The sequence below is a fragment of the Erythrolamprus reginae genome, chromosome 11, assembly GCF_031021105.1.
Source record: "Erythrolamprus reginae isolate rEryReg1 chromosome 11, rEryReg1.hap1, whole genome shotgun sequence".
Taxonomy (NCBI): Eukaryota; Metazoa; Chordata; class Lepidosauria; order Squamata; family Dipsadidae; genus Erythrolamprus; species Erythrolamprus reginae.
The window spans coordinates 32999410-33561453 of record NC_091960.1 but is presented as its reverse complement, the minus strand read 5'-3'; the positions used below and the strand labels follow the sequence as shown (position 1 = coordinate 33561453).

At 43.1% G+C, this 562044-nt stretch overlaps 10 protein-coding genes across 24 annotated transcripts in view; 5 read left to right on the top strand and 5 right to left on the bottom strand.

Moving 5' to 3' along the window:
- KDF1 (keratinocyte differentiation factor 1) overlaps positions 1–19030 on the top strand; it is a 46303-nt gene extending 27273 nt beyond the window's left edge. For all 5 annotated transcript variants that reach the window (XM_070764974.1, XM_070764972.1, XM_070764973.1 and 2 more), the window contains 3 exons: positions 1–871; positions 7988–8068; positions 17195–19030. The exon at positions 1–871 is cut by the window's left edge and continues 222 nt beyond it. In XM_070764974.1, the coding sequence (XP_070621075.1) occupies positions 1–871; positions 7988–8068; positions 17195–17277 (1035 nt within the window). In that variant the 3' untranslated portion in view covers positions 17278–19030. The remainder of the gene's footprint in view (positions 872–7987; positions 8069–17194) is intronic.
- A 9472-nt stretch (positions 19031–28502) lies between these two features.
- Positions 28503–54151, top strand: NUDC (nuclear distribution C, dynein complex regulator). Its single transcript, XM_070764184.1, has 9 exons — positions 28503–28754; positions 32411–32488; positions 37500–37703; positions 38305–38391; positions 39168–39281; positions 41505–41699; positions 44335–44418; positions 48062–48180; positions 52871–54151. The coding sequence occupies exons 1-9, from the start codon at positions 28659–28661 to the stop codon at positions 52920–52922; spliced, it is 1029 nt and encodes a 342-aa protein (XP_070620285.1). The 5' UTR covers positions 28503–28658; the 3' UTR covers positions 52923–54151.
- An 8855-nt stretch (positions 54152–63006) lies between these two features.
- Positions 63007–70083, top strand: NR0B2 (nuclear receptor subfamily 0 group B member 2). Its single transcript, XM_070764183.1, has 2 exons — positions 63007–64012; positions 68791–70083. Exons 1-2 carry the CDS (start codon positions 63487–63489, stop codon positions 69030–69032), a joined length of 768 nt encoding a protein of 255 aa, XP_070620284.1. The 5' UTR covers positions 63007–63486; the 3' UTR covers positions 69033–70083.
- Positions 70084–72353: 2270 nt separating this feature from the next.
- On the top strand, positions 72354–87540 carry GPATCH3 (G-patch domain containing 3). Its single transcript, XM_070764275.1, is given in 8 exon segments — positions 72354–72742; positions 74091–74509; positions 76298–76475; positions 80256–80315; positions 81992–82113; positions 83510–83637; positions 87152–87164; positions 87166–87540. Coding segments are annotated over 8 exon segments (1467 nt in total). The 5' UTR covers positions 72354–72396; the 3' UTR covers positions 87367–87540.
- Positions 87541–99714: 12174 nt separating this feature from the next.
- On the bottom strand, positions 99715–200814 carry ZDHHC18 (zinc finger DHHC-type palmitoyltransferase 18). Of its 4 annotated transcripts, none has more exons than XM_070764279.1 (9): positions 200154–200768; positions 194996–195156; positions 194050–194199; positions 188997–189134; positions 185170–185218; positions 184218–184320; positions 183544–183653; positions 180118–180217; positions 99715–100979 (listed from the first exon to the last, which is right to left on the bottom strand). In XM_070764279.1, the coding sequence occupies exons 1-9, from the start codon at positions 200405–200407 to the stop codon at positions 100959–100961; spliced, it is 1086 nt and encodes a 361-aa protein (XP_070620380.1). In that variant the 5' UTR covers positions 200408–200768; the 3' UTR covers positions 99715–100958. The 4 variants fall into 4 exon arrangements, with proteins under 4 accessions (XP_070620380.1, XP_070620377.1, XP_070620378.1 ...); XM_070764277.1 differs by lacking the exon at positions 99715–100979 and adding an exon at positions 172568–174221 and having other exon boundaries at positions 200154–200814; XM_070764278.1 differs by lacking the exon at positions 99715–100979 and adding an exon at positions 177238–179097 and having other exon boundaries at positions 200154–200709.
- On the top strand, positions 100612–112829 carry GPN2 (GPN-loop GTPase 2). Of its 2 annotated transcripts, none has more exons than XM_070764280.1 (6): positions 100612–100753; positions 105007–105442; positions 106705–106861; positions 108777–108937; positions 110277–110407; positions 112118–112829. In XM_070764280.1, the coding sequence occupies exons 2-6, from the start codon at positions 105026–105028 to the stop codon at positions 112200–112202; spliced, it is 951 nt and encodes a 316-aa protein (XP_070620381.1). In that variant the 5' UTR covers positions 100612–100753; positions 105007–105025; the 3' UTR covers positions 112203–112829. The 2 variants fall into 2 exon arrangements, with proteins under 2 accessions (XP_070620381.1, XP_070620382.1); XM_070764281.1 differs by having other exon boundaries at positions 100715–101004.
- Positions 153329–155295, bottom strand: SFN (stratifin). Its single transcript, XM_070764739.1, has one exon. The coding sequence runs from the start codon at positions 155128–155130 to the stop codon at positions 154390–154392; it is 741 nt and encodes a 246-aa protein (XP_070620840.1). The 5' UTR covers positions 155131–155295; the 3' UTR covers positions 153329–154389.
- A 2328-nt stretch (positions 200815–203142) lies between the features above and the next one.
- On the bottom strand, positions 203143–218816 carry PIGV (phosphatidylinositol glycan anchor biosynthesis class V). 4 transcript variants are annotated; one of them, XR_011560309.1, is made up of 6 exons: positions 218769–218816; positions 215589–215655; positions 212552–212712; positions 208609–209763; positions 206845–206954; positions 205462–205544 (listed from the first exon to the last, which is right to left on the bottom strand). XR_011560309.1 is itself a non-coding variant. In XM_070764271.1 (5 exons), the coding sequence occupies exons 2-5, from the start codon at positions 215605–215607 to the stop codon at positions 205242–205244; spliced, it is 1638 nt and encodes a 545-aa protein (XP_070620372.1). In that variant the 5' UTR covers positions 215608–215655; positions 218769–218816; the 3' UTR covers positions 203143–205241. The 4 variants fall into 4 exon arrangements, 3 of the variants coding, with proteins under 3 accessions (XP_070620372.1, XP_070620373.1, XP_070620375.1); XM_070764271.1 differs by lacking the exon at positions 206845–206954 and having other exon boundaries at positions 203143–205544; XM_070764272.1 differs by lacking the exons at positions 206845–206954; positions 218769–218816 and adding an exon at positions 218479–218502 and having other exon boundaries at positions 203143–205544.
- A 4627-nt stretch (positions 218817–223443) lies between these two features.
- Positions 223444–377949, bottom strand: ARID1A (AT-rich interaction domain 1A). The gene is made up of 20 exons (XM_070764264.1): positions 376770–377949; positions 325868–326080; positions 321749–322216; positions 317779–317892; positions 266821–267061; positions 263662–263751; positions 262496–262663; positions 258308–258620; positions 256074–256219; positions 255354–255463; positions 247012–247221; positions 244748–244952; positions 238988–239120; positions 237876–238048; positions 236771–236912; positions 234743–234868; positions 234401–234497; positions 231813–232689; positions 229951–230081; positions 223444–226546 (listed from the first exon to the last, which is right to left on the bottom strand). The coding sequence occupies exons 1-20, from the start codon at positions 377940–377942 to the stop codon at positions 224813–224815; spliced, it is 6864 nt and encodes a 2287-aa protein (XP_070620365.1). The 5' UTR covers positions 377943–377949; the 3' UTR covers positions 223444–224812.
- Positions 377950–445805: 67856 nt separating this feature from the next.
- RPS6KA1 (ribosomal protein S6 kinase A1) lies at positions 445806–556513 on the bottom strand. Of its 4 annotated transcripts, none has more exons than XM_070764258.1 (22): positions 555838–556513; positions 516723–516773; positions 499611–499727; positions 498680–498761; positions 495786–495866; positions 494080–494159; positions 488660–488766; positions 486300–486337; positions 486002–486144; positions 483563–483633; positions 479983–480071; positions 479075–479139; positions 477381–477483; positions 475085–475212; positions 472052–472177; positions 469899–469988; positions 465583–465741; positions 464440–464601; positions 460778–460854; positions 455052–455169; positions 451805–451942; positions 445806–447584 (listed from the first exon to the last, which is right to left on the bottom strand). In XM_070764258.1, exons 1-22 carry the CDS (start codon positions 555910–555912, stop codon positions 447462–447464), a joined length of 2223 nt encoding a protein of 740 aa, XP_070620359.1. In that variant the 5' UTR covers positions 555913–556513; the 3' UTR covers positions 445806–447461. The 4 variants fall into 4 exon arrangements, with proteins under 4 accessions (XP_070620359.1, XP_070620358.1, XP_070620361.1 ...); XM_070764257.1 differs by having other exon boundaries at positions 556173–556513; XM_070764260.1 differs by lacking the exon at positions 555838–556513 and adding an exon at positions 555404–555443.
- Positions 556514–562044: the final 5531 nt, after the last annotated feature.

Here is a 562044-nt window from a genome sequence, read left to right as displayed (position 1 = left end):
TCCAACGGAGGGGAAGGCGAGACAAATACTTTCATCCCTAGACCCGCAGAAAGCCCACCTCCGCCAGGCTGTCCCAGTCTTTCCCAGATCTGGAACACCTCCAAAGCCATCTTCTGCTGTCTGATCACCTGTGGGAGGTGTTTCAAGGACTGCCGAGCCAGTATCTCCTACAACAGTACTTTAACAGAGGATGGGAAGAGCCAGGAGTGCAATGGACGTTCAACTAACAGTCCGGCCAGCAGTTCCCCCAATGAAAAGAACGGGAGCCGAACTGGGAAGGGTACGATGGGGAGCAGTTTTAGCTACCCTGACGTCAAATTGAAAGGGGTTCCGGTCCCGCTTTACCCAAACCGGAACCCTAGCCCTGCCACAGACTCCGATTCGTGTTACAAGGAACCTTTGGCGGAGAGGTTCCCTCAACCCAGCATCGAGAAGCAGCCCGCCCCTACTAGCCACCGGAGCTCCGAGGAACATTATTCCTTCCACGAGTCCGACCTTGAGTTTGGTGAGCTGAACAGCTCCATGTCCAGCAGGGAGATTGACGGCCTCATCTTCAGGAAACTGACCGAGCTTTTCAGCGTCCACCAGATCGATGAGTTGGCCAAGTGCACCTCCGACACGGCATTCCTGGAGAAGACCAACAAGATCTCGGACCTCATCAACAGCATCACTCAGGACTACAACTTGGATGAGCAGGACGCTGAATGTAGGCTCGTCCGGGGCATCATACGCATCAGCACGCGGAAAAGCAGAGTACGGCCCCGTGTTGCCGTGCCAAATCTCCCAAGTTCAGGGGAGATCACCAGCCGAGGCAACCCACTTCACAGTGGCAATGAGACCATGCTGGCATCCGTCCTCACTAGTGAAGAAGGTATGCATGAATTTCAGTTTTATTGTTGTTGTTGTTATTATTATTATGATGATTATTATTATTTATTAATTAATAATATTATTATGATTATGATTATTATTATTTATTGGCTGCATAGCTAGAGGTATAACAAGCAGGAAGAGGGAGATTATGATCCCGCTATATAGAGCGCTGGTGAGACCACATTTGGAATACTGTATCCAGTTCTGGAGACCTCAGCTACAAAAAGATATTGACAAAATTGAACGGGTCCAAAGATGGGCTACAAGAAGGGTGGAAGGTCTTAAGCATAAAACTTATCAGGAAAGACTTCATGAACTCAATCTGTATAGTCTGGAGGACAGAAGGAAAAGGGGGGACATGATCGAAACATTTAAATATATTAAAGGGTTAAATAAGGTCCAGGAGGGAAGTGTTTTTAATAGGAAAGTGAACACAAGGACAAGGGGACACAATATGAAGTTAGTTGGGGGAAAGATCAAAAGCAACATGAGAAAATATTATTTTACTGAAAGAGTAGTAGATCCTTGGAACAAACTTCCAGCAGACGTGGTAGATAAATCCACAGTAACTGAATGTAAACACGCCTGGGATAAACATATATCCATCCTAAGATAAAATACAGGAAATAGTATAAGGGCAGACTAGATGGACCAGGAGGTCTTTTTCTGCCGTCAGACTTCTATGTTTCTATGTTTCTATTAGATTTGTATGCCGCCCTTCTCCGAGGGTAAAACTTGGCACCTTTAAGCAGTGAATGGCTGCAAAAAAATTTACTACCACACGATGCGTGGATGAGATCTTTCAAGCCTTGTAGTTGCTCTTGTGAAATCTCATCAATGAAGCTTTGAGAAAAAAGCTTCTTCTTCCATTTGGCTGGCATTACAATGAGCACGGTAGCTTTTATTAGTACTGAACCATCCTCTGCTGACCATGTCAAATTAGAATCATCAATCACAGCCCGTGTGAGCTGAAATGAATCTAATCCAGAGGGCGATGAATGAGATGGGAGAAAAGCTTCAAAACGAAGTTACTTTTATTAGTATAAAACAATGAAATCAATTTTGCCTGATCACAGGCTATCAAACACGTCTACATGGTTAGAAAGTTTTTAGCAAGATGGAGATTTCTCCTTAGAAACATAGAAGACTGACAGCAGAAAAAGACCTCATGGTCCATCTAGTCTGCCCTTATACTACTTCCTGTATTTTATCTTACAATGGATCTATGTTTATCCCAGGCATGTTTAAATTCAGTTACTGTGGATTTACCAACCACGTCTGCTGGAAGTTTGTTCCAAGGATCTACTACTCTTTCAGTAAAATAATATTTTCTCATGTTGCCTTTGATCTTTCCCCCAACTAACTTCAGATTGTGTCCCCTTCTTCCCCAGACAGAGAAGAAGTGACTAGACAGGATTTACATCATAAATGGGGGGAGCTAAATTAACATATATGAGTTAACTATTTAATTACTGAATGTCTCTGAATGTCTCTGGGGCTGTCAATACACAGCGTGACAATTTTGTGGGTGTGGCTTGCCAGCCATGTGACCAGGTAGGAGTGGTTTGATGATCATGTGACCAAGGGGTGGCTTAAAGGTCATGCGACTGTCTTAAAGGTGGCCAACTTAACGTCACTCATGTCAAGGGTTTGGTTTAGGGTGCCTAGCCTCTCCTTGTCTGAAAGAGATACAATTTCTTTTATCTATTTACTATTACAGTACTGAACATCCAAAATATATTATTTAATTCTATGTATATATGCCCTACGTGTACATACGTATTACACACAGACACACAAAAATATACATTATCTACTATATAAACTGTATATGTATGTACACACACACACGCACAGTTCTTCTAAAATTATACACATTCAATCTCATTTACTGCAATAGGAAAAACATACCCAGAGCCCAGAAGGGAGAAAAAGAAAAAAAAATCAAACTTTTTCTACCAGTTCTGCGTATTTGACCGTACCCGTAGGAGCCCATCACTGCCTTTAACTTCAATTCCCAGAATTCTCCAGCCAGATATGGGACCAAATGGAGGGAAACCAAATGCACCACAATTTGGAGAGTATCAAAGTTTATTTCAGAAATCAAAACCAGAAGCAGGCACAGATGAACTGATTCAGCTGGATTCATAAACTTCTTTATAAACATATTAATATATACATTTTCTTCCTCAATCAGGTACAGGCAGCAGAATTAGTTTCATTTCAGCAAAGAGTACAGAGAGGAGATAGCAGAGTGGACTGAGCCACGCCCAGCCTTAAGCTTAAGCTTTCAGTTTTGATTCTCTGCACAGACTCAGAAATGGTTAACTCCAATTGGCTGATTTAGTTGCTATGCCTATTCATTGGCTAACCTGGTTAACATGGCTCTCCCAGTTCATGAATATCTTAACAGAGAGCCACATATAAGGCAATACAGTGGTACCTCTACTTACAAACTTAATTCATTCCGTGACCAGGTTCTTAAGTAGAAACGTTTGTAAGAAGAAGCAATTTTTCCCATAGGAATCAATGTAAAAGCAAATAATGCGTGCGATTGGGAAAACCACAAGGAGAGTGGAGGCCCTGGTTCCTCCCAGGAGATTTGTTTATTTATTTTGTGCAATACACAATGAGGGCTATAGTGGGCATATATCTATATACACATAGTAAAATACATGTTGAAGGTTATAGAGGATATAGTCATAGTAAAATATATCTATGAAAGAATAGAAGATAAGTTATAGGAATAAAACATGAATGAAAGAATAGAAGAAGAGATATAGGAATAGAAGAGTATAGGAGATATAGGAGAGCAATAGGACAGGGGACAGAAGGCACTCTAGTGCACTTGTACTCGCCCCTTACTGACCTTTTAGGAATCTGGATAGGTCAACTGTGGATAATCTAAGGGTAAAGTGTTGGGGGTTTGGTTTAAGTGTTCCCTCTATTTTTTTGAGCAGTATATAATAATAATAATAATAATAATAATAATAATAATAATAATAATAATAATAATAATTAATGATAATAATAATAATAATTTATTAGATTTGTATGCCGCCCCTCTCCGAAGATAATAATATAAGGTTATTCATCTCAGTAGAAAACAGTTGTATTCTGCAAGAAGGATTTTGCATACATCCAAATGAATTACCATTTCCTTCCCTGGAATGCAAAACAACAGCCTAGGAGAACAGCAACACTTCCAAATGGCGGCAGCAGCAGCAGCTGTCTGGGCATGCTGCTTTTTTTAAATTTCCCAGGCTGTCTTGGGTGCAAGTATAATCCTGCTCCTTCCTCACCCCTGGGGCACAACCCACAGGCTATGGTGCCCAGGCAGAAGCGGGCACAAGATGCCTGGGACCAGGCCCTGCCTGCATGGATCGAAATGGTGGTTGAGAGAAGCAGTGGTGATGGCAGCATTGGGGAGGTGATGTTGGGGTCCAAAGATAGGGCAAATATTGGCAGGGTTTGTTTGGGTGTGCGCACAGATGGGAATAGGAATCTAGAATAGAGTAGAATAGAATAGAATAGAATTTTTTATTGGCCAAGTGTGATTGGACACACAAGGAATTTGTCTTGGTGCAGATGCTCTCAGTGGACATAAAAGAAAAAGATACCCAACAGGACCGACACAGACTTCAGAGGAGAATCAGAACTGCAGAACAAAACAATGGCTGCCAACCTGCCTTCCATTGAGGACCTGTAGACTGCACGAGTCAAAAAGAGGGTGGGGAAAATATTTACTGACCCCTCACATCCTGGACACAAATTGTTTCAACTCCTACCCTCAAAACGTCACTACAGAGCACTGCACACCAAGACAACTAGACACAAGAACAGTTTTTTTCCGAACGCCATCCCTCTACTAAACAAATAATTCCCTCAACACTGTCAGACTTTCTACTAAATCTGCACTTCTATTCTACTAGTTTTTCTCATCATTCCTATCACCCATTTCCTCCCATGTTGACTGTATGACTGTAACTTGTTGCTTATATCCTAAGATTTTTATTAATATTGCTTCTTCATTGCTTATTTGACCCCTATGACAATCATTAAGTGTCGTACCACATGATTCTTGACAAATGTATATTTTATTTTATGTACACTGAGAGCATCTGCACCAAGACAAATTCCTTGTGTGCCAATCTCACTTGGCCAATAAAATTCTATTTTATTCTATATGCTCTCGGTGTCCATAAAAGAAAAAGATACATTTGTCAAGAATCAACACTTAATGATTGTCATAGAGGTCAAATAAGCAATGAGGAAGCAATAAATATTAATAAAAATCTTAAGGATACAAGCAACAAGTTACAGTCCTAAGTGGGAGGAAATGGGTGATAGGAATGATGGGGAAAAAACTAGTAATAACAGTAGTGCAGACTTAGTAAATAGTTTGACAGTGTTGAGGGAGTTATTTGTTTAGCAGAGTGATGGCGTTCAGGAAAAAATTGTCCTTGTGTCTAGTTGTCTTGTTGTGCGGTGCTCTTTAGCGACGTTTTGAGGGTAGGAGTTGAAATAATTTGTGTCCAGGATGTGAGGAGTTTGTAAATATTTTCACAGCCCTCTTTTTGACTCGTGCAGTATACCGGTCCTCAGTGGAAGGCTGATTGGCAGCCATTGTTTTTTCTGCAGGAAAGGCTCCTCAAAGAAAAACAGGGTTCTGTTCTTTCTGGTACCTGAAGCAGAAATTGCTATGGAAATTAGACACCATATCATAATGTGTGGAGAATTAGGACATTGTAGACAGTGTAGTGCCACATGTCTTACCTCCTATAGTGCGCCCTCCAAGGTCGTTATGGACGCATGCACGCCCAACGGGTGCGTCGGCGTGAGATTTTGCTTCTGCACATGCACAGCCAGCGAGACCTCATGTGAGGATGTGCGCGCGAGTGAGGTTACATCAATTCTTGCTGATATTTTTGCTTCTGTGCATGCGCAGAAGTTAAAAATTGGTGAAAATCGCTGAAATCACACGTATGAGCCGGACATCTCGTACGAGTGAGAAATCTCGTATGAGCGTCCTCATATGAAATTTCACTTGCCGTGCATGCGCATAAAGCCCTATCTCATGTGGCAGTGCATCAGAGGTGCGCAGCTGCACATGCATCCTGGAATTTCCTACCGGGACAGAGCACCAAGCGCACCGGTTGTGGCCCACCACTGACTGTAGGTCACCCCATTTCTCTCAGGATCCTCCTACACCGGACACAGGAGGTTCAGAGCAGAATAAACAACCCATCTTCCTCCCAGAGCATCAAGAGCAGAGGTCTTCAAACTTGGCAACTTTAAGACTTGTGAACTTCAACTCCCAGAATTCTCTACACGCAGGCACACAAAAATATACATTAACTACTACAATGCTACCTCTACTTAAGAACTTTTCTAGATAAGAACCGGGTGTTCAAGATTTTTTTTGCCTCTTCTCAAGAACCATTTTCTACTTAAGAACCCAAGCCCGGAAAAAATTCCCAGGAAATTTGAGAGCGGCACGAAGGCCCGGCCAGTTTCCTGCCATTCCCTCTTTAATCCTGGCCATCTCGGGCTTTTCTGGGCTGCCAGCATAGTTCCCTCTAAGCTGAGCAGTGAGCAATCGCTCACTTAAAAATCATCATCAACTCAGAGTTTTCCAAACCTGCCCAGAAGCCGAGAGGGAAAGAGTGAGAGGGAAGGAGAGAGAGAGGAAGAGAGAGAAACAGATAGAAAAAAGAGAGGAAGGAAAAGAGAAAGAAAAAGAATGGGAGTAAGGAAGAGAGAAAGAAAATCAAAATCTAGTTTGAAACTAGCTCAACTATTTAAGTGGCATTTTGATATTGATAGAGTTGCCCTATTATGAGCTCACTGTTATAGACACACAGTACAGTATTTTATTTTGAAATTCTCTCAGGCAAAACAGGGTGGGTTTTTTATTTATTTAATTAATTTTTATGCCGCCCTTCTCCTTAGACTCAGGGCGGCTTACAACATGTTAGCAATAGCACTTTTTAACAGAGCCAGCATATTGCCCCCACAATCCGGGTCCTCATTTTACCTACCTCGGAGGGATGGAAGGATGAGTCAACCCTGAGCCGGTGATGAGATATGAACCGCTGACCTTTTTATTTGTTTGTTTGTTTGTTTGTTTGTTATATCTGTGCCGCCCAGTCCCAAAGGGACTGCCGCTCAGACACTATACTTTTCCGCCCACCCCAAAAAAAAATTAGAGGGAACACTGTCTGCCAGAGGAGTTTTGGGGTGGCTTTGGCAGCCCAGAGCGAATGAAGCATTTTCCTTTCTCTGGCCGCTTGGAGAGGAAATAAACCACTTTGCTGTGGTGATTCCCTCACACTGCCTCACATACACCTGGCATGAGGTTGCCTCCCAGAGTGTCTGGGCGCGGAAAGGTAAAAGGGAGCGCTTTGCCACAGCTGGATCAACTTGGCTTCAGCCAAACCGAAGAGCCACCACAATGAAGGACAGGAGTCGGCTACAAAGCGAGTGAGCAAGAGGAAAGGGGAGCCCTTCAGCATGGGAAGGAAGAGGAAGCAGGTAGCAGCAGCCACCGCCTTTCAGTCAAATGAGCAGGAGGTCCCCCCTCTCGCCCACCTGGGTTTCTCTCTCTGGCGCAGTGTATGGGAGGCAGCTACACGCCGGATGTATGGGAGGCGCGTGCTCCTCCTCGCCGCCTCAGAGTCCCTCTTTTTTTTTAAGCCTTAAAATTTTGGATTTTTTTCATTTCCCTCACCTCACCTTCTTCCTTCGGCAGCGACTGTCCTCCTCCTCTTCTTCCTCCTCCTCCTCCCACCCAAATTCCGAGCTTTTATCTCTTTCCTAATGGGTTTGCACGCATTATTTGCTTTTACATTGATTCCTATGGGAAAAATTGCTTCTACTTAAGAACATTTCTACTGAAGAACCTGGTCACGGAAAGAATTAAGTTCTTAAGTAGAGGTACCACTGTACGTATTTATTTTATCCATTTTTATTTTCAATCCATTCCTAAAAATTCCCCCCAGATATTTTTGCCCTTTTCGTTGACCCTCAGGTGAATCCAAAGATATATAACATGACCCATCTGAGTTGGGGCCTCTGTTCAAATTGTCAACCTCTCTGCTTAACTGCCTTTCAGATTTACCTGTTCAGATATCGGTAGAAACAACAGCAGATATGCAAGCCAGAAACATGAGACAAGGTATCCACCACACAGCAGGTGAGTTTTCTTGACCTCTTTTAGGACGTTTGGGGGTTTGGGGGCTTATGACTGTCAGGCCACGTTTTCTTTCACGAGAAAAATGGGGCGATGGGAAAGTTTACAGACATCTGCAATTTAACCTTCTGCAAGGAAGAACTACAGTGGTACCTCGCCATACGAGTTTAATTCGTGCCAGACCCGAGCTCGTAAGTCGATCAACTCGCATCTCGAACGAATGCCTTTAGACTTTGTTTTTCGCGCCAAGATAACTAGAAGCAAGGAGATTCTTGCGCCACCTAGTGGAAGCTCGGCTCGTATCCCGAATTTGAGCTCGGGTGTCGAACAGAAATTTCGCTCGCGTCGCGGCTCGTAACTTGGAATACTCGCATGTGGAGCAGCTCGTATCTAGAGGTACTACTGTAATGGGTTTCTACCAAGTTATTGGACTGATTTATACTGGATTGGTTGATTGTGCCTTCAAGTAATTGTTGACTCCTGGTGGCTTCCTAGACCAGTAATGGTGAACCTTTTTTTCCTCAGTTGCTGAAAGAGTGTGGGCGTTCAAGTGCCCACACCCATGTCTGGTGAGGGCGAAAACAGCTTCCCCCATCCCCGAGAGGCCCTCTGGAGGCCAGAAATGCCCTGTTTCCCAACTTCTAGTGGGCCCAGTAGACTTGTGTTTTGCCCTCCCAAGGCTCCAAAAGCTTCCCTGGAGCAACGGGAAGGGTAAAAACGCCCTCCCACATTCCCTACGAGGCTTTCTGGAAGCCAAAAACGCCCTCTCAGAACCTCTGTGCGAGCCAAAAATAAGCTGGCCGGCACCCAGATTCACGCTGGAGCTGAGCTAGGGCAACGGCTTGTGTGCCAGCAGCTATGGCTCCGTGTGCCACTTGTGGCACCCGTGCCATAGGTCCGCCATCACTGTCCTAGATATATGTCCTTGACAAGGGACTTTTCCTGGCAAGATTTCAGAAGGGATTTGTCACTGCCTGTTTCTTCCTAGGGCTGAGAAACATTGAGTGGCCCAACATCACTCAGTTAGCTTCATGCCTAAGACAGAACTAGAATTCTTGGTTCCCCAGTTTCTAGCCCAGTGCCTTAACTGCTATACCCTATTGGTTCTCTTAAAAAAAAAGAAAAATACAGTGCAATGATAGTTATGTGTATTGGGGGACTGAGACTGTCTGCATTTAAAAGGAAGCCTCATCTGGTTTTAAGTCGTACAGAATTCGCTATCGCATTTTCGCAATGCGCATCTAGGCCCTGGTGGGCTGCTTCCTGTTCTCCATCTCACGCCATTATTTCTCCGACCAGTACAAGGTGACTTTTGTCCATCTAGTCTTAGATACGGAGGTTAACCCCCTACCCAAATTCCTACTGCAGCTTTTCTTGCTTTCTGGCCAGGGGTGTGCTTCAAACATTTTAGCAATGGGTTCTCTGCCCGGTTGCTGGATGGGCGTGGCCTAGTCGGCCTCTTGCACCAAGGGGGGGGGTTGCCCTCCTCGGGCTCCAGAGTCTTTCTTCGAGCCTCCAGGAGGGCGGAAATGGCCTCTCCAGGCTCCAGTGGCCCCCTGAAGGCCGAAAACAGGCCCATTTCCAACCTTCCTGAACTTCTGGTAGGCCCGTTTTTTGTCCTTCCTGAACCGAGGCCCTTCAGAGAAGGGCGGCATACAAATATAATTAATAATAATAATAATAATAATAATAATAATAATAATAATAATAGCCTCTGCATGCTCTCTGCGCTTACCTGCATCCGAAACGGACCTCCTGGAAGTGTTGGAGTCCAGAAACAGGCCTCTGGAGGGCCTCCGGAGAGCGGGGGAGGCAGTTTTCACCCTCCCAGAGGCTCAAGGAAAGCCTCCGGAGCCAGTGGAGGGTGAAAAAGCCCCCCACCCCCGCTGTGGTGCAGAAGGTCGAGTAGGCCATGCCCCCATGGTGTCACGCTGTATATTGACAGCCCCTCAGAGACATTTAGTAATGAAACAGTTAACTAGTGTGTCTTATTTGATCCTCCTCTCGCGTCACCTCCTTTTCCTCCTTCTTCCTTCACTCTTCCTCCATGAATCTCCATGATGTAAGAATCATATGTTCTCCTGTCCCTCGAGACAGTTTTTTTATTTGTTTATCTCTGTTTTTAAATAAATTTCTTGTTTGAAGAGAAATGATTAAGGCTTCTATCCATCGCCCTCCGGAGTTAAGGTCCTAACAGACTCTAAGTTCTGTGACACATGGTGACGCCCACCCAGCAACTGGGCAGAGAACCAGTTGCTAAAAGTTTTCAATCCCACCCCTGTTTTACCATTTTTCTTCGAGGAGCAATTCCCACTACCCTGTATCCCTTTTAAAAGCCTTTAGGTCTTGAATACCTCTCTTTCTTTCAGTGGCATCTGCCTGTCTAATAAGATTTGGGAAAGTGGATGAATCTACACAGGGTCTACAGCCTCAGCCACATTGGGCCCTCATCTTTCGGCTGTGGCAAGGGGGGCGTTTGCCCAGGTTCGCCCGATGTGCCAGTTGCGTCCCTATTTGGACAGGGAGTCTCTGCTCACAGTCATTCATGCCCTCGTCATTATTGGGGCTACCTTTAAAGAGTGTTCGGAAACTGCAGATCGTGCAAAATGCAGTCGCGCGAGCGGTCATGGGCCTTCCTAGACGTGCCCATGTTTTCCCAACACTCCGTGGAGTGCATTGGCGGCCGATTGGTTTCCGGACACAATTCAAAGTGTTGGTGATGACCTGTAAAGCCCTACATGGCATCGGGCCAGATTACCTGTGGGACCGCTTTCTGCTGCATGAATCCCAGTGACCGGTTAGGTCCCACAGAGTCGGCCTTTTCCAGGTCCCGTCAACTAGACCAGTGTTTTTCAACCAGTGTGCCACGGCACACTAGTGTGCCGTGGGACATGGTCAGGTGTGCCGCGAAGCTCAGAGAGAGAGAGAAAGCAAGAGAGAGAAAGAGAAAGAGAGAGAGAGAGAGACAGAGAGAAAGAGAACAAGAGAGAGAGAAAGAAAGAAAGAGAGAAAGAAAGAGAACAAGAGAAAGAAAGCAAGAGAGAAAGAAAAAGAGAGGAAGAGAAGGAGAGAGAGAGAAAGACATAGAGGGAGGTAGGGAGGGAGAGAGAAAGAGAGCAAAAAAGAGAGGAAGGAAGGAAGAGAAAGAAAGAGGGATGTAGAGAGAGAGAAAGAAAGAGGAAGGAAGGGAGAGAAAGAGGGAGAGAAAAATAGAGCGAAAGGGAGAAAGAGAGAGAATTTTTTTCTCCAAACTTTTTTTAGGCCCCCCCCCCCCCGCCCCACTCAATGTGCCCCAGGGTTTCGTAAATGTAAAAAATGTGCCACGGCTCAAAAAAGGTTGAAAATCACTGAACTAGACAATGTCACTTGGCGGGGCCTAGGGGAAGAGCCTTTTCTGTGGGGGCCCCAACCCTCTGGAATCAGTTCCCCACAGAAATTCACACTGCTCTCACTGTCCTTAATCTTAAGACTCATTTATGCCGCCAGGCTTCGAGCGATTAGATCCTAGCCCCCTGGCCGACGAATATTATGTATTCAATTGAATTGAATTCAATTTATTAGATTTGCATGCCGCCCCTCTCCGAAGACTCGGGGCGGCTCACAACAATAATAAAAACAATATTCCAGCGAAAACAAATCTAATATTTAAAAAGCACATAAAACCTTATCATATTTATAAAAGCAAACAACATATACATACCCAAACATAAATATAAAAAAGCCTGGGGGAAAGGTGTCTCAACTGCCCCATGCCTGGCGGTATAGATGGGTCTTGAGTAATTTACGAAAGACAAGGAGTGTGGAGGCCGTTCTAATCTCCGGGGGGAGTTGATTCCAGAGGGCCGGGGCTGCCACAGAGAAGGCTCTTCCCCTGGGGCCTGCCAAACGACATTGTTTAGTCGACGGGACCCGGAGAAGGTCAACTCTGTTGTATGTTTGTTGCTAAATGGGTATGATTGATTTTTAACATAATTTTAGAGTACAGTGGTACCTCTACCTACAAACGCCTCTACTTACGAACTTTTCTAGATACAAACCGGGTGTTCAAGATTTTTTTGCCTCTTCTCACGAACCATTTTCCACTTACGAACCCTCGCTTCTCTCTTGGCCGCTGCTGCTGCTACTGGAAGCAGCGGCCAAAACAAGTGCTTTTAAGTTTGCAGGCTCTGATGACCGCAAGGGGACTAGAGCCAGGCTTGGGGGGGGAGTGGGGGGGGACCCCGCCAATGCTTTGTCCGCCCGCCACCGCTGCGCCTCTCGCCGCCCCTCTCCCCATTTGCCGCCGCTTCGTCCGCCCCCCACCGCTTCGTCTGTATAGGGCTCCCTGCCCGGTTACTGGGTGGGCGTGGCAATGGTGGGCGTGGCCTAGTCAGCCTTCTGCCCCCCATGGTAAGTGCAGAAATAGTATTAGTTTTGAAGTGATGTTTGACTGGGATTTGCCTGTTTACTCGAAGCAAAATAAACAATTCAAGAATGAATTAAATCCATTTGAACAATTCTAATTACTGGGTCTTAACCACGAGCAAGCGCCCATGTACACAAATAAATGAACATAACATAGTTTGTAATATAAATAAATAAACATACGTAAAATGTAATATTATTCTTTTCCTGATAGCCATGGTGAGAGCCAAATGGTATTCAAGGTATGAACATTTTCTCCTTGGCTTGCTGTAATGAGCTGCTTCAGGTTCTGCTGGCTTCTGAGGTTTCATAAGGCATCACAGCCTTAAGGGCTAGGAACTTGTCGTGGCTTTTTAATGCCACCTGAAATTCTCCAATTTCTGAATTCCGTTTTCCAGTGCCTGATAACCAAAATTTTCAATGGCAGGGGGAGGATGGTTGCAAGAATAAATGAATATAATTGTGCAATGTATACTCTGGCCTTTAATGGAGACTCTTATCGTGTCAACTGGGAAGTAACCAATCCTTCAGATTTTACTAAAAGGAAGACTCTAGCCCTCATGGCTGCTTATTACTAAGAGGGCTCATTGCTTGCCTGGGACTCTGAAGGGTTTCCATGTTGCTGTGTTCCTTTTCATAAATATATTTCCCCTTTTAAAATAATTGAGGGAATGCCTCAATAGTCCAGGGTCTTATTTAGCTTTTATTTATTTATTTATTTATTTATTATTTATTTATTGGATTTGTATGCCGCCCCTCTCCGGAGACTCGGGGCGGCTAACAGCAACAATAAAACAGTGTACAATAGTAATCTAATACTAAAAACGATTAAAAACCCATTAATATAAAAACCAAACATACATACATACATACCATGCATGGAATTGTAAAGGCCTAGGGGGAAAGAGCATCTCAATTCCCCCATGCCTGACGGCAGAGGTGGGTTTTAAGTAGTTTACGAAAGGCAAGGAGGGTGGGGGCAATTCTAATCTCCGGGGGGAGTTGGTTCCAGAGGGCCGGGGCCGCCACAGAGAAGGCTCTTCCCCCTGGGTCCCGCCAAACGACATTGTTTAGTTGACGGGACCCGGAGAAGATCCAGTCCTGATGCCACCCTAATGAAGTCAGGTGAGAAACAGAGCAGAGTGACCCCAAAGAGCAAGGTTCGAACCTAGGTAAAACATTAGCTAATTCCAAACTTCCGAATTCACTTTGGGCACTCAGAGTAAAGTCAGTCCACCTTCAAAGCCTACTTTTATGACACCCCAACTTTCTTCATTCCAAGAAAATGGGGGGGGGGTGATCTTGTCATTCACTTTCAACTACTATCTAATACAGCCAGAAGATAAGCAATGGATTTTGCTTTTAAAAAAAAACAGAGATTAAAAATTAATAAGGAAAAAAAAGAATAAAAACTTATGAGTCTATTTTTTACTAGTGCCGCTTGATAAAGGCCAAAATATAACAAGAGGAAAGGACACTAGTTCAGTGGTCCTCAACCTGGGGGTTGCGACCCCTTTGGGGGTTGAATGACCATTTCACAGGGGTCATCTAGGAACTGAAGCTTCTCCTCTGGCGCCTTGTAACATATTACATTTACAATCTGACCAATCAGGCGCTTACAGTGGGGGCGTCCCTCTGACCTTCCTGCCAATCCACTTAAAGCTATGTTGGAAGACTTGGCGCTAGACTTATGGTTGGGGGTCACCACAACCTGAGGAACTGTATTAAGGGGTTGTAGCATTAGAAAGGTTGAGAACCACTGCATCTAGTTACTATTAAGGCTTTTTAACTGCGTTATTATCTAACACTAAACATTTTACCCCGTCCTGTTTTGAAAAGAAGCCACCATCCCAGGTGGCTATTTTACTCTTTACCTTATGCCAGTGTTTCCCAACCTTCGCCACTTGAAGATATCTGGACTTCAACTCCCAGAATTCCCCAGCCAGCGTTCGCTGGCTGGGGAATTCTGGAAGTTGAAGTCCAAATATCTTCAAGTGGCCAAGGGTGGGAAACACTGCCTTATGCTACAAAATCAGTGCTCCTTAGCTAGGTTTGAAGCAGGGGTGGGATTCTACTAGTTCGGGCGAATCGCATGCTCCGACCATCAGCTGGGAGCGAACCGGTTCGCTCCAACGATCGGGTGGGCCTGCCCACCTCTGCAGTTTACCGACCTATATCTTCTTAGCTGATTCACGTGGCAGTAACATGGAAGGTAAGTTTTTCATAAAACTGCACACGTGGTCACTGAATCAGTTGTTAAATCGGAAGAACTCCAACACAATTTTGAAGGACACGTAATCATGCTAAAGGGGACAAGACATTTCCTTCTTTTTCCCAAGAAAATCACAAAAATGTCTTTGTGTACGTCCGAGGAATTGAGACCAACTCAATGGCATCTCCACCAGGGAAGGGCTGCAAAAATGTTTACAACCACACTGTGGGCGGTGGCTTATTTTGTGGGTGTGGTTTACCAGCCATGTAACCAGGTGGGAGTGGCTTGACAATCATGTGACTAGGGGTGGCTTAAAGGTCATGTGACTGGCTTAAATGTGGCCAATTTGTCATCACTCACGTCAAGGGTTAGGGTTAGGGTGCCTGGCCTCTCCTCGCCTCAAAGAGACACAATTTCCCTCTCTATTTATTATTACTGAACATCCAAAATATGCTATTTAATTCTATGTATATATGCCATATGTGTGCATACATATTACACACAGGCACACAAAAACATACATGATCTACGCTATAATCTGTATGTGTATGTACACACACATACACGAACGCACAGCTCTTCTAAAATTATACACATTCAACCTCATTTAATGTGATAGGAAAAACATACCCAGAGCCCAGAAGGGGATAAAAGAAAAAAATTCAAAATTTTTCTATCGGTTCTGCATACCTGACCATACCTCTAGGAGCCCATTGCTGATCTCTGCTATTTCTATAATGGCTTGGTTGAGCTACATCCTCTCAGCTGGACGTGGGAATGGCTGGGTGAATTTCTTTGGTTTAACATGGGCTCTTGGAGCAGGTATAAACGGGGCTGGGGAACCATAACCGCAGTGTGGTTAAAAGTTGGCTGAGAATGTGAGCTTTTCGCCTTTCTGGTTTTAAAGCATAGATCCCGCTGCCTTAGCTGCAGAGTCCCTTACAAATGTGCAATTGGAGGTTGATGGAATGTGTTTCAAAGTCTCGGAGTTTCTGAGGCTTTCGTGTTCTTTCCCTCGACAAGCAGAAATGGGCTTTTGAAAATGCTGAGAAGCATTTTTATTTTTATTTTTGCTTTTAAACAAAAGCAAGCAGAACCGTTCTCTCAGCATCCCAGTTCTTGAACGCAGCGCCTGGATTACGCCGCTAAAAGAACAGAAACCAAAGAAGGCGCCATGTATTTGTCTTGTCCATTATTTCAACGGTTAACATTTGTTGGAATGTTTGAGTTTCTTTTTTAACCTCGCATGAGTGGCTTCCTGGGGTGTGCGTGCATGCGTGGATTATTTAAAAATAATTTTTACGCAAGATTAAAAAATTGCAAAAACTGAAAAAATAAAGAATGGGGAAAAGCGAAGGTCAGCAAAAAGCAAAGGGAAAAAGAACCACAGAAAATATATTTAAGGAAGCCATTTCTGACTTCCTTTTTAGCACTGATAAATCTGATAGTTACCATCTGCACCCTCACAAATTCTATAGCTTGGTTCCCTCCTTCCCATAAACAACCCATTTTAATCAGTGAATCCCAAAACCAATGGTTCATATTTATCCATTTCCAGTGGTTCCTGTCTTGAAAGAGGGCAGCAGAGGTCTCCAACCTTGGCAACTTTAAAACTTGTGGACTTCAACTCCCAGAATTCCTCAGCCAGCAAATCTTTGCCAAGGTTGGAGACCCCTGATCCAAAGGTTGTTGCCAAGGTTAGAGACCCCTGATCTAGAAGTTGTTGCCAAGGTTGGAGACCCCCGATCCAGATTGCAAAAGAGGTTTCACGCAAATCAATGCATTTTTCAAATCATTCCCAAAACTGAGACAAATTTTTTATTAGGGGGAAATTAGCAATAGCATTATTGGAAATTATATATGCAGCCACAGAAATTACATATGCAGCCAGGAAATTGTATATGCAGGCACGGTTACAAAATATTGTTCCATTCTATCAATAATGGAAAGAATTAATACGATAAAAGTCCAACATACTGCCTAGATGGCTATATCTCTTTCAGACGCCGCCAGTTAAATTAGAAAAGCGATTTTTCACAAATTTAAATCATATAATATCTAAATTCGTATAGAATAAGAAAAAACCTAGAATAAGACTTAAACAGAACAGATGATAATCAGAAAAATACTAGAATGTGCAAAAATGAATAAAACGATGATGGAATTGCAGAATAAACAGGGAAATGATTATTATACCATATGGGGAAAATTATACAATTGGATAGAGGGGGGAAAAACAGAAATAAAAAAAACCAGACAGAATAAAAGAGGACAATGTAGAAAAGGCAATGTAAAAACAACTTTATTTCAAAATGCACAAGTTTCCGTAAATTGCTTGTATGTATTATATGATCTGTCTACTTCTTGTATGTGTTTGTTTATGCTTTATGTTTCAAGAAATTCAATTAAAAATATATATTGTTCCATTTTATCCTATCAGTATGCTTTCTCCTAGCTTTTTATTTCTTGCATGTATAACTTTTCTTTTCTTGTTTCCTCCCGTTCTCCTGTAGGATCTCCGCTAAGTAGAGGTGGCTCTTTCCAAGAAACAGAGACAGACTCCTCTGGAGCCCCTCTGCTTAGAGTGTATTGCTGAGAAGCGTGGGACTGGCGTGTCCCCACAGAAGGGTTTGAGGCCTTTAAGTCAGCCTCACCAGAAACCAGTTCAGAAGCGACGGACAATAGCGTCTCTTGCAAGCCAAACCCCAACTAGCGCCTTCCAAGGAATACTTGATTTTCTCTTGCCATTTTCCAAGGTTGATCCTACTCTAGACTTGCTTTTATGGTGACCTTTGGTGCTTTTTGACCTTTTTTTCCCCTCCGGTGCCGAAAGAGCATGGGCATGCGCTATCGCGTATGCACGAGTGCCCATGCACATAATTCAATGCCTGGGGAGGGCAAAAACAGCTTCCCCTGCCCTCCGGAGGCCCTCTGGTGGCCAGAAATGGCCTGTTTTCCAACTTCTGGTGGGCCCAGTAGGCTCCTGTTTCGTACTCCCAAGGCTCCCAAGGCTTCCCTGGAGGTGCGGGGAAGGCAAAAATGCCCCCCCCAGAGGCTCTCTGGAAGCCAAAAACGCCCTCCCAGAGCCTCTGTGCAAGCCAAAAACCAGCTGGCTGGCACACACCTGCATGTTGGAGCTGAGCTAGGGCAGCAGCTCGCGTGCCAACAGATATGGCTCTGTGTGCCACCTGTGGCACCCGTGCCATAGGTTCGCCACCACTGTCCTAGGCAATTGTTGATCTCTGCTTCAGAAGTGAACAGAAGTGATGTAGCAGTTACAGCTTTTTGCACACACCCTTTCCTTTCTCAGTTCTGCTCTTCCCTTACCCTCGTCTAATAAGAACTGACCTCTGTGTTTATCTTTCCAGAATAAAAGAGAACTTCTGCCTGTCAGGCTTATTCCCATCCAACAGACCTCTCTGTTACTGACTTGCCATTCGTGTTCTCGTTTGGAATTCAGACTTGATTGTTCCCTTAGAGCAGGTGTCAGCCATCCTGGGCTCTGGAGCCGCATGCGGCTCTTTCATCCCTCTGCTGCGGCTCCCTGTTTCCAGTAGGCTCCACAATTGATTGGGCTTTCAATTAGGTCAGGTAGAGGAAAAAGGATGCGCTAGGAGGAGACTCTATGGTGGGGGAACCGGACTTCCGGATGGCAAAGGAAAAATGACGCCACACTAGGAGGAGACTCTATGGCGGGGGAAATAGACTTCCTGTTGGTTCCAAGAATTGAGCAGGTTGCCGATTTGTTTAAGGTTGCCGATCCCTTGTCCAGAGCCTTAAAATGTGCACTCTTCGTTGTAAATAACTCATCAGAACTCTGTGGATGAGACGTTGTTGATTTAGGAATGTGACAATTCCTCCATTGAAATCTTGCTGTCTTTCCTGTAGTTTAATTTTATTCTCTTTTCTTTTCCCCTGCCACATTTGAGCCATAGGAGTGCCTAAATTGGAAATCCAATTTCCAGATGCAAATGGCTGGGGGTGGGAGGGAGGAGAGAGATGTTACTGCATTTTATTTTGATTCCTACTGTGCTTTGGTGGTGTGGTGGTTTTTTTTTTAAGCAAATAAAATTATATTTGAACAATGAATGTTGAAAAGTCACCACCACCCCCTTTGTCTCATGCAAAGGGACTAATTGAATGGCTAGACATTGTGGGAATTGTAATTCCAACAAAACTGGAGAACACCACCAGGTCGGAAAAAGGCAATTTAAAGGAAGGCATCTGAGGAAGGAATGGAATACTACTCTCCTTTTTAAAAAAATAATAAATAAAGATTTTGCACATTGCTGTAGTGGTTGCTTCTGGCCTCTATCGGGAAATAAAATGAGACTCGTGTATATAAAAAAGGCAGGTATCATTAATGTGTTCGTCCTTGAAAGTTCTTTAAGAAATGTTGCCTGGTTCTTTTTCTACCAAAATGATGCAGCCCATAAAATTTGTCTCACCGGAGGAAACAACCTCTAAATAGTCTAATACAGTATGTAGTTTCTTCAACATACGAAGCCTACAACTAGCTGACTTCCTTCTTGCTTCCTACTTATTTTCATTTAGAGGTAAATCATCTCAAATTCTTGAAAAGCAGACATAATAATTGTTCATTATAATGAAAAGCTACTAAATTATAACGAAAAGCTGCTAAAACTGACAGTTAGAACAATTAATCATGGGACAGTTTGCCTCCAGAAGTTGTGAATGCTCCAACACTGGAAATTTTTAAGAAGATGTTGGATAACGATTTGTCTGAAGTAGTGTAGGGTTTCCTGCCTAAGCAAGGGATTGGACTACAACAGTGCTTCCCAACCTTGGCCACTTGAATATATCTGGACTTCAACTCCCAGAATTCCCCAGCCAGTGTTTGCTGGCTGGGAAATTCTGGGAGTTGAAGTCCAAATATCTTCAAGTGGCCAAGGTTGGGAAACACTGGACTTGAAGACCTCCAAGGTCCCTTCCAACTCTGTTATTCTATTCTATGCTATGCTAGGGTCTTAATACCACTCTACTATGCCCTGGTCCGACCACACCTGGAGTACTGTATTCAGTTCTGGTCACCACACTTCAAAAGAGACATTGAAACTCTGGAGAAGGTGCAAAAAAGAGCAACCAAGATGATTAAGGGACTGGAAACCAAGACTTACGAAGAGAGACTGAGGGAACTGGGCATGGATAGCCTAGAGAAAAGGAGGGCCAGAGCGGACATGATAGCAGTCTACAAGTATAGGAGGGGATGTCACAGACAGGAGGGGATCACTTTATTCTCCAAGGCACCAGAGGGTCAGACGAGGAACAACAGCTGGAAGCTGACCAAGGAGAGATTCAACATGGAGATAAGGAGGAACTTCCTGACGGTCAGAGCAATCAACCAATGGAACAACCTACCAGCGGACGTTGTGAACTCCAACACTCTGGACATTTTTAAGAGAAGATTGAACTGCCACTTGACTGGTGTGCTATAGGGTTCCTGCTTGGGCAGGGGGTTGGACTTGATGGCCTTCATGGTCCCTTTCAACTCTAACAATAAATAAATAAATGCTATGCTATTCTAAGAGCCTTGGTGGCGCAGTACTGCAAGCTACTTCTGCTGATCACTAGCTGCCAGCCGTTTGGCAGATCAAATCTCAGGAGGCTCAAGGTTAATTCATCCTTCCAACAAGGATGGGCGTGCAGAGGATAAAAGAACCCAAACGGCGGCATCTGAGTGAGTGGGCGGAGCCTCACACTCCCTTCACGACTGGCTCTCCGACGACTGACAGGCACAAGCAAAATGGGAGTTTTTCACCCCTGCTGCTGAGTCTTAGTAATAGCCCTATTTTTTTCCCCCTTTTCAAGGTCGCAGGGTAATGTTGCATCCAGGGAGCAAAATGTTCAGGCAGCAAGGCCTTGGCTGGATTCCATGTAAATAACCTTCTCTCTCTGCCCTACTATCGTAAAAACAAACACATCCTATGAAAACGGACTTCAACCTTAAGCCCAGCATAATATGTTTGTCGTGGAGCTGAGCTGCCAAAATGGATGGAGTGACAGCACTGATTTTTTTTTCCCAAGTTCAGGCTCAAGAACGGAAAGGAGGCGATTTCGATGTGACCATCTCCTTCGGGTAGACAATATCCTCCCTGGAGAACGTCCAAATTTGGTGGGGTGTGTGTGTGAGTGATAGGCTGCTTTTTCTGTGTCTTAATCACATCAAGAAGACACTGTCCCCGTAGGACTTTTAGAGAGGGTCAATAACAGGTCCAAAATACACAAGCTGGACTTTGCTTCCCACGGACTCTTTATAAAGTTCACCAGAAGAGAGGCCTCTTCTGCCTTCTTGATGGCATCATGGGAACAAAATGTTTTTTTATTTTGTGAAATCCATTCTACCTCTGCCCTAGTCCTAGGACAGGAGTCCCCAACGCTGGCAACTTTACGGTTTGTGGATTTCAACTCCCAGAATTGTTGCTCTTCTCTGCACTTGTGGACTTCAACTCCCAGAATTCCTCAGTGTATGCTGGCTGAGGAATTCTGGGAGTTGAAGTTCACAAGTCGTGAAGTTGTCAAGTTTGGGGAACCCCTGGACTAGGAGAAAGGTTTTTTAAGTTCCAGGGAGGACCAACACCACAGGAGGACCATGAATGACCCGGTAGATCTGAGACACAAGAGCCAGTTTAACACGTGAAGTGGCGGGGCCCAGGGGAAGAGCCTTCTCTGTGGCGTCCCCAGCCCTCTGGAACCAACTCCCCCCAGAGATTAGAATTGCCCCCACCCTCCTCGCCTTTCGTAAGCTCCTTAAAACCCACCTCTGCCGTCAGGCATGGGGGAACTGAGATACTCTTTCCCCCTAGGCCTTTACAATTTATGCATGGTATGTTTGTTTATATGTATGATTGGTTTTAAAATAAGGGTTTTTTAGTTGTTTTAGTATTGGATTTACATGCTGTTTTTTATTATTGTTGTTAGCCGCCCTGAGTCTACGGAGAGGGGCGGCATACAAATCCAATAAATAAATAAATAAATAAATAAATAAATAAATAAATAAATAAATAAATAATTTTTTTTAAAAACCACTTTATAAGGCTGGTTTTCATGCTATAAAGATCAGTGCCTTTTTGTCCCATAGTTTTGTTCATGAGAACTTTCTCCTATGTATACAGGTAGTCAAAGGAAAGTATTTATGAAGGACTCTTATTATCCCACCTCTTCCAGATCTGTTGAGACCTATAACTTCCAGAATTCCCAGGTAGCGTAGCTCAAAATAGTTATTGCTCTTGCTTTTATGCATTAAAGGCCTATTTATTGTTGGATGTCATGTAGTTTTAAAATTGCATTCAAATTATTGTTCCCTTGCCAGGAAATTCCTCCTTTTTTTAAAAAAAAAAAAGTTTATCTTTCTCCGAATAAACTGGAGAGATGGATTCAGCATGATGAAGTATTCTTTTGGTTTGTGAATGTTTTCCCAATTATCAGAAAGAGACAATGTTTCTGATCATCCTTCGATTTAATTGATTATTTGTTGTGGTTAGCTCTGGCCCAGCTCTTGCCCCAAGGACTGTGGATGTGGGGGAGACATCCACATGCTGCAGGCCTGTTTTGCCCCCCCCCCAGTGGAATCTGCTGATGAAGGCTCCTCTGACCAAGAAGACATGAGTGACAGGGAGGAGGAGAGTGTGGCAGACAGCCCAGAAGGAGGTCAATTATCTAGCTCCTCCTTGGATTCGGAACAAGAGTTAATGATACAGCCACGCATGCGGAGAGCGATGCATAGGCAGCAACAACTGAGAGATTATTATCAAAGAAAATGAGGCCACCCGTGGTTGGGTGGGGCTGTGGTAATTAGTGAGGCTGCTATAAATAGCAGCCTGTGGGTTTGGCCATTGTGGAGGATTATCTGATCTTGGTGTTTCATGACTGCTTTACTGACTTTGACCTTTTGTGTGCTGTTCCAAAAAGTATTAGTTTGATCTCACAGTCATGCTTTACACACAGTAACAGTAACAGAGTTGGAAGGGACCTTGGAGGTCATCTAGTCCAACCCCCTACTCACTCAGGAGACCTATACTAGGGATTTGAACAGCTGAATTGCCACCCTTTCTGATCGACAAGCTCAGTGTATTAGCCATTGACCCACCTAGTCAATTATACCATTGTGGCTAAATCAAAACAAAGCACTTCATGTTTCGTGTATTATGTGAACCAGGCAATCATGTTAAAAGATAAGGTAACATATTGTTTGTATGTAAGCAATGATGTCTTAAAGCCACAAGGTGGCAGGCTAGAGGTATTTCTCCTGTTTAATACTACAGTACTGTATTGGGTTTGCAATAGGTCCAATTAATTAAATTTAATTTAATTTAAAACTTTGTGGACTATGGCATCTACACATCTGAAATCTGGATTTCTCTTTAAAAGTCTGAAGGGACCTTGGAGCTTTCTTAAGTGTTTTGTCTAATTGATGATACAGTTATGGATAGTCTGCTTTAAAAAGGTTAGAAATTCTTATTATTTTGACTGCTAATTATTATTTTAACTGTCAGTCAAAACCTATGAACACTTTTAAAAGTGCAAAACTGATTTGTGATTGTTTTCTTCCAATTTTATGTTATTCATAGAAAGATTTTCTGCTAGAGTAAGTAATGTTTTTCTCTTTTCCTTATATGAAGTAAATTACTGTATTATAATTTTATAGTTTGTAGATATTCTTCCCCCTTTCTTTGTTTACATTCTTAAATAGGTTTTAAAACTGCCCAGATTTACTGAGAGTCAGGGAGCCTATAAATTTAATAAATAATTATTATCAATATTTTTAAAAAAACAAAGCATTGCCACGAATAACTTGACTACATTACATTACCATCGAAAAGGTGGGAATTACAGCTTAGAAACATAGAAACATAGAAGACTGACGCCTACAAAAAGATATTGACAAAATTGAACGGGTCCAAAGACAGGCTACAAGAATGGTGGAAGGTCTTAAGCATAAAACCTATCAGGAAAGACTTCATGAACTCAATCTGTATAGTCTGGAGGACAGAAGGAAAAGGGGGGACATGATCGAAACATTTAAATATGTTAAAGGGTTAAATAAGGTTCAGGAGGGAAGTGTTTTTAATAGGAAAGTGAACACAAGAACAAGGGGACACAATCTGAAGTTAGTTGGGGGAAAGATCAAAAGCAACATGAGAAAATATTATTTGACTGAAAGAGTAGTAGATCCTTGGAACAAACTTCCAGCAGACGTGGTTGGTAAATCCACAGTAACTGAATTTAAACATGCCTGGGATAAACATATATCTATCCTAAGATAAAATACAGGAAATAGTATAAGGGCAGACTAGATGGACCATGAGGTCTTTTTCTGCCGTCAGTCTTCTATGTTTCTATGTTTCCTATTTTAAAAGTAATTAAGGATCATACTAAGGTACTACAGAAGGAAGGACAATAAAGAAAACAACTATTAAATATTCCCTATTTGGTTTCCTGGGTGGTGATTAGGGTCAAGGCTAGGATGCAAATTCTGTGCGGCTTTGTGTCTCCTGACTTAATCCTGTTAATTCAGCCTGTCTCAGTCTTCCATCGAGTGTGGGGGCGGGGTGTTAATTGAGGCCAGTCTGGCTGGAAGGCAGGGATTGCATTGGCTTCTGGGGATGGTTATTTTTTTGCCTTCTATGGGAGCATGGAAATAAATGGGGGGGGGGGCGTGTTTTATGAGTCTTCCTACACAGGCAATGCAAAAACAGGTTTTGATTTTTGCATTGCCTGTGTGTAAAATGTGTATAGATTAGATCTTAGCCCCCTAACCAACAAGTGTTTCGTATGTTTTGTTGAGCGAATGGTGATGAATGCTTTTTTTAAATTATATTAGAGCTTTTAAACTCTTTTTTTAGCTATATGAATTGGATTCTTAGATGTATTGTTATGTTGTTTTGATATGATATGTTGCGAGCTGTCCTGAGCCTTCGGAGAAGGGCGGCATACAAATCAAATCAAATAAATAAAGCAAAGCAAAGCAAAGCAAAACAAAACAAAATCAAATCAAATCAAATCAATCAAATCAATAAATGGATGAATGGATGAATAAATGAATGGACGAATGAATAAATAAATAAAATGTGTATAAAATGTGTATTTTGCATAAGTGCACCAGCATGCCTTCCGTCCCCTGTCCTAATGTTTCTCTTTTACTAGTACTGTATCATGTATATAAATAGAGTGGTGCCTCTACTTAAGAACTTAATTCGTTCCGTGACCAGGTTCTTCAGTAGAAAAGTTTGTAAGAAGAAGCAATTTTTCCCATAGGAATCAATGTAAAAGCAAATAATGTGTGGAAACCCATTAGGAAAGAAATAAAAGCTCGGAATTTGGGTGGGAGGAGGAGGAGGAGGAAGAAGAGGAGGAGGACAGTTGCTGCCGAAGGAAGAAGGTGAGGGGAGGGGAATCAAAAAAATCCAAAACTTTAAGGCTTAACAACAACAAAAAGAAAGACTTTGAGGCAGCAAGGAGGAGCACGCATCTCCCATATACCCGGCGCGAGGTTGCGTCCCATACACTGCGCCAGAGAGAGAAACCCAGGTGGGCGACAGGGGGAAAGGCTCCACTGGCAGACCAGAAAAGCCAGAGATGGCTGGGATTAAAAGGGGAATGGCAGGAAACTGGCCGGTCCTTCATGCTCGTCTCAAATTTCCTGGGAAATTTTTCTGGGTTCAGGTTCTTAAGTAAAAAATGGTTCTTAAGTAGAGGCAAAAAAAATCTTGAACACCCGGTTCTTATCGAGAAAAGTTCTTAAGTAGAGGCGTTTAGGTAGAGGTACCACTGTATTGTTATATATTTGTATACCACCAATACGTGCTTGACAAAACAAATTAAAAATAAAATAAAATAAAATATTGCCATGAAAACTGCAGGAACTAGTCCAGGCAATCACCAGGAGTCAAGGGGAGGATTCAGCAGGTGCTAACCAATTCTGGAGAACCGGTAGCAGAAATGTTGAGTAGTTTGGAGAAACGGTAAGTACCAGCAGAGGAAGGGGGGGCTCTTCTAGTAAAGTATCTCTGGATATTTTCTAGAGTGTTTATGTCCGAAATGTAGTGTGGGTTCCAGACAGATGAGCTGTATTCAAGGATTGGTCTAGCTAAAGTTGTCTATGCTGTGGTTAGTAGTGTGAGATTACCGGCGCAGAAGCTATATAGTGTTCGGAAACTTCAGATCGTGCAGAACGCAGCCGCGAGAGCTATCGTGGGGCTTCCTAGATTCGCCCACGTTTCTACAACACTCCGTGGCTTGCATTGGCTGCCGATCAGTTTCCGGTCACAATTCAAAGTGTTGGTCATGACCTTTAAAGCCCTACATGGCATTGGACAAGAATACCTCCGGAACCGCCTACTACCGCACGAATCCCAGCGGCCGATAAGGTCCCACAGAGTTGGCCTTCTCCGGGTCCCGTCGACTAAACAATGTCGTCTGGCGGGCCCCAGGGGAAGAGCCTTCTCTGTGGCGGCCCCGGCCCTCTGGAATCAACTCCCCCCGGAGATTAGAACTGCTCCCACCCTCCTCGTCTTCCGTAAACTACTTAAGACCCATCTATACCGCCAGGCATGGGGGATTTGAGACACCTTTCCCCCAAGCTTATTATAATTTATGTTTGGTATGTATGTGCTGTTTGGTTTTTAATTGATAGGGTTTTTTAGTTTTTTTCTTAATATTAGATTTGTGCCTGTACAATATTGTTTTATCGCTTGTTGTGAGCCACCCCGAGTCTTCGGAGAGGGGCGGCATACAAATCTAATAAATTATTATTATTATTATTATTATTATTATTATTATTATTATTATTATTAGGTTGACACTTTTGAAGCCTTTTTGGCGATGTTGTTGGAGTGGGGTTTGACACTTAGGTCATTTGAAATGAATATTCCAAGGTCTTTTATGGAGTGAGGGTTGTCTGTAAGGTCCTGTTTGTTCAGTTTGTATTTGGTGTTCTGATTCTTTTTGCCAATGTGTAGGACAGAGCATTTTTGGGTTGAGATTTGGAGTTGCCAGATAGTTGACCATTCACACACAAAATCAAGGTCTTTTTGGGTAAATGTAACACACTCTACACAGGCGTGCCCTTGAAAAGTATCCGGAAACCTCCGCCAGTGGAAAGCACAGTGGTATAGGCAGTCACACACATGCTTCTAAAACATTACTTGTTGCACCTCCAATCTGCAAGATCCATTTGTTTGGCTAGTTTATTTCTGTGGGTGGATGAACATGCAATTAAAAACAATGAAATAACATAAAATGTATCATAAAAAAGATGACTAGGCATATGGAAATAAGTAGGGTTTGTAGAAGCAGTTTGCAGTGGATGTTAGCTGGGAATGGGCTGGGAAAAGGTTTCCAACCCATATGAAGTTGAGCAGCTGGTGAGACCACATTTGGAGTACTGTGTTCAGCTCTGGAGACCTCACCTACAAAAAGATATTGACAAAATTGAACGGCTCCAAAGACGGGCTACAAGAATGGTGGAAGGTCTTAAGCATAAAACGTATCAGGAAAGACTTCATGAACTCAATCTGTATAGTGTGGAGGACAGAAGGAAAAGGGGGGACATGATCGACACATTTAAATATGTTAAAGGGTTAAATAAGTTTCAGGAGGGAAGTGTTTTTAATAGGAAAGTGAACACAAGAACAAGGGGGCACAATCTGAAGTTAGTTGGGGGAAAGATCAAAAGCAACGTGAGAAAATATTATTTCACTGAAAGAGTAGTAGATCTTTGGAACAAACTTCCAGCAGACGTGTTTGGTAAATCCACAGTAACTGAATTTAAACATGCCTGGGATAAACATATATCCATTGTAAGATAAAATACAGGAAATAGTATAAGGGCAGACTAGATGGACCATGAGGTCTTTTTCTGCCATCAGTCTTCTATGTTTCTATGTAACATTTGAAACTGTGTTAATGAAAAGCCAATTCAAATTATATCTGATTTTTTAAAAACAAACATTTTTAACCAACTTTTTGGTGGTTCTAAAAACTGTCTATAATTCCTCTTCTCTTGTTTTTCCGCCCTTTCAAACGTGGTTGTCTGCCAATGCATTCTTTTTACACCATTTTCAATATGTAAAATCAGTAGTCTTGTAAATAACGTACAGTATAAAGAAAAAAAGTTTGGAAATACCAAATTTGTGGCTGTTAATGTTCATTTTTTTTGTTTTCAAAATTGTTTTGCTTTGTTCATTTAGTGTGAACAAGGAGTATTAAAAGAGAAATTCTGCTTGTATGTTTAAACAAAATTGAAATAATTTTTGCCTTGCAAAAAAATGAAAAGAATATTTTTTAAAAAATGAAATAATAGTGAAGGGCACTCTACAGTAAAAACCACTGAATGAGAAAAAAGAACTACTGTAGATGAGAACATTAGAGGTTACAAACCATGGACTCCCAATCAGGGTCCTCAAACTTCACCATTTTAAGGCTTGTGGACTTCAACTCCCAGAATTCTCCAGCCAGCAAAGCTGGCTGGAGAATTCTGGGAGTTGAAGTCTACGAGGCTTAAAGTGGCCAAGTTTGAAGCCTGTACAGATGGTGGCGGGGAGCCTAACATGTGGAAAAGAAGTAGTGATTCAAAGCTTCAGTCAGGTCTTTTCAGCCATTTCCTGCAAACCAACCAAAGCATCCGCGCAGCTACCGGCCGCTATAACTTATTGTGGAATTTCCCATCATTCTCTCTCTCCCCCCCCCCCCCCCATATCAGTGTTGTAACCGTAGCAACCGACGCCAAACGCGGAGGAGGCGGGGCGGGCTAACACTTCCTCTGGTCGCCGATTGAAAAAGCCGGCTGCCAATCAAGACGGCGAGTTCGACGGTTGGCCCAAAGTGCTTGCCGGAAAGGGCTGGGCAAACGCGCCTCTCTTCCGTTTCCGGCCGCCGTGGTAAGGGTGCGTGCTGAGGCAAGGCGAGCGGCCCTGAAGGGAAAAAGGGAGGCGTCTCAAGTCAAACGATCCCGGCGTCATGGGAGCCAACGGGGAAGAGGCTGCCGACAACGAAGAGCGGTTCGACGGCATGCTGCTCGCCATGGCCCAGCAGCACCAGGGCGGCGTGCGTGAGGTAAAAATGGAGGGCAGGAGGCGGGCGGGCGGCCCTTTTCTTCTTAACGGCCTTACGTTCTTGGAGCCCCTTCGCCTCAAAACCGTTTCCTTCCCTCAGGGAATCACAGCTGGGGGAGAGAGAGGGGTGATGGTCCCCCTTGCGAACTCCCCCCGAAGCGTCTCACGTGAAGAGAGGGACATGGTCGAAGAGGGAGAACATCTGCGGAGAGGGGAGGCATATAAATCTAATATAATAATAATAATAATAATAATAATAATAATAATAATAATAATAATAATAATAATAATAATAAGCATGAACAGGGAGATTGTGATCCTGCTGTATAGAGCGCTGGCGAGACCCCAATTGGAATAATACTGTGTTCAGTTCTGCAGGCCTACAAAAAGATATGGATAAAATTGAACCGGTCCAAAGACGGCTACAAAAATGGTGTAAGATCTGAAGGACAGAAGGGAAAGGGGGGACATGATTGAAACATTGAAATACTTGAAAGGGTTAAATAAAGTTCAGGAGGGAAGTGTTTTTAATAGGAAAGTGAACACAAGAACAAGGGGGCACAATCTGAGGTAAGTTGAGGGAAAGATCAGAAGCAACGTGAGAAAATATTTCACTGAAAGAGTAATAGATGCTTGGAACAAACTTCCAGCAGACGTGGTTGGTCAATCCACAGTAACTGAATTTAAACATGCCTGGGATAAACATATCCATCCTAACATAAAATATGGGAAATAGTATAAGGGTCGACTAGGTGGACACTGAGGTCTTTTTCTGCGGTCAATCTTCTGTTTCTATGTTTCTGAGGTGGTCTCTATTGATTGATTGATTTGTATGCCGCCCTTCTCAGAGGACTGGGGGAGGCTCACAGCATACAATATAACAATACAGAGACCTAATTGCCCCAAGCTTGGTGACATAGGTGCATCTTTAGACTCTTTGAAACCCTTCCATCCTTCCACCTCTCACATTACTAGACAACACAGTATCAACAGTAGAGACCTTCAAATTTCTGGGTTCTATCATATCTCAAGACCTAAAATGGTCACCTAACATCAAAAACATCAACAAAGCACAACAAAGAATGTTCTTTCTGTGTCAACTCGGGAAGCTCAAACTGCTGATGCAGTTCTACAGAGGAATTATTGATTTCTGCACCTCTATAACTGTGTGGTTTGGTTCTGCAACCCAACAAGACCAACACAGATAATCAGAACTACAGAAAAAACTATTGCCGCCAACCTGCCTTCCATTAAAGACTTGTGGACTTCAACTCCCAGAATTATCCAGCCAACATAGCTTGCAAAGTTTGGGGACCTCTGCCTTAATGTATCTCTATCACAGGAGAGTAAAGATGGTCTGTCTATCTATCAGATTTCTATGGCGCCCTTCTCCTGGGACTCGGGTAAACAATTTAATATTAAAATACTCTAAAAAACTCAATACTAAAATCACATAGAAATGTAACTTGAGTTATATTCTAAAACCCCTAGACCAATCATCCACATTCATCCTATTATTCTTCACTCATAGGCTGGGATAAATGTTAAAATGCAGAAATGCATTTTCAAGGCTTGACGAAAGACTGGGAGTGTGCAGGTAGTACGAATCTCTGGGGGGAGTTGATTCCAGAGAGCTGAGGCCACCATAGAGAAGGCTCTTTCCCTGGGCCCCGCCAGATAGCATTGCCTGGCTGACGGGACCTGGAGAAGTCCAACTCTGTGGGACCTAACTGGTTATGAATAGTTACCTATTCTCTGAATTGTGGGTGCAGAGCCACTAACCCATACCAAGTGCCAAGTTTGGGGACCTCTGCCTTTGAGGTTCTGTATCCTGGTTACCAGTAATCTGCAGCTCTTTTTGATTCTGGACCAGCTGTAGCCCAAATGGGCATATTGTACAGTGGTTCATAGCTGTACAATACAGTACAGTATTGTTATTCCACAGAGAGAGAAACTATGATGGTTTCATACATTTAGCAAAATAAATTAATGAAACCTTTAGAGTGGGGAAACATTACATAATTTTGTCAATATGTTTTATATTTCAACAGTAACATAATAGGTTCCAGATAAAGTCTTCTGGAACCTTTTGCAAATTGTGGAATATGCATGAATTCTATAAAATTTATCAAGAAAATTTCACTTTCTCTTCCTGCCTAGCAAGTGGGGAACTTCCCTCTACAATACTAGGATTTACATTTAACCTTCACTAAAGTCTTGATAGTGATGAAAGGAAATACCTCTTCATGCAGCAGTAATGTTATAGAATCCAACTGCTACTCCATAATTTCTAAAAGACCTGAGGTTAATATAACAATAAAAAGTTGGCCAGAGGTAGACATAGAATTTCTTTCAGATTTATTATTAGAATACTAGAAAATTCAGTTCGGAAAGGCCTGACAAAGTTCTTTCCTATTGATTTGACTTTGGAAGCAGGTTAATTAACCAGGAGATGAAAACCTAGAAAAGGTTATACTTAACAGTGAAGTCATGTACCAGATAGGATAGTCAACCTAGCAGGTGGAAACACTTACTCATGTTGGTTCTGACAGACCAGTTGATCCTTTAAACTGTTGGCTTTAATTGAAAAGGTGTAAGTAGCATTTTGCACAACTGCATTAAAAACTCAACTGGGGATCCATTATTGAGATGGCTTTTTCAGAACATTAATAAGCATCTCAATAATGATATACATTATTGTTTATAGTAAGGTAGACTACTGTAATAATAAAAAAAAATGCAAGGGGGTGGTATACATTTTGGTTGGTCATTGCTCTAACATCCTTGAATGGATATTTGTTCTAAAATAATTGAGTCTGGAGTAGTTTATTAGAGGTTGTATCCTGAAGGAACAGAAGAATCACCAGTGCCAAAATAACACTGCTTATATTATCTAGTCTATAATATTTGTATTCGGTTTCAACTTTGTACAACTCATGGCAGGATATATAATGCTCCTACCTCCTTTTTCCCCCCAGAACAACCCTGTTAGGTGGGCTGAGCTGAAAAAGAATGGCTGGCTAGTCTGAAGTCACCCAGTCAGTTTTCCTGCCTAAGGGACTAAAACTCACTGTCTCCCCAATTTTGATATCAACACCTTATTATTATTATTATTATTATTATTATTAGTATTAGTATTATTATGTCAGTACAACACAGCAAACGAGATCACTATGCTGGATTTCGTATTTCATCACCAGTTGGGCGCTTCCCAAGCACCTAGGACTGCGTGATGTAGCGGCGAATTATGTTTGCCGATCCCAGTAAAGTGGCCTTTTGCAATTGACAGATGGAGATTTTTGTCAATTCTGATGGTTTTCAAATGTCCGCTGAGATCCTTTGGTACTAGCGTGCCAAGTACCACTGGGACCTTTATTATTATTATTATTATTATTATTATTATTATTATTATTATTATTTATTAGATTTGTATGCCGCCCCTCTCCGTAGACTCGGGGCGGCTTACAGCAATGATAAAAACAATATATAACAAATCTAATACAGTATTTTAAAACTCTAAAACTCTAAATAAGCTCTGCACAAATAACCTGATTAGGTGAGTCACTTCTATATGTTTCTTATGTAAAAAATATGTTCATCATGCAGGTTGAGATGTGAACTACTTATCCTTGATTGTGGCACTTTTGTTCCTTGCAGCTTGTCAATACCTTTTTCAGTTTCCTGAGACGCAAAACTGATTTCTTTGTGGGGGGAGAAGAAGGCGCTGCTGAGAAGGTATATGATTTGGTTCATAAAGATATTTTTCGGTTTAAAGAAGTCTGAAATATTTCCCACAGGGTGCTTTTAAATCTCTCACTTTTCCTTAATTTTGTTGTGTTGCAACTCCATCCTATTCAGTTGTTGGCTCTGGAAAGGAAGTGGAGAGGCCACATTATGTTATGTCTGACCTGAATCGAGCAGGTTTATTTCAGACTATGATAATCATAGATGTTTTGGATTATTTTGTTTGGTTAAGCTTTGACCAAAGGCTGGTTGAAAAGCTAGCATGTCAAAAATGTACTGGCCTGACTCAGACATCCAAGGATCAATAATGCCAGTTTATTTGTTCTCTCCTGGAAAGTACTAAGTCCAGTTCTTCAACAGTGGTTTCTTCCCAAAGAACAGAATTTCTCTAAGCTGATTTTGTGAAATGTTCTGCATGATATATATGATGTGTCATATTGCCCCATCAGTCTATCAGAGTAAGATTTGGATAGACTGATGGGGCAATAAGACCTATCATATATATTTTTTTAAATTAACTCTTCTTTAAGTATTCCAAACAGCGGTGGGTTGCTCCTGGTTCTTAGAACTGGTAGCGCTGGCGGCAGAAGGCTCCGCCCACCTACCCAGGATGCTTCTCTGCAGAGGTGTTGGGAGTGTGTGCACGAACCAGTAGTAAAGGCTTTTAGAACCTACTATGGGTTCCAGAAAATATTTTGTAAACCTTTTGGGGGGAGGGAGGGAGAATAATTTGTAATCCATTCAGTATGAGTGAGCAGTTTAAGTAGAATAATTAATTTATGAAACTATTTAGATTCTAAAAATATGTTCAAACCATTTTATATACTTCTTCTAAATATTATAATTACTTACAAAGCCTTTCAAAAGTGGCTGTCATGTTTCCTGAAGGACGTACAGTGTTGACTCACACTTTTTGTTTTCAAAAGTCAATCAAAATCTGTTTCTGTTGGTGATAATATAGGAAATCTTGTGGAGTTAAGTAAACCTATATGTGCGTTAGTATAGCAGAAGTTAGGGAATAGAGCAGAGGTCTTCAAACGTGGCAACTTTAAGACTTGTGGACTTGAGCTCCAAGAATTCTCCAGCCAGCTTTGCTCTGAAAGTCTTAGAGTTGCCAAGTTTGGGGACCCTGGAATACAGGAAACTTCCTCCATTGTGCTGCAATAGATTAGATTTAGATTAGATTTATTGGATTGATATGCCACCCCTCTCCGCAAACTCGGGGCGGCTCACAACAAAGTAAAAACAATACATGTTGTGAGCCGCCCCGAGTCTGCGGAGAGGGGCGGCATACAAATCTAAATAATTAATAAATAAATAAATAAATAATAGCAAATCCAATACCTACCAATCCAATTACAATTTTAAGCTAAAAAATTCATAAAAAACAACCCCAGAGTATTAAAAAAACAAGCACACAATCAATCTAACACCAAAACAACATGGGCAAGGGGGAGATGTTTCAGTTCCCCCATGCCTGACGGCAGAGGTGGGTTTTAAGGAGTTTGCGAAAGGCCAGGAGGGTGGGGGCAATCCTAATCTCAGGGGGCAGCTGGTTCCAGAGGGTCGGAGCCGCCACAGAGAAGGCTCTTCCCCTGGGTCCCGCCAGACGACATTGTTTAGTTGACGGGACCCGGAGAAGATCCACTCTGTGGGACCTAACTGGTCGCTGGGATTCGTGCGACAGAAGGCGGTCCCGGAGATATTCTGGTCCGGTGCCATGAAGGGCTTTATAGGTCATAACCAACACTTTGAATTGTGACTGGAAACTGATCGGCAACCAATGCAGACTGCGGAGTGTTGGTGTAACATGGGCATATTTGGGAAAGCCCACGATTGCTCTCGCAGCTGCATTCTGCACGACCTGAAGTTTCCGAACACTTTTCAGAGGTAGCCCCATGTAGAGAGCATTACAGTAGTCGAGCCTCGAGGTGATGAGGGCATGAGTGACTGTGAGCAATGACTCCCGGTCCAAATACAGTGGAACCTCGACATACGAGCAGCTCTACTTACGAGCTACTCGAGATAAGAGCTGGGAGGGGAGCGACATTTTTGTTCGCCTCCCGAGCTCACATTCGGGATACGAGCGCCAAGGAGCTGTCTCCTGAAGCCGAACACTAACTTCCGCTTTCGGCTTCAGGAGACAGCTCCTTGGCGCTCGTATCCCGCGTGTTTTAAAAGGTTGCAGCCGGCCTGGGGGGCTGGGGGGGGGCTGGCAAGCCCCCCAGGCCGGCTGCAACCTTTTAAAACACGCGCGCCGCTTCGCAGCTCTCTGCTGAATCCGGAACGCTAACTTCCGCGTTCGGTTTCAGAAGACAGCTGCAAAGCGGTGCGCGTGTTTTAAAACGTCAGAACCGGCCTGGGGGGCTCGGGGGGAAGCCCCCGAGCCCCCCAGGCCGGCTCTGACGTTTTAAAACACGCGCGCTGCTTCGCAGCTCTCTGCTGAATCCGGAACGCTAACTTCCGCATTCAGATTCAGCAGAGAGCTGCGAAGCAGCGCGCGTGTTTTAAAACGTCAGAGCCGGCCTGGGGGGCTCGGGGGCTTCCCCCCGACCCCCCAGGCCGGCTCTGACGTTTTAAAACACGCACACCGCTTTGCAGCTGTCTCGGAACGCTAACTTCCGCGTTCGGCGGCAGCGGTTTTTTTTTGTTGTTGCACGGATTAATTGACTTTACATTGTTTCCTATGGGAAACAATGTTTCGTCATACGAGCGTTCTGACTTACGAGCCTCCTTCCGGAACCAATTAGTCTCGTAAGTCGGGGTTCTACTGTAGAAGAAGTATCTAACAGTTGTGTTAGATACAGTGCTGTTTAAAATCGGTTTACTCCTTAAATTAATAAAATGAGTATTCCATGAAAGGAATAAACCCACTAGAATCTAAACTCGGATTTTGTTAAATGAGGAAGCCAACAATGACTAAACTCTTATATAAAGGCTAAGATACCCAGTTATTCACTACTTAAAGAGTATGGTTCTCCTGTCCCTTTTTTCCAATTAGCAGCCGTAGACAAGGTCAGAAGTTGGCATGCGTCTCCAACATGTCACCATCCAAAGGGCAAAATAGATTATGTGTTACCCATTTCAGCACTTCTGTTCACGACCCTTGGCTGCTGCAGTAGCTGTGAAGGTCACCCATCACTGGAAACCCTTGAAATTAAGCCAGTTGTGCAGTCAAATGATTGTGTCACCACTTGGAGCAAACACACCGTAGCCCTGACCCTCAGGACTTCTCTAAACTGTGGACAAAGGTGGCCCCTCTTCTTTCCTACTGCGGACTCTTTGGAAAGGAGCAGATCAATTTTATTATTCAAAAAAACTTTCAACAAGTATTAATTTTCCTGTTGCAGTCCTTTTTGGAGGAAAAACAAAATTTTGATGAGTAGTGAGTGTGAATCTTTGCTTTAAATAAACTCTGCAGGTCTGACATCCGTAGCTCCCTGTAAAAAACAAATGTGGGGGTGTGGGAGAGAATAGTTTTACAACATGGGCTACTGGGTTTTTTTTTTTTAAAAAAGGTTTTAATTGAACAATTTTAAAAACATATAATTACAAAATATACTTATAAACAGAATCAAAATACACAAAAAACAAAACATAGACACAAAAAGCAAGGAAAAGGAAAAATGATACATAACATCAACATTATATGACATAATGTTGCATAACGTATAACATTCATTTTGAATTTTTGTGTATCATTGTATCTTCTCTATTACTATATCTCTTATTGTTTAAACTTATCTATTTAAGCTTATCTATCTATGTACATACATACATACATATATTTACAGCAGAACGAAGCTCATAACTTCAGCCTGATGATGGTGAATGTGATTTCACTGAAACGTCGCATAGACACTCAAAATATTACACGGGGCAAAACCCGAACTCAGAACAATCTACATACATACATACATATATACATACATATTTTTGCTGGATTTGAAAATGAAGGGAGACTAGTATAGATCTATCTATTACTTAAATTTGCTTTTGTGTTCTAACCAATCATACCAGTTCATCCATAATTTGTAAAACTCTGTTTCCTCTTTATCCTGTATTTCCATGGTTAATTTGTTTATTTCAGCACATTCTAATTTTTCTGTTATAATCATTGAAGTTGACGGGATTATTTCCACTTTCCATTGTTGGGCATATGTGATTTTAGCTGCAGTTATTAAGTGTAAAATGAGTCACTGATTATTTTTGCTTATCCCGTCTTTCATAATTCCTAGCAAGAACAGTGCCAGTTTTAATTCTATTTTTTGTTTAATAATTTCGTTTATCCATCTCTGAAGTTTCTTCCAATATTTCTTTGCCTCTGGACACGTCCACCACATGTGGTAGTAGGTCCCCAGCTCTTGCTTACATTTCCAGCATTTTGCAGAAATTTTCGCCAATCTTGTTGGAAGTAAATGCCATCTGTAAAACATATTGTAAATATTTTATTGGTATGATGATGCCATGGCTAGTTCATAATTTTGGTCTCATATTTCCCCCAATGTTCTAATTCAATTGTGCAGCCAAAGTTTTGCATTCACGTCATCCCCACCACCTCTCTTATTATCTCTTCTACCATCCTAATGTTTAATAAACAATTGTATAATTTTTTTAAATCATTTTTTCTTCTGTTCCCAATAAAATTTTATCTAAATCTTGATAGTCTTTTTGGAATCCAAATTGTATTGAATCCTTTTTGTATTTTGTTTGAATTTGAAGATAAGGCCATCATCTATGTTTATTCCCACCAGTATGTGGGCTACAGTTTTAACTTTTTAAGTCTCAATCCTGATTTCCCCCATTGGGGGACGAGGGAGAGCAGTCCAGAACATTCTCTCTTTTGAAATAGATTCCCCATTTGTTTTTGTTTTTATCTCTGCCAAGAAAACCGCATGGATGCAGTCACCAGCTATGGAGCTTGAATTGAGATCATTTTTCGTGCTCGTGTAATTGAGAACGATCGTGCCCATTATATTTCTTTTCTATTCTCTCACCTCAGTTAATCACAGAGACTTTCAGTCGCCACAACAAACTTGCTCTGAAAGCCCAGAAAGAGAAGAAAGCTCGTCAAGAAGCAGAACAGCGGGAAAAAGCGGAACGAGCCGCCAAACTTGCCAAAGAAACGAAACAGGAAGACAGTGAGCCAAGGATTAAGGAACTGACTGATGAGGAGGCAGAGAGATTGCAACTGGAAATAGACCAGGTGTGAATCCGCTTCCCTCTATTGGTGGGACATAATACAACTGCTGCACGAATCCCAGCGACCGATTAGGTCCCACAGAGTGGACCCTCTCTGGGTCCCGTCGACCAAACAATGTCAGTTGGCGGGACCCAGGGGAAGAGCCTTCTTTGTGGCAGCCCCGACCCTCTGGAACCAGCTCCCCCCAGAGATGAGAATTGCCCCCACCCTCCTTGCCTTTCATAAACTCCTTAAAACCCACCTTTGTCGTCAGGCATGGGGGAACTGAGATATTCCTTCCCCCTCTCTGGCCTATGCAATTTATGCATGGTATGTTTGTATGTATGTTTGGTTTTAATAAGGGTTTTTAGTCATTTTTAATATTAGACTTGTTTCATGTTGTTTTATTGTTGTTGTTAGCCACCCCAAGTCTGCGGAGAGGGGCGGCATACAAATCTAATAAATAAATACATAAATAAATAAATAAACTGGGCTATATTTGGAAACTCCCCCTTTTTGATTTTTACGTGGCCCATTCAGTGCTACCATTTGTATTGGATATGAGTGATGATGTGAGTTTACTGCTATTGCTAAGGCTTATAGAGGTGCCACTCTTTTGAAACAGAACAAAGAGAAGAAAGAAAACGATGCAGTGAGCATACCAGTCAAGGCTGCTGAGAAGCAAGTGGAATCTCCCGAATCCAGCAAGCAAGTAATGTATTTTTCAAGATTTTAGCTGCTGGCACAAAAGACAGTTGCTGATCCGTTTGCTATATCATTGCTGTCAGATGGTTGAAATTAAGGAAAATGTTAGCCAGAATACTGTAAATATTGCATGAAATTCTAGCATTTATTCAAGTACATGCCAGAGGACACCCCACCCCAACCTTAGCCCCAAATTGGTTTTGGGCAAAAGGATCTTTCTTTACAGTGTACAGTGTTCCCTTGATTTTCGCCGGTTCGAACTTCGCGAAAAGCCTATACCACGGTTTTTCAAAACTATTAATTAAAAAATACTTTGTGGTTTTTCCCCCTATACCACGGTTTTTCCTGCCCGATGATGTCATATGTCATCGCCAAACATTCGTCCACCTTTAATAATTTTTTTAAAAATAAACTTTAATAAATAAACATGGTGATTAATAATCTAAATGGTTGCTAAGGGATTGGGAAATCGCAATTTAGGGGTTTAAAGTGTTAAGGGAAGGCTTGTGATACTGCTCATAGCCAAAAATAGTGTATTTACTTCCGCATCTCTACTTCGCAGAAATTCAACTTTCGTGGGCGGTCTTGGAACGCATCCCCCGCGAAAAGTGAGGGAACACTGTATTTTTAAAACCTGACTTAAGCAGAGAAAACCTTTAACAAAGTTGAACCCATGCATGTAGAATAGCTGAATTGCCATCTCTAAATAATGCAGCAAACAGAAAATATCCATCATTGAAAAGTTCTGAAACGTATTTTATGTACATTCCTATGTTACATAAGGATACCGATGAAGAAGAGGAAGACGAGAAGGACAAAGGCAAACTTAAGCCAAACTCTGGAAATGGAGTAGACCTCCCAAACTACAGGTGGACGCAAACTCTTTCTGAACTGGATGTAAGTTTCAGATTTTGAAATACTAAGTGCTACATTTTATGGAATAGTCGCTGCTTCTTATGAGGCAAATACGGTAATTCTGTGAAATATTTAATTGCGATTCATAAGGTCTCCTTTGGATAATAATGAAAAAAAAATCTGGGAATCCACACATAAATGAATAGCCGCTTCACTTTCTTTTAGAATTGGCCACAGAAGGTTACTCTATTCCAGGAATAAAACAGTAAACAGAACTGTAATGAAATAGATTGTTATACCATAAGTGTAGAGAAGAAGCAAGTTCAATAACTGAGTATGTTTAGGCTAAAGAAGAGGAGGCTCAGGAGAGACATGTTTTCCTATATCTCCTCTACCTTTCTTCCATTCCTATATCTCTTCTTCTATTCTTTCATTGATATGTTCTATTACTACAGTGATCCCTCGATTTTCGCGAAACGCTATATCGCGATTTTTCCACCCGATGACGTCACTCCTCATCTTTCTTTCTCTCTCTCTTTCTCTATCTTGCTTCTTCCTCTCTCACACTCTCTTCCTCCCTCTCTCATCTCTTTCTTTCCTTCTCTCTCTTTCTCTATCTCTCCCCCTCTTGCTCTCGAGCGGCAAGCGAGCGGCTGGGTAGGCGGGTGACGGGCAAGCGAGCAGCCGGGCGGGCGGGTGAACGGGCAAGCGGCAAGCGAGCGGCCGGGCAGGCAGGTGATGGGCAAGCGGCAAGCGATCTTGGGGTTTCCCCTTTGCCTGGGCGGCGGGAAGACCCAGGGAAGGTTCCTTCGGCCGCCCAGCAGCTGATCTGCTCCGCAGCGCGGCAGCAGCGAGGAGCCGAAGATGGGGTTTCCCCTTTGCCTGGGCAACGGGGAAACCCCATCTTCGGCTCCTCGCTGCTGCCGCGCTGCGGAGCAGATCAGCTGCTGGGCGGCCGAAGGAACCTTCCCTGGGTGCCACCCGCCGCCCACGCAAACTCCACCATCTGCGCATGTGCGGCCATGAAAAAAAGGGCGCGCAGGCACAGATGGTGTTTTTACTTCCGCAACCCTACATCGCGAAAAATTGATTATCGCGAGGGGTCTTGGAACGGAACCCTCGCGATACTCGAGGGATCACTGTATACCTTCTTTCTATTATTTCTTAGATATATTTTACTATGAGTATCTCCTCTATAACCTTCATCGTGTATTTTACTATGTGTATATAGATATATACCCACTAAACCCCTCATTGTGTATTGGACTAAATAAATAAATAAAAAATAAATAAATAAATAAAATAAGAACCAGGGGGTGGTAGCTTTACAAAGAGCAATATTGAAACTTGAAATAAGGAGGAATTTCCTTAACACAAGAACAGTGGAATAGTTTGTCTCATGAATCATGATGCTTCGTAGATAGATAAAGCTATTTATCTATACAGTAATACCTCATGATACGAACTTAATTGGTGCAAGGAGGAGGTTTCGTAAGACGAAAGGTTCGTAAGACGAAACATTGTTTCCCATAGGATACAATGTAAAGTCAATTAATCCGTGCAACCAAAAAAACCCCCGCAAAAAACCGGCTGCGCGGCTGTTTTAAAAGGTGACAGCCGGCCTGGGGGGCTTGCCAGCACACCCCGAACCCGGGTTCGGGGGGGTGCTGGCAAGCCCCCCAGGCCGGCTGCGACCTTTTAAAACACCCACGCCGCTTCGCAGCTGTCTCCTGAAGCCGAACGCTAAAGCCGAACTTCCGCGTTCGGCTTCGGGAGACAGCTGTGAAGCGGCGCGGGTGTTTTAAAAGGTCGCAGCCGGCCTGGGGGGCTTCCCAGCAACCTCCCGAACCGAACCCGGGGTTCAGCAAAATTTTGCCTCTTCTTACGAACTTTGTTCGAGTTACGAACCAGCGTTCGGGAGGCTTCTGGGAAGCCCTGCCGCCCGGCTGTCACCTTTTAAAACAGCCGCGCGGCTTCCCAGCAGTCTCCGAACGCCGGTTCGTAACTCGAAAAAAGTTCGTAAGAAGAGGCAAAATTTTTCTGAACCCCGGGTTCGTATCACGAGTTGTTCGTAAGACGAGGGGTTCGTATCTTGAGGTACCACTGTATTGGTTTGAGGATTCCTGGCCTGGGCAGGAGGGTAGATGGGAGGAGGACTTCCGTGGTCCCTTGTGATCCTAGGATTCTATTAATAGTGATCTATATGTCTTCCCTTCTTAAGGTTTTCATGAAGAATTCACTATTCTCCTTTCCTGTTAACTCTAGCTGGCCATCCCATTCAAAGTGAGCTTCAAACTGAAGGGGAAAGATATGGTGATTGATATACAGCGGCGTCACCTGAAGGTGGGCTTAAAGGGCCACCCCCCCATGATTGACGGAGACTTATACAATGAGGTGAAGGTGGAGGAGAGCTCATGGCTGATTGAGGATGGGAAAATAGTCACAGTGCACTTGGAAAAGGTACAAAGCAAATGTTTCTGGATTTTAGTTAAAGTTAATGACTTTGCAAGAATTCTTATATGCATTCTGACTGCTTTATTATTTATTTATTTATTATTTATTAATTAGATTTATAGGCCGTCTTTCTCATGGACTTGGGGCACCTTACAAGTATAAAATACAATACAGTGTTCCCTCGATTTTTGCGGGGGATGCGTTCTGAGACCACCCGCGAAAGTCGAATTTCCGCGAAGTAGAGATGCGGAAGTAAATACACCATTTTTGGCTATGGACAAGTATCTCAAGCCATCCCTTAACACTTTAAACCCCTAAATTACCATTTCCCATTCCCTTAACAACAATTTACTCACCATTATTACTGGTACTCACCATTGAATAAGACACTTAGTGATCCTGATATTTATAAACATAATTATTTATTAACAATAATTATTTTTTTGTTATTTATTTGCAAGAATTATTAGTTTGGCGATGACGTATGACGTCATCGGGCAGGAAAAACCGTGGTATAGGAAAAAAACCTGCGAAGTATTTTTTAATTAATATTTTTTTGAAAAAACGTGGTATAGGCTATTCGCGAAGTTCAAACCCGCGAAAATCGAGGGAACACTGTATAACAATAAAGATAAGATAATTATGAAGTTAATTATGAACAGTTAAAAAGGTTAAGAAAAATAAAAATCCGGTATAAAACAATCACCCATTCCTCACTCACACTACTGGTCGGAACGAGAACTTTCATTCATGGCCCCAGGCCTGCTGGCATAGGTGTGTTTTCAATGCCTTTCTAAAGGCAAGGAGAGTGGGGTTAGTTGGTTCCAGAGGACTGGAGCCACAACAGAGAAGGCTCTTCCCCGCGGACCCGCCAGCCGACATTGTTTGGCTGACAAGAAAGGCTGACTGTGCGACCTAATCAGACACTGGGATATGTGAGGCAGAAGGCGGTTCCGTAAATAATCTGGTCCAGTGCCATGTAGGGCTTTATAGGAGATAAAACCAACAACCTTAAATTGCGTTCAGAGACCAATCGACAACCAGTGCAAATCACGGAGTGCTGGACTAATATGGGCGTACACCCAACATGGCTCGTGCAGCTGCATGCTGGATTAATTGGTCTCTGAAAGTTCTTCAAGAGTAGCCCCAAGTAGAGCGCATTGCAGTAGTCGAGCCCTGAGGTGATGAGGGCATGAGTGACTGTGAGAAGAGACTCCCTGTCCAAATAGGGTCACAGGCAAACCTGTGCGAAAGTGCCCCTAGCCACAGCCGAGAGATGTTGCTGTAATCTCAGCTGTGGATCTAGGAGGACCCTCTCTGAGGGGGGCAAAAGCTCCCCCCCCCCAGGTGGACGGACAAGTGGGATTGTCCTTGGGAGGCAAAACCCACAGCCACTCAGCCTTGTCAGGGTTGAGCTTGAGCCTGTTGAAGCCCATCCAGGCCCTCACAGCCTCCAGGCATAGGCACATCACTTCAACTACTTCACTGAATTGGCACAGGGTGGAGGCGGACAGCTGAGTATCCCCGTGCCGACAGATTATCTCACCCAGCGGTTTCATGTAGCACCGGACCAGATTATCTCCGGGACCGCCTTGTGCTGCACGAATCCCAGCGACCAGTTAGGTCCCACAGAGTGGGTCTTCTCCGGGTCCCATCAACTAAACAATGCCGCTTGGCGGGACCGAGGGGAAGAGCCTTCTCTGGCGGCCCCGGCCCTCTGGAACCAACTCCCCCCAGAGATTAGAATTGCTCCCACCCTCCTTGCCTTTCGTAAGATTATTATTATTATTATTATTTATTAGATTTGTATGCCGCCCCTCTCCGCAGACTCGGGGTGGCTCACAACAATAACAAGAAAAATGTAAAAAACAAATCTAATAATTTAAAAAAACACTAAAAAACCCATTATTAAAAGCAAACACACACACAAACATTCCATGCTTAAAACCCACCTCTGCCGCCAGGCATGGGGGAATTGAGATGCTCTTTCCCCCTAGACCTTTACAATTTTATGCATGGTATGTCTGTATGTATGTTTGGTTTTTTATATTAATGGGTTTTTAATCATTTTTAGTATTGGATTATTACTGTACACTGTTTTATTATTGCTGTTAGCCGCCCCGAGTCTCCGGAGAGGGGCGGCATACAAATCCAATAAAACTAAACTAAACTAAACTAAATAGTAAGGGGGAGAGAACCGACCCCTGAGGCACCCTACAAAGAAGGGCCTAGGAGACGATCTCTGACACACATACACCACTAACACCAACTGCAACTGACCAGAGAGGTAGGTGGAGACTCACTGCAGAACAGTGCCTCCCACTCTCAACCCCTCCAGTCAGCACAAAAGGATACCATGGTTGATGATATTCAAAGCCACTGAGAGGTCAAGTAACACCAGGATAGAGGAAAATCCCATATCCTGAGCCAGACTAGATAGTCAGCTTTATTTATATTTAATACTTGTTTAATAGAGAATACCTAATACCCCAAGTTAAATACGTGCAGTAATATTGTGATGAGGCAGAAGAATATGATGCATCAGGATCCATAAAACACCAAAAGTTATGTCCTTATTGCATATGCCACATCCAACGAAGCTGTTATATTCTAAATAATATTTTTTTTCTTTTCACTGTAGATCAACAAGATGGAATGGTGGAACAAGTTAGTCCAAACAGACCCAGAGATTAACACCAAGAAGATTAACCCTGAGAATTCAAAAGTGAGTGATTCTTTGGTCAGGTTTTGTTTTAAGTGTTTAAAGTATTGCTTGACTATTTTTGTGGCCCATATTTCATTTCTGGAATGGATTGGTCACCTCGGTGGACGTGGTGTGATCCAGGCAGTCACACTCTTCACATACACACAAGTTATCGGGGATCATTGCATGGCAGAGAATTTTAACTGTCACCTCCTCCAACCTGCCCTGTGCTTGCCAGTGGAAGTAGGAGCTATCCTAGCTGCTAACATGAACAAGGGTACAGCAGATCCCTGCTGCTCACCTGGTACAGGTGAGGGGCCCTGCACCTACAATTCAGAGAGCAGGCAACCGTACACTGTCTCTACCCTCCTATGATAGACAAGGATTAGGGCGGAGGGAGGGAGAGAGGAGAGAAAAGCTGAAATTAATTTACAGAATCTTGGAAAAGGTAAACTGATTTCCTTCATTTGCCCGTGATAGAAGATTAAATTGTGCAAAGTTAACCCATTCAATTTACTGCAAAACTTGGCAACTTTAAGACTTTTGGACTTCAACTCCCAGAATTCTGAGAGTTGAAGTCCACAAGTCTTAAAGTTGCCAGGTTTGAAGGCCTCTGGATTAGGCCTTTAGTCTGCGTTTCACAGACTGTTCAAACATTTGTTAGCAGCACAATGGAATGTGTCACCGTCCAGATGGGGTATTCTGTCGGGCTCTCTGGTAGAATCCTCCCAAAAATTCACAGGTACAAATTTCAGACACACACACATTTGAAAATTCAAAACAATGTTCTTTATAATGAACATTCACTTAAACCAAGCCCTCTTTTGGTATAGCAAAGAGCACTCGTCTCCAAACAAACTGGTCATTTGTACAAGTCCCTTATCAGTTCTGAGATACTTAGCTTGCAGCTGTGAGGCAATTCACAGTCCTTCTTCTTTCACAAAGTGAAACACACTTTGCTCTGGTTTAGTTTCAAAGCGGGGGAAAATCAGCACACAAAGGTCGAAGTCAGCAAGGCAGTCACGAAACACAACGATCAGATAATCCTCCACAATGGCCAAACCCACAGGCTGCTATTTATAGCAGCCTCACTAATGACCACAGCCCCACCCAACCACAGGTGGCCTCATTTTCTTTGATAATAATCTCTCAGTTGTTGTTGCCTATGCATCGCTCTCCGCATGCGTGGCTGTATCATTAACTCTTGTTCCGAATCCAAGGAGGAGCTAGAGAATTGATCTCCTTCTGAGCTGTCTGCCCCACTCTCCTCCTCCCTGTCACTCATGTCTTCTTGGTCAGAGGAGTCTTCATCATCAGATTCCACCAGGGGCAAAACAGGCCTGCAGCATGTGGATGTCTCCCCCACATCCACAGTCCTTGGGGCAGGAGCAGGGCCAGAGCTAACCACAACACGGGGGTGTGCAGGCAGAGGTACTGGGACCAAAGCACTTCTCTGATAGTTCTAGAATTGCCAATTTCTGGTGTGCAACCACAGTCTGTTTCAACAAATGACACTTATCTGACTGACCGCCCCTGGCAGGATTCCTTTCTGTTAGCTCTTTGAAGTAGGTCAGGGCAAGAAAAAAACTCTCTGGAGATTCCAGGCATTTTATGCTTTGGTAAGGTTTATTAACAGTTTGGAAGCCAATATAACACTCGTTCCTTTTTCAAGGTCAGCTCTTAATTCCTTTACAGCTAGTACTTGGATGGGAAAGATTTCCAGGGCGTAGTTTCCAAACACCCAAGAAGAAAGGAGCGACAAACTGGCAGTTGTTGGGGTTTTTTTTTTTTTAAACAAACCACTGTACAATCTAATGTGTGTTTTCTTAAGCAAGACTTAGTTTCTTTTTCATACGCTGCTCCTGGCAAGCAGAGACTTCCTCCTTCAAACGTTTAGATAAGTTTCAACGGCTATCTCTCTCTCCAGTTCTTGTTCAAAGGCCTTGATGAGCTGCTGCTGCTGCTAAACATACAGCAGTGAAAAAAACCAAGGAATGGAACAGAAGACAGTTTAGGTTGTTGTGGAACCAAAGGGGGCAACACAGTCTTTCCTTGCTATATATACATAGTGTTATACAGTGATACCTCATCTTACAAACGCCTCATCATACAAACTTTTCGAGATACAAACCCGGGGTTTAAGATTTTTTTGCCTCTTCTTACAAACTATTTTCATCTTACAAACCCACCGCCGCCAGACTTCCGTTGCCAGCGAAGCACCCGTTTTTGTGCTGCTGGGATTTCCCTGAGGCTCCCCTCGATGGGAAACCCCACCTCCGGACTTCCATTGCCAGCAAAGCACTTGTTTTTGCGATGCTGGGATCCCCCTGCTGGGATTCCCCTGCAGCATCGCAAAAACACAGAAGTCCGGAGGTGGGGTTTCCTATGGAGGGGAACCTCAGGGGAATCCCAGAAGCACAAAAACGGGTGCTTCGGCTGGCAAAGGGGGTGAATTTTGGGCTTGCACGCATTAATTGCTTTTCCATTGATTCCTATGGAAAGCATTGTTTTGTCTTACAAACTTTTCACCTTAAGAACCTTATCCCGGAACCAACCAAGTAAGACAAGGTATCACTGTATTTGTTTTCGTAGATTTTCACGGGTACAGGTATGACGGTCTTGGTATATTTGGGTTTCTTCCCGTGTAGGATTTAGAAATTCCTGGCGACGTTTCGACGAGGTCCCACTCGTCATCTTCAGGCTGGTGCTTCTGTCCTTGTTCTAGGGCGAACAAGGATAGAAGCACCAGCCTGAAGATGACAAGTGGGACCTCGTCGAAACGTCGCCAGGAATTTCTAAATCCTACACGGGAAGAAACCCAAATATACCAAGACCGTCATAGTGTTATATGTGTATACAAAGGTGTGCTCGCCCCCGTGGCTCTGAGTGCTAGCGGAGTGGCAAGTAGCCTGTGGCGCTCCTGCGTGTCCACACGCGATTTCACTACCTGCCCAGGTGCAGTAGCAGAACTGCGCTGGACTCCGCGAGCACACCTCACCGTTCCACCTTAGCAGTCCACCTTTGTATGTATATATGTATATATAAAGCCCTTCATGGCACCGGACCAGAATATCTTCGGGACCGCCTTCTGCCGCACGAATCCCAGCGACCGGTTAGGTCCCACAGAGTGGGTCTTCTCCGGGTCCCATCGACTAAACAATGTCGTCTGGTGGGACCCAGGGGAAGAGCCTTCTCTGTGGTGGCTCCAACCCTCTGGAACCAGCTCCCCCCTGAGATTAGGATTGCACCCACCCTCCTTGCCTTTCGTAAACTCCTTAAAACCCACCTCAGTCGTCAGGCATTGGGGAACTGAAACATCTCCCCCTTGCCCATGTTGTTTTGGTATTTGATTGATTGTGTGCTTGTTTTTTATATATATTCGGGTTGCTTTTATGAATTTCTTAACTTAAAATTGTAATTGGATTGGTGGGTATTGGATGTGTCACTATGTACTGTTTTTACCATTGTTGTGAGCCGCCCCGAGTCTGCGGAGAGGGGCGGCATATAAATCCAATAAATCTAATCTAATCTAATATATAGTTATATATACACTACATCTCTATAGTGTTATTAACGTGGCTTTATTAACCAGCATCTAGAAAGTGAGCGATAGATGTATCAAATTAACATGAGTTTCTCCAATACATTTCTCTCGATTGCCAAGTTATCAGACTTGGATAGCGAAACCCGCAGCATGGTTGAGAAAATGATGTATGATCAGCGGCAGAAATCAATGGGGCTCCCCACATCGGACGAGCAAAAGAAGCAGGACATACTGAAAAAGTGAGTAAGGCCAGTTTTACACTGTGGAGAAGGGAGCGACAACTTGTTTTCCAGGCTTGCTTCCTAATAACACTCCGCAGTCTGCATTGGTTGCCGATCAGTTTCCGGTCACAATTCAAAGTGTTGGTTATGACCTATAAAGCCCTTCATGGCACCGGACCAGATTATCTCAGGGACCGCCTTCTGCCGCACGAATCCCAGCGACCAGTTAGGTCCCACAGAGTGGGCCTTCTCCGGGTCCCGTCAACTAAACAATGTCGCTTGGCGGGGCCCAGGGGAAGAGCCTTCTCTGTGGTGGCCCCGGCCCTCTGGAACCAACTCCCCCCAGAAATTAGAATTGCCCCCACCCTCCTTGCCTTTCGTAAGTTGCTTAAAACCCATCTCTGCCGTCAGGCATGGGGGAATTGAGACCCTCTTCCCCCTAGGCCTTTACAATTCTATGCATGGTATGTCTGTATGTATGTATGTTTGGTTTTTTATATTAATGGGTTTTTAATTGTTTCTAATATCAGACTACTATTGTACACTGCTTTATTGTTGCTGTTAGCCGCCCCGAGTCTCCGGAGAGGGGCGGCATACAAATCCAATAAATAAATAAGTAAGAAAGTAAGTAAGTAAAGTAAGTAAGTAAGTAAGTAAGTAAGTAAGTAAGTAAGTGGGAAGGCACTACGGCATTTATAAGGACAACCCAGCAACTGAGTGCTATGTAGAGACAAAGCCAGGCAGTACCATCTCGGCCTGAACTATGACGTGGTGTCTCTGCCTCTAATCTCCATATGCCTCCAAGTCAGATAACGCACCGCTCACTAGACAATCATGCGTTTTATTGTTTTATTGCCCTGCTTGTCAGAGATCTCGGTAGAAGCTTCTGTGAGTAATTCCCCTTTTAGGGCCAGATAGGGTGATGGGCATCAAGTTGCAAGCAGGGTAACTAAAGGTCAAACGCTTTTCATCAATCATTCTAAATAGCTCAAGCAGAGAAAAGGGATAAAGCCAGAACTGGGGGCAATTTCTGTCTCTTTCCCTGGCTAATCTCCATAAGCAGAGGGTCAAGGCCTGGACATGAGGCCTTTCCCTAATACAGTGTTCCCTCGATTTTCGCGGGTTCAAACTTCGCGAATAGCCTATACCACGGTTTTTCAAAAAATATTAATTAAAAAATACTTTGTGGGGGGGGGGTTTATACCACGGTTTTTCCCGCCCGATGACATCATACTAATAATTTTTGCAAATAAATAAGAAAAAAATAATTATTGTTAATAAATAAATTTGTTTATAAATATCAGGATCACTAAGTGTCTTATTCAATGGTGAGTACCAGTAATCATGGTGAGTAAATGGTTGTTAAGGGAATGGGAAATGGTAATTTAGGGGTTTAAAGTGTTAAGGGATGGCTTATGATACTGTCCATAGCCAAAAATGGTGTATTTACTTCCGCATCTCTACTTCGCGGAAATTCGACTTTCGCAGGCGGTCTCGGAATGCATCCTCCGCGAAAATCGAAGGAACACTGTATGAGTAATGGCATATTCAAATAAGCAATGCTTTTCAGAAAATGTATAATTTTTGTTCTGGGTGTTACACTACAGTTTAGCCGTGCCAGTCCACCAAGTTACAAGCTGTTTGCCTTCCTCCTCCTCCTTCTAAGCACTCCGCTGTGTCTCTTCATTGGGTCTTAGTTCTTCCATTATGTCTGATATCATTAAGGGTGTTGTTAGTTAATAATTCAGCTATTTTACAGATTAGCTCATTAAGAAGTCTTGGAAAAGTGCCATTCGGCCCCAACCATATTCTTAATTTGTCTGTTAGCTCTAAAACTTTACCCTTTGCCCTTCTGCTGGGTAACGTTTTCAGATAGTGCGGAAAAAGTGACCCCATGAAGTAGTCCCAGGCATAGTTCCCTCTAAGCTGAGCAGTGAGCAATCGCTCACTTAAAAATCATCATCAACTCAGAGTTTTCCAAACCTGCCCAGAAGCTGAGAGGGAAAGAGTGAGAGGGAAGGAGAGAGAGAGGAAGAGAGAGAAACAGATAGAAAAAAGAGAGGAAGGAAAAGAGGAAGAAAAAGAATGGGAGTAAGGAAGAGAGAAAGAAAATCAAAATCTAGTTTGAAACTAGCTCAACTATTTAAGTGGCATTTTGATATTGATAGAGTTGCCCTATTATGAGCTCACTGTTATAGACACACAGTACAGTATTTTATTTTGACATTCTCTGAGGCAAAACAGGGTGGGTTTTTTATTTGTTTGTTTGTTTGTTTATTATTTCTGTGCCGCCCAGTCCCAAAGGGACTGCCGCCCAGACACTATACTTTTCCGCCCACCCCCCCAAAAAATTAGAGGGAACACTGGTCCCAGGTGTCCTCTCCCAGCAGGTTGTCTAAATAGCCTATCAGTAAATAAAACAATTGGGGGGAGGGGGGAATGGTGCGATTTCAGGTGATTGGTGGGTGCTCTGAGCTTAGTAGGTAAGAGTCGGTTTTGTGAGTAACTCGGCACCCCTGTTTCTATGAATTTCAGTGGAATAATTAGGGGGCAAAAGCCTTCCTTTTCTTTCTATAAAGTGGGAGCTTTATCCTGGTCTTACATAAATGTAATTGTACAAACTCCACCAATTACATGGACTTCAAGAAAGTAAAAGCAGTTAAAGTTTGAAAATAATACCAACTGCTAAACATGACCTAATACTGTTTACTGGCATTTGCTGAGATAATTGTAATAGGAAAAGGATGTCAGAAGTGCTATTTCTGAACGGTATGATTTCCAATCCCTCCAGTAAGAAATGTTCCATTCGAGGGATGCACAAACAAGAATATTTGCTGGCATTGGAAAATCTGACCTGGAGCTAATCGTTCGTAAGGGCAAGATTTGATTGATCTGTCATTGCTGATTTACAACTGTTGAGTTCCATTATAGGACAGTTTTACTGATAGCGTGAAGGGCAGAGCTGATGTGATTGTTCATAAGTCATGGTCAGTAATGCCACAGTGATAGCTTTGGAATTTGCTACCTTACAAAATGACTACGGTATTTCTGTATTTTTTTTATTCTATAATATTATATTATTATAAATAATAATTAAATTATTTATTATTGCTTTTACCTGGAATGGTCGCTTTCCATTTTTTGAAAGATACATTCCTTCCGAGGAAAAGTGTTTGATTTTTTTTTTTAGGGGTGTAATTGAATCTGAATTTCCCTTAATACCTAAATATGTTTTGGGCCTTATCCTTTTAAGTGTTCTGTCGGGCTCTCTGGTACACTCCTCCCAAAAATTCACAGGTACAAATTTTAGACACACACGTTTGAAAATTCAAAACAATGTTCTTTATAATGAAAATTCACTTCAACCAAGCCCTCTTTTGGTATAGCAAAGAGCACTGGTCTCCAAACAAACTGGTAATTTGTACAAGTCCCTTATCAGTTCTGTGATACTTAGCTTGCAGCTGTGAGGCAATTCACAGTCCTTCTTTCACAAAGTGAAACACACTTTGCTCTGGTTTAGTTTCAAAGCGGGGAAAAATCAGCACACAAAAGGTCAAAGTCAGTAAAGCAGTCACGAAACACAAAGATCAGATAATCCTCCACAATGGCCAAACCCACAGGCTGCTATTTATAGCAGCCTCACTAATGACCACAGCCCCACCCAACCACAGGTGGCCTCATTTTCTTTGATAATAATCTCTCAGTTGTTGCTGCCTATGCATTGCTCTCCGCATGCGTGGCTGTATCATTAACTCTTGTTCTGAATCCAAGAAGGAGCTAGATAATTGATCTCCTTCTGAGCTGTCTGCCCCACTCTCCTCCTCCCTGTCACTCATGTCTTCTTGGTCAGAGGAGCCTTCATCATCAGATTCCACCAGGGGCAAAACAGGCCTGCAGCATGTGGATGTCTCCCCCACATCCACAGTCCTTGGGGCAAGAGCTGGGCCAGAGCTAACCACAACATTAAGTGAAACTTCTGGCCCGCGGGACGGATGTGTTGTGCTGGCCACACCCACTTTGCTAAAGGAAGGAAGTCCCAATATGTCACATGACACCACCGTAACTACATACGTTTGGCACCCCTATTTTAGGGTATCTTTTCTGAGACCCTGTTTTATATGCAGCAGCCACACTACTTAATATCAATAATTAGAAACTGTTTCTTTCCAATTTAGTGCTGGGGGAGGTAACTGGGGCTGAGGGACATAGAAGCCTATACAGTGTTCCCTCGATTTCCGCAGGGGAAGCGTTCCCAGACCGCCCGCGAAAGTCGAATTTCCGCGAAGTAAAGATGCGGAAGTAAATACACCATTTTAGGCTATGGACAGTATCACAAGCCATCCCTTAACACTTTAAACCCCTAAATTACCATTTCCCATTCCCTTAACAACCATTTATTCACCATTATTACTGGTACTCATCATTGAATAAGACACTTAGCGATCCTGATATTTATAAACATAATTATTTATTAACAATAATTATTTTTTTTGTTATTTAGTTGCATAAACTATTAGTTTGGCGATGACATATGACGTCATTGGGTGGGAAAAACCGTGGTATAGGAAAAAAACCGCAAAGTTTTTTTTAATTAATATTTTTTGAAAAACCGTGGTTTAGGCTATTCGCGAAGTTTGAACCCGTGAAAATTGAGTATTGAGTATTCTTTATCCCTGTCAATTAATATTCATTTCTCTTCCTTTTGCAGGTTCATGGAACAGCATCCAGAAATGGATTTTTCAAAAGCAAAATTCAACTAATACAATTTCCCCTATATATATTTTTTCTCCTTTCCTGACAAACATTCAAGAGCAAGAAATACCTTCTGGACAATGCGTATACTCACATCACTCCATTTTGGGGTTAAAAAGTAATTGTACTCGTAACTCCATATAGAATAGACTTCTGGATTTTCAACATCAGCAGCAGGTATCAAAATCCGTCCTTCATCTTTGTAAGGCAATATTTTAGGGAGATGAAGGATTGAAATAAATGTAATGGCTTTCCCTTGGGCTTCTCTTAGTTTTGGAAAATATGGGAAGGTATTTAATTTTTTATTATTATTATTTTTGAAAAAATCTGGAGTTGATATTCATTTTGATCATACTCTTGCTCTTAAATAATAAAGGTCTGGAAGTCCTACCTTCAAAAGAACATCGCTCTTTTGTTTAAAAAACCAACTCCGTATGTAACAACTGGGAATGACTTCAGAATCAATCAAAGCATTGACAATCTTTAAATATTTTCAACATGTTCCCTTTAAGCCATCACTGCAAGCGAGGTGTAACAGTGCAAGGATCTGTGTTGTGGGTAGATACAGGTTGATATTTAGAGGTTACAGTGAGTAGCAGCTTCATCACAGATCTGACATATTATTTATTACTTTCAGAATTAACATGGCAATCGTAAGTAGTAAAACCTGGATACATTTGTCCAGGGTTTGGGATGGATTGCAAGGATGCTAAGATCTTTAATGTAATAGGCTGGTCTTATTTTCATTCCGGTCAATGTTATTGTCCAGCACGGTTTCTCTCCCAGCCCCCAGATAAGTTTTGTAACTTATCTCCGAGCTCTGATGGGAAGAGACTCCCAAGGTTTAGGAAGCTACAAAATGCCTCATTGTTTATGTTGCAATGTTGAAGTTGGGGAGTTTCAAGTGCAGTCCGCATCCCAGGAAAATTAGCATATGGTTATGATATCGCTGATTCCACCAAGGAATTTAAGGAGTTGTGTTCATTTTAAGTCAAATCTCACGAGTCGTGTTGACATAATAAAATGAGATGCCAACAATAACTGAGGCTCTTCTGCTTCAAAATGAAGGAGCAGCAGGTGTCTCTAGCTTGCTGAAAATGAGCTGTCTACTTTGTCATCTGGGGGTTTTTTCTTCTTTTTTTAGAATTGGACATGTCAGTCAAGAACATTTTGTTCTGTTTTGTTGCTTACCAATAGCTTGTATTCTGCATGCACGATTAAAAAGGAGATGGTTTCATGCGTTGTCAAACTCATGATTATCGGGGTACCCAAGAGCATAGTTCCCTCTAAGCTGAGCAGTGAGCAATCGCTCACTTAAAAATCATCATCAACTCAGAGTTTTCCAAACCTGCCCAGAAGCCGAGAGGGAAAGACTGAGAGGGAAGGAGAGAGAGGGGAAGAGAGGAAGAGAGAGAAACAGATAGAAAAAAGAGAGGAAGGAAAAGAAAAAGAAAAAGAATGGGAGTAAGGAAGAGAGAAAGAAAATCAAAATCTAGTTTGAAACTAGCTCATCAATTTAAGTGGCATTTTGATATTGATAGAGTTGCCCTATTATGAGCTCACTGTTATAGACACACAATACAGTATTTTATTTTGAAATTCTCTGAGGCAAAACAGGGTGGGTTTTTTATTTGTTTGTTTATTTATTTATTTATTATTTCTGTGCCGCCCAGTCCCAAAGGGACTGCCACTCAGACACTATACTTTTCCGCCCACCCCCCAAAAAAATTAGAGGGAACACTGCCCAGGAGCAAGCTATCCAAGATGATTAGCAGTTCTAAATAAACCCTTTGGTACCTTTCTGTTCTCTTCGGTTAATATGTTTGTCGGTGGTTGTTTGACTCCACTGAAGAAAATGAACAATAAGGGAACCTAAGGCTACTTCCAGAATGCTAGATAACCTCCAGCAATGTCTGTGTAAACTGGAGGAGAGGTGTATACAGTGATCCCCCGATCATTGCGAGGGTTCCGTTCCAGGACCCCCCGCAACGAGCGGGTTTTCGCGAAGTAGCGCTGCGGAAGTAAAAACACCATCTGCGCATGTGCAGATGGTGTTTTTACTTCCGCAGCGCTAGCGAGGAGCCGAAGATTGGGGGCGGCGCGGCTGTTTTAAAACGTCGCCGTCGGCATGGGGGGCTTCCTAGCAGCCCCCCAAACCCGGGTTGGGGGTCCGGGGGGTGCTGGCAAGCCCCCCATGCCGGCGGCGACGTTTTAAAACAGCCGCGCCGCCCCCAATCTTCGGCTCCTCGCTAGCGGGCAGGCAGGCGGCGGACAAGCCGTTCGCTGGCGCTCGCTCTCGCCGCTTTCCAGCTGAGTCCTGAAGCGAATTCGCTTCAGGACTCAGCTGGGAAGCGGCGAGAATGAACAGCGTGGGCGGGCGAAGGGCGGGCGGCAGCGAGGAGTTTGCGTGGGCGGTGGGGAAACTCCTTGCTGATGCCCGCCGCTCGCCCTCCCGCCAGCAAGAGGGGGAAGACCCAGGGAAGCCACCCAGCAGCTGATCTGCCCGGCGCCATCTACGCATGCGTGCCCATAGAAAAAAGGGCACGCATGCGCAGATGGTGTTTTGACTTCCGGGTTGAAAAATCGCAAATTAGCCTGTTCGCAATGGTTGGGGACGCAATAACCGGGGGATCACTGTACTCTGGGTTTCCCATAGTAACGTTTTTTGGAAGTTTTGGGAGTAGAGACTCCAGCATTCCAAGCCTCCACCACTCATGGCTGGGGGGTTCTGGATTTTGCAGTTGTGCCACATCTGCAGGATTGAAAACCTGGGAAAAAATATGTCGATTTCCATCAGCTCGAGACTACCAGATGTTTCAAACACTTGTGTGTTTCTTCACATGTTGTTACCTCCTTCTCAGGCTGTGCAGAACAATGACCCGGGGGGGGGGGATGTGATGTAGAGTACATGCTCCAAATTCCCCATTTCTCTTGAATCTGGATTGCTACACAGCCTTAATTTGAGCCTAGGGGCAATGGTGTTGTGAACACCATTGAACACAAGAACAAGGGGGCACAATCTGAGGTTAGTCGGGGGAAAGATCAGAAGCAACGTGAGAAAATATTATTTGACTGAAAGTAGTAGATGCTTGGAACAAACTCCCAGCAGACGTGGTTGGTAAATCCACAGGAACTGAATTTAAACATGCCTGGGATAAACCTAGATCCATCCTAAGATACAATACAGGAAATAGTACAAGGGCAGACTAGATGGACCAGGAGGTCTTTTTCTGCTGTCAGTCTTCTATGTTTCTATGTGTTAATTCCCTCTGCACACTTGTAGCCTTGGCATCTGCTCAACTTTAGAGCACCCTAGCCAGCTCTCTCCAACATGGTCAACAGCTGCGGGTTCTAATTCACCTTGCGGCCAGGTCGTTTGTGTTGTATCCTGAAATGGCTACCTTGTAACGCTGTAAATAGTTTGTTCCTCTTTTCCAGCGCTGTCTGAGCCCAAGCAGGAAGTCGCTCCTGATTGGCTCAGACGCGGCCGGCTCTCGCTTTGGCGGGAACCGCAAAGGTATAAAAGAAGCGGCTTCTCCCTGCAGAGCCAGTCGGTACTCGCTGAATTGTCACTTTACCTTGCTGAGCTGTCACTTATTCTCTGAGCTGAATTAAAGTACCGATTGCTCAAACCCTGTCTCTGGGTCTACTTCACTGGCGACGAACGAACGGAAGAACTTCGCGTGCAACATGGACAAAATCCAGATCGGCCAGGCTCCAGAACTTTTCGATGCCGAGAAAATGACTTGGGACGAGTACATGGCCACCTTCGAGATATTCCTCGAGGCGGCGGGAATGCAGGACGCCGGAGCCGATCGCAGACGGGCTATTTTTCTAAACTACTGCGGCGCAGAGATCCGTAGACTTGCCCAAACTCTCACCGAACCAGAACAAGCAAGAGCCACAGCGTGGGACGTCCTTCAACAGAAACTAGCGAGCCATTTTAAACCAACCAGACCAGCCGTGGTTTACCGGCATCAATTTCACATGATGGCTCAGAGAGAAACCGAGTCGATAAGCCAATTCACAACGCGGCTTCGAACGGTACTCGCTCAATGCAAGTTTCAAGATCCGGAAGCTCGCCTCACCGACGCCTTGATTTTCGGCATGAAGAACCACACAGTGAGAAGTAAACTCCTCACCGAAGATGAGCCGACTCTACAAACCGTAATCAAATTAGCGCAAACCGCGGAAGCAGCCGACGCAGCGGCAAGAGAATTAAAAGAGCACGGAAGGCGAGAAACCATTGCCAAAATCGACGCCGAGTCTCCCAGCGCCATGGGAACAGACGTCCGCAGCCAGCCAACTAGCAACGGGGACGACTGCCTCCTCCTGCAAGACCAACCGAGACACCCTAGAGCTACTCATCCAGCCCCCTGCGCGGGCTGCCGGGGAAATCACCAGCGCCATCGATGCCCGTTCCGCGACACCACTTGCCGCCGTTGCAACCGGAGAGGCCACATCGCCATCGCATGCAGAGCAACGGCACCAGAAGAAACTTTTGCCACACAACAATACCAGCGACCCCAAAACCACCCCCCCCAATCGCGAGAAAGGAGACCGTTCCGCAACTCGGGTCAAAGGAATTACCCCACCGCTAACCGAGACTACAATAGAGGTAACTCTCAATATTCCGTGAATAACACGGCAACCAAAAAGGGGGCTAAAATTGTTATCTCGTTGTTACTAAATAACCAGCCTTGCTCAATGGAGCTAGATACGGGTTCGAGATATACCATCATGCCCTGGGAAAAATTTAAGCTATATATGCCTAATGTGTCTGAGGCTGACCTAATTCAAACCTCTTTGGTGATCAGAGACTTCCAAGGGGGGGTAATCTCGGTCCTGGGAACTGCAAATGTACCTATTGTATTTAAGAATGTCAAATGTACCCTTCCCATGCTTATTGTGACGGGGGCCAAACACTCCCTGCTAGGGCTAGCATGGATGGAACCGTTGGGTATTGAAATTTCGGGTGTGTGTAATGTAAACTGTGATATTATGCCTAACTTTGTGAAAGAGTTCCCTGAAGTGTTCAGCCCCACCTTAGGATTGTATAAGGGAACCCCCATATCTTTCTCTATTGACCCCAAGGTCCCACCGGTTAGACTGAAACCTCGCAGGGTTCCCCTCCCGCTTCTCCCCAAGCTAGACTTACAGCTGGACAAACTCATTAGTCAAGGTATCTTGGTCCCTGTGGAACAGGGGCCATGGGAAACTCCCATAGTGACACCCCTGAAGCCAGATGGCTCCTTAAGAGTTTGCGCTGATTACAAATCAACCCTGAATAAGGCACTCCAACACCACCCCTACCCCATTCCGGTTGTGCAACAACTCTTACACTCCCTGGGGGAGGGAAAAAGGTTCGCAAAGATCGACCTGGCGCAGGCTTACCAGCAACTTCCGGTCGATGAACAAACAGCAAACGCTCAAACAATTGTAACGCACAGGGGGGCTTTCAAATGCACGAGGTTACAGTTTGGGGTGAGCATAGCCCCAGGGATATTCCAGAGCATCATGGAACGCCTATTGTCAGGGGTAAATGGGGCCATCCCATATTTTGATGACATCTTAATTGCAGGAGAAAACCAGGAACAAGTGAACAAAAGAATAAGGGAAGTACTTAAGAGGCTACAGGACAAAGGGTTACGAATCAAGCCTGATAAATGTGTCTGGGGAACTAACAGTATTGAATTCCTAGGATATAAAATAGATAAGGAAGGTATCCACCCCACAACTGAGAAGCTGAGAGCAATTAGAGAAGCCCCAGAGCCACGAGATAAGAGTGAGTTGCAAGCATTTTTGGGCCTCCTTAATTTTTATTCCGTTTTTTTAAAGCAGAAGGCAACAGTAGCAGAGCCTCTCCATCGTTTACTCCAGAAGGAAGCCCGCTGGACATGGGGGAAAATTGAACGTGAAGCCTTTGCTCAAATAAAAAATTTACTAACTTCTAAAAGTGTAGTAGTCCAATATAGTGCCTCACTACCCATTAGGCTCACGTGCGACGCTTCGCCGTACGGCATAGGAGGAGTCCTAGCTCACGTTCTACCTAATCAGACAGAGGCCCCAATAGCATTTTTTTCAAGAACCATGACCAGCACGGAGAGAAATTATAGCCAGTTAGACAAGGAGGCTCTGGCATTAGTGGCAGGGGTAAAGAAGTTTCACAATTACATTTTTGGAAGAAACTTTGAGCTAGTCACTGACCACAAACCCCTACTAGGCCTGCTAGCCCACAACAAGCCCACTCCACCTTTTATGTCTCCAAGACTAATCAGATGGGCCCTTTTCCTCTCAGGGTATCAGTATGAGCTCACCCACAAGGGGGGGAAGGAAATCAATCATGCAGACGGCCTCAGCAGATGCCCCATAGCAGACTTGGTAGAAGACCCTGTTCCAACCACAGACGTGCTAATGATAGAACTCGAGGAAAACCCACTAACCACAGCAAAAGAGGTAGCTGCACACACGCAGCAAGACCAAATCCTGAAACAAGTAGTGAACTGTGTTCTAAAGGGATGGCAAAATGATATTGTTAAACCTGAAGTGTGTGATTTTAAGAACAAAAGGCTTGAATTGTCATATGTAAAAGGCTGTTTGCTGTGGGGGGATAGAGTGATCATCCCCAAACGCCTAAGGGAAAAGGTACTCAGAATGTTACACGTGGGCCATCCTGGGATTGTCAGGATGAAGAGCCTAGCAAGGGGGCATTTATGGTGGCCAGGGCTTGATGCTGATATTGAAAGTTGGGTTTCAAAGTGTGACCCGTGCCAAGAGTCTAGGCCCAATCCCCCCAAAACAACTCCGGCTGAGTGGGAACAGCCTGCTGGCCCTTGGTCTAGGATCCACATTGATTTTGCTGGCCCAGTGGGGTCTCAGTATTTCCTAATAGTGGTTGATGCTTTCTCCAAATGGTTGGAAATAATAGCAATGAACAACATAACCACAAGTGCCACTATCAAGGTATTGAGCAGACTGTTTGCATCCCATGGTTGCCCTGATCTATTGGTGTCTGACAATGGACCACAACTAACAGCCAGGCAATTCGAATTATTCCTAGATGGCCTGGGGGTCAGACATGCCCTCATCTCGCCTTACTCGCCCTGGGCTAACGGGTTGGCAGAACGTTACGTAAGGGTGGCAAAGGAGGCATTGCACAGGTCAGGCCCTGGAGATGTGCAACAGAACTTGGACCAATTCTTATTAACCCAGCACATTACCCCTAACTCGCACACACATGTAAGCCCTGCAGAGTTATTGATGGGGAGAAAGTTGAGGTCACCACTAGACAGGTTAAACCCAAGGTTCTGTTTGAATAATAACCAAATGTGCATAAAACCAGAAAGAGAAATGTATTTGGGTCAAAATGTATATGTAAAATGCTTTGATGGAAATGTAAACTGGATGAAGGGAATTATTGTTAAGCAAAATGCACCCAAGACTTATATTGTTAAACTGGAGGATGGTCGTTTGTGGAAACGACACATAGACCACATTCGGAAACGAACTGAAGACCAATTACAACAACCCGCTGACTCGGACTCTTCCCCTTCAACAGACTTTTATACATTGCCCGAACTAAGAAACACGCAGAGAGACTTATCGGGCCAGGGGGAACCATCCAGCGACGCCGAGCCATCCTCGTCCTCCGAGGCCTTCGTTGGGCCCGCCAGGCCTAGTCCGCCGCACCGGGAGAGCAGCGGCGAGCCATCCTCCACAGTCAGTGGCGAAGGAGAAAATGGACTGCGCAGGTCAGCGCGAGAGTCTCGAAGGCCTCACCGATTGGACGACTTCGTCACGTGGCTTTCTTGATGGATGGGTCCAACTATGAGGGGAGGGGTGTTGTATCCTGAAATGGCTACCTTGTAACGCTGTAAATAGTTTGTTCCTCTTTTCCAGCGCTGTCTGAGCCCAAGCAGGAAGTCGCTCCTGATTGGCTCAGACGCGGCCGGCTCTCGCTTTGGCGGGAACCGCAAAGGTATAAAAGAAGCGGCTTCTCCCTGCAGAGCCAGTCGGTACTCGCTGAATTGTCACTTTACCTTGCTGAGCTGTCACTTATTCTCTGAGCTGAATTAAAGTACCGATTGCTCAAACCCTGTCTCTGGGTCTACTTCAGTTTCCTTCTGCGCCATGTGGATGCGCAGTTCCAAAAATTTACAAAAAAAAAAAAAAAAGCTGAAAACAAGATGGCGGTGCATGTGCAGGGACTCAGCTTCTGCACATGCGCAGGAGAAAAAAACAGAAAAAAAAGATGGCGTCCACGCACCAATGTAGCGGGTTGCAGGTGGTATGGCCTACAAGGGTGTGCCAGTCGGGAAAATGGAGTTTCATGTGCAACGCTGTGTCCCTGACACAGATGTAAGATTTGGCTCCTGCAAAGTGAAAAAAATTGCTGAAAATCGGCAAAATCTCATGTGCTGTAATCGAGGGAGATTTGGTTTCCTGTGCATGTGCAGAAGCCGAATCTCATGCCGATGCCCACTCCAGTCACCGGGAGTGCACTGGTAGTGCCAGCAACGGGGAACCCTTGCCTGACCGGTTCCATGATGTCACCAGCGGTTTGTTACGGGTTCTCTCGAACCGGTGCAAACCAGGAAGAACCCACCTCTGATGGTCCTGTGTGTGAATGCTACATGTAGAAAAATAGATGGTGGAGCATTAAAATTCTGTGGAAGGAACTGTCCACTTGTTTGGTGTCTTGCAAGGGGGCCAACAAAAAAAGGGGGGGGGAAATCCTACCTGTAACTTTGCCTCCCCTCCACCCAATTAAGTTTAGAAATGCCATCATTGAGAGACTATAAGTAAGGCTTAAACAATTCAGCCACTACTGCTCTGGAATTACCGGAGCCTCCGTTCAACCTGAATATGCCCATGTTTCTCTAGCACTCCGTAGACTGCATTGGTGGCCGATTGGTTTCCGGACTCAATTCATAGTGTTGGTTATGACCTATAAAGCCCTACATGGCTTCGGGCCACATCACCTGCGTAACTCGTCTTCTGCCACATTGAGTCCCAGCAACTGATCAGGTCCCACAGAGTTGGCCTTCTCCAGGTCAACTAGGCAATGTCGCTTGGCGGAGACTAGGGGAAGAGCCTTCTCTGGGGGGGGGGGGGGCGGCCCTCTGGAATCAGGTCCCCCTGGAAATTCATGCTGCTCCCACCCTCCTCGCCTTCTGCAAGAGTCCAAAGACTCATTTATGCCGTCAGGCTTGGGACCACTAGACTCTAGCCCCCCTCCCCCCCTCCTCCCAGCCGATGTGTGCCATGGTATGAATGGGAATGATTGATTTTTAATGCTTTGGGTTTTTTTAGTTGAATTAGTAAAATTAATTGGATTAGGAAGTTTATACAGTGTTCCCTCGCTTTTCGCGGGGGATGTGTTCCGAGACCGCCCGCGAAAGTCGAATTTCCGCAAAGTAGAGATGCGGAAGTAAATACACTATTCTTGGCTATGAACAGTATCACAAGCCTTCCCTTAACACTTTACACCCCTAAATTGCAATTTTCCATTCCCTTAGCAACCATTCAGATTATTACTCAGCATGTTTATTTATTAAAGTTTATTAAAAAAATATTTATTAAAGGCAGACGAAAGTTTGGCGATGACATATGACGTCATCGGGTGGGAAAAACCGTGGTATAGGAGAAAAACCCGCAAAGTATTTTTTAATTAATATTCTTGAAAAACCGTGGTATAGACTTTCCGCGAAGTTCGAACCCGTGAAAATCGAGGGAACACTGTATTGTTTTTTTATATGTTACAAGCCACCCCAAGTCCCCGGAGAGGGGCGGCATATAACTCCAATTAATAAGCAAATAATAAAACAACGGAAGGCTACACGCTTCCAGTATCTCTCTGAACAAGACGGCTACGCCACCCTTGCAGACGGGGTGAGTCCGCTGGCTCTTTTGTTTGTCCCTTGCCTCCCTCCATTATTAGCCAAGAGCAGCTGTCGGAGATTACATGACTTCCAGGTTGCTTATTCCAAGGCTAAAGCTTTTATGAGCTGTTTGCATAGGAGACTCTTTGTTGGACTTGGTGTGTGTGTGTGTGTGTTATGCGAACTCCTTGGCAGTGACCCCTAATCATTTCCTGAAAGCTGATTACAGACCTGGAGCCTTGGTGCCATGGTACAGGCTGGGGTTAATGACTTTGTTTATACTGATACCAGCGATTCCCCCCACCCCTTAAGGTCCAGGTCTTCTGGCACCTTCATTGAGAAAATGGTCCTCTGAGCCACGTGGAGACCTCACCTCATTCTAACCAATCAGCCCAGGGCAGGTTTTTCTTTTTCTTTTTTTCAATGAGCTGCTGCTGCCGCCCGCCACTCGTCAACAGGAGGTCAAGGCTGTTGAAGTGGGTGGATTTATTCTCCCCCGTGCAGGAGCCTTATAAGCAGAGATGATAGCGAGCCAAGGAGAAGGCGAAAGGAGCCACAGAGTAACGAGAGCTGCAGCTTGAAAGGGGGGTTGGACGCTTGCCGGAGCAGCAGGCGGGGAGGGGAAGCCTTGGCCAACGGCAGTTGCGATTGTGCTAAGAAGTGAGTCAGCTCGGGTGCTCGGCCGCCGAAGATGGAGTGGGAGAAGTGCCCTTGCCACGACCAGAAGAACGGTGGAAATGCCATTCTCTACACCCTGCTGAGCGAGAACCTGACCCACCACAAGGGAAGCCGCGGCTCTTCCCAGCAGCGCTGCCTTTGCCACAAGCGCCGGACCGTTAGCCTTCAGACCCCGCAGGCTACTTGCCAGGCAGCATCCGACGTCTTGGTGAAAACCATCAGCTTCGTGAAGAACCTGCCTTCTTTCCAGCTCCTGCCTTGGGGAGACCAGCTCCTGCTGCTGGACAGCTGCTGGGCTCCCCTTTTCCTCCTGGGCCTGGTGCAGGAGATGGTGACCTTCGAGGTGACGGAGACCCCCGTGCCCAGCATGCTGGAGAGGATCCTCCTTGACGGCCAGTGCAAGAGGCAGGAGTTGCAGCGGGTGAAACCCACCTTGGCCAGCGTGCAGCGCCTGCAGTGCTGCTTAAACTCTTTCTGGAGCCTAGACTTGAGTCCGAAAGAATATGCCTACCTGAAAGGCGCAATTCTCTTCAACCCGGGTAAGTGCCGCGTGTCCCCTTCCATGCGTGAGAAGGTCATCGGAGGGTCGCATAACAGACGGGGAAAACAAGCAATGTTCTTCTATAGACTCCCAGCCTCGGCTAGTTTAGACACATAGAAACATAGAAGATTAAATAGATTTATATTATATCGTTTATATTCAATAGAATTTTTTTTTGAAAAATACTTTATTAGTTATTTACATTTAAAAAAGGGTATAAACAATACAACAGTACAACATTTACAAAGTGCATAAAATTACATAATTATTTATGCATATAAATCCATAGAAAAAAAGAAGAAAGAGAAAAAGGGTGAGAAGACAAGAAATTATTTTTTTAAAAATAGAATGCAACCTCATAAATATAAAAACATCGAAGACTGACTGCAGAAAAAGACCTCCTGGTCCATCTAGTCTACCCTTATACTATTTCTTGTATTTTATCTTAGGATGGATTTATGTTTATCCCAGGCATGTTTACATTCAGTGACTGTGGATTTATCAACTACATCTGCTGGAAGTGGGTTCCAAGCATCTACTACTCTTTCAGTCAAATAATATTTTCTCATGTTGCTCCTGATCTTTCCCCCAACTAACCTCAGATAGTGCCCCCTTGTTCTTGTGCTCACTTTCCTATTAAAAACACTTCCCTCCTGGACCTTATTTAACCCATTCACATATTTAAATGTTTCGATCATGTCCCCGCTTTCCCTTCTGTCCTCCAGACTATACAGATTGAGTTCATTGAGTCTTTTCTGATAAGTTTGATGCTTAAGACCTTCCACCATTTTTGTAGCCCTTCTTTAGACCCGTTCAGTTTTACCCATATCTTTTTGTAGGTGAGGTCTCCAGAACTCCTTTCATTCCTTTTAGTGAGCCAAACAAAAAATTAAAGGAAGAGCATCATAAATTACACTGCTGGAGATTTTTTTTTTTTAAATCCAAAGATTAAACTTTATATAACCAAAGCAGCATAAGTAAGTAAGGGGCGTACATAAGTGCACCAGCGTGCCTTCCGTCCCCTGTCCTAATGTTTCTCTCTTACTATCATATATTGTTATATCTTTCTATATACTACCAATACGTACTTAACAAAACAAAACAATAAATAAAATATTGCCGTTAGAACAGTAAATCCATCCGTTGAGGTTGTTTGGCCATTCGGAGTCACTTTGGATAATGTACATTTAATAAATTGTCTGCCACACAGCAACCGGACAACAATACGTTCACTGGTTTGTAAATTAATGCATTTGTGCTGGTGGGTCTTTGAGGAAGGGGGGCTTTTTGTAGACGAATGTGCTCTGTTTCAGGGGTCTTCCAACCTTGGCAACTTAAAAACTTGTGGATTTCAACTTCCAAAATTCCTCTGCTTTATTAAAATATATGCAAACTTATAGCAAGGCAGGAACTTGGGGATAAAGGAAACTGCTTTTTAATTCTTTGTTCAGCAGTGATAGTGTCAATAAAACACCTGATTACATCAGGGAAAGCTTTTTATAGGATTAGAAGGATTTAAAAAAAAACAAATTAAACAAAGCTGCAGATTTCATGATCTCATTTAAAAGCAGTTTCTACCATAGTATTTTTGAGATGCATCCCAAATAGACCTCCTTTACCATACAGTAGGAATACAGGGGCCTCCTTTCATAAATATGGTGAAAATTCCAAGGCAGCCCTATAGATTTAGTTTTCTCTTTTAAGAAATACTAGATATGAGAATTTTTCAGGGGGATATAGATAGAAATGATACGGAGAGGGGCGGCATACAAATCTAAATAATAATAATAATAATAATAATAATAATAATAATAATAATAATAATAATAATACAGAATGCAACAGTTCACAGCATCTACCACACCCCAAAAAAAAAATGCAGCCTCCCAAACCTTTTAGTTGTCAGCAACTTCAAAAATCTGAAATATTTTTAAATTTATTTTAGGAATAAAATTGTCCTTCTGTTCACCCACTGAATGGCAAACCTCAGTTATCAGCTCTTTCCAACTTGAACCCAGATGTCACCAATCAAGAAATCTCTTTATCTTTTATTTTATGTACACTGAGAATATGTGCACCAAGGCAAATCCCTTGTGTGTCCAGTCACACTTGGCCAATAAAATTCTGTTCTGTTCTATTCAAATTCCTATTCTATTTCTATTCTCATTAGTGGACATTTATTGCTGCGATATTCTGCACCTCCAATAAATAAATAAAAAGACTGAGATGGCAAATAGCTTTTTTCCACAGGTGGGTTCCTACCGGTTCTGGCTGGTTGTACAGAACCAGCATTAAAAACAGGGACTGGGTTCTCCGAACCAGCAGGAATAGCAGCCTGGCATGCTCCTGAGCTGGTTCTTTCGTTGGTGGCATATGTGCCGCCATCTTGTTTTTTGCGCAGCTTTTAGTACTGTACATGTGTGAAGTGCACCCATGCGCCGTACCACTGAGCAAACCAGCAACAACGAAAACCAGAACCTACCCCTGCATTCTTCTCTGTCTTCAAGCTTTATTTTATTTATTTATTGGATTTGTATGCCGCCCCTCTCCGTAGACTCGGGGCGGCTAACAACAGTGATAAAAAACAGCATGTAACAAATATTAAAACAAGTAAAAAAACCCTTATTATAAAACCAAACATACATACAAACATACCATGCATAAACTGTAAAGGCCTAGGGGTAAAGAGTATCTCAGTTCCCCCATGCCTGACGACAGAGGTGGGTTTTAAGGAGCTTACGAAAGGCAAGGAGGGTGGGGGCAATTCTAATCACTGGGGGGAGTTGGTTCCAGAGGGCCGGGGCCGCCACAGAGAAAGCTCTTCCCCTGGGTCCCGCCAAACGACATTGTTTAGTTGACGGGACCCGGAGAAGGCCCACTGGGATTCGTGCAGCAGTTACTTTCTTCACAATATTCCTTGCAGATTGGTTACCCTGAGTCAGAGTATGACGAAGCAATACATCTCATGTATGACTAAGGATGCTATAGTGATGGGGAACCTATGGTACGGGTGTCACAGGTGGCACGTAGAGCCATATCTGAGAGCACGCATGGCTTTGCCCTGTGTTAACTCCAGCTGATTTTTGGCCTTCTGGAAGGCAGGGAAGGCAGTTTTTACCTGTTGGGCTGTTTTTCGCCCTCCCCAAGCTTCAGAATAGTCTCTCCAGCCTGCGGATGGTGAAAAATGGCCCAACAAGCCAACCAAAAATTTGGAAACATGGGGACAGTGCAGGGGGGTTGTGTGCACATACACGAGGGGAAGTCATTGCACTTTGGGTGTGGGCGTGCACCATCATGCAATTGTGCATATGCGCATATACACACCCTTTTGGCTGTCACTCACTGTGATAAAAGAACTCCTCTGATCCTTCTGGAGTCTGGACTGTAGCTTCCCTTCAGCACTGGAAGACCTTTTATTCCTAGAATTACAAGCTCTTCCATTTCATTTGAATTCAGCTTTGGTTTATTTAGTTTATCCTTCGTTGTTTATCCACCTATAGGCATTTTTTTAGGAGGACCCTGAACTGCACCATGGAAATATTAACAGGAGTCACACAATGGCCAGTAACAATGAATCAATGTGTGATGGCTTCCTAAGGAGATTGAAAAGCAAGCGGACCGTGACAGAACTTTGACAGATTTAATATAAAAATGTGTGCTTTGCAGGGCCTCTTCTTTCAAACGTCCCTGTTAAATACCTGTTTGCAGGATACTGTTTATTTCTGAATAGATTTTTCCCCCTAAGAGGAAGGAAGGAAACAACAGAGAAATTGAAAATAATTATAAACTGGAGGATAATATCAGCTGTACCACTCATAGAAGAGGTTCAGGAATAAATAATGCAATTGGAAACACACTTAAATCAGGGGTCCCCAAACTTGGCAACTTTAAGACTTGTGGACTTCAACTCCCAGAGTTCTGGGAGTTGAAGTCCAAAAGTCTTAAAGTCGCCAAGTTTGAACACCCTTGCAGTAAATCGAATGGGTTAACTTTGCATAACTTAATCGTCTATCACAGGCAAATGAAGGAAATCAGAAGAGAAGGATTTAGGAGTAGTGATTTCTGACCGTCTCAAAATGGGTGAGCAGTGTGGTCGGGCAGTAGGAAAAGCAAGTAGGATGCTTGGCTGCATAGCTAGAGGTATAACAAGCAGGAAGAGGGTGATTGTCATCCCCTTATATAGAGCGCTGGTGAGACCACATTTGGAATACTGTGTTCAGTTCTGGAGACCTCACCTACAAAAAGATATTGACAAAATTGAACGGGTCCAAAGACGGGCTACAAGAATGGTGGAAGGTCTTAAGCATAAAACGTATCAGGAAAGACTTCATGAACTCAATCTGTCTAGTCTGGAGGACAGAAGGAAAAGGGGGGACATGATCGAAACATTTAAATATGTCAAAGGGTTAAATAAGGTTCAGGAGGGAAGTGTTTTTAATAGGAAAGTGAACACAAGAACAAGGGGACACAATCTGAGGTTAGTTGGGGGAAAGATCAAAAGCAACGTGAGGAAATATTATTTCACTGAAAGAGTAGTAGATCCTTGGAACAAACTTCCAGCAGACGTGGTTGGTAAATCCACAGTAACTGAATTGAAACCTGCCTGGGATAAACATAGATCCATTGTAAGATAAAACACAGGAAATAGTATAAGGGCAGACTAGATGGACCATGAGGTCTTTTTCTGCCGTCAGTCTTCCATGTTTCTACCTTTTCCAAGAATTCTGTAAATTAATTTCCGATTTTTTTCTCCTCCCTCCCTCCCCCTCCTTCCAGATATCCCAGGTCTTCGGGCTTCCTCGTACATCGAGAGCCTCCAGCGAGAAGCTCAACAAGCACTCCAACAAGTCCTAGTGCTGCTCCACTTAGAAGATCAAGGTCGATTTGCCCGAGTGCTGCTGAGTTCCTCCTCCTTGAGGTCCATTCCCCCAACTCTCATTACAGACCTTTTCTTCGAACCCATCATTGGGAAGACTGACATCCTTGAGCTTTTAATAGAAATGATGCTGATGAAATAGGTTTAAGTTAACCATCAACCATCCTTGCGCTGTTGGGTCAGGCAACCCCGTACTTTGCTTGGTAGTCGATTCCAAGAAAATGCACAATTAATTTTGGAACACCGATGGACAAAGCATAACTTCTTAGCAACCACTCTGCAGACAAAGAAGGTGTTAGTGAGCGGACTCATATTTTCTTCCTGAACGATGCAAGAATGCAACATTGCAGCCAAGCCCTGTGAAGTTTTATACTTGTTACAAGGGTGTTTGGAGTAGGTAACTCCTGCGCTAGCACAGCATTCGTAGCAAATGTATTGGCACCACAAAACCGTGCCAAGTCTTCAGTGCTCAATGCCATCAGTTGCAGTTATGGAATAAAAGCTCTGCCTGAACCAATCTTGTCCAAACATGCCTGCAGTTCCAAAGTGAGGCGTACAGTATTGGTTCTTCTTCTTTTTTTATTACTTCATTTATATTGGCTTTAGTTTCAAAGTTCAATAGGGATGTCTTGCTTACAGAAAGACTCCTGGGAACTGCGGTTGACTGGAAATAACCCACAGCCTCCCTTCCAAAATATCTCCCCAGGATTTCCTAGTAAAGAAAAAGAGCCAGAAGGTCTTTCAGAATGCCTCTCCCAGTTCCTTAAAAAAAAGGATACGCATATAAATGCAACTGGTTTTTCTAAACAATTTGCAAAATAAGAATATTGACCGGCCTAATCATACATTCCAATCTTCAAGTGCAAAGACTTTGCTTTAAAGTATCCTGACTTTTGTATAGATTCGTGCATTGAGGAAAGCTAAGGTCAGAAAATGTCGATTTCCATTATTCATCCTTTTCCTGCTTGACTGGACTTTCTTTTCCCTCCAGCATGCTTCGCGTAGGTTGCCTAAAGCAGCTGCTTTTCTCCTCTCTAGTTTATAGTTGCTGTTCTCTGCTGGTTTCTGCCCGTTTTCCACATTTCTCATTGTTAGTATTTTGTGAGCAGGCGCCGCTTGTGATTTGTATGTAGTAAGAAAGTTAAGTTATTGTTTTTTAAAGAAAAAAAAGAAATAAAAGCATTTGCAGTTTGTTCTGTGACTGTTTATTAATGAATGCTGAAAGATCTATTTCTAATTTCACATGATGTTCCTTCAAAGATGGTCCTCAGCCAAGATCAAGACGTACGCGACTAAGTTCTGGATATCAACAGGCATTATTATCCCAGCGACCGATGAAGTCCCACAGAGTTGGCCTTCTCCGGGTCCCGTCGACGAAACAATGTCGTCTGGCGGGACCCAGGGGAAGGGCCTTCTCTGTGGCGGCCCCAACCCTCTGGAATCAACTCCTCCCGGAGATTAGAACCGCCCCCACCCTCCTTGCCTTTCGCAAACTCCTTAAAACCCATCTCTGCCGTCAGGTATGGGGAAATTGATTCCCCCGGGCTGTTCTGTTTTATGTGTGGTTTGTCTGGGATGTATGACTGTTTTTATATTAAAGGTTTTAAAAGGTTTTTAATGATTGGAATTGTACTGTGTATTGTTGTGAGGCGCTCCGAGTCTTCGGAGAGGGGCGGCATAAAAATCTAATAATTATTATTATTATTGCAGTAGTTTTTGAGAGGGAAGTCGTACAGCAAACAGGTTCTCAGATGAAAGATCAAAAGTAGTGGGTCCTCAAACGTGGCAATTTTAAGACTTCTAAAACTTCAACTCCCAGAATTCTTCAACCAGCTGGGGAGCTGAAGTCCACAAGTCTTAAAATTGCCAAGTTTTAAGACCTCTGGTCAAGAGAGTGAGATTATGCCTATAGAGGGGAGAGGAGAGGAGAAGAGAATTCTTTATTGGCCAAGTGTGATTGGACAAACAAGGAATTTGTCTTAGGTCCACATGCTCTTAGTGTACATAAAAGAAAATATACATTTGTCAATCAACATATGTACATGAAAACAAACACCAATCTCTATCCTTTCTGAAAGCAAGTCTTGGAGAAGTAGTTTCCATTGGTGGTCCTTTCTCATTAGCTCCCTCTGTGATTTGTACTTGGCACCTGCCCATCCAACAAATCCACTTGGGAATTGGTGAGGTGGGAGAAACATAAATGTACTATGGTACTATCAGGTGAAGTAGGTAAAACTCTTGTCAGTTTCACCTGGCTTAAATAAATAGTCCATTGTGGAAAGAAAAAAAATCCAATCCTTCATGACAGGTAGCCCTCAAATTATAACAGTTCATTTAATGACCATTTAATGTTCATTTAATGAAGTCACTATGGCACTGCAAAAAGTGACTTATGACCATTGCAGCATCCTCACAGTCCTATGATGTTTGGCAACATTATGATGGTTGCAATATCCTCGGGGTCATGAGATCACCATTTGCAACCTTTTGATAAGCAAAGTTAATTGGGAAGTCAGATTCATTTAACAATCGTGTTACTATCATATTGCTACTGAATCTTTTTAACAACTGCAGTGCTTCAGTTAAGAGTTGTGGCAAGAAAGGTCATAAAACGGGGCAAAATTCACTTACCCACATAAATGTTGGGCTCCATTTGGTTGCAAGTCAAAGGGCTACTTTTATTCTTCTCTATTGCTTGCCCAAATAATTTAACACCCATCTCACCAGTAGCTGCTTTGCAGAAATACTGTACATATCCAAGATAGCAGAAGGAACCCTTGTAATGCAAAATATTTGCACAATAACCACTAGGAATGCAGACCTTGACCAGAAGACATAAGAGCCTGAGCGTCTTAATGGCCACGTAATACACCTCACAGTCCAAGAAACTGCAGCCAATGTATTCAAAGAAACTTTGTATAGCCCATGCCAATCATACTAGCTCAGGAATTCTGGGAGTTGAAGTCCACACATCATAGAAGAGCTAACTTGGCGTAACCTGTTGTCTAAAATCAGTGTTTCTCAATTCAGCAAATAAGGGCAAGTGGAAAGTTGCCTCTTCTATGCCTTGTGGACTGCAACTCCCAGAATTCTTGAGCTAATCATGTTAGCTCAGGAATTCTGGGAGTTGAAGTCCACATGTCCTAAAAGAGCCAACTTTGCCTAGCAAAGTCTAAATTCAGTCACTGTTAATACTTTATCTGTCTGAATTCCACCATCTGACATTTTTGTAAGGAAAGCCTGATTTATTGAGCGTCACAGGCGCAGAGGACGTAAAGCTCGAGTTTTCTGTGTCAGAAGTATTTTACCACCAAAAATACCTCATTTAAAATAACATTGCTGAGTGTCGTCGGCCCCCCCCCCCCCGGGCTTCTCTGTTTGTTGGCCTGTAACTTATCTCTATGGCCCAGATGTAATTCCGTTTCCGTTCAGTGGTGACGCCATCAATGCGCGGCGCGAAAGCGGTCCCGCGCGAGATCACATGACGCACCCCAGACGTTTGCAAGATGGCGGACGGAGCTCCGGCTTCTCCCTCCCCTGAGTACTGCCTGGTCAGCTGCGTTCCGGCCCAGCTTCGTTCCGCCGACCTCCGCTCTTACTTCAGCCAGTTCATCGAAGCCGGCGGCTTCCTTTGCTTCCATTATCGGCATCGCCCTGAGCGGGAGGAGCAGCAGCTGGGCGGCCCTCCGAGGCCAGGAAGAGGGCGGACCTGCTGCTGCCTGGTGGCGGTGAAGCCCGGGTGGTCCCTCCGCTTGGTTCGCATGTATTCGGGGAAGCGATGGATCGACGCGCAGGGAGAGACGCTGCCTGGGCGGTGTGTCATACGAAGAGTCCGGATTTCCCCGGACAGAGGTATTATTAAACGCAGAGCTCTCCACACTGGGCGACTTTTAAGACTTGTGGACTTCAATTCTGGGAGTTGAAGTCCACAAGTCTTAAAAATTGCCAAATTTGGGTATTAAAGAGACCGAAGGGGTTCCCTTCTTGGTTTCTGCCACAGATGTCGCTTCCCGTTTTATTGTTTCTCTGCTTTGTGACTAGAACAGGGATCCCCAAACTCTGAAGTAGGGAGATAGTAATAGCAGTGGTGTTTTGATTTATATACAGTGCTTTTACAGCCCTCTCTGAGCAATTTATAGAGTCAGCCTCTTGCCCCCAACAATCTGGGTCCTCATTTACCCACCTTGGAAGGATGGAAGGCTGAGTCAACCTTGAGCCGGTGGTGAGGTTTGAACTGCTGAACTACAGCTTGCAGTTAGCTGAAGTAGCCTCCAGTGCTGCACTCTACCCCGCGCCATCCCAGCTCTATTTTGTTAATAATCCACTTTTCACAGAGTTTCTCTGTATTGTTTTTGTTATTCGTCTGTGTTAGTTCAGGATTGGATTTTTAATGAGAGGTGTGTCCATTATGACACTAAAGGAAAATGTGATGACAAACAGTGTTTAGGAACCACTGGTCCAGAAGGAAGGAATGGGAAGAGGATATAAGGACTGGAGGAATTGCCTTTTCCTTGGTTACATCTGCTATCCCATCACATCTCACAGGATAGGCATGTTATGGTTTCCATCAATTAAGGAATGTCACCTGATGGGACCCTTTCCTGCTCTGGCCCCTGCCCTTTGGGACATTATTACCTGTAACATAAATTGGCCTGACTCTTCTGGCCATCACCAAAAGCCAGAAAGCTTCATTTTGCTGTCATGGTTGGGGATTCAGCAATGGTGATGTGGAACCTGCTAAATAATTACATTGTTAGCAAATTGGTTGGTAAATCCACAGTCACTGAATTTAAACATGCCTGGGATAAATATATATCCATCCTAAGATAAAATAGAGGCAATAGTATAAGGGCAACTAGATGGACCATGAGGTCTTTTTCTGCCGTCAATCTTCTATGTTTCTATGTTTCTGTAGGTTTGTTTGGGGAGGGAGGGGCTTGTTTTTTCTGTTTTGTGAGCTGTCCAAAGTAATGTATGTGAGATTGGCAGCTATACAAGTTGAACAAATAGAAGTTAAGCTCAGTGAGACCTCCATGCAAACATACCATAGTAAATACTTAGGCTATTAAATATGGGCTGAAAAAGCTGGAAGACAATTATCATTTGGTGTTTTTGCAGCCCATATCCAGTAGCCTTTAAGAATGCAAACTGCTGCTGTACTAACTTTCTTTCTTATCTATACATTTATGTGTATATATAGAGACTGGTTTATTCTGTTATAAAACCAAAAAGGAGCTACACACTATATCAAGAGACACTTTCACTCAGGATCATTTTGAGCGACTCCCTGAACTGAATCCTCCTGCTGTAATGCCTTCTGGAAATGTGGGAACTCCGTTGCGAGTCTTCTTAGAGCTTATCAGAACTTGCCGAATGCCGAGCCGTGTGATTAAAAAACTGCAGTTACAGTTCCCTAAATCTGGCTCATGTCGCAGGTATGGGAATGTGCCATTTTCCTATGAGGGAACTGATATTATTGTAGAAGAGGAGCGAGTTTATACAGCTACGGGAGAAGAAATAACAGAAGGAGACCACTTGCCAAGTGTAGAGTTATCAAATCAAGATGATAATGGAGAAGATCCAGAAAAGAAAGAAACAGATGACTCCAAACTGGATTGCGTAAGTAGCTTCTTCTAATTGTCAAACACGGAGCTGTTATATATGTTGTTACCGATAGTTAAAGTTGCTAGTTTATTTCTTTGGAGGGGTTTATTAACTTAGAAAAGGTTCTTGGAATCTGATGTCAGAGCTGGTTAGCCTAAGCCAGTGTTTCCCAACCTTGGCAACTTGAAGATATCTGGACTTCAACTCCCAGAATTCCCCAGCCAGCATTTGCTGGCTGGGGAATTCTGGGAGTTGAAGTCCAAATATCTTCAAGTTGCCAAGGTTGGGAAACACTGGCCTAAGCAGTGCAATGTTTTTCTAGCTTTGGCCTGAGATTTTTTTACTTTTTGCATTTTCAGGACTGCCTAAGGCAGTGATGTCGGATCTTTTTTCCCCTCAGGTGCCAAAAGAGCGTGTGCGTGCACTATCGCACATGCACGAATGCCCAAACCCATAATTCAATGCCTGGGGAGGGTAAAAATAGCTTTCCTCACCCACCCAGAGGCCCTCTGGAGAACCAGAAACGCCCTGTTTCCCAACTTCCGGTGGGCCCAGTAGGCTCGTGTTTCGCCCTCCCCAGGCTTCAAAGGCTTCCCTTGAGCCGGGGCAGGGTAAAAACGCCATCTCCCATCCCCCTGGAGGCTCTCTGGAAGCCAAAATTATTATTATTATTATTATTATTATTATTATTATTATTATTATTATTATTATTATTCAGACTTGTATGCCGCCCCTCTCCGCGGACTCGGGGCGGCTCAAATACCCTCCCAGAGCTTCTGTGTGAGTCAAAAATCAGCTGGCTGACACACACATGCACCTTGGAGCTGAGCTAGGGCAATGGCTCACGTGCCAACAGATATGGCTCCACGTGCCATCTGTGGCACCCGTGCCATAGGTTCACCAAGGACCTTTAATGGTATGCATTCAAAGTTGTGTGCTTTAATATTATTTATTTATTTATTTATTTTATTTGGTTGGTTGGTTGATTGATTGGATTTGTATGCCGCCTCTCTCCACAGACTCGGGGCGGCTAACAACAGCAACAAAACAGTATAATCCAATACTAAAAACAGTTAAAACCCATTATATAAAAAACCAAACATACATACAGACATACCATGCATAAAATTTTAAAGGCCTAGGGGGAAAGGGAATCTCAGTTCCCCCATGCCTGGCGGCAGAGGTGGGTTTTAAGTAACTTACGAAAGGCAAGGAGGGTGGGGGCAATTCTAATCTCTGGGGGGAGTTGGTTCCAGAGGGCCGGGGCTGCCACAGAGAAGGCTCTTCCCCTGGGTCCCGCCAAGCGACATTGTTTGGTTGATGGGACCCGGAGAAGACCCACTCTGTGGGACCTAACTGGTCGCTGGGATTCGTGCAGCAGAAGGCGGTCCCTGAGATAATCTGGTCCGGTGCCATGAAGGGCTTCATAGGTCATAACCAACACTTTGAATTGTGACCGGAAACTGATCGGCAACCAATGCAGACTGCGGAGTGTTGGTGTAACATGGGCATATTTGGGAAAGCCCATGATTGCTCTCGCAGCTGCATTCTGCACAATCTGAAGTTTCCGAACACTTTTCAAAGGTAGCCCCATGTAGAGAGCGTTACAGTAGTAATATAATATAAAGATCCTTTATTTTCCCAAAATACACTGCTATTTGTTTTTAATCTAAGGAGAATGTTAATGAGTCCCACTGGGATTGGACGTCATAGAAGTCAAATAAATTAAATTAATTCAGATGGGCGGAGCCAAATCTTAGCTGCATTATTCTTCTATTCCTGATCATGTGACTTCTGCTACAGGAGGACGATGATAGATGTGAAGAGTGGGAACGGCATGAGGCTCTACATGAAGATGTCACCAGCCAGGATCGCACAAAGGAACGTCTGTATGAGGAGGAAATTGAGCTAAAGTGGGAGAAAGGAGGCTCCGGATTGGTCTTCTACACAGATGCACAGTACTGGCAAGAAGAGGGTGCAGGTAAACTAGCAGAGGTCTTAATTCTGTGTTGCTACTAAAGTCTGGATGCCTTTTTTTCAATGATCGCTTGTTATCCTATTTGTAAATACTTGGCCCTTTCTCATGAATGAAACGCATAGAAATGCTGATGCCTGAGGTGTGTAGAAATATCAAAAGCAGGGTTACTTGTTGGCAGGCATTCATACAATTATTTCACAGTTTATTTATATTATTTATTTATTTATTTGATTTTTATGCCGCCCTTCTCCTTAGACTCAGGGCGGCTTACAACATGTTAGCAATAGCACTTTTTAACAGAGCCAGCCTATTGCCCCCACAATCCGGGTCCTCATTTTACCCACCTCAGAAGGATGGAAGGCTGAGTCAACCTTGAGCCGGTGATGAGATTTGAACCGCTGACCTACAGATCTACAGTCAGCTTCAGTGGCCTGCAGGACAGCACTCTACCTGCTGCGCCAACCCGGCTCATTGAAAGCATTGAGAGCATTTTAACAAAGTGCATCACTGTTTGGTTTGGTGGCAGCAAACACCTGAGGTGTTGTGAGTGGTCCACAACCAGCTCAGTTAGTCACAGATTCTGAGAAGGATGGACACTGAGACGGCCAGTGTTCTTTACAACTGAGTAGAGAGTGAGAGTGAGGGAGAATTGGAACCTGAGGAACCTCCAGAGACTGTAGAATCCCCAGCTATGGTAATGTCTGAGTCAGAAGAAGAGGAGGACATGGAGGATCCGATCTTAGATGCTAGAATTAGAAGAATGAGAGATAGGCATGAATATCTCTATGGGCGTAAATTCAGGCATTGAATACATCTATGTACAGCGTGTCATCACAGGCTCATGGGAAAAGTAGGCGGAAAAGTTCCACGTTCCAATATAGAGAGCAAAGACTTGCAGCAGAAAAGCCTCCCCTAGATCCTCTGAGATCCTGAAATCCCGGTTTTGAATGCAGCTTGTGAGTAAAAATTGTTAGAGTCGAGAAGTAATGACTTAATTTATCCTATTTTGGCAGGCATAGTGCCTTTGTTGATAATGGCCGAATTGGCAGTTGGACAGACATTCCGATGATTTCATCGCTGTTCTTTGCATGTTGCTTTATAAAGATAAAATGTATAAGGCTGCATTTGCTCCCGAGTCTTAATTATGGATTAATTACTGATTAACCGGGCCAGACAGAACAATAGGAAGTTTTCTTCCTGTTATTTGGAATACCGCTTGTAAAAGCTATGTGCTTAGCGCTCAAAGCATTGTTAGAGACCCCACACACCACTTTACGATCAGTTTCTTTTTCTCCCCTCTTGAGAGGAGGTTTCAAAGTATTTCAAGCAGGTTTATCAGATTCTGTAACAGCTTCGTTCCCTAAGCCAGAGGTCCCCAACCGCCGGTCCGCGGACCGGGCCCGGGCCGTTGGGGTTTTCCAGCCGGTCCGCGGCGCCGCTGCCCTCCCGGCAGAGGACATTACGCAGGACAGGGTGGGGCGTCGGGCAGGGCGGGGAGAATCAGGAGGCTCCTTTGGCGGCTGGGGGCTGCCTGGCTTTGTGATTTTGGCTGGGGGGGAGTTAGGAAGGTCCTACTTCTCCCCCCCCCAGCCAAAAACTCAAAGCCTATCTGCTGGATACGGGTGATGAGCGGGACGAGCGGCGCCGAAGCCGGTGGCTGTGGCAGCTGCTGCAAGAGGCTTCCGCGCCACTCTGTCCCACTCATCGCCCGTATCCAGCAGATAGGCTTTGAGTTTTTGGCTGGGGGGGGGACTTAGGAAGATCCTACTTCTCCCCCCCCAGCCAAAAACTCAAAGCCTATCTGCTGGATACGGGCGATGAGTGGGACAGAGCGGCGCGGAAGCCTCTTGCAGCAGCTGCCACAGCCACCGGCTTCGGCGCCGCTCATCCCGCTCATTCCCCGTGTCTGGCAGAAGCTGCTGCCCGAGTGCTCTTGGCCGGCGGGATTCAAAGGGGAGAATCAGGAGGCTCCTTTGGCGGCTGGGGGCTGCCTGGCTTTGTGATTTTGGCTGGGGGGGGGACTTAAGAAGGTCCTACTTCTCCCCCCCCCAGCCAAAAACTCAAAGCCTATCTGCTGGATACGGGCGATGAGCGGGACGAGCGGTGCCAAAGCCGGTGGCTGTGGCAGCTGCTGCAAGAGGCTTCTGCGCCGCTCTGTCTCACTCATCGCCCATATCCAGCAGATAGGCTTTGAATTTTTGGCTGGGGGGGGAGAAGTAGGACCTTCCTAACTCCCCCCCCCAGCCAAAATCACAAAGCCAGGCAGCCCCCAGCCGCCAAAGGAGCCTCCTGATTCTCCCCACCCTGTGGAGAAGTGTGGAGGGCTGCGTCACTAAGCTCCACCCCTCCATAACCCCACCCCCATTTGACCAAAGCCCCCCCCCACCGGGCCGTGGAAAACTGGTCTAGCTTAAAGCCGGTCCCTGGTGCAAAAAAGGTTGGGGACCTCTGCCCTAAGCCATCCGTCCAGTAAACTTTGTACACATATACGTCCGAACTAGACTGTATTATTTCTCTGTGTCATATAATATATGTGGGTATATGCATAATTTTGTATTTATTTAGTCACATTGTTAGTATATATTGGAGGTGATGATCCTTTGGGAACTCTATGCAGCAAAATTTCATTATAATGTATGCCGATTGGTGTACATTCAAAGTCATAATACAGACTGCCCACGAAAGTCGAATTTCTGCGAAGTAGAGATGCAGAAGTAAATACAGTGTTCCTTTGATTTTCGTGGGTTCGAACTTCGCTAAAAGTCTATACCACGGTTTTCCAAATATATTAATTTAAAAATACTTTGCGGGTTTTTTCCCTATACCACGGGTTTTCCTGCCCGATGACATCATATGTCATCGTCAAACTTTCGTCTGCCTTTAATAAATATTTGTTTTAATAAACTTTAATAAATAAGCATGGTGAGTAATAATCTAAATGGTTGCTAAGGGAACGGGAAATTGCAATTTAGGGGCTTAAAGTCTTAAGGGAAGGCTTGTGATACTGTTCATAGCCAAAAATAGTGTATTTACTTCCGCATCTCTACTTTGCGGAAATTCGACTTTCGCGGGCAGTCTCAGAACGCATCCCCCACGGAAATTGAGGGAACACCGTACACCATTTTTGACTATGGACAGTATCACAAGCTATCCCTTAACACTTTAAACCCCTAAATTACCATTTCCCATTCCCTTAACAACCATTTACTCACCATTATTACTGGTATTCACCATTGAATAAGAGACTTAGTAATCCTGATATTTATAAACATAATTATTTATTAACAATTATTTTTTTTTGTTATTCATTTGCAAAAATTATTAGTTTGGCGATGATGGATGATGTCATCAGGTGGGAAAAACCGTGGTATAGGAAAAAAACCCGCAAAGTATTTTTAAATTAATATTTTTTGAAAAACCGTGGTATAGGCTATTCGCGAAGTTTGAACCCGTGAAAATCGAGGGAACACTGTAAAATTATTCCTAGTTCAGTTCTATCCTCCCCCCCTCCGTTTCCTTGCTCCCTCCCCAAAGATTAGGGTAGAATTACGGCAATTAGAGCAAAGACTCAATAAATATCATTGGTACAGGACAAGTTCATAGAGGAGAGGATATCCTTTTTATGTTCCCATTTTATAAAAAGCGAATGAGACATGATGTAAAATTGGGCTTTGCTTCAATACATGCAGTGTTTATAAAGCACTTGGATATTGTAAAGCAGGTTGGTGGTAACACAGGAAGAGTTGCATATACTTTCTTCACATATAACTTTTCTTTTGGCAGATTTTGATGAAGAGACAGCTGACGATTGGGATGTCGACATGAGTATCTACTATGACAAAGGTATTGATCTATGTTGAAAAGGACTAAATGGAATCTGCATTCCAGTGTAACTGGAAGCTTCAGTTTGGCAAGAATCGGACTTGGTCTCCTGGCAGAGTGAGATAATGCTGTACTTACTCTGGCATTCTGTCAAACACAATTCAAAATTGAAACTATGAAAGTTCCTTTGTTCTTTGATGCTTAAAGTCTGCCCTATTTAGCAACTGCTTGAAATTACAATGGTGCTGGAAAAGTAACTCTATGTCCAGTCCTCACACCTATAATTATTGCAGTATCTTCTGGTCACCTCACCTCAAGAAGGATATAATGGAACTGGAAAAGGTGCAAAGAAGGGCAGCAAGAATGATCAAGGGAATGGAGCCCCTCCCTTATGAAACCAGGTTGCAATGCCATGGTCTCTTCAGCCTTGAAAGACAGCGTTTAAGGGGTGACTTGATCGAAGTGTATAAAATCATGCATGGGATAGAAAAGGTGGATAGAGAAAAATATTTTCTCTATCATACAATACTAGGACGAGGGGGCCCTCCCTAAAGCTCATAGGTCAGAAAGTGAGGACAAATAAAGGGAAATATTTCTTCACCCAGAGGGTTCTTGGTTGATGGAATTCCCTTCCAGAAGAGGTCGTGACAGCTGTCAGCCTTGATAGCTTCAAGGCAGGATTAGACAGATTCAGGGATGCCACGTGTATCCATGGTGGTTATTGAAATGAATGTCCAACTGCCGCCTCTATGTTAGTTGAGGCAGGCAAGGTTCCCTTGAGTACCATTTGTTGGGGGTCAAGGGAAAGGGAGGGTCTTGCCTTCTCTTTTTGCTCAAGATCCCCATGGACAATTGGTGGGCCACTGGGTGACACAGAATGCTGGACTCGATGGGCTTTGGCCCGATTCAGCAGGCCTCTTCTTAGGTTCTTATGTTCTTATCTTATAGTCACATGATCCCCAGAGTCGTGGTGGTGCAGTGGTCAGAATGCAGAATGTTGCGATTAATTCTGCTTCAGCAGCATAATGGTCAAACCGGAAGTTTGTTTTTCCGAACTTCCAGTCTGCCCGTTGGGCAGTTTTTTGCACTTCCCTGAAGCCTCCAGAGCATGAAATGTCTTTCCCCAAGGCTGAAAAATCAGCATGCCAGTGCATGCAGGCGCATTGGAGGTGACATAGGACAACGCCTCGCATGGTCTCTGATATGGCTCTATATTCCACCTGGGGCATGTGTGCCATAGGATCGCCATCACAGACCTAGACTGATATCTCCTTCACTAATTGTCTAAGGTCTTGGTGGACATTTCCTCCTGCTTTTCTGCCCTAGCCTCATTTTACCAGAAGCCCTCAGGCCTTGTATTTATTTATTTGATTTTTTAATGCTGCCCTTCTCCTTAGACTCAGGGCGGCTTACAACATGTTAGCAATAGCACTATTTTAGCAGAGCCAGCCTATTGCCCCCACAATCCGGGTCCTCATTTTACCCACCTCGGAAGGATGGAAGGCTGAGTCAACCTTGAACCGGTGATGAGATTTGAACTGCTGACCTACAGATCTACAAGTCAGCTTCAGTGGCCTGCAGTACAGCACTCTACCTGCTGCGCCACCCCGGCAGACAAAGCCTCCCTCCTCTCTATCCTGTTGATTTTTCTCTTTCCTTGTGGCGGAAAATTTATATGGGATTTCCATTCGTTCTAGATGCTGGTGACAAAGATGCTAGAGATTTGGTACAGATGCGGTTTGAACAGAGACTCCGGGATGGCTTGGAAGATGGGTCTATCCTGGGTCAACGAATTGGGAACTTTGAAAAATATACCAAGGTGAGAACTGAAGTTGAAATATACTACTTGTCAGCAGGAAAGGAGAATATTTGTTGCTCAGGGTTGAAGTGAAGGGTCCTCAATGCACTGGCTGCCGATCAATTTCCGGTCACAATTCAAAGTGTTGGTTATGACCTATAAAGCCCTACGTGGCATCGGACCAGAATACCTCCGAGACACCAGCACGGAAATTTATTTTATTTTTATTTATTTAATTGGATTTATATGCAGAGGGTTTGGGAGTCTGCAGAATGCTCCTGGGGGTTGGGGGAGGGCAAACCCCTTTTTTTTTTCTTACTTATCTCTTCAAAATTGTGGTGTGTCTTATACACTGGTACATCTTATAATCTGAAAAACCCGGTATGTTGAACCAAACTAATGGTTCGACATAGAACCATGTGCTTGGTGACCATTTGAAGTTACAACCAGTGTTCCCTCTAATTTTTTGGGGGGGGGTGGACGGAAAAGTATAGTGTCTGAGCGGCAGTCCCTTTGGGACTGGGCGGCACAGAAATAATAAATAACTAAATAAATAAACCCACCCTGTTTTGCCTGAGAGAATTTCAAAATAAAATACTGTACTGTGTGTCTATAACAGTGAGCTCATAATAGGGCAGCTCTATCAATATCAAAATGCCACTTAAATAGTTGAGCTAGTTTCAAACTAGATTTTGATTTTCTTTCTCTCTTCCTTACTCCCATTCTTTTTCTTTCTCTTTTCCTTCCTCTCTTTTTTCTATCTGTTTCTCTCTCTTCCTCTCTCTCTCCTTCCCTCTCACTCTTTCCCTCTCGGCTTCTGGGCAGGCTTGGAAAACTCTGAGTTGATGATGATTTTTAAGTGAGCGATTGCTCACTGCTCAGCTTAGAGGGAACTATGGTTACAACAGCAATGAAAAAAAGTGATTTATGACTGGTTTTCACATTTATAGCCATTGCATCATCCCTGTGGTCACATCAGAATTTGGGCACCTGGCAACAGGCCTGTATTTGTGCCAGTTCCACTGTCCTGGAGTTATTTGATTACCGTTTGTCACTTTCCCAAGTTGGTTTCTGACAAGCAAACTCAATGGGAAAAGCCATTGTTCAATGGGAAAATCACATTGTTCACTTAGCAACTACAATGATTTGATTATTATTATTATTATTATTATTATTATTATTATTATTATTATTATTATTATTATTATTATTAGATTTGTATGCTGTCCCTCTCCGCAGACTCCATAAAATAGAGCAAAATTTACTAAACTGACTTGCTTTACGACCACAATTGGGCTCAGTTGCGGTCGTAAAGTTGAGAACTGCCTGTATGCTCCTGATGATGGTTATGACACTGTTTCTTTAATTAAAGGCGTCGGTGCTTGGTTGCTTCATAATGATTTTCTTTCTGTGCCAGGGCATTGGCCGAAAAGTGATGGAAAGACAGGGCTGGAGCGAAGGTCTTGGCTTGGGAAGCAGCAGCTCAGGAATGGCTGAAGCCTTGGACAATGACGGACAGAATCCCCGATGCAAGAGAGGTTTGGGGTAAGGGTCTCTTTGAAAGGAAGTGCAGCTGAGGGCTTCCATGTAAAGATCTAGCTCTGCGTGTGTGAATAGGCTGAAGGTCTCGAGTCTCAGGATTGTGTTGAAAATACAAAAAACACATGGAACAACCAGGGGTGGGTTCCACTTACCTTCCCTACCAGTTCTCATCACAACAGAAGAGCGAGTTTTGCGCACATATCCACACACCCCATCGTCGTGCAAATGACCCTCTGCAGAGGGATGTTTTTGGCCGGCTGGTCATTGATGCCAGTTTGGTGAGCGGGTGCAAATTCCCGCCATCGATGCGGGCGAACCAGTCTAAACCAGCAGTAACCCACCACTGGAAACAACCCAGCATCCTATCTATCTATCTATCTATCTATCTCTATCTATCTATCATCTATCTATCTATCTATCTATCTATCTATCTATCTATCTATCTATCTCTATCTATCTATCATCTATCTATCTATCTATCTATCTATCTATCTATCTATCTATCTATCTATCTATCTATCTATCTATCTATCTATCTATCTATCTACTAGATTTGTATGCCGCCCCTCTCCGTAGACTCGGGGTGGCTCACAACATACAATAAAACAATTCACAACAAGTCTAATAAATTTTTTAAAAATTAAAAAAACCCATTATTAAACCAGACATACACACAGACATACCATACATAAATTGTATAGGCCCGGGGGAGGGGGGAATGCCTCAATTCCCCCATGTCTGACGGCAGATGTGAGTTTTAAGGAGTTTACGGAAGGCAAGGAGGGTGGGGGCAGTTCTAATCTCCGGGGGGAGTTGATTCCAGAGAGTCGGGGCTGCCACAGAGAAGGCTCTTCCCCTGGGACCCACCAAACGACATTGTTTAGTCCAGTGTTTCCCAACCTTAGCAACTTGAAGATATCTGGACTTCAACTCCCAGAATTCCCCAGCCAGCATTTGCTGGCTGGGGAATTCTGGGAGTTGAAGTCCAAATGTCTTCAAGTTGCCAAGGTTGGGAAACACTGGTTTAGTCGACGTGACCCAGAGAAGGCCAACTCTGGGACCCAACCGGTCGCTGGGATTCATGCGGCAGAAGGCGGTCCCGGAGATATCTGAGTAAGATGCAAAATTGGAGATCAGAATATCTGAGGGATAATTTTCTTGCACTAAAAGCTGTTTATAAGACTGAACTGACATAAGAGCCGGGGTGGCGCAGTGGTTAGAGTGCAGTGGTGAAGGCTACTTAGCTTAGCTAGCTGTAGTTCAGCAGTTCAAATCTCACCACCAGTTGAAAGTCGACTCAGCCTTCCATCCTTCCGAGGTGGGTCAATTGGTCGTTGGGGGCAAGAGGCTGATTCTGTAAACCGCTTAGAGAGGTCTGTAAAAGTTCTATGAAGTGGTATATAAGTCTAAATGCTATTGCTATAAGCCTTCAGTTCCATGTAAAATAAGGGAAACATACATAACTAGTTTCACTGCGGATTTCTCCCTGTTCTTTGCAATCCATTTTGGAAGCATCCTAAAAACAGGTGTGTGTTGTTGTTTTTTGCAAGGGCTAGAAATGATAACGTTCCCATGTGTTAAGGGAAAACTTTCATTTTTATATATTGTTCTGTCGGGTTCTCTGGTAGAATCCTCCCAAAAATTCACAGGTACAAATTTCAGACACACACGTTTGAAAATTCAAAACAATGTTCTTTATAATGAAAATTCACTTACGCCAAGCCCTCTTTTGGGATAGCAAAGAGCACTTGTCTCCAAACAAACTGGTCATTTGTACAAGTCCCTTATCAGTCCTGTGATACTTAGCTTGCAGCTGTGAGGCAATTCACAGCCCTTCTTCTTTCACAAAGTGAAACACACTTTGCCCTGGTTTAGGTTCCAAGCGGGGGGAAATCAGCACACAAAAGGTCCAAGTCAGTAAAGCAGTCATGAAACACAACGATCAGATAATCCTCCACAATGGCCAAACCCACAGGCTGCTCTTTATAGCAGCCTCACTAATGACCACAGCCCCACCCAACCACCGGTGGCCTCATTTTCTTTGATAATAATCTCTCAGTTGTTGTTGCCTATGCATCGCTCTCCGCATGCGTGGTTATATCATTAACTCTTGTTCTGAATCCAAGGAGGAGCTAGAGAATTGATCTCCTTCTGAGCTGTCTGCCACACTCTCCTCCTCCCTGTCACTCATGTCTTCTTGGTCAGAGGAGCCTTCATCAGCAGATTCCACCGGGGGCAAAACAGGCCTGCAGCATGTGGATGTCTCCCCCACATCCACAGTCCTTGGGGCAGGAGCTGGGCCAGAGCTAACCACAACAAATGCTATTGCTATAAGCCTTCAGTTCCATGCTAACTGTAAAATAAGGGAAACATACGTAACTAGTTTCACTGCGGATTTCTCTGTATTCTTTGCAATTCATTTTGGAAGCATCCTAAAAACAGGTGTGTGGGGTTTTTTTTTTTGCAAGGGCTAGAAATGATAACGCTCCCATATGTTAGGGGAAAACTTTCATTTTTATATATAGAACAATTTCAGTAAATATGAAAACTAATACAAGGGTAAAGATGAATAAAAAGTCAACCTATAAAACCCTGGCTGGCTTGGCATTAAGGCATCTTCTGGCCCTCCTCCTCCAGCTCCGTGAAGGGCTGGCCAATAAGGAAGCCTCCAAGGAGAGAGGCCTCACCACCATAAAGTAAAGGAAGGTGAAGATGCTGATCCTCCATTATCATCCCAACAGTGTGGAATAACTCATGATATTAGATTGGCTGGCACACTGCAGGCTTCCTGGAAGATTATTAATCCCAAACTATTCTACAGGATTTCTGATGAATGATTGGCCCTGTCGTTATTGTCTGTGTGATTCAGATATCCTAGTTTGGTATGTGCTGTTAGGATGAAAGTCTTTGCACTGTGGATATCTTGTTGGCTGTGTGTGTGTGTGTGTGTTTGTTTTAACTGTTGGCACCAAAGATTCTTTAATATTTGGAATGGCTATTTCCATGGATCTTCCTTTTTTTTTTTTTGAATTTTTTTATTAGTTTTCAAATATATTTTAAAACAGACAAATAAATACCAACAAAGGGACAGACAAAAGGAAAAACAACAATAAATTTTTAAAAAAGTGACATCAGCAAATATTCAGTATTTCTGCATTGCTGCATCAGATATGTCATTAAATCCTATAATATACATATTAATTAATTACATTAATATTCGTAATACAGTAATACCTCGTCTTACGAACCTAATTGGTTCCAGGGGGAGGTTCGTAAGACGAAAGGTTCGTAAGACGAAACATTGTTTCCCATAGGAAACAATGTAAAGTCAATCCGTGCAACGAAAAAAAACCCCGCAGAAAAACACCGCCGCCCGGCTGTCACCTTTTAAAACAGCCGGGGGGCTTCCCAGCGGCCTCCCGAACTCGAACACCAAACCTAAACTTCCGGATTCGGCCTTCGTGAGGCCGCCGAGACCTTGTCTGTGAAGGCCAACTCATTCTCTGCTCTTCTTTAGGTATCATGGAGAGAAAACTCCAGACTTTCACCAAGCCCAAGAATCCACGTAAGGACAGCTACGGCCTCATTTCTACCATCTACGATGACCCTCATCCTGTGGACTCAGAAAATCAGCTTCTTCGACGTCAGCCGCCAATCAGTATGAAGTATCGGCAAGAGGTGTCATTTGTCCATGTCAGGAATGGTGTTCAGAAGAATTCCAGTTCTCCATGAAGGAGTAGCCAGGAAGGAAGGACTTTCAGATTGTGTCAGCTTTTTCGATTGTCATTTTTTTTTAATATACAATTTTTATTATTACTGTATATTATCAAACAAAATATGTATTATAGCAAAGCCAGAGCAGGTTTTAATTATTTATATTAAAAGAAAAATTACATTGGTACCTCATGATACGAACCCCTCGTCATACGAACTTTTCGAGATATGAACCCAGGGTTCGGAATTTTTTTGCCTCTTCTTGTGAACTTTTTTCACCTTATGAACCTGCCGCCGGCCGCTGGGATGCCCCACCTCCAGACTTGAGTCCCTCCCGTTTTTTCCCACCCTGTCCTGCACCTTTCTCCCCTCTTGATCTCCCCCCCCCCTCTCTCTCTCTTTCTCTCCCCTCTCTCTCTCTCCCTCTCTCTCCATCTCTTGCTATCTCCTTCTCTCTTTCTCTCCCCCTCTCCCTCTCTCTTTCTCTCCCTCTTGCTATCCCCTCTCTTGCTATCTTTCTCTCTCTTTCTCTCCCCCCTCCCTCTCTCTTTCTCTCCACACTCTCACTTCATCTCTCTCTTTCCCTCTCTTGCTATTTCTTTCTTTCCCCCTCTCTCTCTTTCTATCCCACTTGCTATCCCTCTCCCTCTTGCTATCTCTCTCCTCCGTCTCTCTCTCCCCCCTCTCTTTCTCTCTCTCCCTCTCGCTATCCCACTTCTCTCCCTCTCTTGCTATCTCTCCCCCCTTTCTCCCTCTCTTTCTCTCCCCCCTCTCCCTCTCTTGATATCTCTTTCTCTCCCCCTCTCTCTTTCTCTCCCCCCCTCTCTCTCCCTCTCTTTCTCTCCCCCCTCTCTCGCTCCCTTGCTATCTCTCTCTCTTTCTCTCCCCCCTCTCCCTCTCTTTCTCTCCCCCTTTTCCCTCTCTCTGCCTCTCTTGCTATCTCTCCCTCTCTCTCTCTCTCCCTCTCTTGCTATCTCTTTCTCTTCCCCCTCTCCCTCTCTTTCTCTCTTGCTATCTCTTTCTCTCCCCTCTCTCTCCCTCTCTCTCCCTCTCTCTCTTGCTATCTCTCCCTCTCTTTTTTGCTTTCTCTCTCTCCCCCCTCTCTCCGTCTCTCTCCCTCTCTTTCTCTTGCTATCTCTCTTTCTCTCTTTTGCTTTCTCCCCCCTCTCTCTCTCTCTTTCTCTCTCTCCCTCTCTTGCTATCTCTCTCTTTCTCTCCCCCTCTTTCTCTCTCTTTCTCTGTCTCCCTCTCTTGCTATCTTTTTCTCTCCCCCCTCTCTCTTTCTCTCTCTCCCTCTCTTGCTATCTCTCTCTTTCTCTCCCCCTCTTTCTCTCTCTTTCTCTGTCTCCCTCTCTTGCTCTCTCTTTCTCTCCCCCCTCCCTCTCTCTTTCTCTCCACACTCTCACTTCATCTCTCTTTCCCTCTCTTGCTATTTCTTTCCCCCTCTCTCCCTCTCTCTTTCTATCCCACTTGCTATCCCTCTCTCCCTCTCTTGCTATCTCTCTCCTCCGTCTCTCTCTCTCCCCCTCTCTCCCCCCTCTCTTTCTCCCTATCTCTCTCTCTCCCTCTCGGTATCCCACTTCTCTCCCTCTCTTGCTATCTTTCCCCCCTTTCTCCCTCTCTTTCTCTCCCCCCTCTCCCTCTCTTGATATCTCTTTCCCCCTCTCTCTTTCTCTCCCCCCCTCTCTCTCCCTCTCTTTCTCTCCCCCCTCTCTCGCTCCCTTGCTATCTCTCTCTCTTTCTCTCCCCCCTCTCCCTCTCTTTCTTCCCCCTTTTCCTCTCTCTGCCTCTCTTGCTATCTCTCCCTCTCTCTCTCCCTCCCTCTCTTGCTATCTCTTTCTCTCCCCCCTCTCCCTCTCTTTCTCTCTTGCTATCTCTTTCTCTCTCCCCTCTCTCTCCCTCTCTCTCCCTCTCTCTCTTGCTATCTCTCCCTCTCTTTTTTGCTTTCTCTCTCTCCCCCTCTCTCCGTCTCTCTCCCTCTCTTGCTATCTCTTTCTCTCTCCCCTTCTCTCTCCCTCTCTTTCTCTTGCTATCTCTTTCTCTCTCTTTGCTTTCTCCCCCCTCTCTCTCTCTTTCTCTCTCTCTCTCTCTTGCTATCTCTCTCTTCTCTCCCCCTCTTTCTCTCTCTTTCTCTGTCTCCCTCTCTAGCTATCTTTTTCTCTCCCCCCTCTCTTCTTTCTCTCTCTCCCTCTCTTGCTATCTCTCTCTTTCTCTCCCCTCTTTCTCTCTCTTTCTCTGTCTCCCTCTCTTGCTATCTCTTTCTCTCCCCCTCTCCTCTTCCCCTCTCCCTCTCTTGCTATCTCTTTCTCTCTCTCTCTCTTTCTCTCCTTCTGTTGCTGTCCCCCCTCTCCCTCTCTTGTTATCTCTTTCTCTCCCCCTCTCTCCCTCTCTCTTTCTCTCCCCACTCTCTCTCCCTCTCTCTCCATCTCTTGCTATCTCCTTCTCTCTTTCTCCCCCTCTCTTGCTATCTCTTTCTCTCCCCCTCCCTCTCTCTTTCTCTCCCTCTTGCTATCCCCTCTCTTGCTATCTTTCTCTCTCTTTCTCTCCCCCCTCCCTCTCTCTTTCTCTCCACACTCTCACTCCATCTCTCTCTCTTGCTATCTCTTTCTTTCCCCTTTCTCCCTCTCTCTTTCTATCCCACTTGCTATCCCTCTCTCCCTCTCTTGCTATCTCTTTCTCCCTCCCTCTCTTTCTCTCCCCCCTCTCTCTTTCTCTCTCCCTCTTTCTCTCTCTCCCTCTCTTGCTATCTCTCTCTCCCCCCTCTCTCGCTCCCTTGCTATCTCTCTTTTTCCCCCTCTCCCTCTCTTTCTCTCCCCCCTTTTCCCCTCTCTCTCCCTCTCTTGCTATCTCTCTCCCTCTCTTTCTCTCCCTCCTCTTGCTTTCTCTTTCTCTCCTCCCTCTTTCTCTCTTGCTATCTCTTTCTCTACCCCCTCTTTCTCTCTCCCTCTCTTGCTATCTCTTTCTCTCTCTCCCTCTCTCTCTCTTGCTATCTCTCCCTCTTTTTTGCTTTCTCTCTCTACCCCCTCTCTCCGTCTCTCTCCCTCTCTTGCTATCTCTCTCTCTTTCTCTCCTCCCTCTCCTTTCTCTCTCTCTTGCTATCTCTTTCTCTCCCCCCTCTCTCCCTCTCTTTCTCTCCCCACTCTATCTCTCTCCCTCTCTCTCCATCTCTTGCTATCTCCTTCTCTCTTTCTCTCCCCCTCCCTCTCTCTTTCTCTCCCTCTTGCTATCCCCTCTCTTGCTATCTTTCTCTCTCTTTCTCTCCCCCCCTCCCTCTCTCTTTCTCTCCACACTCTCACTCCATCTCTCTCCCTCTCTTACTATCTTTCTTTCCCCCTCTCTCCCTCTCTCTTTCTATCCCACTTGCCATCCCCCTCTCCCTCTCTCCCTCTCTTGCTATCTCTTTCTCCCTCTCTCTCTTTCTCTCCCCCTCTCTCTTTCTCTCTCCCTCTTTCTCTCTCCCTCTCGCTATCCCATCTCTCTCCCTCTCTTGCTATCTCTCTCTCCCCCCTTTCTCCCTCTTTCTCTCCCCCCTCTCCCTCTCTTGATATGTCTTTCTCTCCCCCTCTCTCTTTCTCTCCCCCTCTCTCCCTCTCCCTCTCTTGCTATCCCCCCTCTCTCGCTCCCTTGCTATCTCTCTCTTTTCCCCCTCTCCCTCTCTTTCTCTCCCCCCTTTTTCCCTCTCTCTCCCTCTCTTGCTATCTCTCTCCCTCTCTCTTTCTCTCTCTCCCTCTTGCTTTCTCTTTCTCTCCTCCCTCTCTTTCTCTCTTGCTATCTCTTTCTCTACCCCCTCTTTCTCTCTCCCTCTCTTGCTATCTCTTTCTCTCTCCCCCTCTCTCTCCCTTGCTATCTCTCCCTCTTTTTTGCTTTCTCTCTCTCCCCCCTCTCTCCGTCTCTCTCCCTCTCTTGCTATCTCTCTCTCTTTCTCTCCTCCCTCTCCTTTCTCTCTCTCTTGCTATCTCTTTCTCTCCCCCCTCTCTCCCTCTCTCTTTCTCTCCCCACTCTATCTCTCTCCCTCTCTCTCCATCTCTTGCTATCTCCTTCTCTCTTTCTCTCCCCCTCCCTCTCTCTTTCTCTCCCTCTTGCTATCCCCTCTCTTGCTATCTTTCTCTCTTTCTCTCCCCCCTCCCTCTCTTTCTCTCCACACTCTCACTCCATCTCTCTCCCTCTCTTGCTATCTTTCTTTCCCCCTCTCTCCCTCTCTCTTTCTATCCCACTTGCTCTCCCTCTCTCCCTCTCTTGCTATCTCTTTCTCCCTCTCTCTCCCCCTCTCTCTTTCTCTCTCCCTTTCTCTCTCTCCCTCTCGCTATCCCATCTCTCTCCCTCTCTTGCTATCTCTCTCTCCCCACTTTCTCCCTCTTTCTCTCCCCCCTCTCCCTCTCTTGATATCTCTTTCTCTCCCCCTCTCTCCCTCTCCCTCTCTTGCTATCCCCCCTCTCTCGCTCCCTTGCTATCTCTCTCTTTTTCTCTCCCCCCTCTCCCTCTCTTTCTCTCCCCCCTTTTTCCCTCTCTCTCCCTCTCTTGCTATCTCTCTCCCTCTCTCTTTCTCTCTCTCCCTCTTGCTTTCTCTTTCTCTCCTCCCTCTCTTTCTCTCTTGCTATCTCTTTCTCTACCCCCTCTTTCTCTCTCCCTCTCTTGCTATCTCTTTCTCTCTCTCTCTCTCTCTTGCTATCTCTCCCTATTTTTTGCTTTCTCTCTCTCTTTCTCTCCTCCCTCTCCTTTCTCTCTCTCTTGCTATCTCTTTCTCTCCCCCCTCTCCCTCTTTCTCTCTCTCCCTCTCTTGCTATCTCTTTCTCTCTCCCCCTCTCTCCTTCTCTTTCTCTTGCTATCTCTCTTTCTCTCTTTTGCTTTCTCTCTCCCCCCTCTCTCCCTCTCTCTTTCTCTCTCTCCCTCTCTTGCTATCTCTCTTTCTCTCCCCCCTCTCTCTTTCTCTGTCTCCCTCTCTTGCTATCTTTCTCTCCCCCCTCTCTCCCTCTCTTGATATCTCTTTCTCTCTCCCTACGTTTCTCTCCCTCTTTTGCTATCTCTTTCCCCCTCTTTCCCTCTCTTTCTCTCTCTCCCTCTCTTGCTCTTTCTCTCCCCCTCTCCCTCTCTTGCTATCTCTTTCTCTCTTTCTCTCCTTCTCTTGCTGTCCCCCCTCTCTCTCTCCCTCTCTTGTTATCTCTTTCTCTCTTTCTCACCCCCTCTCTCTCTTGCAATCTCTTTCTCTCCCTCTCTTTCTCTCCCTCTCTCTTTCTCTCTCCCTCTCTTGCTAACTCTTTCTCTCTCCCCTCCCTTTCTCCCTCCCTCTCTTGCTGTCTCTTTCTCTCCCTCCCTCCCTTTCTCTCTCCCTCTCTTGCTATCTTTCTCTCCCCCTCTCTCCCTCTTTCTCCCTCTTTTGCTATCAAGAGAGCAAGAGAGGGAGACAGAGAAAGAAAGAGAAAGAGGGGGAAGAGAGAGAGATAGCAAGAGAGGGAGAGAGAGAAAGAGAGGGGAAGAGGGGGAGAGAAAGCAAAAGAAAGAGATAGCAAGAGAAAGAGGGAGAGAGAGGGGGAGAGAAAGAGATAACAAGAGAGGGAGAGAGAAAGAGGGAGAGGGGGGAGAGAAAGAGATAGCAAGAGAGAGAGAGAAAGAGGGAGGGAGAGGGAGAGAGAAAGAGGGAGAGAGAGAGAAAGATACCAAGAGAGAGGGAGAGGGGGGAGAGAAAGAGATAGCAAGAGAGGGAGAGAGAGGGAGAAAGGGGGAGAGAAAGAGAGGGAGAGGGGGGAGAGAAAGAGATAGCAAGAGGGAGGGAGAGAAAGAGACAGCAAGAGGGAGAGAGAGAAAGAGGGAGAGAAAGAGCGAGAGGGGGAGAGAAAGAGATAGCAAGAGAGGGAGAAAGAGGGGGGAGAGAAAGAAAGAAAGGGAGGGGGAGAGAAAGAGATAGCAAGAGGGGGAGAGAGGGAGAGGGGGGAGAGAAAGAAAGATAGCAAGAGAGAGAGGGAGAGGGGGAGAGAAAGATAGCAAGAGAGAGGGGGGGGGAGAAAGAAAGATATAGCTAGAGAGAGGGAGGGGGATAGCAAGAGAGGGAGAGAAAGAGGAAGGGGGGAGAGAAAGAGATAGCAAGAGAGGGGGGAGAGAAAGAGAGATAGCAAGAGAGGGAGAGAGAAAGATAGCGAGAGCAAGAGAGAGAGAGGGAGAAAGGGGGGAGAGAAAGAGGGAGAGGGGGATAGAAAGAGGGAGAGAGGGGGGAGAGAAAGAGATAGCAAGAGAGGGAGAGAAAGAGAGGGAGAGAAAGAGATATTAAGAGAGGGAGAGAGGGGAAAGAGATAGCAAGAGAGAGAGAAAGAGGGGGGATAGCAAGAGAGGGAGAGAGAAAGAGATAGCAAGAGAGGGAGAGAGAAAGAGGGAGAGAAAGAGAGAGGGGGAGAGAAAGAGATAGCAAGAGAGGGAGAGAGAGAGGGGGAGAGAAAGAGATAGCAAGATAGGGAGAGATAGCAAGAGAGAGAGGGAGAGGTGGGAGAGAAAGAGATAGCAAGAGAGGGAGAGAGAAAGATAGCAGGAGGGGGGGAGAAAGAGAAAGGGAGAGAGGGAGAAAAAGAGAAGGGGAGAGAAAGAAAGAGAAAGAGGGAGAGAGGGGGGAGAGAAAGAGATAGCGAGAGGGAGAGAGGGGGAGAGAAAGATAGCAAGAGAGAGAGAAAAAGAGAGAAAGAGAGGGAGATGGGGGGGAGAAAGAGATAGCAAGAGAGGGAGAGAAAGAGGGGGAGAGAAAGAGATAGCAAGAGAGAGGGGGGAGAGAAAGAGATAGCAAGAGAGAAAGAGAGGGAGAGAGGGGGGAGAGAAAGATAGCAAGAGTTAGAGAGAGAGAAAGATAGCAAGAAAGAGGGAGAGGGAATAGCAAGAGGGAGAGAGAGAAAGAGGGGGAGAGAAAGAAAGAAAGAGGGAGAGAGAAAGAGAAAGATAGCAAGAGGGAGAGTGGGGAGAGAAAGAGGGAGAGAGTGGGGAGAAAAAAAGATAGCGAGAGAGGGAGAGAGGGAGAAGGGGGAGAGAAAGAGAAAGAGAGAAAGAGAGGGGGAGAGAAAGAGCGAAAGTGATAGCAAGAGAGGGAGAGGGGGGGATAGCAAGAGAGGGAGAGAGAAAGAGAGAGAAATAGATAGCAAGAGATAGAGAGGGGGAGAGAAAGATAGAAAGATAGCAAGAGAGGGAGATAGAGAGAAAGAGATAGCAAGAGGGAGAGGGGGGGAGAGAAAGGGATAGCAAGAGAGGGAGAGATAGCAAGAGAGGGAGAGGGGGGAGAGAAAGAGATAGCAAGAGAGGGAGAGATAGCAAGAGAGAGGGAGAGTGGGGGGAGAGAAAGAGATAGCAAGAGAGGGAGAGAAAGATATTAAGAGAGAAAGGGAGAGGGGGAAGAGAAAGAGGGAGAGAGGGGGAAGAGAAAGAGAAAGCAAGAGAGAGAAAGAGAGGGAGAGGGGGAGAGAAATATAGCAAGAGGAGAGGGAGGGAGAGAGAAAGGTAGCAAGAGCGAAAGAGAGAGGGGGAGAGGGGAGAGAAAGAGATAGCAAGAGAGGGAGAGGGGGAGAGAAATAGATAGCAAGAGGAGAGAGGGGGAGAGAAAGATAGCAAGGGAGGGAGAGGGGGGGAGAAAGATAGCAACAGAAAGAGAGGGAGAGGGGAGAGAAAGAGGGGAGAGAGGGAAAGAGATAGCAAGAGAGGGAGAGAGAGAGGGAGTGAGGGTGAGAAAGATAGCAAGAGAGGGAGAGGGGGAGAGAAAGAGAGGGGGGAGAGAAAGAGATAGCAAGAGAGGGAGAGAGGGGGTAGAGAAATAGATAACAAGAGAGGGAGAGAAAGAGAGGGGGAGAGAAAGAGATATCAAGAGGGAGAGAAAGAGAGAGGGAGAGGGGAGAGAGAAAGATAGCAAGAGAGAGGGAGAGGGGGAAAGAAAGATAGCAAGAGAGGGAGAGGGGATAGCAAGAGAGGGAGAGAGAAAGAGATAGCAAGAGGGAGAGAAAGAGGGGGAGAGAAAGAGATAGCAAGAGGGAGAGAAAGAGAGGGGGGAGAAAGGGAGAGAAAGAGATAGCAAGAGGGGGGAGAGAAAGAGATAGCAAGAGAGAAAGAGAGTGGGAGGGGGAGAGAAAGAGAAAGAGGGGAGAGAAAGAGATAGCAAGAGTTAGAGAGAGGGGGGAAAGAGAAAGAGATAGCAAGAGAGGGAGAGAGGGGGGATGAAGGAGAGAGAAAGAGGGAGAGAGGGGGGAGAGAAAGAGGGAGAGAGTGTGGAGAAAAAGAGAGAGAAAGAGATAACAAGAGAGGGAGAGGGGGGAGAAAGATAGCAAGAGAGTGAGAGGGAGAGAGAAAGAGCGAAAGAGATAGCAAGAGAGGGAGAGAGAGGGGGGATAGCAAGAGGGAGAGAGAGAAAGAGAGCAAGAGGGAGAGGGGGATAGAAAGAAAGACAGCAAGAGTTAGAGAGAGGGGGGAAAGAGAAAGAGATAGCAAGAGAGGGGGAGAGAGGGGATGAGAAAGAGATAGCAAGAGGGAGAGAGAGAAAGAGGGGGAAAGAGAGAAAGATAGAAAGAGAGGGAGAGAAAGAGAGAGAAATAGATAGCAAGAGATAGAGAGGGGGAGAGAAAGAGAGATAGCAAGAGAGGGAGATAGAGAGGGAGAGAAAGAGATAGCAAGAGGGACAGGGGGGAGAGAAAGGGATAGCAAGATAGGGAGAGATAGCAAGAGGGAGAGGGGGGGGGGAGAAAGAGATAGCAAGATAGGTAGAGATAGCAAGAGAGAGGGAGAGTGGGGGGAGAGAAAGAGATAGCAAGAGAGGGAGAGAAAGATATTAAGAGAGAAAGAGGGAGAGGGGGAAGAGAAAGAGAGAGGGGAAAGAGAAAGCAAGAGAGAGAAAGAGAGGGAGAGGGGGAGAGAGAGATAGCGAGAGAGAGAGGGGGAGAGAAAGATAGCAAGAGAGAGAGGGGGAGAGGGGGAGAGAAAGGTAGCAAGAGCGAAAGAGGGGGAGAGAAAGAGATAGGGAGAGAGGGAGAGAAAGAGATAGCAAGAGGAGAGAGGGGGGAGAGAAAGATAGCAAGGGAGGGAGAGGGGGGGAGAAAGATAGCAAGAGAAAGAGAGGGAGAGAGGGGAGAGAAAGAGATAGCAAGAGAGAGGGAGAGAGGGAAAGAGATAGCAAGAGAGGGAGAGGGGGGATAGCAAGAGAGGGAGAGAGAGAGAGGGAGTGAGGGTGAGAAAGATAGCAAGAGGGGGAGAGAGGGGGAGAGAAAGAGAGGGGGGAGAGAAAGAGATAGCAAGAGAGGGAGAGGGAGAGAGGGGGTAGAGAAATAGATAACAAGAGAGGGGGAGAGAAAGAGATATCAAGAGAGGGAGAGAAAGAGAGGGAGAGGGGGGAGAGAAAGATAGCAAGAGAGAGGGAGAGGGGGAAAGAAAGAGATAGCAAGAGAGGGAGAGAGGGGGGATAGCAAGAGAGGGAGAGAGAGAAAGAGATAGCAAGAGAGGGAGAGAAAGAGGGGGAGAGAAGGAGATAGCAAGAGGGAGAGAAAGAGGGGGGAGAAAGGGAGAGAAAGAGATAGCAAGAGGGGGGAGAGAAAGAGATAGCAAGAGAGAAAGAGAGTGGGAGGGGGAGAGAAAGAGAAAGGGGAGAGAAAGAGATAGCAAGAGTTAGAGAGAGGGGGGAAAGAGAGAAAGAGATAGCAAGAGAGGGAGAGAGGGGGGATGAAGGAGAGAGAAAGAGGGAGAGAGGGGGGAGAGAAAGAGGGAGAGAGTGTGGAGAAAAAGAGAAAGAGATAACAAGAGAGGGAGAGGGGGGAGAAAGATAGCAAGAGAGTGAGAGGGAGAGAGGGGGGAGAGAAAGAGCGAAAGAGATAGCAAGAGAGGGAGAGAGAGGGGATAGCAAGAGAGGGAGAGAGAAAGAGGGAGAGAGGGGGATAGAAAGAGAAAGACAGCAAGAGTTAGAGAGAGGGGGGAAAGAGAAAGAGATAGCAAGAGGGAGAGAGAGAAAGAGAGGGGGGAAAGAGAGAAAGATAGAAAGAGAGGGAGAGAAAGAGAGAGAAATAGATAGCAAGAGATAGAGAGGGGGAGAGAAAGAGAGAAAGATAACAAGAGAGGGAGATAGAGAGGGAGAGAAAGAGATAGCAAGAGGGAGAGGGGGGAGAGAAAGGGATAGCAAGATAGGGAGTGATAGCAAGAGGGAGAGGGGGGGAGAGAAAGAGATAGCAAGATAGGGAGAGATAGCAAGAGAGAGGGAGAGTGGGGGAAAGAGATAGCAAGAGAGGGAGAGAAAGATATTAAGAGAGAAAGAGGGAGAGGGGGAAGAGAAAGAGAGGGGGAAGAGAAAGAGAAAGCAAGAGAGGGAGAGGGGGAGAGAGAGATAGCGAGAGAGAGGGGGAGAGAAAGATAGCGAGAGGGGGAGAGAAAGGTAGCAAGAGCGAAAGAGAGGGGGAGAGGGGAGAGAAAGAGATAGCAAGAGAGGGAGAGGGGGAGAGAAAGAGATAGCAAGAGGAGAGAGAGAGGGGGGGAGAGAAAGATAGCAAGGGAGGGAGAGGGGGGGAGAAAGATAGCAAGAGAAAGAGAGAGGGGAGAGAAAGAGATAGCAAGAGAGAGGGAGAGAGGGGAGAGAGGGAAAGAGATAGCAAGAGAGGGAGAGGGGGGATAGCAAGAGAGGGAGAGAGAGAGGGAGTGAGGGTGAGAAAGATAGCAAGAGGGAGAGGGGGAGAGAAAGAGAGGGGAGAGAAAGAGATAGCAAGAGAGGGAGAGGGAGAGAGGGGGTAGAGAAATAGATAACAAGAGAGGGAGAGAGAAAGAGAGGGGGAGAGAAAGAGATATCAAGAGAGGGAGAGAAAGAGAGAGGGAAAGGGGGGAGAGAAAGATAGCAAGAGAGAGGGAGAGGGGGAAAGAAAGAGATAGCAAGAGAGGGGGATAGCAAGAGAGGGAGAGAGAGAAAGAGATAGCAAGAGAGGGAGAGAAAGGGGGAGAGAAAGAGATAGCAAGAGGGAGAGGGGGGAGAAAGGGGGAGAGAAAGAGATAGCAAGAGGGGGGAGAGAAAGAGATAGCAAGAGAGAAAGAGGGGAGGGAAAGAGAAAGAGGGGAGAGAGAGATAGCAAGAGTTAGAGAGAGGGGGGAAGAGAGAAAGAGATAGCAAGAGAGGGAGAGAGGGGGGATGAAGGAGAGAGAAAGAGGGAGAATGGGGGGAGAGAAAGAGGGAGAGAGGGGAGAAAAAGAGAGAGAAAGAGATAGCAAGAGGGAGAGGGAGAGAGGGGGGAGAGAAAGAGCGAAAGAGATAGCAAAAGAGGGAGAGAGAGGGGGGATAGCAAGAGAGGGAGAGAGATAGCAAGAGAGGGAGAGAGAAAGAGGGAGAGGGGGGATAGAAAGAGAAAGACATAGCAAGAGTTAGAGAGAGGGGGGAAAGAGAAAGATAGCAAGAGAGGGGGAGAGAGGGGGGATGAGAAAGAGATAGCAAGAGGGAGAGAGAAAGAGGGGGAAAGAGGAAGAGATAGAAAGAGGGAGAGAAAGGGAGAGGGGGAAAGAGATATCAAGAGAGGAAGAGAGAGAGAGAGGGAGAGTGGGGGGAGAGAAGAGAGAGAAAGAGGGAAGAGAAAGATAGCAAGAGAGGGAGACAGAAAGAGAGGGAGAGAGGGGGGAGAGAAATAGATAGCAAGAGGGGGAGAGAGAAAGATAGAGAAAGAGAGGGGGGAGAGAAAGAGATAGCAAGAGAGGGAGAGAGACAGAGAGAGGGGGAGAGGGAGAAAGCAAAAGAGAGAGAGATAGCAAGAGAAAGAGGGAGAGAGTGGGAGAGAGAAAGATAGCAAGAGTGGGAGAGAGAAAGAGATAGCAAGAGAGAGAGAGGGAGAGAAAGAGAGAGAAAGAGATAGCAAGAGGGAGAGAAAGAGGGAAAAGGAGAGAAAGAGGGAGAGGGGGGAGAGAAAGGGGGGAGAGAAAAAGAGAGAAAGAAATAGCCGCCCCACAGCTAATGCCTGCTGGCGGCGGCGGCGCCATCACCCGCCCGCTGCGCGCCGCCCTCCCGCTACCGCCGCCACCCTCCCACTAGGCCCCAAAGCTCACCTGCTGCCGTCGTCAGGGAAGCTCCAGCCGGGCGGGGCGCTGCAGCTGCCAGAAAACTTGGAAGGCACAAAGGAGGCTCAGCTTCCGGTCTCACAACTTTTTGCTCTTCGCTTCTTTCTTCGCGGCACACCTGACCATGTCTCGCGGCACACCAGTGTGCCGCAGCACACCGGTTGGGAAACACTGGCCTAGTGGATGGTGTAATTAAAGAGCAGTACTCTGACTAAACGAGGAGTAAACTTGACCAATAAGATTGTACTCTAGCAGTCATACATTAACAGCAATGTTTAGTTGGTCAATGACCATCAAAAATTTAAAAGGCACAACACAGAAGTAAAATCAAATGGATACAGGTTGTTTCTATGTTTTTACTTAAAATCTCTGCTCTTACAATCTGTCTCTCAAGCCCAGCAGTGGGCAGGTGATTTTCCCAAGAACGGTTGTCGAGGGCCAAACCAGTAGGTCTCTGAAGGTGCATAGGCAGGCTCCCATACATATACACATAAATTGAAAAAGAATTGCCTTCAATACAATTATCTTGGACACACGACGTACACTTATTTACATTTGATTTCTAATTTTTGGCGGCTGTTCCATCGGCAGGGACAGTCAAAGGATCTCTGACTGCTTCACAGTTAGTTACGTAACATTGAAGCATAGAAAACCAGCAACCTAACCACAAACAAAACTTATAGGAAATAAATTACCAGAATTGCAATATAATAATTGATTCGCCCAGTGTTTTTCAACTTGGGTGACTTTAGAATGGGTGGACAGGACATCAACTCCCAGAATTCTCCAACCAATTGATCTGCCCGTTTTAAAGTCACCGAGTTTAGGAAACACTGTTTTAAACCATTATTGCTGTGGCAAACTACCAGCATCTTTTTTGTCTGGCTTGCAAAGTGAGAGACTCCTGAACTATCAACTTGTCATTCCTTCGTTATTACTGTAGTCCTCCTGGTCTGCTCGTTGCTGTTCCCTTGGGCACCCCTAGAGGGCGCCTAGCGAACAACAAAGATTAGATTTAGATTTATTATATTTATATGCCGCCCCTCTCCGCAAACTCGGGGCGGCTCACAACAATGGTAAAAACAATACATAATAACAAATCCAATACAAAACCCGACAGGTCTCCATTCCTTGGCCAATCTCAGCACGCCCCATCCTGCAGGGGGCGCCGGTCCTTCGCTTATACAATAGCTACGTTACGCTTTCCGTTTCCTGCCTGGTTGGACGCCACTTACCATCGAGATAGCCGGAAATAGAGCGGTTCCTCGGCCAGTGGCATTTTTGGCGCTTCTCCTGTAGAGGAAAGAAAGTAGTCAAGGCTTCCTGTCTCAACGTCATGCGCGGAAGCGGCCGGTAGGAGGAACCAGCGGCGGAATCCCAGGTGAATCCTGACGGGGGTTTGAGGATGCCATAGGGTCCCAGAGGGTCGCCAGCCGGATCTGCTGACGGAGGAGAACCGTCGGAGGGGCCGCGAGGGCTTTGGCCTCCTCTGCCTCCGGTCTGCGTGGCCTGGCGTTTCCCCCGTTGCAGCGACTCCCGCTTTTCTTCTCCCAAGCCCTGCCCGGCGCATTGAGACGAAGGGGGGCCTAGAAGGCGGTTTTCTTCCCCTGCAAAAAAAGAGAAAGGAACCAGGTCGCTTGCCGCTCTCTCTCTCTCGCCAACCCACTCTTTTCTTTGCAAAAGGTTTCGTAACGTGGGGATGTAGCACGAGTTTATTATACACGCGTGTTCGTTGCGTATGGTGTGTGAAATGTTTTATTAAATGTGGATAACGACAGGTATAAATAGCGTGGGCTCATCGCTGCCTACTGGTCTTATTTTTTTCTACTTTATTTTTTCACCAACTTTACATCCATACATATACATATGTATATTTGACCCCCTATGACGATCATTAAGTGTTGGACCTCATGATTCTTGACAATTGTATCTCTTTCTTTTATGTACGCTGAGAACATATGCACCAAGACAAATTCCTTGTGTGTCCAATCACACTTGGCCAATAAAAAATTATATTCTATATGTATGCATGTATGTATGTGTGCATGCCTATGCACCTTCAAGGACCTACTGGTTTGGCCCTCGACATATATATATACCATATACTATCAACATAATATCAACATGCTACATGCTTATACATTTTCCCAATATATCATCAACAAAAAATTTTTTTCCTGTATAAGTTTTGTTATTTTTTTCTCCAACTTAAAAACATACATACACATATATCCTCAATGCCTAACAATACGCTTATAAAATTTCTAATATGAAAAATTAATAAAACACCCTAAATCATATCTCAATACATCACTAATTACTCCATCTGTCAAAAAAAGAGCAAACTAAAAAGAATGAATTATATATATAGGAAAAGCTAGTGTTTCTGCCTTCATTAATTAATAATTAATTTATATATGTGTGTGTGTGTGTGTGTGTGTGTGTATGTATGTATATATATGTGTGTGTGTGTGTGTGTGTGTATATGACATATATATATATATATATATATATATATATATATATATATATATATTTGTTTTCGTAAATTTTCACGGGTATATGTATGTAGATTGTTCTGAGTTCGGGTTTTGCCCTGTGTAATGTTTTGCATGTCTATGCGACGTTTCGGCGAAATCACATTCACCATCATCAGGCTGGAGTTCCAATCTTTGTGTTTTTGCAAATGAATATTAGCAACTGACATTTCTTCTTAGCATGTAGTGTGGGGGTGGAGATTTGCTTTGAATGTAGCAAATAGATTGGGTGACTATGCTTCCGTGATCTGATTGGTTGGTGTAATCATGGTTATAGAAGGAATGGCATGAAGATTATGAAGTGTTTTGTTTAAGTCTGATTTCCAAATATAAAATTCTAAAATCATAATAATTAAAGGATTGACATATTGATTATAATGAAGTGTTTATTTTGTTTAAGGCTGGTTTCCAAATCTCTGGCAGGCGCGAGGTATCATCCCTTTTATTTAAACAAAAGGATCTCTTTTCAATTTCGATAGCTTCTAGAGAGATTCTTTTATATAAATTCTCTGTTTTGTGGAGTAATTTAGTTTTTTCAAAGTCAATTTCGTGCCCTGTTCTTTTAATGTGCTGGACAAGGGAGGAGGTCTTCTCCTGTTTCTTGACTGCATTCATATGTTCTGCCATGCGCTGGCTCACTCTTCGGTTAGTTTGTCCAATGTATGTGGCTGCACATGTTTTGCAAGGGATTTCATAGATTCCTTGGTATTCTAATTGGATTTTATCTTTGGGGCTCCTTAGGATATTAGATATTTTTTGGTTAGTGCAAAATGAGGTTTTGATGTTATGTTTTTGTAGAATTTTACTAATTTTATCCGTGGTGCCTTTGATGTAAGGAAGGATGGTGGTGCCATTGTCCTGTTCTTGATCTTGTTTTTTGGGGGGTGTCTCTTTATTGATTAGGTTTGTTATTGTTTTCTCTTTGAATCCATTAGAAATTAGTACATCTTTGAGTTTGTTCAATTCAGTTGACCATGAGCACTTAAAAACTGAATTGAACAAACTCAAAGATGTACTAATTTCTAATGGATTCAAAGAGAAAACAATAACAAACCTAATCAATAAAGAGACACCCCCCAAAAAACAAGATCAAGAACAGGACAATGGCACCACCATCCTTCCTTACATCAAAGGCACCACGGATAAAATTAGTAAAATTCTACAAAAACATAACATCAAAACCTCATTTTGCACTAACCAAAAAATATCTAATATCCTAAGGAGCCCCAAAGATAAAATCCAATTAGAATACCAAGGAATCTATGAAATCCCTTGCAAAACATGTGCAGCCACATACATTGGACAAACTAACCGAAGAGTGAGCCAGCGCATGGCAGAACATATGAATGCAGTCAAGAAACAGGAGAAGACCTCCTCCCTTGTCCAGCACATTAAAAGAACAGGGCACGAAATTGACTTTGAAAAAACTAAATTACTCCACAAAACAGAGAATTTATATAAAAGAATCTCTCTAGAAGCTATCGAAATTGAAAAGAGATCCTTTTGTTTAAATAAAAGGGATGATACCTCGCGTCTGCCAGAGATTTGGAAACCAGCCTTAAACAAAATAAACACTTCATTATAATCAATATGTCAATCCTTTAATTATTATGATTTTAGAATTTTATATTTGGAAATCAGACTTAAACAAAACACTTCATAATCTTCATGCCATTCCTTCTATAACCATGATTACACCAACCAATCAGATCACGGAAGCATAGTCACCCAATCTATTTGCTACATTCAAAGCAAATCTCCACCCCCACACTACATGCTAAGAAGAAATGTCAGTTGCTAATATTCATTTGCAAAAACACAAAGATTGGAACTCCAGCCTGATGATGGTGAATGTGATTTCGCCGAAACGTCGCATAGACATGCAAAACATTACACAGGGCAAAACCCGAACTCAGAACAATCTACATACATATACCCGTGAAAATTTACGAAAACAAATATATATATATATATATATATATATATATATATATATATATATATATATGTCATATATACACACACACACACACACACACACATATATATATACATACATACATACACACACACACACACACACACACATATATAAATTAATTATTAATTAATGAAGGCAGAAACACTAGCTTTTCCTATATATATAATTCATTCTTTTTAGTTTGCTCTTTTTTTGACAGATGGAGTAATTAGTGATGTATTGAGATATGATTTAGGGTGTTTTATTAATTTTTCATATTAGAAATTTTATAAGCGTATTGTTAGGCATTGAGGATATATGTGTATGTATGTTTTTAAGTTGGAGAAAAAAATAACAAAACTTATACAGGAAAAAAATTTTTTGTTGATGATATATTGGGAAAATGTATAAGCATGTAGCATGTTGATATTATGTTGATAGTATATGGTATATATATATGTCGAGGGCCAAACCAGTAGGTCCTTGAAGGTGCATAGGCATGCACACATACATACATGCATACATATAGAATATAATTTTTTATTGGCCAAGTGTGATCTACATATATATATGTAGATTGTTCTGAGTTCGGGTTTTGCCCTGTGTAATATTTTGCATGTCTATGCGACGTTTCGGTGAAATCACATTCACCATCATCATATATAGCGCTATCCTAATCTCCCTTAATTTTAAAAATTCAGCAAAAACGTCATACATACATACATACATATATACAGTATATATAAACTGAAATATAATTTCAATAACTAATTTCAATCAATCACACTAATTTTTCTTGATTTGGTAATTCTAATAATCATATTCTTAAATCTTAAATTTTCAAACCTTTTCTAGTTTATATTAAACAAATATCCTAAACTTGCACCATTTATACTTTTATCTGCCATCTGTTTTCCTTCTATATTTTGTATTACTCCCCTCCCTCTCTTCCCTCTACCTTCTTTCTCCTCTCCCCCTTACCTACCTTCCTCCTATCTCTCTCCCCTTCCTTCCTCTTCCTCCTTATCCTTCCCTGAGTACTTCCAATCTTAATCTGTTATGTGGTTGACAGACGACCTTTTCAGAACCCTAATTTTATTCCAAAATTGTCTTATTCCTTCTGATGCCTATTTTTAGGAGAAAGAAACCTTGCAGCATGTCGACAAAAGACAAGCAGCCACCAATAGCCTTCGGTCAGGTAGTGATTGGGCCTCCCGGCTCCGGGAAAACCACCTACTGTCATGGCATGCAGGAATTCCTCTCTGCAATTGGGCGCAAAGTAGCTGTGGTGAATCTGGACCCAGCGAACGAAAGGATTCCATTCCAGTGTGCGGTGGATATCTCTGAACTGATCACGTTGGCTGATGTGATGGAGAATTTGAAACTTGGCCCCAACGGTGGCCTACTCTACTGCATGGAGTACCTAGAGGCGAATTTTGACTGGCTACAGGAGAAACTGGACCAACTGAAAGGGCATTACTTCTTATTTGATTGCCCTGGACAAGTGGAGCTCTGCACCCATCACAGCTCATTGAGAAATATCCTTGCTCAACTTGCTAAGTGGAATTTCAGGGTATGTTTGCTAAGTGGAATTTCAGCCGCCCCAAACCTTCGGAGAAGGGCGGCATACAAATATAAATGATGATGATGATGGTGTTTGGTCCAGAGGAAGCGAGTGCATTCCTGAAGGCCAAATCTCAACCTCTGTCTGTCCCAATTCACAGCGACTGTATGTGATAACAGCTGCCTTTTCAAATTAGTTCCATGAAGCTGTTGTAAAATATGGTGCATTTTATATGTTTGTAATGTTCGGTAGAAATTGCCCGAGCTTCAACTAGAACTGATCTGGAGGTTAAAAATCCAGACAGTCACTAGATGGCAGCAAAAAGAAAGAGAAACCTGTAGGCAGATTTGGTAGCCTGTATTTAACTGTCAGTCTCTATTGTACATCAATAATGTTATTGATGTCTAATTTAATGCGTTAATTTGCATCGAGTCCAGGAAACATCTCAGACTTTATTTCCACTTTATATCTAAATACTGTTAAAATACTACTCGAAACTTACATCTCTTTTAGTAGAAGGCATAATGTAGAGTTTGTACCCATGGCTCTGTATAATTATTGCTAAGCCATGGTGTGAACATTATAAAAGGAATGCTTTTAGTTCAGGATCACCTGAAAGACTACAACTTTCTATTCCCATTCCTGACAAATGCTTAGTTCAGTGATGGCATGGTTGTCACAAGTGGCACGCAGAGCCATATTTGTTGGCATGCAAGCCGTTGCCCTGGCTCAGCTCCGTTGTGCATGTATGTGCCGGCCGGCTGATTTTTGGCTCACACGGAGGCTCTGGGAGGGAAATTTTGGCTTCCAGAGAGCCTCCAGGGGGATAGGGGAGGACATTTTTATCCTGCCCCAGCTCCAGGGAAGCCTCTGGAGCCTAGGAGGATATGAACCTACTGGGCCCTCTAGAAGTTGGGAAACAGGCCATTTCCAGCCTCCAGAGGGCCTCTGTGGGGTGGGGGAAGCTGTTTTCGCCCTCCCCAGGCATTGAATTATGGGTATGGGCACATGCATGCTCTTTCAGCACCTGAGGGAAAAAAGGTTCACCATCATTGGTCTAGTTTAATGTCTTCGGAGAGGGTCAGCATACAAATCTAATTAATATTATTATTATTATTATTATTATTATTATTATTATTATTAGTGATTTGTCTGCATATATTAAACCAGAGTTTCTCAACCTTAGCAACTTTTAACATGTGTGGACTTCAACTCCCGCAATTCCCCAGACGACATGCTAATTTCTCTACCCTTTCGTTTGCTTTTCGTAGCTGGCCGCTGTTCATCTGGTAGATTCTCACTACTGCACAGATCCTGGCAAATTCATCTCTGTCCTCTGCACTTCCCTCGCCACAATGCTGCACGTGGAGTTGCCCCACATCAACATCCTCTCCAAAATGGACCTCATTGAGCAGTATGGGAAGTTAGGTGAGAACAGGCAATCCTTAGAGAACTGTGGGACTGAGTAAAGCAGTGTTTCTCAAATAGTGGGGTGCCCTCCCCCTGGGGAGGGGGCATGGAGCAATGCCAGGGGGGGTGCGAGACCCCGGGGAACGTGCTATTTTTTGCCGCAGGGAGTAGGGAATTTTTGCACCAAACAATCGCACAGAGCAGGAGATGTGAAGTGCAGATAACAAACCATTAAGAGACACCATGGAAAAATATTTAGCATGGATGAAAAGAGAGGAGGAGAGAGACGGAGATGATGAGACAAACGTTAAGTCTCCCGAACGTTAAGACGAGGAAATGTGAGGAAGCGTATGTAGCATTTGGCTTCACTGTGATTACGGTGGGAGGCGAGGAAAGACCGATATGTTTACTGTGTCTAAAAATGTTGGCCAGGGTATAACAGAAAGCCAAATAAATCAAGGCAGCACTTAAACACATTACATCCCAATCACGCTGATAAGCCGCTTGAGTTTTTTCAGTGAAAACGAGCGGAATATTGCAAACAATTGTCCTGGAAGAGAGTCGGGTGGGGTGAGTGGCGAAATATCTACTTCTTCCTGGGGGGAGGGCGTAACAGAAAATAATTGAGAAGCACTGGATTAAGGTAACTTCTAAGGGCCCATTACACATCAAATCTAATGTATGTAATCCACTTGGGACAGCTGAGAGTAGCCATAGTTCATTTATAGCTGGGTGGTTGCCAGACAGGTTTATCCAAGATTTTGTCAATCAGGCAGCTGCCTAGATAAATTACTACTCCAGTCTAAGTAATGATTATTGTCATTGTATGTAGTATAGCCATATAACTAAATTCACATAACACCCAAAGACCATGTCCAACACACATAACAATCCCCAAATCACACCCCTACCTGCCACAAATGCCCCACCCTGAACGACCCAAACATCCCCACAATAGACCAAGAGCTCACGGACGGTGACCCTTTAGTTCATTGTTGAGTGAAGTTATAGCTCTGGGGTAAAAACTGTTCAGTTTTTAATTCTTCTCTATCTTCTGCCAGAAGGCAACAGACCAAAAAGATTTTAAGAAGACTGGGAAGAGTCTCTGAGAATGTTGGGCAATTTCCTAAAACAGGGAGATGTGAAGATGTCATCCAGGGCTGGTAGTTGGAGCCCAATGATATTCTGGGCAGTTTTAATTATTCTCTAGAGCTTTTTTTGTCTGCTGTCATATGTCAGGACACCCTCAACGGTGCTGCGAGCAAAAAAGGATCAAGCTTTTATAGCAGAAATATATTTGTTTTGAAAGCAGGGCTAACTATTTTCAGAGACTGCCTGGAAAAGTCTCTGTGATTTTCTGGGCAAGGTTCGCCATTGTCTCCTTCCTAGGACTAAAAGAAAATTGACCGGCTTGATACCCAAGTCAGGAACTGTTCTGCCTGGCTTCTAGCTACCCAAGAACAAGGTAATGAATCAAACACACAACAGGGGAGCAGTAAAACAAGAGGTTTCTTTTATATAGAGATGGCTGAACGCCTCCTTGAATGCAAGACCAATGCTGATTTATGAGTCCAGAAGGTCACGGTTACTCACTCAAAGTCCACACAACATGTTCAGGTCAGCGTTACACACTCAAGTCCACACAGTCCTCTCCTGCTTGAGTTTTAGAGTTTACAGAAATCCAAACCAAAACGAAACCACGCTGCAACAATGTTTCTCTCTTCAAAACGCAAACGATAATCACCCACACAATGCACTCCAACCCTCCCTTTTTTATCAGGGTTTCAGCAGCGTCATTAAATCAATTCAATCATTTGAGCATTTTATATTCCAGAAAAAAGACTTCTACTGAATGAGTAATATTACAGATTAGCTTGTTCCTTATTCTATGAATTTACCGAAGCTTTCTTTCCCCTTTTCACTTGCCTTACAGCATTTAATCTAGATTATTACACAGAAGTTCTTGATCTGTCCTACTTAGTGGACCATTTGGCTTTAGACCCATTCTTCAAGAACTACCAACGCCTGAACAAGAAGCTGGTGGGCGTGATTGAAGACTACAGTTTGGTCTCTTTTGTTCCCCTCAATGTCCAGGTAAGCAACTCAAGGAGAGGAATAGATGAAACTTTGGTAGTGCCCATCAATTTCCTTCCACCATTTTTACCTACATTTGAGCTGTAAATTACTATATTTGCGACAAGGGCGGCATGCACCTGTTAGTGCAGAGGGAATGAAATTAAAAGGTAAAACAATATGCAAATGCAGGCAATTAATTCCGAAACTGTCCAGTTGCCAGGACAGAACCTCACAACCGGTCAAAACAGAGTTGAAAAGGTCTGTGCCCAGTGAGTGTGCAACTGACTAACATAGAAGATTGACGGCATAAAAAAGACCTCCTGGTCCATCTAGTCTGCCCTTATACTATTTACTGTATTTTATCTCAGAATGGATATATGTTTATCCCAGGCATGTTTAACTTCAGTTACTGTGGATTTACCAACCACGTCTCCTGGAAGTTTGTTCCAAGCATCTACTACTCTTTCAGTCAAATAATATTTTCTCACGTTGCTTCTGATCTTTCCCCCAACTAACCTCAGATTGTGCCCCCTTGTTCTTGTGTTCACTTTCCTATTAAAAACACTTCCCTGCTGAACTCCTTTAACATATTTAAATGTTTCGATCATGTGCCCCCTTCTTATAAATGCTTCTTATGGAACAGAATGTTTAAGGAATGGAGAATAGTTTTAAGTTAATAGAATTATATGATATAGATTAGATTAGATTTATTGGATTTATATGCTGCCCCTCTCTGCAGACTCGGGGCGGCTCACAACAATGGTAAAAACAGTACATAGTGACACATCCAATACCTACCAATCCAATTACAATTTTAAGTTAAGAAATTCATAAAACAACCCCAATATATATAAGAACAAGCACACAATCAATCAAACACCAAAACAACATGGGCAAGGGGGAGATGTTTCAGTTCCCCCATGCCTGACGACAGAGGTGGGTTTTAAGGAGTTTACGAAATGCAAGGAGGGTGGGGGCAATCCTAATCTCAGGGGGGAGCTGGTTCCAGAGGGACAGAGCCACCAGAGAAGGCTCTTCCCCTGGGTCCCACCAGACGACATTGATATATATGATATACAGTATATGAAAGTGATATTTTTTTATTCTAGCATTTGATAACTCTAATCTCCTGGCAATGTGATTGCGTGTATGTACTCTCTTTTGCAATCTGTTCTTCCTAAAGAAAACTTTCAGATTTGAAAGTAAGATTGCTCAGAGGATTCATTTTATTTTTTTAAAGAAAGTTAATCCGTTGCTGGGACTTGCCTGCCAGTAATCGAGCCAGTGAGTAACAGGAGGAAATATGGCAGAGAAATCAATGTGGGCGTGACGTGCTTCTCATGGTTCCTTGTTTCAGGACAAGGAGAGTATGCGGTGTGTGATGCAGGCGGTGGACAAAGCCAATGGCTACTGTTTTGGGGATTCGGAACACAGAAACCTCAACGTCTTGATGTCTGCGGCGATGGGAGCTGATTTTCAATTTACATCGTATCCTTTCTGCCCTCTTCCCTTCCTCCTTGGTACTTCTGTGCCTTAGGAAATTCAGAGGTTTGGGCAGGGGTAGGTTCCGGTTTGGTTTGCTCAGGGATGTGCTTCAGGTGCGCACACAAACATACGGTATTTTTAAAAAGCTTTTTAGATTTGTAATATTAGATTTCTACATGTTTTATATTGTATTCATTATGTTGTAAGCAGCCCTGAATTGGTTGAGGAGGGCGGCATAGAAAAAGGATGGATGGAGGGAAGGAGGGAGAGAGAAAGAAAGAAAGAGGGAGGGAGGAAAGGAAAGAAAGGAGGAGGGAGAGAGAGAAAGAAGGAAAGAAAGAAAGAGGGAGGGAAGGAAGGAAGGAAGGAAGGAAGGAAGAGCATTTTAGACCAGTGGTAGCAATGGGAGGATTATCTTGTATGCTGCACACCTAGCCCTGCCAAGTTGCCCAACTACTTTTCCCATTCTTGCTCCATCTAATTCTTTTTATCCCATTCACCATTCTGGATAGCGCAAATAGTCCTCGATTTTACGAGCACAATTGAGTCCAACCTTTATGTTGCTGAGTGAGACATTTCTCAAAGTGGATTTTGTCCCAATTTATGAACTTTCTTGACCTGGCTGTTAAGAGAATCACTGCAGTTTTTATGTTAGTAACCCGGTTGTTAAGCAAACCTGGTTTCCCCTTTGACTCCGCCTGTCAGGTCACAAAATGATGGTCATAGAATCCAAGGACACTGGGCCACCATCAATGAATGTGCCTCAGCTGCCAAGGTCACGTGATAATAATAATAATAATAATAATAATAATAATAATAATTTATTGGATTTGTATGCCGCCCCTCTCCATAGACTCGGGGCAGCTAACAACAATAATAAACACAACATGTACAATCCAATAATAAAAACAACTACAAACCCCTATTATAAAACCAAATATACACACAAACATACCATGCATAACTTGTAATGGCCTAGGGGGAAGAGCTATCTCAACTCCCCCATGCCTGGTGGTATAAATGAGTCTTGAGTAGTTTACGAAAGACAGGGAGGGTGGGGGCAGTTCTAATCTCCGGGGGGAGTTGGTTCCAGAGGGCCTGGGCCGCCACAGAGAAGGCTCTTCCCCTGGGGCCCGCCAAACGACATTGTTTAGTCGACGGGACCCGGAGAGGGCCAACTCTGTGGGACCTTATCGGTCGCTGGGATTCGTGCGGTAGCAGGCGGTTCCGGAGGTAATCTGGTCCATTGCCATGTAGGGCTTTAAAGGTCATAACCAACACTTTGAATTGTGACCGGAAACTGATTGGCAGCCAATACAGGCCACGGAGTGTTGAAGAAACGTGGGTGAATCTTGGAAGCCCCACGATGGCTCTCGCGGCTGCATTCTGCACGATCTGAAATTTCCGAACACTTTTCAGAGGTATCCCCCTGTAGAGAACGTTGCAGTAATCGAACCTCAAGGTGATGAGCATGAGGGACTGTGAGCAATGACTCCCTGTCCAAATAGGGCCTGGAGATGCTGCCATGGTCGTTAAGTGTGACTCTTTTCAGTGCTGTTGTAACTTTGAACGGTCACTAAACGAGTGATTGTAACTTAAGGACCACCTGTATATGCAGATGTTTCTCCTGCCAGTCAGCAGAAGCAGACGGATCAGCTAACTTTTCTTTCATGCCTTTGGGCTTCCTTTCTCCTTAACTCTCTCTCTCACCAGCACCCTGGCCGTCCAGGAGAAGTATGTGCAGCCACAAGAGAAAACGGTGGAGGAGGAAACGTCAGACATGATGGATGCCAGTTAACAGCGGTCACTGAAGGCGGGTGGATCGTCCTGCCCCAAATGACCTCTCAGAAAGAGCAGCCATGCGCCGGCTCCCTCTGGGGTATTCCCAGCCTTGTTACAGGAATAAACAAGCCACCATCACCAAGTTCCTTCTAATCATGGTGTAATGAGGAGCCAGGTGTTTCTTTGAAGAAACATGTACAAGAGCAGTTGGCAAGGTGATGCGATCTGGCGCCTGCCGGCTGTCAGGACCATTCAGTGCTAGCCAAGCTGCGGCCTAACGTGTCTCCTTCAGAGCGCTGCCCAGTTTTATTTCATTGAGAAGCTTTTCAGAATTCTCTCTGTTAGCATTCCACAACGGGGTGCCTTCCAGATGTTGTTTTTTTTCAGGCGTGGGCTCTTGCCAATGATATGCCTTGGCCATCATCTCAAAGGACATTGCTGGGGAAAGCCACTCTGTCCTGTCACAGGTCATGTTCTTCATGATCTCTTTGGTGGTCCAAACTGCTTCTGGCTGCTTTGAATTGTGGGAAAAGATGGAATCTGGATATTGTTGAGAAAGGTATCTTTTGAGGGGAGGGGGGGGGTTGGTGCTGCCAAATATTTTGGAGAGAGGAGTGCTAAATAAAGAAGTTTTTGAACTTTCCTTTTCCAATTTTGTTGCGTATGTGTTCTGCCTGGCCGGCCGGCTGGCCACCCAAACAAAGCAATTATACAAACACACACACACGGGAGCTTGCAAAAGGCAAAAGGTTTCTTTATGTACAAAATGGGCTGGAAGCCTCAGCAACGGCAAGAGAAATGCTGGTTTATGATTCCAAGGGTCAGGGTTAATGATTCAAGCCGGCAACAAAAGTCTCTCTGGCTTACATCAGCCAATTACTCACATAACTTGAGTGTCAGAATGCCAAAATTATCCAAAGGAACAACAAAACCACATCAATGTCTCTCTCAAATCTGAACGATAAATTCTCACACCGCCTTCTGCAAGCCCTTCCCTTTTTAACCCTGCTGTAGCGTCCTTGATTACTGACAGCTGTGACTTATCTGCGTTTGCGCAGCTGCTCCTGATGTCCCAGCATTCTTCGCACCCTGACATTTAGGATGGGATCATCCACTACCCCTTCCTCATCTAACTCAGAAGAGGCTCTGACTGGAGATCCTACAGGCTCTGCTGGCCTCTCTGCCTCTCCAGGACCTTCTACATCCCGTTCTCCTTCCCCTTCACTGTCTGACTCCTCATTAAGCCAGACAAGTCTTCTTTGATCTGATGGACCCGGCTCCTCTGAGTCAAAATCAGTAGCCAGAGGAACTGGCCGTGAGCCAACCACAACAATTTGTATGGTGCTTTATTATATAGACAGACAAGCTTGGAGCAGTGTGACTTTCCTCCTCTGCGATAAATGAAGTGGAAGGGAAAAAAAATATTTGCGGGTGATGTAAGTCTAGGGGTAGTGATTCCTGACAATCTCAAAATGGGTGAGCAGTGTGGTCGGGCAATAGGAAAAGCAAGTAGGATGCTTGGCTGCACAGCTAGAGGTATAACAAGCAGGAAGAGGGAGATTGTGATCCCCTTATATAGAGTGCTGGTGAGACCACATTTGGAATACTGTGTTCAGTTCTGGAGACCTCACCTACAAAAAGATATTGACAAAATTGAACGGGTCCAAAGACGGGCTACAAGAATGGTGGAAGGTCTTAAGCATAAAACATATCAGGAAAGACTTCATGAACTCAATCTGTATAGTCTGGAGGACAGAAGGAAAAGGGGGGACATGATCGAAACATTTAAATATGTTAAAGGGTTAAATAAGGTTCAGGAGGGAAGTGTTTTTAATAGGAAAGTGAACACAAGAACAAGGGGACACAATCTGAAGCTAGTTGGGGGAAAGATCAAAAGCAAAGTGAGAAAATATTATTTCACTGAAAGAGTAGTAGATCCTTGGAACAAACTTCCAGCAGACGTGGTTGGTAAATCCACAGTAACTGAATTTAAACATGCCTGGGATAAACCTAGATCCATCCTAAGATAAAGTACAGGAAATACGGTAGTATAAGGGCAGACGAGATGGACCATGAGGTCTTTTTCTGCCGTCAGTCTTCTATGTTTCTATGTTTCTAATATAAAACAACCAGACTGAATCAGGCCAAAAACATCAAATGCCCATGATTATTGCCATGTTTTCCAAGTGGGTGGAAACTTGGAAGTCAACAGCTACTGGCAAAGTCAAGGCGTTAATTTTTCAAGATAGTGCCGTACCGATAGTGAGTTGAAGTCAACACATCAAAGCGTCCAAGTTTGAAAAACATTCATTTAAAAAGTCCACATTGGTATGTCGCCTCTTCCTGCACGTGTAGTAGAGTTTGAAGCTTTCACTCTGCTGGATTGGTATAATTTGTTTAAAACCTGACTTGGTGCCATCATTAGACCTACTGATTTTATACAGTGTTGTCTTTAATCCATCTCAAATCTTTCACTGCCATGGAACATCCCTTGATTCTCATTTTGCCACTTATTTCTAAATAAAATAGCTCTAAAACATTTGTAACTTTTCTTGGTACAGTATGTCAATCTTTAAAGGTTAATACATTTTATTAAAGCACAAACTGGGCAATTACTCCCCATTTGTACATATACAAAGTGCCATCTTGAGAGAGGGAAATTGTAAATATCAAGCTCAAATAGTTATAGAAGAATGTACCGAAACACGATACTTTTAAATAATGAAGTAAGCATTGAAAATTGACCGGGTCCAAAGTCGGGCTACAGGAATGGTGGAAGGTCTTAAGCATAAAACGTATCAGGAAAGACTCCATGAACTCCACCTGTATAGTCTGGAGCAGTGTTTTTCAACCAGTGTGCCGTGGCACACTAGTGTGCCGTGAGACATGGTCAGGTGTGCCGCGAAGCTCAGAGAGAGAAAGAAAGCAAGAGAGAGAGAGAGAGAAAGAAAGCAAGAGAGAGAGAGAAAGAGAGGGAGGGAAGGAGAGAGAAAGACATAGAGGGAGGGAGGGAGAGAGAAAGAGAGCAAAAACGAGAGGAAGGAAGGAAGAGTAAGAAAGAGGGATGGAGAGAGAAAAAGAAAGAGGAAGGAAGGGAGAGAAAGAGGGAGAGAGAAATAGAGCGAAAGGGAGGAAGAGAAAATTTTTGTCCAAACTTTTTTTAGCCCCCCCACCCCACCCCACTCAATGTGCCCCAGGGTTTCGTAAATGTAAAAAATGTGCCGCGGCTCAAAAAAGGTTGAAAATCACTGGTCTGGAGGACAGAAGGAAAAGGGGGGAGAGGATCGAAACATTTAAATATGTGAAAGGGTTAAATAAGGTCCAGGAGGGAAGTGTTTTTAATAGGAAAGTGAACACAAGAACAAGGGGACACAATCTGAAGTTAGTTGGGGGAAAGATCAAAAGCAACATGAGAAAATATTTTACTGAAAGTAGTAGATGCTTGGAACAAACTTCCAGTTGACGTGATTGGTAAATCCACAGTCACTGAATTTAAACATGCCTGGGATAAACATATCTCCATCTTAAGATAAAATACAGGAAAGAACCGTTGTACTCACCTGAACGGTCTTCTCCAGGTCCTGGAAGGAGAGTCCATCATGGGTTTAGCTCGAGTCTTATTGGTAGGGACTGAGTTATAAATTAATATAATTATCATATTAATTAGGTACCGCCCCCTTGCTGCCCCTGTACCTCAGTTTTAAAAAACGAATTCAAATAATAACAGAAATTTATTAACAACCAACCACAACCAGTAACTGAATGCCACAAAAATCATGGTTCAATGGGCGGGTATGGACTCTCCTTCCAGGACCTGGAGAAGACCGTTCAGGTGAGTACAACGGTTCTTCTCCCATGTCTCTGGAAGGAGAGTCCATCATGGGATATACCCAAGTTCCAGTGTTCCAGGGAGGGATATCATTGAATCATGTCCTAGTAGGATCACACACTTGCTGCAAAACTCTCCTCCCAAAGGACGCCTCGGCCGAAGCAAATGTGTCCAGTTTATAGTGCCGTATAAAGGTGGTAGGAGAGGCCCACGTGGCCGCCTTACAGATGTCCTCTATCGATGCCTGTGTGGCCCATGCCGCTGAGGTAGCGGCACTACGGGTCGAATGAGCCGTGATTCCACTAGGTAACGTCCGGGAATCTGCTTTGTATGCCTCTGTAATACAAAGCTTCAACCACTGGCTAATGGTCTGCGAAGATACCTTGAGGCCCAATCGATGTTGACCAAAAGAGACAAACAAAGCCTCAGATTTGCGAAAAGGAGCAGTGCGCCTAATGTAGAGTTTAACAGCTCTGCGCACGTCTACTTTATGCCACTTAAGCTCCAGTGGATGTGACCCATGCACGCAGAAATCTGGTAGGACAAGTTCCTGTGTCCGATGAAAATGGGTGTTGACCTTTGGTATGAACGTTGGGTCCAAACGGAGAACGACCTTACTAGGATGAAACGTACAAAGGTCCGGCCTTACTGACAAGGCAGACAGTTCGGACACCCGCCGTGCCGATGTGATGGCTACCAAGAACGCCGTCTTAAGGGATAACATCCTTAAAGGAATCGTCCTCAGCGGCTCGAATGGGGGCGCTGTGAGCGCTTGTAAAACTATGGTAAGATCCCAAGTAGGAAAGCGTCGTACTGGTGGAGGGTGCCTATTGGCAGCCCCTTTCAAAAAATCCCTGATCAAGGTATGATGGGCCAACGAACCACCATCTTCAGTTCGCACAATCGTTGCCAAAGCCGCCACCTGCCTTTTCAAGGTGTTGGGAGCCAGCCCTTTTTCTAGGCCGGATTGTAAGAATTCCAACACCACTACCACACTAGCATCCTGCGGTCGCTGATGTCTATCCCTGCAAAAGGTGGCGAATGCGGTCCAAGTGGCCTGGTAAATCCTAGTCGTTGAAGGCCTCCTGGCCGACTGGATCGTAGTGATGACATTCTCAGGAATATGCCAGGCTCTCAATCGGTCCCCCTCAAGCGCCAAGCGGTCAGATGGAACCACTGTGGCTCCGGATGCAGGATTGCTCCCTGAGTAAGGATAATCTGGTCGTCCGGGATCCGCCAGGGTTGAACAACTGAGAGCCCCATTAGGTCGGCGAACCAAGCCCTCCGTGGCCAATGGGGTGCCATCAGGATGATCTCCGCCTGTTCCACTATGATCTTCTCTATCACCTTGGGGATAAGTGGTGTCGGCGGAAAAGCGTAAAGCAGTTCTTTGGGCCACGGGGAGTGTAAAGCATTGGTCCCCTCGGCTCCTGACGTGGGAAACCTGGAATAAAACCGGGGAAGCTGAGTATTGTACGTAGTCGCAAACAGGTCCACCGTCGGGGTGCCAAACCTTTTGGTCACCTGCTGGAACAACAACGGGGTTAGACTCCACTCCCCTGGGTCCACTGTTTGCCGACTTAGCCAATCCGCCTGGGTATTGGTTTCCCCCGCAATGTGCTCCGCCTGGAGAGATGCCAGGTGGACCTCTGCCCAGTCGAAGAGGAGCTGAGTTTCCTCCATCAGTCTGAGAGATCTGGTCCCCCCTTGGTGGTTGAGATGTGCCCTGGTCGCAACATTGTCCGTACGAACCAGCACATGCTTTCCCTGAAGGAACGGAGCGAAGGTTAGCAGAGCGAGACGGACCGCTTTTAGCTCCAGGAAGTTGATATTCGTTGGGGTCAAGTCCTGGGGAAGCCACAACCCCTGAGTTACGTGACGGTCCACATGTGCCCCCCAACCAAGGAGGCTTGCATCCGTGGTCACAATGACCTGATGTAAGTGGCCAAAGGGAGACCCGCGATGTATTGCCCGGGACTGCCACCATCTCAAAGAGGCTTGTAGGCGACTTCCCACCGTGACCAGTCTGTGTGTATGACTGACCCGTCGTTTCTGGTACGGAAGTAAGGTCCATTGCAGCGTGCGAAAATGATACCGTGCCCAGGGAACAATGTCCACGCATGACACTAGTGTCCCGAGCACCTTGGATAAGAGGGCCAGCGTTACCATCCGCTGGTGCTGCAACTTGCTGACTAAGGCCTGGATGTTGCGTTGTCGTTCCAATGACAGGTAAACTTCCATGGTGGAGGTATCTATCACCGCGCCGAGATGAGTAATAGTGGAAGTGGGGAAAAACTGACTCTTTCCCTCGTTTATTGTAAAGCCATGTTCTTGCAACAGTGTTAACGTGGCTCGTAAGTCTCTTTGCGCAGTTGCCAGGTCCCTGGCCAGTAAGAGGATATCGTCCAGGTAAGCGATTATTCTTATCGATCGGGACCGTAAGAAGGCGATCAGCGAGTCCAGTATCTTCGTGAAGGTACGCGGGGCGGAGGATAGGCCAAATGGCATTGCCCGGTACTGGTAGTGCTTCCCCTGGACATAAAACCGGAGATATCTCCGGTGCCCCGGATGGATGGGGATATGTAAATACGCCTCCTTCAGGTCGATGGATGACATGAGATCTCGGTTCCTGATTGATGCGAGTATGGTGCGAAGGGAGGCCATTTTGAACCTGCGGTATAGCACGTACCTGTTTAAGCGCTTCAGGTTCAAAATTAGCCTGCAACCTCCCGATGACTTGGGTACTATGAAGACCCTGGAGTAGAACCCCATGCCCTCCATGTGGGCTGGCACCTTCTCGATGGCGTGGATCTCCAGAAGATGAGCGATCTCCTGCTCCAGCAATGCCCGCTTGGCAGGATCGGCGTGTACTGGACAGGTCACAAATTGGGTAGGTGGAAGACGTAAGAATTCGAGGCGGAGCCCTCGGGTCACTGTGTCCAAAATCCAAGCGTCGGAGGTTGTGGCCGTCCAGGCGGTACAAAACCTTTGGAGTTTTCCCCCCAAAGGGACCTGCCCTGTGGAGTCACTTGGCTCCACGGAAACCTCGCTGGTTGGAACCCCGAAAGGGCCGTTTTGACGGTTGATATCCTCTGCCCCGGCCCTGAAAGTAGTTCCTATCGTTGCGGTACGAATAGGACTGACCATATTGGCCCTGCGAATAAGGCCTGGAAGTCTGGGTAACTCCGGAAGCTGGGTCCCATCGAAATGGCTGCCGGCGTCGGTATGGGGTGCTATTGCGATCCTGGCGCCTAGAGGATCTGGTGAGGACCTTCCTCTTGTCCTTGTCCTCCACCAGAACAGCCTCCAGCACCTCCCCGAACAACTTCGTGCCTTCGAAAGGGGCAGATGACAAGCGCCACTTCGACTTGGCATCCGCCTGCCAGTGTCGAAGCCAAAGTAGGCGTCGAGAAGAAATTGTAGAGGCCATGCCCCTTGCGGCAAATTTCGCTGCGTGCAAGGTAGCGTCCGCCGAAAATTCGGCCGCAGCCAGGAGCTTGTTGAGATCCTGTTTGAGACGAGGATCTTCAGGTCCCATCCGAGCCTGAACCTCCTGGAGCCACATGATGGATGCCCTATTAAAGATGGATGCCGTTGATGCAGCTCGTAGGGCCCATGCTGCCATCTGATGGGCCTTCTTCAGGAGGGTTTCGGCCCGTCGCTCATCCGGCTTAAGACTATCCGCCGTTTCAGAAGGAAAGGCGGCATTGGACACCAGTGTGGCTACCGGTTTGTCCACAGGCGGAAACTGTAAGAGATTCTCCATCTCATTGTCAAACGTGTAGAAACGGCGCTCGACATTGGAGGGGCCCTGGGCAGCTGCTGGGTGTTGCCAGGTGCGCTTGATGTTTTCTAAGAATATCTCCATTGCAGGAACCGTTTCGGATTCCCTGGGCTGCTCCTTACACAGGGAGGCAGAAGTTCTAAGTCCATCTCCCGCTTCCGGAGGTGCCGCCGCACCTGGCACATCCAAGGTTTGTTTCACCTTGTGCAAGAGTAGTCTAAATAAGGCTGGCTTAAAGAGCCCTGCGGGAGCTGGCTGTTCTGGAAAGGCATATTCATCATCAGAAAGTTCATTGCCATGCTCACTGTCTTCCTCCAGCAGCCCAGTGTCCTCTACAAATGAATCCAGCCCAGGGGGGGGCGGCGGTGCTGACCAAAGGTCCCTGGGATGGTATGTCTGTGGTAATGGAGGTGTCACACCTTGGGCCCCAACCGCCATTCCCTGCGCATAAACGTTGGCAATCATGTCCTGCAGGGATGGTGGGAAGGCCTGCCAGACATCAGCTTGGGATCTAAGCCCTGCAGCTGTTGGTGTGAACGTTGCTGTTGGAGCACAAGCCTGTGTCCCTGCAGAGACTCCATAAGCATGATGACTGGCTGAAGTAGGCCTATCCGGCCTAGTGAGAGGTGAAGGTGGAGGAGGGCCTGACAAGGCCTGACGGTCAGGAGACCAATCCCTTTCACTAGCAGTGCCCATGACCCCCAAGGGCAATCCAGGGGATGCTGTTCTTGAAGGGGGGAGAGGCTGGAATGGGGGTAAGGCCAAAATTCCTGAAGCAGGAGAAGCTAAGGCCGCCTCCAGCCTTTGTTCCAAGGCCCTGATCTTCCTCTCAGCCTCTTTAATTGAAGCTGAAGACTGAGAAGACTTCGATTTGGCCTTGCCAGACACTTTGTCCTTATTTTTAGCAGGCACAGCAGTGGCCTGAGGCTGGTCCTCCCCACGATTGCTGGATTGATCCGCCATCCTTATTTTATATGTAATGGGGCAGCTTACTCACAGCTAATATTAACAGATATACAGCACGGTAACGATAAACGCAGCCACTCTCCTCACAACTCCAAAGCTGTAGGCTGAATTACAGCCTCTTGCCTATGACGTGGGCAATGACGTCACGTCACGTGACCAGCCCACCACCAATCCTGGGAGTTACTAGGCAAGAGAGGCCTCAACGATCACTGGCGCTTTGCCAGGTTCCTTACTATTGTTACCGGCTCTTCGCGCTCTTTTTGCCATACAAAATGGCGGGCGCGACCTTCCAAGAGGCTTTTCCAGCCCGCTTTGCAGCCTGTGAAGGGGAAACAGCGAGGGACCTCTCTCTGCGGTGCCGCTGTCTCCGGCCTCCCCTCGGCTCGCCTCCGCTCGATGTTGGCAACCGGCACGCTGGGAATCAGCTGGGAGGCGGCCGGTAATGCTGCTTCCTTAGTTATTTTATTTTTTTACATCCTGTTCCTTCTGTCCGGCGCGTCGCCGCCCTCGTCAATGGGGGGGGGCGGACCCCCCCCACCCGAGGTGTAGGGCTAGGTCTGACCTCGGGGGACAGGGACCTGCAGCCCATCCTCTCCTCTTCAGGGCAGTACTCGCTGGGAGAAGAGGCCCCATAAGGAGACCGAAGGGGGCGCTGCCCGCGGAGGGCAGAAACCCCAGCCGTATGAAACCTGTATAAAAACAAAAACAACAACATTAATAAAGAAATTTACATTTTTATTACTTAAAATGATTACACTCCCTCAGGAGTAAAAAACTCAGAGTCCCTTCCTTGACTGAGTTTTTTAAAACTGAGGTACAGGGGCAGCAAGGGGGCGGTACCTAATTAATATGATAATTATATTAATTTATAACTCAGTCCCTACCAATAAGACTCGAGCTAAACCCATGATGGACTCTCCTTCCAGAGACATGGGAGAATAGTATAAGGGCAGAATAGGTGGACCAGGAGCTTTTTCTGCCGTCAAATCTTCGGTTTCTAAGCATTCTGTCATTGCAGTGAAGTTTAAAGGATAGAACTGCATGGAATTTATATCAAATTGACAGAAGGAAGAAGCACCTTCTGGTGTGATGTCTTAACTATAGCTTATGAAAATTGGTGCTCTTGGCCTTTTATCAGGAAAGGGAATTTAAATTGCTTGCATTCTAGGATAATAAACCTGGAAATATTTTTATGGTGTTTTTTTGCTTTTTAATGATGCAAGCCTCATTGAGCTCCTTAAATAGAATTCTTCCCGCCTTGCTTCATTATCTCTTTTGAAAGAGGTTCAAAGGAGGGTGGGTGGGTGGTGAAAGTGTCTAAAACCCCCAGCCCTTCAGGTAGGGATCAGCAGCACTGACTGAGGGCCCCAATACCAGTCCAAAGGTACGGATCTGTAGTCCACGTCATCGGCCCATCAGGAAGATACATCATTTGGAAGATGAGTGGATAATCACCAGGAAGAAACCTATTTGGCTGGCAGGAATTAGCAAAACATTTCAGTAAAGATAGAAATATATTTACCAGTTCAGCAATGCAAGGTGCATTTTATGACAAAGAGATGACAACTTTTTCTATATGCCCGCAAGCAAAGGAAGATGCTCCATAAGTGATTTCCCCCTCCCTAAAATTTACCTGCACACAGTGCAGTTCTGAAAGATATGGTGAAGAAGGGAAACAAAGATGAAATCCGATAAATCTATGACGAAATGCAATACACATATGGGCAATCATGACTGAGTTACATCTATGTCTTAGATTTACAGAATTGTACTCCTCCTCTGGTGAGAACTTTGCTCCTGCAGGTGTCCATCAAAACAGCAAGAATATTCTAGCACATTCAGCAACGTTTCTGCTTATGCCCAGCTGTTGATGCCTCGAATCTACATTGATTGTACTAGATTGGAAAGACTAGAAAATAAGTGATCTAAAGCAGTGTTTTTCAACCAGTGTGCCGTGGCACACTAGTGTGCCGTGAGACATGGTCAGGTGTGCCACGAAGCTCAGAGAGAAAGAAAGAGAGAGAGAGAAAAAGAAAGCAAGAGAGAAAGAAAGAAAGAGAGAGAGAAAGAAAGAAAGAAAGAAAGAGAGAAAAAGAAAACGAGAGAGAGAAAGAGAGAGAGAGAAAGAAAGAGAGAGAAAGAACAAGAGAGAGAAAGAAAGCAAGAGAGAGAACAAGAGAGAGAGCAAGAAAGAGAGAAAGGGAGGGAAGGTGGGAGAGAGAAAGACAGAGGGAGGTAGGGAGAAAGAGAGCAAAAAAGAGGAAGGAAGAGAGAGAGAAAGAAAGGGATGGAGAGAGAGAGAAAAGAAGGGAGAGAGAAATAGAGCGAAAGGGATTAAGAGAGAGAGAGAAAAATTGTCCAAACTTTTTTTAGCCCCCCCCCCCCCCCCCCAAACTCAATGTGCCCCAGGGTTTTGTAAATGTAAAAAATGCGCCATGGCTCAAAAAAGGTTGAAAATCACTGATCTAAAGTATATGGAAGAAGAAAGTTGTATGTTTCACTGGAAAGAAAGGTGGGATGATTGTTACTGAACAACGAAATAGATGAAATTACAGTGTGTTCTTTAACAGGTCAATCCCAGTATTCTTGCTTTGTGCTGCGAAGGAATGTGGCTGCGATCCACTAAAATATTTCCTTTGCATTCGAGCTCAAACAGCTTCGCTTTCTGAATCTCGGGGCTCTGTGTCCGCTATGCTCCTGGGAGATCTTTCAGATCTGTACAAGGAATCTGGGATTTAAGGTGATGGCTAAAATTGTTCCCCAGGCAAAGTGAAACTAGACCTGATCATTTTTCCAGTTGCCACCATGAGGTGCTTCTGATACATCAGCAGGGCAACTAAAAACAGTTCCTCTGCACTATATTTCCCCCATTAAGAACGATTCCATCAGAGCCACAAGGGGCTGCTCTTAATGCAAGAAAGAAGCAAGATGTTAACTTGGTGTATCTTTGACGGTGGACAAAAATGGCCTTAAACTTGTTCCTACAGTCTCAGTGTTATTGAGTTCTCCTGAATAGGGATGGATGGATGGATGGATGGATGGATAGATGGTAGATAGATAGATAGATAGATAGATAGATAGATAGATAGATAGATAGATAGATAGACAGACAGACAGACAGACGAGACAGACATAGATAGATAGATAGATAGATAGATAGATAGATAGATAGATAGATAGATAGACAGACAGACGAGACAGACATAGATAGATAGATAGATAGATAGATAGATAGATAGATAGATAGACGAGACAGACGAGACAGACATAGATAGATAGATAGATAGATAGATAGATAGATAGATAGACGAGACAGACATAGATAGATAGATAGATAGATAGATAGATAGATAGATAGATGGTAGGTAGGTAGGTAGGTAGGTAGGTAGATAGACAGACAGACAGACAGACAGACAGACAGACAGACGAGACAGACACAGAGAGAGAGAGAGAGAGAGAGAGAGGACAGAAAAAGAAAGAAAGAGAGGAAAGGAGATGGGGAGAGACAGAAAGAGGGTGACAGGAAGGGGAGGGATTGAAAGGGAGGGAGATGGGGGAAGGGAGAAAAAAGGGATACAGACAGAGAGGGAGAGACAAAGAGGGAAGGAGACAGGGAGACTGAGGAGGAGGGAGAAAGAAAAAGAAGGAGAGAGAAAGGGAGGGAGGGAGAATGGGGAGGGGAGAGACAGAAAGGGAGAGACAGAGAGAAAGAGAGAGAGAGACAGGGAGGGAGGGAAAGGGCAGGAGAATCAAGGCAAGAAGAGGAGCCCTACCCAACGCTGATGTTCTGGGCCTACTGGCTGAACTGATCCTCTGGCTGGCCTGCTACAATATCATGCGCAATTTCCAGCACGATCTTAAGCGGTGTGCTTATCCCAAACCCAACGTTCCTTTCAGACGATCCAGGTTCCTGACGCGGACATGATTGTAAACGTCTCCATAATAGGCGGTACTTAGCTGCCGATGCCTACCGAAATGTGGCAGCCCTTAAATACCTGAGGCAACGTTCGCAGGTGGTCCCTAATCCTGGAGGATAAGACGCTGCCTAGAGGGGACAGGGGGGTCAGTCCTTCAGTTGAACTTTCCTATCCCTATGGCTCCTAAAAATGCTGCCATCGATCGCCTCCTCTTGCCTGGGTGAACCTTTGCACCTTTGTCTCCGGTGACCCACCTGTCCCCTCGCCAAGCACCTGGCTGGCCACTCGGGAGGCCCAAGTCTCACAGCTCTGCCAGCCTTGGTGCAACTTCAGCCGTGAGGTGGGGCAGGGCTGAGCCCTACTAAGGCCTGGAGGCTCCGGGCTGCTCTCTCTCTCTCTGTTTTTCACATCCCGTCATGTTCGGTTGTAGCCTGCAGGGCAGGCACTGGGTTCAGCCGCAACCGGGGTGGGCATTAGCAGGCTCCTGGCAAAGTCAAGGCATGTTCCACCGACAGCAAGGTATGACTTAGGTGGGGGGAAAGAGTTTCCGAAGACAGACATTTCCTGGTTCAATTCGAGGGAAGCCGGCTATGACTCCGAGGTTAGGCAGAGTGGGGGAAATCCCACTGCTTCTCCTTGGCCAGCCAACCTAAGTGCTAGACCCACTGTAACAACATTGCCAAAAAGGCACTAAGAGTCGTTCATCTAATTTTACGTAGCTTCTTCTCTGGCGATATTACACTGCTAACCAGAGTTTACAAAACATTTGCTAGACCAATTCTGGAATATAGCCCACCTGCCTGGAACCTGCATTGCATATCGGACATTAATACAATCGAGAGAGTCCAGAAATATTTCACAAGAAGAGTCCTTCACTCCTTCGCTCGCAACAAAATACCTTAATCCACCAGACTTGAAATATTGGGATTAGACAATTTACAGCTACATCGCCTACGATCTGATCTAAATGTAGTTCGTAAAATCATATACCAAAGTTTATTTCTATTTATTTCTATTTAATTGGATTTATATACCTTCCTGTTAATGATTACTTCACCGTCAACTGCAGCAGTACATGAGCACGTAATAGATTCAAACTAAATGTAAAGTGCCCCAAACTCGACTGCAGAAAATACTATTTCATCAATAGAGTGATCGATGCCTGGAATGAACTACCTGATATTGTGTTTTCTTCCTCAAACCCTAAAAACTTTAACCTTAGATTGTCTACAGTCGACCTCTCCCCGTTTCTAAGAAGTCTGTAAGGGGCGTGCATAAGCGCACCACTGTGCCTACCATCCCTGTCCTACTGTCCTGTTTTTATTGTTACTTTTACTTATGTTTATACAAACTACTACTATCATATAAATGTTTTATATGCAGTATACAGTAATCCCTCACTACTTCGCGGTTAATCTTTTGCGGATTCGCTACTTCATGGGTTTTCAAAGGGGGCTTAAATCCATTAAATCCATTCAAAATTTTAAATCCATTCAAAATTCATAAAATTCTTCTACAGTACTACTGTATCCTATTAAAGAAACTGGTAGGATATCACATGTAGTTCCAGCTGAGAAACATTATAGAATGACTGTTTAATGCAAAGGGTGGGTTTTAAAAGTCCAAATACTTGTTAAATTGGTTGCCGATCAATTTCCAGTCACAATTCAAAGTGTTGGTTATGACCTATAAAGCCCTTCATGGCATCGGACCAGAATACCTCCGGGACCACCTTCTGCCGCACAAATCCCAGCGACCGGTTAGGTCCCACAGAGTTGGCCTTCTCCGGGTCCCGTCGACTAAACAATGTTGTTTGGCGGGACCCAGGAGAAGAGCCTTCTCTGTGGCGGCCCCGACCCTCTGGAACCAGCTCCCCCCGGAGATTAGAACTGCCCCCACCCTCCTTGCCTTTGGTAAAGTTCTTAAGACCCATCTCTGCCGTCAGGCATGGGGGAACTGAGACATCTCCCCCGGGCCTATACAGTTTATACATGGTATGTTTGTGTGTATGTTTGCTTTTGATAATGGGTTTTTTTAGTGTTTTTTAAATTATTAGATTTGTTCTTACATTGTTCTTGTTATTGTTGTGAGCCGCCCCGAGTCTACGGAGAGGGGCGGCATACAAATCTAATAAATAATAATAATAATAATAATAATAATAATAATAATAATAATAAATACATAAAAAATCTATCTTTCCTCTACTTCACGGAAATTCGTTTTTCACGGGTGGTCTTGGAATGCATCTCCTGCGAAAAACAAGAGATTACTATACAGTGTTCCCTCGATTTCCGCGGGAGATGCGTTCCGAGACCACCTGCGAAAGTCGAATTTCCGCGAAGTAGAGATGCGGAAGTAAATACACCATTTTAGGCTATGGACAGTATCACAAGCCTTCCCTTAACACTTTAAACCCCTAAATTAACATTTCTCATTCCCTTAACAACCATTTACTCACCATTATTACTGGTACTCACCATTGAATAAGACACTTAGTGATCCTGATATTTATAAACATAATTATTTATTAACAATAATTATTTTTTTTGTTATTTATTTGCAAAAATTATTAGTTTGGCGATGACATATGACATCATCGGGTGGGAAAAACCGTGGTATAGAAAAAAACCGCGAAGTATTTTTTAATTAATATTTTTTGAAAAACCGTGGTATAGGCTATTCGCGAAGTTCGAACCCGCGAAAATCGAGGGAACACTGTATATAAAAATCTGCAGATAATGAAAGGATGCTGAATATGGGAGATTTGGATGTGCCCGGAACAGGTTTCTAAGATCCAACACCCAGAAAGAGATTAATTTCCATGCTTATCTTGGCCCTGGAAGCTTCTTAATCTCCTGCGGTTCCACCCTTCCAGAGGTTCCTCCCTAGCTTCGCTTTTTATGCCGTTCCTTCTTTGCCTTTTTAAGCAAGCGCCAGGACAGCCATTACTAATCGGGAAGCTGCAACCAAGGGCTGGTCCGATGCCTTTTGATGCCTCTCTCATCTCTTCAACATGTCACGATTCGTCATGTGTTTCGCATGATGTGTAATGAGTGGCTCTGGGGCGAGAAAGTGTTGAGTGTTCCACAGCCATTATTACAATGAAAAGTGCCGAGGAACAATTCCAAATAAGGTCACGTCATTCTGCTCTGAGCCGGCGAAGAAAGTGACTACTGCCTTAAAAGAAACCCTCCACAAATATTAGCCTTGACCGGCCTGATGGGATCGGCCAGTTAACCTCCATTGGCCAGTTAACCTCCAAGCTAGAGGTTATAATAAAAATCGAATAAAATAAATGAATGAATGAATGAATAAATGAATAAATAAATAAATAACAAGCAGGAAGAGGGAGATTGTGATCCCCTTATATAGAGCGCTGGTGAGACCACATTTGGAATACTGTGTTCAGTTCTGGAGACCTCACCTACAAAAAGACATTGACAAAATTGACCGGGTCCAAAGACGGGCTACAAGAATGGTGGAAGGTCTTAAGCATAGAACATATCAGGAAAGACTTCATGAACTCAATCTGTATAGTCTGGAGGACAGAAGGAAAAGGGGGGACGTGATCGAAACATTTAAATATGTTAAAGGGTTAAATAAGGTTCAGGAGGGAAGTGTTTTTAATAGGAAAGTGAACACAAGAACAAGGGGACACAATCTGAAGTTAGTTGGGGGAAAGATCAAAAGCAACGTGAGAAAATATTATTTGACTGAAAGAGTAGTAGATCCTTGGAACAAACTTCCAGCAGACATGGTAGATAAATCCACAGTAATTGAATTTAAACATGCCTGGGATAAACAAATATCCACCCTAAGATAAAATACAGAAAATAGTATAAGGGCAGACTACTTCAGCTTCAACCGCAACAACACAAGAGCACACAACAGATTCAAACTTAATATTAACCGCTCCAAACTTGACTGTAAAAAATATGACTTTAACAATCGAGTTGTCGAAGCGTGGAACTCATTACCGGACTCAATAGGGTCAACTCCCAACCCCCAACACTTCTCCCTTAGACTCTCCACGATTGACCTCTCCAGGTTCCTAAGAGGCCAGTAAGGGGTGTATATAAGTGCACTGATGTGCCTATCGTCCCCTGTCCAATTGTCTTCCTTATCTCATATATCATATATATTCTCTCCTTATCTCTTATATCATATATATTCTCTCCCTCCCATCTACTTCTCTTCTTTTTACTTTCTATCATTATATATATATTGCTTAATGTCTAATCTCTTCCATATGTATTGTGTATTGGACAAAGAATAAATAAAATAAATAAGAAAATAGATGGACCATGAGGTCTTTTTCTGCCGTCAGACTTCTATGTTTCTATTGGGTGAATCAGAAACACACCTGGAATGTCTTGGGAATGTGATATGGGTGTTGGTGAGACTTTTCAAAGGCACCCGTGGCTCTTAGCCCTGATGGGAAGTTTCTCAGACAAGGTGGAGCTCCATCATCATCCAGACACACCTGCTCAACGCTTCCCTTCCCCAACCCTCCTTTCTCCACCCAATCCACACAGGCAACTCTTGGCACAAACAGCTGCGTTAGCAAAGCTGCAGCTGCTCGGTGGCTTGTGGGACAAGAACCGATCCACCCCCGTTCCTCCACCCTGCCCAAAGTGCTGAGTAATGGCTTTTGCTGCGAGGCCGAGTCCCCCTTCGGTCCTCTCAAGAACAACCAAGCAGGCTTCGCTTTGAGCTTCTGAACTGGCAAACTTGATGCGCAGCTGTGGGGGTTTCTCCCCCTTTCTTTTTTCGAAATTTGGCAAGTCCATAGCATGCTACTCCTTGGAGTAACTCTTCAAAAGTGTCTTAGCTTTGCAGCTGTGTAAACGTAAACAGGGACTCCTTGACATACGACCTACTGTTGGGCCCAAAATGCTGTTGAGTGAAATATTCCAAGATTCGCCCACGTTTCTGCAACACTCCATGGCCTGCATTGGCTGCCGATCAGTTTCCAGTCACAATTCAAAGTGTTGGTTATGACCTTTAAAGCCCTACATGGCATTGGACCAGAGTATCTCCAGAACCGCCTGCTACCGCATGAATCCCAGCGACCGATAAGGTCCCACAGTGTTGGCCTTCTCTGGGTCCCGTCGACTAAACAATGTCGTCTTGCGGGCCCCAGGGGAAGAGCCTTCTCTGTGGCGGCCCCGGCCCTCTGGAATCAACTCCCCCCAGAGATTAGAACTGCCCCCACCCTCCTTGTCTTCCGTAAACTACTCAAGACTCATTTATACCGCCAGGCACGGGGGAGTTGAGACACCTTTCCCCCAGGCTCTTTTATATTTTGTTTTATGTTTGGTATGAATGTGTTGTTTGGTTTTTTAAATATGATAGGGTTTTATATGTTTTTTAATATTAGATTTGTTCTACTATAATATTGTTTTTATTATTGTTGTGAGCCGGCCTGAGTCTTCGGAGGGGCGGCATACAAATCTAATAAATAATAATAATAATAATAATAATAATAATTATTATTATTATTATTATTATTATTATTATTATTATTATTATTTGAGCTTTGCCCCATTTTGGGCCGTTTCTTGCCTTTCTTGCCTTCTCTGTGGCAGCCCCGGCCCTCTGGAATCAACTCCCCCCGGAGATTAGAACTGCCCCCACCCTCCTTGTCTTCCGTAAACTACTTAAGACCCACCTATACCGCCAGGCATGGGGGATTTGAGACACCTTTCCCCCAGGCTTATTATAATTTATGTTTGGTATGTATGTGCTGTTTGGTTTTTAATTATGATGGGTTTTTTAGTTTTTTAATATTAGATTTGTGCCATTATAATATTGTTTTTATCGTTGTTGTGAGCCGCCCCGAGTCTTCGGAGAGGGGCGGCATATAAATCTAATAAATTATTATTATTATTATTATTATTATTATTATTATTATTATTATTATTATTATTCGCAGTCCCCAGGCTTCAGGAGGCTTTCCTAAAGCCTAAAATGGCTGAAAAGAAGGCTGAAAAATCATCTACCCAGCACATGCATGTGTACTGGAGCTGACAAAGGGCAATGCTTCGTGCGCCCTCAGATATGGCTTCGCGTGCCACCTGTGACAGGCAGGCCATAGGTTTGCCATCACTGACCTAACGGGTTAAGCTGTGACTAAATGTAGAGGTCCCCCTGACAACGCCAGGGTGGAGACTAGGATGGTGCCGGGCCTGGAGTGTTGCAAACAGGGCGAACGGGTTTAGCTTTGAGCAGCCCTGCCTCCCACGACATTAGCTCAGACGACAAGGGGAGACCAGGGTGTGCTCCCCAGAGAGTCAGTTCCAGAAAAATGCCAAGAGTCTCCCTGCACTTGCCTCACTAAAGAGACATCTCAGCAACCTGGAGCAAGTACTGAGGTCATTTTATATTTATTTAAATTATTTCACCTCCTACCCTCAAAACGTCCCTACAGAGCACTGCACACCAAGACAACTAGACACAAGAAGAGTTTTTTCCCGAACGCCATCACTCTGCTAAACAAAACATTCCCTCAACACTGTCAAACTTTTTACTAAGTCTGCACTTCTATTTCTACTAGTTTTTTCTCATCATCCCTATCACCCTTTTCCTCCCACTTAGGACTGTATGACTGTAACTTGTTGCTTGTATCCTTAAGATTTTTATTAATATTGTTTCTTCATTGCTTATTTGACCCCTATGACGATCATTAAGTGTTGTGCCACATGATTCTTGACAAATGTCTCTTTTTCTTTTATGTATACTGAGAGCATCTGCACCAAGACAAATTCCTTGTGTGTCCAAACACACTTGGCCAATAAAGAATTCTATTCTATTCTATGTTTTCCAATGAGGGTGTGATTGTGGCTGGGAGTGCTGGCAAGAAAGAAGGGACAAGTATGAGCATCTTCAGGGATGCCAGAGCGAAGAGAATTGTGGTTTTTTGGGTCCATCAGTTAAGGATGATGGATTTCAAACCCTGGACAGATCCAGAAAGTCTCCTGCACTGTGGTAATGAGACTCTTCATGAGCAAGGTCTTTGACTGCACTGACACCTGATGTGTCTGATTTATAAGAAATCTTCCAGACTTACTCTTAAATCCATGTTTTGTTCCTATTAGTCACATGCTAAATATGGATATTTGCTAGGGAGCTCCAAGCTGTGCCATATATCTCCAGGACTGCCTTCTGCCGCACGAATCCCAGCGACCGGTTAGGTCCCACAGAGTTGGCCTTCTCTGGGTCCCGTCGACTAAACAATGTCATTTGGTGGGACCCAGGAGAAGAGCCTTCTCTGTGGCGGCCCCGACCCTCTGGAACTAGCTCCCCCTAGATATCAGAGTTGCCCCCACCCTCCTTGCCTTTCGCAAGCTCCTTAAAACCCACCTCTGTCGTCAGGCATGGGGGAATTGAAATTTTTTCTCCCTTCCCCCTAGGCTTATAGAATTTATACATGGTATGCTTGTTGGTATGATTGGTCTCTTAAATTGGGGTTTTTTAGATTACTTTTTAATATTAGATTTGTTTACATTGTCTTTTTTATTGTTGTTAGCCGCCCCAAGTCTTCGGAGAGGGGCGGCATACAAATCTAAATAAACTAAACTAAACTAAACTAAACGGCCTTCATTTTCGGGAGCCCTCATAACAGACATTAATACATGCTATGGCAGACCAACTACCACAAATTTATTTTTATCTATTTGTTTTGTCAAGTAGTATTGGTGGTAAACAAAGATGTAACAATGTACATGATACTAATGAGAGATAAACATTAGGACAGGGGACGGTAGGCACTCTGGTGCACATGAACGCCCCTTACTGACCTCTTAGGAATCGGGTGAGGTCAACAGTGGACAGTCTAAGGGGAAAGTTTAGGTAGTCAGGTAGTGAGTTCCATGCATCAACTACTCGGTTACTAAAGTCATATTTCCCGCAGTCGGGTTTAGAGCGTTTTACTTTAAGTTTGTATCTTTTGTGTACTCGTGTGTTGTTGTGGTTGAAGCTGAAGTAGTCATTGACAGGAAGGACGTTGGACCAGATGATTTTATGGGCTATGCTCAGGTTGTGTTTAAGGCAACATAGTTCTAAGCTTTCTAAACCTAAGATTGTAAGTCTAGTTGTGTAGGGGATTCTGTTGCATTGTTCCTCTACAGCAGGAAAGGGCCTTGCTCAGTTACACAGCAGGAAAAAGGCTCTGGTCTCACCAGGTGTTAAAGAATTTATTTATAACTTATAACTTTATAACTTTATTAGATTTGTATGCCGTCCCTCTCCGAAATAAATGAATATTTATTTATTCATTTGTCCAATACACAATACACATGGAAGAGAATAGACATGAAGTAATATATATATAAAGATAATATGTAAAAATAGAGGAGATATATGAAAGGAAGAAAATATATATGATATATGAGATAAAGGAAAGACAATTGGACAGGGGACGAAAGGCACATTAGTGCACTTATGTACGCCCCTTACTGGCCTCTTAGGAACCTGGAGAGGTCAATCGTGGACAGTCTAAGGGAGAAATGTTGGGGGTTGGGGGTTGACACTATTGAGTCCGGTAATGAGTTCCACGCTTCAACAACTCGATTGTTAAAGTCATATTTTTTACAGTCAAGTTTGGAGCGGTTATTACTAAGTTTGAATCTGTTGCGTGCTCTTGTGTTGTTGCGGTTGAAGCTGAAGTAGTCATTGACCGGTAGGATGTCGCAGCATATGATCTTGTGGGCAATACTCAAATCGTGTATTAGGCACCGTAGTTCTAAGCTTTCTACACCCAGGATTGTTAGTCTTTACTAGCCCCAGCTCGACCGCAGACATCTGAAAGAGCAAGACCTGGACCCTTGGTGCCTCTAACAAGACAGGAAACATCCTCCCAGTGAAACAGCTCACCTCAAACCAGCATCAAGGCAGCTCCTGATTTTCCCAAGAGATAGCCAGCCCAAATTGCTGATTACCCACACTGGTTCTACAGCAACAATTTCGCCCAAATGAGAAATTAGGGATTAGACATAAACGCCCATTTTTTTATTTTTTATTTTTAAATACACCTCTGCAGTTGCTCCCGAGACCTGCAGCTTCCCAACAGGTGGAAGCAGTTAAAGATGGCCTGGAAGTCAGTTTTTTCGTTTTGTTGTCACAGCAGAAAATGTGTTCGGGAGAAACCAAGAGGGAAAAGGTGCCATCTTCATCTCGGGCAGGTTCTGTTCCTGTTCAAAACCCCCCAGGGCTGCTGTCTGCTCTCTGTTCCCCTGCCAGGAACCTCTACAAATTAAGCCCCGAGCACAACTTGTTCCCACCTCTGGCTCTTTTCCATGGGGCTTTTAGGGTGAATCTCTTGGCCAGGGCAATTTCAAAGAGCTGTTTTAAGGCTGGGACCAGTACCACTGGTTGCTCAGGCTGCAAAAGGAGAATGGGAATCCTCCAGTTTGTGTGTGTGTGCGTAAGGGGGGGGTGGAAATTGTCAAACGATGACGTTGTGCTGTGCTTTGAAATGTTTGCCAAGGAAAACAGGGAGTGGCACACCTAGCCCATACTGGAGCATGGAGGGTGTGCGGAGCAGCCATTCCAGGGCAGCCAATTGACTGCCTGGGTGGAAATTGAGACCCCATTTGGAAGACTGTGTTCAGTTCTGGAGACCTCACCTACAAAAAGATATTGACAAAATTGAACGGGTCCAAAGACGGGCTACAAGAATGGTGGAAGGTCTTAAGCATAAAACGTATCAGGAAAGACTCCATGAACTCAATCTGCATAGTCTGGAGGACAGAAGGGAAAAGGGGGGACAGGATCGAAACATTTAAATATGTTAAAGGGTTAAATAGGGTTCAGGAGGGAAGTGTTTTTAACAGGAAAGTGAACACAAGAACAAGGGGACACAATCTGAAGTTAGTTGGGGGAAAGATCAAAGGCAACATGAGAAAGTATTATTTTACTGAAAGAGTAGTAGATCCTTGGAACAAACTTCCAGCAGACGTGGTTGGTAAATCCACAGTAACCGAATTTAAACATGCCTGGGATAAACATATATCCATTGTAAGATAAAATACAGGAAATAGTAAAAGGGCAGACTAGATGGACCATGGGGTCTTTTTCTGCCGTCAGTCTTCTATGTTTCTATGTTTCTAAATAAGGATGGTCTCCTGAAGCTTCAGTGAAATGGGGAGAAACTGCAGAGAAAAAACAAAATTGCACGAATCTTTGACCCCCACCCTCCATTCCCATCACTGTTGCCTGCAGCCATGCAACCAGGGGTGGGTTCGAACTGGTAGAAACCTGCTGGTGACATCACAATGACGTTGTGGATCCGGTTCGGTTTTTAAAAAAAATCAGTTTCCCTAAAAGAAAATCAAATTAAAATGTTCTATAGGTGGCACCTCCCACCAAACAGGATAGCAAAAATGTTCCCAAAGACATCTCCACTATGCTGGAAATGTAAGAAGGAAACAGGTTCCTATTATGGTGGATATGTAGCAAAGCTAAGCTTTACTGGAAAATGATAGAAAGAATAATAAAAGAAATAGTAAAACAGGAGATAGAAATAACCCCGGAATTTTACTTACTGGGTATAACCAATCAGAAATATAAGAAATTTTACATTTAGTTATTCATATTTTGACCGCGGCCAGGATAATATATGCGCAAAATTGGAAAGGGGGAAACATCCACAAAGAAGAGGAAGTTATTAAAAAAATATTAGATTGCGCTGAAATGGATATGATGACAAGACGGTTAAAAGATCAAGAAGAAACAGAGTTTTATGAGATATGGAACAAAGTGTATATATGGATAAACAAGAAGAAATATTAACCTTAACAGTAAAAATAAATAAATAAATAATAGTATTGTATTAGTAGAGATATGATTTAAGTGTTATGTTAGACTTATTAGGGATATAATTTAAGAGTTATGAATTACAATGTATGAAGATTTAATATAAAAAGTTAAACAAATTTCTTCTTTTCATTTAAAGTAATAAGTTGATTTTAAACTTTTTTGAATGTATTCTTTTTTTGTATTGAAATTTTACTTCAAGAATAAGTGGGGAAGATACAACCCCACTTTCATGTTAAATGTATGTTTCTCAGTTTTGTCTATTTTAAGAAAATTTAATAAAATATATTGGGGGGGGGAAAAATCCAATTTTTTTCCTGTTTGGAAGTTTTTTCCTCTGCTGCTACATACCCCTGTTCTTGCACAACCCTAGCTCCAGTTGGAATCTCAGATTATTCTTCAGACAGTTTATTTATTTATTTATTTATTTTATTTATTTATTAGATTTGTATGCCGCCCCTCTCCGAAGACTCGGGGCGGCTCACAACAGTAATAAAAACAATATTTATTATTTGGATTTGTATGCCGCCCCTCTCCGAAGACTCGGAGTGGAACAAATCTAATATTAAAAAAACATATAAAACCCTATCATTACTTAAAAAACCAAACAGCACATTCATACCAAACATAAAACAAAGTATAAAAAAGCCTGGGGGGAAAGTGTCTCAACTCCCCCATGCCTGGCGGTATAAGTGAGTCTTGAGTAGTTTATGAAAGACAAAGAGGGTGGGGGCCGTCCTAATCTCCGGGGGGAGTTGGTTCCAGAGGGCCGGGGCCGCCACAGAGAAGGCTCTTCCCATGGGGCCTGCCAAACGACATTGTTTAGTCGACGGGACCCGGAGAAGGCCAACTCTGTGGGACCTTATCGGTTGCTGGGATTTGTGCAGTAGCAGGCAGTTCCGGAGGTACTCTGGTCCAATGCCATGTAGGGCTTTAAAGGTCATGACCAACACTTTGAATTGTGACCGGAAACCGATCGGCAGCCAATGCAGGCCACGGAGTGTTGAAGAAATTAGTTATTTCTTTGTCATGCTCCCCTTTTTCTCAAAGAGTAAAACATATTTTCTTCAAGTCCCACCATGACAGCTCATTTCTTCCTTCTTCATCCTGAAGGTCAACTCTCAATTCCAATTTTTCCCACGGCAGGGTTGGAGTTGGCTGGAGAATTCTGAGGATTGATGTCTACGTGTTTTTAAATTGCCAAGAAACCCTGCTCTTCGAATACATGCTGTATCTTCTTGAATTAACAGTAAATGACAGCAGCATTGGCTGTTCGCATTACCAATCCTTATCTCACTTCTAGCAGTGCTTGGAATGCCTTTATTATTATTATTATTATTATTATTATTATTATTATTATTTATTAGATTTGTATGCCGCCCCTCTCCATAGACTCGGGGTGGCTCACAACAATAACAAAGACAATGTAAGAACAAATTTAATAATTTAAAAAACACTAAAAACCCCATTATTAAAAGCAAGCATACACACAAACATACCATACATAAACTGTATAGGCCCAGGGGAGATGTCTCAGTTCCCCCATGCCTGACGGCAGAGATGGGTCTTAAGAACTTTACGAAAGGCAAGGAGGGTGGGGGCAGTTCTGATCTCCGGGGGAGCTGGTTCCAGAGGGTCGGGGCCGCCACAGAGAGGGCTCTTCTCCTGGGTCCAGCCAGACGACATTGTTTAGTCGACGGGACCCGGAGAAGACCCACTCTGTGGGACCTAACTGGTCGCTGGGATTCGTGCGGCAGAAGGCGGTCCCGGAGATATTCTGGTCCAATGTCATGAAGGACTTTATAGGTCATAACCAACACTTTGAATTGTGACCGGAAACTGACCGGCAACCAATGCAGACTGTGGAGTGTTGGTGTGACATGGGCATATTTAGGGAAGCCCATAATTGCTCTCGCAGCTGCATTCTGCACGATCTGAAGTTTCCGAACACTTTTCAAAGGTAGCCCCATGTAGAGAGCATTACAGTAGTCAAACCTCGAGGTTATGAGGGCATGAGTGACTGTGAGCAGTGAGTCCTTCCTGGGTCATAGGTGCCAAATCGAACCAATTTTACTACCTGTTGAGACTTTGGAATTCAGGATATTCCCTGGTGTAAGAACATTTGGCACATTTTTTTTACAATGTAGAAGTGTTGGACATAGGAACCTGAAGTCTACTGCAGCAGAAACAGTTCTTTCTTGTCCAGTATTCCGTTGCAATTCATTTGTGCCAATGAATATGGTACCAACGCTAATTTGGTGGCTGCCAACGCCAATCTTTGGCTCAGGTTGCATCAGCCTCACTTTCTCCTCATTAAATTACAGACTCTCTTGTGCCTGTACACTAACCCTGAGTAAACTACAGCGATTGTATCAGCGGACATATCTTGATCTATCCGCATCACCTATAAAGCATTTGGTTACCACATCCCTTCCTATCTCGCAGACTGATTCTGAAGCAAGAAATAAGCTTTCCTCATTCTGACGTTTTCCCAGGCCTGGGAATTCAACTCCCATAATTCCTTCGACTACATTACCTTCAATCGCAGCAACACATGAGCCTCTAATAGATTCAGAAGTAAATGTTAACTGCTCTAAACTAGACTGCAAAAAATACGTAAGAACGTATCAGGAAAGACTTCATGAACTCCATCTGTATAGTCTGGAGGACAGAAGGAAAAGGGGGGACGTGATCGAAACATTTAAATATGTTAAAGGGTTAAATAAGGTCCAGGAGGGAAGTGTTTTTAATAGGAAAGTGAACACAAGAACAAAGGGACACAATCTGAAGTTAGTTGGGGGAAAGATCAAAGGCAACATGAGAAAATATTATTTGACTGAAAGAGTAGTAGATCCTTGGAACAAACTTCCAACAGACATGGTTGGTAAATCCACAGTCACTGAATTTAAATATGGCTGGGATAAATATTTGTATTTGTATTTGTATTTATTAGATTTGTATGCCGCCCCTCTCCGAAGACTCAGGGCGGCTAACAACAATATAAAAAGACAATGTAAACAAATCTAATATTAAAACAATCTAAAAAAACCCAATTTAAAGAACCACTCATACATACAAGCATACCATGTATAAATTCTATAAGCCTAGGGCGAAGGGAAATGATATCCATCCTAAGATAAAATACAGAAAATAGTATAAGGGCAGATTAGATGGACCATGAGGTCTTTTTCTGCCGTCAGTCTTCTATGTTTCTATGTTTCTATACGACTTCAGCAATAGAGTGATCAATGCCTGGAATGCACTACCGGACTCTGTGGTTTCTTCCCCAAACCCCAAAAACTTTAACCTTAGATTGTCTACAGTCGACCTCTCCCCGTTTCTAAGGGGTCTGTAAGGGGCGTTCGTAAGTGCACCACTGTGCCAACCGTCCCTTTCCTACTGTCCTCTTTTATCGTTACTTTTTACTTATATTTATACAAATTACCATCCCATGCATGTTTGACAAATAAATAAATTAAATAAATAAATAATTCCTAATCAAGGATGGACCAGGTGATAATGTAACAATAGAAGAGACTATTTGCAGTTCAGGATTGAACTGTGAGGTCCTTGGTGCGGGTGTGTTCCAGGTACCCTAAGCCCCTTTCCATGCGCTAGGAAAGAGCTTAGCTACACAATGCACTAACACAATTTCCGGTCACAATTCAAAGAGTTGATTATGACCTATAAAGCCCTTCATGGCATCGGACCAGAATATCTCCGGGACCGCCTTCTGCCGCACGAATCCCAGCGACTTGGCAACTTGAAGACTTGTGGACCTCAACTCCCAGAATTCTCCAGCCAGCATAGTTGAAGTCCATAAGTCTTAAAAGTTGCCAAGTTTGAAGATCCCTGGTGTTATAGAATCTGCAATGTTTCAAAAGCCTATAAAATATTAATATTCTCAGCAGACTTCAGAATTAATATTTTTACTGGCACATAACTGGGGGTTAATTTAGTAAAGAAATAGGGGTGTGATATTTTGACACCAGGTGCCCCAAATTCATCCTGGACATTGAAAAATTGTGCCATTTGAATGAGAAGGGGAAGAGCCTTCTCTGTGGCGGCCCCGGCCCTCTGGAACCAACTCCCCCCAGAGATTAGAATTGCTCCCACCCTCCTTGCCTTCCGTAAGCTTCTTAAAACCCACCTCTGCCGCCAGCCATGGGGGAACTGAGATACTCTTTCCCCCTAGGCCTTTACAATTTTATGCATGGTATGTCTGTATGTATGTTTGGTTTTACAATAAGGGTTTTTAACTGTTTTAATATTGGATTGTCATATGCTGTTTTACTACTGTTGTTAGCCGCCCCGAGTCTACGGAGAGGGGTGGCATACAAATCCAATCAAATCAAATCAAATCAATCAATTTAGAGAATTGGCAGAGCAGGATGGAAGGTCCGAGGGGGAAGCAATGGACTAATTTCAAAGCCAGAGAAATTTTTCCATAATCCTCCGCCTAATTTTTTTTGCACTGCAAACCTCAATCCTCCCTTTGTAGCCAGCCACACCTCCTCCTCTTGCTGGCTGAGACGAGTTTGTAGCCTCAGGTAGATGACTGGATTTTGCTCCAATTAATCGGTCAAGTTGAAACTCGTGAGAAATCCCAACGCAGTTGAAACTGTTGAGCTCCACCCAGGTTTTAAGAGAAATTAAATGGGACACGGGCCAGTTCAGAAAGTGTTCAGCAATCCCGTTTCCCAGTGAAAGAGCAGAAAGTGGGTGTGGAGCCCTTTTGGTATGTGCTAAAAAATTTTTTTATTTTATTCGAGTCCCCCATCCCCCACCCCCGAGCCGCAAAGCTTTAGCTATTGCTTGGAACTGCATTAACCAACCTGCAGGGGTCCCCAAACATTTACACAGGGGGCCAGTTCACGGTCCCTCGGACTGTTGGAGGGCCGGACTATAAAAAAAACTGAACAAATCCCTATGCACACTGCATATATCTTATTTTAAAGTAAAAAATAAAATGGGAACGTACTATTTAGGGGGGGGGGGAGTCTGATATTCACAAACGTTTATGATTTGTTTTTAATTTCCTTTTGTTAACATCTGATTGGCTATACAAGGTTTTTTTGGTTTATAGCAAAATGTACAAAGAAAGAAGGAAGCACTTTGTCATAATGGTAAATACATTAGAAATATAATTGGTGTACTTTTTGAAGGAACATTAAGGAGGGAATTTAATTAAAAGAAAGTATGTACCTGGATGACAACTTTAGGGGGGGGAAATTGCAATTTTTTTGATGATTGATATTCGTTACTAACAAAATACCACATTTTATTCATGGAAAATTAGATGGTACACTGTATTGTTTGAATGTATGTTGAGAGAAACATTTTAAAAAATTTACACCGCCCCAAAAAAGTCCTTCCTTCCTCCGCCCCTCCATTCATTTCATTCTTCCTTCCTTCCTTCCTTCCTTGTTCCATTTCTTCTTCCTTCTTTCCTTCCTTTCTTTTCCCTCCATTTCTCATTCCTTCCTTCCCTCCCTCCCTCCCTCCTTCCTTCCTCTCCTTTTCTCTCTCTTGCTTTCTTTCTTTCACTCAAAATCTTTCTCTCTCTCTCTTGCTTTCTCTCTCTCTTGCTTTTTCTCTCTCTTTCTCTCTCTCTCTTTCTCACTATCTCTCTTACTATCTCTCTTCCTCCCTCCCTTTCTCTCTCCCTCTCTTTCTCCACCTTCCTTCCTTCCCCCCAGGTGCATGGCAGGCTGGCAGTAGAACGGGACGCGTGCGAACCTTCACTGATGCAAGACTTCCCCACACTTTCTTTGTCGCTCCCCAACTCCGATGCCCAGCTCCCCAGTGCGGCCTTGGAAAAGACTGCATGGGGGGTTGTTTTGGTGTGCGTGGCAGCACGCCTTACAGGGGACATTGCCGTGGTCCCCAGACACAGTCGGAGAAGCCGGGCAGGGCTCAGAGCCCTTTGGGGGTTTCTTCAGGCCAACAGACTCACCCGCGGGCCGGATAAATGGCCTCAGTGGGCCGCATCCGGCCCCCGGGCCGTAGTTTGGGGACCACTGATCAACCTGGGTTTTGTTCCATTCCCCTGTTGGGATTCATCTTTGAGTCAGTTACAGGCCAGCTAGTTTGCATAGATGTCATTTCTGAATTCCTAACTGAAGTGCCTGCGCCTTCAAAGGCTCAGAGGTGCTTTCAATGCCTGAATCGAAGGACAATCTCAGATTGGTCTAACACCTGGCAACTTCAAATATCAACCAACAAATGCTCTACCCTCCACATCGGCAAAAAGAATCCAAACCTCATACATAAACTGAATAAACAAATTCTCACAGCCAACCCACACTCAGTAAAAGACCTTGGAATACTAATATCAAACGACCTAAGTGCCAAAGCCCACTGCAACAATATCGCCAAAAAGGCTTCTAGAGTTGTTAACTTGATCCTACGTAGCTTCTGCTCCGGCAATCTCACACTACTCACAAAAGCCTACAAAACTTTTGCCAGACCCATCCTTGAATACAGCTCATCTGTCTGGAACCCATACCACATCTCGGACATCAACATCCTTGAAAATGTCCAAAGATATTTCACCAGAAGAGCCCTTCACTCCTCCACTTGAAACAGAATATCCTACGAAAATAGACTAACAATCCTGGGTCTAAAAAGCTTAGAACTACGGCGCCTAAAACACGATTTAAGTATTGCCCACAAGATCATATGCTGCAATGTCCTACCTGTCAATGACTGCTTCAGCTTCAACCACAACAACACAAGAGCACTCAACAGATTCAAACTTAATATTAACCGCTCCAAACTTGACTGTAAAAAATATGACTTTAACAATCGAGTTGTCGAAGCGTGGAACTCATTACCGGACTCAATAGGGTCAACCCCTAACCCCCAACATTTCTCCCTTAGACTCTCCACGATTGACCTCTCCAGGTTCCTAAGAGGCCAGTAAGGGGGCGTACATAAGTGCACTAGTGTGCCTTTCGTGCCCTGTCCAATTGCCTTTGCTTTATCTCATATATCATATATATTTTCTTCCTTTCATATATCTTCTCCTCTATTTTTACATATTATCTTTATATATATTACTTCATGTCTATTCTCTTCCATATGTATTGTGTATTGGACAAATGGATTTAAAAAAAACCCCAATATGATGCGTCTCTAGTGCACCTTTGTGCCTACCGTTCTTGTCCTAACATCTTTTTTATCTTTTCTATCTCTACTTTATACTTATATTATGTTAAACATACTACAATACAATATTATATTTGTATGACAAATAAAATAAAATAAAATAAAATAAAATAAAATAAAATAAAATAAATAAATAAATAAATAAATAAATAAATAAATAAATAAATAGTCCACGTACAGGAAGTGATTGGAGCTCAGCGTTGGTTACGGATCTGTATCTACAATTCAACCAGCCAACGGGTTCAGTTATTTTAGGACTGTTCAGTCTTTTGCCACAAAAGAACCACATGCCAGCAGATATAGCTCCGTGTGCCACCTGTGGCACCTGTGTCATAGCTTCGCCATTACTGTGCTAGGCAATTGAACCATTTCCACATGACCTGCCTCCGTAGAATCCTGAGGATCCAGACACTGAGGTCCTCTCCAGAGTAGGCCTGCCATCAATTCCCACCCTGTTGATGAACGTCCAGACACGCTGGGCAGGCCATGTTGCAAGGATGCCACACCATAGCATCCCTATACCGCTCCTCTATGGTGAGCTGTCTCAAGGAAAGTGATCGTACGGGGGACAAAGGAAGCGATACAAAGACACATTGAAAGCTTCCTTCAAGTCCCTCCATACCGAAACCTTGGCACAAGATCGACCAACGTGGCGCATGCTGATCCACCAAGGCTGCCAGACATCTGAAGCCAGAAGGACGACCATAGCAGAAGAAAAGCGAGCACTCCGCAAAGCCAGAGCTACAAATGCTGCGACAATGGTGCCCACATCTCTCTGCGCCACACGTGGCAAAACATTTCATGCCCATATTAGGCCTTACCAGCCACCTGTGGACACATCACGGAGAGCCCACAACCCATTAGATCAGTGTTTCCCAACCTTGGCAACTTGAAGATATCTGGACTTCAACTCCCAGAATTCCCCAGCCAGCATTCGCTGGCTGGGGAATTCTGGGAGTTGAAGTCCAAATATCTTCAAGTTGCCAAGGTTGGGAAACACTGATCTAATGGGTTGTGGGCTCTCCGTGATGTGTCCACAGGTGGCGTTACAGTAGTCGAGCCTCGAGGAAACCGATCGGCAACCAATGCAGACTGCGGAGTGTTGGAGTAACATGAATATTTCTTCACACCCCTGCATTATGTACTTGAGAAAACAAATAATTTTTAAAAAAATAAAAATAAAAAAGCTGATTTAATTTAAAGACATTTTTTCTTTTCATTAGGTATTCACTCCAAAGCAGATATTGTTGTTGTTGTTGTTGTTATTATTAAGATTTTTAAGCTCACCTTTTCACTGAGAGCTCAGGGTAGCAAATAAGGAGGATGTCCATTTTGTGCACCTCACAGAGCAAGACTGGCCCAAAGTCACCAACCAACTTCTGGAGTTGAGAAGAGACTGGGCTGTGGGTTGTTGCCCAGTTCTAGTTTACCATCCTAACCACTCTCCCTCTATGGAAATATAACGCTGCAGGCATCACTCCAAGTAGTTTCTCAAGCCTGACCTCACTGTAAGGAGTCTAACCTGTTTTCTTCCTCTCTCCCCCAATTCCCAGAGACATCCACGGGGTGTGGTTCAAAAATTCAGGATGGTGGCCTCAATTGCTCAGGGTTGACACGAGGGGCGCTTGGTCCTCTCTGAGATTGGTTGGTTTCCTTGCAGATGTTGAGTTACCCAAACTAGATAACATCATCAGGATTAGCCAGTGGTGGGTTTAAAAAAAAATCTTTTCACTGCCAGTTCTGTGGGCATGGCAGGGGAAGGATACTGCAAAATCTCCATTCCCTCTCCACTCCTGGGGAAGGATATTGCAAAATCTCCATTCTCACCCCACTCCAGGGGAAGGATACTGAAAAATCCCCATTTCCTCCCCACTCTTGGGGGGAGGATATTGCAAAATCTCCATTCTCCCCCCACTCCAGGGGAAGGATACTGCAAAATCCCCATTTCCTCCCCACACCTGGGGGGAGGATACTGCAAAATCTCCATTCTCCCCCCACTCCTGAGGGAAGGATATTGCAAAATCTCCATTTCCTCCTGATCAACTAGAACTCAGGAGGCAGAGAACAGATGGGGACAGGCCCAGTCAGAGGTGGTATTTACTAGTTCTCCGGACTACTCATAATTTCCACTACCAGTTCTCTAAAGCAGTGTTTCCCAACCTTGGCAACTTGAAGATATTTGGACCTCAACTCCCAGAATTCCCCAGCCAGTATTTGCTGGTTGGTGAATTCTGGGAGTTGAAGTCCAAATATCTTCAAGTTGCCAAGGTTGGGAAACACTGCTTTAAAGTACCCATAATTTCCGCTACTGGTTCTCCAGAAGCAGCCAGAAACCCACTGCTGAAACCCACCTCTGGGGGTAGCACTATTTATGGAGTTACCTAGCTTGCGTAATGAAAAGTCTGCAGGAAAAATAACCCAGTCCAGAGAGCACTACAGACCTCACAGTTGGAAGTTCTTCTTGCTTTGTGAGTATCTACTACATGTAGAAAAACAGGCCGAGCTTTTAAATTCTCAGCAGCTGCCTCTTGACTTGTATTCCCCCAGCAGCTGCCCTTGGCTTTCTGCACCATCCCATGAAGAATATCCCTGGAATGAAACCTAATTGCTCTCAAAGTCAGGAGCAAGCAATGGAAAAACTCAATTCTGCTCCCTTGCGTTCTGGGTCCTGCCCACTGGGCTTCCCAATTTGCCAACGGCTGCCCTTCCCATGCTTCAAATAGCGTAATTCCTGTCCATCAAGATGTGTGCCCATGTGCTGGCTTAGAACAGTACATAAACCAGCTGACACAGGCAGAGAAATGAAGATGATGGATGATACTGGATGGAGTTTATCTTATCTGAAAACGCCGTGGGAGGGGACATGGCTTTAATCTACATAATTGCACAGGTTAAGAAGGCAGATAAGAACACCATTTTTCACAGTCCAACATGCAGCTGAGAAATCTGAATTTTTGAACTGTATCTCTAGGGGAGCCCTTCGGCAATCCCTGCACCTTTTTATCCACTTCTCACCCGGTTTATAAAATAAAGTAAAGACCCACTACATTCAATTAAATGGAGAACAGGCACCACCCAAAAGGATTATACAGTGTTCCCTCGATTTTCGTGGGGGATGCGTTCCGAGACTGCCCGCGAAAGTCGAATTTCCACGAAGTAGAGATGCAGAAGTAAATACACCATTTTTGGCTATAGACAGTATCACAAGCCATCTCTTAACACTTTAAACCCCTAAATTACCATTTCCCATTCCCTTAACAACCAGTTACTCACCATTATTACTGGTACTCACCATTGAATAAGGCACTTTGTGATTCTGATATTTATAAACATAATTATTTATTAACAATAATTATTATTTTTGTTATTTATTTGCAAAAATTATTAGTTTGGCGATGATGTATGACGTCATCGGGCGGAGAAAAACTTGTTATAGTAAAAACCTGTGAAGTATTTTTTAATTAATATTTTTTGAAAAACCGTGGTATAGGCTATTCGCGAAATTCGAACCCGCGAAAATCGAGGGAACACTGTATTTAAATGGATAAGCGGATGACGCATCCTACACACCAACAGTTTGTAGATTCCTTCAGTTTCCTCTCCTGCATCTGTGACTTATTACAGGTTTAGTTGCAACACCAATGGTCATTCATCTTGTCCATACGTTGCATGCGGCCCAACAAGAGCCTTGCAATAGAATAACAGGCCCGCATAAAGGTCGGTTATTGCACTGAGTCAGCCGTTGTGTCCTTGCGAAACTTTCCCTACTGATTTCCCCCTTTGCAAATAAGAATCTTGAGTGAGCAGTAAAATCTACTTACCTTCCCTACCGGTTCGGAAGCGGGCGTGCACCACCACTGTGCGTGCTTTTTCACCTTCTGCGCATACGCAGAAAGCTTTGCGCAGCCGCAGACGGTTAAGAACAAGAAAATGGCGATGTCTGGGCAGGTGGGCCGAGCCTCGCACTGCAGCTGCTACCGTTCTCCAGACCACCAGCGGTTGACACTACCGGTACACAGGATATAAATTGCAAGGTACAGTGATACCTTGTCTTACAAACTTAATTGGTTCCCGGACGAGGTTCTTAAGGTGAAAAGTTTGTAAGACGAAACAATGTTTCCCATAGGAATCAATGGAAAAGCGATTAATGTCTTCATGACCAGAATAATGACCAGAATATCTCCAGGACCACCTTCTGCCGCACGAATCCCAGCGACCGGTTCGGTCCCACAGAGTTGGCCTTCTCCGGGTCCCGTCGACTAAACAATGTCGTCTGGCGGGACCCAGGAGAAGAGCCTTCTCTGTGGCGGCTCTGACCCTCTGGAACCAGCTCCCCCCTGAGATTAGGATTGTCCCCACCCTCCTTGCCTTTCGCAAACTCCTTAAAACCCACCTCTGCCGTCAGGCCTGAGGGAACTGAAACATCTGCCCCTTGCCCATGTTGTTTTGGTGTTAGATTGATTGTATGCATGTTTTTTAATATTCCGGGGTTGTTTTTTATGAATTTTTTAGTTTAAAATTGTAATTGGATTGGTGGGTATTGGATTTGTTATTATGTATTGTTTTTACCTTGTTGTGAGCCGCCCCGAGTTTGCGGAGAGGGGCGGCATATAAATCCAAGAAATCTAATCTAATCTAATCTAATGTGTGCAAGCCCAAAATTCACCCCTTTTGCCAGCCGAAGCGCCCGTTTTTGCACTGCTGGGATTCCCCTGAGGCTCCCCTCCCACCTCCGGACCTCTGTGTTTTTGTGATGCTGTGATTTCACTGAGGCTCCCCTCGCTGGGAAACCCCACCTCCGGACTTCCGTTGCCAGCGAAGCGCCCGTTTTTTGCACTGCAGGGATTCCCCTACAGCATCACAAAAACACGGAGGTCTGGAGGTGGGGTTTCCCATGGAGGGGAGCCTCAGGGGAATCCCAGTAGCGCAAAAACGGGTGCTTTGCTGGCAACGGAAGTCCGGAGGCGGGGCATCCCAGCGGGGGCGGGGGGTTTGTAAGGTGAAAATAGTTTGTAAGAAGAGGCAAAAAAATCTTAAACCTCGTGTTTGTATCTCGAAAAGTTTGTATGACGAGGCGTTTGTAAGACGAGGTATCACTGTATTGTCAAAATGTGTTTGCCCACTTGTGGTAGTGAATTCTAGAAATTCAGAGGCAGAGAAGAGGGCCAGTGATTGTGTGGTTCTACAGAGGTCAGAAAGATGAGAAAGATGAAATAAGGGAAGGATCTTCTTGAGAAGGTCATCCTGTTTTTTCCAGCCATCATTTCATTTTGGTAAAGTTTATGCAGACCACCTGCCTAGTACATATGCACCATGAAACACCAGGTTCCCCCAGTTCTAGAACAAAAAAATCTCTGCGTCTCCAGCCGATGTTCCCTGCCACGCCCAGCTCGGCTTCCCTGGCTGCTTGGCCGGCGGGGCTCGGAGGAAAGGGGCTGGAGACGCAGAGATTTGCCTCCCACCCCTCACCCGTGCCGCTGGCGCATCATCTTCCCTCCCAGACAAAAAGGCCGGCTTTCGGGGAGCAAGGGGCGTGCTCGGCTCTGCGTCTCCAGCCCCTTTCGGCCGAGCTGCCTCCCGCGCCGATGTTCCACGCCCGGCTCGGCTTCCCTGGCTGCTTGGCCGGGGGGGGGGCTCGGCCGAAAGTGGCTGGAGACGCAGATTTGCCTCCCACCCCTCGCCCGTGCTGCCGGCGTGTCATCTTCCCTCCCAGACAAAAAGGCCAGCTTTCGGGGAGGAAGGGGCGTGCTCGGCTCTGCGTCTCCAGCCCCTCACCGCCACGCCCGGCCCGGATTCCCTGGCTGTTTGGCCAGGGAGGCTTGGCCGAAAGGGGCTGGAGACGCAGAGCCGAGCACGCCCCTTCCTCCCCGAAAGCCAGCCTTTTTTGTCTGGGAGGGAAGATGACGCGCCGGCGGCACGGGCGAGGGGTGGGAGGCAAATCTCTGCGTCTGCAGCCCCTTTCGCCCGAGCCCCCCCCCCCCCCCGGCCAAGCAGCCAGGGAAGCCGAGCCGGACGTGGCGGCGACGGCGGCGGTGTTGCTGCTCCGGTCGCCCAATCATCTCCTGCCTCCCGCGCCGATGTTCCCAGCAACCCCCCCCAGCCCGGCTGTCACCTTTTAAAACAGCCTGGGGGCTTCTCGGCGACCTCCCCAATGCCGAACCCGGCGTTGGGGAGGTCGCTGAGAAGCCCCCAGGCTGTTTTAAAAGGTGACAGCCGGGCGGCAGCGTTTTTTTTGCGGGTTTTTTTTGGGGTTGCACAGATTAATTGACTTTACATTGTTTCCTATGGGAAACAATGTTTCGTCTTACGAACCTTTCGTCTTACGAACCTCCCCCCGGCACCAATTAAGTTCGTATCTTAAGGTTCCACTGTATTTGAATTGTCAGGAGTGCATGTGTAAATTTTGAGAAAGAAAATCAAAATCTAGTTTGAAACTAGCTCAACTATTTAAGTGGCATTTTGATATTGATAGAGTTGCCCTATTATGAGCTCACTGTTATAGACACACAGTACAGTATTTTATTTTGAAATTCTCTGAGGCAAAACAGGGTGGGTTTTTTATTTGTTTGTTTGTTTGTTTGTTTATTTATTATTTCTGTGCCGCCCAGTCCCAAAGGGATTGCCGCTCAGACACTATACTTTTCCGCCCACCCCCCCAAAAAATTAGAGGGAACACTGTTGAGGCCATTAGAAGACAGTTCATTGCAGAAATGGCTTCGCGACCAGAACAAGGAGTGGTACCAACAGGGCATACACGCCCTTGTGTCTTGCTGGAGGAAGGTCATAGAACAGGACGGAGATTATGTGGAAAAATAGGGAGTGTAGAAGAAATATCATTCTTTCTTGTGTGTAAGTTTCACTGTATTCAATAAATAATTGTTGAAGGGGAAAAAAGTGGTGCATTACTTTTTGGGCGACACTCGTATGCGTATGTTGCTCCTAAACAAACTTGTGCAAACATTTTATCTGATCTGGATTCCTTGCTAGAATTCACCCCATCTCCTTTCTTGTATCCACAAGTATCTGAAAAGTGTTCGGAAACTTCAGATTGTGCAGAATGCAGCTGTGAGAGCAATCATGGGCTTTCCCAAATACGCCCATGTCACACCAACACTCCGCAGTCTGCATTGGTTGCCGATCAGTTTCCGGTCACAATTCAAAGTGTTGGTTATGACCTATAAAGCCCTTCATGGCACCGGGCCAGGTTATCTCCAGGACCGTCTTCTGCCGCACAAATCCCAGTGACCAATTAGGTCCCACAGAGTTGGCCTTCTTTGGATCCCGTCGATTAAACAATGTCATTTGGCGGGACCCAGGGGAAGAGCCTTCTCTGTGGCGGCCCCAGCCCTCTGGAACCAACTCCTCCCAGAGATTAGAATAGCTCCCACCCTTCTTGCCTTTCGTAAGCTTCTTAAAACCCACCTCTGTCGTCAGGCATGGGGGAACTGAGATATTCTTTCCCCCTAGGCTTCTACAATTTATGTATGGTATGTTTGTATGTATGTATGATTGGTTTTAAAATAAGGGTTTTTAGTTGTTTTAGTACAGTATTGGATTGTCGCATGTTGTTTTTACCACTGTCGTTAGCCGCCCCGAGTCTACGGAGAGGGGCGGCATACAAATCCAATAAATAAATAAATACATCTGTCTTGCTTTTAACAGATTTTTTTTTAACAGTGTAGCAGGCATACATCTTCTCCGACCTGCCGTAATACCAGAACATTGAGTGCTTTCTTATATCGAGCCAGGCCATCGGCTCATCTAATTGAGGTTGGCTGAGGAATTCTGGGAGTTGGGAGTTCACACGTCATAAAGTTGCCAGGTTTGGAGGCCCCTGATTTCATTCAAAACCATTCATAAGCTTTTAAGGAGAAAGACATCTGCCTGTTAGGGAGTAGACCTGGGAACTTTGTAATCCAGAGACATCAAGATGAAACGTCCCAGTTCTCAACTGCCTGAAGTCAGGCACGCCCTTCCCAGTTTCACACAAGACAAAGCTGCCAACGTTGTCTCTGTCTTGTGGTGGTGCGTTTAACAAAGCAACTGTGCAAAGAAAGGAAATAAAGATGGAGAACGCTAGGATTCTGGAGGTTTCTCTTGCAAATTGAGGGCTGGAAATCACTTGCCCCCAGAGAAAGAAGTGAAGTTTCTTCAAGCTTGTCTTGGGTCACGATAGTTGATCTGTGGCTGGGTTCTTTTCTTCTCATAGATCAGGGGTCTCCAAACCTGGCAACTTTAAGACTTGTGGACTTTAACTCCCAGAATTCTCCAGCCAGCTGGGAGTTGAAGTCCACAAGTCTTAAAGTGGCCAAGTTTGAAGACCTCGGTCATAGATCATGAGCATCTGAAGGCCTTCAGCACCTGAGCTCATTAACTACTAGCATGATTTCTGTTCCCAAATAAATGTGAGGCTACTTTGCCACCCTACCACAGGATAGTTAGGTGGGGTCCTTTTTTTTTTCTTGACCTCAGAAATAAATGCAATATGGAGACATCAAGGATAGGTGAGTCTTGCTTTCTTCACTTGGTCTGCTAGAGCAGTGATTTTCAACCTTTTTTGAGCTGCGGCACATTTTTTACATTTACAAAACCCTGGGGCACATTGAGTGGGGGGAGGGTGGGGGCTAAAAAAAGTTTGGACAAAAAAATTATCTCTCTCTTCCTCCCTTTGCTCTATTTCTCTCTCCCTCCCTCTTTCTCTCCCTTCCTTCTTTCTCTCTCCATCCCTCTTTCTTTCTCTTCCTTCCTTCCTCTTTTTTGCTCTTTCTCTCTCCCTCCCTATCTCCCTCTATGTCTTTCTCTCTCTCTCCTTCCCTCCCTCTCTTTCTCTCTCTCTCTCTCTCTTGCTTTCTTTCTCTCTCTCTCTGAGCTTCGCGGCACACCTGACCATGTCTCGCGGCACACTGGTTGAAAAACACTGTGCTAGAGAACGTCTTAGCCTATGTAGGGGCAGCCGAAGTAAAAATACACTTGCATGATTTCACCATTGTAGTTCTGAGATTGGATGTTCAAAAATGAATGGCGCATGGAAGATTTCTAAGAACAAAGCGAAAGCTCCGTTTTTTTCAAAAAGCAGTGAAATTAAAACTACCTTTGGTAATTCATACAGGTATTGGGGAATAATATTCTCCAAGGATTCTTCCTTAATAAAAGATAAAGTTTCTCCTAAGAGAAGTAAGTCCATAATGATAACCTTAAGATAGGAAACTGTCTTAAATTAAATCAGACAGTTGTTCCATCTAGATCAATTAACTACCGGGGATGGGAACATTTTTATTATGCTGTTTATATATATTTATCTTGCTTATTATATTTTTCATCCTTTCTGACTAAGCTGGCTGATTCACTAGGTACAGATAGAAGAGTTATACTCCCACCTCTACCTGGAGGTTCAAGGACAGATGATGCCAAATATATGTCTTCCCATAGCCCACCAGCTAGGAACAAACAAATCATTCAAAGATAACTGATTCACCTTTCTCTGGCATGAAAGATGGACGCTTTTCAAGATCCCAAATTGATCTTGAGATCCACCTGGAAGTGCTAAGGAAATTAAGCAAGAGACATACAGAATTTTCTGACACTTTCTGTTTCCTGAACGATCAAGAAGAAAACTAATTTATTTATTTATTTATTTGATTTATATGCCACCCCCCTCCAAGAAATTATATGTACAGTATATATGTATGGGATTGACTGGTTTATATCAATTGGGTTTCTTTTAATATGGGGGTTTACACAGTTTAGATTATATTCAATTTCTTTTTTATTGCTTTGTATCTATTTGTATTTCTATTTATATTATTATTGTAAGCCGCCCTGAGTCCTTCGGCATTGGGCAGCATAGAAGTCAAATAGATAGATAGATAGATAGGTAGGTAGATAGATAGATAGGTAGGTAGGTAGGTAGATGATAGGTAGGTAGGTAGATGATAGATAGATAGATAGATAGATAGATAGATAGATAGATAGATAGATAGATAGATAGATAGATAGATGATAGGTAGGTAGATAATTACATTCTTAGTCACAGATTTTGGGGTGGTTTTTTTAAAAGGAAAATCAATAGGCTTTCCTGGTGTTTAAAATAAACCAAATGTGAGCCAAAAGAGAACAGAGTCATATAACACCCCCATATTCTGTAGTGCAAAGGGTTGATCTGCATTTAGTGTTGGATGTAAAAAAAAACCCTCTGATCGCACCCAGTCCAAAAAAAAAAAAGTAAAATAAAGCTTCCATGAGTGGGATCTGATGCCTGGTTATGTGCTTCCTGAATAAGGGAGAAGCGTTTGTGGTCCTGGGAAATAAAAGCATGTGCTCTTTCTCTTGGAGTAGGGGAGGACGCATCGTTTTCCGCCCAGATCAAAAGATTCCTATCTTTAAAGCCATTTCGCAACTCCGGCCTTCCCCTTTCCTCGATGAAACCTACACATTGCTGCTCTTGCTACAGACAGGCTGTTTTCCCACCTCCTCCCCCAAAGCCTGCAGGAAAACCTTGGATTTCCGAGGAGCAGGGAAACGTCCAACATGTATCAACCTGCTCACCATACTTTTTGCTTAGTCTTGTGTTCCTACCTCTGAAACGGCTTTTAAGAGGGTCACATCCTCCCTCTCACCTGGAAGCGACCAGACATGGAACGGAAGACCAGGACTACGAAAGGCAGGCATAAACGTGAATTTTTATTGGGGAAAGAGTACGGTATTTGCAGCAAGCCACCACAGTAAACACCACAGTAAACAAGAGGGTCTCTTGAGATTGCTAGCTTTAACCCCTTAGGAGAAATCCTCCCACGTTCACACGAAGGCCCCGTTTCCAACATCTGGCCTGGTGTGAAAAAACCCCACAGAACAAAAGCACTGGAGAAAGCAAAAATAAGTATTCTGGTTTAACTTGGTTCAGAACTACTGTTTTGGTACCTTTGCCATGCAAAATAATGTTTAAGCTTTTGGGTTTTAGTTTTGGTTCACAGTTAGACATACAATTTATATATATATATATATATATATATATATATATATATACATACATACATATTTATTTTCGTAGATTTTCACGGGTATATGTATGCAGATTGTTCTGAGTTCAGGTTTTGCCCCGTGTAATATTTTGAGTGTGTATGCGACGTTTCAGTGACATCACATTCACCATCATCAGGCTGAAGTTGTAAGCTTCGTGCTGCTGTAGATGTAGTTTACATATTTAAATAAACTATATTTACAGCAGCACAAAGCTTACAACTTCAGCCTGATGATGGTGAATGTGATTTCACCGAAACGTCGCATAGACACTCAAAATATTACACGGGGCAAAACCCGAACTCAGAACAATCTACATACATACATATACATATATATATATATTTCTATCCCATACCAGAACAATTGTATTAACCAGATGCTGTACCAAACACAAGAGTTTATGAAGGGAAAAAAAATAGCACCAAGCAAGGAGTTCCAGGCTGCGGTGAGTCTAGCAGATGTCACATACCAAGAAGAACAGGGCCCGAGGACCAAGGTAATCCCAAAGCTGTCACATGAGGACGAGCGGATAAATGCTTATGTCCTTTATGAATCCATCATCCCCTTCTGCTGTCAAAATCCCGTTGAAACTTTCAGGAACTAGAGATGCGTCTTACAAAAAAAAAAATACCATGTGTTGGAAAAAGAACAAAAAAAGAGGAAGGGAGATGTGGAGTTACCATCATTCTATGGTCTAAAAAGTTCAGTTCTTTGGTTCTTCCCCTGCTTCTCCGCCGTCTTCTCCCGAGCACTCCGCTGTCCATAGTGTCAGATTGTCCCTGAGAAGTTGCATGATGAGGGTGCTGTCTTTGTAGGAGTCTTCGCTGAGCGTGTGGAGGTCACCCATGGCTTCATCGAAGGTGGTCTTGGCCAGCTTGATGGCTTCTTCTGGAGCATTGGAAATTTCATAATAGAAGACGGAGAAGTTAAGAGCAAGGCCCAGGCGGATGGGATTGGTGGGTTGCATCTCTTGCTTGCTGATGTCCATTGCCTCTTGGTAAGCTTTTCGGGCATTGTCAATGATTTGCTTCCGGTCATCCCCACCGGCCACCTCAGCCAGGTAACGGTAGTAGTCGCCTTTCATTTTTAGATAGAAGACTTTGCTTTCTGGGTCGCTGGCTTTCTGAATGAGATGCTTGTCTAAGAGCCCCAAGACCACGTTGCAGACGTCCTTCAGCTCTTTCTCGATCTTCTCCCGGTATTCGCTGACCAGCTGAGCTTTGTCATCTCCTTCCTCCGTCTTCTGCTCGATGCTGGAGACAACCCGCCATGCCGATCGCTGGCAGCCGACCACGTTCTTGTAGGCAACCGAGAGCAGGTTGCGTTCTTCGTTACAGAGCTCGGCTTCATCCTCCACCACGGCCTTCATGAATTCAGCCATGTCCTCATAGCGCTCGGCCTGTTCGGCTAGCTTGGCCTTTTGCACTAGGTGGTTCCTGGCCATTGTGAATAGGCAGTGAGAAGGGAGTGCTGGTCAAGGAGGCCGGTTTGGAGAGGGATCAGGCAGCTGCTAGCGAAGCTGTCGGAATCTCTGCCGCGTTTAGCTGCTGGGATCAGCTTTTGGCTTGGCGTCTCAGCCTGAAGGGAGAACAAGGCGTGGTGAAGAAAGCTTTCCGTGGACCCTTCCCCCACTTCCTTTCATGCCGCCTCTCCTTAAAAGGAGTTGCAGTGATTCACCTTGGAGCCAGAGCCGTGAGCGAGTGAACGCATACCTGCCTAGGATGTGGAAATGCAGGCTTTTGGGAACGTCTTGAGCAAGAGGCTTCTTGTCTAGGTACAAGCTTTGGCAAAAACGATGGACCAGAGTAGGGTAGGACTACTCCTCCCCTCCAGGGGGCAGCACACATATACAGTGGTACCTCATCATACGAACTTAATTGGTTCCAGGAGGAGGTTCGTAAGGTGAAAAGTTCGTAAGACGAAACAATGTTTCCCATAGGAATCAATGTAAAAGCAAATAATGCGTGCAAATCCTTCAGGAAAATCCCAAACTTTAGAAGGGAGGCGAACAGAGGGCAGGGAGGAGCAGCTAAAGGGGGCGAGTGGAAGAAGCAAGGCTAGGCTAAAGGGTGAGTGGGAAGGAAGAAAGGCAAGGGGGGCGCTCCTCCCTTTTCTTTCTTCAAAATACACCATTTCAGTGCCTTTGCAAGCACGTTGTTCTCTGCAAAATCTTTCCTCCCCCAAGCTGCCCCTCCCTCCTCCCTTTTCTTTCTTCAAAAGACACCCTTTCAGTGCCTTTGCAAGCACGTTGTTCTCTGCAAAATCTTTCCTCCCCCAAGCTGCCCCTCCCTCCTCCCTTTTCTTTCTTCAAAAGACACCCTTTCAGTGCCTTTGCAAGCACGTTGTTCTCTGCAAAATCTTTCCTCCCCCAAGCTGCCCCTCCCTCCTCCCTTTTCTTTCTTCAAAAGACACCATTTCAGTGCCTTTGCAAGCACGTTGTTCTCTGCAAAAAATTTCCTCCCCCAAGCTGCCCCTCCCTCCTCCCTTTTCTTTCTTAAAAAGACACCCTTTCAGTGCCTTTGCAAGCACGTTGTTCTCTGCAAAACTTTTCCTCCTCCAAGCTGCCCCTCCCTCCTCCCTTTTCTTTCTTAAAAAGACACCCTTTCAGTGCCTTTGCAAGCACGTTGTTCTCTGCAAAACCTTTCCTCCTCCAAGCTGCCCCTCCCTCCTCCCTTTTCTTTCTTAAAAAGACACCCTTTCAGTGCCTTTGCAAGCACGTTGTTCTCTGCAAAATCTTTCCCACTCCAAGCAGCCCCTCCCTTTTCTTTCTTCAAAAAAGGGGGAAAAAAGAAACCCCTTCATCCCAGCAGCAGCTGCTTGGGTTCGTAAGGTGAAAATAGTTCGGAAGAAGAGGCAAAAAAATCTTAAACACCGGGTTCGTATCTTGAAAAGTTCGTTAGAAGAGGCGTTCGTAAGATGAGGTCCCACTGTACAGTATTTCTTCAACCTGAGCTGCCGCTGGTCGCGATGCTTTCTGTCTTTGCCTAGAAAGCCTAGAACTACGGCACCTAAAACACGATTTGAGCATTGCCCACAAGATTATATGCTGCCATGTCCTACCAGTCAATGACTACTTCAGCTTCAACCGCAACAACACAAGAGCACGCAACAGATTCAAACTTAATACGAACCGCGCCAAACTTGACTGTAAAAAATATGATTTCAGCAATCGAGTTATCGAAGCGTGGAACTCATTACCGGACTCAATATTGTCAACTCCCAACCCCCAACCCTTCTCCCTTAGACTATCCACGGTTGACCTCTCCAGGTTCCTAAGAGGCCAGTAAGGGGTGTACATAAGTGCACTGGTGTGCCTTTCGTCCCCTGTCCAATTATCTTTCCTTTCTCTCACTTATCATATATATTTTCTTTCTTTCATATATCCTCTCCTCTAAGTTCACTTTCACCCTCTTTTATATTATCACATGTCTATTTTTCTTCCTATGTATTTGTGTATTGGACAAATGAATTAATAAAATAAAATAAAATAAAATAAAATAAATAATAAATAAATAAAATCTCCTCTATCCTGTGTGTGCCAGTATTCTAGGGTAGGGGTCTCCAACCTTGGAGCTTTGCTGTCTGAGGAATTCTGGGAGTTGAAGTCCACAAGTCTTAAGGTTGCCAAGGTTGTAGACCTCTGATCTAGGGAACCTCAAACTTAATTAAATTACTCATCTTAAATTATATTGCTTGTGAGACTGCAGTCTTTCTACAACGTAAGGAGCCGTGTATATTAAAGGAGCCGAAGAGTCGATAAAGTTCAGAGAAATACAGTTAATGGGAATAGTAATATGTTAAATTAAAGACGTCGAGTATTTTTTAACCTCGAGGGTGAATTCAAATTACAGTATTGGCTCAAATTTAAAACAAAAACAGTCTGTAAATTAAAAAAAACCCCACCACTGCTGTATCTAACAATTACTTCACCAGAATGAGGGCAATATTCTTTGGAATGGACTTTTTTGAGTATTTCTGTGGTGCATGACCTGCCCACTTTATAGTCTCAAGTGATGACCCATTCTGTACTTATATACATGAAAGACTAGCACCAATCAAATCTGTCACTATAGGCAGTCCTTCACTTACACACCTTCATTTAGTGACCACTTGAAGTTATGATGACACTGAAAAAAGTGACGACTGCTTTTTCGCACTTACGACCATTGCAACATCCCATGGTCATATGATCAAAACTTTGGGTGCTTGGCAACTGGCAACTATTTATGACTGTCCGGGGGTCATGTGACTGCCATCTGTAACTTCCCAGATGGATTTTGACAAAGTCAATGAGGGAACCCAGATTAATTTAACAACTGCTGTTATTAACTTAACAACTGCTTAACAACTGTGGCAGTAGGTCATTAAATGGAGCAAATCTCACTTAATAGAAAATTCTCTTACACAACATTATAAATAGCCGGTCCTTTTCAAGGGGAGACATTAAATCATTATTCCAGTATATTAGAATGTTACAGTAAGATGGTCAAGAATTAATTTCTATTACCACAAATGTTAGGGTCATGAATAATTGCTCAAAGTTGCAGCTACTATATGTTTAAATATACCTCTCAAGAATGGACTGTTTTCCCCATAAAATACAGTGTTAGATGGGATGGTTCTTGTGGCCATTTTCCACTCCACAAATATATCATTCAAGTTGCGGCAATCTCTCCTTTGTTATATGATCCTTTGATTATGAAGATTTGGAGAGATAAGATTAAAAAGTATAATTCAGTATAGCCTCAGTTTAATCTGTTGTTCAAAACTCCATAAGAAGTTGCATATATAAAATCGTATGTTGGCATATATATATATATAAGGGAAGAAATTATTATTATTATTATTATTATTATTATTATTATTATTATTAATTAGATTTGTATGCCGCCCCTCTCCGTAGACTCGGGGCAGCTCACAACACAATAAAACAGTTCATAACAAATCTAATAATTTACAATTTAAAATATTTTAAAAACCCCATTATTAAGCAGACATACATACAAACATACCATACATAAATTGTATAGGCCCAGGGGAGATATTTCAGTTCCCCCATGCCTGACGACAAAGGTGGGTTTTGAGGAGTTTACGAAAGGCAAGGAGGGTAGGGGCAGTTCTAATCTCTGGGAGGAGCTGGTTCCAGAGAGTCGGGGCTGCCACAGAGAAGGCTCTTCCCCTGGGGCCCGCTTATAATATTGCTGTTGTTCTTTGGTTTATGTGTTTTCCCCTTGTTTCTTTCTCTTATCTTCTTTTTTTCCCTAATTTTACACCTTGGAATTCTAGGAGGTTGCTTGTTTAAATGGTTTAGACTGAAATGTGTAAGTGGTGAATTACATTGGTACCGGGGCGGGATCTGACTTTCTTCGCTGCTGGTTTGCTGTTGCGGTGCGCGCGCTTCACATGGGCATGCAGTGCTAAAAAACCAGCTTCTGCACATGTTCAGAAACAAAAAAACAAGATGGAGGGGCCTATAGCATTGCCGAGAGAACCAGTTCAGGGGTGTGGCAGGCCTCGGTTTCTGCTGGTTCCAGCGACCCAGGCTGCCAAGTTACTACCGGTTCCATAAAACCGGTCCGAACCGGGAGGAACCCACCTCTGATTGGTACCACTGATAAAACAATTAGAAGGGATGTGGGAACAGAGTCTTAGATCACTGTGCTAAGCTTGTGCTCTACAACTGAACTGCAGCCCTTCATGACTCAACAGCAGCTTATTTCTCAATTTAAAGGATTTGAATGTTAAAATGTGAGTCACACCAAGCCATGCTACCGGTAGTTGTTCAATAACTCACTATCACACTTTCCCCAACGTGGCACCATACAGATGTGTCCAGATAACAATGGATGTGCTGGCCTGGATTCCTGGGAGAAGCATTCCCAATGCATTTGAAAGATATCTGGTTAGCAAACCATTAGTCTATTTCCCAGACCCCCAAGGGAGGGGGATTTTCCAGCTGTGAGGGTCTTATCTTGTAATATGAGGTCCCACAGAGTCGGCTTTCTCCAGGTCCCGTCCCCCAGACAATATCATTTGACGAGGCCTAGGGGAAGAGCCTTCTTTGTGGGGGCCCGGCCCTCTGGAATCAGCTCCCCCCCGGAGAGTTGTACTGCCCCCACCCTCCTCGCCTTCCGTAAGGGTCTTCAGACTCATTTATGTTGTCAGGCTAGGGCTGATTAGATCTTAGCCCCTGGCCAACGAATTATTGTATGAGTATTGTACGAATGGGTGTGGTTGGTTTTTTAATAGAAATAAATAAATAAATAAACAAACAAACAAATTACGCACTGTTTTATGTTGTGTGATGTTAAATTGTTAAAAATCAATAAAAAATATTTTAAAAAAAACAAAAACAAACAAATAAATATTATTATTTATTATTTATTAGATTTGTATGCCGGCCCTCTCCATAGACTCAGGGCGGCTCACAGCAATAATAAAGACAATGTAAAACAAATCTAATAATTTAAAAAACACTAAAAACCCCATTCTTAAAAGCAAACATACACACAAACATACCATGTATAAACTGTATAGGCCCGGGGGAGATATCTCAGTTCCCCCATGCCTGACGGCAAAGGTGGGTTTTAAGAAGTTTACGAAAGGCAAGGAGGGTGGGGGCAGTTCTAATCTCCGGGGAGAGCTGGTTCCAGAGGGCCGGAGCCACCACAGAGAAGGCTCTTCCCCTGGGTCCCGCCAAACGACATTGTTTAGTCGACGGGGCCCAGAGAAGGCCAACTCTGTGGGACCTAACCGGTCGCTGGTCACTAAATAATATAGTGGTTCTGTTATGCAGTCGTGACTATTCCCCCCTCCCTGTGTGAATATTCAGTTTAGCAGGAAGAAGGATGCATGTATAACTCAAGGAGCGATAGGACAAAGTGAGACATTTGCTATCACTCAGGTGTCATGTATCTTCGGAGAGGGGCGGCATACAAATCTAATAAATAATAATAATAATAATAATAATAATAATAATAATAATAATAATAAAGTTCAGGAAAAAATAACCTCTTGAATTTCTAGAAAGAGTACTAATAAGGTAACGGAACAGAATTTTGAAAGCTTACCAAATTGATTCTCCTATACAATTTATACTTGATGTAATCATGCTAGAGTTACTCTCAGATTCTTTCCAACACCTCTTTTCACCTCTGGATTCAGAAATAAGGAATTGTTTCCTCCCTTAAGTATCCAACTGCCCACCTTCCCCATTGTGTCAGAAAAAACAGTGTGAAGCTAAACAGACCAGTGATCACATGATAAAGTGTGGTTTCTCAAGAAGGCAAAGATTTTAAATTCACAATGAGGTTAATAATTCGTAGAGTAGGTCCTTTATGTAGAGTCTTTGAGATTAGAAGCCTAAAGTTCCGCCCAAGAAGAAATAAAAAGTGAAAAAAACTCCCAAAGGTTCAGTGTGGGCTTAGTACAGTTTATTGCAATTGAAGTGGGACAGAAACCTGAATGAAAGAATGAATTCTGTTTCAAGATAGCTTAAATTTAAGATAGAGTTTAAAATTCCTAACTACTCAGCTACTCAAAGAAACATGTCTTTTCACTTCATGCCTCACTAACAACAAACACTCTCCCCAAAATGTCCAAAGCTAAATTATTGGCAACTATTTGCATTCATTGCTTTAAATCTGTTTTTCATTCAGTGTGCCGCGGCACACTAGTGTGCCACGGAACATGGTCAAGTGTGCCGCAAGAGGGGAGAGAGAAAGAGAAAGAGAGTGAGAGAGAGTGAGAGAGAGAAAGAGAGAGAGAGAAAGAGACACAGAGGAAGAGAGAGCAAGAGAGAGGGGGAGAAAGAGAGAGGGAGAGAGAAAGAGAGAAAGAAAGCAAGAGAGAAAGAGAGAGAAAGAAAGAGAGAGAGAAAGAAAGAAAGTGAGAAAGAAAGAGTGTGTGAGAGAGAAAGAGAGAAAGAGAAAGAAAGCAAGAGAGAGAAAGAGTGAGTGAGAGAGAGAGAAAGCAAGAAAGAGAGAGAGAGAGAGCAGGAGAGGAAGGGAGAGAGAGAGAAATGAGAGAAAAAAGGGGAGAAAAATAAATAAATGAGAAAATGACTGAGGCAGAGAATGAAAGGAAAGAGAGAAACAAAAGAGAGAGAGAAGTGACTCTTGATTTAAAGTATATGATAAAAAGCACCCAAAGAATAAGAGAGCAAGACCCCCCAGCCCTCACCTGCTTTTGGAAATGGTTCAAGAGTGTATACACACACACACACACAAGGGGGAGATAATATGTATAATATGTACTGTCTTAGAGTTTCATTTTGTGTCATTTTGGTTGGTGGTGTGCCCCAGGATTTTGTAAATGTAAAAAATGTGTCGTGGCTCAAAAAAGGTTGAAAATCACTGCTTTAAATACTAATAGACATGCCTGTCTGTCCCTATGCCAGTATGAACATTTCACTGCAAAAAAAATAACCAATGTTTTCTGCACCTTCTCTGTAAGGAAAAAATAAAATAGCTGGGGCTCAGAATCCAAGCTGCTTTCTAAGGAAAAGACCTTCATTTGTTTCTATCAAGATTTCCATAAAGAAAAGGGTAGGGGAAGAATGTAACACTATGACAAATTGTTTCCAAGCACAGCCTTAGGTGAAATCTCATCGCTTACTGTGTGCAAGGGATGGGCGAGGCCAATAACTCAGCTGATCCAGTTTGAGAGGAAAGTGTTCCATCGAGAGTGACTCATGACAGACCTACACCCAGAAGATGAGCAAACCGGCATCGTAATTCTTAGTGTCTTAGAACTAAGACACTAAGAATTGTGCCTTAGTTAACAATTCTGATGAGCTGTACCCTGATAAGTTTTCTCACCAGAATGTTGAGACAGGAGAAAGGCCCTTGGAAAGAAAGACTTCTAATATACCTGTCCACTTCCAATATTTTCTGTAAGGAATGACCACATTCACAGATGGATGGAAATGGGAGGGACGGTGAGACAATGGCTCCCCAGCTGAACTTGAGAAATCTGAACTGTAAGCATCCCACGGAGGGCTATGTGCCTTCTTGTTAAATGGTTTCCAGAAGGACAAAGCCCATAAGATGGACAACTCATAGTTCACGATTTAGCTTTACTAGATAAATGGTCAAAGCAATGGAAACTGCAGTTTAATGTTTCCAAATGTAAAATAATGCACTTGGGGAAAAGGAATCATCAATCTGAGTACTGTATTGGCAGTTCTGTGTTAGCAAAAACTTCAGAAGAGAAGGATTTAGGGGTAGTGATTTCTGACAGTCTCAAAATGGGTGAGCAGTGCAGTCAGGTGGTAGGGAAAACAAGTAGGATGCTTGGCTGCATAGCTAGAGGTATAACAAGCAGGAAGAGGGAGATTGTGATCCTCTTATATAGAGCACTGGTGAGACCACATTTGGAATACTGTGTTCAGTTCTGGAGACCTCACCTACAAAAAGATATTGACAAAATTGAACGGGTCCAAAGACGGGCTACAAGAATTGTGGAAGGTCTTAAGTATAAAACATATCAGGAAAGACTTAATGAACTCAATCTGTATAGTCTGGAGGGCAGAAGGAAAAGGGGGGACATGATCGAAACATTTAAATATGTTAAAGGGTTAAATAAGGTCCAGGAGGGAAGTGTTTTTAATAGGAAAGTGAACACAAGAACAAGGGGACACAATCTGAGGTTAGTTGGGGGAAAGATCAAAAGCAACATGAGAAAATATTATTTTAGTGAAAGAGTAGTAGATCCTTGGAACAAACTTCCAGCAGACGTGGTAGATAAATCCACAGTACAGTAACTGAATTTAAACATCCTAAGATAAAATACAAAAAATAGTATAAGGGCAGACTAGATGGATCATGAGGTCTTTTTCTGCCGTCAGTCTTCTATGTTTCTATGTTTCATATATTGTGATTATGGTCAATTTTTTGTATAGGTATTACATAGGTATTGTGAGGAATTGGATTGAAATAATAATGAAAGTACAAGACTAGTAGCGATAAAGAAATGCAGTAACCCAGATGACAAAATCATAAATATATATGCATAGTAATTAGTAGTTTTAATGTATATACCAATGACTAAAATATAAATGACAATAAACATTGTTAAAGATAGTATATAAGAAGAAAAGGGACACCATGAAAAATATAATTTAATTGGTAATACAAATATCAGTCTGTTTAATACAAAAATTTTATTAAAATGAAGTCACTCAAGGGAAGGTTAAGAGGAGAAGGAAGAAGTAGTTTTTGAGAAGATGGCAGGGGGGTGGAGAGAAGAATGAAGGTAGGGTGGAGAGAGGGGAAGGAAAGCAGACAGGAGGGATGGTGAGAGTAGACGGGGAGTGAGAAAGAGAAAAACGAATACAGACTGATAACTTATTAATAAGATAGGGGTGTTGTTATAAATATAAAAGAGATTAATTAAGAAATATGTAATTATGTATGTCGTTGAGATGTATGTAAGGTACATGCATTGACATGTCTTTGAATATGAAGTGGAAAATAAAATAAAAAGTTTCTGAGAAGAAAAAAACGATAGGTATTGTGTTGATATTAGTAATATTCTAACACAACATGGCCACTAAAAGCCTTTGTGCCCCTGCCTGTCCGCGCGCGATTTCGCTACCTGCCCAGGTGCAGTAGCAGAATTGCGCTGGACTCCGCTAGCACTTAGAGCCACAGGGGCAAGCAAATATCACCATTCCACCTTAGCAGCCCACCTGACTATTCAGGCAGATTGACAGATCAGCCAGTTACTATCAAGTGAATTAAAGTTAGGGCCCTATCACTAGTCCCAAAATAAGAGTCAACTACAAGGGCTGTGTTTTAATACCAAGTCTCTTCTTCTGACAGCAAAAATCTTCTGACAAGTAAAACCCAAGAGTTTATTTATTTATTAATCAGATTTATATGCCGCCCCTCTCCGTAGACTCGGGGCGGCTAACAGCAATAATAATACAATGTAAACAAATCTAATATTTAAGTTAATTTTAAAAACCCCAATTTAAGAAACCAATCATACATACAAGCATACCATGCATACATTTTATAAGCCTAGGGGGAAGGGAAAGTCTCAATTTCCCCCATGCCTGACGACAGAGGTGGGTTTTAAGGAGCTTACGAAAGGCAAGGAGGGTGGGGGCAACTCTGATATCTGGGGGGAGTTGGTTCCAAAGGGTCAGGGCCGCCACAGAGAAGGCTCTTCCCCTGGGTCCCACCAAACGACATTGTTTAGTTGATGAGACCCGGAGAAGGCCAACTCTGTGAGACCTAACTGGTCGCTGGGATTCATGCGGCAGAAGGCGGTCCCGGAGATATTCCAAAGCAGGCCTTACAGCTTTGGTTTCCAACGCAGGCCTTACAGCTTTGCAGTATTAGAACCACTAATTGGTTCTAATTAATCGAACCACCGATGATCCCATCTCTTTTCTCATCTGAATCATGCAGGAAAATGCTTATAAAATTTCAAGATGACACTATTTATCTTTGATGGCAGCCATCCAAAAAGGCAAAGAAAAAACCCCACCCTATCTGCATCAAACCTATCAGGTTCAGCAACATGGTGGAAAAATAGGTTTCGCTGTAAAGTTACGTTTTTAACTCATCAGCATTTTCATTCTGGCTTTGAGGAACACCTGAAAATACTGCAGGCTGAATTGCTGGTGCCCAAATTACAAGTTGGAAAAAATATTTAATATTGTTTATCTGAAAGCGAAGCCTGTGATCCAGGAACATCAGCAACTTGGCAAAAAACCTCCAACAACCCTACACAGTAGGCTCTATAATGTTGCTTCTTATACGGTTGTGAGGATCAAGTGTAGCATTGGGATTCCTGAGGGTCACCAGATATTCTAAATTATAAAATCTAGCAGTCTGTCTTGCATATGGGTAGTCCTCAACTTACAGAAGGCAAGGTTGGATTCACTTAATGACATTTTATGTAACAACTGCATTGCCAAAAAAGATAAGCGAGTGAGGCTGTCTTGGACAACTGTCTTGCTTAGAAATTCTGGTCCAATTGGAATTGTAAGTCAAGAATTATCTGTATACATTCTGCCTCAAGTCAACTTCTACGTGGGAATTGCTGGCCAGTGTACTATCTAATCTTTGTTCTGGAGATCAAGGCGAGGCTCTCGATGTGCTACTTTAAAAAGGAGGCCTTTAGGCACTGCCTCCTTGGCTAGTTTGGTTTCTGCCTTCCGCAGCTAAATAAAGGGGCAGAAGAGATTGGAAGTTGGACAGCACCTGTTTCTTACCCATCCTAAGAAAAGTCGGGCTACAAGAATGGTGGAAGGTCTTAAGCATAAAACGTATCAGGAAAGACTTAATGAACTCAATCTGTATAGTCTGGGGGACAGAAGGAAAAGGGGGGACATGATCGAAACATTTAAATATGTTAAAGGGTTAAATAAGGTCCAGGAGGGAAGTGTTTTTAATGGGGAAGTGAACCAAAGAACAAGGGGGCACAATCTGAAGTTAGTTGGGGGAAAGATCAAAAGCAACATGAGAAAATATTATTTGACTGAAAGAGTAGTAGATCCTTGGAACAAACTTCCAGCAGACGTGGTTGGTAAATCCACAGTAACTGAATTTAAACATGCCTGGGATAAACATATATCCATCCTAAGATAAAATACAGGAAATAGTATAAGGGCAGACTAGATGGACCATGAGGTCTTTTTCTGCTGTCAGTCTTCTATGTTTCTAAGTCCCTACACTTCTCAATTGGAACACCTCAGAGGTTTTTTTCCCCTTACATTTTTTTCTCTAGCTTGGAGAAGAAAAAAAGAAGTGAGTCAGGAAGTAACAGCCTCCCTTTAGGGCTGGGCCAGACAGACTGCAAAGGCAGTACTAAAGGTGAACCCAACTATTCCCAATTTTATGCTGCTAGCCGGTAGACAGAGGTGACTAAGATGATAGCCGGGTCACTGGCGTGATATGTAGAGCCTTTTGGAAATTCTGTTTGTGAGATCAACCTTCCAGCCTACTTACTACGGTGTGAAGGTATTCCACTTACCATTTGCTGAGGACAGGACCTCCCAATGGGTCTCCTACCTTGGAGTCAGGCATCTGCTGAGGCAGGGTGGAGCCAAGTCAAGATCCTCTAGCAAAAAAATAAGTGTTTTCCTGAGAAAAATGGGAAGATAATCTCCCATCTCAACAACCTGTAGCACATAATGGCCATGGCTTGGAAGTGATGATCTGCTTGGCTATAATTGGCCCAGCAGCTGTGCTGTGAGACTGTTTAATGCCATTTGGCCTCCAAGCCAGCAGCTGTTTGCAGTTTCGGTTGTCAGAGGGACCAGGACAATGGCTTCAATAGTGGTTCCTTTTTGTTTTCGGTGGGTTGACCAACCATAGGTTATGCAGCCTTGAAATTGATTACAGTTATGGCTCAATATATACAAATGGACTCATATACGTTTTGTAGTGTGCAGCAATAGCCACTATTTTGGAGTACAGTGTTCCCTCGATTTCTACGGGTTCGAACTTCACGAATAGCCTATATCACGGTTTTTCAAAAAATATTAATTAAAAAGTACTTCACAGGGTTTTTTTGTATACCACGGCTTTTCCCGCACGATGATGTCATACATCATCGCCAAACTAATAATTTTTGCAAATAAATAAAAATAATAATAATTATTGTTAATAAATAATTATGTTTATTAATATCAGAATCACCAAGTGTCTTATTCAATGGTAAGTACCAGTAATAATGGTGAGTAAATGGTTAAGGGAATGGGAAATGGTAATTTAGGGGTTTAAAGTGTTAAGGGAAGGCTTGTGACACTGTTCATAGCCAAAAATGGCGTATTTACTTCCGCATCTCTACTTCGCGGAAATTCGACTTTCGCAGGCGGTCTCGGAACGCATCCCCCGCGAAAATCGAGGGAACACTGTAATCACTATGGGCTCTTCACATAATTTTTAAAAGTGTATTTTATTGTACAGTAGAATATGATTGGGTATAAATAAGGCTTTAAGACTCAGCCACCATTTTTCCTTCTTTTATCCTTTGAATAATCAAATCAGTACCTATGCTGTGATTTGATACAAAATTCAGCCAAGGGTTTTTTCAAAAGCTACTTCTTCAACATTTATCTAGTACTTGCAAGCCCTAATGATGCTATCTAAGTAGGTTATGAAATGCCTGAAAGAAACAACCAAGCTCACGGTTCAATCTTGAGTTTCAAATTTTCTATTAGTTGCAAAGTAGTTGTACAAATTAGCTTGTATGCCAAGAAAGAAAAGAAAAACCTGGTTGCCACCTAAAGATGAATTGCTTTAAGTTGATTGGTCAACGGATCAACAATAATTCTAGAAAACTTATATGGTTGTACTGACTAATAGCTGACTATTTCCGTCAGACACTCAACCATAGTTCCCTCTAAGCTGAGCAGTGAGCAATCGCTCACTTAAAAATCATCAACTCAGAGTTTTCCAAACCTGCCCAGAAGCCGAGAGGGAAAGAGTGAGAGGGAAGGAGAGAGAGAGGAAGAGAAACAGAAAAAAGAGAGGAAGGAAAAGAGAAAGAAAAAGAATGGGAGTAAGGAAGAGAGAAAGAAAATCAAAATCTAGTTTGAAACTAGCTCAACTATTTAAGTGGCATTTTGATATTGATAGAGTTGCCCTATTATGAGCTCACTGTTATAGACACACAGTACAGTATTTTATTTTGAAATTCTCTGAGGCCAAACAGGGTGGGTTTTTTATTTATTTATTTGTTTGTTTGTTTGTTTGTTTATTTATTTATTATTTTTGTGCCGCCCAGTCCCGAAGGGAATGCCGCTCAGACACTATACTTTTCCGCCCACCCCCCCAAAAAAATTAGAGGGAACACTGCACTCAACCCCTTTTCTTGTTCCAGTTTCAAGAACACTTGTGTAACAACTTGGCTATACAGTACATGACAAACTATTTGCTGCCACCTAGTGGTTAATATATTGATAGAAAATATTTGGAACGTTGATATGTAGGTAGTCCTCAATTTACAATTGTTAACATTAAACCAGAACCGATGCACGAATGTTGCTTTATGAGTCATCCCTCTCCAGATGGCCACTATACAACCTTTGCATGACCTAGTGCAGTGATGGCGAACCTATGGCACGGGTGGCCATAGGTGGCACGTAGAGCCATATCTGCTGGCACGCAAGCCATTGTCCAAGTTTAGCTACAATGTGGATATGTGTGCCAGCCACCTGATTTGGGGCTTGCACAGAGCCTCTGGGAGGGCATTTTTGGCTTCCAAGAGCCTCCAGAAGTATGGGGGAGGCTGTTTTTACACTCCTCTGGCTTCAGGGAAGTCTTTGGGGTCTGGGATGGGCAAAACACAAGCCTACTGGGCCCACCAGAAGTTGGGAAATAGGGGGTCAGAGGTCGACCTCGAGGTCTCTCCCTTGTGGGGTGCCTCAGGGGTCGGTCCTCTCCCCCCTGCTATTTAATATCTACATGAAACCGCTGGGTGAGATCATCTAAGGGCATGGGGTGAGGTATCATCAGTACGCTTATGATACCCAGCTCTACATCTCCACCCCATGTCCAGTCAACGAAGCAGTGGAAGTGATGTGCCGGTGCCTGGAGGCTGTTGGGGCCTGGATGGGTGTCAACAGACTCAAACTCAACCCGGATAAGACTTGTGCGCCCTCCTCGATCCACAGCTCACATTAGAGAAACATCTTTCAGCTGTGGCGAGGGGGGCGTTTGCCCAGGTTCGCCTGGTGCACCAGTTGCGGCCCTATCTGGACCGGGACTCACTGCTCACAGTCACTCATGCCCTCATCACCTCGAGGCTTGACTACTGTAACGCTCTCTACATGGGGCTACCTTTGAAGAATGTTCGGAAACTTCAAATCGTGTAGAATGCAGCTGCGAGAGCAATCATGGGCTTTTCTAAATATGCCCATGTTACTTCAACACTCCGCAGTCTGCATTGGTTGCCGATCAGTTTCCGGTCACAATTCAAAAGTGTTGGTTATGACCTATAAAGCCCTTCATGGCACTGGGCCAGTTTATCTCTGGGACCGCCTTCTGCCGCATGAATCCCAGCGACCGGTTAGGTCCCACAGAGTTGGCCTTCTCCGGGTCCCGTCAACTAAACAATGTCGTCTGGCGGGACCCAGGGGAAGAGCCTTCTCTGTGGTGGCTCCGACCCTCTGGAACCAACTCCCCCCAGAGATTAGGGATTGCCCCCACCCTCCTTGCCTTTCGGAAATTCCTTAAAACCCACCTCTGCCGTCAGGCATGGGGGAATTGAAACATCTCCCCCTTGCCCATGTAGTTTCTGTGTATGATTCGACTGTGTGCTTGTTTGTTTTTATTGGGGTTTCTTTTGGATTTTTTAACTTAAAACTGTAATTTAGATTGCTAAATATTAGATTTGTTACTATGTATTGTTTACCATTGTTGTGAGCCGCCCCGAGTCTACGGAAAGGGGCGGCATATAAATCCAATAAATCTAATCTAATCTAATCCATTTCCAGCCTCCAAAGGGCATCTGAGGGGCGGAGGAAGCTGTTTTCGCTCTCCCCAGGCATTGAATTATGGGTGTGGGCACTCACGCATGTACGATAGTGCACAGCCATGCTTTTTCAGCACCCGAGGGAAAAAAGGTTCGCCATCACTGCCCTAGCTCAACTCCAACGTGCATGTGGGAGCCGGCCAGCTGATTTTTGACTGACACAGAGGCTCCGGGAGGACCATTGACTTTGCTTGTCAGGTTACAAAAAGTGATTAGATGGCCTAGGGATATTGTAACCATCATAAAGACATGCCAGTTGCCAAGCGTCTGAATTCTGATGTGATCATGGTGGAGACTGCAATGGTTGTGTGAAAAATGGTTATGCTGCTTTTTAAGTGCTGTTGTAACTTCAAATGGTCATTAAATGAATGGTTATAAGTCAAGGATTACTTGTACTGGCCGGTTTTATCATTTTTCTTTTCAAATACACAAAAAAAGCCCACAAAAATCCATATTTAGACAGAATGCACATGGGATGAATAAACTTAATCCTACCCCAGGGCCTTTGCTTTCAAATGTACAAGGGTCACCCAGAAAGTAATGCACCACATTGTTTTTCTCAGCCTACAGTAAAGGTACGAATGCGAAACTTTAGATATACATTATTTGAATTGTCAGCAGTGTGTGTGTAAATTTTGCGTTTCTTCAGACAGCATAGCTGCGGCAGTGTTTCGAAATGGCATCTGTAAGTGATGTACGTTACAAGCAGTGTGTTGTCATTGAATTTCTCAGTGGAGAAAGAAACTGTTGGGAACATTCACAAATGTTTGTGTACAGTTTATGAAGAATCTGCAGTCGACAGAAGTACGGTTAGTCTCTGGGCACAGAGGGTGAGGCCATTAGAAGAACAGAAGAACAGAGGCTGAGGCCATTAGAACAAGGAGTGGTACCAACAGGGCATCTACGCCCTTGTGTCTCGCTGGAGGAAGGCCATAGAACAGGACGGAGATTACATGGAAAAATAGGGAATGTAGAAGAAACATCATTCTTTCTTGTGTGTGAGTTTCGTTTTGTTCGATAAATAATTGTTGAAGAAAAAAAATGTGGTGCATTACATTCTGGGCAACCCTGGTAGCCACAAGGGATAGAAACATAGAAGACTGACGGCAGAAAAAGACCTCATGGTCCAGCTAGTCTGCCCTTAAACTATTTCCTGTGTTTTATCTTACAATGGTTATATCTTTATCCCAGGCATGTTTAAATTCAGTTACTGTGGATTTACCAACCACGTCTGCTGGAAGTTTGTTCCAAGGATCTACTACTCTTTCAGTGAAATAATATTTCCTCACGTTGCTTTTGATCTTTCCCCCAACTAACTTCAGATTGTGTCCCCTTGTTCTTGTGTTCACTTTCCTATTAAAAACACTTCCCTCCTGAACCTTATTTAACCCTTTAACATATTTAAATGTTTCGATCATGTCCCCCCTTTTCCTTCTGTCCTCCAGACTATACAGATTGAGTTCATGAAGTCTTTCCTGATACGTTTTATGATGGAAAAAGAAAAGTAGAATGGCACTACAGGAGTGGTTCCAGTTTGCCTCACATTTTAGGCCTAGGCTGCTCAATCATAAAAAAAATCTAAATTAAATCTATAGCTATTCACAAAGTTTTGAGATTTGGGCAAATAAAATTGCAGAGCTGAAACGTGTCCTGCAAATGTCAGAACAAACTTTCTAAAGTACAAATTCAATTCTAAATTGCATAGGACAGTTACAGATGGAGGAGGTTTCCCACTTTAAATGGTTAAGACTTTATTTATTAAAACAATGAGATTATAGGGGTAGAGGAATAAGTAGAATGTGCATCTATCTCCACACTTTCTCCTTGTGCATAGTAATCTCTGGGTCCCGTCAACTAAACAATGTCGGTTGGTGGGCCCCAGGGGAAGAGCCTTCTCTGTGGCGGCCCCGACCCTCTGGAACCAGCTCCCCCCAGAGATTGGAACTGCCCCTACCCTCCTTGCCTTTCGTAAACTCCTCAAAACCAACCTTTGTCGTCAGGCATGGGGGAATTGAGATGTCTCCCCTGGGCCTATATAATTTACGTATGGTATGCTTGTAGGTATGTCTGTTTAAAAATGGGGTTTTCTTAACTAATTAAATTTTAAACTGTAAATTATTAGATTTGTCATGAATTGTTTTATTGTGTTGTGAGCCGCCCCAAGTCTACGGAAAGGGGCGGCATACAAATCTAATAAATAAATAAATAAATAAAATAAATTTTATTTTTTAGGATGATGACAGGAATCTGGCCCCTTCAAAACCACATAGACACAGACATACAATCATCTATTCCATTATTACATTTCAACTAATAAACGACATGCGTAGATGGATATGGAGAATATGTCTCAATGGATTTAATACAGAAACCAGAGAGCCAGGGAGTAAGATAGGAGAAAGTTTTATTGTTACAAAAGTGAAAGGCATAAACGGATTTCAAATCCCAGAAAAATACGGTCAAAGAGGTCAAACAAGTTTGGTTCTGTTGTCTAGAGGGAATTAATCTGGGGAAGTTTGTGTCCTACAAAGGTGTTAGATTTTCAACTCTATTTCCCAAGCAGCAGAGGGAACGGAATGATGAGAGCTGAGGTCCAGCACCTTTGCAGAGGACTTCAAGTTAGGAAAGGCTGGAATAAGCCTTCCTTATAAACCCCTGTGATTGACGTCTTGTCCGTCCTAGAAATTATGTGCAATAGGTGAAGCAAGAAAAGAATTCTGATCAGAAACTGTTACCTAATACTGTACTACAAAACACTAGTATCAATAGGTTGGGGGGGAGGAGAAGCGGAAGAGAAGAAAAAGGTAGAGAAAAAATCTAAACCACTTCTAAAACTCAAGTTCAGTTACCAGTATAAACACTAAATTAACTATACTCAGAGGAGTACACATACTCCTTTCTCATCTCTATAGTTTTTTTAAAAAGTTTTCAATTCAGACTCTGCACAATCTTTGCCCTGCTGACTATAGCAGCTTGAATTTCAGCAGGAGAGGTCTACATAACTGATGGTGATCCAGCCCAAACTATCCCCTCGTGATAGTTCAGGGCACCACAGACCCAAACACTTACGCAGCAGAGCTGTGAATCGTACTGTGCTTAATACAGAAGGAAACACGTGTCACACAAACACACACATACAATTTTGCATCTAGATTTTGCAGAATAGAAAGGAGGCAAGTTGTACGTAACTTTATAAAGTTGCATAATTCTCATTTTGTGAAGATGGCGAGTGCTAGATCTCCACTGGAAATCTAGGTTCATCTTACTTCTGAGATTTTAGCAGGAACTGCATAGACATTTGCAAGCTTACCTTCCAAATAATGTTTAGAATTCGCTTGGGGGGGTTAGGAAAAAAAGCAAAATAAAAAGCATACAGTCCCAGAAAGTTCTAGATCCCTTATCCCGCATTTTGCCTACGTTTCTATAGAATCATGCAAGCCACACACGTACGGACACACAAACGCACGCGCACACAGTCCTGAATACTGGCTCACAGTGCATTGCGTTGCTTTTGAAACGTTGCTAATGTTGACCGACTGCATCACATTGGGCGCAAGCGTAGTGTGCTTTGGAAACACTGATTCTAGACAACAGAACTGGACTGGGATCGGTGTCATTGATTAGGACAAGGTAGATAATCTAGGTAATCGCCCGAGAATTCTGAAGGCTTGGGACATCCCTAATCCCAGGGACATCTGAATCGCAGGGGCCGAAAGAACCTCCTCCAAATTGCACCCGCAGCAAATGAATTGATTTGTATGGCTTTAAGCTTCAAACCCAGGGGGAAGCAGGAGCACCTCCACTCCAGCCTTGAGGGCTTGGCATAGCTTTTTCCTTGTGCATGGTGGCATCTCTCTATTTTTGCTGGGACAAAGAAAGTGATGCAGCAATAGAAAAATCAGATAGCCCTGGAGGGTTGAGAGGCACAGGTGGTGGCAACGGCTGTATTTTCAGATATTTGAGAGGGGTCTCTTGGGTTCGCCTTGAGTTTTGCCACGAGGCGCAGAGGGTCCTCAAAAGATCTTTTGTGCCCTGGACATACTGGATGTCCCCAAGAAGTGGGGAGGGGGGGGAATTGGGAGAGGGGAAAAGGGAGAAAAGAGAGGATTAGTAAACGAAAGCAGCAGTGAAAGAAGAATCATCACAGGCCTAGCGTTGGCAGGCGAGCTAGAGAAAAAGGAAGGCACAGGAAAAGGGAAGTTAGTACAATACAGGTAAATTTGGATAAGTCTTTTTTAAAAAGGGAGCTTTTGCTCCAAAACACTTGGATGAAGAAAACGGTCAGTAAGGGAAATATTAGATGCATCCAACAAAGGGGAAGATGAAGAAAACAAAATAAAAGGCGCCTGAAGAATGTTACATGGACACATAAGAGAATGGAAGACAAAAAAAATACCTTTTTCTGTGATGAAACAGTAAAATTCAGATATATGTCAAATACGACATATACTCCCAAACCTTTTCAGGACCACCCATAACATCCAATTGTAACAATAAATTCCATTACTACATTAGAAATAAGAAATCGTGTCCAGACGTTGATGGGGTTTCTTATATCACATAGGATGTGGATGATCTAATAGGTTTGGATATGCATATGGTCAACTTCCGTAAGATATGCGAGAACTTATGAATGACAGTACCCTTTAGACTTACTCCAATTGCACAATGACATATGTAAACATGCTGGACTGGCTGTACATTGAGGTCACATGAAAACATGTAGCACCAAGTTCTGTATGCTTGGAATGAAACCTCTACTGTGCTTCGGGGTTGTTGTTTTTTCCAGGTGGGAATATAGGCAGGTGGTTAAAGGTCAAGAATTCTTCCTTTGCTTTGCCCTTGTTTATGACACCAAAGAGAAATAGTTAACTTTACTGCCCAGCAGATTGCTTGTTGTCTCAATTTCTTCTCCTTTAGATGCTCTCGCTTAAAACCAGTAAGCGACAATTGCTTTTTCTATGCAAGAGTATAAGAGATGTAAGGCAAGGAAAGAAGATTTAATGAGTAAAGTAACTAAAAAGGTCCTCCAGCTTTGTTCTTTCTTAAGAGGAGAAAGGAAAGGAGGCAGATTTGATGGCATGTGCTTCCTCACCTACAGGAATTGATCTCTTGGAGAGAGTTACAGCATAGCGATAGCCAAATATATATCATGGCTCGCCAATGACAAAACCAACAAATGTCTCTTGTGCTAAAATTGAGTGCGGCCTTTCACAATGTCCACCTCTTCATCCTGATGCATAGTGATTTATATCGTGTTTTATTGGCCTTGCTCCACAGCTTCCTTGTCTATCCCTCAAATTCTCCTTGGCACTTTATAAACCTTAGAACCCGCCTTGAGGTTTAAGCTATGGGTGGCTGATTGGCCCATAACAATTGAGAACAATTCAGACTGAGGGCTACATGGACACCAGAGACTTGGAACACTCGTGTGGTGAGAATGAGATGAATCACTGGATGGGTGGTGAGGAAGAAAAAAGTCTTACCAGCTAACCTTCAGAGAGCAGTACTAACCCATCCTGTGGGGAAGGACTATCCCATCAGGCAGTGCAAGATATCGCAAAGTCCTGGCAAGCATCCTCCTGAAGAAGACACCAGAGATTATGTATTGTGACAGGCTTGGGTTTGGGGAACAGGTTGAGGGGTGACAGGGAAGTGAGAGAAGACAAGACATAGCACACAGCTGCTGTGTGAGAGCAGTTAAATGCATTCTTTCCGACTAGCTTTAGTTACAGCAACTCTGAAGCAATACAACAAAACTTCAATTAACAGGACAGATTCCTCTTTTTCTAATCTCTGCCTTTCATTATAAGCAGAGCTGGGCTGCTAAGGTCGGAAGGTGACGTGTGGTCGCTCCCGTGGCTCTGAGTGCTAGCGGAGTCCAGCGCAATTAGAGATTACAATTGCCCCCACCCTCCTTGCCTTTCAAAAGCTGCTTAAAACCACCTCTGCCGCCAGGCATGGGGGAACTGAGATACACTTCCCCCTAGGCCTTTACAATTTTATGCATGGTATGTCTGTATGTATGATTGGTTTTTATATAATGGGTTTTTAACTGTTTTTAGTATTGGATTTTGTTATACAGTGATCCCTCGATTAGCGCGGGGGTTACGTTCCAAGACCTCCCGCGCTAATCGATTTTCCGCGTTATAGTGGTGCGGAAGTAAAAACACCATCTGCACATGCGCGCCCTTTTTTCCATGGCCGCACATGCGCAGATGGTGGAGCGACGCAAGTTCGGAGGCTGGCAATGGTGATTTTTCCGGGCTCCTCGCCGCTACCCCCCGCCCGCCCGATTCGCCACTCTCACCGGCTTTCTTGGGCAGCGCTGGCGGCAATGGCAATGGCTTCCTTCCCTCCTTCCTTCCTCTCACCGGCTTTCTTGGGGCAGCGCTGGCGGCAATGGCAATGGCTTCCTTCCCTCCTTCCCTCCCTCCTTCCCTCCAGCAATGGCCAGTCAGTTTGGTGATGACGTATGACGTCATCGGGCGGGAAAAACCGTGGTGTAGAAAAAAAACCGCGGACTTATTTTTTAATTAATATTTTTTGAAAAACCGTGTTGTAGCGTTTCGCACTAATCGAGACCGTGCTAATCGAGGGATCACTGTATACTGTTTTATTGCTGTTGTTAGTCGCCCCGAGTCTGTGGAGAGGGGCGGCATACAAATCCAATAAATAGATAGATAGATAGATAGATAGATAGATAGATAGATAGATAGATAGATAGATAGATAGATAGATAGATAGATAGAATTCTGCTACTGCTCCTGGGCAGCCACGGGTGCACCTGCGTGTCCACGCGCTATTTCTCTACCTGTCCAGATGCAGTAGCATTATTGCGCTGGACTCCGCTAGCACTCAGAGCCACGGGAGTGAGCACACGTCACCGTTCCACCTTAGCAGCCCACCTCTGATTATAAGGAATATGTTCAGCATGTATTTCTATGCTTGCTGGGTTCCAGAATCAGCAGCCCTGAAATTGCCCAAATTCAGAAAATATTCAAACACTAATTTAGCAAATAAGGAAAACGGAAACATAAAAGTGAAAACAATTAGCTCTTTAAAAAAAACATTTTTATTACAAAAGAGTTGGTCATCGTAAGAGTGTTTCCCACACAAATGGAACACTGCTTACGATTTCTTTCCCCGCCAAGTTATACAGTAATGCCTTCGAGAGCAACACAAACTTTTCTTCAATAAGAACAACTCTTCTTTCCTAACAATAAAAACTCTTCCAGAATTATCTTCTCATTCCCCCCACCCCTCTGATTAAATTCCTGAAAGAAATAAGTTATGAACCAGCCTTCTCAGATCAAAAGCACATTATTTTGAGCACATACTGTAGCTCCTAGATCCATTTGGGTTCTGTTAGCCAACTTCTCACATATAAGTGATTACAGAGAAGGCTGCCTCCAAAAAAGCACCAACCAGTTGAGAGCCATGGAAGTGGCTGCTCTGGGAATAAGGGCAATTCAGCTGTTCAGAGACGTGTAAGGTGACAGAAATCAAGACCACCGAGGCAGATATTTTCTCCACCGAGTCCAGGGATCTTACGGGGCAGAACTGATGCTGTAGCAGACTCAACCTTTAAGTTTAAGACTACTATTATTAAAATACTCCCACCTTGGCACAGAATTAAAAAACTCTCCCATACATCAGCCAGCATACCATTGAAAAAAACCTTTGTAATGGTCCTAGAATGAGAACTATGCTCTACCGTGATCAGAAAGTGGAGTCCTCAGATCAGCATTACTTCTGGAGATTGCGAGCTTTTCGAGGTGTGGCACGCATCAGAATATAAATACAATTATGTCACATATCACAGCAGCCACAGGTAGCTGTCTGAAGCTGTTATGGAAACTTCTGCACCTCATCAGAACATCTAAATGCCTCTTGTCTAATGGCTCGGCTGATTTTAAAATCAAACTTCAGAAAGGGTGATTATGTACCACCCATTCTTGCAACTTTGTCAGAAAAACTAACCAAAATATAAAACAAAGAAATGTCATAGGCGTTATCGACTTTGTTCCTCTTCATGAAGTACTCCAACTTTGGGGCACAGCATTATCCCTTCTAGTAATGTCAAACATTTTAGGAAGGGTGAAAAAAATATACCAACAGATGAACAGCCTCGCTTCAGATCAGTGGTCATGATTCAGTTTAAAGGATTTGGACAACTCGCTTCTCAACTCAATCTTCCTATCAAAATCAGCCAGATGCCCAGAGCAATGGTTTAATATGACTGAATTTGATGAGCTACTCAAAACACAACAGTGCCCACAACAGTGAATATTGGCAGAAAGGTGAGAATGGTGGGAAACTCCTGAACACAATGACTGCATTTTTCCCCCTTTTTTACACAAAGAGGGTGCTTCTCAGTTCCTCTGCCGAAGCAGGATGGATAATACATGTGCGTGCTTATTCTTTTTTTCTTGAAAATATAAAATCCTATTCAATTTCTTGTAAACCCCAGTTTTCAAAGGTCAATGGGAAGAATATTATTGCTGCATAGTTGATTAACCCATCCAGGCAGTTTCTAGATATTTTCGAATACAGTTTAAAAAATGAAATCTAACACCTTGGATGAGCAAGTTCTACAGGTTCCCCATTTCCTCCTACTGGCTGGTAAAATCCAAGAAATACAGATGTAACACTTAAAAAAACACCTTCTGGGCACAGGTTTACAAGTAGCAAAAACGATCCTTTTAGAGGACAAAATAACATCGCTGGGAAAAAACCCTATACAAGTTGTGCAAAAATTCCCAGCAGCTTTAATAAACACATTTCAAGTATCTCGTTTCCCTCTACAGAAGAGGTCTTCAAACATGGCAGCTTTAAGACTTGTGGACTTCAACTCTCAGAATTCTCCAGCCAGATGCTCTATAGGCAAGGCCTCTCTCATGCCATGGGGTGGGAACTGTGGGACAGTAAGGAAATTCAGCATGAGGAAGCAAGATCCCTCCTTCTTTAAAGAAATGATCAGAGATCCAAGTGAATGGACTTCTTATGACAACTTTGGATAATGCTTGTAACCATGAAGGTTCTGTTTGGCTGAAATGGCCTTTAGTCCACATGCCTTTCTGATACAAATCTCCAACCCAATTCAAAAGTGGCTCAGCTATCCAGAGGCACCAGGTAAAATACAACTCATCTGGAATGACATAATTTAAGACTTTCCAACTCATCTCTTTAATTTTGTTCTAACTATTAAATAAATAACCTCTAGAAGCTTAGTGTTCTGATCCTGATTCAATCTTGAGTCAATTCCCAGACTGAGAAACAATTTTCTGCTTCTGAAGACTTTCCTTATGATCATTTCTAGGGAACTTCTACCCTCTACCCAAAACAGCCACTCGGGCAACTTCCTCAGCAAGCAATATTTGCTGGTAAGGCAAGATAGCGCTGGCTCTTCAAATGATTCATGTCCTTCTCTTACAATTTAAGGAGCATCGGTTATTCTTTGCAATAGTCAGGCAGAATGGCAGGACAAAGAGTGTAACATTAATATTTTTGGAAGAAATAAATTATGCAGAATACTTTAGGAGGTGATTCTGTTATATCAGCTCCATATGCAAAAGGACGATGCCTTTTTCTACCAATCTTTTCAACAAAACCTCCAATAAAAGATACTTCTCATAAAGATGAATCTCCCAACCAGCTGCATCCTGTGCTCTAAGTATTTTAACCCTCAAGTTGACGGCAGATTCTACCTAGAGGCTTAATTGCAGCAATGAACAATAGCCGGTTAAATCCCAAAACGTTTTTTAAAAATCAAACCAATTAAAAATCAATGTGAGAGAAGATGGCGTCCTCTGGTTTGAATAAGAATTTTCAGATTCTACTCCATGAACCCAAAAATGGTAAAAGGTAGGAGAGGCACCAGCTGGAGGTAGACCTAAGATATGTATATCAGCATTGCTAAAGTGTTGGCTCATACCATGCTGGCGTCAGATTTTGTTCCAAAGGAAGGGATTTCACCCTTAGGAGTAGAGGGAGTCCCAGCATCTGCCTGGACAAATCCTCTTCTATCTATTAAACTAGACAATTCAGACAAACAGGGGGGGAGAGGGGGGGGAGAAAAGGTTAGATTACCGACTAATTATGCAAATAAGAAATAATGCTAAAACAATTTAGCAACAACAATTCTCTCAATTACCCCATCAGTTCATTATTAGGGATCGGATGAGAATTCCAATACAAATCCAATAAATAATAATAATAATAATAATAATAATAATAATAATAATAATAATAATAATAATTCCAACTGGCTTTTCAATCTTAAACAAGACACTTGACATAATGCAATCATGTAGAAGTACAGAGGCAAGTGGTCCATATAAGGATTGATCTGGTTGTTGGTCTGAACTTTTTAAAGTAAAAACTATAGTTGTCAAAACCAACAAATAAAATCAAGTACCCATGGCACTTTTCATGAAAACATGATAAATTATGAGCTGGGTAACGATACAAATAAATAACTAATATTTGAAAAAAAATCAATAAAATATCTTCAATCCCTCATTTAAGAGACAAAAAAAATGAATATCATTCAACTCTGACCCACTTGTTGTATACAGTACAGAATTCTACTGACATTACTATAAAACTAAACTTTAATACTAAACTAATTTTGCAAGATTAGGATTCCAATATTATATTGGAATATTTAGAATATTATAACTTATTCCCCATTATAATTCTGGAAATAAATTATATGAAGGTCAACCAGGAAACAAAGCCAGACTGAAACGTAAGACTTCATTTAAACTATGCTTCCAAAATATAGCATGACTAATCTCTTACTCAACAAATTTTTGTACATATTCTCCATATAATTTTTAGTATTATCTCAAAATAAGTGTTGAAATAATAATCCTTTGTTTTGCCTAATATTGCTCCTTGCCACTAAACAAGGATTTATGATGGCCATTTACATTTAATGCTGCATCTGATCTAAAGGAAATTGTATGCTAAGTGAAAATTCCTCACTGCAATTCCCTCCCGCTAGGCTTATAAAATTTATGCATGGTATGTCAGTATGTATGATTGGTTTCTAAATTGGGGTTTTTTAAATTAATTTAAATATTAGATTTGTTTATATTGTATTATTATTGCTGTTAGCCTCCCCGAGTCTGCGGAGAGGGGCGGCATACAAATCTGATTAATAAATAAATAATAAATAAGTTGTGAAGTATCATCAATTTTGCTTAAAAAGCTATAGCGGAACAAGATGGAAATAGGATATTCCATTAGCTCTATTCACAGATTAGTTCCAAATAGCTGATCTTTCTGAACTGCCTCCATTTCAGCAGGTCACTATAAGTACAGGCAGCCCTTGCTTTACAATCATTTGTTTAGTTATTGTTTGAAGTTATGACACTGAAAGTAAGTTATTTATTATCACTTTTCACTGTTTTGATCATTGAAGCATCTCTGTGCTGACGTGATCAAAATTTGAACGCTCGGCAACTAACATGTATTTATGAAGGTTGTAGTGCCCTGGGGTCATGTAAACACGCCTTTTGTGACTTCTGACAAGCAAGGTCAATGGGGAAGCTAGACTCATGTAACAACTGTGCTGCTAACTTGCCAAGTGCTGTGATTCACTTAGCTGTCTTGCTTAGCAACAGAATTTTTGGGCTCATTTGCGGTTGTAAGTAGAGGACTACCTGTGCTATTTTATAAGGGTGTTGAAAATATTTTGTTTCAGAGGTAGATTATACTGGAATATTCTGGATCAGTTTGTCATTCTGGGGATTATAAACTTTGGGAAATGGCCAAACAACTCCAGGAACAGCCAGAGCAAAGGGATCTGGAGAAAAACAAACTACTCTATCTCCCAAACAGAACATTTTCCACACCTGCTGTTATTATGATGCTTCTGTTGTGTCTCTTCATTCCTTTTCTTTCTTACTGTCTAAACTGTAACGTCACAGGCAGAATTGGCTTGTTTTTATATAGTCTATGTAAGCCATTTGCCAGAATGGGGTTTTCCAATGAAGACTGACATCATTACATTGTAGCCTAACCAATTTCAATGATTAGGACAACCATTAAGCTGACAAAGATAGTTGCCTCAAGAGCAGGCATTAAACTGTAGAAAATTATATATTTTAGTTAAGGAAAAAGAGAGTGAACTTAGAACTTGTTTCTGGCAGAAAACATTTTCACCCGGCAACGTGTATGTTTTAAAACTCTATTTCTTGCTCTGTCGTTTCCACTTCCTTAGCTCTCTTTTTCCCCCTTTTTCATTTATTTCTGTTTTGATTTTCTAACTCCATAATTTACATAAAGGTATACATTGCATTAATGTTTTACACAAAGGGAACTACCATGGTATCAATTAAGACACCAAATTCCGCCTCATAACTTTCATTTTTACAATACAGTGGTACCTCTAGATACGAGCTGCTCCACATGCGAGTATTCCAAGTTACGAGCCGCGACGCAAGCGGAATTTCTGTTCAACACCCGAGCTCAAATTCGGGATACGAGCCGAGCTTCAGGATGCTACCGCTAGTTGGCGCATCGCCTCTCTGACCCAGAATCCCCTTGCTTCCGGTTATCTCGGCCATTCGCACGTGTTAGTGCACAAAACAAAGTCTCGTCTCGGTCGTGTCAGTGTTTAGAGCGAGTGTATGTTTAAATCTGAACTTTTTGTGTGCATCACGGGTCCCAAAAAAGTATCCGCAAGTGGAAAGGCCGCTGAGAAGAAGAAGAGGATGATATCCATAGAAACGAAGCAGGAGATAATTAATTTACACGATAAAGGAACTCGTGTTATTGAACTTGCGAGGATGTTCGACCGCAGTGCGTCCACCATTTGTACGTTTATGATCGTTTAAGAAAGTGTTGTTTACGCAGCCTACAGTACACAGCCGCACTCGTCTGTCGCCAAGGTAAGGTTGCTGTACCGTGTTTTATACATTTTCTTATTGTATTTTGTACATTTCTCTTTTCATTATTTACTTAATTGTTTATTTATACGTGTTGCATGTACATTTATTAATTAAAAACATGTCTTTTTTCATAATTGAGGCTAACTTTGGGACTTTTTTGAGGGCTGGAACCAATTAGAATTATTTACATTAATTCATATGGGGAAAATTCGCTCGAGATACGAGTTGATCTACTTACGAGCTCGGGTCTGGAACGAATTAAACTCGTATGTCGAGGTACCACTGTATGTATATATTTCTCACTGAGTGAATGATGGATCATTCTCATGATCATAAAGTACTGGCTGCTGTTCTTTCTTCTACCTGCATGAATAGCTGCACAGAACAGGAATAAGAGGCAGCTGCAGGGTCACCCATCATACATTTGAACACACAGTCCGTCCAAGAACATGTCTCCTTACCTGGGGTAAAATGGCCCACAGAGCACTGCACAGCAGTTGGTTAGGACACTTTTATGGCTATAGGGGTTGGCAAATTCAGAGCCTCTCTTATTTGACCATGCCCCCTTGAGCTGCAATACAAAAGAGATTAATTGGTTAGGGAAAGTCCAGAAAATCGAGTATACAACAGATAAAACTAGTCCACATGATATATTTGCCTATGCATGTGTAGGAATTCCGGTTACAGAACTAATGACATAGGTGTCTGTTCTGCCCACCAAACTTAAGACAAAACGTGCACACTCACATTTGTATCCTGATATCAGATACAGGTGCATAAATGACTGGATTGTGGTATCATTTGCCCCTTCCCACCACAGATATCTTGAAACATTTATTAACGTAAAGGCTTTCTGTTCCCAATCATTGGCTGTACCATCTATTCTAGACATTATGGGAGGCTATGAGTTGGCTCACCTGATCTAAAAATTACAACGTTTTAAAAATCTATTCACTAGAAATAAAGGCTCTTTTTCCTTATTTTGGAATGCAGAAATGTCTATCTTTCAACCAACGATAAATGTTATAATCATTGTGCTTTAGAACAAAACAAAGCAAGAAACAGATTTAAGGCTGTCATGGTAGCTATTTGGAATGTTAAACGTCTATTCATTGAAAATAATATTCTTACTCACATCCTCATTGGTTGTCAAATTGGAGGCAATTAAGTAAGTGTGAAACCCTGAGAGGCCAAAAATAGACCAGACTGAAAAAAAACAAATCACCAATTCCAACAGAGTAAATTAGGAATTAAGGAATAATACTTGTGACTGAGGAGCATTCGTTTTGTTGAAGTTCTGCCAAAGTTTTACTCCTAGTCACCACCCACAAAATGCATCTGAGCCACTTCAGCATATATTTTTTAAGGAAAGATGATATACAAGCAAACACAAAAATGTAATTAATGATATAATAAATTCATTCAGGGGAAAATGTGTTCTGCACTTCAGGATGAAGAGTCCCCAGCTGTTTTAATACTTTGCTATTTAATCCTATTTAAAAGATTTTCAAAACGGATTTACAGACAAAGCTAAACCATGAGCAATAAAGCAAATGACAGTCACAGAGTGAAACAGTGCAACGACAGCACAGCTACAGTCATGTCAAAAAACAGATTGAAAAAACCTTGGGGAAATCAAAAAGTCCCCATCTGGCTTTGAGATATTAAATTTGAGACTGGCCAGCCTCGGCTAATCATCACCAAAGACTGACCTCTACAGAGGGCACAGGATTTTTATTTTTACGGCTTTAGAGTCACCACGTTGCATGGACCAAATGAATACCAGGTTTTAGGCTAGTTCGAAACACCTGCCAAAAAGGAAGGGGAACAAAAGGTCTGACAGAAAGTCATCTTCATTCCCTAGGTCAGCCTTCTTACATTCTCTACATGTATTAGGACTGTCACTTTATTTATTTAATTTTATTAATTTATTTATTTATTTATTAGATTTGTGTGCCACCCCTCTCCGTAGACTCCTATGAACTGCTCAGATTCCCATTTATGATCCATTCTTGTTGGACACATTCAAAAAACACCATCAAGAGTGTTTAAGTGGGAGAAAGAAGACACACATATTGAAAGGATATCTTGCTGGTGTTGTTTTCAAAACAGTGATGAAATCATTTCCCTGGGAGCCTGCAAAGCAAACATTGAGATAAAGGAATATTTTTTAGATTTTTTTTTTCATCTTGCCCTTATTATTGTTATAATTAACTCAAGGCGGTGAACCATATCTGATACTCCTTCGTTTTCCTATTTTACTCCTATAGCTACAAAAACATACAGAAGATTAAACCCCAATATCTCAGATAGAAAAGAGGTTTTGAGCCATACAAGTAACTCCCTCTTGGAACTGATTTTGTGAATTAAAGATATTGTAATCCATCATGCTTAGATTGGGAAAGGGTTAGTATATAGGACTGGTCAAATTTAGTACATTAACCAATCTATGCAATTTTTTTTAACAAATGTTTATATCAACACCTTTGTTTGGCTACTGTATAACCCACATTCATTTTTCAATTTATTTACTGTGGATATTATTAGTACTTTCCACCTGTATACTGCACGAGTCAAAAAGAGGGCGGGGAAAATATTTACTGACCCCTCACATCCTGGACACAAATTGTTTCAACTCCTACCCTCAAAATGTCGCTACAGAGCACTGCACACCAAGACAACTAGACACAAGAAGTTTTTTTCCGAACGCCATCACTCTACTAAACAAATAATTCCCTCAACACTGTCAGACTTTCTACTAAATCTGCACTTCTATTCTACTAGTTTTTCTCATCATTCCTATCACCCATTTCCTCCCATGTTGACTGTATGACTGTAACTTGTTGTTTATATCCTAAGATTTTTATTAATATTGCTTCTTCATTGCTTATTTGACCCCTAGGACAATCATTAAGTGTTGTACCATATGATTCTTGACAAATGTATATTTTATTTTATGCACGCTGAGAGCATATGCACCAAGACAAATTCCTTGTGTGTCCAATCACACTTGGCCAATAAAAATTCTATTCTATTCTATTCTACTCTATATATGCCGCCATTAAAAATACTATTTGACAGTTTTTCAGAAGTCTCCTAGGTTTGTATCTGAGGGCTAGAAGGGGCCAATGTAGATTTGAAACATGGGTAGGGTTCTACTTACCTTCCCTACCGGTTTGCATCTCGACGGAAGTGCATGTTAACCCTCTGAGCATGCTTAGAAGCCATTGCGCATCCACAGAGGGGGTTTTTGCAATCTGGGGCAACCGGAGAACCGGTTGGGAGCGCAGACTGCCCATCATTGCTGCCAGTTTGGTGAGCAGCGCCAAATTTCCACTACTGGTTCTAAATCAGTGTTTCCCAACCTTTTTTGAGCCGCGGCACATTATTCATGTTTTCAAAATTCTGGGGAACACTGAGGGGGGAGCGGGGGAGGGCTAAAGAAAAGTTTGGACAAAAAAAATATCTCTTCCTCCATTTCACTCTATTTCTCCCTCCCTCTTTCTCTCTCTTCCTTCCTTCCCTTCTTTCTCTCCATCCCTCTTTCTTTCTTTCTTCCTCTTTTTTGCTCTCTTTCTCTCTCCCTCCTTCCCTCCCTCTATGTCTTTCCCTCTCCCTCCTTCCCCCCTTTCTTTCTCTCTCTCTCTTGCTTTCTTTCCCTCTCTTTCTCTTGCTTTCTTTCTCTCATTCTCTCTCCCCTCCTTTTTCTTTCTCTCTCTTTCTCTCTCGTTCACCACGCCAGCAACAGAGAGAAAAAGAAAGAGCGAGAGAGAGCCGGAGAGAGAGTGGAGTGCGCAGCAGCCATCAGCCTCCTCGCCCTCCCAGACGTCCCCAGCGCCCGGCCTCACGCCGCCTCCCGTTAGCCCGGCCGAAAGCCACACAGTCCCGGACTCCCGGATCGCTTGCTTCTCCGGCCAGCGCGGCGCTTTCCTGGGCAGATGGCTTTGCTGACCGGAGAAGCGAGCGATCCGGGAGTCCGGGACTGTGTGGCTTTGCGCCATGAAGAGAAAACGGCCGACTTTTCCCTGCTGCCGTTTTCTCTTCATGGCGCAAAGCCACACAGTCCCGGACTCCCGGATCGCTCGCTTCTCCGGCCAGCGCGGCGCTTTCCTGGGCAGATGGCTTTGCTGACCGGAGAAGCGAGCAATCCGGGAGTCCGGGACTGTGTGGCTTTGCGCCATGAAGAGAAAACGGCAGCAGGGAAAAGTCGGCCGTTTTCTCTTCATGGCGCAAAGCCACACAGTCCCGGACTCCCGGATTGCTCGCCCCAAGGCAGGAGGCGGCGGAGGAGGAGAGTGGGCGGATCGGGCGGGCAATGGGGCAGGGCGGAGAAGCCAGGGGCGCGTTTGGCCGGAGGCACCGTGGGGAGGCAGGGGCAGGGAGGTGCGGCAGTAGGTGCCTCTGGCCAAACGCGCCCCTGGCTTCTCCGCCCTGCCCCATTGCCCGCCCGATCCGCCCACTCTCCTCCGCTGCCTCTCGCCGCAGCACACCTGACGATGTCTCGCGGCACACTAGTGTGCCGCGGCACACCGGTTGGGAAACACTGTTCTAAATAACCGGTCTGAACCGGCAGCAATTCGCCACTGGTTTGGCATGAGAGTTCATGCACATCTATTCTATATAATTCTTTCTTCAATTGTGACTTAAAGGGGAAAGAAGATAGGGGAAAGAGAAGGGGGCAGAGGAAAGGGAGGGATAAGAAATATTGGAAAAACAGATAGGTAAAAAGATCATAAAGGGTGTGCAAGAATAGAATGTCTGTTAAATGTTTATTGGATAGCAATGTGTAATTATGTAAACTTTGAAATGATTTATGGTGTATATGTTGAAATGTATGTGAAGATTGTTTTGAAAAAATAAAAAACATAGAAACATAGAAGATTGACGGCAGAAAAAGACCTCATGGTCCATCTAGTCTGCCCTTATACTATTTCCTGTATTTAGAATAGAATAGAATAGAATTTTTATTGGCCAAGTGTGATTGGACACACAAGGAATTTGTCTTGGTGCATATGCTCTCAGCGTACATAAAATAAAATATACATTTGTCAAGGATCATATGGTACAACACTTAATGATTGTCATAGGGGTCAAATAAGCAATGAAGAAGCAATATTAATAAAAATCTTAGGATATACGCAACAGGTTACAGTCATACAGTCAACATGGGAGGAAATGGGTGATAGGAATGATGAGAAAAATTAGTAGAATAGAAGTGCAGATTTAGTAGAAAGTCTGACAGTTTTGAGGGAATTATTTGTTTAGTAGAGTGATGGCGTTCGGGAAAAAACTGTTCTTGTGTCTAGTTGTCTTGCTGTGCAGTGCTCTGTAGCGACGTTTTGAGGGTAGGAGTTGAAACAATTTGTGTCCAGGATGTGAGGGGTCAGTAAATATTTTACCCGCCCTCTTTTTGACTCGTGCAGTATACAGGTCTTACAATGGATCTATGTTTATCCCAGGCATGTTTAAATTCAGTTACTGTGGATTTACCAACCACGTCTGCTGGAAGTTTGTTCCAAGGATCTACTACTCTTTCAGTGAAATAATATTTCCTCACGTTGCTTTTGATCTTTCCCCCAACTAACTTCAGATTGTGTCCCCTTGTTCTTGTGTTCACTTTCCTATTAAAAACACTTCCCTCCTGAACCTTATTTAACCCTTTAACATATTTAAATGTTTCAATCATGTCCCCCCTTTCCCTTCTGTCCTCCAGACTATACAGATTGAGTTCATGAAGTCTTTCCTGATACGTTTTATACTTAAGACCTTCCACCATTCTTGTAGCCCGTCTTTGGACCCGTTCAATTTTGTCAATATCTTATTAAAACTTTTATAAAAAAAAAAAGTTGTGACTTAAAATACAGTGAACTTCCTCACACTTCCCTAAAACTCTGTGACATTCAACTATACTTACGCAGAGCAAGGTGGGTGATGACACAAGCAAAGATGAAGGCTGTTAGGAAGGAGAGAGAGAGGATGAAGGCATAGAAGAATCGATAGTTCCGCTTCCCCACACAGTTGCCTACCCAAGGACAATGATGATCAAATCGTTCTGAGGGGGAAAGGAACAAAAACACAGTATTAAAGGGAATGACATTTCACATGCTCAAGGAGGAGATATACTTGGGATTGCACGTAATGTGCCAATCTGGGAGCAAATTGTTCTAGGAACTCAAAACTCTTTGACTGTTTTATTTCCACTTTCATTCACTCCAGAACATGGCACTGCCAGTTTGTCTGTCTGTCTGTCTGTCTGTCTGTCTATTTATTTATTTATTTATTGGATTTGTATGCCGCCCCTCTCCATAGACTCGGGGCGGCTAACAACAGTAATAAAAAACATCATATAAATCCAATACTAAAACAACTAAAAACCCTTATTGTAAAAACCAAACATCCCTACAAACAAACATACAATGCATAAATTGTAAAGGCCTAGGGGGAAAGAATATCTCAGTTCCCCCATGCCTGACAGCAGAGGTAGGTTTTAAGGAGCTTACGAAAGGCAAGGAGGGTGGGGGCAATTCTAATCTCCGGGGGGGAGTTGGTTCCAGAGGGCCGGTACCGCCACAGAGAAGGCTTTTTCCCTGGGCCCCGCCAAACGACATTATAGTTTGTTAATCTCCAAAAGCAACTTTTCTTGATCACCAATAGTTTGAGATGTGCCAAGGATGATTTGGCTCTTTTATTTGGTACAATTTTATTTAGAAAATTACATTCAGAACATCTAGAACTACGTCTGCTCCAGAGTATTTATTTTAAGCACTATACAACTATCAATGCAACATTGTGGTCCAAAGGAGGTTCACCGTGATCTGGAAGGAAATGAAAGGTTTGGAACCAAAGGGATATTTTCCCAGATTGATACTCTCTGTACACATCCCTCATGTATCTTACATGTGATGCAGAAAATGATTTAGTTCATAAAGTTATTAAAATAAAATTGGAGGGGGACCACTGTATTTTTTGAATTCTTAGAAAAAGTGGAGTGTAAACACTGCAAACAAAGAATACATTAGAATCAGGCTCTCTTTTGCTAATGTATATGTAGTGAAAGTTCTAAAATATTAAACAGGCCAATTTGGTGTGATTAAGATCTCATGCTAAAAACTGGGAGACTGTACGTTCTAGGCTCATGTTAGGCACGAAATCAGTTGGGTGACCTTGGGCCAATCATTCTCTTTTAGCCCTAAGAAGTAGGCAAAGGTAAACCATTTCCAAAACCTTGCCAAGAAAACTGAAGGGATATGGCCAGGAACCTACCAGAAGTCAACACACTCAAAGACACAAAAAGAAAGAAATATGAAATAGGCTGTGGCTTTTACATTTTCTTTTCTCTGAAAGCAATCAATATAAGCTTTTCTGCTAAAATATCAACAGCAAGTTTACTAAATTGAGATTTGACTACAAGCTTTAGGGAACTGGTTGCTATTGTATTAGAAAGACACAAAAAACTGAATGAAAAGGAAATGAAAAGTTCATTCACACAAGTCGTTCAACCAGTCACCGTGTTTGTTCAGAAATTAGGATGTCAGATTTACTTGTAATGCACATAACACTAGCTCCCCCCCCCCCCCAAAGTACTGAACTGCCAGAAATAGACTGCAGAGGACACTGGGGACAGACAAGATAATAGGCAGGAGGATCAGTTTTAATATGTATTTCTCCAGAAACCCAACCTGCAGATACATTCATCAGATTTGTTGAAATAGCAAACAAGTAGGAAACTAATTATTTGCAGTTTACAAAGCATTTTAGTAAAATGGAAGCATTCAGGATGCTGAAATAATAAAGTGAAAGAATTATTTTCACTAAGTAGTGAAATGACAGTGTCAAGAATGAGTTGGCAACTAAAGGTAAATAAACTAGGAACCAGAAAAGCATTATGGTTTTTTGGGTCACAGTGATTTTTTTCCCAGAGGATCACTTTGGAAATAATGCAGAAAGACAGAACAATTTTGAACACATCCAAATCAATCCAATATTGAGATACAGCAAAGAAAGATCATTCATTCATGAATATCAATAAAATTTATACCTCGGTTATTATTCTACTTCTAAAAATAAATGATCTTAATTCCCTGACAGCTCCCCTTTCTCTTGACACTCCTATCCACATATTTGGAAAAATCAAAATGCTGTGATAGAAATTTAGAAATTTTAATCTACTTGACAAGTGCCCACATTTTGATGGGAATATTAATTCATTTATTATATTAATTTATTTATTGCCACCCACCTCACTAATACTGGGAGGGATGCTTACAATATAATAGATGTAAAAACAACAACCAGACAGCAATTAAATTTAGAAAAAATGGAATAGAAAAACTAAAAGCAAGGTGGCCTGGAGCTGATCATCAACCCCAGTGCAACAGGTTCCCATCAGGGCCCCAGGCCTATTAGCAGAGTCAGGTTTTTAGGCTCTTCCAGAAGGCCAGGACTGTGGTGGTAGATCCCCCCTCTTGAGAGAATATTGCAAAGGGTAGAGGCCACAGCAAAAATGGCTCATCACCTGGACCCTGCCAGCTGAAATTCTTTGGCTGAAGAGATCCAAAGTAGGTCCTTTCTTCTGGAGTGAGTGAGAAGGGTTAGTCCCCTCAGGGTGAAAAGGTTCCTCAGATATTATGGACCCATGAAAGCAATTACCGGTAACTTGCATTTGTATTGCAAGTTAATTGCATTTGGGCATTAGGCATTTTGGAAAAAACCTAAAATGCAGAGCTAGTATGAACTTATAGTTAATTATTCAAAGTCCTATTTCCTTCCTGCACCTTTTAACAGGTAAATTATTGGGAATTTGATCTGAAATCAGTCAACATTTGAGTATTATCAACTTTGTTAAAATATGTATTCCTCATTATATAGCATTATTACAGCCAAGCAAATTAAGTTTCAAAGACAAACTTTAGCTATCTTACTTATTCAAGAAATGTCAATGCCATTCAAATTGTATGCCAATACCATCCAAGCTCTAATTTTATCTGCTCTATTTGCTGCTTATTGTGTGCTCCTTTGGATACTATCTCTTCCTTTTCATGATCTGCTCAAAGTACATTGAAGAAAGATATTATAAATGTGCCTAAACACTTTACCATTTCTCATAGCAAAACCCTTTTGTTGGCTTTGTCAGATGTGCCTGTTCTCTCTTGCTATGCAATTTAATCTAACATAGGTGTAGTCATATAGCTCTTGAGTCAATAACTGTGTTCGCTCCATTGTTTAAAACCATGACTATACATGAAATTGGCTGATAAAGTAGATTTGTATTCAGATTGGATTCATTAAAGATAACTCACTGCCCTCAAAAAGAGGGGAAAATCACAATTTGAGAATGCAATAATCAACTTCAAAAGTAGACTGCCTCCACCCATACTTTCTCCTTGCCCTAAAGAGTGATACATCCTGGCAAAGTTTAGGGTTTTTTTGGGTGTGACCATGCTTTGCTTCATGTCTTGATATGCCTGTAACTATTCTTCCCAACTAACATGTGCTACATGAATATTTCATTATTACAAATGCCTCAAGTATGACTGAAATGAAGAGCCAATATTTCCTTAAAGTGAAAATGGCTTGCTACTTCTTGCCCTTTAAGTTGTCAGTGATTCTCATCACTCTTAATATCTGCCTGTCACTTATCCTGGCTTGCAGCTACCAAATAGACCTTAGCGTATTTTAAAAGTCAGTTATTGGTGCCATCCATTCATCCATTCGCCTTTTCCTCTCAGCGGATTTTCTTTAATCAATATAATGATTAAATCAATATAATGATTTTTTAGATTAGTTTTTAGATTAGTTAAATTAACTTTAATTGGATTCAGGATATTTTTATTGTTTTTTATATGTTTTAAGCCACCCTGAATCTTTGGAGAGGGGCAGCATATAAATCCAATAAATAAATAATAATACATACTCATTTTCAGAGAGATATTTTTGGGTGGCAATTTATTCGACAGACAAGTAGAAAGAATGATGATTGGGAAAGAAAAAAAAAAGAATTAACAAGGTATGAAATTTTGCCGATGTTGAAGCAAAATCATAATCTGCATCCTTTATTATTCATTGTTAAGGCTTTTCTAAATATTCTCTTGCAGCTCAAAGGAGGCAAGATTCAAACTTTACAATTTTAAAGCACTTCATGGCACCGGGCCAGAATATCTCTAAGACCGCCTTCTGCCACACGAATCCCAGCGACCTGTTCGGTCCCACAGAGTTGGCCTTCTCTGGGTCCCGTCGACTAAACAATGTCGTCTGGCGGGACCCAGGGGAAGAGCCTTCTCTGTGGCGGCTCCGACCCTCTGGAACCAGCTCCTCCCTGAGATTAGGATTGCCCCCACCCTCCTTGCCTTTCGCAAACTCCTTAAAACCCACCTCTGCCGTCAGGCATGGGGGAACTGAAACATCTCCCCCTTGCCCATGTTGTTTTGGTGTTAGATTGATTGTATGCGTGTTTTAATATTCTGGGGTTGTTTTTATGAATTTTTAGCTTAAAATTGTAATTGGATTGGTGGGTATTGGATTTGTTATTATGTATTGTTTTTATCTTGTTGTGAGCCGCCCCGAGTTTTCGGAGAGGGGCGGCATATAAATCCAATAAATCTAATCTAATCTAATCTAATTTTACACATATGCATCCAGGCATATTTTTGAACAGCAGGCACCTTGGGATAGTATCACAAATAAATTGATAATCCTTTTTTTTGAATCACCGTAAGTGAGTTTGGGAAGTTTCGACCTGAATAGGAAATCTCTCTACTTAGGAAATACCCCTAAGCACAAGCAGAATGAGAAATTCTCTTTATTATAGTCAGAACTGTCCTCTGAGGAACAATCAAATTTAAACAAAGAACATGCAACACAAAATGCGAACTCAAATATTTCTGCATTCAACAAAAGCAGAAGAATAAACTTTAATGGAAATGATAATCCTGATGGTTCACAGGATGAAAGTCTCACTCTGATCTTACCAACACAGTTGTCACAGACACTGCAATGGGAAGTCCTGGGTGGACGGAACATTTTACACGTGTAGCAATATTTCAATTTCACCATATACTTGTTTATTACCACTTCCATGGTTCGGGCAGGTGGCCGATAAGTGGAAGTGCCGAGGTTGTCTGTGAAATCAAAAATATTCACCTCTTAGACTCATCCAAGATTTGATTAAAACCAGACTAAAGCAAGGACTGAATGCATGTTGATAACCTACCAAGTCTAAACTAAGATCCAAAAAACTCCATCCACATCATTCATTGCATGTTATCTGAACTGTAGCAGGCCACAAATGAATAGAATTCACTCCTGAAGCAATTCTTTCAGTGACAAATATATAAAATATCCTCATATCTAAGTACTGTTATTATGATTTTTGAGATGCACTGTAGTGGGATGTTTCAAACAATCCATATTCAGATTAATTCACTTAAAGTTGATGTAAATCAATTTTTAAAGGGCCCAGAAAAAAGGATGTTTAAAAACTACATCACCTCAAAAATTAAAAAGACAATCCAAACAGATCTTTCTTCATCATTTCTGTTAATATCTCTGAAGGTACCAATTTAAAAGTATAAAAAAGTTGACTGACCATGTCATTTTGTAAATATGACATCTCTAGTTTCTACATACTTTGGTGATATAAGCCTGCTGTACAGTTCAAGCAAAAGAAAGAACCAGGATATAGAAAAGTTTCAGAAGTAAAATGCGTAACTATTAGAATATGAATTCCTATCAACTAGTCAAAGGATAATTATTGGAATTAGTCAAAGACTAAAGGATAAAATGGTCTTGATTTGACTCTACATATGCACTTTCTATAAATTTCTAGAATAAATATGCAAAAGTGACAATTCTGGATAAATACCGTTAATAGCATCCCTTATATATTTTCCCATTAAGAAATGTAATAAGCCTCACCAATCCATTTCTCCAGATCTGCAGCTTCACTGGGGGTAGCTCTGGGCAAAATACCTGGATCTCTGAAGCTGGTTTGTAGCAAACAGCTGATGACAAAAAAGAAGAGGATGCCAGCAATGATAGGAATGGCCATGGTCAAGTTATGAGCCAGGAATGGACAGCTGAAAAGTAAAGAACACATTATTTAAATGGAATTTCCATTCGTCACACTAATTTTACACTCATTGCTTGATTTCTTTTCCTAGCCAAGCTGCTTCTTTCAACTGACAAATATTTTATCATATAACCTGCCTAGCTCTCTAAAACTTTTAGTAAAAAGATACAAAGATACCTATCTCACAGACAGGATTTATAGCATATTCTTGGGATGAAACTTGTTAAATACTTTCAGTATAAACTTGTTCAATGATATAAGTCTTTCTCAAAAATAATACTATAGATAGTGCTTAGAGTATTTCTCCCTTGACATTGTGTCTAAACTAGAATCTCCCACATTCTAGTTTAATTTCAGTTCACATAGTCAATTAGGGTTCTATTCATTTTTCAACTGGGTTCTTACAGATAAAACTAGTTCTGACTGTATTAATAACAGTCTTGAATTGGCTAATTTTGTGCATAAATCTGAGGAACACTACTACTAGCCCATACACCAAGTCAAGGAGTTCAGGCAAGGCAAGCTTACAACAGCCAAGTTTCAACTGAAATGTAGAGCCCAATCTAACAAGTAGGGTTCTCACGCCTAGTATTTTGTGGGGCAGTGCCCCTAAAACCGTCCCAAGTATGTCAAATGATAACTGCCAATTTCCAGCTAAATGTTGCTCTGAAAGGCTAGTCTTGCAGCCATCTAAAATAAACTGCAATTAAAAAATATTGTATGAAAATTCTAGTCTACTTCAATCCTCCAGATTATAAAATTAACCACATCTCCCCCAATTGCCTGCTACCATTCTTTCATTATGAACTTTGAAACGTATTTCTTTAAATCAAGAAAGATTTGCTTCAACCAGTCAAATCAGCTTGGATGCTGTTTTTTAAACTAATTATAAATTATTTAAACCTTTTTGAGTAAAAGAAAATCTAGCATCAATGGTTGTTTTTATTCTTCATTGTCCATTAAATACTTGAACGATAAACATTCTAAATTCTATTTCTGCAAGATTAACCTATGACTAAAATTCTGGATTTTAGAGACCTTAAAATCAAGGGTCTCTAAGATACATCACTACAGTTTTAGAACAATTATCTTTAGCCAATAATTTGCTGTAACTTAATGATCCTCTTGATTAAACATGTCAATTTCCAACTGTTCTACATAAACAACTATATAATAGGATAAGATGCCTTATTTTGTCTGAACAGTCACTTCTCTATTAAATTATCCTTAATTGGAGGAATATTCCTTTCAGGTTTGTTCATTTAAACAATTTGTATAGCTGTCCACTTTACAAGCACACTTCTGGACAACTCGCAATCACCATAAAATTACAAGAAAGGAAACAAAAAGCCAGCACCTCAATCATTCTGATAAGATGCTCAGCAACCACCCACAGACTCCCGTGATTCTACCTGGATGAAGCGCCAGGTTTTTATGGCTAATAACAGTGCTTCTCAATTATTTTCTGTTATGCGCATGCAACTGGGAAAACACCCCCCGTCTGGGGGAATTCATCGAGAGGGACCACGCATGTTCCCCGGGGTCACACGTGTCCTCCCCTGGCATCGCTCTGTGTCCTCCCAGGGGGGCACGCCCCAATATTTGTGAAGCACAGGCTTACAGGAAGACTAAAATGGGGGAGGCCTGTTAGATTACTGGGGAGGGGGCAGTTTTCTGTAAGATAGGAAAGTGAACACAAGAACAAGGGGACACAATCTGAAGTTAGTTGGGGGAAAGATCAAAAGCAACATGAGAAAATATTATTTTACTGAAAGAGTAGTAGATCCTTGGAACAAACTTCCAGCAGACGTGGTAGATAAATCCACAGTAACTGAATTTAAACATGCCTGGGATAAACACATATCCATCCTAAGATAAAATACATAAAATAGTATAAGGGCAGACTAGATGGACCAGGAGATCTTTTTCTGCCGTCAGACTTCTATGTTTCTATGTTTCTATAGGGGCACGGTTCTTAAGTACCAATAGATGCCAATATTTCATGGAAGGAACCTGGAATTTGCCTCTTATCTGATCCAATGGGAAGGGCAATTACAGTTCAGCAAATAACCTGGTCCAAAGCCACTTAAGGCTTTATAGGTAATAATCAGCACCTTGAATTGCACCTGGAAGGAGACTGGAAGCCAGTGCAACTTGCACAACAGGGGAGTAATGCAAGGAAACGTAGGGGCAGACAACACTGTGTATCCTTCTACATTCTGGTTCAGTGTGGCTTCTGGGTGGTTTTCAAAAGTAGCGCCATATAGAGCACACTGAAGCAGGGTGAATTTTATTTAAATCAAGTTGATTTAACATAATTGATGATTTAAAGTAAAAAAGCTTGAATTAAGTCATCTCGATTTAAATCATAATTTTTAAAGAGCAACTGTCATCTCTGACTCACTGTTGACTCACCGACAATCCCAATATTGCAGAATATACAGCCTCATACTACAGAACTAAGCTCTATTTCATGCTGAATAAACTAAATTATTAATGTATCTTAAATACAAAACTATCTTTAGATAAGATTTTTAATCCAAAAGCATTTTATTAACATAAATTTGATTTTTTTTTTAAATCCAATTTAATTTTTTAAAAATCTGATTTTTTAAATTTTTTTTTAAACCCATCGATTTTAATCACCCTGCCTTGAACTAAACAAAACAGAAATTGCGTATCTGGTAGCAAAATACGATGAGCAAAGGCCTCTTGGTCCAGGAAAGAATAGAACTAGCATACAAAAGAACTTTGTCCCTCTTTGAACAGAAGCCATTGTGTACCAGCAAAGTCCGGGGGAGTGAAGGCCACTGAGAATCAAAGATGATATATTACTAGACTCTGGGGGACCAAAAACCTAGTCGCTCTGTCCGTTTGAAGTATTTGACGTTAGCTCCTGCCCATCTAACCATCACAGCATCCAGACACTTGGTCAGCACTATGATATCAACTACCCAGTGGTGGAAATGTATAACTTGGTATTATCAGTGTACTGATGCTGCTGCATCCCTTGCCAGCAAATGATCTTATCCAGCGGTTTCATGTAAATATTAAAGAGAGAAGAAAAACTTGAGCCCTGAGGGTTCCTTTATTGCAATGGCATTGGGTTTCCACCAAAAAAACCCACCACCAAATGAAACCAGCCCCAGACAATGGTTGAATTTACTAAATGTGAAAGCTAAGACCAAGCAATTCATTATTACAGGTAGTCCTCGACTTACAAGTTCATTTAGTGAATGTTCAAAGTTACAATGGTGCTGAAAAAAGTGACCTGTGACCTTTTTTCACATGTATGAGTGTAGCAGCATCCCCCTGGTCAGGTGATTTACATCTGGATGCTTGACAACAGGTTGCAGTGTCCTGGGGTCATGTGATCATTTTTTGCAACCTTCTGACAACAGGGAAGCCAGATTCACTTAACAACCATGTTGCTAACAACTTCAGTGATTCGCTTAAGAAATGTGGCAAGAAAAGTTGTAAAATGAGGCAAAACTCCCTTAACAAATGCCTCATTTAACAACATAAATTTTGTGCCCAATTATGATCGTAAGTTAAGGACCTGTACAGCTTTCCATCTTGCAATGTATATGATTCCGGCTACACAGTAGCAGGTGCCAATTCCTATACTGAAATTTCCTTCCTCTTAAAATTATTGGTTATAATGATTGACAATAGTGTTCCAGTATACGTGAAAGGCTAAAACAAAGAAAAACATCTAACCCCACTGCAATTCAATTCTAATGTAATAGATTTACCACCAATGACTGTTGCTTGCTGCTTGCATCCTTACAATTTATATTAATATTGTTTCCCAATTGCTTATTTGTACCCTGTGACTATCATTGTGTTGTACCTCATGATTTTTGTCTTCTATGTACACTGAGAGCATAATGCACCAAAGACAAATTCCTTGTGTGTCCAATCACACTTGGCTAATAAAAAAACTGAATTGAATTTTATTCCTAAGCCGATTCCTATTCTATTCCACCAAGGACTAGACTTGAGTTTGAAGCAACAGGTTCTAGTCCACAAAAACATATAGTACAGTGTTCCCTCAATTTTCGCGGGTTCGAACTTTGCGAATAGCCTATACCACGGTTTTTAAAAAAATATTAATTAAAAAATACTTTGCGGGGTTTTTTCTATACCACGTTTTTTCCTGCCCAATGACGTCATACGTCATCGCCAAACTAATAATTTTTGCAAATAAATAACAAAAAAATAATTATTGTTAATAAATAATTATGTTTATAAATATCAGGATCACTAAGTGCCTTATTCAATGGTGAGTACTAGTAATAATGGTGAGTAAATGGTTGTTAAGGGAATGGGAAATGGTAATTTAGGGGTTTAAAGTGTTAAGGGAAGGCTTGTGATACTGTCCATAGCCAAAAATGGTGTATTTACTTCCGCATCTCTACTTCGCGGAAATTCGACTTTCGTGCGTGGTCTCGGAACGCATCCCCTGCAAAAATCGAGGGAACACTGTACCACTAATCCTTCCATTCCGTACCATCCAGTCCGAGGTGAAGAAGCTTCTTGGATGAGAAGTGAAACATCTTCAAAGAAAAACCAGAAAGTCCAGTTGCCTTTTGGGGAGAGGGGAGGAAGCACCTTTGGGACAACCATGACCTGGGATGACTGAGAATCTCCATAGACCAGTGTTTCCCAACCTTGGCCACTTGAAGATATTTGGACTTCAACTCCCAGAATTCCCCAGCCAGCATTCGCTGGCTGGGGAATTCTAGGAGTTGGAAGTCCAAATATCTTCAAGTGGCCAAGGGTGGGAAACACTGCCATAGACCACTAACGTAGCACCTACTGAGGAAGGCAGGGGGGGAAAAGTGCTATTGCTAACATGTTGTAAGCCGCCCTGAATTTAAGGAGAAGAGCGGCATATTTTTAAAAAATCGAATAAATAAATAAAAGCGAGCACCGGGGAGGATTCACGCCCCCACCCCCGCCTGAGGGGAAAGTTTGCCCCCGCCCGCCCCCCCGACTCACTCGAAGGCGAAGAAGAGGCCGCTGGTGACCACAATGAGGCCGAGCGTGAGGAGAAAGACGCTGCTGTGCCGCGCCAGCATGAGGCGCCCGCCACAATAGAACCGGTTGCGCCCGGGGAAAACCTCCCACTTGCGGCGGGGCCGCGGGGCCAGAGTGACGGGGGCGTTGCTGGCGGCCGCGGAGCTCGGGGGTCCAGAAGCGGTGGGGGCAGCCGGGGTGCCCGGCGGGATCTGCCGATACTCGCAGTCTTTCATGGCGGTGATGGCGGCTGGACTCCCCGCGTCTCCGGACCCCCCGCGCGCGGCGCTGCCAGAGCGCCGGGATGGCGGAGAACGACCGGGCCGCTTTGTCTCTCCGCCTTCTCGAGAGCGAGACGGGGACCAGCACGCGCGCTCTCCCACCCCGCCTTCCCAACGGCGGGCCTCCCGGCGCAGCGCCCCCTCAAGCCGGCATGGAGCCCGCACTTGCAAAGGGCCGCGACCCTCACACCGGGCCCGCTCCCGCCAAATTCCCCTCAGGACGGGAATGGTGAGGAGGCGCGCCACAGAGAACGCGCGCGCGCGCCGGCCAGACGGACCGGGCGGCCTACTTTCCCCCCCTCTCCCCGCTCTGCGTTTGAGGTACCTCAGCGGCCGCCGCCGAGATACAATCGGAACTCGTTTGCTGGGAGGACCAACGGGGCCCTCGCGTTTTCCTAGCTCTAAACCAGTTTTTAAAAAATATCGACTGGACAATTGGCAGAATTCGTTGCTTTTTTAGGAAGTGGGGAGATTTCTCCCCACCCGCCCCTCCAATAGTTTGTACTGTAGTTGCTTCCAGAATATAGAAAAGTGAGACATCACATCTAATACATATTATTATTTCACTGCTTGTTTCATAGATTCAGAGGTCTCCAATCTTGGTGACTTTAAAACTTGTGGACTTCAACTCCCAGAGTTCCTCAGCCAGCAAAGCTGGCTGAGGAACTCTGGGAGTTGAAGTCCATAACTCTTAAAGTCACCAAGATTGGTAAGCAATCAGGAAACAATATTAATAAAAATCTTAAGGATACAAGCAACAAGTTACAGTCATACAGTCACAAGTGGGAGAAAATAAGTGATAGGAATGATGGGAAAAAGCTAGTAGTAACAGTAGTGCAGACTTAGTAAATAGTTTGACAGTGCTGAGGGAATTATTTGTTTAGCAGAGTGATGGCTTTCGGGGGGAAAACTGTTCTTGTGTCTGTCTTGGTGTGCAGTGCTTTCAGCTATACAAGTAGCTTTCAGCTTTTAATAGTTTCTTTAGGGACTCTTCAAATGTTATGATGGCACTTGAAAAAGTGACCCTGGATTGTTTTTCCCACTTGGCAACCATTGCGGCATCCCAAAGACCTCATGGTCCATCTAGTCTGCCCTTATACTATTTCCTGTATTTTATCTTAGGATGGATCTATGTTTATCCCAGGCATGTTTAAATTCAGTTATTATGGATTTACCAACCACGTCTGCTGGAAGTTTGTTCCAAGCATCTATTACTCTTTCCGTAAAATAATATTTTCTCATGTTGCTTCTGATGTAGGATTTAGGACTGTATGACTGTAACGTTGCTTGTGTCCTAAGATTTTTATTAATATTGTTTCTTCATTGCTTATTTGACCCCTATGACAATAATTAAGTATTGTATCACATGATTCTTGACAAATGTATCTCTTTTATGTACGCTGAGAGCATATGCACCAAGACAAATTCCTTGTGTGTCCAATCACACTTGGCCAATAAAAAAATCTATTCTATTCTATTCTATCTTTCCCCCCCAACTAACTTCAGATTGTGTCCCCTTGTTCTTGTGTTCACTTTCCTATTAAAAACACTTCCCTCCTAAACCTTATTTCATCCTATAACTTATTTAAATGTTAAATAGTGTTTCACAATTTGATTCTCCCAGAGTTCGTAAAACATTTCCTCTAGCGAAGGGTTGTCAAACTTGATTTCATTGGGCACCACATCAGGGTTGTGTTCAGTGATGGGCTACCAAAATTTTTACTACCACACTGGGTGTGCATTTTGTTTCAACATCTTTCAGTGCAAATTGGGTGCTCCGGGGTGGAGCTCCAAATTTTGCTACTGGAACTGCGTTCCTGACCGTTCCCGTAGGAGCCCATCACTGGTTGTGTTTGACCTTGTGTGTGTATATGTGTGTGTCTGTCATCTGCACCTCCATAACTGTCTGGTTTGGTGCTGCAACCCAACAGGACCGACACAGACTTCAGAGGAGAATCAGAACTGCAGAAAAAACAATTGCTGCCAACCTGCCTTCCATTGAGGACCTGTATATTGCACGAGTCAAAAAGAAGGCAGGGAAAATATTTACTGACCCCTCACATCCTGGACACAAATTGTTTCAACTCCTAATCCTCCTGTATGGGTGGTGGGGGTGATGGGGGGGGTGTTGTTGTTAGGTGATGGGCACATGCACTGTGCACTGTTATATGTTTGTTTTATGTAAACCTTTAAAAATCAATAAAAATTTATTTAAAAAAAAAAAACTCCTACCCTCAAAACGTCGCTACAGAGCACTGCACACAAGACAACTAGACACAAGAACAGTTTTTTCCCGAACGCCATCACTCTACTAAACAAATAATTCCCTCAACACTGTCAGACTTTCTACTAAATCTGCACTTCTATTCTACTAGTTTTTCTCATCATTTCTTTCACCCATTTATTTATTTATTTATTTATTTATTTTATTTTATTTTATTTGATTTGTATGCCGCCCCTCTCCAGAGACTCGGGGCGGCTAACAGCGACAATAAAACAGTGTACAATAGTAATTTGGTATTGATGATTAAAAATCTATTAATATAAAAACCAAACATACATACATACATTTCCTCCCATGTTGACTGTATGACTGTAACTTGTTGCTTATATCCTAAGATTTTTATTAATATTGCTTCTCCATTGTTTATTTGACCCCTATGACAATCATTAAGTGTTGTACCACATGATTCTTGACAAATGTATATTTTATTTTATGCACGCTGAGAGCATATGCACCAAGACAAATTCCTTGTGTGTCCAATCACACTTGGCCAATAAAAATTCTATTCTATTCTATTCTACTGGTGGGCATATCCAGCTCAATGTCATTCATGTCTGGGGCAACTGTGGTGGCCTGGACAATCCATCCCAGGCTCCTGTACACTCTCCCAGTGAAAATGGACACCCCTTCCAGCTCCGTTTTCACTGGCAGAGAACTGCAGGAGACCGTTGCTGCAGGAAATGGAGCCCGGGGAGGGGCACATGCAGCCCCCAAGCTCCATTTTCACTGGCAGAGGCACCGCAGGTTGGTTCTTTGCTGCTTCCAGGGCTGGCCGCAGGCCGGAACTAAGCACGCTGTGGGCTGGATCCGGCCCAAGGGCCTCGAGTTTGACACCCGGAGCCTAGTGGAGGTAGGCTATCCCCTACATTCCCGTTAAACATTCTTCAAATATTGGCAGGATGGAGAAGTGAACTTCTGAACTTAAACTTATGAGGAGGCAGCCTCAGATAGGAGATTCTTTAAAATAAAAAGTTGGTGTGCACTACCTCGAGGTGGTTCTGAAGAGGTGTCGTCAGGCGCCTGCAAAAGTTTCATGTGCTCACTTGACAAGATAAACAGTAGCATTTAGCTACGGTTTCAGGCTGGCTCAGAGGTATAAATAGCTTCCAAATGCAAATTGGTATACAGCACACACTGAGCTCGATATTGATTTTAACTGCAGTGTGCATTAACATATCCAGATTATGTCTGCTCCACTTTTTTTTTTAAAAAGGTGGGTTTCCCATCACAGTCTGTTCTGGTCAAAAGCACAGTTGATCCACATCCCCAGGGCAACTCAGAGAATAAAATGATGAAACTGAGAACTGTGACAGAAGACAGGTAGAAGGTTGGGACATACCAAATTGAGGGGGAAAAGAAAGTGCTGGGAACCAGACTGAAGTTGATCTGAAAATTTACACCTGAAAGCTTGTCAGCTGAGGCAAGAATAGTCTACAAATCTGTGCACGTACAGAAGGTATCCGCCGAGTCCTTCGGGATTGGGTGGCATAGAAGTCGAATGAATGGATGGATGGATGGGAGGGAGGGAGGGGGGGAGGAGGGGAGGGGGGGAGGGGGGGAGGGAGGGAGGGAGGGAGGGAGGGAGGGAGGAAGGAAGGAAGGAAGGAAGGAAGGAAGGAAGGAAGGAAGGAAGGAAGGAAGGAAGGAAGGAAGGAAGGAAGGAAGGAAGGAAGGAAGGAAGGAACCAAATCACAGCGTCCGGTCAGGTGGGTGGAGCCTTGCGCACCCTTCATGACCGGCTGTCCAACGACTGACAGGCAAGAGTGAGCTGGGAACATTTCACCTGACAGGGTCTTTTTTATGGGGAAACACTATTACAGTATTTTGAGTATTTATTGATTTGATTTGATTTGATTTGATTTCTATGCCGCCCTTCTCCTGAGACTCAGGCTTACAACAAAGGTATAAACATGTTAGAAATCTAGGTAAAATTACAATCTAAAAGTCCTCATGGTTAAAAATCTTAAACAAAACACATTCATACATCATACATCATAGATTCATTCATTGGCTGCGGCAAGATATTGAAATTTCAGTGGCCCCAAACCTGCTGGCAGAGATGGGTCTTTAAAGCTTTACAGAGGCGGGGAGAGTAGGGGCAGTGCAAATCTCTGGAGGGAGTTCGTTCCATAGGGTCGGGGCCGCCAGAGAGAAGGCCCTTCCCCCTAGGCCCCGCCAGATGACATTGTCTGGCTGACGGGAGCTGGAGAAGGCCAACTCTGTGGCACCTGACCATCCGCTGGGATGTATGAGGCAGAAGACAGTCCCGTACATTAGTAATCTGGTCCTGTGCATGGAGGATGTTTTTGACTGCAACGTCGCATGTCAGTATTCTAACAGGTATTACGTTTTTGCTATTCTCACTGGCTTTACTGCCACTTTCAGATCAATCAATCTTGCATTTTCGATTGTTAGCAGTAAATGTCCCCAAGTTTACAGAAGACAGGATCCTGGAACGATTTCTTCGGCCTGTTCAGCCAGTGTATTTAGATAGGTTCAAAGTGGTTACGTCCAAGGAAAGAAATTACAGTGCAGGACCAGCCCCAGCAACCAGTAGGAAAGTACGTATCCCAAAATACATTTTGTGAGAATCCGGCACTGCTTCCATTTGCTCAGGAGCATCAACACGGGGTTTTCGTGTCTATGGCAGGTAGAAAAGAAATTATCGACTGGGGGTTTGTCAGCAAGGGATTCTCTGTGCTTGGATGGGAAACCTCCACCCTGCAGCAAAGGTTCGTTGTCGTAGAGCAGTTGAGCACAGAACCAGTAAAGGACTGGAGAAGAAGAACCCAGGAATCTGGTAAGTACCTATTAAAGGAAGACAAAGGAAGAGGTTTACATCCATGTCCACGTGCTCGAGACGTTTCCAAGTAATTCTGTGAAACAGCTACTAAATGTTTCATTAAAAAAATATAAAGAAGATGGATGCAAAGGCAAAATTTGCTGGCAGGCTTTCCTGTAATAAGATGTCTATTATATTTAACAATTTCATTGTGTTTATCAATTATTCCAATTGCTTTGTCAATGTCAGCCAGTTTCTAACCCTACTCGTGGTACTGTGCCTAGAACTGTTTCAATTGGATGGATTTGAGTTATTCTCCATGTCAACTCCCCAATTGCCTTTTTCTTTCTTTCTTTCTTTCCTTTCTTTTTCTTTCCTTCCTTCCCTTCTTTCTTTTTCCTTTCTTTCTTTCCGTTCTTTCTTTCTTTCTCTTTCTTTTTCTTTCTTTCTTTCCTTTCTTTTTCTTTCCTTCCTTCCTTCCCTTCCTTCCTTTCCTTCCTTTCTTTCCTTTCTTTTTTCTTTCTTTCTTTCTTCCCTTTCTTTCTTTCTTTCCTTTCTTTCTTTCTTTTTATTTCCTTCCTTCCTTTCCTTCCTTCCTTTCTTTCCTCTTTCTTTCTTTCTTTCCTTCTTCTTTCCTTCCTTCCTTTTTTTCTTTTTCTTTCTTTTTCTTTCTTTCCTTTCTTTCTTTCTTTCTTTTATTTATTTATTGTTAGAGTTGAAAGGGACCATGAAGGCCATCAAGTTCAACCCCCTGCCCAAGCAGGAATCCTATAGCACACCAGTCAAGTGGCAGTTCAATCTTCTCTTAAAAATGTCCAGAGTGTTGGAGTTCACAACGTCCGCTGGTAGGTTGTTCCATTGGTTGATTGCTCTGACCGTCAGGAAGTTCCTCCTTATCTCCATGTTGAATCTCTCCTTGGTCAGCTTCCAGCCGTTGTTTCTCGTCCGGCCCTCTGGTGCCCTGGAGAATAAAGTGATCCCCTCCTCTCTGTGACATCCCCTCGTATACTTGTAGACTGCTATCATATCCGCTCTGGCCCTCCTTTTCTCTAGGCTATCCATGCCCAGTTCCCTCAGTCTCTCTTCGTAAGTCTTGGTTTCCAATCCCTTAATCATCTTGGTTGCTCTTTTTTGCACCTTCTCCATTTCTTTCTTTCTTTCTTTCTTTCTTTCTTTCTTTCTTTGTTTATTTATTTATTTATTGGGTTTATATGCAATTATTAAATATTTAAATGCAAATATTAGCCTAACTTCAGAAATTGAGGATAAGAATTACTGAAACTTGCATATAAAATTATTTGAATGGCTTAAAAAGGTAACACGAACCATTCTTATTAGAGTAGCTGAAAACGATTATGGTCTAATGCAGAGGTCTTCAAACTTGGAAACTTTAAGACTTGTGGACTTCAACTCCCAGAATTCTCCAGCCAGCTTTGCTAAGGCGGACAAGATAGCGCGGAGAAGCATACAGATAACGTGATGGCATTACCAGAAAGATAAACCCCCAAATTAAAGATGAAGATGATTTTATCCCAACCACAAAGGTGTAGAATAATCTGATGATTCAAACCAAAACAAGTCTGATATTATCTATAATTTGCTTTTAAAATTTGTGCATAATTTAGATCATTTTCCTACCCCCAAACTAAGCTGCGTCTTATACTCCTGTTCGTCTTATACTCCAAAATACAGTGATACCTCATCTTACAAACGCCTCGTCATACAAACTTTTCGAGATACAAACCCGGGGTTTAAGATTTTTTTGCCTCTTCTTACAAACTATTTTCACCTTACAAACCCACCGCCGCCGCTGGGATGCCCCGCCTCCGGACTTCCGTTGCCAGTGAAGCACCCGTTTTTTGCGCTGCTAGGATTGATTGATTGATTTATTTATTTATTTATTTAATTTATTTATTGGATTTGTATGCCGCCCCTCTCCGTAGACTCGGGGTGGCATACAAATTACCCTGAGGCTCCCCTCCATGGGAAACCCCACCTCCAGACTTCCGTGTTTTTGTGATGCTGTAGGGGAATCCCAGTACAGTAGTGCAAAAATGGGCACTTCGTTGGCAACGGAAGTCCAGAGGTGGGGTTTCCCAGCGAGAGGAGCCGCAGTGAAATCATAGCATCGCAAAAACACAGAAGTCCAGAGGTGGGGTTTCCCATGGAGGGGAGCCTCAGGGGCATCCCAACAGCGCAAAAACGGGCGCTTCGGCTGGCAAAAGGGGTGAATTTTGGGCTTGCACGCATTAATCACTTTTCCATTGATTCCTATGGGAAACATTGTTTCGTCTTACAAACTTTTCACCTTAAGAACCTCGTCCCGGAACCAATTAAGTTTGTAAGGCAAGGCATCACTGTACAGTGATCCCCCGTTTATTGCGTCCCCAACCATTGCGAACAGGGTACTTCGCTATTTTTCAACCCGGAAGTCAAAAATACCATCTACGCATGCGTGCCGGGCACGCATGCGTAGATGGCAGCGGCTTCCCTGGGTCTTCCCCCTCTTGCTGGCGTCAGCGAGGAGTTTCCCCACCGCCCACGCAAACTCCTCGCTGCCGCCCGCCCTTCGCCCGCCCACGCCGTTCATTCTCGCCGCTTTTGAGCTAAATCCGGGAGCGAATTCGCTTCCGGACTCAGCTCAAAACCGCCGATAGCAAGCGGCAAGGAACGGCTTGTCTCGGCGCTTTCGAGCTGTCAGCTCGAAAGCGCCGAGACAAGCCGTTCCTTGCCGCTTGCTATCGGCGGTTTTGAGCTGAGTCCGGAAGCGAATTCGCTTCCGGACTCAGCTCAAAACCGGCGATACCAAGCGCCCCCCGGACCCCCAACCCGGGTTTGGGGGGCTGCTAGGAAGCCCTCCATGCCGGCGGCAAACAGCCGCCCCGCCCCCAATCTTCGGCTCCTCGCTAGCGCTGTGGGAGTAAAAACACCGTCTGCACATGCGCAGACGGTGTTTTTACTTCCGCATCGCTACTTCGCGAAAACCCGCTCGTTGCGGGGGCTCCTGAAACGGAACCCTCGCAACGAGCGGGGGATCACTGTATATGATATGCCGTTACCCATTAGTTGATTATATCTAACAAGACTCACCTGGACGTGCATGAAAAAGGTCCCAAACACCAACAGAGCTGCTGCGTGGACCAGGTAGACAAATACTCCAGGGGAACCAAAACCTTCTGCCGGCTTCTGTGAATCATGGTCTTCCTTGCCTGCGCTCTTCTTTCTCACCAGGCCAAGTGTTAGGCAGTGCCAGGGGTTGGCAGTGACATACCACCAGATTGCCCAAGAGCCCAACACGATAACGGGAGAAGCCAGTAGAAAGTTTGGGATCTGTTTGAGTTCAAAGTATCGGAGGAAGCCGACGTTCCAGTAGGCGTCTTGTATGTAGGTGTAGAGCACAGGAACGTCCCAGGAGCACCACGGGGGCGCCCCACCCTCTGAAGCTGCGACCCGATAGCCCTTGGATTCAGCCAAACGCAACAGCGGCTTTGGAATAGCGTATCCCGGGCCCATATTGGGGTGGCAGAACTTAAGGTAGGCGTAGTACTGAAACACAGCGAAAGGGAGCGCCACAGAGGCAGACACCACCACCAAAGCAGCAGCCAGTATTAGGCCTTTCTTCCACAACCCGTCTTCGCTTGATTGACACCGGAAAGCAAAGCGTTTCGTCTGGGAATAAAGGAGAAACCCTGCATTGATGAGCCCATTGGAACGTACTCCGGTGGCTAACGCAAAGAGGAGGAGGCTAGGCCAAGGATGCCCTCTCTCCAGGCCCCACAAGGCAGCAAACACTACGCAGGCAAAGAAGCTTTCGGAATAAGCAGCCGCCATAAAGATATTAGCCGGAGTGAGGCAGAAGAGAACGGCCGACAGGAAAGCCCTCCTTCGGCACCGCAGGACCGCGCAGCTGAGCTCAAACAGAATCCAAGAGGCTAACACAGAGGACACAGCATTGAGGAGAGCGGCAGACAGGAGCAGGCAGCTCCGGAAACAGAGAAAACCCTGGAAGGGCCAGAAGAGGATGCTTGCGGCTGCTTTGAGGGCCAGAGGGAAAAGGGGGAAGAAGGCACAGTTGTGCTCGTACACGTAGCCATGCTCGGCTATGAACAAGAAGTGCTCTGCGTCCCAACGGGAAAGGCCTCCCAGGAGCCATTCCAGGAGCTGGTCCAAGAACCCAGGGTCAGAGAGGTGGGGAGGAGAGAAGGCATCGGCGGCATGATCGGGAATCAGGAGGTTGAAAAGGGCCTGGATGGAGGGGGGAAATAATACAACAGCAAAAATTGGCAACTGAGCAATGAAAAGGCATTTATTTTATTTTATTTTATTTTATATTTGATTTGATTTGTATGCCGCCCCTCTCCGAAGACTCGGGGAGGCTAACGTTGCAGTATAGCATGAATGTTAGAATAGGATTATAATTATAATTATAAATCTGGACCTCTAGCATAAGAATCCTCTACTCACCCTGATTCTATAACCCAGGACAAGGAAGGGCACTAACCTGCCTAATCTGCATTCCTGGCAATTACTACAGGGAAACAAAAGGGCTCAAATAAACATCTCACAATAAAGGAAGTTTTCACCACTCCGGACAGGACCAGGACCAAAGGATCAAAGGGGGGGGGGGGATTTACATTGCCTGAAGCATACAACAGGAGGACAGATTAATTAAGGAAGATTAGTGAGATATCTAGATATCTGTGGGAAAAGGAAGAATTCTAAAGATACGTTTGAAGTTGTGTTGTTGGATGTATCATTTGATATGTATATGTAATTATCCCCCATTTCCTTATGTTCCCAAATAAAAAGGAGTACATGGCTCTATACTATGTCACTTCACCCAGAGAGAGACGATGTGTCCAAGCTTTCTTTCTACGATTCGCGTTCGTGAGTGACCCCACACGGCTGGGTTGCACTTAGCCCCTTTCGAGGACATTGCCCTCACTAGGGACTTTGACAGCATCCACAGGCTAACAACAATATAAAAAGACAATGTAAACAAATCTAATATTAAAAATAATCTTTAAAAACCCAATTTAAAGAACCACTCATACATACAAGCATACCATGTATAAATTCTATAAGCCTAGGGGGAAGGGAAACCAACTCCCCCCGGAGATCAGAACTGCCCCTACTCTTCCTGCCTTCCGTAAACTTCTCAAAACCCACCTTTGCCGTCAGGCATGGGGAAACTGAACATCTCCCCCTGGTCCCGCTGAATTTATGCATGGTATGCTTGTGTGTGTGTATGTTAGTATAGGGTTTTTAAAAAACTTTTAATATTTTAATTAATTGGATTATGTATTGGATTGTTTTTTCACTTGTTGTGAGCCGCCCCGAGTCTTCGGAGAGGGGCGGCATACAAATCCAAATAATAAATAAATAAATAAATAAATTTCAATTCCCCCATGCCTGACGACAGAGGTGGGTTTTAAGGAGCTTGCGAAAGGCAAGGAGGGTGGGGGCAACTCTGATATCTGGGGGGAGCTGGTTCCAGAGGGCCGGGGCCGCCACAGAGAAGGCTCTTCTCCTGGGTCCCGCCAAACGACATTGCTTAGTCAACAGGACCCAGAGAAGGCCAACTCTGTGGGACCTAACCGGTCGCTGGGATTCGTGCGGCAGAAGGCGGTCCCTGAGATGAAAAGATCTCTCTTGTTCCACAATATTCTTTTCAAACCATTTAAGTATAGAGGTGTTGGTAGCCATAAAAAAAGAGCAATAAATGGAGATGTACCATATTTTTTGGAGTACAGTATAAGATTTTTTTTCCCCCTTAAAAGAGGCTGAAAATTTGGGTGCATCTTATACTCCGAATGTGGCTTTTACTAGATGCTAACAGTGAAGCCTGATCTTCTGTAGCTAAGCGATCTTCCCTTTGCCTAGAAACATAGAAGACTGATGGCAGAAAAAGACCTCATGGTCCGTCTAGTCTGCCCTTATACTATTTCCTGTATTTCATCTCAGGATAGATATATGTTTATCCCAGGCATGTTTAAATTCAGTTACTGTGGATTTACCAACCACGTCTGCTGGAAGTTTGTTCCAAGGATCTACTACTCTTTCAGTCAAATAATATTTTCTCATGCTGCCTTTGATCTTTCCCCCAACTAACTTCAGATTGTGTCTCCTTGTTCTTGTGTTCACTTTCCTATTAAAAACACTTCCCTCCTGAACCTTATTTAACCCTTTAACATATTTAAATGTTTCGATCATGTCCCCCCTTTTCCTTCTGTCCTCCAGACTATACAGACTGAGTTCATGAAGTCTTTCCTGATACGTTTTATGCTTAAGACCTTCCACCATTTTTGTAGCCCGTCTTTAGACCCGTTCAATTTTGTCAATATCTTTTTGTAGGTGAGGTCTCCAGAACTGAACACAGTATTCCAAATGTGGTCTCACCAGCATTCTATATAGCGGGATCATAATCTCCCTCTTCCTGCTTGTTATACCTCTAGCTATGCAGCCAAGCATCCTACTTGCTTTTCCTACCGCCCGACCACACTGCTCACCCATTTTGAGACTGTCAGAAATCACGACCCCTAAATCCTTCTCTTCTGAAGTTTTTGCTAACACAGAACTGCCAATGCAATACTCAGATTGAGGATTCCTTTTCCCCAAGTGCATTCTTTTACATTTGGAAACATTAAACTGCAGTTTCCATTGCTTTGACCATTTATATAGTAAAGCTAAATCATTTACCATATTACAGACCCCTCCAGGAATATGAACCCTATTGCACACTTTAGAGTCATCGGCAAATAGGCAAGATAGATAGATAGATAGATAGATAGATAGATAGATAGATAGATAGATAGATAGATAGATAGATAGATAGATAGATGGGTGAGGTATGTGTAAGCACTGCTAAACTTGCACGAGTGATCAGTGAGTAGGCAGTTCCATTTGCACGAGTGGTGGGCACTTGCACTCACCAGCCACTTGCACAAGTGGCCTGGTATTACAGTAATATTACTACTTATTATGCAATTATAGTTTTAAAATGGATTTTTTTATTAATTATTTGGGGACTTGCCTGAAGCAGAAGTGTAACAATTCTGCAAAATACTGCAAAGCAAACCACCTCTTGGCCACGTGTGTCTCTACAATTCCTTAGTGGCATCTTGGCCTTGAAGCCCACTCGTTGGATCACCGTAAGCATCCATGTAGGGAATTTCAGTAAGAAACGTTGAAAGCCTAAAACCGGAAAATAAAATCAATGAAATGAAGGTTATAATTTATTGCCACATTTACAAATTAGGCATTTGTGTCTGGTAAGATATTGACAAAATTGAATGGGTCCAGAGATGGGCTACAAGAAGGGTGGAAGGTCTTAAGCATAAAACGTATCAGGAAAGACTTCATGAACTCCATCTGTCTAGTCTGGAGGACAGAAGGAAAAGGGGGGACATGATTGAAGCATTTAAATATATTAAAGGGTTAAATAAGGTCCAGGAGGGAAGTGTTTTTAATAGGAAAGTGAACACAAGAACAAGGGGACACAATCTGAGGTTAGTTGGGGGAAAGATCAAAAGCAACATGAGAAAATATTATTTGACTGAAAGAGTAGTAGATGCTTGGAACAAACGTCCAGCAGACGTGGTACATAAATCCACAGTCACTGAATTTAAACATGCCTGGGATAAACATAGATCCATCCTAAGATAAAATACAGAAAATAGTATAAGGGCAGACTAGATGGACCAGGTCTTTTTCTGCCGTCAGACTTCTATGTTTCTATGTATGTCTGTGGTGGAGAGTTGTCTTTGTGTGAGGCACGACTTCATTGGTGCAGACCTTGGGACTGGTGCGCCTGATGATTTGTGTTTGAGAAGTGTGATCTAAAGCTATGGTTGGTATATTTATTCAGAGCAGTGCATAAAAAACCCATTTACAAAATCTTAAGGAAAGGACTTCTTTTGTACCTCAAGCATTTCTCAAAAACTAATTAGATAATATTTCCTATAAAAGAAAAAGACAACCTTACGCAAAGCTAAGCCATGCTTCTTATTTCTAGCTACTTTATTGATTTTAATAAGAAACTTCCTCAATTATTGGAGGGGGGGGGGTCCTTTAAAATAGAAAGATGATTTGAACTTTTCCCAGACCCATCCTCGAATACAGCTCATCTGTTTGGAACCCATATCGCATCTCAGACATTAACACCCTTGAAAATGTCCAAAGATACTTCACCAGAAGAGCCCTTCACTCCTCCACTCGAAATAGAAGACCCTACGAGACTAGACTTTCAATCCTGGGCCTAGAAAGTTTAGAACTAAGACGCCTTAAACAAGATCTAGGTATTGCCCACAAGATCATATGCTGCAACGTCCTGCCTGTCGGCGACTACTTCAGCTTCAACCACAACAACATAAGAGCACGCAACAGATTTAAACTTAATATTAACCGCTCCAAACCTGACTGTAAAAAATATGACTTCAGTAACCGAGTTGTCGAAGCGTGGAACTCATTACCGGACTCCATAGTGTCATCCCCAAACCCTCAACATTTTACCCTTGGATTATCTACGGTTGACCTATCCAGATTCTTAAGAGGTCAGTAAGGGGCGAGTACAAGTGCACTAGAGTGCCTTCTGTCCCCTGTCCTATTGCTCTCCTATATCTCCTATACCTTTCTTCTATTCCTATATCTCTTCTTCTATTCTTTCATTGATATGTTCTATTACTATACTTTCTTTTCTATTCTTTCTTAGATATATTTTACTATGAGTATCTCCTCTATAACCTTCATCATGTATTTTACTATGTGTATATAGATATACTGCATACCCACTAAAACCCTCATTGTGTATTGGACTAAATAAATAAATAAATAAATAAAATAAATTCCCTGCAGTTTAAACTGGCTACCACCAGAGGGAAGCAATTGCTCGCTATGTTCATAGTTCTCCCATATATGAGTGTTTCTAAATCTTGGTAACCTGAAAGATGTGTGGATTTCAATTCCCGGAATCGCTCACCTAACTGGGTGAGCCTAAAGAATTCTGGAAGTTGGAGTCCACACATCTTCAAGCTGCCAAGTAGTATACTGGTGTGACAATCAAAATGCAAATGCTAAATGCTAGGGCACAAAATTGCTGGCTAAAAGCGAAGCTTCTCCATTTATGCCATTTGTTACTCTTATACATTCTGTGACATTCTATTGATTGGGTTTTATGCGTAGGATAAAAATTGCTCTGTTTCTCTGTGCTTTGTGATTATACTCCTGTCTTCAAATGCTATTAGTTAAGATTGAGTTTTTTCACCGTTTATATTGGGGCTACCTTTGAAAAGTGTTCGGAAACTTCAGATCGTGCAGAATGCAGCTGCGAGAGCAGTCATGGGCTTCCCTAGGTATGCCCATGTTTCACCATCACTCCGCAGTCTGCATTGGCTGCCAATCAATTTCCGGTCACAATTCAAAGTGTTGGTTATGACCTTTAAAGCCCTTCATGGCATCGGAGCAGAATATCTCCGAGACCGCCTCCTGCCGCACGAATCCCAGCGACCGATTAGGTCCCACAGAGTGGGCCTTCTCCGGGTCCCGTCAACTAAACAATGTCGGTTGGCGGGGCCCAGGGAAAGAGCCTTCTCTGTGGCGGCACCGGCTCTCTGGAACCAACTCCCCCCGGAGATTAGAACTGCCCCTACTCTTCCTACCTTCCGTAAACTCCTTAAGACCCACCTTTGCCGTCAGGCATGGGGAAATTAAACATCTCCCCCTGGGCACGTGTAATTTATACATGGTATGCTTGTGTGTGTGTCTGTTAGTATATGGGGTTTTTTAAATCTTTCAATATTTTAATTAATTGGATTATTATGATTGGTTACACTTGTTGTGAGCCGCCCCGAGTCTTCGGAGAGGGTCGGCATACAAATCCAAATAATAAATAAATAAAATAAATATTATCCTGTTATTGGTGAGGATGAAGATATTGAAAAATCAGGATTAAAATATTTAAAATAAGTACAGAATAAAAATGAATAAAACCACTGTGCTAGCTTCCAAGAAGCTCAGAAATCAATCTTAATCAAGTCAATAATTTATGGTAAAAAGGTAAAGGTAACGATTACCAATAAGGATGAAGATCATTCACTTATGAATGGCTGAAAAACAAACAAACCGCATCTGGGATTCAATCTGAAAAACATGGAAATAAATACGGTATTTTCAAAAAGAAACCATGATTGCTTGAAAACACGTTTAAAAAAGATTACATGGGATTAGACTGACTCTGATTCACTTGACACGCTAAGCAACTCAGATCATATTTTTTGCTTGATTTCATATTATCTAAGCTTTTAGTACAGACTATAATGCTGGATTTTCACAAAGTATACAATATTGTACAAGAGATACCACAACATAAATAATGTTATTCATTTGTGATCTAACCCTTTTTATTATCAAACTATTGTTGCATTTTTGTAATTTATATAGGAAAATACTGGCATTAATAAGCATTCAATAATATTAAAGAAACTGACATGGGTCAATCAATGCAAACAAACCTTTTCTATAAAAATGTTTTCTTTTAAAGGAATATTTCATTCTGTATTAATACATCAGCATAAACATTGCTTATTATTTATTCAATTTATAAGGTGCCTACATCATCATAATGATTCTAGGCAACATGTAATAAAATAAGAAAGTATTTAAAAACAAAGGCAAACGAGAAAACCATAATAACTAAGAAACCACCTTGGGAACCTTATAAAGATAAATACAAACCAACAATCAATCGATCCATCACAAAAGCAGGATCACCAAGCGCTCTCCCAGAGGACTGTAATGCTTTACATTTTTAAAAAATTTATTCAGCAATTTTTTAAAAAAAAGTTCAACAAAGTGAAAAAAAGCCACATAGTTATATAGGGAATATTATGTTAAAAGCTTCACAAAAAGCTGAATAATTGTAGAAGCCACCCCAGTCTAATCTGCATCATGGACAACCTTTTATTTATGCCAATGTTTGATTTTAAAATATGAAACCTGAACAGAATTAGAAATGATATCTCCCTCAAACTTGACCTTGGATCAGTTTTAATCTTCCTTTCACACTTTAGTGCAGCAGCTTGCATACATATGGGAAACTGTCGCCACTGCCTACATGGAATCAGCTGTGAAAAGTGGCACAGGTCAATTCCAATTTTTAAAAAGGACAATTCTACAAACACCCACGAGCATGTTAACTGGAGTGTTTCTGATTTCTAGCAAGCTTGTACTGTATTACTGTACTGTTTAATTGGTCATTTTAGCAGGTAAGACCAGAGCACACTTTCTAGTGTAGGAACAAGTGACCGTAAACATGCCACAAGTTTGCATATATACGTTCCTGTTTTATTTCAGCATTCTTGGTTTTAAAAAATGTCAGCAGATCCCAACCTTGGCAACTTTAAGACTTGTAGATTTCAACTCCCAGAATTCCTCAGCCACCTTTGCTCAAAGCTGGCTGAGGAATTCTGGGAGCTGAAGTCCACAAGTCTTAAAAATTACTGAGGTTGGAGACCCTTGATCTATAAGTTCCCACACTGGGAGAGGCTGTATTAAAGGGGTGTTAGGAAACAGGGGTGCAGGCCACTTTTTCTGAGACTTTGCACTATTAAATCAACCAAGGTTTTGATGTAAGAGGAAAGGGTCTAATATTCAAATAATGGGTACCGGTATACCATATTTTTCGGAGTATAAGAGGCACAGGAGTATAAGATGCACCTTAGGGTTTATCACCTCATCAATCATCTTTTCCAACTAGCAATAACGACCTAAGAAAGTGATGTTTTCTATCACCAGGTATTTTCAGACTGCAAATTATATCCTCTTCCATTAAATTCATCCTTCTTTTTCCTCATGTATAAAAATTAGTTAGCTCCACCTTTACTCTACCTCAGAAATACATGTGAATCTATGATGGTTATACTTTCTTGCAAAAAGAAAAACCAAAAAAAGTGGGGGAGTGTTCCAAAAGAGTTTCATTAGGATATAAAACCTAATTGTTTATATTTATGAATTTGTTTTGCAAGCAACAAAAACCAGTGTCAAACTTTACAAAAACACTAAATATCTATCAAACAATGCTATGTTAAATTACTGTAAAGCATGGGTCCTCAAACTTGACAACTGTAATTGCGGACTTGAATTGTCGTTTTTAAAGCAGATTTGGCAGCTTTTGAGACTTGTGTACACTCCCAGAATTCTCCAGCCAGGAGAATTCTGGGAGTTGAAGTACACAAGTCTTAAAAGTTGCCAATTTGAAGATCTCTTCTTTAAAAAGGCAATTCATTTTCTGTAGTTTTTTTCCCACCTGAAATGCGAAAGGCATGGTGGTATTTGTAAAGTTAAATAAGCCAAAATAAAGTGAATTTTTGAAAAATAAATAATCTAAAGGAGTTTTCTGAAGCAAATTTAGAATAAAGGACCTAGGGTCACTGGCACATACTTCCCGTGTATATCTGTTAACCCAGCAAGCCCTGTGTGCTAACTTAAAAACAAAGTAGATCCACTTGTTTTCAAAATACACATAGAACTACACTGCTCAAAAAAATAAAAGGAACACTTAAAAAACAGAATATAACTTCAAGTAAATCAAACTTCTGTGAAATCAAAGTGTCCACTTAGGAAGCAACACTGATTGCCAGTCAATTTCACACGCTGTTGTGCAAATGGAATAGTTGTGCAAATGAAATATTCAATGAGAATATTTCATTCAATCAGATCTAGGATTGAGCGTTCCCTTTATTTTTTTGAGCAGTATATTTCACCGTTTTCAGTCCAGTGTTTAGTGAACCCCAGCCCTTAGCCTGAACCCGGTTGAATTATATTCTCTGAGCAGCTACCTAAGACCAGGGGGGCCATGAAGCTGCCTGGGTGACCTTCCCTGAGCCCAGCTAAATAAATGAGTCCGCCCCCTTCTATCCACCCCAAACCCTTGAGTGGGAAAGCGGGGGCAGCTTCTACTATTACCCCAGGCTGGAGCAGATAGTAGAGGCCCAAAGGGGCGTGAGGGAGAGAAAGGCCTGGAAAGGGAGGGGCCAGGGGCGGATGGCGCTAGAGCTACAGGTAAGACGAAGGGAGCCTATAGGATAGACCGCAGCCAATAGGAGGGCCCCATACGGGGTGGTGCTTCTGCGACCAAAACCGTCCGGGGAAATGTAAAGAGTCGACCCTGTCCCCGACCGCCCGTCCCTGCAGGGCGGCGGCGCCCGCGCCCCACGCTGCACTTCCACCGTACATCAGGCTCTCCCCACACTCACATATCCAATTCCTCCTACTTCCGGAAAAGGACGCGGCTCTCAGCGCCTGCGCAGTAACGGAAGGTAGCCGCCCTTCCGGCAGAATCATCGAGAATAAGAGAGAAACAAGACAAGTTTCACCATAGAGTTTCCATAGTGGGAATGTTGTTCGAGTTTAGTATATACTGTATATATATATATAAATTGTTTAATATACTGTATATTGTTCGCAATATATAGTAATAGTCGACCCCGCACCGCCATATACATACAAATTATATAGACATACATATATATGTGTGTGTGTGTGTGTATTCAGCAAAAATATGTTATATTTTAATATATATTCTATATATATTATGGGCGTGCATAGGCGCACGACTGTGCTTAGCGTCCTTGTCCTACCATCCTATTGTCCTCTTATTGTTACTACTATCCTATACATGTTTGACAAATAAACTTAGTAGGGAGGGAGGGAGGGAGGGAGACAGTCTAACTCAACTCATGGACCCTTTAAATCGCCATAAAACTTTTTGAGTCTTTAGAAGCCAATGGCTTGGAGCTCTCCTATATCTCCTATATACCTTTCTTCTATTCCTATATCTCTTCTTCTATTCTTCCATTGATATGTTTTATTCCTATATCTTCTTTCTTAGATATATTTTACTAGAGTATATCCTCTATAACCTTCATAATGTATTTTACTATGTGTGTGTATATACTGTATACCAACTAAAACCCTCATTGTGTATTGGACAAGATAAATAAATAAAATAAAAACACTACCACCACCATTGCTCAAGCGTTAGGCTTGCATAGGGATGTGAAGCAAGAGACGCCATATTTGTTAAGGGAGTGAGGACCGACCTTGCAAAAGCCTTTCCGCCTTAGGGGACTAGGGACTATCGGCGGGACTAGGTTTCCTCCTGGGTATTTAAATACTGCAGGGGAAATGTGAAGCAGACACACGTGGCTTTCTTCATCTGCAAATACATAAAGCAGTGTTTCCCAACCTTGGCAACCTGAAGATATTTGGACTTCAACTCCCAGAATTCCCCAGCCAGCATCCCCTTGCCAAGGTTGGGAAAGCATAAAGGTTTATATTGTCTAAAAAAAACAACTAAAATCACTTCTGATACCCAGCCCTTGTATGGAGTGATACCGTAGCACTGGGGTCTGATTTTCAGAGGTTTCTATTATAGTTCCCCGAATTCCTGACCATTTGTTGTATTGTCTGAAACAACTAAAGATGAGCAAACATTAAATCCTGCTTTAAACTGCTACAAGACAAGAGCATTGATCCTGTTTTTTTAATTGTGAACTCTCAAAAGTGATACCAAGGGAAGTAGAGACCTCTTCCCATCACTTAACAGAGTCAGGTGGTCTTCCTGCCAACTTGGGCAGGAAACCCTATACCAGTGATGGGGAACCTTTTTTATTTATTTTATTTATTTATTCGATTTTTTTTAAATGCTGCCCTTCTCCTTAGACTCAGGGCGGCTTACAACATGTTAGCAATTAGCACTTTTTTTAACAGAGCCAGCCTATTGCCCCTGCAATCCGGGTCCTCATTTTACCCACCTCGGAAGGATGGAAGGCTGACTCAACCTTGAGCCGGTGATGAGATTTGAACTGCTGACTTACAGATCTACAGTCAGCTTTAGTGGCCTGCAGTACTGCACTCTACGTGCTGCACCACCTCGCTTGGGTGTCAAAAGGGTACGCACGCATGTGCATGCGTACCCACATCCATGTTGCAATGCCCCCCCCCCATCCATGTGCACATGCCTCACTGAAGCCCCTGGACTTCCGATTGGCCCATTGGGCTGTTTTTCGCCATCCCCAGGGTTCAGGAGGCTTTCCTGAGGCTTGGGGAGAGCGAAAATGGCCCAAAATAAGGCTGAAAATCAGCTGGCTAGCGCATGTATGTGTTCTGGATCTGACATAGAGCAACACCTCGGGTGCCCTCAGATGTGGCTCTGTGTGCCACCTGTGATACGCAAGCCATAGGCTTGCCATATACTATTTCAGACAATTGCTTGTCCAATCTTCTTAAAAACGTCCTATGGTGCAGCTGTATTTGATCTGCAATTCTCTATTCTTTGGAGCATTTTAACCACAGTAGGCCTACAGTAGTACCTTCTCAATATTTAAAAGATGCTTTGGATCTACTAATTTCATTCCCAGCTACTGCTTTGGTTGACTGTCTAACCCTGAGTCAAGAATACCAAGAGACCATTATACATATTCATAACTTACTTTTTAAAACGCTGAATTGACTTTCCTCTGAATATTAGAGAACTGGTGCTAATGTATTAAACAGAGGTCTCCAAACTTGGCAACTTTAAGACTTGTGGACTTCAACTCCCAGAATTCTCCAGCCAGCATAGCTGGCTGGAGAATTCTGGGAGTTGAAGTCCACAAGTCTTAAAGTTGCCAAGTTTGAGGACCCCTGGTATAAAACATGGCATTTAGATTTGGGAAACAAATCCATCCTTCTAGCAAAGTTTTACCTGCACAAAAACCTTTTTTCTAAAAAAAACCCAACAACCCACAGCTATGACATAGTTGATTCATACAGTACTAACCAAGAGTTTTTTTAACCATAGTTGAATGGGCATCATATTATTCATCCATAAATAATGATGGAAGTTTCTCCTACCATATGCTAAATATGCAAACTTTTATTTGCGCTGTTTCTCAATCTTAGCAACTTTTAGGATAATTGAACTTCAACTTCCAGAATTCCAAATTGTTCACTTAGAAGTTGCCAAGATTGAGAAACACTACATAGTGTGTGTGAATCCAGCTTTAGGGGAGTCCAAAATTAGCTTTCCCCACCCTGATGCCCTCCAAGGCTTTTGATTTCAATTCTCATAATTTCCTATTAGCGCGACAGCAGCCAAACTGGCTAAGAAATTATAAGAAGTTCAATGTACTGTATCTGGAAATCTTCAGGGTGAGCAAGGACTCTTGAAATACTGCTGACTGTGGCAAACTACTGGGCCCTTCTGATCAGCAACACAGCTATTTCTCCCCCAAATCTAGGTGAATTCAGACAATTGACAAAAGAAACGATTGCAGCACTTAATTTCTAGATTTCTGTAAGGATCTAAAAATAGAATCTAGCTTAGCCCAACGTTTTGTTTCTCACAGCAGTGTCGGAGACGAAATGCGCGTCACATCTGCCATTGTTCCCTTGTAACTGCTACTTGGGAAGCAGGCTGACTTCTGACCTCAAATTGAATTTTTTTCTGCTGTAAAGGCCTACAAATTATCAAAGCCACCCTGAACTGATGCCATCTGTTGATGAAATAAAACCTACCCTATTAGAGCTGTTATAAACATTCAAATGTCAAATCCTCAGGCAGATGATAGCGTGCTTAATTAAAGAATAAGTAGTTGACTGCAGAAGCGTGATATTTTAACTGCCAAGGAGAATAAAAACTTGACTAACCTTAGGTCCTACACAGGGATGGTACCAAGCGGATGGAGGATTTATTCTCTAGTCGTGCTACAGAGTAGCTTTCTTGAATAATCCGGGCTTTTCATATTGCTTAATTGAACTACTAGACTTAATTGAACTTAATTACTAACAATTAAGTAATTAAGACACAAGAATAAGTTTTTTCCCCAATGCCATCACTCTGCTAAACCAGTGTTTCCCAACCTTGGCAACTTGAAGATATCTGGACTTCAACTCCCAGAATTCCCCAGCCAGCAAATGATTTGTGGATGACTAAATCTGTTCTTCAAACGGTAGCTTGTTAAACAGATGATCAAAACAGGGTTGTATGTCAACATAAAATTGATTGGTCTTACTCCTAACGTCAGTTAGCAGGACTTTTAAGTCACAAATTTTCATATTGATTTTATGTGATATAACTAGCATCTCCGTTCTCTAATTCTTATTTGCAGTAACTTACTATTAAATTACTAAGTTTTGCTCTCTTATGCACTACTTCATTCTACAACTGCTAAGAACTTTATGCAAGTAAAGTAAATGCTGTTTGGTACACATATGCACATCAGTTGATTTACCAGTTGGGTGTATACATCTGCCTTCTCAAATTGTTTGTCTCTAGCAGCTTGGTAGTCCTGCCAGGAAAATACTGATCTGGCTCATTTTCAGTTCTCAATTAACAGAGGTCTGCTACTCTTGACTTTGCACAATTAAATTGTTACTTATCTGGCAAAAGGTTTACCATGCTCTTGTTAATTTTGCATTGAAGTACCTTATTATTATTATTATTATTTCCTACTTTGAAATATCAAACTATTTCAAAAATAGCAATAGCAAAAAAAACCCCAAACCAGACCAGTATTCCATGTTGAGTAGGCTAAATAAGTTGTTCTAATATTTCCTACACATCCCCACTTACCCTTTAAAAAAAGTTGAAGACTAAAAGCTTTTAAATTGTAAACAATGGACTAGCAACTACTAAGAATCTGGGTATTATATTCAAAGCAAATCTTCCCTGATTTTACAAACAAATCCTAGCCATTTATGCATTCAAATTTTAATTGTGCATTTATTTATGCTAAATAAATAATACATCTTTATACCTTTGAAAATGACTATTGTTTTAAAAGTATTTTTCCTAGAGAAACATCCGGATTACATCTGGTTGGTATTAGGATGCCAAAAAATGGCTTATATGATAATTGAGAATGAAAACCCTCACAAACATCTTACCAAGATTTAATGTACATTTATTCTTAACACGTGGAACATATAGTATAAAGATTTCATACTGAATAAATGATATTCATTAAGCCAAAAAAGGAAAAAGGGAGGAATTTACATCAAGTTTTTAGCTACATCGTCTGAAATACAAATATGCAGAATTCATCACTGAAAAAATTTAATTGTGTTTCTTCATCAGGAACTTCAACTGAACCTAGAACTTTTTCACACCTCGATTAGAAAGGAAAAGAAACAAAAACGAAACGGGAAAAAAAAAAACCCCAGGAAAATAAAACTATAAGTTGATTGGCTGCTGAGACAGCAATGACTTTATACACAGACCTGTACAGCATCCTCCAGAGGCGAAAAGAAAGGAGGTGGTGGGGAAAAGAGAGAAAGAGAAAGAAAGAAAGAATGAAAGAAAGAAAGAGTGTTCTGGCAAGAGATTAAATAATTGGTGTCTCGCTTTTGCAGGTCATCAACTTGTTTAACTCGTCATACTATAAAGGGGTGGCGGGGCGAAGGGGAACAAAACTGCAGGTCATCCGAGGGCATGTGCAATGTACAACATCATATATATATATACACACCTGGCAGCTGTCAGGCTGCAGCTAAAGGTTAAAACCAGTTCTAAGAGGTGATCTCAGGGTTATTCATACAATCAAGGAGGAAGAGAGAAAGAGGTCAGGGTGTTGTAGGTTCACACATGATACTTTGGGGGAAAAGCCTTTTTTTCTCCTCAACATTAACTAAAAACATTTTTAAAAACTACAAGTTTGCTGCTGATCCAGCTTTTCTTTTTTTTCTCTTCTTCTTCAATGTGAGACATTATTACAGTATGTTTACAGTTTAAGGTGTACAGTACATGAATTCTACAACTCTACTGCACAGGCCTCCCATTGGACAAGGTCTGTTAACAACTGGTAGCTTCTTGGTTCCTGCAAGATTGTGAATGTACAACGATAAACCACACAAAGAGTTCAGCAGTCACTTTTTTTTTTTTGTCCTTCAGAGTTTACCATTAAAAACAGTTATGAAAGTAGTGCCTGTCGGTGCGTGAACAGGACAAAGTTTGTGTTTTTTTCCCCAAACTCACTGTAAACAACAGCAACTTTGGTTAAAATAAAAAAAGTCTTTTTTTTTTAAAATGTAGGCAGAACTTTTGTCTCCTTGAATGGGGAGGGGGGGGCTAGGATAGATCTGAAGGGCTGAGGAGAGGGCAAGGGGGGGGATATCTTTTCCCCAAGGTAGAAGCAAGGACAGCGCAGGGCAGACAGTGGATTCTGAGGTGGTTTTGCATAAATAAAGGGCAACAATCAGTTTCTAAGTCCTCCATTCACACACACACACACAGGGGGGTATAGGCATCCCACGGCTGTCATGATTGGCCAATTAAAAACAGTACATCACAAATAACTTGTGAAACCAACGAGTTCATCAGAGGTGACACGGAGATGTCCAACAGCCGCGATTCGTATAACGTGAACTCCGAGTGGTTCTCGTCCACTTTGGCCAGGGCGAGCAGCGCCCGAGCTGCCCGGCGCATCATGTCCACGCTGGTCGGCTCAAAGGGAGGGTTCTGCATGTGCATCAGGCTGGCCTGGCTCTGCTGGAACTGAGTGGCTGCCAGGCTGTCCTCCAAAAAGCCCAACAAGTTTCCGATGCTGCCCTTCTGCACGGCGATGGCTCGAGCCGCCAAGCTGTCACCCTGCGCCAAATTGGCCAGTAGTACCACAGCCATCTCCCGACATACGGGATTCTTTCGGTCACTAAGAAAACGCACCATGGTGCCGTAGAGTTTCTCCAAGCGACTAAAAGGTGGCGTTGCGAGGATCAAGTCCACGTTGTTGTCCTGGATGCTGAGTTTACTGAGGGTTTCCAGAACCAGTCTTTGAGGGGAGAGGACGGCGTTGGGCCCAAGGGTCGGGAAAGGGTCTTGGGCTTCTGCTGAAGGACACACCGCCCAGTGGAGAAGTCCATCCAGCACAGGCAAACAGATGCTCTCTGGGTACGGGGAAAGGTCCAACTGGCCGGAGATGTTGGCCAGGGTGACCAAAGTGTTTTCGCGCAGCATCTCCAGGCAGTCCCACCACCACTCCACTTTGTTGCAGCTCACTCCTTGGTCCTGCTCCTCTTCCTTCTCGTACGTCAGGGGCGCCTGCTTGCGTTCCGGGTGCTTGTGGTGCAAGAGGATCAGTTTCCCGAGGATCAACAGCAGGCCGGGATGTTTCGACATCTCAAAGTCATTGCCCGGCACGAACGACAAACTCCTGATGATGTTGGACACGCAGACGCAGCGCTTGGACAGGGAGTCCTGCCAGTCCAGGAGCGTGCAGAGGGGCGTCTCGTCTTTACTGTGGGGCTCGTCCTCCAGGATTTTAATATTCCGGTGGGTCTGAGCTGGGCTGATGCCAAAGGGGAATTTGCCGCTTTCCTTCGCTGCCTCCACAGTTTTGACGGCCTCCTCTTCCGCCAAGGAGCCCGGTCGGGCCGAAAGCACGTCGTCCATCGTAGCCGTTATTCTTTTCTCTGGAGGACCCTCGGGTGCAGGGGGCTCTGCCTCTTGGCTAACAGGGTCACCCTCAGCTGCAGGGCGTTTTCTCACAACGGAGTTGCAAGAAGCCCGTTTGTGAGTCAGCATTAATTCCAATTTGCTCTCGAAGTGGGTCTGGATGTGTTCGGTGGTGTCTCCTCCACCAATCCGCCAGTGCAACAGCCCGCTCTCAAATTCCTGTACCCGGCCGAGCTTATCTGAATAATCTACCACAAACGGATCGTTCTTCTGCACTATCTTGACTGGAAGTTTATCAAATTTGCTGACCAGCTTCTCCTCGTTGCTTTCTAGGGGTGCCGTGACTTTATTTGCAAAGGCAGCCTCTTCCTCCCCTTCCTCCTCCTCCTCCTCCTCTTCCTCTACCTCGCAGTTAGAATTCTGTGGCTCTTCCACCTTCTCCGCTCCTCCTTCGGGAGAATTTGAGGATTGGCAACTCCTTTCGGGATCCAACAGAGTTCTCTGCCCTGGATCACCCACTTCGTATTCCTTCAGGATGCCAAAGATTTCAATGAGGCAACGTCGGAAATATTCCACCAATAGTTCCAACAATCCTGGCAGCTGGAAAACAGACACACATCCGAGCAGATTAAGAGCAGCACAATATACACAAGTAAGTACGGAAATTTCAGACTGTTAGATGCAACCCCCCTTTTTTATTCAAATAGCATTACGACTACCATTTGAAAATATAAATTCCATTTTCTAGATGACTTTTCAATGCGTCTCTAATTTTCATGTACAGTGTTCCCTCGATTTTTGCGGGTTTGAACTTCGCGAAAAGTCTATACCACGGTTTTTCAAAAATATTAATTAAAAAATACTTTGCGTTTTTTTCCCTATACCACGGTTTTCCCACCAGATGATGTCATATGTCATCGCCAAACTTTCGTCCGCCTTTAATAAATATTTTTTTTAATAAACTTTACTAAATAAACATGGTGAGTAATAATCTAAATGGTTGCTAAGGGAATGGGAAATTGTAATTTAGGGGTTTAAAGTGTTAATGAAAGGCCTGTTCATAGCCAAAAACAGTGTATTTACTTCCGCATCTCTACTTTGCGGAAATTCGACTTTCGCGGGCAACCTCAGAACGCATCCCCCGCGAAAATTGAGGGAACACTGTACCTTTCTTTCACAAATGCATTAACTTTGTGGTGTTTACAGCTCACTCAAAATATCCCATAGTGGCCCTGAATCCTGCCCCAGGGTCAGAAAATCCTGTCCTTGCATGTTCTGGTGACTTTAAGGACTGGCTGTGTACCCACCCACCCCCAAAGTCTAGAAATTATTACCCCAAAGGAATATCCCATGCTACAAGTCTTGCCCACTGTTGTTCTAAAGAAACTTCCTACTCAGACGAATCCCCTTTACAGGGTTGCTGATAGTGCGAGTTGAGAACCATGAGTTAAATGCATCAAGAAATCGGGGTAAAGTCATTTGAATCATTCAAGTTAAGCATAAAAAAACACAAAAGCCATATCTTCTGAGCAATGGCTCAGAAGATAAACCAGGCAGTGTTCAATCTGCTTCAACTTCTTTGGAGGTAAAATCAATCTTGCATTTATTTATCACATTTTAATCTGCCCATCTCCATCACAGAATAATTGTCAGACACTGAATATGTTGCTGGAATATGTTGCTCCCTGATTATAATCTAAAAACAAGCACATGCTTTGGCTATCGAAACATTTCCCCTTATAGTAGCAGAGCAGATATAAACCTAAGTTAGTAGCACTCTGGAGAATTCAATCTAGTTCTTTATGAATGAACTGAGGTGAACTCCTCTGGTTACTCTACAATAAACTTTGCCTTGTTTTTGTCATTCATTCAGAAGGGAATCAAATATCATAACAAATATTAGAAACTTAGAATCAGGTGGGGATTTTGTGGGTTGGTTTTGTTTTGTTTTTTAAATGGCAGATGAAGAATAATTTCCAAGGAGTTTGTTGAACCAATTGTGCTGAATCTATCGTGGTGCAAACTTGTACCATTCGTTTTGTGAAATGCATTTCAGAAAGTGAAAGCAGTGTAACCAATGGATAGGGGATTCTAAGGGACTTCCAGTTCCTTTGTTCTGCACACAGGGCAGCTGAGTATATATTACCTGATGTCTTTATATTCCCAGAGGGTTCTGAACCAAGTAGTTTGCTTTTCAGAAGGCTTTGGGCTGCATTATAACCAGTACAGTGGTACCTCTACCTAAGAACGCCTCTACTTAAGAACTGTTCAAGATAAGAACCAGGTGTTCAAGATTTTTTTGCTCTTCTCAAGAACCATTTTCCACTTACAAACCCGAGCCTCCGAAACTGTAACCGGAAAAGGCAGGGAGAAGCCTCCGTGGGGCCTCTCTAGGAATCTCCTGGGAGGAAACAGTGCCAGAAAAGGTGGGGAGAAGCCTCCGTGGGGCCTCTCTAGGAATCTCCTGGGAGGAAACAGGGCTAGAAAAGGTGGGGAGAAGCCTCCTTGGGGCCTCTCTAGGAATCTCCTGGGAGGAAACAGGGCCAGAAAAGGCGGGGAGAAGCCTCCGTGGGGCCTCTCTAGGAATCTACTGGGAGGAAACAGGGCTAGAAAAGGCGGGGAGAAGCCTCCGTGGGGCCTCTCTAGGAATCTACTGGGAGGAAACAGGGCTAGAAAAGGCAGGGAGAAGACTCTGTGGGGCCTCTCTAGGAATCTCCTGGGAGGAAACAGGGCCAGAAAAGGCGGGGAGAAGCCTCCGTGGAGCCTCTCTAGGAATCTCCTGGGAGGAAACAGGGCCGGAAAAGGCAGGGAGAAGCCTCTGTGGGGCCTCCCTAGGAATCTACTGGGAGGAAACAGGGCCTCCACCCTCCCCGAATTAAGTTCGTAAGTAGAGGTACCACTGTATTTATAACGCCGCCCAGAAAACTTTGAACTCTCCTGACCCACATATCAAGGCTACTTTGCTTAGGTTACTTTAATTTGCAGAATTTCTTTCTTTCTAGTTATTAAAGAGCAGCCAGAATGAAAAACTGTATCACAGCTTTCTTCCAAGTAGTGTCATTCAGAAGTAATGGATTGCAGTTCCTACATTTCCAAGCCACGTTTAATAACATGAGCTCGGAATTCTGGAATTGTAAAAAAATCAGAATTGATTTTTTTGGGTGTGTGTGTGAATGGATAACTGAAATTTCTAACTTGTTCCAGCCTGCGAAGACTAGAAATTTCATTTTAAACCACTCTCTAAATGCTAAGTTTCATCCTGGCTAGATCTATGCTAGTGCATGATATATACATTTGTAGCAGTCTGCAAATGATGGTTTATTCAACATACATTTAAGCAACCCAGGTGTGCTGGAACATAATCAGAGAGGAGAGCTCCTTCCCATATGGCAAAGGGACAAAGGAGTTTGGAATGTCTGGTATTTAGGAAAAGGGCAAGGTTGAATCCTTCCTAATAATCTATACAGTATATCTATAGCTATTGCAGATAATTGGTTTAGAATGGCAAAATTGAGCCGGGGTGGTGCAGCAGGTAGAGTGCTGTACTGCAGGCCACTGAAGCTGACTGTAGATCTGCAGGTCAGCAGTTCAAATCTCATCACCGGCTCAAGGTTGACTCAGCCTTCCATCCTTCCGAGGTGGGTCAAATGAGGACCCGGATTGTGGGGGCCATAGCCTAGCTCTGTTAAAAAAGTGCTATTGCTAACATGTTGTAAGCCGCCCTAAGTCTAAGGAGAAGGGCGGCATAAAAATCGAATGAATGAATGAATGAATGAATGAATGAATGAATGAATTAAAAAAAAATACTATTGTAGGTGAGCATCAATAAAGGAAGTACATTGTCCTCGGGTTCTTGACACCATGGATTTGTATGAAGCCAATCAATGTTCAGAATGCCCCCTCCCCACCACCACATAAGAGGCAGAGTCCTATACCCACTTCCAGACACCTTCTAATCTATTTTTTGATTTTTTAAAGCCCTTTATCAGAAGTTGTCAACCCACCTGGCTGAGGTTGAAGGTCATAATGCTGTTGTCATCATAGAGGAGGATGTTTATGGTATCTAAGGCCCACGTACTCTCAGCCAGTAACCCAGACTTTAGAGACATCATCACTCTCCATGCTTCAGGAGTTCCTGCAGTATCCAAAACCGAATTTGATACTTATCAGTTACCCGGAATAAAATGAAACTATACCAAACCCTGCTTTCCGACTAGGAGAAGGGCGGCATAGAAATCCAAATAATAAAATAAATAAATAAAAGAATCTCACTTAATCGGCTAGCCCAGTGTTTCCCAAGCGTGGCAACTTGAAGATATCTGGACTTCAACTCCCAGAATCCTCCATGGCTGGGGAATTCTGGGAGTTGAAGTCCAAATATCTTCAAGTTGCTAAGGTTAGGAAACACTGGGCTAGGCCAATCAAACCTGTATGAACATTTGAGCAACCACAATTGGGAACAGCAGCTTGGTAATGAAACAAAGTGGTCACTAAAACAAAGTGAAAACAGCAACGGAGCTCTGACTTTTCAGTTTTCCTCTGCTTTATCGATATGTGGGGATTGTAAATGCAGAGACAGGTGATGGCAAACGTTTTTTCCTTTGGGTGCCAAAAGAGTGTAGTGTGGGCATGTGCTATTGCACATGTGCGAGTGCCCACACCCATAATTCAATGCCTAGGGAGAGTGAAAACAGCTTCCCCCTACCCCCCCGGAGGCCAGAAATGGCCTGTTTCCCAACTTCTGGTTAGGCCAGTAGGCTCATGTTTCACCCTCCACAGGCTCCAAAGGCTTCCTTGAACCCAGGGGAGGTAAAAATGCCCTCCCCATCCCCTTTGGAGGCTCTCTGGAAGCCAAAAACGCACTCCCGGAGCCTATGTGCGAGCCAAAAAATCAATTGGCCGACACACACATGCACGGTTGAGCCAAGCTAGGGCAACAGCTTACGTGCCAGCATAGGGCTCTGCGTGCCACCTGTGCCATAGGTTCCCCATCACTGGCATAGACTGATCATAAAGTTTTTTTCTCATCGCCATAATAACTGCGAATAGTCACCAAATGAGGACTATCTGTACTCACAAGGAATCGTGCAGAATGCAGCTGCGAGAGCAATCATGGGCTTCCCAAATATGCCCATGTTACTCCAACACTCCGCAGTCTGCATTAGTTGCCGATCAATTTCCGGTCACAATTCAAAGTGTTGGTTATGACCTATAAAGCCCTTCATGGCACTGGACCAGATTATCTACGAGACCGCCTTCTGCCACACGAATCCCAGCGACCGATTAGGTCCCACAGAGTGGGTCTTCTCTGGGTCCCGTCGACTAAACAATGTCGTTTGGCAGGACCCAGGGGAAGAGCCTTCTCTGTGGCGGCCCCGACCCTCTGGAATCAGCTCCCCCCTGAGATTAGAACTGCCCCCACCCTCCTTGCCTTCCGCAAACTCCTTAAAACCCACCTCTGCCGTCAGGCATGGGGGAACTGAGATATCTTCCCCAGGCCTATACTGTTTATGTATGATATGTTGTGTGCATGTTTTGTTTTGTTTTAATTATGGATTTTTAGCTTTCTAATTATTGAATTTGTATTATATATTGCTTTCTGTTGCTGTTGTGAGCCACCCCGAGTCTGCGGAGAGGGGCGGCATACAAATTTAATAAATAAATAACTAAATCTTCGTGAACTACCCCCAACCTCCAACTGAGATGTACTGGGCTTCCCATAGCATGTAGCTACTGTGTAGCCATGAACAACAGTTGCTCAACAGCCTGTCGAGGCTTTGCTAATCCTTCCTTTGATTACTGAATAGTCAGGATCACTACTTTTGTAACCAGGAAACACACGCGTAAGTCGGAGCGACTCAATTACCGATATCTTTCATGGTCAGGCGCCGCCTCTGCTTCAGCACCGGTTGTGTAGCCTCCACTGAGCCGGGTGGGAAAGTGATGTCGCGCCGTATCATGGGAGGTTGCACAGTTGCTGGTGTGACGTGTGAGGCTGGAACGGGAGGCCCCGCCTTCTGCATCTTCATCCCCGAGTGCAGGAACGGAGATTTACTTGGGGAGGTGCGGTTCTCCACGGGCCTGGGAAGAGGTGCTGGACTAGATACCTGAGGAATGTGATTCTGCATGCTGGGCTGGGCCTGGTAGTTAGGCTGGGGCGGCCTCGTCATGGGGGGCACGGGGGCGGAAGGGCCGTAAGGAGGCTGGCGGTTGCCGTGAGAAGGCCACGGTCCCTCGTGGTTAACTCTCTGGTCTGGGTGGAGCATTTCTTCGGTTCGGTTCACCCCGTGGTAGGCAGAGCCCTGGGGCACAGAGCCAGCGCTCTGCCGATTCGGGTAGCTGTAGCCCATATCGTTACGCCCTTGCCACAGGGCGCCCTGCTGTGGGCCTTCCGGCGTGGACTGAAGGGGCCCCCCGATCATCTGAGGAGGCATGCTTTGCTGCGTGCTGGAACCAGGGGGAGCAGAGACCCTCTCTCTGCCAAACTGGAATGGGAATTGGTTCTGGGGCCCAGCGGCAGGCCGCCGATCTGCAGCGGGATATGTATTGCCAGCGTACTGGTTATACATTTCCTGCTGGGGGGAAGGTTGAGCGGTTTGGGGCTGGCTCGTCTGTTGGGTTTGTGCTGGAGGGAGCTGGGGCTGGGCTTGTCCTTGGCCTGTGCTATACGGGACGTTGTATATCTCTCCTTCGTGTCTTTTGGCTGGGGGACCATAGTTGCCATCCATGGTTCTCTTGTAGTTCTATGGGGGGGAGAAAGAGGAGACTCAGCTATTCACAAGCAGCTCTCGGTCCTACTGTACCAATCATAACATCCGTAAGACATTCTATGAAGACTTTCATTCCTCCTAGAAGAGAATTCTAGTGAATCGTATTATGTCAAGTGATGATACGGGAAGGCCTCCGCCTAAATCCCTCATGCCCTCATCACCTCGAGGCTCGACTACTGCAACGCTCTCTACATGGGACTTACCTCTGAAGAGTGTCCAGAAACATCAGATCGTGCAGAATGCGGCTGCAAGAGCAATCATGGGCTTTCCTAGATATACCCACGTCTCGGCAACACTCCGCGCGGCCTGCACTGGCTGCCGATCAGTTTCCGGTCACAATTCAAAGTGTTGGTTATGACCTATAAAGCCCTACATGGCATCAGACCATACCTTCGGGACCGTCTTCTGCCGCACGAATCCCAGCGGCCGATTAGGTCCCACAGAGTTGGCCTTTTCCCGGTCCCATCGACTAAACAATGCTGTCTGGCAGGACCCAGGGGAAGAGCCTTCTCTGTGGCGGCCCCGGCCCTCTGGAATGAACTCCCCCCAGAGATTAGAACTGCCCCCACCCTCCTTGCCTTTCGCAAGCTGTTGAAAACCCACCTATGTCACCAGGCATGGGGAAACTGATATATCCCCTAGCTATCACGGTTTATGTATGGCTTGATTGGTTTGTGTCACTATTTTAATTATAAGGGTTTTTAAATGTTTTTAAGTATTGGATTTGTACACTGTTTATTATTGTTGTGAGCCGCTCTGAATCTCCGGAGAGGGGCAGCATACAAATCTAATAAATAATAATAATAATAATAATAATTATTATTATTATTATTATTATTATTATTATTATTATTAATAAATTATTATGGTAGGTTGCTGCCGGGATGGCTAATTGTGCACAGCTCCACAGCTCCGTAGCGCAAGTGTGGGATTGAGCACAATTTTGCTACCCACACGCTCATCCAGTGAAGGGCTACCAAAATTTTTACTACCACTTATGCATTTTCTTTCAACATCTTCCAGTGCAAATTGGGGGCTCTGGGGTGGAGCTCCATTTTCACTACCCCACTGCGTCCCCCCCCATCCGGGCAGTAGCTCATCCCTGCGTGCATCCCCGCGCGAGATTTTGCTACCTGCACAGGTGCGGGAAGCAAAATTGCGCCCGATCCCACCCTCGTGCTCCAGAGCTTAGTCTCCGGTCACAATTCAAGGAGTTTTAGGGCCAGACTATCTATGGGACCACCTCCTACCGTATACCTCCCAGAGACCAATAAGATCTCACAGAGTTGGCCTTCTCCGGGACCCATCGACTATGCAATGCAGGTTGCCAGGGCTGCGGGGCAGGGCCTTCTCTGTGGACACCCCGGCTCTATGGAACCAAATCCCTCCAGATGTCCGTGCCGCTACCACACTGCTGGCCTACTGAAAAGCTGCAAAGACCTGGCTTTGCCAGCTGGCCTGGGGACCATGAATTGTACGTCTTTCATGGCCAAATTGGAACGATATGTATGTTTTCGATTGATTGCTGAGTTGTGGGTTTGACCTGGAGTTATTGTTTTAATTTGTACTTGACTTCTTTGTATTGTTAACTGTACTTTTTTATATTGTTGTAAGCCGCCCCGAGTCCTTCGGGGATTGGGCGGCATAGTAGTCGAATAAACAAACAAACAAATTAGAAGCTCACCTGCTGTTGTGGCTGATATAAGGTAGACTGTTGGCTAGGAAAAGGGCTGCCAGAGGATGTACCTTGAGTTGGAAAGTGATTACTAAAGGAATCATGCCTATAATGGGGCAGAAAAAAACATATTTTTTTTTAAAAATCTCCAGATATAGCAGATATTATGAAATCCACCTATTAAGAGCAGTGTTTCCCAACCTTGGCCACTTGAAGATATCTGGACTTCAACTCCCAAAATTCCCCAGCCAGCATTCGCTGGCTGGGGAATTCTGGGAGTTGAAGTCCAAATATCTTCAAGTGGCCAAAGTTGGGAAACACTGTATTAAGAGAACGGGTATTGTGACTTACCGTTGCTGTGGTTGTTGAGAATAGCGGCTGGGAGAATACATTCCTGAATCCGGAGTGGAAGGCAAGATGTTGGGTTGGGGGGTTCCAGTTCCCAAGCTGGCTTCAGGTCCCAGACCTGCTTCGGTTCTAGAGCAAGACAACATCTACACTTACAAGAAATAATTTTAGCCCTCCTTTATGGAAGTTAGAGCCTCGAAGAGAGCATTGCTACTAGAAATAAAATCTCATGCCACCCAGAGACCAATTAGATCGCAAAGAACCAGCCTTCTCCAGGTCCCATCAACTAAACAGTGTAGGTTGGCGGGATCGCCTTTTTTGTTGCTGCCCCAGCTCTACGGAACCTACTTCCACACACACCCACTGTTCCCACTCTACTGGCCTTTCAAAAAGCTCCTAAGACCTGGCTTTGCCAACAGGCCTAGGGGGGCCGTAAACTTAACATCTGATGCCAAAATTTTGTTTGAATGGTATGTATGTCGTTTTAGACTGGATTCAGTGTTTCTATGGTTTATTTTATAGGGGTTGTTAATTGGAGTTTATAATTACTGTTGTATTTGACTTCTTTTTATTATTGTATTGTATTGTTTTATTGTTGTAAGCCGCCCTGAGTCCTATGGGATGGGGCATCATAGAAATTAAATAAATTAAATTAAATTAAAGTATAGACCACACAACTGTGGTTTACACCTGGGTTTTGCTTTAGGTATAATTTAACAAGTCAGTCACTCGGATGCTGAATGTATTAGGGGTTTTGAAGACCTTTTTTAGACTCTACGTTTAAAAGTCTGGAGGACTTCATATTTGTTCTCTTAGGGAACGGGCAAAATAGTACCTGATCTTTTACAGCTTCGAGTCATATTAAAGTAATAGTACTATCCTTCAAACCTTTATTACACACCATCACAACTTGCACACTTCCAGAGGAAAGGGAAAGGTAATTGTTGGCACGGGTGTCAAAAGAAAGGAATTTTTATGCATATGTTCTGGGAGTGTGCTAAAGTTCGGAAATTCTGGAAGGAAGTGCAGAATGAAATAAATAAGATGTTAAACATTAAGTGGATAATTGCAAAAGAAATAGTGGTATTAGTTAAACGAAGAGAACTGAGAGATTTTAAAGAAATAAAAACTGCAGCACTGGAAAGCGCTCAAGCGGTAGTGGCATTGGGTTGGAAAGGGGCTAAAAAATGGACATTACAGAACTGGTACTGGTACATGGTGGATCACATTCATTTTGAAATTATGGAAATAAGATTAAACAACTCTAATGAAAACAAACTGGGGAAACTGATGGAACGATGGGACAAGGTGAAAGATTATACGTTAAGTAAAATTTGCGACGAAAAGGTGAAAAATAAACTCTTTGAATTGTAAATAAATGCAAATCAGGGCTGAGGAAATAACAGAATATATACTTGTAAATATTTGAAACACCCCCCCCCCCCAATTGGTGGTGGGGAATGTATGTTTAGTCAAGTGATGGGAACACATGCACAGAGCACCGTTGTATGTTGTTTGTATTGTATTATGCATGTGCAAAAACCAATAAAATATATTTTTTAAAAAAATATTTACTTGTAATTCAAACATCTGCAAGGCTAGTCCTCAGCAGAGGTGGGATTCAGCAGATTCTGGCCAGTTCTGGAGAACCAATAGTGGGAATTTTGAGTAGTTCAGAGGTCCGATAAAACCCACCTCTGACTGGCCCCAACCCCCCATTAATTCTCTACCTCCCAAGTCCCAGCTGATCGGGAGGAAATGGGGATTTTGCAGTATCCCTCCCCTGGAATGGGGTGGGAATGGAGATTTTGCAATATTCACCCACCAAGCCATGCCCACAGAGCCGGTAGTAAAAAAATGTGAATCCCACCACTGATTCCCAGGTATACAAACATTGGAATTTGAGGCTTTCTTGCTTGGTGATGGCAGTGGAATTAAAATGAATAAACTTACCCGAAATAAGAACATTTGCTTAACTAAGAGCTATGTGGTACAGCAAGGTAGAAGCAATGCGTTAGAGGAAAAACTAACCTGACTCTTTCAAAATGGCTGTATGGGTAATGTTGCCTCGGTCCCATAGCCATATTACTCATTCCTGGCCCTGTAGCTCGGTTATAAGGATCTCCCATACCACTGTTGGGACCTTGCCCCGAGGACATAAAGGGATCACTTCCTGAAAGGGAGAAAACGCAAAGGATCAGCCTACAACAGTGATTTTCAACCTTTTTTGAGCCACGGCACATTTTTTACATTTACAAAATCCTGGGGCACACCACCAACCAAAATGACACAAAATGACACCCTAAGACACTCTCCTCTCTTTTTCCATCCCTGTCTCCTCCCCCCCTTGTGTGTGTGTATGTGTGTGTGTACACATTCTGGAACCCTTTCCAAAAATAGCTGAGGGCTGGTCCCCCCCCCCCTCTTATTCTTTGGGTGCTTTTTATCATATGCTTTAAATCAAGAGTCACTTCTCTCTCTCTTTTGTTTCTCTCTCTTTCCTCTCATTCTATGCCTCAATCATTTTCTCATTTCTCTTTTTTTCCTCCTTTTTTGCTCATTTCTCTCTCTCTCTCCCTTCCTCTCCTTTTCTCTCTTTCTCTCTCTCTTGCTTTCTTTCTCTCTCTTGCTTTTTTTCTCTCTCACTCTTGCTTTCTCTCTCTTTCTCTCTTTTCTCTCTCTTGCTTTCTTCTCACACTCTCAGTCTCTCTCTTTCTTACTTTCTCTCTCTCTCTCAGCAAAAAGTCAGCAAAAAGTTGCGAGACCGAAACCTGAGCTTCCTTCTTCGCGGCACACCTGACCATGTCTCGCGGCACACTAGTGTGCCACGGCAAACTGGTTGAAAAACACTGGCCTACAAAATCCAAGACCCAAATGGAAGACGAATAAATACGATGTTTTACTGGGCAGGGAATTAGAAGATGGGTAAATCTCAGAGGTGTTTCCATTGCTTTAGGACAGGGGTGTCAAGCTTGCGGCCTGCGAGCCAGATGTGTCACATGCTGGCCACGCCCACCCCCGTTTTAGCAAAAGGGGGGAGGAGTCACAAAATGTCATATGACACCAACATGAGTTTGACACACACATGCACGGAGTTTTAATGGCTACGCGCTGGAGTATAAAAGACCCCAATCACCTTTTCTCATACTGCCATACGGATCCTTATTTGGCTCATAGGACATGCGACCCATCATGTCGGAAGTGTTCATGCTGGGCTGGTACCCTGGGTTTGGAGTCATGGAGTTCCTCTTCTGGAAAGTAGGGTCGCTGCCGTCGGGAAAGGCATCCTGAAGGCCGACCGAGTTACTCCTGACCCAACACAAAAGGAGGAACGTTTTAACACCACTGCAACCCATTCGCAACTCCATACTTTGGTACTCTTAGAAACATAGAAACATAGAAGACTGACGGCAGAAAAAGACCTCATGGTCCATCTAGTCTGCCCTTATACTATTTCCTGTGTTTTATCTTAGGATGGATATATGTTTATCCCAGGCATGTTTACATTCAGTTACTGTGGATTTACCAACCACGTCTGCTGGAAGTTTGTTCCAAACATCTACTACTCTTTCAGTCAAATAATATTTCCTCACGTTGCTTTTGATCTTTCCCCCAACTAACTTCAGATTGTGCCCCCTTGTTCTTGTGTTCACTTTCCTATTAAAAACACTTCCCTCCTGAACCTTATTTAACCCTTTGACATATTTAAATGTTTCGATCATGTCCCCCCTTTTCCTTCTGTCCTCCAGACTATACAGATTGAGTTCATGAAGTCTTTCCTGATACGTTTTACGCTTAAGACCTTCCACCATTCTTGTAGCCCGTCTTTGGACCCGTTCAATTTTGTCAATATCTTTTTGTAGGTGAGGTCTCCAGAACTGAACACAGTATTCCAAATGTGGTCTCACCAGCGCTCTATATAAGGGGATCATAATCTCCCTCTTCCTGCTTGTTATACCTCTAGCTATGCAGCCAAGCATCCTACTTGCTTTTCCTACCGCCCGACCACACTGCTCACCCATTTTGAAACTGTCAGAAATCACTACCCCTAAATCCTTCTCTTCTGAAGTTTTTGCTAACACAGAACTGCCAATGCAATACTCAGATTGAGGATTCCTTTTCCCCAAGTGCATTATTTTACATTTGGAAACATTAGACTGCAGTTTCCATTGCTTTGACCATTTATCTAGTAAAGCTAATTATGTTTTTTGGCATAGCAGTAGAGAGCGGAAAGTGACTGGAGGTTACCTGATGCCTTGCAAAGGTGCCATCTGACTATGCGGCGTAGATGCTGGAGTTGGGGGCTTCAAGTCTCCTCCTTCGGCCATGGAGCTACTAGTGGACTGAGGTGTCTGAGGACCTTGCATGGAGCCTGAACCCGCTGCAAGAGAAGGGAGGCGTCAACCAAATGATGATATGAAGGTGTTGCGCAAAACCCCAAACTCAGTAGACGTATAAATAGGAAAGTGATTAACATGTTATACCAGTGATGACGAACCTTTGTTTTTCTCGGGTGTCAAACCACAACTTCCTGCATTGCCCCCTGGACTTCTAGTAGGCCCGTTGGGCCATTTTTTGCCCTCCCCAGGTTTAAGAAAGATGGTGGATGGCAAAAAAATGGGCCCAACAGGCATACCGGAAACAAACTTCCAGTAATAATAATAATAATTAATAATTTATTGGATTTGTATGCCGCCCCTCTCCGTAGACTCGGGGCGGCTAACAACAATAATAAACACAACATGTACAATCCAATAATAAAAAACAACTAAAAACCCCTATTATAAAACCAGACATACACACAAACAACTTGTAATGGCCTAGGGGAAAGAGCTATCTCAACTCCCCCATGCCTGGCGGTATAAATGAGTCTTGAGTGGTTTACGAAAGACAGGGAGGGTGGGGGCAGTTCTAATCTCCGGGGGGAGTTGGTTCCAGAGGGCCAGGGCCGCCACAGAGAAGGCTCTTCCCCTGGGGCCCGCCAAACGACATTGTTTAGTTGACGTGACCCGGAGAAGGTCAACTCTGTGGAACCTTATCAGTCGCTGGGATTTGTGCGGTAGCAGACGGTTCCAGAGGTACTCTGGTCCAATGCCATGTAGGGCTTTAAAGGTCATGACCAACACTTTGAATTGTGACCGGAAACTGATCGGCAGCCAATGCAAGCCACGGAGTGTTGAAGAAACGTGGGCGAATCTTGGGACCCCCACGATGGCTCTCGCGGCTGCGTTCTGCACAATCTGAAGTTTCCGAACACTTTTCAGAGGTAGCCCCATGTAGAGAGCATAGGCCCATTGGGTCCTTTTTTCACCATTCACAGGTTCCACAGGCTTTTCTGAAGTCTGGGGAGAGTGAAAACAGTCTCCCCCTGCCCTCTCAAAGGCCAAAAATCAGTTGGCCAACACGCACATGCGTGCTGGAGCTGACATACGGCAACACCACATACGACCTGGCTCCACGTACCACCTGTGACACGCGTGTTATAGGTTTGCTATAACTGTGTTGTTCACTTCCCTATGCGGATTCATTCACAGCACCTGGGGGATCGGTGAAAATTTTAACTGATTAAGAGAGATCAGGCATTCCTAATTTTAACTGGAAAACGTGCTGCTCAAAAATCTTGTTATGCCCAGGCTGTTACATACAAGGAGAAATAACTTTTAACAGTATCCACCAATAGGGCAATGAACATTATGGTGGCCTTCTGCAAAAAGATAATACTGTAAAATAAAGAGAAAGTTGCTGTCTTGTAAAACCTTGTTGGTAGGTATTACTCTATAACAGTGGTTCCCAACCTTTCTTTGGCATTCCCCACCTAAGCACCTCTAAAATTATTATTATTTATTATTATTTATTAGATTTGTATGCCGCCCCTCGCTGAAGACTCACAGCGGCTCACAACAGCAAAGCACAGTACAAACCCAATGATTAAAACGGTTAAAACCCTTAAACAGTCATACACCCCAAACAAACCATACATAAAACGGAACGGCCAGGGGGAATCAATTTCCCCATGCCTGGCGGCAGAGGTGGGTTTTTAGGAGTTTGCCAAAGGCAAGGAAGGTGGGGGCAGTCCTGATCTCCGGGAGGAATTGATTCCAGAGGGTCAGGGCCGCCACAGAGAAGGCTCTTCCCCTGGGGCCCGCCAGACGACATTGTTTCGTCGACGGGATCAGAAGAAGGCCCACTCTGTGGGACCTAATCGATCGCTGGGATTCGTGCGGCAGAAGGCGGTCCCGGAGATAATCTGGTCCGGTCCCATGAAGGGCTTTATAGGTCATAACCAACACTTTGAATTGTGACCAGAAACTGATCGGCAACCAATGCAGACTGCGGAGTGTTGGTGTGACATGGGCATATTTGGGGAAGCCCATGATTGCTCTCGCAGCTGCATTCTGCACGACCTGAAGTTTCCGAACACTCTTCAAAGGTAGCCCCATGTAGAGAGCGTTGCAGTAGTCGAATCTCGAGGTGATGAGGTGAAAATCCTGATCCCAAACCCACCCCCACATGACATATAATTCTTACTTCCTACTCACCCAGAAGAAACCTAAAAGGCCATTAATTTAGCTTGTTTGTTTGATTGATTTTTTTATGCCGCCCTTCTCCTTAAACTCAAAGTGCATGTTAGCAATAGCACTTTTTAAACAAGCTTCCAATTGCCCCCATTAAAAATCAAATTGCCCCCCCTCCCTGTGGGGCATGATCCCACATTGGCAACTACTGCTGTATAACTTTTAAACATAGTTCCACGTTGCAAGAGCCCACAAAACCTGCCGCAAACAAATCTACCTGGCAACGGACAAAAGAGATGGGGGGAGGGCTTTTCTTGATGCGGGACAATTTAAAAAAAAACCAGAGATGGCAAAGAACCAGTCAGCAGGTGTGTGGCTCATCTACAGCTTCACAGGTGGCCCAGTGGCTGAGGTCTCTGCACTCCGAGCAGCCGGCTGGAGTCAAAACTCTCCATGAAGATTTTCCACCAGTTGCCATTTCAACCCTGATGTCCCTTTCGCCTGGCCGGGCAAGTTGATGAGTCATTTTGGCTTTTCATTAAAATCCTCTAAGGGTCATGGGCAGGTCATGTTTGTTGATGCCCCACCTTCAGGGCACCCTCTCCCTTCTCAGTGGCGGGGGGGGAGAAAGCTCTCCGGGGGCAGGAGAAGGCCAGGGCAGCGGGCAGCGGAAGCCCAGCAGGGCGCTTCATTCATAACCCCCTCCCCTCCACCCTCTCCCCATTATTCATTAGCCTTTCAGCTCCATTCCTTCCCCCCCTGGGAATCCAAGCAGCAAAGTCTCAGCTGCATTCTTAATACTCTCACACCAGCAGGAAGAGGTTTCCAGGCATTCCCCCCGCCGCCTGGCTGCCCTTTGTTGTCGTCAACCCCACACCCCCTGCGGTCCCCCCCCACCCCTCCCAACTCACAAATTTACAAACTGCTTGGAAGGGTGCCAATTCCACACGCTCTGAACTCTTTGGAGTAGTCTTTAGCGGGCTGCGCTGCTTCCCAAGGCGCACGGGGGGCTATTCATTCATAAGCAAAAGCCCAAGAAGGTGGCAGACTACAACTTCGGAAAAGCGCTCAGGCTAACAAGGCGTCCGGGTTAGACCGGATCTAACCCACGAAACAGAATTTGAGGTCCCTGCTGTAGAGGAGGGGAGTTTGGCAGGCGCTAGAAAAGGGACGGCAAACCTTTTTTTGGGCTTTGGTGACTAAAGGGCGCACATGTGCGCACGTGGCCACACCCATAATGCAATGCTCTCCCCCACACATGTGGGCACAACCCCTGCTGCCCACCTGTGCATGTGCGCAGACCTCACCGAAGCCTTCAGACTTCTGGTAGGCCTGTTGTGCGAGGCGAGGGGGAGGCCGTTTTCCCCCTCCCAAGGCTTCATAAAGGCTCCAGAGCCTATGGATGGTGAAAAAGGGACCAACGGGCCTACCAGAAGTTTGGAAATTCATTCATTCATTCATTCATTCATTCATTCATTCATTCTATCTATCTGTCTGTCTGTCTATCTATCTGATTTATAGGCTGTCTGAGGCTTATAACATATAAAAAAACAATGTGATCATCCTAATTCAATTCAATTAAAACTAGCTAATCTAAAAACCCCAATATTAAAATCAATCATTGCTATTCACACAACAAACACACATTAAATGAACTTCTGGTTGGATCTCCTTTCTCCATTAGTAGGGACAGTTTTTGCTGGTTCACTGCTCAGAATAATCAAGAACATTTCTCTTTTAAAGAAATCCCTTTGTAATAAAAGTAGAACTACTGTTCTGTCCCACTTAATTTGGAAATCACTGCAATCACTAAAAGACGACTCCGCCATAGAAAACAATTCGCACTCTCACTACAGACACTGCCCGCTACTTAGTTGAAGACGAACATTATAAGCGTGAAATAAAACTACAGACTTTTGAAATAATTTTGTACTCAAACGAGGGGCTTCCGATGAATGGCTTTACATTAAATTCATCACTGTAACCCAGATTATACATTCTCTTCTAGCTCTTAAAATACAAGATGTGTCATATTCTACACATTATAACATAGGTGAAGCTAATGGGAAAAGGCTGTTGTGTAACTTTGTCCCCTGTTTCTACCTTAGTGTACAACTCCAATATGTTAGTTTCTTTTAACTACTTGAAAAGAGACACTTTGTCTGGAGCAGGGATGTCAAACTCAATTTAACTAAGGGCTTCATTGGGGTTGTTTGACCTGCAAGGGTGTGGCCAGGGTGGGTGTGGCCAGGGTGGGTGTGGCCAGCTCAGCATCACTCATATTGGGGGCGCATAGGGTGGCCACAGGGTCTGCTAGTGCAAATGGGAGCTTGGGAGGACGGTAGGCTCCATTTTCGCCGGCAGAAGGCTGTCGCTGCCAATAACGGAGCTACGGAAGGCCGCACATATTTTCACTGGCAGAGGCACCACGGGTTGGTCCTTTGTTGTTCCCAGAGAAGCCCGTGGGTCAGTAAGGGGCGAGTACAAGTGCACTAGAGTGCCTTCCGTCTCCTGTCCTATTGCTCTCCTATATCTCCTATTCCTTTCTTCTATTCCTGTATCTCTTCTTCTATTCTTTCATTGATATGTTCTATTACTATATCTTCTTTTCTATTATTTCTTAGATATATTTTACTATGAGTATCTTCATCATGTATTTTACTATGTGCATATAGATATATACCCACTAAAACCCTCATTGTGTATTGGAATAAAGAAAGAAGGAAGGAAGGAAGGAAGGAAGGAAGGAAGGAAGGAAGGAAGGAAGGAAGGAAGGAAGGAAGGAAGGAAGGAAGGAAGGAAGGAAAAAAGAACCCCACAGGCTGGATCCTGCTTGGAGGCCTTGAGTTTGACACCTGGGGCAAGGAGAAAGCGCTTTGTCTAAAGTCTAAAAATGAAACCCATGACAATAGCATGCACAGAGGTTTCTATAATTAGTTTGAAAACATTCCAATAGAAATTGGGATTTTCAGCCATCTACCGCACTGATGGTGAACCTTTTTTTCCTCGGGTGCCGAAAGAGTGCGTACATGCGCTATCGTGCATGTGTGAGTGCTCCCACCCATAATTCAATGCCGGGGAGGGTGAAAATAACTTCTCCTGCCCCCCTGAAGGCCAGAAACAGCCTGTATCCCAGCTTCTGGTGGGCCTAGTAAGCTCGTGTTTTGCCTCCCAAGGCTCCAAAGCTTTTCCTGGAGCTGCGGGGAGGGTAAAAATGTCCTCCCCCCCCCCCCGAAGACTTTTTGGAAGCCAAAAACACCCTCTAAGAGCCTCTGTACGAGCTAAAAATCACCTGGCCAGCACACTGCAACTGAGCTAGGGCAAACGGCTCGCGTGCCAGCAATGTGGCTCCGTTTGCCACTTGAAGCACCCGTGCCATAGGTTGGCTACCACTGATCTACAGTTTATTCACAGTAGCTGCTGTCTAGTGGACATTTATCTGTTGTGGAACAAGCAGAACACTCAGTGGGCTGTAGAAAGCACCCGGACTCACCTGGAGATGGAGGCTGTATTTTGGTCTGTGATTTCTTGTTATCCGTTGCAAAGATGTCTGGCGGAGGATCTTCGCCTCGTTCAATCTTGCACTCGAATGCGTAGAGACACTGGATGTACTGCTTCTTCAGGCTGCTAGCTGCACTGCTGGAGGTGCCCACGTTCAAATTGGTAGCCAACTCCCGCCACTTCTTGTTCTTGTTAACCTGCATAAAGCCAGAAGTGCCAAATAATTTAGTTTTTCCTTCAACCCCGAGTCTTCGGAGAGGGGCGGCATACAAATCTAAATAATAAACCCAAATCTCTCACACCCCTTCCTAAAATGCACAATAAAAGTGATTACATCAGCCTCTCAAAAATAAATGAGACAGGAATGCGGCTTTTTGGGAAGGGGAGAGGCAACCTCCCTCTGGTAGTTCAGCTTAACAATGGAATAAAAGGAATAAAGTATGGAATAAAGTGTATATATGGTTAAATAAGAAGAATAAGAATGTATGAATTATACTATGTGTAGTATCTAGGTTATAAATGAAATGTTTTATTATATAAGACCAAATAGGATTTCTTCTTTTCATTTAAAGCTTTAAGTTGATTTAAAATATTAACAAGGTATTATTTTCCGTATGGAAATTTAACTTCTGAATAAGCAGGGGTATTGCAACCCCAAATTTGTGTTGAATGTATGTTTGTTTGTTTGTTTTGTCCTTTTACTAAAAATTTAATAAAGTTTATTTTTTTTAAAAAGGATATCATTAGCGATTTAACCACAATTTGTTGTGATGAAGTGGAAAGTAACTTTTTTTTAACGTATTTCTTTTCTTTTCCTTAGCTGTATGCTTTTCTTTTCTTTTCTGTACCTTATTTTATTTTTAATTCTTTTCCGTTTTCTTTCAGTTTGTATGGTGACATCTTTTTAAGTGGAAAAAGAGGGTTCGAGTGTCCACTTCAAATAACCTTCTTAAAACTGCCTCAACAGGGGGTCCCCAAACTAGGCAACTTTAAGACTTCTAAGACAACTCCTAGAATTCTCCAGCAAGCTGGCTGGAGAATTCTGGGAGTGGATGTCCACACGTCTTAAGGTTGCTAAGTTTGAAGACCTCTGTGGGATATTTAGACAGGGAGTCTTTACTCACAGTCACGTAAGCCCTTATATCACCTCGAGGTTTGGCTACTGTAATGCTCTCTACATGGGGCTTCCTTTGAAGAGTATTTGGAAATTTGGAACAAACTTCCAGCAGACGTGGTTGGTAAATCCACAGTCACTGAATTTAAACATGCCTGGGATAAACATAGATCCATTGTAAGATAAAATACAGGAAATAGTATAAGGGCAGACTAGATGGACCAGGAGGTCTTTTTCTGCAGTCAGTCTTCTATGTTTCTAAATGGCAAATCATGCAAAACGCAGCCGCACGAGCGGTCATGGGCTTTCCCAGATATGCCCGTGGTTCTCCAGCTCTCTGCAGACTGCATTGGCTGCCAATTGGTTTCCAGATGCAATTCAAAGTGTTGGTTATGACTTATAAAGCCCTACATGGCATCGGCCCAGATTACTTGTGGGACCGCCTCCTACCACAAGAGTCCTGGCAACTGGTCAGGTCCCACAAAGTCGGCCTTCTCCAACTTCCATCAACAAGGTTTATGTATGTATGTATGTATGTATGTATGTATGTATGTATGTATGTATGTATTTATTTATTTATTTATTTATTTATTTGATTTGAATGCCGCCCCTCTTGGAAGACTCGCTTGGCAGGTCCTAGGGGAAGTGCCTTCTCTGTGGGGGGCCCAGCCCTCTGGAATCAACTCCCCCCAGAGATTCACACTGCCCCCACCCTCCTCGCCTTCTGCAAGAGTCTCACCTATGCCACCAGGCTTGGGGCTATTAGACCCTAGTCCCCCTGGCCGATGAATGCAATGTATGTTTGTTGTGTGAATGGTAATGATTTATTTTAATATTATTGGGCTTTTTAGAGTACAGTACTTTTAATTAAATTGGATTAGGATGCTCACATTGTTTTTTATATGTTGTAAGCTGCCCCGAGTCCTCGGAGAGGGGCAGCATATAAATCCAATGAATGAATGAATGAATGAATGAATGAATGAATGAATGAATGAATGAATGAATGAATGAACGATTGAATGAATGAATGAATGAATGATTGAATGATTGATTGATTGAATGAATGATTGAATGAATGATTGATTGATTGAATGAATGAATGCATGCATGCATACATACATACTGCACGGTGCTTTACTCACCTGAGTCAGCCCTCCAATCTCCTTCACAGAAATGTAGAGTCGATACAGGTCTAACGGTTTCCTTCCAACTGCTGGAAGATTGGTCATTCCCATTGCTTTCTCTTCGGCGAAGGCTAAATAACGGTCTACCCACATCTTTCTCTCCGGCTCACCACCCAGTTCATATAATTTAGTAATCTTTTCATTTGTAGTGGTGGAGGAATTGGATTTCTAGGGAAAGAAAAAAGGGAGAGGCCAATTAGAAAAATGACACAACAGTTTAAAATGGGAGGAAATCTAAATAATCTGAGATCCTCTCATAAAGCAGGAAAGTAGTAGTATTCCTTCACATCACATACGCATTACACTTAGCCAGCACAATGAAAAGGAGTATAGCAATAGCACAGTGTTTCCCAACCTTGGCAATTTGAAGATATCTGGACTTCAACTCCCAGAATTCCCCAGCCAGCATTCGCTGGATGGGGAATTCTGGGAGTTGTCCAGATATCTTCAAGTTGCCAAGGTTGGGAAACACTGCAACAGCATATAGACTTGTATATCACTTTACTTATCTATCTATCTATCTATCTATCTATCTATCTATCTATCTATCTATCTATCTATCTATCTATCTATCTATCTATCTATCTATCTATCTATTGGATTTGTATGCCACCCCTCTCCGTAGACTCGAGGCGGCTAACAACAGTAACAAAAAACAGCATGTAAATCCAATACTAAAACAACTCAAAACCCTTATTGTAAAACCAAACATCCATCCATGAAAACATACCATACATGAATTGTAAAGGCCTAGGGGGAAAGAATATCTCAGTTGCCCCATGCCTGACGGCAGAGGTGGGTTTTGAGGAGCTTACGAAAGGCGAGGAGGGTGGGGGCAATTCTAATCTCTGGGGGGAGTTGGTTTCAGAGGACCGGGGCCGCCACAGAGAAGGCTCTTCCCCTGGGCCCCGCCAAACGACATTGTTTTGTTGACGGGACCTGGAGAAGGCCCACTCTGTGGGACTATTCTATTCCTATTCCTATTCCTATTCTATTCTGAAGATACTTATCCAATGACTAAGTCTGGCATCACAACTGACGGCAGAGGTGGGTTTTAAGGAGCTTACGAAAGGCAAGTGTTCAAAAGAAAGCCATCAATTCAAGTCATTAAGTCTTGGTATGGACAGGTACCCACAAATGCCTTCCAAAACTAGGACTGTAGTGTTACAGAAGGATTTCAAAGAGAAACTCTTCAGATCTAGTTCTCTCCCTCCATATAGGAACATATATACTGTATACCCTCTTTAAGCAGTTTACAAAGTCAGCATATTGCCCCCAACAATTTGGGTCCTCGTTTTATCGACCTCGGAAGGATGGAAAACTGAACCAAACTTGAGCCGCTCAGCCTCGAACTGCTGGCAGTGAGCGGAATTAGCCTGCAATACTGCATTCTAACCACAATGTTACTACGATATAAATTTAAAGGGGGGGGGATGCAACTGATGTGTTTCAAAGGTTATACATAATAATGTTATTGAATAGAACCAATCCTATCTCACATTGGAAGAAATTCTACCATCAAGGTGCTACTACTAAAAAGGACCTACTTCCAATATAATAATAATAATAATAATAATTATTATTATATTATTTATTAGATTTGTATGCCGCCCCTCTCCGAAGACTCCGGGCGGCTATCATGTACAGACAGTCCCCAGATACAAATGTCTTTAAGTTAAATTTGTTTATAAGTCAGAACAGTTACTTAGATCAGCGATTTTCAACCTTTTTTGAGCCGCGGCACATTTTTTGCATTTACAAAATTCTGGGGCACACCACCAACTAAATTGACACAAAATGACACTCTAAGACACTCTCCTCTCTTTTTCCATCCCTGTCTCCCCCCCCCCCCTTGTGTGTGTGTGTGTGTATACACACTCTTGAACCATTTCCAAAAACAGATGAGGGCTGGGGGGTTTTTCTCTTATTCTTTGGGTGCTTTTTATCATATGCTTTAAATCAAGAGTCACTTCTCTCTCTTTGGTTTCTCTCTCTTTCCTCTCATTCTCTGTCTCAATCATTTTCTCATTTCTCTTTTTTCCCTCCCCTTTTTGCTCATTTCTCTCTCTCTCCCCCTCTCCTTTTCTCTCTCTTGCTTTCTTTCTCTCTTTCTTTCTTTCTCTCTCACTCTTGCTTTCTCTCTCTCTTTCTCTCTCTCTTGCTTTCTTTCTCTCACTTTCACTCTCTCAGCAAAAAGTTGCAAGACCGGAACCTGAGCTTCCTTCTTCGCGGCACACCTGACCATGTCTCACGGCCCACTGGTTGAAAAACACTGACTTAGATGTTAGTCAACACGGTGTTAACAGCAACACGATCCAGCTTAAAATGGCGGGTGCATTCTACTTCCTTGAACTGATGAAGCCGTGCAATTTTTTTTATGAGCGCCACATTTGTTTTCATGTGCATGCAGTCATTATTTATTAAGTAGTTAACTCAATTTTTAATATAATAGGCTTTCTAACAGTCTTTCATAAATTTGAGTTATCCGTAATTCAGATGTTCTCAACCCAGCAGCTGCTGCCTGTAGCTTTTTTAGGTAGAGAGACATTCAGTACCTTCTTTGTAAAACGGTTAAATTATTATGTGTTTACTCTGAATTAGAAGAAGAAGCTATCAGATTTCCCAATCGTAAATTGGTTAGCGCTTTTATAGACGAAAAGCAACATAGGGAATATATTGAGCCTGGAAATATTTTTTGTTTCATTAACAGAATATCTGAAATGCACTCAAAAAGTTATTATTCAAATCTAAATAATGTTTTCATAATGTAACTTTTTTTCTGAAAAAAACCAATCCCACAAAAATAGCATTCTTCTGGGGGAAATGCTATAAATTCTTCACTGAATTTAAGGAACAGCAACCAAAATAATACCTAAAACTTGTTGCAAATGTCATATTGAAAAAAATGTTATTCTAAGGTGTTTTCCTATACAGTGTCCCCTCGCTTTTCGCGGGGGATGCGTTCCGAGACCGCCCGCGAAAGTCAAATTACCGCGAAGTAGAGATGCAGAAGTAAATACACTATTTTTGGCTATGAACAGTATCACAAGCCTTCCCTTAACACTTTAAACCCCTAAATTACAATTTCCCATTCCCTTAGCAACCATTTAGATTATTACTCACCATGTTTATTTATTAAAGTTTTAAATGTTTTTTAAAGGTAGACGAAAGTTTGGCAATGACATATGATGTCATGGGGCGGGAAAAACCATGGTATAGGGGGGGAAACCGCGAAGTATTTTTTAATTAATATTTTTTGAAAAACCGTGGTATAGACATTTGGCGAAGTTCGAACCTGCGAAAATCGAGGGAATACTGTATACAACTCAGAGTGCTGCTGTTAAGGCATACAACCTCACATCATCAAGAACAAGCAGTTTAAGGATTGTCACTCCCCATGTTAGACATCCTTCTTAAGAAGAGGTATAACTGTGGATTTACCAACCACGTCTGCTGGAAGAGTAGTAGATCCTTGGAACAAACTTCCAGCAGACGTGGTTGGTAAATCCACAGTAACTGAATTTAAAGTTACTGGGATAAACATATATCCATTGTACCATAAAATACAGGAAATAGTATAAGGGCAGACTAGATGGACCATGAGGTCTTTTTCTGCCGTCAGCCTTCTACCGTGTTTCCCCGAAAGTAAGACAGTGTCTTACTTTCTTTTTATCCCCAAAAGCCCCACTATGTCTTACTTTCGGGGTATGTCTTATATTGGAAAAAAATTGTCGATTTTTTTGTTTTAACCATAAAATTAACATTTAGACGCGGTGACGTATGGAGGGGGGGCGGCGCGGAAGTGGGCAGGAGGCGGCACTCATTAAGATCAGAGGGAGGTGGCAGACGCGGTGACGTATGGAGAGGGGGACGGTGCGGACGTGGGCAGGAGGCGGCGCGCAGCTAGATGAGAGGGAGGCGGTGTTTCCCCGAAAGTAAGACCCCCCTGAAACCCCCGATACGTCTTACAATCGGGGGTGTCTTACTATCGGGGAAACAGGGTATGTTTCTATGTTTCTAACTGTGAAGCTAAGCTCTAGCCAGATATACCTGCCTAACAAAATGGTCATTTTTATGCAACAGAAAGCTTTCCCCTTTCCTCAATTCAATGTTGGGCAATTAATGATTCTGCACTTATACTAACTGGTTTGTTTTTCTGGGCTTCACTGGGGGTTTTCTATTCACTTTGAGGAGCTTCTTTCCTGCTTGGTTGGCAATTCAAAATGCTCTGCATTTTCTTTCATTATGCCAGCAGCTGGTGGTACCCGTTTTATCCACCAGCTTATTTTTTTTTAAGTTGCTTTTTAATATAAAAAGGGACCGCCTTCTGCCGCACGAATCCCAGCGACCGATTAGGTCCCACAGAGTTGGCCTTCTCTGGGTCCCGTCGACTAAACAATGTCGTTTGGCGGGACCCAGGAGAAGAGCCTTCTCTGTGGCGGCCCCGACCCTCTGGAACCAGCTCCCCCCCCCAGAGATCAGAACTGCCCCCACCCTCCTTGCCTTTCGTAAAGCTCTTAAGACCCATCTCTGCCGTCAGGCATGGGGGAACTGAGACATCTCCCCCGGGCCTATACAGTTTATACATGGTATGTTTGTGTGTATGCTTGCTGTTAATAATGGGGTTTTAAGTGTTTTTAAAATTATTAGATGTTACATTCTCTTTGTTATTGTTGTGAGCCACCCCGAGTCTGCGGAGAGGGGCGGCATACAAATCTAATAAATAATAATAATAATAATAATAGTAATAATAATAGTAATAATAATAGTAATAATAATAATAATAATAATAATAATAATAATAATAATAATAATATAGTATCTTGAAGATCTGTAAGAATCTGAATATGATGGGAGCAAGGTATAAAGCTTGTGAAAAGGTTTTTTTTTAAAAGCTTCAATAAAATAGCATCTGTATAAATGAGCATTTAAAATAAACATAGAAACAAATCTGTGTATGTTTGGTTTTAATAAGGGTTTTTTTAATGATTAAACATTAGATTTGTTATATGCTGTTTAACTATTGTTGTTAGCCGCCCCGAGTCTGCGGAGAGGGGCGGCATACAAATCAGATAGATAGATAGATAGATAGATAGATAGATAGATAGATAGATAGATAGATAGATAGATAGATAGATAGATAGATAGATGCTTCAAGACACATCTAAGTCACATGGTTCTGAAAGTAAAGGCAATTTCAAAAACAAATGGCAGACTTCTCCAACATTTGTAAACTGAAGAGCACCCAGGAACTTCTGAGAAGATGGTAGGAGTCCTCTCACAATATGGCTGCCACGGAGAGGGAAATTTCTGCATTCACAAAATGGATGCCATGGTAGAGAAAGACATAGCATCATCTGACCACAAGGCAAACTAGTAGAGGTATACAGTACTCCATTCTACTCCAAGATACCCAAAAGTTCTGTTCAAGTCAAGGGATCTTTTTACAGGCCTGAGATAATACTTCCCATTATCCACATTTATCTTTTTCTGGGAAGGCTTCCCCTCCCTCCCAAAAAAGAATTGTAGCTCCCTAACATTTTTAGTCTCTAAAAACGCACGGGTTTTTTGTGTGTGTGTGAATTCTACATTTCTAGGAATTAATATTGGATGCTGGGGTTTTTTGTTGAATTTTAATTAACAGAATTTAAAAGATTCTCACCAAATTTGTTTGTTTATTTATTTATCTATGTATCTATCTATGTATCTATCTATCTATGTATCTATCTATGTATCTATCTATGTATCTATGTATGTATGTATCTATCTATCTATGTATGTATCTATGTATGTATCTATGTATGTATCTATGTATCTATGTATCTATCTATCTATGTATCTATGTATCTATGTACGTATCTATCTATCTATCTATCTATCTATCTATGTATCTATCTATCTATGTATCTATGTATCTATCTATGTATCTATCTATGTATCTATGTATGTATCTATCTATCTATCTATCTATCTATCTATCTATCTATCTATCTATCTATCTATCTATCTATCGGATTTGTATGCCGCCCCTCTCCGTGGGCTCGGGGCGGCTAACAACAATGATAAAAACAGCATGTAACAATCCAATACTAAAACCACTAAAAAACCTTATTTATAAAACCAAACATACACGCAAACATACCATGCATAAATTGTAAGGCCTAGGGGGAAAGAATATCTCAGTTCCCCCGTGCCCGACGGCAGAGGTGGGTTTTAAGGAGCTTACGAAAGGCGAGGAGGGAGGGGGCAATTCTAATCTCTGGGGGGGGAGGTTGGTTCCGGCTCTTCCCTGGGTCCCTCCAAACGACATTGTTTAGTTGACAGGACTCAGAGAAGGCCCACGTCGCTGGGATTCATGCAGCAAATGTCTGAAGTCTATTCATTTTACATCAATCCTGAATTGTTTTCACTAATCAATGTATTTTTAAAACTTTACAATCTGCATTAATGCTGAGACAGTTTCTTAAGTCTTCTCTCATTAATATTATGGCAAATCTGTCTTTCATATCAGGAATTGAGTTGTTAATCTCACAGAAAAGCTAAGCGGCTGCTGATATGTAAACTACACAACCACCCAAAAGGCCATTTTATCGCTTTCACAAAAATTAGAATGTGATCGCTAAGATACACTAAATAAGAAGGAAGTAACGTCAAGAGGAAATATAGTTGTTAGGCAGGTCAGAACACTTTAGTCCCATTCACTGTATGGATGTGCCACAACTTGTAATGGAGGCAAAACCTCTCATCAAGGTGTCTCCTTCCAGGCTACTACAGATGAACCTTTAAATCCGGGCTTGTGAATTAACCACAGAATCCCATGTTTCTCTCCTCTTCACACCATTTCTTCCCTTTAATAAGAAAGACTAACCACTTTTTTTACTACTTGTTTGTTATTATTGTATATTGCTTATTGTATAATTCATTGATGTTTGTCCTCTTTTTTTATACAATGTTCCCTCGATTTTTGCGGGAGATGTATTCCGAGACCACCCACGAAAGTCGGATTTCCGCGAAGTAGAGATGTGGAAGTAAATACACTATTTTTGGCTATGAACAGTATCACCAGCCATCCCTTAACACTTTAAACCCCTAAATTGCAATTTCCCATTCCCTTAGCAACCATTTAGATTATTACTCACCATGTTCCTTTATTAAAGTTTATTAAAAAAAAATATTTATTAAAGGTGGACGAAAGTTTGGTGATGAAATATGACATCATCGGGTGGGAAAAACCGTGGTATAGTGGGGAAAAAACGCAAAGTATTTTTTAATTAATATTTTTGAAAAAACGTGGTATAGACTTTTCGCGAAGTTCGAACCCACGAAAATCGAGGGAACACTATATTTCTTTTTTCTTTTTTTCATCTAAATATTTGTATTGTTGTTGTATTTATTGTATATATTCATGTAAATAAAATTTATATTAATAATAATAATAATAATAATAATAATAATAATAATAATAATAATAAGAAGAAGAAGAAGAAGAAGAAGAAGAAAGACTAACCAATTAGGTCCAATTAACAAGGCCGATACTGAAAGAGGCACAATGGGAATTTTGAAGAAAAAAACCAACCACCCCGCTGTTAATGAAGCTTTGTTCCAAGTTGTTCACCAGTACACTGATACCTTGTCTTACAAACTTAATTGGTTCCAGGACAAGGTTCTTAAGGTGAAAAGTTTGTAAGACGAAACAATGTTTCCCATAGGAATCAATGGAAAAGCGATTAATGCGTGCAAGCCCAAAATTCACCCCTTTTGCCAGCCGAAGAGCCCGTTTTTGCGCTGCTGGGATTCCCCCGAGGCTCCCCTCCATGGGAAACCCCACCTCCAGACTTCCGTTGCCAGCAAAGTGTTCATTTTTGCGATGCTGGAATTCCCCTGCTGGGATTCCCCTGCAGCATCACAAAAACATGGAAGTCCAGCGGTGGGGTTTCCCATGGAGGGGAGCCTCAGGGGAATCTCAGCAGCGCAAAAACGGGTGCTTCGCTGGCAACGGAAGTCTGGAGGCGGGGCATCCCAGCGGCGGTGGTGGGTTTGTAAGGTGAAAATAGTTTGTAAGAAGACACAAAAAAATATCTTAAACCCCGGGTTTGTATCTCGAAAGGTTTGTATGACGAGGCGTTTGTAAGACGAGGTATCACTGTATTTCATCAGTTACAAAGGATAACCTAATCAAGAACTTCTTTGAATTCCCAACTTGAAAATAACTATTTTATGTGCCCTTAAAAACCTAATTTGTCTCATTGAGATACAAGTCATTTTCATTTAAAATCAGTTTGGTTTGTATTTTTTTTTACCTTTGACTTGGATTCAGATTTCGGTGTTCCATCTGCTTTATTGTTCATTTTTGCTGCAGGGGTTAATTTAACATCTCCAAGTCCCATCATTTCAGGACTTGCAGCCATCCCTAAAGAGAATCAAGACATCATCATCATCATGTTTATTAGTGGACCATCACAAAATCATGTGCTGCAACGTCCTGCCTGTCAACGACTACTTCAGCTCCAACCGCAACAATACAAGAGCACGCAACAAATTCAAACTTAATATTAACCGCTCCAAGATTGACTGTAAAAAATATGACCTTTAGCAATCGAGTTGTCGAAGCGTGGAATTCATTACCGGACTCAATAGTGTCAACCCCTAACCCCCAACATTTCTCCCTTAAGACTGTCCATGATTGACCTCTCCAGGTTCCTAAGAGGTCAGTAAGGGACGTACATAAGCGCACTAGAGTGTCTTTCATCCCCTGTCCAATTGTCTTTCCTTTATCTCATATATCTTTTCTTCCTTTAATACATCTTCTCCTCTACTTTTATATCTTTTCTTTATATATAATACTTCATGTCTATCTTCTTCAATATGTATTGTGTATTGGACAAAATAGATAGATAGATAGATAGATAGATAGATAGATAGATAGACAGACAGACAGACAGACAGACAGACAGACAGACAGACAGACAGACAGACAGACAGACAGAACACCTGAGAAGTGACTGAGTAAGATGGCTCACCTGCAGAATTGTTGGCCATATTCCCACCCATCTGATATGGCGAACCTTGGGGATTCAGCATGCCAGCCATACTATTAATTCCTTGGCCATAGGGAGGACCAGTTCCCATCATTCCTCCTTGGTTAATGTGAGGGTAGCCAGATGGCCTAAAAGCAACACGACTTGATTATGTACTATAACAAACATTCTTTTATTAATTAACATTTGATGGGGAGAAAGGAATCCCTACAGTTCCTGACAGTCATTGTCATTTAATTGTTATCCCTCCTGCAAAAAGATCTCCAGGAAAGGACGTTGTGTGGAAAATTGTGAACTCTTAACTCTCGTGTGATATATTTATTGCACAAACTGTTTCAACTCCTACCCTCAAAACGTCGCTACACAGCACTGCACACCAAGACAACTAGACACAAGAACAGTTTTTTTCCGAACGCCATCACTCTGCTAAACAAATAATTCCCTCAACACTGTCAGACTTTCTACTAAATCTGCACTTCTATTACTACTAGTTTTTCTCATCATTCCTATCACCCATTTCCTCCCATGTTGACTGTATGACTGTAACTTGTTGCTTATATCCTAAGATTTTTATTAACATTGCTTCTTCCTTGCTTATTTGACCCCTATGACAATCATTAAGTGTCGTACCACATGATTCTTGACAAATGTATATTTTATTTTATGTACGCTGAGAGCATGTGCACCAAGACAAATTCCTTGTGTGACCAATCACACTTGGCCAATAAAAATTCTATTCTATTCTATTCTATTCAAATGCTGATGAAACCACATACAAAACTACTGTTCCTTGGTTAACGAAATGGCTTAAGGAGAACAAAGTGACACGCACTTTTCATCCAATTTCTGCAGTCTTCAATTCTGAAAGTATCAGGCATTTGACTCTCATCCCCTTTCCAACCCAAATTCCATGTTTAAAATAAAGCAGCTAACATGTCTTAGCCCAATGTTTCCCAACCTTGGCAACTTGAAGATATCTGGACTTCAACTCCCAGAATTCTGGGAATTGAAGTCCAGATATCTTCAAGTTGCCAAGGTTGGGAAACACTGCCTTAGCCTGACTTAAGAGATTATATCTAACAATGCAAAATTCAAGAAACATTGCTTTAGAACAGGGGTCCGCAACCGATTTGTAATTGGGCCGCCTGAGTGGTGGGCTGGTGTGTGTATGCATTCACAGCTATATTCGTGCTTGTGGTGGACACCAAAGCTCACGCCCACCACTCACACCAATGAAGGTCTGTGCGTGCCCGCACGCGAGTGGCCGCCCTGTCACGCTGAATATAGCCAGCCCCAGAGACATTTGGTAATTAAAGAGTTAACTTTCTGTGCCTTACTAAGTCCCTCCTATTATGATGTAATATCCTGCCACATCGAACATTACTCCCTTCTTCTTCATCCTAAAACTCCATTCTTCTTTCTACCCACCATCATGTAGAAACCTAGAAGACTGACGGCAGAAAAAGACCTCCTGGTCCATCTAGTCTGCCCTTATACTATTTCCTGTATTTTATCTTAGGATGGATAGATGTTTATCCCAGGCATGTTTAAATTCAGTTACTGTGGATTTATCTACCACGTCTGCTGGACGTTTGTTCCAAGGATCTACTACTCTTTCAGTCAAATAATATTTTCTCACGTTGCTTTTGATTTCCCCCCCAACTAACTTCAGATTGTGTCCCCTTGTTCTTGTGTTCACTTTCCTATTAAAAACACTTCCCTCCTGAACCTTATTTAACCCTTTAACATATTTAAATGTTTCGATCATGTCCCCCCTTTCCCTTCTGTCCTCCAGACTATACAGATTGAGTTCATTGAGTCTTTCCTGATACGTTTGATGCTTAAGACCTTCCACCATTCTTGTAGCCCGTCTTTGGACCCATTCAATTTTGTCAATATCTTTCTGTAGGTGAGGTCTCCAGAACTGAACACAGAATGTAACACGTATTTGTTATGTTGTCCACCGAGACACGTTTTATTTTTTTACTTTTATAATAAAAGAAATCTTGTTCTGAACAAATGACTAAAAGCTTCTATCCATCGCCTCCGCGGTAATTAAGGCTCTAACGGACTTTAATCATTTACAGTACCGCGACATGCCCCTCCCAGGAAACCATCGCCTCCCCGCCCCATTGCCAACCTGAAAAGGTTGGGGAACGCTGCTTTGGAAAGATGATCACCCAGGAAGGAACGTTTCTCCAACCGCGCATCCTTACCTATTCTGGATTGAGTTGACGGCAGCAGCGTGCATAGCCGCAGCGGCGGCTTCCTGTGCTTTCCTACCCCCTGGTGGAGGACACATCCCACTTCCTACTTGGGGAGGCAAGGCGGTCATGTTGGGTCCATAAGGCCTATTGCCCATGGCAGCATGGCTCAGCCCTCTCCCTGGAAGTCCAGGGTAGGGTGGTATACCGGTCTGACCGTGGATCTGGTTCCCTGCTCCCATTGGGTTCATGGTTCCTCCCATTCCTGGGCTGGGGTAGTTTGCATTGGGCATTGCGTTGTAGTTTGGCTGCCTGGGATAACCACCTAGGGAGAAAAAATAAAGCACTCAGTAACACGACAGCAAATCTGCTAGGTCTATCTGTACTTTAAAGGCATATAGAGGTTGGGGGGGGGTTGTGGTTAGCTCTGGCCCAGCTCCTGCCCCAAGGACTGTGGATGTGGGGGAGACATCCACATGCTGCAGGCCTGTTTTGCCCCCGGTGGAATCTGCTGATGAAGGCTCCTCTGACCAAGAAGACCTGAGTGACAGGGAGGAGGAGAGTGGGGCAGACAGCTCAGAAGGAGATCAATTATCTAGCTCCTCCTTGGATTCAGAACAAGAGTTAATGATACAGCCAGGCATGCGGAGAGCGATGCATAGGCAGCAACAACTGAGAGATTATTATCAAAGAAAATGAGGCCACCTGTGGTTGGGTGGGGCTGTGGTCATTAGTGAGGCTGCTGTGGGTTTGGCCATTGTGGAGGATTATCTGATCGTTGTGATTCATGACTGCTTTACTGACTTTGACTTTTTGTGTGCTGATTTTTCCCTGCTTTGAAACTAAACCAGAGCAAAGTGTGTTTCACTTTGTGAAAGGACTTTGAATTGCCTCACAGCTGCAAGCTAAGTATCACAGGACTGATAAGGGACTTGTACAAATTACCAGTTTGTTTGGAGACCAGTGCTCTTTGCTATACCAAAAGAGGGCTTAGTTTAAGTGAATTTTCATTATAAAGAACATTGTTTTGAATTTTCAAACGTGTGTGTGTCTGAAATTTGTACCTGTGAATTTTTGGGAGGAGTCTACCAGAGAGCCCGACAGAACAGGGGGGGTGGGGATTTTGGAACTCCAGAAATAATGATCAAGTTACTGATGCGTAATTCACATCAGCTCTCTCTCTGAAAAGATATCACCAAATGAGAAGACCTTTTTCTATATATTTTTTTCACCAAAGATCTGTGGACTCCACTAAGATCCATTGTCAAAAACTGAAATAAAATAAGACTTAACAATTTAGATAACTACAACAACCAACTAACTATAGGGATCGGACAAATGTTATTTCCTGATGTTCACACATGCTCTATTTTTAACTATAAGCGCTTGCTGAACAATGACTACCCACATTGGAGGAATGGTTGATGAAGAGGACAGAATTAGCAGAGATGGCAAAGTTGTCTGACCAGGGATAAAACAATAAGTACACCCTGGAAAACTCTTATGTACTTGTTGCTGAAAAAAGGGGAAAAAAAGAACTTATAATTGATGGGTTTGATGATTAGAAAGGGTAAACAATGGAAAAAAGAAAATTGTATTATAACCTTAGAGAGGGTAAAATATAAATGCACCTGGAACTGTTTTTAAAAAGATGGGAAGGCAGTTTTTGATAACTTTTTCTTCCTTTTTACCTTTTTCTCTTATTATTTTTCATTATTTTTTCTTTTAGCAGCTGTTGTTTTTAAAGTAGTCATAGAGATGGGTTATATCAGTTAGCTAGAGGTGACAATATATGGCCCTCAAGACTGCAAAAGCAGTGCAAAGAGCCCCCCCCCAAAAAAAATAAGAGCTCAAAGCGAAAAAGAATAGGGTGGACGTGGGCATATCTTTGCACCTTTTGCACAATTACTAGTTTTGTTTCTGTCAATGGCATGGGGTGTACGCCTGCCTAAGGAAATGTGGCCCTCAAAAAGAAATATCTTTGCTCTCCCTTGCACAAAATCATCATGGTCGAGTTGTCGCCACGTCAAGCCAAAATGACACACAACACATTACAGTGTGCCCCTGATTTTCGCAGGTTCAAACTTCGCGAAAAGTCTATACCACGGTTTTTCAAAAATATTAATTAAAAAAATACTTTGCGGTGTTTTCCCCCTATACCACGGTTTTCCCCACCCGATGACGTCATGTCATCACCAAACGTTCGTCCACCTTTAATAAATATTTTTTTTTCAAATAAACTTTAATAAAGAAACATGGTGAGTAATAATCTAAATGGTTGCTAAGGGAATGGGAAATTGCAGGGGTGTAAAGTGTTACGGGAAGGCTTGTGATACTGTTCGTAGCCAAAAATAGTGTATTTACTTCCGCATCTCTAATTCGCGGAAATTCAACTTTCGTGGGCGGTCTCGGAACGCATCCCCCGCGAAAATCGAGGGAACACATTATGTCTTAGATTGAGGCAGTAACCAAACGCCATGAAGATCACCAAGCAGCATTATAGAGCAGTGTTTCCCAACCTTGGCAACTTGAAGATATCTGGACTTCAACTCCCAGAATTCCCCAGCCAGCATTCACTGGCTGGGGAATTCTGGGAGTTGAAGTCCAAATATCTTCAAGTTGCCACGGTTGGGAAACACTGTTATAGAGGATGGGTATCTCACTGACCCATCATGTGGTAGTCAAAATATTTAAAATGATACTTCTGTACATGTTTTATGATTAGGCCAAAGCAGTGCAAATTTCAGTCCCGGTGATGAAGACAAAAGTCACACAATATTCTAGACCTAGCAAGCAATTCATTTCATCTTCCAGCAAGATAGTAAACAGGTAGCTTTTATGACAACACACAAGAACTTTCATGTGCTCTGCTCATTAGTTTAAGGGGTGATTTGTGTGTAACACCGAGTAATTTTAGGACAATCCACAGCAATCCTTGGGCTTGTGTAACTTCCACTAGATCAGTGTTTCCCAACCTTGGCGACTTGAAGATATTTGGACTTCAACTCCCAGAATTCCCCTGCCAGCATCTGCTGGCTGGGGAATTCTGGGAGTTGAAGTCCAAATATCTTCAAGTCGCCAAGGTTGGGAAACACTGCACTAGATTAACCACAAATCCGCATATTGAAAGAGGTAAAACTTATTTATTGGATTTGTATGACATCCTTGTTTGAAATAGGTTTCCATTCAATAAACTTAATTAATATTGCCCGTCAAATTAAAACCGTTACGTTCAATTGGGCAAAATCTTCTGCATTCCTCAGTGCTTTACTACAGGAGCAAGAGGAAGCAGCGGTGAGACATCAGGCAAGTGCTACAGTTTATCCTCCTAAGAGTAAATCTGTCCTCAACCGTGGCAACTTTTAAAATGTGTGAACCTAGAATTTTCCAGCCAGCATTTTGGCTGGGAAATTCTGGGAGTTTTAAATCCACATACAGTGGTGCCTCATGATACGAACCCCTCGTCTTACGAACAACCCGAGATACGAACCCAGGGTTCAGAAAATTTTTGCCTCTTCTTACAAACTTTTTTCTTCTTACGAACCCGCCGCCGCCGCCGCGAAGCCCCGCCGCCCTGCTGTCACTTTTTGAAACAGCGTCCTCCTGAACCCGAACGCCAAACCCAAACTTCTGGGTTCGGTAGGCCGCCGAGAAGCCCCCTGGCTGTTTTAAAAGGTGACAGCCGGGCGGCGGGGCTTTCCAGCAGCCTCCTGAACGCTGAACCCGGAAGATCGGCAAAAGTTCGGGTTCGGGAGGCCGCTGGGAAGCCCTGCCGCCCGGCTGTCACCTTTTAAAACAGCTGGGGGCCTTCTCGGCGGCCTCCCGAACGCCGAACCTGGAAGTTCAGGTTTGGCGTTTGGGTTCAGGAGGACGCTGGGAAGCCCCCCGGCTGTTTTAAAAGGTGACAGCCGGGCGGCGGCGGGTTTTTTGCATTTTTTTTCCCCGTTGCACGGATTAATTGATTTTACATTGTTTCCTATGGGAAACAATGTTTCGTCTTACGAAATTTTCATCTTACGAACCTCCCCCGGGAACCAATTAGGTTTGTAAGACGAGGCATTACTGTATCTTAAAATTGCAAAGTTTTAGAAACACTGCAGTAAATGATGGTTCCATTACATACCAGTAATTCATGATTCTGTTGTAACTCACAAACAGTTCCAAAATATGTTTATTGTTAGTGGAAGAGCACTCACTCACCTTGGGGCCCGTACTGACCGCCCTGAGGCCCATAAGCGCCCATAGAATTTTGTTGGTATGGTCCAATCCCGGTATGCATCTGTGCCCCAGAAGACTGACGTGGAGATAAGGCAGATCCAGGCTGAGGAGAATTATACTGGGGGATCTGTGGATTCCTCTGTATATAACCTAGTGAAGTAATAAGTAAGTTCTATAGTTAGGAAAACGTGACTATGTAAAAAGGAACATTTATTAATGCACCGACACACTTAGGTATGCATTCCTGTGAGCTTAGGAAGCATAGCAATGGTTTAAACCAGTGATTTTCAACCTTTCTTGAGTCGCGGCACATTTTTTACATTTACGAAACCCTGGGGCACATTGGGGGGGGGAAAGTTTGGACAAAAAAATTCTCTCTCTCTTTCTCCCTTTCGCTCTATTTCTCTCTCCCTCCCTCTTTCTCTCCCTTCATCTTTCTTTCTCTCTCTCTCCATCCCTCTTTCTTTCTTTCTTCCTCTCTTTTTTGCTCCCTTTCTCTCCCCCTCCCTCCCTCCATGTCTTTCTTTCTCTCTCCTTCCCTCCTTCCCTCCCTCTTTTTCTCTCTCTTGCTTTCTCTCTCTCTTTCTCTCTCTTTCTTTCTCTCTTTCTTTCTCTTTCTTTCTCTCTCTCTTGTTCTTTCTCTCTCTCTCTCTTTCTCTTGCTTTCTTTCTCTCTTGCTCTCTCTTTCTCTTTCTTTTTCTTGTTCTCTTTCTCTCTCTCTTGCTTTCTTTCTCTCTCTTGTTCTCTTTCTCTCTCTCTTGTTCTCTTTCTCTCTCTCTCTCTCTCGCTCTTTCTCTTGCCTGCTTTCTCTTTCTCTCTCTTGCTTTCTTTCTCTCTCTCTTGGTTTAAACCACAGAATTCCTTCATGGCGATTTCTTAACTCTTTGAAAACAGTAGCGTGGGACAGTGTTGTGGCTACATTAACTCTATTAACTCTACTTTACTTCAGAGAGGAAGCAAATCTCTTGGGCTACTTTCAGTTATTGAACAAATTCCTTGATTGGAATTCAATATTAAACAGAGCATTGGACGGAGAAAGAATTAATACTTCCAAACGAAGTAGTCCAATGTGGTACAAGCGTCTGAATACTTCCAAGTCAGAATCATACACACATCCTGAAAAGTCATAGAAAATGTGGCATACACACCTCTATCTGGAGCTATGGTTGACTGATTTATGGAGGAATGCAAGAGGCTATCGGATTGGCCACTCGGTGGTCGAGGTGGCATTTGGTTACCTAGGACGACAAAAATAAACCCCAACAACATTAAAGTGGTATTTCTTAATCTTGGCAAGTTTTATATGGGTAAACGTCAATGATGCTTGACTAGTGAACTACAGTGGTACCTCGGTTCTCGACCACAATCCGTTCCAGAAGTGTGGTTGAGAACCGATTTGGTCGAGAACGGAATTAATTTATCCCATAGGAAATAATGGAAATGGATTTAATTGGTTCCCAGCCCATTGACTTGCTGGGAACCAATTAAATCTACAGCATTTCCTCTATTTCCTATGGGATAAAGATCTGAGGGGATGAGGTGAGAGGGAACGGGAGTCGGAATCCCAACACGCCCCTCCTGGCCGCCCTCTTAACAGCTGCCCAGTCTCTACCTTGTAACTGCTCCAAGCTGCAGGAAGGGTAGGGCTGGCTGCAATACCGGCAGCTTCGGGGGGCTCCTTTCCACAGCGGTTCAGTTCGTTACCTCCAGGCAGCTGCACCAACTTTTTCTTTCCTGGCGCCGGCGGCTCCGGCGGCTTCCCTTTGTGGAGCAGCAGCAGAGTCAGGAACGTCACGTGATGAAGTCACCGGAGCCGCCAGCGCCGGGAAAGAAAAAGTTGGTGCAGCTGCCTGGAGGTAACGAACTGAACCGCTGAGGAAAGGAGCCCCCCGAAGCTGCCGGTATTGCAGCCAGCCCTACCCTTCCTGCAGCTTGGAGCAGTTACAAGGTAGAGACTGGACGGCTGTTAAGAGGGCGGCCAGGAGGGGCGTGTCGGGATTCCGACTCCCATTCCCTCTCACCTCGTCCCCTCAGATCTTACATTTCGGATAGTAAACAAAATTTTCTGTTCAGTATCTGAATTTTTGTTCGGATACCGAAGCAAATTTTTGTAAAATATTTTGTTCGGTATGCGAAATGTACAGGTACCACTGTATATCTTCGATTGCTTGGATTGTGAACCATTGAATTAGACATAACTGTATTTCTTGCAATGAAGAATTCTATATTTTGCCACCTTCCACAAAATGAGCTGAAATAGATGCAAACTTACAGATGTAAATTAGAAAGAGCGAGAAAGACACCACATTTTAGTTACCATATTTTTCAGAGTATAAAATGCTCCTTAGTTTTTGGGGAGGAAAAATAAGGAAAGAATCTGCTTACCAGACATTCATCTGGCTAGCCTCCTTAGTTTGGTCAGCTTCAACACATTGTTTTATCCCATGGTTAAGGGCTTAATTTTTTTTTTAACTTTTAGAGAGTAAAAACAAAGGAGCTTGCAAGCCAGTAAGAGCTGGGAAAATCATTAGCACCTCGTTAGGGCTGGAAAGAAACATTAGGAGCAAATAGAGCAATGAAAAAAAACCCTGCAAAGACTTAGGGCTTGGGAAACATTCTTTGCAGACAGCAACCATTATTTATTTATTTTATTTATTATTTGGATTTGTATGCCGCCCCTCTCCGAAGACTCGGGGCGGCTCACAACAAGTGAAAAAACAATCCAATACATAATCCAATTAATTAAAATATTAAAAAGTTTAAAACCCCTATACTAACATACACACACACAACCATGAAAGAGCTTGTAAGAGCTGGGAAGATCGTTAGCACCTAGTTAGGGCTGGGGGGGGGGGAAGCTTCAAAAAAGCTACATCCAGAATATAAGACTACCTGAATTCTCAACCTCTTTTAGGGAGGTAAAAAGTATGTCTTATACTCCAAAAAATATGGTAATGTCCAAGTGATTTAAGATTTCGATTTGAAGTCTATTTCTTGTCAAAATCTATAACACATGCAATAATGAAGGATAAGGAATGGGAGTATTATACTGAACAGTATGAGCTGCAGTGTTGCACCACAGCAGTTGATTTTAGAAAATTCTACAGCTTTTATAAGATTAGAACTTGTGAGTAGAGCCTTGATCCTGGGTCTTGTCACTACGATGACTCTCTAACTATGGGTGTGAAACTCAAGGCCTGCGGGGTCCATGGGGCTGCCCTGGAAACAGCGAAGGACCAGCCGGCGGTGCTTCTGCCAGTGAAAACGGTGCTTGGGAGGGCTGGGAGAGGTGTTCCTTTTCACTGGCAGAAGGTGGCAGGAGGCTTTCACAGCTGAAAATGGAGTTCGGAGGGGGGGGCACGTGTGCTAGCAAAGCAAACTACTAGCAAAACCTAACCCTAACCCCCTCCCAAGGTCAAATCCTGACATGGCCCTACATTTTGCACTACCCTGTTTCCCCGAAAATAAGACGTACCCCGAAAGTAAGGCATGTCAGAGGTTTTGCAGAATTTGCTAATACAGTAGTACCTAGATACGAGCATAATTTGTTCCATAAGGGAGCATGTATCTCGAGGCAACTCGTATTCTGGAACAAATAACTTTTTTCCCCTCCGAGATAACCGTGGCGCAAGGATTCTTGCGCCACCTAGTGGATGTTCGGCTCGTATCCCGAATTTGAGCTCGGGAGTAGAACAGAAATGTCTCTCCCCTCCTGGCTCGTATCTTGAAATACTCGCATGTAGAGCAGCTCGTATCTAGAGGTACTACTGTATAAGGCACCCCCCGAAAATAAGGCGTAGTCAAGTTTACATACGGTACGGTGGAAAAACATACTGTACCATTCAAAGCTGTTCATAGTGGTACCGTAATAATGTGGCGTCCCCTGCTGGCCCCTTCCATCGCTTTGTACCGTCCAGTACAGCAGACACAGTCTGCTGCTGTCTCACCGCCATTACAGTCTCCACTACAGTGCGTAGACTGTAGCTCCTCTGGTGGCCGGAAGCTGCAGTAGCGGGAGTATACTGTTGTACCATGTAAGTGCCGTCGTTTGTGTGTGTGGGTGCCATGCTGACAGGTACCGTACCGTAATCAGTGTACTGTACGGTACACTTTCTTTGGGGGTGTCAGCTTTTCTGCCTGTGAATTTGTCTTATTTGAGAAATATAAGGCACCCGCCAAAAATAAGACGTAGCACAACTTTTGGAGCAAAAAGTAATATAAGACAGTGTCTTATTTTCGGGGAAACACGGTATCATGTAAAACAGTTCAAGTCGCTTTAGCTTCTGGTGTCACCGGAGACATGTTACCTGGCACTGCAGCAGGAGAAAGTGGACCAGATCGGGACTGAGCAACACTAGCCGGTGACCCCACGGGCGATGGGGAAGGTCCTCGAATGCCTGGCAAGTGCGGAGAGGTATGTGGAGAGAAAGGCGACTGAGCTGGGTTGCTCTGCTCTCCTTGACTGCTGGAAATCCCTGATGTGCTCACGCCAGGACTCAGTGCTCCTTCGGTTCCCATAGGCAAGTCATCTATTGAACCAGAGAGGTCCTGCAGAGACACACGGAGGGAGGTGTAAGCACGTCGTAACAAAGAAGATGGGTATGAATGGCACTTATTTAATACAGAATTTAAAGACCCTGCCTTCTAAGCGGGCAAACTTTACGCTTTTAACATCTCCAGGTAAAAGTCACTTATTTAATACAATTTTCAGCAAGCCACTTTCTCAGAACTCCAGAAATCTTAAAATTTATTTATTTATTAGATTTGTATGCCGCCCCTCTCCATAGACTCGGGCCGGCTCACAACACAATGAAACAGTTCATGACAAATCTAATAATTTACAATTTAAAATATTTTAAAAACCCCATTATTTAGCAGACATACATACAAACATAACATACATAAATTGTATAGGCCCGGGGGAGATATCCCAATTCCCCCATGCCTGACGACAAAGGTGGGTTTTAAGGAGTTTACAAAAGGCAAGGAGGGTAGGGGCAGTTCTAATCTCTGGGGGGAGCTGGTTCCAGAGAGTCGGGGCCGCCACAGAGAAGGCTCTTCCCCTTGGGCCCGCCAACCGACATTGTTTAGTTAAAATGCCACATATTAAATGTTTAATGATTATCTATGTGATTGGCCAAGGAATAAAGATGGCAGTCTTCTATTATTTCCCCTTCCTATTTGTCAAACATTCTTAAGAGTAAATAAAAAAACTTCTTTCATTTTTATCCTTTAAAGGAACTATTAACCTCTCTTTAAAAGTTGCCACCATCTATGGATGGAATGTTCAACTGTTTTGCTCAATTCTTTTGTACCTAAGAGCTTGTTTGCTATGGCTGGAGGATCTTGGATTTGGTTGGGCCTCCAGTTTTATAGCCCTTTAGGCTCCAGAATTTCCTTTACTGGAGCTATTTGGTGTTTCGTATACAGTGTTCCCTCGATTTTCGTGGGTTCGAACTTCGCGGATAGCCTATACCACGGTTTTTCAAAAAATATTAATTAAAAAATACTTCGCGGTTTTTTTTCTATACCAGTTTTTTCCGCCCGATGACATCATACGTCATCACCAAACTAATAATTTCTGCAAATAAATAACAAAAAAATTAATTATTGTTAATAAATAATTATGTGTATAAATATCAGGATCACTAAGTGTCTTATTCAATGATGAGTACCAGTAATAATGGTGAGTAAAGGGTTGTTAAGGGAATGGGAAATGGTAATTTAGGGGTTTAAAGTGTTACTGTTCATAGCCAAAAATGGTGTATTTACTTCTGCATCTCTACTTCGCGGAAATTCGACTTTTGCGGGCAGTCTCGGAACGTATCCCCCACGAAAATCGAGGGAACACTGTATAGCATTAGTCTATTCCAGACTTAGAATTTTATTTTTTATTTTTTATTTTTAATATCGACAAACATACAAACAACATTAAACATTTATACTTATCTATATGCATAATTAATATTTTACAATTCTGGGGGGTTTTTTACATTATATTCCTTAATACTAATTCCTTTTCTTGTTTTTTCCCCTATCCAGTTATACAGTTTCTCCCACACTCTGTAGTAGTTCTTAATTTTGTTTATCCTGTAATTCATACGTTAATTTACTTAATTTAGCGCAGTCTAACATTTTCTTGATCACCGTCTCTTCATTTGGTGTCTTTTCTTGTTTCCAGTTTTGTGCGAATGCCAATCTTGCTGATGTTAGTATGTGTGTTATTAAATAGTAGTCTTATTTGCTGTGTTGACCTCTGATTATTCCTAATAAATACATTTCTGGTTTTGTTTCTAATTTATATTCCAATATTTCTTCCAGCCAGACCTGAGCTCTAGTCCAATATTTTCTTGCTTCCGGACATAACCACCAGATGTGATAATATGTTCCTATGGCCGTTTTGTACTTCCAGCATTTATTACTTATACTGTACTCGGGTGTATTTTAGCTAAGCGTGCTAGGGCATAATGCCATCGGTAGAACATTTTGTATAGGTTTTCTTTGTATGGTATAAATAATGTCATCTTATCATTTACTTTCCATAATTCTTCCCAATCATCTAACTGAATTGAGTAACCAAAATTTGTCATCCATGCTATCATATTATGTTTGACTATTTCTTCAGACTTAGAATTCTTATACCTTTTCAAATAATTTAAAGATAATAGCTCCTCTCTAAACTTCCGACGTGGATTTTTAAGCTTCCTCTATCCTTTCGAAGCCCACCACAATGTGTATCGTAAAGGATTCTTGACCGTTTTTCCTAGGGTTCTGCAAATGTTTGTATTTCACTCAGTAAGCCAAGCTGAAGATGCTTTGTGTAGCAGAACACCTGTACCTTAATTCCACCATAGGGCGGGGCCAGTCAGAGGAGGTATTTAATTGCTGCTGAGATTCTGTTAGATCAGAAGGAGACCGAGGGGTTGAGGACAAGCATATATACGAGAGGTGGTATTCAGCAAGTTCTGTCCAGTTCTAGAAAACCAGTAATTTGGAGTAGTTCAAAGAACCGGTAAATACCGCCTCTGACTGGCCCCGCCCTCATCTATTCTCTGCCTCCGGAGTCCCAGCTGATTGGGAGGAAATGGGGATTTTGCAGTAACCTCCCCCTGAAGTGGGGCGGGAATGGAGATTTTACAGTATCCTTCCACTGCCACGCCCATCAAGCCACACCATGTCCACCAAGCTACGAGCACAGAGCCGGTACTAATTTTTTTTTTAATCCCACCATTGACATATACAGTGTTCCCTCGATTTTCGCAGGTTCGAACTTCGCGAAAAGTCTATATCATGGTTTTTCAAAAATATTAATTAAAAAATTCTTCGCTGTTTCCCCCCCTATACCACGGTTTTTCCCGCACGATGACGTCATATGTCATCGCCAAACTTTCGTCCGCCTTTAATAAATATTTTTTTATAAACTTTAATAAATAAACATGGTGAGTAATAATCAAAATGGTTGCTAAGGGAATGGGAAATTGTAATTTGGGGGTTAAAAGTGTTAAGGGATGGCTTGGGATACTGTTCATAGCCAAAAATAGTGTAGTTACTTCCGCATCTCTACTTCGCGGAAATTCGACTTTCGCAGGCAGTCTCGGAACACATCCCCCGCGAAAATCGAGGGAGCACTGTACCCACTTCCTGCTCACCAATTTTTGCCTAGCTGAGATAGTTATAACTGGTCTATATTAATGGTCACGGAAACTATGTAAAGGGTCCTGGTAAAAAATTACCTCTTACCCAGTTAAGCTAACAGTTAAAATGATCCCGCAGCTAATGATGAGACAAGGACAATGAAAAGCAGTATTAAATCTACCAGAAACCTTTCATGAAAAAAGGGAGTTGACCCGAATGGGACTATATTCATTCCAACCTCAAATATAACCTGATTTTCCCTGATGTCATATATCAATCATTATATTTTTAAGCCATATATTTTCAAGAATTTTAAGAAGCAAGCAAGATATGAACTCAATCTGTGATCCAAACAGTTTAAAGCTTCAATAGTTAAAATTATTTGCATCTTAGACACTTGATATGATAGTTTAAATTCTATTTGCAATATAATTTTTGGTGTGTGTGTGTGTGTAAAATAATAATGGATACATTGATACATAGTAGGAAAAGCTGAAGGATCTAGCAAAATATATATTAATAAACACTCAATTTAATGAAATCCTGTTTAGTAATTGCAAGTATAATGGTCCCAGTTTCTGTACTGACAACCCCCACTTAATGTCACCCTCTAAATAGGCAGGTCCATTCCAACACAAGTAGTCTGGACAAAGCAATTGCATTTTATCTCAGTTTTATCACATTTGCATATCACATTAAGATATGATCACTACACAATAACAAAAAAAAGCCCCATAATGACATGCTTTTGTGTTCAATGGACATTCAAGAGCAATACAATGAATACAGATAATCCAAGAACAAAAGTCCTATTACATATCAATATTCATACTGATAGTAGTATTCTAACATATGAGGGGATCCTACAAAGAGAGAGCTATCGTGGGGCTTCCTGGATTCACCCACGTTTCTACAACACTCCATGGCCTGCACTGGCTGCCGATCAGTTTCCGGTCACAATTCAAAGTGTTGGTCATGACCTTTAAAGCCCTTCATGGCATTGGACCAGAATACCTCCGGAACCGCCTTCTAACGCACGAATCCCAGTGGCCGATAAGGTCCCACAGAGTTGGCCTTCTCTGGGTCCCGTCGACAAAACAATGTCCTTTGGCGGGCCCCAGGGAAAGAGCCTTCTCTGTGGCGGCCCCGGCCCTCTGGAATCAACTCCCCCCGGAGATTAGAACACCACCCACCCTCCTTGTCTTTCGCAAGTTACTCAAGACCCACCTATATCGCCAGGCATGGGGGAACTAAGACATCTCCCCCAGGCTTTCTTATATTTTATGTTTGGTATGTATGTGTTGTATGGTTTTTAACAGTTGGGGTTTTTAATATAATTTTTATTATTAGATTTGTTCCATTGTTATACTGTTTTTATTACTGCTGTGAGCCGCCCCGAGTCTTCGGAGAGGGGTGGCATACAAATCTAATTAATAATAATAATAATAATAATAATAATAATAATTATTATTATTATTATTATTATTATTATTATTATTATTAAAGGCGAGGGGGGTCAAGCTATTTTCCAAAGCACCCGAAAACAGGGCAAGAAACAATGGGTGGAAACGAACCAAGGAGAGAAGCAATCTCTCGCTAAGGAGAGATTTCCTAATAGTGAGAGATATAAACCAATGGCATAGCCTGCCTCCTGAAGTTGTGGGTATTCCAACAATGGAGGCTTTTAAAGAGAGGCTGGACCGCTATTTGTCTGAATGGGGATAGAGCAGGGGTGTCAAACTTGTACTGTCATGGCATTGTCACATAACGTATCCCAGCTTTTTTTCCCTTCGCTAAACTGGGCATGGGTGTGGCCTGCAGACCGCGAGTTTGACAGCCCTAGTATAGGGTTTCCGGCTCAAGCAGGGGGTTGGACTACAAGACCTCCAAGGTCCCTTCCAACTCTATTATTCTATCAAGATGATTGTGAAATGAAGATTGGTTCTTTACACATCTATTCTGTCAAATTAAGGTTCTTGAGACATTCATTCATTCATTCGATTTTTATGCCGCCCTTCTCCTTAGACTCAGGTCAGCTTACAACATGTTAGCAATAGCACTTTTTAACAGAGCCAGCCTATGGCCCCCACAATCCGGGTCCTCATTTGACCCACCTCGGAAGGAAGGAAGGCTGAGTCAACCTTGAGCCGGTGATGAGATTTGAACCGCTGACCTTCAGATCTACAGTCAGCTTCAGTGGCCTGCAGTACAGCACTCTACCTGCTGTGCCACCCCGGCTCCTTATTTGGGTGAACCAGATAAAAACATGGCAAAAACTGAAAAAGTGAAATATTTGTTCTGGCCTATTTCTGAAGATACCTTTATCCTTCCCCTATTCCAACACACTTAAGGAATATTGGAGCAACTAGCTCGGGCAGGAAACTGCAAGTTAGCAAGTCTAATAATAATAATAATAAAAAAAGCAGAGTGGAAATATCAAGAAATCCCACTTGAGCTGAATTCATTGGAGGAAGGTTTCAATAGCAAAAGAGAAAGAGAAAGAGAACATTTCCATTCATATTCGGCTGATCCTAAAAGAACATTTACTCATTGCAAAAGTAATGGAGCTTTTTATATGAGCCAGCTTTACATGGATGAATCTAGTGTAAGATCTCATAAAAGCCCATTCTAACCCCTCAGAGAGGGTCCGCAACTTGGGCGTCCTCCTCGATCCAGAGCTCACATTAGAGAAACATCTTTCAGCTGTGGCGAGGGGGGCGTTTGCCCAGGTTCGCCTGGTGCACCAGTTGCGGCCCTATCTGGATCGGGAGTGCCATAGGTTCACCATCACCGGTATAGGCTCTCCTGCTTGAGCAGGGAGTTGGACTAGAAGACCTTCCAAGTCCCTTCTAATTCTGTTATTCTGTTTCTGTTAACTTCCTAAATTTGGGAAAACATGATTTATAACAGTCATCAATAGAAACATAGAAGACTGACGGCAGAAAAAGACCTCATGGTCCATCTAGTCTGCCCTTATACTATTTCCTGTATTTTATCTTAGGATGGATTTATGTTTATCCCAGGCATGTTTAAATTCAGTGACTGTGGATTTACCAGCCACGTCTGCTGGAAGTTTGTTCCAAGGATCCACTACTCTTTCAGTAAAATAATATTTTCTCATGTTCCCCCAACTAACTTCAGATTGTGTCCCCTTCTTCTTGTGTTCACTTTCCTATTAAAAACACCTCCCTCCTGAACCTTATTTAACCCTTTGACATATTTAAATGTTTCGATCATGTCCCCCCTTTTCCTTCTGTCCTCCAGACTATACAGATTGAGTACATTAAGTCTGTCCTGATACGTTTTATGCTTAAGACCTTCCACCATTTTTGTAGCCCGTCTTTGGACTCGTAAATAAAAAGAGACAGTCGTTTTACTGTATCCTCTGTAGGGGTATTCATAATGCCTATATTCCAGGGGAGGCCAACCCCTGGGCTAGAGCCCATTACTGATCTGTGGCCTATTTGTAATCAAGCGGTGTGAGTGGGTGGACCGGCATGCGGCTCAACTTGCGCAGGTCAAGCTGCACATGCCTGCGCCCTGCTCACGCAGTCCGGTTCCCTTCCCCCCGCCTCCCGCCAGCCAAGCGGCCAAGGTTAGGAATTGCTGCTATGTTCTACCCCTTTTGCATCAGTATCTATGATAATACGACCATACTTTATAGTTCTTTTTTTTTTTTAAATGTAGATCATTTGTAACTGAGATCTAAGCAAAATACTGTAAAGCATCAATTATTGAAAGACCTCCTATGGTTGTAACATACTTTTTAAAGCAGCTATTAAAATTGCTTGCATTAATCTACTTTTTTTTAAAAGGTGCTTACGGTAAACTTTCTATCTCTGCCCTTTGGCTCATCCTCAAGCTAATAGGGTCCTCCTGAAAAATATGCAAGCCAATGGAATTTTTTAAAAAGCTATTTATTACGTCCCCCCCAAAAGCACGTGGCATTTTAAGCTTTTCAAACCTTTTCAAATTCAAAGCTATATTGATATTCCTGGAGGGGTCTGTAATATGGTAAATGATTTAGCTTTACTAGATAAATGGTCAAAGCAATGGAAACTGCAGTTTAATGTTTCCAAATGTAAAAGAATGCACTTGGGGAAAAGGAATCCTCAATCTGAGTATTGCATTGGCAATTCTGTGTTAGCAAAAACTTCAGAAGAGAAGGATTTAGGGGTAGTGATTTCTGACAGTCTCAAAATGGGTGAGCAGTGCAGTCAGGCGGTAGGGAAAGCAAGTAGGATGCTTGGCTGCATAGCTAGAGGTATAACAAGCAGGAAGAGGGAGATTGTGATCCCCTTATATAGAGCGCTGTTGAGACCCCATTTGGAGTACTGTGTTCAGTTCTGGAGACCTCACCTACAAAAAGATATTGACAAAATTGAACGGGTCCAAAGACGGGCTACAAGAATGGTGGAAGGTCTTAAGCATAAAACGTATCAGGAAAGACTTCATGAACTCAATCTGTATAGTCTGGAGGACAGAAGGAAAAGGGGGGACATGATCGAAACATTTAAATATGTCAAAGGGTTAAATAAGGTTCAGGAGGGAAGTGTTTTTAATAGGAAAGTGAACACAAGAACAAGGAGACACAATCTGAAGTTAGTTGGGGGAAAGATCAAAGGCAACATGAGAAAATATTATTTCACTGAAAGAGTAGTAGATCCTTGGAACAAACTTCCAGCAGACGTGGTTGGTAAATCCACAGTAACTGAATTCAAACATGCCTGGGATAAACATATTTATTTATTTATTTGTTTATTTATCTCCGGAGACTCGGGGCGGCTAACAGCGACAATAAAACTGTGTACAATAGTAATTTGGTATTAGAAATTATTAAAAATCCATTAATATAAAAACCAAACATACATACATACACACCATGCATAGAATTGTAAAGGCCTAGGGGGAAAGAGGATCTCAATTCCCCCATGCCTGGCGGCAGAGGTGGGTTTTAAGTTGTTTACGAAAGGCAAGGAGGGTGGGGGCAGTTCTAATCTCTGGGGGGAGTTGGTTCCAGAGGGCCGGGGCCGCCACAGAGAAGGCTCTTCCCCTGGGTCCCATATATCCATTGTAAGATAAAATACAGGAAATAGTATAAGGGCAGACTAGTGGACCAGGAGGTCTTTTTCTGCCGTCAGTCTTCTATGTTTCTATGTTTCTATATAACCCAGAAGGGTTCAGAGGGTGGGCAGCCAGAACTATGCCTTGAAAGGACATCCCTGACCCACACGGTGCACAGCCTACTTGCTAAGAAAGCCCTTCTCCTTCCTTCCTTTGAATACAGGCAGCAAGGCAAGAGAAAACAGGAGGTAAAAATCAACAGCAGTAACTCTGCCAGCATGAAGGAATGTCTTGGTCTGGATAAACTTCCCCACGTGTTTCCAATGTGCTTTTTTTTTTTTTAAATGCCTTTTATTGCTCATCTGCCATGCAGATCAAAAACGTTGGAGGCAAGCCAACTATTTCACACAGAAATCTCACACTCCAGGCTGGCTGCAACCCCAAAGCCTTCGTTTCTTCACTTGAAATACTGCCCAGTGTTATTTTGGGATGTGACCCGATAGCGGAAGCCCACGGGGACTCTGAAACTATAACTGTTCCAGCTGCGATTGGTTGCCCAATTCAACCTTATTGCCAGCAGGAGTTTGTTCCCGCTGCTTGTAAAAAGGGAATCAACCGCTAGGCTCACCTTTTTTCATACCAAAACAAAACCATGCTTGAAATTAAAAAGCCTGCAAAAAAGGGGGAATTAAAGAGACAGCTTCCAAAATAAAGCCAATATTCTTAACACACTTAAAAGTGAGAGAATGTAATAGCCTTAGCAAATGTCGTAAGAATCTGCGTGTCGGTCTGTTTGGAATCCAAGTACATCAGGAATCTCACCAATATGCCTATTAAATATGGATTAAAAGGAGTCTGTTAAATTATTTTACTCATGATTATGAGGATTTTTGCTGGTATGATTCCATATTGGCTAACAGTAGAAATGAAATGCCAGGTATATGTTCAATTGCTTTAAACTTTGCATGAATGGACCATATTTGTTATTCTTCCTATTGTAGAATGGACACTACTATTTTTTCCTTTTCTTTTTTTTTTCATTACATACTTAAAATGTTCACAAAGTATCCCTTATGTGGTGGATCCTTTGCTAGACTACAACCCATTAAAAAAGATAATATTTTTTGCAAAGATATTTAAATTTGAAAGAGATGCAATTACAGTAATATTCTCCATGAAGGCTTGGAAGAAGAAGATGATGACGACGATGATGATGATGATGATGATGATGATGATGATGATGATTATTATTATTATTATTATTATTATTATTATTATTATTTAGATTTGTATGCCGCCCCTCTCCGTAGAAATATAGGGAAGAAGAAAACAAGAAATCTGATAGAAAGTTAGGAGAGTAAAGAGAAAACAGTTGCACACAACCAAAATTAGCAAAAGGAAAGAATTCAGTATGAATTTGAAGCAGCTTGGTTGAAACTCTAGATAGAGTGCAGAGAAGAGCAACAAAGATGATTAGGGGACTGGAGGAGGCTAAAACATAGGAAGAACGGTTGCAGGAACTAGGTATGTCTAGTTTAATGAAAAGAAGGACCAGAGGAGACATGATAGCAATGTTCCAATATCTCAGGGGTGGCCACAAAAAAGAAGGAGTCAACCTATTCTCCAAAGCACCTGAGGGTAGAACAAGAAGCAATGGGTGGAAACTAATCAAGGAGAGAGGCAATTTAGAACTAAGGAGGAAAGAAGGGCTACAAGAATGGTGGAAGGTCTTAAGCATAAAACGTATCAGGAAAGACTTCATGAACTCCACCTGTATAGTCTGGAGGACAGAAGGAAAAGGGGGGACATGATCGAAACATTTAAATATGTTAAAGGGTTAAATAAGGTCCAGGAGGGAAGTGTTTTTAATAGGAAAGTGAACACAAGAACAAGGGGACACAATCTGAAGTTAGTTGGGGGAAAGATCAAAAGCAACGTGAGAAAATATTATTTCACTGAAAGAGTAGTAGATGCTTGGAACAAACTTCCAGCAGACGTGGCTGGTAAATCCACAGTCACTGAATTTAAACATGCCTGGGATAAACATATATCCATCCTAAGATAAAATACAGGAAATAGTATAAGGGCAGACTAGATGGACCATGAGGCCTTTTTCTGCCGTCAGTCTTCTATGTTTCTAATTTCCTGACAGTTAGAACAATTAACCAGTGGAACAGCTTGCCTCCAGAAGATGTGAATGCTCCAACACTGGAAGTTTTAAAGAAGATGTTGGATAACCATTTGTGTGAAGCGGTGTAGGGTTTCTTGCCTGGGCAGGGGGTTGGATTAGAAGACCTCCAACTCTGTTATTCTATTCTATTCCATGAATAGGATTAGGAGTTTTCAGTTTATCCAGTCTGGTTCAATGTGAAGTTTTATTTATTATTTATTTATTAATTAGATTTGTATGCCAATGAGACACGAGATATTCAGAGCAGCGTATCAGGCAGCTCAAGTAGACAAACTCTTATTACAGGTAGTCCTTGACTTACAACCATTCATTTAGCAACCGTTTGAAGTTACAGTGTCACATTAAAATGTGACTTATGATGGCCTTCGCATTTAACATGCATTGATAACAGTTGCAGCCTCACTGGGTCATGTGATCATCAGTATTGGGTTCCTACCTGGGCAGTGAAGGGTGGCTTTCCGGTAGCTGGAAGTTTTAAAGAAGATGTTGGATAACCATCTCTCTGAAGTGGTGTAGGGTTTCCTGCCTAAGCAGGAGGTTGGACTAGAAGATCTCAATGGTCCCTTTCAACTCTGTTATTTTATTCTATTCTATCCTATCCTATTCATCAAACATACAGAAAAAGTGTTAGGACAGATTTTTAGCGATAGAAAAATCATGAATCACCAAACATTAGATTGTACCACTTCAAAACTATCATAATAATAATAATCATAATAATAATCATAATAATTTATTAGATTTGTATGCCGCCCCTCTCTGAGGACTCGGGGCAGCTCACAAAAACAATAAAAACAATGTTACAGTGGAACAAATCTAATATTAAAAGAGGAAAAAACCAAACATAAAATATAAACGCCTGGGGGAGGTGTAATTTACGAAAGACAAGGAGGGTGGGGGCACTTTTGATCTCTGGAGGGAGTTGATTCCAGAGGGCCGGGGCCACCACAGAGAAGGCTCTTCCCCTGGCACCCGCCAAACGACATTGTTTAATCGACGGGACCCGGAGAAGGCCAACTCTGTGGGACCTTATCGGTCGCTGGGATTCGTGCGGTAGCAGGCGGTTCCGGAGGTACTCTGGTCCAATGCCATGTAGGGCTTTAAAAGTCATAACCAACACTTTCAATTGTGACCGGAAACTGATCGCTAGCCAATGCAGGCCACGGAGTGTTGTAGAAACGTGGGCAAATCTAGGAAGCCCCACGATGGCTCTCGCGGCCGCATTCTGCACGATCTGAAGTTTCCGAACACTTTTCAAAGGTATCATATTGGCTTCAAAAAGTTTTAAATCAATATTTTTCTACAGATCCCTGAAAATGAACATGACTATTCTGGTTCATCAAGATTAGAATTGAAAAGGGCAGTAATGGAATTCAAGTGTCAAAAATAATACTGAAATAAAGTTAATCCCACACGCATAAAATTTATAATTATGAATCTTCCTCCGCAAGATTATGAAAACAGGCTTCCAATTATACTCATTTTCCATCATTTCCATGGTTGTTCCCCAACCTTCGTAACTCTTTTGTACAAAATTCAGTTATCTGTTCTGCAACACCCTCTTCTTAAGAAAAATATAGTAAACAATTCTATTCACAGTAATCAAAGGCGCATTCAAAATATCAACTCTTGATACATGTTCTCCTACATATTCTTCAACTGCTAATTTCAGGTGACATTATCTTAAGCGTTAGAGGAAAATTTAATTTTGAACAGAGACAGGAATGGGATAGTGAAAACGGTAGTTTCAATGAATAATATTTGAATTTCATAATCCCACTTATACTAGATCAGAAATTAAAATTTTCTTTTTGAAACCTACGTTTATACAAAGCAAGTTTTCATGTTTTTATTCCGGAAAATAAGACGGTGGGAATAGTTATAGGGAAATTACTGACAATCTCAAGTAAGTGACTACTCAGTCCTGTCCTAAAAATTTCTAATATTGATTAATTGAATTATCACCTTTTTGGTCACCTCTCCAACAGAAAAACAATTATAAAAGTGACTAGTTAGTCACATGTTACCTTAGTTTAGAGGAGTGTTTCCCAACCTTGGCAGCTTGAAGATATCTGGACTTCAATTCCCAGAATTCCCCAGCCAGCATTCGCTGGCTGGGGAATTCTGGGAATTGAAGTCCAAATATCTTCAAGTTGCCAAGGTTGGGAAACATTGGTTTAGAGTTTTGAAGCCCGCCTTCAATTATTACTCTGAAGAACTAGCATTAAAACTTTGGGGAAAGTGACTCCAAAAGTTGGGTCTGGAATTAATCAAATGGAATTTGATTAATTTGTATCCCACTCTAGTGTACATTGACTCCCAGAAAAAAATTCTTTTTTCACCGATTTTGAGAAGATCCATAAATCTTACCCTTGAAAGAGGATGTAAGTACAGAAATAATATTTATTTGTTTGTTTGTATTTCCTACTTCTAAATCACAATACCCCTGGAGTTTCCTGCTCTCCCCATGTCAAGGAAAGAAGAGACTATCCAAAGGACTTTCCAAGGGTCCAAGCACTACGCTGATTATAGAAACATAGAAACATAGAAGACTGACGGCAGAAAAAGACCTCATGGTCCATCTAGTCTGCCCTTACACTATTTCCTGTATTTTATCTTAGGATGGATATATGTTTATCCCATGCATGTTTAAATCCAGTGACTGTGGATTTACCAACCACGTCTGCTGGAAGTTTGTTCCAAGCATCTACTACTCTTTCAGTAAAATATTTTCTCATGTAGCTTTTGATCTTTCTCCCAACTAACTTCAGATTGTGTCCCCTTGTTCTTGTGTTCACTTTCCTATTAAAAACACTTCCCTCCTGAACCTTATTTAACCCTCTAACATATTTAAATGTTTCGATCATGTCCCCCCTTTTCCTTCTGTCCTCCAGACTATACAGATTGAGTTCATGAAGTCTTTCCTGATACGTTTTATGCTTTAGACCTTCCACTGTTCTTGTAGCCCGTCTTTGGACCCGTTCAATTTTGTCAATATCTTTTTGTAGGTGAGGTCTCCAGAACTGAACACAGTATTATTCCAAATGTGGTCTCACCAGCGCTCTATATAAGGGGATGACAATCTCCCTCTTCCTGCTTGTTTATTTTTTTTCCTGCTTATTTTTATTTTCTCCACTTAAAAAGTGTTTGGATCATCTATAACCACCAACCGATTCAAGACTTGCAGCACTTATTAAATTAATTGAATTGTGCCCTACTGACAACCAATGCAGCAACCATAGTGTCAGTGTTACACAATTTGGCAACCTTGATTTGCCAACACAAGGGAGGCTACATTTTCAACCAACTGAAAGTTCTGGTCTTCAAAGTTAATTCTAGGTAGATGTGCTTGCAGTAAACTGAATAGGATGGTCATGTGACACTGTTGCCAGGACCATACTTATGAGAATCTGCAGCCTTTAGTTATACAGTGATCCCTCGAGTTTTGCGATCTCGATCTTCGCGAAACGCTATATCGCGATTTTTAAAAAAATATTAATTTAAAAAAACACCACTTCCGCGTTTGGCTTCGGGAGTCAGCTGGGAAGCGGCGCGGCTGTTTTAAAAGGTCGCAGCCGGCCTGGGGGGCTTCCCAGCACCCCCCCGAACCCGGGTTGGGGGCTAGGGGGGGTGCTGGGAAGCCCCCCAGGCCGGCTGCAACCTTTTAAAACAGCCGCGCCGCTTCCCAGCTGAATCCTGAAGCCGAACGCCAAAGGCGAACTTCCGCGTTTGGCTTCAGGACTCAGCTGGGAAGCGGCGCGGCTGTTTTAAAAGGTCGCAGCCGGCCTGGGGGGCTTCCCAGCACCCCCCCGAACCCCCAACCTGGGTCTTCCCGGCCGCCCACGCAAAGGGGAAACCCCGGCTCCTCGCTGATGCCCGCCGCTCGCTCGCCCGCCAGCAAGAGGGGGAAGACCCAGGGAAGGTTCTTTCGGCCGTCCAGCAGCTGATCTGCTCGGTAGCGCAGCAGCAGCGAGGAGCCGAATCGGGGTTTCCCCTTTGCGTGGGCGGCGGGGAACGCAAACTCCACCATCTACGCATGCGCGGCCATAGAAAAAAAGGGCGCGCATGCGCAGATGGTGTTTTTACTTCCGCAACCCTACATCCCGAAAAATCGATTATCGCGAGGAGTCTTGGAACGGAACCCTCGCGATAATAGAGGGATCACTGTATTTACAAAATTTAAAAAAATTAGTATAGAGTCCCTAAACTGATGGCTTGCCTCAATCTACACAATGGATCCGTTGCAATGGATCCATCTCAAATGGTTTGATTATATACTGCTCAAAAAAAAATAAATGGAACACTCAAATAACACATCCTAGATCTGAATGAATGAAATATTCTCATTGAATATTTCATTTGCACAACTATTCCATTTGCACAACATGTGAAATTGACTGTCAATCAGTGTTGCTTCCTAAGTGGACAGTTTGATTTATTTGAAGTTATATTCTGTTTTTTAAGTGTTCCCTTTATTTTTTTGAGCAGTGTATAATTTTATGCTTCATGTTTTACACCCAAAGCTGTTTGTATGCATACACAAATGTCATTGTTGTTGTTGTTGTTGTTATTATTATTATTATTAATTGGATTTGTATGCCGCCCCTCTCCGGAGACTCGGGGCGGCTAACAGCAATAATAAGAAAATGTACAGTAATAATCCAATACTAAAAATGATTTAAAAACCCATTAATATAAAAAACCAAACATACATACAGACATACCATGCATAAAATTGTAAAGGCCTAGGGGGAAAGAGTATCTCAGTTTCCCCATGCCTGGTGGCAGAGGTGGGTTATAAGGATCTTACAAAAGGCAAGGAGGGTGGGGGCAATTCTAATCTCTGGGGGGAGTTGGTTCCAGAGGGCCGGGGCCGCCACAGAGAAGGCTCTTCCCCTGGGTCCCGCCAAGCGGCATTGTTTAGTTACATCAACCGGTTTGAAGAACAGTGTTTTTTAATGTGTATGTTTGTGAACATTGGGAGGGGGGGGATCCTAGAATTATGTGAAGTAATATTGCACAAATATTCCTTTTGATATACCCTTTATCTCTCTCTCACACCCACATAATGAAACACCGATAGTATTGAAATACCTATAATATACTACCTAGAGTATAGTATTGTTTGAGTTCATTAAGCTTCTATTTTGAAAAGGAAGGATTTCCCATTTCTGCCCCCATTCTGACAAGAGGCCCTGCCTTCTACTGTTTTCTGCCCTCGAATGCTTCAGAACAGAAGACAGAACATACAAAAAGGTTCAGAGAGCCTGAAGGAAATGTTCGTACTGGTCAGGGTTTAGACAGAACTGGTACGAGCTGCTTGCTGTATCTGCAGTGCAGGAAGGGAGCACTTGCAAAGAGGATCTGTGGAGGAGGAGCTTGGAATGTGTGGTAAATACAGTGATACCTTGTCTTATAAACTTAATTGGTTCTGGGACGAGGTTCTTAAGGTTAAAAGTTTGTAAGACGAAACAATGTCTCCCATAGGAATCAATGGAAAAGCGATTAATGTGTGCAAGCCCAAAATTCACCCCTTTTGCCAGCCGAAGCGCCCGTTTTTGCGCTGCTGGGATTCCTCTGAGGCTCCCCTCTATGGGAAACCCCACCTCCAGACTTCTGTGTTTTTGAGATGCTACAGGGGAATCCCAGCATCACAAAAACGAGCGCTTCGCTGGCAACGGAAGTCCGGAGGTGGGGTTTCCAGCAAAGGGAGCATCAGTGAAATTGCAGCATTGCAAAAACACCGAAGTCCTCGAAACCCCACCTCCGGACCTCAGTGTTTTTTTGATGCTGTGATTTCACTGAGGCTCCCCTCCATGGGAAACCCCACCTCCAGACTTCCATTGCCAGCGAAGCACCCATTTTTATGCTATTGGGATTCCCCTGCAGCATCACAAAAACATGGAAGTCCGGAGGTGGGGTTTCACATGGAAGGGAGCCTCGGGGGAATCCCAGCAGCACAAAAACGGGCGCTTTGCTGGCAACGGAAGTCCGGAGGCGGGGCATCCCAGCGACAGCGGTGGGTTTGTAAGGTGAAAATAGTTTGTAAGAAGAGGCAAAAAAATCTTAAACCCCAGGTTTGTATCTCGAAAAGGTTGTATGATGAGGCGTTTGTAAGACGAGGTATCACCAGAATACCTCCGGAACCGCCTACTACCGCACGAATCCCAGCGGCCGATAAGGTCCCACAGAGTTGGCCTTCTCCGGGTCCCGTCGACTAAACAATGTCGTCTGGCGGGCCCCAGGGGAAGAGCCTTCTCTGTGGCGGCCCCGGTGGCGGCCCCGGCCCTCTGGAATCAACTCCCCCCGGAGATTAGAACTGCTCCCACCCTCCTCGTCTTCCGTAAACTACTTAAGACCCATCTATACCGCCAGGCATGGGGGATTTGAGACACCTTTCCCCCAGGCTTATTATAATTTATGTTTGGTATGTATGTGCTGTTTGGTTTTTAATTGATAGGGTTTTTTAGTTTTTTCTTAATATTAGATTTGTGCCTGTACAATATTGTTTTATCACTTGTTGTGAGCCGCCCCGAGTCTTCGGAGAGGGGCGGCATACAAATCTAATAAATTATTATTATTATTATTATCATTGTATAATACAGTGTATAATGCAGTGTTCCCTCGATTTTCGCGGATTCGAACTTCACGAAAAGTCTATACCACGGTTTTTCAAAAATATTAATTAAAAAATACTTTGCTGTTTTCCCCCCTATACCATGGTTTTTCCCGCCCGATGACATCATATGTCATCACCAAACTTTTGTCTGCTTTTAATAAATATATTTTTAATAAACTTTAATAAATAAACATGGTGAGTAATAATCTAAATGGTTGTTAAGGGAATGGGAAATTATAATTTAGGGGCTTAAAGGCAGGCTTGTGATACTGTTCATAGCCAAAAATAGTGTATTTACTTCCGCATCTCTACTTCGTGGAAATTCGACTTTTGCTGGTGGTCTCAGAACGCATCCCCCGCGAAAATTGAGGGAACACTGTATATGTGTGTGTGTGTGTGTGTGTGTGTGTGTGTGTGTGTGTATGTATATGTATCTATGTGTATGTATATATATGTGTGTATATATATGTGTGTATATATATCTATGTATGTATGTATGTATGTATGTATGTATATATATTATTGATATATATATATATCTCAATATCACATTTTTTTGCTGAATTTGAAAATTAAGGGAGACTAGGATAGATCTATTTCGGTCTTATTTTGGCCTCATCAGCTAGCCATACCCACTGGGACTTGAACCTGCAACCTTTGCCTTGTAAGGCAGAGAATTATCCTCTAGGCTACAGTATCCAATCCCTTCAGCTCTGCAAATAAGGAGCTGTGATGTTCCTTCAATACACCAGGGTGATTTGACACAAATACTGTATATATGTGTGTGTGTCTGTGTGTGTGTGTGTGTACACACACACACACATCAATATATAAAACCATCTAAGCAAGTTATGGAAGAGGAGGAAGAGGGGTGTGGGAGAAAGAGGGAACGCATGGGCTCTTCAGCGGTTATGGTGAAACCAGGGGACAGAAAGGGCTAAAGGACAGGCCAGTTTTACACCACTTCTTCAACCAAAGACCTTGAAAAACAGAGGGGGGGGGAGAGAAAGGGAAAGGAGAAACTCAGCCCTGTTACTGCAGCAGCCATTGATTTTTCAGAGGTCGATACTACACTCCCACGGATCTGCTCAGTGGGCGGGTTAATCACATCCACTGTTTCTGCTCCCTTTCTCCTCCATCCCTGCCTCCAATTTTTGCTAAATAAACAGTAAAATGCATTCTCAAAAATTCAGCAAGAAGCACAGCCACTGGTGCCTCGTATTCTTTCCTTTTCCCTATAATAAAGGGAATGTTAAGCTTGTGGTTGGAGACATAAAGTGAGGGGGGGGAAAGCTTCATGATTCATGCGCTCAACAAGATGTCGCTAGAGGGGGAAAACTCACCAAGCTTTAAAGGACAGTTTTTCCTCCTCTTGTTTCCATCATCCTGGAGGTATCTGGGAATGAATCTTTTCCAGGGTTAACCATCACATTCCAAAATTAATTCCTGCTTAATCTGCCAAAAGCTCCAACATTTTAAAAGGGTAATGTTAGGGGATTTCATTTATAATAAGAGACTTGAGTTTCTCAATATTGGAATAATTCACCAGGAGTAGTTAAGATAATGTCAACCGTAATGCCTGGTCTGTTCTAAGAATCTGAGAAATGTAATAAATACAAATAAGTACAGTGGTACCTCGTGATATGAACCCCTCGTGATACCAACACTTCGAGATATGAACCCAGGGTTCAGACAATTTTTGCCTCTTCTTACGAACTTTTTTCGCCTTACAAACCCACCGCAGATCGCAAAATGGCGCTCCACTGGGCGCCACCGCCCAGCTGTCACCTTTTAAAACAGCCAGGGGGCTTCTCGGCGTTCTCCTGAACCCAAACCCGAATTTTCGGGTTCGGGAGGCCGCTGAGAAGCGCCGCCGCCCGCCTGTCACCTTCTTAAACAGCAGGGAGGCTTCTCGGCGTTCTCCCGAACCCGAACCCAGGAGTTCAGGTTCGGGTTCGGGAGGCCGCCAAGAACTGCCCAGCTGTTTCAGAAGGTTACAGCCGGGTGGCGCCGCTCGGTGGAGCGCCGTTTTTGCGATCGGCGATGGCGTTTTCAGCCGATCTGGAGGCTGGAAAGGAGGTGGGGAATCCCAATAGGGAATTCTATGGGCAGAGCTTTGATGTCACGAAGACGTCCTTCCTGGAGGCCACGTTTATAACACAGTTTAAATAGCAGACAGGAAGGAATTTAGTCATTTCGGTAGGTACAACCCATGCAATTATTATTATTATTATTATTATTATTATTATTATTATTATTATTATTATTTTAATTGGATTTGTATGCCGCCTCTTTCCGAAGACTCGAGGCGGCTAACAACAATCCAATACTAAAAAAAAAAAAAGCAGTTAAAAACCCATTATATAAAAACCAATCATACATACAAACATACCATACATAAAATTGTGAAGGCCTAGGGGGAAAGTGTATCTTAGTTCCCCCATGCCTGGCGACAGAGGTGGGTTTTAAGCAGCTTACGAAAGGCAAGGAGGGTGGGGGCAATTCTAATCTCTGGGGGGAGTTGGTTCCAGAGGGGGCCGCCACAGAGAAGTCTCTTCCTCTGGGTCCCGCCAAGCGACATTGTTTAGTTGACGGAACCCGGAGAAGACCCACTCTGTGGGACCTAACTGGTCGCTGGGATTCGTGCGGCAGAAAAGGACCAAACAATCTCCTTTCTGCCATATAGTTAGCACAGGGGTCGGCAGCCTTAAACATTCAAAAGAGCTACAGAGGTCCTAATTGGAAGGTCCCAGTTCAGTTCTGGAGCCAACCAGAAGTCTGGTTCCCCCTACCATAGAGTCTCCTCCTAGCACTTCCTTTTTCCTCTACCAGTCCTAACTGAAAGCCCTATCAATTGTAGAGCTGATTGGAAAACCCACCCCTTGCCACTGACTCCTCCTGGCATGCCCTGCTTCCCTGGCCCCTAACCGGAAGCTCCTCTGGTGTCAACTGGCAACAGCAGCAGAGGGATGGAAGCCACAGGCGGCTCCAGAGCCACAGGTTGCTGGCCCTTGAGCTAGCACAACATATGAATTACAAAGATATATTAAGCATTGATTCAAACACACACACACACACAAAAAAATCAAAGGAAGTAAACAAAAACCTCCAGATCTTTTTACACTACATAAAAGAGGGGAAAGAAACAGAGCATACTCCCAATCCTGTAACCGTTTATAATATTCACGATATACCAAAAGCCAATATATTGACGATGAGCTCGGAAAAGAACTCCAAGTAATTTAGGTAGCTCTGCTAATGCTTCCATTTCTGATTTGATTATCAGAACAATCAACTCTTTCAGTCTTGAAACCCTGAACTGAACACGCTGTGGTGCATTTACTGATTGAAACAATGGAACAGACAAATCTGGGACAGAAAAAGCTAGATCAATTTGAACTCAGTACAGTTTAGATCAGGTGAATGAGAAGATAGCTTGGGCTGTGTTAATAGATCTCTGGACATTCGTAGGTCTGATGACTGCATCTAAAAAAATCTCCTAATAAAATATTTGCTACAACCTACTTGTCAAATGCTGGAAAATTATGAGATTTGGGCAGTTCCAATGAGAATAAAGATTTAGTGCATGGTTAAGCCTTCTACGAGGATTTGACCAACTAACGCTCAAGGAAAATGAGGAGATGGGTTGAAATTAGATCTCTTGTGGACATACAGAGATTCGTGACCTATGGGGCATTTGACCCCTCTCTTAGACTCAGCCTGGTCATCTTTTACATAACTCCTTTTAATAATAATAGTAATAGTAATAGTAATAATAATAATAATAATAATAATAACAATAACCTTTCTAACGTTGTATGTTAGTAGCTGATAAGGAGCGCCAGAATATTATTATTATTATTATTATTATTATTATTATTATTATTATTATTATTAATTAGATTTGTATGCCGCCCCTCTCCGAAGACTCGGGGCGGCTCACAACAATAACAAAAATAATATAATAGTAATACAAATCTAATATTTTTTTTAAAAGTATATATAAAACCCCAACAATTAAAACCATACAACACATGCATACCAAATATAAAATATAAAAGCCTGGGGGAGGTGTCTCAGTTCCCCCATGCCTGGCGATATAGGTGGGTCCTGAGTAATTTGCGAAAGACAAGGAGGGTGGGGGCCGTTCTAATCTCCGGGGGGAGTCGATTCCAGAGGGCCGGGGCCGCCACAGAGAAGGCTCTTCTCCTGGGGCCCGCCAAACAACATTGTTTTGTCGACGGGACCGGGAGAAGGCCAACTCTGTGGGACCTTATCGGCCGCTGGGATTCGTGCGGTAGAAGGCGGTTCCGGAGGTATTCTGGTGCTCCTTCTTGTGAGCTACTAACATACAACGTAAGAAAGGTAATTATCAGCCATGACTTTTTCAGTTACATGTTTGCTGTGAAACTCCTGGCATTACAAAGTTGGCCCAATATCTTCATCAAGGCACTTCAGTTCAACTCTTGGGATACATTTTGATAGTGGGATTTGTATTTTATTATAATTTTTAAATCTATCTCTCTATGTGTGTGTCTGTCTGTCTATCTACCTATCTACCTCTCTATCTATCTAGGAAGTAATGGATTTTGCTTTTCCGATACTACATAAAAGCCCAGCGTAAATACAATCTTAGAGTTGCATTATCTCTGCCTATGTTATTACAGCGCACCAGTAGATGGATTTTGAGACAATAATAAAGATCATGAAATCTAGAAGCCTGCAGCCCCTCTTATGGCTCTTTCTATGATGTTTACCACAAATAAATCCATATTTTGGGGGGGGAGATGTTGTTAAATGGAACTGTAAAAGTGCTTTGTGCAGTAAAACGTTTTCGGCAGTAAATTTTTTTCTAATAAAGCATTCGTAGTATGATATGGTGATTAACATGTAGAGCATTTATGCAACAAAAGGACCGTTGAAACTTACCTGAACGGTCTTCTCGATGCACTGCAAGGAGAGTCCAGGATGGGTAATTCTTCAGTCTGATTGGTCGGGACTGAGTTTAATTTAAATAATAGGCAGGTACCGCCCCCCTTAGCCCTCCAGTCTAAAGGAAACGAAGGAGCAGTATAGCTAACATAATTTTATTCAACATTCAAGGTAACTAGAAAAAAACACAACTCCCAAGGTATACCCTTAGCGGAAAGAGTCCCTGGTCCCCAATTTGGGTGGGTCTGGACTCTCCTTGCAGTGCATCGAGAAGACCGTTCAGGTAAGTTTCAACGGTCCTTCTCCAATGCACTTGCAAGGAGAGTCCAGGATGGGATATACCCAAGATATTAACCAAGGGAGGGAGAAGGATGGACCGGGGGCTCAGAGAAGGAACACACCCGCTGTAAAACCCTCCTCCCAAACGCTGCTTCCGCGGAAGCGAAAGAGTCAATTCGATAATGTCGGATAAATGAGGACGGCGCCGCCCAAGTGGCCGCCCTGCAAATGTCCTCCAGTGAAGCCTGGGTCCTCCAGGCTGCTGAAGTGGCCGTACTACGAGTGGAATGTCCCGTGAGTCCCTGAGGTACAGGGGATCCTTTAGTTCGGTAGGCCTCTCTAATGCAATCACACAGCCAGCGGCTGATTGTCCTAGGGGAGACTTTAGTGCCCAACGTTCTGGTTGCAAAGGACACGAATAAAGCCTCAGAAACCCTGAATCCTTGAGTCCTGCGAATGTAAATTTTCAGAGCTCGGCGCACATCGAGTTTATGCCACCTAAGCTCTGAAGGGTGAGTCCCATGGGTACAGAAGTCTGGTAGTACTATCTCCTGTGCCCTGTGGAACGTAGAGTTGATCTTTGGTAGAAAGGCTGGGTCAAGTCTTAAGACCACTCTGTCCGAGTGAAAGGTACAGAGGTCCTCCCTAATTGAGAACGCGGCAATCTCAGAAACCCTCCTGGCGGATGTGATTGCGACCAAAAGGGCCGTCTTGAGGGTTAACAATCTGAGAGGTATGTGGCGAAAAGGTTCAAATGGAGGTCCCGTTAAGGCGTGCAGCACCAAGGATAAATCCCAAGAAGGGAACCGATGGATCGGTGGTGGCCTGATGTTGGCGGCCCCTTTCAGGAAGTCCCTGATCCAGGGGTGTCTAGTGAGAGGGCGGGAATTGCCCCCTCCTAAGATGGTGGATAAAGCGGCCACATGCCGGCGTAAGGTGTTTGGAGCGAGACCTTTTTCAAGGCCCGCCTGAAGAAAACTTAGGACCAGGGGAGGGGAGGCCTTCTGTGGATCTACCTCCCGCTCCTCACAGAACCTGGAGAAGGAGACCCAGGTAGCCTGGTATATTCTTCTTGTCGAAGGTCTGCGAGCGGCCTGGATTGTATCAATAACTGCCTCTGGCAAGAGATGTTGTCTTAGATGCTGCCGCTCAATCTCCATACGGTCAGCTGCCACCATTGTGGCTCTGGATGGGAAATCGAGCCCTGGGCGAGAGAAATCAGATGATCTGGAATCCTCCAGGGGGGTGACACTGACAGTTGCATCAAGTCCGCAAACCAAAGGCGACGCGGCCAGTATGGAGCCAGCAGCAGTACCTCCGCTCGTTGCTCTAGAATCTTTCGCATGACCCTGGGGATGATGGAGATCGGGGGAAAGGCATACAGAAGTCCTGGTGGCCACTGCATCCGAAGAGCATCCACCCCTTCCGCTCCCGGGGTCGGGAAGCGGGAGAAGAAACGTGGGAGCTGGGAGTTGCTGCGGGTAGCAAACAGGTCCAGAATTGGCCTTCCAAACTTCCGAGTGATGTCCTGAAATATTGTGGGATCCAGTTGCCACTCCCCTGGATCCAATGTCTCCCGGCTCAGCCAGTCCGCGCACACGTTCTCTACGCCTGAGATGTGCTCCGCTGACAGGGAAGCCAGATTGGCCTCTGCCCATCTGAACAGGGACTCTGACTCCTTCATCAGTCTTCGAGACCGAGTCCCCCCCTGTCTGTTGATGTGAGACCGGGTGGCGACATTGTCGGTTCGAACCAGGACATGATGGCCCGTTACCAGGTCCGCGAAGCTGAGGAGAGCCAGGGAAACTGCCTTCAACTCCAAGAAGTTGATGTTGACCTCTCTCAGGTCGGATGGGTCCCAAAGGCCCTGGGCTAAATTCGAGGAAAGATGGGCTCCCCATCCCGTCAGGCTGGCGTCTGTCGTCATTGTTAGAAGATGCTTGTCTAGAAAGAGTGACCCCTTTTGTAGTGCCGGGGACACCCACCACCGTAAGGACCGTCGAACTGCCGGGTCGAGGTGCACTTGAAGGTGGGAATGGCTGATCCTCCTCTTCTGGTAAGGCAGGAGGAACCACTGGAGAGGACGTAGGTGGTACCTGGCCCATGGGATGATGTCGATACAGGACACCAGTGTACCTAGAAGCTTGGACAGAGACGAGAGCCTGGGGAATTGCTGTGGCGCCAAACCCCGGACGAGCCCTCTGATTGTGGACTGTCTCTCTTGGGACAGGAAGACAAGGCCCTTCCTGGAGTCTATACTGGTTCCTAGGTGGGCCAGCCGTGTTGTGGGAGTCAAGTGGCTTTTTTCGAAGTTGATCGAAAAGCCGTGGTCCTGAAGTGTCTGGATCGTGAGATGCAGGTCCTGAAGCGCAAGGTCCCTTGATCTGGACAGGATCACGATGTCGTCCAGGTAGGCCATTAGGCGCACCGACTGCTGCCTGAGGCCTGCCGTGAGAACGTCCAGCAGCTTCGTGAAGGATCTTGGGGCCGATGAAAGCCCGAAAGGCATGGCCCTGTATTGAAAATGAACTCCATCCAAGCTGAAACGCAGATATTGTCGGTGCGACGGCAGGATGGGGACATGTAGATAGGCCTCCTGTAGGTCTATAGACGTCATGTAGTCCCCCTGCCTGATGGCTGCCAGGATGGAACGCAGAGAATGCATTCTGAACCTCCTGTACTTTACATAGAGGTTCAGTCTCCGCAGGTTCAGAATGAGGCGTGCCCCTCCTGACGATTTTGGTACCAAGAAAATCGCTGAGTAGAACCCCATACCCCGCTGAGGTATAGGGACCTCCTCTATGGCACCTATTTCCAGCAGGTGAGATACCTCCTGATACAGGAGCCTCTTCTTGGACATTTCCAAGGGAGCACGACAAGGCAGGTAGCGACGAGGTGGAGGGCAAAGAAATTCGATCTGCAGACCTTGTGAAACTGTGGAAGTCGCCCATGGATCTGACGAGGTGTTGGTCCAGACGTCGGAGAAGTGGGTTAGTCTGCCGCCTAAAGGGATATCCAGAAGAGAGTCACTTTGTCTTTCTGAACCCCCTGCCGGAACCTCTAAAGGGGCGGCGGCCCTGGAAGGACCTGGAGCGATCAAATTGTGAGCTCCTGTCCGTGCGAAAGGAACCCTGGCCAAAGGATCCCTGAAAGTAGGACCTGGAACCTTGGTTGCTGGTGGAGGCGGAATCATTCCGAAAGGACTGCCGCCGTTGGTATGGTGTAAAACGCCGTCCTTGCTTTTTATTGGAGTTGGGCATAATCTTTTTCTTATCCCTATCCTCCACTAGCACATCGTCCAAGATGTCTCCGAAGAGCTTCTTGCCCTTAAACGGTGAGGAGGCGAGGGCCCATTTTGACTTCACGTCGGCCTGCCAATTCCTTAGCCAGATGAGTCTGCGGGAGGCGACCGACGCGGCCATTGCCCTTGATGAAAACTTGGCGGCATTGACTGTTGCGTCCGCCGAGAATTCGGTGGCCGCCAACAGTTTGTTTAAGTCCTGGCGTAGTCTCGCGTCTTGCGGATCGACTCTGGACTGAATGTCCTTTATCCAGAGGAGTGTAGCTCGATTAAAGAAGGACGCCGCCGAGGCGGCTCTTACAGCCCAAGCTGACATCTGGTGGGCCCTGCGAACCACATTGTCCGCCCTTTTGTCTTCCGCTTTCAATCCCTCCTGGGATTCTGAAGGGACTAGGGCATTTGAGACTAGACCGGTCACCGGCTTGTCTACTATTGGTAGTTCCAGGAGGTCTTCCATGTGCTGGTCAAAGGTGTAGAAACGTCTATCCAGGTTAGACGGGCCCTGACCCGTCGCTGGGTTCTCCCATGGACGTTGTACAGTCTCTAGGAAAAGATGGGAGGATGGAACATTAATGGTCTCCTGCTTTGGAAACACGAAGAGACCACCTGTAGGCTGATCCAGAGCAGAAGCAGCCCCTTGACCTCCTTCACCAGCTTGGTCAATGGTGATCCTGGCCTTGTTCAGGAGGACCCGGAAGAGTGAGGCCTTGAACAGTCCAGGTAAGGCGGGTTGCTCAGGTGGCTGTTCATCGCCGGATAACTCATCCTCCGCTTCGCTGAAGTCCTCTCTGGAAAAATCATCCTCCTCCCCTGACTCCAGGATGGAATGGGAAGCTGGAGCCGTCCAGGGGTCTCTGAATCTCGAAGGAGCAGGGCCGGCTGGTACCTGCTGCTGCTGAGCCACACTAGCCTGACCCTGAGTGTAGGCGCTGACAATTAAGTCCTGCAGGGCCTGAGGCATGGTTTGCCAGGCATCCTGCGCCGTGCGCAATCCCGCAGCCGTAGGGGTGAATGTGGCTGCTGTAGTCTGGCCACCCTGGGGAGGCATTGGCTGAGGAGCAGTGGCTGTGGCAGGCCACGCTGCTTGTCTTCCAAATGTAAAGACATCTGGTCTGGAAGAAGTTGAGGGTTGGAAGAGCCTCTCCGGAGACCAATCCCTCACTGAGGCCGAGCCTACTACCCCTGGTGCAAATAAGGGGGAGGCTGGCTGAGGGATGGGGGGCTGAGCAGGTGCAAGCGTGCCTCCAGACCTCTGAGAGGATTCTAACTGTTTCTCCAGTGCTTTAATCCTCTTCTCAGCCTCCCTGAGCGCAGCCCCTTGTGAAGATTTTTGTTTCTGGGGCCTTTCCTTGGGGGTAGGGGGCCTGGTGGCACTGGCTTCCTCCCCAGCCTGAATGGATTGATCCGCCATAGTAATAGATTAACTCACAAAAGGGTTGAGTCAGCAAGGATCGATCTGCTCCTACACACGCTGGCGATTAAACAGCAATCGAGGGTTGATAAGTATAGAGTCCACAACCGGATCGATGCTTGTAACCGCTAGTAGTAATGGCGTCGAAAGCAGTAACTGCTCGTTGGTGTTGTGCGCCTGCGTGTCTCCCGGCAGAGGGGACACTTGGCGCGAAAACAGCCTTGAAGAGGGAGACGCTGTGCGTCGGGTTTACCCAAAAAACATGGCCGCCGGGCCGTTGCCCTGGCAACCGATGACGCCCTCAAACAGGACTGGCCTGCCCGCTCAAATTCGGGCCTTTCAAAATGGCCGCCGGCTGTTGCTAAGGGGAACGGGCGGGAAGCCTCCGCTGGCTCCCCCGCCCTTCCTACAGCGCTGTATAAAAAACGGCGTCCACCGAGGTTTCTCCTCGCCGCCTGCCGAAAATAAGGCTTTCGAGCCTTTCAGCGCTTCCCCTTTGACTTCTTTCCGCCGATCGAGGGGGGGGGAGGGGACGCGCTCCCCTCTTCGCTGAGGACCTTTTCCTCCTGGTCCTCGGGTTTATTCGCAACGGGCGGGACGGACCCTCCCGAGGCGTCAACCCATTCCTCTCCTCCAGGGTCTACCTCGGAGGTAGTCTCCCTGGGTGCTCACTCCGGAGATAATTAACCAACCTAGCTCGTGTGGTTGGGAAAGGAGGAGCTGCAGACTCCTGGATAAACCCACTGGAGGTTTGGATCCAGGGCTGCTTGAGGAAAAATACATTCCCCCCAACGGCACCTGCAAGAAAGGAAGAGAAGAGAAAACAAAGATTTTGTTAAAAATTAGTACATACATTAAAACCATAAGCAATAAAGACAAATTTATTGAAGAGAAACAAACTCAGAGTCCCTATACTGCGACTGAGTTTTTAGACTGGGGGGCTAAGGGGGGCGGTACCTGCCTATTATTTAAATTAAACTCAGTCCCGACCAATCAGACTGAAGAATTACCCATCCTGGACTCTCCTTGCAAGTGCATTGGAGAAAAGGTTGGCATTCACAGTGGTGGCAGTGTGTGTGTGTGTGTGTAATGAGTCTAATTTTATGGAATCAGTTTCCAATATTATTGCCTGAAGAAGTGCCCATGTCCTTGGAGAAATATATTCAGCCAACATGCTCCACTGATCCTTGAGTGAAGGAGAAGCTAGAAGATTGTTCAGGTAAATTTCACTGACCATCCCTAGGAAGGATTTTCTCGTCAGCTTCATAAAAAGATAAGAGCAAATGTGTGCTATAAAATAAAAGCCTTTATAAACCCCACCAATTAAGTAGTAATAATTTGTTTGTCTCTTCATTTGGACAAAACAATCGATGAAGAATAATGAAGTATTGTCAATGGATCTTTGAAATAAATTTTCTTGATTTAGGATTTAGGACAATAACTATTTTAACACAATATTTATTTATTTATTTATTTATTTGTATGCCGCCCCTTTCCGTAGACTCGGGGCGGCTCACAACATAATAAAACACTTCATAACAAATCTAATAATTTACAATTTAAAAATTTAAAGCAGTTAAGAAAACCCCATTTTTAAGCAGACATACCTACAAACATACCCTACATAAATTATATAGGCCCGGGGGAGATATCTCAGTTCCCCCATGCCTGACGACAAAGGTGGGTTTTGAGGAGTTTACGAAAGGCAAGGAGAGTAGGGGCAGTTCTAATCTCTGGGGGGGAGCTGGTTCCAGAGAGCCGGGGCCGCCACAGAGAAGGCTCTTCCCCTGGGGCCCGCCAAGAACATTGTTTAGTTGACAGGACCAGGAGAAGGCCGACTCTGTGGGACCTAATATACAGACAATCTTGGCTGTATTTATTAATCAATCAATCAATCAATCAATCAAATCTTTGGTTATACACCAGGTTATTTATTTATATTTCATATTTCTTAACCAGCCATCTCCCTCGGGAGCAGGGATCTCCAACCTTGGCCACTTTTAAGACTTGTGGACTTCAATTCCAAGAATTCCTTGGCCAAGTGGTCAAGGTTGGAGACTCCTGCCCAAGAGAGCAGCTCTTGGTGGTACAATATGGCATCGGACCAGAATATCTCCGGGACCGCCTTCTGCCGCACGAATCCCAGCGACTGATTAGGTCCCACAGAGTTGGCCTTCTCTGGGTCCCGTCGACTAAACAATGTTGTTTGGCGGGTCCCAGGGGAAGAGCCTTCTCTGTGGTGGCCCCGACTCTCTGGAACCAACTCCCCACGGAGATTAGAACTGCCCCCACCCTCCTTGCCTTTCGTAAACTCCTTAAAACCCACCTTTGCCGCCAGGCATGGGGGAATTGAGATATCTCCCCCGGCCCTATACAATTTATGTATGGTATGTTTGTATATATATATATCTGATTAATAATGGGGGGTTTTAAAAATGTTTTTAAATTATTAGATTTGTTATGAATTGTTCTATTGCTGTTGTGAGCCGCCCTGAGTCTACGGAGAGGGGCGGCATACAAATCTAATAAATAAATAAATAAATATAAATAAAATTAACATTAAAGTCGGAAAAGATGAGATAGAGAAGTTATAAAATTATAAAAATAACATTATAAAATTTTGAAAGGTGAAAAATTTCTAGATGGGAAGTGACCGGTTGCTAAAACAAGCAGGGTGACTTTATTAACTGCTGTTATTAGCCGAACAATGAGAACCAAATCATGTTAACAGAAACTCTCAACCAAATTTGGTGTAGTTGGGTTGCAATAGTGGTTTATTTTTAAATTAAATCCTTGTTTTAGAAGGGGGGAAAAAAATCACAATTATATTTTTGTTTCACTAAACGGTTCAAAACAACACTATGCAGTATCACTGGTCATTTTCTACAAAATATGAGAAATTCATTAGTATTCCCATAGCTAGCTTAACATCTAATGTATTTATTTATTTATTAAGTTTATATTCCCACCCACATCACAAAATGCTTCAAGGTTATCCGGCAAATTTGCTTTCCTTTAGCAAAGTAAAAATCACTTTCAAGTTCATCGCAACGGCTTTTGATATACAGATGCATCCATGCAGGTTTTTTGGCATAGCTCAGCAGACCTTTCACTTTAGGCTGGAATGAGGACGTTTCTGAAATAGAACATTGCACTGGTCCGTACTACATAACTCTTTTCTTCAACTTAAGAAAAAACCCCCACCAATTCTAGACAGGTAAAGAGAGAGAGAGAGAGAGGAAAAAAAGAGTGCTACCCATACAACTATTTCAGTGCATTTTTCTTTCCATTTGGGCATTGGCTGTTTCTGTATTTTATAATTTTTTAGTTTAAGTTAGCAGCATATTTATGTAGAAAAGACGTTATTGTCTAATCTGTTGGAAAAGCAGCAAAAATTATAAAACAACAAAAAAATAAAGTTGTTCTGTTGAATAACCTTTGCTGTCTTAGCTAATCTTTCATTGTTATATAGGCTGATTTTTTTTTTTTTTTTGCTAAGTAGTAATACAATTCATGTATGGTATGTTTGCGTGTATGTCTGCTTTAATAACAGGGGTTTTTTTAATTATTAGATTTGTCTTGAATTGTTTTATTGTTGCTGTGAGCCGCCCCGAGACTACGGAGAGGGGCGGCATACAAATCAAATCAATAAATAAAGTAATAAATAAATAAAGTAATAAATAAATAAATAAAGTAATAAATTGTGATCACTGTTATAAATCAGCAATTGCGATCAAAGAAATAGAAAATCCAGAAGCAACGGATGAAGTTAGCTAATAATTAGGGACCTGTGTTTGAAAGTGTTATACCTTAATACAGGATAAAGTCAATAAGGCCAATATCAAATGAACTAAGGTGAATTTAGGGACCACCAGACCTTATTTGGGATTAAATAGAATTGGGGGAGGCAACTGCAACTCAGCAGTGATGTTCTCAAATGCAGAAATCTCCCATCTTCTTCCTATTTTGGTTCAAAAGCTCATCTACACACCCATTAATATTGACAACGCTAGATTATCTGCTTTTCAGCCCAGTTTAGGTACTCTGACTTCTTATCTTTGAAAGATGCCAGGTTATTCAAGGTTTTAAAAAGATTCGAGGGCATTGTATTTTGTCATTTACAATACACAATATGTTTTTACAGACTGAAGAGGACCAGTTCAATTTGGGATGCCTAGTATGTAGTTTGATTTTGATTGGATTGCCTACACCAAGTTAGGCAACATATTTTTTTTTATTTATGCCATAATGTGCTCATATAATCTGCAAAAGGATTATGCTAATAAGAAAAAGAGTACAAAGTTTATTTTGATATTAACAGGTCTTGCCTTTGTGTTTGGTATGGACTAAATAGGCCCTGTCAAAGCCATAGGCCCAGCAACCTTATATTTAAACAGCTGGATATAATGGAACAGGTTACTTAGGGAAATATTCCCAAGAAATCTTGTACGTAACTATGGTAACCATTTTACAGCTGCATACATTGACATATGCTAAACTAATTATTAGCCATAATAGGTCAAAAGTGCCCAGGTAAGACATTTATATATTTCAAGGGTTTAATAGTCAATGTCTTAGTAGTATCATTAGTCAACAAAATCATCCAACATCACTTGCCATGATAGTCAACGGTTGGTCAGAGAAATGAAGATTGCAAGCCACGTGTAGTTTTGTTGCTTCCACAAAAAATAAATAATGCGAAACTCCACCAAACTTCCCTAATAAGCTAGCACTATCCAAATAATCAAAACTGTCTTAATTCTTTATCTATCTGGTTTATTTGTCTGTCTGTCTGTCTGTCTGTCTGTCTGTCTATCTATCTAATCTATCAGATTTGTATGCCGCCCCTCTCCGTACACTCGGGGCGGCTAACAACAATAATAAGACAATATAAACAAATCTAATATTTAAGTTAATTTAAAAACCCTAATTCGAGAAACCAATCCTACATACAGACATACCATGCATAAATTGTATAAGCCTAGGGGGAAGGGAAAGTCTCAATTCCCCCATGCCTGACCACAGAGGTGGGCTTTAAGGAGCTTACGAAAGGCAAGGAGGGTGGGGGCAATTCTGATATCTGGGGGGGAGTTGGTTCCAAAGGGTCGGGGCCGCCACAGAGAAGGCTCTCCTCCTGGGTCCCGCCAAACGTCATTGTTTAGTTAACGGGACCCGGAGAAGGCCAACTCTGTGAGACCTAACTGGCCGCTGGGATTCGTGCAGCAGAAGGCGGTCCTCTTTAAAACCCTTCATGGCTTAGAATCTGAGGGACCATTTTCTCCCAGTTGTTTCTACTCATCCAATCTGATCTGGCATGAGTGGCATACTCCAAATCCTGTCAAGTCAAGAAGTATCAGCTGGAAATTGGGGTAGGCCCTGCCCTGTTGGCCTCTCACAAGACCTTGAAGACCTAGACCTAGGATACCAAGTGTGTTAAGGGGCGTTTTTCCTGGCTATATTAACTTCTACAGTAATGATTTTTCCCCCTGGCTGCTATGCATATTTTTTGGATTGTGTTTGTTTTGATTTTAATTGATTTTATTATTTCACTGCTCGGAGTCATTAGATTGAGATGGGCGGACATAGAAATTGAATGAGGGAATAATATAAAAATATTTAGCTAAATGGAACATACTCAGTATGAAGGGTCTTCTTTAATCAGAAATTATTATGCTACTGGCTTAAAAGACAATCTCTTTGGCTTCAGGATACAATTCAATATTATCTAACACTACAGGACATAATGCCAATCCCAAGCGATGCTTCCTACCCTTGGCTCTTTGCTTAACATTGGGCTGTTAATTCCAATGTCCTCCGTAGTGCCAAGATCGCCCCTGAAGAAAAACCATAGAGCTAGAACTGCAAGTCCAGAAAGATTGATTCACATCTATTTTTATAGGAGAGAAAATGTACCATTGTTTAAAAAAGATGATTATGTATGAAACATAGAAAAATAGAAGACTGACGGCAGAAAAGACCTCATGATCCATCTAGTCTGCCCTTACACTATTTTCTGTATTTTATCTTAGGATGGATATATGTTTATCCCAGTCATGTTTAAATTCAGTTACTGTGGATTTATCAAGCACGTCTGTTGGAAGTTTGTTCCAAGGACCAACTGCTCTTTCAGTAAAATATTTTCTCATGTTGCTTTTGATCTTTCCCCCAACTAACTTCAGATTGTGTCCCCTTGTTCTTGTGTTCACTTTCCTATTAAAAACACTTCCCTCCTGGACCTTATTTAACCCTTTAACATATTTTAATGTTTCGATCATGTCCCCCCTTTTCCTTCTGTCCTCCAGACTATACAGATTGAGTTCATGAAGTCTTTCCTGATACGTTTTATGCTTAAGACCTTCCACCATTCTCGTAGCCCGTCTTTGGACCCGTTCAATTTTGTCAATATCTTTTTGTAGGTGAAGTCTCCAGAACTGAACACAATATTCCAAATGGGGTCTCACCAGCACTCTACATAGCGGGATCATAATCTCCCTCTTCCTGCTTGTTATACCTCTAGCTATGCAGCCAAGCATCCTACTTGCTTTCCCTACCGCCTGACTGCACTGTTCACCCATTTTGAGACTGTATGCTGCTTAGGTGGAAGTTGAAAAAGTGATATTAAGAGTAGCATTTTAAACACTGCATTTTGGAATCTGATTTTTAATCCCTCTTTCACGTGCTTTCACTTGATAGAACCCAAAGCTTTGCCGCAATATATATTTGTAAAGCAGTAAGTCAGCGTGCTTGTAAAAGAGCAAGCAACAATGCTATCGAGGGCCATTCAATCCTGTGGTTTCACAAGATTAGCAAACCACCCTTGGAAATCTAAGTATACAAAGTATAAAAAAGAAATTTATTATCTAATAATACATATATTGGTTGCGGCACGAATAGTATTCGCACAGAAATGGAAAGAAAATACAATACCAAAAGATACTGAAGTATTTAAAAAAATTATAGAATGTGCAGAACTAGATATGATGACTAAACGTTTAAATAATCAAACAAACAGAATATTATAAAATATGGGATAAAGTATATGATTGGTGGAATTTTAAAAATGGTATTAATAATTAACTAGAATAGAATAGAATTTTATTGGCCAAGTGTGATTGGACACACAAGGAATTTGTCTTGGTGCATATTAAATAGTACTACTAATAACTTTTTTCTTTTCCTGTTTGTATAAGCATAGAATATTTTAAAATGTAATTAATAAGTTTAATATCGAAAATATAGAGTTAAAATTAATAAGAGTGTAACCTACATGTATGACATTTCTGCTTTGATCTGATCGTAGTTAGGATTTTTTATATTTTTGTATTAGTTAGACTTCTACGACAAGAGGAGCAATGGTAGCTCCTTAAATGTTTAGTGTTGTATGTCCTTTTGAAAATTCAATTAAAAAAATTTATTAAAAAAAAATTAAAAAAAGGAAATCTAAGCTGAGCAAGTGAGAATCCACTAGCAATTTTTCTGATTACAATCCCAGCTACAGCAAACTGGACTCAAAGCAGAAGGAAGAAAGCGACAGAAGAAAGCGCGGTGCGCATGCACCAATTTTTCTACTCTGCTCCTACCCGAGACCCAGCTGCCTTCATATTTCAGTTAATTTTCTAACTGAAATTGTTCCTAAGAAAACAAGAGCTGCCATCAGGGGAATCGGTAAACGTACACAGGCAGGAAGCTGCACTGAGCCACCAACGACTAGAATAGAAACAGGAAACGGGCCCCGGATCGAGCATAGCGTGATGTGTTGCAAACACAACCTCCTCCTGCCTGGAGCCCAGGGGGGCGGCAAACGGCGGTATGTGACTCCGAGTAAGCCTGGTTTATAAGGCAGGTTCTGGTTGGCTGTCCTTCTTTCCAAAGAAACTCAAGCATGCGTCCTCCCCTGCTGCTGGGAAGGGCCGTGACGGACAGGGCAATGGGGGTGGGGAATTTCCTACGGAGCATCAGGTTAGTTCAAGCAGTGGAAGGCACCAGGACAACTAAGCAGGCCAGTTCCAAGAAACGAATCGTGTCACTGGAATTAAAGAGAGATTCCCAGAAACAGCCTTTCCACCAGTGCTAGAAATAAACATAGAAACATCGAAGATTGACTGCAGAAAAAGACCTCCTGGTCCATCTAGTCTGCCCTTATACTATTTTCTGTATTTTATCTTAGGGTGGATATATGTTTATCCCAGGCATGTTTAAATTCAGTTCCTGTGGATTTACCAACCACATCTGCTGGAAGTTTGTTCCAAGGATCTACTCCTCTTTCAGTAAAATAATATTTTCTCATGTTGCTTTTGATCTTTCCCCCAACTAACTTCAGATTGTGTCCCCTTGTTCTTGTGTTCACTTTCCTATTAAAAACACTTCCCTCCTGGACCTTATTTAACCCTTTAATATATTTAAATGTTTCGATCCTGTCCCCCCTTTTCCTTCTGTCCTCCAGACTATACAGATTGAGTTCATGAAGTCTTTCCTGATACGTTTTATGCTGAAGACCTTCCACCATTCTTGTAGCCCGTCTTTGGACCCGTTCAATTTTGTCAATATCCAGAACTGAACAGAGTATTCCAAATGTGGTCTCACCAGCATTCTATATAGCGGGATCATAATCCCCCTCTTCCTGCTTGTTATACCTCTAGCTATGCAGCCAAGCATCCTACTTGCTTTCCCTACCGCCTGACTGCACTGTTCACCCATTTTGAGACTGTCAGAAATAAAAGGCTATTCTGCAGCTTTTTTAAAAAAAGAAGGAAGACACTCAGAACGAGATTGGCCTCCAGAGGAATAAAATTAAGATGTGGGTAGTGGCGTGCATGGTTTTGTTTTGCTATTAATCTTTCCATGCAAATGAGCACAGTCATTCAACAGACAGGCCTTACAGGAACCTTCCTGCCAGAACAATTTGGGAGGCACTGATCCTTCAAATGCCATATGGATCTCTGGCACGGTCTACGCTGGGACCATTTGCAGCAATGCCTAGACAAGTTATAATTAGCAAGCAAATGTTATTTTCCCATGAATTTACAAATTGTTGGGCCAAGTTCCACACTGTGAACTGAGGGGAGAGGAGGATAAATTATCTTGGTAAGAAATTTCTCCTCTTCGTATTAGTAAACAAAATCACTTAACAAACTCAGTGTTATCACAACGTGAATCCTAAGCTCGTAGCAGTCACTTTATAGTTATAGTTTATTAGAAACATAGAAGACTGACGGCAGAAAAAGACCTCCTGGTCCATCTAGTCTGCCCTTATACTATTTCCTGTATTTTATCTTACAATGGATCTATGTTTATCCCAGGCATGTTTAAATTCAGTGACTGTGGATTTACCAACCACGTCTGCTGGAAGTTTGTTCCAAGGATCTACTACTCTTTTAGTAAAATAATATTTTCTCATGTTGCCTTTGATCTTTCCCCCAACTAACTTCAGATTGTGTCCCCTTGTTCTTGTGTTCACTTTCCTATTAAAAACACTTCCCTCCTGCACCTTATTTAACCCTTTAACATATTTAAATGTTTCGATCATGTCCCCCCTTTTCCTTCTGTCCTCCAGACTCTACAGATTGAGTTCATGGAGTCTTTCCTGATACGTTTTATGCTTAACACCTTCCACCATTCTTGTAGCCCGTCTTTGGACCTGTTCAATTTTGTCAATATCTTTTTGTAGGTGAGGTCTCCAGAACTGAACACAGTATTCCAAATGGGGTCTCACTAGCACTCTATATAGCGGGATCATAATCTCCCTCTTCCTGCTTGTTATATCTCTAGCTATGCAGCCAAGCATCCTACTTGCTTTCTCTACCGCCTGACTGCACTGTTCACCCATTTTGAGACTGTCAGAAATCACGACTCCTAAATCCTTTTCTTCTGAAGTTTTTGCTAACACAGAACTGCCGATGCAATACTCAGATTGAGGATTCCTTTTCCCCAAGTGCATTATTTTACATTTGGAAACATTAAACTGCAGTTTCTATTGCTTTGACCATTTATCTAGTAAAGCTAAATCATTTACCATATTACAGACGCCTCCAGGAATATCAATCCTATTGCACACTTTAGAGTAATCAGCAAATAGGCAAACCTTCCCTACCAAACCTTCCCCTATGTCACTCACAAACATATTAAAAAGAATAGGACCCAGAACAGACCCTTGTGGCACACCGCTTGTAACCTGTCTCTGCTCAGAATACTCGCCATTAACAGATTAGATTTGTATGCCGCCCCTCTCTGAAGACTCGGGGCGGCTCACAGCATAACAGTAATACAATACATTACAAATCTAATAATAAACATTAAATCCATTTAAGAAGGCATTAATAACATAATAAAACCCCTAACTATGCAGTCACACACATTCAACCTAATCTATCATACAGTAAGGCCAAAAACATAATAAAAAGGGGGAAAAGATGGTAATTATCCCACGCCTGGTGACAAAAGTGGGTCTTCAGCATTTTACGGAAGGCGAGGAGGGTGGGGGCTATTCGAATCTCTGGAGGGAGTTGATTCCAGAGGGCCGGGGCCGCCACAGAGAAGGCTCTTCCCCTGGGTCCCGCCAGCCGACATTGTTTGGTCGACGGGACCCGGAGAAGGACAACTCTGTGGGATCTAATTGGCCGCTGGGATTCGTGCGACAGGAGACGTTCTCGGAGATACAGTGTTCCCTCAATTTCCGCGGGGGATGCGTTCCAAGACTTCCCGCGAAAGTCGAATTTCCGCGAAGTAGAGTTGCGGAAGTAAATACACTATTTTTGGCTATGAACAGTATCACAAGCCTTCCCTTAACACTTTAAACTCCTAAATTGCAATTTCCCATTCCCTTAGCAACCATTTACTCACCATGTTTATTTATTAAAGTTTATTTAAAAAATATTTATTAAAGGTGGCTGAAAGTTTGGGAATGACATATGACATCATCGGGCGGGAAAAACCGTGGTATGGGGGGGGGGGAACCACGAAGTATTTTTTAATTAATATTTTTGAAAAACCGTGGTATAGACTTTTCGCGAAGTTCGAATCCGCAAAAATCGAGGGAACACTGTAACACACAGGTATTGGTCTATTGAAGGCATTGGTCTGTCTACACTGGAACAGAGCATACAATTTACTCTTGATAAACTGTGAAATGTTTTTTTCAGACTACCAACTGAATCCACGTGCACCTTTTATTCACGAAATGTGTGCCCTATAAACAGCCCCATCACATTTATAATAATGATCTCTCGTACAAGGAGAAATCGATTGATGTAGCTAACGGCTGAACAAGTGGATGTATAATCTTGGGGGGGGGGAAACTGTAGCGTTAGCAAGTAAGCAGAGAATCAGGGGAGAGTATATTCCTGCATCCCTCCTTCAAGATACTGAATACAGTGATCCCCCGTTTATTGCGTCCCCAACCATTGCGAACAGGGTACTTCGCTATTTTTCAACCCGGAAGTCAAAAATACCATCTACGCATGCGTGCCGGGCACGCATGCGTAGATGGCAGCGGCTTCCCTGGGTCTTCCCCCTCTTGCTGGCGTCAGCGAGGAGTTTCCCCACCGCCCACGCAAACTCCTCGCTGCCGCTCGCCCGCCCTTCGCCTGCCCACGCCGTTCGCTCCCCCCTCTTGCTGTCGGGAGGGCGAGAAGCCCTCCCCAGCACCCGCTCGCCCGCCCTTCGCCCTGGCGGAGAAATTCCAGCCCCCACCTGGTCCCGCCCGATCCTCCTCCCTGAGGCAGCTCGCCCTCCCATGGCCGCTTCCTCCACCCTCTATTGCAAGCCTCTCTCCTCCCATATTCTGCCCCCCTCCCAGCTTCCAAGCCGCATTCGCCTTCCTCCGCCACCACCAGCATCCAGCTCCCGGCCAAGCAGCCAGGAAAGCCGAGCCGGGCGTGGCTGGGAACATCGGCGCAGGAGGCAGGAGACGGCCGCCGTCACCGCCATACGCGGCTCGGCTTCCCTGGCTGCTGCTCCGGTCGCCCGATCCGTCTCCTGCCTCCCGTGCCGATGTTCCCTGCCAAGCCTGGCTCGGATTCCCTGGCTGCTTGGTCGGGGGGGGGGGGGGGGGGGGGCTCGGCCGAAAGGAGCTGGAGACGCAGAGCTGAACACACCCCTTCATCCCCAAAGGCCGGCCTTTTTGTCTGGGAGGGAAGATGACGTGCCGGTGGCACAGGGGCGAGGGGCGGGAGGCAAATCGCTGCGTCTCCAGCCCCTTTTGGCCGACCCCCCCCCCCTCCGGCCAAGCAGCCAGGGAAGCCGAACTGGGCTTGGCGGGGAACATCGGCACGGGAGGCAGCTTCTGCCGGACATGGGCAATGGGCGGGACAGAGAAGCGGGGAGAATCAGGAGGCTCCTTTGGCAGCTGGGGGCTGCCTGGCTTTGTTGTTTTGGCTGCAGCGGGTGCCAGGCAGCCTCCAGCCGCCAAAGGAACCTCCTGATTCTTCCCGCTTCTCTGTCCCGCCCATTGCCCGTGTCCGGCAGAAGCTGCTGCCTTATTGCTCTTTGCCGGCGGGATGCAAAGTGCTGGGGTGGGAGGGTGTCCTGACAGCCCCCCCACCCATATGCTTCGCCTCCCGCCGGGCAAGAGCGCTCGGGTGGCAACTTCTTCTAGATACGGGCGATGTCCACGCTCTCTCTCGGCGCTTTCGAGCCGAGTCCGTGAGCGAGTTCGCTCCCAGACTCGGCTCGAAGGCGGCGAGAGACAGCGCCAGGAACGGGCCTGTCCACGCTCTCTCTCGCCGCTTTCGAGCCGAGTCCGTGAGCGAGTTCGCTCCCGGACTCGGCTCGAAGGCGGCGAGAGAGAGCGCCAGGAACGGGCCTGTCAACGCTCTCTCTCGCCGCTTTCGAGCCGAGTCCGTGAGCGAGTTCGCTCCCGGACTCGGCTCGAAGGCGGCGAGAGAGAGCGCCAGGAACGGGCCTGTCAACGCTCTCTCTCGGCGCTTTCGAGTCGAGTCCGTGAGCGAGTTCGCTCACGGACTCGGCTCGAAGGCGGCGAGAGACAGCGCCAGGAACGGGCCTGTCAACGCTCTCTCTCGGCGCTTTCGAGTCGAGTCCGTGAGCGAGTTCGCTCACGGACTCGGCTCGAAGGCGGCGAGAGACAGCGCCAGGAACGGGCCTGTCAACGCTCTCTCTCGGCGCTTTCGAGTCGAGTCCGTGAGCGAGTTCGCTCCCGGAATCGGCTCGAAGGCGGCGAGAGACAGCGCCAGGAACGGGCCTGTCAACGCTCTCTCTCGGCGCTTTCGAGCCGAGTCCGTGAGCGAGTTCGCTCCCGGACTCGGCTCGAAGGCGGCGAGAGACAGCGCCAGGAACGGGCCTGTCAACGCTCTCTCTCGGCGCTTTCGAGCCGAGTCCGTGAGCGAGTTCGCTCCCGGACTCGGCTCGAAGGCGGCGAGAGAGAGCGCCAGGAACGGGCCTGTCAACGCTCTCTCTCGGCGCTTTCGAGTCGAGTCCGTGAGCGAGTTCGCTCCCGGAATCGGCTCGAAGGCGGCGAGAGACAGCGCCAGGAACGGGCCTGTCAACGCTCTCTCTCGGCGCTTTCGAGCCGAGTCCGTGAGCGAGTTCGCTCCTGGAATCGGCTCGAAAGCGCCGAGAGACAGCGCCCCCCGGACCCCCAACCCGGGTTTGGGGGGCTGCTAGGAAGCCCTCCATGCCGGCGGCAAACAGCCGCGCCGCCCCCAATCTTCGGCTCCTCGCTAGCGCTGTGGGAGTAAAAACACCATCTGCACATGCGCAGACGGTGTTTTTACTTCCACATCGCTACTTCGCGAAAACCCGCTCGTTGCGGGGGCTCCTGGAACGGAACCCTCGCAACGAGCGGGGGATCACTGTAATCTCTTCAAGAGATTTATTAAAATCCAACACTCTCCGTCCTCGTTAGTTATTTGAAATCAATAATATCAGGACGAGACAAACAGGCATGTTTTATTTCAGCAGAAGCCAGAAAGCTCTTTATCAAATCACACTTCAGCTTAGAAGTTCACTTTTTGTGATTGAAAAAATAAATAAATAGGTGTAGCTGTACCCCTAACATACGTTTTCTACATGTCTGAAACAGGACATATTTTGAGAATACAGGAAGTCCTCAACTTTACATAGAAACATAGAAGACTGACGGCAGAAAAAAGACCTCCTGGTCCATCTAGTCTGCCCTTATACTATTTCCTGTATTTTATCTTACAATGGATATAGGTTTATCCCAGGCATGTTTAAATTCCGTTCCTGTGAATTTACCAACCACCGTCTGGTCGAAATATTTAAATATGTTAAAGGGTTAAATAAGGTCCAGGAGGGAAGTGTTTTTAATAGGAAAGTGAATACAAGAACAAGGGGACACAATCTGAAGTTATTTGGGGGAAAGATCAGAAGCAACATGAGAAAATATTATTTTACTGAAATAGTAGTAGATCCTTGGAGCAAACTTCCAGCAGACGTGGTTGGTAAATCCACAGGAACTGAATGTAAACATGCCTGGGATAAACATAGATCCATTGTAAGATAAAATACAGGAAATAGTATAAGGGCAGACTAGATGGACCATGAGGTCTTTTTCTGCCGTCAATCTTCTACGTTTCTACTTATTAACTTATCCCAATTTATTAGGAAGAATTCCATGTGATCATATCAGTTAGCAAGACAGTCCCAGTAGTGATGGTTGTGGTTGTCAGGCTTAGGATTTCATGCTTCAACTGCTCTGCACTCTGCCATCTCCCAACACCTGCTTCTGACTTTCATTTTCTTCCTTCTAATTCAGGGGTGTCAAACTCATGGGCCGGATGCACCACATGTTGGTCCCGCCCACTCCCAGTTTAGCAAGGGGGGAGGAGTCACAATATGTTACATGGCGACCAGTGTTGGGCTAACCCAACGAAGTTCGGGTTTGGCGAGTTCGGCCGAACATAAGTCGTGAGGTTCGGGTGAGTTCGCTGAACCCGAACCCGGACAGCAGCAGCGCTGCTGCAGCGTCCATTCCCATAAAAATAAACAAGGAAGTGGAGAATTCCCCACCTCCTTTTGCTTCCTTTCATTTTTACGGAAAAGGATGCCGCAGCGGCGCTGCAAGCAAAAGGAAGTGGGGAATCCCACGATGGTATTCCGGGGGCGGGGCTTTGACGTCACGGAGACTCCTTCCTCCCCGTTTCGGCCGGCCAGGAAGGAGTCTCCATGACGTCAAAGCCCCGCCTCCGGAATCCCGTCGTGGGACCGCCTTCTGCTGCACGAATCCCAGCGACCAGTTAGGTCCCACAGGGAGGGTCTTCTCTGGGTCCCGTCAACTAAACAATGTCGTTTGGCGGGACCCTGGGGAAGAGCCTTCTCTGTGGCGGCCCCGGCCCTTTGGAACCAACTCCCCCCCAGAGATTAGAATTGCCCCCACCCTCCTCACTTTTCGTAAACTTCTTAAAACCCACCTCTGCCGTCAGGCATGGGGGAACTGATATATTCTTTCCCCCTAGGCCTTTACAATTAACCATGATATGTCTGTATGTATGTTTGGTTTTTATAATAAGGGGATTTTAGTTATTTTAGTATTGGATTGGATTGTTACATGCTGTTTTTATCATTGTTGTTAGCCGCCCCGAGTCTACGGAGAGGGGCAGCATACAAATCCAATAAATAGATAGATAGATAGATAGATAGATAGATAGATAGATAGATAGATAGATAGATAGATAGATAGATAGATAGATAAATAAGCAAACAAATAAATAAATAAACAAATAAACAAATAAAATAAATAAAATAAATAAATTCCCCACTCTCCTCCCGGGCGGCAGCACTTCGCAGCGTTCGAGCAAATGCTGAACACCGAACCAGAACTTTTAAAAAAGTTCAAGTTCGGGTGCGGCATTCCGAACACTGCAAGTTCGCCCAACACTAATGACGTGACACCACAAATTTGATACCCCTGTCATAATTGATCCTTCAGCTCCCAGTCATGCAAGCCTTTGTTGTTTTTACAGCAACCAAATTCAGAACCTTCCAAAAAAAGGTACCTAGATTTAAATTCACATTATCTGCTGTGGGAGGCTACTCCATAATTGAGGGGAAGCCACCCAAAATGATGTTTTAGTATCCTCATCAGACGATTGCCCCCTTGGCTATTCACTTACAGCAGAGGTCGGCAACCTTAAACACTCAAAGAGTCACAAAACCCTTTCGACATCTAAAATGAAGATTAACACTACATATCTCTCTTTTTTTACCTTTATGTTATTTATTAAAAAAAACCTATAGTATGCTGCATTTATGAAATCAATCAGCTGCTACAGAGAAAACACATTTTTATTTCTGCATGCAACAAAAACATTTTGAACTCTGAAAAGAAAGATGGGTCAAAAAGCTCAATAAATTGTGTCACACATTGGCAGTTGTGACGCATATTTTGAGTGACAGGGAGCTGCAGTAAAGGGATGAAAGAGCCACATGCGGCTCCAGAGCCAAAGGTTGCAGACCCCTAACTTACAGTATAGTGAGAAAGGTGAGCAACTAATGAAGACTTTACTAAGTGAGAAAGAGAACCATGTCAAACCTGATTGTAAGTCCATAGCCCCTTCTGTCATCATATTTGCACAGGTGATACATGTAATACCATCATCAATAGTAAGTTAGCCTGCTTTTCACCAAGATTGCCATACTCTCAAAAAAGATGCCATCTTAATTATATACCACTGACACCCACTATTTTATAGTCTCCTATACAATTGAATAATTTCTCATTTCTAAATGTGGTGGAAGTATTATTCAAGTCATTCATATGCCATTTCATTCTGTGCATGATGACTTAGACAAATTACTGTATATCTCGTTGAACTAAAAATGACTGCTCTGTTTTCATAGAGGTTCAAAGTGGAGAAGGAATTCCGAATTCCATAGTTGTATTCTTCCCTCCCAGATTCTTCCCCCCCCCTTCCTCATTTAAAGAGTATTTTGACGCAAAGAAGCACCAACAAACCCTCAAAGTGTCGAACTATGAAGGTCGCAGTATCTATGGGCTCTTAAATGAAATAGGAATTTGATCACAACAAAAGAGAGTTCTGAATGAACTAGTGCCTCTAGAAAAAAGCCTTCCTGCTTTGTGCAAACTCACATTATTACACTGCACATCAATTTGGGCAGGCTAAGTTTTTCTGTTACATTTTATTTATCTGTCTGTCTGTCTGTCTGTCTGTCTGTCTGTCTGTCTGATCTATCTATCTATCTATCTATCTATCTATCTATCTATCTATCTATCTATCTATCTATCTATCTATCTATCTATCTATCTATTAGATTTGTATGCCGCCCCTTTCCATAGACTCGGGGCGGCTCACAACATAATAAAACAATTCATAACAAATCTAATAATTTACAATTTAAAATTTAAAGTAGTTAAGAAAACCCCTTTTTTAAGCAGACATACCTACAAACATACCATACATAAATTATATAGGCCCGGGGGAGATATATCAATTCCCCCATGCCTGACGACAAAGGTGGGTTTTGAGGAGTTTACGAAAGGCAGGGAGGGTAGGGGCAGTTCTAATCTCGGGGGGGGGGAGGCTGGTTCCAGAGAGTCGGGGCCGCCACAGAGAAGGCTCTTCCCCTGGGGCCCACCAACCGACATTGTTTAGTTGACGGGACCCGGAGAAGGCCGACTCTGTGGGACGTAATCGGTCGCTGGGATTCGTGCAGCAGAAGGCGGTCCCGGAGATATTCTGGTCCGATGCCATGAAGGGCTTTATAGGTCATAACCAACACTGTATTTTAAAGATTAAAATACAGTAAGATAGAGAAATCTAGACATATGAGTGAAATAAAATATGTGAATCCCCAGGGCACAACCATCTACAGTAGTGGTTCTCAACCTGGGGGTCGGGACCCCTTTGGGGGTCGAAAGACCATTTCACAGGGGTCGCCTAAGACCTTTAGAAAAGACAAATTTCCCATGGTGTTAGGAACTAAAGCTCCTGTTCTGGTGCCTTGGAACATATTTTTACAATTGGACCAATCAGATGTTTATAGTGGGGGTGTCCCTCTGACCTTCCAGCCAATCAGCTTAAAGCTCTGTTGGGAGAATTGGCGCTAGACTTATGGTTGGGGGTCACCACAACATGAGGAACTGTATTAAGGGGTCGCGGCATTAGAAAGGTTGGGAACCACTGATCTACAATCTAAATCAGTGATGGAGAATTCTTTTTGGCACAGTCCCGTAAAGGTTGCATGGAAACTTTATGTGCACATGTTCATTTGAGGCAGCGCCCCAGAAAACGCCGAACTTCCAGGTTCTAGCATTCATGCGCGCCAGATGATCTGCTAGCTGACACATATACGCAAGTCGGTTCTTAGCACTGCCGTGCGCGTGAAGGACAGCTGATCCGTCACACATGCAAACACGCCAGAAACCAGGACAGGCTGCGCGTGCCAACTGACATGATTTTGTGTGCCACTTTGGGCGTGCATGTCATAGGTTCGTCATCATGGATATAAATGATGGGCCTCAATGCATTTCCAGGGTAAATTTGGGATGAGAAAAGATGAGAGATGATATGTTGGCCTTGAAAATCCTGTGCATACTTACTGATCTCATCTGGGCAATGAGATACAGAGTTGTGCCTTCACTAACAAAAACTCAGCCTTTCTCTGCAGATAAAATAAAGAAACTTATCTACCCAATTCAGTGACTTTGGGATTCAGTTTTCTTTGTCAATCTCTTCGGAAATCAGTTGCACTATGTTACAACAGAGGTCGGTTTCAGCAGGTTCCGACCCGTTCTGGAGAACTCGTAGCAGAAATTTTGAGTAGTTCACAGAACCGGAAAATACCACCTCTGACTGGCCCTACCCACCTTCTATTCTTTGCCTCCATCAGCTCGAGGTTCGACTACTGTAATGCTCTCTACATGGGGCAACCTTTGAAAAGTGTTCGGAAACTTCAAATCGTGCAGAATGCGGCTGCGAGAGCTATCATGGGCTTTCCCAAATATGCCCATGTCACACCAACACTCCGCAGTCTGCATTGGTTGCCGATCAGTTTCCGGTCACAATTCAAAGTGTTGGTTATGACCTATAAAGCCCTTCATGGCACCGGACCAGAATATCTCCGAGACCGCCTTCTGCCGCACGAATCCCAGTGACCAGTTAGGTCCCACAGAGTTGGCCTTCTCCAGGTCCCACCGACGAAACAATGTCGTCTGGCGGGACCCAGGGGAAGAGCCTTCTCTGTGGTGGCTCCGACCCTCTGGAACCAGCTCTCCCCAGAGATTAGGATTGCCCCCACCCTCCTTGCCTTTCGTAAACTCCTTAAAACCCACCTCTGCCGTCAGGCATGGGGGAATTGAAACATCTCCCCCTTGCCCATGTTGTTTGGTGTATGATTGATTGTGTGCTTGTTTTTTATATATATTGGGGTTGCTTTTATGAATTTTTTAACCTAAAACTGTAATTAGATTGGCAAATATTAGATTTGTCACTATGTACTATTTTTGCCATTGTTGTGAGCCGCCCCGAGTCTGTGGAGAGGGGCGGCATATAAATCCAATAAATCTAATCTAATCTAATCTAATCTCCCGAGTAGCAGCTGATTGGAAGAAAATGGGGAATTTACAGTATCCTTCCCTTGCTACACCAAGCCACGCCCACCAAGCCATGCTTACAGAACCGGTAGTAAAAAGAATTGAATCCCATTGTACAAGTGTTGCTCACTCCTACGTGAACATTGTCATTTGTGCTTCTCTGAGAGCTTGCAGTGCTGCAGGTTAGGTGGATAACAGTAGGATTTTGTCCTATGGGAGAAGGCAAGCCCAATGGGCTTATTATCAGGGAATGTCTTGTTTTGGGGAAAACAGGTTAGTGCAACTGATTTCTACATAAAAAATACACTAGAAGGGAAACTGAATCTTAGAAACCCTGAATTGGAAAAGATTATTTTCTTTTATTTTAATGACGATCAAATAACCTGGTACCTCTGCATATACTACATATCAAATCCTATTGAAGTTAACAGGATTAACTACAAAATACTAGGAATTATAGTCCGAAACATCTGGCACACTTATCCAGCAAGGAATTAGGAACTATGTTCAGCAACCAATCCTGGAGATAATTTTGAAAAGACAGCTGAATTCCAATAGATTATGTAATGTTACCCATTTATTTATACAAATCTGAATGCACAATATTCTGCTTTAAACTGAAGTCACTCCTCTAAGAGAAACGTAATTCCAAATACTGACAACTACTCCAACTACTATCTCTGCATAGAAATAGGAATAGAGTAGAGTAGAATAACAGACTTGGAAGGGACCTTGAAGGTCTTCAACCTCCTGCTTAGGCAGGAAACCCTATAGCACTTTCAACCTTTTTTGAGCCGCGGCACACTTTTTTCATTTACAAAACCATGGGGCACATTGAGTGGGGGGGGGGGGGGGGGGCGGCTAAAAAAAGTTTGGACAAAAAATTTTCTGTCTCTTTTCCTCCCTTTCACTCTATTTCTCTCTCCCTACCTCTTTCTCTCCCTTCCTCTTTTTTCTCTCTCTCCATCCCTTTCTTTCTCTCTTCCTTCCTTCCTCTTTTTTGCTCTCTCTCTCTCTCCCTCCCTACCTCCCTCTGTCTTTCTCTCTCCCACCTTCCCTCCCTCTTTCTCTCTCTCTCTTTCTTTCTCTCTCTTGCTCTCTCTCTTGCTTTCTTTCTCTCTCTTGTTCTCTTTCTCTCTCTCTTGCTTTCTTTCTTTCTCTCTCGTTCTTTCTTTTTCTCTCCCTTTCTTTCTCTCTCTCTCTCTTGCTTGCTTTCTCTCTTGTTTTCTTTCTCTCTCTCTTGCTTGCTTTCTCTCTCTCTTGCTCTTTCTTTCTCTCTTGCTCTCTCTTTCTTTCTCTCTTTCTTTCTCTCTCTCTCGTTTTTTTTCTCTCTCTGAGCTTCGCGGCACACCTGACCATGTCTCACGGCACACTAGTGTGCCGCGGCACACTGGTTGAAAAACACTGCCCTATAGTATACGGGCGCAAGTGGCACACAGAGCCATAACTGAGGACATGAGAGAGGTGATGCCCTATGTCAGCTCCAGCTTGCAAGTTTACACTGGACAGCTGGTTTTTGGCCTTCTGAAGGGGGGGGGGGCATTTTTCACCCTCCACAGGCTTCAGGAAAGACTCCGAAACCTATGGTTGGTGAGAAATGGGCCCAACAGGCCTACAAACCCGTTGGGTCCATTTTTCACCATCCACAAACTCCAGGGGATTTCCTGAGCACCTGAGCAAAAAAGATTCACCATCACTGCCCTCTACCATTTTAGGCAAATGTTTATCTAATCTCTTCTTTAAAACTTCCAGTGCTACTTGGTCAGTCTCTTCTGTAGTCAAAGCTAGGATATGCAATTATTAGCTAGGCCAACTTGAAAGTCTACATAGAGAACGAGCTTATCATGGAAGAAGTATTTTCTTTTTAGTATCTGAGAAGGAAGTTACCTGCCCTTCATCCCCTTACTGCTATGAACTTCTCTGTACTCTGCATCCCTCTAAAGCAGTGTTGCCCAACGTTGGCAACTTGGAGATATCTGGACTTCAACTCCCAGAATTCCCCAGCCAGCATTTGCTGGCTGGGGAATTCTGGGAGTTGAAGTCCAAATACAGTGATACCTTGTCTTACAAACTTAATTGGTTCCGGGACGAGGTTCTTAAGGTGAAAAGTTTGTAAGACGAAACAATTTTTTGCATAGGAATCAATGGAAAAGCGATTAATGCGTGCAAGCCCAAAATTCAACCCTTTTGCCAGCCGAAGGGCCCGTTTTTGCGCTGCTGGGATTTCCCTGAGGCTCCCCTCCATGGGAAACCCCACCTCCGGACTTCTGTGTTTTTGCAATGCTGCAGGGGAATCCCAGCATCGCAAAAACGAGTGCTTCGCTGGCAACAAAAGTCCGGAAGTGGGGCATCCCAGCAGCGGCGGTGGGTTTGTAAGGTGAAAATAGTTTGTAAGAAGAGGCAAAAAAATCTTAAACCCCGGGTTTGTATCTCGAAAAGTTTGTATGATGAGGCGTTTTTAAGACAAGGTATCACTGTATCTTCAAGTTGCCAAGGTTGGGAAACACTGCTCTAACTGAAGTGTTCTATGTACAGTGATCCCCCGTTTATTGCGTCCCCAACCATTGCGAACAGGGTACTTCGCTATTTTTCAACCCGGAAGTCAAAATACCATCTACGCATGCGTGCCCGTTTTTTCTATGGGCACGCATGCGTAGATGGCAACCGGCTTCCCTGGGTCTTCCCCCTCTTGCTGGCATCAGCGAGGAGTTTCCCCACCGCCCACGCAAACTCCTCGCTGCCGCCCGCCCTTCGCCCGCCCACGCGGTTCATTCTCGCCGCTTTCGAGCTGAGTCCGGAAGAGAATTCGCTCCCGGACTCAGCTCGAAAGCGCCGATAGCCAGCGTGGACAAGCCATTCGCTAGCGCTGGCTATCGGCGCTTTTGAGCTGAGTCCGGAAGAGAATTCGCTCCCAGACTCAGCTCGAAAGCGCCGATAGCCAGCGCGGAGGAGCCGTTCGCTAGCGCTGGCTCTCGGCTCTTTTGAGCTGAGTCCTGGAGCGAATTCGCTCCCGGACTCAGCTCGAAAGCGCCGAGAGCCAGCGCGGAGGAGCCGAAGATTGGGGGCGGCGCGGCTATTTTAAAATGTCGCCGCCAGCATGGGGGGCTTGCCAGCACCCCCCGGACCCCCAACCCGGGTTTGGGGGGCTGCTAGGAAGCCCCCCATGCGGGCGGCAAACAGCCGCGCCGCCCCCAATCTTCGGTTCCTCGCTAGCGCTGTGGGAGTAAAAACACCATCTGCACATGCGCAGATGGTGTTTTTACTTCCGCAGCGCTACTTCGCGAAAACCCGCTCGTTGCGGGGGGTCCTGGAACGGAACCCTCGCAACGAGCGGGGGATCACTGTATATGACTGAAATTTAATTTAATTTATTTGACTTTTAAGCCGCCTAACTCCTTGCGGAGTGTTGTTGTTGAGTGCTGACTGCCTTTTCAAAGAGGCACCTAGTAAACCTTCTAAACATATAGTAAGGGACTTTGTAAAACACCAAAGCTCTTTTTCATTTTGTTCTCACATCTACCGTTTGAGAGGTGCCCTATTCTGAAAGCCAAACACTCTAGTGTATGTGGAAGAAACCAATTCCAGGTCAGCAGCTTAAACTCATTTGAGATGCTGGGGGTAAATCTCTTGGGGAGAAACTTGGCATAAGGCCGAGGCACTAAATAGCTTTTTCACACATTACAAAGGCTGTCCTTTGAGGAGCAGGAAAGAGCTATACATACGAAGCCATTAGCCTACTAATTATTCTCGTCACAAAACACAAAAGATATAGCAAGAGCCATAAATAGGGAACTATATACGTGATGGCCCATCCTATCACCATCTACCACATGTAGATCAGGGATATCACCAAAATATGAATAGTATAGTTTCTTCATTATGATTTAGGTGCTAGGCACATATCGATATAACTTTTATCGTTTTATTTGAAACTAAAGATGCAACAATTGACCACATCTGAATGACTTTTCCCATCTGCAAAAAAAAAAAATCAAGTTAACCAAGTTAATACAATTAGCGAATGGAGTTCAGCTCTAGCGGAAATTAAATCAATAGAAAGAAATTATACCGTTTTACAATGCAATAGAAGTTTCATACTGTGAAAGCCAAAAAAAATAGCAGAACCCAAAGTTAACACATACCTCTTATATTTCAGGCAAAATTCTTCAATTTCAGTAAAATTGACTTGTATTCAATAGTCTACAATTCCGTGATCCATGGGGTTTCCCCCCAATTTCCCCCAAGATACGGTAATGCACAATGAAATATTCCGTTTTAACTCACTTATCTAACTTTGTGACTCACCGGTAAGCTCGAGGGTCTGGACTGGAGATTCAAAGTCACATCTTCTTGCCCTTTGCTGGAAGTCATTGATGCGCCAGAGGACCCATGGGAGCCAAATGAATCCTGGGACAACTCCTGGAATACAAGAGACCAACCAGTGGGAGGAAACCCACAGAAATATTATTTTTATCTCAGTCTAAGTTATGGTACAGCCATCCCAGCGACCGATAAGGTCCCACAGAGTTGGCCTTCTCTGGGTCCCGTCGACTAAACAATGTCGTCTGGCGGGCCCCAGGGGGAAGAGCCTTCTCTGTGGCGGCCCCAGCACTCTGGAACCAACTCCCCTCAGAGATTAGAACTGCCCCCACCCTCCCTGTCTTTCGTAAACTACTCAAGACTCATTTATACCGCCAGACATGGGGGAGTTGAGATAGCTTTTCCCCCTAGGCCATTACAAGTTATGCATGGTATGTTTGTGTGTATGTTTGGTTTTATAATAAGGGTTTTTAGTTGTTTTTTATTATTGGATTGTACATGCTGTGTTTATTATTGTTGTTAGCCGCCCCGAGTCTGCGGAGAGGGGCGGCATACAAATCCAATTTTTTATTATTATTATTATTATTATTATTATTATTATTATTATTATTATTATTATTATTATTGTCTTCCTTGGCTCTGTTCAATCACCCCAAGTGGTGACAAGAGTTAGGAATAAATATTATAAACAATTGAAAAAGTTAAAAATTAGTGTAACCCAACTTTTCCCATGTTAGGTCACTATTTCTTGCCCTTGCCTGCTACATGACATCAATAAGTAGCCAAGGAGCAAAATATTGATGGTACAGTGTTCCCTCGATTTTCGCGGGTTCGAACTTCGCGAATAGCCTATACCATGGTTTTTAAAAAATATTAATTAAAATAATACTTCGCGGTTTTTTTCCTATACCACGGTTTTTCCCATCCGATGACGTCATACATCATCGCCAAACTAATAATTTTTGCAAATAAATAACAAAAAAATATTGTTAATAAATAATTATGTTTATAAATATCAGGATCACTAATGGTGAGTACCAGTAATAATGGTGAGTAAATGGTTGCTAAGGGAATGGGAAATGGTAATTTAGGGGTTTAAAGTGTTAAGGGATGGCTTGTGATACTGTCCATAGCCAAAAATGGTGTATTTACTTCCGCATCTCTACTTTGCGGAAATTCGACTTTCGCGGGCGGTCTCGGAACGCATCCCCCGTGGAAATCGAGGGAACACTGTATATCCAATCAATCAGACAGATTGTCAATCAAGCTAGGATCAGCAAGTATATATTTTTGTGTTTTCTCTCTGCCCGTGAGTGCATGTCTCAGTATTTAAAGAAAAAAAAAAACCTTTGCCCAATGAACAAGGTTTAACGAACAGCCTACCATTCTGTGCTTCTTGAAGAAAACATGGCAAGAATTTAACTCACTGCCCCTTTCTGATCCCTACTCCAGAGATATAGTGAGGGCAGTACAAATGGCCGAATCGTTCTTTTTCTCCTGCCTAAAGCTAGAGGTTTGGGAGACCTATTCAAGACCTCTGCTACAACAATTCACCATACAGGGAAAACGAATATGCGATCGTATTAGCCTTCCCAAGCTTTATGCCTTTCAAGGTCAGCAAATACAGCATTGCAGAAACTGCCCTAGTTTGCAAAGATGCACATGGAAGAGTTTTGAACGGACAAGCTCCAATTTCTTCCAATCACCAGTTTCTTTTTCTTTCAATATGGTTTTGCATCAGTGTTAAGAATCCTCACTTACTCTCACTGTGGTGTTCCAATTCAAGTACAGTGTTCCCTCGATTTTCGCGGGGGTTACGTTCCAAGACCTCCCGCGAAAGTCGATTTTCCGCGAAGTAGCGGTGCGAAAGTAAAAACACCATTTTTGGCTATGGACAGCCAAAAACTGCCCCCACGCACCCTTTTTCAAGGCAGCGCAAGGAGCCGGGCTTGAAATTAGGGCAGGGAGCGACGAAAGTGCGGAGGCTGGCAAAGATTGCTTTGAATGTCGGCTGCCCCCGCCCCCCCAGCGCCTCCGGCCCCCTCGCCGCTACCGCCCGCCCGCCCGATCCACCCCTCTCACCGGCTTTCTTGGGACACGGGTCCTCCTGCAGCAGCGCTGGCGGCTACGGCTTCTCATCCTCCTCATTCGGCCGGTAGCCGCTCTGAGCGCTTTGAGAATGCCCGCCCCGCCCCTCTCACAGTCCCTTAGCTGAGAGCGCTTTCGTCCCAGCTATCAGTGAGGGGGCTGCAGGAGAGGTGGGGCAGGCGTTCTCACAGAGAGAGAGAGTGAGAAAGAGAGAGAGAGCAAGAGGGGGGAGAGTGGAAGGTAGAGAGAGAGAGAAAAATGATAGAAAAAGGGAGAAAAAAGAGAAATGAGAAAATGATTGAAGCAGAGAATGACAGGAAAGAAAGAGAAAGAGAGAGAGAAGTGACTCTTGGTGATGACATATGACGTCATCGGGTGGGAAAAACCGTGGTATAGAAAAAAAACCACGGAGTATTTTTTAATTAATATTTTTTGAAAAACCGTGGTATAGCCGTTTCGCGAAGTTTGAACCCGTGAAAATCGAGGGATCACTGTACTTCTCTGCTACTGGTCATGTAACACCTCTCTTTGAAAGTAAGGTAAAGAAGGACAGGTGTCACATGCCAAATGAGAAAAAAAAGTTTAAATCCCCACTCTGCCCCATCAAAAACCTGGGAATCACCTCCCGCCTGAATTGCTTTACATATGTTTGGCAGGATAAATTACAGGGGTACCAGGTCAGGGTGGTATTAAAGGAAGAAGAGTGTGTGCCTCTTTGAGCTCCTGAAAGAAAAGGTAGGAGATGCATTGATGTATCTAAATCAATACTTGACGAAGTATTTTTTGCCCAGATGAGCAATGAAAGGTGGTGTTTTAGTTTGCTCTGCGTAAATTGGCTTTCTGACCATTGACAAATAGATTTACAGTGGAACCTCTACTTGAGAACATAATTCGCTGTGTGACCAGGTTCTTAAGTAGAAAAGTTTGTAAGTAGAAGCCATTTTTCCCATAGGAATCAATGTAAAAGCAAATAATGCGTGCAAACCCATTAGGAAAGAAATAAAAGCTCGGAATTTGGGTGGGAGGAGGAGGAGGAAGAAGAGGAGGAGGAGGACAGTCGCTGCTGAAGGAAGAAGGAGAGTGAGGGGAATCAAAATAATCCAAAACTTTAAGGCTTTTAAAAAAAAGAGGGACTCTGAGGTGGCAAAAGCCTCCTTAAAAGGCTCTTTTGGCAGCCCAGAAAAGCCCGAGATGGCCAGGATTAAAGGGGGAATGGCAAGAAACTGGCTGGGCCTCTGTGCCGCTCTCAAATTTCCTGAGAAATTTTTCCAGGCTCGGGTTCTTAAGTAGAAAATGGTTCTTAAGTAAAGTCAAAAAATCTGTAACACCCGGTGCTTAACTAGAAAAGTTCTTAAGTAGAGGCGTTCTTAATTCAATTCAATTTATTAGATTTGTAAGCCACCCCTCTCCGAAGACTCGGGGCGGCTCACAACAATAATAAAAATAATATTCCAGCGAAAACAAATCTAATATTAAAAAGCACATAAAAGCCTATCATATTTTAAAAAGCAAACAACATATACATACCCAAGCATAAATATTAAAAAAAAGCCTGGGGGAAAGGTGTCTCAACTCCCCCATGCCTGGCGGTATAAATGGGTCTTGAGTAATTTACGAAACACAAGGAGGGTGGGGGCTGTTCTAATCTCCAAGGGGAGTTGATTCCAGAGGGCCGGGGCTGCCACAGAGAAGGCTCTTCCCCTGGGGCCCGCCAAACGAGGTACCACTGTATTTCTACTTCCACTTGAAGAGCAGAAAAGGTATTAATAGGTCTGAACCAAGCTACTGCATAGCTGTCTCGTTTTCCAGAAATACCTGTCACAGTATTGGGGCAGAGGAATGGGGCAGTTCATGGAAGACGACCTACCTGTGGAGGTGGGAAGCGCTGCTGAGAATAAGCCGACGGCTGCTGGGACTGAGACGGAGGGTACGTTGCCGATGGCTGGGCGAGCGCCGAGGTAGCAGACTGTTGAGCTTGCTGTTGCTGCTGCTGCTGCTGCTGGTAAGGGGACTGGGACTGCTGCTGAGCGTAGGGAGTCTGACCCTGGGGGTGTTGCTGCTGGCCGGGGGCCGGCTGCTGGGGGTATGGAGACGGGGACTGCTGGTGGGAAGGTTGCGGCTGTGGCTGGGAGTAGGGGGGCTGGGATGACTGGAGCTGAGGGGGCTGAGACTGAGCTTGTGTTTGCTGATACGTGGGCTGAGCGTGTGGGGCCTGAGTGGGGGGCTGCTGGGCGTAAGAAGGCTGCTGCTGGGGGTGAGGACTCTGCTGGTTGTAATAAGGGGTCTGACTCTGCTGCCCGTATCCAGTAGGGCCCTGCTGTCCGTAAGGCGGTATCTGTTTGGGAGACAAAAAAGTTTTAAAGGAGAGAAATCAGATTCAAGTCAAGAAGATGCTAATGGAGCTGGGAGATTATTATTTATTTATTTACTTATTTATTTGTTAGATTTATATGCCGCCACTCTCCGTAGACTCGGGGCGGCTCACAACACAATAAACTGCCCCTACTCTCCTTGCCTTTCGTAAGCTCCTTAACTGAGACATCTCCCCCGGGCATATACAATTTATGAATGGTATGTGTGTATGCATGTGTGTTTAGAAAATGGGGTTTTTTAAATGTTTTTAGTAGAAATTTAGATTTGTTGTAAATTGTTTTTTCACTTTGTTGTGAGCCGCCCCGAGTCTGCGGAGAGGGGCGGCATACAAATCTAAATAAATAAATAAAATAAATAAATGAATGAATAAATGAATACATACATACATAAATACATACATACATAAATACATAAATAAATAAATAAATAAATAAATAAAACTATTCATAACAAATCTAACAATTTACAATTTAAAATATTTTAAAAACCCCATTATTAAGCAGACATACATACAAACATACCATACATAAATTGTATAGGCCCGGGGGAGATATTTCAGTTCCCCCATGCCTGATGACAAAGGTGGGTTTTGAGGAGTTTACGAAAGGCAAGGAGGGTGGGGGCAGTTCTAATCTCTGGGGGGACCTGGTTCCAGAGAGTCGGGGCCGCCACAAAGAAGGCTCTTCCCCTGAGGCCCGCCAACCGGCATTGTTTAGTTGATGGGACCCGGAGAAGGCCCACTCTGTGGGACCTAATCGGTCGCTGGGATTCGTGCAGCAGAAGGCGGTCTCGGAGATATTCTGTTCCGGTGCCATGAAGGGCTTTATAGGTCATAACCAACACTTTGAATTGTGACCGGAAATTGATCGGCAACCAATGCAGACTGCGGAGTGTTGGTGTAACATGGGCGTATTTGGGAAAGCCCATGACTGCTCTTGCACCTGCATTCTGCACGATCTGAAGTTTCCGAACACTTTTCAAAGGTAGCCCCATGTAGAGAGCATTGCAGAAGTCAAGCTTCGAGGTGATGAGGGCATGAGTGACTGTGAGTAGTGAGCCCCGGTCCAAATAGGGCCGCAACTGGTGCAACAGGCGAACCTGGGCATTATTATTATTATTATTATTATTATTATTATTATTATTATTATTATTTAGATTTGTATGCCGCCCCTCTCCGTAGACTCGGGGCAGCTTTCAGCAATGATAAAAACAATATATAATGACAAATCTAATAGTTAGAATCTAAAATAACAATAATAAATCATTAAAAAGTCTAAAAAACAAGAAACCCCAATATATGAACACATACATACAGTCATATCATACACAAAAAACTATACCCATTACAGGTGATCCTCGACTTATGACCATTCATTTAACATCAGTTTGAACTTACAGAAGCCTCAGACTTGACTTATGACCCATCCTCGAAGTTACGACAGTGCAACCCCACGACTGTGCTCGGCATCTAGCTAGCATTTACCATTGTTGCAGTGTCTTCCAGTCACACAATCATGGTTTGCCACCTTCCCCAACTCAATTGGGGAAGCGAGATTTACTTAATGACCATGGTAAAAAAAGATCATAAAATTGGTCCTGGGCATGTGATGACTTGCTTAATGACCACATCAATTTTGTCCAAAATTCCAGTCCCAACTGTGATGCTAAGTCAAAGACAATCTTGCCTGGAAGTTTTCAGATATTAGATATGACTATTAATTACCATATTTTGGGACTATAAGACACACCTAAATTTTGACTCACTTTTGGTGTGTGTGTGTGTGTGCATCTTATACTCCGAAAAATACAGTACATTATGACCATAATATTGTGAACAGGATGGTCACAACTGTTCCATTATAGGGACAGCAAATACAGTAATACCTCATGATACGAACTTAATTGGTGCAAGGAGGAGGTTCGTATGACGAAAGGTTCGTAAGACGAAACATTGTTTCCCATAGGAAACAATGTAAAGTCAATTAATCCGTGCAACCAAAAAAACCCCCGCAAAAAAACGGCTTTCGGCGACTGCTGGGAAGCCGCGCGGCTGTTTTAAAAGGTGGCAGCCGGCCTGGGGGGCTTCCCACCCCACCCCCCCGAACCCGGGTTCGGGGGGTGCTGGGAAGCCCCCCAGGCCAGCTGCGACCTTTTAAAACAGCCGCGCGGCTTCCCAGCTGTCTCCTGAAGCCGAACGCCAAAGCCGAACTTCCGTGTTCGGCTTCGGGAGACAGCTGGGAAGCGGCGCGGCTGTTTTAAAAGGTGACAGCCGGGCTGGGGGGCTTCCCAGCAACCTCCCGAACCGAACCCGGGGTTCAGAAAAATTTTGCCTCTTCTTACGAACTTTGTTCGAGTTACGAACCGGCGTTCGGGAGGCTTCTAGGAAGCCCCGCCGCCCGGTTGTCACCTTTTAAAACAGCCGCGCGGCTTCCCAGCAGTCTCCGAACGCCGGTTCGTAACTCGAAAAAAGTTCATAAGAAGAGGCAAAATTTTTCTGAACCCCGGGTTCGTATCACGAGTTGTTTGTAAGACGAGGGGTTCGTATCTTGAGGTACCACTGTACTCAGTCCTATGTAGTGGACCCGTCTTTGGCCAAGTGGCATCTTCCAGATGGATACCATGACAATGAGACAACCCAACAATTCCTTCATTTATTTGCTTACAATGATATAGCCATCTTACTTCAGTCATCTTAACTCAAAGCTGCACAGTAATAGTAAATACAGTGGTACCTCGGTTCTCGACCACAATTTGTTCCAGAAGTGTGGTCGAGAACCGATTTGGTCGAGTACTGAATTAATTTATCCCATAGGAAATAATGGAAATGGATTTAATTGGTTCCCAGCTCCTGTTGACGTAACGAAGGGAAGCTGCTGGAGCAGCGGCAACTGCTGAGATGGCTCCGGCAGCTTCCCTTCATCACATGACATTCACGGCACTGTTGCTCCTCGAAGGGAAGCCGCTGCCGTTGCCGCCGCCGGGAAGGAGAAAGTTGGTGCAGCTGCCTACAGGTAACAAGACGAAGCATTGAGGAAAGGAGCCCCCCGAAGCTGCCGGGATTGCAGTCACCCCCGGCAGTAACATTTCGGATAATTAACAAAATTTTCTGTGGCTGTTCGGTATCCGAATTTTTGTTCGGATACCGAAGGAAATTTTTGCTGAAAATTTTGTTCGGTATCCGAAATGTACGACAACCAAGGCATTCGAGAACCAAGGTACCACTGTACTATGTTTCCCCAAAAATAAGACCTTGTTTTATATTTTTTTGAACCCTGGAATAAGTGTTTGGCCTTATCTTTGGAGCAAGATGGGGCCCTCTTGCCATCTTACCCGATTTCCAGCTCTGTCTCCCTAACCCTAACCAGAGGAAATGGGGGAGACCGGCTGTGCATGCAGTTAGATATTTTCCGGGAGGGCTTATTTTCGGGGAAACATGGTAAATGAATCTATTGACAGACTGAGACATGATCATTTACCGACAATTATGGTTTTCAGATGTAGTCCCTGTTTATGGAAAAGTCCACGGAGAGGGGCGGCATATAAGTCCGATTAGTAAAATAAATAAATAAAAATACATGTATGTTTTCAGAGGACTGCGGACTCCCCTCTTTACCTGCTGTGCATAAGAGACAGTGCCCATTGCCGTTTGCGTCCTGCTTAGAGTTCCCACTGGGTATCTCTGGGGAGTCTGTGGCCCATATGGCTGTCCTGGATACCCATGGCCTTGTTGCTGCCCTGACTGAGGTCCCTGCTGTTGTGTGTATAGGTTGTTTCCTCCATAAGGCTGAGGTCTCATCTTCCCCATCTGATCCATGGGACTCGATGGCTAGGAAAGAAAATCAGGGTAAGTTATAAAACATCCAATTGCCATAGACAATTGCTATCTAATAATATTGTCCCTGGTTAAGAACCCAAAAAGAGCCAACCAAAAGAAAAGTAAAAGAAAGTTAAACCAGCCTTTAACTGTCATTAAAATTCCACGGGGAGATATACAGAGCCCTAGAATAAATTATTATGGCACACCCTTTGCAACTTACGTCCTCCAGATTTGGGGGGTGGTTATTATTATTATTATTATTATTATTATTATTATTATTATTATTATTTATTAGATTTGTATGCCGCCCCTCTCCGTAGACTCGGGGCGGCTCACAACACAATAAAACAGTTCATGACAAATCTAATAACTTACAATTTAAAATATTTTAAAAACCCCATTATTAAGCAGACATACCTACAAACATACCATACATAAATTGTATAGGCCCGGGGGAGATATCTCAATTCCCCCATGCCTGACGACAAAGGTGGGTTTTGAGGAGTTTACGAAAGGCAAGGAGGGTAGGGGCAGTTCTAATCTCTGGGGGGAGCTGGTTCCAGAGAGCCGGGGCTGCCACAGAGAAGGCTCTTCCCCTGGGGCCCGCCAACCGGCATTCCTAGCCAATAAAAATAAGAAATCCCTAGTGCTGGTTGGGAATTAAAGGAGTAGTAGAAAAAAGGAATATATGCCCATTCTGCACTCAATTTTATTTTTATATTTTGGGGGGGAGGCTCCTGAAAGTTAATTGACTTCTAAAAACCATAAGAAGAACCAGTATCCCTCAAGATTAGCCAAGTGGCAAATGGCCACAACAACACAACACAAGAGCACACAACAGATTTAAACTTAATATTAACCGCTCCAAACTTGACTGTAAAAAATATGACTTCAGTAACCGAGTTGTCGAAGCGTGGAACTCATTACCGGACTCCATAGTGTCATCCCCAAACCCCCAACACTTTACCCTTAGATTATCTACAGTTGACCTATCCAGATTCCTAAGAGGTCAGTAAGGGGCGAGTACAAGGGCACTAGAGTGCCTTCCGTCCCCTGTCCTATTGCTCTCCTATATCTCCTATACCTTTCCTCTATTCCTATATCTCTTCTTCTATTCTTTCATTGATCTATTCCTATATCTTCTTTTCTATTATTTCATAGATATATTTTACTATGAGTATCTCCTCTATAACCTTCATCATGTATTTTACTATGTGTATATTGATATATACCCACTAAAACCCTAATTGTGTATTGGACAAAATAAATAATTTTTTTTTAAAAAACTTGGTTTAGTTTTTCGATTAAATACAAGTCAGAATTCAACTTCCAGCGATTACTTGCCGTGTCCATTCTGCTTTCTGAGCAACAATGAGGAAGCAATTTTATTCTGACTTTTTTCAGGATGCTTTTTGATATGGCTCTGGGGTTTCTTAGCGGTTTCCTATTCAATTGCTAATCAGTGCCAATCCTCTTTAGCATTTTTGAAATCTGCCAAGGTTTGACTGTTGCCACTAGCAGTAGCACTTGGATGCTAAAGAATACTTCATTAGGAGAAGATGCTTACAGGTTAAGGAAGCTAGGCCAAAATCAAAACTCTGAAGCTAACTAGATTAACCAAAATACAGTGATCCCCCGAGTTTCGCGATCTCGATCTTTGCGAAACGCTATATCGCGATTTTTCCACCCGATGACGTCACTCCCTTCCTTTCTCATCTTTCTTTCTCTCTCTCTTTCTCTATCTTGCTTCTTCCTCTCTCACACTCTCTTCCTCCCTCTCTCATCTCTTTCTTTCCTTCTCTCTCTTTCTCTATCTCTCCCCCTCTTGCTCTCCAGCGGCAAGCGAGCAGCCGGGTGGGCGGGTGAACGGGCAAGCGGCAAGCGATCTTGGGGTTTCCCCTTTGCCTGGGCGGCGGGAAGACCCAGGGAAGGTTCCTTCCGCCGCCCAACAGCTGATCTGCTCCGCAGCGCGGCAGCAGCGAGGAGCCGAAGATGGGGCTTCCCAACGGGGAAACCCCATCTTCGGCTCCTCGCTGCTGCCGCGCTGCGGAGCAGATCAGCTATTGGGCGGCCGAAGGAACCTTCCCTGGGTCTTCCCCGCCGCCCACACGCAAACTCCACCATCTGCGCATGTGCGGCCATGGAAAAAGGGGCGCGCATGCGCAGATGGTGTTTTTACTTCCGCACCACTACATCCCGAAAAATCGATTATCGCGAGGGGTCTTGGAATGGAACCCTCGCGATAATCGGGGGATCACTGTATTGGATTTTATTAGTTTCTAGCAACCACGCTAAGACAAGATAACCTACCCTAAAAAAAATTTGAGAATCCTCCTTCCCCTCCTCCTTTAATCAGAAAGAAACCTCAATATAACTCTTGAATCTGTTCTGATCTTTTAGATCCCTAAATTGGCATGATTGATTAAAACAACACAAAATTTTTCTATTTGGTTAAAAAAAATCTGCTGTTTCTTAAAGATGACACATGAGAATTATTGTTGTAAAAAGCAGATTAACATATCTTTTCTCACTCCTGTGTAGTATTAGTAGAATGTTAAAAAGCTGAATAATTATCATAGATTTAGGTTTTTATACACACCTTGTATAAAAGTTTCTAATATCTATGGTAAACTGACAGCTTCTGATTTAAATTGAAAGGGTCAGGATAAGAAGGCCCAAACGTTCAAAGTTTAACAAATGCCACATTCCTAAAATTGTCTAAATTTCACTTCAATTTTGCAGTAAATTATCTCCTGTTGGAAAAAGTGCAACTAAGTACAAATTTAATATTTAAGAAGCCCTGTCAAAGCTGAATATGGCCTATACAAGACGTTATTATTAAGAGAAAATATACCAATATATTTTAAAGAGCAATGCAAGATAAAATAAATTTTAAAAGAATTCAGAAGCAATCTCAGAATTGCTGTTTCCCAAAACCTAACATAAAGTTAACAGCACAAACTCTAGATTATTTTAAGGAGCAAAACAGCCAGTTCAGGAGAAGTTACAGGCTACAAAGCAGGGGATCATTTATGCATGGTATGTCTGTGTGTATGATTGGTTTAAGGGCTTTTTTTAATTAACTTAAATATTAGATTTGTTCATATTGTTTCACTATTGTTGTTAGCCGCCCCAAAAACTGGGAGAATTTACACATTCCGCTCTGGTCCCAATGAAAATGCCGCTCTTTTTCAAAGTCTGATTCAAGTCAAATTCCCATTTTCAATCCACAAAGCAGCCACAAACACACTCTCTAGATCAGGGGTCCTCAAACTTATTATTTATTATTATTATTTATTAATCAGATTTGTATGCCGCCCCTCTCCGCAGACTTGAGGCGGCTAACAGTAATAATAATACAATGTAAACAAATCTAATATTTAAGTTAATTTAAAAAATCCCAATTTAGAAACCAATCATACATACTGACATACCATGCATAAATTTTATAAGCCTAGGGGGAAGGGAAAGTCTCAATTTCCCCCATGCCTGACGACAGAGGTGGGTTTTAAGGAGCTTACGAAAGGCAAGGAGGGTGGGGGCAACTCTGATATCTGGGGGGAGTTGGTTCCAGAGGGTCAGGGCCGCCACAGAGAAGGCTCTTCCCCTGGGTCCCGCCAAACAACATGGTTTAGTTGACGGGACCCGGAGAATGCCAACTCTGTGGGACCTAACTGGTCGCTGGGATTCGTGCGGCAGAAGGCGGTCCGGGAGATATTCACAAAACTTGGCAACTTTAAGACTTGTGGACTCTGCTCTAGATACTTTGGATTACAATTTCCACAATCATCAATCCTTGATGGTTAGGAAACAAATACACAAAAAATACTAGGACTTATTTTATTCATAAAGGTTATAACAACATAAACTTATCAGCAATGATAAGATGCTAAGAAATGCCTATTAACATTTCTCCCTCCTTCCCTTGTATACCCAAGAGAGTCAAAGCAGGACATCCTAACTGCATTTCTCACACTTTCCTGTGTTCTCATGCTCAGTTCCTGTTTTCCCAATGGATGCTGTGCATTTTTCTGAAGGCCATCTCCCTACTCCTCTACAAGACCGGTTAGGGTTGGTGGGTGCTGATTACATTTAAAATATCTGGAGGTGCCTGATGCTAGAAGTACAGTGGTACCTTATGATACAAACCCCTCGTCTTACGAACAACCCGAGATACGAACCCAGGGTTCAGAAATTTTTTGCCTCTTCTTACGAACTTTTTCCTTCTTACGAACCTGCCGCCGCCGAGAAGCCCCACCGCCCGGCTGTCACCCTTTAAAACAGCCAGGGGGCTTCTCGGCGGCCTCCCGAACGCCGAACCTGGAAGTTCGGGTTTGGCGTTCGGGTTCAGGAGGACACTGAGAAGCCCCCCCCCCACCAGCTGTTTTAAAAGGTGACAGCCGGGCGGCGGCGTTTTTTTGCCATTTTTTTTTCCGTTGCACGGATTAATTGATTTTACATTGTTTCCTATGGGAAACAATGTTTCGTCTTACGAACTTTTTGTCTTACGAACCTCCCCCGGGGAACCAATTAGGTTCGTAAGACGAGGTATTACTGTATCTAAAAATCACTGATATTCTCAAGAAAAGAATGTTAATATCTCAGAGCAACTACACCCCAAGCTGGATCTTCCAGATGTGACTCCAATTTTTATTCCATCCACTCTTGAGAATTATAGTGTAACACAGCTGGAGAGAATTAAGTTGGGAAAGGCTGCTGTGAGAGTATAGGTAACCTTTAAAATGACATCTTTTACATTCAAGGGCAAAGCATGGCTTTTTTTAAAGGTAGTAATACTGTCATTTTCCATTCCATCAATTTATGTTAACCTGTCCTGCTCAGTTTGCATGTTATTTTCCAAGGGCACATGGCTCTAAGCACCACACCATGTTACACCAACACTCCGCAGTCTGCATTGGTTGCCGATCAGTTTCCGGTCACAATTCAAAGTGTTGGTCATGACCTATAAAGCCCTTCATGGCACCGGACCAGATTACCTCAGGGACCGCCTTCTGCTGCACGAATCCCAGCGACCAGATAGGTCCCACAGAGTGGGTCTTCTCCGGGTCCCGTCAACTAAACAATGCCGCTTGGCGGGACCCAGGGGAAGAGCCTTCTCTGTGGCAGCCCCGGCCCTCTGGAACCAACTCCCCCCAGAAATTAGAATTGCCCCCACCCTCCTTGCCTTTCGTAAGCTACTTAAAACCCACCTCTGCCGCCAGGCATGGGAGAACTGAGATAATCTTTCCCCCTAGGCCTTTACAATTTTATGCATGGTATGTCTGTATGTATGTTTGGTTTTCATATTAATGGGTTTTTAATCGTTTTTACTGTTGGATTATTTTGCATACTGTTTTATTATTGTTGTTAGCCGCCCCGAGTCTCCGGAGAGGGGCGGCATACAAATCCAATAAATCAAATCAAATCAAAATCACAGGGCCCATTATAAAAAAAAGCTGTCTCTTTATGAAGCTTCTTAACTAATAAAGTTTTGGCTTACCTCTTTATCTATGATATAATATTGGGGAGGTTTTGTCGACTTTTAAAGTTTTATGGGATACGAGCAAAACACTGGTTAGCTCTGATGTACACTGAGCCGTTTTTGCAAATTTGGTTTCCTTCCAGAGCAAAGCAAAATAATCCACGTCTCCTCCTCTTGGTCAACACTTAAAATAGTAGCCTCAAAGGTAACCTGTGCCTGTCTGGCCATAGAACTTTTAGCTTCATTATTGGTGTGGTTGCTTTGGGTGGGGAGGGCAGTTTCAAAGCAATGGAGTGCAAATTGTTATGGCAGCACTGCAAATCCACAAACTCAGTTTCTAAGACCATAATAAATTGGAAGGGCATTATAGAAACATAGAACACTGACGGCAGAAAAAGACCTCATGGTCCATCTAGTCTGCCCTTCTACTATTTTCTGTATTTTATGTTAGGATGGATCTATGTTTATCCCACGCGTGTTTAAATTCAGTTACTGTGGATTGACCAACCATGTCTGCTGGAAGTTTGTTCCAAGGATCTACTACTCTTTCAGTTAAATATTTTCTCACGTTGCTTTTGATCTTTCCCCCAACTAACTTCAGATTGTGTCCCCTTGTTCTTGTGTTCACTTTCATATTAAAAACACTTCCCTCCTGGACCTTATTTAACCCTTTAACATATTTTAATGTTTCGATCATGTCCCCTCTTTCCCTTCTGTCCTCCAGACTATACAGATTGAGTTCATTAAGTCTTTCCTGATACGTTTTATGCTTAAGACCTTCCACCATTCTTGTAGCCCGTCTTTGGACCCATTCAATTTTGTCAATATCTTTTTGTAGGTGAGGTCTCCAGAACTGAACACAGGATTCCAAATGTGGTCTCACCTGCGCTGTATACAGCGGGATCATAATCTCCCTCTTCCTGCTTGTTATAATAATTTATACTACTCCTAAGTTGCAAAAACCAAGGCCAGAGACTTCTGATGCGCTTTCAAAATGGTGACACATAGAAACATAGAAGACTGACTGCAGAAAAAGACCTCATGGTCCATCTAGTCTGCCCTTATACTATTTTCTGTGTTTTATCTTAGGATGGATCTATGTTTATCCCAGGCATGTTTACATTCAGTTCCTGTGGATTTACCAACCACGTCTGCTGGAAGTTTGTTCCAAGGATCTACTCCTCTTTCAGGCAAATAATATTTTCTCATGTTGCCTTTGATCTTTCCCCCAACTAACTTCAGATTGTGCCCCCTTGTTCTTGTGTTCACTTTCCTGTAAAAGTTTTCTTACACTGCAGAAAACAAGTCGGAATCCTTAAGAATATTGAGGAACCGCAAGGGCCACCTTGGCTCTTGATTCTCCCCTCCCCTCTCCTGGCCAGCTGTGCCATCAACCTGATAATAAAAATCACATTTTTTTTAATGGGGAGGGGGAGGAGGGATCTCCCTGGCTCTTTAACGGAGGGAAGCTCTAATTGATTCCCACAGTAATTAACCTGCATTTTACCTCCGAGTGTGCTAGTTAAGGAAGTCAGTGCAGCTATTTATAACTCCTCTCAAATTGAGGGCAGACTGCCTAAAATCTAACACATCCCAGCTGTACTCCTGTTTGAACTGGGGCCAAGGGAATTTTTTAAAGCAATCTTGGCAATGAATGAATGACACCAACACCATGAGAGCACAGACAGAGTGGTTGTGTTGTGGTGACGTAGCAGCGGAGGTGGGATGGGAAGGGGGGGCAACGGCACGGTAACCCCTCCTTCTCCTCCAGCAGGCTCTGAGCTCATAGGCCCCAACCCTACTCTCCCTGGGCAGCCAAGCCAGGAACCACGACGGGAGACCCAAATACAGGAAGCGTCTTAGAGCAGTGATTTTCAACCTTTTTTGAGCCGCGGCACATTTTTTACATTTACAAAACCCTGGGGCACATTGAGCGGGGGGAGGGGGGGCTAAAAAAAGTTTGGACAAAAAAATTCTCTCTCTCCCTCTTTCTCTCCCTTCCTTCCTCTTTCTCTCTCCATCCCTTTCTTTCTCTTCCTTCCTTCCTCTTTTTTGCTCTCTTTCTCTCTCCCTCCCTCCCTCTATGTCTTTCTCTCTCTCCTTCCCTCCCTCTCTATCTCTCTCTCTTGCTTTCTTTCTCTCTCTTGCTCTCTCTCTTTCTTTCTCTTGTTTTCTCTCTCTCTCTTGCTTTCTTTCTCATTCTCTTTCTCTCTTTCTTGCTCTTTCTCTCTCTTGCTTTCTTTCTCTCTTGCTTGCTTTCTTTCTCTCTGAGCTTCGCGGCACACCTGACCATGTCTCGCAGCACACTAGTATGCCACGGCACACTGGTTGAAAAACACTGTCTTAGAGCCATACCATCCCTGCCAGGGAGGTTAACTCTCCGTAATCTCTGACCGTAACCCAGAAAGAGTGGAGGAAACAGATGGGGAGGGGACCCCCGGCAGCAGGACCGGTCATGTGACACTCCAAAGCCCAAGCTATTGTTTGGCAGCTGGGCTCTGGTCGAAAGCCAGCGAAAAGAGGGTTTCCACTGGGCGATTCAAGGGGAAGCAGCAGCTGTTGCGGCCTCTTCTTCTTCTATTGCACCCTGCTTCGCTCAAGCTACTCAATGAGGACCGGGAACCAGGGAGCCCCTGGGACCAGAAAGCCACCAAGCAGATGAAAGCTTGCACCAAACACTGCACAGATTTAATACCGCTTGGTAAATGGGCAGATGCCACCTCCACCATCTCCCTCCCCAGCTGAACCCAGATGGGCTCACGGACAAAATGCAAGAAAGAAATTAGATTTCTGGGGAGAGGAAGAAAGGAGGGATTGTCTCCCTTGGCTAAAGCATTGTATTACTTAGTGTCTATCTGACCCCCCCCCCCCCCCCTGGAGAAAATAAGCCACTTTTTAACCTCACACTACTGGTTCTAAGATGAGAATTCTTTTTAAAAAAAAGAGGGATAGGTGGTCACTGTGGGAACAGGATTGTTTATCTTATTTTCTGGTTTGAAAAGTTTTCAGGACTTTGATCTCAACACATTGGCTAGATTCAAACATGATGCTGAGCCATGCTGTTTCTTCAGTTTGTGATTTAGCATTTTGGATTTAAAAAATGCCTTCGTGCAGAGTGTGAACTGGGCTCCACAAGCCATTCACAAAATGCTTAAAAGGCAATATTAACCCCCCTGAATGGGCTCACAGGTTCTTTGTGTGGGTGGTTGAAGGGGCGCCCGTTTCTACTTCACCAATACCATACTTACGCATATCATCTAGAGGTGGGACTCTACTTTCAGCCATTTTATTTATTTATTTAACTTATATGCCACCACCCATCCCACTAACGAAGTGACTTCTAGGTGAAGCAACTTTATATAAATATACATACATACATACATACATACATACATACATACATACATACATACATCTATCACATGTTTTTTTTGCTGAATTTGAAAATTAAGGGAGACTAGGATAGATCTATTTCGGCCTTATTTTGGCCTCATCAGCTAGCCATACCCACTGGGATTTGAACCTGCAACCTTTTTCTTTTAAGGCAGAGAATTATCCTCTAGGCTACAGTATACAGTGTTCCCTCGATTTTTGCGGGGGATGCGTTCCGAGACCGCCCGCGAAAGTCGAATTTCCGCGAAGTAGAGATGCGGAAGTAAATACATTATTTTTGGCTATGAACAATGTCACAAGCCTTCCCTTCACACTTTAAACCCCTAAATTGCAACCATTTAGATTATTACTCACCCTGTTTATTTATTAAAGTTTATTTAAAAAAAAAATTATTAAAGGCAAACAAAAGTTTGGCAATGACATATGACGTCATCGGGCGGGGGAAAACGTGGTATAGGGAAAAAACCCATGAAGTATTTTTTAATTAATATTTTTGAAAAACCGTGGTATAAACTTTCCGGGAATTTTGAACCCATGAAAATCGAGGGAACAATGTATATGTTTTCGTAGATTTTCACGGGTATATGCATGTAGATTGTTCTGAGTTCGGGTTTTGCCCCATGTAATATTTTGAATGTCTATGCGACGTTGCGGGGAAATCACATGCACCATCATCAGGCTGAACTTGTTAATTGTTATATTTACAGCAGCACAAAGCTAACAACTTCAGCCTGATGATGGTGAATGTGATTTCACCGAAACGTCGCATAGACATTCAAAATATTACACGGGGCAAAACCCGAACTCAGAACAATCTACATATATTGGACAGAAGCACCAGCCTGAAGATGACGAGTGGGACCTCGTCGAAACGTCGCGTTTCGGAGATCGCAGTGGATGTTGCCTCATTTATAAATACATCTGGAACTTGTATTTTTAAGGACAATTCTTGATATATATGCGTGTGTGGGTAGGTGCAACAAAAATTCTTGGTATACTATAATTTTCAAAATGGTGAAGTTAATCATGATCACATTATATTATTTCTGATGGTCAGAATACATTCGAGTAACACGATTGTCAGTTTGAAAGCTGGATAGCTAATTTCAAAGTAAAGCCTCTCCAGCACTTTCAAAACAAGGCAATAGTCAGTCAGCACAGATTGTTCAGCATAATTCCACTTTATAATTAGGGTTGTATAAATATAGTTAGACAACTTTCAGAAAGACACTGCCTACTGTCTGTTCTATGTAAAGTGGAAAAAAATAACTTACAAATTTCACACCACGAATGATTTAAAGATTGAAATATTATTTGGAGGGGGGGGTTGGGGGGGGTTATGTGCTATCCAAATTCCAGATTTCGATTTGCTAAGATTCCAAATACATAGCAAAGAAGCATTTTAAATTAAATGCAAAAATTATACAAAACCATAATAATGTGGTAAAGACAAAGGGCAAAAGGGGGTATTACAATCAAGGGGAAAATTCATCAATGTTAACTTCAACTTTTAACTTCACCATTTTGAAAATTATACTACACCAAGAATTTTTGTTGCACCCACATAGCATATATTCTCTTGTCTATGAAGATAAACTATAATTCACAATAAAGAAGTATAATGAATAAAGTGGCTGCAAATAACTTTCAACCGTCATAATATGTTGTGCCCCTCTTGCAGTCACATGACATTTCGGGTGCTTAGCAACAGGCTCAAATGTAAAGACTATGGGAAGTGTCTCGTGGTCACATTACTGCAATTTGTGATGGATTTTTGTCACTTTCTGGCAGAAAACCGCCAAATCCCTTACTTGCTACAGTAATTTAATGTCCACATGATTTACTTAGCAATTGTGGTGATTTGCTTTACAACCTCCCTCATTTACTATCAAAATTAAATGGTCATAAATTGAGGACTACTTGTGCGCTAGCTTTTAGAACTACAGTGGAACCTCGGTTAAAGAATGCCTTGGATAGCGGACATTTCGGATAACAACCAAAAATTGTTAAAACTTTGCACCGGATATCGCACAAAAATTGGGATACCGAACAGAAATTGTTGGTTGTTATTCGAAATGTTACACCCATTGTCCCCCCCTCCCCCCCTCTCCTTACCCCTTTATCTCTTGCCTCTCTGCCTTCATCTCCTTGCCAGGGGAGTAGCAAAGCATCGCTTGGGCTATGATGAGGCAGGTGCTGAGTTTACTGGTCCTGGCGGCGGCTTCTCTTTGAGGACAAAGACGGTTGTGGCGGCTGCGGCAGCTTCTTTTTTAGGACAGTGGCGGCGGCGGCCTGGGCATGGACGTGATGTTCCCCGCGCTGCTGCTCCTCGAAGGGAGCGGCCAGAGCCGCCTCAGCAGTTGCCACCGCCATCACCACTAGTTGGTCCCGCCGGCGGCAACTGCTAAGGCAGATCCAGTGGGTCCCTACGAGCAGCAGTGCTGGGAACATCATGTCCATGCCCAGGCCCCCGCCGCCACTGTCCTCGAAAAGAAGCCGCCGGAGCCGCCACCGCCTTTGTCCTCAAAGAGAAGCCTCCGCCAGGACCAGCAAACTGAGTGCCTGCCGGCAAAGAGACAAGAGGTAAAGAGGTAAGGAGGGGGGGGGGAGGAAGGGACAATGGGTGCGGGGGGGAAGAGAGAAAAAATCCTTTATCGCGGGTGGTCCTGGAACGGAACACCCGCGATAAACGAGGGATCAATTTTCCCCATAAGAAATAAAGGCTGGGAACCAATTAAATTCATTTCCTGTATTTCGTATGGGGAAAATTGTTTCGGATACCAAACATTCCGGCTAACAACCAACATTCCAGAACGGATTGTGGTCATTAGCCGAGGTTCTACTGTACATGCTTCTGTAATTTTGGTATCTTGAGAATTTACCCATACAGTGGTACCTCATGATACGAACCCCTCGCCATACGAACAACCTGAGATACGAACCCGGGGTTTGGATATTTTTTGCCTCTTCTTACGAACATTTTCTGTCTTATGAACCCGCCCCCGCCGCCCGGCTGTCACTTTTTGAAACAGCCGGGGAGCTTCCCAGCGTCCTCCTGAACCCGAACGCCAAACCCAAACTTCCGGGTTCGGCGTTCGGAAGGCCGCCGAGAAGCCCCCCGGCTGTTTCAAAAGGTGACAGCCGGTCGTCGTCGTTTTTTTTCCCGTTGCACGCATTAATTCATTTTTCATTGTTTCCTATGGGAAACAATGTCTCGCCTTACGAACTTTTCGCCTTACGGACCTCCCCCGGGAACCAATTAGGTTCATAAGATGGGGTATCACTGTACATTAATAAAGCACAAATTACGTATTCAAGAAGTGTTTTCTTTCAACATAAGCTTTCTAACTGAGCTAAGTCAAGCTAGTTATTATTCAGCCAATACACCGCTTGACACCCTGATCCTGCACAGCTACAAAGAAAAGGTGAAAGTCTACAAAACTAGTAGTTGGCTGGAAGAGAAATAAGGCCGCGGCTGTACTTTTCAGCGACAGCAAACAAATAATTTGTTGTTATTCTGTGTAACCCCTTTTAAATGAGTTCACTCAAGCCATTCTTTCCCATTTTTCTAAATTGCTAAATATTTGAAGGCATTTTACCTTAAAACGTAAGAGTCTTGAAAGCATATTGATAATTATTTTAGCAAGAGGTCACATTGTAAAATAGGTAAATCCAAATCTCCAGTGGAATGATAGGCACTGGTTCAGGATATATAGGTCATGTGGAATCTTGCCAGATTCTACATTTGACAAAAGTTAACAGTGGTTGCAACAAACACCAAGAAAAATATAAAAGTATAAGTAAAAAGTATTTAAGGGGCGTACATAAGTGCACTGGTGTGCCTTTCGTCCCCTGTCCAATTGTCTTTCCTTTCTTTCACCTATCATATATATTCTCTTCCTTTCATATATCCTCTCCTCTAAGTTCACTTTTACCCTCTTTTATATTACCACATGTCTATTTTTATTCCTATGTATTTGTGTATTGGACAAATGAATAAAATAAATAAAATAAAAAATAAAACAGGGATTCTCATACTTTGGCTAAGATTTTTTTTAAAAACTCCTTAACTGCCAGATTAGATAGATCTTTTTAAAAAGATTTAGTTAAAAGGATTTTACCAAATAAAATTAAAATTGAATACTAAAATTTCATTTTATTATTCCAGACACATACATACACCGTTCTTCCGGACAGTTTACACCCTGTGTTTCTAGATATACAAGGAACAACAGTGCAATTTTTACAGTTAGCAATGAGGAGAAATACAAGTCATAAATATTTCGCCTTCCTGCCCCCGCAAAAAATATCATTTTATTTTGTCTTCTGACTTTAATTTACTTTGTTCAATATTCTTAGCTTTTTCTATGCTTTTTAGAAAGAGTCTTCGGAGAGGGGCGGCATACAAATCTAATAAATTGAATTGAATTAAATTTATATAATATTATTTAGCCCAAAAGGAATAGCAGGATGGTTATAAATGCACATGGAGGTCTTACATATGTAACACCTCACAAATTATTTGTAGCATTGGAACTTCAACTTTGGTAGCACAGGTTGTCTCATGATCCTTTTAGTACTGGTTTGTGTAATACCAAAGGTATAATTATTGGGGTGGAGAATAAGGAAGTGAGAACAATAATATGGAAGCCATCAACAAGAATCATGTAAGCTTGCTGATAAACTCGATACATATCTTTTATCCAATATCCATCTAATGGGGTGGCGCCAAAACCTTTGGGCACTAGCGACAGGTTCCGCGCAGTTTTTTCCATGGACTGGAGGGGCGTGGTTTTGTGTGCAACCTGCATCCCACGGATGGGGCTTCATTTCTTTCTGTGGCCCAGTTTCTGGCAAGCCGCAGCCTGGTGCCACTCCATGAACGTGGGTTTCGGCCCCCCTGATCTAATGAACACTATTTTTTTTTTCAGACACGCCTTTCTAAGTAACTTTACTTAATTATATAGCTTGTTTTTAAAAAATGCATTTGTTCATTATACAGGACCCCAAATTTCCCAAACTGGCTGGTTTCAAATTACAAGTGTCATTTCACTATACCAAATTAAATATATCCATATGGAAGTTTACCGATCCTGCCATATATGTCATCCCCCAATATAAAAGTAAAATCCTTTCAATTTACTAAGAGTCAGGATAGGAAAAAAGTTGAGCCCGGACCAGGTTATCTACGAGACTGCCTTCTGCCGCACAAATCCCAGCGACCGGTTAGGTCCCACAGAGTTGGTCTCCTCCGGGTCCCGTCAACTAAACAATGTCGTTTGGCGGGACCCAGAGGGAGAGCCTTCTCTGTGGCGGCTCCGACCCTCTGGAATCAGCTCCCTCCAGAGATTAGAACTGCCCCCACCCTTCTTGCCTTTCATTAAGCTCCTTAAAACCCACCTCTGTCGTCAAGCATGGGGGAACTGAAACATCTCCCCCTGCATATGTAGTTTTTTTTATGTATGATATGACTGTACGTATGATTTTTATATATTGGGGTTTCTTGTTTTTTAGACTTTTTAAAAATGTATTATTGTTATTTTAGATTCTAACTATTAGATTTGTCATTCTATATTGTTTTTATCATTGCTGTGAGCTGCCCCGAGTCTACGGAGAGGGGTGGCATACAAATCTAATTAATAATAATAATAATAATAATAATAATAATAATAATAATAATAATAATAAGAAGAAGAAGAAGAAGAAGAAGAAGAAGAAGAAGAAGAAGACAGAAATGAAGCTATAGGTGTCTTTACTACCCGCCCAACATTAACAATGTTGCTATAGGTGTCTTTTCTACCCACCCAACATTAACCATGGATTAATCATTGTGGATCGACTACAGTGATCTCATATCCTTTGGCCAGTAAATAGTCATACATATAGGAGAGACCTTAATTTTACTACCCAGCTCTCGTCGTGTGGCGTAATCCTTTGAGGAAAACAGACAAACAAGAGCATGGCATGCCAGCTGTGGGATTAGCTAGACAAGTGGGATTGTAAAAGAGCAGACAGCTAAAGCAAGGGGACGTAGAGAGGGAGGAGTTGAGGACAATTAAATAAATAGTTAAGAGGCGAGGGAGAGCACAAATACTTCTGAGAAGAGTCAAAATCAACTTTTACGAGAGGAAATCAAAATCACCTATCTATCTATCTATCTATCTATCTATCTATTTATCTTTTTATCTTCTTTTTATCTTTTTATCATTTATTTATTTATTTATTTATTTATTTATTTATTTATTTATTTTATTTATTTATTGGATTTGTATGCCGCCCCTCTCCGTAGACTCGGGGTGGCTAACAACAGTAATAAAAAAACAGCATGTAAATCCAATATTAAAATAACTAAAAAACCTTTATTGTAAAACCAAACATCCATATACACAACCATACCATGCATAAATTGTAAAGGCCTAGGGGGAAAGGGTATCTCAGTTCCCCCATGCCTGACAGCAGAGGTGGGTTTTAAGGAGCTTACGAAAGGCGAGGAGGGTGGGGGCAATTCTAATCTCCAGGGGAAGTTGGTTCCAGAGGGCCGGGGCCGCCACAGAGAAGGCTCTTCCCCTGGGCCCCACCAAACGACATTGTTTTGTTGACGGGACCCAGAGAAGGCCAACTCTGTGGGACCTAACCGGTCGCTGGGACTCGTGCGGCAGAAGGCGGTCTCGTACATACTGTTTTCTTAAGCCTGCTCTGGGTATATCGGAGTATAGCCGCTCTGAGTTTCCAGAGAGGGGCGGCATACAAATCTAATAAATAATAATAATAATAATAATAATAATAAGAAGAAGAAGAAGAAGAAGAAGAAGTTCTGGGATATTATTCTTATTCTTGTTAGCCATCCTACTTGGGAATGATGGGAATTGGGAGTTTTTGGAAGAGAATTCAATTGAATGTGCTTGTTTTTCCATTTCAGCAAAACACTGAGCAGATAGAAATACCGTATTTTTCGCTCTATAAGACGCACCTGCTGATAAGACGCACCTAGATTTTAGAGGAGGAAAATAGAAAAAAAATATTTTGAGCCAAAAAGTGGGCTAAAATATTTATTACAATAACAGAATAACTTAACAGCTGGGAAGCGGGTTCAGGGGGGTGCTGGGAAGCCCCCCAGACCCGCTGCGATCTTTTAAAACACCCGCGCCGCTTCCCAGCTGACTCCTGAAGCCAAAAGCCAAAGGCGAAGTACCGCGCTTCAGGAGTCAGCTGGGAAGCGGCGCGGCTGTTTTAAAAGATCGCAGCCGGCCTGGGGGGCTTTCCAGCACACACACCCGAACCCCCAACTCGGAACCGCGTTCAGACGATTCCCCCCCCGTCCCCGTCCCTGCGCCCCCTCTGCTCCAGCGCCTCCCCCCCCCCTGCCTGCATCTTCGCTCCATAAGACGGGGCTGATTTTTCATCCTACTTTGGGAGGGAAAAAACTGCGTCTTATGGAGCGAAAAATACGGTACTTTTGACGTTGCCATTATTAAATATTTGTGAATGGGGAAAAAACTAGCCGATTCTGCTCTTCCTTTCTCAAATATTGACGTTTGGGGGTAGGGGAAGACGACGGTATAAAAAACTGGGGGGAATGGAAATATGGTTTAGCACAACCTATAAATCCAGGTCTTTGATGTGAGCTGCCTCAAACTTCAAAACTATCACTTTGGACCAGGGGTCTGTAACCTTAAACACTCAAAGAGCCATTTCGACCCATTTCCCACAGATCACAAAACACGGGGAGCCACAAAACCTGGGTGGGCGTGGCCAAATTGACATCACTCACTCTCATAGTCACATGACACCCCCAGCCACGCCCACACAGGTTTTGTGGCTCCCAATGTTTTCTATAGGAAAGAGGTATTTCTGTGTGCGCATGTGTCTCTCTTCCTCCCCCATCTTTTTCTTTCTCCCTCGTCTTTCTTTCTCCATCTCCCTTTTTCATCTTTCTCCTTCTCTCCATCCCTCACATGTCTACCTCCCCTCCTCATCTCTCTCCCTCTCATTTCTTTTTCTCTCCCTCCATCTTCATCCTTCATCTTTTCTTCCTCCCTCTCACCTTTCTCCCTAATATCTTTCTCCCTCTCATCTTTCTCTCTCCCTCCCCCCCTCTCATCTCTCTCATCTTTCTCCCTCTCATCTCTTTTTCTCTCCCTCCATCTTTACCCTTCATCTTTTCTTCCTCCCTCTCACCTTTCTCCCTAATATCTTTCTCTCCTTTCCTCTCATCTCTTTCTCCCTAGTATCTTTCTCCCTCTCATCTTTTTCCTTGTTTCCCTGCTCTTTTCCTTTTCTCTCCCCCCAGCTCTCTCCCTCTCCCTCCCTCTTTCTCTCTCTCAATTGTTTCTCTCTTTCCTCCCTCTATCATTTTCTCATTTCTTTCTCTATTTTCCCCCGCTTTCCTCTGTCTCATCTTTCTCGCAAATGGGATACCTTCCTGGGCCTGGATCAGAGGCAAGGATGGCGACTCCTCCTCTCGCTGCCGCCACCGCGCAGTGAGGTGAGTAGCCAGCTGTGCAGGAAAGCCGCTCTTCCCTCCCTGCATCCAGCAGCAGCGGGGCTGCTCCTCCCGGTTCCCCTCCTTCCTGAGCCAACACGAAGGGGCCCATGGCTGGGGCTGAGCTGCCCGCAAAGGGCACGGAATCACAAAAAGCAGCTGGTTGCGGGCAGTGCAGAGAAAATGCTAGGGATGCTTCAGCCATCCAACTCCGCGGACAGGCTTGCGCCGTCTCAGGGCAGAGAGCAGGTCACATGACCAGACTGGCAGGGAGCCACAGAAGAGGGTCAAAGCGCATCATGAGGTTCTAGGGCCACTGGCTGCAGACACCTTTTGGCATTACTGTTCTGGAACAAATGTTTAAGTTTTTCTTTTAATTGTTTTTAAATTGTAGTATTAATTGGATTTACATTATTATTCTGTTTTTATATGTGCTGTCAGCCGCCTCGAGTCCTCGGAGAGGGGCGCCATACAAATCCAATTAAATAAATAAATAAATTGCAAATCCCACTTAATCCCCCCTCCCAATTTTAGCAGTACCTGTGAATAAGAGAATAGCCCATTATTATTATTATTATTATTATTATTATTATTATTATTATTATTATTATTATTATTATTGGATTTGTATGCCGCCCCTCTCCGCAGACTCAGGGCGGCTAACAACAGCAGTAAAACAGTACAACAAAATCCAATACTAAAAAAAACAGTTAATAACCCATTATATAAAAACCAATCATACATACAAACATACCATACATAAAATTGTGAAGGCCTAGGGGGAAAGTGTATCTTAGTTCCCCCATGCCTGGCGGCAGAGGTGGGTTTTAAGCAACTTATGAAAGGCAAGAAGGGTGGGGGCAATTCTAATCTCTGGGGGGAGTTGGTTCCAGAGGGTCAGGGCCGCCACAGAGAAGGCTCTTCCTCTGGGTCCTGCCAAGCGACATTGTTTGGTTGACGGGACCCGGGGAAGACCCACTTTGTGGGACCTAACTGGTCGCTGGGATTCGTGCGGCGGTCCCGGAGATATTCTGGTCCGATGCCATGAAGGGCTTTATAGGTCATAACCAACACTTTGAATTGTGACCAGAAACTGATCGGCAACCAATGCAGACTGCGGAATGTTGGAGTAACATGGGCATATTTGGGAAAGCCCATGAATGCTCTCGCAGCTGCATTCTGCACGATCTGGAGTTTTCAAACACTTTTGAAAGGTGGCCCCATGTAGAGAGCATTACAGTAGTTGAGCCTCGAGGTGATGAGGGCATGAGTGACTGTGAGCAGTGAGTCCCGGTCCAAATAGGGTCGCAACTGGTGCACCAGGCGAACCTGGGTGAACGCCCCCCTCGCCACAGCTGAAAGGTGTTTCTCTAATGTGAGCTGTGGATCGAGGACGCCCAAGTTGCGAACCCTCTCTGAGGGGGTCAATGATTCTCCTCCCAGGGTAATGGACGGACAGATGGAATTGTCCTTGGGAGGCAGGACCCACAGCCACTCAGTCTTGTCTGGGTACAACAATGAATTTATATTTTATTAAGGTTTGGGCAAGGATTCAGTTGGAAAGAGGTGCTTCATAACATGCATGAGTACAAAAACAGTACCTGCTTACTACTCATTAAAACACCTGCATCTGTTTTCAGGATTAGGCAGTCCAGGGGAAAAAAATGTGTCTGCTTAACAAGTCAGGTGTTGCAATGGAGCCCTTGCAGGGCCCAAAGCAGCTCTTTCAAAGAGAATCTGAAGTATTAATTAGCTTTAATATAAACTAGTTCCAGCCCTCGCTACCAATAAGGCAGAGAAGCAAAACTCTCAGAATTGGCTGCAAATGAACAACAAGGGCTGTGTGATCACAGCTCCTCAGTAATTATCTGTAAGCCCTGATTGCTCCCACTGGCTGATGACCGGTCCAGAAAGATAAGCCACTATATGCTGCAGAAGAATAAAGAGGACATTAACTGGTTACCGGTCTATTTAGTTCCCCCAATTTGCATCCTGTCCCTGCCCAGATTTAACTCACCTCTAAACCAGGCAAGTAACTCCAGAAAGAAGTTGGGAACTAATTGGTAAGAATGATGGAATGTATATTTATATATAAAAAGGCTTCGTAATTAAAAAAAAAATAGCCTCATAGACTTTATATTGCCTTGAAATTAAACCCTTACTGCCCACTGAAGTCTCTACTGTTTACGTATTATGGCTCAAAGATTATAAAATTCCTAATAACCAACAGGAGAAAGGGAGAACTATATCTCCTATTGGTTAGTGTAACAAGGATTAAATACCAAATCAGAACTGGCTTAAATCCAGAAGCCTAATATCTTAGAATATGCTATTCTTGGGAGGTTATCTCCTAAATAGTGACTGGAAGGTGGAGATAAACTAGCAATTTGTATATGATTGTGACTGTCATTTTTATTATAACAACTTTTTAATGGGGTTTTAGTTTTTAGATAATGTTTTAGTCTTAGATAATGTTCGACTTCTTTCTAACGTTTTGTATCTATTTACATTGTATTTATATTGTTGTTGTAAGCCGCCCTTCGGGATTGGGTGGCGTAGAAGTCGAATAAATAAGTAAGTAAATAAATAAATAAATAAATCTTGTTTCTTTTTCCTGTTCCTTAATATGGCATACTAACCTACCCAGGCTTCATGCTCTGGGGAACCCAGAGTACGATACCACCATGATCTTCTGCCGCACGAATCCCAGCGACCGATAAGGTCCCACAGAGTTGGCCTTCTCCGGGTCCCGTCGACTAAACAATGTCGTCTGGCTGGCCCCAGGAGAAGAGCCTTCTCTGTGGCGGCCCCGGCCCTCTGGAATCAACTCCCCCCAGAGATCAGAACTGCCCCCACCCTCGTCTTTCATAAATTGCTTAAAACCCACCTATATCGCCAGGCATGGGGGAATTGAGACATCTCCCCTTGCCTATGTAGTGTTATGTATGGAATGTTTGTGTGTATGGTGTTTTTTTTTAAGGTTTTTAATGTAAAATTGTTATTTTACATTTAATATTAGATTTGCCATTGTATACTGTTTTATCACTGCTGTGAGCCGCCCCGAGTCTTTGGAGAGGAGCGGCATACAAATCTTATTATTATTATTATTATTATTATTATTATTATTATTATTAATAATAATAATAATAATAATAGAGACATCTCCCCCAGGCTGATATAGTTTTATGTATGATATGCTAGTGTCGTATGTTTTTTAAATAATGGGTTTTTAGATATTTTCTTTTAAATATTAGATTTGTTCATTGTACACTGTTTTATCATTGTTGTGAGTCCAAGGAGAGGGGCGGCATACAAATCTAATAAATAAATACAAATCTAATAAATCAATCTTTCGAGACTGAAGGATACCAATGCAACATGGCATGATATAGCAAAAAAGCTCAAGCAAACCAGGTATGTCAGTTGTATTAACTGAACTGCTTATAAAAAGCCAAATTGAAAACACCCAGGTTTGTTTAGCTGGTGGGGGTGAGTAGAAGGAGGGAGAAATAAATTGAGATTCCTGGCTGCAGATGAATACAGAAATTCATAATTCATATTAGGCCGATGCCACAGGGAAAGGAGGACCAGGCATTCCTGAAAACCTTTCGGTACAGTTTAAGAACAAGTATAGCAAGAAACCGTAATACCAGGTGGTATAGCCAACTACAGTTATTATAAAAATAGTTTCAGAACAGAACACAGCTTCCTCACTGATGTTTCAGACACTTTGCACAGTCGTCCTCGACCTACAGCCACAATTGAGCCCAACATTTCTGTTCTTAAGTGAGACTTTTGTTAAGTGAGTGTTGTCCCCTTTTATGACCTTTCCTGGCACAGTTGTTAAGTGAATCACTGCAGTTGCTACATTAGTAACACAGTTGTTAAGTTAACCTGCCTTCCTTTTTTGCTTGTCAGAAGGTTGCAAAAAGTGATTAAAATGACCCCAGAACATTGCAACCTCATAAATCATAGTCAGTTGTCTAGTGCAGTGTTTCCCAACCTTGGCAACTTGAAGATCTTCAAGTTGCCAAGGTTGGGAAACACTGGTTTAGTACAGTGATACCTTGTCTTACAAACTTAATTGGTTCCGGGATGAGGTTCTTAATGTGAAAAGTTTGTAAGACGAAACAATGTTTCCCATAGGAATCAATGGAAAAGTGATTAATGCGTGCAAGCCCAAAATTCACCCCTTTTGCCAGCCGAAGCGCCCGTTTTTGCGCTGCTGGGATTCCCGTGAGGCTCCCCTCCATGGGAAACCCCACCTCCAGCGAAGCACCTGTTTTTGCGCTGCTGGGATTCCCCTGCAGCATCACAAAAACACGGAAGTCCGGAGGTGGGGTTTCCCATGGAGGGGAGCCTCAGGGGAATCCCAGCAGCACAAAAACGGGCGCTTCGCTCGCAACAGAAGTCTGGAGGCGGGGCATCCCAGCGGTGGCGGTGGGTTTGTAAGGTGAAAATAGTTTGTAAGAAGAGGCAAAAAAATCTTAAACCCCAGGTTTGTATCTCGAAAAGTTTGTATGACAAGGCGTTTGTAAGACGAGGTATCACTGTATTTGAATTTTGATTACATATCATGGAAATGTTACAATTTATTTATTTATTTATTTATTTGTTGGTTTGTTGATTGATTGAATGCCGCCCCTCTCCGTGGACTCGGGGCGGCTAACAACAATGACAAAAACAGAATGTAAAAATCCAATACTAAAACATTTTAAAACCCTTGTTATAAAACCAATCATACATACAAACATACCATGCATAAATTGTAGAAGCCTAAGGGGAAAGATTATCTTAGTTCCCCCATGCCTGACGGCAGAGGTGGGTTTTTGAGGAGCTTACGACAATGGTCATAGGTGTGAAAAACAGTTAACAGGTCACTTTTTTAATGCTGTTGTAAGTCGCGCACTAACTGTATCATATAATAGCAATATGGTTGAATGGTATGCAATGGTGGCGAGTATGAAAGAGGCAAGGCCAACATATTTCAGTTCTGATACTTCCCACCTTACACGTGGCCAAATTCACACAACACTGAGTCACAAATAAGGAAATTTTGGCTTATGTATGTATCTAGCCTCTGTATTACAGACAGTCCTCAACTCGCCTCAATTGAGGCCAGGCTTTCTGTTGTTAAGTTGAGTTGTGCCCAATTTTAAAAATTTTGTTGCTTGGGTTGTTAAGCAAATCACTGCAGTTAAGTGAAACGCATGGCCGTTTAAACGAATCCGACTTTCTCTTTTGGCTTTGCTTGCTGGGAAATTCACAAATGGAAATCACATGATGACTGGACACTGCAACCTCTGTTGCCAAGCAGCCAAATTTTGGTTCCATGACTAGACTATAGGGATGCTGCAATGGTGGGGAGTACAAGGACTGGCTGTAAGTCACTTTTTTCACCACCTTTGTAACTATGAACGGTCACTAAATGAGTGCTTTTTAAGACCTCCCTGTATCTTAGGTACATTTTAGGATGGGATAATCAATCTTTTGAAAGTTTGTATATCTCTCATTTTGGGGTTGGCTAAGGGAGCACAAGACAGACAAGGTGCCTTTTAGAGTTTTGCCTTGTGCTTTTTTAAAAACCTGGTAAGTTAAGGCCTTATGGCACACAGATTTTTCTTAAAAATTTAATGTTTGCCATCTCAAAACAAAAGAATCTGTCTTACTAATGTTGTATTCAGAGCTGAATCTGGGATTACCGAAGGATTTTCTGAAGTCATATAGAATAGGACAGAATAGAATAGAATAGAATAGAATTCTTTATTAGCCAAGTGTGATTGGACACACAAGGAATTTGTCTTTGGTGGATAAGCTCTCAGTGTACATAAAAGAAAAGATACATTTGTCAAGAATCATGAAGTACAACACTTAATGATTGTCATAGGGGTCAAATAAGCAAAAAGGAACAATCAATATTAATTTAAAAAAGGATACAAGCAATAAGTTACAGTCCCAAAGTCATAAGTAGGAGGCAGTGGGTGATAGGAATTATGAGAAAAAATTAGTAGTAATAGTAGTGCAGACTTAGTAAATAGTTTAGCAATGTTGAGGGAATTATTTGTTTAGCAGAGTGATGGCGTTTGGGAAAAAACTGTTCTTTTGTCTAGTTGTCTTGGTGCGCGGTGCTCTGTAGTGACATCTTGAGGGTAGGAGTTGAAACGGTTTATGTCCAGGATGCGAGGGGTCAGTCAATATTTTCCCCGCCCTCTTTTTGATTCGTGCAGTAAACAGGTCCTCAATGGAAGGTAGGTTGACAGCATATTCAATTGTGGGAAGTCACACTGTTCATCCATTGTGAGCTTGGGTTAGTTAATATACAAAAAGGAAGTGGGCCGTGTCAGAAGAAGGCAAGTCTTCTGGATGGTATTGCATCAGAGCCATTAACTCCCAATCTAGTGGGGATTTAAAAAGGCACAAATGCTTTATTGCAGTGTTTCTCAATCTTGGCAGCTTGAAGATGCGTGGACTTCAAATCCCAGAATGCCCCATTCTGGAAATTCTGGGAGTTGAAGTCCGCACATCTTCAAGCTGCCAAGATTGAGAAACTCTGCTTTATTTCAATATTTATTGCCATAGAGCTGTGATGGCAAACCTTTTTGGCACCGAGTGCCCGAACTGGAACGAGCATGCGAGTGTGCTGGAGCACCAGAAACCCAAAGACCAGCGCATGCATACCTCTTTTTGTGGCCGGATTTCAGACCATTTTTCGAGCCCAAAACATCCCGGAAATAGCCTGAAAAACGGCCTGGGTTTTGGCCATTTTCAGGCTGTTTTCCATTGCTCAAGCACCCGCAAAGATCAGCTGACTTGCGCACTGGGAACCAGGAGAGCAGTGGCAATGGTGTGCATGCCCACAGAGGACTCTGCATGCCACCACAGCCATAGAGGTAAAAGGCCACTACAATTCGGTAGGTGTAGACAGCCCTCCCCTCTAAAAAAAGGGCCTAAAATTACCAAGGAGGTTTAATGTGGATTTCAAATGGAAACGATGATGACTGTTTTTTCTAAATACAATTCTGAATTCCTATTGTATCAGCTGCTGCAAGAATGCAAGTTCCTGAAGAAGTAAGATACCGCATGAATCCCAGCGGCCGATAAGGTCCCACAGAGTTGGCCTTCTCCGGGTCCCGTCGACTAAACAATGTCGTCTGGCGGGCCCCAGGGGAAGAGCCTTCTCTGTGGTGGCCCCAGCCCTCTGGAATCAACTCCCCCCGGAGATTAGAACTGCACCCACCCTCCTTGTCTTCCGTAAACTACTTAAGACCCACCTATACCGCCAGGCACGGGGGATTTGAGACACCTTTCCCCCAGGCTTATTATAATTTATGTTTGGTATGTATGTGCTGTTTGGTTTTTAATTATGATAGGGTTTTTAGTTTTTTTTCATATTAGATTTGTGCCTGTATAATATTGTTTTTATCGTTGTTGTGAGACGCCCCGAGTCTTCGGAGAGGGGCAGCATACAAATCTAATAAATTATTATTATTATTATTATTATTATTATTATTATTATTATTATTATTATTCTGATTGCTGAGTTATTACGGCATTTCAGGAACACCGACAAGTACTAAAATCTAGGACAGAGGTCTTCAAACTTGGCAACTTTAAGATTTGTGGACTTCAACTCCCAGAATTCTCCAGCCAATTCTTCCCTTATGAAAGAAAAAGTGTGGTGTAAACATTATATTGACATGGAATTAAATAGCACATACAACGTGTTCTGAAATCACTTTCTAACAACTGTAATCACAGACACCAAAGAGCAGTAATTATTTCCAACTTCTGCAACAAAACAGAACAATGAACTCTCAACTTAACAGAGTTAAGGAAATCGCCATGTTCACACAGCACAATAGGCTGTAATTCTGATTTACTGTGAAGGGGCAGCTAATCTACTGCCCGCGAGAGCAAGTGAATAAACCAATGATAGGTTCTCCACTGTGAGATGCAAGCCCAATCCTTCTTCCCAAAAAAAGCCAGAGATCGGAAGCCAAGAATACATAGTTTCAGTACTAGCTTACTACCTGTGGTACAAAATTCCCAATTCCCCATTTCACAGTGAATTCCTTAACCAGGTTTTCAAACTTGGCGATTTTAAGACTTGTGGACTTCAACTCTGCCGCACGAATCCCAGCGACCGGTTAGGTCCCACAGAGTTGGCCTTCTCCGGGTCCCGTCGACTAAACAATGTCGTCTGGCGGGACCCAGGAGAAGAGCCTTCTCTGTGGCAGCCCCGACCCTGTGGAACCAGCTCTCCCCAGATATCAGAGTTGCCCCCACCCTCCTTGCCTTTCGCAAGCTCCTTAAAACCCACCTCTGTCGTCAGGCATGGGGGAATTGAAATTTTTTTTCCCTTCCCCTTAGGCTTATAGAATTTATACATGGTATGCTTGTTTGTATGATTGGTCTCTTAAATTGGGGTTTTTTAGATCATTTTTTAATATTAGATTTGTTACATTGTTTTCTTTATTGTTGTTAGCCACCCCGAGTCTTCGGAGAGGGGCGGCATACAAATCTAATAAATAAATAAAATAATAAATAAATTCTGGGAGTTGAAGTCCACGAGTCCTAAAGTTGCCAAGTTTGGGGAGCTTCAGAATCCATGACTTTTCAGGTTGAGCAGCAAATCTACTGACTGGGTGCATGCTCTATGTTAGGTTTATGTTGTTGATGCTATTGATAAAACATTTGCGTGCCAGAAATCCCTGTCAAGTCTTATTAGCCATCTGGAGATTAGACAAGACTCAAATCAATCGCCAACCTGGTCCCAATAACGATTACTGTTCAATTGATAATTCATTGTTTTTTATCTCAAATAGGCGTTTTAGGCATCTTCTTTTGAATACTATCCCAAAGCAACTTATTGAATAACATGAATAGATTAGTAAGTATCAAATAGTATTTGATACCAGTAAATTGATTTTAAAAACACTAATTAAAACAAATATCCTATTCTAGAGAAATCATTAGAGTTCTGCAAAAAAAATAAGGAAGCCCCTCAGTGGGTGCAGTTTAATTTATTTTAATTCGTAGCTTATTTCAAAGATAGGGAGCCACTGCAAAGAAGACCCCCCTTTTTAAACCAGAGGTGATCTTTTTTTAAAAGTTATGGGCTGTGTTCCACGAAGGGGGAGAACACGCATAAAAGGCTGCCTGCTATAGTAGGCCGAAAAGTAAGGCGTGGAGGAGAACGGCTCCCAATTTACAAGCATCCACCATCATTTTAAAACTCAAATTTCTTTGCCATTTCTCTACTCCTCGTTGGGGAAGCACCACCAAGTTCAGATGGAGAAAGGAAGTGAGCAGTTCTTCCACTGGAGGTCGTTCTGTGCTATGCAAGGAAGGACTTCCCTTTCTCAATACACACCAGGAAAATGCAGAGACCAAAACAAGAAGAGAAAGATTGTGCCTTTCTACCCTGGTAGATTTGGGGGAGTGGGGAAAGAAAGTGGGATTGAAGACCCTGGCCTAATCCCCTAGCAGAAGAAACACAAGTAGTATCTTTAGGCTTCGTAACTCACTGTAAATCACCTTCAGAAAAGAGAATCATTAAACAAAAATCAAAATACAGTGTTCCCTCGATTTTTCGCGGGTTGGAACTTCGCAAATAGCCTATACCACGGTTTTTTAAAAAAAATATTAATTAAAAAACACTTCATGGGTTTTTTTTCTATAGCACGGTTTTTCCTGCCCAGTGACATCATACGTCATCGCCAAACTAATATTTTTTGCAAATAAATAATAAAAATAATAATTATTGTTAATAAATAATTATGTTTATAAATATCAGGATCACTAAGTGTCTTATTCAATGGTGAGTACCAGTAATAATGGTGAGTAAATGGTTGTTAAGGGAATGGGAAATGGTAATTTAGGGGTTCAAAAGTGTTAAGGGAAGGCTTGTGATACTGTTTATAGGAACAATAAAACATTTTTTACCCAGGGCAATTGTTCAATGTGGTCTGGCACGATCACCGCAGAGTGAAAAGCCAGAGAGAGAGAGAGAGAGAACATTGGAAATATTTGCCATATCGATTCCTTTGAAAGAAACTTACTTTCAAATAGTTAAAACCCCATTATGGAGAAAGACAGCCTTTGCTGGGTATTCCTGTTTAATTATTTACATCTGGTTAATACATTTCAGTTTTCTTTTCTCCCAGCTATTCGGGATAGAGTCCTACAGTCATTTGGAAGAACCATTCTTGAAACATAACTTAGAGATGAGTATTAAAGAGGTCTGCTGCATGGCAAGTACTTTCTACCAGATACTGGGATCAACTGATAAGGGCTGAAATTCCTTAAGCCAACACTTCTGGGTATATTTAGGACCACTTTTCTCAGGGAATGTTTCGGACTGGGTGGGCAGGTCCCCTGTCCCTATATATATATATATATATTTGTTTTCGTAAATTTTCACGGGTATATGTATGTAGATTGTTCTGAGTTCGGGTTTTGCCCTGTGTAATATTTTGCATGTTTTTGCATGTTTATTGCATGTTCATCAGGCTGAAGTTTCCAAGCTTTTACAACAGCACGAAGCTTGGAAACTTCAGCCTGATGATGGTGAATGTGATTTCACCGAAACGCCGCATAAACATGCAAAATATTACACAGGGCAAAACCCGAACTCAGAACAATCTACATATATCTATCTATCTATCTATCTATCTATCTATCTATCTATCTATCTATCTATCTATGTATCTATCTATCTATCTATCTATCTATTTATTGTTAGAGTTGAAAGGGACCATGAAGGCCATCAAGTCCAACCCCCTGCCCAAGCAGGAACCCTATAGCACACCAGTCAAGTGGCAGTTCAATCTTCTCTTAAAAATGTCCAGAGTGATGGAGTTCACAATATCCGCTGGTAGGTTGTTCCATTGGTTGATCGCTCTGACCGTCAGGAAGTTCCTCCTTATCTCCATGTTGAATCTCTCCTTGGTCAGCTTCCAGCCGTTGTTCCTCGTCCGACCCCCTGGTGCCCTGGAGAAAAAAGTGACCCCCTTCTCTCTGTGACATCCCCTCGTATACTTGTAGACTGCTATCATGTCCGCTCTGGCCCTCCTTTTCTCTAGGCTATCCATGCCCAGTCGTAAGTCTTGGTTTCCAGTCCCTTAATCATCTTGGTTGCTCTTTATTGCACCTTCTCCAGAGTTTCAATGTCTCTTTTGAAGTGTGGTGACCAGAACTGAATACAGTACTCCAGGTGTGTTCGGACTTCTAGGATCAATTTCAGGCCTTTCAATGAAATAGGTTTTTACCCATATGTGTTTAAGCTATTGCAAGCAAACACTTTTAACAGTTATTGAATAAAATGTAATTGGAAAATAACTGAAACTGGGAACCAGAGGGGTTTTTTTGGGGTCAATGTAAGCACATTTCTGTAAGTCGGGGGTCTCCAACATTGGCAACTTTATGACTTGTGGACTTCAACTCCCAGAATTCCTCAGCCAGCATGAAATTCTGGTAGTCGAAGTCTGCAAGTCATAAAGTTGCCGAGGTTGGAGACCTCTGCTCTAAATACCTTCTTAATTATTTGAACTCCCAAGAAAAATCAGGGCACAATAAATACAGCTAAATTCATTGTATTTCTTGATGTTCACCACTGAGTGTAATTGTGTTTACATAGAATAGATGGAACAGAAACAGAAAACAGGACAGGAGAAAAAGACCTAGTTCCATAGAGCCTGTCCTTTGAGTTTTTCTTTTTAATTACTTATTTATTATAATTATTTTAAATTACATGTTTATTTTTTATTTTCGTTAAATGATGGATAGCTTTTTATCCCAAGCATGTAAACTCAAGTTATTGATGACTGACCCACTACACCAAGCTTCCAATACTCTTTGACATCCCTAGATATGGCAGAAGGTCATCACGGCCAAAAATGGAGCTTGTGAGTCCATTTTCGCTAGCACTCGGGCCACCACAAGCGCTACCTTGACACGAGTGATGTCAAGTTGGCGGCCTCACCCACCCCAGTTCCCCGAGGTCAAACACAACCCCGATGCGGCACCCAATGAAATCAAGTTTGACGCCCCTCCCCAAGGCTGTGTAGTGTAGCAGCACTGGGCACTGGCAAGACAAGAACCAGGTACCAATCCACCCTCAGCAAAGCTCTGTTGCGATCCTGAATACCCTACATACCTTACATACTTTTTCATTGGGTCTACTGGGAGGAAAGAGCACTACACGTGCGTTTTTAGGTTTCAAAATTAAAGGCCAGTTATAAATCTAATAAATAAATCAGCTCAGCCTCATAGAAACATAGAAGTCTGACCGCAGAAAAAGACCCCATGGTCCATCTAGTCTGCCCTTATACTATTTTCTGTATTTTATCTTAGGAAGGATATATGTTTATCCCAGGCATGTTTAAATTCAGTTACTGTGGATTTATCTACCACGTTTGCTGGAAGTTTGTTCCAAGCATCTACTACTCTTTCAGTAAAATAATATTTTCTCATGTTGCTTTTGATCTTTCCTCCTCCATCTTTAATGTCAATAGCCATTTTCTTTTAACTGTTTTATACATTTTAGTTCATTGTTTTTCTGCTCTCTCTCGTTTTTCCTCATTTAAGCATCTATAGTTTATAGTTTATTAGATTTGTATGCCGCCCCTCTCTGAAGACTCAGGACGGCTCACAGCATAGCAATACAGTGTTCCCTCGATTTCCACGAGGGATGCGTTCCGAGACCGCCCGTGAAAGTCGAATTTCCGCGAAGTAGAGATGCGGAAGTAAACACACAATTTTTGGCTATGGACAGTATCACAAGCCTTCCCTTAACACTTTAAACCCCTAAATTACCATTTCCCATTCCCTTAACAGCCATTTACTCACCATTATTACTGGTACTCACCATTGAATAAGACACTTAGTGATCCTGATTATTTATAAACATAATTATTTATTAACAATAATTATTTTTTTTGTTATTTATTTGCAAAAATTATTTATATTTATTTATTTATTTATTAGATTTGTATGCCACCCCTCTGCGTAGACTCAGGGCGGCTCACAACAGCAATAAAACAATTCATGACAAATCTAATAATTTAAAAGCATTTATTAGTTTGGCGATGACGTATGACATCATAGAAAAAAACCTACAAAGTACTTTTTAATTAATATTTTTTGAAAAACCGTGGTATAGGCGATTCGCGAAGCTCGAACCCGCGAAAATCGAGGGAACACTGTAATACAATACATTACAAATCTAACAATAAAAAATTAGATCCATTTAAAAGACATTAAGAACATAATAAAAACCCCAGCTATGCAGTCACACACATTCAACCTAATCTATCATGCAGTAAGGCCAAAAATATAATAAAAAGGGGGAAAGATGGTAATTATCCCCACGCCTGGCGACAAAAGTGGGTCTTGAGCATTTTACGGTAGGCAAGGAGGGTGGGGGCTATTTGAATCTCTGGAGGGAGTTGATTCCAGAGGACCGGGGCCGCCACAGAGAAGGCTCTTCCCCTGACACTGTTTGGTCGACGGGACCCGGAGAAGGCCCACTCTTATAAGAACAAAGTATGTTGGGTGAGCCAAGCATGAAAGTCAGGAATTGAGACAGAGAAAGGAAGAGAATTTGATGGGAAGAAATATAAGCTGGCTGATTGGTTTAAGTGTTTCCCAATCTTGGCAACTTGAAGGTATCTGGACTTCAACTCCCAGAATTCCCCAGCCAGCATTCGCTGGCTGGGGAATTCTGGGAGTTGAAGTCCAAATATCTTCAAGTTGCCAAGGTTGGGAAACACGGATTTAAACAACCCATACAGCTTTTTTTAGGCTTTGTTTATCATGTGCTATGCAATGGATGATGAAATCAATTATTGACATTTATGTGTAACACTAAACCAAGTCTTCTTACCAAAGCTTGCTGAGCAAGGCTCAGTGGCTCGACTACATATAACACCAGGCCATCATGGATGAATTCACTTATGTTAAGCAGAGATATCCTAAGTGAATCACGTTATAACATTATCATTGAACTATGTCATTCATTATTACCGGCTCACTGGAAAATGCCAACCTATCTCTCCCCAACATTTCCTACTGGCTCTATGATCTTCCACCACTATTTGTGTTCGCTCTTCCTAAACAGACAAATTGCTTATGGTCTGAACTGGCAAAGCATTTGTATCGTTGGAAAACAACTGATCTGGCCTGAACCCCTTTGTAGCACCTGGTTTCGGGGACACTTGGGACATTTCTGTCTCAATTCATTGCTCCGGTCATAATGAATTCAAACAGGATTTGCTTTTTAGGCTGACAGCTTTCCTCTTCAAACGAAGGGCAGTGTTAAAGTGGGGTATATGCACTGAGCCTCAAATTGAAATTCATGAATGCCGCTTGGCGGGACCCAGGGGAAGAGCCTTCTCTGTGGCGGCCCCGGCCCTCTGGAACCAACTCCCCCCAGAGATTAGAATTGCCCCCACCCTCCTTGCCTTTCGTAAGCTACTTAAAACCCACCTCTGCCGCCAGGCATGGGGGAATTAAGATTCTTTCTCCCCCTAGGCCTTTACAATTGTATGCATGGTATGTTTGTATGTATGTTTGGTTTTTTATATTAAGGGGTTTTTAATTCGCTTTTAGTATTGGATTATTATTGTATACTGTTTATGATTGTTGTTAGCCGCCCCGAGTTTTCGGAGAGGGGCGGCATATAAATCCAATAAATAATAATAATAATAATAATAATAATGATGATGATGATGAATGGTATCTTAATGCAACGTGACACTGAAATGAAGTTGTAAAGGAAAAAAAATCAGTATACAACACACAAGCTTATTTTCAGATAAAAGATTCTGGTGGTGGTTAAAAAAAAAAGCACCACTACCCAATTAGAAGTAAACAGGAAGTTTAGAATCTAAAATCTGCTTTCACTGAGTAAAAAGAATGCAACTCTCTTTAGAGCTTGTGCGCCTTGGTAATTGAACAGAACCGGTATTCACAACCCACTGTCCCCTCTCTTTTGCTCTAGACCAGAAGTCTTCAAACTTGGCAACTTTAAGACTTATGGACTTATTTATTTATTTATTCAATTCGTATGCCGCCCAACTCCCTAGGGCAGTGATGGCAAACCTTTTTTCCCTCTGATATCGAAAGAGTGTCGCGCATGGGAATATGCACACCCCTAATTCAATGCCTGGGGAGGGCAAAAACAGCTTCCCCCACCCCCCGGAAGCTGGAAATGGCCTGTTTCCCCATTTCTGGTGGCCCCAATAGGCTCATATTTCGCCCTCCCCAGGCTCCAAAGACTTCCCTGGAGCGGGGAAAGGGTAAAAATGCCCTCCCGGAGCCTCTGTGCGAGCCAAAAATCAGCTGGCTGGTACACACATGCGCGTTGTAGCTGAGCTAGGGCAACGGCACGCATGCCAGCAGATACGGCTCTGCGTGCAACCAGTGGCACCCGTGCCATAGGTTCGCCATCACTGCCCTAGGGACTCTAGGTGGCTCACAACCAAAAATAAAACATACTTATTTATATATTTATTTACACACACACACATACATATATTTATATATTTATTTATTTATTTGATTTGTATGCCGCCCCTCTCCAGAGACTCGGGGTGGCTAACAGCAACAATAAGACAGTGTACAATAATAATCCAATACTAAAACGATTAAAACCCCATTAATATAAAAACCAAACATACATACATACCATGCATAGAGTTGTAAAGGCCTAGGGGGAAAGAGGATCTCAATTCCCCCATGCCTGACGGCAGAGGTGGGTTTTAAGTAGCTTACGAAAGGCAAGGAGGGTGGGGGCAATTCTAATCTCTGGGGGGAGTTGGTTCCAGAGGGCCGGGGCCGCCACAGAGAAGGCTCTTCCCCTGGGTCCCGCCAAGCGACATTGTTTAGTTGACGGGACCCGGAGAAGATCCACTCTGTGGGACCTAACTGGTCGCTGGGATTTGTGCAAATAATATTAAAAACTCTAAAAACAATTTAAAGCCAATTTAACTCCAACAGTTATAAACCAGGCATACCATTTATGTCTGGATCTCGATGGTACACCATCAGATCAACGGCCAGGTCTTTACAGCTTTCCAGAAGGCCAGTAGGGTGGGGGGCAGTCCGGATCTCAGGAGGCAGCTGGTTCCAGAGAGTTGAAGCAGCCACAGAGAAGGCCTCCCCCTGCGGACCCACCAGAATAGCTGGCTGGAGAATTCTGGGAGTTGAAGTCCACAAGTCTTAAAAGTTGCCAAGTTTGGGGACCTCTGCTCTAGGCTTTCTAGACAAAGTCACCAACAAGGTTTGTTAAAACGAGTCAGATTTATTACCTGATTTCCCCAACAAATTCAAGAGAAAGGAAACAGGTACAACTGCCAAAACAAACCGTACAAAAAACCATTCAATGGTTAAAGCTCAAAGAAATTGGGATACTAAGCAGTGAACTCTATTGACAAACCTCTTTTCTGAAAGGCCAGGTTTCTTTTTAAAATTGTCCTGTTCTATTCAAGACAAGTGATTTGCTGCTGAAGTTGCATTGCAAAACTGCTGAGCAATGCCAAGACCTGCAAAGCCCAGGTGCACAGGGAAACATGAATCCTTCTCCAACCATGCCTAATTATATCACATGGGCAGATCGCTTATACCTTTTTGCAACAAGCAATATATTAATCCCCAGAGAAGCAGTTCTTCCTGTTCCAGCCCTGTTGGTACGTTTTCCTCCCTCGGTGTGCCTCCCAAGGCAAGTTTGGGCACTATTACTTTAAACACAGAGTGCATAAAGGAAGAAAGGAGTGCTCCACAGAGGAGGAGGAATAACCTTGTAGTTAAGTATAAGGCGAGGAGGAACCAAAGACCGAGCTTCTGCCTCAGCAACTGCACTCCTTTTATCACACTGGAAAATTCAAGCGTCCAAATTTCTAGTTGTTGTTGTTGTTTTTAAGGGCAAAAAGGCCAAAATAACAATTTTATGTAGTTTGATACTTAAAGTTGTTGTTGTTATTATTATTATTATTATTATTATTATTATTATTATCATTATCATTATTAATTAGATTTGTATGCCGTCCCTCTCCGTTAACTCTACGTAGTGGTGAAAAGGCTGCACTGGTTTGAAATTTGCTTTGAAAAGAACATGTCTATGCGGGAAATGATGCATTTGAAGCTGGTGAAAGTTTTTACGATTCCATCTCCTATACAGCAGCAATTTAAATAATTAGAATTTAAAGCCATTAATCAGCTGCTTTACTGGTCTAAAGAAATCCCAGCGACCGGTTAGGTCCCACAGAGTGGGCCTCCTCCGGGTCCCGTCAACAAAACAATGTCGTTTGGCGGGCCCCAGGGGAAGAGCCTTCTCTATGGCGGCCCCGGCCCTCTGGAACCAACTCCCCCCGGAGATTAGAATTGCCCCCACCGTCTTTCGTAAGCTCCTCAAAACCCACCTCTGCCATCAGGCATGGGGGAACTGAGATATTCTTTCCCCCTAGGCCTTTACAATTTATGCATGGTATGGTTGTTTGTATGTATGTTTGGTTTCACAAAAAGGGGTTTTAATTGTTTTAGTATTAGTTTTAGTATTGGATTTACATGATGTTTTATATTATTGTTGTTAGCCGCCCCGAGTGTACGAAGAGGGGCGGCATACCAACCCAATAAATAAATAAATAAATAAAAATAAATAAATAAATAAAACGAGAAGCAAGATACAACTCCATCTCCATACATTCAAATAATTCAAGCCCAAAACAACAAACCTAGTCACCCTCGGTTGTTATTTATGATTATTGCCTCTTGTTCAGTAACACAGCTTGTACATTTTAATATTTTTAATTTATCAGAAGACTCATTAAACACAGGATTTGGATAATAAAGGTGGACCTGTAACAAATACTAAAGTACTCCTATATTTTAGTTTCTCTTAGCCTTGCTTTCCTCCAGAAATAGTTTATATCTTTAAAACTTTATTTTTATTTTGGGGGGGGGGTAGCTACCCAGCAACATGTGGCAACTGGACATGCTCACTGAACTTTCAGAGTTTTACGTAGCAGAGGGATTTATTTTCTCACTTCTGAAAACATTAAAGTTTCCCCAAACTTGTCATACTTCCTGTTGCATTTGGTGCACTTTAGCTGAGAAGACTCACTACTGAAGTTCAAAAATGTCACAATTGTAAATATGTATATTTACCAATAACAAGAGTTATTAAACTCCTTGCAGAATGCATTGTGCATGTCTTAATACCCAGTGTGCTGTGGCTTTTCTTTTAATAGCTACAGGTTTTCAGGACACAAGGAAATTAAAATTATTACATTCATCTTGTTCTGAATGGCACGACATTTCCTTTTAGCAGACTCATAGTTTAGACTGGGCATTTCGTTTCGTTGTTTTACACTGTACATCACTGGTGACACAAAACATATTTCCCCTTTTTGGTAGATCTACCGGTACCTATTTTCTTCTAAATAAAGAGTAGTAAACTACCATTACATGCAAACTAAATATAGTGATACCTTGTCTTACAAACTTAATTGGTTCGAGATTCTTAAGGTGAAATGTTTGTAAGACCAAACAATGTTTCCCATAGGAATCAATGGAAAAGTGATTAATGCGTGCAAGCCCAAAATTCACCCCTTTTGACAGCCGAAGCGCCCGTTTTTGCACTGCTGGGATTCTCCTGAGGCTCCCCTCCATGGGAAACCCCACCTCTGAACTTCTGTGTTTTTGTGATGCTGCAAGGGAAATCCCAGCATCGCAAATACGAGTGCTTCGCTGGCAACGGAAGTCCGGAGGTGGGGTTTCCCAGCGAGGGGAGCATCAGTGAAATTACAGCATCCCAAAAACACCAAAGTCCTCAAAACCCCACCTCCGGACCTCTGCGATTTCGCTGTGGTTCCCCTCGCTGGAAAACCCCACCTCCAGACTTCCGTACCAGCGAAGCACCCGTTTTTGCGCTGCTGGGATTCCCCTGCTGGGATTCCCCTGCAGCATCACAAAAACACAGAAGTCCAGAGGTGGGGTTTCCCATGGAGGGGAGCTTCAGGGGCATCCCAGCAGTGCAAAAACGGGCACTTCACTGGCAACGGAAGTCCAGAGGCAGACATCCCAGCGGCGACAATGGGTTTGTAAGGTGAAAATAGTTTGTAAGAAGAGGCAAAAAAATCTTAAGCCCCGGGTTTGTATCTCGAAAAGTTTGTATGACGAGGCGTTTGTAACATGAGGTATCACTGCACTGTATATTTTAGAGGAAGTTGGGTTCTTTGGAAAACTATCATTACATATTGGCTGTTACACTATATAAGCCAGTGTTACTCAACCTGGGTGACAGACTTCAACTCCCAACTTCAACAGGGCTGGTTGAGGAATTGTAGGAGATAAAGTCCACCCATCTTCAAGTCGCCAAGGTTGAGAAACACAGATTACGCTATTAATTAGAAGTAGCCTCATGGAGCAATCTAAAAAGTATAAACAAGCTATACAGAAGCTTCCAATGCATATTTAGGAACAATAGGGAACATGGGTCTTAACCAGAGCTAGAACGCTAAATTGCGCTTGCCGCCGCGGCTCCTAAGTTCTTGCGGGACCAGCTTGATTTTGCTGCTGCACCTGTGGAGGTAGCAAAATCGCGCACAGAGCTGCAGGTAAAAACAGGCGCAATTTTGCTACCTCCACAGGGGCAGCAGCAAAATCGCGCTGGTCCTGCAAGAACTTACGAGCCACGGCGGCGAGTACAATTTAGCGTTCCAGCTCCAAGCCCACCGCTGGTCTTAACTCTCATATGACCCAGATGTTAAAGAAAATCTATAAATCTACATCTTTGCTCATGTATTTAGCGCATCGTTGAAGGCCATTTTACAAGTGCCTACCTCTCGAGGAGAAAGAATTAGAAAGCAGCCTTCTGAATTATAATGTTAGCGAACCTACAGCACGCGTGGCAGAGGTGGCATGCAGAGCCATCTCTGGGGGCACGCGAGCCATTACACTAGGTCAGCTCCAGCGCACATGCTAGCCAGCTGATTTTCAGCTGGCTCCGCTCATGCTGCCCGCCATCTCCCAGAAGTCTCCACGGGGCCCGTTTTGGATACCGGGTAAATAGAGGGCTCATGCAGAGGCTCCGGGAGGGCGTAAAATGGACCGTTTCCAGCCTCCGGAGGTCATTTTCGCCCTCCCCAGGCTACAGGAAACCCTCCAGAGTTTTCCATAAGTCCAGAAACAGGCCGTTTCCAGCCTCCGGAGGCTTCAAGGAGGCCTGCTAGGCACAAAATGGGGTGCAAGAGGGGTGATATGCGGGGGATCATGCACACATGCGCAGAGGGCATTGCGTTATAGGTATGGGCATGTGCATAAACGCTTTTGGCACCCAAGGGAAAAAGGGTTTCCCATCACTGGTATAGTATCTGTCATCTGGCCCTGAAGGGGTCTAACTAACACTCATTTTAGTTAGGAAGTTATTTTGTCCATGTCAGTTGAATAGCTAGGACAATATGGCATTGCTGCTGCTTCTGAAGTTAACGTATTGTTGGTTCCTATTACTGCTTGCGGCTGCTTTTCTATTTTTAATTACAATTTTATGGGTTCTTATTTACATTACATTTTTTGAATTGCACTAGAAGACAGGAAACTTCTTTTAAGTGAAAACAATAGGTTTACATGTATCTGGGACCATTCTATTATATAAAAATAAACCTGAGTTTTTCCTCCCTTCCTCCACCTCAGTTTTAATAGCATGTGAAAAGCACAATTATCATTAATGAGTTTCACAGACAGATAAGAGTCGATGTGGAGCTCGACAATCACATTTTCTTGTCATTAATATAGAGAAGTGGAATAAGTGATTGGACAGTATCGGATCAGAAAGCAAAAATAGAAAGACAAAACCAATTTAAATACCTCCCAAAACATGTAACGTTAGTATTTAGCTCAAGATCATTTTTCATCAAAACTTAACAGGGTGTTTCGTGGAATATATTACATATACAGTATCTGCATATATAACTGCAAAAGGAATAGAATCTCATTCAAAATGATGGCTCTATAAAAGATTCTTAAATACAGATAATCCTCAACTTACAGCAGTTTATTTAGTGACCATTCAAAGCTACAAGGGCACTGAAAAGTCACTTATGACCATTTCTCACACTTATGACCATTGCACCACCATGACCACATGCTCAAAATTCTGACACTTGGCAACTGACTCATATTTATGATGGTTGCAGTGTCCAAAGGTGATCATGTGATCATCTTTTGTGATCTTCTGACCAGCAAAATCAGTGGGGCGAGATTCACCTAACAACCCTGTTATTAATTCAGTAAGTGTACTGACAACAGTGGCAAGAAAGGTCGTAAAATGAGGCAAAACTTACTCAGCAACTTTCTCACTTAGCAACAGAAATTTTGGGCTCAATTGTGACTGTAAGTGGAGGGCTATCTGTAACTGGACCTTTCAGAATTCAAATATGAAGATGGCGATGCAGATCAGATTAAACAATGTCGTTTGGCGGGACCCAGGGGAAGAGCCTTCTCTGTGGCGGCCCCGGCCCTTTGGAACCAACTCCCCCCAGAGATAAGAATTTTCCCCACCCTCCTCGCCGTTCGTAAACTTCTTAAAACCCACCTCTGCCGTCAGGCATGGGGGAACTGAGATATTCTTTCCCCCTAGGCCTTAACAATTTACGCATGGTATGTCTGTATGTATGTCTGGTTTTTATAATAAGGGTTTTTTTAGTTATTTTAGTATTGGATTGGATTGTTACATGCTGTTTTTATCATTGTTGTTAGCCACCCCGAGTCTACGGAGAGAGGCGGCATACAAATCCAATAAATAAATAAATAAATAAGACTAAATGTGGCAACAGTCTATTCTTGGGTTTGCTGTTATAATGAATTTTTTCCTTTTTTAAATTTAACATTTTAACTGATTTTTTAAAATATGAACACACACACAACATAAAACAGATGCTTTGTGAGTAGTGTCCACCATAGTTCCCTCTAAGCTGAGCAGTGAGCAATCGCTCACTTAAAAATCATCATCAACTCAGAGTTTTCCAAACCTGCCCAGAAGCCGAGAGGGAAAGAGTGAGAGGGAAGGAGAGAGAGAGGAAGAGAGAGAAACAGATAGAAAAAAGAGAGGAAGGAAAAGAGAAAGAAAAAGAATGGGAGTAAGGAAGAGAGAAAGAAAATCAAAATCTAGTTTGGAACTAGCTCAACTATTTAAGTGGCATTTTGATATTGATAGAGTTGCCCTATTATGAGCTCACTGTTATAGACACACAGTACAGTATTTTATTTTGAAATTCTCTCAGGCAAAACAGGGTGGGTTTTTTGTTTGTTTATTTATTTATTATTTCTGTGCCGCCCAGTCCCGAAGGGACTGCCACTCAGACACTATACTTTTCCGCCCACCCCCCCAAAAAAATTAGAGGGAACACTGGTGTCCACTGTTATAATGAATTTTAAAAAGTAAACCTTAGGAGAGTTCCTCATTTCATTCCCACAAATCAGAATGAACTTTAAAAGCGGTGCAATTTATTTGGTGGGGATACAGTCTAGAAGCATACTTGTTACCCTTTCCCAAAAAAAAAATCCCAAGGCTTTAAGTGACTTTAAAAAAATTATCTTCCAGTTGATAAAAAGCTCCCTTATTCATCTTGCAAATAGATGAGTGTGTTTTATAAAGTGGTTTCCTCCACGTGTCAGTATGCAGCAATCTTATCTTAAAGGTTTGATATGAATTTCTTGTTTTGAAAATAACTGAGACACTCTGTTTCCATTCCTATTCTAACACAAATCTTGAGCAAAGTATTAATCCAGCACACATTGTATTCGCTCCCATTTAATCCTAGATATACAGTGCTCCCTCGATTTTTGCGGGTTCAAACTTCGCGAATAGCCTATACCACAGTTTTTTTTTAAATATTAATTAAAAAATAATTCACTTTTTTTTTTCTATACCACTGTTTTTCCCGCCCGATGATGTCATACGTCATTGCCAAATTAATAATTTTTGCAGATAAATAACAAAAAAATAATTGTTAATAAATAATTATGTTTATAAATATCAGGATCACTGTCTTATTCAATGGTGAGTACCAGTAATCATGGTGAGTAAATGGTTGTTAAGGGAATGAGAAATGGTAATTTATGGGTTTAAAGTGTTAAGGGAAGGCTTGTGATACTGTCCATAGCCAAAAATGGTGTATTTACTTCCGCATCTCTACTTCGCGGAAATTCGACTATCGCGGGCGGTCTCGGAACACATCCCCCACGAAAATCGAAGGAACACTGTAGTTGAAAAGAAAGCCACAAACTTTCTTCCTGTTTTTAAGATTATTTTCCCTACACCAATGACAACAGATTCTGGCTTGGATCATGAATAAAGAGAAATTGTCATTAAATTTGATAGTATACAGTTTAGTTTTTATGGGATAACATATGCGCCATCAAATGACTGATAGAAGAAACAATGACTTGGTTCAAGGCATTTGTTGAGATCACAAATGTCAGGTACAGTGAACCCTCGAGTTTCGCGTCCTCAAGCATCGCGAAAGGGCTATTTCACGAGTTTTCAACCCGGAAGTAAACTCCACCATCTGCGCATGCGTGCCTTTTTTTCTATGGCCACGCATGCGTAGATGGTGGAGTTCCCCAGCTGGGCGGCTTCCCTGGGTCTTCCCCCTCTTGCCCCGGTAAGACCCCAGCGGCAGCGCGAGCAACGGCGTGGGCGGGCGGGCGGCACGCGCGGGGACACCCCAGCTCCGCTCCCCAGCTGGGAAGCGGCCCCAGCAACAGCGTGGGCGGGCGGGCGGTGCGCGCGCGCTTGGGGACACCCCAGCTCCGCTCCCCAGCTGGGAAGCGGCCCCAGCAACAGCGTGGGTGGGCGGGCGGTGCGCGCGCGCTTGGGGACACCCCAGCTCCGCTCCCCAGCTGGGAAGCGGCCCCAGCAACGCACGCGCGCTTGGGGAAACCCCAGCTCCGCTCCCCAGCTGGGAAGCGGCCCCAGCAACGCGCGCGCGCTTGGGGAAACCCCAGCTCCGCTCCCCAGCTGGGAAGCGGCCCCAGCAACAGCGTGGGCGGGCGGGCGGGGCGCGCGCTTGGGGACACCCCAGCTCCGCTCCCCAGCTGGGAAGCGGCCCCAGCAACCAGGCGCGAGCAACGGGGTAGGCGGGCGAAGGGCGGGCGGCGGTGGAAGTAAAAACACCATTTGCGCATGCGCAGATGGTGTTTTTACTTCCGCACCGCTACTTCGCGAAAAATCGATCATCGCTTGGGGTCCTGGAACGGAACCCTCGCGATGATCGAGGGACCACTGTAATACTAATCTGTAGGGGTAACTAAAATTAGTTTTCTGGACTCCTTAATTCTTTATGATTACAATTACTAAATTGTTTTACAAAATGCCTGGTTTCTGATGGACAGGCAACTGTGAAACATGACAACTGCAAGTCCTTACTGTGAAACATGACAACTGCAAGTCCTTAAGGTTGTTGTTCTGTAAAAAATAAAAGAAACTTCATGTTCTAATTTGAAGCCAAGTGGTTTGAAAATACAAAAAGGGGTTCCCCCCACCTTTCTCCAACAAATTTAAGAACTTCTGATGCCAGAGAGATTCCTCAGCGCTAGTCACAATTTGTGAATGAACTATTATAACCATTGACATTAAGGTGTTTTTTTTTTCAAAAAAGATAAAATGACAGTGGAGACTGATTAGCTTAGAAAATTGGCAGGAGAATCAGACCAGAAATGGTTCATAAAGCAACAGCCCCATTGGCTCCTCAGTACATAACTCAATCAAGAGCCTTATCATAATATTATGATAAGACTTACTATATAAATTAACACATGGAAGGGAACAGCCCACACTAAGGGAAAAAAAATCAGCATGCGCAAGATAATGCATTATAGACTTTGTTTTAATATATAGCATGTTATTTTAAGATTGAATTCCAGGACTGATGTATATATATATTGTCAACTTCTACATCTACAATCTTTCAATCAATTTAGAAGAAATGGTTTTAATTTTTTTCTAATGAACTCGGAATAATCATCGTGATGATCAGAAATCGTGCCAAACTGTATGCTTCTAACCACAGATAACAACTGTCTCCATGGCTTACGATTCCAGCCTACCATTCAAGTACATGGCTCCCTAAACCAGTGTTTCCCAACCTTGGCAACTTGAAGATATTTGGACTTCAACTCCCAGAATTCCCCAGCCAGCAAATGCTGGCTGGGGAATTCTGGGAGTTGAAGTCCAGATATCTTCAAGTTGCCAAGGTTGGGAAACACTGCCCTAAATGATGTTCCAACTGGTTCCAACTTCGTGGCACAGCAGTTTGAAGTGAAGCACAACAACTGAAACACTTATCTGAGAATTCGGATAGGCAATAACACAATTCATACAAATCACAATACCGCAATATCTCCTCTAATATAGGTGTATAAAATCGCATTCGTTCAAATCACGATTTCATTTGTAATCTACATGTCAACTTCCCTGTAAAATAACTTCAGTCACATTAAAAACTTTCTTTAAAAAAGTACACAGCAAACTATATAAAGACAACTGTCTTAAAAGGTATCTGTAGTAATGAAATGTTGCCTGGATCCATACATATCACTAAGCTAAAAGGGTTTAACTCAGGGGTAAAATGTCCCCAGTTCACTCGAGTCTGTGGGTCGGAGAGCCAGTTGAAAAGGCAGCGCAAGGCTCCGCCCCCCCCCCGCCCCGCGACTGCCATTTTGGTTCTTTTACCCTCCAAATGGCGGTGTCCAAGTCGGGTAGGTGGAGCCTCCTGCTGGCTTTGCGACCGGCTATCTGGCGAGAGAGACCCTATTGGCTTAGTGATACATACGGATCCAGGCAACATTTAATCCATGCTTTAACTGAACCATGTTCAACCATAGTGACCTATTTGACATAAAATGCTGAGCAGGTGGGCAAAACATCAATGAAAGAGGGTCAGGTCACATCTCTGATAACTGTTCTTTCCCTAGCTTTAGTTATGAGAAAATAGGCTACTCAAATAATAATTTTAGCTCTGGCTACAGAGCCATGGTTTCTTTCTGCCCCACCCACAATATGGCACTAGCAAATTATTCTGAAAATTTGTAGCTTTTGACTGAGAAATGAGTTACACATCGGTTTATAATTTAGAAATCACACTAGCTAATTTCTCATGTATTAGACTAAGATGAAATTAATCAAATGACGCCATGAATCTAGAACTGAGTTTAAGAATGTCAATGAAGATTACCGGTATATGGTTATATGTGAATGTATTCATTTCAATGCAACTTTCCAAATTTACAGTATTTTCACTTATAGAAACAGTTAGATTATCCTCTTGTGCACTGGTAATTTGTTCTTAGCGCTGTACAGAATCAAAGTCACCTTACCCATAGAAATTCTACAAGCATATTTTTTTCAACATCTTATTAGTAAAGATCTTCTCCTATAAAAAAAGGAATGGTCTATTGCAGCGGTTCTCAACCTTTCTAATGCCGCAACCCTTTAATATGTTCCTCATGTTGCGGTGACCCAACCATAAAATAATAAAATTATTAGGAAACTCAGGGGTGGGTTCTAACTTTCCTTGCTAAAAAAAGTGTCAAAAACAAGATGGCAGCGCATGCGCAGTGCTTGGAATTCAGCTTCTGCGCATGCTCAGAAGTCCCCATGGTACTTTTTTCTTTGCAGTAGTGTTCCCTCGATTTTCGCGGGTTCAAACTTCACGAAAAGTCTATACCACGGTTTTTCAAAAATATTAATTAAAAAAATACTTCGCGGTTTTCCCCCCTATACCACGGTTTTTCCCGCCCTATGACATCATATGTCACCGCCAAACTTTCGTCCGCCTTTAATAAATATTTTTTAATAAACTTTAATAAATAAACATGGTGAGTAATTATCTAAGTGGTTGCTAAGGGAAGGGGAAATTGTAATTTAGGGGTTTAAAGTGTTAACGGAAGGCTTGTGATACTGTTCATAGCCAAAAATAGTGTATTTACTTCCACATCTCTACTTCGCAGAAATTCGACTTTTGCGGGCAGTCTCGGGATGCATCCCCCGCGAAAATTGAAGGAACATTGGAGTCTATTTGCATGTGGGTGGACCTGCCTGGGGGATGGATAGAGGAGCGGTGTCTCGGTTCCTAAGAGCATTGGAAATATGTGTTTTCTGATGGTCTGATCATTCGACTCCCCCCCCCCCAAAGGGACCACAACCCACAGGTTGAGAACCACTGGTCTATGACACGAATATCCAATATTTTTCAGGCGTGTTTGGATGGGGACACGTTTAATAAAGTGGATGGAGTTAAGACAAAAAATAAAGTTATTTCATTTTCAAAATTAAGGGAGTTAAATATACATTATTACTCCTCGGTCACCTATTATGGCACATTAAAAACTAAATCAGGCTGCCAGTTTTTAAAGGTCACCGAATATTACATCCCAGACTTTTGGGGTCCCTATATAGCCCTGTGTTCAGTTTGTATATTTTAATCAACAAGATTTCAACGATAAGAGGTTTCTAAAAGCCTTATTCTAGCATTCAGAATCTCATATAATTTTCCTGACCCAGATATTTAGCAAATACACTAAGGTCTCTTGGCAATTTCCATTTAAAATCAAAATTAAAATCTAAGATATTAAAACAATTTAAAGCAATGCTTAAAAGAATATCAGTAATTACAAACTTGTTTAGATGATGTGTTTTCATGCTTTTTAAAAAAAAAAACCAACCAAGAGGTCAGCTCCTTTTAACTCAGCAAAGCTGGCGTTCCAAAGAACTGAGCTAGCAATAAAGAAGGCTTGTTTTCAAGTCACAGCAAACTTCCTCAAATGATCTCAATGAGTGGATATTGGCAGGTGTGCGTAGGGCACTGTGTTCATTCAGGAAGTCGAAATGCAAGCCATACACAGCTTTCAAGATAATCCCCAGCAATGTTTTTTTAGCACAGATAGAACTCTGGTCGGAGGTTTATCCAGCCCCCAACCTGAAGTTGGGAGTCATCAGTGCTTGTACCAGTTTACCCTCTTTCAGTCTTTTTGAAAATAGGCTAAAAACATGTAAAGTATTAAAATTATGGACATTTCGCAATGAAATACAGTAACATTTTGATTATAGAAACATAGAAACATAGAAGACTGACGGCAGAAAAAGACCTCCTGGTCCATCTAGTCTGCCCTTATACTATTTTCTGTATTTTATCTTAGGATGGATATATGTTTATCCCAGGCATGTTTAAATTCAGTTACTGTGGATTTATCTACCTTGTCTGCTGGAAGTTTGTTCCAAGGATCTACTACTCTTTCAGTAAAATAATATTTTCTCACGTTGCTTTTGATCTTTCCCCCAACTAACTTCAGATTGTGTCCCCTTGTTCTTCTGTTCACTTTCCTATTAAAAACAATTCCCTCCTGGACCTTATTTAACCCTTTAATATATTTAAATGTTTCGATCATGTCCCCCCTTTTCCTTCTGTCCTCCAGACTATACAGATTGATCATGTTGCCTTTAGAACCATAGGGCCTAATAGCATCCAAATAGGACTATGATCTATAATATGAGTGATGCAGGTCTTGGGTGCTTAGTTAACTGGCAGCCATTGGCTGTATGGAGTTTATTTTTCATTTACAGTGTTCCCTCGATTTCCGCGGGGATGCGTTCAGACACCGCCCGCGAAAATTGAACTTCCACGAAGTAGAGATGCGGAAGTAAATACACCATTTTTGGCTATGGACAGTATCACAAGCCATCCCGTAACACTTTAAACCCCTAAGTTACCATTTCCCATTCCCTTAACAACCATTTACTCATCATTATTAGTGGTACTCACCATTGAATAAGACACTTAGTGATCCTGATATTTATAAACATAATTATTTATTAACAATAATTATTATTATTTTTATTATTTATTTGCAAAAAATATTAATTTGGCAATGACGTGTGACATCATCGGGCGGGAAAAACCGTGGTATAGAAAAAAACCCGCGAAGTATTTTTTAATTAATATTTTTTGAAAAACCGTGGTATAGGCTATTCGCGAAGTTCGAATCCACGAAAATCGAGGGAACACTGTATTTTATTTTTTAAAATAATAATTATGTTTATTAGTCAAAAGTCAAGTACCTATCAACACAAACCAATTCTGAGAATCTTCTAACTTTAAATGCAAAAGTTACGCCAAAGTTATGCCCTGCTAGCAGCCTATGCAACCTAATAACAATGTAATGAAAATAAGAATTAAAAAATGAAATCCTATTATCATTTCAGACACAATTTCTAATTCTAAAAGATCGGGCACATTTAGTAACCAATTGCATTCGATTCACTTTTAAACATTTCCATGTTTCCCTTATTAAGTTTAGCCTCAACGCTAATAATAGAGAACATTGAGCCTAAAATGCATGTTTTATTAAAGCATCATTTTAAATGAATTCTAAGCTAATAGCAGCCAGTTTTGTACATTCTGTTTATGAAATGCTGTTTAAAAAGTTACCTATTACAGAACTATTTGTATTAGCTATTCATTCTGAAATTATTTTTTCTAGATGCCCTACCATTTCAGTGAAAACCATGCAAGAATTGATCAAGAATTCTAAATTTCTAGAGTTCTAAATTTGGCCCTGTACATCAAGAGTAAAAGTCTGCTATTGTTTCTCATGTTGATACTTCTAACCGAGAAATCCTATGGTATGTGATATCAATATTGTATGTAAGAGTAGGTAAGCATTCATAGACCACGTGGCGTGCCAAACTCAAGGCCCAGGAGCCAGATCCATCGGGGTGCTTAGGTCTGGCTCATGGGACTGCCCCAGAAACAGCAAAGGACAGGCCCACAGTGCCTCTGCCAGTGAAAAAGGAGCTTGCGAGGGCCACACATGGCCCTCCCAGGTTCCATTTTTGGCTGCAACAGCCTCACCCCACCCGAGCTCCATTTTCACTGGCAGAGGGTAACAGGACACCCTTGCTGCTGAAAATGGAGCTCAGGAGCCCATTTTTGCTGCCAGAGGCCCTCGGGCCATCACAAATGCCCCTGACACAAGTGAAGCTGGCCACGCCCGGCCGGAGGTCAAACACAACCCTAATGCGTCCCTCAATGAAATAGTTTGAACTAAAGCCTAAGCCATTCGCCAGGTTATAAACCATAACTTCTACTTTGACTAAGCCAAGAACCAAGCGCTTATCACAATTGTTAAATACACACACTTAACGCCTAAGCCAAAACCAGTCTACATTATTGTTTGTGAATTTTCTGTATTGTTTTTTGAGTTTTGTTAATAGAGTCCCTTAAGAGTTGGGCTGTATACAAATCAGAATAAACTAAAATAAAAATAAAATAAAATAATTACTTTTAAATCTATTCTAGCCTCCCTTGCCCAACACAACAGTCATTAAACTACGTAATACTGCACATTAAAGGTAGTGAACTTGGTTTCTTTAGCATGAGACCGATAAACTAATGAGTAACTGCAAATACTGCCAAGTTAATCAGACATTCTTCTAAGTCTCTAGATCAGGCCTATTAATGGGAACCAAACAAATTATGCAACGCAAAGCTATATGAAAACAGGAATTAATATATTTCATTTCTTCTTTTTTGTACTAGCATTCTTTTATAAACATCCCAGTCATTTATCACTAGATAAGATAATAATAAAGTTAAGCCTTACAAATAAATACAACTTTAAAAACGTTACTCTCATCTTTATTTTTCCAATCTTGACAGAATGGGGGAACATGTGGGCTAAATCTGAATCTAATGCAATCCCTTCTCCTACATTTCAATATACTGACATGTATATCAATTACCTGAATTCAAAAATAATTTTTATTTACATACCATCTTAAGTATGCCCCTCTTAGAAATGGCCAGTTATAGAAATGTTAAAAATAATGTATTTTATAGTGCTTCACTCCTAAAGGAGGTATTCACATATATGTTTGTATGTATGTACGTGTGTATTTTAATTTTAAAAATTCAGCAAAAACATGTGATACATATACAGTATATGTATATACATACACACATATATATATGTGCAAACACACACACACAGATATTTGCACACACACTATAATTTGCATATACTTGCTCCTAATAGTTGTTATGAACTTTTCAATAAGATATTTAGTCTCTGTTATTAATGAAATGCAAAAATGCTAAAGTGATTGTTTTTTACAGCAAAAACATATGTGAACTAATATGGAAAGCATTTTCAATTTTTAAGTTAACACCTGCTGTATGGTGAGCATCTTTACAAGTGTGAAGTGTAATGCAAACATACATTACCCAGGTATTTCAGGTTACCAAGACCAATTATAGCTCTCTAATGAGCATACCTTAGCAGCTCTAAGAAATCTGTGCAGTTTCACCTAAATATACAGAGTTGTTACAATCTGCTCCAAGTTGAATCAAATTTTTTTGGGGGGGAAATTAAGTTCTATTTCAGAAGAATTATTGGAACAGTCAGCTTATTTCTATTTGTCCTATTCTCTTGTCTGTCTACCATCTTCCTAGAATTGTAAACCCACTTAAACATTATTATATTATAGCAGCAGGTGTGCTGGCAATATTGCATAAAATGTATATTTAAGTAGAAAATGTTTATAATAATATACATGCATTTTTAAGAAATAAAGTTCAAGTAGTTAATCTCTTTTTGCTCCTAGTACAAAACTATCAAATTAAAGTGTTAACACACACTGATGAAAAGTATAAAGTAATAAGAACTCAGCAGATAAATGAAATACATTTACCTTTTAATAGACTAATGAACAGTCCAGCTTAATTCATAAGACTTTATTACCTGTATTTTTAAAATAAAACTATAAATTTGTTATAATTAAGATAAACTGAACTATCATTCCATCAATGTCTGTTGTTACACATAAAACGTTTTTATTAAATGTCCCTATACTAAAGCAGAGATTCAACTTTCTCTTCCAAGAATATAATTTTACTTGTCTTGCAGAATAAAATGTACTGTTTTAATTTTGAAAATAATGAATTGTAATTGTTGTATTTGTTTGTGCAGCCAGCGATTCAGGATGGAATAGGTCAGGTCCTGTTGGAAACAGGAGCTGTGTGTCAAACTTGAAAAAGAATCCCTTATTCTCCAGAAGTCACAGAGACGAAATAAACGAATTTGTCTGACAGAGGGGAAAATTACACGGGCGCACAGCATTGTGTCCCCAGAATCGACTTCAGGCTTAACCAGCAAAAATAAAAATTCGTGTTTGCACAAAATGCACCTCCTGCCGCTTTTGTTTCAAGAGGCACAATGCACCTAGGGCAGCCGGGTCTGTGAGATGATCTGCTCCCGCTTGAACCTTCCTTCAAGGTCACAGCCCATTTCAGCCGTGGGATCCGGATAAGAATAAAAAATAATGATAATAAAAATTAAAAATAAAATAAAAAGAGTCACAAAGTGGCAGGGATGCGCTGGTAGGAAAAGCAGAGTGTAAAAGTTTATGAGCTCATCAGGATTGTTGTACCATTACATCAGAGGCAATTATAAATGGCCAAGAGCAGGAGATGGGGAGCCAATCAGATCACAGATAGGATGTCAACCTAAGACCAACTGTCTCCTGGCTTTGACAGAAGGATTTTACCTCCATAATTCAAATCCCAAACCAAAGCAATCTGCACTTACTACTCCAATCACTGAACTGTTTACCAGCACTTGCCAGGCAAAAGCTGAAGGCACCTGGCGAGCTAAAAAGGTTGCCCAGAAAATGGCTCCGGCCAGCCTGGACAAGAGGAAGAGTCCCAAGGAGGCCCCCTGGCCAGCTTCCTCACCCCCCCGGGCACCTCACAGGAGGCTCAAGCCGACCCACCCCAAAGGGGCCAGGGAGGCAGAGGAGCCCCCCCGACTTTGCCGCCCCCCCACACACCCTCTTTCCCCCCCCTTCCCCAAGGCAGCTGGTTTTTTTTGCCACCCCACCCCTTTCACCCCCAGAGGTGGCGGCGGCGGCCAGTCTCGCATCCCCCCCTCACACACACACCCAGAAACCCCCCCACGACAGGCTGGCGGCCAGGAAGGGGAACAAGCGAAGGGAAAGGCCCCCCCTCAGAAAGACCTGCCACGAAAGGCTGAGGAAGGGAAGGCAGAGAGGCAGCCATTTTAGAGACAAGAGGAAAGAAGAGGCAGACAATGGCAGCTCGCTAGCGATGTGGGCCTGGGAAAGCCCGGGCGAGCCCGGCCCCACGGAAGAGGCCCCCCCCGGCCCCCCCAGAGCGGCAGGGTCCCCTCATGCTTTTGGTCTCGGCCCTCTCCAGCCGCCGCCCCCCCACACACAGGGCCGCCCCGGCACCCCCTCTTCCCCCCCCCGCCCCGCGCCCGAGTTTTACCTGCTGGCTCCTGGCGAGCGACTGTCCCCCGGCGGCGCTGCTGCTCCCGGGGCTCATGGGCGCGTGGTGGCTCCTTTGTTGGCTCGCCGGGCCGGCTGCCGCCCAGCCCTGACCGGTGGCCCCGCTGTACTGAGAAGCAATGTCCGGTGCGGCCGGGGCCTTGGCCGTCGCTCCGCCGTCCTGAGGCCCGCTCCCGTAATCGGCCCCCGGGTACCCTGGATAGCCCCTAGCCGAGCTCGGGGAAGTGAGCAGCTGGTTGAGGGTCGGGGTCGACGTGGGTTGCGGGGAAGGGCCCCCGACGACGCTGCCGCCGCCTCCAGCTCCTGCGCTGCCGGCCGAGGGCCCCATGGCCCCGAACCGCTGCTGCTGGAAAACCGAAGCCGGCGGTTTGGCCCCGGCTTGAGCGGGGCTTTGAGCGTTTCCCCGGGGGGAGCTCAGGGCGTAGGCCTGAGGGGGAGGCGGGTAGGCGCCGGCGCTGCGCCCGGCGGCGGGGTAGTAGTTGTTGTACTGGTGGTTGGGGAAGCCGTGCTCCGCGCCGCCGACGCCGTGCGAGTTCTGAGGAGGGGGCGGCCCCTGGGGGGCCCCAGCGGGCCCCGAGTACGGCTGCTCCAGGCCCCCGCTCTGCAGCGCTGCCATGCCAGGGCTTTGTTGTCCGCCATGTTGGTGGAAAGCAGCGGCCGCGACGACGGCCGCAGCCGCCTGGGCGCCTCGACCGTAGGGCTGCCCGAAGCCGTAGGCTGGCGGGGCTAAGGCGGCCGGGTGAGTCGGGGGCGGCGGTGGCTGCTGCTGCTGCTGCTGCTGTGGTGGCTGCGGCGTCCCCACCCCGTCGCTGCTGTTGCTACTGCTGCCGCCGCCGCTACCACTACCGGGCGGCTCCGGGAGGTTATTGTTCAGGGTGGCGACGGGCCTAGGGCCCGGGTTCCCGTTGGGGCTCTTCAGGTCGGGCTCGGCCCCAGCGCCCCCGCCATTGCTCTCGGCCCCGTCCTGCAGTTCCTTTCCCGGGGGACCTTCACTTTCCGACTGCTTCTCGCCGCCGCCGCGCTCCGCCGCCTCGCCCCCCGCCTCCTCCGACGAACAATCCCGCTGTTGCGCCTCCGCTTTCTTCAGCTCGGACGGAGCCGGGGCACCCAAGCTGCTGGCGGCGGCGGCGGCGGGGGCCACCTGAGCGGCCATGATCCCCCCTCCCCAGCCAGCCAGCCCACCCCCACCCCCCTCCGCCCGACCTACTCCCCGCCTGGCCGGCCGGCCGGCACAAGGCCTCACCGCTCTTCTCCTCCTCCTCCTCTCCTCGTCCTTCCCCGCTCAAGCGGCGGCGGGCTCGGCGGGACAACGGGGTCTCATTCCTCCGCCGGCGCGGCGGGCTGGACTCGGGTGCGAGGGGCCTGGCCCCGCGGTGCCTCCTCGCTCAGTTGCAGCCGGCGAAGAAAGGGGAGAGGAGGAGGAGGAGGAGGAGGAAAGGGGGAGGGGAGCAGGACGGGGCTCCCGGTGGGGGTAGAGGAGAGAGGGAAGGGGGGGCACAGCGGCCGAGGAGACGCCGGACGGAGCCCCTCTCGCGCGGGGCCGAGAGGCGACACCGAGGCGAGCCGAGTGGCGGCGGCTTCCGACTCTCGTCCGCCGAGTCCTGCTCACTCCGACACGAGGCTCAGCACTGCCATTTTACCCAGCGCCGCGGCGACTTGCCAAACCCGGAGTGGAATCTGGCGCGGAGCGGAGCGCCCTTCCCCCCCCCTCCCCCCTTCAACAAAGGAGGAGCTGCCAGGCCCTTGGACGCTTTCAACTCAGCACGGCTGAAAGCTGGAAGCGAACAGCCGCCGGCCGCACGCAAAACCCGGCGCGGATCGCCGGCGGAGGAGCCGGACTCGAGCTTTTCCAAGCCACAAAAGGAAGCTGACAAAACAGCCAAGATGGACAGGGGGAAACCTTCGCTTGGGAGGGCGGCGGAGGCAGCTCCGGGCCCGGCCCGCTCCCAGTAACCCCCGCAGAGGGAAGCGGCAGCCGCTTGCTCTCTTTCTCTCTTTTTGCCAAGCGCACAAAGCCTCCCGTCGCTAGGAAAGTCCAGGACTTGGTAGCTTTAAGGGCAGGAGGGATTAAGACGCCGCATAAAGGCCGGAGAGATGAACTGCCAGAATAGATCAAAACTTCACCCGGAGCCCTGCTGGATGGAGCTGGAGTGGGAAAGTTCACTCTAGTTGGGATGCTCGCTGTAAGAACTTGGGGGGAAAACTGGGTGATGGGTGGCACTGTTCCTCCAGAAAAGGCGGCAGGCGCAGGACGTGTTCAAAAGAGGATGGGTCTTAGTAGTGCAATTAATACTTTGTGTTCCTTTGCACAATTCGCAAGACAGTGAACTTCAATTAATCACAGGGGGGGGGCAAGTTCACACCAACAGACGGAGCCAAAAAACATTAACTGCCAGCCAGCGTATGTGGCACACGGATCTTAGGGAACAATGGTCAAGGTTTTAATTCAAGTAAACACACCAAGATATGAACAGAGTTGGCCTTCTCCGGGTCCCGTCGACTAACCAATGTCGTTTGGCGGGACCCAGGGGAAGAGCCTTCTCTGTGGCGGCCCCGGCCCTCTGGAACCAACTCCCCCCGGAGATTAGAACTGCCCCCACCCTCCATGTCTTTCGTAAACTACTCAAGATTCATTTATACCGCCAGGCATGGGGGAGTTGAGATAGCTCTTCCCCCTAGGCCATTACAAGTTATGCATGGTATGTTTGTGTGTATGTTTGGTTTTATAAAAGGGGTTTTTAGTTTTTTATTATTGGATTGTACATGTTGTGTTTATTATTGTTGTTAGCCGCCCCGAGTCTGCGGAGAGGGGCGGCATACAAATCCAATAAATTATTATTAATTATTATTATTATTACATCTTTAATGCTGCAGGCAACATGCCTTGGGCAGCCTGTTTCTTTCACCTGAGCAGTATGGGGTCCAGAAGAGAACAACAGAATAATATACTATAAAATGCTTTATGTGCATTACCAGAAGCAACATGTGAGGAGCATGTGTATTCGTCGGGGACTTGATGCCCAAATGTGTATCCTGGTGCTGAACCTACATCTACAAATAAATCTCTATTAGATTACTTACTGCAGTGTTTCCCAACCTTGGGAACTTGAAGATATTTGGACTTCAACTCCCAGAATTCCCCAGCCAGCAAATGCTGGCTGGGGAATTCTGGGAATTGAAGTCCAGATACCTTCAAGTTGCCATGGTTGGGAAACACTGGCTTTATTTGTTTGTTTGTTTGTTTGTTTGTTTATTGGATTTGTATGCCGCCCCTCTCCGGAGACTCGGGGTGGCTAAAGCAATAATAAGGCAGCGTACAATAATAATCCAATAATAAAAACGATTAAAAACCCATTAATATAAAAACCAAACATACATACAGCTATACCATGCATAAAATTGTAAAGGCCTAGGGGGAAAGAGCGTCTCAATTCCCCCATGCCTGGTGGCAGAGGTGGGTTTTAAGTAGCTTACGAAAGGCAAGGAGGGTGGGGGCAGTTCTAATCTCTGGGGGGAGTTGGTTCCAGAGGGCCGGGGCCGCCACAGAGAAGACTCTTCTCCTGGGTCCTGCCAAGCGGCATTGTTTAGTTGACAGGACCGGAGAAGACCCACTCTGTGGGACCTAACTGGTCGCTGGGATTCGTGCAGCGGTATATACTTACAGTATATGCCAAGTCCAGATTTTGACTGAACTTGCCGCAACAAACCTAAAAAGTTGGATCTGATTGCCTTGGTTTCCACCAACTAGGCATTTAGCCCACCAAGATTAAGTGATTCACAGGTTAGCGCATTGTAGGAACACAGCCTCTGTGATGAATAGCAGAAATGTACAGATTTAAAATTTACAATTAATAAAACAAAAACTCCGCAATGATTCTAGCAAGCACACTGGTGGCACGAAAGGAAAAGGCAATACGCATAACGTTTAATCGCGTCGATATACAAATTCTATTTAAACTTCCAAAAAATTCAGTAAACATGAAACCAATATCCCTTCCCAAATCAAACCCAAAACCTGATCAAATAGATGTTCTCTCCGGTTTTGACCTCAACATTGCTGTTTTATCTTATACTGTATTCTGTCTTTGTGGCCTAATTCCTTTTTTATCATTTCTTATTTATTCAGTTTATGAATCACATTAGCCACATGCCTGAAATACTATGACCTGTGCAAGTAATTCCAGATGTTTCTTCTTGTACCCGTTATCATCTTTATGAGTGAAAATATGCTAACTTGATTCCTTTTAAATGTCAGGTTTGAACTGCAACCCCGAAGGACTTTATTACACATCTGATTTTAACAGCCCAGAGGCGGACATAACAGACCAGATACACAAAACAATTGGCTAAGTTCTCATTTGTTTTTGTGACTGTGTCAAATTAACATCCCGATCATCAGCCAGATAATTCCAGTAAAATTATCTCTTCTACCTGTCCAATCCTAAAACAACATTGGGAAGGCAAACACAATTGACTAATCAAGGTTTTTAGTCTTCCTCTTTCCGTCAATCTTTGTCAAGTGGATCAATTTTCAGAATCTTCCCTACTCGACCACCTTCAATTTCAATGAAACTCTGCACATATATTCCTTATGGCAGTGTTTTTCAACCAGTGTGCCGTGGCACACTAGTGTGCCGCGAGACATGGTCAGGTGTGCCGCGAAGCTCAGAGAGAAAGAAACCAAGAGAGAAAGAAAGACAGAAAGAAAGCAAGACAGAGAGAAAGCAAGAGAGAAAGAAAGAGAGAGAGAAAGAAAGCAAGAGAGAGAAAGAGCGAGCGAGAGAGAAAGAGAACAAGAGAGAAAGAAAGCAAGAGAGAGAGAGAGAAAGACATAGAGGGAGGTAGGGAGGGAGAGAGAAAGAGAGCAAAAAAGAGGAAGGAAGGAAGAGAAAGAGGGATGGAGAGAGAAAGAAAGAGGAAGGGAGGGAGAGAAAGAGGGAGGGAGAAAGAAATAGAGCGAAGGGGAAGAGAGAATTTTTTTGTCCAAACTTTCTTTAGCCGCCCCCCCACCCCCGCTCAATGTGCCCCAGGGTTTCGTAAATGTAAAAAATGTTCCGCGGCTCAAAAAAGGTTGAAAATCACTGCCTTATGGTATAAAACTGAGGTGTGCAAAAAATTAGACCTAAAATTTAGATCTAAAATTTTGCACACCTGTTTTATACCATAAGGAATATTTAGGTCTAAAATTTAGGCCTAAAATTTTGCACACCTCGGTTTTATACTATAAGGCAGTGTTTCCCAACCTTGGCAACTTGAAGATATCTGGACTTCAACTCCCAGAATTCCCCAGCCAGCATTCGCTGGCTGGGGAATTCTGGGAGTTGAAGTCCAAATATCTTCAAGTTGCTAAGGTTAGGAAACACTGCCATAAGGAATATATGTGCAGAGTTTCGTTGAAATTGAAGGTGGTCGAGTGGGGAAGATTCTGAAAATTGATCCACTTGACAAAGAACGACCCTTTTCAAAACTCTTTATTTCATGCACATGCACGGAGAGGGTAACAACAGAGCATTGTTTGTGTGTTTGTGTAGAAATAGATAGCATAAATGTCAGGACAAGAACTTTAAGAGGAGAGTTAGTAAATCAAACCAAGGCCCTACAGTGCCCACCATCTTGTTCTCTACAATGTTGCCCACCCATAAGCACAACAGAAGAGCAACACTCCCTTCCTCCTTTTATTCCCCAGCCGCCCCGAGTCTTCGGAGAGGGGCGGCATACAAATCTAAGTAATAAATAAAATAAATAAATAAAACGTTGTTCAAGAGTAGGCAGTCTTAAGAAGATCTTTGGTGGTCATATACATAACCATTGTCATGGGGATGGGAGGCGATGCACTGCTCCAGTGATGTCATAAGGAGCTTGCCAATGCTTCAACACTTATGCACCCATGCTCCCTATCTGAACTGCCTTGCTAGCCGCAGTGCATCGGCGAAATGCTGACAGTTGAATTCGCTGGAGAATTGGTGGCAATGGAGAGAGATTTAGAGGTGTAAAAACAACAGTGGGATGACACAGGTGTCAAAATAAAATTGCTGTCCGGAAGAAATAAGGCCACCTTCAGAACAAATTTAGCATTACCGGACTTCTTGAGAATTGCCACGATAGCATTAATTGATGTTTCTGATCAGCTGACAAAACAACAATCATACCAATCTAATCAGAACTTCTATTCATGCTTCAGAACTCTGTTTTCATCAAGTAAGTGGGCTTGGCTATCTACGGACACTCCACAAGTGTCTATCAGTGATGGAGAACCTATGGCATGGGTGCCACAGGTGGTATGAGCAGCCATATCTGCTGGCACACAATCCGTTGCCTTAGTTCAGCACCAATGTGCATTTGTGTGCCAGCCAGCTGATTCTTGAGTCACACAGAGACTCTGGGAGGGCGTTTCCAGCTTCCAGAGGGCCTTTGGGGGGGAGGGGGGCATTTTTACCCTCCCCTGGCTCCAGGGAGGCCTTTGGAGCCTGGGAAGAGCAAAACATGAGCCTACAGGGCCCAACAGAAGTTGGGGAAAGGCTGTTTCCAGCCTTCAGAGGGCCTCTGAGGGGCGGAGAAAGCTCTTTTCGCCCTCCCTAGACACTGAATTATGGGTGTGAGCACTAGCGCATGCACGATAGCGCACGCCCATGCTCTTTCGGCACCCAAGGGGAAAAAGGTTCGCCATCATTGCTCTATATTTTATTTATTTATTTATTTATTTATTGGATTTATATGCCGCCCCTCTCCGAAAACTCGGGGCGGCTAACAGCAATCATAAACAGTGTACAATAATAATTCAATACTAAAAGCGAATTAAAAACCCCGTAATATAAAAAACCAAACATACATACAAACATACCATGCATAAAATTGTAAAGGCCTAGGGGGGAAAGGAATCTTAATTCCCCCATGCCTGGCGGCAGAGGTGGGTTTTAAGTAGCTTACGAAAGGCAAGGAGGGTGGGGGCAATTCTAATCTCTGGGGGGAGTTGGTTCCAGAGGGCCGGGGCCGCCACAGAGAAGGCTCTTCTCCTGGGTCCCGCCAAACGGCATTGTTGTAGTCTTGTTTAACTGTTAGTAGATTTAGATCTTTCTTCAAGTGCCCTTTCATTCTTTTTTAGATAAGCTATCAAGCCAGGGATGTAAGATACTTTCATCACATTCTAGAATGTAAAAGTTTTATTCTATTCAGCTCTCTCAAAGCCTTATCCATTATTATCTTTAATATCTCTTTTATAAGCTGTAAACAAATAACTTGTTAATCTTTTGTTCAGTTTTTTTTTTGCACTTGAAATCTTACAATTAGTAATTCTTACTTCCCCCAGGACTTATTTTTCAAGCAGTACCTTACCAACCTGAGGAACAGGCTGTTCCTTCCTTCCTGGAGCATTCCTTGATCTGTCGACAATGGCACTTCCCAAATTTCCAACTCAGCAAGGACTGGGTTCAGTGTCAAAGCGCATGCTTTGCACACAAAGGTTGGATGCTACGGCATAATGTGGTTTACTTGATTTGGGCTTGGTATGGTTTTACAGCTAAGAAGGGATTGTGAACCCAGCTAACTAACTGACTTAACAAATCATCGTTAAACCATGTGTTCATATGGGAAGCTAGGCAAATCCATCTCACATCAGGGGAAATAGGATTATAGAAAACAGTGGGAAGCTAACTTGCAAAGATAATATTGTATAAATATGAATAATAATAATAATAATAATTTATTGGATTTGTATGCCTCCCCTCTCCGTAGACTCGGGGCGGCTAACAACAATAATAAACACAACATGTACAATCCAATAATAAAAACAACTACAAACCCCTATTATAAAACCAAACATACACACAAACATACCATGCGTAACTTGTAGGGAAGAGCTATCTCAACTCCCCCATGCCTGGCGGTATAAATGAGTCTGGAGTAGTTTACGAAAGACAGGGAGGGTGGGGGCAGTTCTAATCTCCAGGGGGAGTTGGTTCCAGAGGGCCAGGGCCGCCACAGAGAAGGCTCTTCCCCTGGGGCCCGCCAAACGACATTGTTTAGTTGACGGGACTCGGAGAAGGCCAACTCTGTGGGACCTTATCGGTCGCTGGGATTCGTGCGGTAGCAGGCGGTTCCGGAGGTAATCTGGTCCGATGCCATGTAGGGCTTTAAAGGTCATAACCAACACTTTGAATTGTGACCAGAAACTGATCGGCATCCAATGCAGACTGCGGAGTGTTGGTGTAACATGGGCATACCTTGGAAAGCCCATGATTGCACTCGCAGCTGCATTCTGCACGATCTGAAGTTTCCGAACACTTTTCAAAGGTGGCCCCATGTAGAGAGCATTACAGTAGTCGAATATATGCTGTGAGCCCCCCCCCACCCCGAATCCTCGGAGAAAGGCGGCATACAAATCTAATAAATAAATAAACAAATAAACAAATAAATAACTATTGAGCTATACTTCTACGACACAGAGTCCAAAGTACCTGAACCAGAAGGGCATCAGGCTATACTTAGTTTTCCTGACTCAAAGACCGAAGGTCAACATGAGCCGGGGTGGCGTAGCAGGTAGAGTGCTGTACTGCAGACCACTGAAGCTGACTGTAGATCTGTTGGTCAGCAGTTCAAATCTCATCACCGGCTCAAGGTTGACTCAGCCTTCCATCTTTCCGAGGTGAGTAAAATGAGGACCCGGATTGTGGGGACAATATGGAGGCTCTGTTAAAAAGTGCTGTTGCTAACATGTTGTAAGCCGCCCTGAGTCTAAGGAGATGGGCGGCATAAAAATCAATCAAACAAACAAATAAATAAACACTGACTATGGCTTCCCAAGGTACCAGTCCAAGGCTGAATGTAGGATGATTTGTATCTTTTAAGATTTGGTGGGTTGCATTTTTGTTTTTGCAGGTGTACATTATGCAAATTGCATTTTGGGTTAAAAAAAGAGTTTAGAAAGACTCGAAACAGAATACCCTATGGAAATAGACTATCTATCCTGGGTCTTGAAAGCTTAGAACTGTGGCGCCTAAAACACGATTTAAGTATTGCCCACAAGATCATATGCTGCAACGTCCTTCCGGTCAACGACTACTTCAGCTTCAACCACAACAACACAAGAGCACACAACAGATTCAAACTTAATATTAACCGCTCCAAACTTGACTGTAAAAAATATGACTTTAACAATCGAGTTGTCGAAGCGTGGAACTCATTACCGGACTCAATAGTGTCAACTCCCAACCCCCAACATTTCTCCCTTAGACTATCCACGGTTGACCTCTCCAGGTTCCTAAGAGGCCAGTAAGGGGCGTATATAAGTGCACTGATGTGCCTATCGTCCCCTGTCCAATTGTCTTTCCTTATCTCATATATTATATATATTCTCTCCTTATCTCTCTCTCTCTATATATATATATATATATATATACATATTATATATATATATCATATATATTCTCTCCCTAGAGTGCCTTCCGTCCCCTGTCCTATTGCTCTCGTATATCTCCTATACCTTTCCTCTATTCCTATATCTCTTCTTCTATTCTTTCATTGATATATTCTATTCCTATATCTTCTTTTCTATTATTTCTTAGATATATTTTACTATGAGTATCTCCTCTATAACCTTCATCATGTATTTTACTATGTGTATATTGATATATACCCACTAAAACCCTCACTGTGTATTGGACAAAATAAATAAATAAATAAATCATATGTATATTCTCTCCCTCCCCTCTACTTCTCTTCTTTTTTACTTTCTATCTTTATATATACTGTATTACTTAATGTCTATTCTCTTCCATATGTATTGTGTATTGGACAAAGAATAAATAAAATAAAATAAAATAAATAAAAATAAACTTCAGCCAATTTGAGTAGGAAAGCCAGCGGCTCAAGAGCGGACGCGAAAGATATTGAAGGGCTGTGGCTCCTCCTTTCTTAGGACAGCCAGGTCCCGAATGCGAGCAGCCTGGTCCTCCTCTCCTTTCATTGGATGCCGAGCACATGGCCTCCCGAGCCATGCCAGCTCCTGCTAGCTTTTGATACCACGGTTCAGTTGAAGCTTGTGACTCCCGGATGGCAATACAGGCCACCGCCGCTAGGTTGGCTCCTATTAAAGTTGAGTTTGGTGAAAGTGGTCCTGCCACTTAAGACAGCATCCAAGGCAGTTTAGGAAACCTGGTCTAGATTAGGGTGCTAAGAAAGCGAGGAATAGGGTTTCTCTCTTAAAACACTCTTTTTTTTTTTGCCCAATGTGCGATGGCAAATGTGGACTGAATCGTTGACATGGAAACGGGATTGGAACACACACTGCTGACTCCCTCCTTCAGTGTGGGCAGAGGGACAAGCACAAGCCCTTGTACAAACACACACACACACACAGAGAAAGAGAGAGAGAGAGAGTTAGAATTATCCCTGGCCCATAAACAGGCTGCAAACATGGCATGGAGTCCTGACAAGGAATAGGGTAACATTTCAGAAATAAATGCTTCTAACCCTGGAAAAAAAAAAAGGAAGGGAAAAATACAGTATTAAAGAAGGTTGGGAAGAGGCGTTGGGGGGAGGGAAGGAGGGAAGAGAAGGAAGAAAACTAGAGAGGCACACTTAGGAGAGTGTTGTGTGTTTGTGTGTGGGGGGGGGGGGTTTAACTCAAAGGCACAGCATTCTGAGATAGCAAGCAGCACCAAGGAGGAGAGCCATCTATTATTTAGAACAGAGTGGCTTACAAAACGTGGCATGGAGTCCAGGCTCACTTGGATTATGTACTAATCCAAAATACTTGGGGGTGGGGGAGTGAGGGGGGGGGGCGATGCCAAAGTGCTGAGCTTTAGATAATGCTGCCGTTTCCAATGGCTTGTTTTGTGGGCATTTCCTTTCTTCCTTACTCGAATTATGACACTTAATTCTTCTTTTTTTTCTTTTCCAATATGGTTCTCATCTTTGCTGGGAAAAACGAGACTGGTGAGCAAGTAACATGGAATGTGTTCGATTCTCCATTGGGCAAAAGCAGCTGCCAGCCTTGTGTTTCTTTGGGGAGGGGGGGGGCTGTGTCCTCCCCCCACCACCCCCACCACCATCCAGGATTTTTCAACCTGCCTTCTCTCCCCACATTGATACAGGGCTACGTTTGGGGGGAGGAGGGGCAGGCCGCAGGATGAGAAATGTTTAACAGCGCAAACTGATGTGGAGTTTGAACATAAGGCAACGATCCATTTGCGGAAGGCAAAAGCTGTAATGCTCAAAGAGTGACATGGATTTTCAAGGTGAGGGCGGAGCTGCCCCTAAAAATTCACAAGAGGTGTTTGGTGGGGGAAAGAGACCAATTTAAAGACCTCTCGGAGGCTTCGGTATTTGATTCAGATTTTTTTTACAGTGACTGACTTCCAAAACTTTAGGCTCCATATTAAAAGGCAAGAAAGTGGACTGAGCCGAAGAAGTCAAGGAAATCTATTATTTTACCAGTCCTAGACTTTGCGAGCATCAAAACCTGGGACGGATCGCAGCAAAGAACAGATGGAATGGAACCCTAAAGTACAGCATATTCTGTTCCTGTAATGTAAAGCTCAACCTGCAGGGGTTTTAAAAAGGGAACGCAAAGGAAAAGGAAGGAGAAAAGTAATAGAAGAGATCTCGGGCCAAATGGGAGAAACTCTTTTTTAAAAACGCTGTTATATATTGGTTTGGGGCCGCCTGAATATTCTTGATGTTAGCCGTTCAGAAATAAAATCAGTGCAAAAGGAAGAATGGATACTAAACAGCCAGATCTGAAACCAATGAACCCTGGCGAAAAAGGGCGACTTCGACATTTCACAGAATGATAAACCTGATTAGAACAGTAAATTCCAAGAGCAGACTTGGGAAATATTCTGAATTTTAAAGCGCAAACTATGCGGCTGGTTAATTTAAATTTTGCTTTTTGACACTGGAAACACACAAGATATGCACATGCAGCACATTTTTTTTTTAAACTATGACATATTTCAAGATTTACAAAACTGGTGCTCTGGATCAGTAAACGAACAATAACTTTTAAAAAAAAATATATTGGTTTAATATTTCTCCTAGATTGCCTCATATTTGTGGGTGGTGTATTTATTTATTAAGCGCAGAATCCAGTCTTTACAATATTTTGGGACCATGTTTTTATGACAAGCGAGCCACCCATCTGTCCAAAACATTGTTCTGTTAGAACTTGGGAGTCTCACATGACCATCCAAGAGCTTCAGCCATCCTCAATCCTGGGGACCATCGCCTGCCATGAAGTTCAATATCATGAGTTATAAATCATTGCTTTCAACTATGCGCATATTTATTTATTTATTTATTTATTTATTTATTTATTTATTTATTTATTAGATTTGTATGCCGCCCCTCTCCGCAGACTCGGGGCGGCTCACAACAAAACAAAACAATTCATGACAAATCTAATAAGTATAATTTAAAATATTTTTAAAAACCCATTTACTAAGCAAACATACATACAAACATACCATGCATAAAATGTATATGCCCAGGGGACATGTCTCAGTTCCCCCATGCCTAACGACAAAGGTGGGTTTTAAGGAGTTTACGAAAGGCAAGGAGAGTAGGGGCAGTTCTAATCTCTGGGGGGAGCTGGTTCCAGAGAGTCGGGGCCGCCACAGAGAAGGCTCTTCCCCTGGGGCCCACCAACCAACATTGTTTAGTTGACGGGACCCGGAGAAGGCCCACTCTGTGGGACCTAACTGGTCGCTGGGATTCGTGCGGCAGAAGGCGGTCCTGGAGATATTCTGCTCCGGTGCCATGAAGGGCTTTAAAGGTCATAACCAACACTTTGAATTGTGACCAGAAATTGATCGGCAACCAATGTAGACTGCAGAGTGTTGGTGAAACATGGGCATACCTAGGGAAGCCCATGACTGCTCTCGCAGCTGCATTCTGCACGATCTGAAGTTTCCGAACACTTTTCAAAGGTAGCCCCATGTAGAGAGCATTACAGTAGTTGAACCTCGAGGTGATGAGGGCATGAGTGACTGTGAGCAGTGAGTCCCGGTCCAGATAGGGCCGCAACTGGTGCACCAGGTGAACCTGGGCAAACGCCCCCCTCGCCACAGCTGAAAGATGGTTCTCTAATATGAGTTGTGGATCGAGGAGGACGCCCAAGTTGCGGGCCCTCTCTGAGGGGGTCAATAATTCCCCCCCCAGGGTGATGGACGGACAGATGGAATTGTCCTTGGGAGGCAGAACCCACAGCCACTCCGTCTTATCAGGGTTGAGTTTGAGTCTGTTGACACCCATCCAGGCCCCAACAGCCTCCAGACACCGGCACATCACTTCCACTGCTTCGTTGATTGGACATGGGGTGGAATGTAAAGCATATGGTATACAAAGGGTCTCCCTGTCAAACTGCTGGCTTGCAGGCAGTGAAGGACTACCAAAATTTTTACTACCACACTGTGGGCGTGGCTTATGCGTTTTCTTTCAACATCTTTTAGTGCAAATTGGGTGCCTTGGGGTGGAGCTCCATTTTCACTATCCCAATGTGCTCCCCCTCCATTCTGGGCAGTAGCCCACCCCTGCCTGCGGGCCAGATGTGTAACAATCAGACCACGCCCACTCCAGTTCAGCAGGGGCAAAAAAGTCACGATATGTCATAGAAACATCGAAGATTGATGGCAGAAAAAGACCTCATGGTCCATCCAGTCTGCCCTTATTCTATTTCCTGTATTTTATCTTAGGATGGATCTATGCTTATCCCAGGCATGTTTAAATTCAGTGACTGTGGATTTACCAACCACATCTTCGGGAAGTTTGTTCCAAGCATTTACTACTCTTTCAGTCAAACAATATTTTCTCATGTTGTTTCTGATCTTTCCCCCAACTAACCTCAGATTGTGTCCCCTTGTTCTTGTGTTCACTTTCCTATTAAAAACACTTCCCTCCTGAACCTTATTTAACCCTTTAACATATTTAAATGTTTCGATCATGTTCCCCTTTTCCTTCTGTCCTCCAGACTATACAGATTGAGTTCATGAAGTCTTTCCTGATACGTTTTATGCTTAAGGCCTTCCACCATTCTTGTAGCCCGTTCAATTTGATCAATATCTTTTTGTAGGTGAGGTCTCCAGAACTAGACACAGTATTCCAAATGGGATCTCACCAGCGCGAGATCACAATCTCCCTCTTCCTGCTTGTTATACCTCTAGCTATGCAGCCAAGCATTCTACTCACTTTCCCTACCGCCTGACTGCACTGTTCACCCATTTGGAGACTGTCAGAAATCACTACTGTCAGAAATAATGTCACATGGCGTTATCAAGTTTGATATCTGTGCTCTTGCTGGTACATTTCGTTAATAAAATTCTATAAATCTGAACTCAGCCTGAGCAGGCAGAATAAGAGATCTTTCTCCAAAACTGTTTACATAACTTCGAAACAAGAGAAACAGAAAGGGAAGAGGTGAAACACTCAAATAATATAACCTGCCACTCTCTTAGGGCAATTTTTCTACTGAAGAATTAACGTTCTCCATCAAGTCTTGAGATGAAATTTGCTCTTCCCCCTTGCCATCTTGCCTCTACTGTCTATTCCAGGCCCCGATGAGCCTCCAAGATAACGGAGGATCAAGCTTAGGGGCAGATTCCCATTCCTGGTGCTACTACTCAACTTTTACTACTGGTGCAGTGTCCTTTACCATCTTGGTAGGAACCCACTAGAATAGAATTCTACTGATCAAGCCTCAGCTATTTGATGCAAGTTGATGTCTGCTTCTGCACGGTATATTAATAAGAGGATTCAACATGAATAATCATGTTCTGTCGGGCTCTCTGGTAGAATCCTCCCGAAAATTCACAGGTACAAATTTCAGACAAACACACGTTTGAAAATTCAAGACAATGTTCTTTATACTGAAAATTCACTTAAACTAAGCCCTCTTTTGGTATAGCCAAGAGCACTCGTCTCCAAACAAACTGGTAATTTGTACAAGTCCCTTATCAGTTCTGTGATACTTAGCTTGCAGCTGTGAGGCAATTCACAGTCCTTCTTCTTTCACAAAGTGAAACACACTTTACTCTGGTTTAGTTTCAAAGCGGGGGGAAATCAGCACACAAAAGGTCAAAGTCAGTAAAGCAGTCAGGAAACACAAGGATCAGATAATCCTCCACAATGGCCAAACCCACAGGCTGCTATTTATAGCAGCCTCATTAATTACCACAGCCCCACCCAACCACAGGTGGCCTCATTTTCTGTGATAATAATCTTTCAGTTGTTGCCTATGCATCGCTCTCCGCATGCGTGGCTGTATCATTAACTCTTGTTCTGAATCCAAGGAGGAGCTAGATAATTGATCTCCTTCTGAGCTGTCTGCCACACTCTCCTCCTCCCTGTCACTCATGTCTTCTTGGTCAGAGGAGCCTTCATCAGCAGATTCCACCAGGGGCAAAACAGGCCTGCAGCATGTGGATGTCTCCCCCACATCCACAGTCCTTGGGGCAGGAGCAGGGCCAGAGCTAACCACAACAAATCAAGGACAAAGGATGAGATGGAAGCTGCTTCACTGAGGCATAGTTGTCAAAGCACATACACAGTAATGGGCAGCCAAAAATGTTACTGCCACACTGTGGGTGTGGCTTATTTTCTGGGTGTGGCTTAATGCTCATGTGACTGGGTGGGAGTGGCTTGAACGATCATCATCATTCAAGTGTTAATTCCTCGACTTACAAACTTACCAGTGTCGGCCTCTGGGGTGACCATTTGCCTCGGGTTTCCCGCGCTCTCCTTCCTGGGTCGCCCCCGCCCCACCTCAGGCTGGGTAGCTAGGCGAACGGGTGCTGCCAGAAGCATAAATGCTGCCAGCGCCACTTCCACCCACACCTTCTGCTTGCACCTCAGGCGGGAGATGGCCACGTGAGGCTGGAGGGGAGCCGGGCAGGAGAGAGGGAAGCTTGTCCGAGGCCAGGAAGGAGGAAAGAGGAAAAAAGCATGGAGCGCAGACACAGCAAGGGAAAAAAAGGAGAGACCAGTAATCCAGGAAGTGATAGTCACCGATCAGCTGGAGCTGCGCACACATCTTCATTTCTACCGGTGGAACTACGTTCCACCCTGTCCTGCCTGCTGCCCACCCCTGCACATGCATGGTTTGTTACATATAAATGCAAGTACAGCTGGGCACACCTATAGTACAGATGGTCTTCCACTTACAGCCATTTATTTAGCAACCGGCCGTCGCAGTTACAATCGTTGCAGCATTCCCAGAACCACAGGATCAAAATTTGGGAGCTGGCAACCTGCCTGTGTTTATGACGATTGTAGTGTCCCAGGGTCATGTCATCAGCAACCTTCCCAGCTGTCTTTTAACCAGCAAAGTCAGTGGGGTGAGCCAGATTTAACACCCATGATTCGTTTTAACTGCAGTGATTCGGCTTAAACACCACAGGGAAAAAGGTTGTAAGTTTGGGCGTGGCATCTGCCTTGTTTAGCAATGAGAATTCTAGTCCCAATTGTGGTCATAACTGGAGGACTACTTGTACTTTATCCATATACAGTGGTACCTCTACCTAAGAACACCTCTACTTAAGAACTTTTCTAGATAAGAACCGGGTGTTCAAGATTTTTTTGCCTCTTCTTAAGAACCATTTTCTACTTAAGAACCTGAGCCTGGAAAAATTTCCCAGGAAATTTGAGAGCGGCACGAAGGCCCGGCCAGTTTCCTGTCATTCCCCCTGGGTTTCTCTCTCTGGCGTAGTGTATGGGAGGCACATGCTCCTTCTCGCCGCCTCAGTCCCTCTTTTTTTTTAAGCCTTAAAGTTTTGGATTTTTTTTATTCCCCTCCCCTCCCCTTCTTCCTTTAGCAGTGACTCTCCTCTTCTTCCTCCTCCTCCTCCCACCCAAATTCTGAGCTTTTATTTCTTTCCTAATGGGTCTGCACACATTATTTGCTTTTACATTGATTCCTATGGGAAAAATTGCTTCCACTTACAAACTTTTCTATTTAAAAACCTGATCACGGAACAAATTAAGTTCTTAAGTAGAGGTACCACTGTGGTAGGATCCATAATTTGGATCGGTCACTGGGACCAGAGGTTTATTCTCCACTCCAGAGCTTTTGAACTCCTGCTGGAGCCCATCACCAGGGAACTTAATTGTTAACCTAATTTTGCGAAGCTTCTTCTCTGATAACATTTTATTTGCTCATTAGGGCATGCAAAACCTTTGCCAGACCAATTCTCAAATACAACTCGTCTGCCTGGAATCCACACTGAATATCGCACCTTAATATGATCAGTTCCAGAGATATTTCACAAGAAGAATACTCCACTCTTCTACTCACAACAGAATCCCTGAGGCCACCAGGCTTGAAATTTTGGGCATGGACAATCTGGAATTGCACTGCCTGAAATCTGATCTAAGCATAGTACACAAAATTGTCTGCTACAACGTCTTACCTGTCAATTACTTATTCAGCTTCAACCACAATAATACATGGGCAAACAATCAATGCAAACTCAAGGTAAACCACTCCAAACTCAATTGCTGGTGAAATAAATAGCAACAGAGTGTCAATGCCTGGAATGCTCTACTCCAGTGTTTCCCAACCTTGGCCACTTGAAGGTATCTGGACTTCAACTCCCAGAATTCCCCAGCCAGCATTCGCTGGCTGGGGAATTCTGGGAGTTGCAGTCCAAATATCTTCCAAGTGGCCATGGTTGGGAAACACTGCTCTACCCAACTCCCTTGTTACATCCACAAACCTTCACAGTTCAACCTTAAACTGTCTACCGTGGACATTAACCCAATCCTAAAAGCTCCGTAAAGTGTGCATAATGAACCTGCGTGCCTACCGTTCCTTTCCTACCGTCCCCATTTATTTGTATTCATTCATATCCATGTTCATATCTCAAGACCTAAAATGGTCACCTAACATCAATAATATCATCAAAAAAACACAACAAAGAATGTTATTTCTGTGCCAGCTCAGGAAGTTCAAACTGCCCAAGGAGCTGCTGATACAGTTCTACAGAGGAATTATTGAGTCTGTCATCTGCACCTCTATCACTGTCTGGTTCGGCTCTGCAACCCAACAAGACCGACACAGACTTCAGAGGAGAATCAGAATTGCAGAAAAAACAATTGCTGCCAACCTGCCTTCCATTGAGGACCTGTATACTGCACGAGTCAAAAAGAGGGCGGGGAAAATATTTACTGACCCCTCACATCCTGGACACAAATTGTTTCAACTCCTACCCTCAAAACCTCGCTACAGAGCACTGCACACCAAGACAACTAGACACAAGAACAGTTTTTTCCCGAACGCCATCACTCTGCTAAACAAATAATTCCCTCAACACTGTCAGACTTTCTACTAAATCTGCACTTCTATTCTACTAGTTTTTCTCATCATTCCTATCACCCAATTCCTCCCATGTTGACTGTATGACTGTAACCTGTTGCTTATATCCTAAGATTTTTATTAATATTGCTTCTTCATTGCTTATTTGACCCCTATGACAATCATTAAGTGTCGTACCACATGATTCTTGACAAATGTATATTTTATTTTATGTACGCTGAGAGCATATGCACCAAGACAAATTTCTTGTGTGTCCAATCACACTTGGCCAATAAAATTCTATTCTATTCTATTCTCTTGTACACGTTTGACAAACTAATTTAAAAAAAACTTGTCTCTCACCAAAATGCGATTTATCCATATATCCTGAAAATCTTTAATTAAATGAAAGACTTTCATCATTTTCAGTACCTGTACATTGGTATTTCTTCTTACTGTTATTGATGTCCACTACTTTATAATTACTTTCATTTCATTCACAAATTTTGTATCTGTGGGCAACTGCAATAAGTAACCTGTACAATAATATAACTAAGGTGGTTTGCGAAAGTAAATTTGAATTTTTTAGAAAAAAAAGGAGTATATATTCTGTTGCACTTTGATGTAATATAAAGCATAATATTTAGTATTTGTAAATTTTATACACTGAAATATGTAAGGTTCCAAGTAGTGTTGGGCGAACCGGGATGGGCGATGGCTGGGAGTCACCAAAATGAGAGAACTAGGGGCAGGGATTTTCGGCGGCTCCCGACCATCGCCCGTTTGATGGACCCTGACACACACCCCTCTAGCGCTTCGCCTCCCGCTGGGCAAGAGGGCTCGGGAGGCAGGTTCTGCCGCAATAACTTATGAGCTGCCGCGGCAAGCGCAATTTAACATTCCAGCTCATAGCCCATCGCTGCCTCCCCTCCAGCGCTTCACCTCCCACCGGGCCAGAGGTGTTGGGGTTCGGGTTCGGCAAGCCTACCCGAACTCCGACAGCAAGTTTGTCCAAACCCGCCAAACGCGAACTTCGTCAGGTTCACCCAACTCTAGTTCCAATTTAACTCCAATTGGTGACTTCCATTAACAGAACTGATGGTAGAAACCGTATTTTAAAAAATACACATTAAGCCACATAGTATTAAAAATGGTTTGAATATATGTACTACATATAGTTGGGATAAGACACTACACTAAACTGTAAAAGCCACATATTAAAAACATATGTGTTTTTAATATACAGTATATGGTTGGTTCATATGACTATGATTTTAATATAATCCTTTGCACGAGTTATATTCTCATGTTTTACTACTCAATTTTAGCATATTATACTGCATTTTAACTTATTATTTGTTCAGATTCCCTCTATTTTAGCCAATTTTATTGTATTTTAACCAGTCACAGTTTTATGACGACCGATGTGGTCCTTTTCCTCGCTTTGATATGGTCGATTGACTAATCAAATGAAGTTGATATTGATTGACTATGATTTGACTTTTAAAGTCATAATTTAGTCGTGGTTACTAAATAAACTAGAATTGCCTCAATTCTAACATTAAACCATGTCCTATAAATCCAATGATTAGGCTTTAAACCCAACTTATCGTATGACACAAACCCTATTCATACTTGGGTTTTTTAAAAGTTGCCTAATTCACACATCATGCTAAATCAAAATGCTATTTGACTATTTTAGCACAAGCCATAAAGCCACCTGTTATTATGGTTTGTAATTCATAATTTGTAGTTTATCATTATTGGTTTATGCTGCATGTGGTCATTAAACGGTGCCTTAATACAGTGATTTTCAACCTTTTTTGAGCCGCGGCACATTTTTTACATGTACAAAACCATGGGGCACATTGAGTGGGGATGGGGGGGGGCGGCTAAAAAAAGTTTGGACAAAACAATTCTCTCTCTCTCCCTTCCTTTCGCTCTATTTCTCTCTCCCTCCCTCCCTCTTTCTCTCTTTCTCTTTTTTCTCTCTCTCCTTCCCTCTTTCTTTCTTTCTCTCTTCCTTCCTTCCTCTATGTCTTTCTCTCTCCCACCTTCCCTCCCTCTCTTTCTCTCTTTCTTTCTCTCTTGTTCTCTTTCTCTCTCTCTCTTTCTTTCTCTCTCTCTCTTGCTTTCTCTCTCTCTCTTTCTTTCTCTCTCTCATTTTCTTTCTCTGTCTGAGCTTCATGGCACACCTGACCATGTCTCATGGCACACTAATGTGCCGCGGCACACTGGTTGAAAAACACTGCCTTAATACAATATGAAGCAATGTTATTGTATGATCCCAACATATCTGTCACGTTCAGAGCACGTGGGTGGGGGATCTATATTATCATTCTTTAATATACCGTCCAATAGCCGAAGTCATTCAGGTACCTTTCAGTTTTTAAAAGCAAATGCAAATGTAACATGAAACCAAGGAAGAAGATGCAATTGTCAATAAAGCCACGCAAATTAAGAAAAATACAGCTGGTGTCCACCAGAGGGGTTTTTTTAATGTTTTATTTTGCCACGTTTGAATATGTTTGCAAGAAAGGATTCCCCTCCCCCAAGATTAATTCATGCAATTAAAAAAAAAAAAGCCTGAACCCCAGCACTGAGTGATGATAGTCATTGACAAATAAGAATAAATTATGATAGAATAGCCAACCTTCATCTTCCCTACCAATATTTTGGCCAACTTAGTATCTGATCTGGACTCTTTAACATGTTGGCTCACTCAATTTCCTCTTTCAACATTGCTTTTGAAACACGGTGTATAAACATCCATTTGAACAGAAGACAATGAAGAAGAAACCCAACCCACACTATATGCTGCACTCTTAAACTGACTGTATTTCACCACTTTTTTTTTCATTTACACTACATACTACATATGTGAACATCAAGAAAAAATAAAGTGTATTTTCAGTTTTAATAAAGACAATTGTTGCTTAATGGAATATCTAATAATAGATGAAAACTAGCAATTCTTTGTAAAATGAGACATCAGATTTGAAATCCGCTTGAAAGCATACTTGCCGCAGATTAAAGTGCTGCACAATTTCACACACGTTAAACCATGTCGGTTTAAGCAGTATTGACTACTTTTATGGAAACTTCAGATCATGCAGAATGCAGCTGCGAGAGCAATCATGGGCTATTCCGCAGTCTGCATTGGTTGCCGATCAGTTTCCGGTCACAATTCAAAGTGTTGGTTATGACTTATAAAGCCCTTTATGGCACCGGACCAGATTATCTCAGGGACCACCTTCTGCTGCACGAATCCCAGTGACCAGTTAGGTCCCACAGAGTGGGTCTTCTCCGGGTCCCATTGACCAAACAATGCCGCTTGGCGGGACCCAGGGAAAGAGCCTTCTCTGTGGCGGCTCCGGCCCTCTGGAACCAACTCTCCCCAGAGATTAGAATTGCCCCCACCCTCCTTGCCTTTCGTAAGCTACTTAAAACCCACCTCTGCCGCCAGGCATGGGGGAATTAAGATACTCTTTCCCCCTAGGCCCTTACAATTTTATGCATGGTATGTCTGTATGTATGTTTGGTTTTTATAATAATGGGTTTTTAATTGTTTTTAGTATTGGATTATTATTGTATGCTGTCTTGTTATTGCTGTTAGCCGCCCCGAGTCTTCGGAGAGGGGCGGCATACAAATCCAATAAGTAAGTAAGTAAGTAAGTAAGTAAGTAAGTAAGTAAGTAAGTAAGTAAGTAAGTAAGCAAATAAATAAATAAATAAATACTATTCATATTTTCGTAACTACTAAGTTATATTACAAATGGCAATGTATGGATTCCAAAACAAATCACACTCTGGCCATTATACCAACTATATTGAGCAGTGTAATTAACTTATACTGTTCAGTCTGTACACATTTGGGAGGTATTTTGCATTGCCTTGATTGAACATGCAGAGAAACTGTGCCACCTAGTTTTAATTTTTATCCTCATAATCAGACAATTAAATGGATTAGGTCAAAGCCTTCCAACTGAAAGTGAAAACATGAATTAGTCTTCCACATTTTGCTTTTAGCGGAAGAGGAAAAGTCCTGTATTTTTCAGCTGGATATACCGTATTTTTAATGTTAATGTTGAAAATTAAACCTTCAACAGGTTTGAAGTTTCTCCACCAAGCCTTGTTGAATCTTGGGGAAAGTAATTTGATAGGCAAAATTCTCCCAAATTCACCTCGTACAGCGACCTCAGTTGGCAACCATTTGCAAAATACAACAGTAATAAAAATTAGCTTTCTGATCAAAACATGCACTTATGATTAAATGTTGTGCTCCTCACAATACATGCCAAAGTGAAGGTAATGGTGGCAAAGCTTTATGAGATCATTTTATCTGAATGGAAGAGCAACCACCGGTTGGCAGAATCTCTCTCTCCCTCTCTGTGTCATGTATTTATTTAGCATATTCCACTTAGCCATCTGGTTTTTATTTATTCATTTATTTATTTATTAGATTTGTATGCCGCCCCTCTCCGCAGACTCGGGGCGGCTAACAACAATAAAAAGACAATGTAAACAAATCTAACATTAAAAAATCTAAAAAACCCAATTTAAGAGATCAGTCATACATACAGTCATACAATACATAAATTTTATAAGCCTAGGGGAAGGGAATATTTCAATTCCCCCATGCCTGACGACAAAGCCGCCCCGAGTCTTCGGAGAGGGGCGGCATACAAATCTAAGTAATAAATAATAAATAAATAAAAGGTGGGTTTTTAAGAGCTCACGAAAGGCAAGGAGGGTGGGGGCAACTCTGATATCTGGGGGGAGTTGGTTCCATAGGGTCAGGGCCGCCACAGAGAAGGCTCTTCCCCTGGGTCCCGCCAAACGACATTGCTTAGTCCAGTGTTTTTCAACCAGTGTGCCGTGGCACACTAGTGTGCCGCGATACATGGTCAGGTGTGCCGCAAAGCTCAGAGAGAAAGAAAGCAAGAGAGAGAGAAAGAAAGAGAGAAAGAAAGAAAGAAAGAGAGAGAAAGAAAGAGAAAGAAAGAAAGTAAGAGAGAAAGCAAGAAAGAGAGAAAGAGAAAGCAAGAGAGAGAAAGAGCAAGAGAGAGAGAACAAGAGAGAAAGAAAGCAAGAGAGAGAGAAAGAGAACAAGGGAGAAAGAAAGCAAGAAAGAGAGAGAGAGAGAAAGAGAACAAGGGAGAAAGAAAGCAAGAGAGAGAAAGAGAACAAGAAAGAAAGCAAGAGAGAGAGAGAAAGAGAACAAGAGAAAGAAAGAGAGAAAGAGAGAGAGAGCAAGAGAGAGCAAGAAATCAAGAGAGAGAAAGAGAAAGAGAGGGAGGGAGGGAGAGAGAAAGAGGGCAAAAGAGAGAGGAAGGAAGGAAGAGAAAGAAAGGAATGGAGAGAGAGAGAAAGAAAGAGGAAGGAAGGGAGAGAAAGAGGGAGGGAGAAAGAAATAGAGCGAAGGGGAGGAAGAGTGAGAGAGAATTTTTTTGTCCAAACTTTTTTTAGGCTCCCCCCCGCTCAATGTGCCCCAGGGTTTTGTAAATGTAAAAAATGTGCCGCGGCTCAAAAAAGGTTGAAAATCACTGGCTTAGTCAACAGGACCCGGAGAAGGCCAACTCTGTGGGACCTAACTGGTCGCTGGGATTCGTGCAGCAGAAGGCGGTCCCGGAGATATTCTGGTCCAATGCCATGAAGGGCTTTATAGGTCATAACCAACACTTTGAATTGTGGAATTCATTTTGGAATGGAATTCAATACTAAAACAGTTAAAGTGGCTACAAGGCAGTATTGCAAGCTAATTCTGCTCACAGCCAACAGTTCGATCCTGACTGGCTCAATGTTGGTAAAATTAGGACCCAGATTGTTGGGGGCAATATGCTGACATTTGGGAATGGTATATACGGTAAGTCTAAATACTATTGTTAAAGGAGTAAGCTTGCAGTGATTATGAAACTGATTTTCGAAAGAAAAAGGTTTGCCAAAAGTAGCTGTATCTATACACAAGATTTCACATTGTAAAAATTAAAAAAATCTTCTCCAAATGAAATAATTTTTAAATATCCCTTTGCTTGACACAGATATTATACAAACTCTATGTTCTAATGGTGCATGTATGGTATATATGTATGTATGCACATAGCTAAATTTCCTCAGAGGAATTGTTTATAATTCTTTGATTTATTTTAATGGGTATCTGAGGCTTTTTAATCAGCAGCTGAGCTGGACTGAGTTGAGAGCCAAAAAACACTGGGTAAGCTATGAAACAGGAACATGTCAGAAGCGTGTCATAAATAGAGACAACATGGAACTGCACTCAACTTTAAGCACTCAATTTTATGCAATTCAAAATACTAGTTTTGATGTAGAAGTCTTTGAAAAGGCCTCAAGTCACAATGCATGTCAAAGAAAATGCTATGTAAATTACAAATGCTTGGTATCATCTTGAAAGAGACACATCAAGAGAGAGCACAACACATCAGGCTTTTGTGGTGATAGAATGCCTTTCCCCAAGGGAATGCATCAACTTTGCTTTTTTACTACAGTGGCACCTCTACCTACAAATGCCTCTACTTGAGAACTTTTCTAGATAAGAACCGGGTGTTCCAGCCTTTTTTGCCTCTTCTCAAGAACCATGTTCCACTTACACACCCGAGCCTTCGAAACTGTAACTGGAAAAAGCAGGGAGAAGCCTCTGTTGGGCCTCTCTAGGAATCTCCGGAGAGGAAGCAGAGCCGGAAAAGGCGGGGAGAAGCCTCCATTGAGGCCTCTCTAGGAATCTCCTGGGAGGAAATAGGGCCTCCACCCTCCCTGTGGTTTCCCCAGTCGCACACGTTATTTGCTTTTACATTGATTTCTATGGGAAAAATTGCTTCTTCTTACAAACTTTTCTACTTAAGAACCTGGTCACGGAACGAATTAAGTTCGTAAGTAGAGGTACCACTGTGCTTTCAAAAGATTAATGAAGATATTAAAAGATAGTTATGTTACTCCAAATTGGAGCTAAGCATCTTGAAGGGGAATAAATTCCAAATATTTTATCTTTTCAAGCTATGTCTATTTGTTGCCAGCCATCAGAACCACACTGGTGTCTTAGCTATTAAGATGCTGGGCTTGTCAGCTGGAAAACCGACAGCCTAAATTCGAGATCTGAGTGCTGTGCGAAGGGGTAAATTCCCATCCTCATTCTAGCTCCTGCCAACCCATTTCATTACATGAAAGCATGTAAATGTGAGTAAATAAGTCCCACTAAGGGGTGGTATTCACTTACCTTCCCTACCGGTTTACAAATGTGAGCACATGCGCCACCTCTACACATGTGCAAAGCCTTCTGTGCATGCACAAAGTCTCAAAAACATGGATAAATGCAATGTGCTTAGGTCCGGACAGGTGGGCAGCGCTACCCCCAGTCAGTGCTATCAGTTTGTCCGATCCAGATAGAACCAGCTGAATACCACCACTGGTGCGCCACTTCTGCTTAGAGTTTGTTGCAGAAAAATCCATTTCCAGCGGCACATACAGATGACTAATTCAGCTGGATTCATTAACTTCTTTATAAACATATTATTATTATTATTATTATTATTATTATTATTTATTGGATTTGTATGCCACCCCCTCCGCAGACTCAGGGCAGCTAACAACAGTGGTAAAACAACATGAACAATCCAATTAATAAAAACAACTAAAAAACCCTTATTATGAAATAAATAGTTATATAAATAACACACAATACCACAAGTAAACACAAGCAGGAGAGTTAGTTTCATTTCAGCAGAGCAGACAAGCACAGAGTGGACAGAGAGTACAGAATGGGCTAAGAGTACAGAGTAGACAGAGCTACGCCCAGCCTTAAGCTTCTGTTTTCAGTTTCCATTCTCTGCACAGACTCAGAGGTGTTTAGCTCCCATTGGCTGACTTAGTTTTTTATGCCTATTCACTGACTGACCTTGTTAACATTGGCTCTCCCAGTTCATGAATATCTTAACAGTAATAGCACTCGGGATGTCATGCTGACCACATGACTGTGGAAATATCTTTAGACTGCACAGGCGGAATGCTCTTGAAATAAGCATTTATTTTCCCCAAAATAAACCCTCCCCCAAAAATATCTAACTGCATGCACAGCCGGTCCCCGCCATTTCCTCTGGTTAGGGTTAGAGAGACAGAGCTGGAAATCAGGTAAGATGGCAGGTGGAGCCCTGTCTTGCTCCATACACCCCAAAATAATAAAACCTCCCAATAATAAGGCCAAACACCTATTTCAAGGTTCAACAAATATAAGTCTACTTCAGTTTCCACCACAACAACACAAGAGCACACAACAGATTTAAACTTAATACTAACCGCTCCAAACTTGACTGTAAAAAAAATGACTTCAGTAACCGAGTTGTCGAAGTGTGGAACTCATTACCGGACTCCATAGTGTCATCCCCAAACCCCCAACACTTTATCCTTAGATTATCCACGGTTGACCTCTCCAGATTCCTAAGAGATCAAGTAAGGGTACAAGTGCACTAGAGTGCCTTCCGTCCCCTGTCCTATTGCTCTCCTATATCTCCTATACCTTTCTTCTATTCCTATATCTCTTCTTCTACTCTTTCATTGATATGTTCTATTCCTATATCTTCTTTTCTATTATTTCTTAGATATATTTTACTATGAGTATCTCCTCTATAATCTTCATCATGTATTTTACTATGTGTATATAGATATATATCCACTAAGGCCCTCATTGTGTATTGGACAAAATAAATAAAATAAAATAAAATAAAATAAAATAAAATAAGTCAGGGTCTTGTTTTCGGGGAAACATGGTGGCCGGCAATGACTAACGTCTTTTTTACCTTAAAAGTGGAAACATTACCGCAGCTGATTTAAGGGGAAAGGGGCAAATAGCCTACTCTACATTGATTCTTTACTCACCACCTTTTCATGACATAGCAACTGTGCAGCAGCTCACATCTTATACTAGTAGCTCTTCATATGTAACTCATAGCTCAGATTATAGTTTAATGTTACAGATATTCTCTTTCCTTGGCTCAAATTTCTCACATTTAAAGTTCACAAGAGGTGATCCTGAGGGTGGAAAAAAGGACCCTTTTTATACAAAAGTAGCAACTGATTCAAAAAGCCCTGGACAGAAAAATACAGATGTAAACAGCAACAGGCTTAACTTGATTACTGAACTTGCTCATTATTAGGTTTACACAATGCACTGATTCATAAGCTACACAAATGAAATAGGTTCATTCAACAAAATAAAACCACACGCACACAGCACAAATCCAGGCAAAGTTAAAACTAACAAGCTTCCTATATTGTGTGATTGCAACTGCTAAACAAACCACGCCTTTTTATAGTAAAAATTCAGTCAATGTAATTTATTGACTAAAAGATATGCTGCAGATTATACTGTTAATCCAATTTATGTCAATACAACCTTTTATTTTTTAAATAAATAAATAAACGATCTCTTGCGGTTTCTGTTTTATAGAAATATTAAACATGGCACTAACAGTTTAGAAAAGGATCTCAGTGACTACCAATATAATATATGCTTATTTGCTTAAAAATAAGTCCCACTGTGTTCAACAGTCTTATTCCCCAAAAGTGCACAAATATTTCCAAACATAATTATACATAAAAATGAAGTTTTATTATCTTCTGAACTGATGGAAGAACAGTTTAATCATATCTTATCCATTACACTGATAATGCATTTATATTACTAGAAAAAATAATTTATATCTGAATATATTGTTTTATGATAAAGCAAAGTCATGTTTTATTCTGGATCATAAAATGGTTCAGTCTTTAACCATGCAAATGTATACAGAGGCCTCTTTTACAAGATTTTTTTTTTAAAAGAAGAGCCCAGATGTTGGTCAGGATTAAGGTTATACCAAACACATTCTACTCTGCCGTATTCCAAACAAAATGAAACAGACAGAAAATATGGACAAGGAGATAACAGGAATGGAACATTGGGGAAAAGAATTTTTATGCAATCCTACTATATTCAGATTTACTTAGTGTATTTAGAACTGAAAAAACACCTGGATTCAAAAGATTAATAACAAATTTAGTGCTTGAGGTATTAATACCATAGCACCATTCCTAAGATTTTAGAGATAAGAGCATCAGATGTATGAAGTGAATGGGAGTGTTTTGATTTCAAGAGTCATTAAAAGGAAGTGTGAACTTTTTCCATAAGAGTTGCTGTGTACATAGACTGGCCCTAGGGGAAAAGGTTTTGAAATTATGTATTCATACAAATTAACGATATAGGAAGATAGGTTGCAGGTGCAAATTCCAGAACCACCAAGGTATAAATTTAAGGAATAATCATAAAAGAAAAGAGTTAGGTGCTTTGGCCACTTGATGTCAATCCATCTTCTGACTTTGTAAGTTAAACTTTATCCCAACCATCCTTTCTGAAATGTCATAAAGAAAAAATGTTAAAATATGGTTTGGTTTGGTTTGGTTTGGTTTGGTTTGGTTTGGTTTGGTTTGGTTTGGTTTGGTGTGGGTAGGTGGACAAAGACGTATTTGCAGTACAAAATTATCAAACAGTCAAAAAGGATTAAGCCATCCCTCCTATCCACTAATCAATTTTTTTTTAAAAAAATCCAAATCTTTAGCACTATGAGAAAAAGTGAGTCTATGTCAAAATGTACAAATTCTAACATTCAATGATTATAATTTGGCTAAAACATTCAGGTTTTTTTCATTTGGTTATTCCTACAGGCAGTTATGAAATCCATTTTTTTAAACTACCGGTTCTGTGGGCATGGCTTGGTGGGCGTGGTGTGGCTTGGTGGGCGTGGCAGGGGAAAGATACAGCAAAATCTCCATTCCCATCCCACTCCTAGGTAAGTGTTGTGCTTAGCTCTGGCCCAGCTCCTGCCCCAAAGACTGTGGATGTGGGGGAGACATCCACATGCTGCAGGCCTGGTTTGCCCCCGGTGGAATCTGCTGATGAAGGCTCCTCTGACCAAGAAGACATGAGTGACAGGGAGGAGGAGAGTGGGGCAGACAGCTCAGAAGGAGATCAATTATCTAGCTCCTCCTTGGATTCGGAACAAGAGTTAATGATACAGCCATGCATGCGGAGAGCGATGCATAGGCAGCAACAACTGAGAGATTATTATCAAAGAAAATGAGGCCACCTGTGGTTGGGTGGGGCTGTGGTCATTAGTGAGGCTGCTATAAAGAGCAGCCTGTGGGTTTGGCCATTGTGGAGGATTATCTAATCGTTTGTTGTGTTTCCTGACTGCTTTACTGACTTTGACTTTTTGTGTGCTGATTTTTCCCCCGCTTTGAAACTAAACCAGAGCAAAGTGTGTTTCACTTTGTGAAAGAAGAAGGACTGTGAATTGCCTCACAGCTGCAAGCGAAGTATCACAGAACTGATAAGGGACTTGTACAAACCAGTTTGTTTGGAGACCAGTGCTCTTTGCTATACCAAAAGAGGGCTTGGTTTAAGTGAATTTTCATTATAAAGGACATTGTTTTGAATTTTCAAACGTGTGTGGGTCTGAAATTTGTACCTGTGAATTTTTGGGAGGATTCTACCAGAGAGCCCGACGGAACAGGTAAGGATACTGCAAAATCCCCATTCTCTCCCCACTCCTGGGGGAAGGGTATTGCCAGATGTGATATTTGCCGGTTTTCCTAACTACTCAAAATTTCCGCTACTGGTTCTCCAGAACCTGTCAGAACCTACTGGATTTCACCCCTGCCTACAGATTCTTCCACAAGAAAGGAACTGTACTACTTATTTAAACAAATGCAGCTTTAATCTTTAAATATTTTTTGAGTCAGAAATAAGGAAAAATAAAGTAGAAAACCACACAAGCAAATTAAACATATCATTGACTGGATATCCTGTAAGATTCTATTACTAGATTGATAGTAAAAAGCCTTATCTGCTATCAACTTTTTTTTTTAAAAATGCACAAAGTGAAAAGGGGTAAGAATCTGGATTAAAGAAAGACTTATTTTAAGGAGCACACTCTCACCAAGAGTCCCTAACGTCTTACTCCCTTACTACAGATTCCTATATATCAAGTTTTACAAGACATTAGAGATATAAAATGCAATGATATAATGTTTAATTTGTGATGGATTCTTGAGTTTTTCATGTTTCTATAAAGCTGTAATATGGCAAACTCCCTTTTATGAAAATGTCGTGTTCGATATTGCCATTAAATATGCAGTAATTGTAATACAAAAGGGCTGGCTCCCATTTCAGAAAAGAGAGCAAGCAAAAACTATCTTGGAATATTAAAATAAATTCTGGACAGAATAATGCAAGGCAAATTTGTATTTATAGAGATTAAACTGGCATAATTCCTTATTCAGCAATAATTAAAGGAGGCTGCGATCAGTAATAAAAGGAACCTAATTTCATTGAGAACAACCTTTAAAAAACGACCCATTTAAAGAGCTCTGAATATATTGGCCTAATGCCCATTGTCCGTCAGTTAATCACCCTCGGACACAGCAGAAATATTACCTCTTCCAAGGGGAAATCCAGATGCTATGTTATTGAAAGCAAGGAGATTTGGAATCGTAATTTGGGAAAAGATCATAATTCCCCCCCAATTTGCAACTTGGCTTCTTGAGCCAATCCAATAGGATGCCATCTGAATGTCCCTTACCACTTTTTGGTCCTTTTATTTATATGACATTATTTCTGAAGATGTCTGAACTGCATTGCCTACAATGTAGGAACATCAGCAAGATGAATACTGTACTTGGATTCCCTGCATTGGTGCCAGTTCTCCAAAAGTCAATTGCTACTTTCTAAGATGTACATAACAAACAATGCAAACAATAACCAATGTTTTTACTATATGAGCAGGAATACACATTTTCTAATAGTGGGGAAAAGGTGCGAAATAGGGGATATACAGTGATCCCTCGAGTTTCGCGATCTCGATCTTCGCGAAACGCTATATCGTGATTTTTTTTAAAATATTAATTAAAAAAAAAACCACTTCCGCGTTTGGCTTCGGGAGTCAGCTGGGAAGCGGCGCGGCTGTTTTAAAAGGTCGCAGCCGGCCTGGGGGGCTTCCCAGCACCCCCCCGAACCCCCAACCTGGGTCTTCCCGGCCGCCCACGCAAAGGGGAAACCCCGGCTCCTCGCTGATGCCCGCTGCTCGCCCGCCCGCCAGCAAGAGGGGGAAGACCCAGGGAAGGTTCCTTCGGCCGCCCAGCAGCTGATCTGCTCGGTAGCGCAGCAGCAGCGAGGAGCCGAATCGGGGTTTCCCCTTTGCGTGGGCGGCGGGGAATGCAAACTCCACCATCTACGCATGCACGGCCATAGGAAAAAAAGGGCGCGCATGCGCAGATGGTGTTTTTACTTCCGCAATCCTACATCGCGAAAAATCGATTATCGCGAGGGGTCTTGGAACGGCACCCTCGCGATAATAGAGGGATCACTGTACAGTACTTTTGGTAAGCAATAGCACTACAGGTTCAAGTTTCCAAAGATTTTGTAATTTTGTCTGGAAATCAGAATTAATGCACCATTCTTTTATTCCTGAACATTTGGGTAGGTTTTGTTTGCATCAGTCCTTTCTTTCTTTTCTGCCAATTGGTCAGTTAATCACACTAAATAATCACAATTTCTTAAATTCTTAGTTCACAATGTCAATTGGGTGGGGGGAAATCAAAGGATGATTCTCTCTGCTATCAAAAAATGGAATGTACTTTTTGCTCTAGTCTAGTACAATATTGTTAAAAAAATTGACAGAATCAAACATTTGAAAGTCGAATTTCCGCGAAGTAGAGATGCGGAAAGTAAATACACTATTTTTGGCTATGAACAGTATCCCAAGCCTTCCCTTAACACTTTAAACCCCTAGAAACATAGAAGACTGACGGCAGAAAAAGACCTCTTGGTCCATCTAGTCTGCCCTTTTACTATTTCCTGTATTTTATCTTAGGATGGATATATGTTTATCCCAGGCATGTTTAAATTCAGTTACTGTGGATTTCCCAACCACGTCTGCTGGAAGTTTGTTCCAAGGATCTACTACTCTTTCAGTAAAATAATATTTTCTCATGTTGCCTTTGATCTTTCCCCCAACTAACTTCAGATTGTGTCCCCTTGTTCTTGTGTTCACTTTCCTGTTAAAAACACTTCCCTCCTGAACCCTATTTAACCCTTTAACATATTTAAATGTTTCGATCATGTCCCCCCTTTTCCTTCTGTCTTCCAGACTATACAGATTGAGTTCATTCAGTCTTTCCTGATACGTTTTATACTTAAGACCTTCCACCATTCTTGTAGCCCGTCTTTGGACCCATTCAATTTTGTCAATATCTTTTTGTAGGTGAGGTCTCCAGAACTGAACACAGTACTGTACTCCAAATGTGGTCTCACCAGCGCTCTATATAAGGGGATCACAACCCCTAAATTGCAATTTCCCATTCCCTTAGCAACCATTTAGATTATTACTCACCAGGGTTATTTATTAAAGTTTATTCAAAAAAATATTTATTAAAGGCGGACAAAAGTTTGGCGATGACATATGACGTCATCGGGGCGGGAAAAACCGTGGTATAGGGGGAAAACCGCGAAGTATTTTTTAATTAATATTTTTGAAAAACCGTGGTATAGACTTTTCACGAAGTTCGAACCCGTGAAAATCGAGGGAACACTGTATTAAATAGAAACTACCACATTGTTTTGTGGTGCATTCATTTCCAGTTTGTTAAAATTACAATAATTTTGAATGAAGTAAAAGTTAGGTGGAACAGAAAAAAAGGAGATCCTTGTAAGCACCTTGGCATTAGAGACCCCAGGTTTAGTATAATGCTTGCTTCCTATAAAGATTAACCTATGGAATTGTTTAAATGCAGTTAAAATATTAATATGCTATAAGTGACAATATGCAATATATTTATCATCAATCAACATAGTGTTCCCTCGATTTTCACGGGTTCAAACTTCGCGGAACGTCTATATTACAGTTTTTCAAAAACATTAATTAAAAAAGACTTTGCGGTTTCCCCCCCTATACCACGGTTTTTCCCACCCAATGATGTCATATGTCATTGCCAAACTTTTGTCTGCCTTTAAAAAACATTTTTTAAAATAAACTTTAATAAATAAACATGGTGAGTAATAATCTAAATGGTTGCTAAGGGAATGGGAAATTGTAATTTAGGGGTTTAAAGTGTTAACGGAAGGTTTGGGATACTGTTCATAGCAAAAAATAATGTATTTACTTCCGCATCTCTACTTCGCGGAAATTTGACTTTCGCGGGCGGTCTCGGAACGCATCCCCCGTGAAAATCGAGGGAACACTGTATTGCAAGTGTTATATCTACCTGCGATTCTGCTAAGTTTCACCTGCTGCTTCCTGCTCGTAACAAACAGGAAGCAGCAGGTGAAGCAAAGCAGAATCACATTAGATACCTGTACAATTAACACAAGGGCCCCCCAAGGCTACGTGTTCTCTCCACTTCCCTTCTCTCTCTATACCAATGCCTGCATCTCAAAGGATCCATCTGTTAAACTACTGAAGTTCACAGGTGACACAACAGTGATCAGACTCATACGAGAGAATGATGAATCTGCACACAGATCAGAGGTTGAACAACTAACATTGTGGTGCAACTGGGACTGAACCATAGAAATGATGGTAGACTTTAGGAGAAACCCACCCATACTTCCACCTCTTACAATATTAGACAACACAGTATCAACAATAGAGACCTTCAAATTTCTAGATTCTACTACAGTGTTCCCTCGATTTCCGCAGGGGATGCATTCCGAGACCGCCCGCGAAAGTCGAATTTCCGCGAAGTAGAGATGCAGAAGTAAATACACCATTTTTGGCTATGGACAGTATCACAAGCCTTCCCTTAACACTTTAAACCCCTAAATTACCATTTCCCATTCCCTTAACAACCATTTACTCACCATTATTACTGGTACTCACCATTGAATAAGACACTTAGTGATCCTTATATTTATAAACATAATTATTTATTAACAATAATTATTTTTTTGTTATTTATTTGCAAAAATTATTAGTTTGGCGATGACATATGACATCATCGGGTGGGAAAAACCATGGTAAAGGTGAAAAAACCGTGAAGTATTTTTTAATTAATATTTTTTAAAAAAACCGTGGTATAGGCTATTCGTGAAGTTCGAACCCGCGAAAATCGAGGGAACACTGTATATCACAAGATCTAAAATGGACACTTAATATCAAAAACAAAGAATGTTCTTTTTGCACCAGCTCAGGAAACTCAAACTGCCCAAGGAGCTGCTGATATAGTTCTACAAAAGAATTATTGAGTCTGTCATCTGCACCTCCATAACTGTCTGGTTCAGATCTGCAACCCAACAAGATCGACACAGACTTCATTAGATAATTAGAACTGCAGAAAAAAAACCCTGCTATCAACCTGTCTTCCATTGATATGCCACCTGTAAATTGCATGAGTCAAAAAAGAGGGCTGTACAAATATTTACAGACCATTCACATCCTGAACACAAACTGTTTCAACTCCTACCCTCAAAATGACACGATAGAGAACTGCAAACTAGAACTACACACAAAAAGTTTTTTCCCAAACACCATCACGCTGCTAAACAAAAAAATCCCTCAAAACTACAAACTACTGTATTTACTAAGTCTGTACTACTATTAATCTTCTCATCGTTCCCATCAGTCATCTCCTCCCACTAATGACTGTATGACTACGTTTGTTGCTTATATCCTTATGATTTATATTGACCAATCCCTAATATGATTGGATTGTATAATTTGTACCCAGACCAGTGAAGGGCTACCAAAATTTTTACTACCACACTGTGAGCGTGGCTTATGCAGGACGCCCTGCATTTTCTTTCAATATCTTTCAGTGCAAATTGGGTGCTCTGGGGTGGAGCTCCCCCAGATGTAGGGGAAAGCTCTCCACTGCTTTACCCCACATCTGGGCAGCAGCCAACCCCTGACCCAGACTATCATTAAGTGTTGTAACTTATGATTCTTGATGAACGTACCTTCTCTTTTATGTACACTGGGAGCATATGCACCAAGGCAAATTCCTTGTATTTACATTTGGCCAATAAATTACACTTGGCCAATAAAAAATTCAACAGAAAATGCTCTATTTCAAAAGATAACAGATGTGTTAACGGAAGAGCTAACTACTTTGGTTTAAAATAATTTGTTGCATAATTATTATAGTTATGATACAACTGAAACATAACAAAGGTGCCAAAACGCTACAAAATTATTGAGTCTGTCATCTGCACCTCTATAACTGTCTGGTTTGGTGCTGCAACCCAACAGGACGGACACAGACTTCAGAGGAGAATCAGAACTGCAAAAAAAACAATTGCTGCCAACCTGCCTTCCGTTGAGGACCTGTATACTGCACGAGTCAAAAAGAGGGTGGTGGAAATATTTACTGACCCCTCGAATCCTGAACACAAATTGTTTCAACTCCTACCCTCAAAACGTCACTATAGAGCACTGCACACCAAGACAACTAGACACAAGAACAGTTTTTTTCCGAACGCCATCACTCTACTAAACAAATAATTCCCTCAACACTGTCAGACTTTCTACTAAATCTGCACTTCTATTCTACTAGTTTTTCTCATCATTCCTTTCACCCATTTCCTCCCATGTTGACTGTATGACTGTAACTTGTTGCTTATATCCTAAGATTTTTATTAATATTGCTTCTTCATTGCTTATTTGACCCCTATGACAATCATTATGTGTTGTACCACATGATTCTTGACAAATGTATATTTTATTTTATGTACGCTGAGAGCATATGCACCAAAGACAAATTCCTTGTGTGTCCAATCACACTTGGCCAATAAAAATTCTATTCTATTCTATTCTAAAATCAAACCAAAATATAAATCCAACTAAAACACAAGAATACAAAGAATCGCCTAATACACAAAGTGAGTGCTAGTTGTTCCTAGCTCATTAATTCCTAGAATACGAACATGTTTTTGTGTGATATAGTAAGCTTTAACTTTAATAAAATCTGAGCACGATAGTGCCAAAAATAAATACATTCGGAAAAATTTGAAACTTCAGGCACACAAGGCCAAATTTAATGTAATTCATTATTAAAAATGATTTGTCTGTTCCTCATAAATAGAACTGTCTAAATATCAAATCCCACTTTTCATAATCATCACTGTGGCAGAAACTCTACTGTGTGTTTATCAAGTATACTCTTATGGGTACATCTTCCGAGACATCCATCCATCACAAAGAAAGTTCTCAGGCTGTTAAATCTAGCGCATTATGAGTAAATTAAAAAGAAAATTCAAGAATGGGAGACAGCGAAAGAACCAAATGTCCCTTACCACAATCCTAAATTCCTAAATATATTTACCTAAAACTGTATTTATAAATATTTTAAATAAACAAACTACCTCAGCAATTGGGCTTAAGTGCCCTTTGAACATGAGGTTACATGCTGCTTAAGGCTGCAATACTATACCACAGTGAATTCATTGGTACCTGATTTAGTGTAGGACAGTAAGAATTGAACGGGTAATCAATGGCTTATATTTAGAATGCCCAACTTATAGGGACTGGATGGCATACAATTAAAAACACAATGCAACAAAAAAGTAATAACTTCTTCCTTGAGAATTTTTCATGGCTATATTTTCATTTCCATTTGATGGTTTTAAAATAGTTTACTCAGCGGCCTATTTTTATTAACCCAGTATTTAGCATCTTTTTGTTATCTCATGCTATTTCCCTGATTATTACAGTATTTATTTAATTCTCATCTCTGCTATGGACAGAATTGTTTAGGATCAGACTAAAAGCTTACTGTATACATTATATATATATACATTATATACAGTAAGCTTTTAGTCTGATCCTAAACAATTATGTCCATAGCAACCTGCTGGTTATGACCTATAAAGTCCTTCATGGCACCGGACCAGATTATCTCAGGGACTGCCTTCTGCCGCACGAATCCCAGCAACCAGTTGGGTCCCACAGAGTGGGTCTTCTCCGGGTCCCGTCAACTAAACAATGTCGCTTGGCGGGACCCAGGGGAAGAGCCTTCTCTGTGGCGGCCCCAGCCCTCTGGAACCAACTCCCCCCAGAGATTAGAATTGCCCCCACCCTCCTCACCTTTCGTAAGCTCCTTAAAACCCACCTCTGCCGTCAGGCATGGGGGAACTGAGATACTCTTTCCCCCTAGGCCTTTACAATTTTATGCATGGTATGTCTGTATGTATGTTTGGTTTTATAATTTTTAACTGTTTTAATATTGGATTGTTTATATGCTGTTTTTCATCTCCGAGTCTGCGGAGAGGGGCGGCATACAAATCCAATAAATAAATAAAATAAATAAAATAAATAAAATAAATAAAATAAATAAAATAAATAAAATAAATAAAATAAATAAAATAAATAAAATAAATAAAATAAATAAAATAAATAAAATAAATAAAATAAATAAAATAAATAAAATAAATAAAATAAATAAAATAAATAAAATAAATAAAATAAATAAAATAAATAAAATAAATAAAATAAATAAAATAAATAAAATAAATAAAATAAATAAAATAAATAAAATAAATAAAATAAATACATTAAATACATTAAATACATTAAATAAATTAAATAAATTAAATAAATTAAATAAATTAAACAAATTAAACAAAATAACCAAATTAAATTAATTAAATTAATTAAATTAATTAATTAATTAATTAAACAAACAAACAAACCTCCCAGCCCACTCCGTGGCTAAACCAAATGCCTATAGGAAGCCCACAAGCAGGATATATATAAGGCAGAATTCCCCAACCAATGGCTGATATTTAAAGAGAGTCTGCTTTTACCACATGGGCTATATATTATACATATCCACTCAAACACAGACTCCCTTGGGTTCAATGAGAATTACTTCCAAATAAGGGTGTGCTGGATTTCAGCTGAGGAGAACAGTCTTTCTGCATTGATGAAGTGCAGGAGGATGGAAAGGTCCCCTGCAGAACAACCTATTGTCCTGACATAGTGTCAGCAATTCTATTGCACTGTTGTTCTGCTTTGGGTGCCGTGCGGGCAGCTGTGCCCCTTCCATTAATTGCAATTGAAGAGAAATTGCTATGCCGTGGGAGGTTTGCACACTATCACCGCTTTTTTCTAACAAGTTGTATATATAAAAGGATGAGGGTACATATTCACACTGCCTTTAACATGCTCCATATGCATATCCAATCCCCACTCCATCTCAGTTGCTAGACAGTGTAATAATAATAATTATAATAATAATAATTTATTGGATTTGTATGCCGCCCCTCTCCGTAGACTCGGGGCAGCTAACAACAATAATAAAAACAACATGTACAATCCAATAATAAAAAACAACTAAAACCCCTATTATAAAACCAGACATACACACAAACATACCATGCATAACTTGTAATGGCCTAGGGGAAAGAGCTATCTCAACTCCCCCATGCCTGGCAGTATAAATGAGTCTTGAGTAGTTTATGAAAGACAGGGAGGGTGGGGGCAGTTCTAATCTCCGGGGGGAGCTGGTTCCAGAGGGCCGGGGCCGCCACAGAGAAGGCTCTTCCCCTGGGGCCCGCCAAACGACATTGTTTAGTTGACGGGACCCAGAGAAGGCCATTTCTGTGGGACCTTATCGGTCGCTGGGATTCGTGCGGTAGCAGGCGGTTCCGGAGGTAATCTGGTCCAATGCCATGTAGGGCTTTAAAGGTCATAACCAACACTTTGAATTGTGACCGGAAACTGATCGGCAGCCAATGCAAGTCACGGAGTGTTGAAGAACTGTGGGCAAATCTTGGAAGCCTCACGATGGCTCTCGCAGCTGCGTTCTGCACGATCTGAAGTTTCCGAACACTTTTCAGAGGTAGCCCCATGTAGAGAGCCCCATAGTTGCTCTTTGGTGGAGATCATGGCCGGATAATATTTTTATGTCACCTTTGCTTGCTCGTATCTTGCTAATTTCAGCATATTAAGTAATGAAAAAGAATCAGAATACGTTATAAACATAGATAGTATATTTTTGGAATATGAACTAGTTACTAGAACCAGTCTAGTTGGAACCAACTAACAATTCCATTTGATTACAGAATCCAGCCATAATACTTAAACATATGCACTTAAATCCTACAGAACTCATAGAAGTTAGTTATCGCATTACAGTTGCTCAAGATTGTATTATCAGGCTTGTAAAAGTTGTGCTATAAAATGTGGTATGAATATCCTGCAACTGCTAAATATTTTATTGATTATTAAAAGATATAGTACAAGTAAAACAAGAGCGTAATTGAATTATATTTCAAAAAAATGGACAGGATATTAAGATAACGTTAAGCATGAGGGGTGGCCAAATTCAGAAAACACAATACCTTCTCTTGAACTTTAGTTTCCTACTGTCGTCTTTTCTACACGGAGTAAAGCTTGTCCTCATTTATATTTGGTCAAATCTATTAATACACAAATACACAAAAAGGAAATTATTTCACTGCAGATTTTTGCATTTACATTAGAATTGCCAATGCAGTTTCCAAAGATATTATCAAATGTATTGAGTCAGGATAGATTCAATAAGCAATTATGGATCTTAATTTACCACAGACTTTACCAAACATTAAATCATATTCACTTTTGCACCATAAGCACATTAAAATGTACTTGTAATGTGCAATAAGATATTAATTTTTAACAATAAAAAAGAACATCCAAGTAACAGTTACGTTTGAGAAATGTGATACACAAAGAGGTGTGTAGAATCAGATTCTGTTCCAGAAAGAGTATGTGCAGAAATTAAATGCCTAAAACACATACGCTGAAGCCTGTAACTGTTACTGTTAGTTACCTTAATATGCAATATGTTAATTATACATGATTTATAATATTTATTAATTTTTATCCCACATTTACTGTAAGTAACTCAAGGTGGCAATCATATACAATAGTCCTGCATATTTTCTTCACAACATCCCTGTAAGATGGGTTGGGCTGTATATGATATTTATTTATTTATTCATTTATTCATTCATTCATTCATTCATTTATTTATTAGATTTGTATGCCGCCCCTCTCCGCAGACTCAGGGCGGCTCACAGCAATAATAAACAATATATAACAAATCTAATAATTTAAAAGAAACACTAAAAGCCCCATTATTAAAAGCAAACATACACACAAGCATACCATACATAAACTGTATAGGCCCGGGGAGATGTTTCAATTCCCACATGCCTGACAGCAAAGGTGGGTTTTAAGGAGTTTACGAAAGGCAAGGAGGGTGAGTGCAGTTCTAATCTCTGGGGGGAGCTGGTTCCAGAGGGTCGGGGCCGCCACAGAGAAGGCTCTTCCCTTGGGCCCCGCCAAACGACATTGTTTAGTTGATGGGACCCGGAGAAGGCCCACTCTGTGGGACCTAATTGGTCCCTGGGATTCATGCAGCAGAAGGCAGTCCCGGAGATATTCTGGCCCGATGCCATGAAGGGATCACCTAGTCGACTTTCATGCCAAATTGGGAATAGAATTCACAATTTCCTGGTTTCTAAGTAAGCACCTTAATCATTATATAAAATTATTGATTTAAACAATAAATCAAATTCATTATTTATTTATTTATTATGGTTCACTGCGCAGTCAGCCAGATGTTTAGCTTGGATCTGGCATTTTTATTATTACATATTAACACAGTGATTAGGATAACAACAGGCAAAGAGGCACATCAGGGCCATGAGTACTGACAAGTATGAGGAAGTGCTACGCTATTTCTGCAAGAATTACACTACACAACTTGATCATATTGTCATAAGATTAGCATGTTCTTTGTACAATATTCAAAGCTCTGTTAATATCCTGGACGAGCTTGTTATCCTGTCTAGACCAGAGGATAGATTCCAGCAAAGATTAGATCTTGACTGTCCAAGAACAATCCACACAACTCCTTGATTGGGTGATGCTGAATAGCTAGGCTCTGTGCAAAAATGTATTTTCTAAATCGTTCCAAAAATTAAATTGATACGATTCAACAATCTGAGATAGATTTTGAATTGAAACATTCCAGTGTTTTAAGTCAAAACATTACGATACTTTGAGACAAAATATAATTTCAGATGGAAAGAAATTAACATTCTGAATCAAAAGGAAAATTTGAAGTGCAGCTGATCCACACATGTTTACTCTCCCACTATAGCAGGCCTCCCATGCTATTCTTCAATGGAGCCTTTTGGAAATCTCCTTATGTTTTAGGCCAGTGATGGCGAACCTATGGAGCCTTATCTGCTGGCACGCGAGCCGTTGCCCTAGCTTAGTCCATGTGTGTGCCAGCAGCTGATTTTTGGCTCGCACAGAGGCTCTGGGAGGGAATTTCTGGCTTCCAGAGAGCCTTCAGAGGGATGGGGGAGGGTATTTTTACCCTTCTCCGGCTCCAGGGAAGCCTTTGGAGCCTGGGGAGGGCGAAACACGAGCCTACTGGGCCCACCAGAAACAGGCCATTTCCAGCTTCCAGAAGGCCTCCAGGGAGGGCGGGGGGAAGCTGTTTCCGCCTTCCTGAGGCATTGAATTATAGGTATGTGCACTCACGCATGTGCAATTGCGCACGGCCACGCTCTTTCGGCACCCGAGGGAAAAAAGGTTCGCCATCACTGTTTTAGGCTGATATCTGAAAAGAGATAACAGTGTAAAAGGGAGAGAAAATCAGTTGAAATCCTTGTTGGTGTAAAAGTTTGTTTCATTTCATTACGATCAAAGATCAGCCAAAGACACAGTTCAGTACAAAACAAATAACATATCCCAACAAATACCATAGTTATAAATTAAAATCCTAAAATCCTGTATAGCCGGTAAACAAGCGAGTGGCTCTTTGCAACCCCCAGTTTCCCCATAAGTGGGAACTCAATAAACCTTGCAATACTTAAAAGAAAGTTTGTCCCTCCAGGAAGGTGAGGTGTACCTTTGAAGGCTTTCAAAAGTGGATCATGTTTACTATAGAAAAATGAGTTCTTTTTCAAATGTAACAGAGACGCCTTCAACATAGGCTAGGCATGGAGTAGGAAACGGCTATGTATTCGATTTACACGGCCACCCACTCCAAAGGCAACTCTGGGCAGCTAGCAAACCTTTCAACAAAACATACAAAGAAAAAGAATAAAGTAATAAAACACCCCAGGGGCCAGATGCACAACCCTTATTATTGATTTTATTTTATTTTATTGTATTTGTATGCCGCCCCTCTCCGTAGACTCGGGGCGGCTAACAACAGTAGAAAGGTGTTGTGTTCTTTAAAAATATTGTAAGAAATTCAGTGATTGGTTAAGACGCGGCTATTTGGAAAATAGCCGCGAAAGTTAAATAACTGTCTGTTGGGAAAAGCCCGCCGTTTTTAAGAGTATAAATAGGGCAAGGGGCTAGCCATTGCCCGCATTCGGAAGATATCTGCTGGTGATTGTTTCCTGTCTTATTTGCTACAATAAATGCATACTGTTTGACCAACCTCCGGAGTCGGACAATCCAATATAAACAGTTAAAAACCCTTATTGTAAAACCAAACATACATACAGACATACCATGCATAAAATTGTAAAGGCCTAGGGGGAAAGAGGATCTCAATTCCCCCATGCCTGGTGGCAGAGGTGGGTTTTAAGAAGCTTACAAAAGGCAAGGAAGGTGGGAGCAATTCTAATCTCTGGGGGGAGTTGGTTCCAGAGGGTCGGGAACTGGTCGCTGGGATTCGTGCAGCAGAAGACGGTCCCTGAGATAATCTGGTCCGGTGCCATGAAGGACTTTATAGGTCATAACCAACACTTTGAATTGTGACCGTAAATTGATCGGCAACCAATGCAAACTGCGGAGTGTTGGTGTAACATGGGCATATTTGGGAAAGCCCATGATTGCTCTCACAGCTGCATTCTGCACGACCTGAAGTTTCCGAACACTTTTCAAAGGTAGCCCCATGTAGAGAGCGTTACAGTAGTCGAGCCTCGAAGTAATGAGGGCATGAGTGACTGTGAGCAGTGAGTCCCGGTCCAGATAGGGCCGCAACTGGTGCACCAGGCGAACCTGGGCAAACGCCCCCCTCGCCACAGCTGAAAGATGTTTCTCTAATGTGAGCTGTGGATCGAGGAGGACGCCCAAGTTGCGGACCCTCTCTGAGGGGGTCAGTAGTTCCCCCCCCCCAGGGTGATGGACCACATTATGAGGTACAGTATATGCAATTTTGCTTTTTCCCAGAGAGTGGCCAAGGAAGTCAAGTCTTCAGAGCCTTCTCAAAGGCCAACCAATTTTGGGGAGAAGGCTATTCCATAGGTAAGGCACGGCCATAAAGAAGACATGCCTCCGAGGCCTCATAAGGCCAGCCACACGGTCTAACTGATGGAGCTCAGAGCATGCCAACTCTGGGACGCAAAGCATGCCAATTGGATCACATAGGACAAGCAAAGGTAAATGATGCCAGAAATATGTATGCCTTGTGCCAAAGGTGTCAAATTTATTCATTTAAACAATAAATCAAATTTATTATTTATTTATCATGGTTCACTGTGCAGCCATTGTTGTCTGAGTGGGAAAGTTTGTTTTTTTAATGTAATTGGGGACTTTAGATTTTTAGATTAAATTAGCTAAGTGAAATTAATTGGATGTAGGATATTGCACTATACCATTTTTCTTTTATATGCTGTAAGCCGCCCCGAGTCCTCGGAGAGGGGCGGCATATAAATCCAATCAATCAATCAATCAATCAATCAATAATAAATAAACTTGATTTCATTGAGGGCTGCATCAGGGCTGTTTAACATTGGGGAGCCAGGGTGGGCGTGGCCAGCTCAATGTCACTCATACTTGGGGCACAGTGATGGGCTACCAATTTTTTTACTACCACACTGTGGGTGTGGCTTATGCATTTTGTTTCAACACCTTTCAGTGCAAATTGGGTGCTCTGGGGTAGAGCTCCATTTTTGCTACCCCACTGCATACCCCCCAGTCTGGGCAGAAGCGCGTGACCCCATAGCTAAAACTAGATCATGAATATGAACTGTAAATTTTATATTAACAAAGCAACTGAGTACAAAGTAACCTTTAATCCTACCATTTTGTAATGACAGAATGTAGGAAATCTAAATGTGACTTTGTGCCTGTGGTAAAGATACTTGTACATGAAGCCCAACTCTTAATGTCTGCATGTATCCTATATATTTGGGGTAGGAAAATTATTTTGAGGTTGTTTTGGTAAAATATTTGGATTCAAACCAATCAACTGCAAAGAATCCTGGCTAAATTAAAGTATCTTAATCAACCTGCCACCTGCACTTTTCTTCTATCATCTCTGCTTTTACTGCACGTAAATATATAATTAATTTCTTAGTTCAATTTTCAAACTAGTAAAGCCAAAGCACAAGATTCTCATAACAGATATAAGCACCACTACATTAAGTAATTAAGCCCAGAGTTGCTGGGATTCTGGTGATGTATAAATGTTAAAGGAAGTAATGGTCTCTCACTATAAATGTTCAATAAGCATTTTGCCATGAAATATTTTATCCATATTCTCCCTAAATATTCTTCTAAATCATGGACAAGATTAACTAGAGTATGATATTAGCATATTCACTGACTCTCAAATCACAAAACAATTAAGCTTATTATTACGTCACTCACTTTTTCTGTTAGATTGGCCCAGAGTATGTACCTTCTTCTTCTTCTACCTTTTTCTGACCTAAGGCTTCACCAAATCAGGGAACAGACTCAGGGTCCCAAAAAAAACCCCTTTTATTTGGCTGGACTTTCCTAGAATTCACATCCAGCAAAGTCTCTGCAAATAGCTTTTCAAGGGTGAATTACAAACACAAAACTTATCAGTCCTTGGATAGTTGCCAGGCCTACAGCTTCTTGAGGCAACATTGTACAAGGAAATAATTGGCAAGGAGTCTCTCAGATAAGCACATCTTCATACCAACGAATTGTCTCCTACAAACAGATTTATTTGTTTGTTTGTTTGTTAGTTCATTCATTCATTCATTCATTCATTCATTCATTCATTCATTCATTCATTCATTCATTTTTTATGCCGCCCTTCTCCTTAGACTCAGGGTGGCTTACAACATGTTAGCAATAGCACTTTTTTTTTAACAGAGCCAGCCTATGGCCCCCACAATCCGGGTCCTCATTTGACCCACCTCGGAAGGATGGAAGGCTGAGTCAACCTTGAGCCGGTGATGAGATTTGAACCGCTGACCTGCAGATCTACAGTCTGCTTCAGTGGCCTGCAGTACAGCACTCTACCTGCTGCGCCACCCCGGCTCATTCCCCTTTCGTTCCTATTTATTTCCTATGGGAGGGGCCATTCAGCATCCCCTTGTACTTTTACTCCCATGTCAACTTCTGTTCCTTAATTGTTCCCTTCTCCTCACAGCTCTGGGTATGCATACATCGGGAACAGGCTCCATCTCCAACTCCAAAGGTAACTGATAACTGACAGACAGTTCTGGCTCCATCTCTGCCTCCAATGCAGTGCACTCATCAAAGCCTTTCCCAGACTGCAGGACTGGCCCATGTTGCCCCCCAACATCCTCACTGTCCGAGTCCACCACCAGCTCCACTGGCTGCTGGCGGGCCACAACACTACCTTCTTCTCCCTCTCATCTTAACCAATGGTTGCTATGTGTCTCATTTTAAATCTCAGATGTCTTAATTTTAAACTATCAAGTTCTTATTACCCACCTGTAAACCGAGGATGAGGCAAAATCATCTACAGCACCACTTGTTCCTATTTGTATTTCTTTGCATTCACTTAAATTGCCTGTAAGAAAATAGGATCTTTGTGATGATTTTGTCACTTCTACCCTTAACTATGTGTATTAAATTATTATTACAGCTAACCATCAAACTGTGATTATTTATTTATTTATTTATTTATTGGATTTGTATGCCGCCCCTCTCCAGAGACTTGGGGCAGCTAACAGCAACAATAAAGCAGTGTACAATAGTATTCTGATGTTAGAAACAATTAAAAACCCATTAATATAAAAAACCAAACATACATGCATACATACCATGCATAGAATTGTAAAGGCCTAGGGGGAAGAGGGTCTCAATTCCCCCATGCCTGACGGCAGAGGTGGGTTTTAAGCAGCTTACCAAAGGCAAGGAGGGTGGGGGCAATTCCAATCTCTGGGTAGAGTTGGTTCCAGAGGGCTGGGGCCGCCACAGAGAAGGCTCTTCCCCTGGGTCCCGCCAAGCAACATTCTTTAGTTGACAGGACCCGGAGAAGACCCACTCTGTGGGACCTAACTGGTCGCTGGGATTAACCATTTTTATGCATAAAGATGGGCCGTTCTTAAATAGGACAAATATACAGTGATACCTCATCTTACAAACGTAATTGGTTCCGGGACGAGGTTCTTAAGTTGAAAAGTTTGTAAGATGAAACAATGTTTCCCATAGGAATCAATGGAAAAGGAATTAATGCGTGCGAGCTCAAAATTCACCCCTTTTGCCAGCCAAAGCGCCCGTTTTTGCACTGCTGGGATTCCCCTGTGGCTCCCCTCAATGGGAAACCCCACCTCCGGGTTTCTGTGTTTTTGTGATGCTGCAGGGGAATCCCAGCATCGCAAAAATGAGCGCTTCGCTGGCAATGGAAGTCCAGAGGTGGGGTTTCCCAGCGAAGGGAGCATCAGTGAAATCGCAGCATCGCAAAAACACCGAAGTCCTCGAAACCCCACCCCTGGACCGCTATGTTTTTGCGATGCTGCGATTTCACTGAGGCTCCCCTCGCAGGGAAACCCCACCTCCAAACTTCCATTGCCAGCGAAGTGCCCGTTTAAACGGGGGCTTTGCTGGCAACGGAAGTTCTGAGGTGGGGCATCCCAGCGGCGGCGGTGGGTTTGTAAGGTGAAAATAGTTTGTAAGAGGCAAAAAAATCTTAAACCCTGGGTTTGTATCTCGAAAAGTTTGTATGATGAGGTGTTCATAAGATGAGGTATCACTGTATTAATAAAACAATTGTATATGCATAACTAGAGGAAAGTCATTTTCAACTCAGTTCTGAAAAGCCACATAGAAGAGTGACATCAGTGACAAGATTCACATGGATAATATTAAGCAATAACGTTTACTAGATTTAGCAAAATTGTGTAGAGTTAGACATTGTTCTTTGTAAGCGAGTTTGATTTAGCACAATATGTGAAACCAAACAACTGTGAGTTAGCAAGCCATAGTTAAGCTAAAAATGGTCTGCGGAGAGGGGCGGCATACAAATCCAATAAATAATAATAATAATAATAATAATAATAATAATAATAATAATAATAATAATGTGTGTTTTGCGACATTTTTCCCCCTTTGTGGAGCTAGGATGACGTGTCTGACCTGCAGGCCACCAGTTGACAAACGTCTGAGTAATTTTAGTATGGAGCTCCATTCATGATATATTTTACCTGCTTATCGAATTAACCAATTTTCTTGGTTTACTCAACTCACTGAACTGCAAATTAAAGCAGCTGAGATTGCACAACGTACTAAATCTTAAAAACAGACAAAACTAAAATGAATATTAATGCTTAATATGCAGTTGCTTGATCCTTGCATAGTTTAACATATAAATAGATCCTATCTATATAACATACAAACACACTACCATTTCTATCATATTAATCTTGAAGATAATTAACGAGGTTTGTGTTTCAGCAAATAACAACTGTATTACCAAAACTATTTTACAGTGCAATCCCTTATATCTTTTCTCAAAAATAGCCTCGCTGAATTCATTGGGATTTACTTCCCAATAAGGGGCTTATAATTGCAACTCCAATGGTAATTAAAAAATTGATAGAATTTATGTGTCCACATGAACATTAATGGCATGAATGGAATCTCAAATGTTACAAACTGTAATCTGTGTGAGAGAAAAACGCAAAACTGGTTAAACATTCTCTCTAGCTACGCATACACAACCTGCAAGCATTTCATTAACATTTATGATTCTAATCTGTGTTGAAATAACTTCTGTGCTTCAACAGATGGGGGGAAGGGGAAATAATTGAAATATACCAAATATGCATTAAGAAACAAAAAGCCTATCTCCTATTTCTGACAAGAATTTTTTTAAAAAAGGAAAAGGTTAAATGTTTGGTGAACCAGAAGAAATCATAAAGATAATTGCAAAGACGGAACTTTTTAGCAATTCTATACATTAACATTGTATCTCGGGAACAACACATTTGATAACAAATTAAAAACCACCATTGCTATATGCTTGTTTTCCAAAGCGGTGAGCAGTTGTGTGTGTAGTGAGCTGTTAGATGTGACAACAAAATCAGCCGTGCAGATGCAGGGTTGGGGCTGGGAGTTTTTGGCTGGTGGAGAAAACCCAACATAGAAAAAGCTGGGAGCCTTTTCAGGGCTAATGGGAGGGAGGCAAGTCATGGGAGCCTTGCTGGGGGATGGGAAGAGTGGAGGGGGAGGGGGGAATGCAGAGCAAGGCCTGAGAATTATCCTCAGTCCTCCCCTCTGTTCAGCAGGACTAACAGGAAGATGTGAAGCCTTTGTAGCTACAAATGGGAGGAGGAAAACCAGCAAGAATCAACTTGAACATTCTTAGGGGGTTTGCCCTATTTCTCAGGGTTAATAGAGTAAATAAGACACACTAAATCAGTCGAAAACAAATCTTCCAATCATCTCCTCTGCCCATCTCCTAGCTAGTTTAATTGGAGGACATGAAATTCTGGTAAAAATCCAGAGTTCGGATTTGTGGAGTCCTACTGCTATGCAACGGGCCTGAACAATCTTAATTTTCTTTAGCTGGGAAGCAGACTCAACCTATAATTGTCAATGGGAATAAAATATCCAGCGGGAAGTGGTATCAGGTAATTTTATTAGGAAAGGGAAATTAATTAAATGCAAGATTTTGATCAAAAAAATCAGTATGTGTAATTTTTAATTTAGCTTGATTCCCGTAAAAGGATTCCATTAAACTGTATTTCAAATATGACAAGATTAGACTTGCCTTGTTTAAACTGGAATTTAATGAAGAAAGCAGAAATATAAACCTATGAGGTTTTTTTCCTGCAGAATTAATGGGAAGAAAAGTATGCTCAAGAGGAACGGCAAAATACATTAAATGACCATAAACTAGTCAACAATTTACAATGGTTGTGTTTTTACAACAGGCTAAATCAAAATAAGCATTATGGCCAGATTCACACAAATACTAAGCTATAGGTATGTTTGTATGGTATGTTAATCACAGGCTTATAGTACTTAAGACTTTTTACTAAACCTAATTTCCGGAGTCCACATAACATGTAAATTATACTACTATCTCTGCCCAAAGTGCTTGGCTAAAATGTGATTAATTACTTTGATTCAATGCATTATGCTCAGCTGTTGTGATTTTTAAAACCATGGATTACAGTCCAAGCACACCTTGTGAACAAAGCCTCATTCTAATACATTTGCAAGTCTTTAAAAACAGGACTATGTTTTAGAAAAGTGTTAAGTGAACATCTAGAGCAGTGTTTCCCAACCTTGGCAACTTGAAGATATTTGGACTTCAACTCCCAGAATTCCCCAGCCAGCTGGCTGGGGAATTCTGGGAGTTGAAGTCCAAATATCTTCAAGTTGCCAAGGTTGGGAAACACTGATCTAGAGAGCCAAATTTTACACTTTTATAAAGTTTTCTCCAGCTTTTGTCCCACAAAACACCTCTGAATCTGAAGACCCTCTCTCTTATTAAGCATTTTTCAGCCACCTTCGATAAAACTGAGCAATAGGCCAACAGCTTATAGTTCTGGGCAGCCTGTAAACTCTGACAAAACCCTTCCCTTTATTATGTATCTCAGTTGCTGTTCACTTAGCCAAGATACAGGGAAACAGTAATGAGCCACTGACACACCTAAAAAAACGGGCTCTGCCAAAGAAGTCTCTGTGGGAAACAATGCGAAAAGTCTCTTCCCCGCTTGGCTGGTGGTGAAAACGAGTTCAGGAGGAAGTCGCCGGAATCTCTTTGGAAATGTGGCCTTTTCAAGCAAATACACTCCTACCTCAATTCTGTGGGACTTTTGTGTTTCCCGAAATATTGCCTAGGGGTTCTTTCTCTTTCAGCCCCCTTCACTGGGTTGTTGTGTGTTCAACTGAACCAGGTTTTTTCCCAAATCCATCGCTGTTTCGATTTAAGACGAAATCCCGAACCGTTTCGTCTGTATAAATCAACTGCATTGGATTGCGACTTTTAAAGCCTAATCGCGTGTGAGGCGATTCCCAATCGGTTGCTTCTCGTGGGTTTCTATGCCCTCACATTTCCAGACCAAGGTGTTCTCCCCTCCATTTTAGGGAACCCCCCTGCCCTGCTTCCTTCCTCTGTAAAGCAAGGGTCTCCCCCCTTCCCCCTTAACTTTTCAACCTCCTCCCTGCCTGGGCGGGTTTTTTTTGCTTCCACACAACGACCGTCGCTTTTGCAGAAGGGCGATTGTGCTGCTTGGACAACGTGGAGGGGACGTCGGTACACAGGGAAGGAAAGCGGCCTGGAAAAAAAGCACTCTGCGCTTCTCCCCACTTCGCTCACACTCCTTGTCGGATCGGAAGAGTGTCTACACTGACTCACTTCCAGAGAAGCCCCGGCCATGTGAAACGTCTCCTCCCGAGGAGGGGAAAAAACGCGTTCGTTTCAATCTATGGGGCAACTCTGACGCGAAAGCAATGTTTGCACTCTGCGATCAGGTGTTTCGCGAACGAATGCCTGCATGGAAGGGGGAGGGTGATTTTTAAAATATTTTATTTTTTAAAAAACTACTCCAGGCGAAGGAAATAACCCCCCCCCCCCCGGGCGGGGTATAAAATAGCCTGGAGGTCCAACCGTGGCGAGCTACACAACTCGTTATTTCCACGCGCGTCAGAGTGGCCCTCTGAGGCGAGGCCTCCTTGGCTGAAAACGGAGGCACGCGGGGGAAGCCTGGAAGCGGCCCACCCTGGGGCTCGTGGCGAGGAGGGACGAGGCCGCCTTTCCCCCTCCTCCTCCTCGGGCTCTGGGCGAAGAGTAAGGCAGGCTCGTCCCCGGAGCTCGCTGCCTCGGATGGACTTGGTGTCTCTGAAACTCGCTGAGAAGCGCCCCCGGCGAGGGAGCGGAGCGAAGGGGGGGGGAGAAGAGAAGGGAGGGCGGGAGGCTGTTCCCAGCTCCGAGCCGCGTTTTCCCGCTCGCTAAACGAGCTCTTCGCCTCTCGCTCGCTCGCTCTCTCACGCCCCCCCTCCTCGCGGGCCTCCGAATGCTTCCGCCGCGCCCGGGACTCGTTATTTCCCCTCCCCCCCTCCCCTCAGATCTAAAACGGGCGCATATTCCCCGCAGCAAAAGGGCGGCTTAAAAGTCGGCCCAAAGGCCAGTCCGAATTCCCAAGCGTTTTTTCCCCCTCAGCTGGAGTCGCGAGAGGGGAGCGAAGGGGGGAAAAAGACAAGTTAGGTCTTGGGGACTCTTTGACGTAGTTGCCACAGGCTCGGCGGAAGGTTCTGGAGAAGAAAAAGAAGAGGCGGCTGAGCGATACCGCCGCTCGGCGCTTCCTGGAAACTCCCGCTTAGGAGCGGGTGGGGCCGTCAGGCGCGGGGGCGGGGAGAACGTCCTGCCCTGTGAGGAGAGGAGTGGGCGGGTAGTCCGTCAGGTGAAGGTGAAACTCAGCCCCGGGCCCGAGGACGGAGCTCCGGAGTAACCAAGCGTGTGCTTGTCCTACATGGGGCGGGGGGGGCGGGGAAGGGGGGGCGCCTTGGGCGAATATGTATAGGCGGGGGAGGGCAGAAAACTGCCCCCCTCCATTTTGTAGGGGACACGGTTGACACCCCCCCTCAGAGAAATCCAACCCGAGAGAACAGCGGCCTAATTTCGGGGAGCGCACAAACACCCTCCTCCCTAAAAAAGGCGCCCCCCCTCAGAGAAATCCAACCCAAGAGAACAGCGGCCTAATTTCGGGGAGCGCACGAACACCCTCCTCCCACGGCAAAAAGGCGTGTGGAGCGGCTCGTCGAACCCCCCCTCAAGTCTAGGGAATTTTGGCTTCAGCATAGAACTATTCCCCCTCCCCCTGAGGTGGGGGGAGACCCCTCAGTTTAAAAAGAGGCTTCCCAGTTTTAAGAGGGTGTGTGGGGGGGGGGGGGGGGAAGTAAGCCTGAACCCCATAACAGCCAAGCGAAGGAGCCCTTCCTGCTGACAACCCCCCCTCCAAAAAAAAAAAAAAAAAGCAAGGCTGGCTCGCCCTTCCCAACGAGGGGATGCAACTTTTCCACGCGCGCGCCTCCATCCCCAAAAGAGTTAAGCGAGCAAAATACCCACCCCCCCGGGAGGGGGAGAAGAAAGAAAGGGGGGGGAACGGGGAGGAGAAGCAGCAGCTCCACTTCCTGCGGATTTGGAAATCGAGCGCACCAAAAAAAAAAAAAAAAGCTTTTGAAAGCGCCCTCTCCGCTTCTCTCCCTCTCTCACGTTGAGTTTGCTAGCTCTCCCTGCCCCCCCTCCTTCCTCCCCACACGCGCACGCCCTCCCCCCTTCTCCTTTCAGAGACCTTCAATTTATCCCATCGCCGAGCTAGCATGTCAGCTGGGAGGTGGGGAAAGAGAAGCTGGCTGCAAAACTGCAGAGGGTTAATGGCAGAGAACAGCGCGCTGGGGGGGGGAGGGGAGGGGAGGCCGCCTTTTGCAAATGGAAACATCGGTACGAGGAGCGTTTAGCACAACCGAGAGGGAAAAGGGCCCAATTGCAAGGAGGGAAGGGGAAAGTCTCCCTTTGCTGCCCTCTGGTGCTTGGATCTTGCCAGTAATATGCGTACCTAAACAGTGATATGGGTACCTAAACTGGTGGGGGAAGCCAGCAAGGGGGTGTGGTGCCTTTTTTGGAGGGGGGGGGCTTTGCTTTGATGGGCGGAAGGCTGTTTGGATTGAAATGCAGTTTTATTTATTTTATTTTGTCCAATACACAATAATACACAATGAAGGTTATAGAGGATATAGTAGAGAAGAAATACGAGATATAAGAGAGACTATAGGACAGGGGACGGAAGGCACTCTAGTGCGCTTATGCACGCCCCTTACTGACCTCTTAGGAATCTGGAGAGGTCAACTGTGGATAGTCTAAGGGTAAAATTTCCCTTACACTATCCACGATTGACCTATCCAGGTTCCTTAGAGGTCAGTAAGGGGCGTGCATAAGTGCATCAGTGTGCCTTCCGTCCCCTGTCCAATTGTCTCTCCTTATCTCATTTATCTTTTCTTCCTTTCAAATATGTTCACCTATACTTTTATATTTTCTATTATTTTCTTTATTTATATTATTATACTGTATATCTATTCTCTTCAATGTGTCTTATGTATTGGACAAAATAAATAAAATAAATAAAAATAAATAATGTTGGGGGTTAGGGGATGATACTACAGAGTCCGGTAATGAGTTCCACACTTCGACAACCTGATTACTAAAGTCATATTTTTTACAGTCAAGTTTGGAGCGGTTAATATTAAGCTTGAATCTGTTGTGTGCTCCTGTGTTGTGGTTGAAGCTGCAATTCCTTTGCATAGATGTATATTTTTGGAAGGCAAGAAGGTTAGCTAGAGTTCAAGTGAAGTTTGCTAGCGTAGACTGCATCTCTCACTTTTTTTACATTTCTGTTTTGTTAGTTTTTAATCCCCTGAAGGTTTTATCAGCGGTGTTTGGATGAGGAGTTGAATTAGGTAAGGAGAAAAACAAGTGTATCTTTTTCTTTTATGTACATCGAGAGCACGGAGAGGGGTGGCATATAAATTCAATTAATAAATATGCATCAAAGACAAATTCCTTGTGTGTCCAATCACACTTAGCTAATAAAGAATTCTATTCTATTCTAAATGGAGGATTGGTGCAGGTCAGAGATTCAGTTCAGGAGGCTGTGTAGGAAGGCATTGATTGATTTTTTGTCTACCCAGAATCAATTCTTAGCATCAACATAGATGGACCTTTTCCGGGATGAGTTTCCGGGCTTGTACTTCTCCCAGTTCATTCACTTGGCTGTTGGTTATATATTTCTATTCCCTTTCATCTTTCCAGTCACACCAACAACAGCCAAGCTTTCCTCAACTGACCCCATCCCATTGGGTTCACCACCCCTAGTGATAACAGAAAAGGAAGTGCAAGACTTATTTCACAGACAAAAGCCAGGAAGAGCTCCTGGCCCAGACAAAGTAACTCCTTGCATAACCAATTGGCCTCCATCTTCATCCGAATCTTCAATCCATCTCTAGAGAAGTGCTATGTTTCTTCTTGTTTCATACTATCATCCCAGTGCTGAAGAAGCCCTCCATCAAGGAACTGAACAACTACAGACCAGTCGCTCTAACATCTGTAGTTATGAAAACCTTTGAAAGGGTAGTGATGTCCCACTTGAAAACCATCACGGATCCACTGTTAGACCCCCTGCACACCACGCAAACAGATGATGCTGTTAATATGGCTCTGCACTACATCCTAAAGCATCTTGAATCTCCAAAGACCTATGCAAGGGTCCTCTTTGTAGACTTTAGTTCAGCATTCAACACCATCATTCCAGACACTCTCCTAACTAATCTGAACCAGCTAGCAGTACCTGGACACACTTGCAAGCGGATCACAAGCTTCCTAACAGACAGAAAGCAGCAGGTGAAGCTAGCCAAAATCACATCAAATACCTGTACAATTAGCACAGCCCTCCTCCCAAACACTGCTCTCTCCACTTCTCTCTCTATACCAATGACTGCATCTCTTAACAATCCATCTATTAAACTACTGAAGTTCGCAGATGATACAACAGTGATTGGACTTATTCGAGACAATAATCTGCATACAGATGGGAGGTTGAACAACTAACCTTGTGCAACTGGAAAAATCTAGAATTGAAATTCAAAACCATAGACATTGTGGTAATCTTTGGAAGAAACCTGCCCATACTTCCACCTCTTACAATAACAGTATCAACAGTAGAGACCTTCAAATTTCTAGGTTTGACCTTATCACAAGATCTAAAAGGATACCTGACATCAAAAAGTCATCAAAAAAGCACAACAAAGAACATTCTTTCTATGCCAACTCAGAAAGCTCAAACTGCCCAGAGAGCTGCTGATACAGTTCTACAGGAGAATCATTGAGTCTGTCATCTGCACATCTATAACTCTCTGGTTTCATTCTGTAACCAAGTCTTCGGAGAGGGGCGGCATACAAATCCAAATAATTAATAAATAAATAATAAGACAGACACAGACTTCAGAGGAGAATCAGAACTGCAGAAAAAACAATTGCTACCAACCTGCCTTCCACTGAGGACCTGTATACTGCACGAGTCAAAAAGAGGGTTGTGAAAATATTTACAGGCGCTGCAAGCAAAAGGAGGTGGGAAATCCCACGATGGGATTCCGGGCGCGGGGTTCGCTCAACACTAGTCAAAATCACACTTGGCCAATAAAAATTCTATTCTACCATTCCTTTCCATTCCATTTCATTTCATTATATTCTGAGGAACGAGCCTTAAATCATCCGGTCTACCAAGTAGCCTTGGTTTTTTCTTGAAAAATAATCCATTGCCAGCAGACTTCACCACAACCAGAAAGGATCCACCATATATAAGGTTTTGGCAGCTGCTTCCATTCCAAAAGACAGCACTGCAAACATCTGAAAGTCTCAGGGACATTGGCAGCTGCCGCACCTCTAATTGCCAAACAGCTGATTGGCACTCCAGTATTCCTTTCTGGTGTCCATAATTTTAAAAAGATGAATCTGAACTTTTGCCCTCTTAAAACATTGTGCAACACCAACATTCAAAAGCCTCGGTGCTGTTTCAATTCTGCTTCTTCAAAGTCTTGCTTTTCATTTCGTAATGTGTCACAAAATAATTGCTTATGTATTGGATATTTGTGAAATATCTTTGTCAAAACTTATGCTGCTGCAAATCTCACTGAAGGCAGTTTACAGACATTGAAGAAAATCCAGAATAAATCATTAAAATAAAGATCTTAAGGACAGACATGTCATGGCATCTTTTCCAAGGCCTTGATTGCTAGCTTACCAAGTGCTAGTTTGCAGATTGCTGATTCATTTACTCTTTGTTTATTTGGTTTATACTCCATCTTTATTCTTTTTACAACTCAAGGTAGTATAGATCAGTGTTTCCCAACCGTGGCAACTTGAAGATATTTGGACTTCAACTCCCAGAATTCCCCAGCCAGCAAATGCTGGCTGGGGAATTCTGGGTGTTGAAGTCCAGATATCTTCAAGTTGCCAAGGTTGGGAAACACTGGTATAGATAACCAAACACTAATAATTGACCCTAGAAAGCAGAAACCATTCAAACTTCAACTTCTTTGTTGTCACTGTTAAGGTGCTGACCCATTAGCAGATGTTTGGTCGTCTTCCTGTTTAACTTTAATGCCATTTTCCCCCCACTGTGCTCCTTGCCTTTCATTAGTAGGTCATTTGTATTTTCAGCTATGGGAATAGTGTAATCAGCACAACAGAGGTTTTTGATATTTCTTCCTCCATGTTTAAGACCATGCTTGTCTTCCACTCCAGCCTCTCTCAATGCATATTCAGCATATGGATTGTGAATCTGGATTATGGCTTCTTATCTCATGCAGAGGTTTGGGATGAGATTCCCATTTGCCGAAAGGCATTTTACACTGTTGATACAACCCGAGGCCTTTCCCTCATGAGTAAAGTACATTTTGCTTTTGGGTATTCTTTGGTTTCCCGGAATCCAGCATGATCCAGAATATATATATTGTTCTTTGTCTATTTTACCTAGAAAAACCTATGGCAAACTGGTCTGGAGATCAACCAGCTGTATTTTAGGTAGATACATTGTTCAAACCCAGCTCCAGTATGTTGTGCAAACACAGAAACTTTGGTTCAGTTAATGAAATAAGCACATTATATGCTCACAGCTACTGTTAGGGAAGGATTCAGGTATTTACCATAGAAATTAAGTTCCGATTACAACCCTTTCATTGCCTGGATATAAATTAGAAGCCCTAGTCCAAGTAGAAGACAAGTACTATAAAAAGATTCATTAAGAGAAAAAAAAATCTAGCTTAAGCAAAAGTCATTTTAGCTACAGTACATCCTACATTTAGTTGCTATTGCCTTCAAATAGTCTCCCTAAATCATAAAGCAAAAAAAGGAATTAGTAATATATACTATATTAATACACACAAACATTCTTGTGCCAATCGAATATGTGGTGTTTCATTGATCATTTTATATAAATGGCTAATAAACACAAAAAGGTGTTCAATATTTGGGCAAAGGTGCTTTGTATCTTGCGTCACACTAGATCCAGCGCATATTTGCCTGCTTTAGGTTCAAATAGTACACAGTTACTCACAGAAATGGGACGTGGTGGCTAAGACACCAACACTTGTCGATTGAAAGATTGACAATTCAGTGATTCGAATCCCCAAGTGAGCTCCCGTTACTTGTCCCAGCTTCTGCCAACCTAGCAGTTTGAAAGCACGTTAAAAATGCAGGTAGAAAAATAGGGGGAAGGTAACAGTGTTCTATGCGCCTTTGGCATCGTCATGCCAGCCACATGAGCACAGAGATGTCTTCGGCTTTCAAACAGAGATGAGCACGCTCCTAGAGTCGGGAATGAGTAGCACATATGTGCAAGGGAAACTTTACTCACAGAAACCTTAGCTCACAGTAACTCATGGTTGGCCTTGGTTACCAGTGGACGCCCAGCCAGGGTAGAGTGCTGGTGTGATTGATAAAGCCCTATAGGCTTGGCTCCCACTTGCATGGTTACCAGCCATGCTTTTTTTCATGTATATCATTATAGACACCCCAAGTTTTCTCTGTGGTCATTAAGTATTTTCAATCCCAACCGTCTTACTTTAAAATTTATTTCCTGATATTTTTATACCCCTGGAACTCTTGGAGTCCCTCTAAACTTTTTAGTACATCCCTCATATACAGTATAAATTTAACCACTCCAGCTACATAGACACTCAAGAGTAAGTTTACTATTTATACATAATATGTTGTAATATTTATAATCTGTATTAGCTTGTCTTTTCTGAACACTTTTGCCATTGCCTCAGTATTTTTGTTAGGCAATAGAATACATATGTACACATATTACGATTTTCTCTGTCAAAATAAGAGGACAATAAATTGCCGATATCTAGTCAACAAACTGATTAAGCTGCAGGAGCTTCCCCTTCAGTCACAGAAGCGTACGTCAATTTAGGGCAGGGACTTTGTAAAAAAAAACCAGTGTAATACATTAGATCCCCCTTCAGCTTCAAGTGCAAATACATACCTTGGGTGCACATACAAATCCAACATGCTTAGCCTAGTAGGATACTGCAAGACATAAAGATTGCTCTTTATTCTTGCCTTTACACTCCCTCAATTTAGGCTGAAGATGCAAGACAATTGAATTAGGTGTATGGAATATTACCGATGCATTCTAAAGTAGGATTTGTTTCTATCTGATCTTAGAACTTTGATCTCTTAAATGTGCACCAGGGGGAAAAATGTTTCAAGATTTCCAGAGTGAAGGCTGAAGCAGGATGAAAAAAAACCTGAATGTCCTTGTTGTAATTGCAAGGTAAATGTGTATCTCTCTGCTTTCTGCTTAATGCTTTAATCATTTTGACACCAGGCTGTACAGCAGTAATTTAAAATTAATGTGATTGACATTCGATGGATAGCAAAGTCCAACGTGGAGCTTCACCTCCTACAGGATGGCTCAGGTTGAGGTTTCAATTGGCTGCTAGATTTAAGACAGCTGACACAACACCTAGCAAAACACGGCAAACAATTAATCTACTAATTTCATTTTCTCTTTAATTTGAAACCAGAAAATTGTTACCCATCAGCTTGGAAGCATAGCTGTCTAGTCTCATGTTTCTCTGGAGAAACAGTGCTTGAAAGGTTGGTCAAAGTGGGAGTGGGTGGGTATCACAAAAGTAGACCCGGCAAAAATGTTTTTTTATTAATCAGATTGTGCTCCTTAAATACAGAATCAAATGAAGTTAGTGGGCTACATTTGGAGAAACAAAAGATTTTAATGAAAGGGAACAGACAATACTATAATGTGGTTAGCTTTAAATAATCTATTAAAGGTTACCTTTAAAGTGGTTTGAGGCGATTTAACATTGTTTTAGTGTGTATTTTCCTCTCAAAGATATTTTAAATGGAAGACAGACTCATCCTGACTACAGATTAGAAAGGAGCTCAAAATGTACTGCATTTTTCGGAGTATAAGACACACCTTAGTTTTAGGGGAGGAAAATGGGAAAAAAACTGCCTACCAGATATTCATCTAGCTAACGTCTTTCGTCTGGTCAGCTTCAGCCTGTTATTTTATTCCCTGGTTAGGGCTTTAAAAAAACCTTATTCTGAGAAAGTAACAATGAAAGAGCTTGCAAGCTGTAAGAGTTGGGAACATCTTTAGCACCCGATTAGGGTTGGAAAGAAACATTCGGAGCAAGTAGAGCAATGAAAAAAAACTACAAAGACTTAGGGCTTGGAAAATATTTTTTGCAAAGAGTAACAATGAAAGAACTTGCAAGCCGGTTTTAGAGGCATTTTTAGAGGCATGAAGTAATTACACTATTTATTTTTTCTGGTCCACATATTAGCAAATCCAAAAGGAACTATATAAAATAACATGTCCCCTTTTAACCCTGATCAAATAAACTGAGTTTGTGCTCCTTTTTGCATAAAACAATATTGTTCTTTTCATTCAGATAGTTGTTGATCCACATTTTGAACTTATTTAATAGTTCGAAAAGCCTCTTTTGTAAATCCAGCAATGTATTATACAATGTATTATACTCTATAAAATTAATTAATTTAGCTTAATATTCAAAGTCCAATATTCCAGCATTTTCTGAGCCCTTAATCTGTTCAAAACTTTCTATAGTTAAAACCTTGTCTTGCTTTTTGATGTTTGTTTTAAATTCTTAAATGCTCTTCAGGCTTCCTAAAACTGTTAAACACAATCTCTTGGCTCCCAAAAGGGAACTGTCAAATATCAATGGTATCCTGGAAACATAAACCATGTTAGGAAAATGTGAGAATGTCTTGCAGTGTGTTGCATATCGTAATTTTCAGGTGGTGGTGCTGGAGAGCTTCTGATAGATCTTTGGATAAGGCCTACCAAACTAAGGCTCAGTTCAAAGAACATGAAAATACTATCAGTTAAGCGGTTTCATGGTGCAGGTGGGTGACTTTATTTGGGTAGGGGTACATTTAAAACTTGGTGGTAGCTAGGTTAATAAGTCATTAGTGATCTAAACAATTCCTATAACACAGAACATTTTTAAACCACTTTGGTGAGTATCCTAGATATATCTGTATTTGGGGAAATTTTCTTGGATGTAATAATCCCTGTTCTAAACTGTCATTAGAATCATTATACTACATCATCCTACCTTGAAAACAGACTCACAGGGAAATAAATGAGTAAAGCAAAAGGCGCATAAAGAATATTAACTGAAAATCTATTTCCTTGCTGTATTTTAAGCTAGAGACTGCAGAGTAACAAGGTCACAACAATGCAGTTTTTTATGTACCTGGACTTGAAAAACTCATAAAATGCAAAAAGGTATAAAAATATTTGTCACTGTATTTTCCAAACAGCACTGCCTGTCATTAGTTCCATTTTTTTTTAAATTTGCAAATTAACAAAAACCTAATTAATAATAATAATAATAATTTATTTATTAGATTTATTTATTAGATTTGTATGCCACCCCTCTCTGTAGACTCGGGGCGGCTAATAATAATAATAATAATAAATTAGATTTGTATGCCCCCCTCTCCGAGGACTCGTCCACAGTTAGCATTCGAATTCTAACAATGGAGGAAAGCCATTTCATTTCCACAAAACAGCACCGAAATCTCTAATTGATATGATTGAGCAACTGAGCCACTGGACTGATGGAATCAAAAATGGGAGCAGGTGTAAAGAAATGGAAAGCCAAGAGGAAATATTGCTACGGAAAAGATAAGAGGTACTATTGCTATTAAATCACTTTGTAACAATTGTAAACACTCGCCTACACCCATCAGTTTATTTACAATGTATTTTACAATAGACTAAGATTGACACAGGTTTCCTAGGCAAGGCTATCTGTACAGCCTCAAAGACCAAAAGCATCCAAAATAGTTGGGCAATCGAAAGGATTAAAATAGCCTTACTGGCGTGTCCAAATTTCTTTACGGTATTTAATAATCCTTAATATGAAACTAATACAGGACTTTCCTATTATTAGGTTATGTATTAGCACAGTGATGGTGAATCTTTTCAACACCGAGTGCCAAAAATGGAAGGTGCACTCGGGCAACCAAGAGCTGAAAAGGTAGCACAACTTTGGGATATCAAGGAAGTAGCCCAAAGCCAACAGGCCACAGGTGGCATGCACAGCCCTCCGCTCTGGGGGCACACCAGCCCAGCCCACTATGCACATGTGCATGCCCCCTGCTGGCCAGCTGGTCTTCAGGTCTCTTCCGCGCATGTGGGGGGGGGGTAGGGGACACATTGGGATGGGTGCTCACATTGGGGCCATTAGGGTCGTGTTTTATCTATTTATTTATTTATTTATTGGATTTGTATGCCACCCCTCTCCGGAGACTCAGGGCAGCTAACAGCAACAACAAAACAGCATATAATAATAATAATCCAATACTAAAAAGTTAAAAACCCATTATTATAAAAAAACCAAGCATACATACAGACGTACCATGCATAAAATTGTAACGGCCTAGGGGGAAAGAGTATCTCAGTTCCCCCATGCCTGGCGGCAGAGGTGAGTTTTAAGCAGCTTATGAAAGGCAAGGAGGGTGGGGGCAATTCTAATCTCTGGGGGGAGTTGGTTCCAGAGGGCCGGGGCCGCCACAGAGAAGGCTCTTCCCCTGGATCCCGCCAAGCAACATTGTTTAGTTGACAGGACCCGGAGAAGACCCACTCTGTGGGACCTAACTGGTCGCTGCCCTTTCCAGGCTCCAAAGGCTTCCCTGGAGCCAGGGGAGCGTAAAAGCGCCCTCCCCCATCCCCCCTGGAGGCTCTTTGGAAGCCAAAAACCCCCTCCCAGAGCCTCTGTGTGAGCCAAAAATCAGCTGGCTGACACACACATGCATGTTGGAGCTGAGCTAGGGCAACGGTTCGCGTGCCAGCAGATATGGCTCCGCGTGCCATCACTGATGTAGTCAATTAGCAGATTCTGAGTAAAAATAGCAATCATGGAGTCAATAGATTTTGAGTATATAAACAAGCACATTTTAATTTTTATATGTCTTAATCTATGGACTTGTCATTTAGTGTATTTTATCAGCCGATCGTTCCAATTTTTTGGACTTAAGTGAAAATAGTAATATATAATACGGAGTTCAATTAGCAGACTATGGAGTTCCATCTACACATTTGCCCTGTAATCCCACTGAGATACAAGGAAAGTTTCGAAATAAAATTTTATATCCCATCAAACGGAACAAAATCTAACTCAAGCAGATTTACAACAATTTAAAGTAAGCCACATAACAATTGTTGTTTAACAAATACGAAACACCTGTCGAAAGCGCAAACTGTAAAAACACCATTCTGCATTTAAATAGTAGCATTTATTATAAAAATGTTTTCAAAGCAGGCATAAAAACGGGCAATTCTTTTTTAGGTGGCAGTGCCAGTAAAATGTGAGACATGGAATCTAACATTATTATTTAAATACTTCCTGTTTTATTTGGACTACAGCAGGGGGCGTCAAACTTGCAGGCCAGATGTGTTACGCCCTACCCATGCCCATTCCTGGTTTAGCAAGGGGGGGGGGAGTCACGATATTTCACATCACTATGTGAGATTGACATAATGTGTGGTTGTGAATGAATTGGCTGACTGATTTTAATATATATGGGATTTTAGTAGTAATTTTTAATTAATTCGATTTGTTGTTGTGTTGGTTTTTTCCATCTTGTGAGCCGCCCCGAGTTTTCGGAGAAGGGTGGCATACAAATCTATCTATCTATCTATCTATCTATCTATCTATCTATCTATCTATCTATCTATCTATCTATCTATCTATCTATCTATCTATCTATCTATCTATCTATCTATCTATCTACCTACCTACCTACCTTATCTATCTATCTATCTATCTATCTATCTATCTATCTATCTATCTATCTATCTATCTATCTACTTACCTACCTACCTACCTACCTACCTATCTATTGGATTTGTATGCCGCCCCTCTCCGGAGACTCGGGGCAGCTAACAGCAATAAGAAGACAGCGTACAATAATAATCCAATAATAAAAATGATTAAAAACCCATTAATATAAAAACCAAACATACATACAGACATACCATGCATAAAATTGTAAAGGCCTAGGGGGAAAGAGTATCTTAATTCCCCCATGCCTGGCGGCAGAGGTGGGTTTTAATAATAATAATAATAATAATAATAATAATAATAATAATAATAATAATACCTGGGCTACAGCTCGCAGAATTCCATGTCAGCAGAGCCAAAGGTATCCAGTTGACAATGAGCAAAAACAAGACTATAGAATTAAGAAAATCACTATTGCATGGTAGTTGTTTCTATTCCTTTGCAAAACAAGTTTTTTCTCTTGTAGAGTGATGAATTCCCACCTGTCCTGCTCCGAAAGAATCACCTATCTATTCCTGCTGTCCTGGCACTAAGCCACAGAGTTATCTTTTATGCTTTTTTTCCTAAATGGATAGTAGCTCCTACTATCATAATAGCTTCTAGTTACCCTCGGAATTTATTAGGATTGTGTGTTCTGGAATCGGCCCAAAGATTTTAGAAGCTGCACGGCTTCTATGAGTTGTGCCTATTGAATACCCAAAATTATTACATGAAAGTGTCATCAAGCTTGGCATGAAATTAAAGAGTATATGGTCCAGTCATCTGCACGGCGCAAATCTTCAAATAAAGAATGTTAACTACATTCAGATGGTGGTCCTCTAATCTCTTAGTTCCCATTGAAATTTTCCAGTTTCCACAGCCAGATTAATCTACTGTTAAGCAATTCTTAGAAATTTGTTTTATACTTACCTACTTTCCAACAATTTCCATGCATTGTTTATGGAGGAAAGGGAAAGCAATCTCTCCTGTGTCGAGTAGCATTTCTCCCTTGAAATACCCCAGATAAGCAAGTAGTAAAATCTCTCAGTTCATCTGCTTTAATGTTTTCCATGATTTCTTTGTACTGCCTGCCAGGCTGGAAACTGTGTCCATAAAGATTGGGGTAGATCAACTAGAAACATAGAAATCTGGCGGCAGAAAAAGACCTCATGGTCCATCTAGTCTGCCCTTATATTATTTCCTGCATTTTGTCTTAGGATGGATATATATTTATCACAGGCATGTTTAAATTCAGTTACTGTAGATTTACCAACCACGTCTGCTGGAAGTTTGTTCCAAGGATCTACTACTCTTTCAGTAAAATAATATTTTCTCACGTTGCTTTTGATCTTTCCCCCAACTAACTTCAGATTGTGTTCCCTTGATCTTGTGTTCACTTTCCTATTAAAAACACTTCCCTCCTGGATCTTATTTAACCCTTTAATATATTTAAATGTTTCGATCATGTCCCCCCTTTTCCTTCTGTCCTCCAGACTATACAGATTGAGTTCATTAAGTCTTTCCTGATACGTTTTATGCTTAAGACCTCCCACCATTCTTGTAGCCCGTCTTTGGACCCGTTCAATTTTGTCAATATCTTTTTGTAGGTGAGGTCTCCAGAACTGAACACAGTATTCCAAATGTGGTCTCACCAGCATTCTATATAGGGGGATCATAATCTCCCTCTTCTTGCTTGTTATACCTCTAGCTATGCAGCCAAGCATCCTACTCGCTTTCCCTACCGCCTGACTGCACTGTTCACCCATTTTGAGACTGTCAGAAATCACTACCCCTAAATCTTTTTCTTCTGAAGTTTTTGCTAACACAGAACTGCCAATACAATACTCAGATTGAGGATTCCTTTTCCCCAAGTGCATTATTTTACATTTGGAAACATTAAACTGTAGTTTCCATTGCTTTGACCATTTATCTAGTAAAGCTAAATCATTTACCATATTACAGACGCCTCCAGGAATATCAACCCTATGGCACACTTTAGAGTCATCGGCAAATAGGCAAACCTTCCCTACCAAACCTTCCCCTATGTCACTCACAAACATATTAAAAAGAATAGGACCCAGAACAGACCCTTGTGGCACACCGCTTGTAATCTGTCTCTGCTCAGAATACTCGCCATTAACAATAACTCTGATGTCTACGCTTCTCTCTGATGTCTACTATTAAGAGTTCCCAAATTTAGTAAGAGTTAGAGTTAAACCAGCCACTCAAATGCTTACAGTTGACATCAAACAAATCAGCATTATTACATACTTGAAAACCTTAAACATCAGTGAAGCCATTGATGACTATTATACAGGAAAATGTTTTTCAAGAGGGAAATTGTTGTTGCGAGTCTTCTTCCGTACTATGTAAAAAGGGCTTTTCTGAATAGTCACTTAAGATGATTTATATTACATACCGTATTTTCCATTTCTGTGTTAAATGTGTTCTGTCCCATTAGGCAGGTTATTTGAGGGAGAAGTAGGATACACCGACACATTATAAAATTTTAGCTGCCATTCCAATGCAATCACTGCTTACCTAGTGATAATAAACTTGGGAGGATCAGCAACCTTTCCTCAACATTCCCTACTCCAAACTTATGTTCATATTGTGGTAAACCTATATCAGCAAATCCAGAATAAAGAACGCTAAACAGATGGATAGATAAAGAGGAAGAGAGATCGAAAACAATAGCGTCAATAGCAACAGAAGAGTATTCAGTAAATGTAGGTAAAATAGAAACAATCTAAATTCTGGTTGCTGTAACTCATAACTGGTTGAAACTGCACTATCGGGCAATTTTATTTTTGAACCAAAGTACAGTGGTACCTCATCTTACGAACGCCTCTTCTAACGAACTTTTCAAGATACGAACCCGGTGTTTAAGATTTTTTTGCCTCTTCTTCCAAACTATTTTCACCTTACACAAGCCGCTGCTGCTGGGATGAAGGGGTTTCTTCCCCCCCCCCTTTTTTGAAGAAAGAAAAGGGAGGGGCAGCTTGGAGGAGTAAAGATTTTGCATGCTTGCAAAAGCACTGAAACGGTGTCTTTTTAGGAAAGAAAAGGGAGGGGCAGCTTGGAGGAGGAAAGATTTTGCATGCTTGCAAAGGCACTGAAAGGGTGTCTTTTTAAGAAAGAAAAGGGAGGGGCAGCTTGGAGGAGTAAAGATTTTGCATGCTTGCAAAGGCACTGACATGGTGTCTTTTGAAGAAAGAAAAGGGAGGGGCAGCTTGGAGGAGTAAAGATGTTGCATGCTTGCAAAGGTACTGAAAGGGTGTCTTTTGAAGAAAGAAAAGGGAGGGGCAGCTTGGAGGAGGAAAGATTTTGCAGAGAACAACGTGCTTGCAAAGGCACTGAAAGGGTGTCTTTTGAAAAAAGAAAAGGGAGGGGCGCCCCCCTTGCCTTTCTTCCTTCCCACTCACCCTTGAGCCTAGCCTTGCTTCTTCCACCCGCCCCCTTTAGCTGCTCCTCCCTGCCCTCTGTTCGCCTCCCTTCTAAAGTTTGGGATTTTCCTGAAGGATTTGCACGCATTATTTGCTTTTACATTGATTCCTATGGAAAACATTGTTTCATCTTACGAACTTTTCACCTTACGAACCTCCTCCTGGAACCAATTAAGTTCGTATGATGAGGTACCACTGTATTTCAAATGTGCCAACTTACAGAAGGCATCCAAAATCTGAGACCCACGATTCCCCTGGAGTTGAAATTTGGCAAATTTGATAAAACCATTTTATGACATAAATATCATGAAGCGGTTTATGACCCAGTATGTCATAAAACTGCCTGTGTTGATGTTTGACTGTGCTACGCAGTTCAGCATGGGCTACATTCAAGGCAGATAGACCTCTGACCATATCCCAGATTTTCCAGTGAAGACAATACACATTAGAAGTTTTGTCATCATGGAGGGTGTTGTGGAATCTGTTAAGGAAATATATCTGAAAGGAATGAGCCAAGAGGGCATCTCTAATTCCATTTAAAAATCAATGGTGACAAGAAAGCTGTTGCTGATAACTTCCCTTATGCCAAATATTAACCAGTATCTTTATTTGAATATTTCCTAAAGAAAAAAAATGCACATCATTAGTAAATCTAACTGGGCAGTTCTTGTTCATCACATCTGTTCTATCATCATATGATCTGATTATTCTATTATCTTATTAAAAAGGGATGAGGTTTGCTTTTACATTAAATATCAACACAGATGAGAAAGCAAACTTTGGTCATCATTGTTCCGGCGAAAGTGGAAAAAACATTGGCTGGAAAGTTGTGATAAAAATAACTTCCTTTCTTTTATGTTATGATATGATAAGTGAAAAGGTTGATTTTGACAGAAAATCAACTATATATGTGTGTGTATATATATACACACACAAACATGTATCTATGTATTGTATGTATGCATGTGTGTATGTATGTATGTGTATGTATGTGTGTATGTATGCATGTATATATATATATGTGTGTCTGTGTGTGTGTGTGTGTGTGTGTGTTTGTGTTTCTGTTGAATTCACCCTGGTATTCCCAAATATGGGAGGAAGCAACTTTTGCTGTCCTTTTGCCTCTTGGCTACACGCAGGAGCCATTCCAAGGCAGATACATTTTTATAGTCAACAACAACACAATATAACTCCAAGTAAATCAAACTTCTATGAAATCAAACTTAGGAAGCAACACTGATTGACAATCAATTTCACCTGCTGTTGTGCACATTCAACTTTCTACTGAACAAAGTATTCAATGAGAATATTTCATTCATTCAGATCTAGGATGTGTTATTTGAGTGTTCCCTTTATTTTTTTGAGCATATGCATAACATTTCTTTCTGTTGGATCACCCTGGTATATTGAAGGAATGTCACAGCTCTTTTTTTGCCTCTAGGCCCAGCTCAGGGCCATTTCAAGGCAGTTAATTTCAAGGCAGTTAATTTATTCATAGCAAATTCATGTGATATATATACACACACACACACACACAGACACATATAAATATGTGTTTTCATAGATTTTCACGGGTACAGGTATGACGGTCTTGGTATATTCGGGTTTCTTCCCGTGTAGGATTTAGAAATTTCTGGCGACGTTTCAACGAGGTCCCACTCGCCATCTTCAGGCTGGTGTTTCTGTCCTTGTTCGAAGCACCAGCCTGAAGATGACGAGTGGGACCTCATCGAAACGTCGCCAGAAATTTCTAAATCCTACACGGGAAGAAACCCGAATATACCAAGACCGTCATATGTATGTATGTATGCATGTATGTATGTATGTATGTATGTATATAATATCTCATATATCAATGTCTCCCCCCTCCCTCCCTATCTATCTTTATATCTATCTATCTATCATAACAGATTCTGTCCCATTTGTAAACAAATTAGAGAGCCACAAAGCATTTAAAAAAATATTTTCTAGTTTGGGCCATGTTGGAAAAATACCTTTTGGGGCATGCTTCATTTTCTATTGAATTGTCATTAAGCAGTGTGATTTATAACTGTATCATGATACACAGGGACCATAAATGGAAACCATAAGACCATGTACATAAAATAGTATATTAATATAGAGACCCCAATAGCACAAATAACCATCCAGGCAGGAAAATGCAAGGTTATTCAGTAAAGTAACTTCAAGCTGCATATGATTTATTTCAAAATCAAGACAGAAACCCTGAGTTAGCAGCTACACAATCAGTTAAATTATCAAGAAAAAGGGAAAAAAAGGAAAACAGAAACAAAGATTTTTTTTTATTTTGGTTGCACTTAACTTCACGGAGAAGCTGGATTGGGCTGTTTGGCAAGTAAGCAAACAAGCAGAAACCCTCTCTCTTCCCTTTCTCCATCTAGAAAATCTGAACATCTTCACCCATTGGAAAAGCATTTTCTTTGCAGACTCATTAGATATTTAAAAGCTAGAGGCAATCCGGCATAAATTTCAAGAGTTCCACAGGATTTAGAAAAAAGTATGTAATGCCAACCAGTCGGGTGTTGTTGTCTTCAATCACAATGATGTTGAAAAGGGAAAAGAGGGAAGTCAAAGTGCTTCAAAACCCATCTTGAGTAACAGCCACCTGGCTTGAACGATAAGGAGCAGGAAGTTCAGCTTGAGTACACGAGAACTCACAAAACACGTAAAAAGTGTGCGTCTGTGTTGTGGTTAGCTATGGCCCAGCTCCTGCCCCAAGGACTGTGGGTGTGGGGGAGACATCCACATGCTGCAGGCCTGTTTTGCCCCCGGTGGAATCTGATGATGAAGGCTCCTCTGACCAAGAAGACATGAGTGACAGGGAGGAGGAGAGTGTGGCAGACAGCTCAGAAGGAGATCAATTATCTAGCTTCTCCTTGGATTCAGAACAAGAGTTAATGATACAGCCACGCATGCGGAGAGCGATGCATAGGCAGCAACAACTGAGAGATTATTATCAAAGAAAATGAGGCCACCTGTGGTTGGGTGGGGCTGTGGTCATTAGTGAGGCTGCTAGAAATAGCAGCCTGTGAGTTTGGCCATTGTGGAGGATTATCTGATCGTTTGTTGTGTTTCATGACTGCTTTACTGACTGACTTGTTGTGTGTGCTGATTTTTCCCTGCTTTGAAACTAAACCAGAGCAAAGTGTGTTTCACTTTGTGAAAGAAGAAGGACTGTGAATTGCCTCACAGCTGCAAGCTAAGTATCACAGGACTGATAAGGGACTTGTGTAAATTACCAGTTTGTTTGGAGACCAGTGCTCTTTGCTATATCAAAAGAGGGCTTGGTTTAAGTGAATTTTCATTATAAAGAACATTGTTTTGAATTTTCAAACGTCTGTGTGTGTCTGAAATTTGTACCTGTGAATTTTTGGGAGGAGTCTACCAGAGAGCCCGACAGAACAGTCTGTAGAGAGGGGCCCTTAAAAAAACAACAACAACCCTCCACTGGAGTGATCTTGATGAGAGAAGCAGTGAAAGCACATTTCCAGCTGTTACCAGGTTTTGAGTTGCTGAGTTGTCTCCTTGTCTAAGGCATGGCCATTTGCAGGTAGAGGTGTGTTTGCAGGAAGGTTATTGCATGTTCATCTTCTTACCTACATCGGTTCCTTTTTTTAAAATAGACTCTCTGTTCATTCAAGAACAACACTTATCACAACAACAACAAATGAGAACAAGAGCTAATCTTTCTGAAGGCACTTGGCCCTGATGGACTTTTTGGTGGGGTGACACATTCCTGTGCCCCCTGGAAATACCAGGGGAGTTTGTGCCGCGTTGCGACTTGGGTTGTTGGAGGGTTACCCTGTATTCCCATATCACAGAGTGGTTGAGGAGAGCTTCTTAGCCCGCCTTTGTGCCAAGGAAGAGCCTTCGATGGACTTCAGTTGGGGACTTGGCTTCGACTTGTTCAGGGCAGAGTAGGTGGCAGCCATGGCGCCCTGGAAAAGAGATGAGCCACAGGACGTTGCTTACAAGACAGATGTGTATAAGTTGCAGGGGCATCAGGGTTGACACCACTAAAAACCCTGGTTATTGGCTGACCCCAAAGCACTAAACCAGGGATGGCGAACCTTTCTTTCCTCGAGGGCCGAAAGAGCAGGCACTCGTGCTATCACCCATGTGTGAGTGCCTACACCCGCAATTCAAAGACTGGGGAGGGCGAAAACACCTCCCCCCACTCCGTGGAGGCTGAAAATGGACTGTTTTCCCAATTTCTGGTGGGCCCAGTAGGTTCGTGTTTTGGCCTCCCCAGGCTCCAAAGGCTTCCCTGGAACCGGAGGAAGATAAAAACACCCTCCCCCAACCCTCCCGGAGGATCTCCCCCTCCTAGAGCCTCTGTGCAAGCCAAAAATCAGCTGCCTGGCACACACATGCACTTTGGAGCTGAGCTAAGACAATGGCTCTCGTGCCAGCAGACATGGCTCTGTGTGGCACCCATGCCATAGAAACATAGAAACATAGAAGTCTGACGGCAGAAAAAGACCTCATGGTCCATCTAGTCTGCTCTTATACTATTTCCTGTATTTTATCTTAGGATTGATATATGTTTATCCCAGGCATGTTTAAATTCAGTTACTGTGGATTTATCTACCATGTCTGCTGGAAGTTTGTTCCAAGGATCTACTACTCTTTCAGTGAAATAATATTTTTTTATTATTTAAAGCCATAGGTTTGCCATCACTGCACTAAACCATTCGCTCCTTTCTAGCCATGCTGTTTGGAGACATAGCATTTTCATTCCAACTTAGAACTAAGGTTATGACCGATAAAGCTCTTCATGGCAGCGGACCAGATTATCTCAGGGACCGCCTTCTGCTGCACGAATCCCAGCGACCGGTTAGGTCCCACAGGGTGGGTCTTCTCCGGGTCCCATCAACTAAACAATGCCACTTGGCGGGACCCAGGGGAAGAGCCATCTCTGTGGCGGCCCCGGCCCTCTGGAACCAACTCCCACCAGAGATTAGAATTGCCCCCACCCTCCTTGCCTTTCGTAAGCTCCTTAAAACCCACCTCTGTCGCCAGGCATGGGGGAATTGAGATATTCCTTCCCCCTAGGCCTTTACAATTTCATGTGTGGTATGTCTGTATGTATGTTTGGTTTTTTATATTAATGGGTTTTAAAATCTTTTTTAGTATTTATTGGATTATTACTGTACATTGTTTTATTACTGTTGTTAGCCGCCCCGAGTCTTCGGAGAGGGGCGGCATACAAATCCAATAAATGAATAAATAAATAAATAAATAAGGACAAATTCCCTGACCCTTGGAACAATTAATCAGTGGAACAACTTGCTTCCAGAAGTTGTGGGTACTCCGAAACCAGACGTTTTTAAGAAGAGATTGGACAACCATTTGCCTGCCAGCTGATTTTTTGATTTGCACAGAGGCTCTGGGAGGGCATTTTTCCTTTCCAGAGAGCTTCCGGGGGGATGGAGGAGGGTGTTTTTATCCTCCAGGGAAGCCTTTGGAGCCTGGGAAGGGTGAAGCACAAGCCTGCTGGGCCCACCAGAAGTTGGGAAACAGGCCGTTTCAGGCCTCCGGGGGGCAGGGGAAGCTGTTTTCACACTCCCCAGGCATAGAATTATGAGTGTGGGCGCTCGTGCATTCACAATGGCGCATGCACATGCTCTTTTAACACCCAAGGAAGGTTCGCTGGCTTAGAATATCTGAAGAATGATTTCCTAAAGATTTCCATCAGGTACTTGCACATACATAGGACAGGGAGAGAGAGACTTGCTACTCCTATCCTGATGCGGTTACTCTAGTGCAGTGTTTCCCAACCTTGGCAACTTGAAGGTACTTGGACTTCAGCTTGGCGGGACCCAGGGGAAGAGCCTTCTCTGTGGTGGCCCTGGCCCTCTGGAACCAACTCCCCCTAGAGATTAGAATTGCCCCCACCCTCCTTGCCTTTCGTAAGCTACTTAAAAGACCTAGGGGAGATCCTCTTCCCCTAGGCCTTTACAATTCTATGCATGGTATGTATGTATGTATGTATGTTTGGTTTTTATATTAATGGGTTTTTAATCGTTTTTAACATCAGATTATTATTGCACATTGTTTTTATTGTTGCTGTTAGCCGCCCCGAGTCTCTGGAGAGGGGTGGCATACAAATCCAATAAATAAATAAATAAACTCCCAGAATTCCCCAGCCAGCATTTGCTGGCTGGGGGACTCTGGGAGTTGAAGTCCAAATATCTTCAAGTTGCCAAGGTTGGGAAGCACTGCTTTAGAGGGATGCAGAGTACAGATAAGTTTAATGTTCATAGTAGTAAGGGGATGAAGGGCAGTTTTAAACTCTTCCCCAGGCTTCAGAGCCATTCTAGAAGCCTTGGGAGCCTCCAGAGATGGTGGGAACGGCTGTGTTCACCCTCCCGAGGCTCCTAGAAAGGCTCTGAAGCCTGGGGAAGAGTTTAAAAAAAACCCTGGAACTTGGGGAGAGCAAAAAGCAGGCTTTCCTCATCCCCTCTGAAGGCTGGAAACAGCCTGTGTCCCAACTCCCAGTGGGCTCAGAAGGCCCAAAAATCAGTTGACCGGTATGCACATGTGTGCTGGAACTGAGCTTGCATGTCCACCGATACGGCTCCATTTGCCATAGGTTCGCCATCACGGCTCTAGTGTTTTAATTATTTTTTTTTAAGTACAGTGGCACCTCTAATTTGTTCCGTGACCAGGTTCTTAAGTAGAAAAGTTTGTAAGTAGAAACATTTTTCCCATAGGAATCAATGTAAAAGCAAATAATGTGTGGAAACCCATTAGGAAAGAAATAAAAGCTTGGAATTTGGGTGGGAGGAGGAGGAGGAAGAAGAGGAGGAGGACAGTCGCTGCCCAGAGCGAAGGGAGTGTTTCTTTTCTCTGGGCGCTGGCAGAGGCTTATTCCCTCTCCAAGTGCCCAGAGAAAGGAAAATGCTTCGTTCGCTCTGGGCTGCCAAAGCCTCCTTAAGCACCACCAAAAGGCTCCTCTGGCCCAAGATGGCCGGGATTAAAGGGAGAATGGAAGGAAACTGGCTGGGCCTTCGTGCCGCTCTCAAATTTCCTGGGAAATTTTTCCGGGCTCAGGTTCTTAAGTAGGAAATGGTTCTTAAGAAGAGGCAAAAAAAAAATCTTAAACATCTGGTTCTTATCTAGAAAAGTTCTTAAGTAGAGGCGTTCTTAGGTAGAGGTACCACTGTACAGTGATACCTCGTCTTACAAACGCCTCGTCATACAAACTTTTCGAGATACAAACCCAGGGTTTAAGATTTTTTTGCTTCTTCTTACAAACTATTTTCACCTTACAAACCCACCGCCATCGCTGGGATGCCCCGCCTCCGGACTTCCTTTGCCAGCGAAGTGCCCGTTTTTGCGCTGCTGGGATGCCCCTGAGGCTCCCCTCCATGGGAAACCCCACCTCTGGACTTCCGTGTTTTTGTGATATTACAGGGGAATCCCAGCAGCACAAAAATGTGCACTTCGCTGGCAACGGAAGTCCGGAGATGGGGTTTCCCAGCGAGGGGAGCCTCAGTGAAATTGCAGCATCGCAAAAACACAGAGGTCCAGAGGTAGGGTTTTGAGGACTTCGGCATTTTTGCAAAGCTGCAATTTCACTGAGGCTCCCTTCGCTGGGAAACCCCACCTCCGGACTTCCATTGCCAGCGAAGCGCTCGTTTTTGCAATGCTGGGATTCCCCTGCAGCATCCCCAAAACACAGAAGTCCGGAGGTGGGGTTTCCCATGGAGGGGAGCCTCAGGGGAATCCCAGCAGCGCAAAAACGGGCGCTTCGGCTGGCAAAAGGGGTGAATTTTGGGCTTGCACGCATTAATCGCTTTTCCATTGATTCCTATGGGAAACATTGTTTTGTCTTACAAACTTTTCACCTTAAGAACCTTGTCCTGGAACCAATTAAGTTTGTAAGACAAGGTATCACTGTACTATGAAGTAGGGAGTAGGAACAGACAACCTCAAAGGACGTCTTCAGCCAGGCTAACACTGTCTGCTTTGGGAGAACTTGTCTTGTTTCCTTCCTTCTTTTCAAACAGGAGATGCTACAAATGGAGCATGGATTGCCCGCACGTAATCTCTAAGCCTCTCTCCCCCAAGTTTCTCTTTTTTCCTCACCGACCCAAGGTTATTGAGAGAGAACTAGAGAGAATATGGAAAAGTATCTGCCATCTCTTCGTACCTTTACGAGCTGCACATCCTGGTGACTTAATTTGGTCTTAGGCAACTTGTCCTTCTTGGTTATCCAAGGGTGCTGAAGAACCTCTTTGGCAGTCAAACGCTGACGTGGATCAACATGGATCATCTTGGATACTAAACTCTGCAGTCAGAATTCAGAAAACATATCTGCTGAATATCTCTCTCCCCCCACTTGCTAGTTTTCTTGGCCATAATGAAGGGTACAGTGCTGCTTTTTAGTTAATTTGAAAGTTACTTCCAGGTTGGTCATATCCGGCAACAACAATGCCTAGTTAGCCAAGACTAATAAATTTGTAAATTCCTTCCTTCCTTCTTTTCCTTCATTCCTTCCTTTCCTTCATTCCTTCCTTCCTTTCCTTCCTTTCTTCTTTCCTTCCTTCCTTCTTTTCCTTCCTTCCTTCCCTCCTTCCTTCTTTCCTTCCTTCCTTCCTTCTTTTCCTTCCTTCCTTCCTTCCCTTCCTTCCTTCCTCTTCTCCCCCTTTGGGCATCATGTCTGAATCTAATCCATGGCTTGTCCTTCTTTGCAAAGCAGCCATAAGCCAGGATTTGTTCTCTAAAATCACCAAATGGAATCTCTAATTTATTCAGGTACTCACTTTAACAAGCGAGGCCAAAAAAGCACAGTCACATGGCAGGCATTGACATCTTTTTTCATTCACACAAGGAGGTGCAAACAGGAGTTTACGGAATCCTCAATTTTCTCCATTAATCATTCATCTTATTTCTTGTAACTGTTTTATTGCTAGCCAACTAACTCCAAAAATTAAATCAGAGACTTAGTTTTAGGTACAATGAATTCCAGGACTATCGCAGCCTGAATTGGTTGATGGCCAGCTCAGAGTTAATGGACAGTTGATTTTCCTTGCTTCAGAAACAAACAAGACCTGAAAAAAATGTGGTTTTGCTATATACCCAGGGGTGGGCAGCAGGCAGGACGGGGTGGAACACAGTTCCACTGGTGGAAATGAAGAATCCGTGCGCAGCACCAGCTGTTTGGCGGCTGTCACTTCCTGGATCACTGTGCTCCGCTCGGCTCTCCTTTTTTCTCCTGCTGCATCTGTGCTCCTTGCTTTTTTCCTCTTTCCTCCTTCCTGGCCTCGGACGAGCTTCCCTCTCTCCTTCCCGGCTCCCCTCCAGCCTCCCGCGCCCACCTCCCGCCTGATGTGCAAGCATGGGTAGAAGCGGCGCTGGCAGCATGGGAAACATGAAGCAAATTGTCACCCCAGCGAACGACACTGGTAAGGTTGTAAGTCGAGGACTTAACAGTTCACTTGAACGATGATGATCATTCAAGCCACTCCTACCTGATCACATGGCCGACCAGCCACGCCTACCCAGCCACCAGTAAGACACACCCACAAAATAAACCACACCCACAGTGTGGTAGCAAAAGTTTTGGCTGCGCATTACTGTATATACCCCTTTTTATTTTGCATCTTCTAAAGAGGACAAAAAGGAGAATAAATCCAACCCACAAATCCAACCACAGTGATACTCAATCCAGGTGGACACTGCACGATGATAATTTTAATCTTTTTTTTTCATTTGCCAAAAAAAAAAAAAGGAGAGAAAATCAACCCAGACAAACTTTGGAGCATCCTTTAAAAAGAATTCCTGCAAAAAGGACCATTGTGCACCGGCAAATCAGGGAGCTGAATCAATTGTCCTAAGAGCTTTAGTCCAGTGTTTCCCAACCTTGGGCACTTGAAGATATTTGGACTTCAACTCCCAGAATTCACCAGCCAGCATTCGCTGGCTGGGGAATTCTGGGAGTTGAAGTCCAAATATCTTCAAGTGCCCAAGGTTGGGAAACACTGCTTTAGTCTATCATTGTTTCAACAATGGAGCCGATGACTCTGGTTTTCTATCTCAAAAATAAAGCGAGTGACTATATGAGTTTGTGGGTAAATCACAGGGCCTTATAAAATGATGCACGATGTGTAAAAAACAGACTGGAAGATTTTTTTAAAAAGCAACAACTTTGCTCTCCCTCCCAAAATTGGACTCATTCAATGAAACAACTTGTTTTGTTATGGTAGAGCATAATTTCACCCATGGGACTGGTTGCCACAATAATAAGTAAAGCCTGCTAAAGCCTGCTAAATTGGGCTGTTTTAGCATTCCTGGATGCTGAGGTTATGACAAACCCATAATAACCACAACCTCAAACTCAAAATTTGTAACTTTTTAAACCATATCAGAATGATTAAAAAATTACTCTAGAAATATAGAAACATAGAAGACTGACGGCAGAAAAAGACCTCATGGTCCATCTAGTCTGCCCTTATACTATTTCCTGTATTTTATCTCAGGATGGGGAATTCTGGGACTTGACGTCCAGATATCTTCAAGTGGCCAAGGTTGGGAAACACTGCCCTACCGGTCTTCAAGAAAGCCATTAAGACCCGGCTTTTCCGGCAGGCCTGGAATTAGGATGGACTGTAAGTATGCACAGGTTTTTTAACGACATAGTCGTTTTTATGGCACTGTAGATTTTATTGATGTATTTATTGCTCTTTTTACTTGTACTGTATTTATGACTGTTGTCAGCATCTCAGAGTCCATTTCAGAGTGAGTGGCATATAAATGCTATAGATTAGATAGATAGATAGATAGATAGATAGATAGATAGATAGATAGATAGATAGATAGATAGACAGACAGACAGACAGACAGACAGACAGACAGACAGACAGACAGATTAGATAGATTAGTTAGATAGATAGTAGATTAGATAGATAGATTAGATAGATAGATTAGATAGATAGGATACATAGATAGATAGATAGATAGATGAGATAGATAGATTAGATAGATAGATTAGATAGATAGATTAGATAGATAGATAGATAGATAGATTAGATAGATAGATAGATAGATAGATAGGATAGATAGATTAGATAGATTAGATTAGATAGATAGATAGATAGATTAGATAGATTAGATTAGATAGATAGACAGATAGATAGATTAGATAGATAGATTAGATAGATAGATTAGATAGATAGGATACATAGATAGATAGATAGATAGATGAGATAGATAGATTAGATAGATAGATTAGATAGATAGATAGATAGATAGATTAGATAGATAGATAGATAGATAGATAGGATAGATAGATTAGATAGATTAGATAGATAGATAGATCATGCATATATACATACATAATACACATACATACATACATACATACATACATACATACATACATACATACTAAGCCTTACCTTGGCTGAATCAGAAATGGTCGTCCAATTTCCTTCTTCGAGGGAAAACTTCCCACTGCCTATCCGAACAAGGATCTCTTCAGGAGTGTCACTGGGCCCATTTGCAAATGGAGTATGCCTGGAAAAGGCAGAAGGGAGGCAGGGAGAACGACAATAACCACATGTTTAATGCATGCAAAACACCACAATGTTGGAGGGCAGAGAGGAAGAGAACACCTAAAGCAGAGGTCTCCAACTGTGGCAACTTTAAGACTTGTGGACGTCAACTCCCAGAGCCCAAAGCTGGCTGAGGAATTCTGGGAGTTGACGTCCTCAAGTCTTAAAGTTGCCAAGGTTGGAGACCCCTGATCTAAAGTACAGCGGTACCTCTACTTACAAACTTATTTCATTCCGTGACCAGGTTCTTAAGTAGAAAGGTTTGTTAAGAAGAAGCAATTTTTCCCATAGGAATCAGTGTAAAAGCAAATAATGTGTGCGATTGGGGAAACCACAGGGAGGATGGGGGAGGCCCTGTTTCCTCCCAGGAGATTCCTAGAGAGGCCCCACAGAGGCTTCTCCCTGTCTTCTCTGGCCTGTTTCCTCCTAGGAGATTCCTAGAAAGGCACCACAGAGGCTTCTCCCTGTCTTCTCTGGCCTGTTTCCTCCTAGGAGATTCCTAGAGAGGCACCACAGAGGCTTCTCCCTGTCCTCTCTGACCTGTTTCCTCCCAGGAGATTCCTAGAGAGGCCCCACAGAGGCTTCTTCCTGTCTTCTCTGGCCTGTTTCCTCCCAGGAGATTCCTAGAGAGGCCCCACAGAGGCTTCTCCCTGTCTTCTCTGGCCTGTTTCCTCCTAGGAGATTCCTAGAGAGGCCCCACAGAGGCTTCTCCTTGTCTTCTCTGGCCTGTTTCCTCCTAGGAGATTCCTAGAGAGGCCCCACAGAGGCTTCTCCCTGTCTTCTCTGGCCTGTTTCCTCCTAGGAGATTCCTAGAGGGGCACCACAGAGGCTTCTCCCTGTCTTCTCTGGCCTGTTTCCTCCCAGGAGATTCCTAGAGAGGCCCCACAGAGGCTTCTCCCTGTCTTCTCTGGCCTGTTTCCTCCGAGGAGATTCCTAGAGAGGCCCCACAGAGGCTTCTCCCTGTCTTCTCTGGCCTGTTTCCTCCTAGGAGATTCCTAGAGAGGCCCCACAGAGGCTTCTCCCTGTCTTCTCTGGCCTGTTTCCTCCTAGGAGATTCCTAGAGAGGCCCCACAGAGGCTTCTCCCTGTTTTCTCTGGCCTGTTTCCTCCTAGGAGATTCCTAGAGAGGCACCACAGTGGCTTCTCCCTGTCTTCTCTGGTCTGTTTCCTCTCAGGAGATTCCTAGGGAGGCACCACAGAGGCTTCTCCCTGTCTTCTCTGGCCTGTTTCCTCCTAGGAGATTCCTAGAGAGGCCCCACAGAGGCTTCTCCCTGTCTTTTCTGGTCTGTTTCCTCCTAGGAGATTCCTAGGGAGGCCCCACAGAGGCTTCTCCCTGTCTTCTCTGGCCTGTTTCCTCCTAGGAGATTCCTAGAGAGGCCCCACGGAGGCGTCTCCCTGACCTTTTCCGGCCCTGTTTCCTCCCAAGAGATTCCTAGGGAGGCCCCTCGGAGGCTTCTCCCTGCCTTTTCTGGTTACAGTTTCGGAAGCTCGGGTTTGTAAGTGGAAAATGGTTCTTGAGAAGAGGCAAAAAAATCTTGAACACCCGGTTCTTATATAGAAAAGTTCGTAACTACAGGCGTTCTTAAATGGAGGCACCACTGTATAGGGTGAGAGAAGAACACAGCATTCATCTAATTCACGGAAAATCCGTGCAGGGAGGTTGAGTGCTAGAGATTTAAGTGGTAGAGATTTAAGTACACATTATTTTTATTGTAAGGTTTGGTTTTTTTGTTTTGTTTTTTAGAAAAATCACAGAAATCCACACACGTGCTCAGTAGAAGCCAGGATTCTCCAGAGACAAACGGAGACAGACTCTGAACTGAGAGATTTCATAATGCATTATAATTATGAGCGTTAAATAAGTCACAGTGCCCTATTACGGAGCTAAATCATACGGTCTGGTCTGTTAATGATTGGTTGGGAAATAGATGATTTGCTGTGGGGCAAAGAATTGGCCAGCCTGACCTTATGGTTTGTTACAGTTCTCCAGTTTAACAGCAATGGCTAATAAATGCCTGTAGTGGCTTGGAATGTACAAGCATTTCCTAATTTTTAAGCAATGTTATAATGACAGAATTTTTAAGCAATGTGCAGAATGCAGCTGCGAGAGCAATCATGGGCTTTCCCAAATATGCCCATGTTACACCAACACTCCGCAGTCTGCATTGGTTGCCGATCAGTTTCCGGTCACAATTCAAAGTGTTGGTTATGACCTATAAAGCCCTTCATGGCACTGGACCAGATTATCTCAGGGACCGCCTTCTGCTGCACGAATCCCAGCGACCAGTTAGGTCCCACAGAGTGGGCCTTCTCCGGGTCCCGTCAACTAAACAATGTCGCTTGGCGGGACCCAGTGGAAGAGCCTTCTCTGTGGCGGCCCCGGCCCTCTGGAACCAACTCCACCCAGAGATTAGAATTACCCTCACCCTCCTTGCCTTTCCTAAGCTTCTTAAAATCCACCTCTGCCGCCAGGCATGGGGGAACTGAGATATTCTTTCCCCCTAGGCCTTTACAATTTTATGCATGGTATGTCTGTATGTATGTTTGGTTTTATAATAAGGGTTTTTAACTGTTTTAATATTGGATTGTTATATGCTGTTTTTATTACTGTTGTTAGCCGCCCCGAGTCTACGTAGAGGGGCGGCATACAAATCCAATTAATAATAATAATAATAATAATAATAATAATAATAATAATAATAATAATGAGCCTGTTAGATTTTATTGATTGACAACTTATGGAAAATCTTGCCCAAAGAGCAGAGAGGGGCTTCAAATGCCTACCTTAAGCAGAAAAAAAAATCTTAATTGGGATTTAGGGCAGTAATGGCTAACCTTGTTGTTGTCACCTGCTGAAAATTATTTTTTTGAAAAACAATTGGGGGATTTTTTGCTGATTTTTTTTCTTCTGCGCATGCATGGAAGCTGAGTTTCCGGCACTACGTGTGTGTGATGTGGCCACACAGTGGGAGGAAGCGAACCGGTGGCGAGGCAAGTTAGAACACACCCTCACCCATAGTGTAATGTGCACGCAACCCCCCCATGCACCCTGCCACTGCACATATGCGTTCAACCCCCGTGCTTGTGCTTGCTACCCCCACCCCCTGTTTATGTGCTTTGCCCCCACCACCCATTTTTGGTGTCCATGTTGGTGCAGGAGGCTTTCCAGGCCCAAAATGGAGCATGGGGGCCCTCACGTGGCGCCATGGCCCATTTTGGCTTCCAGGTTGGTGCAGGAGGCTTTCCAGGCCCAAAATGGAGCATGGAGGCCCTCGCCTGGCACCCCCGTGGCCCATTTTGGTTTCCAGGTTGGTGCAGGAGGCTTTCCAGGCCCAAAATGGAGCCTGGGGGCCCTCGCGTGGTGCCCCCTTGGCCCATTTTGGCTTCCAGGTTGGTGCAGGAGGCCACTTTGGGCCTGGAAAGCCTCCTACACCAACCTGGAAGGCAAAACGGTGTGGGATGTGTGGATGCCGCACGAGCCCCCAAAATGCAATGTGAGTGCCCCCGCATGCACCACCCCACTCCCCTCCCGTGAATGTGTGGCAGAGATCTGAAAACCAGCTGGCAGGCAGGAAGCGTGTGCGCATGAACGGTGGAGTTGAGCTGGGCTGGGGCGACAGCTGGCGTGCCCGCAAGAGTGCTCTATGTGCCATAAATTCGCCCTCCCGGGGACAGGGTAAGATTCAGACTACAACTGAATCCACTTTTTACTCACTGATGGGAAAGGAAGCCTTAACATGTGGTGCGAACTCATTTTTGTATAAGTTAGTCCCTATAACAGTGATGGCAAACCTTTTTTCCCTTGGGTGCCGTAAGAAGGCGGGCTTGCGCTACTGCGCATGCGCGAGTGCCCACACCCATAATTCAATGCCTGGGGAGGGCGAAAACAGCTTCCTCCATCCTCCAGAGACCCTCTGGCGGCCGGAAATGGCCTGTTTCCCAACTTCTGGTGGGCCCAGTAGGCTTGTGTTTTGCCCTCCCCAGGCTCCAAAAGCTTCCCTGGAGCTGGGGAGGGAAAAACACCCTTCCACATCTTCCTGGAGGCTCTCTGGAAGCCAAAAACGCCCTCCCAGAGCTTCTCTGCCAGCCAAAAATCAGCTGGCCAGCACATACATGCACGTTGGAGCTGAGCTAGGGCAATGGCTCACATGGCAACAGAGGAGCCAGGGTGGCGCAACAGGTAGATCTATTTCTCCTTCACTCTCTGCATCAGTTGGCAACCCCACTGGCCCAGGGTACCATTACTTCTTGTTTTGCCCTCAGGAGCTTTGGAGAATAAGCTGTCTCCCTCTTCTGGAAGACTGCTATAAGGTCACCAGCCAGATTCTAATCCCTTTGCTCAAACTGTAAATCAGTTTCCGGTCACAATTCAAAGTGTTGGTAATGACCTATAAAGCTCTACATGGCATCGTATCAGAATAACTACGAGACTGCCGGCTGCCGCACGAATCCCAGCGGCCGATTAGGTCCCACAGAGTTGGCCTTCTCCATGTCCCGTCGACAAACAGTGCTGTCTGGCAGGACCCTGAGGAAGAGCCTTCTCTGTGGTGGCCCCAGCCCTCTGGAATCAACTCCCCCCGGAGATTAGAACTGCACCCACCCTCCTCGCCTTCCGCAAAATGCTAAAGACCCATCTCTGCCACTAGGCGTGCGGGAGATTAACCTCCCTCCCTCTTCTCCGACCTCTATATTGATTAGCTGGACCGAGTGTGTATGATTGTGTAGTTAATGGGTTTTTATGACAATGGATTTTAATTTAGTTTTAAATTTTAATGTTAGATTTGCCATCAGGCATGGGGGAACTGAGATATCTGCCCCGGGCCTATACAATTTATGTATGGTATGTTTGTACGTATGTCTGCTTAATAAAATATTTTAAATTGTAAATTATCAGATTTGTTATGAACTGTTTTATTCTGTTGTGATCCGCCCCGAGTCTACGGAGAGGGGCGGCATACAAATCTAAATAAATAAATAAATGAATGAATGAATGAATGAATGAATGAAATAAAATAAATAAAATAAATAAAATAAATAAAATAAATAAAATAAATAAAATAAAATAAATAAAATAAATAAAATAAATAAAATAAATAAAATAAATAAAATAAATAAAATAAATAAAATAAATAAAATAAAATAAATAAAATAAATAAAATAAATAAAATAAATAAAATAAATAAAATAAATAAAATAAATAAAATAAATAAAATAAATAAAATAAATAAAATAAATAAAATAAATAAAATAAATAAAATAAATAAAATAAATAAAATAAATAAAATAAATAAAATAAATAAAATAAATAAAATAAATAAAATAAATAAAATAAATAAAATAAATAAAATGAAATAAATAAATAAATAGTACTGTATTGCTGCTTTGTTTTGTGCCGCCCCGAGTCTTCAGAGAGGGGTGGCATACAAATCTAATAAATTCAATTCAAAATTCCAAAAGTAGAGAATCACCTATCTTTCCGGCCTTCTTTGGAAGGAGAGTGGCTGGAATGAAAACTTCATAAAAGAAACAACAGTCAAAATTTCCGTTCTCCCACGTTGCCATCCCTCTTACCCTGCTAGCATTGTGTAGAGAAGGACCCCTAAGCTCCAAATATCGCAGGCCTTGTCGTAGCCCTGGCATTTCAAAACCTAAATTAGAACAAAGAAAACATGGAGACATAATTACGGACGGCAGGAAGAAAGGGGGAATATGCTAGTAAAAAGGGAAAGCGATGAGGCCGAGGGTGCTCCCTGATCATTTGCTTGGCTCTGAAAATAAACAGAAGAGAAGAAATAAAAGAACCAGGGGGGATAAGAAGAACCATGAGGTAGAAAGCAGCTCAGTTTTGAGTTTCTCATAGAAACATAGAAGTCGGACGGCAGAAAAAGACCTCCTGGTCCATCTAGTCTGCCCTTATACTATTTTCTGTATTTTATCTTAGGATGGATATATGTTTATCCCAGTCATGTTTAAATTCAGTGACTGTGGATTTATCTACCACATCTGCTGGAAGTTTGTTCCAAGAATCTACTACTCTTTCAGTCAAATAATATTTTCTCACGTTGCTTTTGATCTTTCCCCCAACTAACTTCAGATTGTGTCCCCTTGTTCTTGTGTTCACTTTCCTATTAAAAACACTTCCCTCCTTAAAACCTGGTATGAGACTAAAAGAAAATTTTATAACAAAATTCCTAGATGGCTATCTACTATGGAAGCCATAGTATATCCGAATTTGATAGACCCAACCAAGACCATAAAATATAAAGATATCTTACACCCAAATGGAGAACTTAAAACTAAACAAGAATTGGAATTACAAAACTATAGGTTGGACAAGTGGACATATATACAAATAAAATCCAGATATAATAAGGATAAATAAACACCAGGTATAGCAAATTCCACCCAAACTCTGGACAAGATCTTAACAGGAAATGTGGAAAAACAGATAACCAAACTGTGCCAGATTTTATTAGAACAGGAGAAAGAAAAAGAGATGATTAAAAATCCAATGGTAGCCTGGGAGAAAAACCTACAAAGAAAAATCCATATAGCAGAATGGGAATAAACATGGAATACAATAACTAAAATCACCCTATCATCAGCCTATAAAGAAAACTATTACAAATTATTTTACAGGTGGTATCTACCACCGGCAAGACTTGCCAAAATTTACCCAGCACTACAAAACGTATGCTGGAAATGCAATAAAGAAAAAGGAACTTTCTTCCATATGTGGTGGTCCTGCTCTAAAATTCAAAAAATTTGGGAAACAATTTACAAATGGTTAAAGGAAATTACGAAGGAGGAAATAGAGTACTCACCGGAGGGGATGCTCCTTGGAATTTGGAAAAAATCATACTCTAAACAAACCCTTTTTTTATTGACTCACATAAACACAGCTACAAGAATTGCAATAGCGCAAACATGGAAGAACGAACAGACTCCCAATGTAAATTTAATAATAGACAGGATATATACATGTGCAGAAATGGACGAGATGACAAACCTACTTAAGGGAAACAGAATCAATGAAACTAAAAGCATGTGGAACAATTGGCACGAGCGGATTCAAAGGAAAAGATTTGTATAATTCTATACAAAATAGCAGTACAAACCTTAAAAAAAATGAAAATACCATTTGAATGTTTTTACCATGTTTTGCATTGCATAGTATTAAGTTAATATTATCTATATAACAACTGTAACCGGTAAAAAAGTTGGATAAGACCTGTAAACCGTATAAACAAATTGTGATATATGTATCTATAAAACAATAAAAAGATTTGGAAAAAAAACAAAACACTTCCCTCCTGGACCTTATTTAACCCTTTAACCTATTTAACTGTTCCGATCATGTCCCCCCTTTTCCTTCTGTCCTCCAGACTATACAGATGGAGTTCATGAAGTCTTTCCTGATACGTTTTATACTTAAGACCTTCCACCATTCTTGTAGCCCGTCTTTGGACCCGTTCAATTTTGTCAATATCTTTTTGTAGGTGAGGTCTCCAGAACTGAACACAGTACTCCAAATGTGGTCTCACCAGCGCTCTATATAGCGGGATCATAATCTCCCTCTTCCTGCTTGTTAAACCTCTAGCTATGCAGCCAAGCATCCTACTTGCTTTCCCTTTTTCCTCTCTTATCACTCTTGCACTTCCTGTTAAGAAGATGATCAGTACTATATTTTATATATCTTTTCTCCCATTCATATACAGTATCCTTTCCTCTACTCTTCATTGATGTATTCTATTCTCATATCTTTTCTTCTATCCCTTCCCTGATATTTACTACTACATGTTTTTATTCTCTTTAACTTTCAATTTGTATTGGACAAAATAAATAAATAAAATAAATAAAAGGTAGCATTTGGAATTGCAGGTATATTCTGCCTTTCTTACTTAGAGGACACCATGAAAGTGCAAAGGAAGGAAGCCATGAGAATTGGAATAAAATTTGAATAATAATAATAAAATTTGAATAAAATAAAATTCAGATGCAGTTACGAACAATCGGAGGAGAAAAGATCCAGTTTCCATGTTGGCCTGTACAGTGTTCCCTCGATTTTCACGGGTTCGAACTTCGCGAATAGCCTATACCACAGTTTTTCAAAAAATATTAATTAAAAAGTACTTTGCGGTTTTTTCCCTATACTGTACCACGGTTTTTCCTGCCCGATGACATCGTACATCATCGCCAAACTAATAATTTTTGCAAATAAATAACAAAAAAATTTATTAATAAATAATTATGTTTATAAATATCAGTATCACTAAGTGTCTTATTCAATGGTGAGTACCAGTAATAATGGTGAGAAAATGGTTGCTAAGGGAATGGGAAAGGGTAATTTAAGGGTTTAAAGTGTTAATGGAAGGCTTGTGATACTGTCCATATCCAAAAATGGTGTATTTACTTCTGCATCTCTACTTCATGGAAATTCGACTTTCGCGGGTGGTCTCGGAACGCATCCCCCGTGGAAATCGAGGGAACACTGTATCCCCAATCCAAACATGCTAATATGATGATCTAGGGAAAGTCTGCAGGAGGAACATAACTCCAGGACTTCAGAAGATTTGTCTAAGTCTAAGACAGTGATGGAGAACCTTTTTTTCCTGGGGTCCGAAAAAGTGTGGGTGCCCATCATTCAATACCTGGCAAGGGCAAAAACAGCTTTTTCTGCCCCCTGGAGGCTGGAAACATCATGTTCTGCAATTTCTGGTGGGCCCAGTAGGTTCATGTTTCACCCTCCTCAGGCTCCAAAGGCTTCCTGGAGCCGGGGGGTGGTGGTGATGGTAAAAATGCCCTCCCCCATCCCCCTGGAGGCTCTCTGGAAGCCAAAAACGTCCTCCCAGAGCCTCTGTGTGAGCCAAAAACCAGCTGGTCAGCACACACATGCACATAGGAGCTGAGCTAGGGCAACGGCTCGCATGCCAGCAGATATGGCTCTGCGTGTCACCTCTGGCACCTGTGCCATAGGTTCACCATCACTGGTCTAAGAGCTTTATTTTCAGTTTGGGGATGTAAGCCAAGTGTTCGAACAACCGTTGCCCTTGATTCCATTGTAGCACCTTATCCTACCTACATTTTCAGCCACAGAACGTATCCATCAAGTCTTTATTTCCGTCCGTTTGGATGGAGAAAGGGATTACAGAGTTTCCCCTGAAATGAATGAAATTAACAAAACGTATGTTGGGAACTCAACCCCAACAAACTCAGGTTTATGAGCTGCTTACCTCTGGAGCAACGAAGTTGGCAGTATAGCAAGGGGTCATGAGGAGCCCATTGCCTGCCCTCAGTTGCTTGGCAAACCCAAAGTCACAAATTCGGATGCATTCAGGGTTATTGGACTCGTCTCCGTAGAGGATGTTGCTAGGTTTCAAGTCTCTGTGGACCACCTGCGAAGCAAAAGTGGACATTGAAGACCATGAGTTTGCCACTGCTTTCCTTCCAGTTTACAGCTGTGTGCTCCAGTTCCAGCTGTAAAACGTCATTCTGACCCTACAACGGCAGTCTCTTTCTTTTCTGCTTTTAAGTTACAGAGCCCCTAATAAGGATGGCAGGAAAAGTAGGAAAAAGGGGGCCACAAAACTTAAAGTCACAATACGTCGATAGAAAAGGATTGTTAAAATAATGCTGCAATCAACCTGGGGCTGAACGCACAGATGTTCACCACGAGATTGTATTCTAGAACATAGAGATTTGCTACCACCAGAGAAAAATAATCTCTGGGTCTCGTTTGTATATAACCCTATTTTTTGGAGTATAAAGCATCCTGGAGTATAAAATCCATCTTAGTTTTTTTCATTCCCCCCCCCCCTTTACCTCTCGTCTCTCTGCCTCCATCTCTCTCTCTCTCTCTCTTTTGGGGAATCCTCGCGAGGGGCTCCCAGAGGCCAGTAGGATGGGGGCAGTCCAGATCTCAGGAGGTAGCTGGTTCCAAAGAGTTGGAGCAGCCACCGAGAAGGCCCTCCCCCATGGGCCTGCCAGCCAACACTGATTAGCCGACGGGACCCGAAGAAGACCAACCCTGTGGGCCCTATGTGGTAGAAGGCGGTCTCGAAGATAGTCTGGCCCTAAGCCATGTAGGGCTTTTAAAGATAATGACCAACACCTTTGAATTGTGCCTGGAGACCAATCGGGCGCCAGTGCAGTCCACATAGAATTGGTGTTGTGTAAGTGCACCCACACAACAGCTTGCGGCATCAACGCAGGTTTATTTTGATTTGCAGAACACATTAAAGCATCCAACGCATAAAAGTTTGTCGTGCATAAAAAGTAAGCGGCAATCTTGACGTGGCAACCACACACCCTAGCACAAAGGTCAGGGAGGCCCAGGGAAGCGGGAAGGCCCTTGCCAGCGTCTTCTACTTACTCACCCCTTGGGAGTGAAGATATTCCACGGTTTTGCAGATCGTGTGCAGGACGGAGCTTGCTTCTCTTTCCGAAAAATCCTTGTAATTTAGAATCCTGTCCAACAGCTCCCCACCTCTCATTAGTTCAGTCACCAGGTAAACATGTGTGCCATCATCGTACACCTGCCAAATGGATATTTCTGATCAGGTCTGAGAAAAACGATTTAACTTGTTTCTCCTGTCAAGGATTAACTCAATCCTAGGCGATATTTATTTATTTTATTTTATTTTATTATTTAGATTTGTATGCCGCCCCTCTCCGCAGACTCGGGGCGGCTCACAACAAAGTGAAACAATTTACAACAAATCTAAATTACAGTTTAAAAATATTTTAAAAAACCCATTTCCTAAGCACACATACATACAGACATACCATGCATAAATTGTATATGCCCGGGGGAGATGTCTCAGTACCCCCATGTCTGACGACAAAGGTGGGTCTTAAGGAGCTTACGAAAGGGGCAGTTCTAATCTCCGGGGGGAGTTGGTTCCATAGGGTCGGGGCCGCCACAGAGAAGGCTCTTCCAAAATAATATTCCATTATTTTTTATTTTAATTCTTTGTCCAATATACAATACATATGGAAGAGAATAGATATTAAGTAATATATATAAAGATAGAAAGTAAAAAAGAAGAGAATATGTATATGATATAAGAGATACGGAGAGAATATATATGATATACATATTATATATATATATATATATATAGATAGATAGATAGATAGATAGATAGATAGAGATAGATAGATAGATAGATAGATAGATAGATAGATAGATAGGGAGAGAATATATATGATATAAGAGATAAGGAGAGAATATATATGATATATATATAGATAAGGAGAGAATATATATGATATATGAGATAAGGAAAGACAATTGGACAGGGGACAATAGGCACATCAGTGCACTTATATACGCCCCTTATTGGCCTCTTAGGAACCTGCACAGGTCAATCGTGGAGAGTCTAAGGGAGAAGTGTTGGGGGTTGGGAGTTGACACTATTGAGTCCAGTAATGAGTTCCACGCTTCGACAACTCGATTGTTGAAATCATATTTTTTACAGTCAAGTTTGGAGTGGTTAATATTAAGTTTGAATCTGTTGCGTGCTCTTGTGTTGTTGCGGTTGAAGCTGAAGTAGTCATTGACCGGTTGGACGTTGCAGCATATGATCTTGTGGGCAATACTTAAATCGTGTTTTAGGCGCCATAGTTCTAAGCTTTCTAGACCCAGGATTGTTAGTCTATTTTCGTAGGATATTCTGTTTCGAGTGGAGGAGTGAAGGGCTCTTCTGGTGAAATATCTTTGGACGTTTTCGAGAGTGTTGATGTCTGAGATGTGGTGCGGGTTCCAGACAGTTAAAAGTTAAAAGAAGGATGTAAGCATGTTAAACAGTAATGGATGCTGAGCCATAGGGTGTAAACAGCAACCTGATGGGGCCAGAGCATTATAAAATGCAAAGCAACTTTACAATGATTGTTGGCTGTTTATGTTGGCTGTTGTTGTTGGTAATATTGTTAATTGGCCGGCTGGAGCAGTTTGAGCATGAGTTAATTACAGTGATCCCCCGTTTATTGCGTCCCCAACCATTGCGAACAGGGTACTTCGCTATTTTTCAACCCGGAAGTCAAAAATACCATCTACGCATGCGTGCCGGGCACGCATGCGTAGATGGCAGCGGCTTCCCTGGGTCTTCCCCCTCTTGCTGGCGTCAGCGAGGAGTTTCCCCATCGCCCACGCAAACTCCTCGCTGCCGCCCGCCCTTCGCCCGCCCACGCCGTTCATTTTCGCCGCTTTCGAGCTGAGTCCGGTCAGCTCGAAAGCGCCGAGACAAGCCGTTCCTTGCCGCTTGCTATCGGCGGTTTTGAGCTGAGTCCGGAAGCGAATTCGCTCCCGGACTCAGCTCAAAACCGCCGATAGCAAGCGGCAAGGAACGGCTTGTCTCGGCGCTTTCGAGCTAAGTCCGGTCAGCTCGAAAGCGCCGAGACAAGCCGTTCCTTGCCGCTTGGTATCGGCGGTTTTGAGCTGAGTCCGGAAGCGAATTCGCTCCCGGACTCAGCTCGAAAGCGCCGAGAGCCAGCGCCCCCCGGACCCCCAACCCGGGTTTGGGGGGCTGCTAGGAAGCCCTCCATGCCGGCGGCAAACAGCCGCCCCGCCCCCAATCTTCGGCTCCTCGCTAGCGCTGTGGGAGTAAAAACGCCATCTGCACATGCGCAGATGGTGTTTTTACTTCCGCAGCGCTACTTCGCGAAAACCCGCTCGTTGCGGGGGGTCCTGGAACAGAACCCTCGCAACGAGCGGGGGTCTACTGTATTGATTTAGAGCCGTAGTGTTGATATGGAGAAACCTAGATTGGTTTATTATCTCCATGTAAGAAAGCTTTACTGCATATAGTTAAAGCAAAGTTTGTTCCTGTAAATAGAAGACTAAGAGAGAAGATACTTTGATGACACCGAAGAGTAAAACTGTTTACTAATATTTTCTACAAAAGCGTCTGCAGTGGTTGCTAAATTGCCACACTATAAATTCTGGTATCTGGTCAAGTCCTGCTGCGTATCTCCGTATATTAGGACAACCCAAACTCTGTCTCGCAACTTCAGATAATGTACATCCAACTTGAAGCCTGGGAATTGCACAGGATGTAATTCTGCACAGGGATAAAGGTTTCTACAATACGGGAACTGCATCTCAACAACCATGGAGTTGTCAGGTATGGTGTCCTGAGCTCTGAAGCAGAGGTGTGTGTGTGTGTGTGTGTGTGTGTGTGTGTCTAGCAATATTATGCTGAGTCGGAATTGAAATTGCATGCCAGCAGAAATCTGATGGCGCTATTTAACAAAATAAAATTCAATGGTGAAAAAAGTGTCTTGAAATGGAGTCCGTAAGTGATATATGTTACAAACAACGTGTCGTCATTGAATTTCTCACTGCGGAGAAAGAAACTGTTGGGAACATTCACAAACGTTTATGTACAGTTTATGGAGAATCTGCAGTCGACAGAAGTACGGTTAGTCGCAGAAGACACTTTGAGAATGACGAAGAGGCGATTTGCACAGTGCAGAAACGGCTTCGTGGCCAGAACAAGGAATGGTACCGACAGGGCATACGCGCCCTTGTGTCTCGTTGGAGGAAGGCCATAGAACAGGACGGAGATTACGTGGAAAAATAGGGAGTGTAGAAGAAACATCATTCTTTCTTGTGTGTTTCATTGTGTTCAATAAATAATTGTTGAAGAAGAAAAATGTGGTGCATTACTTTCTGGGCGACCCTCGTATATGTTGTGGTTAGCTCTGGGCCAGCTCCTGCCCCAAGGACTGTGGATGTGGGGGAGACATCCACATGCTGCAAGCCTGTTTTCCCCTGGTGGAATCTGCTGATGAAGCTCCTCTGACCAAGAAGACATGAGTGACAGGGAGGAGGAGAGTGTGGCAGACAGCTCAGAAGGAGATCAATTATCTAGCTCCTCCTTGGATTCGGAACAAGAGTTAATGATACAGCCACGCAGGCAGAGAGCGATGCATAGGCAGCAACAACTGAGAGATTATTATCAAAGAAAATGAGGCCACCTGTGGTTGGGTGGGGCTGTGGTCATTAGTGAGGCTGCTATAAATAGCAGCCTGTGGGTTTGGCCATCGTGGAGGATTATCTGATCGTTGTGTTTTGTGACTGCCTTGTTGACTTCGACCTTTGTGTGCTGATTTTTCCCCGCTTTGAAACTAAACCAGAGCAAAGTGTGTTTCACTTTGTGAAAGAAGAACTGTGAATTGCCTCACAGCTGCAAGCTAAGTATCACAGAACTGATAAGGGACTTGTATAAATTACCAGTTTGTTTGGAGACTAGTGCTCTTTGCTATACAAAAAGAGGGCTTAGATTAAGTGAATTTTCATTATAAAGAACATTGTTTTGAATTTTGAAACGTGTGTGTGTCTGAAATTTGTACCTGTGAATTTTCGGGAGGAGTCTACCAGAGAGCCCGACAGAACAGTATATATCAGGTTTTCCCCCTACTCCTTAACCTTACCATGCTGCTTTCCTGTTCTGGAATAGTAAATCCTCTCTGACTGAGAAATCCTGTTTGCATTTAGGGATAGACACTTTTTTTCCAGCCAATGCCCAGAAGAGGGAGCCCTCTTGGCATGCGATTTCCCTGCAGGCTTCCCCATTGATTCCCTGGGAAAGCCAGCAGGAAAGATACAAATTCAGATGCAATGTCCTGCTCTAGTCATGAATGAACAACTGCCTTCCCCTTACAAGCGTAGTCTGTTGATAACACTCACATCCTTCAGTTTTATGAGGTTTGGGTGCTCTCCGTACCGCAACAGTATTTCAATTTCCTCGGAGGGATCTTTTTTGCTCTTGTCAATAATCTGCAAGAAATATATGCCATTTTAGTACAATTTAGTATGATTCACTACTTTTGGAGGGGGGAGGTATCGGATTATATTTAAAAGTTGACAACATGACATATTTAATTTCAATCTCCCCAATAAGATTTTATTACTTATTTTTTTAATTAAAAAAAAAAATTAAAACAAAAAATTAGGAAAGGTAAACTCATTTACATTATAAAAAGACAAACAAGAGTACACACAAACTTTAAAAAAAACTACAGCAATATCTAGCTCTCTCTTCCCTGCATGTGCCCCACCCCACCCCGGGAGAGACCTGAGGACCAGCTGGCTGGTGGGAGGCACATGCGCATGCACAGTGAAGCTGGATTGCGGTGAGGGTGGGCATCTGCATGCCCCCCGTGTCATAGGTTCACCATTATGGCTCTAGCCCAGGGGTTCTCAACCTTTCTAATGCATTTCCTCATGTTGTGGTGACCCCCAACCATAAGTCTAGCCCCAATTCTCCCAACATATTTACAGCAACACGAAGCTTACAACTTCAGCCTGATGATGGTGAATGTGATTTCACCGAAACGTCGCATAGACACTCAAAATATTACACAGGGCAAAACCCGAACTCAGAACAATCTACATATATATATATATGTGTGTATGTGTGTGTGTGTGTGTGTGTGTCTGTGTGTGTGTAGATTGTTCTGAGTTCGGGTTTCACCCCGTGTAATATTTTGAATGTCTAAAACCCGAACTCAGAACAATCTACATACATATACTTGTGAAAATCTACGAAAACAAATATATATTTATATATATCTCGGGAGGACAGTCTGATGTGTGATGCAAGAGTGTAAAACATCATTTACACAACTAGAAACACACATTATGACCTACAATCCCACCCAAGGTTCCTGTGCTCATTCAACCCCAGTGTTACATCAATTCACACTCGGGATTGGCAAATACAGTTATTACCCCGAAATTCAATGATGCGAGACTACGGCTTCCTTGCATACGGAAACCAAACTTTGCTCTCCTGCACTAAGTCTATCCACAAGGAAGCGTCTCTTTAAAACCAATAGTGGGATTTTTTCCTTCATATCTCTCCCTCTATCTTTTTTCTCTTCTCTATTCTTTTACCTTATTATTCTCACATTTGATACTGTATTTTGCACGTAAATATTCGAGATTATATATTACCATTATTACTTTATTTTACATATTATACTTTTACTATATATTTTAAGCATTTGATATTGTATCTTGCACATATATACTCTAGACCAGTGTTTCCCAACCGTGGCAACTTGAAGATATCTGGACTTCAACTCCCAGAATTCCCCAGCCAGCGAATGCTGGCTGGGGAATTCTGGGAGTTGAAGTCTAGATATCTTCAAGTTGCCAAGGTTGGGAAACACTGCTCTAGACTATATTTCATTTCATTTCATTTCATTTTATTGGATTTGTATGCCGCCCCTCTCCGTAGACTCGGGGCGGCTAACAACAGTAATAAAAACAACGTGCGACAATCCAATACTAAAGAAGCTAAAAACCCTTATTTTAAAACCAATGATACATACAAACGTACCATACATAAATTGTAGAAGCCTAGAGGGAAAGAATATCTTAATTCCCCCATGCCTGACGACAAAGGTGGGTTTTAAGAAGCTTGCGAAAGGCAAGAAAGGTGGGGGCTATTCTAATCTCTGGGGGGGTTGGTTCCAGAGGGCCGGGGCCGCCACAGAGAAGGCTCTTCCCCTGAGTCCCGCCAAACAACATTGTTTAGTTGACGGGACCCGGAGAAGGCCCACTCTGTGGGACCTAACTGGTCGCTGAGATTCGTGCGGCAGAAGGCGGTCCCGGAGATAACCTGGCCCGATGCCATGAAGGGCTTTATAGGTCATATATATTACTCTTAATACTTCATATTATGTATTATACCACTTTCCCTTTTATGTTTTGTTATGTTCATTTTTTTGTTTTTAATGTTAATATTTAATAAACATTATTTTTTTTAAAAGACAATAGTGGGATTTTTAAAGGATTTCACCGTTCTCGGGCTTGAAGGAAGAAAAAGTTCTGACCTTAACTGCATATTCTCTGCTTGTTGCTTTGTGAATACACCGCTTGCATACTGAAGAAGAGCCCCTACCAATGACTTCCTCAAGCAAGTAACCATCATTAAACTGGCGATTCGTCCCATGCAGTTGCTACAAGGAAAGGCAATAAGGAAAAAAAGAAATCAAGCTTGCTAGATTAAGGGTCTCCAACCCTGGCAACTTTTACGACTTGTGGACTTCGACTCCCAGAATTCCTCAGCCAGCGCATGCAAAGTTTCTCAATTGCTGAAACTGAATCCAGGGTGGAGAAATCCAGGTAATGTTGTATATACAGGTAATCCTTAACTTACAACTGTTCATTTAGTGACAGTTTTTATGTTACAAAAGCATTGGAAGAAGTGACTTAAAATAGTGCTCACACTTAAACAACCAAGAAGAATCAGAATTTTATTAAATTTGGCAGAAAGTATATACTTGGTGGGAAACAAGGAAAAAGAGATGTGTGGTGTTATTTGTATTTGTATTTGTATTTATTAGATTTGTATGCCGCCCCTCTCCGAAGACTCGGGGCAGCTAACAACAATATAAAAAGACAATATAAACAAATCTAATATTAAAAATAATCTAAAAAACCCCAATTTAAATAACCACTCATACATACAAGCATACCATGTATAAATTCTATAAGCCTAGGGGGAAGGGAAAATTTCAATTCCCCCATGCCTGACGACATGTATTATATTATTTTGCATATTTGAATTTAGTATTAGAACTGTATAAGATGGTAATTACTAGTATAAACATAAATTTTCTTTTCTCTTTTTTTATCTGAAATATTTTCTTTTTTTTTACATATATTTTTATAAAATTTGATATAGATTTAGATTTATTATATTAAAATTGACATTTCTATCTTACATAACTATATGTATTTTATAGACAATTTTTTCTTTTTTTTCATTATTATGATGACGACTTCTACTCTGAGCGGAGCAACTGTAGCTCCACTAAATGTTGTATGTTTTGTTTGTTATGTTTGTTATTTTGAAAAAATCAATAAAATATTTTTTTTAAAAAAGTGACTTACAATAGTGCTCACACTTAAAACGGTTTTAGCATCCCGATAGTCTTTTTGTTTTTTAAATAATTTTTTAAATTAAATTTTATTACAGCAAACAAAAAAATACTTAAAAGAAAACGTGCCCAACACCAATAAAAACCCCACCACCATTTAGGGGGTTAAATTATTTGCAATAAGTTTCAATTTCTTCCTTAGCTCCGGTTTACATTTCTTTACATACAAAAAGTGATTGGAATTTATTTTTCACATTGTCATCATAAATTCTACTTAAGATAAGAATAATCACTATTTGCAACCTTCTCAGTTCTCTGCCAGCATGCAAAGTCAATGGGGGAAGTTGGATGCACTTAAGCACCAATTGATTCACTCAACAACTTCAGGGATTTGCTTAACTGTGGGGAAAATGCCATAAAATTGGCCATGACTTACTTAACAACTGCCCTGCTCAACAATAGAGATTCTAGTCCTGATTGTGGTTATAAATCAAGGACTACCTGAATGTTATTATTTTTGCATAATTGTTGCAGAATGAATTCCTAATTAAAATTCCCATTTTACGATTGGCTTGAAAAGAGAAAATAAAATGAATTTGTAAATGTTTAACTTAGTAGTTCATATACGACTTTGTTAACCTTAAGTTACTATAACTATGCCTATTAAGCAAATTTTGTATATATAGAATTATGTTAATTCATGTACAAGCATAAATAGATCGTTGGTACAAATTACTGTATGATAACCCTAGAGATGTAAATGTATACTTTGTATGTCATTGTATTGTTTTGTTTATTGTTTGTAGAATAGAATAGAATAGAATAGAATAGAATTTTTATTGGCCAAGTGTGATTGGACACACAAGGAATTTGTCTTGGTGCATATGCTCTCAACGTACATAAAATAAAATATACATTTGTCAAGAATCATGTGATACAACACTTAATGATTGTCATAGGGGTCAAATATGTTACTGTATGTTATTTTTTAATGTAAATAACTCAATAAAAAAAATTTTTTTTTTTTAAAGAAATACTAATTAAAATTCCCCTCTTCTCTCATCTAAATTGGCACTAAATAGGACAAAGAGCAGTTTTGGAGCAAGTTAGATTCAACAAATGCAGCATTCACAGATGTCACAGAATACATACAAACCCACCTCTGCCGCCAGGCATGGGGGAATTGAGATCCTCTTTCCCCCTAGGCCTTTACAATTCTATGCATGGTATGTATGTATGTATGTTTGGTTTTTATATTAATAGATTTTTAATCATTTCTAATACCAAATTACTATTGTACACTGTTTTATTGTCGGTTAGCCGCCCCGAGTCTCCGGAGAGGGGCGGCATACAAATCCAATAAATAAATAAATAATCTTTGACGAATATACAAATTGGCAACCATATATGTATGTATGCACAATTTTGTTTGCTAAGTTAAGAGACAACTTTGATGTGGCTTTTATTTATTTATTTATTTATTTATTTATTTATTTATTTATTTATTTATTATTTAGATTTGTATGCCACCCCTCTCCGCAGACTCGGGGCGGCTCACAACAAAATAAAACAATTCATGACAAATCTAAATTATGGTTTAAAATATTTAAAAAAACCCCATTTACTAAGCAAACATACATACAAACATACCATGCATAAATTGTATATGCCCGGGGGAGATGTCTCAGTTCCCCCATGCCTGACGACAAAGGTGGGTTTTAAGGAGCTTACGAAAGGCAAGGAGAGTAGGGGCAGTTCTAATCTCTGGGGGGAGCTGGTTCCAGAGAGTCGGGGCCGCTACAGAGAAGGCTCTTCCCCTGGGGCCCGCCAACCGACATTGTTTAGTTGGATTTATATGCCAATTAATGAAATAACATACAAATTTTGGCTTGATTTAGGAATGAAATCCCCCACCCCTCAAGGATTCTAAGGAGCTCTGCAGGTTTTGAATTATTTTTCAAGAATTCTCCAGTCTTTTCTTACCTGAACGATGGGATGCAAAGGCAGAGGTGACGATTTAGCCTTCTCGTCCTCTATAAGTCCAGTGGCCACATAGCTGAATCCTCGGAAGAGCTGCTGGGCTCCTGGACTAGCTGGAATTCCAGGTGAAACTAGAAGAAAAATGGGAAAAAAAGACTAGAACTCAACTCACTGGAACAACAGCATGTCAGGAACGTTATACCATTGGCTATTCCTTCCCCAAGCATCCAAGGCCGAGGTAGGACAAGAGCTTCCCTGAAGCCTCCGGAGTGCAAAAAACTGCCCAATGGGCAAACTGGAAGTCCGTTTTTCCAAACTACTAGTTTGCCCGTTTGCCTGTTTTTTCAACAGCCTGTGTGCATGCATGGGAATGGGGGCGATTGTGCGCATTTTATTTTATTTTATTGATTGATTTTGTCCAATACACAATGAGGGATTTGGTGGGTATACACATAGTAAAATACATAATGAAGGTTATAGAGGAGATACTCATAGTAAAATATATCTAAGAAAGAATAGAAAAGAAGATATAGTAAGAGAACATATCAATGAAAGAATAGAAGAAGAGATATAGGAATAGAAGAAAGGTATAGGAGATATACGAGAGCAATAGGACAGGGGACGGAAGGCACTCTAGTGCACTTGTACTCGCCCCTTACTGACCTCTTACGAATCTGGATAGGTCAACCGTAGATAATCTAAGGGTAAAGTGTTGGGGGTTTGGGGATGACACTATGGAGTTCCACGCTTCGACAACTCGGTTACTGAAGTCGTATTTTTTACAGTCAAGTTTGGAGCGGTTACTATTAAGTTTAAATCTGTTGTGTGCTCTTGTGTTGTTGTGGTTGAAGTTGAAGTAGTCGCTGACAGGCAGGACGTTGCAGCATATGATCTTGTGGGCAATACTTAGATCTTGTTTAAGGTGTCTTAGTTCTAGGCTTTCTAGGCCCAGGATGGAAAGTCTAGATTGAAAGTCATGCACAGGGGCAATGTGCACATGCGTGGGCATAGGAAATGGGTGTGGGCACGTGCACACACGCTAGTACAAGCGCACACACCCTTTCGGCACATAAACCCAAAAAGGTTCACCATCACTGGTAGAGAGAGTCCCAATGCATCTTTTTATATTTGTTTTGTGTGATGCCAGTTTTCAGAGATCCATTCTCTCTATTGGATCCCAAGAGGGTGTTCAGGATCCCAAATCTGGCTGAACCCGACCTATGCAACAAAAAACCACCAGAAAAGATCAAAGAAATATGCAAAAAAGAGAAAAAGATCAAAGGATTTGGTTCTTATGGGTAAGAATGAAAGGACTGAAAAATGGAGGCCAGGGGTATTTCTGTGTCCTATCAACAGATGTCCATAGAGTGAATACAGGTGGTGTTTGGGGACGGTTTTCACGTTCTGAGCATGCGCAGGAGGCTTTGTACATGCGTGGACAACGGCACACACGAGAAAATTGAGTGCGTGACGCGTGCACATTTGCAAGCTGTTGTGGTTAGCTCTGGCCCAGCTCCTGCCCCAAGGACTGTGGGTGTGGGGGAGACATCCACATGCTGCAGGCCTGTTTTGCCCCGGGTGGAATCTGATGATGAAGGCTCCTCTGACCAAGAAGACATGAGTGACAGGGAGGAGGAGAGTGTGGCAGACAGCTCAGAAGGAGATCAATTATCTAGCTCCTCCTTGGATTCAGAACAAAAGTTAATGATACAGCCACGCATGCGGAAAGCGATGCATAGGCAACAACAACTGAGAGATTATTATCAAAGAAAATGAGGCCACCTGTGGTTGGGTGGGGCTGTGGTCATTAGTGAGGCTGCTATAAATAGCAGCTTGTGTGTTTGGCCATTGTGGAGGATTATCTGATCGTTGTGTTTCGTGACTGCTTTACTGACTTTGACCTTTTGTGTGCTGATTTTTCCCCTCTTTGAAACTAAACCAGAGCAAAGTGTGTTTCACTTTGTGAAAGAAGAAGGACTGTGAATTGCCTCCCAGCTGCAAGCTAAGTATCACAGAACTGATAAGGGACTTGTACAAATTACCAGTTTGTTTGGAGACCAGTGCTCTTTGCTATACCAAAAGAGGGCTTGGTTTAAGTGAATTTTCATTATAAAGAACATTGATTTGAATTTTCAAACGTGTGTGTGTGTGTCTGAAATTTGTACCTGTGAATTTTCGGGAGGAGTCTACCAGAGAGCCCGACAGAACACAAGCCGGTAGGGAAGGTAAGTGTATTTCACCCCGACACACACAAACACACACTGTCCTGTCTTCAGATTATTAAAAACCAAACACCAACCTTTGGGTGTGTTGGAGATAAATCCTATGTCAAAATAAAAACAATCATCTGGCCGGCCCACAGCAGGTTTGAACGGCGGCTTGATTTCTCGTCTGAACAGTTTCTGGGGGATGAAGAATCAGACCGAAATAAGAGGGTTAGGGTCAGGGCATGTACACAGAACCGGTAGCAAAATTTTGAATGTTTTCCTCCCCCCCCCCCCCCCCTCTGGGCTCTGGGTATGTTTTTCCTATCACAGTGAATGAGATTGAAGGTGTATAATTTTAGAAGAGCTGTGTACATACACGTACAGTTTATATAGTACATAATGTATATTTTTGTGTGCCTGTAGTGTAATACCGTGTTTCCCCGAAAGTAAAACAGTGTCTTACTTTCTTTTTACCCCCAAAAGCCCCACTACGTCTTACTTTCGGGGTATGTCTTACATTGGAAAAAAATTGAAAGGGTCGCGTTCCCGAAGGCATCTCCCCAGAGTCCAGAAGGGCAGCCGCGGGACAGGAGCCTCGTGAGCCCTTTTCCAAGTTCAACCTCAGGGCTCCAAGCGGTGTGCACGCGTGGAGCCACAGACGCGTGTCGGGGAAGCGTGTGTCTGGAGGGGAGGAGCCGCTCTGCGCAGTTGGGCAGCCCCACCTGCCTGCCGGAAAGGAGGCGGGCAAAGGAAGGCGCAGCTCCGGCCGCTCGCCTCGGAGCTGGTCGGCCTCGCTGGCTGCTTGCAGCCGAGCCTCGGCAGGACTCGGTTGCTGGGACGAGCGCCTTCGCTGCAAGCCGCCGCCCGCTCGGCTCGCTTCGGACCAGCGCCGTCCTTCGCTTTGCCAAGCCGAGGAAGAGGCGGTGGCGCCACGGCGAGGCGAGGGGGGGCGCGCGGGGAGCTTGGAAGCGACGTCATCGGGCTCCCCCCCGGCAATACCCCCGTGTTTCCCCGAAAGTAAGACATATGTCTTACTTTCGGGGTACGGCTTATATTAGCCGACCCCCCTGAAACCCCTGATACGTCTTACAATCGGGGGTGTCTTACTATCGGGGAAACAGGGTATGTATGCACACATATTGGCATATACAGTGGTCCCTCTACCTAAGAACTTAATTCGTTCCGTGACTAGGTTCTTAAGTAGAAAAGTTTGTAAGTAGAAGCAATTTTTCCCATAGGAATCAATGTAAAAGCAAATAATGTGTGCAAATCCATTAGGGAAGAAATAAAAGCTCAGAATTTGGGTGGGAGGAGGAAGAGGAAGAGGAGAACAGTTGCTGCCCAGAGCGAAGGGAGGGTTTCTTTTCCCTGGGCACTGGCAGAGGTCTATTCCCTAAGCGCCCAGAGAAAGGAAAATTCTTTGTTCGCTCTGCACTGCCAAAGCCTCCTTAAGCGCCACTGAAAGGCTCCTCTGGCAGCCCAGAAAAGCCCGAGATGGCCGGGATTAGAGGGGGAATAGCAGGAAACTGACCGGGCCTTTGTGCCACTCTCAAATTTCCTGGGAAATTTTTCCGGGCTCTGGTTCTTAAGTAGAAAATGGTTCTTAAGAAGAGGCCAAAAAAATCTTGAACACCCGGTTCTTAAGTAGAGGTACCACTGTATGCATAGAATTAAAGAGTGTATTTTTTATGCCAACGATGGTCGTTGACTACCTATGGCTGAAACCGGAATTTTAAGATCCTACCAAGTGAAATGGGAAGCAGACCAAAACAGTTCATATACTCACATTCCAGTCAATGGTAGAGTAGAAACAGTGACGTTTGATTTCTTCAACACCATCTGGACCAGATCCTGCAAAGCAAAGTACACTCTTTTGGACAAATTCTACACACCACAAAGGTGGGCAACCATGGTAATTGTATGACTCGTGGACTTCAACTCCCATAATTCTTTTTTTAAACATAATAATAATAATAATAATAATAATAATAATAATAATAATTATTATTATTATTATTTCAATTGATTTATACACATTAAAAACAATACAAGATAGAAAAAAAGAAAACAATAACAATAACAACACTTAACAAAATGATAACAAAGACACATATAAATTTTAAAAACATTACATCATATCACTGCATCGTTTTGCGGTTCTTTCTATAGACATATTGATTGCTATGGTTATTTGTCTTATACATATTCTTGTCGGGCTTTTTTCTGCCTTACTGTAATCATTTTTGAAATTGCTAAATGGATACAAATCATGTTTTCTATTAATTGCCATTTTAAAGTTTATTAATTTAAACAAAGTCAATATCATAACTTTTATAATTGACTAATATAATTAATACACCCTACTTTTGGCTTTTTGCCTCCTTAGTGCTGACCATTCATAACGAATCCCAGAATTCCCATTGGCTCATGATTTAGGAGTTCTGGGAGTTGAAGACCACAGGTTATGAAGTTGCCATAGTTGTCCACCCCTCGTAAAGAATGTGCCTTTCCACCCCAGCAGCAGAATCCTATTTGTTTGGGTGCTAGGATTCAACGTCTTGAGTGCTTTTAACAGCATCGTGCTTTGCAGAAAGCCTGCTGAAAGATCTACTGGGGTCCATTGGACTCCCTTGCGTCACCAATGGTCACACACTGTGAAGATGCTCAGCTGCAAAACTAGCACAAAACTCTTACCTAACCTGTTGACTGGGTTCCTCTTGAAAAGGGCTCGCAGAAGACTTTGAACTTCACAGCTTAGAAATTGGGGCATGCCCAGCTTTGCGCTAAATGAAAAAGACACATATTATTTTTGTGAGTGTACTGGACGGTACAAAGCGATGGAAGGGGCCAGCAGGGGACGCCTCATTATTACAGTACCGCTATGAACAGCTTTGAATGGTACCGTATGTTTTTCCATCGTACCGTATGTAAACTTGACCAAGTCTTATTTTCGGGGGGTGCCTTATATTAGCAAATTCTGCAAAACCTCTGACGTGCCTTACTTTCGGGGTACGTCTTATTTTCGGGGAAAGAGGGTACGGGTACATCTATGTCAATTTTTTTTCTTCTTAAAACCCTCTGTGCAAAAAAACCCCTTCAAAGCAGTGAGCTGAGGTCACTTTCCAACTTTACCTTCTAAGAATAAGAATGTCATTGGTGCCTGTGAGATCCAACACATTCTCGGAAACAAAAACGATGCTGGAAGGGTTTTGTAGCCTCACTTTGGTAAATAAACACACTTCATGAAATTAAAGTCAAGTCTAGCAGATGCCAAGGCACACTGGCATCCATAAACACGCCGGTGCCCATGTTGCTCCCATGCTGCTGGAGAAGGATGACAGCTTGTCTCCATATGTCCCTACTCCTTCATAACAAGAACTGAAATTCAACATATTGGGGACACAATCTGAAGTTAGTTGGGGGAATGATCAAAGGCAACATGAGAAAATATTATTTTACTGAAAGAGTAGTAGATCCTTGGAACAAACTTCCAGCAGACGTGGTTGGTAAATCCACAGTAACTGAATTTAAACATGCCTGGGATAAACATAGATCCATTGTAAGATAAAATACAGGAAATAGTATAAGGGCAGACTAGATGGGCCATGAGGTCTTTTTCTGCCGTCTATGTTTCTATATTTAATGAGAAGTGGATCAGTACAGCTGGATTTTGTGGCCATGAGGTTGACAGTCAATAATATGGTGTGGAAATGAAGTTATAAAATAACATAAGAAAAGATGAAGACTAAAAAATAGAAGAAAAGATGAAGATTGGAAATGAGTAACTTTGAAATATGTTTTGTATAGGATATAAGAGACAAAAATTAGTGTTGAATGATTGTTAGAAATATTGATATAGTGATAGATAAAATTAAGTTTGTACTAAAAAGCAATGATGTGGAAAAGAGGATAAAGAAATTATAAATTGATTTTTTAAATTATTGTTTAGGAAATAAGTGGAGTAAAATATATTAGTATTAGAAATATATAAGTTGGGAAATTACCACATCTTTGATTGTTGGAATTAAAATAGGGATAACATAAGAGGGGGGGGGAAAGACATATATTAAGAGGAAAAGAAATGGGAGAGACGTATTGTTCTGTCTGGGTCACTCCAGAAGCCAATACCAACCCCAAAAAGAGAAGCCAGACACACTGGTAAAAGGCAAAGGCAGTTTTATAAAATTCAAGAAAAACACAGGTAACAGAAAATGTCCTTACAAACAGGAAAATGCTGTATCTTCAGATATATCCACGAAGGCAAAAGTCCATGCAGCAATACAGAATTCTTGCTGCCAAGCCAAGGCTGTAGATAGCAGACCTATACCTCCCACGGGTCTTCCAAACTGCTGGGCCACAAGCCAGGAACAGAGACGCCGAGAAACAAGACAGGATAACGCCACACCAAGCTGATAACACTCCACATGGCTTAAAGGGCTTGCCTGCCTTTTAAACCCTGCTGATGAGGACCACACCCAAACCCAGCTGTTTCTACTTCAATGGTGAAAATATCTCTTTAACTGCTCCTTTCGTTGCTCTGAACGTCGCTGTCTCATGTCAATGACAGCTTGTGCGTCATCACCTAATGACTCCAAGCTACTGGCTGGGGAGAGCCCCCCCCCCAGAGGCTCTCATGCTGTTCTCCTTCATCCCATTCCTGATTTTCCTCTCCCCCGTCCGACTGTTCAGCCCCCTCCTCTGTGCTGTCATCCTCCTCCGGGCATGGAGCCAGCAAAGACACAGCTGGTCCCTGAGCAGCCTCAGGCTGAATCACAACATGTATTGAAAATGAAATGATAATGGATTGTAATTATTTCAAAAACAAAAAAATATTGTTAAGAATATTGTACGGATGTATGAAATTCAGAAAGCAAAATGCTCACGGCACGAGAGGTTGAAAGACCAAAAACAAACAAAATTTATTGGGGGGAAAAATAATTGGGGGGGTGGAATTCACGGGGGTTATTTTGACTTCTTTAAAGCAAATATTCAAACCCTTCCTTTGGGAGTTTTGACCACAGTCAGGATGGTCAACAACTTTTTCTTTTAAGTATAGATGGTAACATCTATTAAAGCTCAGAGAGACAATGAAGATTTGTCTAAGTGCACAAAAGTACCAGGTGACCTTCATCAGTTTCCACCTCTTTCCAAAGAAACAATTCACCAACCAGGGGTCAAATTGAGGCAGTGATGGGCAGTTACGCAGAACCGGTAGAAAGGTTTTGGTCAGGTATGCGGTACTGATAGAAAATCTTTGATTTTTTTCTTTTTTTCCCTTCTGGGCTCTGGGTATGTTTTTCCTATTGCAGCAAATGTGGTTGAATGTGTATAATTTTAGAAGAGCTGTGCGTGTGTGTGTACATACACATCCAGTTTATATAGTGTTGTGGTTAGCTCTGGCCCAGCTCCTGCCCCAAGGACTGTGGATGTGGGGGAGACATCCACATGCTGCAGGCCTGTTTTGCCCCCGGTGGAATCTGCTGATCAAGGCTCCTCTGACCAAGAAGACATGAGTGACAGGGAGGAGGAGAGTGTGGCAGACAGCTCAGAAGGAGATCAATTCTCTAGCTCCTCCTTGGATTCAGAACAAGAGTTAATGATACAGCCACGCATGCGGAGAGCGATGCATAGGCAGCAACAACTGAGAGAGTATTATCAAAGAAAATGAGGCCACCTGTGGTTGGGTGGGGCTGTGGTAGTGAGGCTGCTATAAATAGCAGCCTGTGGGTTTGGCCATTGTGGAGGATTATCTGATTGTTGTGTTTCGTGACTGCTTTACTGACTTTGACTTTTTGTGTGCTGATTTTCCCCCGCTTTGAAACTAAACCAGAGCAAAGTGTGTTTCACTTTGTGAAAGAAGGACTGTGAATTGCCTCACAGCTGCAAGCTAAGTATCTCAGAACTGATATGGGACTTGTACAAATTACCAGTTTGTTTGGAGACGAGTGCTCTTTGCTATACCAAAAGAGGGCTTGGTTTAAGTGGATTTTCATTATAAAGAACATTGTTTTGAATTTTCAAACGTGTGTGTGTCTGAAATTTGTACCTGTGAATTACCCTTGATGTGAGTGACATCAAGTTGGCCACCTTCAAGGCAGTCACATGACCTTTAAGCCACCCCATCACATGATTCTCATGCCACTCCCACCTGGTCACATGGCCGGCAAGCCACACTCACAAAATAAGCCACGCCCACATTAGGGTAGTAAAAAAAAATGCAGCCCTTCACTGACTTGAGGTCACCACTCTGCAGGGTCTGCATGCTAAGACTTACTTGACAATGAGTGACATCGTTTCCCTCCTGTTCTTCCCACAGAATGGCAAAGACCCCGTCAGCATCTCAAACTGCAAGGAATAACACATAAGAAAATCAATGAGCCAGGGAATTCCAACCACTGCGTTCGCCACCATTGTTTTATTAAGAACACTGTGCTGTCACCACAGACAGAAACAGTTGGGTTGTATTAAGACATATTTCTTTAAGACATTGTATTAGGGGAAATGTAGTGAAATTGCACTCTTGGTAATATAGTTTTACATGTGACCACATCTGTGTATTCCAACAGCCGAAATTTCAAATTGATGTCCTTGCAGCAGCGAGATTTGGGCAAAAATTGGCAGTTTCTTTGCTTCCTCGCAAGTGTCTCAATATTGATGGTGTGACGAAAGGGATGCTGCTACAGTCGTGTGAAAAATGGTCATAAGTCACTTTTCCCCCCCAGTGCCATGGTAAAGCTGAACGGTCACTAAATGAATTGCTGCAAGTTGAGGACGACCTGTATGAAGGAGCTCGTCCTCCATTATTCAAATCAAAGAATAGAAACTGATACCTTTTGAGCCAGGCCACCTTTACAGGAAAACGCCACAAGAGGGCAGCACATATTTAGCTAAAACCCATCCTTGCTCAATTTTTTATTAACAAGTACTGTAGATCAGTGATTTTCAACCTTTTTTGAGCTGCGGCACATTTTTTACATATACAAAATCATGGGGCACATTGAGCGGGGGGGGAGAGTGGGGGGGCTAAAAAAAGTTTGGACAAAAAAATTATATCTCTCTCTTCCTCCCTTTCACTAGAAACATAGAAGTCTGACGGCAGAAAAAGACCCCATGGTCCATCTAGTCTGCCCTTATACTATTTTCTGTATTTTATCTTAGGATGGATATATGTTTATCCCAGGCATGTTTAAATTCACTCTATTTCTCTCCCTCTTTCTCTCTCTTCCTTTCTTCCCCTATCTGTCCATCCCTCTTTCTCCCTTCCTTCCTCTCTTTTTTGCTCTCTTTCTATCTCTCCCTCCTTCCCTGCCTCTCTTTCTCTTGCTTTCTTTCTCTCTCTCTTTCTCTCTTGCTTTCTTTCTCTCTCTCTCTTTCTCTCTCTCTCTTGCTTTCTTTCTTTCTCTTGCTGAGCTTCGCGGCACACCTGACCATGTCTCGCGGCACACTAGTGTGCCACGGCACACTGGTTGAAAAACACTGCTGTAGATCACTGTTTCCCAACCCTGGCAACTTGAAGATATTTGGACTTCAATTCCCAGAATTCCCCAGCCAGCATTTGCAAGCTCTTTCATTGTTACTCTCTCTGAATAAAAAGCCCTAACCAGGGAATGAAATAATACGATGAAGCTGACCAGACTAAGGATGCTAGCCAGATTAATACCTGGTAAGCAGATTCTTGTCCCTATTTTCCTTCCCAAAAACTAAGGTGCATCTTATACTCTGAAAAATATGGTACACTACAGTGCTAACAATTTCCGAGCTCTTACCTTGCAGGTTCTTTCATTGTTACTCTCTGTCAAGAATGTTTTCCAAGCCTTAAGTCTTTGCAGGGTTTTTTTTTCATTGCTCTAACTTGCTCCCAATGTTTCTTTCCCGCCCTAACCCTGTGCTAATGATTTTCCCAGCTCTTACTGGCTTGCAAGCTCTGTCATTGTTACTCTCTATGAATAAAGTTTTTTTTAAAAGCCCTAACCAGGGGATAAAATAATGGGCTGAAGCTGACCAGACTAAGGACGCTAGCCAGATGAATACCTGGTCGGCAGATTCTTTCCCCTATTTTGGTGTTGGTTATGACCTATAAAGCCCTTCATGGCATCGGACCAGAATATCTCCGAGACCGCCTTCTGCCGCACAAATCCCAGTGGCCGGTTAGGTCCCACAGAGTTGGCCTTCTCCGGGTCCCGTCGACGAAACAATGCCGTCTGGCAGGACCCAGGGGAAGAGCCTTCTCTGTGGCGGCCCCGACCCTCTGGAATCAACTCCCCCCCGGAGATTAGGATTGCCCCCATCCTCCTTGCCTTTCGCAAACTCCTTAAAACACATCTCTGTCGTCAGGCATGGGGAAATTGATTCCCCTAGACCGTTTCCGTTTTATGCATGGTTTGTATGAGACGTATGATTGCTTTTATATTAAGGGTTTTAAATTCTTTTAACTATTGGATTTGTACTGGGTTAATAATGGGATTTTTAGTGTTTCTTTTAAATTATTAGATTTGTTATATATTGTTTATTATTGTTGTGAGCCGCCCCGAGTCTTCGGAGAGGGGTGGCATACAAATCTAATTAATAATAATAATAATAATAATAATAATAATAATAATAATAATAATAATAATAATAATACTCCGGTGCGTCTTATACTCTGAAAAATACGGTCGATGCTGTTCCCTCTCTGAGAGCATCTGAGCCAGTAACAAAACGACAGAAACTGTACCATTAGCACTCCGTAGGACCACCAGTCTGCGCTCTGGGTGTGGCCCTTTTGATTCACTACTTCTGGCGCCATGTACTCCACGGTTCCACAGAAAGAGTAGGCCTTCTTCTCGTGGTCAATGGCTTCTTTGCTTAAACCAAAGTCTGCAAGAGAGACACGGATTGGGGAGGGGAAAAGATCAATTGATGTTGGGGGAATGAAGAGCACCAGAAAATAAGGGAAAGGAAAGGTGGGAGGTTTGGTTTTTGTTTTAAATCAAGTACTAGAAGTAGCAACAAGAAAACAGGAGATAGTATACCTGTAAGTCTGACATGTCCTTCTTCATCAAGAAGAATACTATGGGGAAAAACACAACAGAACAAAACAAATAAGCTATAATAGCTGAAATTAAAGCAGTAGATGTATATGCCGCACGAATCCCAGCGACCGGTTAGGTCCCACAGAGTTGGCCTTCTCCGGGTCCCATTGACTAAACAATGTCGTTTGGCGGGACCCAGGAGAAGAGTCTTCTCTGTGGTGACCCCGACCCTCTGGAACCAGCTCCCCCCGGAGATTAGAACTGCCCCCACCCTCCTGGCCTTTCGTAAAGCTCTTAAGACCCATCTCTGCCGTCAGGCATGGGGGAACTGAGACATCTCCCCCGGGCCTATACAGTTTATACATGGTATGTTTGTGTATGTTTGCTTTTAATAATGGGGGTTTTAGCATTTTTTAAATTATTAGATTTGTTCTTACATTGTTCTTGTTATTGTAGTGAGCCGCCCCGAGTCTACGGAGAGGGGCGGCATACAAATCTAATAAATAATAATAATAATAATAATAATAATAATAATAATAATAATAATAATAAATGTACCATTTTTCTCCCTAAAAGAGGCTGATAATTTGGGTGCATCTTATACTCTGAATGTAATTTTTTCCCAGCCCTAACTAGCTGCTAATGATCTTTCCAGCTCTTACTGACTTGCAAGCTCTTTCATTGCTTCTCTCTGAGAAGAATGTTTCCCAAGCCCTAAGTCTTTACAGGGTTTCTCCCATTGCTCTACTTGCTCTAAATGTTTCTTTCCAGGTGCTAATGATGTTCCCAGCTCTTACTGGCTTGCAAGCTCTTTCATTGTTACTCTCTCTGAATAAAATACCCTAACTGGGGGATAAAATATTGTGCTGAAACTGACCAGACTAAGGAAGCTAGCCACGTGAATACCAGGTAAGCAGATTCTTTTCCCTGTTTTCCTTCCCAAAAACTAAGGTGCACCTTATACTCTGAAAAATACGGTACACTACAGTTATAGACTGAAAAGCGGAAACTAAATGCATTTTCTTTTATGTACACTGAGAGCATCTGCACCAAAGACAAATTCCTTGTGTGTCCAATCACACTTGGCGAATAAAGAATTCTGTTCTATCCTATCCTATCCTAAACAATGCCACTTGGCGGGACCCAGGGGAAGAGCCTTCTCTGTGGCGGCCCCGGCCCTCTGGAACCAACTCCCCCCAGAGATTAGAATTGCCCCCACTCTCCTTGCCTTTCGTAAGCTGCTTAAAACCCACCTCTGCCGCCAGGCATGGGGGAATTGAGATACCCTTTCCCCCTAGGCCTTTACAATTTTATGCATGGTATGTCTGTACGTATGTTTGGTTTTTATATTAATGGGTTTTTAATCGTTTTTAGTATTGGATTATTATTGTACGCTGTCTTATTATTGCTATTAGCTGCCCCGAGTCTCCGGAGAGGGGCAGCATACAAATCCAATCAATCAATCAATCAATCAATCAATCAATCAATCAAATAAATAAATAAATAGAATGAATGAATAAATAAATAAAATAAACAAATAAAATAATAAAATAATAAAATAATAAATAAACAAAATAAATAAAATAAATAAAATAATAAATAAAATAAATAAATAAAATAAAATAAATAAATAAAATAAAATAAATAAAATAAATAAAATAAATAAAATAAATAAAATAAATAAAATAAATAAAATAAATAAAATAAATAAAATAAATAAAATAAATAAAATAAATAAAATAAATAAAATAAATAAAATAAATAAAATAAATAAAATAAATAAAATAAATAAAATAAATAAAATAAATAAAATAAATAAAATAAATAAAATAAATAAATAAAATAAATAAAATAAATAAAATAAATAAAATAAATAAAATGAATGAATAAATAAATATTCTATCCTATCCTATCCTATCCTATCTTATCCTATCAAAATTGGGCATTTAGGGACCAAATTTTAAGGGTTGTAATCTCTGGGTCTTTTGAGTGCCATAAATGGGGTGCTAGTTAAGATGTAAGGTCGTTCAATTCTCACGCAAGGCATTCCATTCCATTACCACTGTTATTGTAAGATGAAACACACACACACACACACACCGAACTATGTTGTTCTCTTCCATTCCTTCTAGCACTGATAACGTTGCCCAGTCTGCAAGACAACCACCAAACTCAAAAAGCACCGAATCTCCCCAGATCAAGCCTGAACTACAAATATTTTCTTCGGCCAGTAAAACTCTGCTGCCTGGAGGAGTAAGTGGCCCCTTGAGCGCCCATTGAGGAGGCCCATCTACACTGTTCACCACCCAAGTAAGATAACCTGGAGGAAGCCGGTGAATGAGCCTTTGGCCTGGTCATACTTCTCTGGCTTGAGGTCCCTGTACACAATTCCCAGATGGTGCAAGTGTCCGAGTCCCAGCGCCAGTTCTGCCAGGTAGAACTTCGCATCCTCCTCTGTGAACATCACCTGAGAAGGAAAAGAGAACGGCCAGTTCAGGTCAAGCGATACAGAAAAGAAAAACAAGGCTGTCCGCATACAGATGGTCCTTAATTTACAGCCATTTGTTTGGCCACTTTTTGAAGCTACGAACGTCACAGGAGAAAAGTGACTTAGAAACATGGATGACTGACAGCAGAAAAAGACCTCCTGGTCCATCTAGTCTGCCCTTATACTATTTCCTGTATTTTATCTTAGGATGGATCTATGTTTATCCCAGGCATGTTTAAATTCAGTTACTGTGGATTGACCAACCACGTCTGCTGGAAGTTTGTTCCAAGGATCTACTACTCTTTCAGTAAAATAATATTTTCTCACGTTGCTTTTGATCTTTCCCCCAACTAACTTCAGATTGTGTCCCCTTGTTCTTGTGTTCACTTTCCTATTAAAAACACTTCCCTCCTGAACCTTATTTAACCCTTTGACACATTTAAATGTTTCGATCATGTCCCCCCTTTTCCTTCTGTCCTCCGGACTATACAGATTGAGTTCATGAAGTCTTTCCTGATAAGTTTGATGCTTAAGACCTTCCACCATTTTTGTAGCCCGTCTTTGGCCCCGTTCAATTTGATCCATCTCTTTTTGTAGGTGAGGTCTCCAGAACTGAACACAGTATTATTCCAAGTGGAGTCTCACCATTGCTCTATACAGCGGGATCACAATCTCCCTCTTCCTGCTTGTTATACCTCTAGCTATGCAGCCAAGCATCTTACTTACTGTACTTACTTACTTATTTAACGCCCTCACTCTACTAAACAAATAATTCCCTCAACACTGTCAAACCTTTTATTAGGTCTGCACTTCTATTTCTACTAGTTTTTCTCATCATTCCTATCATCCTTTTCCTCCCATTTAGGACTGTATGACTGTAACTTGTTGCTTGTATCCTAAGATTTTTATTAATATTGATTGTTTCTTCATTGCTTATTTGACCCCTATGACAATCATTAAGTGTTGTGCCACATGATTCTTGACAAATGTCTCTTTTTCTTTTATGTACGCTGAGAGCATCTGCACCAAAGACAAATCCCTTGTGTGTCCAATCACACTTGGACAACAAAGAATTCTACTTCTACTTCATTTATTTAACTTCTGTGACCCCCATGCAAGCCCCTACCACCTGTCAGGGTTCCAAGTTTAATTTTGATTGCTTTGATTTAACTTGGGACCCTGACAGATGGAGGGGTTGCATGAGTGGGCAGGACTATATGCAGTGGTGGTGGTGCAGTGGTTAGAGTGCAGTACTGCAAGCTGCTTCTGCTGACTGCTGGTTGAAGTTCACCAGTTCAGATCTCACCATGCTCGAGGTTGACTCAGCCTTCCCTCCTTACGAGGTGGGTAAAATGAGGACCCAGATTGTTGGGGGCGATAGGCTGACTCTGTAAACCGCTTAGAGAGGGCTGTAATGCACTGTGAGGCGGGATATACGTCTAAGTGCTAACAAGGGTCAGAAAAGTCAAGATGGCAGCTCTGACTGCCGGAACAAAGCCCACTGCTTTCCCCACTCAGTAAAAGACCTTGGAATACTAATATCAACCTTGGAATACTAATATCAAATGACCTAAGTGCCAAAGCCCACTGCAACAATATCACCAAAAAGGCTTCTAGAGTTGTTAACCTGATCCTACACAGCTTCTGCTCTGGCAATCTCACGCTACTCACCAGAGCCTACAAAACTTTTGCCAGACCCATCCTTGAATACAGTTCATCTGTCTGGAACCCATACCACATCTCGGACATCAACACCCTTGAAAACGTCCAAAGATATTTCACCAGAAGAGCCCTTCACTCCTCCACTCGAAACAGAATACCCTATGAAAGCAGACTATCAATCCTAGATCTAGAAAGCTTAGAACTACGTCGCCTAAAACACGATCTAAGTATTGCCCACAAGATCATATGCTGCAACGTTCTACCTGTCAATGACTATTTCAGCTTCAACCGCAACAACACAAGAGCACGCAACAGATTCAAAGTTAATATTAACCGCTCCAAACTAGACTGTAAAAAATATGACTTCAGCAACCGAGTTGTCGAAGCAAGGAACTCATTACCAGACTCAATAGTGTCAACCCCTAACCCCCAACATTTCTCCCTTAGACTATCCACAATTGACCTCTCCAGGTTCCTAAGAGGTCAGTAAGGGGTGTGCATAGGTGCACCAGTGTGCCTTCCGTCCCCTGTCCAATTGTCTCTCCTTATCTCATTTATCTTTTCTTCCTTTCAAATATGTTCACCTATACATTTATATCTTTTCTTCTATTCTTTTCTTTTTTTATATTATTACATATCTATTCTCTTCAATGCGTATTATGTATTGGACAAAATAAATAAATAGAAACATAGAAACATGGAAGACTGACGGCAGAAAAAGACCTCATGGTCCATCTAGTCTGCCCTTATACTATTTCCTGTATTTTATCTTACAATGGATATATGTTTATCACAGGCATGTTTTAATTCAGTTACTGTGGATTTACCAACCACGTCTGCTGGAAGTTTGTTCCAAGCGCCTACTACTCTTTCAGTAAAGTAATATTTTCTCACGTTGCTTCTGATCTTTCCCAAGTAGATTTATTAAGATTAAGTTAGTCTTAATAAATCTACTCGGGGCGGCTCACAACAACAGCAATACAATACACAGCGTACAGAATAGTCCCCAATTCAGTCTGGGTGCTCAGCAATCAGCCACTATTTATGCCTGTTGTAGCACCCCACAATTATGTGACATTGATTTATGGTCTTTTTAATAAAAATCAGCCTTTACTTCCAGGGTCAGGCCACAATTACCCTGTACCAAATCATAGGCTCACTTAATTACCATGCCGTCAGGGTTCCAAGTAATACACCCATAGTACCCAGAACTCCAAGGCAGGTAAATTCCTCAGTTTTATTTAGATATATCATATTTATTTATTTATTTTATTTATTTATTGGATTTATATGCCGCCCCTCTCTGAAGACTCGGGGCGGCTAACAGCAATCGTAAAACAGCATACAATAATAATCCAATACTAAAAATGATTAAAAACCCCTTAATATAAAAAACCAAACATACATACAAACATACCATGCATAAAATTGTAAAGGCCTAGGGGGAAAGGGAATCTTAATTCCCCCATGCCTGGCGACAGAGGTGGTTTTTAAGTAGCTTACGAAAGGCAAGGAGGGTGGAGGCAATTCTAATCTCTGGGGGGAGTAGGTTCCAGTTGATTCCAGAGGGCCAGGGCCGCCACAGAGAAGGCTCTTCCCCTGGGTCCCGCCAAGCGGCATTGTTTAGTTGACGGGACCCGGAGAAGACCCACTCTGTGGGACCTAACTGGTCACTGGGATTCGTGCAGCAGAAGGCGGTCCCTGAGATAATCTGGTCCGGTGCCATGAAGGGCTTTTTAGGTAATAACCAACATATAGGCACAGGCTGGTGAAAACCAATTCTGAATGATCCAGTGGTTTTCACCTACCATATTTTTCAGAGTATAAGACACACCTTTTTCCTCTGTAAAAGAGGCTGATAATTTGGGTGCATTTTATACCCTGAATGTAGAGGTTTTTTTCAGCCCTAACTAGCTGCTAACGATCTTCCCAGCTCTTACCTTGCAGGCTCTTTCATTGTTACTCTCTGCGAAGAATGTTTTCCAAACCCTGTTTTTATAGTTTTTCTTTATTCTCTACTTGCTCCTAATATTTCTTTCCAGACCTAACCAGGTTCTAACAATGTTCCCAGCTCTTCCCAGCTTGCAAGCTCTTTCATTGTTACTCTCTACGAAGAATGTTTTCCAGTTTTTGCAGGGTTTTTTCATTACTCTAACTTGCTCCGAATAAGTTTCTTTCCAGCCCTAATCAGGTGCTAACGATGTTCCCAGATCTTATGCGCTTGCAAGCTCTTTTATTGTTACTCTCTACAAAGAATGTTTTCCAAACCCTGTCTTTGTAGGGTCTTTTTTTCATTGCTTTACTTGCTTTGAATGTTACTTTCCAGCCCGAACCAGGTACTAACAACGTTCCCAGCTCTTACTGGCTTGCAAGCTCTTTCATTGTTACTCTCTTTAGGCAGTGAAGGGCTGCAAATATTTTCAATACCATGCTGTGAGTGTGGCTTATTTTGTGGGTGTGGCTTGCTGGCCATGTCACACACGCACACACCAACACACACACACACAGCTCTTCTAAAATTATACACATTCAACCTCATTTACTACGAAAGGAAAAACATACCCAGAACCCAGAAAGGAAAAAAATCAAGATTTTTCTACCGGTTCTGTGTATCTGGCAATTTTTTCCCCCTACCGGTTCTGCGTACCTGACCGTACCCGTAGGAGCCCATCACTGCTTTAGGTCAATGATGCCAGCATCCTTACAAAATGTCTACACTGCAAAGCCTACCTCCCATATGCAATAAACATCTAGTAAGCCAGTGATTTTCAACCTTTTTTGAGCCGCGGCACATTTTTTACATTTATGAAAACCTGGGGCACATTGAGCGGGGGGGGGGGGGGGGGGGGGGGCTAAAAAAAGTTTGGACAAAAACATTATCTCTCTCTCTTCTTCCCCTTCGCTCTATTTCTTTCTCCCTTCTTTCCTCTTTCTTTCTCTCTCTCCATCCCTCTTTCTTTCTCTTCCTTCCTTCCTCTCTTTTTTGCTCTCTTTCTCTCTCCCTCCTTACGTCCCTCTATGTCTTTCTCTCTCTCTCCTTCCCTACCTATCTTTCTCTCTCTCTCTCTTGCTTTCTTTCTCTCTCTTTCTCTCTCTCTCTTTCTTTCTCTCCTGTTCTCTTTCTCTCTCGCTTGCTCTTTCTCTCTCTTGCTTTTTCTCTCTCTCTCTTGCTTTCTTTCTCTCTCTTTCTCTCTCTCTTTCTCTCTCTCTTGCTTTCTTTCTCTCTCTTTCTCTCTCTCTCTTGCTTTCTTTCTCTCTCTTTCTCTCTCTCTTTCTTTCTTTCTCTCCTGTTCTCTTTCTCTCTCGCTTGCTCTTTCTCTCTCTTGCTTTTTCTCTCTCTCTTGCTTTCTTTCTCTCTTTCTTTCTCTCTCTCTTGCTTTCTCTCTCTCTTGCTTTCTTTCTCTCTTGCTTTCTTTCTCTCTCTCTCTTGCTTTCTCTCTCTCTCTTGCTTTCTTTCTCTCTTGCTTTCTTTCTTTCTCTCTCTCTCTCTCTTGCTTTCTCTCTCTCTCTTGCTTTCTTTCTATCTGGGCTTCGCGGCACACCTGACCATGTCTTGCGGCACACTAGTGTGCCATGGCACACTGGTTGAAAAACACTGTAGTAAGCCATGTAGGATGCAAGTACACTCACCTCTTTGGAAAGGTGCAAGAAGAGGTCCCCTCCTCTGAGAAAGTCCAGGATGAGGTACACTTTCCCTTCGGTTTGGAAGGCTGAAATACAAGGCGGGGAAAAGAGGTCAGCATTCCCCCAACAGTGGGGGCAACCCTTATGCAGCGGTGGCCTGCATCGTGTGATGCATGGTGTGATTGGACTGTTAGATTGAGTAAATACATAGGGTTTTTAATTGTACTTTTTTTAATGTATTAGATTTGTCTTGTACGCTTTATTTTTATATTTATTCTGTGAGCCGTCCCAGGTTTTCTGAGAAGGCAGTATTCAAAACTAATTAATAATAATAATAATAATAATAATAATAATAATAATAATAATAGTAATCCTAGGTGCTTGGGAGGCGCCCGACTGGTGATGAAATACAAAATTCAGCATAGTAATCTCATTTGCTGTGTTGTATTGACATAATAATAATAATAATAATAATAATAATAATAATAATAATAATATTTACACTCTTTTCATTTCTTCCCTTTTTATTGTTCTAAGCTGTCTAGAGTAGCTCCCGATCGGTGGCTAATAAATTTAACAAATAAATAAATGGGTTATCACATGACCACTCCCAGGCGAGGGTTCCACTTACCAGCCGCTACTGGTATGGTTTCCTGGACCTTAGTGGGCAAGCGCACGGACACTGGCACAAGATTCAGCTTCTGCGCATGCGCAGCAAGCTATATCTCACGCAAGGATGCTCCTGCACCTGAGATTTTGCCTATTTTCAGCAATTTCTTAGCTTCCACGCACGCGGAGAAGCAAAAAACCCGCCAAAAATCAGCGAAATCTCGCATCCTCCTACGCAGAAGCCACATCTCATGCGTGCACGTGCATGCAAATGTTAGGGCAGGGAGATGCGCGTGCATTTTCCTTTCCGCTACCGGAGTCCCGATCCCAGTGAAAGAACTGCTGGGAAGAGGGAGCAGGGTGATCACAGGTTTTATGGTCAGTAGAATTCGAGACCAAGGTATAAAGAATAAACTGGAATCACTCTATAATTTGTAAATAATAATAATAATAATAATAATAATAATAATAATAATAATAATAATAATTTATTAGATTTGTATGCCGCCCCTCTCCGAAGACTCGGGGCGGCTCACAACAACCATAAAAACAATATTATACTGGCACAAATCTAATATTAAAAAAACTAAAAAACTCATCATAATTAAAAACCAAACAGCACATACATACCAAACATAAATTATAATAAGCCTGGGGGAAAGGTGTCTCAAATCCCCCATGCCTGGCGGTATAGGTGGGTCTTAAGTAGTTTATGGAAGACAAGGAGGGTGGGAGCAATTCTAATCTCTGGGCGGAGTTGATTCCAGAGGGCCGGGGCCGCCACAGAGAAGGCTCCTCCCCTGGGGCCCGCCAGTCGACATTGTTTAGTCGACAGGACCCAGAGAAGGCCAACTCTGTGGGACCTTATCGGCCGCTGGGATTCGTGCGGTAGCAGGCGGTTCCGGAGGTACTCTGGTCCAATGCCATGTAGGGCTTTAAATATTCTTGGTTTAAAATAATATTTTAAAAGTACGCCCTCATTTTGGTGGAGAGATCAGAATGAATGATGCTGGGTGTTCTTTTATGTAGTGTGCATTTGTTGTTATTATTAAAAATTAATAAAATTGATTTAAAAAAAGAAGGAGACGGAGTCTTGTACTCACCATAATGGAGTTTCACAATGAACGGGTGGCATACTTCAACAAGAATATCTCTCTCCATTTTGGTCCTCACGCGATCACGCACTATTGACAGAGAAGAGGACAATTCAGGTGGAGTAGATCTCAAAAAGTGCCTGGCACCAGACCCAAGATCCAGATTGAGCCCAAGCCCAACCCCAACCTATAAAGCCCTTCATGGCATCAGACCAGAATATCTCCGGGACCGCCTTCTGCCGCATGAATCCCAGCGACCGGTTAGGTCCCACAGAGTGGGCCTTCTCCGGGTCCTGTCGACTAAACAATGCCGTTTGGCGGGACCCAGGAGAAGAGCCTTCTCTGTGGCGGCCCCGACCCTCTGGAACCAGCTCCCCCCGGAGATTAGAACTGCCCCCACCCTCCTTGCCTTTTGTAAAGTTCTTAAGACCCATCTCTGCCGTCAGGCATGGGGGAACTGAGACATCTCCCCCGGGCCTATACAGTTTATACATGGTATGTTTGTGTGTATGTTTGCTTTTGATAATGGGTTTTTTTAGTGTTTTTTAAATTATTAGATTTGTTCTTACATTGTCTTTGTTATTGTTGTGAGCCGCCCCGAGTCTGACAACACGTCTGGGCCGTATGGGTGAAGCACAGAGTCAATCATTGTTTAAACCAGTGTTTCCCAAACTTTGCTGGCTGGGGAATTCTGGGAGTTGAAGTCCAGACATCTTCAAATGGCCATGTTTGGGAAACACTGGTTTAAAGGAACATTATCAAATAGTGGCCGGAGCAGGGATCTCCAAACTTGGCAACTTTAACACTTGTGGACTCGAACTCCCAGAATCCCCTAGCCAGCATGGCTGGCTGTGGAATTCTGGGAATTCAAGACCACAAGTCTTAAAATTGTGAAGTTTAGAGCCCTTGGGCTAGACCAGTGTTTCTCAAATAGTGGGGTGGGTCCCCTGGGGTGGACGCAGAGCGATGTCAGTGACCCAGGGGAACGTGGGGGTTTTGGTGCAGGGAGTAGGGGGGGGGTTGTACCGAACAATCACACACAGCACAGAGCAGGAGATATGAAATGCAGATAACAAACCCTTAAGAGACACCGTAGAAAAATACTAAACAGGGATGAAAAGAAAGGAGGAGAGAGACGGAGATAATGAGACAAACGTAAATCTCCCAAAAGCTATGACAAGGAAATATGATGAAGCCATATGTACCGCTTGGCTTCACTTAGACTACTGTGGGAGACGGGAAAAGACCAGTATGTTTACTATGTCTAAAAATGTTGGCAGTGGACAGCATGAAGCCAAATAAATTAAGACGTCACGTAAACACATTACACCCCAATCACGCTGATAAGCCGCATGAGTTTTTTCAGCGAAAACGTGCCAAATATTGCAAACAATCATCCCACTGGAGAGTTGGGCCCCCGAAAAATATTTACTTCTTCCTGGCGGGGGGGCTTTCTCCGGGTCCCGTCAACGAAACAATGTTGTCAGGACCCAGGGGAAGAGCCTTCTCTGTGGCGGCCCCGACCCTCTGGAATCAACTCCCCCCAGAGATTAGGATTGCCCCCACCCTCCTTGCCTTTCGTAAACTCCTTAAAAGGCACCTCTGTCGTCAGGCATGGGGAAATTGATTCCCCTGGGCCGTTTCCGTTTTATGTATGGTTTGTATGAGACGTATGATTGGTTATTTTACATTAAGGGTTTGTAAACTGTTTTAATTATTGGATTTGTACTGTTTTTATTGTTGTGAGCCGCCCCGAGTCTTCGGAGAGGGGCGGCATACAAATCTAATTAATAATAATAATAATAATAATAATAATAATAATAATAATAATAATAATAATTCTGATGCACGAATCCCAGCGACCAGTTAGGTCCCACAGAGTGGGTCTTCTCCGGGTCCCGTCAACTAAACAATGCCGCTTGGCGGGACCCAGGGGAAGAGCCTTCTCTGTGGCGGCCCCGGCCCTCTGGAACCAATTCCCCGCAGAGATTAGAATTGCCCCCACCCTCCTTGCCTTTCGTAAGCTACTTAAAACCCACCTCTGCCGCCAGGCATGGGGGAATTGAGATACCCTTTCCCCCTAGGCCTTTACAATTTTATGCATGGTATGTCTGTACGTATGTTTGGTTTTTTATTATACAGTAATGGGTTTTTAATTGTTTTTAGTATTGGATTATTGTTATACGCTGTCTTATTATTGCTGTTAGCCGCCCCGAGTCTTCGGAGAGGGGCGGCATACAAATCCAATAAATAAGTAAGTGATGATGATGATGATGATGATGATGATGATGATGATAATAATAATAATAATAATAATGGAAAATAATTGAAAGCACTGGGCTAGACGCAGTGATGGTGAACCTTTTTTATGCTCAGGTGCCAAAAGGGTATGTGCATGGGCAATAGCGCATGTGTATGTGCTTACACTCTTAATGCAATGCCCACCCCACATACATGCATACACAACCCTCCTGGGCTGCCCCCACCCCTCCAATGGCTGCGCACAGCAGGCCTCAGTGAAGCCTCCGGACTTCCAGTAGACCTGTTGGGCTGTTTGTCACCCTCCCCAGGTATCAGGAAAGGGAAAAACTGCCCAATGGACCAACCGGAAGTTCGAAAAGCAAACTTCCGGTTGGCTCATTGGGCCGCTTTTCACCACCCACAGACTCCGGAGGCTTTCCTGAAACCTGGGGCGGGTGAAAAACGGCGAAAATCAGCCGGCCTGTGCGCATATGTGCACTGGAGCTGACATAGGTCAAAGCCTCTGAGTGCCACCTGTGGCATCCGTGCCATAGGTTCGCCATCACGGGGCCAGAGGAAAACCAAGTGAACGAAGGTCCCTCGTGCATTCTGCTGGCCAGTACATTTGGATTCATAAGCATGCAGGAAGACCACCACCTCACCTTTCAGAGTTGCCTTCTTGACTACCTTCATCGCGTACAGGCGGCCGTTATCTGGTGGGGTGGTTTTTCTGACAAGGTAGACCTGCGCATAAAATATCTAGATGAGAAGCAGCAATGTTTGGTTTTATAATAAGGTTTTTTTTAGTTGTTTAGTATTGGATTGTTACATGCTGTTTTTTATCACTGTTGTTAGCCGCCCCAAGTCTACGGAGAGGGGCGGCATACAAATCCAATAAATAAATAAATGAATAGATAGATAGATAGATAGATAGATAGATAGATAGATAGATAGATAGATAGATTAGATAGATAGATAGATTAGATAGATAGCTAGATAGATAGATTAGATAGATTAGATAGATAGATAGATAGATAGATAGATAGATAGATTAGATAGATAGATAGATAGATAGATAGATAGATTAGATAGATTAGATAGATAGATAGATAGATAGATTAGTTAGATTAGATAGATAGATAGATAGATAGATAAATGAATAGATAGATAGATAGATAGATAGATAAATGAATAGATAGATAGATAGATAGATAGATTAGTTAGATTAGATAGATAGATAGATAGATAGATAGATAGATAAATGAATAGATAGATAGATAGATAGATAGATAGATAGATTAGATAGATAGATAGATAGATAGATTAGATAGATAGATAGATAGATAGATTAGTTAGATTAGATAGATAGATAGATAGATAGATAGATAAATGAATAGATAGATAGATAGATAGATAGATAAATGAATAGATAGATAGATAGATAGATAGATAGATAGATAGATAGATAGATAGATAGATAGATAGATAGATAGATACGTCTAGCAGAATTTTGGGGTGGGGTAGAAGAGAAACGGGAAGTAGTTTTGGAGCTCTATAATGTAAACCCACACAGTATGAAACAGACAGCCTCACCTTGCCGAAAGAGCCCTGGCCAAGGACTTGAAGCAGGTCAAATTGAGACAGGTCAGCCTTCTCGGAACCTTCTTTCACAAGGTAGGTGATTGGATATTCTTGGACAGAACCTTCATTCTGAATGGGAAGGATGAAAAAAGAAAGAAAAAAACAGGGTAAGCAAGGCCCACATCACTGCAAATAGAAAGATTGACCGCTTTAGGTCAATGATGCCAGTACAGTGGTACCTCGACATACGAGTTTAATTCGTTCCAGACCCGAGCTCGTAAGTCGATCAACTCGCATCTCGAACGAATGCCTTTAGACTTTGTTTTTCACGCCGAGATAACCAGAAGCAAGGATTCTTGCGCCACCTAGTGGAAGCTCGGCTCATATCCCGAATTTGAGCTCGGGTGTCGAACAGAAATTTCGCTCACGTCGTGGCTCGTAACTTGGAATACTCGCATGTGGAGCAGCTCGTATCTCGAGGTACTACTGTATCCTTACAAAATGTCTATGCTGCAAAGCCACGTCCAATATACAATAAACATCTAGTAAGCCATATAGGATGCAAGTACATTCACCTCTTTGGAAAGGCGCATGGACCATACCCAGAACCCAGAAGGGAAGAAACGAAAAAAAATATTCAGTTTTTTTTCTACCGGTTCTGCGTACCTGGACTGTTCCCTTAGGAGCCCATCACTGTTTTTAGTGCAACATAAAAATGCAAATAGTTTTTCTGCAGACCACCAAAATTTTCTCGTGGACCACCACTGGTTGGTGTTCTGCCGGGCTCAACGGCACAAGCCCCAAATTAGGTGCAAAGGTATGAATTCAAACACACACACTTGAAAAGTCAAGAACAAAGTTTTAATGGAAAATAAAAGGAAAGCATAGCACCCTTTTTGCAGTCAGAGGGCACACGTTCAAAACAACAGACTTGAAGGCAGTGAAAAACAATAAAGAAACACAAAGCAATTAGCAAGCAGCTGTGAAAGCGTCACAGCTACCCTTCTTCAACCGTTGGCAACTCACACAATTAACTATGGTTTAATGTCCAAGTCCTGGGATCGATGCAAAGAGAGTCCTTGACACGAAAGCCACTTCCTCTTTCTCCAAACAATTAATCTTCCACACTGAGAGGCTGGCATGTAGCCCATTTAACAGCAGCCCTAATTAGTTGAACCCCAGCCAACCACAGGTGAACTCTCTTATCTCTTGTAATACCTACGTAGCTGCTCTTTACTATTCATTGCCCTTTGCATGCGTACATCAATGACTGCTTCTTCAGTGTTTGCCCAGGTTCGCCTGGTGCACCAGTTGCGGCCCTATTTGGACAGGGAGTCATTGCTCACAGTCGCTCATGCCCTCATCACCTCGAGGTTCGATTACTGCAATGCTCTCTACATGGGGCGACCTTTGAAAAGTGTTCGGAAACTTCAGATCGTGCAGAACGCGACCGCGAGAGCCATCGTGGGGCTTCCAAGATTCGCTCACGTTTCTTCAACACTCCGTGGCCTGCATTGGCTGCCTATCAGTTTCCAGTCACAATTCAAAGTGTTGGTCATGACCTTTAAAGCCCAGCATGGCGTTGGACCAGAGTACCTCCGGAACCGCCTGCTACCGCATGAATCCCAGCGACCGATAAGGTCCCACAGAGTTGGCCTTCTCCGGGTCCCGTCGACTAAACAATGTCGTTTGGCGGGCCCCAGGGGAAGAGCCTTCTCTGTGGTGGCCCCGGCCCTCTGGAACCAACTCCCCTCGGAGATTAGAACTGCCCCCACCCTTTCTGTCTTTCGTAAACTACTCTTTAAAATAATGATAGGGTTTTATATGTTTTTAATATTAGATTTGTTCCACTGCTATATTGTTTTTATTGCTGTTGTGAGCCGCCCCGAGTCTTCGGAGAGGGGCGGCAAATAAATCTAATTAAATAAACAAACAAACAAACAAACAATAAATAAATAAATAAATAAAACAATTAAATAAATAAACAAACAAACAAATAAATAAACAAACAAATGAACGAACAAATGAATGAACAAATAAATAAATAAAATCAGAATCCAGTGAAGATAAGGAGGAGGATGAATTGCTTCCTAATGGGCTGCCTGCCATGACCCCCTCTGAGGGTCCCATTTCAGAGTCACTCCGTGCTTCCGACGCGTCGGCAGTAAAACAGGCCTCTGACACTGGGAGGATTCACCCCCATCCACCCCCACAGTCCTTGGGGCAGGAGTTGGCCCAGAACCAACCACAACAGTTGGTGACCACTATATTAGATAACAGATACAAGTCTAAAGTCCCGAGTCTTCGGAGAGGGGCGGCATACAAATCTAAGTAATAAATAAATAATAATAATAAATAAAGTCTTCGGAGTCTTCGGAGAGGGGCGGCATACAAATCTAATAAATTATTATTATTATTATTATTATTATTATTATTATTATTATTATAGATAACTATGAATATATGAAATAGACTAAGCCCAATATTGGGTTCCATTTGAATGTCACAACTCAAACAGATGCCACCACGGTTATGAAGGTATAAGCTGCATCGCAGCGTCTGAGTATCGTCTGCAAGGACTTCATTGTTATCCTTTCAAGGGCTAGTGTGGCTAAAGCTTAAGAAAGATGATCTTGATGAATAGAATAGAATAGAATTTTTATTGGCCAAGTGTGATTGGACACACAAGGAATTTGTCTAGGTGCATATGCTCTCAGCGTACATAAAATAAAAGATACATTTGTCAAGAATCACGTGGTACGACACTTAATGATTGTCATAGGGGTCAAATAAGCAATGAAGAAGCAATATTAATAACAATCTTAGGATATAAGCCACAAGTTACAGTCATACAGTCAACATGGGAGGAAATGGGTGATAGGAATGATGAGAAAAACTAGTAGAATAGAAGTGCAGATTTAGTAGAAAGTCTGACAGTGTTGAGGGAATTATTTGTTTAGCAGAGTGATGGCGTTCGGAAAACAACTGTTCTTGTGTCTAGTTGTCTTGATGAAAATATGGAACAGCCATTTTCTACATTTTTTTAAAAAAGTCCAGAGCAGCAAGATAACATTTAGTAGCAAGTCAGTTAGAGGCCTCCCTGATTTACTGTAGTAAGAAAAAAGGAAGCAAGTATAGCAGAATTAGACTTACAAGGTTCTGCTATTACAGCAAAGTATTACCGTAATAAAGATAATTTTAGTCTTCCTGTGGAGTTGATTTCCTGGTCTGGTCTATTATTGGATAGACTAACAATCTGTGTCATATTTCTTGACTGATGTGTTCTTTACTGTTGACAGTTGATCCTAAAAGGCAGAAGTTATCTACTAGTCAAGTATCTTTACTTTCAATGCTAGGGCAGGTTGCTGGACCTGTTGATCAATGGGCATTCCTTTTTATTTAATCTTTGCTCCAAAAACGGAAGGTTTGGGTTTTTCTTTTGTTTTTGGGCTGCTTAAGAATAAGCAATTCGAACTAATGCCATCAAGGTCACAATTTTAAAAAAATCATCAAATGATTCAAAGTGCAGATTTTGCAAGATGCAGAAGAAAGAGAAGATCCTATACTTGGGCTTGTGCAAGAAGATCACACAAACTGATTGTAAACAACCAGCCAAAATGATTCATTGGGTCATGTGTCAGTAATGAAAAAGTGGTAAGAACACAAGAGTTGAAAAAGTAGTTGAAAATGAGTCAATTGAAATGTTGCGGGGTTTGCAAATATAAACGGAGAGAGACTTGTAACTGATTAATTGTGGTTGAGCAGAAGAAAGTGTGGATAATTGATGTGGTAACACCAGGAGATAGTAGAATAGAAGACAAAGAATTAGAGAAGATTACAAAATACTAAGTACTGTACTGGAAAAAATTGAAAGATTATGGTGTAATCCAACTGTGGTCCCCCAGTGGTTATCGGCACATTTATCTATCTATCTATCTATCTATCTATCTATCTATCTATCTATCTATCTATCTATCTATCTATCTATCTATTTGATTTTTATGTCGCCCTTCTCCTTAGACACAGGGCGGCTTACAACATGTTAGCAATAGCCCTTTTTAACAGAGCCAGCCTATGGCCCCCACAATCTGGGTCCTCATTTTACCCACCTCGGAAGGATGGAAGGCTGAGTCAACCTTGAGCCAGTGGTGAGATTTGAACCGCTGACCTTCAGATCTACAAGTCAGCTTCAGTGGCCTGCAGTACAGCACTCTACCTGCACCTAGGACTGCGTTGTTGTTGTTGTTATTATTATTATTATGTCAATACAACTCAGCAAACGAGATCACTATGCTGGATTTCGTATTCCAGAATTAGAGAAGATTACAAAATACTAAGTACTGAAAAAATTTAAAGATTATGGTGCAATCCAACTGTGGTCTCCCAGTGGTTATCGGCACATTGAGGGAGGGACCTACAAATATTAGATGGTGCGTAAAAAATCTGCATATTGGCAACATTTCCACCTGTCAATTACAAAAAGCCACACCGCTTGAGCACGTAAACTACACCAATCCATTGTGACAGCCTAGGTTCTTAGGAAGAGCCGAATGCATATGAAGGTCAACACCAGCTAAAAGGGTGGCAGCTGTATAAAATAATAATTTTCACTATTTTTAATCATTTTTATCAAATGCGATTCTGGGCAATGTTTACTCTTTCCTCGTATATGCACCTTACACATGCAAACGGTAGGACTGCAAAGCTGCTTAACAGCATAGGAATGTTGTTACACCAACACTCCGCAGTCTGCATTGGTTGCCGATCACAATTCAAAGTGTTGGTTATGACCTATAAAGCCCTTCATGGCACCAGACCAGATTATCTCAAGGACCGCCTTGTGCTGCACGAATCCCAGCGACCAGTTAGGTCCCACAGAGTGGGTCTTCTCCGGGGCCCGACAACTAAAGAATGTCGCTTGGCGGGACCCAGGGGAAGAGCCTTCTCTGTGGCGGCCCCGGCCCTCTGGAACCAACTCCCCCCAAAGATTAGAATTGCCCCCACCCTCCTTGCCTTTCGTAAGCTTCTTAAAACCCACCTCTGCTGTCAGGCATGGGGGAATTGAGACCCTCTTCCCCCTAGGCCTCTACAATTCTATGCATGGTATGTATGTATGTATGTTTGGGTTTTTAAAAAAAATATTAATGGGCTTTTAATTATTTCTAACATCAGACTACTATTGTACACTGCTTTATTGTTGCTGTTAGCCGCCCCGAGTCTCCGGAGAGGGGTGGCACACAAATACAATCAATCAATCAATCAATCAATCAATCAATAAAAATAAATAAAAGTAAATAAAAGTAAATAAAAATAAAATAAATAAAATAAATAAAATAAATAAAATAAATAAAATAAATAAAATAAATAAAATAAATAAAATAAATAAAATAAATAAAATAAATAAAATAAATAAAATAAATAAAATAAATAAAATAAATAAAATAAATAAAATAAATAAAATAAATAAAATAAATAAAATAAATAAAATAAAATAAAATAAAATAAAATAAAATAAATTAAAATAAATGAATGAATGAATGAATGAATGAATAAATAAATAAATAAATGTAGAAAAATAAATGAAATTGTTGCATTCTTGCCTGGAGCATTTTATCCATGAAAATCCAGAAAGAAAATTTAGAAATAAAGATGCTTCAACGTCAGATGAAGACTTAGGTTTAAGCGTTTTATGCCCCTCCAGGTTTTTTATTGGCTTGTATCCTAAAAGCTTGGTGGGTAATTTAGATGGCATAAACATTGGGGAGGAATCCCTTCTCCTTATTTCTCTTTTTAAACCATGTTTATGTTTATCTAGTGCAGGGCCTTTAAGCTCTGCTGGCTGGGGAATTCTGGGAGTTGAGGTCCACAAGTCTAAGTGGCCAAGTTGGGAGACATTTGATCCACTGAACAGTAGAAACATAGAAACATAGAAGACTGACGGCAGAAAAAGACCTCATGGTCCATTTAATCTGCCCTTATACTATTTCCTGTATTTTATCTTACAATGGATATATGTTTATCCCAGGCATGAATTCGGTTACTGTGGATTTATCAACCCCGTCTGCTGGAAGTTTGTTCCAAGGATCTACTACTCTTTCAGTAAAATAATATTTTCTCATGTTGCTTTTGATCTTTCCCCCAACTAACTTCAGATTGTGTCCCCTTGTTCTTGGGTTCACTTTCCTATTAAAAACACTTCCCTCCTGGACCTTATTTAACCCTTTGACATATTTAAATGTTTCGATCCTGTCCCCCCTTTTCCTTCTGTCCTCCAGACTATACAGATGGAGTTCATGGAGTCTTTCCTGATACGTTTTATGCTTAAGACCTTCCACCATTCTTGTAGCCCGTCTTTGGACCCGTTCAATTTTGTCAATATCTTTTTGTAGGTGAGGTCTCCAGAACTGAACACAGTATTCCAAATGGGGTCTCACCAGCGCTCTATATAGCGGGATCATAATCTCCCTCTTCCTGCTTGTTATACCTCTAGCTATGCAGCCAAGCATCCTACTTGCTTTCCCTACCGCCTGACTGCACAGTAATGATGCAGACGGGCTTTCTGGCCTCCTGTCTTTAATGACAACAATCCCAACCCTGGTGCTCCACAGAAGTGTGACTTTTGTACACCTACAAATGTGTCTTCATCTCACCTCATGCATCTGGCAAAGCAAACAATATACAGTGGTGCCTCCACCTAAGAAGGCCTCTACTTAAGAACTTTTCTAGATAAGAACTGGGTGTTTAAATTTTTTTTGCCTCTTGTTAAGAACCATTTTCTACTTAAGAATCCGAGGCCGGAAAAAATTCCCAGGAATTTTGAGAACGGCATGAAGGCCCGGCCAGTTTCCTGCCACTCCGCCTGGGTTTCTCTCTCTGGCGCGGTGTAAGAGAGGCAGCCTCGCGCCGGGTGTATGGGAGGCGCGTCCTCCTCCTCGCTGCTGCCTCCGAGCACCTCTTTTTTTTTAAGCCTTAAAGTTTTGTATTTTTTTGATTCCCCTCCCCTTCTTCCTTCTGCAGCGACTGTCCTCCTCCTCTTCTTCCTCCTCCTCCTCCCAGCCAAATTCCGAGCTTTTATTTCTTTCCTAATGGGTTTGCACACATTATTTGCTTTTACGTTGATTCCTATGGGAAAAAACTGCTTCTACTTATAAACATTTCTACTTAAGAACCTGGTCGCGGAACGAATTAAGTTCTACCATTGTATTGGCAACCCTCTCTGACTCTTGAAGCTCCGGTGCCCTGATCTGCGCAAATCGACAAGTTGCCAGATCCACAGCTTGAATAACTTGCAACCGTTTGCTCTTTTCATCCGATCCCATATGTGTGTTTCCACGCTTGCTATTCCCCACTCAAAGCATCGCTCTTTTCTTTTGCCATCTTCTTCTCATCCCTTTGGGTGAGGGGATGTTTATGCCATCTAAATTACCCAGTGTATCGCAAACACAGACTTGAGTTTGTTGCAAAACACAGTTTCTGTGGCTGGCACCAACACCACCGGCATCCTGCCAGCTTCCCCCAAACCATCTGTTCAGCCTCCTGAGCTGTTCACTAGACCCCCCACCCCCAACACACGCCCCGTCTCTTGGAAGCCCTTGGCCCAACAATCCTTCCTCTCTGCTTGGGGGAGATTGAGATGATGCCAGTGCTGGGAAGCTGAAAATGCCTTGCCTAGAATCAGATCCCAGTCAAAAACAAGCTTCCTAGTAGAATCCTCAGAAGGAGCATTTTTCAGAGTATAAGATGCACCCTTTTCCTCCCTAAAAGAGGCTGGTAATTTGGGTGCGTCTTATACTCTGAATGCAGGGGGGGCCCCCAGCCCTAACTAGCTGCTAATGATCTTCCCAGCTCTTACGTCGCAGGCTCTTTCATTGTTACTTTCTCCGAAGAATGTTTTCCAAGCCTTAAGTCATTCCAGGTTTTTTTTCATTGCTCTAACTTGCTCCGAATAAGTTTCTTTCCAGCCCTAACCAAGTGTTAACAATGTTCCCAGCTTTTACTGGCTTGCAAGCTCTTTCATTGTTACTCTCTGTGAAGAGTGTTTTCCAAGCCGTGACTTGGTAGTTTGTTTGTTTTTTTCATTCTCTATTTGCTTTGAATGTTTCTTTCCAGCCCTACCCAGGTGCTAACAATGTTCCCAGCTCTTACTGGCTTGCAGTCTCCTTCATTGTTTCTCTCTGCCAAGAATGTTTTCCAAGCCCTAAGTCTTTGCAGGGTTTTTTTCATTGCTCTAACTTGCTTCGAATAAGTTTCTTTCCAGCCCTACTCAGGTGCTAATGATGTTCCCAGTTGTTACCGGCTTGCAAGCTCTTTCATTGCTACTCTCTGCGAAGAATGTTTTTCAAACCCTGGAAAGCAAAAAAGCCCCCCCCCCCCCATGGTACAGGAGGCTGATTAAGCCACATCCACCATGGCCATGTCCACCCAGCCCCTGGACAGAGAACCCCCCCTGCTAACGTTTTTGAAGCCCATTCCTAGAGGTAGGATGTGAAATTAAGAACTTATTCCCAAAGTGATACGGTATCTGTAATCATGCCAACATCTAATTATCATGACTAATCAGCTGTTTATGGATTATTACTCAGACGCCAAGTCATTCTTTATATGACTTTCTTGAGCAAGGTTTCTTGAAGTTGATCAAGGCTTGTTTGACCAATTCCTGGTTTTATTCCCTTCGTATTTTTGCCACTTATTTTATCTTCCTCTGAATTGATTAGAGGCTTAGACAGAGCACAAAGACAAACCAGAAAACTAAAGAACAATTAATCGTGGAAGAGTTTGCCTCCAGAAGTTGTGAATGCTCCAACACTGGAAGTTTTAAAGAAAATGTTAGATAACCACTTTGTTTGAAGTGGTGTAGGTTTTTCTAGAAGACTTCCAAGGTCCTTTCCAATTCTATTCTATTTTATTCTATTCTATCCTGTTCTGTTCTATTCTATTCGCATAACATCACTATCCCACTACATCATTACTCCTATCAGTAAATCAATAATAACATATGATGTCAAACCGTGGTTAGCTGTCATGAAAGTAAACCATAATAGGATCACTGATTTTCTTCTCACATTACACTAATCCAAACCAAACTATATAATTTACTCTGTACAGTGTTCCCTCGATTTTCGTGGGGGATGCGTTCCGAGACCGCCCGTGAAAGTCGAATTTCCGCGAAGTAGAGATGCGGAAGTAAATACACTATTTTTGGCTATGAACAGTATCACAAGCCTTCCCTTAACACTTTAAACCCCTAAACTGCAATTTCTCATTCCCTTAGCAACCATTTAGATTATTACTCACCATGTTTATTTATTAAAGTTTATTAAAAAAATATTTATTAAAGGCGGACAAAAGTTTGACGATGACATATGATGTCATCGGGCAGGAAAAACCGTGGTATAGGGAAAAAAATAGCGAAGTATTTTTTAATTAATATTTTTGAAAAACCCATGGTATAGCTGTTTCCCGAAATTCGAACCCGCGAAAATCGAGGGACCACTGTATTTACTATCAAGTTCATAATCCTATCGAGGAAAATATTAACTAGAACATTCTTTAACCTGAGCATCTTCTAGATCTAGAGATGTAGACCAGTGTTTCCCAACCTTGGCAACTTGAAGATATCTGGACTTCAACTCCCAGAATTCCCCAGCCAGCGTTTGCTGGCTGGGGAATTCTGGCAGTTGAAGTCCAAATATCTTCAAGTTGCCAAGGTTGGGAAACACTGATGTAGACTACAATGCCCTTCTGGGTAATTCGGAGTGCTGGCTATACTTTGTTGAAGGATTGTGGTGGCTGAAGTCCACACAACTAGAGGGTTTCCAGACTGGGGCAAAGGAATTCTAGTTTTTGGCAGAAAACAACTCTTTCCCAACCTTTTTCTGAGGTCACTGCGGACAGTGAACATTGGATGCATTTCTGCAGAAAGGTCCCTGGGTACACAGAAAAAAGCTTCCTCATGCAAGCTACTGTGATCATTTCCAGAAGTATGATGTATGGAAGCCAACCTAGGAAGGAGGTCATCAAGAAACTGGAAACTGCAGTTTAATGTTTCCAAATGTAAAATAATGCACTTGGGGAAAAGGAATCCTCAATCCGAGTATTGCACTGACAATTCTGTGTTAGCAAAAACTTCAGAAGAGAAGGATTTAGGGGTCGTGATTTCTGACAGTCTCAAAATGGGTGAACAGTGCAGTCAGGCGGTAGGGAAAGCAAGTAGGATGCTTGGCTGCATAGTTAGAGGTATAACAAGCAGGAAGAGGGAGATTGTGATCCCCTTATATAGAGCGCTGGTGAGACCACATTTGGAATATTGTGTTCAGTTCTGGAGACCTCACCTACAAAAAGATATTGACAAAATTGAACGGGTCCAAAGACAGGCTACAAGAATGGTGGAAGGTCTTAAGCATAAACCGTATCAGGAAAGACTTCATGAACTCAATCTGTATAGTCTGGAGGACAGAAGGAAAAGGGGGGACATGATCAAAACATTTAAATATGTTAAAGGGTTAAATAAGGTTCAGGAGGGAAGTGTTTTTTAATAGGAAAGTGAACACAAGAACAAGGGGACACAATCTGATGTTAGTTGGGGGAAAGATCAAAAGCAACATGAGAAAATATTATTTTACTGAAAGAGTAGTGGATCCTTGGAACAAACTTCCAGCAGACGTGGTTGGTAAATCCACAATAACTGAATTTAAACATGCCTGGGATAAACATATATCCATTGTAAGATAAAGTACAGGAAATAGTATAAGGACAGACTAGATGGACCATGAGGTCTTTTTCTGCCGTCAGTCTTCTATGTTTCTATGTTTCTAAGGTCAAAATGAACTGGCTGAAGAATTCTGGGAGCTGAAGTCCACAAGTCTTAAAAGCTGCCAAGGTTGAAGACCCCTGAACTACAGTATTCCAACTTCCCCAACTAACATTCTTTGTTAAGATTATACCATATTTTTCAGAGTATAAGACGCACCTCAGGTTTTGGGGAGGAAAATAGGGAAAAGAATCTGCTTACTAGGTATTCATCTGGCTAGTGTCTTTATGCTGGTCAGCTTCAGCACATTATTTTATCCCCTGGTTAGGGCTTTAAAAAACCCCTTATTCAGAAAGAGTAACAATGAAAGAGCTTGCAAGCCAGTAAGAGCTGGGAACATCGTTAGCACCTGGAAAGAAACATTCAGAGCAAGTAGAGCAATGGAAAAAAACCTTGCAGAGACTCAGGGCTTGGAAAACATTTTTTGCAGAGTAACAATGAAAGAGCTTGCAAGCCAGTAAGAGCTGGGAACATTGTTAGCACCTGGAAAGAAACATTTGGAGCAAGTAGAGCAATGGGAACAACCCTGCAAAGACTCAGGGCTTGGAAAACATTTTTTGCAGAGTAACAATGAAAGAGCTTGCAAGCCAGTAAGAGCTGGGAACATTGTTAGCACCTGGAAAGAAACATTCGGAGCAAGTAGAGCAATGGAAACAACCCTGCAAAGACTTAGGGCTTGGAAAACATTTTGTGCAGAGTAACAATGAAAGAGCTTGCAAGCCAGTAAGAGCTGGGAACATCGTTAGCACCTGGAAAGAAACATTCGGAGCAAGTAGAGCAATGGAAACAACCCTGCAAAGACTTAGGGCTTGGAAAACATTTTTTGCAGAGAGCAACAATGAAAGAGCTTGCAAGCCAGTAAGAGCTGTGAACATTGTTAGCACCTGGAAAGAAATATTCGGAGCAAGTAGAGCAATGGAAACAACCCTGCAAAGACTTAGGGCTTGGAAAACATTTCCAGAGAGTAACAATGAAAGAGCTTGCAAGCCAGTAAGAGCTGTGAACATTGTTAGCACTTGGAAAAAAACATTCGGAGCAAGTAGAGCAATGGAAACAACCCTGCAAAGACTTAGGGCTTGGAAAACATTTTGTGCAGAGTAACAATGAAAGAGCTTGCAAGCCAGTAAGAGCTGGGAACATCATTAGGACCTGGAAAGAAACATTTGGAGCAAGTAGAGCAATGGAAAAAAAACCTTGCAAAGACTTAGGGCTTAGAAAACATTTTGTGCAGAGTAACAATGAAAGAGCTTGCAAGCCAGTAAGAGCTGGGAACATTGTTAGCACTTGCAAAAAAACATTCGGAGCAAGTAGAGCAATGTAAACAACCCTGCAAAGACTTAGGGCTTGGAAAACATTTTGTGCAGAGTAACAATGAAAGAGCTTGCAAGCCAGTAAGAGCTGGGAACATCATTAGGACCTGGAAAGAAACATTTGGAGCAAGTAGAGCAATGGAAAAAAACCTTGCAAATACTTAGGGCTTGGAAAACATTTTTTGCAGAGAGTAACAATGAAAGAGCTTGCAAGCCAGTAATAGCTGTGAACATTGTTAGCACCTGGAAAGAAACATTCGGAGCAAGTAGAGCAATGGAAACAACCCTGCAAAGACTTAGCGCTTGGAAAACATTTCCAGAGAGGAACAATGAAAGAGCTTGCAAGCCAGTAAGAGCTGGGAACATCATTAGGACCTGGAAAGAAACATTTGGAGCAAGTAGAGCAATGGAAAAAAACCTTGCAAATACTTAGGGCTTGGAAAACATTTTTTACAGAGAGTAACAATGAAAGAGCTTGCAAGCCAGTAAGAGCTGGGAACATTGTTAGCACCTGGTCAGGGCTGGAAAGAAACATTCAAAGCAAATAGAGAATGAAAAGACCCTCCTCCTATGCAGCTGAGAGAACTACCCCAAAGAAGAATTCTTCCAAGCCCCACCACTGTTCATCCTTGAAGCTGCATTGTTGCCCCCACCAACTCATGAGCAAACAAGCAAGACACGCGTAACCAAGAGAGGAGCTGGCTTGCACTACTAACCAGGTTACCGACATTGCCAGGAGAAACCAAGGGTAGATTGCAGGCTTCGCCACGCCGTTTCCCGAGAGCCAACTGCGTGAGAAAGGCAAAGAGGCAAGGAAGCTTGAGCTGCTTAGCCATTTCTTAGCCATCCTGGCCAAAACAGCCCATCTCCAGCTGCAAAATCTCTACAGGATCATGGTTGAAGGCTACAGGCACACTTGATTTCGCAGAGGACTAGCTCCCACCATAAAAACAAACCCACCGGAAGTGTGGAGGCTGCTGTAGCTCTTGATGCAAAGAAGGTTAAACTAGAGCTTCCTGCTTGTGCCTCTTTTCTACCGCGGGTTGTGGTATGTAAACTTTTCAAACACTTCAACTCTCTCACCGTCCCAGTTTAATTTTTTATATTTAGGACCGAGCTCCTACCCACAACTTCGGCCATTTTGCTCCCTGAAAGAGTTAATTTCCTCTCTAACAAGACTTGATCGTTCGTTTCAGGGTTAAGCAATGTTGTGCTTAGCTCTGGCCCAGCTCCTGCCCCAAGGACTGTGGATGTGGGGGAGACATCCACATGCTGCAGGCCTGTTTTGCCCCCCCCCGGTGTAATCTGCTGATGAAGGCTCCTCTGACCAAGAAGACATGAGTGACAGGGAGGAGGAGAGTGGGGCAGACAGCTCAGAAGGAGATCAATTATCTAGCTCCTCCTTGGATTCAGAACAAGAGTTAATGATACAGCCACGCATGCGGAGAGCGATGCATAGGCAACAACAACTGAGAGATTATTATCAAAGAAAATGAGGCCACCTGTGGTTGGGTGGGGCTGTGGTCATTAGTGAGGCTGCTATAAATAGCAGCCTGTGGGTTTGGCTATTGTGGAGGATTATCTGATCATTGTGTTTTGTGACTGCTTTACTGACTTTGACCTTTTGTGTGCTGATTTTCCCCCGCTTTGAAACTAAACCAGAGCAAAGTGTGTTTCACTTTGTGAAAGAAGGACTGTGAATTACCTCACAGCTGCAAGCTAAGTATCACAGGACTGATAAAGGACTTGTACAAATTACCAGTTTGTTTGGAGACCAGTACTCTTTGCTATACCAAAAGAGGGCTTGGTTGAAGTGAATTTTCATGATAAAGAACATTGTTTTGAATTTTCAAACATGTGTGTGTCTGAAATTTGTACCTGTGAATTTTTGGGAGGAGTCTACCAGAGAGCCCGACAGAAGAAGCAATGGGATAAACTTTGGCAGTGGTTTAATCTCTTGCCATTTACACCTCTTGAACGTTTCGTTACCAAGATAGCTATCATCATCAGTAGGACTTGGGTCAAAGCGTTTTGTTCTACTCCTCTTTAGCTTATATATGTCTTGCGTCCGGTGTGGTCGGTGGATTATTTCAATTCTGAGCAGTTGTTGATCGGTCGTTTGAATGGCCCGATTTCTTATGTGTTCTGAGTCGATTTCTTGTGTGCATCCCAGCGAGATTTTGCCTCTGCACATGTACAGGAAGCAAAATTGCATGTGCGCCGGCAACCCGAAGCTGTGTGCGCATCACACCGGTAGCGGCAGTAAGTAGGAATCCCCGCCTGATCCTGTATGTATGCTTACTTGAGCGCATGAGATTACTTAAGTGTTATTTACTTACTTAAGTGTTGTACCTCATGATTCTTGACAAATGTCTCTTTTTCTTTTATGTACACTGAGAGCATCTGCACCAAAGACAAATTCCTTGTGTGTCTAATCATGCTTGGCCAATGAATAATTCTATTCCATTCCATTCCATTCCATTCCATTCCATTCCATTCCATTCCATTAGATCAGTGTTTCTCAACCTTGGCAACTTGAAGATATTTGGACTTCAATTCCCAGAATTCCCCAGCCAGCGAATGCTGGCTGGGGAATTCTGGGAGTTGAAGTCCAGATATCTTCAAGTTGCCAAGGTTGGGAAACACTGTATTAGATTGTTCCAATGACACGTGACATCAGAACAGGCAATTTCTGGTTGACACCATTTTTTCCTTTCCTTTTTTTAAAAAGCATGTACGTGGTACTGAAAGCTCCCCAGGCCCCCAAAATGTTGTTCTCAAGAATGCTTCTTCCCTTCCCCCCAGGACCCCAGAAACATCTGTAGAAATAAAAAAGCAATACAAATAGGGAACCATAGTCAAAACTTGGGCAGAGTATTTAATTTCTTGGGAACTCCAGTTCCCTCTTTGCTCTTTTTAAAATACCACGTTTACCACGCACCTTAGTTTCTGGTGAGGAAAATGCGGTTGGGGGGGATCTGCTTACGAGATATTCATTTGGCTAGAATAGTTAATCTGGTCAGCTTCAGCACATTATTTTATCCCCTGGTTAGGGCTTTAAAAAAAACATTCTTCACAGAGAGTAACAATGAAAGAACTTGCAAGCCTGTAAAAGCTGGGAAGATTGTTAGCACCTCATTGGGGCAGGAAAGAAACATTCGGAGGAAGTAGAGCAATGAAAAACCCCCTGCAAAGACTTAGGGCTTGGAAAACATTATTTGCAGAGAGTAAAAGTAGAAGAGCTTGCAAGTGGGTCAGAGCTGGGAATATCATTAGCACCTGGTTAGGGCTGGAAAGAAACTTCTTCAGAGCAAGTTAGAGCAATGAAAAAAAACCTGCAAAGACTTAGGGCTTGGAAAACGTTATTTGCAGAGAGTAAAAGTAAAAGAGCTTGCAAGTGGGTCAGAGCTGGGAATATCATTAGCACCTGGTTAGGGCTGGAAAGAAACTTCTTCAGAGCAAGTTAGAGCAAGGAAAAAAACCCTGCAAAGATTTAGGGCTTGGAAAACATTATTGCAGAGAGTAACAACGAAACAGCCTGCAAGTGGGTAGCGGGTGGGAACATCGTTAGCCGCCCCGAGTCTTTGGAGAGGGGCGGCATACAAATCTAAGTAATAAATAAATAAATAAATAAATCGTTAGCACTTGGTTACGGCTGGGGGGAAAAAAGCTTCAAAAATAAGCTACAGTCAGAGTATAACACACACCCAAATTTTCAGCCTCTTTTAGGGAGGAAAAAGATGCATCTTATACTCCAAAAAATACGGTAAGTCTTTTTCTATATGTCGATTGAGAAACTAAGCTTAAAATAATGTGGTCAAGACCTGGAGTTCTTCCGGAAACACAGAAACATAGAAGACTGATGGCAGAAAAAGACCTCATGGTCCATCTAGTCTGCCCTTATACTATTTCCTGTATTTTATCTTAGGATGGATATATGTTTATCCCAGGCATGTTTAAGTTCAGTTACTGTGGATTGACCAACCACGTCTGCTGGAAGTTTGTTCCAAGGATCTACTACTCTTTCAGTAAAATAATATTTTCTCACGTTGCTTCTGATCTTTCCCCCAACTAACTTCAGATTGTGCCCCCTTGTTCTTGTGTTCACTTTCCTATTAAAAACACTTCCCTCCTGGACCTTATTTAACCCTTTAACATATTTAAATGTTTCAATCATGTCCCCCCTTTTCCTTCTGTCCTCCAGACTATACAGATTGAGTTCATGAAGTCTTTCCTGATACGTTTTATGCTTAAGACCTTCCACCATTCTTGCAGCCCATCTTTGGACCCGTTCCAAAGACGGGCTACAAGAACTAAGGTAAGCTGCTCCTGACTGTTTCCGTATGTTTTTTTCAGCCTTAATCCTGATTTTTAAAGGGAAGAAGGCAAAACGGAAGAATATGCAGAGATACAAAAGACAATACATCTGAAAGGTACTAGGTTGTGGAAAGACTGCGTATTTCTTTTTGTTTTAATAGTTAATTTATAATCTTTGTAAAAGGAATCACAATTTTAAGGGACACTCAACGCCAAAGGCCCTTAAGATTTTTTTTTTTTTAAAAAAAGGCCTGTGCTAAGATTTTTCCCACATCTAAAAACCATGAGAAATTTAGCATACTTCCTACAGTTGCGATCTTCTTCTTTCATGAAATAATAAACTCATATTTTTAGTACCATACATCAGAATAGCAGATGAGCTTAATCTCTCCAGGCTGATTGGGCCTGAAAATCAACTTCATTTTTCTCTGCTTTGGGAACAAAGAAAGCAAGGACTTAAAATCCTCCCTCCGCCCTTTTCGTTTTGCACAAGTGCGCCAGCCTTCTGCATTTCCAAACATGGGCTGAAGCAGAGCCTATAACATCAGAAGGAAAGAATGCAAGACGTCCTATGTTAATTCAGTGCCAGCCTAGTGCAGAGCTAGGCCAATCATCTCTCTCTCTTTCTGGAAAAGTCAGGTGCTAACCAAAGAAACTTTCCTAAGAAGCAGGTGAACTGGGTCTTACCTTCTCTGTAGTTTTGGTCTCTTTCACGGTGAAAGCAGGCTCCGGCTTTACCTGGAGAATAAACAGGATTTATTTTATTTTATTTATTTTATTTATTTTATTTATTTTATTTATTTTATTTATTTTATTTATTTTATTTATTTTATTTATTTTATTTATTTTTTATTTTTTATTTATTTTATTTTATTTTATTTTTTTATTTATTTTATCTATCTATTTTTTAATCTATCTATCTATCTATCTATCCATCCATCCATCCATCCATCCATCCTATCTAACCTATCTATCTATCCATCCATCCATCCATCCATCCATCCTATCTAATCTATCCATCCATCCATCCATCCATCCATCCATCCATCCATCCATCTAATCTATCTAATCTATCTATCTATCTATCTATCTATCTATCTATCTATCTATCTATCTATCTATCTATCTATCTATCTATCTATCTATCTATCTATCTGATTTGTATGCCGCCCCTCTCCATAGACTCGGGGCAGCTCACAGCATACAATGAAACAATTCATAACAAATATAATAAATTTAAAAAACTTTTTAAAAACCCATTATTAAAACAGACATACACACAAACATACCATACATAAATTGTATAGACCCGGTGTGTGTGTGTGTGTGCCTCAATTCCCCCATGCCTGACAGCAGAGGTGGGCTTTAAGGAGTTTACGAAAGGCAAGGAGGGTGGGGGCAGTTCTAATCTCCGGAGGGAGCTAGTTCCAGAGAGTCGGGGCCGCCACAGAGAAGGCTCTTCCCCTGGGGCCCGCCAGACGACATTGTTTAGTCGACAGGACCCGGAGAAGGGTCTGGCCCTGTTTCCTCCCAGGAGATTTCTAGAGAGGCCTCACGGAGGCTTCCACCTGCCTTTTCTGGCCCTGTTTCCTCCCAGGAGATTCCTAGAGAGGCCCCACGGAGGCTTCTCCCTGCCTTTTCTGGTTACAGTTTTGGAGGCTCGGGTTTGTAAGTGGAAAATGGTTCTTAAGAAGAGGCAAAAAAATCTTGAACACCCGGTTCTTATCTAGAAAAGTTCGTAAGTAGAGGCATTTGTAGGTAGAGGTACCACTGTACCTGCAAGCAAACAACCAAGTGCAGAGGGCACCATAACTAATGTCCAGCCGTGTTAATGGGAGTAGAAAGTCAATTTTTCTAATGAATTCGAGGTAGAGAAGAATCCATTTCACTACCCACATCTAGTCAAATTTACCACCATTCTATTTTTAAAGTTTCTAAGAATCTATTCAATAGCCTAGGTATCTATGAAAATTTTCCCCAATTGGAAAACACTAGTTGCTTTGTACTATTTATGAGTGGGTGTGATGTGGGAGGGTGGCAAAGGTGAAGTGATGAGGAATTGCAGTTGTTTTTTCAGCCACAATTGTAAGCTATTTATGAAATATTTCTCTAACCTGGGACTGTCAAGATGGCCCGGGAAACATACAAGCTACTTTCTGACCACACCTGAACATATTAAGTTAAAGAAGACAGCATTACGAGCATCAGGAAGAATTTATTTATTTATCTATCTATCTATCTATCTATCTATCTATCTATCTATCTATCTATCTATCTATTTATTTGATTTTTATGCCACCCTTCTCCTTAGACTCAGGGCGGCTTACAACATTTGAGTATTGCCCACAAGATCATATGCTGCAACGTCCTACCGGTCAATGACTACTTCAGCTTCAACCGCAACAACACAAGAGCACGCAACAGATTCAAACTTAATACGAACCGCTCCAAACTTGACTGTAAAAAATATGATTTCAACAATCGAGTTATCGAAGCGTGGAACTCATTACCGGACTCAATTGTGTCAACCCCTAACCCCCAACACTTCTCCCTTAGACTCTCCACGATTGACCTCTCCAGGTTCCTAAGAAGCCAGTAAGGGGCGTACATAAGTGCACTGGTGTGCCTTTCGTCCCCTGTCCAATTGTCTTTCCTTTCTTTCACCTATCATATATATTCTCTTCCTTTCATATATTCTCTCCTCTAAGTTCACTTTTACCCTTATATATATTACCACATGTCTATTTTTCTTCCTATGTATTTGTGTATTGGACAAATGAATAAAATAAATAAAAATAATTTTTTTTTTAGCAATAGCACTTTTTAACAGAGCTAGGCTATTGCCCCCACAATCCGGGTCCTCATTTGACCCACCTCGGAAGGATGAAAGGCTTGAGCCGGTGATGAGATTTGAACCGCTGACCTACAGATCTACAAGTCAGCTTCAGTGGCCTGCAGTACTGCACTCTACCTGCTGCGCCACCCCGGCTCATTATAAGGAAACTTTTAAGGATTATCAATAAACTGGTACAGGTTTCTATCCTTCCAGATAATCTTCACAACACCTAAAATATCAGCATGCTAACTCTACTGTCTCAGTTCCAATTTCTAAGTATTCTAGTAAACAAGTCTGTGTTATGGATTCTTTGTTTTAAGATTGCCAATTAAATATGTCTCGGATGGTTCTAATTGTAAAAAAAAATAAATCTGACTCTAATTGTAAAAAAAATAGGGGGGGGAGCACAGCCAGTGTAAATCCAGGCGTCACCAGGCTCAAAATTTCCAACCATGGAAGAATTCCAAAGTCTGCCTGGTCTCTTCTGTACAAGCAGGGGTGGGCTGCTACGCCCAGGTTCAGGAGAACCCGTAACTAACGTTAGGGCTGGTTTGGAGGACCTCCAAATACCACCCCTGGCTGGCCCCTTCCCACCAGCCTGCCCCCCCAGGAGTCTCCACACGGCCTGTTTTGGAGGTAACTTCAGGGGCCTTGAGGAGGTTCATACAGGGTGGAAAACAGGCCTCCCAGAAGCTCCGGAGGGCTTCTGGAGCCCAGGTGAAGCAGTTTTCGCCCTCCCAGAGGCTCAAGAATGCCTCGAGAGCCTGGGGAAGGCAAAAAGCCCCCCCCCCCCCGCCATGGTGCAGGAGGCCGACTAGGCCACACCAACCATGGCCAAGCCCACCCAGAGAACCCGTTGCATGCGCACTCAAATATTTCGGCAAGAAATTTACTGTAAGAGTGCAAGAAAGAAGCAACAATTATCTGAATTGCCCACCCCCACTCCTAGGAAAAGACAGGGGGGCACTATAGTTTGTGGAAATTAAAAAAAAATATTTTATTGATTTTTATAATATAAAAGAATACACACAACACAAAACAGTGCACAGTGAAATGTGAGCTCCCGCCACCCAACAACATTCGTTCAGTCCCTCCACCAAATGAGGGTGTGCTGATTTATAATTTTTTAAAACCAGGAACATCAACGTATTTACAAAGTGTAGAGTGATTCCAATGTACAGTGTTCCCTCGCTTTTCGCAGGGGATGCGTTCCGAGACGGCCCGCAAAAGTCAAATTTCCGCGAAGTAGAGATGCGGAAATAAATACACTATTTTTGGCTATGAACAGTATCACAAGCCATCCCTTAACACTTTAAACCCCTAAATTGCAATTTCCCATTCCCTTAGCAACCATTCAGATTATTACTCACCATGTTTATTTATTAAAGTTTATTAAAAAAAATATTTATTAAAGGCAGACGAACGTTTGGCGATGACATATGACGTCATCGGGTGGGAAAAACCGTGGTATAGGGAAAAAACCCGCAAAGTATTTTTTAATTAATATTTTTGAAAAACCGTGGTATAGACTTTTAGAAACATAGAAACATAGAAGATTGACGGCAGAAAAAGACCTCCTGGTCCATCTCGTCTGCCCTTATACTATTTCCTGTATTTTATCTTAGGATGGATCTATGTTTATCCCAGGCATGTTTAAATTCAGTTCCTGTGGATTTATCTACCACGTCTGCTGGAAGTTTGTTCCAAGGATCTACTACTCTTTCAGTAAAATAATATTTTCTCATGTTGCTTTTGATCTTTCCCACTTTTCGCGAAGTTCGAACCCGCGAAAATCGAGGGAACACTGTATTCTTTATGGCTCGGTCTCGAATTCTACAATGCCATAAAACCTCTGATCCTGTCCCATCTTCACTTCAGTTTTCCCACTTTATTTTCATTTTAATTTCCATAATTTCAAATTGAATGTGTTCCACCATGCACCGATATGTAGTTTGTGGGAAAGAATTGTTGCTTCCTGCCAAGTTACAACTCTGCTCTCCAGTGGGTGTGTTCAAGAGATACAGCCCACAAATCTCGTTTCCTGCAGAATGAGGGAACAACACCACCCACAAATGTTGTTGCTTTTCTGCCTTTTGTGTAGTTTTGGAAACCAAAACTTCCTTTGCAGATGAGGGCGAGAGCTAGGTGGGCTGCTAGGAGTTTGGAGTCCAACTTATTTTTAGGGTTATTTCTTGTAGGGGTGGGGAGAAGTGAAGTACACGCAGCTTATCTGAGAAATACTTGCTAAGCCTCAAAAGCACAAATAAAGGAGCAGCTTCCTCCCAGTTCTTTGATAAGAAAGGAAGGAAGAAGAAAGAAAGAAAGAAAGAAAGAAAGAAGGAAAGAAGGAAGAAAAAAGAAGGAAGGGAGAAAGGAAGGGAGGAAGGAAGGAAGGAAGAAAGAAAAAGAAAGAAAGAAAAAACAAAGAAGGAAAGAAGGAACAAAAAAGAAGGGAGGGAGGAAGGAATGAAGGAAGAAAGAAAGGGAAATGAAAGAAAGAAAGAAAGAAAGAAGGAAAGAAGGAAGAAAAAAGAAGGAAGGGAGAAAGGAAGGGAGGGAGGAAGGAAGAAAGAAAGAAAAAGAAAGAAAGAAAGAAAAAAAACAAAGAAGGAAAGAAGGAACAAAAAAGAAGGGAGCGAGGAAGGAAGGAAGGAAGGAAGAAAGGGAAATGAAAGAAAGAAAGAAAGAAAGAAAGAAATCCATCCATCCAGGCAAGTTAAGATTTTGAGATGATATTTTGTGCTTGTAAACAAGCTGTCATGTTACAGAAACTACATGCACGTCTTAGCAGAGGTTGCTGCTAGAAAGAAGAAGTGCCTGGGCCTAAAAACCTCAGAGCTGTTCAGTATCAGAAGGTGAATCAAAAATATGACTTAAAAAACATTTATATAAATGAACACTGAAAGGAGCTTGGTGCTAATTTTTCAGATATCCTGTAGGTCAGTGATGGCGAACCTATGGCACGGGTGCCACAGGTGGCACACGAAGCCATATCTGCCGGCATAGGCAAGGGGAGATGTCTCAGTTCCCCCATGCCTGACGACAGAGGTGGGTTTACGAAAGGCAAGGAGGGTGGGGGCAATCCGGGGGGAGCTGGTTCCAGAGGGTCAGGGCCACCACAGGAAAGGCTCTTCCCCTGGGTCCCGCCAGCCGACATTGTTTAGTCGATGGGACCCGGAGAAGGCCAACTCTGTGGGACCTAACTGGTCACTGGGATTCGTGTGGCAGAAGGCAGTCTCGGAGATATTCTGGCCCGGTGCCCTGAAGGGCTTTATAGGTCATAAGCAACACTTTGAATTGTGACCGGAAGCTGATCGGCAACCCCAAGTATGAGGTAGCAGCAGGCGGTCCCACAAATAATCTGGTCTGAAACCATGTAGGGCTTTGAAGGTGATAACCAACACCTTGACTTCCATCCGGAGACCACCTGGTAGCCAATGTGCAGCGGGGAGCACGGGGTTGTGCGCATGCACGGGGGGAAGGTATTGCATGGTTCCATACCTTCTGGTAGGCCAAAATCTTCCAGTGCCAATCCAATCTTAATCTAATCTTAACCACTCTACCAGAGTTTGGGGATTGGGGATTCTGACTATGTCTGACATGAATCCTCATTTTAGCTTTAGATTCAGAAGGGAATAAAAATAACAGAATAGGAATCCAATAAATAGAGACTTTTTTAAAAAGGATAAATGCAGTAAAGTACAAGCAAGTCTTTTGTTTTTAGCCACCATATTAATTCTGTATTGTTAGATAATAAGATCAGATACAAGTGAAGCATGAATAAAAATGATTTAATCTGAAAAGAGGCAGGATTTTAGACTATTTTTCATCAACAAAATAAAATCTGTTCATCTAGGTTTCTGGTTAATCCAAAACAATCTCACCACCCCCACCCCCATATCTTAAAGTTTAATAAATTAAGGAAAATCCCTTGCTTTCATTTCAGGAAGGAAGTGTAATTCTGATAAAGACATCAATCCTTCACAAATTCTTCTTACAAAAACAAAGCGAGCGAACAACCAAGAGCCAAAGGAGGGAATATAGAAACATAGGAGATTGACGGCATCTGCCCTTATACTATTTCCTGTATTTTATCTTTTATTTTATATTTTATCTCAGGGACCGCCTTCTGCTGCTCGAATCCCAGCGACCAGTTAGGTCAACTAAACAATGTCGCTTGGCGGGACCCAGGGGAAGAGCCTTCTCTGTGGCGGCCCCGGCCCTCTGGAACCAACTCCCCCCAGAGATTAGAATTGCCCCCACCCTCCTTGCCTTTCGTAAACTACTTAAAACCCACCTCTACCGTCAGGCATGGGGGAATTGAGATCTTCTTTCCCCCTAGGCCTTTACAATTCTATGCATGGTATGTTTGTATGTATGTCTGTTTTTTATATTAATGGGTTTTTAATCGTTTTTAGTATTAGATTACTATTGTACACTGTTTTATTGTTGCTGTTAGCCGCTCCGAGTCTCCGGAGAGGGGCGGCGTACAAATCCAATAAATAAATAAATAATAAATAAATAAATATGTTTATCCCAGGCATGTTTAAATTCAGTTACTGTGGATTTACCAACCACGCCTGCTGGAAGTTGGTTCCAAGCATCTACTACTCTCTTTCAGTAAAATAATATTTTCTCACATTGCTTCTGATCTTTCCCCCAACTAACCTCAGATTGTGCCCCTATGTTCTTGGGTTCACTTTCCTATTAAAAACACTTCCCTCCTGAAGCCTATTTAGCCCTTTAACATATTTAAATGTTTCGATCATGTCCCCCCTTTTCCTTCTGTCCTCCAGACTATACAGATTGAGTCCATGAAGTCTTTCCTGATACGTTTTATGCTTAAGACCTTCCACCATTCTTGTAGCCCGTCTTTGGACCCGTTCAATTTTGTCAATATCTTTTTGTAGGTGAGGTCTCCAGAACTGAGCACAGTATTATTCCAAATGTGGTCTCACCAGCGCTCTATAAAAGGGGATCACAATCTCCCTCTTCCTGCTTGTTATACCTCTAGCTATGCAGCCAAGCATTCCAACATATAGGAAGCCATTGGGTTCAGCCCTAGACATCTTTGCCGGGTAGTCACCAACGGAAGAGAGTTCTCACCACCTCACTTCACTAGACAGCCATATTGGGGTAGGACAGAGCTGAAGGGAGAGGGGTGGCATACAAATCCAATAAATAATAATAATAATAATAATAATAATAATAATAATAATAATAATAATAATGGGACAAGATCCATCCTAAGAAGGCATGGTGCAGCCTTGTTGTGACATCCTCATTTAAACATCTGCGTCAAGATTATGGTCCAGAATCACTTCAAGGCAAGTTACACACACACCATGACACTCCTTCCAAGACACTCTACAAAACTTGCAACAATCCTGAGTAGGGAATGGTCCAGGGGTAAAACAAATCTAATAAATTTAAAAAGTTTAAAAAACCCCATTATTAAAACAGACATACACACAAACAAACATACCATACATAAATTGTATAGGCCCGTGTGTGTGTGTGTGCCTCAATTCCCCCATGCCTGATGGCAGAGGTGGGTTTTAAGGAGTTTATGAAAAGGCAAGGAGGGTGGGGGCAGTTCTAATCTCCGGAGGGAGCTGGTTCCAGAGAGTCAGGGCCACCACAGAGAAGGCTCTTCCCCTGGGACCCGCCAGACGACATTGTTTAGTCGACGGGACCCGGAGAAGGGTCTGGCCCTGTTTCCTCCCAGGAGATTCCTAGAGAGGCCCCACGGAGGCTTCTCCCCACCTTTTCTGGCCCTGTTCCCTCCCAGGAGATTCCACTATTGGTTCTCCATTTTGAGTAGTTCGGAGAACCGACAAAACTACCTCTGGCTGGCCCCAGAGTGGGTTGCGAATGGTGATTTTGTAATATCCCCACCCCTCAGGAGCGGGGAGGGAATGGGGATTTTGCAGTATCCTTCCCCTGGAGTGTGGGTGTGAAACTTTCCCATGCCACGCCCACCAAGCCACGCAACGCCCGCCAAGCCATGCCTACAGAACAGGTAGTTTAAAAAAAAAAGTGGGTTTCACCACTGGAACGGTCCCATTCTCTGCTCCTCCTGGTTCTCTGCTTCTCCTAGCTAAAATAGACTAAGCTCACCCGAGTTGAGCCCGGCCCAGCCCAAAAGACAAGTCGCACTTGCCTTGGTGCGAAATAGAAGCCTCATCATCCTCTCCACGAACTCCCGGGGAGCCCTTCTCCCATTGCCCGCCTGCTACCAGAGCCCGGACTTCAAAACAGAGCACCCTCCCAAGTAGCGGCTCTCTGTAGGTCATTTGGATAAAAGTCAAAACTTTCAGCAGAAAGAAAGGAAGTTGTAATTTCCCCACTGATAAACCGCAACAAGAGTTTCCAGCACACCCAGCTTCGCTGATGAATCAGATAGGTACTAAAAGAAGAAGAAAAAAGACACCCTCTCCCCCCCCCCAAAATAAGAAGAAGACAAGAAAAAGGAGGGCAGGATCCTACCTCACCCTTTTTAGCACAGGGGTCGTTTATTTATTTATTTTTATTTTTATTCTTTTATTTTGTCCAATACACAATGAGGGTTTTAGTGGGTATATATCTATATACGCATAGTAAAATACATGATGAAGGTTATAGAGGAGATACTCATAGTAAAATATATCTAAGAAAGGGCTACAAGAATGGTGGAAGGTCTTAAGCATAAAACGTATCAGGAAAGACTGAATGAACTCAATCTGTATAGTCTGGAGGACAGAAGGGAAAGGGGGGACATGATCGAAACATTTAAATATATTATTATGGGCTCATGTGGTAGAAGGCGGTCCCGTAAGTAGCCTGGCCCGAGACCATGTAATTGTTGGTTTAATGGGGTTTTAAAGAGTTTACTAATTGTTAGTTTAATGGGGTTTGGTTTTTTTTACTATTCTTGCTATTATACTATTCTTGCGGCATATGTCGGATGGATGGATGGATGGATGGATGGATGGATGGATGGATGGATGGATGGATAGATAGATAGATAGATAGATAGATAGATAGATAGATAGATAGATAGATAGATAGATAGACTTTTTAATATTGTATTGTATAATTATTGTTATAAACCACCCTAGGTTCCTATGGGATTGGGCGGCATAAAGTCATAAATAAATGAATGAATGAATGAATGAATGAAGAAATAAACAAACAAATAAACGAATAAACAAACAAACAAACAAACAAACAAATGTGCTGGGACGGTGGACCTTGAGCTGACTGTAAACAGATCCACACACGAGTGCAGTAGATAATGAGAACTTCCCTCTCTCTACCCCCTAATCCACTGATGGTGAACCTTCTTTTCCTTGGGTGCCGAAAGAGAATGCGGGCGTGCTATTGTATATGTGTGAGTGCCCACACCCATAATTCAATGCCTGGGGAAGGAGAAAACAACTTCCCCCACCCCCTGGAGGTCTTCTGGAGGCCAGAAATGGCCTGTTTCCCAACTTCTGGTGGGCACAGTAGGCTCGTGTTTCGCCCTTCCCATGCTCCGAAACCTTCCCTGGAGCCTGGAGAGGGTAAAAATGTCCTCCCCTATCTCCCTGGAGGCTCCCTGGAAGCCAAAATCGCCGTCCCAGAGCCTCTGTGTGAGCCAAAACTCAGCTGGCCGGCACACACATGCACATTGGAGCTGAGCTAGGGCAACAGCTTGTGTGGCAGTAGATATTTATTTATTTATTTGTTTGTTTGTTTATTTATTTGATTTGATTTGATTTGTATGCCGCCCCTTTCTGTAGACTCGGGGCGGCTCACAACACAATAAAACAATTCATAACTAATCTAATAATTTACAATTTAAAAATTTAAATAGTTAAGAAAACCCCATTTTTAAGCAGACATACCTACAAACATACCATACGTAAATTATATAGGCCTGGGGGAGACATCTCAATTCCCCCATGCCTGACGACAAAGGTGGGTTTTGAGGAGTTTACGAAAGGCAAGGAGGGTAGGGGCAGTTCCAATCTCTGGGGGGAGCTGGTTCCAGAGGGTCGGGCTGCCACAGAGAAGGTATGGCTCTGCGTGCCACCTGTGCCATAGGTTCACCATCAATGCCCTAATCAGACCCATAGAGAGACATCTCCTCCAGCACTGTTCCCCCCTCCCAGATAACTATGCCTCCCTCCTCCCCCCATTTGTAGGGCAGCCGAGAGCAATCAAGCAGCATGGAGGCCGACAAATTGCTTCCCCCCTCCCCACGCCAATGGGATCAGCTGGTACCATTTGGGCTTTCCGGGCACCTGAGAAGCCGAGGTCGCCAGGTAAAGGAGGTGCCCTTCTCCCAGCAGAAGGGGGGGGGGGGGGACAGCCCAGCTCCCTTCCGGTCGGCAGATCAGCCGCAGTGGTGGTTACAAGCAGAGTTGCAAGCACAGATCGGAGTTTCAAAAACAGGAAACTACTTTCTGGTAAAGGAAACTTCAATAAGAGCCGCTGTTCTTACCTGATGGGAAAGAAATGGTCTCTTAGGTTTCACTTGCATTGAAGACAGCAAACGAGGACTGTGGGTGCACATCTTTCGACTTCGACGCCCCCCTCGCTCACACCCATCACACGCTAATCCCCCTGGGAAGGTATATGGCAAACTAAGGGGGTTTTTTTAAGAAAAAGGAAAGAAAAAAGGACTTTCTACTACGCTAACCTGAGGAATAGCCTCATCAAGAGATGAATCAAACTAACTTTCTGGTGCCAAATAAAATAGTTTTTGTACCCCAGGGCATTTTAAGAAAAGAATTTGCAAGCTTGACTCTTGATCTATCTCGCTTGCAATTTTTCACACTCACTGGCACAAATGCAGACAGATTTCCCATTAGTAGCTGCCTTGGTGATGGCCTGGGGCAATTTATACAAAGATATAACAACTTGACAATTGAGGCTTCAGAGAGAAATGTTAACAGCTTGCTCACGTCAAAATAAGCCGGGTCTGGAAATTTAAGGTTGCATGCAGGAAAATCTCAGAAGTAACTTTTCCCAAAAAAAAAAAAGTGTTCATAAAAGGCAAACATTTTCATAATGGTTTTATGCTTTTTCAGTGTGGTCGGGCGGTAGGAAAAGCAAGTAGGATGCTTGGCTGCATAGCTAGAGGTATAACAAGCAGGAAGAGGGAGATTGTGATCCCCTTATATAGAGCGCTGGTGAGACCACATTTGGAATACTGTGTTCAGTTCTGGAGACCTCACCTACAAAATGATATTGACAAAATTGAACGGGTCCAAAGACGGGATACAAGAATGGTGGAAGGTCTTAAGCATAAAACGTATCAGGAAAGACTTAATGAACTCAATCTGTATAGTCTGGAGGACAGAAGGAAAAGGGGGGACATGATCGAAACATTTAAATATGTTAAAGGGTTAAATAAGGTTTTTAATAGGAAAGTGAACACAAGAACAAGGGGACACAATCTGAAGTTAGTTGGGGGAAAGATCAAAAGCAACGTGAGGAAATATTATTTCACTGAAAGAGTAGTAGATCCTTGGAACAAACTTCCAGCAGATGTGGTTGGTAAATCCACAGTAACTGAATTTAAACATGCCTGGGATAAACATATATCCATCCTAAGATAAAATACAGAAAATAGTATAAGGGCAGACTAGATGGACCATGAGGTCTTTTTCTGCCGTCAGACTTCTATGTAAATGTTAACAGCTTGCTCACGTCAAAATAAGCCGGGTCTGGAAATTTAAGGTTGCAAGCAGGAAAATTTCAGAAGTAACTTTTCAAAAAAATAAATAAATAAAAATCTGAAGGAGTGTGACAGCACTTTTTGAGATTAGCAAGTGTTCATAAAAGGCAAACATTTTCATAATGGTTTTATGCTTTTTCATAAAATGTATTAGACTAGAAACAGTGGAGAGAAGAGCGACAAAGAGGATTAGGGGACTGGAGGCTAAAACATAGGAAGAACGGTTGCAGGAACTGGGTATGTCTAGTTTAATGAAAAGAAGGACCAGGGGAGACAGGATAGCAGTGTTCCAATATCTCAGGGGCTGCCACAAAGAAGGAGTCCAGCTATTCTCCAAAGCCCCTTGAAACCAGGACCACAAACAATGGCTGGAAACTAAACAAGGAGAAGCAACTTAGAACTAAAGAAAAATTTCCTGACAGTTAGAACAATTCATCAGTGGAACAGCTTGCCTCCAGAAGTTGTGAATGCTCCAACAGTGGAAGTTTTTAAGATGATTGCTGGATAACCATCTATCTGAAGTTGTGCAGGGTTTCCTGCCTAAGCAGAGGGTTAGACTAGAAGACCTCCAAGGTCCCTTCCAACTCTGTTGTTGCTGTTGTTATATTATTATTATTATTATTATTATTATTATTATTATTATTATTATTATTATTATGTTGCGATCCACTCAGCAAACGAGATCACTATGTTGGATTTCGTATTTCATCACCAGTCGGGCGCTTCCCAAGCGCCTAGGACTGAGCGATGTAGCGGCGAATTATGTTTGCCCATCCCAGTAAAGCAGCCTTTTGCAATTGACAGATGGAGATTTTGTCAATTTCGATGGTTTGCAAATGTCCGCTAACATCCTTTGGCACTGCACCCAGCGTGCCAAGTACCACTGGGACCACTTTCACTGGCTTATGCCAGAGTCGTTGCAGCTCCATTTTTAGATCTTCGTATTTCACTAATTTCTCTAGCTGCTTCTCCTCTATTCTGCTGTCCCCTGGGATTGGGATGTCGATGATCCATACTTTCTTTTTCTCCACGATCACAATGTCTGGTGTGTTGTGCTTCAGAATTCGGTCAGTCGGAAGTCGGAAGTCCCACAGTAGTTTTGCTTGCTCATTTTCGACCACTTTTTCGGGCTTATGATCCCACCAGTTCTTTGCCACTGGTAAATGGTAGTTCCGGCACAAGTTCCAGTGGATCATCTGTGCCACAGCATCATGTCTATGCTTGTAGTCAGTCTGTGCGATCTTTTTGCAGCAGCTGAGTATGTGATCGATTGTTTCATCTGTTTCTTTACAGAGTCTGCACTTCGGATCGTCTGTTGATTTTTCAATTCTGGCTTTTGTTCTAATGGCCTGATTATTATTATTATTATTATTATTATTATTATTATTATTATTATTATTATTATTATTAAGAGGCTACTAGATTCCTCCAGTTTTTGGTTGCCATAGATCAGTGTTTCTCAACCTCAGCAACTTTGAGGTGTGTGGATTTTATCTCCCAGAATTCCTCCATCAGCACATGAGACATCCACTGTACATGTATTCTGCACACTGTACAGGATGCTTGTACATTCTACCATTTGGGGTAACTGACCCACCAAGTTCACCAACCCACAGCTCGTGTTTTTAGGCAGCAGCCCTTGGGAAAGCTTTCCACGTGGGACTCAACCACCAATGGCCCTTTCCCATTTAAAAGTGTCTTCTGAAATGTTTACAGCTTAAAAGTGTTTATACACAACCATAAACTCACATTATATTTCGATACATGATCGAAACATTTAAATATGTTAAAGGGTTAAATAAAGTTCAGGAGGGAAGTGTTTTTAATAGGAAAGTGAACACAAGAACAAGGGGACACAATCTGAAGTTAGTTGGGGGAAAGATTAGAAGTAACGTGAGAAAATATTATTTCACTGAAAGAGTAGTAGATCCTTGGAACAAACTTCCAGCAGATGTGGTTAGTAAATCCACAGTAACTGAATTTAAACATGCCTGGGATAAACATAGATCCATTGTAAGATAAAATACAGGAAATAGTATAAGGGCAGACTAGATGGACCATGAGGTCTTTTTCTGCCGTCAGTCTTCTATGTTTCTATGTTTCTTATATTATTATAGTAGCTGTTTATGGCATCATTTAGTTTATTAGATTTGTATGCCGCCCTCTCTCCGAAGACTTGGGGCGGCTAACAACATTAAAAAAAAGTGCTGTAAACCAATCTTAAGAATCGTGGGAAGATGGCATCAAAATGTTTTAAACTGGCCAAGTGGAAAAATCGCATTCCAGGAATGGGCCTGCTCCGAAATGGAAGGGGTCTGCCTCTCCAAAGCCACATCCTGGACAGTTCACAGCTTGCCAGTAGAAGTGAAGCAACAGGCCTGGAATAATGATTCAGAGGTATGTATTGTAATCCTTAAGGTATTGTAAAACCTAAAGTGTGAAACGTATTGAGACATGCTTTGAACATGTCTCAAGTGTTTTTGGCCAGCGTTTCTCACTCTTGGCAATGTGAAGACGTAGGGACTTGAACCTAAAATAATTTTTTAGCAATGGCCATGCTGGCTGGGGAATTCTGAGGATTGAAGCCTACACATCTCAAGATTAACCAAGAAAGGAAACCATTTTCTTTCTTTCTTTCTTTCTTTCTTTCTCTTTCCTTCTTTCTTTCTTTCTTTCTCTCTTTCTTTCTTTTTCTTTCTTTCTTTCTCTTTCCTTCTTTCTTTCTTTTTCTTTCTTTCTTTCTTCCTTTCTCTTTCCCTCCCTCCCTCTTTCTTTTTCTTTCTTTCTTTCTTTCTCTTTCCTTCTTTCTTTCTTTCTTTCTCTCTTTCTTCCTTTCTTCCTTTCTCTTTCCTTCCTTCCTTCTTTCTTTCTTTTTCTTTCTTTCTTTCTCTTTCCTTCTTTCCTTCCTTCTTTCTTTCTTTTTCTTTCTTTCTTTCTTGCTCTTTCCTTCTTTCTTTTTCTTTCTTTCTTTCTTCCTTTCTCTTTCCTTCCTTCTTTCTTCCTTTCTTTCTCTCTTTCTTTCTTTCCTTCCTTCCTTCTTTCTTGGATTTATATGCCGCCCCTCCCTCTCCAGGGATTGGGGGCAGCTCACAACATATAAAAAGAGCAATAGAATACAAATCCTAAATCCAATTAATATAAAACCCACTACCTCATTTAAAATCCCCATTATATTAAAAATCAGTCGTTCCCACTCAATAACAACATACATATCATTCATCAGCCAGGGGGCTAGAGTCCAATGGCCTAAGCCTGGCGGCATAAGTGAGTCTTGAGACTCTTAAGGAAGACGAGGAGGGTGGAGGCAGTAGGAATCTCCGGGGGGAGGTGATTCCAGAGGGCCGGGGCTCCCACAGAGAAGGCTCTTCCCCGAGGTCCTGCCAAGCGACATTGTCTAGTTGATGGGACCTGGAGAAGGCCAGTTCTGTGAGTCGCTGGGACTCAAATGACAGGAGGCGGTCCCACAAGTACTATACTATACATACACAGGGATCTAGAGCAGGGGTCTCCAAACTTGGCAATTGAAGGCTTGCGAACTTCAAGCTTGCTGTCTGGGGAATTCTGGGAGTTGAAGTCCACAAGTCTTCAGGTTGCCAATTCAATTCAATTCAATTTATTAGATTTGTATGCCGCCCCTCTCCAAAGACTCGGGGCGGCTCACAACAACGATAAAAACAATATTATAATGGCACAAATCTAATATTAAAAACAAATAAAAACCCTATCATAATTAAAAACCAAACAGCACATACATACCAAACATAAATTATAATGAGCCTGGGGGAAAGATGTCTCAAATCCCCCATGCCTGGCAGTATAAGTGAGTCTTAAGTAGTTTACGAAAGACAGGGAGGGTGGGGGCAATTCTAATCTCCGGGGGGAGTTGATTCCAGAGGGCCGGGGCCGCCACAGAGAAGGCTCTTCCCCTGGGGCCCGCCAGATGACATTGTTTAGTCGACGGGACCCAGAGAAGGCCAACTCTGTGGGACCTTATCGGCCGCTGGGATTCGTGCGGTAGCAGGCGGTTCCGGAGGTACTCTGGTCCAATGCCATGTAGGGCATTAAAGGTCATGACCAACACTATGAATTGTGACCGGAAACTGATTGGCAGCCAATACAGGCCACGGAGTGGTGAAGATACGTGGGCGAATCTGGGAAGCCCCACGATGGCTCTCGCAGCCGCATTCTGCACGATCTGGAATTTCTGAACACTTTTCAAAGGTAGCCCCATGTAGAGAGCATTGCAGTAATCAAACCTCGAGGTGATGAGGGCATGAGTGACTGTGAGCAATGACTCTGTCCAAATAGGGCCGTAACTGGTGCACCCGGCGAACCTGGGCAAACGCCCTCCTCGCCACAGACTCCTGATATAGAGTCCTCACAGGTATCCACAGAGACCAAGGGTTGCAGTTGATCTTTCCACCCATATATTTTATGTGCAAAGAGCAGAAAAATATAGACAGAGCTTTGGTCATTTGGGGCGAGGTGACCTTATTTTGGCCGGGGGGGCGGGGAAGGAACAGGGTCATTGCCCTGTGAACAAATTTAATTCCTGGAGAAATTCTTGTCGTAATGTCTCCTGTAGTTTTCTTGGCAATAATATGCAAGTGCTTTATTCACAGCCTTGTTTCCGGAATGTTTTTCCTGCCAGTTGCTGAGATATATAAATCTATAGATGCACCAAAAATACCATGTGCTGACACCCTGTGGGCAAATGATCAATTTTATTCCTGCAGAAGCAATGCATTTGCCTCTGCAGAGTTGAGTTTTAAAGTCTGCCTCTCTCTCTCTCTCTCTCTCTCTCTCTCTCTCTCTGTTACAACATATAGAATCTCTCTCGGGGGCTATTTGACAGAAACGGAGAGCGCCCATCATTCTGGGCAGTAACCCTTCTGTGCAGAGAGCCTCCCACTAAAAGTTTCCACATCTGTGAATGCTGCAAGAGATCAGGAGAGATTAACTGCTGTTAGCATTATGATGTTTTCTCAAAGGTTCAGCTAGGTTCCGTCTTCGTGCCATGTAGTTTAGTTTAGTTTTATTGGATTTATATGCTGCCCCTCTCCAAGAACTCGGGGCAGCTTACAATATATATAAAAAAATATACAGTGGTACCTCTACCTAAGAAGGCCTCTACTTAAGAACTTTTCTAGATAAGAACCGGGTGTTCAAGGGTTTTTTTGCCTCTTCTTAAGAACCATTTTCTACTTAAGAACCCAAGGCTGGAAAAAATTCCCAGGAAATTTGAGAGCGGCACAAAGGCCCAACCAGTTTCCTGACCTCACATTCTTCCTTCAGTAGTGACTGTCCCCCTCCTCTTCTTCTTCCTCCTCCTCCCACCCGGCCATCTCGGGCTTTTCTGGGCTGCCAGAGGAGCCTTTCGGTGGCGCTTAAGGAGGCTTTGCCAGTCCAGAGCGAACAAAGCATTTTCCTTTCTCTGGGCGCTTGAAGAGGGAATAAACCACTGCCAGGACCCAGAGAAAAGTAACACTCCCTTCGCTCTGGGCAGCGACTGTCCTCTTCTTCCTCCTCCTCCTCCCACTCAAATTCCAAGCTTTTATTTCTTTCCTAATGGGTTTGCATGCATTATTTGCTTTTACATTGATTCCTATGGGAAAAATTGCTTCTACTTACAAACTTTTCTATTTAAGAACCTGGTCACGGAACGAATTAAGTTCTTAAGTAGAGGTACCACTGTACATCGAGATCCAATTAATTTAAATTAAAAGTCACATTGTGCAGTTAAGTGTATGTGCGCGTGCGTGCATACATGTGCTGGAGATTTAAACCTGGGTTTCTCCCAGTCCATCACCACTTCAACATACAAGTGGCCACCTAATTCCATAAAGTCCAGAAATTCACAGAAAATATGATTGTATTACTCATTAAGGACAATTAATATAAAAAAAAATATTCAGGATTCAGAAAACATGAAAGGTGGTATATTTCCATTTGAGATTAATCTGCTGCATTGCTTTAACTGACTGGTGTGAAACTGACACCTGTCAGCAGTGGATATAGGATCAAAACACCACTTCCTAAAATGTACTGAACTTTTCCCACGAGGATGCCAGATGCCTCTCTTGGCAAGACAGTGAAGATGGAATTTCCTCCTACCGTAGTTAATATTAGAAGCTTAGCCCGTGGCTTTGCTCTGCTCTAGTATTTCTCATTGGCTGAGGAATTCTGGGAGTTTATGTCCACACAACCGATAATTACCCAGGTTGAGAAAACTACTGTAGTGCATGAATTTAACACAATCGGCTTTTCTCCCTTTGCCTTTATTAATTTGGGATAATAACAGGGGTGTGATGTTTGTGGACTTTTTAAACATTGTCTAGGAGGAAAAAGAGGAAGAAGAGGTAGTACAGTGGTACCTCTGCTTAAGAACTTAATTCGTTCTGTGACCAGGTTCTTAAGTAGAAAAGTTAGTAAGTAGAAGCCATTTTTCCCATAGGAATCAATGTAAAAGCAAATAATCCATGCAAACACATTAGGAAAGAAATAAAAGCTTGGGATTTGGGTGGGAGGAGGAGGAGGAAGAAGAGGAGGAGGACAGACGCTGCCCAGAGCGAAGGGAGCGTTTCTTTTCTCTGGGCGCTGGCAGAGGTTTATTCCCTCTCCAAGTTCCCAAAGAATGGAAAATGCTTCCTTCGCTCTGGCCTGCCAAAGTCTTCTTAAGGGCCACAAAAAAGGCTCATCCAGGGGAAGAGCCTTCTCTGTGGCAGCCCCGACCCTCTGGAACCAGCTCCCCACGGAGATCAGAATTGCCCCCACCCTCCTTGCCTTTCGTAAGCTCGTTAAAACCCACCTCTGTCATCAGGCATGGAGGAATTGAGATATCCCTTTCCCCACCAGGCCTATACAAGTTATGCATGGTATATTTGTGTGTATATTTGGTTTTTAATAAGGGTTTCTTAATTATTTTAATATTAGATTTGCCATATGCTGTTTTATTATTGTTGTTAGCCGCCCCGAGTCTACAGAGAGGGGCGACATACAAATCTAATAAATAAATAAATAAATAAAAAGATATTGATGAAATTGAATGGGTCCAAAGACCGGCTACAAAAATGATAGAAGGTCTTAAGCATAAAAGGTTCGCCTGGTGCACCAGTTGCCGCCCTATTTGGACAGGGAGTCATTGCTCACAGTCACTCATGCCCTCATCACCTCGAGGTTCGATTACTGCAATGCTCTCTACATGGGGCGACCTTTGAAAAGTGTTCGCAAACTTCATATCGTGCAGAACGCAGCCGCGAGAGCCATCGTGGGGCTTCCAAGATTCGCCCACGTTTCTTCAACACTCCGTGGCTTGCATTGGCTGCCGATCAGTTTCCGGTCAGAATTCAAAGTGTTGGTTATGACCTTTAAAGCCCTACATGGCATTGGACCAGAGTACCTCCGGAACCGCCTGCTATCGCACAAATCCCAGCAACCGATAAGGTCCCACAGAGTTGGCTTCTCTGGGTCCCGTCGACTAAACAATGTCGTTCGGCGGGCCCCAGGGGAAGATCCTTCTCTGTGGCGGCCCCGGCCCTCTGGAACCAGCTCCCCCCACCCTCCCTGTCTTTCGTAAACTACTCAAGACTCACTTATACTGCCAGGCATGGGGGAATTGAGACACCTTTCCCCCAGGCTTTTTTTATACTTTGTTTTATGTTTGGTATGAATGTGCTGGTTGGTTTTTTAAATAATGATAGGGTTTTATTTTATATGTTTTTTAATATTAGATTTGTTCCACTGCTATATTGTTTTTATTACTGTTGTGAGCTGCCCCAAGTCTTCGGAGAGGGGCGGCATACAAATCTAATAAATAAAAATAAAATAAAAATAAATAAAAAAGTTATCAGGAAAGATTTCATGAACTCAACCTGTATAGTCTGGAGGACAGAAGGCAAAGGGGGGACGTGATCGCAACATTTAAATAGGTTAAAGGGTTAAATAAGGTTCAGGAGGGAAGTGTTTTTAATGGGAAAGTGAACACAAGAACAAGGGGACACAATCTGAAGTTAGCTGGGGTAAAGATCAGAAGCAAGGTGAGAAAATATTATTTTACTAAAAGAGTAGTAGATGCCAACCCACCTTTTAAGAGGCGTTGCTGCGGGGAGGAAAAGGCGGAGGGAGCATTGTATAATTTTTGCTGCCTTGAGTTACTTATAACGTAAGATAAAAATCTTGGGGGGGGGGGGGTTTACAAGGAGTTTTCAACATGTATAAGAGGCGATAATTCTCCTCCCAGGCGGGTTCATGAAGGACATAAAAGGAAGCCGGAGTCACAAGGCAGAGTTTCAGATTAGCAACTAATTGCAGCAGGAAGTGAGAGCCCACCGCAAGTCCCCTCTTGTACCTCTGCTTTGTTGTTAAAAGCTGGGCAGTTCCACATTCCTGACAATTTTCTGCACACATACGCACACAAACATACACACACACAAAGTGTTACCCAAGGACTCTGGCCAAGTCTATACATGCAGCAGAGTAAGGACCTTACCACTTGAGATGGGAGGAGGAGGAGAAGGAGTAATCACATTTGTTAATACTCCATGCATCGCCACAAAGCTAGGAGATCCAACTGGTTGCATTCCAGTCTTCCTCCTTGTTGCACGAAGCTCCTTTGTTTTGTTTTAATAGGTGGGTTTGCAGCAAGTAGGAATTACTCAGAACTAAAACCCTGCGTCTTCCACTGAAATGGTACGGCCTTCGTCCCGCCTTGGAAGACTAGCGGGTGATAGAAACATAGAAGACTGACGGCAGAAAAAGACCTCATGGTCCATCTAGTCTGCCCTTATACTATTTCCTGTATTTTATCTTACAATGGATATATTGGCATGTTTAAATTCAGTTACTGTGGATTTACCAACCACGTCTGCTGGAAGTTTGTTCCAAGGATCTACTACTCTTTCAGTAAAATAATATTTTCTCATGTTGCTTTTGATCTTTCCCCCAACTAACTTCAGATTGTGTCCCCTTGTTCTTGTGTTCACTTTCCTATTAAAAACACTTCCCTCCTGAACCTTATTTAACCCCTTGACATATTTAAATGTTTCGATCATGTCCCCCCTTTTCCTTCTGTCCTCCAGACTATACAGATTGAGTTCATCAAGTCTTTCCTGATACGTTTTATGCTTTAGACCTTCCACCATTCTTGTAGCCCGTCTTTGGACCGGTTCAATTTTGTCAATATCTTTTTGTAGGTGAGGTCTCCAGAACTGAACACAGTATTCCAAATGGGGTCTCACCAGCGCTCTATATAAGGGAATCACAATCTCCCTCTTCCTGCTTGTTATACCTCTAGCTATGCAGCCAAGCATCCTACTTGCTTTTCCTACTGCCCGACCGCACTGCTCACCCATTTTGAGACTGTCAGAAATCACGACCCCTAAATCCTTCTCTTCTGAGTGATGGCTACATAAAGACATGCAGCTCAGCCAAAGTGACTTCAAGCAACCCAGTCTTCACATAATACACCACCTGGCGACTGTCAAGACACTCACATAGCAGGGGAGAAAGGGGTCCACCCTTGTTCCAAAACAACGGATATTCATCTGATATAACGTCCTGCCTGTCAACAACTACTTCAGCTTCAACCACAACAACACACGAGCACACAACAGATACAAACTCAAAGTAAACCGCTCCAAACTCGACTGCGGGAAAGATGACTTTAGTAACCAAGTAGTTGATGCATAGAACTCACTACCTGACTATGTAGCATCATCACCTAACCCTGCCAAAACTTTACCCTTAGACTGCCTGCTGTTGACCTCTCCCGATTCCTAAGAGGTCAGTAAGGGGGCGTGCATAAGTGCACCAGCCTGCCTTCCGTCCCCTGTCCTAATTTTCTCTCTTTACTAGTATCATGTATATAAACATTGCTGTGTCTTTGTATATCACCAATACATACTTGACCAAACAAATAAAATAAATACAAAACAAATAAAATAAATATAATCCAATGTAATAGATTCAAACGCAATGTAAACCGCCCTAAACTCGACTGCAGAAAATGCGAGTTCAGCCACAGAGAGATCAATGCCTGGAATTGAACTACCTGATTCTGTGGTTTCTTCCCCAACCCCCCCAAACTTTAACCTTAGACCAGTGATGGCGAATCTTTTTTTTTTCTCGGGTGCCGAAAGAGCATGTGCATGCACTACCGCCCATGCGTGAGTGCCCACACCCATAATTCAATGCCTGGGGAGGGCGAAAACAGCTTCCCCCGTCTCCCCAGAGGCTCTCTGGAGGCCGGAAACAGCCTGTTTCCCAACTTCTGGTGGGCCCAGTAACATAGACTACTGTAACGCTCTCTACATGGGGCTACCTTTGAAAAGTGTTCGGAAACTTCAGATCGTGCAGAATGCAGCTGCGAGAGCAATCATGGGCTTCCCCAAATATGCCCATATCACTCCAACACTCCGCAGTCTGCATTGGTTGCCAATCAGTTTCCGGTCACAATTCAAAGTGTTGGTTATGACCTATAAAGCCCTTCATGGCACCGGACCAGACTATCTCAGGGACCGCCTTCTGCTGCACGAATCCCAGCAACCAGTTAGGTCCCACAGAGTGGGCCTTCTCCGGGTCCCGTCAACTAAACAATGCCGCTTGGCAGGACCCAGGGGAAGAGCCTTCTCTGTGGCGGCCCCGACCCTCTGGAACCAACTCCCCCCAGAGATTAGAATTGCCCCCAACCTCCTCGCCTTTTGTAAACTACTTAAAACCCACCTCTGCTGTCAGGCATGGGGGAACTGAGACACTCTTTCCCCCTAGGCCTTTACAATTTTATGCATGGTATGTCTGAATGTATGTTTGGTTTTTACTTTAATGGGTTTTTAATTGTTTTTACTATTGGATTATTGTGTATACTGTTCTATTATTGCTGTTAGCCGCCCCGAGTCTCCGGAGAGGGGCGGCATACAAATCCAATAAATCAATCAATCAAATAGAAACATAGAAGACTGACGGCAGAAAAAGACCTCCTGGTCCATCTAGTCTGCCCTTATACTATTTCCTGTATTTTATCTTAGGATGGATATATGTTTATCCCAGGCATGTTAAAATTCAGTTACTGTGGATTTACCAACCACGTCTGCTGGAAGTTTGTTCCAAGGATCTACTACTCTTTCAGTAAAATAATATTTTCTCACGTTGCTTCTGATCTTTCCCCCAACTAACTTCAGATTGTGTCCCCTTGTTCTTGTGTTCACTTTCCTATTAAAAACACTTCCATCCTGAACCTTATTTAACCCTTTAACATATTTAATTGTAGGCTTGTGTTTCGCCCTCCCCAGGCTCCAAAGGCTTTTCTGGAGCTGGCGGGGAGAGTAAAAATGCCCCCCACCCCGAGACTCTCTGGAAACCAAAAACGCCCTCCCAGAGCCTCTGTGCAAGCCAGAAATCAGCTGGCTGGCACACACATGTATGTTGGGGCTGAGCCAGGGCAACGGCTCGTGTACCAGAAGATATGGCTCTGTGTGCCGCCTGTGGCACCCGTGCCATAGGTTCGCCATCACTGCCTTAGACTGTCTACAGTCGATCTCCCCCTGTTTCTAAGAGGTCTGTAAGGGGCGTGCATAAGCGCACCACTGTGCCTACCATCCCTGTCCTACTGTTCTATTGTCCTCTTTTATCACTACTTTTTACTTATGTTATGTTTATACAAATTACTACTATCCTATATATGTTTGACAAATAAAATAAAATAAAATTTAAAAAAATAAATTGGTCTTTGCTATATTACCTACTCACAGTTGCAGTTTAAATTTTAAAACCGAAACAATAAAAATGGTTTTCTTGGTCGTTCTTTCTTTCTTTCCTTTCTTTCTTTCCTTCCTTGCCTTCTTTCCTTTCTTTTTCTCACTTTCTCCCCCTTCCTTCCTTTCCTCCTTCCCTTCTTTCCTTCCTTTTTTACAAAGGTGTCTTTGAACCATAGGAGGAAAAATGGTGAGTGGGTGCAATCTGACTTTTGGAACATGAAAATGAGTCCAACATTTGAGCCATAGACCACCCTGGCGGGGAATACTACAAAGTGGCCTTCTGCATTAGAAAATGACAAATGCTTTGTCAGAGAGCCTATAGCCATCTCTTCATTCCAAATTTGCTCAGATGTTCGGTAGAGATTTGTCTAACCCATGGGTCCTCAAACTGCAGCCCACAGGAGGCCTACCGAAGCCATTAATGGGTCCTCAAACTGCAGCCCACCAAAGTCACAATCTCCAAGCAACTCAAGGTGTTCTGTCCAACCATACAGCTTCTCACTCTCTTGTTTACGCAAGATAGCCAGTCAATATTTCCACATCTGTCCATACTGGATTGGGCAAACATTGATAAACACCAACTTCCCAAAAAGAAGGTAACGGTGTGCCACAAGGGTCTGTTCTGGGTCCTATTCTTTTTAATATGTTTGTGAGTTGAAGGTCTTAAGCATCAAACTCATCAGGAAAGACTTCAAGAACTCAATGTGTATAGTGTAGAGCAGTGTTTCCCAATCTTGGCAACTTGAAAATATTTGGACTTCAACTCCCAGAATTCCCCAGCCAGCATTCACTGGCTGGGGAATTCTGGGAGTTGAAGTCCAAATATCTTCAAATTGCCAAGGTTGGGAAACACTGGTGTAGAGGACAGAAGGGAAAGGGGGATATGATCGAAACATTTAAATATATTAAAGGGTTAAATAAGATTCAGGAGGGAAGTGTTTTTAAGAGGAAAGTGAACCCAAGAACAAGGCGGCACAATCTGAGGTTAGTTGGGGAAAAGATCAGAAGCAACATGAGAAAATATTATTTTACTGAAAGAGTAGTAGATGCTTGGAACAAACTTCCAGCAGAACGTGGTTGGTAAATCCAGTCACTGAATTTAAACATGCCTGGGATAAACCTATATCCACCCTAAGATAAAATACAGGAAATAGTATAACGGCAGACTAGATGGACCATGAAGTCTTTTTCTGTTGTCAATCTTCAATGTTTCTATGTAATTTCCATTTCTTAAGGTGGCTTGACACAAATGATAATGAACCACTGCAGTGACACTATAATCCTGTAGGGGGCAGGAGAACTCTGCAGACTAAAGATTTGCAGACTTTGTTTCAAAGAATTAGCAGTTTCCAACTGAAGGTCATCCCACTGCCTCCATTACCGCCATCAGGAAGACTTTTCTCTTGAGAGAACCAAGGTTAGATGTGGGAGGCAGTAAAAATAAAAAATAAAAAAAAGTTCTACACAATATTCAAGAGAAAAACCAGTTGCACTTAGAATGGAATGAAACAGAATAGAATGAAAGTAGCAAAAAAAATACACTGCTCAAAAAAAATAAAGGGAACACTTAAACAACACAATATAACTCCAAGTAAATCAAACTTCTGTGAAATCAAACTGTCCACTTAGGAAGGAACACTGATTGACAATCAATTTCACCTGCTGTTGTGCACATTCAACTTTGTACAGAACAAAGTATTCAATGAGAATATTCCATTCATTCAGATCTAGGGTGTGTTATTTCAGTGTTCTCTTTATTTTTATATTCCCTTGATGGGCACAATCTAGTAGCAGGGAGCACTTAGGCAAGAACATACAGTATTTCATCCAGCAACATCTGTAAGTCCCCAGAAGGGCCTTATCCCATATCTCCCTAACATAAGGCTGCAACTTTGTCATAATTCCTAATTCTACCAATTCCTTGGCAAAAAAATAAATGTGTAATATGTGGCTCCCTTCGCACATACAGTGGTACCTCTACTTATGAACTTAATTTGTTCCGTGACCAGGTTCTTAAGTAGAAAAGTTTGTAAGAAGAAGCAATTTTTGCCATAAGAAAAGGGGAAGAGCCTTCTCTGTAGCAGCCACGACCCTCTGGAATCAACTCCCCCCCCGGAGATCAGGACTGCCCCCACCCTCCTTGCCTTTCGCAAACTCTTAAAAACCCACCTCTGCCGCCAGGCATGGGGAAATTGATTCCCCTTGGCCGTTCCGTTTTATGTATGGTTTGTTTGGGGTGTATGACTGTTTTTTATATTAAGGGTTTTAAATTGTTTTTAATCATTGGATTTGTACTGTGCTTTGCTGTTGTGAGCCGCTTTGAGTCTTTGGAGAGGGCGGCATACAAATTTAATAAATAATAATAATAATAATAATAATAATAATAATTATTATTATTATTATTATTATTATTATTATTTGTTTGGCCAGTACATTCTAAAAACCCAAAGACCATGAAAACATTCATACCCATTTAATCCCCTAACTCGCATAACTTTTGTTGGACTGGGGGCAGACGTGTAATAGCCCCCAAGCCTGGTGACATAAATGAGTCTTGAGACTCTTACGGAATGCAAGGAGGTCCGGGGCCACCACAGAGAAGGCTCTTCCCCTAAGTCCCACCGGAAGGCATGGTCTAGCTGACTGGACCTGGAGAAGGCCAACTCTGTAGGATCTGACCGGCCGCTGAGATATATGAGGCAGCAGGTGGTCCTGTAAGTAATCTGGTCTGATGCCATGTAGGGCTTTATAGGTCATAACCAATGCGTTCAGAGACCATTCGGTAACCAATGCAGCTCGCGGAGTGCTGGAGAGACATGGGCGTATCTTGGAAGGCCCAAGACTGCTGGCACAGCTGCATTTTTTGGGAGAACAGCGGCATGCAAATCCAACAAATAAATAAATAAATAAATTTTGCACCATCTGAAGTTTCCGGACATTCTTCAAAGGGTAGCCCCATAGAGATGGTCGAACATCGAGGCCTTCTTATACAGTGGCACCTCTACCTAAGAATGCCTCTACTTAAGAACTTTTGTAGATAAGAACTGGGTGTTCAAGATTTTCTTTGCCTCTTCTTAAGAATCATTTTCTACTTAAGATCCCAAGCCTGGAAAAAATTCCCAGGAAATTTAAGAGCGGCACGAAGGCCCGGCCAGTTTCCTGCCATTCCCCCTTTAATCCCATCCATCTCGGGCTTTTCTGGGCTGCCAGAGGAGTCTTTCGGTGGCGCTCCCCCTCTCGCCCGCCTGGGTTTCTCTCTCTGGTGCAGTGTATGGGAGGCAGCCTCGCGCTGGGTGTATGGGAAGCGCGTGCTCCTCCTCGCCACCTCAGAGTTCCTTTTTTTTTTAAGCCTTAAAGTTTTGGATTTTTTTGATTCTCCTCCCCTCAACCTTCTTCCTTCGGCAGCGACTATCCTCCACCTCTTCTTCCTCCTCCTCCTCCTCCCACCCAAATTCCGAGTTTTTATTTCTTTGCTAATGGGTTTGCACGCATTATTTGCTTTTACATTGATTCCTATGGGAAAAATGGCTTCTACTTACTAACTTTTCTACTTAAGAACCTGGTCACAGAACAAATTAATTTCTTAAGTAGAGGTACCACTGTACTTTGTACTTATAAATTTATTTTTTAAAATTTTGTTTTATTTAACATACAAACATTTCAACAACATACAAACAACATTAAACATTTACAATTTATATATATACAAAATTTATCTTTTACAATTCTATTTACTATACTTTTTTCTTAATTTCCACCCAGTTGTATAATTTCTCCCACACTCTGTAATAGTCCTTATTTTATTGTACTTATAAATTTTATGCTTGCCTATGTTCGGTGACCTCACCTACGTAATCTTGCATTATTTAAACCAATTAAAAAAACTCCAAGAGCTGGGGTGGTGCAGCAGGTAGAGTGCTGTACTGCAGGCCACTGAAGCTGACTGTGGATCTGTAGGTCAGCGGTTCAAATCTCATCACCGGCTCAAGGCTGACTCAGCCTTCCATCCTTCCAAGGTGGGTAAAATGAGGACCTGGATTGTAGGGGCAATAGGCTGGCTCTGTTCAAAACTGCTATTGCTAACATGTTGTAAGCCGCCCTGAGTCTAAGGAGAAGGGCGGCATAAAAATCGAATAAATAACATAAATAAATAAATGAATATATAGTCTGCATTGATAGGTGGGATTGAAAAAAAGCATGCAAGCAGGGATGCCACCCAAACAGGGAAAGGAGTTCAAAAGCAACGTGAGAAAATATTATTTTACTGAAAGAGTAGTAGATCCTTGGAACAAACTTCCAGCAGACGTGGTAGATAAATCCACAGGAACTGAATTTAAACATGCCTGGGATAAACATATATCCATCGTAAGATAAAATACAGGAAATAGTATAAGGGCAGACTAGATGGACCATGAGGTCTTTTTCTGCCGTCAGTCTTCTATGTTTCTATGTTTCTATCTGGAGCCCTGATAGTTGCAACCGAAGTCCCCAGCCACTGCACGTAGCCACAAATCAAGAAAACGGCTGTTAAAAGCTTCCTGGCTAAAAGGTTTCTTTAAAATAAAATAAAAAAGAAAAGAAAGAAAAGAAGAGACAGGACACATTATCTTTCTAGCCCTCATTGCACAGCTAACTGCCTTGAAAATAGGGCAGCAGAATTAGACACCAGGGGCAAAGAAATAGCCACCGTGCAATTTACGAGCGCGAAAGCCTAGGAAATGACTTCGGATCACACCAGAATACAGTATTGGCCTCCTCTGACTCACGGAGGTGTTCCAGATAACCATGAGGCCACATCCGGGTTTTTTTCTTTTTTTAAATCAGAAAAGCCAGACGTGGAACTTTGGACTTCCGTTGTGTGAGGCAGATTACTGTATTCGTTTGGAGTATAAAACACACCGCAGGCTCTTTCATTGTTACTCTCTGCCAAGAATGTTTTCCAAGCCCTAAGTCTTTGCAGGGTTTTTTCCATTGCTCTACTTGCTCCAAATGTTTCTTTCCAGGTGCTAATGATGTTCCCAGCTCTTACTGACTTGCAAGCTCTTTCATTGTTACTCTCTGCAAATAATGTTTTCCAAGCCCTAAGTCTTTGCAGGGTTTCTTCCATTGCTCTACTTGCTCCAAATGTTTCTTTCCAGGTGCTAATGATGTTCCCAGCTCTTACTGGCTTGCAAGCTCTTTCATTGTTACTCTCTGCAAATAATGTTTTCCAAGCCCTAAGTCTTTGCAGGGTTTCTTCCATTGCTCTACTTGCTCCGAATGTTTCTTTCCAGGTGCTAATGATGTTCCCAGCTCTTACCAGCTTGCAAGCTCTTTCATTGTTACTCTCTCCAAAAAATGGGTTTTTTAAAAGCTTCAACCAGGGCATAAAATAATATGCTGGCTAAGGACGCTAGCCAGATGAATACCGGTAAGCAGTTTCTTTTCCTCCCCCTAAAACTAAGGTGCGTCTTATACTCTAAAAATATGATATACAGTGTTCCCTCAGTTTTCGTGGGGGATGTGTTCCAAGACCCCCCGCGAAAGTCGAATTTCCGCGAAGTAGAGATGCGGAAGTAAATACACTATTTTTGGCTATGAACAGTATCACAAACCTTCCCTTAACACTTTAACCCCTAAATTGCAATTTCCCATTCCCTTAGCAACCATTTAGATTATTACTCTCCCTGTTTATTTATTAAAGTTTATTTTAAAAATATTTATTAAAGGCAAACAAAAGTTTGGCAATGACATATGACGTCATCGGGCGGGGGGAAACGTGGTATAGGGGAAAAACCCATGAAGTATTTTTTAATTAATATTTTTGAAAAACCGTGGTATAGACTTTTTGCGAAGTTTGAACCCGCGAAAATCGAGGGAACACTGTACTGTAGACATAACTGCCAGAATCCCCAACTCCAACCTGCACATCTGGGAAGTGTTAAAATCAAGGTGGGCTAATTATACAGTAGAACGTGAATCTGCTGAAAACAAAAAGCATCAGCAATTACAAAGCCAAGAAGGATACATTTTCTTCACACTCATTATGCTTTTGACCTTGAAACAGCTCAGAATGCAGGGGGTTCCAATATTACCTCTCAAGACTGCAGGAAGCTATTGCATCTCATTCCTCGCTCAGTAAATACCATAATGTAATGACAGCTTGAGCATTTTAAAATCACTGCGTCAGCCTCCTGCTGGAGCAGCTGTCACAAAAGGTATAGAACCCTTTCCCAATTTGTTGCCCTACAGATTGTTTTAGGGGGGGGGGTTTCTCCTTCTTGAAGACCTGCTGGCTCAGGAGGATGGGAATCATAATCCCACCTACCTTTTAAAAACATCCAGCCCGTTTACCTTTTAGACACGCTACGCAGAGGTCCCCAAACTTGGCCACTTTAAGAGTTGTGAACTTCAACTCCCAGAATTCTCCAGCCAGCTTTGCTGGCTGGAGGATTCTGGGAGTTGAAGTCCACAACTCTTAAAGTGGCCAAGTTTGGGGACCCTTGCGGCTACTGCATTGGCTGTATCAGAGCTGAGGCTTCATGAACAGTTTTCAGAAGCAGTTTTATCACTGGCAATTAGAATTAGAATTAGAATTAGAATTAGGATTTGATTTGATTTGATTTGATTTGATTTGATTTGATTTGATTTAATTTAATTTAATTTAATTTAATTTAATTTAATTTAATTTAATTTAATTTAATTTAATTTAATTTAATTTAATTTAATTTAATTTAATTTAATTTAATTTAATTTAATTAATTTAATTTAATTAATTTAATTTAATTTAATTTAATTTAATTTAATTTAATTTAATTTAATTTAATTTAATTTAATTTAATTTAATTTAATTTAATTTAATTTAATTTAATTTAATTTAATTTAATTTTGTGTTTGTATGCCGCCCCTCTCCGGAGACTCAGGGCGGCTAACAGCAACAATAAAACAGTGTACAATTGTAATCTAATATTAAAAACAATTAAAAAACCCATTAATATAAAAAACCAAACATACATACATACATACCATGCATAGAATTGTAAAGGCCTAGGGGGAAAGAGGATCTCAATTCCCCCATGCCTGACGGCAGAGGTGGGTTTTAAGTAGCTTACGAAAGGCAAGGAGGGTGGGGGCAATTCTAATCTCCGGGGGGGAGTTGGTTCCAGAGGGCCGGGGCCGCCACAGAGAAGGCTCTTCTCCTGGGTCCCGCCAAGCGACATTGTTTAGTTGACGGGAGCCGGAGAAGACCCACTCTGTGGGACCTAACTGGTCGCTGGGATTCGTGCAGCAGAAGGCGGTCTTGTAGATACCCTGGTCCGGTGCCATGAAGGGCTTTATACGTCATAACCAACACCTTGAATTGTGACCGGAAACTGATCGGCAACCAATGCAGACTGCGGAGTGTTGGTGTAGAATAACAGAGTTGGAAGGGACCTTAGAGGTCTTCTAGTCCAACCCTCTGCTTAGGCAGGAAAACTACACCACTTCAGACCAACAGTTATCCAACATCTTAAAAACTTCCTGTGTTGGAGCATTCACAATCTCCGGAGGCAAGTTGTTCCACGGGTTAATTGTTCTAACTGTCAGGATATTTCTCCTTTAATTCTAAGCTGCTAGTCTCTAAATTAGAAGGATCTTAAGTGTTGGCAATGAGCAATTATTGGGAAACCTTCCCTTTTCATTTCAGCCTATTCAATGTGAGATACTAGAATTCGAACAGCTTAAATGGGGTCTTAGCTAATAGTAATATTTCTACAGCATTAAAAAATTGGGCAGCTATTTTTATTCAGATGTCAAAAGTGAAGGTGGTAGCATTACCTCAGAGAGCGCCTTCTGCTGCATGAATCCCAGCGACCAGTTAGGTCCCACAGAGTGGGTCTTCTCCGGGTCCCGTCAACTAAAGAATGTCGCTTGGCGGGACCCAGGGGAAGAGCCTTCTGTGTGGCGGCCCCGGCCCTCTGGAACCAACTCCCCCCAGAGATTAGAATTGCTCCCACCCTCCTTGCCTTTCGTAAGCTACTTAAAACCCACCTCTGCTGTCAGGCATGGGGGAACTGAGATATTCTTTCCCCCTGGGCCTTTACAATTCTATGCATGGTATGTATGTATGTACGTCTGGTTTTTATATTACAGTAATGGGTTTTTAATCGTTTTTAGTATTGGATTACCGTACTATTGTACACGGTTTTATTGTTGCTGTTAGCCGCTCCGAGTCTCCGGAGAGGGGCGGCATACAAATCCAATCAATCAATCAATTAATCAATAAATAAATAAATAAATAAATAAATTGTATTCTATCACTTCCTGAAATTGATTTATTGCAAAACAATTTGATGTTGTTGTTATAATTTTTATTGTACTGTGATTGGAGAGAGAAAAATTAAAAAAATTCTTTGCCAAGATTAAAATGTTAACTGGAAAAATGAATTATAATGAAATCTTTGCGCCCCCTCCCCACACAAAAAGAGCTCACACTGCTAAGATGCGCATCCTCCATGTGCTGAAATTCAAGAGACGTTGTTATTGCTCTTTGGAAACGCAGAAGACTCCAGCTCTCTTGATGCTTATCCAATATTCTTAACAGGTAATAAATTCTTACACAGACCTCTTTCTTTTGACGTCTAACAACAGCTAATACAACACTTAGAAACGCTCCTTGATCTGTCGGTATCAAGATTTGTCCCCAGTGCAATAAAAGTGCTGGAGAAACTAAATTCAAGTACTGAATTTGATTATCAGAGGTAGAAAACTGCAAATCTTGTTGTTTATCAGGAATGCCAATTCCAATTTGCTGTGACAAAGGGAAAAATGCGGAGAGTCCTTTGCGCTCCCAGGGATTGTCTTGTCTTCCTGCAGACATTTTATTACCCAAATACCTTAGGTAACATCTTCAGTAGAAACGTAGAAGATTGACGGCAGAAAAAGACCTCATGGTCCATCTAGTCTGCCCTTAATACTATTGCCTGCATTTTATCTTAGGATGGATCTATGTTTATCCCAGGCATGTTTAAATTCAGTTACTGTGGATCGATCCTTCCTTCCTTCCTTCTCTTTCTTTCCTTCCTTCTTTCCTTCTTCCCTCCCTTCCTCATTCAAAGAAACATAGAAGATTGATGGCAGAAAAAGACCTCATGGTCCATCTAGTCTTCCCTTAATACTATTGCCTGCATTTTATCTTAGGATGGATCTATGTTTATCCCAGGCATGTTTAAATTCAGTTACTGTGGATTCTTCCTTCCTTCCTTCTCTTTCTTTCTTTCCTTCCTTCGTCATTCCTTCCTTCTCTTTCTTTCCTTCCTTCTTTCCTTCTTCCCTCCCTTCCTCATTCATAGAAACATAGAAGATTGACGGCAGAAAAAGACCTCAAGGTCCATCTAGTCTGCCCTTATATTATTTCCTGTATTTTATCTTAGGATGGATCTATGTTTATCCCAGGCATGTTTAAATTCAGTGACTGTGGATTCTTCCTTCCTTCCTTCTCTTTCTTTCTTTCTTTCCTTCCTTCCTCATTCCTTCCTTCTCTTTCTTTCCTTCCTTCTTTCCTTCTTCCCTCCCTTCCTCATTCATAGAAACATAGAAGATTGACGGCAGAAAAAGACCTCAAGGTCCATCTAGTCTGCCCTTATATTATTTCCTGTATTTTATCTTAGGATGGATCTATGTTTATCCCAGGCATGTTTAAATTCAGTGACTGTGGATTCTTCCTTCCTTCCTTCTCTTTCTTTCCTTCCTTCCTCATTCCTTCCTTCTCTTTCTTTCCTTCCTTCTTTCCTTCTTCCCTCCCTTCCTCATTCAAAGAAACATAGAAGATCGATGGCAGAAAAAGACCTCATGGTCCATCTAGTCTGCCCTTAATACTATTGCCTGCATTTTATCTTAGGATGGATCTATGTTTATCCCAGGCATGTTTAAATTCAGTTACTGTGGATTCTTCCTTTCTTCCTTCTCTTTCTTTCTTTCCTTCCTTCGTCATTCCTTCCTTCTCTTTCTTTCTTTCCTTCCTTCTTTCCTTCTTCCCTCCCTTCCTCATTCATAGAAACATAGAAGATTGACGGCAGAAAAAGACCTCAAGGTCCATCTAGTCTGCCCTTATATTATTTCCTGTATTTTATCTTAGGATGGATCTATGTTTATCCCAGGCATGTTTAAATTCAGTGACTGTGGATTTACCAACCACGTCTGCTGGAAGCTTGTTCCAGGCATCTACTACTCTTTCAGTAAAATAATATTTTCTCATGTTGCTTCTGATCTTTCCCCCAAATGTAAGGGGCGGGCATAAGTGCACCATTGTGCCTACCGTCCCTGTCTTATTGATCTTTTTTATCCTTACTTTTTACTTATGTTATGTTTATACAAACTACTATCCTATACATGTTTGACAAATAAATAAATAAAGTAATCGGGAGGCATTTACAGGAACGGCCGTTTGTTTGGGGGGAGGGGTTGCAGCCACAGGTTGCTCTGTGTGTTTTTTTAAAAAAAAAAACACAATGCAACTTGCTTAATTTTCAGGGTGTGGCAGCACTTGTTCAGGTGTGAAGGCAAAGGTAGGTTGAGCTTTGATAGTGTTGACATAGAAGGCCCAGAATCAAGAAAAAGTTTCTATTTTGTTTTGTTTTAAAATCGGAACGGACTTTTGCATATATAGGGGGCACAATCTGAAGTTAGTTGGGGGAAAGATCAAAAGCAACGTGAGAAAATATTATTTCACTGAAAGAGTGGTAGATCCTTGGAACAAACTTCCAGCAGACGTGGTTGGTAAATCCACAGGAACTGAATTTAAACATGCCTGGGATAAACATACTGTATATCCATTGTAAGATGAAATACAGGAAATAGTATAAGGGCAGACTAGATGGACCATGAGGTCTTTTTCTGCCGCCAGTCTTCTATGTTTCTATGTTTCTAAGAAGAAAAAAAAGAAGACTAGAAACTTTAAGAGATTTCAGCATAGGCAAAAGATACACAACTAACTGTGCAGCTGAATTATTTCTACAATGTCAGGAAAAAAGAAAAGAAAACAAATTCAAGCTTGGTTATACGGAATGCAGGGCTTTGAAAGCCGATCCTTATTCAATTATTAATAGGAGCCTGTAGCTCAGAGAGCAGAGGACTGAAATATCTATTTAATGGCACCGAAGATTTTACCGTTTCATGCCAAGGATTAATGGAAAAGGGCCTTGGGAGAGGTGGGGGCGCATGTCCCAGAACACAGAAAACATTAAGGAAAAAAGAAACCAACTGCTTTGTTATGTACAGACGGATGAGAGCTCTGATGCTAAATCTCTATTCAGGTTTAGAAAGGCTGACCAATTCATTTGGTGTCTCGTTTTCTTCAACATGCAGGTTGGCGGGACCATGAGGGAGGGCCTTCTGGGTGGCTGCCCCGGCTCTATGGAACCAACTACCGCCCGATATCCGTACTGCTCCCACCCTGCTGGCCTTTCGTAAGGCCACGAAGACCTGGCTTTGCCGGCAGGCCCGTGGGCCATGAATTTACATTTCTGATGGCCAACTCTATGAATGGTGTGCATGTATATGATTGTGACTGTCCTTATTTCATGGGGTTTTAGTTTTTAGATGATGTTTTAGCCTTAGATAAGGTTTGACTTCTTTCTATCGTTTTGTATCTATTTATATTGTATTTATATTGTTGTTGTAAGCTCTACCTCTACTTAAGAACGCCTCTACTTAAGAACTTTTCTGGATAACGAGAGGGGGCATATGTTGGGTGGGGGGAAGGAATTGGAGAGGATAACAGGAAGCTTTTCTGCTTTAATGACGTCTCATTACAGCTATTTTTTGAATGGGTCAATCTTCCTTCTGCTGCGCCCCCCTTCCCATTTTGGGAGACTGCCCACACACACTTCCAAATTATTATTATTATTATTATTTATTGGATTTGTATGCCGCCCCTTTCTGCAGACTCGGGGCGGCTAACAACAATGATAAAAACAACATGTAACAATCCAATTTAATAAAACAACTAAAAACCCTTATTATAAAAACCAAACATACACACAAACATAACATGCATAACTTGTAATGGCCTAGGGGAAGGAATATCCTAACTCCCCCATGCCTGGCGACAAAGGTGGGTCTTGAGTAGTGTGCGAAAGACAAGGAGGGTGGGGGCTGTTCTAATCTCTGGGGGGAGTTGATTCCAGAGGGCCGGGGCCGCCACAGAGAAGGCTCTTCCCCTGGGGCCCGCCAAACGACATTGTTTCGTCAACGGGACCTGGAGAAGGCCAACTCTGTGGGACCTTATCGGCCGCTGGGATTCGTGCGGTAGAAGGCGGTTCCGGATGTATTCTGGCCCAATGCCATGTAGGGCTTTAAAGGTCATTACTAACACTTTGAATTGTGACCGGAAACCGATCGGCAGCCAGTGCAGGCCAACGTAATTCCAACGTAATCCCCCAGCCCCCAAAGGTTTCAGACCCCTGCGCCCTAGGTTAACCCAGCGACTGGCAAATATTGTTTTAGAAACAATTAGTAACATGCCCATGTTACACCAACACTCCGCAGTCTGCATTGGTTGCCGATCAGTTTCCGGTCACAATTCAAAGTGTTGGTTATGACCTATAAAGCCCTTCATGGCACCGGACCACATTACCTCAGGGACCGCCTTCTGCTGCACAAATCCCAGCGACCAGTTAGGTCCCACAGAGTGGGCCTTCTCCGGGTCCCGTCAACTAAACAATGTCGTTTGGCGGGACCCAGGGGAAGAGCCTTCTCTGTGGTGGCCCCGACCCTCTGGAACCAACTTCCCCCAGAGATTAGAATAGCCCCCACCCTCCTTGCCTTTCGTAAGCTTCTTAAAACCCACCTCTGCCGCCAGGCATGGGGGAACAGAGATACTCTTTCCCCGTAGGCCTTTACAATTTTATGCATGGTATGTTTGTATGTATGTTTGTTTTTATAATAAGGGTTGGGGTTTTTTAGTTGTTTTAGTATTGGATTGTTACATGCTGTTTTTATTACTGTTGTTAGCCGCCCGGAGTCTACGGAGAGGGGCGGCATACAAATCCAATAAATAAATAAATAAAAATAAATAAAGCATGCATTACAACTGGAGTCTACCACTTCAGTTTAGTATTCGAATTCTTTTTTTTTTTACCAATGTGTAGGACAGGGCATTTATTGGATGAGATTTGCAGTTGCCAATTGTTAGACCATTCAGCTACGTGGTCAAGGTCCTTTTGAAGGGCAGAAGTATTATCAGAGGTATTAAATAGCTTCCAGATGCTTGGATCTTCCTATTGAGTCGTGATGGCTGGGACTGACGGCAATTACAGTCCCAAACATCTGGAGCAGACCATATTGTTTTCTCTGCCTAGCCTTTTTTTTTGGACTTTGACTCTGCTATTAATCTTATGGCCCAATCACAGGCATCCAGGCACTTTCTCCTCCCTCCCCACTCCCTGCAAGCCCTTAGCCATGCTTTGTCCTCTCTTTACATTCGGTCCTTTAGAATGAGTCTGCACCAGCCTGCAGTTTGCTAAGCCTGCCCAGCGGCACACGCCACACTGCAGTTGTTAAAACCCAGCACATGGAAGGAGCACAAGGGGTGAGGTTGATCACCCAGGGGGTCTCGCAGGTCGAGGGAATCCACCCTTGCTTTGCAACGGAGTATCGACCCACAACAGATCTCTTCACGGCAGCAATTTCATATTCCTCTCCTGTTTATTGTCATTTACATAGACTGCCTTGTAGGAACTAAGACCCCCCCACCTTTTTTCTTTCTTTCTTTCTTTCTTTCTTTCTTTCTTTCTTTCTTTCTTTCTTTCTCTCTCTCTTTCTCCCTCCCTCCTTCCTTCCATTCCATTCCATTCCTATGCTGCCTTTCTCCACAGACTCAGGGTGGCTCACAACAAAATAAATAGATGCCTTCCAGATGCTCGGATTATTTTACCTGAATATAACCACACTTTCTTTCTTTCTTTCTTTCTTTCTTTCTTTCTTTCTTTCTTTCTTTCAATTGTTGGGGTTTTTTTAATAAATAAATAAAGAGTCTACGGAGAGGGGCGGCATACAAATCTAATAAATAAATAAATAAATAAATAAATATATATTGATAAAATTGAATGGGTCCAAAGACTCGGGGCGGCTAACAACAATAATAAAACAGCATATGACAAAGCTAATATTTAAAATAATGTTTAAAAACCCTTATTAAAAACCAAACATACACACAAACATACCATGCATAAATTGTATAGGCCTAGGGGGAAAGGAATATCTCAATTCCCCCATGCCTGACGACAGAGGTGGGTTTTAAGGAGCTTACAAAAGGCGATGAGGAGGGTGGGGGCAATTCTGATCTCTGGGGGGAGCTGGTTCCAGAGGGTCGGGGCCGCCACAGAGAAGGCTCTTCCCCTGGGTCCTGCCGAACGGCATTGTTTGGTCGACGGGACCCGAAGAAGGCCGACTCTGTGGGACCTAACTGGTCGCTTTCTTTCCTTCTCTCTTCCTTCCACTTTTTATCTCTTTCTCTCTCCCTTCCTTCCTTTCCTTTTCTCTTCCTTCCACTTTTTAATCTCTTTCTCACTCTCTCTTCCTTCCTCTCTTCCCTCTTTCTCTCCCTCTCACTCCCTTTCTTTCTCTCTTCCTCCCTCCCTTTATATTTCTCTCTTCCTCCCTTTCTCTCTCCCCCCTCTCTCCCTTTCTTTCTTTCCTTTTCTCTTCCTTCCACTTTTTTCTCTCTTCTTCTCTTCCCTCTCTCTCACTCTCTTTCTCTCTTCCTCCCTTTATATTTCTCTCTTCCTTCCTCTCTTCCTCCCTTTCTCTCTCCCCCTCTCTCCCTTTTTTCTTTCCTTTTCTCTTCCTTCCACTTTTTTATCTCTTCCTTCTTCTCTCCCCTGTTTCCCTCCCTCTCCCTCTTTCTCTCTTCCTCCCTTTATATTTCTCTCTTCCTTCCTTCCTCTCTCCCTCTCTCTCCCTTTTCTCTCTCTTCCTTCCTTCCCTCCCTTCTTCACTTCTCTTTCCCTTTTCTTTCTTTCTTTCTCTCCATTTCTCTCTCTCTCCGCTTCTCCGGCGGGCACCGTCTCCGCGTCCTCCTCCCCTTGGCTCTGCCTCCCGCCGCCGCGCAGCTCACCTCAGTAGAAACCTTGACACTTGAGAGCAGGCTCGGGGCTCTCGACGTCAGCGGCCACCACGGCGCCGTTGCTGAGGTTGTTGTCGCGGGGGCTGCCCTGCGCCGGCCACTAAAGCCAGCTGCCCGGGAAAGCGGTCCCGGGCAGCCGGCTTTGGTGGCCAGCTTGGCGGCGGGGGGACGAGGCGGAGTTCAGGGCCCAGTAGGCCGAGCCTGGGCCCATCGCCCCCCGGTTCCAGGGGGCAGCCCTCAGCGCGGCCAAAGCCTCCTCCGACGCCGCGCGCGGGCGGGCGGGAGTATCCGAGCCGGGGCAGCCTCGACTCTGGCCGCCGCCGCCGCCGCCGAGCGCGAAAAACCAGCGCCTCAGAGGAAACGCTGCACTCAAGCCAAAAAGTCGCCCCGCCAACCACGGCTCCCTCGCCCCCCGCCGCTCTCACCTCCGCCACGTCCAGCTCCCTGTCGGGCAGCTCCACCGCGGGCCAAGGTTCCACTCCCAGCTGGGCGAGAGGCATTTTGGCGGCCGAGTCTCGAGGCTGTGCGTGTATGTGGGAGAGAAGTGCGTGTGTGAGGGATAATGTGTGTTTGTGTGTGTGAGGGAGAAGTGTGTGAGAGAAAGCGAAGTGTGTGTGTGTGTAGGGGGGGTTGCGGTCCTAGCCCAACGCTGCAAAGCGGCAAGCCACGGGAATAAGCCGGGCACTCAAGCCAAAAAGTCGCCGGTCCCCCCTTCCCACCCGCCCCGCAAGCCACGGCTCCCCCGTCCGGCCGCTCTCACTTGCGCCGCTTGCAGCAGGTCCAGGTTCAGGTCCAGCAGCTCCACGTCGAGCCAAAATTCCTCTCCCAGCTGGGCGAGCGGCATTTTCGAGGCTGGGAAGTCCGGCGGCCAAGCGGGCGGGGAGACCCTCCTTCCTTTCGGAACGCCCGGCTTCTCTCGCGACCCGCGAAGGCGGCGTCTAGCGCCGGCGTCCAACTGCTGGGCGGGAGGGAGGGCGGAGCTCCGCGGAGGTTTTCGGCCGGCTTCCCCTTCGACGACCGCCCCCCTCGCCTGCCCGGCTCCCTCGGCGGGCTGCTGCCCGACTTTTGAGGGTGGGAGAGGCGGCTGGCCCGGGCTCCTCCTCCTCCTCCTCCTGGTTCCCGGCCGCGCTCGCTGGCTTAGCCCGGGTGTTTCGCGTTTCCACGACGCCCTGACTCGGGGTTTGCTCTTCAGTCATCCAACCCCGCGCGACGCCTCCCTCGGCCGCGGCTGAGCGAGCCCCGTTTGTTTGAACGAGCCGCGTGAGGGGGAATTCAACACCGGACGCGGGAAAAAGTGAAACGTGAGGGGATATATTCGTCCCAATTTTCTGGCCTGGCCTGACGGGCTACTAGGCCATAAATCAGTGTTTCCCAACCATGGCGACTTGAAGATATTTGGACTTCAACTCCCAGAATTCCCCAGCCAGCGAATGCATACAGACATACCAAGCATAAATTTTATAAGCCTAGGGGGAAGGGAATATCTCAGTTCCCCCATGCCTGACGACAGAGGTGGGTTTTAAGGAGCTTACGAAAGGCAAGGAGGGTGGGGGCAATTCTGATCTCTGGAGGAAGCTGGTTCCAGACGGTCGGGGCCGCCACAGAGAAGGCTCTTCCCCTGGGACCCGCCAGACAGCATTGTTTAGTTGACGGGACCAGGAGAAGGCCAACTCAGTGGGACCTAACTGGTCGCTGGGATACGTGCAGCAGAAGGCGGTCCCGGAGGTACTCTGGTCCAATGCCATGTAGGGCTTTATAGGTCATAACCAACGCTTTGAATTGTGACCGGAAACTGATCGGTAACCAATGCAGACTGTTACTATGGAAAGTGGTTCCCGGTCAGACAGGGATGAGTTATCAGACCGCGAGTGGTTAGATCCAAAATGTAGAAGAATCAGCAAAAGAAAGGAATAAGATCGAGGTAAGAAGTATTAATCTAGTTTTGTAGCTCTGCGCATTGATACGTCACTTCCAGGAGAAAATGGAAAAGAAGGCTGTGTTCTGACAAAGTGATTGACAAAGTATGGCGTGTGTTTCATTAATGAAAAGAAGGACCAGGGGACTCATGATAGCAGTGTTCCAATATCTCAGGGATTGCCACAAAGTCAAAGAAGAAGGAGTCAACCTATTCTCCAAAGCACCTGAGGGTAGAACAAGAAGCAATGGGTGGAAACTAAGCAAGGAGAGAACTAACTTAGAACTAAGGAGAAATTTCCTGACAGTCAGAACAGTTGATCAGTGGAACAGCCTGCCTCCAGAAGTTGTGACTGCCCCAAACACTGGAAGTTTTTAAGACGATGTTGGATAACCATCTGTCTGAGGTAGTGTAGGGTTTCCTGCCTAAGCTGAGGGTTGGACTAGAAGACCTCCAGGGTCCCTTCCTTTCCAACTCTGTTGTTTTATTGTTAAACTTGCCTTTTTGCTTCAGGTTCTGGCATTCAGTCTTTTTTTTTTCCACTCTAGAGACGGCAGTTGATTCCACTTGCCACATTGTTTTTGCCATCACCGACACACCAAAATGCGCTCTTCTCTCTCCTTTTTGGTTCACATCAAAGGAGATAACGGAGCTTTGAATGGCAGTCATGTTCTCGATGTTTATTTTATTTTTATTTATTTATTCTTTGTCCAATATACAATACATATGGAAGAGAATAGACATTAAGTAATATATATAACGATAGAAAGTAAAAAAGAAGAGAAGTAGATGGGAGGGAGAGAATAGTATATGATATCAGAGATAAGGAGAGAATACTGTATATATGATATATATATAGATAAGGAGAGAATATATATGATATAAGAGATAAGGAGAGAATATATATGATATATATAATATATATATATATATTTGTTTTCGTAGATTTTCACGGGTACAGGTATGACGGTCTTGGTATATTCGGGTTTCTTCCCATGTAGGATTTGGAAATTTCTGGCGACGTTTCGATGAGGTCCCACTCATCATCTTCATGCTGGTGTTTCTGTCCTTGTTCTCAGGCGAACACTGTTCTACATCCTACACGGGAAGAAACCCGAATATACCAAGACCGTCATATATATATATGGAGAGAATATATATGATATATGAGATAAGGAAAGACAATTGGACAGGGGACGATAGGCACATCAGTGCACTTATATACCCCCCTTACTGGCCTCTTAGGAACCTGGAGAGGTCAATCGTGGAGAGTCTAAGGGAGAAGTGTTGGGGGTTGGGAGCTAACACTATTGAGTCCGGTAATGAGTTCCATGCTTCGACAACTCGATTGTTAAAGTCATATTTTTTACAGTCAAGTTTGGAGCGGTTAATATTAAGTTTGAATCTGTTGTGTGCTCTTGTGTTGTTGCGGTTGAAGCTGAAGTAGTCGTTGACCGGAAGGACGTTGCAGCATATGATCTTGTGGGCAACGCTCTTTCCTTAAGCATGATTGTAGCCGCCTGCAAAGACCAGCTCCACGGGGGTAGCGTATCCATCTTTTATTTCAGGGAAAGAAAGAAGTGACACTACAGGTCCCCTTCATTGGCTGGAAATGTTATTCCTTTTTTCTCTCTCTCGAATTGTTAGGCAACTGACATTTCTTGTGGAAGATACCTCTTCCACCTTTGCAAATTACATTAAAAACACAGTTAAAGTACATTTTTCAAGCTCCGGAACCGCCTTCTACGGCACGAATCCCAGCAACCGACAAGGTCCCACAGAGTTGGCCTTCTCTGGGTGCTGTCGACCAAACAATGTCATTTGGTGGGCCCCAGGGGAAGAGCCTTCTCTGTGGCGGCCCCAGCCCTCTGGAATCAACTCCCCCTGGAGATTAGAATGGCCCCCACCCTCCTAGTCTTTCGTAAGTTACTCAAGATCCACTTATATTGCCAGGCATGGGGGAATTAAGACATCTCCAGGCTTTCTGATATTTTATGTTTGGTATGTATGTGCTGTATGGTTTCTAAATTGTTGGGGGGGTTTAAAAAATCTAGATTACAGTTTTAAATTAAAAAGTCCAAAAAAAGAAACCCCAATATATAGAAAACAACACACAATCGAATCATACACAAAAACTACATGGGCAAGGGGGAGATGTTTCAATTCCCCCATGCCTGACGACAGAGGTGGGTTTTAAGAAGTTTACGAAAGGCAAGGAGGGTGGGGGCAATCCTGATATCTGGGGGGAGCTGGTTCCAAAGGGTTGGGGCCACCACAGAGGAGGCTCTTCCCCTGGGTCCCGCCAGACGACATTGTTTAGTCGACGGGACCCGGAGAAGGCCAACTCTGTGGGTCCTAATCGGTCGCTGGGATTCGTACGGCAGAAGGTGGTCTCGCAGTCGCAGATATCCTGGTCCGATGCCATGAAGGGCTTTATAGGTCATAACCAACACTTTGAATTGTGACAGGAAACTGATCGGCAACCAATGCAGACTGCGGAGTGTTGATGTAACATGGGCATATTTGGGAAAGCCCATGATTGCTCTCGCAGCTGCATTCTGCACGATCTGAAGTTTCCGAACACTTTTCAAAGGTAGCCCCATGTAGAGAGCATTACAGTAGTTGAACCTCGAGGTGATGAGGGCATGAGTGACTGTGAGCAGTGACTCCCGGTCCAGATAGCTGGAGATTCTTTCACAAGTAGTTTACATCTGGTTAGGCGTGTCCATAAGCAGTGGGCAAAAGTATTAAGATGGCCGTGGGGAGCAATTGACATTTTATCTATTCGATTTTTATGCCGTCCTTCTCCTTAGACTCAGGGAGGCTTATAACTTGTTAGCAATAGCACTTTTTAACAGAGCCAGCCTATGGCCCCCACGATCCGGGTCCTCATTTTACCCACCTCGGAAGGATGGAAGGCTGAGTCAACCTTGAGCCAGTGATGAGATTTGAACCGCTGACCTACAGATCTAGCAGTCTACCTGCTGCGTCATCCCGGCTCTTCTACCTGGTTTTAATGTGTGATAATGTAGACAGTGAAAAAGGGGCAAACTTTTAGTGCTTTTCATTTATTTGTGTGTGAGTCACACAACCCAACCCTAAAAGTCTTTCCCAAGAGAATCGCACTCGTTCTCTCTTAAGAGGCTTTTCATTAAACATTTAAAAATAGTTGGAAAGTAGTTTAATTGTCCAGTCATGTCCCTTGGCGCTGCCGTTTTCAATCCTGCTGCTTTTAAATGTTCACAGTTGTTAGCTGCTAGGTCTACTGAGAAAAATGGGTATTAAAAATTAATAAACACATCTTCCTCCTTAACCATTTTGTTCCCCCAGCCCATGACCACTTCAGACCACCTTTTCCTCAACTAGTTTTGATTCTAAAGCAAGGGTGGGACAAATTGATCTATGGAAATCGCACCAGAGATAGGACAGGGATGGTGAATCTTTCTTTCCTCAGGTGCCGAAAGAGTGTGTGTGGGCGCTATCGTGCATGTGTGAGTGCCCACGCCCATAATTCAAGGCTTGTGGAGGGCGAAAACAGTTTCCCCCGCCACCCGCAGGCCCTCTGGAGGCTGGAAACGGCTTGTTTCCCAACTTCTTGTGGGCCCAGTAGGCCCGTGCTCCACCCTCCCCAGGTTACAAAGCCTTCCCTGGAGCCAGGAAAGGATAAAACTCCAGATCGTGCAGAATGCAGCTGCGAGAGCAATCATGGGCTTCCCCAGGTATGCCCATGTCACACCAACACTCCGCAGTCTGCATTGGTTGCCGATCAATTTCCGGTCACAATTCAAAATGTTGGTTATGACCTATAAAGCCCTTCATGGCACCGGACCAGAATATCTCCGGGACTGCCTTCTGCTGCACGAATCCCAGCGACCGATTAGGTCCCACAGAGTTGGCCTTCTCCGGGTCCCGTCGACTAAACAATGTCGGTTGGCGGGACGAAGAGGAAGAGCCTTCTCTGTGGTGGCCCCAACCCTCTGGAACCAGCTCCCCCCGGAGATTAGAATTGCCCCCATCCTCCTTGCCTTTCGTAAACTCCTTGAAACTCACCTCTGCTGCCAGGCATGGGGGGACTGAGACATCTCCCCCAGGCCTATACAGTTTATGCATGGTATGTTTGTGTGTATGACTAGTTTAATAATGGGGTTTTTAAATGTTTTTTAAATTTATTAGATTTGTTATGAATTGTCTTATTGTATGCTGTGAGCCGCCCCGAGTCTACAGAGAGGGGCGGCATACAAATCTAAATAAATAAATAAATAAATTAAATTAAATAAATAAATAAATAAAATAATATGTTTGCTTCAAAGGGTAGGACTACAGTTCAAGTATATGTTATACTGTATTTTGTATGTTTGCAGAAATATATGAATATTTATTTCTGATCAAAGGAATTCTTCATAAGGACTTATGGAACTGTATAATTTCTTATGAATCCAATGACCTGTGAATCAAAAATGATTTATTATATAACTGTGTAATTATTGTTTTGACACTTCGTCATGTTTTATTGTTGTTTGTAACATAAAATTTGAAAATAAAAATAATTTTTTTTAAAAAAAAAAGAACAGAAATTCTGGTTCCAATTGTGATTTAAGTCATGGGCAACTTGTACTCAACGATCTTCACGTGCCGAATATTGCTCACCTGCTTTTATGTGTAAGTTACCTGCAATCTGATGGCAACGATTAGAGGGGAAAAAACAATTCAGGATTGC

Excerpts from the sequence above, each read along its gene's own strand:
- NUDC (XM_070764184.1), top strand. The coding sequence starts at position 28,659 with ATGGGAGCCAACGGGGAAGAGGCTGCCGACAACGAAGAGCGGTTCGAC. Across the intron at positions 28,755-32,410 it reads ACCAGGGCGGCGTGCGTGAG|CTTGTCAATACCTTTTTCAG; the intron begins GTAAAAATGGAG and ends TGTTCCTTGCAG. Across the intron at positions 38,392-39,167 it reads CTCCCGAATCCAGCAAGCAA|GATACCGATGAAGAAGAGGA; the intron begins GTAATGTATTTT and ends ATGTTACATAAG.
- NR0B2 (XM_070764183.1), top strand. The coding sequence starts at position 63,487 with ATGGAGTGGGAGAAGTGCCCTTGCCACGACCAGAAGAACGGTGGAAAT. Across the intron at positions 64,013-68,790 it reads CGCAATTCTCTTCAACCCGG|ATATCCCAGGTCTTCGGGCT; the intron begins GTAAGTGCCGCG and ends CCCTCCTTCCAG.
- GPN2 (XM_070764280.1), top strand. The coding sequence starts at position 105,026 with ATGTCGACAAAAGACAAGCAGCCACCAATAGCCTTCGGTCAGGTAGTG. Across the intron at positions 106,862-108,776 it reads TGAGCAGTATGGGAAGTTAG|CATTTAATCTAGATTATTAC; the intron begins GTGAGAACAGGC and ends CTTGCCTTACAG. Across the intron at positions 110,408-112,117 it reads GCTGATTTTCAATTTACATC|CACCCTGGCCGTCCAGGAGA; the intron begins GTATCCTTTCTG and ends CTCTCTCACCAG.
- SFN (XM_070764739.1), bottom strand. The coding sequence starts at position 155,130 with ATGGCCAGGAACCACCTAGTGCAAAAGGCCAAGCTAGCCGAACAGGCC.
- ZDHHC18 (XM_070764276.1), bottom strand. The coding sequence starts at position 200,407 with ATGAAAGACTGCGAGTATCGGCAGATCCCGCCGGGCACCCCGGCTGCC. Across the intron at positions 195,157-200,153 it reads GGCCTCTTCTTCGCCTTCGA|CTGTCCATTCCTGGCTCATA; the intron begins GTGAGTCGGGGG and ends TTTACTTTTCAG. Across the intron at positions 189,135-194,049 it reads TGTCTGTGACAACTGTGTTG|AACGATTTGATCATCATTGT; the intron begins GTAAGATCAGAG and ends TTTCCCCCTCAG.
- PIGV (XM_070764271.1), bottom strand. Across the intron at positions 209,764-212,551 it reads TTGTTACACTTCTGCTTCAG|GCCCTTTTCAACCTCCTGAT; the intron begins GCAAGTCCCCAA and ends CCCTCCATCCAG. Across the intron at positions 205,545-208,608 it reads CCTTTTTCATGCACGTCCAG|GTACTTACCAGATTCCTGGG; the intron begins GTGAGTCTTGTT and ends TTCCTTTAATAG.
- ARID1A (XM_070764264.1), bottom strand. The coding sequence starts at position 377,942 with ATGGCCGCTCAGGTGGCCCCCGCCGCCGCCGCCGCCAGCAGCTTGGGT. Across the intron at positions 267,062-317,778 it reads CCAGACCCTCGAGCTTACCG|GACCTCTCTGGTTCAATAGA; the intron begins GTGAGTCACAAA and ends GTGTCTCTGCAG. Across the intron at positions 263,752-266,820 it reads TTCTCCTGCTGCAGTGCCAG|GTAACCAAATGCCACCTCGA; the intron begins GTAACATGTCTC and ends TTGTCGTCCTAG.
- RPS6KA1 (XM_070764257.1), bottom strand. The coding sequence starts at position 556,256 with ATGCCGCTCGCCCAGCTGGGAGAGGAATTTTGGCTCGACGTGGAGCTG. Across the intron at positions 483,634-486,001 it reads GGTCCTACGGAGTGCTAATG|TTTGAGATGCTGACGGGGTC; the intron begins GTACAGTTTCTG and ends TATTCCTTGCAG. Across the intron at positions 469,989-472,051 it reads GCAGAGAATATGCAGTTAAG|ATTATTGACAAGAGCAAAAA; the intron begins GTCAGAACTTTT and ends TATTTCTTGCAG.